This window comes from Schistocerca cancellata, chromosome 2 (genome assembly GCF_023864275.1).
Source record: "Schistocerca cancellata isolate TAMUIC-IGC-003103 chromosome 2, iqSchCanc2.1, whole genome shotgun sequence".
Taxonomy (NCBI): Eukaryota; Metazoa; Arthropoda; class Insecta; order Orthoptera; family Acrididae; genus Schistocerca; species Schistocerca cancellata.
The window spans coordinates 313,430,517-314,007,232 of record NC_064627.1 but is presented as its reverse complement, the minus strand read 5'-3'; the positions used below and the strand labels follow the sequence as shown (position 1 = coordinate 314,007,232).

The following is a 576,716-nucleotide window of genomic DNA, read 5'->3' as shown; positions in this document are numbered from 1 at the left end:
GGTATCTGATTTGTGGCCGCAGAATTAAGCCCCCTTGTTGCTTGTTCGCTCCCTGTGAATATTGTCTCCGAAAGGCCCTTTTCTTGTCTGAAAGGGCAGATCGTGTAGTGGCCTGACAAGACAGCCAGTCCACAGTGACGGGTAACCGAAAGCACGCGTACACACACGCCGACTGGCGTGAAGTCTGGAACAGGATAAGTTAAGAATGCACTAAGGAAAAGTACGTAGCTTAGGTTATACTTAACTTTTATTCCATCATTGTGGTACATCGCTCTTGGTTATACAAGTGAGACTCTCTCCAGAAATGGTTAATGGCGCCTTGCTAGGTCGTAGTCATGGACTTAGCTGAAGGCTATTCTAACTGTCTCTCGGCAAATGAGAGAAAAGCTTCGTCAGTGTAGTCGCTAGCAACGTCGTCGTACAACTGGGGCGAGTGCTAGTCCGTCTTTCTAGACCTGCCATGTGGTGGCGCTAGGTCTGCAATTACTGACTGTGGCCACATGCGGGTCCGACATGTACTAATTGGTTAATGGCGCCTTGCTAGGTCGTAGTCATGGACTTAGCTGAAGGCTATTCTAACTGTCTCTCGGCAAATGAGAGAAAAGCTTCGTCAGTGTAGTCGCTAGCAACGTCGTCGTACAACTGGGGCGAGTGCTAGTCCGTCTTTCTAGACCTGCCATGTGGTGGCGCTAGGTCTGCAATTACTGACTGTGGCCACATGCGGGTCCGACATGTACTAATTGGTTAATGGCGCCTTGCTAGGTCGTAGTCATGGACTTAGCTGAAGGCTATTCTAACTGTCTCTCGGCAAATGAGAGAAAAGCTTCGTCAGTGTAGTCGCTAGCAACGTCGTCGTACAACTGGGGCGAGTGCTAGTCCGTCTTTCTAGACCTGCCATGTGGTGGCGCTAGGTCTGCAATTACTGACTGTGGCCACATGCGGGTCCGACATGTACTAATGGACCGCGGCCGATTTAAAGCTACCACCTAGCAAGTGTGGTGTCTGGCGGTGACACCACAGATCGAACTTCTACAGGACACCATGATTGTTCTGGCCGTGTAAAAGTCCCACAGCCCCACCTGTCTAGTTCCCGGTGCCTTTGAAAATCGGAGAGTAGCCGAGTATGGTTGCAAATTTCTGGCTGGATAGGTTTCTTAGTCCATGCTCGGCAGTACTTCTGGAATCCTTCTTCTATTCTACCATCTTTTGTGATACCTACTCTGTGTGTGTATTATAACGCTGACATACCTTTCTTTAGCCTACTCGCTGAGCACTGTAACTGCGGCACTGTTTTTCGTGCAGTGGCGGCCCGCACTTATACGGCCTTTAGTCTGTTCCAACGACACGGACAGCGTGGTATGCCACCTTATGGGACTATAGGACCATAGCGCCTTCGCAGCTGTGATTCTACACGCCACGCCGTCCTGCACCATCTTCGTCGAGGAGGTCGCCACTCGCCAATTATGTCTTTGTAATCTACACTCCTGGAAATGGAAAACAGAACACATTGACACCGGTGTGTCAGACCCACCATACTTGCTCCGGACACTGCGAGAGGGCTCTACAAGCAATGATCACACGCACGGCACAGCGGACACACCAGGAACCGCGGTGTTGGCCGTCGAATGGCGCTAGCTGCGCAGCATTTGTGCACCGCCGCCGTCAGTGTCAGCCAGTTTGCCGTGGCATACGGAGCTCCATCGCAGTCTTTAACACTGGTAGCATGCCGCGACAGCGTGGACGTGAACCGTATGTGCAGTTGACGGACTTTGAGCGAGGGCGTATAGTGGGCCTGCGGGAGGCCGGGTGGACGTACCGCCGAATTGCTCAACACGTGGGGCGTGAGGTCTCCACAGTACATCGATGTTCTCGCCAGTGGTCGGCGGAAGGTGCACGTGCCCGTCAACCTGGGACCGGACCGCAGCGACGCACGGATGCACGCCAAGACCGTAGGATCCTACGCAGTGCCGTAGGGGACCGCACCGCCACTTCCCAGCAAATTAGGGACACTGTTGCTCCTGGGGTATCGGCGAGGACCATTCGCAACCGTCTCCATGAAGCTGGGCTACGGTCCCGCACACCGTTAGGCCGTCTTCCGCTCACGCCCCAACATCGTGCAGCCCGCCTCCAGTGGTGTCGCGACAGGCGTGAATGGAGGGACGAATGGAGACGTGTCGTCTTCAGCGATGAGAGTCGCTTCTGCCTTGGTGCCAATGATGGTCGTATGCGTGTTTGGCGCCGTGCAGGTGAGCGCCACAATCAGGACTGCATACGACCGAGGCACACAGGGCCAACACCCGGCATCATGGTGTGGGGAGCGATCTCCTACACTGGCCGTACACCACTGGTGATCGTCGAGGGGACACTGAATAGTGCACGGTACATCCAAACCGTCATCGAACCCATCGTTCTACCATTCCTAGACCGGCAAGGGAACTTGCTGTTCCAACAGGACAATGCACGTCCGCATGTATCCCGTGCCACCCAACGTGCTCTAGAAGGTGTAAGTCAACTACCCTGGCCAGCAAGATCTCCGGATCTGTCCCCCATTGAGCATGTTTGGGACTGGATGAAGCGTCGTCTCACGCGGTCTGCACGTCCAGCACGAACGCTGGTCCAACTGAGGCGCCAGGTGGAAATGGCATGGCAAGCCGTTCCACAGGACTACATCCAGCATCTCTACGATCGTCTCCATGGGAGAATAGCAGCCTGCATTGCTGCGAAAGGTGGATATACACTGTACTAGTGCCGACATTGTGCATGCTCTGTTGCCTGTGTCTATGTGCCTGTGGTTCTGTCAGTGTGATCATGTGATGTATCTGACCCCAGGAATGTGTCAATAAAGTTTCCCCTTCCTGGGACAATGAATTCACGGTGTTCTTATTTCAATTTCCAGGAGTGTATTAACTGTTTCATGCAAATGTCGTTTTCATTATTCTAAAGGCCTAAGCGGGCCGTGAGGGTCACCGCTCGCTAACTTACGTAATTGTAAGCTAGTAATTATTTCACGTAACTGCTGTTTTTCTCATTCTAAGAGACTAAGCTGCCAGTTAGTCAATGCCAATTTGGTACCCCTGGTTTCAATAGTGCAACATGGTTTTAGCTTTTTTTAATTTCTACAGGAAGCTACTCCTGTTGTAGCCTTCATTATTTTGGCTGAGTAGTTTATTTAATGTGGCAGCCACCCTCCACTTCTTTTAATGTCGGGGGAGGGGGGGAGGGGGCTATAACGGCATTGGCTTTGGGGACCTCGCACTTGGTTTGGCCACAGGTCACTATATTTCACAGACGTGGTTCCTATACGCAGATAGCTTTCAGTTTCCTTATTTTATCAGATCGTCGCCCTGTTGGGTTCTGTTTATTATGTTTGGTGTTACCAGTCAAATCTTCTAAGAGGAAAAGAATATAATCTGCACTGCGTGGCTCAAACCTCGTGCATGAGCGACTTATCTCTACGGTACATTCTGGCCTCTTGTTGTTAACTGTGACCAGTCTTGCGCTGGGTAGTGTTCTTAGACAGTGATAGTTTTTTTTTAATAAAAAGTAAAAGAAAAGAAACAGGGTAAAAACAAGTCCACAGTACCAAATATTACATTTGTTTCTTCACTCACTGAATTCTAAGGTTAGCTACGACGCCGGAATTTCTTTCCCGCTGGAGATATAGAGACAGCGCTGAGACTTGACATTTCATATTCGTTATTTTTTTTAATTCTAAAATTTAGGCCGTCGTGCCTCAGTTTCATGGTTGTTTAAATTCTGAGTTTACCCAGTGGGACAAGTTTGTAATGTTCTTGTCAAAAGTTATGGGAAATTGTATTTAACTTACTTGTTTCCGTTATCGTTCTCCCAAGATGTGACCTTTGTTAATATATATACACCAGTGTGGTTTAAACGATAATAACATTTGGTAGTAATTTGACATTAAGGCTTTCCAGTTTAAGGGGCCGTCTGTAAAGAGTTATAATTTGATAAAACCCCTTGATTCATTTTGTAACTGTTGTGGTACCCAAACTGTTGTTCTCTTCTTAATTACTGTTTAATGTAGCTGTTGCTGGTCTCGGAAATTGTTTCTCTTAGTATATATAGTATTTTCTTAGTGATAATAAAGATTTTCAAGTTGTGAATGGTGTGCATTTGAAACGCTGACCCAGTCTTTTCACGTGTTTGACTTTCGTAGAGCCGCATCCTTGAAAGGTGACAGTTTCAGATTGCTCAAAGTTTAAAAACAGATTTAATACTTTTCGTGTTTTAGTACGTGGTCAGCCTCCTTCAGAAGTAAATCTAAGTTTGTTAAAGTAAAGTGCCGACGCGAGGGTGTTAATAATTTCATCCGTACTACAAGAATAAATCGACACATGTAAAAGTAACTTCACTTCAACTTCAAGGGAATATTATAATTCCGTTACAGTTAAAACACACACACATACACACACACACACACACACACACACACACACAATGAGCCAAAACAGTATGACCACTGCCCACCACGATTAAACGTCGCCTAGTGCCTTCACAGGCACGTGACGCGGTAAGGAAATTATGTAAGTGCATCAGGGATGAATGGGGTATAATTCTAGCGACGGTACAGGCCGCAGACGGGAAAAGCCATTGACATCAACAACTTTGAAACGGGATAGGCGGTGCTTGGGAACGACCTTCCCGGAAATGTCGAAGTTGTTCGCGTGCTACTGACGTGAGCATCTGCGGAAAGTGGTTGAAGGACGGTGAAACCACGAGGAGGATACCAGGCGTTGGACGTCCCAGCACAGAACGTGAAATTCCTATTCTTATGCCAATAATGTAAGAGTAGCTTTGTAAACTAAAAATCGAATATGGAAATGGAGTTAGATATAACATACCACCGATCACAGAGCCTGAAGATCGTGATTACAATATTCCTCCATAGATGACGATCTTGTGCACTTGTGATCCAATTCTCATGGACACATAACTGCTGAAAGTCCTTCTACAGTTCATCCTCCCGTCGCTTCCATGGTCTTCCAGCTGGAAGAGTCCCATTGCGTTTTTCAATAAGCACAGCTTTAGCTCGACACGTTTCAAACCCCCTGGATATGTGCCCTGGCAAGCTTATTCTCCGCGTTTTCATTTTCTGCATGATGTTCGGTTGTCTCATTAGGTCGTACATTTCCAGGTTGTTTCTGCGTCTCCGTGTGTTCTCTTCACTGATTACTCCAAAAATAGAATGAAATTTTCACTCTACAGCGGAGTGTGCGCTGTTATGAAACTTCCTGGCGGATTAAAACTGTGTGCCGGACCGAGACTCGAACTCGGGACCTTTGCCTTTCACGGGCAAGTGCTCTACCGACTTTCTTTCTTTTTTTTTTTTTTTTTTAAATCTCATTTTGTTCGCTTTGGTTCGTTGCATCTGCTCGGGGCGGACGTCGTAAGATATCCGTTGAATTTCGCAGTAGATCGATTAGCTCAGTTTTTTTTATTACAGAGGGCTGCTAAACCACTGACCGAACACGCTGAGCTACCGTGCCGGCTATCGACTGAGCTACCCAAGCACGACTCACGCCCCGTCCTCACAGCTTTAATTCCGCCAGTACCTCGTGTCCTACCTTCCAAACTTCACAGAAGCTCTCCTGCGAACCTTGCAGAACTTGCACTCCTGGAAGAAAGGAGTGCTAGTTCTGCAAGGTTCGCAGGAGAGCTTCTGTGAAGTTTGGAAGGTAGGAGACGAGGTACTGGCGGAATTAAAGCTGTGAGGACGGGGCGTGAGTCGTGCTTGGGTAGCTCAGTCGGTAGAGCACTTGCCCGCGAAAGGCAAAGGTCCCGAATTTGAGTCTCAGTCCGGCACACAGTTTTAATCTGCCATGAAGTTTTACTCCAAAAATCTTTCTTATGATTTTCCGTTCAAAAATCAACAGCTTTTCTTCATTTTTTTGTAATAAAAAATGTTCAAATGTGTGTGAAATCTTATGGGACTTAGCTGCTAAGGTCATCAGTCCCTAAGCTTACACACTACTTAACCTAAATTATCCCAAGGACAAACGCATGCACCAAGCCCGAGGGAGGACTCGAACCTCCGCCGGGATCAGCCGCACAATCCATGACTGCAGCGCCTTAGACCGATCGGCTCTTTTTTGTAGTTCTTAACATTTGTGCCCTTATGACAACACTGGTACTATCACTGCATCATAGGCTGTAAATTTGTTACTAAGTGACAGATTTTTTATGACATTATCTGCTTCAGACTGAAATAAGTTTTAGACCCATTTACAATACGCTGATTTCTTGTTTTAGTTATTATGCCTGTTGAACCAAGTGCCAAAGTATTTAAAATTTTCGACTTTGTTTACATTTCATATTGCAAAAAAACGGTTCAAATGGCTCTGAGCACTATGGGACCTAACTTCTGAGGTGATCAGTCCTCTAGAACTTAGAACTACTTAAACCTAACTAACCTAAGGACATCACACACATCCATGCCCGAGGCAGGATTCGAACCTGCGACCGTGGCGGTCGCGCGGTTCCAGACTGTAGCGCCTAGAACCGCTCGGCCACTCCGGCCGGCATTTCATATTGCAAATTGCATGGGGGCTTTATTAGAACTTCTCTGGATACATCTATCATTTCAGTCTTCTCCAGTCTACCCTCCCTTCCTCTGAACCAGCTATGGCTCCAGTGTCGTCTGCTTATCCCAACAGCTGTGTTCTTCAGTTTAACTCCATTCTACTACCTTCTCTTTTCATTTTTCGAGTTACTTTCTCCAGGACAAATTAAAAAGCAATGGTGTAATGGAATCACGTTGTCGGATACCAGTTCTGATCCTGAATTCCTTGGATAGCTCCCTCTGGTATATAAAAAAAAATGGTTCAAATGGCTCTGAGCACTATGGGACTTAACATCTATGGTCATCAGTCCCCTAGAACTTAGAACTACTTAAACCTAACTAACCTAAAGACATCACACAACACCCAGTCATCGCGAGGCAGAGAAAATCCCTGACCCCGCCGGGAATCGAACCCGGGAACCCGGGCGCGGGAAGCGAGAACGCTACCGCACGACCTGTGGTATATCACCTTGGCTTTTGTGTCTGCTGTACACAGGTTCACAACGTTAATCGACTACCTTGATATACCAAGTTCCCTAAGGTTGTTGTAGGCCTACATACTTAATCTGTGTATATTATCATACGCCATTGAGAAATCTACAGATGTAAGCAGGAACCGATGGTCGAGTTCCCAGATTGGTCTCATGATGAAAATTCAATACATGGTTGATTTTCCTGCCCGAAAACCTGCCTGGTATTCTCCAACACTGTTTTCAGAAAAAGGCTTCAGCTTTTTAAGATTTATGAATGATAGAATTTTGTGTAGTGCACTTAGCAGAGAAATATCTCTCTCATTACTGCAGTCTCTTTTATTGTTCTTTCTATGCAGTGAAATAATGGTAGCTGATTTGCAGTCATTTGAGATCTTTCTTCATACTTCACTTATGAGATTGTATATTTCTCAAGTGTTCACCTTCTCCTCTCAGTGCCGGCCGGTGTGGCCGTGCGGTTCTAGGCGCTTCAGTCTGGAACCGCGTGACCGCTACGGTCGCAGGTTCGAATCCTGCCTCGGGCATGGATTTGTGTGATGTCCTTAGGTTAGTTCGGTTTAAGTAGTTCTAAGTTCTAGGGGACTGTTGACCACAGATGTTAAGTCCCATAGTGCTCAGAGCCATTTGAACCATTTTTCTCCCCTCAGTATCTCTGACATTATCCTGTCTTCTCCTGGTGTCTTATTATTCTTCAATTTTTTTAAATTGCTCTAGCTACATCCTGTTGGGTTACATCAATTTCTTCTTCCTCTTTACCTTCTGCTATTGTTCCTCCTGGGAAGAGATTTTCGGGTTCTTCAGCACTCAGTAACTGCTCAAAATATTCCCTCCATCTGTCCAGAATGCTTTGCTTATCCTTTAGCACATTTCCGTCCTTATCATTAGTACTAACACCTCATTTCTTTGACCATTCAAAAATGGTTCAAATGGCTCTGAGCACTATGGGACTTAACTTCTGAGGTCATCAGTCCCCTAGAACATAGAACTACTTAAACCTAACTTAACCTAAGGACATCACACACATCCATGCCCGAGGCAGGATTCGAACCTGCGACCGTAGCGGTCGCGCGGTTCCAGATTGTAGTGCCTAGAACCGCACGGCCAACTCGGCCGGCCTTTGTCCATTCATCGAACGTTTCAATAATTGAAACATTTTTCTGCAATCAAATACTGTATTTGCCCTCTCTATTTCATTCATCATGTTCCTCATGAATTTTATTTCCTGTGTCATCAGAATCCTACTTCTTTCTTCTTTTAGGCTTTTGACTGCTTCCTGCTATCCATCGAAATTTCTACCCAGTATGAGTGTTTCTCTAGCTCTCTTCCTGGCTTTCACAGCTTATTCACAATTACCATTGAACCATTTCTTCTTGGCTGTTTTTTTTGTCTACTACAGTTTCCTTTGATTGTTTAGTTGCAACAGTCTCTATATCTTCCCAGTGATCACTGTGACTTGATTCCAGGACTTCAGATTTGTTACGGACGCTGATATTGTACTGGTGACACAACTCAGGATCCTTAAGCTTCTCGACATCTATTTCTTGACCACGTTGTTCCTCTGCTGTAGTTGTAGTTCGTCGATTACTAGGTAATGGTCTGTACCCGCATCAATTCCTCTGTGAGATTTAATATCAGTCATGTACTTGTTGTACCTCTGTTCTACATGATCAGTCTGATTGATTGTATTACCATCTGGGAAAGTTCAGTTCCCTTTGTGTATCTGTTTGTGGATAAAGATCATCGACCTCACCTGAAGTTCCTGCCTTATTGCAAAACTGATGAGACGCAGGCATTTTCTTTCCCATGTACGCTCTTCTTCCCGATTATTGGCCTACACATGTCTTCCTGACCAACTTTGGCATTGAAATCTCCTAAACTGATCTTAACCCTTTCTGCGTCTGCGATTCCAAATGGCATAATTAAGTATTCCTGGCTTTTTTGAGCTTCCCAATGCTTCAATGATACCGTTTGGCATCGCATCACATAGTTCCAAGTTTGGCCAACAGATCACAGTGGCGTTTGCTTTCATGACTCGCCGTTTGTTTGAAATGCAGAATAGAGAAGTGTCGTGAGTTGTGCTACATTTGTGAGTGAACAATAACTGTTGTGTTTAGTTTTATTCTGTGTATACTGAAATCCTTGGTTATGGAACCAACTTTACGTAGTTCCTCAAGGGCAAGGGAAAGAAATATGGTAAGTTTATAATACAGTTATGTATGCATTTTGTTGAGTAATTATTATGTAATTTCTAATGATGCCATTTGGAATCATTATTTTATTTATTATCCAATAGCTTCAAAAGAATTTTTGCAATGGATATGGCATATGTGCAACATATACAGTAAATATTCATCACAAAAAATTTTTCCCCAATTTTTTTTCTAAATATGACGCACAAAGGGTTAATGGTTCTGGTACCAATGCTTTCTACTGTTCTTTCTAGTACTTCACAAACCTCATTTCTCTCCTCCTCTTCATGCCTCCTGTTCCATGTTCATGCCTTCCATTCTCTTCGCAGCCCCCGCAGAAGATTGCTGATTTACTCTCACTTAAAATTCCTTCTCCACACCATCTAGTTTCTTGTAATTCAGTGACCTTAACTTTATATTTGCGATTCTGACTCTACAATTTTGGCAGCTCCTGGTTTATATAGACTTCTAACATTTCATGTGCCGACTCGTAAACCAATCTGTGTTGCCTTTTTCGTCTTATAGGGGTTCCATTCTTTTCTGAAGAAAACTTATAGGGTTTTTGGTAATGATAAACGTCTCCTGGCCGCGTTATGGGCGCTGCCCTTCGTTAGTCAAGTAGTGGGGCTGCGAGTTTTTCTGCTCCTGAGCTAGCAGGATTTGTCCTTAGGGTTTTCTCCCCTGGGCTGATAGGTTTCTCTACAACTGAAGAGCTCCGCTTGTTCTATGGAGTAGACACCAATAGGATATGTAAGGACTAGAAGAATAGGCAAGATGGGTCGTTGTGAGGCATACTTTGTCTGGCTCCTCCGGTGAGACCTTACCCTGCAGGTTGATGCTGCCGGTAGATGTGTTACCGGCGATATATATCTCAGCTTCATTGGAGAATACAAAGTTTCCCGGCCTCACGGACAGTGTTAAAATAAGCCGATGCTCACTGGGGAAGAGGGAACGACGGAAAAACCTTGGTGGATACCAACAAAAATAAAAAGCAAGCCATTTCATTGATTTACACTCTTCAAAGTGCAAAAACAAGAAATAAACTTCATAAAAAGCACTTGCTTACTTCCAAAATTCTACATAGGATCATGTTAACCTGTTTATTAAATTTATTTCGTGCGTTCTATTTTTGACTGTTGACTGGCACAACCATAGTGATTAAAACTGTGTTATGAAGTGAATTTTTAGGTTGTTTGTGCAAATTAAAGCCCAAACCCAGCATTCGACTTCAGAAATACGGCAAAACTCTCAAAATTTGCCTTAAATTGTCCGAAAGAAGAGATTTGACAGTCTATGACCGAACCAGGACGTCTTCATCTCCCCAGGATATCACGTTGTTGTGTAGGCGTGGCAACTGGGTTGGGAATTGGCAGATGATGCCAACTCCCTGTCAAGTAAACATCACAGTTTCTCTTGACAGCCTGAAAGACAAGCAGACCTAAGTGCTATAGTGACTTCAAAAGCCACTGCATTTCCTGACGGGCTTGGCAATGCTAAATATGTAGAATCACTGAGAGTTATTTCTAGAATTGCGTGAGAATTCTGTACTTTAAAGACTGTACATCAGGAGAGAGCAAGTGTTCCTCTTGTTCCGATTATGACACGTATTCACAGCCTTTTGGCTCGCACGTCGCTACCACTCGCTGGAAGTATCTCGTCGCAAGCGCGCCATTCATCACCACACTTCACCGGTGGACAAACACGCACTGAATCAGGCAGCTCTCGTTTCTCAGAGATTATACGGGTTGGTTGCACGGCAACTGTGCCGTCCAGCGTGTGATGTAAATGTACTCACAATTTGCTTGATGAAATACATCTTCGAGATTCAACTGCCTTCTTCAGACCGACGGGACATGTGCCACGGTTGTGCCATACCGTGTGGATAAATGTAATGAGAACTTGTAGCATATTTTGTAATTTTGTACGAACTTTCAAAAATTATAGAACCAAAGGGACCGAGTTCATGAAACTCACTACTATCCAAGATCGCAAGGACATCACAGAGTTTACCCTCATTCTGTAAGTCGCTACACCTGGTCAAGAACAACCCAAATTCTCGTCCACTTACCAGTAAAACACTGGAATTGAAAATATTGTTTTCCCAATTTGGAACCGACTATCGACGAATCGAGCACCGGTGCGCGATAAGCACCTTCAGTGACCGTGTAATAGTAAACGTGTAGTCTTGATAATATTTTCCCTCGATGTTTCTGGGGGGATTCATAAAAGCAATTTTAATTAATTTATTTATTTCTGTTGGACTGCCTTCCAGTTGCCTATTATACTAATTTAAACCACAATTACTTTATAACAAAAAATAGTTTTCCCTCGGCGATTTACGTTTCGGCTTTCGGCGCCCGCTCTTGAACGTTGCGTGGCAGTCGCACGTTCACGTACCTGCGTCAAAAAGACTGACTTCACATATTCTCGCCTTACATACCAGAGCGTGCGTCACAAAAAAGGACTCAGTACGTGGGCTCTAATATGCTGGCCCCTAAAAGCAGCAATGTGTGAAACTTTTTTTTCGAGGAGTGACCACCATTTCAGTCTTTAACTTAAACATCGCTTAAATAGCTTTTCTTAGCATTCATTGTACATTCTATATCGAATATGCGTCGGTAAATGGGATAAGGCAACGTCTTACGTGGCTGGAAATCGTTGCAAGACAGATATGCAAACTACTACACGTGTAGTAGAGTTGTAGAACATATCTTGTATTCGCGTACCAGAATTACTTCGGTACGATTTCGCACTGTCATCTAGTAAGCAAAATATGTGGTTGCAGTGTGTATGAATAGATTTCAGATTAATCTGAAGGCTTCTTAGCAAATAAAATTTAATAAGCCGTTCGTAATGCGAGGAATCGTCTGAAGCAGAGAACGAGCTAAGAAAGCGCAGATGGCGGAAAAGCTTGGAACATCTGGTAAAGTAGAAAATCAAACAGTAATTCAAAAATCCATCAGTTCGAGAAGAAACTGATAGATAAAATTACTAGGGCAGGAAAGGAGTGATTTGGAAAGGACCGATTAAAAGCTATAGACGAAAGTTTTAACAAATATAGCGCAAGGCACTATTACAAAGCAATCAAGAAGCAGAACAATCAAGAATCTTTTTGTACATACCGCAATCGCTATTCTTCCAGAAAGAAGATGAAATAATCGAAGTTAACAATGAAGAAAACTGTCAGCTACCGGTAGCATGTTTTGAAAAGGTACTGGACTGCGAATGACTGACCAAACAACTGAAATTCCGTGATAATATTCTAAACAAAAATTCAAAACGGCCAAGCGTCGATATGATTAAAAATTACAGCAAGCAATTAAAACACAACAAGCTCCAGGTGAAGACAGCCTTACTGTAGAAATTCTAAATGCTAGTGGCGATCGATGTGACACAATTATACAAGAAAAACTATTTAAGTTCTAGGACACTGAAACAATTCCAGAAAATTGGAGGGTTGCATTAATTCATCCACTTCATAAAAAAGGAAACAGACCAAGAATATCATTGCCGCCCTTAGAATAGAAAATCTTATCGGAATTTTTTCTGGACATATTAAATCCTCAATTAGATAAACAATTTTAAGAGTATCAGGCTGTATTTAGGAGTAGCAGATCTTGCCCAGGGCAAATTCTAAATCTTAAATAATTAGGTCTAAGAAAATATCTAATAAGAAAACAGACACAACGTATTCGTTGCATAGAATGATGATGCAAGATTAATATTTGGTGGGCATCCTTAACCTTCATGTATGCGCGCATTTAAAAAATTCGGCTTACTAACACCAACCTCACAATAGATTTATTGTCTTATGAAGTTCGTTGCGAAGAAAATGAGGAAATAGTAGTATTATTTGTAAATATAACACTGTGAAAAGAAATAGCCTTCACTTTTGAGAACTTACCCTACTCTTGCGCAAAAAAGTAATGTATGTAGCCACAAAGATATTTCACTATCTTCCTGGAGACGTAAAAGCCTTAAAAACAAACCTAAGTCATTTGATAACTCCTTCTACACAAGAGATGAATTTCTGATCAGGTAATATGTATGCGGTTGGCTTAAATTTGTCAGAGGTTTTGTAAATTAAATTTTTTTAAGCCACTTATTTAAATGAACAACATGCAGACATGATTCTCACAGAGGCAATCATAGACGGCTGTAGCGTATCTGTTGCTTAGGTGCGAGGATTACCTTGGCGCCACCATCTTATGTTGAAGTTTAGGTGGCTATCCTAGTTTACTGCGATATTAATTTTGTTTTTGGATTTACGTAATACATATGTTGTAGAATCTACATGTAATTTGACACGTACAACACTAAAACATATAATCAACCATTAAATAAAACAAAACATTTAAATAGATTCTACTTTCTGAGAGTTACCGTCCACAAAATCTTTGGCAACATTACTAATTTCAACGTGAATATAGTGTTCAACACTAATCAATTATAGAATGCAATGACCAGAGGCACTAAAAAATGGTTCAAATGGCTCTGAATACTATGGGACTTAACTGCTGAGGTCATCATTCCCCTAGAACTTAGAACTACTTAAACCTAACTAACCTAAGGACATCACACACATCCATGCCCGCGGCAGGATTCGAACCTGCGACCGTAGCGGTCACGCGGTTCCAGACTGTAGCGCCTAGAACTGCTCGGCCACCCGGCCGGCCCAGAAGCACTCCCAGCATCAGACTTATCTGAAGGAGGGACCAGCTGAACGTATGTGTCAAAAGACTGCCAGTCGTATAAAACAGATCCGTTGTCTGTGCTTGCATGTAAAATAAAATAAGAAATTCTCTAGCCTTGGGTAAAATTCGAAGCTTCGAACGCCCGTTTCTGAATCCATGCTCTTCCTTGGCTTCTGCGTACCATAGCGAAGAGGCAGTTACGGTTAGTACATCTCACCGGTTGTTACTGTGGAGTACTGAACTTGTATTGTATTGCGAACAGCCTATCTATCGGTAAAGGCAATGGTCGACGGCCACCTTTGGTAATAACACGAATTACTCATGTCGCTTGAGTCTCGGACATTAAGGTATATGTAAAACACTGTCTCAGTTGTTGTTCAGAAACGCTCTAGTTTCCACTAGCGGTTACGTTCGTTAAACGTCGTCAGGCGATATGCATTGTAGCGTAACAACATGTAAATTAGTAACAGTAGCTATCATTATAAAATATACTGATGAGGCAGCTACTGTGACCAATTTCATAACAGCATGTTCGTCACCCTTAGAACTGAGTACAACAGCAACTCTATGTGGTAAGAATTCGCCGCGCGGTGTAGCCGCGTGGTCGTAGGACGCCTTGTCGCGGTCCGCGCGGCTCCCCACGTAGGAGGTTCGAGTCTTCCCTCGAGCATGGATGTGTGTGCTGTCCTTAGCGTAAGTTAGTTTAAGTTAGATTAAGTGGTGTGCGAGCTTAGGGACCGATGACCTCAGCAGTTTGGTCGCATTGGCTCTTACCACAAATTTCCAAAAATTTTCCAAGAATTCGGCAAATCCTTGGCAGCTTTTCGGCGATATGTGGCGCCAGATGTTTACGCCCAGATTACGCAATTCTACAAATTACGGGCCGACGCTTTGTGGGTGCGGAGCTGGTTCCTGGTAACGTCCAAGGTATGTTCCATCCAGTACAGCCCAGGAGAATTTGGTGGCCAAGAGATCAATGTCAGTTAGCTAACATGCTCCTCAAACCACTCTAGCACGATTCTGACCTTGTGAAATGGCCAGCTATCCTGCTGGAAGGCGCCATCGCCTCCGGGGAATGCATCGGCCACGTAGAGATGCAGGTAGTCTGCAATAATGTTCACGTAGTCCGCAGCTGTCAAGGTGCCTTCAACTACCACCATGGAAGACCAGTCGAATGTCCCTCAATAGCATAATACTGTGCCAACGGCCTTGCCGCAGTGATAACACCAGTTATCACCAGATAGACCACCGAAGTTAAGCACTGTCGGGCTGGGTTAGCATTTGGATGGGTGACCATCCGGTCTGTCCAGCCCTGTTGGCAAGCGGGGTGCAGTCAACCCTTGTGAAGCAAACTAAGGAGCTACTTGATTGAGAATTGGCGGCTTCGGTCTCGTAACTGACTTACGGCCGGAGAGCGGTGTGCTGACCACATGCCCTTCCATATCCGCATCCAGTGACGCCTGTGGGCTGAGGATGACACGGCAGCCGGTCGGTATCGCTGGGCCTTCCAAGGCCTGTTCGGGCGGAGTTTAGTTTAGCGTAATACTGTCCCCACAACCATGCGCCCATGGTGTGGTGCATGTTTAGAACAGCTTTTCGCCTGGATTATGGCATATCAGGACGTAACCATCGATCTGTTATAACGAGAAGCGTGAATTCATTCAACAGGCGATACGTTCCCTCTAATTGACCTTCCTGTCTCCATGATCCCATTTCCTCTGCGGTCGTAGCTGATAACGTCTTTGGTTCAACATGGGAACACGTACGAATCGCCTCTTGCGGAGTCCCATCTTCAACAATAAACGATTAAAAGTGTTCTCCGAGACACTTGTGCCTGTACCAGCAGCGTATGATGTCATCACCTATGGAACTAATCGGCGCCTATCCTGCTTTAAAGATGGGGCAAGTCCCCGAGCTAAATATTCTGTGATGAGAGGTGGACTTCCAATACCTGTTGCCTACGCGTGATTTCACCATCCTGCAACCACTTTCCATAGAAGCTCACGAAACTAGTACGTGAAGAGCCTCGCCGTTTCTGAGAAGCTCTCTCCCAAATACCGTCTGTCCCTTTTCAAAGTTGTTTAAGTCAGTGGTTTTCCCCATTTGCGGCCTGTATTGTCCGTAGAATGATACCCCAACTGACTACAGCTGGTAAATTGATGGTTGGAGATACAACATCGTTGTCACAGGTACTATGTGAAAGGCAATTCATAGATGTTGGCCAGTGATGAATCGTGTAACGAGTAGAGTTAACCCCATCAGCCTCAGTTAAGGTCCGAAGATGGTGCATTGAAGCACCAAAACTGGTAGCCATATAATAAATGACCTCCTAAGGATGGCTGTAGGTGTCTTATTTTATTACAGAATTTTATGTGAGGATTGGGAGCTTGCTCTAAAGGTGAAAAATGTAAGTTAGTGGCCGGCAGATGTGGCCGAGCGGTTCTAGGCGCTACAGTCTGCTACGGTAGCAGGTTCGAATCCTGCCTCGGGAATGGATGTGTGTGATGTCCTTAGGTTAGTTAGGTTTAAGTAGTTCTAAGTTCTAGGGGACTGATGACCTCAGATGTTAAGTCCCATAGTGCTCAGAGCCATTTGAATCATTTTGTAAGTTAGTGAATGTAGTGAGTTGCAAAACCAATCCTGTAATGTTCGAACACAGTATTATGGTTTACTGCTTGACAAGATTACATCTAATACGAGGGCTGTTCAGAAAGTAAGCTCCGATTGATCGCGAAATGGAAACGACTATGATAATCCGATAAAGCTTTGCACAGATGTGTTGGGCAGTGTCTCTAGTATGACCCTAGATAGCATCACGCCACTCCTCTCATTTCTGAGCTCACAGTGATCGCGTAAAGTTGTCTAGAGAATAGTGTCTCCCGCCAAGTACGAGGACCTGGTGAGAAATTTCGCCTGAAGCTATACAGCCAACATTACATAACTGTCGTGCAGTTTCTTCTACAAGGCAATATTCTCAGCCGCATTCTGAAGGGGCAGTGAAGATGCTCCTGCATCGTTTTCAATTGGAAATGTTTGACTACCCACAATACAGCCCGTAATTGACTCCCCCTGCGTTTCATTTCTGCTCACATGAACCGCTGGCTATGAATACAACATTTTGGCACAGAAAACGAGCTGTAGGCCAGCGTAGAGAATTGGCGGAAAGCACTGGCGGCTGTCTTTTATGAAGAGGGTATTGGAAAGTTGGTACAACGCTACGACAAATGTCTTAGTCAGAACGGCAACTACGTAGAGAAGTAGCTGGATGGTGTAGCTAACTGTTAAAAATAAAACATTTCTAATTTTCACTGTGGTTCCCATTTCGCGATCAATCGGAGCTTACTTTCTGAACAGCCCTCGTACATACCTACGAGCAGTTCGCAAAGCGGCATTAAATGGAATGAGCACGTAATGTCTGTTGTACAGACGGCGAGAATTTTGGAAATATTGTCTCATCTATGAAGGACACCTACAGAAGGCTTGGGCAACCCGAAGAAATTCAGAGGCGTGCTGTGATCAAAAGTATCCGGACACCTCCAAAAACATACGTTTTTCATATTAGGTGCATTGTGCTGCCAGGTACTCCACATTAGCGACCTCAGTAGTCATTAGACATCGTGAGAGAGCAGAATGGGGCACTCCACGGAACTCACAGACTTCGAACGTGGTCAGGTGACTGGGTGTCACTTGTGTCATACGTCTGTGAGCGATATTTCCACACACCTTAATATCCCTAGGTCCACTGTTTCCGATGTGACAGTGAAGTAGAAACGTGAAGGGACACGTAAAGCACAAAAGCGTAAAGGCCGACCTCGGCTGTTGACCGACAGAGACCATCGACAGTTGAAGAGGGTCGTGATGTGTAATAGGCAGACATCTACCCAGACCATCACAGAGGAATTCCAAACTGCATCAGGATCCACTGCAAGTACTATGACAGTTAGGCGGGAGGTGAGAAAACTTGGATTTAATGGTCGAGCGGCTGTTCGTAAGCCACACATCACGCCGGTAAATGCCAAATGACGCCTCGCTTTCTGTAAGGAGCGTAAACATCGGACGATTGAACAGTGGAAAAACGTTCTGTGAAGTGACGAATCACGGTACACAATATGGCGATATGATGGGAGGGTGTGGGTATGGCGAACGCTCAGTGAACGTCATCTGCCAGCATGTGTAGTGCCAACAGTAAAATTTGAAGGCGGTGGTGTTATGGTGTGGTCGTGTTTTTCATGCAGGGGGTTGCAACACTTGTTGTTTTGCATGGCACTATCACAGCACAGGCCTACATTGATGTTTTAAGCACCTTATCGCTTCCTACTGTTGGAGAGAAATTCGGGGATGGCTATTGCATCTTTCAACACCTGTTCATAATGCACGTCCTGTGGCGGAGTGGTTACACGACAATAACATCCCTGTAATGGACTGGCCTCAACAGATGCCTGATCTGAATCATATAGGACACATTTGGGATGTTTGAAACGCCGACCTCGTGCCAGGCCTCACCGACCGACATCAATGCCTCTCCTCAGTGCAGCACTTCGTGTAGAGTGTGCTGCCATTCCCCAAGAAACCTTCCAGCACCTGATTGAACGAATGCCTGCGAGAGTGGAAGCTGTCATCAAGGCTAAGGGTGGACCATTCCAGCATTACCGATGGAGGGCGGCACGAACTTGTAAGTCATTTTCAGCCACGTGTCCGGATACTTTTGATCATGTAGTGTAGATTTGTTATCGGTAGGTTCGACCAGCGAACGACCTTCGTCTGATCGAATGCGAATACCCGGAGAGAAAAAAACGTTCTTTTCGTGAAACAGTGTTGAAACAGTTTAAATGATCGGCAGCTTCAACAAACTGCTGAATATGTCTATTGTCACGTACATCACTCGTAATTGCCGTGGAGATAAGAGAATTAGGGCTTGTACGGAAGTATAGGGTTGTTATAATTAAACTTTGGCTAGCTGAGCTAGTGTAGACGGAAAACTATTTACCGTATGGGTACCGGTATCCTAGTTTATAGGAGTGACTATCTCTGTTGATTCATCGTTGATAAGGCACAGCGGCCTGTCAGGTATTTAACAAACAAAAATCACCGAACAGCCGTATGTTTTCAGAAGTCATTGTCTCATTAATGCCATCTTCAGTCGCCTATGCACTCCGTGTACAGAGTATCAGATACACGGAGGAAAAAATAACATGCCGAAACTGGTTCTATAAATAAAGTAACAACTTCTTAAAACATACGGCTTTTTAGTCACTTTTCTTTGATAAACAATTGTAGGAACGATGTTCAGATCGTGCGATGCAGGATTTACGTTGTTAGTAGCGTTAGTGTCACGACTTGCCGTTAGGCACTTGACTGGTATGGCGACGTAGGGTTGAAACACAAGCATCAATGTCCATTATACACTTCTGGAAATGGAAAAAAGAACACATTGACACCGGTGTGTCAGACCCACCATACTTGCTCCGGACACTGCGAGAGGGCTGTACAAGCAATGATCACACGCACGGCACAGCGGACACACCAGGAACCGCGGTGTTGGCCGTCGAATGGCGCTAGCTGCGCAGCATTTGTGCACCGCCGCCGTCAGTGTCAGCCAGTTTGCCGTGGCATACGGAGCTCCATCGCAGTCTTTAACACTGGTAGCATGCCGCGACAGCGTGGACGTGAACCGTATGTGCAGTTGACGGACTTTGAGCGAGGGCGTATAGTGGGCATGCGGGAGGCCGGGTGGACGTACCGCCGAATTGCTCAACACGTGGGGCGTGAGGTCTCCACAGTACATCGATGTTGTCGCCAGTGGTCGGCGGAAGGTGCACGTGCCCGTCGACCTGGGACCGGACCGCAGCGACGCACGGATGCACGCCAAGACCGTAGGATCCTACGCAGTGCCGTAGGGGACCGCACCGCCACTTCCCAGCAAATTAGGGACACTGTTGCTCCTGGGGTATCGACGAGGACCATTCGCAACCGTCTCCATGAAGCTGGGCTACGGTCCCGCACACCGTTAGGCCGTCTTCCGCTCACGCCCCAACATCGTGCAGCCCGCCTCCAGTGGTGTCGCGACAGGCGTGAATGGAGGGACGAATGGAGACGTGTCGTCTTCAGCGATGAGAGTCGCTTCTGCCTTGGTGCCAATGATGGTCGTATGCGTGTTTGGCGCCGTGCAGGTGAGCGCCACAATCAGGACTGCATACGACCGAGGCACACAGGGCTAACACGCGGCATCATGGTGTGGGGAGCAATCTCCTACACTGGCCGTACACCACTGGTGATCGTCGAGGGGACACTGAATAGTGCACGGTGCATCCAAACAGTCATCGAACCCATCGTTCTACCATTCCTAGACCGGCAAGGGAACTTGCTGTTCCAACAGGACAATGCACGTCCGCATGTATCCCGTGCCACCCAACGTGCTCTAGAAGGCGTAAGTCAACTACCCTGGCCAGCAAGATCTCCGGATCTGTCCCCCATTGAGCATGTTTGGGACTGGATGAAGCGTCGTCTCACGCGGTCTGCACGTCCAGCACGAACGCTGGTCCAACTGAGGCGCCAGGTGGAAATGGCATGGCAAGCCGTTCCACAGGACTACATCCAGCATCTCTACGATCGTCTCCATGGGAGAATAGCAGCCTGCATTGCTGCGAAAGGTGGATATACACTGTACTAGTGCCGACATTGTGCATGCTCTGTTGCCTGTGTCTATGTGCCTGTGGTTCTGTCAGTGTGATCATGTGATGTATCTGACCCCAGGAATATGTCAATAAAGTTTCCCCTTCCTGGGACAATGAATTCACGGTGTTCTTATTTCAATTTCCAGGAGTGTAGTTACAGTCAACATCGCTCTGAACAAGGGAACAGGGCTTTAAAGCTGTTTTATCAAAACAATGCCAACAATACCGACACATTAAAGGAATGCAGAAAGGTTCTCTTTCCGCACTGTGCTGAAGAACTCTATTCGGAAGTTCGAATTAACGGGCTATTTGTGAATTGCTCCTGGGAGGCACTGGCGGCTAATTCCGGCACAAACTGTTGAAGAAATTAGTGTTACCATGGCTGGGAATGTGGGACGCAATGTATTATCTTCAAACAGTGCGTTAGCTGTGCCACGACAGCTGAACATTCCATGGTCCACCTTTCGAAAAGCGCTGCGATCAGTTGCGAAATGGTATTCGTATAAACTTCCACCTTGTCGTGGATGCAGGAGGCCATCACATTGAGCAACGCTTGTAACCTGGAATGTAAACATGGTATGCAATTAACAAATGTTACCGTCATTTGAAAACTGAAACGTATTTCTTTCAATGGTTTGTTCGTTGTTTCTCGACAACATATTCTTAAAAACGTTTCCACCAAATTTCATTGTACTATGGTCCTTCGTTTTTGAATGAGGCGCTCTCAAGCAGCTGAAGTTTAATTATGATTATCCTGTGTACAGACGGTCGTTTTTCTCTCACTCAGTTTTCGAGTGAAACAGGAAAGAGAATGACTATCAGAAGAACAACGTACCCCCGACATACATAGTATATTGGTTTTGCGGAGTATGCACTAGGCGTGATCAAAGAGTAACTAATTTATTCGTCCATTATCAGCTTTGTCATTTTCAGAGCGAGCCCACCACAGATACTACATTTGTGCCAGAGCTTTTTTACAGTCTTGGAAGCACTGCTGGAAATCACTTTTCGTCATGTTGTTCAGCCCCTAGAGCTATTCTGTTTTTATCTCATCAATGGTGGCAAAAGACGTCCTTTCATGGTTCTCATCAGCCTCGGCAATAGAAATAAATCGCAGGGGGCATGTCTGGCGAATTCGGTGGCAGAGGCAACATAACGGTTCTGTTATTTGTCCAAAAATCACGAACAAGCATTGAGGCGTGTGCGGGAGCGTTATTCTGACGCAATTTCCACTAGTAGTTCTGCCACAATTCTGGTCGTTTTCTTCGGATTACTTCCCGCAAACTGAGACTAACCTCCATGTAGCGTTCCCTATTGAACGTACGACCATGGGGCAGGAAGTCATGATACACTATCTCATTGTAATCGAAGAAAACAGTGAGAAGAACCTTCATTTGTAATCGACCTTGTCGTTTTTTTTTTGTACTGTCTTGGCTCTTCAGGCTGCTTTCATTAGGGCGATTGGATGTTGGTCTCGACGTCATACCCGTATACCCATGTTTCGTCACCTGTTATAACCTTCTTTACAAATTCTGGATCGTTATCGATTTCATTCAGCAATTCTTGAGCCACGTCTACGAGACGTTGTTTTTGGTCGAAATTCAACAATGTCGGAACAAACTTTGTTGCTACACGTTTCGTGACCAAAACATGCGAATAAATTGCTTGTCGTGAGCCAAAGGATATGCCGACATCGTCAGTAACCTCTCTGATGGTGATTCTGCGATTTTCCAGAACCATTTTCTGGACTCTTCCACAATGTCGTCAGTAATTGATACGATAGGGCGTCCAGGGCGGTCGTCGCTTTCAACGTCTTCTCGACCCTCTTTGAAACGTTTATATCACTCACAAACTCTTATCTTACTAATAGTGGTTTCATCACAAACCACAGTCAATTTTTCGAATGCGGCGCTGCACTTTATTGCATTTTAAAGCAAAATTTAATGCAAATTTTTTGTTCCATCTTTTTCCAAAGTAAAAATTCAACGAGTACGCGGAAATTTGTATAACCTGTCCGACTGTTAACAATAACGTAACGTTTCAAAGCAGATGAAAACCCAAGCACACATGGTGAATGGCGGACAGTGGTGGGCTCGCGCGTGCCTGGCCGAAAGGCGAAGGTGGGATCTGGCCGCGTGGCAGTTGCCTTACCCCTTTCCAACAGGTACGGGGTGCTTCCTAGTGGTGATGACATCGTTTCCGAGCCACCACAGGATGCCTCGCCTGTTGGGCCAGTGGCCGATTCTCCGGCAAGGTCCCGACAGTCACAGAGGGCGGGCCTATTAGTTATAGGGAGCTCCAACGTTAGGCGGGTTATGGAGCCCCTCAGGAAAATAGCGGGTAGGTCGGGGAAGAATGCCAGTGTGCACTCGGTGTGCCTGCCGGGGGGTCTCGTCCGTAATGTGGAGGAGGCCCTTCCGGCAGCTATTGAACGCACTGGGTGTGACCGGCTGCAGATAGTAGCACATGTCGGAACGAATGACGCCTGCCGCTTGGGTTCTGAGGCCATCATTGGTTCCTTCCGGCGGCTGGCTGATTTGGTGAAGACAACCAGCATCGCACGCGGAGCGCAAGCTGAGCTTAATATCTGCAGCATAGTGCCCAGAGTCGATCGCGGTCCTCTGGTTTGGAGCCGTGTGGAGGGTCTAAACCAGAGGCTCAGACGACTCTGCGACTATAATGGTTGCAAATTCATCGACCTCCGTTATTGGGTGGAGAACTGTAGGGCCCCCCTAGACAGGTCAGGCGTGCACTACACACCGGAAGCAGCTACTAGGGTAGCAGAGTACGTGTGGCGTGCACACGGGGGTTTTTTAGGTTAGAGGGACCCCCCCCCCCCTTGGGCGAAACGATAAAATACCTGACGGCTTACCAGAGAGGACATTATCATCGTTGATAAAGAACGTCCGTCCTCAGAGACCAAAAACAGGAAAAGTTAACGTAATATTGGTAAACTGCAGGAGTATCCAGGGCAAGGTTCCTGAATTAGTATCTCTTATTGAAGGAAATAGTGCGCATATAGTATTAGGAACGGAAAGTTGGTTAAAACCGGAAGTGAACAGTAACGAAATCCTAGACACAGAATGGAATATATACCGCAAGGATAGGATAAACGCCAATGGTGGAGGAGTATTTATAGCAGTAAAGAATTCAATAATATCCAGTGAAGTTATTAGCGAATGCGAATGTGAAATAATCTGGGTTAAGCTAAGTATCAAAGGTGGGTCAGATATGATAGTCGGATGCTTCTATAGACCACCTGCATCAGCAACCGTAGTAGTTGAGCGCCTCAGAGAGAACCTGCAGAACGTCGTGAAGAAGTTTCGTGATCATACTATTGTAATAGGGGGAGACTTCAATCTACCAGGTATAGAATGGGACAGTCACACAATCAGAACTGGAGCCAGGGACAGAGACTCTTGTGACATTATCGTGACTGCCTTGTCCGAGAATTACTTCGAGCAGATAGTTAGAGAACCAACTCGTGAAGCTAACGTTTTAGACCTCATAGCAACAAATAGACCGGAACTTTTCGACTCCGTGAATGTAGAAGAGGGTATCAGTGATCATAAGTCAGTGGTTGCATCAATGACTACAAGTGTAATAAGAAATGCCAAGAAAGGAAGGAAAATATATTTGCTTAACAAGAGTGATAGGGCACAAATCGCAGAATATCTGAGTGACCACCATCAAACGTTTATTTCTGAGGAAGAGGATGTGGAACAAAAATGGAAAAAATTCAGAAACATCGTCCAGTACGCCTTAGATAAGTTCGTACCGACTAAGGTCCAAAGCGAGGGGAAAGATCCACCGTGGTATAACAATCATGTACGAAAGGTACTACGGAAACAAAGAAAGCTTCATCATAGGTTTAAGAGTAGTCGAATCATAGCTGATAAGGAAAAGCTGAACGAAGCGAAAAAGAGCGTAAAGAGAGCAATGAGAGAAGCATTCAACGAATTCGAACATAAAACATTGGCAAACAATCTAAACAAGAACCCTAAAAAGTTTTGGTCATATGTAAAATCGGTAAGCGGATCTAAATCCCCTATTCAGTCACTCGTTGACCACGATGGCACCGAAACAGAGGACGACCGAAGAAAGGCAGAAATACTGAATTCAGTGTTCCGAAACTGTTTCACTGCGGAAAATCGTAACACGGTCCCTGACTTCAGCCGTCGCACGGACGCCAAAATGGAAAATATTGAAATAAACGATATCGGGATTGAAAAACAACTGCTATCACTTAGTAGCGGAAAAGCATCCGGACCAGACGAGATACCCTTAAGATTCTACAGTGATTATGCTAAAGAACTTGCCCCCTTTCTATCAGCAATTTATCGTAGATCGCTGGAAGAACGTAAAGTACCTAGCGACTGGAAGAAAGCGCAGGTCGTTCCCATTTTCAAGAAGGGTCATAAATCAGATGCGAATAATTATAGGCCTATTTCGCTTACGTCAATCTGTTGTAGAATAATGGAACATGTTTTGTGTTCTCGTATTATGACGTTCTTAGATAATACAAATCTCCTTCATCATAACCAACATGGATTCCGCAAACAGAGATCATGTGAAACTCAGCTCGCCCTATTTGCCCAAGAAATTCACAGAGCCGTAGACACTGGCGAGCAGATTGATGCCGTATTCCTGGACTTCAGGAAGGCATTTGATACGGTTCCGCACTTACGTTTAGTGAAAAAAATACGAGCTTACGGAATATCGGACCAGGTTTGTGATTGGATTCAGGATTTCCTAGAAGAAAGAACACAACATGTCATTCTTAACGGTTCAAAATCTGCAGATGTAGAGGTAATTTCGGGAGTACCGCAAGGAAGCGTGATAGGACCTTTATTGTTTACAATATACATAAATGACTTAGTTGACAACATCGGTAGCTCCGTGAGGCTATTTGCAGATGACACGGTTGTCTACAAGAAAGTAGCAACATCAGAAGACTCGTACGTACTCCAGGAAGACCTGCAGAGGATTAATGCATGGTGCGACAGCTGGCAGCTTTCCCTAAACGTAGATAAATGTAATATAATGCGCATACATAGGGGCAGAAATCCATTCCAGTACGATTATGCCATAGGTGGTAAATCATTGGAAGCGGTAACGACCGTAAAATACTTAGGAGTTACTATCCGGAGCGATCTGAAGTGGAATGGTCACATAAAACAAATAGTGGGAAAAGCAGGCGCCAGGTTGAGATTCATAGGAAGAATTCTAAGAAAATGTGACTCATCGACGAAAGAAGTAGCTTACAAAACGCTTGTTCGTCCGATTCTTGAGTATTGCTCATCAGTATGGGACCCTTACCAGGTTGGATTAATAGAAGAGATAGACATGATCCAGCGAAAAGCAGCGCGATTCGTCATGGGGACATTTAGTCAGCGCGAGAGCGTTACGGAGATGCTGAACAAGCTCCAATGGCGGACACTTCAAGAAAGGCGTTACGCAATACGGAGAGGTTTATTATCGAAATTACGAGAGAGCACATTCCGGGAAGAGATGGGCAACATATTACTACCGCCCACATATATCTCGCGTAATGATCACAACGAAAAGATCCGAGAAATTAGAGCAAATACGGAGACTTACAAGCAGTCGTTCTTCCCACGCACAATTCGTGAATGGAACAGGGAAGGGGGGATCAGATAGTGGTACAATAAGTACCCTCCGCCACACACCGTAAGGTGGCTCGCGGAGTATAGATGTAGATGTAGAAGCAACATGTGTGGCACTAATATAAAAAAAATTGGAAATCGGGTACAACCAGTGGAATAAAAAGAAATCCGATTGCTTTTTGAGCAAACATCGTACGTAGATGTAGAACGAGGCATACTGTTTATTTCGAGGAGTACAACAGACGAATTAGCGCTGCGCTGTTCACTTGTCATTTCAGAATATAAGAAATGAAAGAAAGGGCAGTCATTTTTATGGCATGCCGTCACATCCTCGAACGTAAGTTATAAGTTGAAACTCAGCAGTCCATTTGGTGCTCGCCACTTTAACCGCGTGATGATAGCGACCGGCAGGGCACTTTCATCTGCTCTCAAGTTACAGGGAAACCAGCGAGCGAGGTCGCAGAGACAGCACACTTCGCGGAGGCGGGGCATTCGAGGTCAGGTAGCGTATCTTCCGTCTAGCGCAAAGCGCCAGCAAAAAGAGACAAAAACTACAGCTGGAAACGCGAGAGGTGTCCGCGCAGACGCGATGCTGCTACTTCACGCGAGAGCCCCACAAAGGCACGGTTCAGGAGCTGCTCACTTTGGACGCAGACTAGCACTTTCGTATTTAATCCCTCCATCGATGTTGACGATAGCATCTCGGAGACTCAGACTTGCTCAGGCTGCACTTTATTGATGTTGATAATACATCAGATGTATCTGTGTCGATTAAATCGAATCCCTCCATGCGTGGTTAGCCGATAACCACTAATCTCCTGTCATACCAGCATACGACGTAGCTAAACATACATAAACTCATGTGAAAACTTTTTTAATTCTTTTTACTTCATATAATAAACCTGGACTGGACTGCTTTAGAGAATGAGTAGACGTCGGTTTCTTTCATGAGTCATACGTATCCCAAGTGGCGACACCAGTTCCCGTGGTGATTTAAGTTAAAAATAAATTCTGACAGGGTGTTATATATTGTTGACGAGGACACGATAACGAAACTTTAAAAAAAATTGGGTTTGAATATTTCTACTAGGATTTCGTGTCACTAAACGAGACATGCAACACTGTAAGTGGGAGAGTGTCTACAGATTTTTCATTTTAATTTTGTGTTACGTTGTAAATTTCCTCATAGGCGACTAGGTGCTCTGGTTCTGAAATCTGGGAAAGGCGCTGGTGTATCACCTCAGACAGGCCTATACTTATTGAAGTACCTCCTCTGGTGTGCAAACAAACACTCGGATTTATGACTGATTTTCTTGGCCCTTAGTGAACAGGAATGACGAGCTTGTACTGTATGAAGCTTTTCTTCGAGGCGGATAGTATCCAGGTATGGTTCGCGGTCGGTAATACATCTGATTCAGCAAACGATCCATTGAAATATCAAGGTCTAATTTTTGCAGAGACGTCAGTTTGCGAATTGTAAATTCATCGTTGTTTTACGAAACTCATAGAAAATGCAGTCTTATTTATAACAAAGTTTTCTACCGTTTTATGAAGTATAGGATTATAATCCAGTTGTCTTATATTTTGAAAATTCTGTTAGATTTTTTTTCTTGGCAGATTCACGTTTACGTGTTTACACGATTGATTTCAACCGATCAAACAGTTAGCCCCTAGTCAATGAGCATTATAGAGGTCTCACTTGAGCCTCATTGAAGCTATTGTCTGAAAGGGGTCGCGTAAAAACATAACTTTGAGTGTGAGGAAATACATTTTTGTGTGTCTAGTATTCTAGTGTGTCTCTATATGCATTTTAGGGCAAAAAAAAAAGACCCACCGCGAAGGAATTGCCCGAATGAGACGAAAATCGGTAGATGTGGTGCACATATACAGACAAAGAAATGATTAGGATTGCAGAAAAATTGGTTGATTTATTCACAAATTGAGCAAGTCAATAACGCATTGGTGCACTTCTAGTCCTTATGCAAGCACTTATTGGGCTTGGCTTTGATTGATAGAGCTGCTGGATGTCTTCTTGAGGAATGTCATTGACTGAAGTAGAATTGCCTTCAGTGATGAGTCCCGCTCTGAACTGAGTTCCGGCAAGCAGCGAAGTCGTGTCTGGAGAAGCCCCGGACAATGTGGGGAGATACCAACCTGACTGCCGTCCGTCATACGGGCCGACAATGAGGAGTGATTGTCTGGGATGGCATTTCTTTTCATAGCAGAAGCCCTTTGGTTATCATCCGAGGCACAGTAGCAGCACTGCAGTACGTCAACGATATTCCACCCCCCGTTTTGTTGTCTTTCATGGCAAGTTATACTGGGCTTACAGTTCAGCGAGATAATATCCGCCCCCACACGACGAGAGTTTCTACTGCTTGTCTTCGTACTTACCTAACCCTACCTGACCAGCAAGGTCGCCGGATCTCTCCCATTAAGAACTTTTGGAACCTTATGGGCAGGGCCCTCCAACTAGCTCGGAAATTTGATGCTCTGACCCACGAGCTGGATAGAATTTGGAACGGTATCCCTCAGAAGGACATCCATCAACTCTAACAATCAGTGCTACGGGGAATAATTGTTTGCATAAGAGCGATTTGTGGACCAACACATAAGTGACTGGGTCAACTTGTAAAGCTCTTCCTCTTGAATGCATGATCCAGTTTTTCTGAAATTGTAATCATTTGTTGGTCTGGACATGTGCATCACATCTACCTATTTCCGTCGTATTCAGATAATTACTTCGTGGTCAACGTGATTACTCTGTTACTCACAATAAAGTGCCTGGCAGAGGGTTCAATGAACCACCTTCAAGCTGTCTCTCTACCGATCCACTCTCGAACGGCGCGCGGGAAAAACGAGTACTTAAATTTTTCTGTGCGAGCCCTGATTTCTCTTATTTTATCGTGAGGACCAAGTAGGTGGCAACAGGGTGTTTTCGCAATCGGAGGAGAAAACTGGTGATAGAAATTTCATGAGAAGTTCCCGTCGCAGCGAAAACCCCATTTGTTTTAATGATTGCCACTCCATTTCACGTATCTTGTCTGTGGCACTATCTCCCCTACTTCGCGATAATACAAAACGAGCTGCCCTTCTTTGAACTTTTTAGATGTCATCTGTCAGTCCCACCTGATACGGATCCCACACCGCACAACAATACTCCAGAATAGGGCTGACAAGCGTGGTGTAAGCAGTCTCTTTGGTAGACCTGTTGCACATTCTAAGTGTTCTGCCAATGAATCGCAGTCTTTGGTTTGCTCTGCCCACATCATTATCTATGTGATCGTTCCAATTTAGGGTATTTGTAATTTTAATTGTATTTAGTTGAATTTATAGCCTTCAGATTTGTGTGACTTATCGCGTAATCGAAATTTAGAGGATTTCTCTTAGTACTCATGTGAATAACTTCACACTTTTCTTTATTCAGGGTCAACTGCTACTTTTCGCACCATAGAGATATATTACCTAAATCATTTTGAAATTCGCTTTGGTCATCTGATGACTTTACAAGATGGTAAGTGACAGCATCATCTGCAAATAATCTAAGACGGCTACTGAGATCTTCTATGTCCTTAATACAGATCAGGAACAATAGAGGGCCTATAAGACTTCCTTGGGGAACGCCGGATATTACTTCTGTTTTACTCTATGACTTTCCATCTATTACTACAAACTGTGACCCTTCTGATAGGAAATCATGAATCCAGTCGCACAACTGAGGCGATATTCCATAGGCACACACTTTGGTCAGAAGACGCTTGTGCGGAACGGTGTCGAAAGCCTTCTGGTGCGCTCATTTTTCTTTTTTGTCGTAAAGTGTATTGTTATGTCTGTTCTTTCGGCCACGCCCAACGGAACAGATACACTACTATTTTTGATACAGCAGCCGTAAACATGAATGTTTCGAGGGACGTACTGACGTCAGTCGCAACAGGACACTCAAATAATTCATTGGCGGAAGTCGAAAATTTGCGCCGAAATGGAACTCCAATCCGAATTTCCTGCTTTACACGAGTAGTCGCCTTAACAGCTGTGGCTATCGAAGCACGATTGCCGTCTGACCCAAATTCTCAACTTGTTGAACACAACGAAGTAGTGTCCCTGTCCATTCACCTAATTTTGTTCACAGCATTTCCTGTGTTCCCGCATGAGGTACGGACCCTGTTACGAGCCGGCCGGAGTGGCCGAGCGGCTAAAGGCGCTACAGTCTGGAACCGCACGACCGCTACGGTCGCAGGTTCGAATCCTGCCTCGGGCATGGATGTTTGTGATGTCCTTAGGTTAGTTAGGTTTAAGTAGTTATAAGTTCTAGGGGACTTATGACCACAGCAGTTGAGTCCCATAGTGCTCAGAGCCACTTGAACCATTTTTTTGGACCCTGTTGCGCATCTGCACTGAGAATTTCGAAGCATTTAAGCTTATATATATACTCAGTGCAGAAGCACCTTATGGACCGTATCTCTTGAGGAAATACAGGAAACGCTACGAGCAAAATGAGGTAAGTGGACGGGGACGTTACGTCGTAATGGGTCGCGATGTGCGATAAACTGAGAATTTAGATCGACGGAAAGCGTGCTCGGATAACCGACGCGGTTTAAGCGAGTGTTTTGTAAGCCACCTCCTTTGTTGATGGACTACATTTTCTAAGGACTCTCCCAATGAATCTCAACCTGGCACCCGCTTTACCAACAATTAATTTTGTATGATCATTCCACTTCAAATCGTTCCTCACGCATACTCCCAGATATTTTACAGAAGAAACTGCTACCAGTGTTTTTTCCGCTATCATATAATCAAACAATAAAGGATCCTTCTTTCTGTGTATTCGCAATACATTACATTTGACTACGTTAAGGGTCAGTTGCCACTCCCTGCACCAAGTGCCTATCCGCTGCAGATCTTCTTGCATTTCGCTGCAATTTTCTAGTGCTGCAACTTCTCTGTATATTACAGCATCATCCACGAAAAGCCGCATGGAACTTCCGACACTATCTACTAGCTCATTTATATATATTCTGAAAAGCAATGGTTCTTTGGTTTCAACGTGTACTAGAAATGCGTTTCAGATGTCACTCGGAAGGTATTACTAACGTTATAGAAGCAAGAAAGAGAAAATACTTTCGGTGGAAACACACCTTGTTAGGTATCACCAGATTGGAACGGACCACAGTCCATAAACAACTGACTGGTAGAAAAAATGGCTCTGAGCACTATGGGACTTAACTACTGTGGTCATCAGTACCCTAGAACTTAGAACTACTTAAACCTAACTAACCTAAGGACATCACACACATCTATACCCGAGGCAGGATTCGAACCTGCGACCGCAGCGGTCACGCGGTTCCAGACTGTAGCACCTAGAACCGCACGGCCACTCCGGCCGGCTGACTGGTAGAGCAACCTACCACGTGCTGCAAAGTAGTATAACACACTGTGACTGTAAATATAGAAGCGTAACCAAATAGCCCTCTCACTGACATCCACCAGAAGTTTCGGAGGTTTCGATCATATCTAGCCCAGATCCCTATTTTCGTACGCTATTCTGCAAGTGGACAGAATGTAAAATTGGATTTGTGGCTGGTCACAGTAGTGAATATTAATTGTGACTAAAGAATTTTCACGGCTGATGTGATACGAAAGTAGGAAACTATCTCTAAATGTCAATAAATCTGAAGCCTCTCAAGAAGTATACAAATGTGGTGAATATAAGCTAAAGACCAATGAGTGAGAGGTGAGGAAATAAATATCTATGACTGATCTTGCACATGAAATACAATGTTGATACATGTTCGTCCGTGGACAAAGCAAATAGCAGTCCTTCTTTTGTTGGTAAAATGTTGGAAAGCTGAATTCTGTCAATAAAGGAGATTGCTTATTAAATGCCAATGTGACCTACTTTAGGTTAGTGTTCGAATGTTTAGATTCCTATCGCGTTGGATCAACGGGAATTGTCAAGCGTAAACTGTACGCTTTTTTGACTCACAGAAATGTTAAGAAGCTCCAGTTGCCGAAAACTAACAAAATGTCAGGAATCGTTTCAGTGTGAAAGCTAATAGTACACTATCTGCGGACTTGAATACCTTAAGAACTACAAAAAACTAAATGCTTTGGTGTACGGGCAAATAAAGAAAGTCTGTGTTATGCATCATCATTTTCCTAATAATTCTCCAAATTACACTACAGTACTACATTCATCTTAGAAATAGGGCTTAAGTTAACTGGTCGATAATATTTTTTTCAGTAAATGATTCCTTACTTGCATATTCTAGACATTTAAAATACTGGTAATTTCATTTCCACAGTAACGTTTCGTGGATGCGATGGATATGAAGGTGGTGGACAGAAATATGGAAACACCAAAAACACATTAGCATACCTAATAGGGTGTAGGAAAATCGTTGGTGTTCTAAACGGTTTCCGGTCGTCTCGGAATGGTTAAACACAGGTGCCGCATGGTTTTTACCACTATTCCTGCAAAATAGTGGCACGCAAAGATAACAATGATTAAGGTTAATAGAGATCACGCAGCCTTCTCTCCAAAGCAGACCACGAAGGCTCAGTAATACTGAGATCTGGTGACTGTGGGGCTACTGGCCAGGGGAGAAGCGACAATTAATCCTCGTGCCCTCAAAACATTCATGGACGATGCGAGTCGTGTGAACGTAAGCCTTGTCGTCTTGGAACACAGTATAACCACTGGGGAAGAAACATTGTACCAGGAAATGGACCTGATCAGCCAAAATGGTCACGTAATCGTTCGCAGTGATGCAACCTTCCAGAAGCTCATGGAATACCACGATATGGCTGCCCAAATCATTATCGAACCCCGCCATCTTTCACTCTTGGGACGTTAAATCAGCCAGAAGTTGGAGGCCGTGTGCAACAAGACTCATCCTACCAAACGACTTTCTTGCTTTGCCCTATGGTGTAGGTTTTTTTGGATTCGCACCGCATTTTCCTCTTCCTGGTTTGTCTAATCCATAACAGAATGTACTGGGTTCCAAAGGTGACCAGCTCGCTACGGAGCCGGTGGTCGTAATGGTTTTTGCTCAACTGTGTAGACTTATATTAAGTAGGACCAGGTAGCAATCTCGAACAGAAACCAGAAATTATTACAATGAGAATACTTTTGAAGTCACAGCTAACTAGTAACTGAGTCTGGTTTATGATTTTTATAGAGCAGGTGTTATTTTTGTGAAAATGACAGTAAATATATGAATAAATAATGGTCTGCCTGTCTAGAGCAACACACTGGTCATCCTCCATGTGTGAGTCCCATATGTAGCCAGTTCAATGCTTTCTGACGTTAAGCAGATTGAACAAAGCATCCTGAAACAGAATATTCAAATAGTTTCATGACAGTGCCAACGTATAACAGAACAGATTTCTATAACCACGCTCAGTCAGAAACGCGAGGGCGTAACGGAACGGTAAATACAGAAATGTCGTTGAACCGAAAGTCAAGAAACCAAAATTTTGCCGGCCGCGGTGGCCGATCGGTTCTAGACGCTACAGTCTGGAAACGCGCGACCGCTACGGTCGCAGGTTCGAATCCTGCCTCGGGCAGGTTAGTTAGGTTTAAGTAGTTCTAAGTTCTAGGGGACTGATGACCTCTGAAGTTAAGTCCCATAGTCCTCCGAGCCATTTGAACCATTTTTTTAACTAAAGTTTTATGAGAAGTACCTTCCTAATGAGTCTGCATAAAGTCAAGGTTGGTCACTTGGCTCACCTTTGACCTTAACAAGATTCAGGATCGCGGTCAGTTCTCGAAGGCCAGCCAGACGGTTCGTACTGGAGGTCTGCATAACCGGCAAGGTCGGAAAGAACACCATCTCACAAAAAGGGGTAGAACGTGGTCACGCTAGATTTCTTAAAAAGTGAACTGTCCTTGAATTGAGAATTGAACTTGAAATGTACTCAGCCCACACAACTGTCGTGCTGTTGTTTTTCAACTGCTACCGGTTTCGTAATGCTCAAGGCTTCACCATCAGGCACACGTAGCGGCTACCGACATAAAATGCAACCGCAAAATACGTTCTTTCATAGCTGCGGATCGTCATCAAGTACGACTCCACTTTAAGTGGCCATCACGTGCGCCTGATGATGAAGCCTTGAGCGCTTTTAAATCGGTAGCGGTTAATAAACAGCAGAAAATACACCTGTGCGAAGTGGGTGCCGTAATTAAGAGAATGAATAGATTATCCTCCGTAGCAACTAAAGTGCGAGCCGGCCGGAGTGTCTGAGCGGTTCTAGGCGCTACAGTCTGGAACCGCGCGACACCTACGGTCGCAGGTTCGAATCCTGCCTCGGGCATGGATGTGTGTGACGTACTTGGGTTAGTTAGTTTTAAGTAGTTCTAAGTTCTAGGGGACTGATGACCTCAGCAGTTAAGTCCCATAGTACTCAGAGCCATTTGAACCAACTAATGTGCGTACACAGTTGCGAGTAATGTGAGCATTAGCGGCGGAGTCACACGGAAAAAACTGACGCCGAGAGCCTCACTTGAGTAATCAATGAGAAGCATCGTTCGCGAGCGCTTGGACTCTTTAACGTTCCAAAACGTATGGGCCCGAAACAAGTCAACTGCAAGTAAATGTCAAAGTGAGATTATGAGCTGCCACTGACTTCAGTATGAAATATTTTCCTACTTAGTACAAATACATTTAAAATATGAACTTCTCATTAAATTCCCATAAAATTGGGTTCAAATTTTACCCCTAGACTACCTTAACAAGAAATACAATACCACTTCAGCACGTTACACGTTACTCTACAGTCACATCTACACTCCTGGAAATGGAAAAAAGAACACATTGACACCGGTGTGTCAGACCTCCACCATACTTGCTCCGGACACTGCGAGAGGGCTGTACAAGCAATGATCACACGCACGGCACAGCGGACACACCAGGAACCGCGGTGTTGGCCGTCGAATGGCGCTAGCTGCGCAGCATTTGTGCACCGCCGCCGTCAGTGTCAGCCAGTTTGCCGTGGCATACGGAGCTCCATCGCAGTCTTTAACACTGGTAGCATGCCGCGACAGCGTGGACGTGAACCGTATGTGCAGTTGACGGACTTTGAGCGAGGGCGTATAGTGGGCATGCGGGAGGCCGGGTGGACGTACCGCCGAATTGCTCAACACGTGGGGCGTGAGGTCTCCACAGTACATCGATGTTGTCGCCAGTGGTCGGCGGAAGGTGCACGTGCCCGTCGACCTGGGACCGGACCGCAGCGACGCACGGATGCACGCCAAGACCGTAGGATCCTACGCAGTGCCGTAGGGGACCGCACCGCCACTTCCCAGCAAATTAGGGACACTGTTGCTCCTGGGGTATCGGCGAGGACCATTCGCAACCGTCTCCATGAATCTGGGCTACGGTCCCGCACACCGTTAGGCCGTCTTCCGCTCACGCCCCAACATCGTGCAGCCCGCCTCCAGTGGTGCCGCGACAGGCGTGAATGGAGGGACGAATGGAGACGTGTCGTCTTCAGCGATGAGAGTCGCTTCTGCCTTGGTGCCAATGATGGTCGTATGCGTGTTTGGCGCCGTGCAGGTGAGCGCCACAATCAGGACTGCATACGACCGAGGCACACAGGGCCAACACCCGGCATCATGGTGTGGGGAGCGATCTCCTACACTGGCCGTACACCACTGGTGATCGTCGAGGGGACACTGAATAGTGCACGGTACATCCAAACCGTCATCGAACCCATCGTTCTACCATTCCTAGACCGGCAAGGGAACTTGCTGTTCCAACAGGACAATGCACGTCCGCATGTATCCCGTGCCACCCAACGTGCTCTAGAAGGTGTAAGTCAACTACCCTGGCCAGCAAGATCTCCGGATCTGTCCCCCATTGAGCATGTTTGGGACTGGATGAAGCGTCGCCTCACGCGGTCTGCACGTCCAGCACGAACGCTGGTCCAACTGAGGCGCCAGGTGGAAATTGCATGGCAAGCCGTTCACAGGACTACATCCAGCATCTCTACGATCGTCTCCATGGGAGAATAGCAGCCTGCATTGCTGCGAAAGGTGGATATACACTGTACTAGTGCCGACATTGTGCATGCTCTGTTGCCTGTGTCTATGTGCCTGTGGTTCTGTCAGTGTGATCATGTGATGTATCTGACCCCAGGAATGTGTCAATAAAGTTTCCCCTTCCTGGGACAATGAATTCACGGTGTTCTTATTTCAATTTCCAGGAGTGTATTAAAGGAGGTGTTCCACGTGACGTCCTTGCATCATTTGGATGAAGAGCTATGCTCATCTCTGCTGTGGGTTTTAAATTCTTTCTGACCCCCCATCAGAATCATTTTGTAACTTATGAGAAGACTGCACAGATCACTGCTCCAGTTCTTCAATTACACTAAAGGCAATGCTGTGTAACTCACATTTGAGATACTCCCAAAAAGAGAAATCCAGAGAATGGAGATCATATGATCTAGGAGGTCAAGATAAGGGCTCTGTTCGACCTGTCCATCTAGGACCAAGCTGGCGCGTTACATGTCGTCTTATATAAATAGCAAAAAATGTCCTTGCCCCATCATACATCTATTACATTTTCCAACCATGGCCTGTTAGTGAATTTAGCCCATTTTGATCGGGAATTAAGAAAAATTTTATACTTAAAATACTCTTATAACAAGTAGGGCAGCGTTCCATATTAAAGTCAGTGGCTGCTCGCAAACACACATTCGAATCATCTCGCAAGCTTCAGGCTTGCGGACTCATGTTTTCTGGACTGTTTTTGCTTCTGTTTATCGTATACTTTCATCTGTGTCAGTTTGCAGTTTTAATTATAGTATACCCTGTGTATTAATGATGCAATAATACTTTCATGTTAAAAACCATCACGTGGTGTTTGATCAAAATGCTGCATCCTGTATACACCAATAATGTAATAACGCCTGATTGTTGGACGCTGTATGTAATACTAAACAAAGAACGTTCTACAGAAAAGGAAGCTTAGTAGGACTGCGAATTATATCAATAAATGATTCATCAGATAGGATCTGTAGCATTTTCATGTTGTTTACAAAAAAAAAAAAAATTCTGTTGGCTCTAAGCACTATGAGACTTAACACCTTAAGTCATCAGTCCCCTAGAGTAAGAACTACGTAAACCTTACTAACCTAAGGACATCACACACATCCATACCCGAGGCAGGATTCAAACCTGCGACCGTAGCAGCCGCGCGGTTCCGGACTGAAGCGCCTAGTACCCCTCGGCCACTGCGGCTGGCTGTTGTCTACAGGGATACATTAACATTAGATGAAGATTAAGACTCAGAAAACGTGTTAGTAAATTGACTTGTTGTACCGAATGGCAGCTTTCCTTGAATGTGGATAAATGCAATATAATTTGGTTTATATATTTATCTGTTCTTTATGCTTTAACAGTTAGTTGGTGCACATAAGGCTAGAATATGAAATTTTAAAAATAAACCAGGAACACTTCTCAATAAACAAACTAAACTACAGACTAGACTTTATCTCAATAATTGTACTGTCATTCTGCTTATGGCTAAACAAAATCGAAGTAGTAATTCCGTTCTTAATTCTCACACTGACAGGTAGAATTTAAATTGTCTGCATATAAATAAAATTTACATTTTTGGATTCCCATTTTCATACACAATTTATTTTTAATGATTTTATTTTATCACATTTTTGTGGATACGCCAATAAATATACGAAAACGAATCTCCGAAGTTGTTAAACCGCCCTCTCTTTATTCTTTATTTGTATCTTTGCACGTCTCATAGCTGTCAGGAGCGAAGACGAGACCTTTGGTTCTATAATCTGACATGTTACTACCAAGGAATGTCAGTATATATTTATAATACTGTGCATAGTTGTACATGACGCATATCAAAACATTCGTGATGTCTTTTATTTTATTATCTTACATTGGACTCACAGGAAAACACACGTTTTGTTGTTGGTAAACTTTCATCAGAAGTACGCTCTACATTTTCATTAATGAAGTTAAAGATGATTAGCAAACGTGGTTTGAGTTGTATCGGAATAACCAGAAAGGTTAAATGCTATCTTCCTTTAGGGCTGCACTTCTCTTCCTGGAGGTCATACGAAGAGTCCAACTTTTCTGTTGAAATTAGGCCAGCATCTGCTAAAATCTAAAATTTCCTCCTTTTTGATTATGTGGACTGCAAGTTAGTTGTTCTTAGTACATTTCACAGTGACGAATCCCTGCTACATTGTCCTTTCTCTAGGAGAAGAAGCCATTCCTAAACGAAGGAAAACACTGTAGGCTTCCTGTGTCAACACTGGCAGACTCGGAGAGGCCTCTTTAGCACCAAGTGAGGCATCTACCCGTTACACTCCTCGTTTTTGTGCTGACAGACCATTCAGGGCCGAACGGTTGCTATGCCATACTCTGCCAGTGGCTTCATTGAGCTGCAGTGTGGACGGATATTGGTAGAGAACTACAGATGTGTGGTTCATCCGAACAGTCTGCATGTTATTCTGGTGTGCATGAGACAGTGCGAATAAATTTCGCATAGCCTTCTGAAGTTGCCCAAGACGACCGATATTGTCTCTCACCTACCGGCATAACCAAGTGATCCCTATCCATTGCAACAATTATTGTAAGTGATAGATCGTAATACTTTACCTTAGGGGTGATAATTTGATTCCAGCTTTCGTAGCTTCAAAAAAATAATAATAAAATTGTGTCTGATATATTAATTAGATCTGAAATAACGTTATGTTGACAGTGAGTGCAACAAATCTAACTAATATAACCGGCAGTGATGTTAAACAAAGTTTATCTTTCCCAATATCAAACATAATTTCGTTGTCCGGTCATAAACTCTTTGTAAAAAGTGAACTGAAGTTTAGCTGGAGCTCCTAATATAGTGTTTGGCAAACACACTATACAGGGTGAGTCACTAACTATTGCCACCTCGAATAACTCCGAAAGTATGATAGTACCTGAAAAGTTTGTGGGACAAATGGTTCATGGGACAACGGGTGTCATAATATGATGTCGGTTTTTTTATTGCTAGGTGGGGTCGCGTCAGATATATGGTCAACTTTTTTTTTAATTTTTTTTTATGAGGTGCTATAGTTTGGTAGTTATTTTCTGATAGCGGCTATCGATACGAATCCAATAATATGTAACAGTAAGGTCTTTGAAGATCAACGAAGGTCAAAAAGGTGGCATGAATGTCCATTTACAGAAGGTGTTCGAAGTGATGACCGTTGGTATCAATGCAGTGCTTCAATCTTCTTATCATGGATTGAGTGGTATTTCTTATCACATCGGCGCTTATCGAAGTACATGCTCTGACAATTCTCTCTCGCATATCTTCAGGTGTACTTGGAACGTATTTAGTAACAATGTCTTTTACGAATCCCCACAAGAAAAAACTCATTTCTAGCGTTCAGCGAAAAATGTGCCGGATACCCATCGTGTTGATACCACATTCTGTTCCTTGTTTCTAAAGATATTTCTTCCAACAACAGACCTAACGTTTCTTGCAGGAATGTGGTGTACTTTCTACCATTAATATTTATCTCGTTGAAACAGGGGCCTATAATTCTGTCCTCCAGAATCCCACACCATACATTCTCCGCACATTCACAGCACTGGTGTGGGTCATCTGCTGCTACAGCCCATTAACGCCAGATTTCGCCGCACTGTCCTAATGGATACATTCGTCGTACGTCCCACGCTGATTTCTGTGGTTATTTAATGCATTGTTGCTACTCTGTTAGCAATGACAACTCTACGCAAACGACACTGCTCTCGGTAGTTCAGAGAAAGGCCGTCGGCCACTGTGTTGTCCATGGTCACAGATAATACCTCAGATTTGATATCGGCGGCACACTCTTGACACTGGATCTCAGAATATTTAATTCTCTACTGATTTCCGAAATGGAATGTCCCATGCGTCTAGCTCCAACTACCATTCCGCGTTCGATGTCTGTTAATTCCCGTCGTGCGGCCATAATCACGTCGGAAACCTTTTCACATGAATTACCTGAGCGTAAATAACAGTTCCTCCAATGCACTGTCCTTTTATATCTTGTGTGCGCTATACTGCCGCCATATGTATATCTGGTTATCGCTATCCCATGACTTCTGCCACCTCATTGTAAATCTTTTTCATTCGTTCTGTCAAAAATATGTCTCACCGTAAGTGCGATTTTAGTTGCAGACTCAATGCAAGTATTATTTCATCGGCTATTCTTTCACACAAATTTACAATTCCACAGCGAAATCAGTGACCCTGAATAGCATTCACTATCCGATTACGTCTTAAATCTTCGTCATATACAGTCATAGTCAGTCAAGTAATACTTGGTGAATCTCAGGGCTACAGCGTACCTTTTCTCCATAGAAAACATGGAAAACCGAGAGCTAAAAAGAAATTCTAATTCTAAATGTGTACCAGCCTTCTGGTGCGCCCGTTTTTCTTTTTTGTCGTGCAATGTATTGTTATGTCTGTTCTTTCGGCCACGCCCAACGGAACAGATACACTACTATTTTTGATACAGCAGCCGTAAACATGAATGTTTCGAGGCACGTACTGACGTAAGTCGCAACAGGACACTCAAATAATTCATTGGCGGAAGTCGAAAATTTGCGCCGAAATGGAACTCCAATCCGAATTTCCTGCTTTACACGAGTAGTCGCCTTAACAGCTGTGGCTATCGCAGCACGATTTCCGTCTGACCCAAATTCTCAACTTATTGAACACTACGAAGTAGTGTCCCTGTCCATTCACCTAATTTTGTTCACAGCATTTCCTGTGTTCCCGCATGAGGTACGGACCCTGTTGCGCATCTGCACTGAGAATTTCGAAGCAGTTAAGCTTATATATATCCTCAGTGCAGAAGCACCTTATGGACCGTATCTCTTGAGGAAATACAGGAAACGCTACGAGCAAAATGAGGTAAATGGACGGGGACGTTACGTTGTAATGTGTCGCGATGTGCGATAAACTGAGAATTTAGATCGACGGAAAGCGTGCTCGGATAACCGACGCGGTTTAAGCGAGTGTTTTGTAAGCCACCTCCTTTGTTGATGGACTACATTTTCTAAGGACTCTCCCAATGAATCTCAACCTGGCACCCGCTTTACCAACAATTAATTTTATATGATCATTCCACTTCAAATCGTTCCTCACGCATACTCCCAGATATTTTACAGAAGAAACTGCTACCAGTGTTTTTTCCGCTATCATATAATCAAACAATAAAGGATCCTTCTTTCTATGTATTCGCAATACATTACATTTGACTACGTTAAGGGTCAGTTGCCACTCCCTGCACCAAGTGCCTATCCGCTGCAGATCTTCTTGCATTTCGCCGCAATTTTCTAGTGCTGCAACTTCTCTGTATATTACAGCATCATCCACGAAAAGCCGCATGGAACTTCCGACACTATCTACTAGGTCATTTATATATATTCTGAAAAGCAATGGTTCTTTGGTTTCAACGTGTACTAGAAATGCGTTTCAGATGTCACTCGGAAGGTATTACTAACGTTATAGAAGCAAGAAAGAGAAAATAGTTTCGGTGGAAACACACCTTGTTAGGTATCACCAGATTGGAACGGACCACAGTCCATAAACAACTGACTGGTAGAAAAAATGGCTCTGAGCACTATGGGACTTAACTGCTGTGGTCATCAGTACCCTAGAACTTAGAACTACTTAAACCTAACTAACCTAAGGACATCACACACATCTATGCCCGAGGCAGGATTCGAACCTGCGACCGCAGCGGTCACGCGGTTCCAGACTGTAGCACCTAGAATCGCACGGCCACGCCGGCCGGCTGACTGGTAGAGCAACCTACCACGTGCTGCAAAGTAGTATAACACACTGTGACTGTAAATATAGAAGCGTAACCAAATAGCCCTCTCACTGACATCCACCAGAAGTTTCGGAGGTTTCGATCATATCTAGCCCAAATCCCTATTTTCGTACGCTATTCTGCAAGTGGACAGAATGTAAAACTGGATTTGTGGCTGGTCACAGTAGTGAATATTAATTGTGACTAAAGAATTTTCACGGCTGATGTGATACGAAAGTAGGAAACTATCTCTAAATGTCAATAAATCTGAAGCCTCTCACGAAGTATACAAATGTGGTGAATATAAGCGAAAGACCAATGAGTGAGAGGTGAGGAAACAAATATCTATGACTGATCTTGCACATGAAATACAATGTTGATACATGTTCGTCCGTGGACAAAGCAAATAGCAGTCCTTCTTTTGTTGGTAAAATGTTGGAAAGCTGAATTCTGTCAATAAAGGAGATTGCTTATTAAATGCCAATGTGACCTACTTTAGGATAGTGTTCGAATGTTTAGATTCCTATCACGTTGGATCAACGGGAATTGTCAAGCGTAAACTGTACGCTTTTTTGACTCACAGAAATGTTAAGAAGCTCCAGTTGCCGAAAACTAACAAAATGTCAGGAATCGTCATATACAGTCATAGTCAGTCAAGTAATACTTGGTGAATCTCAGGGCTACAGCGTACCTTTTCTCCATAGAAAACATGGAAAACCGAGAGCTAAAAAGAAATTCTAATTCTAAATGTGTACCAGTGCTTGCCAGTCCCGTCAGTGCCGCTACGTTGTGATGAACCTGGCAAGTGCTCTACCGACTGAGCTTCCCAAGCAACGACTCACGACCCGTCCTCACAGCTTTACTGTCGTCCAAGATCCCAAGGTCGTGTCTCGATCCGGCACACAGTTTTAATTTGCCAGTAAGTTTCATCAATTATATCATTACCCAAACAGTAAAGCTCATATACTACTTTTAGTGTCTCATATCGTAATCTAACTCCCTCAGCATTGACAAATTTAATTCCATTCCGTTAACCTTGTTTTGCTTTTGTTAACGTTCTTGTTATTCCCTGTTTTCAAGACACTGTCCATTCCGTCCACCTGCGCTACCATCTCCTTTGCTGTCTCTGACAGAATTACATTGTCATCGACAAATCTAAAAGTTTTTATTTCTTCTTCCTGAAATTTAATTCATTCTTCTAATTTGTCTTTGGTTTCCTTTGCTGCTTTTTTTTCCTTTTTCTATATTTTATATGTCATGTTCCATGGAACCAAGTTGAGGAGCAAGTCTCCAAGGTAATGGAACGAGTCAGTTTATGAAATTATAACAGAAAAGTAATATTAGAGAAAATGAAACCTACGCTGACGACAAGCCATAAGTTTGAATAAATATAATCAACAACGAAACAAAGGAATTAGATTATTTTTTTATTTTTTCCAGGAGTTCCTCGACAGAACAGAAGGTGTGAGGCATGAGGAAACTCTTCAGTTAAATCTGATTTGATCCATTATAAATGGTTTTAAAACTTGAGGGTGAGTGAATTACTGCTAAGATTTTTGAATTCTTGTTGGTAACTTATTGAAAATGAATGCAGCAGAATACTGCACGCCTTTCTCACAAAAATCAAGGAGGTGCATTCCAAACGCAAATTGGATTTTTGCCTAGTGTTAACTGAATGAAAGGTGATAACTCTGGGGAATAAACCGATATAGGTTAACAACAAACAACATTAAAGAAAATATCCAATGAGAGGCAAGTGTCAGATTTCCCAAGCTTTTGAACAGGGGTCGACAAGAGATCCGCGAACTTACACCGCATATTGCCGAAACGCCCGTTTCCGTGTCAAAAGTTCCCTTTTTGAATCATAAGAGTTACCCCAAAAAATAATACCATACGTCATAAGCGAATGAAAATAAGCGAAGTAGACCACTTTTCGTATTGTACTATCACTTATTTCAGACACTGTTCTAATGGTAAATAAGGCAACATTTAGTTTTTGAATAAAATCCTGCCCAAGGGCTTTCCACGACAGCTTCCCATCTATCGGAACGCCTAGGAATTTGAACTGCTCAGTCTCACTAATCGTATGTCCATCCTGTGCAATCGATGTATCAGTTTTTGTTGTATTGTTTATCGGATACTGTAAAAATTAAGTCTTACTGTGATTTAGCATATATTTATTTTCTACAAGCCATGCACTTATCTCTTGAGCTGCATTATTTGATACTGTGTCGATATTGTTCAAAACATACTTCGCTACCAAGCTGATGAAATCAGCAAATATAAATATTTTAGGACAACCTGTAACGCTATAAGACATATATATATCATTTATATAAATAAGAAACAATAAAGTCCCAGCACCGACCCCTGGGGCATTCCCCACTTAATTGTGCCCCATTAGGACTGCACGTCGTAGCCATTTTCAGTACAGCGTAGAATAACCTTCTGCTGTCTGTTCTTAAAGTTAAGAGGTGAACCAATTGTGATTCACTTCCATTATTCCATAATGGTCAAACTTCTACAGTAATATAGTCAAAGAAACTGGTATAGGCATCCGTATTCAACTACAGAGATATGTAAACAGCCAGAATACGGCGCTGCGGTCGGCAACGCCTGTATAAGACAACAAGTGACTGGCACAGTAGTTAGATCGGTTACTGCTGCTACAAGGGCATGTTGTAGTCAGCACACGAATGATGGGACACAGCATCTCCGAGGTAGCGATAAAGTGTGGATTTTCCCAACGACCATTTCGCGTGTGTACCGTCGGTATCAGGAATCCTGTAAAACATCAGATGTCCGACATCGCTGCGGCCGGAAAAAGATCCTGCAAGAACGGGAAAAAAGATAACTGAAGAGAATCGTTCAACGAGCCTTCCTCATACTGCTGCAGATTTCAATGCTGGGCCATTAAAAAGTGTCAGCGCGTGAACCATTCAACAAAACATCATCGATATGGGCTTGCGGAGCCGAAGGCTTGATGACTGCACGACACAAAGTTTTACTTCTCACCCGGGCCCGTCAACACCGACATTAGACTGTTGATGAATGGAACATATTTCCTGGTCAGACGAGTCTTGTTTTAAATAGTATCGAGCGGATGGATGTGCACAGGTGTGAAAACAACCTCATAAAACCATGGAACCTGCATGTCAGCAGGGGAGTGTTCAAGCTAGCGAAGGCTATGTAATTGTGTGAGGTGTGAGCAGTTGGAGTGATATGTGATCCCTGGTACGTCTATATACGACTCTGACAGGTGACACGTACGTAGGCATCCTCTCTGTTCACTTGCATCCTTTCATGTCCATTGTGCATTCCGATAGACTTGTGCAATTCCAGCAGGACAATGCGACACACCAAATGTCCAGGATTGCTACAGAGTGACTCCAGGAACACTCTTCTGAGTTTAAACACTTCCGCTGGACCACCACACTCCCCAGACATGAACATTATTGAGCATATATGGAATGCCTTGCAACCTGCTGTTCAGAAGAGATCTTCACCCCCTCGCACTCTTCCGGATTTATGGACAGCCCTGCAGGATTCATGGTGTCAATTCCCTCCAGCACTAATTCAGACATTAGTCGAGCCGATGCCACATCGTGTTGAGGCACTTCTGCGTACTCGCGGGGACCCTACACCAGTTTCTTTGACTCTTCAGTGTATTGTGACAAACACAATCAAACACCTTAATTAAAGAGAAGAAGACACCTAGCGTTCGCCGAGTTTTATTTAATCCGTCCAGAGCCTCACAGAGAAAAGAGGATATGGCATTTTCAGTTGTCAAACCACTTCTAAAACCAAACTGTATTTCTCGCAGCAAATTTTATGAATTGAAAAAATCAATTACCCTTGTATATAAAGAATTTTCACTAACTGTAGCTATAATCTATCTGAAAGAAAAAGTTACTTTTATAGCTAAGTACTTGACTAACATATACAGAACAGTACTTCGGTATGCCGCTAGGTACCCACTCTTATCTATGCGAGTCCTTAGTCTTTAGTTGAACCAATCTCCCTCTTGTCAGTATCAAAGAGGAGTATTTCAGATGACAGTCTCGGAATGTATTTTCTAATAGTGTTATATGATTCCCTGCTGGAACTAAACTTCTCTTTGCTTCATCTTCTGTATTTAGAAAGTGATTACTGTACATATATCTGACTTATCAGTAACTGAAACGTTACTACTACTGCTACTACTACTACTCCAACCTGGTGCTGCTGACTAGATTTTCCTTCACGACTGACCGTACGTTTTAATTTTATTCTGCGAATTAGTCATTCTATTTACGTATGACATACGTTTTGCTTATGTAATCAAATTTTTAAGCACCTTACAGTACTGTTTGTAATGAGCTGCTGTAGCTCGATTGTGCTTCTAACATTTTGATACAATTCGCAGTTTGTTCTACATGATATTCATATCCACCTAGCCAGCCACCCATGCTGCCTGTTAGTGCAAGTACCATATTTTGAACTTAATAGGAACAACTTTCAAAGAGAACGAGAAATGTGTTGAAGAAAGCGTTATATTTTTCGTCTAGGTTATCAGCACTGTAAACATCCTGCCACTCTTGCCCTTGATTTGGGTTTAAAAAACTCTGTTGCAACTGGATTAGCTTTTCTAAATAGTTTACAATTGTATTTAACATGTGATTGAACTCAAGAATCTTTTATCGTTAAAATTCGTGCATCGTGATCTGAAAGGTTATTTTCCTTTTGCTAATAGAATGCTCCTCCAGTAATGAAGAATGAACAAAAGTGTTGTCTGTGGTTGTGTTGCTGTTCCCTTGCACTCTCGTTGGGAAGAATACAGTTAACATCAAATGATACAAATTAGGGAGATCCACCTCCATTCTCTTTTTTGCACTCACTTAAAGAATTAACACTGAAGCGAACCAAGAACCCTCTTTTGCTCGAGCAGAAATGTTCTGAAATCAAAGTCAGGGGACCTATACTGGGTGTTACAAAAAGGTACGGTCAAACTTTCAGGAAACATTCCTCACACACAAATAAAGAAAAGATGTTATGTGGACATGTGTCCGGAAACGCTTAATTTCCATGTTAGAGATCATTTTAGTTTCGTCAGTATGTACTGTAAAACGTGATCAAATTGTAAATTTTCACAATCAACATGTGTGGGTGGCGAGAATCCGCACGCAATTGTGTAATCACGTCATCAACACAGATTTTCTGTGAACGTTTGGGCAGGCATCGTTGGTGATGTCTTGATTTGGCCCCATGTTCTTCCACCTACGCTCAATGGAGAACGTTATCATGATTTCATACGGGTTACTCTACCTGTGCTGCTAGAGCATGTTCCTATACAAGTACGACACAACATGTGGTTCATGTACGATGGAGCTCCTGCACATTTCAGTCCAAGTGTTCGTACGCTTCACAACAACAGATTCGGTGACTGATGGACTGGTAGAGGCGGACCAATTCCATGGCCTCCACGCTCTCCTGACCTCAACCCTCTTCACTTTCATTTATGGGGGCATTTGAAAGCTCTTGTCTACGCAACCCCGGTACCAAATGTAGAGACTCTTCGTGCTCGTATTGTGGACGGCTGTGATACAATACGCCATTCTCCAGGGCTGCATCAGCGCATCAGGGATTCCATGCGACGGAGGGTGGATGCATGTATCCTCGCTAACGGAGGACATTTTGAATATTTCCTGTAACAAAGTGTTTGAAGTCACGCTGGTACGTTCTGCTGCTGTGTGTTTCCATTCCATGATTAATGTGATTTGAAGAGAAATAATAAAATGAGCTCTAACATGGAAAGTAAGCATTTCCGGACACATGACCACTTAACATATTTTCTTTCTTTGTGTGTGAGGAATGTTTCCTGAAAGTTTGGACTTACCTTTTTGTAACACCCTGTAAATAAAAACAATTAGAAATTCAGTTCGACTAAATTCAACCAAACCCGCACAACATTCAAATACCTGTTCCTTGCAGTGCATTGAAATATCAGTTGACTCGAATGAAATAACGTTCTTCACTTATATGGCTCTTCCCCACACCGCAAAGAACGCCTAGAAAAACAGTGTGCATACTGAATAACGTTTGGGATTGGCTACAACCTTGTCTCACTCCCTTCTCAGCTAGGGCTTCCTTTCTTCTTCCACTCTCATATCTGCAATCTGGTCTCTGTTCAAGTTGTAAATAACGTTTCTGTCTCTGCATTTCATCCCTGCTGGCTTTAAAATTTCAAATAGTTGAGTCCAGTCAGTGTTACCAAAAGCTTTCTCCGAGTCTATAAATGCTATAAACGTAGGTTTGTCTTTCTTTAACCTAAGATACGTCACGGGTTCAGTATTACCTCTTGTCCCCCTGCGGGTCCGGGGATTAGAATAGGCCCGAGGTATTCCTGCCTGTCGTAAGAGGCGACTAAAAGGAGTCCATCCCCCTCACGGGGGTAGTTTGCGCCTGCGTCCGGAGACGGACGATTCCACGACCTATGATTGTGGTCTTTTTGGTTTTTCACTTCTCGTTTCTTCCTTCCTTTTGTTGGTTCATTTCCTTGCTCTTCTCCACCTCACTGTCTTCCTTACTCTTTCCCTTGACTTCTCCTTGCCTTCTCATTGCCTTCTTCTCCTTGCCTTCTCATTGCCTTCTTCTCCTTGCCTTCTCATTGCCTTCTTCTCCTTGCCTTCTCATTGCCTTCTTCTCCTTGCCTTCTCATCGCCTTCTTCTCCTTGCCTTCTCTGGTCTCCGCCTCAGCGTTTGAGACAGTCTGTCCTCTTTCTCCCTCTCTCTCTTCTTTTTCCTCTTCTTCCTTCCTCCCTGTGCGTGCCTGAAGGCCGACCCACGCGTTCGCACGCGTAGCCGGTGACGGGGTAACGCGTAAGTCCCCGCCCTGGGTAGACATGTAAGGCTCGTGCGTACCCCCTGGTAAAGGCCAGGCCCGGGGAGGGGTGATTGCCTGAGCTGATACCTTCTGACCATGCCGATTGGTCCCTCCGTCTGTTTCTCGGGAGGTGTGACCTGAGGTGTAAACATTCACCTAAGGCGGGAGTGCCCTCTGAGAGGGTCCCCACAAGGAAGGAGCGCGCCATCGGAGACGCTGGCAATCATGGGGGATTCCTCCGCAATGGATTCTACTCCATCTCTTTCGACTTCTGCCCAAAAACGGAAACGTGACCAGCCACCAGTGACAAAAGTACTACCGCCTGCCCCACAGTTCCTCGTCGTTTCTCGAACTGAGGACGGAAAGGATTTTTCCTCTGTCAACCCTTTCGTTATCCACAAGGGCGTAGATGCCATAGCCGGATCTGTCAAATCTTGTACCAGGTTGCGTAACGGTACCTTATTACTAGAAACTGAGAGTGCCTTTCAGGCACAAAAACTGCTTCGGGCCACACTCCTGTACACGTTCCCTGTCCGGGTGGAGGCCCACCGAACTTTGAATTCGTCTCGTGGTGCAGTCTATACTAGCTCCCTCGACGGATTGACTGACGAGGAGATTCAATCTTTCCTCGCTGAGCAGGACGTGACGGCTGTCCATAGGGTCATGAAAAAGGTCAACAATGACCTTGTACCGACCCGGACACTTTTCTTGACCTTCGATAGTGTTAAGCTGCCATCGCGCATCAAGGCGGGCTACGAGATTATTTCTGTTCGCCCCTATGTCCCGACACCTACGCGCTGCTACCAGTGTCAGCGTTTCAATCACACTCGACAGTCTTGTTCCAATGCGGCTAAATGTGTCACTTGTGGCAGGGATGCCCATGAGGGTGACTGTCCACCTCCGTCTCCTCGTTGTGTGAACTGTCAGGGTGACCATGCCGCATCCTCCCGCGACTGTCCTGTCTATAAGGAAGAACGCTATATCCAAGAAATTCGGGTCAAAGAAAAAGTGTCCACCTCGGCTGCTCGCAAGCTATTGGCTAATAGGAAGCCCGCGCTGCTCCCAGCGGGGAAATACAGTACTGTCCTCGCCTCTCCTCGGACTACCAGGGAGGTAGCAACCCAGACATGCGATCTGACCTTCAGCACTACGGTCGTCCGTTCGGCCAGTGCTAAGATCGCGCGGTCGACGTCTCCTCTTCCTCCCATCACCCCACAGACACCAGCCCCTTCATCAGCTTCTGCTAAGACGAAGACCCCGAAGTCAGATGCACGGGCCTTCAAGAAGGAACCATCCCGTGCAGACTTCCTACGTTCCTCGACCTCCCAGCCTTCGACCGGTACTTCCACCAAACGTCCTTCCAATAAGGCTCATAGGAAGCACAGTTCTCCTTCTCCGCCACGGCGCACTTCTTCTCCTGCGCCACCCAGCGGTTGCCGCCCCAGGCCGTCATCCGTTTCGCTTGGCCGCACCGCTGGTAGCCGTACATCTGGCCGTTCACCGGCGGAGGAAACTCCCCCTCCCGGCCATCCTCCCGAGATGGCCGATGAACCTATGGACCCAATGGACGATGACTGTCCGCCTACTGATAGCGGCGCCGGTGCTCGCTCGAAGCCATGCCCTCAGCGGCCTTCGAGGTGACCCCTTTTTTCATCTTCCTTTTCTTACGATGGCACTTATTCACTGGAATATTCGCAGCATTCGCTCCAACCGAGAGGACTTGAAGTTGCTGCTCCGCGTGCACCGTCCGTTCGTCATAGCCCTCCAGGAAACGAAGCTACGCCCATGCGATCAAATTGCCTTGGCACACTACACCTCTGTGCGTTTTGACCTACCCCCTGTGGTAGGTATCCCAGCTCATGGAGGGGTTCTGTTGCTGGTCCGGGATGATATTTACTACGATCCCATCACGTTGCACACCGGCCTGCAGGCAGTTGCCATCCGCATTACCCTCCCCACTTTTACGTTTTCCTTTTGTACCGTTTACACTCCATCGTCATCTGCCGTTACCAGGGCAGACATGATGCAACTTATTGCTCAGCTACCTGCACCATTTTTGTTAACTGGAGACTTCAATGCCCACCATCCCCTTTGGGGCTCTCCAGCATCCTGCCCAAGGCGCTCCTTGTTAGCAGACCTTTTCAACCAGCTCAATCTTGTCTGCCTCAATACTGGCGCCCCTACTTTTCTTTCGGACACATCTCACACCTATTCCCATTTAGACCTCTCTATATGTACTCCCCAACTTGCACGCCGGTTTGAGTAGTATGCACTTGCTGATACATATTCGAGCGACCACTTCCCGTGTGTTATCCATCTCCTGCAGCATACTCCCTCTCCGTGCTCCTCTAGTTGGACCATCTCCAAGGCAGACTGGGGGCTCTTCTCTTCCAGGGCGACCTTTCAGGATCAAACCTTCACAAGCTGCGATCGTCAGGTCGCACACCTCACGGAAGTCATTCTCGCTGCTGCTGACTATTCCATCCCTCACCCTACTTCTTCTCCACGTCGCGTACCGGTCCCCTGGTGGACCGCAGCATGTAGAGACGCTTTACGTGCTCGTCGACGTGCTTTACGCACATTTAAACGCCACCCTACAGTGGCGCATTGTATCAATTATAAACGATTACGTGCTCAGTGTCGTCGTATTATCAAAGAAAGCAAGAAAGCCAGCTGGGCTGCTTTCACAAGCACCTTCAACGACGCGCACCAGTAATCTTCAGTCTCGTACTCACCTGAAGATGGCTGCATGTTTGTTAGCCGAAATATCGTGCCAAGATGTCAACGTGATCCGGCTGCAAGCCCGAAATATGATGGACCTTCAACAGTTTTACTCCTTCTTCTGTTGTCTGGGGTAGCCTGCGCCGGCTATCTGGCACTAAGGTCCACTCCCCAGTTTCTGGCTTGAAGGTCGCGAATGACGTCCTTGTGGCCCCTGAGGCTGTCTCCAATGCCTTCGGCCGCTTTTTCGCAGAGGTTTCGAGCTCCGCTCATTACCACCCTGCCTTCCTCCCCCGCAAACAGGCAGAGGAGGCTAGGCCACCTAACTTCCGCTCCTCGAATTGTGAAAGTTATAATGCCCCATTCACCATGCGGGAACTCGAAAACGCACTTGGCCGATCACGGTCCTCCGCTCCAGGGCCTGATTCTATTCATATTCAGATGCTGAAGAACCTTTCTCCTGCGGGTAAAGGTTTTCTTCTTCGTACATACAATCGCATCTGGATTGAGGGACATGTTCCCGCATGCTGGCGCGAATCTATTGTTGTCCCGATTCCTAAGCCGGGGAAGGACAAGCACTTGCCTTCCAGTTATCGACCTATCTCGCTTACCAGCTGTGTCTGTAAAGTGATGGAGCGAATGGTTAACTCTCGATTGGTTTGGCTACTCGAGTCTCGACGCCTACTTACCAATGTACAATGTGGATTTCGTAGGCGCCGCTCTGCTGTTGACCATCTGGTTACCTTGTCGACCTTCATTATGAATAACTTCTTGCGGAAGCGCCCGACCGCGGCTGTGTTCTTTGATTTGGAGAAGGCTTACGACACCTGTTGGAGGGCGGGCATTCTCCGCACCATGCATACATGGGGCCTTCGCGGTCGCCTCCCTCTTTTTATTCGTTCCTTTTTAATGGATCGACAGTTCAGGGTACGTGTGGGTTCTGTCCTGTCAGACACCTTTCGCCAGGAGAATGGGGTGCCACAGGGCTCAGTTTTGAGCGTCGCTCTCTTCGCCATCGCGATCAATCCAATAATGGATTGCCTCCCAGCTGATGTATCAGGCTCTCTTTTCGTGGACGATTTTACCATCTATTGCAGCGCGCAGTGTACACGTGTCCTGGAGCGCTGTCTTCAGTGTTCTCTTGACCGTCTTTACTCCTGGAGTGTCGCCAATGGCTTCCGTTTTTCTGCCGAGAAGACGGTCTGTATTAACTTCTGGCGCTACAAAGAGTTTCTCCCACCGTCCTTACGACTCGGTCCCGTTGCTCTCCCAATCGTGGAGACAACCAAATTTTTAGGCCTTACATTTGACAGGAAACTTAGCTGGTCTCCACATGTGTCATATTTGGCCGCCCGTTGTACCCGTTCCTTAAATGTCCTCCGTGTTCTCAGTGGTATGTCGTGGGGAGCGGATCGAACTGTCCTACTTCGTCTATATCGGTCGATCGTCCGCTCCAAGCTGGATTATGGTAGCTTCGTATACTCCTCTGCACGGCCATCCATCTTACGCCGCCTCAACTCCATACAACATCGGGGCTTACGACTTGCGATCGGAGCATTTTATACTAGTCCCGTAGAGAGTCTTCATGCTGACGCTGGCGAATTGCCACTCACCTACCGGCGCGATATACTGCTTTGTCGGTATGCCTGTCGGCTACTGTCAATGCCCGACCATCCGTCTTATCGTTCCTTTTTTGACGACTCTCTCGACCGTCAATACGGGTTGTATGTCTCTGCCCTGCTACCCCCTGGAGTTCGCTTTCGTCGCCTCCTTCAACACCTTAATTTTTCACTCCCTGCAACCTTTCGAGTGGGCGAGAGCCACACGCCACCTTGGCTCCAGGCTCAAGTCCGCGTTCACCTTGACCTCAGCTCGCTCCCAAAAGAGGTTACCCCCGGTTCGGTCTACCACTCCCGTTTTTTGGAACTTCGTTCGAAGTTCATCAACATGACTTTCATTTATACAGATGGCTCTAAGACCAATGACAGGGTCGGGTGTTCTTTTATTGTCGGGGCACAAAGTTTCAAATACCGGCTCCATGGCCATTGTTCGGTCTTCACAGCTGAGCTCTTTGCCCTCTACCAGGCTGTTCTTTACATCTGCCGCCACCGACATTCTGCTTCTGTCATCTGCTCAGACTCCCTGAGCGCCATCCAGAGCCTCAGTGATCCGTACCCGGTTCACCCTTTCGTACACCGGATCCAACGCTCTCTTCAGCAGCTGGTGGACGTCGGTTCTCCGGTTAGCTTTCTGTGGCCATGTCGGTATCCCTGGGAACGAAGCTGCAGATGCCGCGGCCAAGGCTGCGGTCCTCCAGCCTCGGACAGCTTCTTGTTGGGTCCCTTCGTCCGATTTTAGCAGGATCATTTGTCGGCGCATTGTGTCGCTGTGGCATGCCGATTGGGCTGCACTTACAGACAACAAGCTTCGGGCCTTAAAACCTCTTCCCGTGGCTTGGACGTCCTCCTCACGCCCTTCTCGGCGGGAGGAGGTAGTTTTGGCCCGGTTAAGAATTGGACACTGCCGGTTCAGCCATCGCCATCTGCTGACAGCTGCGCCAGCGCCGTTCTGCCCATGTGGGCACTTGCTGACGGTTCGACACATTTTAATGTCCTGTCCATATTTTAACACACTGCGTCTAGATCTTAACCTGCCAAGTACTTTCGATGCCATTTTAGCGGATGACCCACGAGCAGTTGCTCGTGTTCTTCGTTTTATCAATTTGACAAACCTCTCTCAGAACATTTGATGATGCTGTTTTTTAATCCTATGTCTGTCAGTCTGTCTTTTATCGTGTTTTCCCTTTTAGTTGTTGTTGTCCACTTGTGCCTCGCGGTGCATTCTTAGAGTAGTCAGGGCGCTAATGACCATTGAAGTTGTGCGCCCTAAAACCACAAAAAAAAAAAATATTACCTCTTGTGTTTCGGAATCCAAAGTGATCTTGCACAAGGTTGACTTCTACCAGTTTTTGCGTTCTTCTGTAAATACTACGTGTCAGTAGTTTGCAACCATGTCTTATGAAACTCATGTTTCGGCAATATTTACCCCTGTCAGTAATAATTCTCTTTGGAATTGGAATTATTAAATTCTTATTGAAGTCCGAGCGTATCTTGCCCAGCTCACATATCTTCCACATCGGGTGGGATAGTTCTGTCAAAATTGGTTCCCCCAAGATTATCAGTAGTTCTGAGGGAATGTAGTGTATTCCAGAGGCTTTATTTTGACTTAGGTCATTCAATGCTGTGTCAAATTCTTGTCGCAGTGTCGTAACTCCCATGTCATCTTCATCTACTTCCTCCTTCCTTTCTACAATACTCCCTTCAGATTCATTTCCCTTTTATATCCCCTCTATGTATTCTTTTCACTTTTCAGTTTTCCCTTCTTTGCTTAGCACTGGTTTCCCATCTGAGCTCTTGATATTCATATGGCTACCTTTCTTTCCTCTTTAACTTTCCTACAGGCAGTAGCTATCTTTCACCTAGTTACATACGCGGCTAAAGACTTGCATTTGTCACCTGTCCATTCCGGATAATCATTTTGCACTTTCTGCCAGTCTCATTTTTTAGATGTCTGTATTCCCTTTCGCCTGTATCATTTACTGCATTTTTATATTTCCTTCTTTCATCCATTAAGTTCATCATCTCCTGTGATAACCAAGAATTTCTACTAGGCCTTTCACCTATCTGATCCTTCGCTGTCTTTGCAACGGCGCGATTTAAATGTGGTTCCACCTAAAGAAAATAATCTACTCACCTCGCGGCGGTTTCTTCTCCCACAGTCCGGTCCACACAACGGACTTGTTAGAAAATTAGAAATGTTCGTCGGCTAGAGAAAGCGGAAACATTTGTATTGTATATTAACCGTGGACCTAGAAACGACGGAGAGGCTCTGTCCCCGCCGCAGCCGCAGTGGTCCACAACCCCACGACGACTACCGCAGTCCACTTCACCCCTCCGCCGCCCCACACCGAACCCAGGGTTATTGTGCGGTTCGGCCCCCGGTGGACCCCCCAGGGAACGTTTCACACCAGACGAGTGTAGCCCCTATGTCTGCGTGGTAGAGTAATGTTGGCGTACGCGTACGTGGAGAACTTTTTTGCGCAGCAATCGCCGACATAGTGTAACTGAGGCGGAATAAGGGGAACCAGCCCGCATTCGCCGAGGCAGATGAAAACCGCCTAAAAACCATCCCCAGACTGGCCGGTTCACCGGACCTCGACACAAATCCGCCGGGCGGATTCATGCCGTGGACGAAGCGCTCCTTCCCGCCCGGTAAGCCGTGCGTTAGACCGCACGGCCAACCGGGCGGGCTAAGCTGATGGTACTACACATCTCTACTAGTCGCATCAAGTGTTTTCTTAGTGTCAAGTTAACTGAGCTCTTAAAGGATAGATAGTTCGTGAGTGAAAACTTCAATGTACAGTTACTCCTTTGATAGTCCGTACTAATCTTTATTTTCATTTGGCCAGTTACAACCCAACAGTTTTTTATGAATTACTTAGTAAATAGACAAATTTATAAATTCCATAATTATCGAAATAACTCTCCCTTTAAATAACAGAATTATCGCAAAATGCTTCTTGTTTCCCTAGTCCCAAAACTGGCTAGTGGCACTTTACAAATTTCCCCTCAGAGTGCCCGCATCTCGTGGTCGTGCGGTAGCGTTCTCGCTTCCCACGCCCGGGTTCCCGGGTTCGATTCCCGGCGGGGTCAGGGATTTTCTCTGCCTCGTGATGGTTGGGTGTTATGTGCTGTCCTTAGGTTAGTTAGGTTTAAGTAGTTCTAAGTTCTAGGGAACTTATGACCACAGCAGTTGAGTCCCATAGTGCTCAGAGCCATTTGAACCATTTGAACCCCTCAGAGTATTATTCACTCTTTCTATCAAATAACAGTTCTCATGCTAAAGTATACTCAGTTATTAGACGTAACAGTATTCAGTTATCAACTACTTAACATTTACAGCATCATTTGCATTAATAATTAAACATATTAAATAAACAATAATTAATAGAAGTCATAATATTCATGAAGATACATATTTTGTTTCCAAAATATACTGTTTTACCGACATAAGATTTCATAGTGCTTTTGCCCTCAGCCGTAACAACTTGCAGGTAACTGCCGGATGAGATCCCACGTCTATCATGTTAGGACTATGACTCACATATGAAGCTGTCTGCTTGCCGCTGTCCGACTTACATAGGCGCAATACAAGGCGCTAAGCCTCAATTTCACCATGATATCTCTCAAAGCTACCCATTCTTTTTCTGCTATAGTCCCCTGTTTCAGTCAATCGTGGTTTAATGTTCCCTCTGAAATACACCAACTTCTGGTTCTTTCAACTTATTCAGATCCCATCTCCATCATTTCCTACTTTTTTCATTTTTTTCAGTTTTAATCTGCAATTCATGACCAATAAATTGTTGTCGGGGAGCACATCTGCCCCTCAAAATATCTTGCTATTTAAAATCTGGTTCCAAAATCTCTGTCGTATCACTACTCGTAAATAACTCATCTGAAACCTTCCAGATCTCCGAGCCTTTTACAAGTATATAGTCTTCTTTCATTCTTCTTAAACCAATTGTTAGCGACGATTAAATTACGCTCTGTGCAAAATCCTATCAGGCGGCTTGCTCTTTCCTTCATTTCCTCCGGGCTATGTCCTCCTACTATTTTTCCTTCTCTTTCTTTTCCTACTGTCGAATTCCAGTCACCCATCACAATTAAATTTTCCTCTGTCTTAACTGTGTGTATAATTTCCTTTACGTCTCCACACATTTTTTCAACCTCTTCGTCATCTGCAGAGAAAGTTAGTATATAAACTTTTACTACTGTTTCCTGCCAGGAAGTTTTTACTACTGTTCTTGGTTTTGCCTACCTTGGCAATATAATGAGTTCATTATGCTGTTCATAGTAGCTTACTAGCATTCCTATTAACTTACTCCTGCATTACCCGTATATGATTGATATTTATGGTGGTTGGAATTTAAATAGTGGCAACTATTTGTTCACAACCGATACAAAAGAGTTACATGTTTGCATCTGTTACTATCCTTCAAAGTAGCCACCAGCGTTGTGTAGAACCCGTTGCCAGCGATGTGGAAGGCGTAGTATACCGTTAGCAGAGTCTGTTCTGTTGATGGTGCGAATGGAGCGGTCTACTGTCTGTCGAATCTCTTGGAACAGTTTTGAAGCGAATGCCATGAAGTGGCTCCTTCATCTTCGGAATCAAATCAAAGTCACAAGGACTTAAGTCTGGGGAGTATTGTGGATGGTACAGTACTACCCAGCCCCATCGATCGAGCAGAGCAGCCACAGCTTGCACTATATGCGCCCACGCATTGTCGTGCAAAATGATGGGTGGGTTGCGCAGAAAGTGTTACCGCTTCTTTCTCAAAGCTGGTCGCAGGTGATGCTCCAAAAATGAACAGTAATACTGTGCATTGACGGTCTGTCGTGGAGAAACTTAATGCGTTAGGATAACATCATCACAGTCGTACACGAGAATCACCATAACTTTCGCCATACTGGGGCTCTTACGCACTTTCGACTTTCGCGGCGACCCATAATGACGCGATTCGTTGGATTGGCGTTTCAGTTTTCGCTTCAGAACTGTTCCACAGATTCGACAGGCAGTAGACTGCTCAATTCGCACCACCAACAGAACAGGCTCTGCTAACGGTATTCTACGTCTTCCACATCGCTGGCAACGGGTTCTACACAACGCTGGTGACTACTTTGAAGGATAGTAACAGGTACTAACATGTAACTCTTTTGTATCAGTTGTGAATAAAGCTGCCACTATTTAAGTCCCAACCCTCCCATAATCGTGTATTTGTCTGACCAGAAGTCCTGTTCATCCTGTCACCGAACTTCATTAGTCCCTGCTATATCTGACTTCAAACTATCAATTTCAATTTTTAAATTTTCTAACCTACCTGCCCGATTATGAGAGCTGACATTCCACACTCCGATCCATAGAACAGCAGTTTTGTTTCTCCTGGTAACGATGTCCTCCTGAGTACCCTCCAATCGGAGATCCGAATATGGAACTGTTTTACCCCCGGAATATTTTACCCAAGTAGATGCCATTATTTAACCAAATAGTAGAGCTGCATGATCTCGGGTTAAGTAACGGCTGTAGTTTCCCCTTGCTTTCATCCGTTCGCAGTACCAGCACAACGTGGACATGGCTGACGTTACAAAACCAGATCAGTCAATCACCCAGATGTAGCCACTGCAACTACTAAAAGGCTATTGCCCTTCTTCAAGAACTACGTGTTTGTCTGGTCTCTCCACAGATACCAACCCGTTGTGGTTTCACCTACGATACGGCTATCTCTACTGTTGTGACACGCAAACCACCACCACCTCTGCAAGTTCTGTGATTCCATGGGAAGGGAGGGAGTAAAATAGTTTATGCATACAGTGTTCCTCAAGGAAATGTTGTTGCTTTATCTCTTTATCTTTCAGGAAATACACAAAAGCAGCTTCTGCTTGCTACGTAACAAACTGTCGTATTGTTGACTTACAGTACGGCGGGTGTATCTTGGTCAAACGGATTCAGGCCATCGGAACAATAAAAATTGCAAATGGTTCAAATGGCTCTGAGCCCTATGGGACTTAACATCGGAGGTCATCCGTCCCCTAGAACTTAGAACCACTTAAACCTAACTAACCTAAGGACATCACACATATCCATGCCCGAGGCAGGATTCGAACCTGCGACCGTAGCATAAAAATTGCAACACAAAAGTAACAGAATACTTGTAGTTACACATAAATAATGCGCAAAGATATCAGAAAGTTAGTGGTGATTCCTACTTAATGGACAAGCTGGGCTCTTCGGCACTGTATTAGCACTTGTAGCCCACAATCAAACACCAACACAAAATCTCAAATAGGCGCAGATCGCCACTTATATATTACTCCTATGACTCATTCATAGTAGACGTTTTTTGTTGACACTGGACTTGAAAACCATTACGAGCAAAGTGTTATTGTGCATATCACTAATTAGATACAACACAAGAAATCCGTATTGAAGCTTTTGGACAGACGAAGGGCAGTGGAGATTTTTCTTCCTAACCCGCAGGCATACGACCATAGGCCAATACATCGCCACAGTTTGAGTGTGTTTTTGCGCGGTATTCCACGTTCGTGTTGGTAAATGCTCGAGTGGTCCCTAAATTCTGCCTGAAACAATACGATACACAAGTGTTGAAGACATAGTAACACACAGAACAACGTTTACACGATCCACAGACAGATAGTGTATGCGACTTTCCTCCTTGAGGCTACTTTGATGGCTGTGGCGTCATACAGAGTATCTGGTCACAAAACTAAAGAATAGAATAAAATTTGCCAAACTCTGAATAAACAAACCTCGCATCAGACGGTATAAACTTCAGGGGAAAGAAGGAGTACATACATGTACACGCATCTACATAGGAGAAAACGATATATCACGCATGATGTTTTCGCAGTTTCTGTCGCGAAACGCCAGAGACATCAAGAGAGAGATGCTAGTGCGATGCAAATGAGACACACAAAAATTTTTATGTGGATTGGTAAAAAAAGGGAGAAATTTATGTCATTGCTAATAAGAAGTGATTGTCGGCAGCGTTTCGCCGTGACCCAGTTAGAAAGCCTGTGACGATGCAGGCGCCAGCAGCGGCGATGACATACGCCGTAGTAATCAAGCGATGACGTCAGCATGACGTCTAGTTTGCCGGTGAGCAAGAACAAAGACTGTCCGTGTAGCGAACCACACGCTATGATTATTGCGTGGGCATAGAGATAAAGGTCTCTAGTGGCGAAGAACATGAATAATCAGTATTTACCTGGATGTAAAACGAGGAAACCCTTGAAGAGCTGAACGCTAGGCCGCCAGACGTATTTACCTCACGTTTCTCCATTATTCTGCAGTGGTGGAAGATTATCAGTTCTTAACTCTATCCTAGAATCTGCGATACGATCGTTTTGTGGTTGTGGCCCACCTTGTAGACGAGGAAAGCCACAGAACCAATTTGTTGCAAAATATTTCAGCGCTGAAGGATGATTGTGTTCACTTAGTCCATTCTAGAATACTAATTGGCATGAAATGTTTAAAACGAAAGATATCCCCTTCTCTTCTATGCAATTATTTATCAATTTGTTTTCAATCATTGCAATGAGTTCGTCTACGACAATTTGAATTCTCACAATCCATAACGGAAAAATGTAGATATTATGTTTAATTGTTAGTACTTCATCTAGATATTTTAGATAACAACCAAAATATCCCCGATTCTTTAAAGGATCAAGCTGCCACACACTTGCGGAACAGCTTCAAACTTATCATTGCTTTGCAATTGAGTTAAGTATTTACGTTAAGTTTGTAAGCAGCCGGCCGTAGTGGCCGTGTGGTTCTAGGCGCTACAGCCTGGAACCGAGCGACCGCAACGGTCGCAGGTTCGAATCCTGCCTCGGGCATGGATGTGTGTGATGTCCTTAGGTTAGTTAGGTTTAACTAGTTCTAAGTTCTGGGCGACTGATGACCTCAGAAGTTAAGTCGCATAGTGCTCAGAGCCATTTTAAGTTTGTAAGCGTCAAGAAGTTTAGAAAAAGTATGAAATGAAGTTTAAAGTTCGTTGGAAGTCGCTAAGTGCTCTCTTTATCAAATACTGGATGATGTAGACAGAGTAATCTGCGCTTCGTATTTAGGAAAAGCTGATTTTTTTTCACGCAGCTCATTGTTTATGACGTCATATACGAGTATCGTGAACTATGCGTCTTCCAAAAAGTCATGCTTGATGTTACATTTTCACTGCATGAAGAGCGTAAATGTATTAAGAGATATTTTTTTTTTCCTTTCGTCATTTGGATGGGGTGTGGGGGGAGGGGGGGGCGGAAGGTCTGTGAGAAAAAGTTGGCTGCACGTTACTGAGTACTCTCAAATAATATATAGTGTGGGTTCTTGCAGGCACAGTTGCGCTGCCTCAAGACAAATACACAAGTTTTGGCGGTAATACTTTTCTCACTGCGTTCCACCTGCAACTTAAGATTATGCCTCCTAATGAGTAGATTATGACAGCATTTTACGTGCCTCAAGATAAACACTTCGTTTCTTGCTATAAAACTTTAACATAACTTTAAGATAAGATTATGCCTCCTAATTATTAGATTATGATAGCATTTTAAATTTTTAAATTCTGTATATGAAATATTTATTACCAAATTTCTGTTGCCCCTGGAAACCGTTAGCACAGCAGTCGTCAAATTTTTTTGTTCAAGAGCCAATACCGATATTGTGGAGTAGCACCAAGGGCCGCACATGTACCGATCTAATTAATAGGTACCTTATATAAACTAGTGTGTTATGAACCCCCCAATAAGCTAACTATAGTAACGTCACTGTAAGTTGGCCGCTGGCCCCCAAGTAATGATCGTGTGAATGACTTTATTAATAATAGTATTTGTACTTATATTTAAATGCAATTTTGAGTATGATACGTCATCATTAAAGTTTCGTGATTTAAATATCAGTTTTCTTCTACTCACTGAGTTGTATTAATTTAATGTTCTTCGCTGCAAATAAGTACCGCATTTGAAGAAGATCGTCTGTGTAATGCGCATCATGCACCCATCCTTCTAAATTTATACCCTAGCAGCTGTTCGGCACGAGTCGATCACACCCATGAGCTGTCAGTATGGGAAGCCGAATTATAAAACATTTAGTCCGGAACCGCGCGACTGCTACGGTCGCAGGTTCGAATCCTGCCTCGGGCATGGATGTGTGTGATGTCCTTAGGTTAGTTAGGTTTAAGTAGTTCTAGGTTCTAGGGGAGTGATGACCACAGATGTTAAGTCCCATAGTTCTCAGAGCCATTTGACCCATTTTATAAAACATTTCTCTCCTCGCGTTCTCTAACTGCACAGCGGCCGCGCTACTTATCCCTCTGTCCCTGAGGTGAGCGTCTAAAATTACTAAGCTTCCAGCCGAATTCACCAATGTCAGTTAATATTAAACATATCTCAAAATATTACTGTCTCTTATCGTTTGTTACTGAGCAGAAAAACTACTGTATTAAGAAACTCTTAACGATAGTTGACGTTTTTGGATTCGGCTGTTAGTCGTTAGATGTATAGATACGTATTATAAAAATGTGTTTGTGTGTGTGTGTGTGTGTGTGTGTGTGTGTGTGTGTGTGTGCGTGTTTTCCACATCTCCACCTAAACCAATTGACCGATTTCAACCGAGCGGTTCTAGCCGCTTCAGCCCGGAACCGCGCTGCTGCTACGGTCGTAGGTTCGAATCCTGGCTCGGGCATGGGTGTGTGTGATGCCCTTAGGTTAGTCAGGTTTAATTAGTTCTAAGTTCTGGGCGACTGATGACCTCAGATGTTAAGTCCCATAGTGCTCAGAGCCAATTTTTTCGGCTCACATATTCACATATCCCTCAATGTCAGGCAACAACCTGTGCGGGGGGGGGGGGGGGGGTAAGAAAGTACCTATCATAGTTCAAGAGATATGACGTCATAAACAATAAGATGTGTGAAAAACTGCTGCGTCGTGTATGACCTCTAAATCTATTACTTACGTCCACAATAAATTTTGCAGTCAGTATCCACATATGCCGCTACATGCACCTACAAAGTTATATTATGGCAGCACATACAATTTAGGAAATGTGACGTCACCCACACTAAGAAGAGTGAAAAACTGCCACATTGTAATGACATTTAAATTTATTACTTCTTTGCTACTAACTCTACTGGCAACTTACTTCGTAGACAGTATTCACTTACGTGATTGTACCTACTGAATTATATCATTGTACGAAACTTAGTTCACGAGGTATGACGTTAGAAACACTGAATTACGCGACAAACAGACACATCATGCATGATATTTAATTTTATCACTTCTTTGGTTCTAACTCTTTTCGCAACATGTTTCGCTGACCGTATCCACATATGCCACTGTATGCACCTACACAAATATATCATAATACAGTTTAAGAGGTATGACGTCATAAACACCGAGATATTTGAAAAGGATGTCGCATCATGCATGAAGTTTACTATTAAGGCAAATCCCTTACGCCTGGCAGCGCTTTTGACAGCTTTCAACCGCAAAGCACAAACTCCGCATTAATATTAGTGTCCGATTCCAATCGTCGGCTTTTCGGCTTTAAGCAATGACGTCATACCTGAGGCAAAGACGCTACGTACAGGCAATCTATGAAAGCAACGGATCATAATCGTAAACAAAAGAAGGTAGCATACGATAAAATCACAGTCACATTCACGCAGTTATGTACTTAGTTTAAAAAATGGTTCAAATGGCTCTAGTCATCAGTCCACTAGACTTAGTACTAATTAAACCTAACTAACCTAAGGACATCACACACATCCATGCCCGAGGCAGGATTCGAACCTGCGACCGTAGCAGCAGCGCGATTCCGCACTGAAGCGCCTAGAACCGCTCGGCCACAGCGGCCGGCTATTTACTTAGTAATGAATCATAGCGAAACGAACTGAAGACAACAAAAATAAGAACAAGAATTTAAAAAAAAATCATATCTGGTAAGAAGTATTCTCGCAATTCATGCGGCTAGAAAAGCACAGAGAACCTTTAAATTTCATTACAGTAAAGCGCATGGTGAAGTCATATGCTATGAAAAAGCGTTAATTTTACAGTAATTATTGAATCTAACGGGAGAAGTGCAGGAAAGTGGAGGTGCAGGTCCGGGAGAAACTAAAATGTACCAGAAAAAGGGGAAAATTAAATGAATGACAACAAACACGAAACAGTAGCATAAAATGTGGAGAAACCGACACACCAAATTCTAAAAGAAAAGCCAGTGCACGACAAACAAATATTTGCAAAAAATAAAGAATATTGGAATGGATAGCTAGAATTAACTTATGTAGGTAAATTCCAGTTACAGATTAAAACCGCTCCAGGATTCATATGAAAATTCTTTTTGCAGATATATGCACTGATACATAATACCATTTCTACATTTGTAATTGCTCTCTAAAGCTACTGCGGTGAATTACAAATTTTGGAATCGCTAACTGGAACTGACCTTCTATATAGGTCAATTCTAGTTACCGATTCCAATATTAGTAACTTTTTTGCAATAGTTCAGATAGCAGTAGAAATGAAGAAATCAAATTAACCTACATTTTAGTACATACACGTCCTGAAAAAACTATCTATAATGAATCATCGAAAGCCTGGAATCCGATTCCAACTTTTGGATGATTCATAATTTTGGACGTTTTTGCAGTAAATTTGTGGACTATGTTTTTCTAGGATTTCTAAATTTCTTATTGATCTCAGAACTAATACAAAAAACTAATAACTATTGTAGGTATAGCTTCCAAATTTTTCTCTTTTTCATAGTAAAGAAGAGAGTAATACCATATATAGAAATCCTGTAACACTTTAATGCACACATTTGTTGTTAAAACTACCTAAACAACGAACTGTGGAATAGTTGGAATTAAACTATATAGGTCGGTTCCCGTTACCGATTTCAGTATTTGTCAGACCCCACTTTTTGTCAATTTTCGTTACTTTGTACTCTTTCCATTAGATTTAGCTATTAGTATTAAAAGTTTACGCTTATTCATAATATTATGACTTTACTATGAGCTATACTGTACTGGATTTAAAGGTTCTCTGTGCTTTTCTTAATCGCATAAATTAGGATAATAATCTATTTCAGACATGCACACTTCTTTTTTCTGTTCTTATTTATTTTCGTTGCCTTTAATTCTTGTCGGTATAATTTGCAGCTAAGTAATTAATCACGTGAACTATGTTTGTAGTTTTATCGTATGCTACATTCGTTTCTTTACGAGTATGATCCGTTGTTTTCATAGGTTGTCGCTATGTAGCGTTTCTGCCTTGAGTATGACGTCATTGCTCAAGGACGACGAGTGGAATCGGACACTAGAATTGACACCAAACGCCTATAGGGGAAAACAATAGCCCTCTATAGCACTACGAAGAGGCGTTACCTTAGAGACGTTTACAAAATCTCATTTTAATCACGCAAAGCAGTTGCACCCAGCGTACAGAGACTGTCCGGGACCATGTTTCTTAATTTGGATGCCGTACTTATACATGTGCATACTTCGCATATTTATTTGCACGACTATTTCATAATTGCAAAAATGTTTTCACGATACACGGAAATGAAATTTTTCGATATTACACTAAAAATAGACTTCATTTTTTGTTTCCTTTTCTAATAGAAAGACAGTGAAACGAATACCTGGGCAGTGCCAGGTTTGTCTGCTAGTATTACTATAAAATACTGCTGAGAACTGCGGGCCACACGAATACTTGATTCGGGCAGCGGTTTGATGACCACTGCGTTAGACAGACAACCTGGTACCATTAAAGGGTCTAGCCGTTTACTAAAACAAATGTTGTATGCTGTCAGAGTAGTTCCACTAGCTTCTTGCATCACGGCTGCACATTGTCCTCAGCCATGCAAAATACGAAGAGCAACAACCGGAAAAAAATAAGACAGCAACTGGGACATCTCGTCCAGAGTGTGTTGTTATTTTCCAGGAGGATCACCCAGCTCCTCGCTGGTCTAGTATGTACAATCACTGACTCGCTGAAAATCGTTTAATAACACGAATTGTGCTCATCAGAGGTGGGAGGGGGGGGGGAGGAAAGGACGGCTTAGCATCCCAAGATGCATAAAAGAGTTTGAATTAGTACCATGGAGTAGTGTATCGCATTAATATGAGTCTTTGGAGGTGTTCGTTTTCACTCGCCAATAGAGTGCATGAAATTTTCAGACGACTTAAATCAAAATGCAGATCAGTAGCTGCAGTATCGGCAATGGTGGTACAAGATAAACTATGGAAATAAGAAGAGGATGTTAAATATTTCTAGATTCAATTAGTTCTCATAAATACGATTGCTTCCAAGAAGTTTCTTAAACTCTTAGTTCCGCAAGCAACTAGATTGCTTATTCATATTTCCAGAGTTGTAACGCCCCTAAAAGCTCGGTCAACATCTCTGTGCGCTACATCGTTTGCATCTTTAAAAATTCATGCAAATGAGTTGACAAGACAGCAGACACAGCCGTAACACTGCCCCGTCACTCGCCATCCGTGTGAGGACACTACGTTGGTCTCACAGCGGCTCCTGTAGCCCGCTGCGGTTACTTCATGAAGAATGTGTGCAAAATCGCATCATGAAAAGCAGCGTACGCAGAGTCGCATTAACATGACCAACAGTATAAACAGCCGTTTGCAGTGCACACTATTGCTAGTCGAACCGAAATTCGAATGCTTCTCACAACGCAGCAGTCACACAACGAACACAGCGAGCAATCTGGTCCCACAGCTGTTGGTTTACTAGAGTGCGCTTTAAAGCTTTTTAAGTAAAACAAATTTTATTAACATTCTACATCTTTATTCTTCATGTCTACACATCCATATTTATTTCTCAACGTAGTTACTATGACGACAAACACATTTCGCCCAACGAGAGACCAGTTTATTTATGCCGTCACTGTAAAATGTTTGACTTTATTGACACAGAGACAACTTCACCTCTGCTTGCACCGGGTCATCACTGTCAAAGTGAAGTCCTCGAAGGTATTCTTTAAGTTTTGGAAACAGATGAAATCGGTTGGGTCAAGTCGATACTGAGGCAGCATGACTGACGACAGTGAAACCAAGGCCTCGGATTGTTACAGATGTCGCAGCGCTCGTGTGTGGTCTGGCATTGTTATGCTGAGGGAGAGGGTTCTTCATGTGTGAAGAATCCCTTCGAATTTTAAACGCCATTGTAGCACACCATTTCTCACGCAACAACATAGTTACGTTACATACCGTCGTACAATTCGGAGCCTTTTAGCGGCAGAGGGCTGCAAATATGTAGACATGAAGAATAAAGATACAGAATGTTAATAACGTATGTTTTGTTTAAAAAGCTTTTCACATAAAAAAATTGGAGTCATCACTTTTCAGTACTCCCTCGTAGATTAACAACTAGGGATTTTGTGTGCACTTCGAACACTCGTCTGTGCCGTTACAGCTGTTTTAGGTAACTTATAGACGTGTGCGCAAGAAAGTTATTGCAAGGTCACATATTCCCCAGAAAAAAAATGAAACGCCGTTTGTTACGATGAGGGTTCCCAGTACAAAGAGCAAAGTGAAACGGAAACGTTGTGAAATGGTTGTTTTCTACAAATAGTTTCAGCTGCAAGAGTGTGTCAAGGAAGTCACACTTAATCTGAACTAGACTGCTTTGTGATGTTCCATCTGGTATTGTTTAACGACTTATCATGTCTAGGGGAGGTCAACGCCGTAACAGGTAACCTGGACATCATCCCAGCGGGAGAAGGTGAATATCCTAGTACCGTAAAAAAAAAAAAAAAAAAAAAAAAAAAAAAAAAAAAAAAAAAAAAAAAAAAAAAAAACCAGAAGAAGGGAGAGAGAGACAGAGATCACCAAAGGTATAGACCAAGCCTGGTGCCTTGAAAACTTGCAGCGAAGGGGAATATCTAGATCAATCCTAAACGACAATCCCGAGGTAAGACTGAGCAACGTCCTGCACTGGACTCGCATACGGGAGGAAGGCGGTTCAGATTCCTTTCTCAATATTCGTGTTTGTTTTTTCGTGGTTTCTCTATATCGCTTAAGACAAATGCCGAGATGATAACTTCCATCATCAGTCCGAACTTGTACTCTGTCTCTAATGACCTCGTTATCAATAGGACATTATGCCATAATTCTTCTTCCTCTTTTTCCCACAGGAACAACGAAATATATAAGGAGGTTCCAAAGGGAAGGAAAACACTGGGACACAGTGCAACGCTGGGAAGCAAGCTGGCGTCCGAACTAACAAGTGGTATATCGTTTAACCTTTTTATTTGAATTACCTGATAGCGATTTGGTGGAAAACAATGTGCAGCAGTATGGTAATGGAAATGTCGTGTGGCTAGGGCCTCCCGTCGGGTAGACCGTTCGCCTGGTGCAGGTCTTTCGATTTGACGCCACTTCGGCGACCTCCGCGTCGATGGGGATGAAATGATGATGATTAGGACAACACAACACCCAGTCCCTGAGCGGAGAAAATCTCCGACCCAGCCGGGAATCGAACCCGGGCCCTTAGGATTGACAGTCTGTCACGCTGACCACTCAGCTACCGGGGCGGACCAGCAGTATCGTAAAGGGGTGGATGTAGAAGCAAGGATGTGAATATCAAACTTTAAGGGAAATGGCTTACTAAGCTTTAGGTAGCTTACTGGAGAGACTTGATCTACCGCTTGAATGCGAGGGGCGTTAAATAAGTAATAAGACACATTTTTTCTTCTGCCAATTCCGGCTCAAAAACGCGGAATTCGCTGTGGGATAGCGTGTAATACTCTCGTTTCAGCCCCTATAGTCTCACGAATTCCGATAGATGGTGGCGTTATACGCAGCCTTGAAAATAGCGTCTGTAACGCAGGTGCGTTCCAAGTAGAGAGCTGGCATTGAGTTTCTTTCGGCGGAAAGCCTCAGCATCGCATTCACAGGCGCTTGCATAACGTCTACGGAGAAAAAGTACGTTGAGTCGTTAGGCGAGGGGTCTGGCATTATTGCAACAAGGCTGCCCAAACTCGCCCGATCTCACAGATGCCGGCCGGCCGCCCACAGCTGTGTTTCCTGCAGTGTTGGAACGTGCGGGCACTATTATTCGAGGTGATCGACAGATCACAATCAAATACCTCGCAGCTCAATTGGACTTCTCTGTTGGTAGGGGTGATACACTATCCGCCAATTGAGGTACTAGAAGAAGTGTGCTTCCTGGGTTCCTCGCCACTTAACACAACACCATAAAGAGCAACGAAGGACCATCTGTGCTGTATTTCCTGTGCGTTACGAGGCTGATAGTGACAATTTTCTGTCGGACATCGTTAGAGGCGGTGGATTTCTGGTTCATCACTTCGAACTGGAAACAAAATGGCAGTCCACGGAACGAGGCCACGCCACCTCTGCTCCGAAGAAAAAGTTCAAAGCCGCACCCACAGCCCATAAAGTGATCGCGATGGTCTTCTGGCACTCTGAAGCAGTTATTCTGTTTGCAGTCCTCCCTCGTGGTGCAACGATCATCTCGTAAGTGTACTGTGCTAGTCTCGGGCAACAGAAGAGACGACTTTAGCGCGTTCACCGCCACAAAAATGCAAGCGAACTCCCCCTTCTACATGATAACGCATGGCCTCAACACTAGTACGCCGCGCGGGGCAGCGTGCTGTCTAGGGGGTCATGGCACGGTTCGCGCGGCTCCCCGAGTCGGAGGTTCGAGTCCTCCCTTTGGCATGGGTGTGTGTGTTGTCCTTAGCGTAAGTTAGTTTAAGTAGTGTGTAAGCCTAGGGACGGACCGGTCACCTCAACAGTTTGGTCCTATAGTCCTTACCACAAATTTCCAGTTACAAGTCTGTACACTAGAGAGGAGGTTCGAGTCCTCCCTCAAGCATGGGTGTGTGTGTTTGTCCTTAGGATAATTTAAGTTAAGTAGTGTGTAAGCTTAGGTACTGATGACCTTAGCAGTTAAGCCCATAAAATTTCACAAACATTTGAACATTTGAACTAGAGAGGAGCTCATAAAACTTCATTGGACTGTTCTTCCTCATCCACCCTACAGCCAGATCTCGCACCTACCGACATCCATCTGTTTGGCCAATAAAGGATGCACGCAGCAGGAAGCAGTACGCGAATGATTGGGAGGTTATTGATGCAGCAAGACGTTGGCTCCGACGTCGACCAGTAGAGTGGTACCATGTGGGCATACAGGCCCTGCCACTAAAGTGGCGTAAGACCGTCGCGTCGAATGGAGATTATGTTGAAACATAGGGTTTTGTATCCAAAAGAGTTGGGAATAATATGGTGTATTGGAATCCCGAATTAAACCAACTTGCTTTCAGAAAAAATTGTGTTGCATTACTTACCGAATCACCTTCGTACGTTTCCAGTGCTGTGGCAGCGTTCACAGGTGCGATGAAAACTTCATTAATAGTATTTATCTAACTGAATAAACATTGTTTTGCAGTACAACATTTATTTTTCTGTCTCCTTCTAAGTAATAAGTCAACATCTTTGTTGGCTTGAGTGTTTGTACATGTTTGGTTGCGAGCAATTTTGTCTAACTGCTGACACCCCTGTATTTCACTGAATCAATTAAAGAAGCACTTGTAATACCACCATAGGGTTCCGTTAACATCGTGATTATTTCGCGGGAAGCAGTTCAGATCGAGTTACTTGTACGACGATTTTCTCGCTTTATGAACCATAAACTGTTATAAAACTGTCTTCTTGCTACCTCCGCATCAATTGCTTGTCAGTCAGAGCTTGTTTTTTGTTGTGGTACTGCTCCAGATTTCATACCGTAACGGTTCCGTAGTCTTAACTGAGAAGTTATTGACGAGAGGAAATGCACACCCTAGTATGTGGTCAATCGGTTCCTTTTAGATCCCGTTACTACCCGAGGTACTTACTCCCCTCCCCCCTCCAACACACACACAAAGACACACACATACACAAACACAAAGCCACCACCACTCACAGACACTCCACCTCTGACAATAGAATGGCTGCAGCTAACATTTCTTTCACTCTCTCCGTAAGGTGCAGCCACTCCAGCCCTCACATTTGGCTGTGACAAATAACATTAAGTGATTGCAAAGTAAAACTGTCGATATTCATTCTGCTAGTCCAGATTAACCTGAGTAACTTTTCAACAACAACGCTGAAACGTGGAAGAAATTGAGTCCAATACACATCTGAACTAGGTATCGTCAGTATTGCCAACTGAGCATAGCAAGTAGCATATACTCCAAAACAGACTGTAATTGCGACATGGCTAATAAAATAAAAAATAACATAAGGCACTCAATAATATAATTGTTTACTCTTGTATGTGGTCACAGTACTACAGTCAATTTTTTGTCCACTTAATTGTCGTCGTTTTCTTTGCACTGAAACCAGTTAGTTGATTCTAGCAGAGAGACACTGCTTATTCTATGTTTGACACTACTAAATTTTGGTACGAAAGTTCGCAAGAGAGATTAATTTATGAAAGCAATGGCATTGGAGGATACATCAGCAATTTAAAGTTGCGTGGATTCTGAGTGAAGATATAAGGTCTATGTACTTACCTAACATTGTAACACATGGAAATGGAGCTCTGAACCACAGCTACAGTTCTTTGAACAGTCCACCCTCTGACAAAATCTTTGAATTTACTTGGTCAGTTTGTGAGGTGGTAGTGGTCTCCCTCCTCTATGCACCATAGCAAACGGCTGTCATATTTATAACCCAATTATTTTAACCATAGGTGCTATAAGCTGGAATAGCTCTTAGTCTGAGTGTCATGTGGGCTGTTAGCTACATGCATTTTTATTTACTTTGATTGAATAAGTTTCATGTTTTGTGCTTTGTGTTAAATTCATAGTTCTATATTGATATCTATTTTTAAACGAACAGTCTTAACAATCTTCTAAACATATTTTACTTTTAACAACACATTTCTTAACTCCCTTAGAATTTTTTTTCCATTTTTTCACTAACCTCATAAGCATACATTTTTGCTTTCAAACCACAAAATTCTACCATTATTTTCCCATTGCATTCATCTTTCATTTTTCCTAAAACTCCCTTTTTGTCTTGTGGAATACCATAAATATCTGTTAAGTAGTCACTAGTAGAAAATTTATCAATCCTAGCAGCATATCTTCATATAAATCTTCAGTCTGTATATTACATATATCATAGTAGCAAACTTCAATATTTTCTCCATATTTTGGTATAATTACATTGTAGTGAAAATCATAAATCAGTTCTTTAGATAAACTATATACACTCACTCCAATATAAATGGGCTTGTTCAACATAATTTTGTTTTATTCATATGGACAGCATCAAGATTTTCATTAAATATTGTTCTTCCTCTCACGTTTGGCTTCGGTACAAGATTCTCATGTTTATCTCTGTCTCACACTAATTTTATACATTCTCTGTTTTTATGTTCTCTGTTGTCTTACCAAACACAAAATTTTTCATTAACATATAAAAATATTTCTCATAATCGTTCTCCACTTTCATCACCATTTCTGTGTTAAAACCTATATATTTATTTAACCAACCAGATACTTTAAATTTTACAGCTCTATGTGTTTTTGTTATCTTCATTCTTAGAGATAGATACCGTTTAAAATTTCTTTAGTGGACGTTATAACTGTGATTAGCCTCCAGAGTAGTCAATAACTTTTTTTTTAGTTCCTGGTAGATATTATGTTCAGGAACAAGTGGTAAATTTTTATGTAAATTTTGCAATTCTTTTGGATATTCTAGTGTTCAAAATCTCACTTACTTTTGTAAAATGGAAGTTATTGGATTCATCGCATTCAGTGCCACCGTAAGGCAAATAATGATTCAAAGCATAACCACATAAATTATATACAATATGCTAAATATTCGATTCTTTTTTACATCATAATCTTTCATATATTTATTATTTGCTGTAACATGCAGAACCCCAAAAAGGGTCTAAATAATTCACTTTTGCATATGTTCTTCTAAAATATTCCACTCCCATTAGCCAATAACAAAACATCAGTTTTAAGATACAAATAATGATATTCACTAAGATTTTTGAGATTAAATAGTTCCCAAACTAGCTTTGCATGTTTATAATCACCACAATCATTCAGTTTACTTCACAATTCTTCTCTCAATCGAAGCTGTCTTTCCTGAAATTTATTCCAACTACTCATACAATGGCAGTAAAAAAACACCTTTCTTGATTGCTAGTTTTAGTGGATTTCCTGGAAAGAACGTTTTAATATTTTTCATTTCATTCTTTTCCAGCTTTGAATAAAGTTTGTCAGAGTCTGAAGAGATTAATTTAAATGCATCAAGAAACCTCACCTCCAAACTTACCGTCTTTTTGCGAAAACTAATATATCTACATCTACATCTACATCTATACTCCGCGAGCCACCTTACGGTGTGTGGCGGAGGGTACTTATTGTACCACTATCTGATCCCCCCTTCCCTGTTCCATTCACGAATTGTGCGTGGGAAGAACGACTGCTTGTAAGTCTCCGTATTTGCTCCAATATTCTCGGATCTTTTCGTTGTGATCATTACGCGAGATATATGTGGGCGGTAGTAATATGTTGCCCATCTCTTCCCGGAATGTGCTCTCTCGTAATTTCGATAATAAACCTCTCCGTATTGCGTAACGCCTTTCTTGAAGTGTCCGCCACTGGAGCTTGTTCAGCATCTCCGTAACGCTCTCGCGCTGACTAAATGTCCCCATGACGAATCGCGCTGCTTTTCGCTGGATCATGTCTATCTCTTCTATTAATCCAACCTGGTAAGGGTCCCATACTGATGAGCAATACTCAAGAATCGGACGAACAAGCGTTTTGTAAGCTACTTCTTTCGTCGATGAGTCACATTTTCTTAGAATTCTTCCTATGAATCTCAACCTGGCGCCTGCTTTTCCCACTATTTGTTTTATGTGATCATTCCACTTCAGATCGCTCCGGATAGTAACTCCTAAGTATTTTACGGTCGTTACCGCTTCCAATGATTTACCACCTATGGCATAATCGTACTGGAATGGATTTCTGCCCCTATGTATGCGCATTATATTACATTTATCTACGTTTAGGGAAAGCTGCCAGCTGTCGCACCATGCATTAATCCTCTGCAGGTCATCCTGGAGTACGTACGAGTCTTCTGATGTTGCTACTTTCTTGTAGATAACCGTGTCATCTGCAAATAGCCTCACGGAGCTACCGATGTTGTCAACTAAGTCATTTATGTATATTGTAAACAATAAAGGTCCTATCACGCTTCCTTGCGGTACTCCCGAAATTACCTCTACATCTGCAGATTTTGAACCGTTAAGAATGACATGTTGAGTTCTTTCTTCTAGGAAATCCTGAATCCAATCACAAACCTGGTCCGATATTCCGTAAGCTCGTATTTTTTTCATTAAACGTAAGTGCGGAACCGTATCAAATGCCTTCCTGAAGTCCAGGAATACGGCATCAATCTGCTCGCCAGTGTCTACGGCACTGTGAATTTCTTGGGCAAATAGGGCGAGCTGAGTTTCACATGATCTCTGTTTGCGGAATCCATGTTGGTTATGATGAAGGAGATTTGTACTATCTAAGAACGTCATAATACGAGAACACAAAACATGTTCCATTATTCTACAACAGATTGACGTAAGCGAAATAGGCCTATAATTATTCGCATCTGATTTATGACCCTTCTTGAAAATGGGAACGACCTGCGGTTTCTTCCAGTCGCTAGGTACTTTACGTTCTTCCAGCGATCTACGATAAATTGCTGATAGAAAGGGGGCAAGTTCTTTAGCATAATCACTGTAGAATCTTAAGGGTATCTCGTCTGGTCCGGATGCTTTTCCGCTACTAAGTGATAGCAGTTGTTTTTCAATTCCGATATCGTTTATTTCAATATTTTCCATTTTGGCGTCCGTGCGACGGCTGAAGTCAGGGACCGTGTTACGATTTTCCGCAGTGAAACAGTTTCGGAACACTGAATTCAGTATTTCTGCCTTTCTTCGGTCGTCCTCTGTTTCGGTGCCATCGTGGTCAACGAGTGACTGAATAGGGGATTTAGATCCGCTTACCGATTTTACATATGACCAAAACTTTTTAGGGTTCTTGTTTAGATTGTTTGCCAATGTTTTATGTTCGAATTCGTTGAATGCTTCTCTCATTGCTCTCTTTACGCTCTTTTTCGCTTCGTTCAGCTTTTCCTTATCAGCTATGATTCGACTACTCTTAAACGTATGATGAAGCTTTCTTTGTTTCCGTAGTACCTTTCGTACATGATTGTTATACCACGGTGGATCTTTCCCCTCGCTTTGGACCTTAGTCGGTACGAACTTATCTAAGGCGTACTGGACGATGTTTCTGAATTTTTTCCATTTTTGTTCCACATCCTCTTCCTCAGAAATGAACGTTTGATGGTGGTCACTCAGATATTCTGCGATTTGTGCCCTATCACTCTTGTTAAGCAAATATATTTTCCTTCCTTTCTTGGCATTTCTTATTACACTTGTAGTCATTGATGCAACCACTGACTTATGATCACTGATACCCTCTTCTACATTCACGGAGTCGAAAAGTTCCGGTCTATTTGTTGCTATGAGGTCTAAAACGTTAGCTTCACGAGTTGGTTCTCTAACTATCTGCTCGAAGTAATTCTCGGACAAGGCAGTCAGGATAATGTCACAAGAGTCTCTGTCCCTGGCTCCAGTTCTGATTGTGTGACTATCCCATTCTATACCTGGTAGATTGAAGTCTCCCCCTATTACAATAGTATGATCACGAAACTTCTTCACGACGTTCTGCAGGTTCTCTCTGAGGCGCTCAACTACTACGGTTGCTGATGCAGGTGGTCTATAGAAGCATCCGACTATCATATCTGACCCACCTTTGATACTTAGCTTAACCCAGATTATTTCGCATTCGCATTCGCTAATAACTTCACTGGATATTATTGAATTCTTTACTGCTATAAATACTCCTCCACCATTGGCGTTTATCCTATCCTTGCGGTCTGCCTTCATTATTTGGTATTAAATATGTATCCCTGCTACCATAACAAAGACCTTTTAGAAACAAATACGAGTCATATCCAGAGAGATTATGTGAATAAATTAGTAGAAAATTTAGACTTTTATATTATGATTACTGTTATTACATAATGGATGTTTATAATTTTCAGGCATGTGATCATGGTTAACTTTTTAATTATTTTTTTGTGTAATGACATCTACCCAATGAGCAGATTTTAGATCTAGTATGTCTTCATTGTTCTTCAGACCTTAATGGTCTCATTTCTTCAATTTCAGAATACATTCTTCCTGTTTCTACAAACTGGAAATTTAGATTAATTTTTTATGAGTGTTTGGTCATCTATATATAACGGCAACTTTGTTGTGACCATTAATGTACTTGATATAGTAATAGGAATCACTTGATCCATTTTTTGAAATCTCATTGTATATGAATTTTCTGGATTTGATTAGCAGTTGTCCATCTTCAAGAGATGGACAACTCAAGCACGACTCACGCCGCATCCCCACAGCTTTACTTCTGCCAGTACCTCGTCTCCTACCTTCCAAACTTTACAGAAGCTCTCCTGTGAACCTTTCTTTCAGGAGTGCTAATTCTGCTAGGTTTGCAGGAGAGCTTCTGTAAAGTTTGGAAGGTAGGAGACGAGGTACTGGCAGAAGCACAGTTGTGGGGACGGAGCGTGAGTCACCCTTGTGTAGCTCAGTTGGTAGAGCACTTGCCCACGAAAGACAAAGGTCCGGAGTTTGAGTCTCTGTCCAGCACACAGTTTTAATCTGCCCTGAAGTTTCATATCAGTGGACACTCTGCTGCAGAGTGAAAACGTCATTCTGCAATTCTATTTTTAATGGTGTGTTAACTAACCAGTTTGCTCCATAACTATCTAATTTTTCTTTGGAACTGAAATAGAGTTAACACATACCACAAATAAGTTTTACATTTTCATGTTTTTTAATTTGATTTGAAACAAATATAGATAAATTTTTTATGTAACAATAGCATGAATTACTTCTATTATTGAAACAAAGGAGAGTTACATACATTTTTCTTTTACATTCTGTTATTTTTTAATGGATACACTTGATATTTCTCATCAATGAGTGAACGTTAATAGATAAGTTAATTCTGATCTCAGTTTTTGGTGTATTATCAACCATTACAGGAAATTCAAAACTTTCAAGTTTCTGACCCATATCTAGACCAACATTTTTATATTTTGTAACTCTACAAATATTTTTATTTACGAATGTAATGCAGATTTTGTAGGCCATAGAAATAATTTTTTACAGTAATACAAGATTTCATATTTTTCATTGTTTCTGGCAAGTCAGTATAAGATGAACCTCTTAGTGTAACATATCTACTAATTCATAATTGCAAGCCAATATTCTATTAAATGACCAACCCAATTCTCACACTTGAAAATTAGACATTTTGATAAAATATTTTGTTTTTATTCTTAGGTTTTTTAATTAAATTTTCCTCTCTGGTGATTCTATACTTTTGGGTTTTTAAATATTAATTCCGTGATTTTTCCACAAAAAATTTAGAATACAATTTCAATACATGATATATTTTTAGATACTTCATAATTTTCATAACTTTTGGTTTTGATGCATTCAAGAAGAAGTTTGGCTTAAACAAATTTAGATTGTTCTCGAATTTATAATCTGTAGTCTGTTTGCTAACGATTTGTCAACTTGATAATCCTTAATTGTTCTTTTGTTTCTTATATTCTCAAATACATCAATACAAACAAAATATTTCTTTCAGTGGTTTTCTTATTTTATTTTGAAAAATTTCATCATCATTTCCAATTTTAGACAAGATCCAAATATTTCCACCTTGATACCTATTAATAAATGTAATTAGATCATTTAATTTACTATATCCTGTTAAATTATTTGTTCTACAGCAATCACGAAGTTGGGCAGTCGTGAATTGACCAATTTTAGTCTCCTATTTAATGTAAAATAGTTTTAGTAAGGAATTTTAAAAAAAGGCTCACCCACATTTCTTATTTTTGATACATTCTTGAGTACAATTTTTACTTTTACTAGTGTGTTTGTCTTCAAATGAAGGGTTTGGGTAACACTAATGTAAACCTTCAATCTCTTATCAATCAACATATATTTGTGTGTTATCAGTCTCAGCCAGTTGCTCATCATTTTTAATCGACAACAGAATTTTCGAAAATTTTTATCATGCAATTCTTCTTAGTGATTTTCGAACCAATATATAGAAAAAAATTTTCCACAAATACAAGGAATTCTTTTGCTACCTTAAAGTCTTATATGATACACATTTATACATAGCATACAAATTGTCCTATAACCATCTTTTGTGTATTTATGTGAAGCACAATTATCAATTGATTTGTTTGTTTTCCAGTATTTACATAATTTTGCATCTATTTATATAGAAAAAAGATTACTAGGAAAATTAAAAATGTATATGTTCTAGTTTTTGCAATGCATTTTAGTACAGTTATTACCTCTGGAATTAATGCTGATGATTTACTTAACTCATGATGGTTTATTTAACTCACCATTTTTTCAAGACTGTGTGTCCCAGAATATAATTAATGCTTATCTAAATACACTCTCACTCACTTGAGGTTTTTCCCCTGTTGTTGGAATATTCAGATGACCAAAATCATTTAAATATTTTATTGCTTTACTTCTATCATATCCAACTCCTTTCACAAACAACAATAGTAAAAATATGTTCATTTATACAGGTTACAAATATTATAAGCAAGTATGCAAGAAAAGGATAATGCATATATTATAGCTAAAGAATATGCTGAATTATTAGTATATAAAAATACTATGAATGATATTATATAACATGTAGATGAAGAATGTAAGTTACAAATATAATTTTCAGTAGGAGCAAAATGCAACAACCAAAAAACTTTTGAAAAAAACTGTATTCACCAATGAATCTGTTCAACGTATATTAAATTTTTATTAATGAAAATAAAAAATATAATGAGAGCTGTTTTCTGTTAAATGGAACCAATTCCAAGCACATCTGTTTTAATGAATTTATTTCAGAATAACAGCAGAATTGCTTATAACAATAAACAAGTGCATGTTAACAATTATAAGGAAAGTAATCCCTCATTTAAAACAAAAGAAACTGTTGAAATATTGGTACCTAGAAATATTATAAATGTTGAAATGAGAAGATAAATTACTATATAAAAATTTTTCTAAAACATCAAATTATATCTGATTTATTACAATACATATTACAATATTATATTGAACGATTATCCTTTCCTCAAAGACAAATTGATCAAAAGTTTTATCTGATGTATACCTGCTGTTTATATTATACATATACATTACTTGTTTCTTCTCCATTTAGATTGTATAAATAATTCACATTCTTATCGGGTAACTGAGCTATGAATGTAGATACATCATCATCTGAATAACATACAGATGGAAAATATGAATGTGATGTTTCACAAACGCCTTAATGACTATATTTCATAATTATTACAGGATTATTTATAATAATAAGGAAATACTTGTGATAAGTTGATAATGCTGTGGCTGAAATTTTAGAGTTTAAAAATACAAGAGAAGTAAATTTATATCATATAAGGGAAAAATATAGAAAAAATTACAAATATATAGGGAGTATTGATTTACTACCCCTTCAGACATGCAGCCACACACTATCTTTTCTAATGAACCAGGCTTCTATTCATTAATTAAAAAGTCAAAAGTGGGGTTAGCTGAACAATTCTGAAACTGGGTTTATGAAGAAGTTTTACCAACAATTAGAAAACACAGTCAGTATAAACCACAAGAGACAACTGAAAACTTACAAGGGCAAATTGAAGAGTTATAAACAGATAAAGAATTGGTTATGTGTATTCTGAAGAAAAGAAGAGAAGAAATTCAGTACTTAAGAAGATGAGGGTATATGCTTGTAGTTACAAATAAAAATATGAAACTACATGTTGTTGATGTTTATTTGATAATGAATCTGAGTGTGGTTAACATGTGATTAGATATCAAGCAGCAAAGCTGTGAACTCAATTATATATACTTCAAGATAGACTTCCAAATATTGAAGAAATAATAAGAACAGGATATATCTTAACATGATTAACTTGAACCATAGAAAGAAAGAAGAATTGTATCAGAATAATAATTCCTACAGACATTACTTTTCATTAACAAAAAATGGTTCAAATGGCTCTGAGCACTATGCGACTTAACTTCTGAGGTCATCAGTCGCCTAGAACTTAGAACTAATTAAACCTAACTAACCTAAGGACATCACACACATCCATGCCCGAGGCAGGATTCGAACCTGCGACCGTAGCGGTCGCTCGGTTCCAGACTGCAGCGCCTAGAACCGCACAGCCACTCAGGCCGGCTTTCATTAACAGAACAGATACAATAAGCAACAAATTTTACAAGATGTAAGAATTCTTTGATGCGATTTCACGACTGCTTTAGCTGTTGTTTTGTAAAATAATGCTGTCCTTGTTAACTTAAGCACAGTAGAGCCTCGATTATCCAAACGTCCGTCAACTGAACGACTGTTGAACTGAAATGTGTACTCGCTCATACCTTTTACTCTCCAACCCTACCGTCCATCATCCCCCTCACTCCCAAACCAAGTTTCCCACAGTAGTCGCCGCACTGGGTCACCGCTAGCGGAACATTGCTTCTAATGGGGCCTTCACAAGGCGCTGCTGACCGGCCAAGCCGCCAGTAGCTGTGTTTCAACAATCAGCACACTTTTGTCGGCTTGGCACTGGCAGTAGAAGTAGCGGCAGTATCAAAGCTGTTCACAGCAACAGCTGCGCTAGCTCAGAGTTGAGGCGTGCCGCTCCGCGCAGTTTGAAGGATTGCGCGCCCCCAAGAAGAGCTTCTCACGGTGCCAACAGTCAACTTTTGTTCTCTGCTACGACTACTTGTCTGGTGCTGCGTGAAGAAGTGAACTTAACGATACAAAATGCTTAAACGTAAACGTGTTGTCCTTTCTATGAGGGACAAGTACGAGATAAAAATATGAAGATCGCCACTAACACAGATCTAGATGATGTGTTTACAAGTGGTTTACACAAAAGAGATCGGAAGGAGAACCTATCTCAGGTCCCATTCTGTGTGAGAAGGCAATGCAGTTCAACGAAAAACTTGGAGGGCCTTTGAACTTTAAAGTGAGCACGGGCTGGTTAAAATGCTTCAAGTCAAGACACAGCATTCGTTAGCTTACAATACAGGGAGAAAAACTGTCGGCTGATTCTTCAGCAGATGATTCTTTCAAAGTAAAGTGTGTATTGTTCATGCAAAATGCGTATGTAATATGTATATATTTTTGTTTAATAAACTGTGCCACACACTATATATTTCTACTGAAGTTGCCTCTGTATGTTACTTTGTAATACTAAAAGAGATGCCTGTTTTTATGAATAAATTTACTGTACAGTACTTCTTTTTGGCAAATAAACATTTACAGTTCGATTATCCGAACAAACCAGTTTTCCGAACACCCGTATCCCCCAATTACTTCGGATAATCGACACTCTACTGTACTATGTAAATTATCAAATCCCAACCATTTAACATATACTTTATCACCTCCTTTCTCAAAACTTTTTCAGTAAGATATACATCAGGATATTTTGTTTTCTGTAGCTCATATTCATAAAAATTTCTTTTTCTATCTTTCCGTTTGTATATTACAGGATTAGAACAAACACATCTTCAATTTCAAAAATTTCTGTTGACCAATTGGCTGTGTATCCTTTTTCAAAAATGCCTTTATATTTCCTAATTGTAGCTTTATCTCATGTTTCCTATTTTGCTTTATCTTTAGACAGAGTGGCCATGCTCATAATTTTTTTCAATAACCTCTAGTGGATTTATTTTTGTTGTTGAGTTTTCTATATTAATATATTCATCATTTACGTTAGAAGGAAAATCAGTGTCAGCTGAAGTAGTTTTGATAAGTACCTTTTCTTTTGATTTTCTATTAAGTCTTTTTACAACAGATTTAATTCTGTCATAGTTGAATACTGATTAATTTTACATTTTACATAAATTCTTGAAAATATGTAGTATAAAATTTTTTAGGATTATATGTTTGCAAATTTCTTAGATATCTTTGCTTTAATTTTTTTCAAAAGTTTCTGAAATATTTCTAACGGTTATCTTTAACTTGAATAACCCAATCATATTTTGAAAAACCATAGGTAATAGCTAGTAAATATTTATATCCTTTATTTATTTTTGAAATTCCTTCTACATTGCATGGATCAATTTCTACTAAATCTGCTTGCCATAAATCGTCTATACCAAAAACAACAATTTTTCTTTTAAAATTTTTTCTCATCAATATATGCAATTCATTAATAATTTCTTCACGAATATTCAAACCACCACCTTCAAAACTTTTTTAACACATTTACTTTTACTGAAGTCTTCATCTTCCATTTTACAATTTAGACACCAAATATGATTATCTAAAAGGCGATTAAGTTTATTCATCTATATATGATTAAATTTTATCGAATAAAATTATTTTTGCATCCACTGGGACAGATTTTAACTTTATGTTTTAATTTCACATTTAGAATATTTTATTTATGCAGTATTTGTATTGTTTCGTTTGGCAGTAGATATTTCATAAACACTGTAAAACACACTTAATGAAGTTTCAAAATCATTAAAGGATAAATATTTTTTCCATGTTTTTACCAATCACAACTACTTTTTAACGGTAAACACATACTCAAAATTATGGGTTTTTTTGTTCATCACCAGTCATATGAGGGCAAATCAAATATAAATGGGATTTTATTTTTTATTTAAATTCATGTATTGAAAAACTCAAGGTAATTACAATTTATTTTCCCACATAGTCGCCTGCTTTGGAAATGCATTTGTCCCAGCATATGGGCAGCTTATTGATGCCCTCACCATAAAAAGAACTGGGTTGTGTCACCTGCCAGTTGTGCACTAAGTCTTCCACACTCTGGTCATCTTCAAATCGTCGCCCTCCAAATACTTTTTTAAGCAGTGTGAATAAATGGAAATTGCAAGGCAATTAGTCCGGGCTGTAAGGAGGATGATCAAGTGCAGTCCAGTTTGTTTCCTGTAGCTTGGAGACAGTATGGGGTCGCGCGTTGTCGTGGAGGAGGATGACCTGTCGAATCTATTGGTCACATTTTTGCGGCGGTATGCAACTCTCGCCTTGTTCAACAGTTCACAGTAGTAAGCAGAATTGATTGTGTGTCGCTCATGCAAAAAATCAATCAGCAAAATGCCTCGCTGATCGAAAAAAACAGTTCAAAAAACATTGCCATCTGACAATGGCGACTTGGCTTTCAGTGGTGGTGCCACCCCTTTCCTCAGCCACTCCTTACTGGCTTGTTTGGATTCTGGAATGTAGTGGTGAACCCATGTCTCGCCGCAGGTGAGGATCTGACTTGAAAATTCATCACCTTCATCCGCAAACCTAGCTGTAAGCCTCTGACAGACCACCAAATGTCTCAACTTCAGATTTTTGGTCAAAGGTTTAGGGACCATCTGGAACATACGTTACAGAACTGTAGGTCGTTCGTGATGATTCCGACGTTTTTAGCAATTTCTGATCCTTCGCCCTTCGATCGTCGTCAATAATGTCTTCAACCGCACAATTTTTTTTGTCTGTAATGCTGCTCCAAGGATGGTGATAGTGTTGTTGTTTTTCCACACGTTCTTGTCCTTCCTTGAAGTTTTTATGCCAGGCAGACACATACGTCATTGATAATGTTTTATCATCGAACTGTGCAGTCAATCTCTGGCAAACTTCCGCCACTGTAACTCCTTCACGAGCGAGGAATTTGATAATTATGCGTTGCTCAGTAGAGGAGTGCACCTGTTGCTCAGGCATCGTGAGTGTTACTGACGAAAAGGTGGCAAATATCTAACAGCAAGCTCTCCTCACTTCTAACTATCCCGCCTAAGCATAGCAAAAGCGCAGGGCCAGTCCTACCAACTGTTGATGTTGAGGATGTTTATATTTGATCCCGCCCCTATAAATTCATCCTTGGTTTGACAAACACTTTACTTTTCAATCTATTGAACTCATCTACACTGAAGAGCCAAATAAACTGGTACATATGCCTAATTTAGCTATTCCCGGTGGGTTAAGGGATTGTCGCTGCCTCGAGATGACTGCGTGTTTGTGTTGCCTTCATCATTTCATCATCATTCATGAAAGTGGCGAGACTGGACTGAGCAAAGGTTGGGACTTTGTATGGGCATTGATAATTGCGCAGATGAGCGTCCCGCAGACCAAACATCATCACCACCACCTAATATCGCTTAGGGCCCCATGAGCACACAGACATGCCACAGTACAACATGGCATGGACTCGACTAACGTCTGAAGTAGAGTTAGAGAATACTGACATGATGAATCCTGCAGGGCTGTGCTTAAATCCATAGGAGTACGAGGGGTGGAGGTTCTTCTAAACAGCATGTTGCAGGGAATGCCTGATATGTTCAATAATGTTCTTGTCTGGGGAGTTTGGAGCCAGTGGCAGTGTTTAAACTCAGAAGAGTGATCCTGAAGTCACTCTCCAGCAATTACAGACTGTGGGGTGTCGTATTGACCAGCTGGAATTGCCCACTTCCGTCCGAATGCACATTTAATATGAATGGATGCAGGTCATCAGACAGAATGCTTTCGTATATGTCACACTTCGGAGTGGTATCTAGACATATCAGGGGTCCCGTATCACTCCAAGTGCACACACTTCACACCATTACAGAGGCTCCACCAACTTGAAGAGTCCCCTGCTCACATGCACGGTCCATGGATTAATGGGGTTGTCTCCATAACCCATACACATCCATCCACTAATTACAATTTGAAACAAGACTTTATCCAACCCGGCAACATGTTTCATAGCCAATAACAATATAATGTCGATGCTGATGGGCCCGGGCGAGGTATCAAGCTCTGAATTGTGCAAACATCAAGCGTACACGAGTGGGTCTTTGGCTTTGAAAGCCCATATCGATGATGATTCGCTGAATGGTTTGCACACTGACACTTGTTGATGGCCCAGCATTGAAATCTGTAAGAATTTTTGGAAGGGTTGCACTTCTGTCACACTGTACGATTCTCTTCAGTCATCAGTTGTCTCGTGCTTGCAGTATTTTTTTTTTTTTTTTTTTTTTTTTTTGCCACAGCGATGCTGAAGCAATGTCGGAGATTTGATGTTTTACTGGTTTCCTGATATTCACGGTACACTTGTGAAATGGTCGTATAGGAAAATCCCCACTTCATCTCTGCCCAGGAGATGCTATGCCCCATCATTCTGTGCTGACTATAACACCACGTTCAAACTCACTTAAATTTTGATAACCTGCCACTGTAGCAACAGTAATCGATCTAATAACTGTGCCAAACAATTGTGGTCTTATATAGGCATTGCCAACTGGAGCACCTTATTCTGCTTGTTTACATATCTCTGTATTTGAATATGCATGCCTATACCAGTTTCATTGGCGCTTCAGTGTAATATGGAATTAAGAGTTGCACTGATGTTATTTATCTTTTTATAACAATCTGCTATAGCACAATTACAAACTGTACTCGTGGAATATTTTCACATTCAGCTTTCAATTCTACTACATTGACACTGATACTGAGCTGTGTTAGAATAATTGCGTATTCAGATTTTGTAACAAGATTGTTTAACTCATTCTCTAAACATTGTTTGGTAACTGCATCATAACGATTTACAGGACCTTTTATGTGTACCAGTCTCCTACTTTTAAAGTCAGTATAACTTTCAGAGGCTTTAAATATGTTGCTTAATTCATTTTGTAATTGCTTACTTGAATTCTCTATTTTTGCATCTACTAAAGATCTTTAATTCTGCATATCCATTATAAACATCACTTAAATTATAGTTGAACTGTTTAATTCAATTTTTGGTATTTTCATTCGTTTCTTTATTAATATTTGACTGAAAATCTTCAGTTCTTATTCCAGTTCTTTTCCAGTTTTTTCTACTAAGTTTAATTTTCCAGTGTTTTTCACACTGATCTTGCAGGTTCTGAAGCAGCGTTTAGAATGCACCTTACTTCCAAAAATGTCCATTTACTAAATTCAAAATTTCGGTAAACTTATAAGTATCTGACACCAGTTTTAAAACAAATATGTACAAATGGCCAAAGACTATTTTATTGAAATTTTGTATTCATTATATATTATAGTACAATTGACACGAAACAGTATATTTAACAAACTCTTCAAGATCATTTCCTACAAATGAACAAAATATAAATTTTTTATCCTATAATAACAGATCAAATGTGAGCCAGCCTGATCACACTATCTAACTTTACTGTTACAGATTTGCATTGTCTGGGATGATTAAGAATTCATCTGTCACAAAATCACCACGAAAGTGTTTAATATTAAAATTTATAGAAAGTTTTTAAATATCAAAATTACTTAATTTATTAGGACCCATATCGATTATTATTTGGAATTTTTTGTTCCAATTCCTTATTCTCTGTTGCAAAATTATATCCTTTCTTCTTCTAATTCTGTATCACATTTTTTGTACACTACTGCCTTTGCAATACCAGCTGCTCCACCAGCTAGTACACCAATAGTTGCTAGATAAGTGGCTGCTACAAAAAGTAACTGATGAGAACCACCTTCATGTTTTGTTAGTCCTGAACATCTTTCTTTTTTGTTACATGTTAAATCATTTTTTATGATAGGAATAGAAAATGTTATGAGTAAATTGCCACCAGTTTTTTTTCTCTCTCTTAATTTTTTGTGCATCAGTTAAAAATTATGAATACTGTGTAATTGATCATTATTAAGTTTAATTTTGATTTCTGTTTAGTTTTGCCAGTAGGTTGCGAAGTGCAACCAATGGGAAAGTTATTCATTTAATCAGACAAAAATTTATTTAATAAAACTAATATTTTTAAAAATTATAAAATTATCTTGTTTTAAACAATGTATAATCCACATCAGTTTTAATCAACGTCAATCCCCATACGTAATTTTCATTTTCCATACATTCAATACATTATTCCTCTAACTGTCATTCCTACTTTTCATCAAGTGACGTATCTGTAACATGCATTCTCTCTCCAGCAGCTAACAGAAATTCTTCATCGGCTTGAGGCCTAGATTCTAAATCTTTATAATACCTGTAGACTATATCATGTTGTTTACAAGCTTTGTCTAATTGATTTATGCCTTTATCGCCACATGCTAATCTTTCATCTAGTTTGCTGAAAGGTCAGCAGTATGTGTAGCATGGTAGCTGCATCTACTGCATTGGTATATTATTTAAAACCAGATTTACTAATCTTTTACCATGCTTTTCACTTTTCCAAAATGTGTGAGCAACATTATTGAGATTCTAATCAAATTTCGACTTCCTTTTGGATAGTTGGTAATGAAATCACTGAATTTATTCGTTAACATGCGTGTTGTTCAAACTTTTATATTATGATAATTTTTCTTTCCATTTAATTCTTCACAATGAATTACTCCTAATCTGACAATTACATCTCCAACATCATTCATTTAAATATTATCAGTTCATGCTCTGTACATTTCTTCTTTAAATTTCCAAACAAGTTTACATCTACTTCTATTTTTGGAAAACCACAATTTGAAGATCTGTATTTGGTAGAAATCGGTTGAACTTCGGAAAGTAGTCATTAACAATTTTTTATCATAGTCTTGTATTTAATTCTTCATCTTGAATTTATTTTATTTGGATTCATTTAAAAATATACTGGTTTCGAGTGAAGTAATATATCTGCATAATTTGATAAATCAACACCATTAAATTTTCAATCCATATTATTTAGAGTAATGTGTGTCTTAGTTAACAGATTCATTAGTCCATCTGTACCTTCATATTCCTTTTCATTTACCTTTAAGTTATCACCAATTTATCACCAATATATTTAAATGTACCTACAGGTCTAAATCCAAAAACTTTGTCTTCACTATGTTGATATACTTTAACTTTCTCTCAGTTATATTTATTTTTCTAAAACCATCCTCCTTTATTTTTTTAACAGCACCCTGAAACTGATCTACCTTTTTTCTAACTTTAAGCTTTGCTTCATATTTACTCAACACAATCTGTGTTTCTGATTCACATTGATGACTATCATATTGTTTAATTTGTGATATACCCCCATATTCTTCTTGATGAATAATATGATGACTGTAAGGAACAACTTGTTTTACAACTTCTCTATCTTCCTCAATAGCTTTCTGCTCGTTATCACCTAATCCTTCAATTCCTTCTTTAACTTTTTCGATTGTATCAAAAACAGGTTGACCTTCTTCTTTATAGTTTTCATATTCTTTTCTTGGTTGTGCCTTCCATTATCTAAATTCTTCTTTTAATTTTCAAATATTTTTTTCTATCTCATTTAGCTTTTCTAACAACCTCTGGGTCTTGTATTGCTAACATTTACTAACATTAAAAACATTAATTAATTTATTTTTAAATGTTAATGTTTCTATTATGACTGTAAAAATTAATAAGATATTTAGTTATGTCTTTACACTCACCAAAAGAAATAGCAACCACATTTATCTTTATTACTAAACTATGAACAATTACTATAATGTTGACTTATCTTTTCTAATGTTCATATCATATTATACAATCAAAAGCATCTTTAAATTCATTTCTGTGTTCAAGTAAAACATCATCATAATCGTCTAACATATGTGCAAAATCATCTTTTAAAGAGCTTATTTAATAAGGATAAAAACATTAATAACATCAGAGAGTGAGATTTTTCACTCCGCAACAGAGTGTTCGCCGATGTGAAACTTCCTGGCAGATTTAAACTGTGTGCCAGACTGAGACTTGAACTGCCTTTCGCGGGCAAGTTTGGAAGGTAGGAGATGAGGTACTGGCAGAACTGAAGCTGTGAGGACATGTGATGAGTCATGCTTGGGTAACTCAGATGGTAGAGCACTGGCTCGCAAAAGGCATAGGTCATATGTTTGAGTCTGGGTCCAGCACACAGTTTTAATTTGCCAGGAAGTTATATTAATAACATTGTTATAAGAAAGATTTTATTTGGAATCTATATTCCCCTTCATTAGGCTTCTTAGCAATGTTTATTGTAACAAATCCAAGCTGATCATTCCAACACTTACTTCATTTTTCTTTAAAATAATCAAACTTAATATCTCCACCAAGGACTCATGCTAAATATCATGTAAAATTGTAGCACTCTCTAAAATATTTAAAAAACTTAGATTATCCCTGAATTATTGCTTAGGTATTTTAGAATATGTCTAAGCTCTAGTAAAATATTCTCTAATTACATTCTGATTTTAAACAACTAAATCATGGAATACTGATCCATAAATATAGTTCCATCATTATTCTCAATAAAAGTAGTAATCTTATCATTATTTTTATCTTCAACTTTTGATGCATTTTTATAAATTGTTGATAATTCGGGTGATCTAAACTTTTTGAGTAAACATACATGTGTTTTATCTTATTCCAATTTAACCTTCCTGGAACTAGAATATAATTGTCAATCGTTAATGTTGTTTGTCCACAACTACTTGATCCTATTATAGCATATCGAATTAGAATTTGGTAGAAGCTTACCATGTTGTTTTTTTATTTCTTCTCTGGAATTCTTATTTTTGGTTCCCAGACTGTTTTCATTTAATTAAATAAAATTTTATTAATATCAAATGAGTCGCCTATTTCAGTTGAGTGGTAAGTAATCTGTTCTCAAAAAAACATTGACTGTAGCTAAATGAGAAGTCCTAATAATGTCGAACTGACTGGGATTTGTACAACTCCACATTTTACACAAAAATAATAAATTACGTTGTGATAGAGAAATGATAGAAATTCCTGTTGGCCACTATAGTTTTAAAACCTTAGAATAATTTATCCATCCTAAAAAATTAATATACACATTAAAGCAGACGAAATTTTAAATAGAATTGTTGAGAGTGATGTTAAATTATATATAAATATAAAAGATAATTCAGAGAGTTTGCTTGGTTTTGGTAATCAACCTATCAAAGCTAATAAACAAGTCGTTGCAAATGATATTTCTAAAATCACTTATTTGAGTTAATTACTATGAATTTTAATTTAACTGGTGGAATGTTTGTGAAGCTTACTGATTATTTTCATCCAGAAATTAATATTATTGCTTAATTCAAGCCTAATGCTGATTTTGGTGGGCTGCTAATTCACAAACCACATTATCCTGTCTATATTCCAATTTCTGACACCACACCAGATTTAGAATTTGCCATGAGTGATAAAAATAGTAATTTAATTGACTTCATTAATGTCACTGTAACAGTTATTTTACAAACATCTTAACACAAAATGTTATCTGTGATAAGTAATGAATTAGATCGAGAGCTATCAATTTTACTCATTCCTGTGAATGAGAAAAGTGTAAATAATTTAAATGTTTCTAATAAGGATGGTGAGATGAACCTTAATATAGGTTTTGATGGCTTCATGCAAGTCATGCTCTGTTATGTTGAGCTTTAGAATTGTTAAAGGTGATGGATCAGATTATTCAACATGTGATAGAAAATCCAGTTAAAAGTTTATTGATGATTTTGTGGCCATAAAGAAAGTAAACAAAATTATATATAGAATTGAACATCCTTTTATTTCACCACCGTTGTGTTACATTTAACCTTATCTCTTGTTAATGAAATAAGAACCAAAGAAAGTGTACTTAATAACAGAAATATGAAGTGTTCGATAAATGGGGCGCTTTATCCACTTGGAATGCTTGGTAGATTCTCAAAGATAATAAGTAAATTATGTGAGAGGGAGATCTTACTGTATTTTTTAATTGTAATTCAAGTGCTGGAGACCCTGCTCATAGATGGACTCATTACAATGATGCTGGAACTGAAATAAAAGATACATTACCAAATGGAGGCAAAATTATTGTAGAATATAGTAGAATCTATGGAAACTCACGTGCCTATTGTAAAAATGAACCGAATTATGAGATTGAACAACGAGAAAATATACTGAAAAAAAGTTATTCTATCTTTTATGATCTTCAAACAGTTTAGGTAGCAGGATTAAGTGGGAAGACGAATTTCAAGTTAGTTATCATGAATTACTATAATCCAGTAGAGTCTGATATACCATATTTAGCATTTATTACTTTTCAAATAAATAATGAAAATAATTAGTTGCTTGACTCTTATAATTATTCGATCACATCAAGCTAAAGTATATGAAACTTAAAAATGAAGAAAAGAGGAGATGTGGAATATTAATCCAGCAAATAATTTTCTGAAACCATATGATGCATTTCTCGATTTTAAAAGAGTTGCACTACTAAAAGGTGATGTAGATGTTAGTCCATACAATTTCATAACAAATTACCCACGTTATGTGACTGATATGACTCACAGAAAAAAATATTGTTACAAGTCAGAAGAAGATAACAAAACTGGTTGCAACTCTTAAAGAAAATGTTCTTGTAAATACTCTTGCATATGTAGTTACACAAGGTAAAAAGAATTTAGTATATGACACTCAGCATAGAATAATAAGAGAGAATTTTTGAATTGAAAAATTTTATACATTGTTTTTTTTATGGATGGCTCTTATGGATGTCTTCTTATGTAGATTATGTTCAAATTTTTAAATTGGTTAACATTTGCTTGAAAATCGATCTATTTGGAATACTGATAGTAACTGAGCATCTGTGAATGACTAGTAGACCTGTGACAACTAGTAGGCCTGTGACAGGAAATGAGATATAGGTAATGCCATGGCTTTCAGCATGCAGACTAGTTAGGTGTCACAAGATAATACGCTCATGCTAAATGAGATATAAAATTAAAGTGCCGTATACTGCCTAGCGTTGATAGCTCAGTGCATTAGGTGACTGGATATGAATCATGAAATGTTTGCTAGTGGAATTTCATGGTTTGGATATTGCTCAATACTGAGCATTTATGAAAATTCCTTGGTAGGGTGGCCCAGGATTTCTTCAAACAAGACAGGAGCTTTGCTGACAAAAAAATTGTATTTTGAATAGTAAATTTTCAAGTAGAATTCAATTTTACGTTTTATATTGAACATATATAGACTATATTCCTAGTTCGAAATTTATTTTGTCCTTAATAAAAGTATTCAAGAATTTCATACAGATAAGTACGGCAAAGATGGATATCATAATATAAGTACCTTTCTATGATGAAAGAACAACAGTTCTTAAGAATCAAAGAATTACAGAGGGTTAGAACACATAAAAATATAATACATTGAATCGATTTCCCTTATTTTGTTAAAGTCTATTTTTTCTACAAAAGACAATATAAGAAGAAACATCCTTCTCATTTCTTTTCTCTCAATTTTGTAAGTATTTTATAACAAAATTTATATTTTTTATAATTTTAATTACAAAATATATATTTTTTATATTTTATTCATGAGGAAATTGAGCTAGAAATTAAAATTTGGGATAGAATAATGAAACTGTAGGTTCAAGCTCAGTTTCAAAGTAAGGTCGAGCTTACTTTTAAAAACGTTAGCTTGAACCCACAATTTCCTTCTTCTGGCACTAGTATTGTAATCGGTACAAGCATATGTACAGTAACAGAAGAAGTGGTTAACTATGTTCTTAAAACTGTTGAGTAGTGTAGATGCACACAGAGAGGTGAGTGAGTGATGGTAACAGTCTGAAAGTCACAGTGTAAACACTGTTGATAGTAAAGAATGCCTTTATTTTAATTCCAATACGTTGTAGCTCAATATGTTGTAGCTCAATGAGGCAAACATACCTCACTTTGTTATCCTGTCCAGTGCCAATCTATGGGCGGAGACAGTTCTGCAACCAACATGTCTGATCATTTGTCCATTAATATAAAGGGTCTGGCAGTCAGCAAAGTAAAATTCAAAAATAAACTGAGAAGTTCCTCTGTCAGAGCTCCTTCTATTCAGTAGAAGAATTTCTGTTACTGTAATTTGTAAACGATAGTGGGTAAGAATTACTAATGCACATCCGTTTATCATAAAACTGTCAGCATGTAGCAGCATTTAGAAATTAATTTGTTATTTGAAGGTAAAATGATCATTCCACATCATTATTTATGATGCAAACGATCCATGGAAAATACAACTACGCACCTACCTACCAAACTGCTAGACGCTGGAGCTCTTATTTTCCTGATAACTGTAGGTCTATTACGGTTTCATTGGAAAAGAATATCATTTTATATAGATACTATTTACCCCTGCAATTAAAAAATGAATGACAGCTATTATTTTCTGAATAAGAAATTGCGCCCTATTCGGTATTGCACTTTGACGTTCTGACAACACAAACTTTTGCTGAACGTGGGATTTGAGAATCCCCTCTTCAAGTAATTGTTAATTTTTCGACACCGTCCTGCCTCATATTTAAAAAAGCGCCACTGTATTGGTTCCAGAGATATCACCTATGGTGCCATCTGAGGAAACCACTGACAAATCAGTTCCAGTGTTGACTACAGAGGTGTGGGTGGGTTAGTCGAGGAGAGGAAGCCGGTTCAGGTTGTAAGTGGTGTAAACGTAAATAATATGGTTTCTATAATACCGCGAGTGTTTAGGTGAGTATTGTCATAATACCGCTTAGCTAGGTTCTTGCTGTGTTTATGTTCATATAAATAAAACGTTGGAATGATTCCAATATCCAAAAATAAAGTGATGGCCCATCAGTCAAATTATAGAAGACCTACTTTTTTTTTAAAAGAAAGTTATTTTACCTTAAGGATCGAAAAAGCTGGACTTTTTCGCCTTAGTTTTGTTGTATGTTTCATAAAATTTCCTCATTATTTCCAATGCCATTCCCGATTCGTGACATTTGAAAGGAAGTAGATTTACATTTTTGTGTATCACTTGTAGGCAGTATATATCGGCACAGACCTAATCTGACGTCTGAAACTAAATAACAGTTTGAGATCAGCTGTTGTGTTGGTTCAGTGTCGGAAGCACTGCAAATGACATAAACAATTTCCCGTCTTTTATATGAAAATACTTTTGGTGTTCTTTGCAGACCTATATATTTCGTTCCTAATACCAGTCATCTTGTGATAACAACATGGGAATCATCATTAAAATATAAATATACCGATTAATGCCATGAAATTTTTCGTATTTGTTCACCATCAACCAAACAGCTTCTTGACGAATGCATCAAGATAGTCTGAACCGTAGCCTATTTAGAATTATCCTTTGCGTGTTAATATCTCGGCAGTATTCGGCTGCATTCATTGGAGTTGATTATTGACGAAGCAATGATTCATTTTTGCACTTTTTTCCTAGTTTCCACGAAGAAACTGTTGTTTTGGATACTCTTAAATTTCATTTTACCAGTGTGTGGCAAAAGCATTGCAAAAATACTGTAGGATCCTGCAGTAAAAATCTGTCAAACTGGTGATAATAATTGCACACTGTTATTGCTGGAGAAAGCTTCAGATAACGCAGTCCTAATGGTAACATATCATACCTTTATTTCTTCTTCGTGCATTAGTCGAATTCAGCTGGTGTTGCTGATAGAAGAATGCGAACAGTTTTGCCTTCAAGTGTTCTAGTACATGTATGAGACTAGTTTTCACACTGTACCATTAATGTTTTAGGTAGCCTATTTAGTTTCTTCCCTTCTTCCATCTCTCACTTCTGGATATAGCATACTCAGCTGAGACCAACTTGTAATGCAATGTTCTGTGCTTTGCATTTTCACGAGATATCACTTAATGTTGTTGCAGTTGTATGTTGTCAATGCCATTAGTACCTACGTAAAACTGGTCTTCTTATTTACACTAGCAAATATTCAAAATCCAACACCCTTGGGATTTATGGTGATCAGAAACAAGCAAAGTTAGTTTAAGTTCCTGCCTGTTTCCAGAGGCATTTGCTACTGTTTGGTTAATTTCTGTAATTAAGTGCTTTGATGTTTCACGACTTCCTTTACATTAAGCCACAATGAAGAGCTGAGCAATACTTGTTACTCCAGTCTGTTGAGTTTTTGCAGCTAGCCTAGGTGCAACATAGGTGTATTTAGTTTTTTTACTGCATGTTTGAGGCCATATGAATTTTAATTTTATAAAGGGAAGTATTATTTTTCATAGGGAGTCCCTTCCTGGACTACTACACCTGGGAAGTGGGTTCAGTAGACAGGATGTTTTACGGACAGCTGCACCTGCTCTGCAGAGAGCGTACCATGAAGTTACTGGTGATGAACTTTGTCCCAATATGGTGCGTGGTATAGATCATCTGCGAGATCCGAGGCTAAACAAGGTAACATGATTGTCATTGGTGGAACTAGTTTTTAAAAAATGCACTTTTAATCCTATTATAATGTGTGTCTTTAAGAAGAACACTAACTACTGTGCGTGTACGTGTATCTAAACAGTATATGTCAGCTGCCTGTTCTGATCATACTGAAGTATTTGATGTGATTGGTCCTTTCACATAATAGGTTAAAAGAATTGATTAGAAAAGCCTTTCCTTTGCAAAGAAAAAAGGAATTACTATTGTTGTTATTATTATTATCATCATTATTATTATTATTATCATGTCAGAAACCTACTCAAAACACAGTTTATACAGTTATAGGCAGATCAACAGTTTATAAAATGTTTGGGTCGACACAAGCGTCCGATCCGACGCGTCGGCTTTGACCCGTGACATAAGGGTGTTGTGTGTGACGTCATGATGGCGTGGAGTTTGGTTTGAGTGTGGCTGTCTCCAGTTCTGTTTTATCTTATTTTATTTACTTTTCTGATCTGTTCGTTCTATCTCGTGAGATTTTTTTAAAATTTAAAAACACTTATTACTTATTTTAATTATCTGTTTCCTCCCATTTCTGTTTTAGTTTATTATATTTATCTTTCTGATCTGTTCGTTCTATCTCGTGAGATTTTTTTTTTTTTTTTTAAAGACAAAAAACACTAATCAGCTACTGAAGCATCTTTATCTTCTATGGGTTGCAGGGGTTACAACCCCTGGGGAGGTGGGTGGGTATTCATGCATGACTGTCTTCACTTACACATTGTAGCTACGCAAGGCATCTAAATTTGTTTATATTTAGTTTGCACCCCACCCAAAACACCCCACTTCCCGCACTTGTCCCGTTAGTGTCATTAGGCTTCTTGTGGAAAGTGTGTGTGTGTGTGTGTGTGTGTGTGTGTGTGTGTGTGTGTGTGTTTTTGTTACCGCCATATTTGTGACGTCATGGGTCAAAGCAGACGGGCGGGATCGGACGCTTCCATATTTCCAAATGTTTGACCAAAATTTGGCAACTTCTGGAGCATTTTCCATTGCCTGGTGAAGGCTGTCTTCTGTGGAGGTGGCTGGACATAGTAGACACTGAAGCATATGTTGAATAATGTGTTCTTCCCTGCAGTCACATTGGGTTTTGTTTTCTTCAATGTACCCCATTTTGTCAGGTTGCCAGTGATCTGCCCACTCCTGACCTCAGACTATTCAAGAACTTCCAGACTGGCCGATTCTCATCATGATCAGGGGGCAAAGATTTGGAAAATCTTTTCTGGCTAGGAGGGTGGGATGTCTCAGTCATTCATAGTTGCAGCCTGCCTTCTTCACCTGTGTTATTAGTTTCTCCAGTATTCTGAGGATACTTTTCCTTGACCATAGTCATTGTGAGTAGGGTTGTTGTACATGCATGGACTGCACTTTTCCTGCTCCAGTTTCATTCTTTTCTCTGTTTGCTGCTATTTCACTTCGAGCAGGAGGTGGTGCAATAACTGCAAGGTGGTAGGCCAATTCGACTGCAGTTGACTTCAAGCAGCCTGTTATAATCCTATATGTGTCATTTAGGAGAATAGCCACCTGTTTGGCGTGTGTTGACTTATACCTAAGAGGACAGGCGTAATCTGCAGCTGAGTAGCATAATGCCATTACAGAAATTCAGATGATTCAGTTTGGCTGCCCCAGTGTGATCTGGCCAGTTTTCTCAGTGGGTTGTACCTGATGGAGACTTTTGATTTGAAATTCGTGAAGTGTGTTTCGAACATTAGAGATCTGTAGTGTTATTCATAGGTATTTTGGAGTGTCACAGGTTCCAATTTAACCCCTGACCATTCTATCTTTAACTTGTGGGTGGTTTCCGTACTTCTCAGATGAAAAGCATACACTTGTGTCTGGGTTGGGTTTGATTTAAGCTGGTTTATCCTGTAGTATTTTGACAGGTCTTCTGCCAGAGTGAGATCATGAGCATAGAAGAAATTCCTGCTGTTGGGGATTATGGGTTGGTCATTGGTGTATATATTGAACAGAACTGGAGCCTAGCTTGCACTTGTGTGTAATGGAGACACTTAAAATTTATAATGTCATCTCTCTTGGACACCTGTGTGTTATGTATGACAATTTTGTAAGGCCTGCGCGTTATTGGCAAATATTAATATCACCATTGTCTGTCTTGATGTTATAACCTGTATGTGTCCTAAGATCCGATGATGGCGGCTTTAGTTTCGCTGAAAGCGGTAATCATGGAATAAAAAGAATTCCTACGATCTTGGCTACCAGTTTATCATTTTAAAAACAGAACTAAGAGTGACACGGAGGTGTGAGTTGGCACTCATGGACAGAAAAATGTGTGAAGCTAAATTATCTTGGCGCACCAAAAAAATATATAATAGTTTAAAAGTTATTGTTGTCGTAAAAATTGTAAATTTATGAAAGCTCAAAACTAATATCTCGGCAATGCGTTGGCCGATTAATATGAACTAAGTGTTTACTTTTCAGCTAGTAGAGCTGCATCGAGCAATCATAGCCGATTTAGCATAGTGTGTACCATTTTTGAATGAGAGATTGGAATATGGCATTTGTCTGAGAGAAACTGTCTTTCTAAAGTTTAAAGAGGTAGATGAGTAATTAAGTATGTCTTTTTTTTTTCCTTCTTTATTTATGTTTAGTTTCAAAAATCCAGGAAAAGCAAAATCATGTCACAAGAACATTATTTGTGAAAAAAAGGTAGCAAATACAAAAAATTTGGACTTTAAATTGTTACTGCCCAGCAAATTTCCATATTTTTCAATATAGCATATATATTTTTTTTTTGTTTAGTTTTAGAATATTCATAATTTTTGTCAAACATTGTTTTGAATTAGGCAATCGATCCGAGGGTGGATAGGGTGGCCATCTTTGATGACAGGAGAGTTGGTCCTGAGTGACGCAGAGAGCTGGACGTTTCGCGCATCTGGGAGTAGTAGTGGGTTGATAGCCATGTTTGCGGACAATTATGTATGTAGCGATGTTCAAAAGCAATCAAGTGGAGCGCAGTATAGTGGTTTAGGACAACAGACAAGAGTGTATATTGTGAATTTTGAACAGACTGTCGGGTGCCGTGATCGAGATGTGTGTTCTAGTATCTGTTGTTAAAGGCCCTCAGACTGCATTTTAAGTATTTAGTGAATATAGTGAAAAATAGAAATAAACTATATGTTCAAATTATAAATCAATGTGAGGGACTCAATATTTTAAATTTCACCACAATATTTGCCTGCATTGTTTCTTTAATATTTTATTTCAGCTTAAAAACTGCGAGTGGGTAGCACACTGGACTCGCATTCAGGAGGATGACGGTTCGATCCCATGATTTCCCTAAATCGCTTCACGCAAATGCCGGGATGGTTCCTTTGAAAGGGCGCAGCTGACTTTCTTCTCCATCCTTCCCTAACCCCATGGGACCGATGACCTCACTGTTTGGTCCCCTTCCCCAAAACCAACCGACCTTAAAAACTGCATTTATGACAGGTGTGAGCTGGCACCCTATGACGAAAAACGTAGCCAAACATTGAGACATCTGGGCTGCTCAATTAAGCTGAGTGTAACAAATGTATAGATGTATGAGCCAAACTATTCAAGCTTCAATGTGTAGTACCCAGTACCGTTGTAATCTGTTGGTTAGAAACATAACCATTGACAAAACTCAAATTGCTTGGAGTGTCGTTTGTGACTGTCTTTGGCACAACTCTTCAATTATCCCATTATTGCTCCCACTTTTGACATAGGCAGTACAGTCTATTGCCAACTGCAAAAATTTCTCATCCCCCGTCTTTCCTGGGCCAAGGTTGTGTAATGCATCCCTGACAGTGCTTGTTACAATATTGTGGTTTGTCTTCTCCAATTCTTTACATTGGAGTAAGTGTGAGGTTTTCCTGTTGCCATGGAGTCTGATTTCCCCAACGACATTGTCTACAAATCTGCCACAACTGTCACTGGTCTCATTGACTGAAAGCCGGATATAGTGGTCCCAAGTGTCTGTTTTAATATCAGCAATAGCCATTTCGTACCCCTGTTACTGATAATTTTTGCGCAGTGTTGACTGCCCGTGATGTATTGCAGCCTGCTGATATTATCTAGGAAGCCCAAAAAAGGAGTTCTTTAGCATGTTTCAGGGCACATTAGCTGACGTTAAAGCCTCACACAAGCTTAAATTAAAGCTGTCCCCAGTGCGATTTGACATAGAGGAGACCATTGGTTGAGTCTGGTTTTTTTTCTTATTCTTAGTGACACTTGCAATGTGAGCTTTGGGTTCTTTGTGTTGAAGAAATTGTTACTCTAAGAAGATGGCAGTAACAAAACAATAAAACGAGATCATGTGAAATGTCAGCTTCAGTTGAATTGCATACGCTTGTTGGAAAACTAATTGTAACTTTCAATTTGAAAATTCAACGGAACAAGACTAGCACAAAGAGTGGTAGATGAAATAAATTATAAAAGTAACCTATAATGTTAACTGAATGTTCGATCAGTTCTTCTTTACAATAAATGAAAAGTGCTAGTTCGAATTTCTTCTGCAGTATTAATTCATTGGCGCCAGTCGTCAGTAAATGTCTGAGGATGGCCTCTGTTTGGTTACTTGTTGTTGACAGGCTTAGCAAAATATTACTCAGTTGCAAAATTGGAGACTTTCCCAACCCATTGCCATAAAAATATCAACTTTGGAAATTTTCTGTTAGGTATGACAGAAATGTGCTTAGTTTGCTATTCAGTGCCAATCAACATACCACACAACTCTACTTTGTAACAAAAAAATTATTGCCATAGACATGTTGTTGTTTTGGTCTTCAGTCCTGAGACTGGTTTGATGCAGCTCTCCATGCTACTCTATCCTGTGCAAGCTTCTTCATCTCCCAGTACCTACTGCAGCCTACATCCTTCTGAATCTGCTTTGTGTATTCATCTCTTGGTCTCCCTCTACGATTTTTACCCTCCACGCTGCCCTCCAATACTAAATTGGTGATCCCTTGATGCCTCAGAACATGTCCTGCCAACCGATCCCGTCTTCTAGTCAAGTTGTGCCACAAACTCCTCTTCTCCCCAATTCTGTTCAACACCTCCTCATTAGTTATGTGATCTACCCATCTAATCTTCATCATTTTTCTGTAGCACCACATTTTGAAAGCTTCTATTCTCTTCTTGTCCAAACTACTTATCGTCCATGTTTCACTTCCGTACATGGCTACGCTCCATACAAATTCTTTCAGAAACGACTTACTGACACTTAAATCTATACTCGATGTTAACAAATTTCTCTTCTTCAGAAACGCTTTCCGTGCCGTTGCCAGTCTACATTTTATATCTTCTCTGCTTCGGCCGTCATCAATTATTTTTTTCCCCAAATAGCAAAACTACTTTACTACTGTGTAAGTGTGTCATTTCCTAATCTAATTCCGTCAGCATCATCCGACTTAATTCGACTACATTCCATTATCCTCGTTTTGCTTTTGTTGATGTTCATCTTAAATCCTTCTTTCAAGACACTGTCCATTGCGTTCAACTGCTCTTCCAAGTCCTTTGCCGTCTCTGACAGAATTACAATGTCATCGGCGAACCTCAAAGTTTTTATTTCTGCTCCATGGATTTTAATACCTACTCCGAATTTTTCTTTTGTTTCCTTTACTGCTTGTTCAATATACAGATTGAATAACATTGGGGAAAAGCTACAACCCTGTCTCACTCCCTTCCCAACTACTGCTTCCCTTTCATGCGCCTCGACTCTTATAATTGCCATCTGGTTTCTGTACAAATTGTAAATTGCCTTTCGCTCCCTGCATTTTACCCCTGCCACCTTCAGAATTTGAAAGAGAGTATTCCAGTCAACATTGTCAAAAGCTTTCGCTAAGTCTACAAATGCTAGAAATGTAGGTTTGCCTTTCCTTAATCTATTTTCTAAGATAAGTCTTAGGGTCAGTATTGCCTCATGTGTTCCAATATTTCTACGGAATCCAAACTGATCTTCCCCGAGGTCGGCTTCTACCAGTTTTTCCAATCGTCTGTAAAGAATTCGTGTTAGTATTTTATTATATTTAGTATATTATTAAACTGATAGTTCGGTAATTTTCACATCTGTCAACCCCTGATTTCTTTGGGATTGGAATTATTATATTCTTCTTGAAGTCTGAAGGTATTTTGCCTGTCTTGTACATCTTGCTCACCAAGTGGTAGGGTTTTGTCAGGGCTTTTTGACTGCTTTTTTTTTACTGCATTTTTGTATTTTCTCCTTTCATCAATTAAATTCAGTATCTCTTCTGTTACCTAAGGATTTCTATTAGCCCTCGTCTTTTTACCTACTTGATCCTCTGCTGCCTTCACTATTTCATCTCTAAAAACTACCCATTCTTCTTCTTTTGTATTTCTTTCCCCCATTCCTGTCAATTGTTCCCTTTTGCTCTCCCTGAAACTCTCTACAACCTCTGGTTCAGTCAGTTTATCCAGGTCCCATCCCCTTAAATTCCCACCTTTTTGCAGTTTCTTTAGTTTTAATCTACAGTTCATAACCAATAGATTGTGGTCAGAGTCCACATCTGCCCCTGGAAATGACTTACAATTTAAAACCTGGTTCCTAAATCTGTCTTATCATTATATAATCTATCTGAAACCTGTCAGTATCTCCAGGCTTCTTCCATGTATACAACCTTCTTTTATGATTCTTGAACCAAGTGTTAGCTATGATTAAGATATGCTCTGTGCAAAATTCTACCAAGTGGCTTACTCTTTCATTCCTTACCCTCATTCCATATTCACCTACTACGTTTCCTTCTCTTCCTTTTCCTACTATCGAGATCCAGTCACCCATGACTATTAAATTTTCGTCTCCCTTCACTATCTGAATGATTTCATCAATCTCTTTGTCATCTGTGAGCTAGTCGGCATATAAACTTGTACTACTGTGGTAGGTGTGGGCTTTGTATCTATCTTGGCCACAATAATGTGTTCACTATGCTGTTTGTAGTAGCTTACCCACATTCCTATTTTTTATTCATTATTAAACCTACTCCTGCATTAACCCTATTTGATTTTGTATTTATTCCTCCTGCCACCGAACTTTGCTAATTCTCACTGTATCTAACTTTGACCTATCCATTTCCCTTTTTAAATTTTCTAACCAACACATTTATAGACATATGTGTAGGTTAGATTATTAATCTAATGCCATGGATCCTGAATACGATATTTCGTAATGATGTGGAACGAGTCACATTTTCCAATACATGACATAATTAAGTTAATTTAACAACATAATTAAGTTAATATAACAACTTTTTTATTTTTTGTTTTTTTTTATATTTTTTGTTTGTTTCTCCTTTTTTTCTTAATTTATATCTAAAAATTCCTCTATGGAGTAGGAGGAGTTGTCATTCAGAAATTCTTTTAATTTCTTCTTATATACTTGTTGATTATCTGTCAGACTTTTGACACTATTTGGTAAGTGACCAAAGACTTCAGTGGCAGTATAATTCACCCCTTTCTGTGCCAAAGTTAGATTTAATCTTGAATAATGAAGATCATCCTTTCTCCTAGTATTGTAGTTATACACACTGCCATTACTTTTGAATTGGGTTTGGTTGTTAATAACAAATTTCATAATAGAGTATATATACTGTGAAGCTACTGTTAATATCCCTAGATCCTTAAATAAATGTCTGCAGCAAAAACAGACATAATGTCTTATGGGACAACAGCAATCAGTGATTTTATAATGTTACTTAAAATCCGTCTTGATTGCAAAAAATTTTTTTATTATTCATATGACCGGTTTCGGTTCATTCAGAACCATCTTCAGATCTGATATTTCAGTTACAGGAGTAACCCGTCCAAATTCAGCACCTTTCACATGCTACGTCACATAAATGAATGAACCGAAACCGGTCATATGAATAATAAAAAAATTTTTTGCAATCAAGACGGATTTTAAGTAACATTATAAATGTCTGCAGGATGATCTTGGGTGGACTCCAGCTATTATTCTGATTACACGCTTTTGTGCAATAAATACTTTAGTCCTCAGTGATGAATTACCCCAAAAATTTGTGCCATTAATATATGTTATCTACTGTCAGATGGCATTTAATGAAAGGCTAGCTTTGTTCGTCCCAGTGCAGCAGAATGTACATATTCTCCAAGTGACACATCATCAACAGGATTGTTTTGTGTGGGGTATATTTCTTGTACCTTTCGAACTACAAAAAGTGTCACCTATGCAGCAGTATGCTGAAATATTATTAAATTCTGAAGATGAGCACCACTGCACCATACACATTTTTGATTTCAGTGCAGTGCTGGTGTATAAATTGATTTAGCATGTCATTTTGTAATATGTTCAAATTCACATTATTAATTTTCTTTAGTATTGGTTTAGAAAATTATTGAAAGGCAGTTTTTTTCTGTAAAGCCCTTTTGGGCTTTTAAGTATGATTTAACACATTTTGGGTTCTGTAAGGTTAAAAAACCTGCAACTCTAGGCCCTGCTGATAAGTCACTGCTACGTAACTTGTCAATACATCATTGTCTCACTAATATTCCTTGAATGTATGTATACCAGCTACCTGTAAATGATGTAGTATACATTATTTGCTTTGCATATTTTAATTGTCTGCAGCTTTAATGTTTGAGTGGGAAATGCCTTGTGGTGGCATACTGATAGCTAGCATAGCCTGAGGCCTAGGTTATTAAAAGGTGGTGGTTTGGTTGTAAGTTGTTGAGCCTGTTGCAATTTAGCAAAACTCACTTTATTAGCGTTAACATAACCTGTGACACAAGGTGACATTAAAGTGACAGACCGCACAAAACAACAGAGTGATATATCACGGAAAACAGAGAGTAAACACAGATCATGTGCTGAGCCAAAGACAGTCTTGCACAGAACCTTCACTTGCACTACATCATACACACATACACTGTACACTAGCTTGCTTACGCTTCACTACTCCCCCCCTCAGTGTCACTGATAATTTTTGTTGAACACTACGCTTGATTTGGATTGGGTGACAACAGGTCGCGTATTGATGGTTTTGTAGTGGTGGGCTCTAATGACCATTGTGGCTGCTCCACATTGTGTGTTGGATGGCAGTTGCACTTGTCGTGCCTGTGGTGGGTGCAGCTGGCTTATGATCTGTGGTGGTTATATGGAAGGCTGGCTTGTGTCCATTGACATTTATAGCAGTCAGTGTGCCCATTATGTCAATGGCGAATGTTTTGTCATGCCTGCTAACTACATGGTATGGTCCATCATAGGGTGGCTGGAGCACCTAGCACACCGTTCATGTTGGATAAAACCATAGTGACAGTCACTTAGCTTGTTGAACACAGAACGTGCAGCGCTTCGGTTGATCGCCTGGAGCCACTGGTCAGAGCTGTCATATCTTGTACGCAAGTTGTCTGCAAACTCTTATTGTCAACATATTCATTTTGTACACTGGGAAGATGGATAGGCTGACCATACACAAGTTCTGCTGTAGTTGCTTGGTGGTCTTGTTTCAGGAACGTATGTAGACCTAAGAGAATGATGGGTAGCGTCTCTGTCCCCTATTGCAAATCATGGCAATGCAATGAAGCTTTGAGCTGATGGTGTACATGCTCAACTAATCTGTTTGCTGATAGATGGTATGCTATAGTCCTCATTCACTTCATGCCAAGTAAGAGTGATGCTTCGAACATACAGAATTCAAACCGTCTCCGTGATCCACAGGGGTATGCTGAATGGGCAATCCACCCATGAAATAATGCGGTCGTGACAGTTTCAGTGGTTATATCGATTATCGGAAATACTTCAGGCCAGCTTGTATAATTTATATCTGTGAGGCAATAAGTGTATTCTTCCGAATGGAAGTGTTAAAGTCATAGATTTGGAAGGAGGAAGCTTCCCAGTGGTGTCCTGACATGTCTGCTAATTTTATTGCATTGACAGGCCATGCACTGTCATGCAAATTGCTTTCAATCCCTGTCCATATGTAGTTAGACGAATGCTCACTTCTCCTTGTTTGTTGTGGTTCTAACCCCTGGGTGTGACATGCTGTGCAGCAAGGTAATGGCCTGTTGGTGGAACCTGGCAGTCACTAATAGCTATGTTCTATTATTGGCAACATCAGAATATAGCTGGAGAGCTGACGGCGGTGCTCGATGTGGTGGAGTTGCATGCTTGATGGTTGCATCAACAAATTATGTAATATATTGTCAGATTGTTTTGCTGATATGACAGATTGATGGTAGTAAATTGACCATGGACTCAAGATGTCGAAGCTATTGTGGCGAATCGTTCTGTGGATGCTGTCAATAGGCATATATTAGTGGCTTTTGATCCATTACCAAAATAAACTGCTGTCCTTCAAACATGGGTAGGAACTTTTTGATGGATGCAGCTCACAGTTGTGTGTTGACCAGTTTTGCTGCGAGGGTTGCCAGAGTCCATTCATGTGTCGTTGTAGTGCAGCACAGATTGTAGAGGCAGATGCTTCAGCGATGGCTGTCTTTAAACCTGAAAATGACGTTTCAGCTTCTGGATTCCACTGAAGTTTATCCTTTGGTCTTGATATGCATTGTATGAATTTGTTCAGTGGCCAGCTAGGAGAGCGTAGTTATGGACAAAATGATGACAAAAGTTTGTGACACTGAGGAAGTGAAGTGTCATAATTCCTTGTTTGTTGTAAGTAGTGGTAAACTAATTATTGCTTCTGACTTTTCTTCTGATGGCTGAATTCCATGAGCATTAGTGGTATAGCTAAGAATTGAACTTCTGCTGCTCCAAAGATGCATTAGGGCAGATTAATAATGAGGCCATCCACATTTAAGTGGACAAAGAGTTTTAGGTGCGGCAGATGCACAGCTTGTGAGCATTATGTGCCCCAAACATTGTTTGTATGTATTTAGTGATAATGCAAGTCACGTGTAACCTTGTCCATAAATCTTTGGCCCATATGATCGGAGAATCTCCCCATCACAACCCCTTCAGGTTTAGTGGTAAGTTGGCCTGTCAGAAACTGAACACAGATGAAGCACGAAAATAGGAAGAAGTTGTACTGAACTGTGGAAAAAAGAAGTGAAATAGAAACAGTGAACAGTATAACTTTAATATGTGCAATATTGAGTGACGTTAATGTTTATCATGTTGTGGTAGTGTGGTCATCATGCTATATGACAAAGGGGGAGGTCTGGGTTCAAATCTCCCTCATGCCCCATATTTTTATTTTATTTATTTTTTCTCAAAATTATGGAATGTCCATCTGGTCATTGATGTGTTTGTTCGCTGTATCCAGATTGTGTCATGGTATAATGTCCATTTGCAACAGCGATGTGTAATGAAGGGATCTCCAGATGTACGTACCTCTTATTTGTTCTACACAGGTACCACATGTTATGCCTCTTGTATTCTATTTTGGAAATTTTGTCTCTTGAATTCATTCTGTATAACATTGTTCACACCCACTTATTTGTTGTTTTCATTTCTGTGAGAGCACTATGCGGCATCTCGTCTGCTTTCATTATTCAACACATGATTTGAGTCACATGGTAAGAATGTATTATCATCGAAAGTAAATGTGATGAACAGTGAGAGCAGGCAAGATGATGCATAGACTTCTCACAGAAATGTAAACAACAAAGAAGTGGGTGTGAACTATGTTGCAAAGAATGAATTCAAGAGTCAAAACTTCCAAAATGGAACACAAGAGGCATAACATGTGGTACTTGGGTAGAACTTGGACCATTCACTGTTTCTTTTTTGCTTCTTTTTTCTACAGTTCAGTCCTCCTCCTTTCTACTTTTACGCTTGATCTGTGTTCAATTTTTGACGGGCTGTACAATGGGCCAGCTTACCATTAAATCCAAGGGGAGTGTGATGGGGAGCTTCCCTTGTGAGCAGCGCTACATAGCCCAAAAGGCACGCAGGTGAACTCTAACAACCCCAAAGGCATGCATACAGCTGTCTTGGGAAAGTTGTCTGGTGCCACAGGTATGTGATGAAAAGCTCTAACAAAGTCAAACGTAGAGATTATGTTCTTACCACTGACGTTGGATGTGAAATTCTCAATGTGTGGTATAGGATACCGGTCTGAAATCTGTCTTGCATTTAGCAGTTGATAGTCTCCACAAGCAATGTAGTCATTTGTTTTTATTCTGTATTGCATAGAGGGGAAATGCTCAACTACTATTTGATGAACGGCAGATCCCCTGTTCTAGCATGGATGCGTGTTACTGTGTAACCGCTTTCAGTTTCTGCAACATTAAATGATTTGGTGCTGGGCGTAGTCAAAATGTAATGCACTGTGGGGTGCTGCACAGGAGCCAATATGGAAGCTTGACACATGATCTTGGGTAAACTGTTTCAAAAGTTTGATAAACTGAGAATCTCAAGTTATCACCTGCATGCCAGCATCATCCACATGAGCTACTAGTCCTGTACTAGTTAAGATAGAGCTATTGTCAAGCAGTTGTCGATGGCAGAAGTCATGCATAACTCAATAAAATGATAGCGAACCTGCTCCTAGTATGGTACTTGTGATGATGTCTGCACAACAAACTACCACCCAAGCCTGCATTGTAGGCCTAGGTTTAATTCAGTCATATGTAACTGTTGTAGAGCCATTGGCATCACATTTATGAGGTGATGGATGGATAGACCAACACATCTGCACTTGTATTTATTAGCAACTGTAATTTCTTACCTTGGTTTGTGATAAACAATTCACAGCTGCCATTTGTAGTGTTAGTGGTCGTCATCACTGAGTTTCTGTTGTGTTTCACTGCTCACAAGGTGGGTACACCTACGTGCATCATACCCAAATTGGTGATGTTACCAACATTTTGTAGCCGAAGGCGCAAGTGATTGTGATCATATTGGCAACTGTTATTCGGAGTTTGCATGGCAGCTACTTGCGTGGTAAGTTTGGTGATCTGAGCTTGTAGCACAGCGTAGTTGCTGTCTGGCTGCAGATGTGGGCTAACTGCTGCAACACACACAGATGATACATTTCAGATAGTTGGTCAGTGGTTTGTGCTAGTGCATGTAGATCACCGATTAAAATCTTTTGCGCGTCAGGTGGCTTGGCATGATAGCCAAATGCTTTGCAGAATGTCATTGCTTACTGTGTTGCTTTCCAACGAAAGTAATCAGTGCAGCAGTTGCAATGGAGTGCAGTTTCTGAACTCTTCAGTCAATGTTGTTTTTCCAGTCTCTTCACCTAAGGTGTAAAAGTTACGTGATTAGAACGTTCTTAATCACTGGATATCTGTCCATGTTCGATGGTGGTGATAGAATATTCTGCACTTCCGGTGCTATTTCTTCACTGAGTGCTGTCACAGCATAACTATATTTTGTATGGTCTGCAGTGACTTGCACCAAGACAAATTATCTTTACAACTGTGCGAACCATAGCATAGGGCTTTGCTGTCAGAGTGATGGTAATTTTACTAGGATGCTGTTTATCATCACACTAGAAGGTGTATCTACAGCTGACACAGGACTTGATCTACCATTGTAGTAATACTGCAGAATCAGTAGGCTACAGATGTGCTGTCATGGAATGCAGAAGATGCTTGATGCAATTAATGTGGCTGCACTTAGTGCGACACAGTGCATTACAGAGTGCAAATGTATGTAGAATTTAACCCCTGAGTAAACCAACTGTTGTGGGTTAACAAAACTCACTTTTATTTGCTTTAAAATAACCCGTAATGCAAGATGATGATAAAGAGACAGAGTGAACAAAACAGTAGAATGATATATCACGAAAAACCAAGAGTTAACATAGAATAGCCCGAGCCAAAGGTGATCTTGCATGGAACCTTCACTTGCACGTAGCGTTACACACACACACACACACTGTACACTAACTTGAGTACATTTCAAACCAAATTAATTTGACATTGTGAGAATAATTTTAATTCTTGGTATGGCGTGTATTTTAAGCACATTTGATTTCGATGGCTGTTTTATGCCAGTCATGTTGTTGTTGTTGTCATGGGTCAAAACAGATGCTTTTCAGAATACCTTATAAATCGTTTGGTGCCCATAGGATTAGTACTAACGACAAATGAGAAATGCAGAGCTGCATCAGAGACAGTAAAGAAATGAATAGAGGGGCAATAAGTGTATACAGTGCTTATAAACATACATTTTTAATGAGAACTTCATGATCACCCTCCTTATGTAACATTTTGAACAGAAGAGCTAACAGTGCAGTCATTCCATCTGAACTACATCAGTTTTTCAGTGGGTAAGGTGATACATTGGTTGGGACAATGTACTTGGAGGATTCAAAAACCTTACCATTCACATATGTAGGTTTTTCGTAGTTTCCCTGAAATGCTGATGTATTCTGGGATATGTCATTTGAGGCAGTTAATGACCAGTTTTCCATCCCATCCTTACTCAGTCCAAAGTAGTGTTCAGTCTTTTACTACAGGGCATTGAAATACAGTGTTACATCCCTTCTTTCTGTGTATGAGCTTGTGATGTGTAGGTGCTTCAGAAAGTCTTGCAGTTGTCAGATACATTATTATGATTAGAGGAGCAGATTTTTCGAAGTGTGTTGCACATTATAGCCTCTGAATGAACAGGTTCTGTATGTAGAGAGCAAAGTATGCTTAATGTTGCAGCGTTATTTAAGGGAACTTCTTAGCTGCCAAGTTGCTTTCGTTCAACTGCAGATGCTTTCTTAATATCAGAGTTAAAATTTATGGAGATCTGGTTGTTTATGTTTGTTCCAGTAGTTGTGGAGAACCAATAAATTGCGGCACAGTGCAAGTGCCATGGGATTATGATACTATTATATTCACAGAATTGTGTGTGATGAGATAATTTCTGGAGGTTGATTTGTATTTTATGTTGAGTATTTCATGTATAGAACCCTTTTTCTCCACTATTTAGCTAAACTACCTAACCTCAAAAATTGCTTGCAAGAAAAAAAATTTTTGTTTGATGAAGAGGTTGTCTTCCCTGTAAATAAATACTTGAAAAAAAATTGTTTTCTGGCAGTATTAAAATAATGCTATTTCACCGGGTGTGTGCCTCCCGAAATCTCTTGTTGGTTTTGATTGTAGCTCATCCCACTATTATTCTGTGTGCTACACAAAAGACTAAAACAGGTGTCTTGGTATACATTAACCACGTTGTGGGATATTACAAAAGAGGCAGGCATTATAGCAGAATTATGATCACTTGGAATCAAATAGTCAGAAAAGTAGTGAACATTTTACACATGCACACACCAGCTTCTGCCAAAGTATTTTTGTTTGTCCTTTATTTATAATTAGAAGGATTTTTAAATAAAATGAATAATCAAAATGATCATAAATGAAATCATTAGTGATTTTATTTTATATGTGATGCAACTGTTCAGGACCAAATGAAAGGAGCTAAAATTAATATTGTGTTTTAACACAGTTAAGTAATATTAAATCCATTTGTTAGAGGAGAGCTAAATATTAATACTGTACTGTTGTCATTAAAAAGTTATTGCTGTTTTTTAAATTATTATTGTACATGGACAGATGCAAGTTGTTCATTAGAACTTTTTTAACGTGTTTATTTGATGGAACAGTTTATCTGTCGATCTGTTTTAGTTAGGCAGGCGTTTCAGAACGTCCAAGAAGCTATCAGCACTATTGAAATAATAGTACTTAGAGGTTACAGTATGTTGCCATATTCTACATTTTAACTGGTTGTATTGGATAAACTAAAATGCACATGCTAGTTCTTTCTGGAATATTGCTGAGGATGGAGTGTTTATATTGTTAAGGACTGTTGAAGTGAATATGTCTGTTAGTAAGAAAACCATGAGTATATCAGAAGTTGGAGATGAAATTAAGTCTCAAAACTCATCACACAGTGAAAAGTTGAAGTTACTGTTGAAAGATGTGATTGTTCATTACATAGGCTTCTGACTAATGATAATCTGATAGCAGTGGAATCTTTAATTTCTCAGGAAGTGGTGTTGGTGGGTGAGGAAATTTATGCATGTACTGTCGACATACTGGCTGAAAAAATATTTGTTATTGACAGACAAATCATTCATGAAAAAGAAAGCTGTGTTGCAGAACCTTTCAAAGAAATTTGACATACTAGCCCATCTGATGAATATGAAGCAGAAGGGCAAAAAGAAGAGAGGCAGAATCTCTCTCTCTCTCTCTCTCTCTCTGGATTATAAAACAAAAGTTGTAAGTTTTGCAAAATCTCATCCTACGTGAAATCTATGAACACTGCAACTAAATAAATAAAAAGCTTCATCCAATTAAAAAAGGAATATATATCCAAATGGTAAGAAAAATAAAAAAAATCCGTTTGATAAGTATGCAATCATCGATTCCTGGTCTTAGGATCATTTTATAGAAGCTAAAGAAAGCGATCAACAAGTGACTACACAGAGTTTGTAGAAATAGGCCTTGGTGGCACCAGGACAATTCACAGAGTTTGAATTTAAAGCCTCTGAAAGATGGGTCAAGAAGTTCAAATGTAAGCATGGGATTCTTCAACAAAAGTGACAAAATTTATTTAAAAAAAAGAAAAAAGAAACAGCAACTATAGAATGACTACGGAGTATTTCGCGTGAAGTCCTTGCATAAAAAGCCGACAAAGGGAATGCCACAGTTATCCTCAATGCTACCAATTACCATAAGAAAGTGGTCATATTATTGGAAGATGCCATGTACTGTATTCTTAAACGGGATCCCACAGCAGCACTTCGTAGGAAGACGGGAGAGCTGCTGAAGAACTCTGGCCTCCCAGAAGAGCTAGTCAAGAATCTACGACCAAGAGCACCAAGGCATCCTAGGTTATATGGCCTACCCAAAGTCCATAAGGATGGGGTTCCGTTGAGACCTATTGTTAGTGCTATTGGGTCTCCTCCATATCGGTTGGCAAAATACTTAACCAAATTATTAGCACCTATAGTCGGCCACTGTAGCCATCATATTAATAACTCAAAAATGTTTGTCGACATTATAAAGCAGATGAGGATAGGTCTGAATGACATCATGATCAGCCTAGATGTGGTCTCTTTGTTTACAAAGGTTCCAGTGGAAGATACGTTAAAACTGATGGCTGCTCATTTCTCTCCTGAAATACTGAAATTATTTTGACACACTTTGACGACCACCTATTTTTTGTATGGTGGAAAATATTATGAAATGACTGACGGAACAGCCATGGGTTCGCCACTGTCACTAGCCATAGCTAACTTCTTCATGGAGGATTTCAAAGAATGAGCGTTGAACAGTGCTCCCTTACGTCCATCCTGCTTCTTCAGGTATGTTGACGACACATTTTTAATCTGGCCACATGGCAGTGAGGCACTGCAGCGGTTTGTTGATCATTTGAATGGTATACATCAGAACATAAGATTTACAGTGGAGGTGAAGAAGGATGGAAAGTTACCCTTCTTAGATGTGTTGGTGGAGCAAAAATCAGATGGACGTCTCGGACACTCTGTGTACAGAAAACAGACGCATACAGATTTATGTCTAAGCACGCATAGTTGTCATCACCCATCTCAGAAGAGAGCTATGCTGAATACCTTGGTACACAGAGCTAGGACTATTTCGGGCAAGAATCATCTCGACTCCGAGATTAACCATCTGACGACGGTATTCATAAAAAATGGATATTCCTATCATGATATCAGATCTACTCTGGCGAAGAAACCAAGGAAGGACGCTGTTCGAACAGATCAAGAGGACCAACACATCGTGCTGCTACCATTCTGTGGTGCAACGACCAGCAAGATTGGCAGAGTCCTGAGCGAGCCGGCAGGGAATCAGACCAGTCTTCCGGCCACCCAGGAAGATTAAGGAAATGCTGCGACCCATGAAAGATAATCTTGGCCTGAGAGTACTGGGAATTTACAGCATTCCTTGAGAGTGTGGGAAAAATTATGTGGGCCAGTCTATAAGAACTGTTGCCGATCGCTGTGTGGAACATCAGTGTCACCTGAAATAAGGTACCTAGAAAAATCAGCGGTGGCTGAGCACAGTTTGTTAAATAAACATAAAATTTTATTCGATGAAACAAGACTACTTGCTCACGCTTCAAACTATTGGGACTCTGTCATCAGGGAAGCAGTTGAAATTAGACTCTGTGAAAATAATTTCAACAGAGACTCTGGTTATGCACTCAGCAATGCATGGATGCACGCAATTGACAAAGGAAGAGCGCAGAGGGAGACTTCTTACATTCCTCGCAGTTCTCTGCCTGTTGCGATGGCTGGCGCTGCAAGCAATGCTGGATAAAGCGCACAAACAAAATCTATGGATATAGAGGCAGCCACCTCAGTACGTGCCGGTTTCACCGTGACATCATCCAGCCAATGAGAAGCCGTCCACTGCTTATAAAAGCGGAAGCCTCACCGGTCCATGACAGTCAGTTTTACCCCGATGAAGATGGCGGAGGTAGTCATCGAAAGCTTGGGATTTTATCCAAATTTGATGCGGCAAGTAAACAGAGAACTTTTTATGCAGAAACTATAGAAGAAAACTTGACATCTGCAGAGATTTTTCTCTAATTGAGAAATTACTACCCAAGGTACCTGTTCGTCTGTAAGAAGCATCTGGTAAATTTGGCCCTTGAGTTCAGCGAACAATAAACAAATATTCTCAAAAATATACAAATGTTGTAATAACATCATCAAAATCTGTAATGCCAACAAGATTATATATCAGCTTTCTTAGTAGTCGGCTGATGCTTCGTGTGGGGAGAGAAAAGTTTCTATTGACTATTGACCCTTGGAGTGGCCAGACAAAGGCTGAATTACATGATGTTTCAAGATGAGGAAAATTCACCAACTTGCACAGTTGAAGTAATTGTCAGTGGCAGTAGAATTCACCAACACCCATGTACTTTAAGATGTTATTTTATTTTATTGTGAAGGCCATCATTATTTGGATAGATGTGTGTGGGGCCTGAAAATGACATAATGAAATGCCTAAACTGGTTGCCTTCACAGTACACTAAAATAATATCTTAAAGTAAATGGCTGTTGGTGAATTCTACTGACATTGACAACTACTTGGAAATGATTCTCTTTATCATGTGAAAACATGTGCCTTGCTTCTTAGAATGTGAAACTTTAGTAAAACCAATTTCTCAAAAATCTGGACTTTTGCACCGCTTTCAACAAAGAAGGAACCAGTAATCCTAACTGTCCTTTTAAATTATTGGATTTCTTGTGACTGAGAGCCTTTCGTTTTGAATTATAATTTTGAAATTTTGACCTCATCAAAGGCTTTGTTTACTCCTAATACAGCAAACAATTTTCTCTTTTGTTTTACTTTAATAGTTGTCTCAGATGTTAAACTCAGTTGCATTAATCAAATTATTTAGACCCAAGTTTATCTGCTTTGGTTCAATCATTTTTGAATGATGAAATTTGCCCTTAGTGTTCTGTCTCTTGTTTTTATTGGTATGGACTCCTAAATACATTTACTTTTATTGAGACTTTTATTTCTTGCTGCAGCTGACTAGTGTAAGTGGAAGAAATAGCAATTTTTTGAGACCGCTAGCTTTTCTAAGTGTTGGTTGACGTGATCAGTTGCAGCATTGGTGGGTATATATTCTTTGGCACAAATGTCAAAATGAATATTAGTGTTAATCATAGTTGTTAGTGTAGTATTTATAAGTAGTTTCCAATGTTTATTTCTCTATGTTGGTGTATACTTTCACTTGTCCCACATACCTGAAGATTCTCCTACTAGTTTAACCACAACAATGCTAATAAGGTAGAGGCATGTTATATATTTGTACATAGTGAAGATAAGCCAATCATTCCTTTCACTGAATATTTCGGTCTGCTTATTTTTATAGGGTTTAGCATTTACCTTAGCTGAAAGACAGCGCTTAGGAATTCATGGGCTGATGCCTCCTAGATTCAAAACTCAGGAAGAGCAGTTAGAACTCTGTAAAGTTAGTGTAGAACGATACCAGGAAGATCTGAACAAGTACTTGTACCTCATTGAACTGCAGGTGAGAAAATGTAAAATAATTCTTTAAGATAGTATGACAATCTTTATGTACAGTTAACATTATTGTGTTATAATGTGTAAGTATCATTTGCTATGGATTTGTACGTAGAAGAAATAACTATTTACTTTTTAATATAGAAGTTCTGTGTGCATCAGAAAGAAAACAAACTTGATTTGTATTCTTTTTGTAATATAAAGTTAAATAACAGAATTAGCATTTTGTGAATTTCCGGTGCAAAAGACCATTATAAACATTGAGACAAAGAAAGAGTGACTGTTTACCTGTTACTGAGTCAGTAATGGCTAGTTGTGTATGAACAGTAATGTAGATAAAATAAGGTGTCCAATCTTGAGCATTCGCAGTTAGCTGTCCCATTGGCTGCAAAAGCCAATCCTTCTCATTAGACAGCGTTAGCGTAAATGACTCATCGTGTTTCAAAGCACTGTTTATTTACAAATGTATGACATACAAAAACAGGTGATATATGAAAAGATATACTCTTACAAATTTTGTGGTTCAGTTCACAAACATGTTGTGCATGTGCCCTTGGTCACCCAGCACACGTCCAAGTGGTAATCCATTTCCATCAGTACATTCACTAACACCATTGTGTCATTGTCTGCCACAGTAACAGTGGTGGGTTCATGCAGTTCTTGCAGTGTTGTTTGCATTAAGGATACACATACTTTGTCCTAAGCATAACTCTACAGTAAGAAATCATATGGCTTGAGATCCGACCCCATGAGGTGTGAGAGCACCTGTCCAGCAATGTAGCAATTGTCTGTTGCGAAAGGCAGAGGCGATGGTGAGATGGATTCTGTCCCGTTGAAATATGACTATTGAGGAGTCAGTAGTTGTGGCAACAACAGTAACTACAACATTTCTGGGTACATGGAACCTGTTACCATCTGCTTGATGAAGAAAAATGGGCCATACATCTGTGTCTCGGGTATGACATGGAAGACATTCACGTCTGGTGAATCCCTATCCAACTCCGCACGGACTTGTGGCTAGTCAATACCCCACACTCTCACATTGTGATGATTCACATTTCCCGATAGACGGAAAGTTTCATTGTCACTGAATATCATCATCATCATCATCATCATCATCATCATCTTCTTCTTCTTCTTCTTCTTCTTCTTCTTCTTCTATAGGTTGCTGCATTCAGGTACAAAACCCCAGTTGGTGGGCATAATCCTCTGGAGTCACGTGTTGTAACAGTTGCAAACAGTAAGGCTTGAAATGCAAACACTGCTGCAAAATGTTCCACACTGTTCTCTGTGGAATGCCCAGTTCACAGCTTGCATGAATAATTGAAGTTTGTGGGCTGTGCCAAAGCACTGTGTTGTGCACCTCTGTGTCGTGTGCTGTAGGATTTCCTCCGTAACACGTGGTCACGCGATGCCTTTCCTTTTAAACAGGCCACCAGTATCACAAATCTGGTGGAAACCAGTGCACAATGTTCTGGTTACCAGGTGCAGTATACCTGTACCTGTGTATGAATGCGCACTGAATATTCATATCCAGTGGACATTTTGCATATCCTAACACACAAAAGCTCTTCTCCAGCATTGCTGCCATCTTATAGAGTGCTGTCACAGGCTGCCTTCTCGAAGCATGTGAGCAACGAGGCAGACTTTTTGAACTTGGTGAGTGTGTGTATCTTTTCATGTGTCACTAACCTTTGTATGTAAATAAACAGTGCTATGAAACCCAATGAATCATTTAAACTAACCCTGATATTGCTCTTGAAATGGATTAAGTGATATCTTCTTTCATATACCATCTATACAGTTTGTATTTTTTTTTTTTTTTTACTTTTATCTAACTGCCCTTGTCTCAGAGTCAAGGGACCACCAGTTTCCAGTTTGTTGCAATATTTCTTGTGTCAAGAACAATCAGAATGTAATAACTCATGTTTTTGTCACCTAGTTTACTGAATTAATATATAGAATTTGGATTTAGCCCATAAACTTTATTGCGCACATCTCTGCAGTCAGTTACTATTTCTGTTTGCAGAATGTCTGAATGATATTGGTATATTGCTTCATGGAATGGCTGAAAAAGACCTGTGGTTGAAACAGCTTGGTGTGAGAGGATTTAAACAGTGTGCTGTGATAGCATTTTCCACTCTAGGAGATGTAAGCATTAATTAATGCATTGAAAGCATTTACGAGAATAAAGAGTAAAAACAGTGGTCCTCTGTCTATTGAGCTGCAGAGGTGGTGATTTGTTTTTATTTTCTTGGACAAGGGCGAACAAGATAGATGCAATCTGTGTGGCGTTTATCAGTCCATCTATTGTTCATTTGTATGACCACACAGTATCACACATTTTTGTGCATATTGTAATGACCTGATTGGTCTTTCCTACTTTGTTTCTGTAAGGAAATGGGAGGAAGGGGGGGGGGGGTTGCGTCAGTAGAGCCATTTGTGTTGTCTGATCAAAATTATTTGACAGTTGAACAGTTGACATCTGTCACTTAACGGTGCAGTGTTACTACATCAGTTGCTGGATACTGCTCGGTCAAGCACGGCAGGTCACTCCACAAATGCTGTTAATGTGTAATGCGGAGCAATGTTGGAAGTAGCCACTGCAAGGTACGACAGAAATGCAATGTACTCTGTTGACAGCTGATTTTAAGCAACCAGTGACAACTGCAGCAGACAACATGTTTCGTAGCCCTGAGTTTAAACTAGCATCCTAACATAACCACAACCTGGTGATCTGCAATGTATCTGGGAAAACAGTGATCAACATTCTGCGACAGAACTAAAATCATGATCATTTTGTTCATGGTAATTAAAGCTAACCTCTATGAAGAAACTCGAGGCAGAAAAATTTCAGTTTCTGCAACAAATGCAAGCTAATTTCTCATTATCATTGGTTACCTGAAACTACCCGCACAGTGGCTACATGAACTGCCACATTACCAACTGATGAGCAGTTCTGGTTGGCTCGATTGCAGATTATGGGCAACACAGGCAGATTGCAAACTAAAACAGAATGGTCTGATGAGATTCAAACCTACAACCTTCAACATTTTGAGTCTACACTGTATGAGATAGGTATGACTCTGGTGACACAGACGTAATGATGAATTGCAGCCTTCGAAAATTCTGCTTCATGCAATGCCGTGCAAAGCTTTCTAATGTAAGCAGATCTCTGTGATTATAATAACTGTATGTATGATGCTGAACCCTGTCTTGTGGGGAAGGATTCAGAAGCATTTGGTTAGTGCTATGTATTAAATTTGTGTATTTCGTTACTTTGTGTGTGTGTGTGTGTTCGTTCATTTTGTTTTTAATATGGTTATCATCATGTGTGAAGAAATACAAAATAAAAAGGCCAGATTCAGAATTCTGGATCCAAAGATATCAAGAAAGAAAGCTGGACAAGAAATTGGAGCTGAACTGACCAATTGGTGTTGCAGTTTGGCAATAGTGAGCAGTTTGGGCATAACGTTGAGCTCTCTGATTTGAGGAAACCAGCTCCAGTGTGTGAAGTATCAACTATAAAGTAATTTTAATCTCATTATAGTTAGCCTTACCTCCAGTAGTTCAAATAACGTGCGTTTGAAAGGTAAGGTAAATCATAAGAATAATTTTGAAATGTAGTTGCATTATTAATAGAATAATAAAAAAATGAAAGTGACACATATATAACGGAAAGCACTGACTAGGACCGTTGTACGCATTACTTTGATACACAGTACTTGAGAAGTAAAATAATGTATTTTAGTTCTGTTCGTCGATGTAAGAATTTAGCCGCAATGGGTGCCCTGAACTGTCTCTGTTCTATAAGCCACAGCACATTTAGCAAAAGTGCAAATATCCTTTTCAAGAAAACAGACCACAAAATGTCTCTACTCTTAGAGGTTACATGTTCTCCCCAAAATACAGATCACTCACTATCCAAATAACACTACCATTGTGTACCATAACAGTTAACACGTTTGACCAAATCAGCTGAAATTTCACGTGAAATATACTCACTAGTATATTATGAACATAAAATATTTATTAATAAAAAAAGAGCACAGAAAATGATATTCTGCAAGGACTCGAGACTAGTTAAGTGCTACAATAGTGCTGGTAGAGGTCTGTCCCTATTCACAAAGAAGTTTTTGCTCTGTCACTTTCAAAGAAAGTCACAAAAATAAAGAGAACTAATCAGCCATTGATGCCGAACAAGACTGCCTGTGGTAGATGGTGTGTGAACTCTTTGACAGCAGCAAAACACGAACACTGGACTGTAAAATATTGATTGCTATATCGGTACTCTAGGGAAGAGGCAGTGTCATCTAAAAATCTCACAGAAAAGTACACTTGAAGCCCAGTGTGTGTGTTTCATACTCTGGATACTTCCATGAGCATTTAACACTGTCTGACTGTCTCATAACTGGCAAGGCTTTCTCTCATATCAGTTTGCAACATATACTTAACTTATGTCTTGTTTCATTACTGGCTTTTTACTTCATTGAATAAGCTTTTATGGACTGTGTCTGATGAATGTTCTAAAATTTTCTTCAAGGATTTCTACAGACCTCCATCTGACCACAATTAATGTTTCGAGCTGGCACTGTGTAACAACCACTATAACTGTGTCACTTCGTCCCAAGAACTTGCATTATAGTTACATTTTGTGCCAATGTTGTCCACATTCCCACTTTTTCTCAATTCAAAGCATTCAATGTCCAGTCATGCCAGAATGTCTTACCAACTCTTATCCTGATTGTATTAGTTACAATTTTTAAGTTCATTTACAAATAACAAAATATGTGCAGTTACATTATCATTACAAACTTGCATAATACATTACACAATATTTTAATGAATTTACTCGGCAATAAACATATATGTACAGGATGATTCCAAATCTCCATTGAACAAGACACTTACCACCACCTAGTGGTGGCTATAGCTGATAAAGACAGCAGCTGTGCTGTTCTACACACATACATGTGTACATTTTGTTGCATACACTCCTCACATTAGTGTGCACTGCATTGCATTCTGCACCAGTATCTGCACTCAAATATGATACGATTCCTTGGTACATAACAGTAACAGATTTTTATATGTTTTCGTTTAGCGTTGCCACATGTACATGTAGGTGAGGTTTTCCAGGTTCAGGGAAATGTGGACTTGAACAAAGGAGTAGCAGCTAGTTGCCTTCCTATGCAGCATACATAAATAGAACAGGGGTGGGTGGGGTGGGGTGGGGGAGGGGGGGAGGAGGAGGAGGAAAGCTATTGGTACATTACATACTTTATTTACCTTCCATGATGCATCATACAGGGACAAACTAGAGAGTAGTTTTTCTGTTCGAAGTTTTGGGGCATTACTTTCCAACTGGTAAGCGTTTCTCTGAACAGTGGCTTGCTCCTGTTTTCATAGTCATAAACAGGCACTCTTCTTTTGTCTCTCATATTATTTATTTAAACAGTGTTAATTATTAATACAGTCACAATGGCTGCTTAGTCTTAAATTACTGTGCAACTGATTTTATGCTTTTTATAAACTTTTGCAACCACCTTTGCTGGGCTTATTATTTAATTCTTTGTAGTGACTTAGTTTGAGATGCTTCAATTTGGATATAGTATAATAAAAAACCTGTAATTTAATCTTATAATAAGCAGTTATTATGGTTAAAGACAAAATTTGTATCTTTGAAAATTATAGTATATTATATATCAAATAATAAGCTCATCAATGGTGAGTAGTAACTGTTTAAAAGAGAATTCAGAGTATTATTGTATACTTAATCTGCCATACTTAGAAAATTAAAAAGTGTTAACACACTGTTAGTGATGAATGAACAGTAGAGAAGCAACATTTTTCAAGAATTATGATTTCATACCCACATGTTTATGTTCCTGAATATTAGTTGAACCTTTTAGTGTGCTGAATGCTAGGGGAGATTTTGGATGTGTAGGTCCACTAAATTATCTTTGACAGGATCGCAATGAACGGCTCTTCTTCCGGCTTCTGTCAGAAAATGTGGAGCAGATGATGCCTATTGTTTATACTCCTACAGTCGGCCTTGCTTGCCAGAAGTTTGGTCTTATTTACCGGAGAGCACGTGGGCTATTCGTCACCATCAATGATGCTGGACATGTCTACAATGTCATCAAAAACTGGTTAGCTGAAACTAAGATGTTCTTAGTTGAATGAATTTGTAACAGGTGTGAATATTAGTGGCTTGGTAAAAACTGATTTTGTATTTGACTGATTTATTCTGCTGGGCTGCTACAAAGGTTTATTGGTATGATCCATATATGATAAAAACATATGATGTTAAATGGGATATGTACGTGATAGGATTGAGTCTGCTTAGCACCAAAAACTGTAACCAATGTGTTCTCAGGCATCTTCGGGGATAGTGTCAGTTTAAGCTGTAAGCTTTCTTCCTGTGTAAGATGACTATCCATATCTATCAGAATACTGTTAATAAAAAATAGCAATACGTCAATGCCACATTACTGAATTTCATACAAATGGAAACTAATTTACTCAAGAAGACAGATAAAGCAAAGCAATGTTTACATTGTTCAGAATGAGTTTGTCTTACCAAAATTGTCTGTTGACTTTCAGAATTTTATCTTTTCTGTTTCAATAATATTTTATATCCAGTAATAAAAAATGGAATATAGACTACTACACTATGTGATCAAAAGTATCCGAACATCCCAAGAAAAATATGTTTTTCATAATAGGTGCATTGTGCTGCCACCTACTGCCAGATATTCCATGTCAGCGATGTCAGTAGTCAATAGACATCGTGAGAGAGCAGAATGGGGCACTCTGCAGAACTCAAGGACTTCGAACTTGGTCAGGTGATTGGGTGTCTCTTGTATCATACATCTGTACATGAGGTTTCCACACTTCTAAACATCGCTATGTCCACTGTTTCCGATGTAATAGTGAAGGGGAAACATGAAGGGACACGTACAGCACAAAAGGGTACAGGCCGACATCATCTGTTGACTGACAGAGACCACTGACAGTGGAAGAGGGTCGTCAAACAGGAATTCCAAACTGCATCAGGATCCACTGCAAGTACTATGACAGTTAGGTGTGAGGTGAGAAAACTGGGATTTCATGGTCATATGGCACTGGTAAATGCCAAATGACGCTTTGCTTGGTGTAAGGAGCATAAACATTGGACGATTGAACAGTGGAAAAACGTTGTGTGGAGTGACGAATCACGGTACACAATGTGGCGATCCCATTGCAGGGTGTGGGTATGGTGAATGCCCGGTGAACGTCATCTGCCAGCGTGTGTAGTGCCAACAGTAAAATTTGGAGGTGGTGGTGTTATGATGTGGTCATGTTTTTCATGGAGGGGTCTTGCACCCCTTGTTGTTTTGCGTGGCACTTTCACAGCACAAGCCTACATTGATGTTTTAAGCACCTTCTTGCTTCCCACTGTTGAAGATCAGTTCGGGGATGGCCAATGCATCTTTCAATATGATTGAGCACCTGTTCATAACATACGGCCTGTGGCGGGGTGGTTACATGACAATAACACCCCTGTAATGGACTGGCCTGCACAGAGTCCTGACCTGAATCCTATAGAACACCTTTGGGATGTTTTTGATTGCCGACTTCGTGCCCGGCCTCACCGACCGACACTGATACCTCTCCTCAGTGCAGCACTGTGAGGAATGGGCCGTCATTCCCCAAGAAACCTTCCACCACCTGATTGAACGTGTGCCTGCGAGGGCGGAAGGTATCATCAAGGCTAAGGGTGGGCCAACACCATATTGAATTCCAGCATTACTGATGTAGGACACGACAAACTTGTAAGTCATTTTCAGCCAGGTGTCCGGATACTTTTGATCACATAGTATATATCGAAAGTGACCTTTTGCTGTGAAATCAAACTGGTACACACAGTTCCTGTAATGACTGTAAACTAAAGGTATACTACACTAAATGACTATCTCCTCTTACTTTAAGTTAGGTGCTCAAGTCCTTGAATTCACAGTGAAAAGATGACTGCTATAAGAAACCCCAGAAAAAAGTTAAAAAAGAAAAAAAACTTGTCTATCTTTTGAAATAGTAAAATCCCACAAAGAAATACAATTACTTAAAACTAATGAAGAGATATGAAAAGGCAAGGTTTCATACATTGCCAACATATTTATTTTTAAATTTTGGAGGAAAAGCAGATCACTCCAGTTTCAACAGTCAATTGTTAAATCTGCCCTAACACTATATGCATATTTCCTCCCACCCACCCACCCAATCCACCCCCCCCCCCCCCCCCCCCCCCCATTCTCATTTCCCACTCCTGACCGTAGCCCCAATATTGTTTTCTCATGACAGACATTGGCAGACACATAAGAGCTCACATTTCATCCAGTGTAAACACATCCTACACAAGAATACCTCTACCCCTATCATGAATGATGCCATTTTAGCAAGTGAGATACCTTGCCTTATGTGGATTTTGACATACTACCCTATTATTGGTATGTTCCAACATTTCTCAAAAGAAATCCTAAAACTCTTTGGCAAAGAGTAATGATAAAAAAAATCACTCTCTAATTGACTACACTACTTGCACATAATTAGGAACTGAAACTGTATTTTGAATTAAGTTGTAGACAATGAAATGAAAATTTCAATTTATATTTGGCTGTACTATCAGACACAAACAGGAGGACTAGATCAGTTGATGATGATGATGATGATGATGATGATGATGATGATACACAGGAAACATATTTGCAGTTATGAATATGAACCATCTTTGGCTGCATATTGGAACGATGACAATGAAAATTTGTTTCAGACCGGGTCTGGAACCCAGACTTCCCACTTTACACAAGCAGTCACCATAACCATTTCTGCCATATATGCATGAATCACAGGCAAACCCAGATTTCCATATGTTCTTGTCCATGATCTGCACCATACATTACATATATTCCTGCCCAGGAAGGACATATTTATTGAGAGTTGAGGGCGTGGTACTGGTAACTAAATATGAAATAGCAATGCCTGTGTTATTAAGAAATATGAAACAATGTTCTTCTGGACATACATGCAGCATGTTTCCGCAACTGATCATGTGAAACGGGAAGTCCACTTTCGATTCGCAGTGCAGCAAAAATTTTCATTGTCATACCAATATACAGCCAACAATGGTTCATATTTGCAACTGCAAATAAATTCCCTGTATTTTTTGACACCTATAGCCACTGCAGTGCCTGTTCCTCTGCTTGTGTGAGGGAACATTGCATCGTAGTTCGTAATAACATGGGCACTGCTATTTTAAGATAATGATATCCTCACACAGTGTGTTTTTATATCATTTTTTTAAGAGCAATAAACTGTACTCATTTGTCAGTTCACATGTTGTTAGCCAAATGGAACTGTATTTTACCATTCTCCATATTTGCAGATATCTTTGTCTTTTATATTGACAGTCTGTGTTCATGCGTAAAATGTCTTCCTCAAGCTTAAAATCTGTGTCAGATAATTAATGTTTTAAATGGAAATGTTGGTGTGATGTGAATGTTTCTCTAAATGCTAGAACTGGTATTTAATTGTGGTGAGTAAAAGAACTGGTACACTTTATGAATGACACTTTGAAATTGAAACTAATAATGCCGGTAATGTATGTAAGAGGATTTTCATATTTCTGGTACAGTTCACTGCCACACACAACTTGAGAGACAAGAATGTAGCTGATTAATTTAAAATGTCAGACTAACACACACTCACACTAAAAGTGAGCACAAAGTTTCTCAGCGTTAATGTGTACATGCTGACGTATAAATCGTGTTACTACCTTGAAGGCCAGATGACCAGTTGATGTTACGTATCAGATATAAGCATTTTTATGATCCACTCAAAATGAATATTTGAAGCAGACAAGGAATTTCTATCCGTCCGTTAACAAAACAATGACAATTTTCAAATTTGGCACACACCAGAGTTTAAGAAAACAAAATTTATTTCTACCTTTTGAAGACATAAAAAATTCTACCTTCAGGAGTTTGGAATCTTTTCTTTCCAGTCTACTACTTTTGTTAAGTCTGAACCTGTGACAGTGTTGTAACATCATGGACCAATACTGGCAACGCTTGCTGTTAGGTGTGTAGGAAATACGATGGAGTATGTCAGTACCTGGTTGCAAATGCCAGAGGACAGAGAAGCAGACTGACTACAGTTTTTGTAATGGTGAATTGAAGTAACTGCACAAAATCTGACATAAAATTAACTGTGAAATGCACAGTGCACTGGAAAAACAAGTGTTAACACTAAGATCTGCTAGATATTCACTACATCAATAGAAATACACAGTCAAAATCATTACTTGACAGTTAAACAACTGTTGCTGAGCTATTTCTCAATACACCCGATTTATTTGCTTCATCAAATTCACATTATATCTTGTTGCAACTTCATCTTGACCTTGGTCACTGGTACAGAGCAGTCTGTCACCACAAACATCAGTCCCAAAACCACAAAGAAAACGTGGAAGCTTTGCTGGCAACAGTTTGATAACCTTTCATGGTCCAAAGTTAGTTTTAACAATCTGTAATGAACAGCAAACAGTGTCAGTTTGGCACTCAAAATAAGATGCTTTTTTTCTTTTCACATATTGGTTGCCTGATACCATCCTTCCATAGACTATACAAAGCAAACACATTGTCAACAGGAAAAAATCATTTTATTTTGCAGACAATTCAGTGTTAATTTTTGCTAGGTTCAGTGTAATCTTTCACCTTTATATATTTATTTGCCTGTTTCGGTGTTCCGTTTTTGTAGCTTACTTCGCAATTACCATACCTTCTTTATTTTTGTCTCATAGAATTATTTTTCAAACAGTGGAAAATCCAGGATGGAATAATAACAGTATTTTGAAAAGGATAGATAGCTGCTCACTGTATGGAGATACTGAATCTCAGACAGGCACAACAAAAAGACTGCTAACATGTGAGCTTTCGGCCAAAAGGCCTTCTAAAGTAGACAGCACACAAATATCCATGCAAGCACAACTCACACATACATGACCACTGTGTCTTGCTGCTCAGGTTGGAATATTATATCAATAATATTGTATTTATTGTCATCTACACATAATATATACACTGCTGGAAAAGGAAAATTACTACAACTGGAAAGATGTCAGTTGTGATTCGATGATGCCATATGCCACCTGGGGGATATTAGATGTACTGATAATGGTTTCAGCAGACAGTTTAGTGGCATAGCTACCAGAGTACTATCTGTGTATACCCTTTCATAGGGAATTCTCTCAGCCAGAAGCTTTAGTGTGGTGCAAACATATGAAACATCCATGTGGTGAAGATGCACTTGTGCTTCTTAGAGCTGACTGAGATTTTGAAAGAGGTCAAATTGTCACCCTCTGGGTGGTGGGATGGTCCTTTCGGAAAATTGCCACACAAATTGTATGTGCCGCATCAGTTTTGCAATGATGCTGGTGTCAGTGGTCACAAGAACATTCTCACACCCATAGATGAGGTTCTTGACATCCATATAGCACAGATGCCCACCAGAATTGTCATATTTTAAGAGCAGCAGTGGCAGAGTGTACAGCTACCACAGCACAGATAAGACGTTCAACAGGAACTGTTGCAAACCAGTTATTAGCAGAGAGTCTACGGGTACAGACACTTCTAGCCTGTTTTCCACTTATCCTGCAGGATTGACATGCGCGGTTTGACTCGCGCCATCAGAGGATCATGTGGAAGGTGAAATGGCACACTTTGGTCTTCAGTGATGAAAGCAGTATCTGCCTCCACGTAAGTGATGGTTGTTCATGCGTACAACATGGACCTGATGTGCTCTGTCTTATAGAGTGCATTCACCTAAGACACACTGGCCCCACCCCAGGGGTTAAGGCCTGGGATGTAGAAAGCCACAACTCTTGTCCTTGTTTGGTGTTTCTGGAGTGGCACTAACCAGCACTTAGTGTGTGCAGAAAGTTCTTATGCCATTCTTGCAACAGGAAGGTGATGTGTTGCTCCAACAGGATAATGCTCACCCACATACTGTCCATGACACTCACTGCCCTCTGCAAGACGTGCAGCAACTTCTGTGATCAGCACAATCTGTGGACTCATCTTCAGTTGAAAACGTGTGGGATATGATGAGATGAGAAGTGACTCATGCAACTCATCAACCAAATTTTACTATGTGAACAGGTCTAACAGGTGTGGCATAATGTATCCCAGGACGGTATTCACCCTTTGTGTGATTGACTTGATGCTGAATCAGAGCCTGCATTGTCACCTGTAGAGGGCACACCACATAATGGTACAGGTGTTTCAGTGTGGGTCAATATCTAACACATTAGAACAGCTTGTGCTGTTGATCCACAAATTTTATCATTTCATGTGTTGTTGTAACAAAGAATCTTGTGTGAATTGGAAACCTCTAAAAGGGTGTACTAATCTTAGTTCCGGCAGTGTAATTACACAAACAAAAGAAAAGAAACTTTTTTGCTAAATATCTTAAATCTAATCCTTTAGACACTTCAGTGCAACTCAAGTGTTTCCCTCACCTCTGTCTGAAGCAATTTCCTTCCTCTTCATATTTTTCAAAACTTTGCTGGTTGCTTAACAGTGAAATAATTTTCAAACTTTTTAAAAAATTGGAACAGAAATAATAGTTTTATCCACTGGTAACAAATTTCCTTATACTTTAGATGACAGACAACAAAGTAGTTGTTTCAGTCTTGGACAATATTAGATGATGACCAGTGAGGATGGTACTTCTTCGCAGCTGGTTCCAAAAGGTAATGGAAGACTTAGGACCCTGTGTGGATATGGCAGAGGGAGGAGTATGGGATTTTGGGTGGCAAGGAAGATATGCTCTAGGAAGCTCATAAATAGGTTGGCTTATGAGGGCACACATGGTCACGCTACAACAGATTTGTTTGTATAGTTGCCCCTCCAAGGAGAAGTAGCTATGCTTAAGCATCCACATTGTTTGGTATATAAGGGATTAAGCTGAGGCTTTGAAGTCGTTAGGATGCTGCAACTCATCCTTAGATCCTACAATTCTCTTAACCTCAATCTCACTTAGCCTTTGCCCCACACCACCTCCATTTTTCCCTCCTGCATTCACACCCTGATCTCCATAGGCTCTCTCTTCCTCTGTTCTATTCCCTCAACATCATTGTGTGCCTACTGCTTCTCCTTCTTACTCTTTAGCTACACTTCTCCAACACTCCCTCCCACTCCCCATCCCCTTCCTTTCTTTACCCACTCTACCCATGCAACCCTTCATCCCAGGTGATCTGCAGTTCCTGGTGACAAAAACCATTGCCTTATTTCTATGTACAAAAAGTCGATGAAATGTTATCAGATTTAGGAGAACATAAATTTCGTAGTTGATTTTTGGGATGTGGTGGTGGTGGTGGTGGTGGTGGTGGTGGTGGTGGTGGTGGTGACAATGACATCAGTTATTACAACTTTTCTTCCTCTTTTTAAATTGAATTTGAAGCTTAGATCTCTGCAAAATATGTTCCATTGTACCTTTTAAAGGCTGTACATTATTTGCATGTTAAACTACTAATTATTATTATGTTAAACATAAATTGTTCCTCAGTGATTTTATCAATAGTGGTAGAATGTGTCTGGTATTCAATGCTGTTTAATATTGCAACATAACAGAGTTAGAAAATATTACTGATATTTTTGTTTATAAGAGCTGTTGTGAGGAAAGCTACTCATTTCATATTTTGCTTTTATTAATTGTAACGTATGAGCAAATTTAACCCCCAAGTTATTTTATTTGTTGTGCAGGCCTGAATCTGATGTGCGAGCCATTGTTGTCACAGATGGTGAACGTATACTTGGCCTGGGTGATCTAGGTGCCTGTGGCATGGGAATTCCTGTTGGAAAACTTGCACTGTACACTGCTCTTGCTGGAATAAAGCCTCACCAATGTCTGCCCATAACAATTGATGTAGGAACAAACAATCAGGTAAATTACTGTGTTGTATAACACTGATGAATAGATTATTTAATTTTGTTGTTTTAGTAAGGATGCTGTTTTATTGCACTGTTTGTTGCAAAAGATTTATTGATTGATAGTGAGTTCTTGGCAGTTATGTGAAGAAATTTATAACTTGAGCTAAATTTTGTGTTACTCAGCAATTGCTCGATGACCACCTCTACATTGGCCTGAGGCATAAAAGAGTGACTGGCGAACGATATGATGCCCTCATTGATGAATTCATGCATGCTGTTGTGAGGCGCTATGGCCAGAATGTACTCATCCAATTTGAAGACTTCGGAAATCACAATGCTTTCCGTTTCTTGGATAAGTACCGTAATAAGTACTGTACGTTCAATGACGACATCCAGGGCACGGCAAGTGTAGCAGTTGCAGGTTTACTGGCATCTCGCCGTCTCACCAATACAAGACTCTCGGATAATACAATTCTCTTCTTGGGGGCTGGAGAGGTATGATATAAATTGTTTTCATAATGAAATTCATTATAATATGAACAAAGTAAATCATATTCATATAATATATTCATATCCATTACATATACCGTATTTACTCGAATCTAAGCCGCACTCGAATCTAAGTCGCACCTGAAAAATAAGACTCGAAATAAAGGAAAAAAAAACTTCCCAAATCTAAGCCGCACCTGAAATTTGAGACTCGAAATTCAAAGGGAGAGAAAAGTTTTAGGCCGCACCTCCAAATCGAAACAAAGTTGGTCCATTGTAATATGAGACACAATTTAGGTCGAATGAATGACGATACAGCTACAGTAGTTTGGTTCGAGTCGAAAGCTTAGCAGTTAAGCTTTACCAGGTAGCCATTGCTATGCGTCAGGCGCTCCGTCCGTATTTATACGGATACCCTACCTTTTCCACGTGCTTCGTCTGGTTTGAATCGATTGCTTATTTTGCTTTGATCTGATAAGTGCCTTTTTCTATGTTATAGGTGTTTACGTCAGTCACTCGAAGCTGAAAATGCATTACTATACTGTCATGCATTGTTTGTCGCATTCTGATAGTGCGTGTTTACGGCCTGTAGCTGCTCGCGGCATGGCAGGCTTCTGTGCACACTACCGCCGCCTACAATTTAAAAAAGAGAGGAATCGTCTCATTAGCGAAACAATGGCAAGAGACTGCTATTTGTTGTTACTTAGACTGCTGCTTTCTTTGATAATGATCAACAAGAACCAAATAATAGACTGCGTATGATAGAACGTGTTCTGAACGAGAGTTTGGCGAAAATTTTTCTCCGTTTGAAAATCTTTGCGGCCGCTTCTTTAGTACATCAAATTCTGCACAGAGATTAGTCATCTTAGATTTAAAAATCTAGTCAGTTGCCGTGCTTCATTTCTGACTGTATCACTATTAGGCATAAGAGTAATACGAATATAAACATGACACGATACGTATATTCTTCCGCGTTTGCTGTTGTCTCACTCTAGTTTCGTAGTTTATTTGGCAGACAGGATTTAAATGAGATAGAAGCAAACATGAAAGAATACATGGCAAAATGTTTATATTCGTATTATTCTTATGGTGAAGAGAATACTGCATGTGATTCACATTTCATCAGGTTCCTATTAGCAACCATCTCTTCTCACAGATAGGAAAAAATTCACAACGTAGAGTTGGCCATATTGACAAAAATCCCAGTATTACCAGTCGGATTTTCGTAGTACATTGAAATTCAAAGATGAACAATACGGAATTTGTATTTACTTCGTTGGATTGTGTATGAAAAAGCAGTGGTCGAAACTCGGGCGGAGAAAAAAAGCTCGTCTTCCAATTTTTTTTTTTTTTTTTTTAATTTTATTTACTGACGCAGAGGTTTTGGCGCCAGTATTTATCTTTGTGGCTACAAAGGATGCCTGTGTAGCGCTACATATATTCGACGGCAGAAGTTAGTTGTGGCGGCACCTATCAACATTTTTCAGAACTTCCGCTTGCTTTGCACTCGATTCTAAGCCGCAGGCGGTTTTTTGGATTACAAAAACCGGAAAAAAAGTGCGGCTTAGATTTGAGTAAATACGGTAGATGTATTACCTTCAGCTGTAGTAAACTCTTACTCCTTTATTTCAGTTCCCCATTCTATATTCATGTGTTAAGGAAATTGATATCATATTTATGCATAGAGAGGTTCAAATCACTGTCCACCAATCTTGATTTATGTTCTCTATGGTTTGTCGTAAATTAGTTCAGGTAAGATGAGCATTTGGTAGAGCACTTGCCTGTGAAACATTAGAGTTTTGATCTGGCACACAGTTTTAATCTGCAGGGACGTTTAAAGGTTTACTGTAGACTGGCATTTAGTGCCCCACAATCTTGTACAACTGAGAAGCATCATTAATTAAACTTTGATGACCTCAGTGTGACAGTAGTGGCTCAGTGGTTATAAAACTGGCCTTGCATTTAGAAAAACAGCATTTCAGATCTGCACCTGGTTGTCATTTTTTGTTTTCCTAAGTTGCTTAAAGCAAATACTGGGATAGCTTCTCTGAAAAGTCTGATTTCTGTCTCCATTCCAAGCTAGTGCTCAATATCTACAGGCTTTGTGGTAAATGAGACCATAAGTCTTCTTCCTTTCATGGCCAAATTCTTTTCCACTATTCTTCCATATGCTCTGTAATTTTTTTTTTTTTTTCGGTACTACTGTTGCTACTTTTTTTTCTCCATAGTTCTTAAGACTAATTTGATGTAACTCTCCACTTCAGGCCTCTTAGTGTCCACATGACAACTACATTTTACATCCTCTGGAAACTGCATACTGTAGTCAAACTTTCGTCTCCTCCAATTTTTACCTTCTGCACTTCCCTTCATTTTCAAATGGTCTATCCCTTGATGCCTCAGGATATTTCCAATCAACTGGACCATTCTTTTAGCCAAGTTTTTAGTTATCCAACTTACTTTTATACTCTTTTTCCTGTAGAATTAAATTACAAAAGGAACTCTTCACTTCTTGTCTGTACTGATTGTCTGTGTTTCACTTCTGTACCAGACTAACCTCTAGACAAATACTATGTTCACATTTCGTATCTTCTATGCTTCTGCCTTTGTGAGTTATTTTGCTTCCCAAATAGCAAAACTCACCTGCTACTTTGTCCCATTTCCTAATTTTAGTGCTTCAGCAATCTTCTCATTTAATTTGAGTAAGTTCCATTACCCCTGTTTTACTTTTTGAGTTTGTATTTTATGATCTCTTTCCAAGACCTTTCCATTCTGTCTTCTAATCTTCCAAGTCCTTTGTTGATCTGACAGAATTATAATGCCATTGGCAAAGCTCATAATTTTGATTTCTTTTCAGTGCACTGTAACTCCTTTTTCAGGTTTTTCTTTGGTTTCCTTTACTGATTGAATACACGAAAGATAGGTTCCAACTCTTTCTTCCTCTCTTCTCAACTGCTGCTTCTCTTTCACGTCCTTAGGCACTTCTAACTGCAGTCAGTTTTCTGTATAAGTTGTAGGTAATGTTTTTATCCCTGTTACCCCTTGAATTTCAGAGAGTGTATTCCAGTCAACATTATCAAGGTGCTACAAACAGAGGTCTACCATTCTTAGTATATTCTATTTGATAGTTGTGGGGGCAGTATTGCAATGGATGTTCCTGCATTTCTCTGGAACTCAAATTGATCTTTCCCAAGGTTGTATTCTACCAGACTTTCTATTTTTCTGTTATAATTTGCATTAGTAACTTGCAATTGTGGCTTATTCAGCTGATGGTCTGATAATATTGATACCTATCAGTGGCTACCTTCTTTGGAATTGGGGGTTATTGCTTCTTGAAGTGTGGGTGTATTTGCTTGCCTCTGATCTTGTACTACCAGGTGGAGCAGTTTTCTTGTGGTTGGTTCTCCCTTGGCTCTCAATAATTGTAAGGGAATGTAGTTTACTACAGGTGACTTGTTGCACGTAAGGTCTTCCAGTGCTTTGTAAAATTATTGTTGCATTATAATATCTCTCATCCTGTCATCATCTACTTCCTCTTCCCTTTCCACAGTACTATCTTTAAGTCTGTTTCATTTGTATAGAACTAGTGTATATTCATTCTGCCTTTGAGACTTCTCTTCTTTACTGAATACTGGCTTGACATCAGAGCTCTCTTTTCTCAAAAGGTTCCTTCAGTTTCCTTGTAGGTAGCAAGTATCTATTTCTCCCATCATTTACAACAGTCTCTTGGGACACTGCTTCATAGTGAAAGAGCACCCCTTGCAAACTGCATGCACTTGGCCAGTGCAGTATGATCTTTTACACTAAAACCCACCTGCAAGACTGCCCAAATGTGAGGTGTTGGTCCACGTCTCCCATTCTCAGACCATCTGTCCATGGGCAGGCAAATCAGCTGGAACAGCGTGGTCCACAGCTTTGTATTTTTTCTGCAGGCATTCCTGCTTTGTCATTTTGCACTTCCTGTCAGTCTCAATTTTTAAGCGTTTGTGCTCCCTTTTGTGTGCTGTATTTGTTGCATCTTTATTCTTTTAGAAGTTTTATAAAAACGTATACACCATTATTTTTTATGAACTGTATTCCTGCAGAATTTTACTTGTATATACTGTGAGAGGTAGTGCTAGTGCTCAAAAAGATAAATCTGATTATTTGTTTTTAATTTGTGGGTAAAATTTAACATAAGATTTGAGAACATCTTAAAGAGTTATGGGTTACAGTGTATATTCTGACCAGTATGCATTATCTTTGATTGCCACTGTATAGAAATACTGTGTAAGTGACATTTCTCTTGCAGGCAGCAATTGGCATTGCAGACCTTTGTGTTCAAGCAATGCAGACAGAGGGAACCACTCTCCAAGAAGCAAGAGATAAGATCTGGATGGTTGACATTGATGGTTTGCTAGCCAAAAACAGACCTGAGGGCAAACTGGATGGTCACAAGGCATATTATGCTAAGGACCATGCAGCCACAAAGAGTCTTGCTGCTGTTGTGAAGGAGATCAAGCCTTCAATACTAATTGGTAATCCTTCCTTCTCTAAAACATACTGCCGAAGTGGATTTTTTTGGTATATTTATTCTGTCTCGAACTGCTTGTCGCGTTAGTGATTTAGGTGCCACATAACGTATCCCATTTCTTGTTAAATGAACAGATTAATGCCTGGAAAAATTTTAAATGTTGAATATGATGTGGTTGGTGTTTGTATTTCAGTCAATGCCCATTTATTTCCACTGCTATTACAAGCATTTTCCCAAAATAAGGTCAGCAAAGTGCAAAGACTTTGAGCCTAACACAAGTAAATGAGGGACAATTTATTATAACTATTCCTGTGATTTCAATACCCCTGACTGTGTGAAACAAACTGATTCAGACTCATAAGACTGCTTTGTGTGTTTTACTCATTGAGTACTCAGCAAACAGTGGGTGTGGCACTTTACATTTTACCTATTTAAAGACGTGCACAGTAAGGTAGTCACAAAATATAAAAAAAAAACACAGCAATTTTATAGTCAGTAACAATGTATAAGATAGGAATTGTGAGCAATAATTTCAAGCATTTGATGATAGATTGATCAACTATTAACAGTGTATTCTTAAAATCACTGTGATAGGTTATACAGTATGATCCCGCTTTTACGTTCCCTGAATTAACATTTTTCCGCCGTTTATGAAATTTTTTATTGGTCTTGTTGCATTTCCTATGCCCACAGTGTTAATTTTCACCCAATTTTGCATCAGCATATTTATAATTTTCCTGCAATTTACACATCACGAAAAATGTTTGTGGAGAAAAAATGGTGGTGGCATGATGTTGACCATCCGGTAGTGTTTACAAATATTATGTCTTTAAGTTTGTTGACACCAGGGCACTCTACTCAGCTGATTTTAACCGGTTAACATGTAAAAGTTGGAACAGTTCGTGCCGTATCTCCCGTCACTGCCAAGCTCTACTTGACGTGGTGGAACGAAGATATCATGACCAATTACAACCATTTCCAAACTGCCTCTACTGCGCAAACGCAATTTCGTGATTGTTGTGATCATTGTGACACCATTGTCGAACCATATTTAGCATGTTTCGGCGTACAGCCACTTGGAGTGCTAATTGACACTGTCATTCACTTTTCATTGCTCAAATATTTTTAGTTTAAGCACAGTGCCAGTTACGTATTTTATTCATGCTGAGCAAAACGTCTTTTGAGAATTTATTCTCGTTGTCAAGTGGAGTATTTATGTATGTATTTTTTGTGATGTTACACAAGCAATGTGAGTGACTCTGTGTGTGTGTGTGTGTGTGTGTGTGTGTGTGTGTGTGTGTGTGGTGGGGGGGGGGTTACTGGAGTATCCTGCACCTTTTTTTTCAATCACATAGGATTAATGCATTGTTACAGTGACCAAAATTAACCTTTTCTTGAAAGAGAGGCTCGTTCTTCATATTCAGTACCATAAGTAATGGTCATTTCATAAGGTAAGATGACCCTTCTTCTTTTGATCATCTTCTGTTTTTCAATTCCCCATAACTTTTTTTTAGATGTCTTGTTTTGCATCCATGTAGTGGTAAAAAGTATGATCAAACGTACTAACCACCAATACATCCGTTTAAACAGTTGCAATCCATTTCATACCAAGAGGTCTTTCCCACACAGCCAAGCCACCAGATGTCATTTCATCTGTAATTTACTCCGTATCTCCAATTATGCCAAGGGTCCCATGGGAACTTTCATAGACTGAAATCACCCTCCCAACCTTGTCCAGAAACAGACCTCCCTGCCTTTTCTCTCCAATCACCTACCACCTCTCACATACCTACGGTCTGGTCACAAAGGAGCACTCCTCTCATGACTCAATAACACCCAGAACTGGAGGAACTGAATCACATTCTCTGCCAAGGTTACAACTACATCTCATCAAACTGTGATATGAGGAATATCCTCCCCATTCTGCTTCCCATCCTACAGTGCTATCTGCAACACAGCAAACCTGCACAATATTCTTGTCCATCCCTACTCCACTAGTGCTCCAAAGCCCTTGCCCCTTGGCTCATATCGCTGCAGGAGACATAGATGTAAGACTTCCCCTATACATCCTTCCACTACCACCGACTCCAGTCCTGTCATGGATATCTCTTACTCCATCAAAGGCCGAGCTATCTGTGAAAGCAAGAATATGATCTACAAACTAAGCTGAACCACTGTGCCACTTTCTAGATGGCGTGGCAACTAGCAAACTTCCCAAACAGTGACCAATAGACAGCTGGATCTCACAGTTGCTAAACATGCTGCCCAGCAAGATGTGCTTCACTTCAGTGACTGCTTCACAGACTGTGGCATCTGGATTTTGCCTGCTAACAACAGCTTTTCTGGATTGTGCTACTGGGAACTCTACTTACAACATATTATTAGTCCCTGTAACCCCACCCCCCACCACCTCCTTCACTAGTCCCTGTCCTCCACCAACTTACTCCCTTCTCTGCTTCCATTCCATCACTTATGATGCCTTCTATACCATCAATGGACCCCCCCCCCTCTCTCTCTCTCTCTCTCTCTCTCTCTCTCTCTCTCTCTCCCCCCCCCCCTCTCCCCCTCTCCATTTCCTCCTTTCCACAAAAACCCATTCTTGAGAAAACCGTTCTTAGGTACTGCTTGAGTGTTTTTGATCCCCATCAGGTCAGATTAAAGGAAGGCATTGAAGCACTTCAGAGGTGGGCTGCTAGATTCATTTGCAGATTTTCAGTAGGTTCGATCAAAACACTAGTATTACGGAGATACTTCGTGAACTCAAATGGGAATCCCTGAAGGGAAGATGAAATTCTTTTTGCGGAACACTATTGAGAAATTTTAGAGAACCAGCATTTGAAGCTGCTTGTAGAACATTGTACTGCTGGCAACATACCTTTCACCTAAAGACAGAAGAGGGGAGGAGAGGGGAGGGGAGGGGAGTACATACAGTCATTCCCTTGCTATGTTTGCAAGTGGGACAGGAAAGGATAGGACTAGTACTGTCACAAGATACCTTCTGCCATTCATTATATGGTAGCTTGTGGAATATGTGTAGATGCAGAACTGATTGTTTTACTGGTGTCAGAAGGTGTGGAAGTTGAATGTGCACCAGAGGGTATGGACCTGGATACCCACTAGGGGTCTCTGTGCTCTGGCGTGTGCATGCACAGCGAGCCCCCTCATGCAAGTGTACCACTCTCTGTACCGCAGCCAATCGCGTTTCTCGCAATCGTATTTAGGTGGCCGCGTGGTGCTTCCCTGGCAGTCTGGTACTGTTGTTGTTCAGAGTGTTCCTGCATTGTTGTTGTCTTGCCATGTTTATCAGTTCTTGCTTGCATGCCTCGTGTTGTGTCCTGTTCTGTCGTAGTTTCTGTCATTCCTTACTTGTTCGTCTGTCCTGTCCATTTGTTGTTAGCGATACCCCCAGAGGCTGGCAGCTTTGTGTCTCCATTCTCTACCATGCACCGCTCACCAGTCACTCGCGACTATAACAGTTTTCCTTGTGAAAAGGGGGGGGGGGGGGGGGAGAGAGAGAGAGAGAGAGAGAGAGCACGGGGTCCCGGGTTGCGGCGGGGTCAGGGATTTTCACCTGCCTCAAGATGACTGGGTGTTTGTGCTGTCCTCAGAATTTCATCATTATTCATGAAAGTGGTGAGATTGAACTGAGCAGAGGTTGGGAATTTGTATGGGCGCTGATAACCACGCAGTTGAGCGCCCCATAAACCAATCATCATCATCCTCTAAAAGCAGAAAATGGAAACACCTCTGTAAGCACCCCCAGTTGCTCTGGCATCTGGAAGCAAGGATTTTTGCAAAGAAGAAGGAAAAAATCCAAATTTCGTAAATGCATAATTCCTGGTCAGTGACGGATACAAATTCACCCATGGTAAACACACCTTGCTGGAAGCAGCTCCTTCTTTTCCATAAAGAAAATGGTGGTCCTTCCAGAATAATGTACATGAAAATTATGGTTTGATGAAAACTGCCTTGGCTTTCTGTCATCATCCCATTTTCTTGGATATGTAACTATAGAATATGTGTTGAAATAGGTGCAGAACAACCTTTGTAATCAGCTTTTTTGTTTCAGGTGCATCAGCTGCTGGAGGAGCCTTCACACCAGAAATTTTGAAGGATATGGCATCTTTCAATGAGAGACCTGTTATATTTGCTTTGAGCAATCCAACAAGTAAAGCTGAGTGCACTGCTGAACAAGCATATACAAACACAGAGGTGAGCAATTCTGCAACTGTAAATAACTGAGAATAACATACATAAACAAGAGAAAGGATCCATTAGTATTTGTTTGTAGAATTAGTGATAAACCTCTGTTGTCTTGGTAAATATCCAAAACTCTATGAAATAGAAGAAACAGTTTGCTATGTGATGCTCCATAATGTGCATGTAGACTTATTCGTGCAGGGTTACATTTAAGAAAAATTAGTGAAAAACAGTCTTAATCGCATGGATGTTTATTAAAATATGTCCAATTTCAGCTACTAGTAGTAGGCCATCCTCGGATTATACATCATCCGGATGATGCTGACAATGATTTTGTTCGGAACAGCTGTGCTGACCCCAGTCACAGTTCTGCTGACTAGTGTCAGCACAGCTGTTCCAAGCGCCATCGTCAGCCGGATGGTGTATTAGCTGAAGATGGCCTTCTGTTAGAGGCTGAAACTGATCATATTTTAAAAATGGCTATGTGACTGAGACTGTTATTTACTAATTTTACGTACCTGGCAGATCACTGTTAAATCCCAATAATGTTATCTAAAATTACAAAATTTAAGACCTTATGCTTTTTCTACTAGTTTTGCTATAGCTGTGATCTGTTAACTGCAGAGGTTTTTCAGATGTATATAGTGCAGGAGTCTCAGTTTTCCACTAAATAAAAATGGTTGAAAGGTATTGGTTCTTCAGTTGTCTTTGCAGTCTTGCTACATTTCAGTGAGTTGTCTGACTGGGGGAGCTCTTTCTTGGGGGCATAGTATGCTCCAAGAAAAGATCTTCGACAGTCAAAAGTGAGAGGTTAGTCAGTCAAAAAACAGTAATGCCAGAAAATCTCACCAAACTACTCGAGGGAAGGGACTACATATGGACAAGTGTTAATAAGAGCAATTCATATCAGTTGACAGCTCTTAATGGCAGGTCTGTGTCCTTTGACAGTTTTAACTGACTAAATATCCACATAACAGACGATTATAGAAATCCTTAATTCTCTCTCTGATCTGTAAACAAATTGCCAAAAAAAAGCTTGTTGTTCAAGGCTACCACAATATTTCAAATAGCTAACTAATTAATTAATTAATTGACATTTAAAGTTCTTTAAATGCCCTAATGAAGGAGCACTGTCTTGGATGTGTAGAAAGTTGTACATTAAAAGACAGAAGAAACCACTTCTGGCTATTTCTGTAAAGTGTACTAAGAATAAATTATGACTAGGGCTAATGTATTCTTTCTGATAGTTATGTTGATCCCTTCTAAGTTTCTTCACATGTGTATAATAGGAGAAAGAATTCTACTTTGAAAAATTCACTGCTCTTTCTGCTATAGCTCTCAGCTACTGTTTTATCTATATTTCAAACAAAGACTTTATGCACCTGGAAACAAGACCACCATCTGCTCTCTCGGTACTAACAGAGCCAAGATTTATTTAGTACAATCATCAGCATTGCGCAGAACTTACATTACTGAATCCAAACATTCTGATAAATTTTAGAAGTGGCTAATGACCAGAGACCTGAAAATCTAGTCCGAAATATTCTTTGCGTGTTTTCTCTGTCAATAAGGCATATCAGGATGTCACAGTACACCTTGCTGTCAGCACAACCTCTTTGTTCCCCCAGAGACTACAATGTTAACAGATGACTAATACTCACATTCATGCTTGCAGATTCCCTGCCATTTGCAAATTCAGCGATCCAGTTGTAAACAGTATTTTTTATACAAGAGCTTCCAGACAATACACTTGAGTTAAACATTTATTAATATCTATCTGTTTTGACTACTTGCATATACAAAATGCATGTGGTCCATTGTTGTCTGTGATAGTCACCTTCCATCATGTCCATAGCTTTCTCAACATAACAACTCAAGTGCTGTCCCCTGTTAACTACTGCTGTCTGCCATCTGCATGCTGTACTAGAATCAGTTCATTGTCCTACAAGTGGACATGCCTACATTTTGAGTGATTTCTAAAACAATGTAATTCTGCATCGTTTATGAAAGCCCATAGAAACTTCAGAGCAGAAGCTGATGACTGGGATCCTGCTGTTGTCATGAGGCAGTCAATCAAACTATGGAAGCTTCCGGAAGGCTGTTCCACTTCCAGGTCATTGACATGTGGGCGTGGTGGTTTCAGATGGGTTGGCGTCTGCTGAATTGCATTATCAGCAGGAGCGATGGCCAGTGGGCTGACTGTACTGTGACCTGATTACAATTCTGTGCTGCAGCAGACATGCTGTTATTTTTTTTATTTTATTTTTTTTTCCATTATCATTTCTACACTTAACATTCTACTGCATGGAGGCATGGAGCAGAGAGAAGCACTTTTTGTGTGTTACCGTTTGCTTGTCCTCCTTCCGTTTTTATGTTACATTATGTACACTGCCTCATTTTGTGATGCTCACATATAGATTTCATAGGTTGTCCTTTTTCTAGTACCCCATTTTCACAACTTAACTTCACTCACAGTGGATGAGTCACATTGCAAGGATACCGATATGAGTACTGTGAGCTCACTTGTTGAAGAAAAGTAAGGAGGAGGGGGGGGGGGGGGAGATTGGGCAACTGGGCAACTCTGTGTCTGAGGCAGCAGTACATAAAACACATTATTACCAGAATTAGGCAGGCAGCTGGTGATGACCTGGTTGTGGTGTTTGGTCCAATATTTTTTCATATGACTTAACAGGTTTTCTTTGGTCACATGACCATTTTATGGTCCCATCATCTGGTCCAAGGAAGCTAGAAGGATTAGGTCTAGTGTGCCAAGTAAGTAGGTTATGGTTTCCTTGCATAGGATTTGGAAGAGTAGGTCTCGCAGGTACATTAACAAGTAATTGGTGTTTAGGGTGGTGGTTCTGGCGATAGTGGCAGGTAACCTGAAAGCACTGTGTACCTTCTATCAGCATTTGTTGCACCTCCTGTTCTATTCACTGAGCACTGCCAAAATGATCGTTCGTAGCAGGTGCAAATGATAACTATCAGTCTTGATGCTGAGAGTAGCCAGTGTGATCCTGGGTTTTGATAGAATTCGGTTTCCCCTGTAATAAACTCCCTGGGGCACTCTGTCGCAGGTTTCTTGGAATGAAACCGCGTGTACTCACATGACTCAGAGACTGTGTGTATTCTTGGATGGGGTAGACAATGACATGCATGGTTCAGCACTGCAATAATTCTGAGGTGAAGAGTAGGGTGTGTGACTTTCTATCAGGTGATACCAATAATATTTCATGTATCCATAAGTACACAAATTTCTGCAGGATCCCCATTCTACTGAGCAATGGTGGATGGCAAAACACTCAAATTGTCATTCTTTATACTTAGTGGTAACTGCACCCAGCTCTTAACCTGGTTCCTTCTTGCATACTGTCCACACTTTCCATATGGTAGTGGAATGGTAAGGACTCCTATTGCTGCTAACAATTCTAAGGGTGCTGGCAACTCACTTCAGATTTTACATAGTCCTTCCAAGAACTGTGCAGGAGGTAAGCTCATCAGTGTCAAGTTGCTACGGGGAGCATGGAGGAGAGCTTCCTGCAGCTCTGTGACTCAATGCGTGTATCAGTGACACTTCAGGTGAGAGTATGAAAAACCTTCACAATGATCAATTGTGTGTAATTGACAGGTATGTTTACCATGTTTTCGTGGATACTTGTGAGCTGTGCAGTATGCATTTCAAGATCTGCTTCCCTTCCACATCTTGTCTGGCCTTGCATCATGAATTGTAATATATCAAAGGTATCTTTGAACTGTCAATCTTTATTTTCTACCCATATATTGACAACCATGCTTAATGACAACTGATGTTTTGATATTGCTGCATTCAGCTGATGTGCAAATAGTACCCCACTAGACACAGGACTGATTTTAAAAGTCTTTGCCAATTTGTATCTGCCCAACAGCCTCAGCAACAGCACAGTGGTGATGCCTCTTTCTCTCATATTCCCCTTTGTCTTGTGTTTGACAACCGGAGCTCGAGTTGCTACCCTCTGTTCTTTGTCTTTACATTCTGGGCTGGATCCAGGCTGCTTCCAGTGGAAAGTGGAAATTGTCTGTTAGTTTGCTTGTCCTAAGAGCACAGGAATGAGTGGGAACAATTGCAGTTACAACCTGTTTCACTTTCCTGGTTCTGAATTTCTTTCTCATATTTTCTTCAGCCACTTACTATCTCCCCCTCCAGGAAGAGCAGCCAGTAATTTACAAAGTGTGTCAGGTTCACTCTGAAAGGAACAAATTTCTCCACATGCACAATTGTGCTTTGGGTCAGGAGATGTAGCTCTACATTAATTTGAGACGTAATCTCGACTACCTCACAAATTCCGTGGTAACACGAATGAACTCTTTAGTTTTTATTTCAGCTTGTAAGGATTAGATAGCATTACCGACTGCCTCTTGCTGTGGCTGCCTTCTTGTCTTTATAGAGCCTTTGTGTTCACCTTTTTGACCTGATGGCAGATAAATTTTAAACTTCTTGCAAAATTTTGAACTGAGGATTATCTTCTCCTGACGTAGGTTGGCATAGTTCAAAAGGAGAGGGCGTTTCTCAGTCAAAAATAACCTCATATGGGGACAATCCAAAGTTTTCATGGGTTGAAGAGTTGTATATGGCCATGACAAATTTTAGAAGCATGTCACAAGTATTATGGCTACTATTTACATAATAACTTAACATTTTTCTTATTGTCAGTGAATTCTTGCAGTTCTGCCATTTGCTTGTGGATGTAATGCATGGTTTGTAATTTCTTTATACATAATAACCAGAATAATTGCTTTAAACTCTCAGGCATCAAGTTAGTGCCTTAGTCAGTTATAATAGTATCTAGTGTTACAAACTTCAGTAACAAACAATTAACCATAGCCTGTGCCACTGTTTCTGATTCTTCATATGGTATGGCAATCGTGGCTCAGTAACATGAGAAATGATCAATTATAGGCAACACATATTGATTCCTTGCTGGTGTTTGTATGAAGTGGCCAGAGATGTCTAGTCTTATGATTTGGAATGGTCTATCCACCTCATCTAACCTTTTTAATGACAATCACTGCTGACTCATCCTTACACTCTGAATGCAAGGAATGCAGTTCTTTATGTAATGCTCTACATCTCATTTTCTTTTGGGCCACCAGAAATTATCCACAATATGGCACTCTGTGGGGCACCACACATTGTGTCCTGCTGCTCAGATTGCCTCCTAAATCGTTTGTATGCATGAGGAACAACAGAAGGCGTACAACACTACCTTGGGGAACACCAGAAATCACTTCTGTTTCACTCTATGACTACGAACTGTGACCTCTCTGACAGCGAATCATGAAGTCAGTCACATAACTGATACGATATTCCGTAAGTATGCAATTTCACTACAAGCCGCGTGTGTGGTGCAGTGTCAAAAAATCTAGAAATGCAGAATTAATGTGAAATCCCACGGCACTCAACATTTGTTTGAGTTAAGAGGTAGATGTGTTTCACAAGTACAATGTTTTCTAAATCTGTGTTGACTGTGTATCAATAGACCGTTCTCTTTGAGGTAATTCATAATATTCGAACATAGTATATGTTTCAAAGTCCTGCTGCATATCGACATTAATGATATGGTCCTGTAATGTAGTGGATTACTCATACTACCATTCTTGAGTATTGGTGTGACCTGGGCAACTTTCCGACCTTTGGTATGGATCTTTCGTCGAGTGAATGGTTGTGTATGATTGTTAAGTATGGAGCTATGGAAATGGAAATGCCGTGTGGCTAGGGCCTTCCGTTGGGTAGACTGTTCACTTGGTGCAAGTCTTTCGAGTTGATGCCACTTCGGCGACTTGCGTGTCAATGGCGACGAAATGATGATGATAAAGATAATGCAACACCCAGTCCCTGAGTGGAGGAAATCTCCGACCCAGCTATTGTATCAGCATACTCTGAAAGGAAACTAATTAGTATACGGCCTGGGCTGTGGAAGACTTGCTTTTCCTAAGTGATTTAAGTTGCTTCACTACTCCGAGGATATCTAATTCTACATTACTCAAGTTGGCAGCTGTTCTTGATTCATATTCTGGAATATTTACTTTGTCGTCTTTGGTGAATGAATTTCAGAAAACTGGTGTTTAGTAACTCTGCTTTGGCAGCACTGTTGTCTTCAATATTTCCATTGCTATCACGCAGAGACGGCATTGATCGTGTCTTGCCGATAGCATACTTCACATACGACCAGAATCTCTTTGGATTTTCTGCCAGGTTTTGAGACAAAGTTTCATTGTAGAAACTATTGTAAGCATCTCGCATTGAAGTTCGTGCTAAATTTCAAGCTTCTTTAGAATATCGCCATTTGCATCCATTTAAATTTGGCATGTTTCTTACGTATTTTCTGCAACAGTTTTCTGACACATTTTGTGTACCGAGGAGGATCAGCTCAATCATCTGTTAATCTTAGAAGAGTAACTGCTTATTAAAAACCTAATGTTGTGATCTCTCTTAACAGATGATTTAGGAACACTGATGTCTGGCAATGGAGTATGCATAACCTATCTAGGTTGGTGTAATGTATCTGCTTTCACTGTATCGCTTTATGTTTCTGTGTTTCAAACTGTTGTTAGGAAGAATCAACTGAATTTACTAGGCAATGAATTTTATGTTTTTTTACACTGCTACAGTCATCCAGGAGGTGAACATCATTTGACTTATTGATTTTATTCATTTCACCCTCAATAATGCTCCAAATTGCCTTTCCATTGCACTTCAGATTTTGAATTTTTTGTGCATAGTACATGGTTTTAGCCTTTTTCATGACACATTGCAGAATGTTTCAAGACTTCTTGTAGTGTATTTTTAAGTATTAATTAGAGTTAGTTCTCTGCATTAAATAAAACTCTCTTCGTAGCACGAAGTTCTTGGATCCCAGATGTTAGCCACACTTTTGCTCAGCATCTATTGCAAATGTCCCTGATATGTTGTATATGAAAACCGGATCCATAATGTTATAAGAATATTTTGAGTGAAGATTTAGTTTCTCCCTACTGTGTGCTCTTTGTAAATGTCTTCCAATATTTCATCTTGTAAATTCTCCGTGAATGTGTAATTGAGTCAGCAGTTACTGTTCATGAAATTTTACAGTTGCTGTTGCACTCCATTCTGTTTTTGTTGGAAATGGTGTTATGGTGGTTAAACTAAAACTGGACATCATTAAGTCAAGGTTCCCTTAATCCGAAATATTTGAAATGAATCTATATTGGTATCCTTACATAGTCACTTCCTAGTTACTTTTAAGTCTTATTATACCCATTCTAATTGCTTAATGAAGTTTAAAACCTCTCCTGTTGGATGCCCATAGACACTCAGAAGCACTATGTTGTATATTTCTGAGTCTTTTGCCAAACTTCAGCCCTCAAAGATCGTTCAATGACATATTCACAGAGGCCTATGGCCTGGTACTTCATTCCACTTTTTGTGTATATAGCCTCTCAGTACTGCTAAGAGACACTTCGTTTTACTTCAGTTGCTGTGCCCAGTTGTCTTATATTAGATGATTTATTCCAGGATTTGTGGTAAAAGTTCAAAGAAGGCCATTCTCGCATAGGCATACTGTTAATATTTGTCTTCGTGGCACCAGCATTGATTCACCCAATTCCTCATCATACCATCGAATCTGTTAGTGGTATTCCACTAGTTCACAGCTCCAAACATGTAACATGAAATTGTGTTCAACATGAAAATTACTGCTGTTATTTATTTTCATAATTTCGTGGTTAGAATAAAATGGTAGGAATAAAACAATACTGCACTCCATGGAGTGAAAATTGCAATTTCTGTATGTGGAAATGAATTATGGAAATGGCACATAGTTTTCAGAAAAGAAGGAAAAAATAATTAAATTGCAAATACTAGCAACATAGGTTTAGATGGAATTAAGTTTTTTTCGTACTGATTTTCTTTTACAGGGCCGCTGCATTTTTGCCAGTGGTTCTCCGTTCCCACCTGTACAGCTTGATGGTAAAACTTACTATCCAGGACAAGGAAACAATGCCTACATTTTCCCCGGCATTGCATTAGGTGTTATTGTCACAGGCATTCATCATATTGAGGAACAGCTGTTTCTTATTGCTGCACAGGTAAGAAAATCTTTACTATGTACACAGTTTAAACATGAATTGAATTGAACTTTAAAACTTCCCTGACCAGTACAGATTGTTCTATAAAATTTTGGGAAAACTGCCATATGTCTGTAACGGGCTGGTTTGATATTTTGGCCCAGAGTCTTCTGGCCATCTGTAGGTGAATACTGATGAGCAATAAATTGAGCTCTCCAATTTAAGATCCTGCCAGCACATGCATGATACCCTAGTTAGTATTGTGCATGTGCTTCTACTGTAAGTCTGTGCGCTGCGCTGAGCGCCATACGTGGTGAAAGCTTGCCTCTTAGATATCAAAATGATTGTTTCCACATGGTAAGATTGCAGGAGGATGCTGATTACGTGGGGCATGAAGTTTTTCTATAATTAGATTCCATGCAGAATTTAATTGGAGACAGCTCTATCGATTCAGACAATCGTATTTTCTAGTGGTTCATTGATGAGTGAGCTCTGAAAGTTTGAAATATGGGCCACAAGTTTTGTTTAATTATATATCATAAGATGACCTGTGGAAATACAGTGTTCAGCAATAGTTGACTTACTTCCTTGGAGAAGGCAAGTATGTCACTGATGTTCTATAATATGATCTTGCAAGTGCACATCATTTGCACTATATCAGATTTGACGGATTCACGTGGAATCCTGTAAACACCAGCTTTGCACAACTCTAAGTAATCTTTAACGTATCCCAAAAGAGCTGATATTTTGGAAGGTGGTCAAAAGATTACTTCAACTTATGTTGTCTTAATATTCTGCTTGTTTTAGCAGAAGCATTTTCAATATATGGTAGACAAATGGTCGTTTTGAATGCCTCATCCTCTTCCTTGTTCTGTTGTTTGTATGTTTGTACTTGTTGAGGTGAATATCCCTAGTTAAAGACACAGTTTGGAGGTATTCCAGTTCCGTTTGCAGGCTGTTGGTATCTAAGGAGCAAGCATTCGACTCAGCTATTTTAAAAACAACAGTATTTTTGCATTACACTGAGGACACTTTTATAATTTGGTCTTACCGTTTAAAAAGTCTCAGGGTTCTCCAACACCTGGCCCTATGCGAAACAATAAAATTTGCTATGTAGGTGGAGAAAGATGGTTGCTTATGTTTTTAGATGTGTTGGTGCGAAGTGAGAGTGATGGCACAATTGGGCATTCAGTGTATTTTGAAAGGCCACTCATACTGATCTTCATTTACAATCTACTGGTTGCCACCATCCTGCACAAACAATGAGTGTTCTGAAGATCTTGATCCACCGAGCCCATAGCATCTCGGATGCCGGTAGCCTGCAAATGGTACTGGATCACCTCCATACTGTGTTCTTGGACAACGGACATTCATCTTGACAAGTATAAAGAACGCTACAGCATGCAAATGACAGAACAAGAAACAGGATGAAGCCTTCAAAATGACTGCTTGGCTACCAGATATCGGAAATGTTTCAGGTAAAATAGGCAGAATATAAAGAAGACATAAAGTTAAAGTAATCTTTTGACCTCCTTTCTGTTAAAGATTACTTAGAGTTGTGCAAAGAAGGGTTTACAGTATTCCGTGTAAATGTTGCCACCTTACATAGGGCAAACAACGTGCACTGTGCAAGATTGTGTTATAGAACATCGACGGCACACTCGATTTCTCCAAACAAATAAGTTTCTGAACTCTGTATTTACTCATCATTTGATGAAATGTAATGAAACTACAATTTTGGCCCATACATCAAACTTTTGGAGCTCAATCATCAATGAGTTAGTAGAAATATAACTGTCTGAATCACTTATGAATCGAGGTGGCTGTTTCCAATTATATTCTGCATGGGATCCGATTATAGAAAAACTTCATGCCCTGCAGCATCATACTGCCATCTTACCATGTGGAGACAATCGTTTTTGTATCGAAGAGGTGAGCTCTCACCATGTATGACGCTCAGAGCAGCACAAAGACTTACAGGAGAAGCATGTGCTGTCAAACAACATATCCATAATGCCAACTAGGGTACCACGCATGTGCTGGTGGAGTCTTAAATAGGAGAGCTCAGTGTATTGCTCGTTAGTATTCAGCTGAAGATGGCCAGAAGACTTTATGCCAAAATATCATACCAGAAAGTTATAGACATCAGAGTTCACCCAAAATTCTTGAGAACAACTGAATTCTTTGTAATTTTTCATAATAACCTTAACCTTCTGTAAAGGACCTCAAAGGTGAATACATATTACAGGAGACTGTATTCATTGGGGAAAAAAAATGTGTTAGCAAAGTAAAATATTGTAATGCTCATCTTGAACTAGTCTTTCAAATTTGTTAAGAAATTTCTTTTCTTTACATTTGATTGCATCTCTAGTCATCATAATGTCATTGCTTCTCTAATATGTTTGTTTGCTTGGCAGTTTTCCACAGCAGCTGTTGAAATCAGTTATTATTGGTTTCTCCATCTTGAGGTTATTGCAGTTTATTTAAAGAGAGCTTTACACCAGATGTGACTCGCTTTTATTTATAAAGCATCTTCTGTGGTTATTTTGCAATTTGGATACATATGTTTGAGCATTTTTGGTTGTTTGAATCTAAAACAGAATTTTTGTTTTGAGTTGTAAATAATGCAAATGCAGAATAATAAAAAGTGCAGAAAGGCAAAAACTGTAAAGTGTACACCTGAAACAGAGTCTTTCGATGTCAACCTCTGCTAACAAAAGGAGAAGAATCAGTGGTTTGGAGAAAATGTAAACAAGGGGCAGAAACACTAAGTACAGTGCACACCAATTTCATACACAAAAATACTGTTTTTGATCTAACAAGGGGAGGCCGCCAATTGTGAAATTCAAATTCGATTCATACTGCGCATAATAAAAGCTCATGGCCAGAGGTGTAATGTGGCAAAGCACCAAGATGCACTTCTCTGCCGTTGTCGGGAAAATCGACAGTTAAAAGAAACCGTTGCGGTGAAATACTCTCTATGCTTAATAGTTTTCTACAGCGTCGTGGCGCAATGGTAAGCACTCTGATTCGTAATCCGATGGTTGCCAGATCGAATCTCGCGCCATGCCAGTTTTTTTTTTTATTATTTGTTTTTTGTAATTCATATGTACACACACACACACACACACACACACACACACACACACACACACACACAACTCCCGGCAATCAGTTGCAACAATTATGCATATAATAAGTTGTTGAAAGTCGTTTGTCGTGGAAAAATAACACTTGAAACAAAACAATATCACAAATAATATTCAAGTGGATACAATTTATTGAAAAGTCCGGTATACACTCGCACATAATTAACAATTAGTGACCAGAAGTAGCTGGAGTATCGCACGAACCAGAGTGATAGTTATCATAGAAACATGGAAAGCAGAAAACAGCAAGACATCGAGCACATCTGATAAACGATGTGTTTTTACAAGAACAATTGTTTTTTAAGTTATCTGTTGGGAAAGACACCTGATTGACATTCTGAAAAATTGTTCTATCGTTCGCCAGGTTTGATGCATACCACGCGTATCGTATCATATCGGCAAAAATCGGAAAAGACAATTGGTGGTTTACGATGGATTGGATTTTTTTTACAATCGTCTCTGGAGTTGGTCACGATTTCGCTCGATTAAAAATGCACAACTTTGAAGGCGCTTGATCAAATTTTTTACCTGCCGGTAAAAATACACGTCACACGGTTGAACGAGAGGGGTGCACTTTGGAGGAATGACTTTTATAGTGCACGTTGGTAACTTCTTATCGTCCTGGAACATCTCATCATATAACGCCGGGTTCGTTTGCCTACCCCAAGAGTCGATCAGAAGGAGAAATTCTTTCTTTTGTACGTATGGTGGCAAGGCATTACGCAAGAAGTCCAGAACAAACCTGTTGTTAGTTTACCGGATTTGGAGGATGTAATAATAACGTTGGTATACTTCTTGGCGTACTCGTCGACTGCCTTCTGTACTCTGGGTCCAAACATACCTGTGGACTCTTGGAGGCATACGAAAACAAGAGGCAAGACTCGTCCAGACATCGTGATTGAATATTGTGCCGTATACGAATGCGTCACCTTGATCATGTCGTGTCGGGTTACCAGGACAGCCTTTGACCCTTTTCAGGGGAGAGTTCTGTTGGACGTGGACTGGTACTGGCAACCTGACAAATAAATATCGTTTATATAAGAATATAAGAAATCTGTGTTGTCTACAAGAAAGAACATACATTGTCAGGTATTTATGAGGCCTTATACATTATTTTTCTAGGTTATCAGGACCTTCATAAGTCACTAAGATTTTTTTTCTTTAAGGCTTAGGTGGAACAGTGTTCCTTATTGAGGACAAGATGCTGAGGCATTCCACAAAATGTTTTTATTTAAATTAATGTTTGCATTGATGTAGAATTCAGTATGGAATATTGTATGTACTGGAAATGTAAGTAGATTGCTACTCCAAAAGTAGGAGAGGTGTGGAGAAAAGGACAGAAAATTTAGTTTATATTCAGCAGTTTAGTAAACAGCCCTGTAGATATGTTTTTCAGTAAATTAACAGTATTTTTTCCAAATTCATTCCATTTATAGGTACACGTTATCTGCTACTGCAAGTATAATAGGTTTTTTTTTTAGCTTATATCATTATCACAGAGGGGTTTAAATAGTTTCGTTCTCACTATGACACTTCATTTGCTCTAGCATGCTTTAGGTTGTCGTAAGAGTGCAGTAATGTTAATTTAATTTTTGAGACTGCAGTGATATGTTTCATGTTTATTCAGTGTATTTTCACAGCTTTGTATTACTGTCAACAAGATGAAGCATTTTTGTTTTAAGAAGTACATAATTACAACCATTTAATAACAATTCATGTAGGGGTTGTGAAAGAAATTTGGCCACTATGGATGGTTTTGTCATTTGCTATATGAGAGAGACAAAATTAATATCCCCACTCCATTGGTTGTTTTGTGATACACTCTGAATTTTTAGTGCATTTCAAAAACTGGATGTCATTGCATAAGCAGATCAATTAAGAATGTTCTAATAGTGATGTTGGTGTTAAGGAACCCTTACTTTTTTGTTGTTGATTTCAGACAGTTGCAGACCATGTGACTGATGCTGATCTGGCTAATGGAAGACTGTATCCTCCTCTGGGGTGCATAAGAGAGTGTTCAGTCAACATTGCCACACGTATAGCAGAGTATGCATACAAGAAAGGTAAAAACCTTATTGATTCACACATTTTCTCGGTATTTACATTTTGATCTATAACAGAAGTATAGATCTTACGGTATAAGTGGTTCTGACTAGAGATTGAAGTCTTATTTTGTTTGCCGATGTAATGAATCAGTTTGTTGAAATTTATCTATTGTTCCCTACACTCTCAAGACAGATATAGACCATGAAGTACATAAGAAACAGAAATAAATATACAAATTTCTTACAAGTGAGCAGTCAATGAAACCTAATGCCAAGAGATTACTTAACCTAGCAGAACAGGTCTAAGAATATTTTACTTCCCAATAACTAGACAAAAGACATCATAATTCCAGGTAAAAATTATCAGAAAGATTGAAACCAGCAATTACAAGTGACACACTATCAACATATGAGATTGAAAGTGGAAGGGCTGTAGGCAGTAGAGATAAAGTTCAAGGAGATGCAGAAAACGGTCACCCAAATCACTTAAAAACAGTCACTGAAGGAGAAAAAAGTAAACTGATGATATAAGTAATGGATGAGAAGGGGAAAATTAGTAAATATGCAGGATTGGAAAGAGGCCTGCAGGAACTGTTATTCAAAACTTCCTTTCTTGTCAACCTGTTCACTTTGTACTAGCACTGGTACCCAATGTCTTCAATTATTTGTTGGATATATTCCTGTCTCCTTCTTCCCCTACTGTTGTCATTCTCTGCAGCTCTCTATGCTACTGTGGAAGTTACATCCAGATGACTTAACAGATGTCCTGTTATCCTGCCCCTCCTGCTTATCAATGTTTTCTACATATTTCTATCTTTGCCGCCTGCAGAGATCTCCTTGTTTATTATCTTATCAGTCCATGAAATTTTCAGCAACCTTCTATATCAGCATGCTTCAAATGCTTCAGTTGTCTTCTTGTCCAGTTTCTCCACAGTCAAGGATTCACTTACATACAATGATGTGTTCCAAATGTATGTATTCAAAATTTCTTCCTCAATTCAGGTCAGTGTTAGATACTAGTAAACTTCTGTTGGTCATAAGCGCTCTCTTTGCTTGTGGTACTCTGCTTTTTATACCCTTCTTGCTTTGTTAAACATGTGTTACTTTGCTTCCAAGGTAGCAGAGTTCTTTCATTCATTTACTTCATAGCCTCCAGTTTTGATGCTAATTGTATCACTAATCTCATTCCTGCTTGTCCTCTTTAAGGTAAAGTGTTTTTTTTTATTTACTCTCAATACATATTCTGTGCTTGCTCAGTAGATCAATTATTCCATTCAGTATGTCCTATAATTCTTTCTCATTTACACTGTGCATAGCAAAGTCATTAGCAAATCTTTCGGTGATATTCTTTCACCCAGGATTTTATTCCCACTCTAAAATCCTTCTGTTATTTCTAATAATAAATGAAAAGCACCAGTTTGCTTTTGTTCTACAATATTATTTTTATTGCTAACCGGTTTTCGGCTTACAAGGCCATCTTCAGGCATTTACTGAGTATTATCACCAAATACACAACCAATTAAAAGACAGTTGTCAATGTAAATACAGAATTTTATTTTATTTCTGTTTTTTGCTTCCGTGATGTACATACTGAGTCTGGTCTTAGCAGCCAGAAACTTGGTCATGTGTATGCAAGTTAAGTTTCTCTCTCTCTCTGTCTCTCTCTCTGTCTGTGTCTGTCTGTGTCTGTATGTGTGTGTGTGTGTGTGTGTGTGTGTGTGTGTTTTTCCAATGAAGGCCTTGTTGACTGAAAACTCATTTCCTGACAGTCTTTTTGGTGTGCATATCTGTGACTCAGCATCTCCACTATATGGTAGTAGCAACTACCCTTTCCATAATATTGTTACTGAACAAAAGGTGAGATTGGCTGCACTCCTGTCTTAGATTGTTTTTAATACAAGCACTTTATCGGTCTTAGAAGATGCCTTCCAAAGCAGTGTCAGGCTCATGACTGTAATATTAAATACCCTATGTCTTCCAAACTGATTTCCATTTATTGTATGAAGTCAATACACAGTTCCTCCTCCTCTTGTAGGCCTTCAATGTACTCATTCCACCTATATGTCTGACCTTACCAGTGGAATTCATCTTGTAGTCTTAATATTGACATCTCTTAGTGCTCCATTCTTGTCCGTTTCTGAGCATTTAGGCACGTCTTTCTTTCCTTGATCATTTGAAGTTCCAGTGCACTGTGTCAAAACTGACTCATAAGTCAGGGTGGAAGAGACATTAATAAGACATTGTAGTGGATAGCATCTGTCAACATTATTAAAGCAGGACAGTAGCAGAGAGCAGTTGCCAAAAGGAAAAATACTTGGATTTAAAAATGTAAACAAAGATGGCTGAAGGGATCGAATCACTTCTAGCCAAAATGAATTTTGATAGATGATCAGGCTATTATTATTATTATTATTATTATTTCTGTCATGTCAACTATCATTGCTTCAGCAGTGTTTGATTAATGTTTCTGGTGTTGAGATTTGGTTTCTTAAATTTCTTGAGTTAATGCCTGTCAAGAAAATTTTTCTGTCAGCTAATGGCCAAAAATATATTTAATATGAAGCCAGAGAGTCTAAAAATAAGGCTACAGCAGCTTCTGTGGGAGAAATGCTACTATTCAGTAGAAGAATTCATAGAGGATGACATGATAATTTGAGCAAGGGGTAATTAATTGTTAGTCTTTTATTGTATGTGCAACAAAATTGTATTGTTATTATGATACCATTTTTTTAAAATCAGTTTTTGTAATTAATTGTTAGTTTTTTTGGTTGTACGTATATTTTTCAATTGTATTATTGTTATGGTACCATTTGTTAAAATCAGGTGTTGTATGTATATGGTAAAACTTTACCAAAATTTTGACGTGTCTCCTGTACCTGAATCAAATGATTTAAGATTATGTATGTTATGAGACTAATAAACCACAATTCACAATTCAGATCCAAGTAACATATCATTTCTGTTTTAAGTTTTGACAATTCTCATTGTCATTACCGTTTCTTTCCTTTATGTGCTGGTTGAGAATCCCATGTTTCAAGAGGTATAAATTTCTAAAGATTTGGCACTACCTGCAATACTTTCATGTCTTTCTGTTAAGTATACTTTACCTCCTCATTACTGCGTTCTCCAGTTTTGTATTTATTTTGTAAATAATTTAGAAGTAAAGGTAATAACTCACTGAATAGTAGAGGAATTGAACCATTGACAGGCACATAAACAAGACTGGAAATTTCACAGCTTTCAGACAAATTCTTCGTGGAGCTATAGTACACACACACACACACACACACACACACACACACACACACACACACACACACACACGCGCGCCTGCCTGCCTGCCTGCCTGCCTATTCCTGTATTGCTCTATGAAGCAATCTGAATATACAGGAATGTTTGAGAGAGAGGCATCAGGTGCATGGGATAGAAAAGTGATACATGGGGACCAGTGCTGACGAGTTTGTGCAGCATGTGATGACAGTGGTGCAGAGTAGGGGTTGCAGGATGGGTAAAGTTACAGTCCCGAGACAGGAGACTAGCAAAGCTTGAGGCCAGGGAGACTACAGGAATAAAGGATGTGTACAAGGACAACTTCCATCTATGTAGTTCACAAAAGCTGGTGTTTGAGAGAGAGAAAAACAGACAGCATGGGTTGTGAAGCTGCCAGTGAAATGGAGCATGTTACACTAGCCGTGTGTCGTCAATTAAGCACTTCACCAGAGTTGCACTGTGGGCATTCATTCAAGTAGACAGCTAGTTGGTGGTCATGCCCAAATACAATGTTGCACAGAAATTGTAGCAGAGCTGGTGTGTAACATAGCTGTTTTCACAGATGGCTCTGTCTCATGGGGTAGAATAAGCCTGTGATTGAATGTGAGTAGGACATACTAGGTGGGTGAGTTGGACAGGTCTTGCATCTGGGCCTTCCAAAGAGATATGAGCATATGACAAATGGTTGGGAGTGGGTGTGGCGGCATAGAGATGGACCATGCTAATTACCAACAGTGGCCAAAAGCAGAGTTGACCATCCAGTGGTGAACATGCTGCTAAGCACAATGTGCTCGATTTCATTGACTGCTTCACAACCTCTTGTCATTTGGGTCCTATGTCCCAACTCACTGTATTTTGTCTGTGACATTGACAATCAGATGTAGTACATTAACCCTGTGGTGCACTGTGAAGAATGCTGGAAAAGCATGTCGAAAAGCTAGAAAATTTTCATTTGTGTTCATGTGCCTGTTGGCAACTCAACATCTCTACTATCCAGTGAGTTGTCGCCTCTGCTCCTAAATTATTTATAAAGAATGGGAAAATGTAAGCAAGATGCAGAAATGCAGTAACAGAAATTCCTGTTGAGAAGTGGAGTAGGAGGAATGGAACTGGATACGGCAACAAATGCATAAGAGTAATTGTAGCAGGAAACGTATACAAAACTCTGGTTGATTTTCAGACATATCATTTGTATGTTGCAGGTACAGCATCAGTATACCCAGAGCCCGAGGACAAGCGAGCAGTAGTTTTGTCTGCTATGTATAATCATAATTACGAAGATGCACTACCTGATGTATATCCATGGCCTGAACTTCCTGCATCCAAGAGTGTTACTATAGATAAGCCTACAAAAGCAAGGAGCATAGAGTTGTAGGCCTAAGTAACAGAAAACCCACCAGCAAAGGTAGAAATTCCTTTGTTTTGTGCACCACACATTACTGTCTGTAGAAAGACGCAAAACCCCTACCCTCTTCCAATTAACATTTTTTCAATAATGTCACCATTAGTGAGCACTCACCATGCTTGTATGTAAATGTTAATGGGAGACTAGATATTAATTTAGTTTTATAATTTTTGATATTTTGTCAAGTCAGTTAAGTAGAAACTATTTTATTTTTAACAAATTTCATCCATAATGATCTTACTCTTATTAGTTATTTACAGTGACTAATATTTCTGCCTAAGTACAAAATATTATTGTCGTTAAATACTTACTAAAGTAGGTAGCCCCCTTATGAACATATCCAGAGGGTTGTCATTACAATTTAACTAACTGAAGCATAAGTACAGTGTGTACCAGAACTATACTCAAAGGCCACAAAGATTTCCATTGATGTCAGTAACACATTATGTGTGTACAAGTGTGGCTTCTACACCCAGTAAGATCTGCAGAAACCTCTTAAGATACTTTGATTTCTTTAAATAATTTATTAGTTTCACTTTTGTTCCAGTGACTAAAGGTAGAAACTGAGTGTATGTTGATCAACAAAGTATATGGACTTTCTTGTTACGTATATTGATTTGTGATATTGTAAAATTTAACCAGTCATACCAGTTTGCTCATTGTTCTTTCTTCTGTCTCCTAATTTTGTGGTATTGTCCTTCGTTATCCAGTTAAAACAAAGTGCTCCAATTAAAGTAAAGGTTAAAAATGGTGTATAAGATAAATTTAGAAACCATTGCAATCTTAATAACAATGTTTATGATTCTGGTTTTTATTCAAAGTTCCTATTGAAACTTGTCAGATTTGTGTGTTATTTGCTGGAAAAACCAAACTTATTGTGATGGAACGGATCTTTTTAAGCCGTACCATTTTAGTCAGTTCTTGCTTTAGAAATGTTAACACTTAGTGTGTGTGTTATGGATTATTGCAGCAACAGTATTAAGAGCATTGTTCATTTTAGTCATATTTTTCTTCTTCTTCATTGCTATCATCATCATTATTTGCAGGTACATCCAGCATTATAAAAATAGATAAAACCTGTCTGTATCGACTGGATAAAAAGCCACGACCTGGCCAACAGCAATTTGGAAAAACTTGTAATGAATGTTAAAGATTCTGAGGCTTATTAAGAATGAAAAATGTAAAAGTGAGACAAACAAGAAACAGTAGCAAAGGAAATACAACATTCTTTTGAAACACATTGATATTTTCTCGTGTTGCTTTTGGTCCAGTTGCAGTCCATACTTTGTTAAAAGTTTTATAGCCATCTTCCCTTTTCGGTAGCCTTGCACAGTTTATAGCTTTCATAGTTATTTTCGTCTGTGATTATTTATTTATTTATGTATTTATGAGTATTATTGGTGTTAATACCATTGTGACAGTTCTTCTTACAATTTTGTTTGTTTGTACCGTCAAAGTCTGTTGCGTGTTTTTTTCGGTGAATATTATGTAACTTTAAACCTTGCTATAATGTGTTAAGTGACAACTGACATTTTCCTGTTTTTCTGGTGAAGTAATGAAAGATTGGTCTTCTGTAACTGTGTGTGTTATTGGGACTATTTTGATATTAGTACATTTTTTACTCAGAATTTAATTAATCTTAGTTATTCATCAACAGTGAATTGTGTTATTTACTATCTGTCCCATTGTGGTAATATTTCATTGAACTGATGTTTAATCAAAAAATACTACCCTTAAATATTTCCACTAACAAGTATCCCATCCATTTATCACTTTGTTTATGGAGTTGTGTGTTTGTGCAGGTATATACTTGTGTTTTGGATTGAAGAAGAGAATCCGATGAAAGACAGACACATAGTGCCTTTAGTTCTTTTTCTGGGTGTTTTTCCACAATTTGTCTATATGTCCACATTCAATTTTGTTTAAAATTGACCCTCTGTATGTTTTAATTTCACTGTGCTTTAATAATATATTTTTCAATAAAAATACAAACCAATTACATCACCTAATTTATGGTAATTGGCACACCAATGGTAAAAATGTCTGGCATGCTATGTTTTCTCTTCTTACTGAAGTTAAGAGTTATGAAGCCAGTGGCTTGGCAGAGGAAAATATTTCACCATTTTGCAATGTTACACCAAAATTTGGACATTTCATATATATAAAAAAACCTTTTTCTATTTAAATAAAACATCCATATTATATCGCACTGTTTCACGAAATGTTCTAACCAAGATTGGGTAGTTAAATGAAACCATTCCCGAAATAGTGTGTTATTGTGTAGTAGTGTTCTGCCAACAAAACCTTCTGAAAACCGAACAGTTACCCCATGTAATCTGCTACAGGTGATTACATTTTACACATCAATTTTATTTCTGCAGTTACCTGTACTGGCTAATGAAGACCGTATTTCCAGGATACCTTGTAAATGAATATTTTGTTATCCTCAATAGACATACCGTTCCACCTATTTCTTTAAATGTTATCTTTCAGTTTGGTAATACATTCTTCCGGTGAGTTTCAGTGTTACACACTCCTGAAGCACTGTATTGATTCAGTGACTGTTACTCTTCTATTTCACACAAGCAATCTACATTCTTTGATAATCTTCTAGCACCCATGCAATTGTCATTTCCCAACTCTGATTCCCAGGCAAGCATGCATCTTATTATCTTATTTCCTGATTTTGTTGTTACTGAATATTATTGTTTCTATGTCTAGATGGGTACATGTGTCCATCGAATAGTGGAGAAAACACAAGATGTGTATTCTACATTATTAATATATTTGCTTTCTGGTTCATTCTGTCTCAGTTGCCTGAATTTTGATCTTTTGAAGTTCCATTGTGTATGCTTTGTTTCACAGTTTTACTATATTTCTAGCCCTTGTTCATCCCAGAAACATACTTGAATCTGTTAGTTGTTGATACCCGTTTGTTGTTTTGGAGTTGGAATTTTTATGTCAAAATGTGTTAATACTCAGTGCATTCAACTGTAGTGTGCTATTTTTGCACCCTCATTACTTCTTATGAAAACAAAGATTTGCTGTCAGATCCCGTTATAGACATTTTTAATGGTAGAACCTCTTTCTTTGTGAGACAATTCTCACACTTTTATATCATTGGAATCTACCATTTTTTTCATTACTTCCAAGACTTTTCTATGCATAAAAAGTCTATTGTGAGGTTCCTATTTTCCCAGTCCTTCTCGGTTATCAGTGTTACAGAAAAAATGTTTCTGCAGCACTTGCATATTTCTTATTACCATGTATACTTCCTGTAGATAGTACCCATCAACCTTATTGCTATAGTGTTTCTGCTCTCAAGGCATGTGATTTTTACCCCAGTTGTTAATCCCTCATTTTTATATTAGACATTACACCCCAGTTGTTTTTGTTAGAACTCTCCTAAGTTCATCACATCATTGCAATATTACCCTTACTATTATGCCAGAGTAAGTAATGTTTTCACTTTCAGTTCCGTTTCCTCAGGCATGACTGGACATTTTGTCAAAGTAAGTGTGCTTATTCCTCCTTTTTCCCATGTAAATGTAGCACTTGGTTTCCTGGGATGCAGTACTTCCGTAGCTCATTCATAGTTTACTGAAACAGAAAATTTTTGTCTTTTTTTCTTTTTATTATTTTTTTACTTTTTAGACAAATAAAATTAAAAAAGATTGTTATTGAACTTAGTACAGCACAGTGAAATGTATTCTGATGAATATGTTTAAGCATGTCTATGTGTTTGAGTGGATCTCAGATCTTGAGGGTTAAATATTCTTTTATAATTTCAGTTTGTAACCAGTGTTCAGCTGTCACTTGCATGCCACCTTCCCTTCATTTTGTTTCTCTGGTCTTCCTCATGAATGAGAGTATTTTTGAATAACTGTTGTAACTGAGTCATAAATTTACATCTCTGTGAATGAAAAAGTGAATATTATTTATTTTATGTGCTGAAAATTGTGTGTGTGTGTGTGTGTGTGTGTGTGTGTGTGTGCATGAATCTAATCATCTCTTGATACAAAAACACAGTATCATGAATCTGACCTGTCTTAAAAATATTCTTTCCACATTTTCATGCAGCTTTCTGCAATTTTACTGACAAGAATATCAAAAAGGACTTTCCATGGTATGTTTGGAGGAATTTTGGAGAACATCAGATTTTCATACAATTTATTGTACATTAGTTGTCTCATATTGATAACCAGACTAAAAGTTAATCTCTGATCTATAATTTCAAAAATTCAATTCCAAACCTGTCTTCAAATAAATGAAGCATTATCTTCATTTAATATTCATAAGTTACTGACTTTGATGTTCACATAGTGTTACCATTGCAGAATTTGAAACAAATTTGTATCTTACTCTTTGTGCATGAAGATGGTGGTCTTTATGAAATTGTGATTCATTTTTGTGATATCATCTCATCAATGTTAAGGACAGTGTTTAAAATATATTTTTATTGTCTTGTAACTATTTCTATTGTGATAGCAGTATGTTAGTAACTGTTGATAATTGTGATTAAATATGTGTTTATAATAAATCCTTAAACAGAGATAATCTTTGGTGTTTTCTAATAGAAATTAAATGTATTAGACTTCTTGAACTGAACATCACTTTCTGTATTCATTGGTTTGGTATGAACAAGAGTGTGAAGTACAAGATGGAAGACAGCAAAATTTTCATGACACTACAATTAACTTAAAGAACAAGTAGCGAAAGTAACGAGTAATAAACTCGCCGAAATGGTTGTTAAATACGTGAATAAATAAACTCGCATATAAATAGAGGTGATATTTGTTTAGATACATTCTTTTTGTCAGAGCAAGTGAAACCATTCATATTGTAACCATTTCATAAATAATGTAAACTTTTTCATTATAATTGAAATTTATTTGATTCTTAGTTGAAAAACTCAGCATTGCCTAGGTATTTGTGTATTCCAATCTTCTATTGGCGCGTCTCTCCTTTCCTCCTGTCTCCATCTATCTTTTACTCCCCCTGACTCAGTTCATTCCCTTCTCCCCCCCTCTCTCTGTCCACCTCCTCATCCACCCCCTCCGTGTACGTACTCACCCCTCACTTCTCTGCCCAATACTCCCACCCCCACCACAGTGGGAGGTTGGTGGTTTTTACCTCCTCAGTATTTCTTTTCAGTTAGTAAGTAATATCTGTACAAAGTTTGGTTGAAATTGATCGATGGACTTACGAGGAGATGTTGAACATAAAGTGTATGTGATGCATATTGCACATACATATATCTGATTCTTCATACCATACAACTCCAGAGAGAATGTTAAATTCATCTGTGGTATTCAGATGTATGGCTTGATCTTATCTCCTGAAACACATCAACACAATTATTGGCTCACTGAGTGCTCATTCTCACAACCTGCTTGACGCTGTGAACAGCAAAAATAAGAGACAAATTACACTTCATACTTTTAAAGCATCCAAGTCCAGTAAATGCAGGAAATAAATACCAATAGGACATTTTTGAAAATTTTTACTTCACCAGTCCTTACCCACACCCGTAACTCTAGTGGTACTGGAGAATCTTATTCCCATAGTATATTTATACAAATAACATTGCGTATTTAACTAATAGGGTTGAAATTGCTCCATGTGTTCCTGAGTTATGCTTCTTTTTTCCAGACAGTAAATAACAGGTAAACCTGCAGTTCCTTAAAGAATCTCACTCCCCTGTATGAAACAGCTTCAAACGTTGTTTGCTTTACAAATGAGTTAATGTGTTGAATAATTTATGCTATGCATGTAAGTAAGGAAAGTTTAGAAAGGATTTGAATTTAAGTTAAATGTGTGTTGGAATTCACCAAGTGTTCTTATTTTAAATAACACACACTAAAAAAGACCAAGTTTTTAGCTTAGTTTTTTGTATTATTTATTCCTTTAACAGGTTAAAAATTAATTGATAACAATGGCAAAATATATAATTATCTTTAAAAAATATGTGAAGTGAGTTCTTGAGCAGTTTTATCTGTAACAGGAATTTCTGTGGAAAAGTCGAAGTGCTTGATGGAACATGTCTTCAGCCAGGTAATCCACAAAATTTTCGGTGCCTTGCAGTGAAATTTATAATCGCCTATCCAGAAATATTAAGCTGTGCCCCTAGGATCCTGCCTATACACACCCTCGGAAAAAAGGCAAAGAAAGCTTAGCTTTTTTTTGTAGCTGTACCGTTAACTTTTTCTATTTGTGTGTTTGCACTATGTAACATTGATGTTGCAACTGGCTAACTACATCATGTGTCTGTGCTCTGAATATCTGCTGTCATTGGCTGGTAGATCATGCGACTTGAACTGTGATTGGCCGACAGAAATGCTTCGGAAGCTACTGTGCTGTATTCGATGCAGTTCATGTTTATACTTTTATAATATCAAAATATGCTGTGTACATCTTTCTGCATGTTAAAGACCTTCCAAAACATTGTTTTTTTCCCTAGGTTTCATTTCCTAAGTGCTCAGAAGCTCTACGCTGATGTATAAACCCTTCACCATTCAAAGGCTTGAGAAGTTTCACAGCTTTGAGAAAAACTATATTGTTATTAAACTGGAAAAAACTACTTTCACCAGAGGTACAGTGTATTTTCACCCATGGATAAGTGTATTTTCACCTGAGAAAGTGCATTTCTAACTGGGAAATGTGGGAAAAACCTGGAATTTTTTTCCCTGTTCACGTACACCCGCTGTATATGTAGATACTGTCTGTGAAATGCTTACAAATGCAGTTAGTGGTAAGGAAGTAATAAATTAAGCACATCATGTGTGAAGTGGCAGCTTTACCGCATGAACAGCGAAATTGTAGTTGGTGAGAAGCTTTGTCCTCCTGTTGCTTTGTGGGCAGGGGTATGTTGATGAGTAAAAGCTTTGTAATGGTTTGAATTTGGGCATAAAGTGTGTTGGAATTCGCTAAGTGCTTTCATTTTCAAATGCTGGATGAATAAAGTCTGAATATTTGTGCACAGTACATTATGCGCCTCTCCAACCCACCAGGTTTTTGAGAGGTATATGGCTCTTGTCCGTACACTGTTTCTTTCCAGATAGAAAGTGAACTGTGTACAAAGTTTGATTCAAATTGATCCTGTAATTTAGGAGCAGATACTGAACATCATACATACGTTTTTATAATCTATAGAGATATTCTCCAAATTTCACACTCCTTGAGAATGTTACTTGATGCAAGTGTAGCTGTGAAGCCAACCAAAGAAGCATAAATACAGAAAAGAAGATGGGAACTTGTAGTACACCCAGGAAAATATGGAAGAATATGGAAGAACTCTCCACGAAAACAATGTCTTAAGTCACCATGGAATATTTAAAATATGTCATAAAAGCCAGGCAAAATAATACAATAAAAACTAAAAAGGGGCAAAAGCAAAAAATCCACCATTAACACTTCAGAGATTTCAGAAAAATAGTTGAGTGTTCATGTTAACAGACACCACTATTGCCCCCAACATCAATATCAAAACTTTCTTCCTGACAAGCCTTGACTTTGAAATTCTGTCCTGTCCCATCTTGTTGCATGTTGTTCACAGCATACGTGAACACCATTTGAAATATATTGTGGGATGTTTCGGCAAATTTTTCAGCTTCATCAACCGTGAATCGACCTTAAGACTGTAGTTGTACAATACGTGGGATGTACCACTTTCTATGATAAATATCACCACTCTGTTATCATTTTTGCATATACATCATTTGGAAGCAGGAAAATAGTTGCAAAAAATATATCATTGTCACTGTCAACCATTTGACATCCAAACTCTATAAAGGATTCTTCTAGACTTTTCTATTTTTTCAGCTACTTGTGTCTGTGTTTTTCTGCTAGTTTCATAGTGCTATCAACTCACCTTCCATCAGGTCATATTCTCAGTCGATCTTCCTGAATGCTAAAAAGTACTTCCTTGAAATAATTTGGGTGACATTAAGCAACAAAAACTGCAGAGGAAAACAGATTGGAATACACCCAATAAATGATTGAGGACGTAGGTTGCAAGTGCTGTTCTGAGACAAAGAGGTTGGCATAGGAGAGGATTTAGTGACGGGCCGCATCAAACCAGTCAGAAGACTGATGACTTAAAAAGAAAGAAGGAAAAGGCAGTTCAAACGGGCCTTGACTGCTTTTTTAGAGTATTTACTCCAGGAGCTGTGGTGGCAGAGCACTTCAGAGAACTTTCAGAATATCGTAAGTTTCCTGATCATGCTATTGTAATGCAGGGAGTTTTCAGCTTGCCAGTTATAGAATGGAAGAGACTGCAATTAAAACTGATGCCATACGTAGGGATTCATGTGAAACTGTTCTGAAAGTCTTCTCTGAAAATTTCGTCAAGCAGATAGAGAAAACCACCTAGCAACAGACAGACCCAAACTTTTCAGATTTTTTAATATAAAGGAGAGCTAAGTGATCATAAGCCGGAGGTAGCATCAATGACTACATGCTACAAAATGTGTTAAGAAAGTAAGGAAAACATAATTGCATAGCAAGAGTGACATAATATAAATAACAGAGTACCTGTGGAGTCGAAATTAGCTCTGAGGATAAAGATGTGGAGCAAAAATGGATAAAATTCAGAAGTATTATACAAAAATCTTAAATTAGTGTATGCTGAACAAAGTTTAAAGGGATGGAAAAGACCAACTGTGGTTCAGTAGCTGTGTTAAAACCAATCTGAGTAATCTTAAGACTTTTTTTGCTTTGTGTCAGCAGTGACCCGGTTGAAATGATCTGTTCATTCAGTGACCAAAGTGGTACCAAATGGGAGATGACAGAGCAAAGGTCAAAACACTGAATTGATTCTTCAAAATAGTGTCATCACAGAAGATCATAATATAGTTTCTCCTTTTAATCACAAAATGAACACTGAAATGGGAGATTTGAGGTATGGGAACATGAAAAACAAAACCAACTGAAACTGTTCAACAGGGAAAAGGCATCTTTATCAAATAAGATACCCGTTAAATTGTACACAGAATATGCAAAAGAACTTGCTCTCCTTGTAACAGTGATTGATCATAAGTTGCAGGTACAACAAAGGGTACCTAATGATTGCAAAAAGTGTGGGAATTCCCATTTTGAAGAAGCCTATAATTATACACCTACTTCACTGATGTCAATCTGTCATATAATTATGGAATATGTTTATGCAAAAACCCATTAACACTTTTTGGGGAATGGAAATGTCCTCTAAAAATATCAACATGAATTCTGCAAACAGAGATCCTGTGAAACTCAGCTAGCTCTGTTCACTCTTAGGATCCAGAGCACTGCAGCCAACGGCACTCAGTTTGTTGCTCTGTTCCTCAAGTCCCAGAAGGCCTTCGGTGCAGTTCTGCACCGCCATCCAGTGAACAAAATAAGATCTTACTGATTAGATTCAATACTTCCTCCCTGTTAGAACCTGGCTTGTCATTCTTCCTGAAACAGAATCAACAGATGTATCTGTAAGTTTGAGAGTACCCCAAAGTAGGTTGCCCCAACACTGTCCCATATGGCATGCACATGTGGAAATCACTTGGCCACAACAGCCTGCTGGCCTGAGACAAGGGCAGTACAATCATTAAACTACAACCCTGCTATCTGAATGCCCAAGTGCCAGCTGTTTGCCTACTACTTCCTGTGGCCACCTGGATGTGTTTGAGCAGGCACTTGAGCTGGAACAGCCTAATCTAGTGGATAACACTCTAAGTCCCATGCAGTTGCTCATAGACAATTTTGTTTTCTGTATGAACATTGCAAAGCCAGAAGTCTAGTAAAATGCAGGAATACTTGCAGAATGTAACGAATTGCTCACAGATAGATGGAGACATACTTTCCATTACACTGTTTGTGATAAATCATTGGAAATATTAACTGTTGCAAAATTCCTAGGAGTAACCACATGATATGACCTAAAGTGAAATGTCCACATAAAACTAATTTTAGGAAAATCAGATCCCAAGATGAAATTCAGAGGGAGAACTTAAGGAAAAACAATTCACCACAAATTTAGGAACTCTCATAAGGATAGATTAATGCAAGATAGAATATCTAACGAAGAAAGAATGCTTCATCATGGGATTGTTGTTTGATGTGAGTGTGTTATAGAGATGATCAACACACTTCAAAGGCAGATGCTACAAGTTGAAATTCAGAGAGCATATGTTCCAGTCAAACATGAGATGATATTCAACATTCATCTCACAAAATGATGATGACAAGAAAATCAGAGAAATTTTAGACCATATGGAAGTTCACTGATATTCATCTTGTCACACATCATTTGCAAATGGAACAGGGAGGGGGAAAGATTGATAGTACCAGAAGTACCCTTTGCTGCACCCCATAAGATGACTTGCGGAGTATAAATGTTGATGTATAAGTACATCTACCACACATTTCTGGGCTACACGGCCCGATTACCTCCACTGCACTGCATTCCATTTTATCTTATAATCTTGCTGGTTTCCTGCTCAGTTTGTAAGTTCTCCTGTTTCTCCGTGTTATTCTTGATGTGCCTCTCTTGATTAATGTTGACCAAATTTATTTATTAATTTTTCCCTGAAACACTGTGTCCCACTGCCGTGAGTCAAAACTGGTGATACACACATATTTTATACTTTTTCAGACACACCAGGAGCTTAGTTTTGAAAACTATGCCTAGTTCGCCAGACCATTCCAAGTAATTTTTACATCTCTGTTTATTTCTTTTGCTGTCCATCCAGTTTCTTGTATTCAGCTGCCCTACATATAAAAACTGTTGAAGTGGTTCTATATCTTCATAGTTAAAAGCCTTTACCTGCTTAGTGTTAAAAATTTAAATAGGTAATTCATGCTGTAAGTAAATGCATACATTCCTCATTAGACAAACAGCCTTGAAATTGCAAAGAAATATATTTTTAAAATTCAATACACAATTAATATGCATAAAAGAAAATGGTTGCTGATTTATTTATTCCTGTAATTACATTGTGCTGTAAGTCATGCATAAGAAGTAGGCCTATGAGTATATGGAACCATTCAGTGTGTGAACAAAGGAAAGGTGCCTGGAGATGAAGTTTCAATGCAAATTATTAAATCTAGAGGGAAAATAATACGAAAGTAACGTGCAAAATTATACACATAATGTTTTTGAAATGGAGCTATTCCCAAAAATTGAAACTACATAATAATTTCTCTACTTTTTCAAGAAAGGGGACAGATGGTGAAAGAACTATATAGGCTTCTCATCATCTACTCCATAAAGAACAAGATATCCATTAAAAGTATCAGCATCCATATAAAAATATATTAAGTTGGAAGCAAGCAGAGGAACAAGGTGGCTTTAGAAGTGGTTACAGCCTAACAGATGACTTACAAGTTATGAACCAAATTACAGAAATATGAAATGAGTACAGATTACCACTTACAATGTAACTTGTATATTCTGAGAAAGCTTGTGATGGCATTTCAGCCACACCTGAATAACAGACCTAGCCATAATGAAGGAATACTTGTTAATGGAATATATGTGAACCACCTTCATTCTGCTGATGGCATTGTTCTGTTTGACTGTAGTGTAGACAAATGTCAGCAACAAATGTGTGATTTTAAAGAACAAGTTTGAAAGTAGAACAGATAATTAATGTTGAGGCCAAAGTAAAGTGTAAACAACATATCAAAAATAAAGTTATGCAAGTTACAGTGAGGTCATAGAACCAGCTGACAAATTTGTGTGTTTCAGACAGTGACAGAACAGACAGTAAAAGGATTAAACAGAAGAATAATAGTAGTCTGAATTGCCACTTAATCTGTTTAAAAAGAGCAAGATGACACGGTGGTAATTGTGCTGAGATCCCATTCAAGAGGAATGAGCTTCAAATGCTCACCCACCTATTGAGATTTAGCTTTTCTTTACGCAGATGTGGCAAATCTGGGACGATTTTGCTGAAAAAGCCACTGCCAGCTGCTTCCTGCATCCTTATGTAATTGTTCTAATGACCTCACTGTTGACGGTATACAGAAACTCTATACTGCACATAAGTGAAATTGCAATAACAATTAAATTTTACTTTGTTGGAATTTTGTGTGGTGGCTTTTTCTCGATGTTTTAAACAGATGATAGGTAAATGTGTTAATGGGGCCTAATGAAGACAGTTATTTCATGCACGATGAGAATATCTCGGCTACCTGTCATTCAAAGTGTTTTCTTTCACTGGACTACACAGCTGAAAATATCATTCACAGGGAACATTGGAATTTAAACAAAAATAAATTGTGGAATTTTCTTAAAGTGTTATGAAAGGTATGTGTACATACTTTCTATGAAATTTTGGTTAATGACAGTTGTAAAACAATTTGGAGTTTTATCACATTTTATAACAAGCAAACACTTTCAGTGCTATAACATTATGGATGAAACCAGGTAACACTATTTATTAAACTCTCTTTATGTTTTAAATTATTGTGTTACAAAAAAATCGGAGCCTTAATAAAAATCCACTGAGTACCCTACTTTGTGTGGCAACTAGTTGTGACAGCAAAACACTGATACAACATGCCAAAGAGCATAAAAACATCATATCTGTTATTGTTGATTGTTCAGGCATTATTCTGATTATTTTGTACGAGGAGTATTTGATCTGGGACACAATTGTTAGGGTAGTGAGACAGAAACCCTGAACATTACTGACATGATTTGCAATTAATAGTCATCAGATGTATAGCATTTAATGTAAAAATACATGGGAGTAACCAGAAAGCATTAACATGCTATCTGCAACAGAAAGAATGTCAAGGACATATAAGAAAAAGCTGAAAATTTTTGATATGTTTATTTTGTTATAGCAATTAGCATTTAGTAAATACTGCTTCTGGTGACCCTCATTGATTTGTGTAACAGTTTGTTATGTACTTGTATGTTAGAAGTTATGGCACCTTTCACTGCAGTTGTAGTGAGTAGGGCAGGCTGGCTGCCGTGCCAGTGAGAGAAAAGGTGTTGCGCAACAGGGCTCTGTGGGCCTTGCAGTCTTGCTCTGCTTGCCGCAGTGTCCAGTAACTTGTCAGCTGGAGTGCTATGACTGGTCATGGGCAACTCTGTAGCAGTGTGTCTTGACAAAGCTCGTGGCAGAAACAAGGCAGAGATAACAACAGTCAGTGCAACCCATTGGAAACCGAGGTCAGTTACCACTGTGTGCCATAATATCAATGAAATTTTCAATCACTTGTCATCCATAATTGGTTAGCAGAAATAAACAAACAGCAAATTTTGCTTGCTTTATCCAAATATTTTATGACAGTTTAGTAAGTTTGTTCACTTGTAGACCCAATATCGTAAGTACACTATCTAAATAGACAAACAATAAATGAGTATATATTTTTTTAATGAAGTGTTCAATCCATTTTGTTTATTTTGTCATTGTACTAAACAGTGCAGTACCAGTTCTGTGTACCCATCAAATGATCGATTTACTTTTTCATTAACATTTCCTTGTTTACTTTCACTTAGGCGTTATAGTTTTTCCTCACAGTTGCTCCAACATGAGAACTGTATCAGATTTATTGTAAAATCATAACATCAGAAAAGTATTCAATTTTCATATAACTGTTCATTAATTTTATTTTGATGTTTGTGGAATGTGTTCTTACATTTAAAAGTACACCATGAAGTGTACACAAAACCATCCCCCATTAATAATATTACAGTGATGGTGCTAACTGATAGCTTTTTCATGCAAAAATAAAATTTAAAAAAAATCACACTGCTTCACAGAATTAATTAATTTTGTTGGTAGTAACATTGTCTTTGGTTTAATAGGAAAACATGAATCATGAAAAACAACACAGTGTGGTGTTTGAAACAAGACTGTAATTCTGATTTTCTTTAAATATTTAGTACAAACACAAGACCAAATGTTATGTGTTACAATCATTTCAGAATGACTTGAAAACTGTAGCAAGACTTCAGCATTCCCAATTTCTCCCAAGTTCCAAGTAAATGTGTTCCATTCATATTTAAAACTTCAAAAGAAATAAACATATTTTTTTCATGAACATGAAGAGTGGCAGGACGAGGTAGGGATGGGAGGGAGGGAGGTGAGGTCTGTTTTCTTTTTCTTTTTTACTACATGATTATTAATTGTGGTTACCTGATTATTATTTAGTTACTCCAAATGACATGAAGATCTCATGCCTAGTTGTGTTGCGTGTTTAGTAACTTCCTTGCGTTAGTACTTCATAAAAAATCTGTTTATAGGAAAAATTATTTTGTGTTGCAAATATTTGACCACAATTGGCACCAAAAATATATTTTTCATTGAATTAAACTGAGAAATAGTTGTTAGTCCATCTGAATGAAAAAATTATTATGACAATAATTCCAGAGATTGGATAAGCAAGGTTCAGTCCCTTGCTCAGTTAATTTGCTGAAAGGTTTGTTATAGTTTCTCCTAATGGCTTCAGATGAAAGCAGGGTTGATCTTTTCAACAAGTAAAACTGATTAGTTCTCTTATTTTAAGGCATCTAATGTACCGTCCAGCTGTAATGGCATTGTTAAATTCATTTTTACACCTATAAGGGCTTATAAGGTTATTAATGGATTTCATTACATTTTATAGGTGAAGTGCACTGTTACGTGGCATGATAACTCATGACCACTGATATTTTTACTGAAAGGACTTGGCTGTCGCACATCCACAAAATATACTATTCAGTGATCTATTAGATCTTTTATTGAGACAAGACCTGCTATATGAGAGTGGTATTCCTATGCTGCTTTGCTTATTTTGAAAATGATACAAGTCTCTAGACTTTGGTTTCTGATAGGTCAGTAGTTACTTTCAAAACATGAAATTATGGACAGCTCCATAGGAATTGTATAAAGCATTTTTGAAATAGTATTTTTGCATTTATGTTGAATGAAGCCAGTTGTGAGAGATCTGTATGTCACCTCCTTTGAGGCAGTCTCTCTTAAGTGTATTATATTTCTATTTACGTTTTATTGAACTTCACTGTCAGCTACTAACACGTTCCTAGTGCTAGTCAATAAAAAGAAAGCTTTCAAGTCAGTTAATGTCTTAATAAATATTTATTATGCACGGGAGGGGGGGGGGGGGGGGGCTAACCAGCAAGTAGGCAGTGTGACACTTCAGAACTGGTAGTCAAGCTAAAGTATACATTATCTGACAAAAAAATGAAGCAACCAGTAGACAGGGTTGGGTGTCAATGCAATGCCGTACACTTACACACCATCAGCAGTTACATAATTGATTAGAGTTCTAATTCTCTGTGACAAAGTGGCCACCAGAGGGTGTTAGTGTTGTTCAAATTTAGAGTTGTTACCAGATGTGGAAGGACATATAGTGGGCATGAACAGCATCTGATGTTGAGTGATTAGTGTAAAGGACATGAAGACACTGCATACTCAAATGAGAAAGAGTTATTAGCTCCTGACAGGGTTTGAAAAGGGGATCCTTGAGGTTCTCCGTTTGCCCAGTTGACCGAATCGTGCACTATCTGGAACTATGGGACATTGGGATGTGACACTGGCCTGATGTTGAACTGCATGGTTATGTGAGGACAGTCAACCATGTAACATCACTGCAAGGGGTGATTATTGTATTGTGCACTAAGAACTTCATAATCCCTTCACGTTTGTGCCTGTCATGCAAGAAAAAGAAATGGACACTCAGCCATTTTTGTGTCATCCCCCACCGTAGGTCAGAGACTAACGACAGTCAGATTACGGAATTACCACCTCAAGCTTAAGCTGCTGTTAACACCGTAACACAGGTGTCTGCATTTGGAATGGTGCTGTGAGCAGAAAGCATGAACTGCTGATGAATGGTGTAACATTGTGTTCAACGATGAATTTCGATTCTACAGTACCCCAAATGACCATTGTCAACAAGTATGTTGACAACCAGAGGAGAGCGTATATGTTGTACACTTGTCAAGTGTAACAATTCTGATTCTGATGGCCACTATAGAGTACACTTGATCCATTAGTTGTTATCACTCACTCACTCTGACCTGCAGTTGACTTTGGTCATTGTTGTCTGTTTGTATTGATATTTCTGTTTCCTAACATTGGTAGCAAGAGGATGGCACAGTCTTATACAATCATTGGTGTGTATTGTTTTTTAGCAAGGAAGGGTTGAGTGCAAGACAGCTTCTTGATGTCTACAAGAGGATGATTGATGTTAAGTTCCCATTTCTTGACACAGTGTGGCAGATGAGAGAGAGAGAGAGAGAGAGAGAGAGAATGACTCTTTGAGCATTTTGACTTCAAGTTTTTGGTACCTGTGTGATTTAAGGTGTGTGCTCACTCAATTCTGAGTGGCTGGTTGTCATACATAGAACATGATGAAAGGGGAACCTTTTGTGCTGATACCTGGGGTGCAATGCAATTTTGTAATGAGACACTTGTACTGCAAAAATAGCTGCCATTGTTATTTGGCTATTTGCTGCAACTGGGAATCAAACCTGTGACATGAAGTCAGAAGATACTTGCGCAGCATCAGAATAGCAAAAGTTCCCTAAAAATGAGAAAATTGTGAAAACTGAAAAATATTATTGTCAGGACTCGAAACAAAGACATCCTGAGCGTGAATTTCAATCGATAGAACTTATGGGAACTCGTCCTTCATATCTCGTCACATAAAATAATTGCTATTTCACTAAAACTTTTATTGTAGGTTAAAACAGAAAAGAAGAGTAAACAACTGTCACTATGCCAACTGTGGCAAAGATTCATTTTATAGTCAGTGGTGGATTTGCTCACTTATTGCGGCAAAGTGAATTAACGATGTCACTTCATCAGTTACCCCCTCCCCTTCCCGCCTCCTCCATTTTTTGAAACCAGAGTCCCCCAGTAAGTGGGTGAAGTTGCATTTGGTTTGCCTGTCGGTTCTTGTGGAAACGGCTGGTGCAGCAAATGTTGCTCCTGTTACATGGTTGTTACTTTGCTGTCTTCTTCTGTGGGCAAAGGTTCAGCGAAAGTATCTGCAGAAATGCTTGCCTCTACGTTGGACTGCGATGATGTGGGAGGAGAAAGTAGTGCACCCTCGACGATGTACGCGGGTTTGAACCACTCTATTGAGACTTGTCTCCTGGTTGCTGTTCTTTTCACTCTTGATATTGTTGACTCCCTCGTGCATTTACTCTGTAGGGTCCAGAATACAGCGAAACGAGGGATAGAGACATCACATCATCCCTAGGACATTTTTTTACGTCTCAGTGAACAAACATCCTTCGGTTTCCATGTCTGACAGGACTGTTAGACTGAGTGTCCATCATTCTGATGCTGCGTTGTTGTAAAGTATTCATGCATACTCTGGAGTCAGTGACTTCAGCTTCCACAACTGTGCACATTCCACAGTCTCAGTATCGGCTGTTGTTGATTCTAGTACACGCAGAAGCCTTACATAAGCTGTTTACAATGGCGTCTTCTTTCCTTGCTAAGACTTGCAATGTCAAGTCTATTTGTGCTGCAATGACAGTGCGAATGATGGTCTGTAAGTTTGCGAAGCAATAATACACGTAAAATACTGTTTAGGCAGAAGTACACAGGGTTTTCTGGTGTCTGTAGAGTTTCGAGCAGTTGTGACGGAGTTATGTCACCCATATTTGTGCGAATTTTTTTTTGTAATCGCCGTTCTGGTGATATAGTGTACCAACGTATGAGAGTAACTTTACGCATTTTAACTTTACGAGGTTTCTGCTATTTCCTTTATCACGTCCAAATCCAGAAGTGAAACAACAGTATTGATTCGATCAGCATTACTGGATACCCGATGACGGTGAAAATATGCTTTCAATTTGCGTGAACCAGAATTATGGTCATGTCTCCCAAAATGTGAGATGCTTAGCATTTCCATGTGTTTCCATCCATCATTCCATTTTGCAGCGAATTAATAGTTGTGGATGTGATCCTAGATCGAGTGACAAGTGTTCTTTCGTCCCAACTCCAGTTTCTGGTGATTGCATCAGCGAATCCATTATTCCCGACGTTACGTTCACACTGTTGCCACTGTGCCAACTCGTTTTTCATATCTCGCCATATAAAATAATTTCTCAGTTATTTCACTAATAACTTCTGTGGTACTCGCTTAGGGTAAAACAGAAAAAGAGAGTATACAACTATCAACAACTGCCACTATGCCGACTGCGGCAAAAATATTTTTTATAGTCAGCGTTGGGTACCTCCACTTACTGCAGAGATGTGGATTACTGATGTCGCCACAAAGCAATGAGATGCCTTGGAATACAGGTACTAGTGAAGTGCCGACGCAGCAGAAAGCATCAAAATTTCGAAAAAAATTCTCTCTACTGGTTTTGAGCCTGGGTTGGGTTGTTTGGGCAAAGAGACCAAACAGCGAGGTCATCGGTCTCATCCCATTAAGGAAGGACGGGGAAGGAAGTCGGCTGTTCCCTTTCAAAGGAACCATCCCGGCATTTACCTGGAGTGATTTAGGGAAATCACGGAAAACCTAAATCAGGATGGCCGGACGCGGGATTAAACAGTCGTCCTCCCGAATGCGAGTCCAGTGTGCTAACCACTGCGCCACCTCACTCGGTTTGAACCTGGGGCTCTGAACCATAAATATCCGTGTGAGTCATGTGTTCGCTATTTTAATATAATAAATTGGGGGTAGTTATTTACAATGTAAAAAATTGTGAAAATTAAAAAAAACACCAGTGTTAGGTTTCGAACTCAGAACCTTCCAATCATAGATGTCTATGGGAGGGAGGAGGACGATGTTCGGACGATTGGATAATTTTGAATTCCCCCTTTTTGTGCAGTTTTCAAAATACTAAAAATTATCAAAAAATCCCAGTTTCACGAAAATCTAAAAATGTTGGGATTCGAAACAGGACCTCCCAGATCCAGAGAGTATCTGCTTACCATTATACTTCAAGACAAGTGAAGTAGCCTGAGCTAACCTGGCGGAAAGGGACTTTGTGAAAGGAAAGAGGTAACAGATAATGTAGACCAGGGGTGTCCAACCCGCGGGCCGCATGCAGCGCAAAGCAAATATCAATGCTGCCCATGAAGTGAGGATCTATCTCACGATTGGTTAAACAAAAACCCATAAAATTCCGTGTGTGCAAAGTCAGGATAAATTGAATATTTTCTTGAAACTCAAGGCACACGATGCTATTCTCTCATTGGTTCATTCCTTTCTTTTTTTCTGAGATTAGTATTAAGTATATTATGTCAGGCCCAAAAATACTCGTCTTTTTCCAATGTGGCCGTGGTAAGCTAAAATGGTAGAAGTCTCTGATCTAGACAGTGATATGACAGGAGCAAAAGAAGTCAAAAGTATCGTCAGGTATTTGGAACAGAACTGACCAATAATTACTACTAACATCAACTTGCTAACAAGCAACAAGATTCCAAGCAGTCTAGAACAACACGAATAATGAATGTTATGATATCCCGACCGTGTGCCGTTCCATAACCACCACAACTGCACCTGGTACTTCGTATAATGTCGGTTTTTAGGTTAATAAATTTTATCTTTGATGTAAGTTGGACTTCCGCGTCGAAGCCCAAAATCGTACTCTTAAATGTACAGACTTATATTTTTAATAAATAATTCCTTGGATTGTATGCCGTTAGCTTCCTTGCAGGTTGCGGCGGGAACCTTACTGGAAGCCATTAGCAGTGAGGAAGTACATGATGCGATCGCACAAGGTGCGTTGAATCGGTCCCCGGGCATTGATGGGCTTCCTGCTGAATTTTATCGAGAATTTCGCAACGAAATGGCACCGCGATGGACGGAAATGTACAACGAGATGTTAAATTCCGATGCGCCTATTCCACCGGCTTTTATGGAAGGCCTCTTGGTGCCAGTACATAAACCGAAGCCAGGAATTACGGTCACACATTATTGCCCCATCACCCTGCTTAATGCCGACTATAAGATCTTTGCACGGTTGCTAGCGTCCCGATGTCGTATGTTAATTCGTAGCGTTCTCTCTCCAGAACAGACGACACCGGGTGTATCGGTGAATGTGCAAACAGCTACTGGCGAATGCCGTGATGTGATAGAGCTGGCGGAGGAGTGCCGGCATAAAGCGGCGATGGTGGCGGTTGATTTTGACAGTGCTTTTGATAAGATGCGCCACAACTATCTGTACGCTGTACTGCAACAAATGGGATTTCCAGACCGTTTTACTGGTCTCATTAGAAGGAGATATGGGGGCGCACAATCCTTGGTACAGGTTAATTGGCGTATAGCAGGGCCCATTCAAATTCGACAATCCATTCGCCAGGGCTGCCCTGTTCGATGCTGCTGTTCGCGATAGCGTTGGAACCATTAATTGGGAGGCTAACCGATTCTCTTTCTGGGATGGAACTACGGGGCTACACCTTCAAATGTCGTGCCTATGCGGACGACCTCCTGCTGCTCGTTCGTTCTGAGGAAGAGGAGAAGACGGTCCTTGAACTGTTGTTGGACCACAGTGTGACGGCGGGTAGTGCAGTGAACATGAACAAATCGGCGGCAATGCCGGTTGGAAGGGGCCTTACCACCTGCACCAAGGCGACCGGACCTGCACCACAAGGGGCCTTCCGGCCAATGACGCCAAACGCTCATTGCCAATTTTCCATACCGCCCAGACTTTATTTTTATGGATGAAAATGTGCGACCACAGCTAAACTGTAGGACCTTTTCGACTGGCCTCCCCATTCACTGGACTTAAATCTCTTCGAGCAGGTGTGGAATTCATAGTGAAGATCTGTTGTAGCATGTCCACATGCACCATTGAGCAGTTTTCAATTGCACTGGCGGAGGAACGGAACGCTCTATCATAAGCTCTTCTTACCAGCCTTGGGGCCAGTATGGGAGCATAATGTAGACAATGTATTGGCATCCTTGGTGCTCACACAACCTATTAAGAACTATGTCCTCCCTTTTGTAATGTCCAGGAGACCATCATAAATCGCGGAGACTTAAGTGAAATTATCGTCTTTGATAAAAATGTCATTTTTGTTCGTCTCGTAGAGTATTTCCTTCAATTACCTTTGAATTACACTGTTGCAGTTCTTTCCATGTATGGTCAAAGTTTCATCGAACTATGATACTTCGCAGTGACACTTCAACCGAAACCTACTACCGTCCAGAAGCTTTTAACTCCGGTGTATTTAAGAACATTAAATGCAGTCACGAGGGAGGGATTCACAGTGGCCACTACAGTACGTAGGGCCAGACCTATTCCCAACATCTTTGCAGAGGTTAGTGAGATACCACGCTTTGAGGTGAGATCTCCTCGTGGTGTGAGTAGCATACAAAGTGCGTCCATATCTCTTAATATTACGCTACTCCACCGGCACGGAGACACAGTGGTGGCGACAGTATTAGTACATCTCATACATTATCTGATTAAAAAAAAGTATATGGACACCTCTACATAATGCAGAATTGACCACTAGATGTCATTGGAAGCAGAGCCTCCAGCACAGGAGGCGAGAATTATTGTACTGTCAGTAGACAAACATTAACAGCAGAATAGGTCAGTAAGCAGAGCTCACTCATTTCGAACATGTATTAGTCATTGGATGTCACCTGCATAATAAATATATCAGGGACATTTCAACTCTTGTAAATCTGCCCAAGTCGACTGTTGCTGATGTGATTGATAAATGAAACGCTGATCCCGGCGGAGGTTCGAGTCCTCCCTCGGGCATGGGTGTGTGTGTTTGTCCTTAGGATAATTTAGGTTAAGTAGTGTGTAAGCTTAGGGACTGATTACCTTAGCAGTTAAGTCCCATAAGATTTCACACACATTTGAACATTTGATAAATGAAACGGAATCAACAATCACATGTAAACCAACACCAGGCAGATCTCATGTACAGATGGACAGTGACCAAGGAACATTACGGAGTGTGGTTGTAAAAATGAACTCAGTGGAAGCAATCAGTCGTGCATTCCAAAGTGCTATCAACAGTCCAGCTAGCACAGTGAATGTGCATGTGGAATTAAAAGGAATGGGATACAATGGTAGAGCAGCATCTCCTACGAGTAAGATGTACATTTTCATAGTTACTGCTGTGTGACAATTGAGGTGGTGTAAAGAGCGACGCCACTGGACAGTGGATGGCGAGAAAGGAGTGGTTTGGAGTGACGTATCACATTATACCCTGTGGCAATCCGATGGGGATTTTGGGTTTGGCAAATACCTGTATACTGTATAGTGTGTATAGTGAAGTATGGATGAGGTGATGGTGTTATGGTATGGGGGAGTTGTTAGTGGTTAGGGTGTAGCTCTTTTATTGCGCTTAAGGAAATGCTAAATGCGGATGTGTATGAACATATTTTACAGCTCAGTGTATTGCATAGAGTAGAAGAAGTTCAGAGACAATGACTGTATCATCCTGATGCTGTACCCCGTCACAAAGTAGCATATGTGAGGCAGTGACATGCAGACAGTAACATTCCTGAATTGGACCAACCTGCCCAGAGCCCCGACCTGAACAAAACTGAGCACCCTCCAGATGGGTCAAAAGGTCGATTTCGCCCAAAATTGCATCGTCCAATTTTCTGTGGTTTCGGTTCTTGAGGAAGAGTGGGCCACAATTCCTCCACATTCAGCACCTCATTGAAAGCATCCTCAGCAGGTTCAAGCCGTCATAAAGGCGAAGCGAAGGGTGTGCGCACCTCTTAATGTCCACAAATAGAAGTCCGGATATTTTTGATTAGCTAGTGCATTTCCGATTTTGGCAAACCGGACGAAGATAACACGTCAAATGGGATAGCCGTTAGTCTCTAACGAAATAAGTAACTAGCACGGCAGATGGCTCAAACGGTTCGTATTTCATTTCTGAAGCCGTGGTCACGTCGACCCTCGAATATAACTACTATCTCGACTTCTGGGCCTGGGCTTTGTTTGGAACTCTGTTGGGTTGTTTGTTGTCGTGTGAAAGCTTCGCTCACCATTACTGATCCAGAGGCACGTTACGTCACGTTACTTGCAGACTTAACGCCCGCTTCTATTGCGTTGAGGCTATCGACTTGGCGTCGATCTTGGTTTCCGCACTATACGTGTTTCGCGGCAGTGTCCTGCCTGGTTTGTGTCAGTTTACGGCTCTTTAGTGTTCCCTTTTGTCTCATCCGCCTTTTGTACGACTCGTCAGGCAACGGGTCTGTTATGGGATACATGCAAAGATTATTCATTTGGAAAAGGGTGTGGCAGATAATACAGGGCTACCATAAACTATTCATTCGTTTTCAGAGTTGTGTATTTTCCAAAGTATTACATGTACAAATATTAATGATGCATGAATAGAACCGTAAATTGACTGAGTTTGCATTTTGCCCATCAGTTGGCATTACGAGTGCTGTGCCTAGGTGTCCAGACAAAATGGCAACAAAGCAAGAAAAGAGTTTTTGTGTGTTGGAATATGAGAGATTATCTTTGCAGCGCGCAATGAGAAGGAATTACGGACGGGAACTACCATGCAAACAGAATATTGTGCATTGGTGTCGGCAATTTAAAAACACAGGTTGTCTCTGTAAACAGAAAAGTACAGGTTGTGTCTGTGCACAAGAAAGTAGCGGTCGACCAGGTGTGGCCACAAGCAACAGACCAAAAAAATCAACAGTCCGCGCAAGCCACGAACTTGAGGTACCGCAGTAAACTGTGTGGAAGATTCTGCAACGGCAGTTACTTTTCAAACAGTCTTCTGGAGCTCGTACAACAATTAAAACCGAAGATTATGCCCTGCGCGATCAGTTTTGTACCACAATGCAGGAAGCACTTGATGATGAACATTTCGCCTACAAGGCGTTCTTCAGTGTCGAAGCAACCTTTCATATGTCGAAGAAGGTTAACCGCCACGCAATGTGAGTGCGGGACACTGAAAATCCTCATGAAATTGTGGCGCATGAAGGAGATTTACCGAGGGTTAATGTTTTCTCTGTAGCGTCACGGAAGAAGCTGTATGCGCTGTTTGTCTTCTGTGAGAAGACTGTATCAGCTACCTCGTACCTTGATGTGTTGCAGTTGTGTGTTGTTTCCGCAACTGACTGACGATTCCGCGAATTTCATCTTCCAGCAAGACGGGACAGCCTCCTCATTGGAACACTTACGTTCGTCGCTAGCTAAACGACGAATTTCCGTAGTGGTGGGCGTAGTATTTAAGATGATGTAGCTCTGTACCTTCCCCTTTCCCCCTTGTGACTTTTTCATTTGGGGTTACATTAAGGCCCGCGTTTACGTATCCCCCTGCCAAAACCACTAGAACAACGCAGAGAACGCGTCAGTGCTGCCGTGATGACAACTGAAATGATGTGATTCTTAAAAATTTTCCCGGCGTAAAGAGTATGCCATGAAGTTTCGGGATTGCAGACGGATTACGTCGACTTCTTGCCACGATATTTGGGCTGACAACCACTCAGCCATTTTCAGTTGAGTTTTTTGCATTGGAGATTGCTAGGTTTCTTCTTCTTCTTTATTGTAATTTCATGCCTCGAACGAGGCGGCCGGCAGCGGCCTACATACGCCGCTCTTCGGCCAATAGAAGATACAACAGATAGACAGAGAAGGCATAGATCATAAAAAGCTTGGTAATACATGATGATGATGAACATTACATGATAGATTAGAAGCCGTTCGACGGAAGGCACTGTGTACACAAAGGTGGTCATCAGTAGAACAGACAAAGGCATCCAGTTGGAGACACGAACATAGGAGGACACTGATGAAAACACTGTAGCACAAAACGAAGAAACACTGACGCGCAGAAGCGCTGGTGGCGATCATCAACGAAGCACTCACAAACACACTGATGAAGGGGGGGGGGAGAGGGGTGCTACCTGTGGGTGGAAGGGAGGGGGCGGAAAGGAGAGGGGAATGGAGCCAATGGGAAAAAGAAGGGAGAGTGGAGGCGAAAGGGGAGGTGTTGGAAGCCTAGGGAGGGGGCAGAGGGGGAGACGTGGGAGAGGGGGCGGGGGAGAAAGGAAGGTGAGAAGGGAGAGAAGGAGCCCTGGGGAAAGGAGACTGCTAGTACACATCACTATCTGTATACAAAAAATTGGAACAAAGACACAAGCGCAAAAAGACAGTTGCTACATAAGCGACATCTATTGAGTGACACGCCCTCTTCCAATATTGCTCGGTTTATGGCACACAGGCGCACGCGTAATGAGATACTACATGCATGCTCTCTATCGAAATGTGCACTCACAGAGTTAAAATTCAGATGTCAAAATGAATGAAATTAAATATTGCTAGACGTGTCATTGGTCCTAAAATGGTTTCTTTTTTAAAAACATAAAGATGTCACTGGGTCCCAGGTTTTATTCAATTCAAAGCGCCATCACGATTAAAATAAATGTTCAAATGTGTGTGAAATCTTAAGCTACTTAACTACTAAGGTCATCAGTTCCTAAGCTTACACACTACGTAACCTAAATTATCCTAAGGACAAACATACACAGCCATGCCCGAGGGAGGACTCGAACCTCCACCGGGTCAGCCGCACAGTCCATGACTGCAGCGCCTTAGACCGCTCGGCTAATCCCGGGAGGCATCACGATTAATAAGATCTTGCACTAAACGTATTTCCACCAGTTCCTTAATAACTGAATCCCAGAAGGGTCTCCTCGAGGCCAAGATTTCTGTGGCAAAGTAATCCATGGAATGTCCTGCAGAGATACAATTCTTGGCTATCGTTGCGAAAGGCGAGTGTGGCGCACTCTGTGCGCGTTGTCTGACCAATGTAGGCTTTGTCACACTGGTGCAGTATTCTTCAGATTCCAGCCTTGTGCGATCCCAGATTTAGGCCAAGAAAATTAGAGTTTCCCTTTCACAAATCAATGGTATTCTGGAAACTGTTTTAATCAGTGAAATAGGCCTCTTATATGAATAATCTGAGTTTGCGCCGATTTCCGAGTGAAGCACCAGCCGCGATGAAAAGAAAAACCACCAAAATTTCGTAGAATTTTTCAATTTCCTTCGAAACTAAGCGTTTAGTCGAAAAAGCCAAGTTTACGGAAATTGTAGAGCATTAAATTCTGTATCGATTGAGTACCAAAACTTAGCTATCTGATTATCTTTTACTGTAGAAAGCTACATGTGGAAACGGTAATTTTGATACTTTTCGAAAAACACTCGTTTTTTCACTATAAAACTTGTAGTATATGAGAATTTGCCAATTTGACGCCAAATTTTGTGAAAGAAAAGTTGTGTAGGATCAAAATCTGATATTTCAAAGAAGAAATCGAGTGCTACCTCTAAAGCGTATATCTAAAATCAAGTGCAGAATAAGGTCACACCTATAAGAGGTGAAACATTTTGCGGGGAATCACGTTCCACAGAAAGTCCACTGAAGTGCTTCAGCGCCAAAGGTTGTTTCAAAAAGAATGCCCCGATTTCAAAACTCCATATTTATCGATAAAAACATACTACAAAAATGGGTTGAATTGCAAAATACTCTTGAAGTTTTAGCTATGCAATGCTATGTCTACCAACAGTAGCACGAACAATATCTATACGATAGATAAATTTGCCATAAACTTTACACAATGTAGCTCTGCTTTTACAAAAGTTATAGCGGCTTTCTGTTGTTCACTTCTTCTATCTCAATCCAGGAGTCGAGCAAATGTATCAGAGAAAGTCGCATCAGTAGCACGGACGTCACAAAGGTCGGTAAAGCAATTACACATCGCTTTGGAAATGACACGTTGGGTCGTCAGTACTTGGCCATCGGTGTGAGTGAGGGATGCGATATTTGCTCTTTCCAGAATCGTCCTGATTAGGTCATGTGAGGAGAGGCAGTTCATCTTGTGGTAATGAGCAGGATTTTTATCGTATCCCGAGACCTTCCATTTGTTGTTTCTTTTACTGAAGAAGCTTCTCCTTAACAGGACGAACATCCATAACCGTAATAGTTTGTGTGGTAACTTCATGAATTTGTCGAAAGACAAAAAGGAAGATGAACAGACTTTCCTTCAGATATTGTCACAAGAAAAAATCGCATGGGGTCATGTCTGGCGATCTTGGAGGCCAACAGTGCAGGGCAGTGTCTCGGGGTCCTGTGCGCCCTAATGCACAAATTGGCGATGCCAACGACGAATGTTTTTGGGTGCAGGCAGATCAATGCAAAAATGCCGACGAAAAGCAAGCTGGGCCGAAGTCACTGACTCTGTCTTTGCAGACTGCAGCATCCAAAACGTCTTCTGTCGAGCAGATGCCATCTTACTTCTGACTCACTGCAAACTGAGAAGACGGGTTGACTGACACGTAACGGCGATTTCCTCAGAGACTACGCCACACCCATTCGAACACTTACACATTTCCTTGCCGTCACGTCCCGTGTTACGTGATTATTACCGTCCAAGATAATGTCGTTCTTTTTAAATACCCTGTATTTTGAGTACGAGCTATCCACGTGTCCTCTATCTAAGTTTGACGACGTGAATGTGCAGAAAACACAGAAAACAGGATTTTACAAGTTTGATGCTTTTAAAAGCTCAACTGATTTCGAAAAGGTGGAATTCGTTGTAAACGGAGGAATTCTGTTGCATAGAGAGGCACGAGGGGGTAAAAGAATTAGTTTATTGCATAATTATGTAGTATGTACATCAAGTGTTGGTATGTAAGAAAGATCACGACCGCATTTGATGGGTACCCTAATGTGACAAGTGACAGGAGCACGAAGCCAGCTGAGAGGCTGCACAGAGCCACGAGAACTGCACCAGCTGTCACGTTTAATGAAACGACGTCAGTAACCATGGTAAAAGATTTATTTGTGCCGAACGAAAAAAATAAGCAGTGTCTCATTTCTTTACTGACAGCACAACTTGGGGGGTGATCACTTCAATATTAGGCAAGCCGATGAGGATATAGATACTCTATTTGCAGCTACTGCTGTTAAATTTATCAGCGCTCTGTGCTGTTGTCGTTGGGGAGGTTACCGACCTTTTTGTGATTCTGACCGCTTCACCTCCATTGTCCCCCCAAATTTTATTTTACTGAAGCGAGGCAAAGACAGACATAGTCTACAGCCAGTTGTGTCAAGTATCTAAGTGCTGCTACAACACCACTTTGTCGTTTTTCGGCAAAGGAAAATTGAAACTCCTCAAGATGCTGGAGACGAAAAACAACCTACAGAAAGCACCTTAGATATTCATGTGCTACTCTCTATGAGATTGAGGAGGAGTCTGGAAGAAGTTAACGGCAACCATTTACTACAAAGGTGAAACAAAGTCATTAAATGTGCTTCGTTACTGAATCTTTATAAAATATCTATCAGAGACATCATTCAACCTTGCCTCTTTGCCTCCCTACAGAAGCAGCTGCTCGACAGCATTCCCAGAGGAGGCATTTGCAGATACAAGCACTAGTTCCACAATGGACCAAAACGCTTCAAAAGTTGGCCTCTTTCCAGTTCCCAGTACTAGAGAAGCAATACCCGAGGAACTGTTGAAAACCATTTACTGCACATGGAGATTGTTCTGCAGGGAAAGCGCCATCAAGCGTTTGCAAACTATGCAAAGACTAATCCTGCACTAATGTCCAATTGGCATAACTGTTATTTACATTGATTACTGCGACATAGGTAATGAAATTTTGGAATAAGGAAGAAGAGATCACATCGAGGATAAAAATACAGAAGAAATGTGAGAATTCATGTTAGTGGTAGGACAAACTTTGTACCAGCGCATTTTATTAGTGCTGGTTGCCTACATCAGGGGCAGGTATGCACTCAGGGGCAAACCAGTGGATCTCACTTACTGTTCTCCTTTGATTGACAGGTCCTTAACCTATTGTTCTGTTAAAAGTATCCTTCCTTTTCATTGACTGGTCCTTAACCTATTGTTCCTCCACCCCTTCCACTCCCCTCCCCCCTAAGGAAACCTCTAACCCACCCCCTCCCCCTCGCTGCTACAGGCACACTTTCAGATCTGAGTTATTGGAATAGCCTCTCTCACTCTTATCAGTTTGACTACTTAATTAAATTGATCGATTAATTAACCCCTCCCCCTTTGGTAAACCCACCTCCCAGAAACTGGTGGGAAAAAGACTTAGGAGATCGGTCATTTGGAGGGAATTCGATTGCAGTGTATGGAATATTGTTTAAACAATTTAGACAATGTATAAAATAGTGCTTAATTATTTATGGCAGTGTGTGGAATATAGTTTATTTATTTAGTTAAAGAATTTGTCAGGAAATCAGATGTAGTGTATGGGATACTGTTAACATAATTTAGACAATGTGGGGAATATTGTTTATTTAAACAATTTATGGGATTCAAGGCAGTGTATGTAATATGGCTCTGTGGTGGAGAAGAAGGATCCCATAACAGGAAATTCAAGGGTATATTGTTTATTTATAAAAAAATCAGTTCGTGGGGGTTGGAATTCTCTTGCTCATCATTCTCTGCTGTTTGGAAGTATGTAGGTCTTGTAAGAAGTGATTGCATGAATCGCCTTTCTTTTTTTAATTCCAATCGCACAAGGAATACCATCAAGAAACACCTATCACACGTAATTACGCTGGTGAAACTTTCGATCGCAAAGCATGCACCACCCACCATCTCCTGTGCACTGCACCGCATGGAAAACCACCAGACAGACTGCCAGGAGTCAGGATGCACCAGCAACCCCCGCGAATTGAAGACGTGTATGTCAGCTGCCGAATCATGCGCAGGCGTCAGTTCGGTACCCCGCAAGCATGATACGGCGGCGTCCCTTTCATAATTGACACCTGAGAAATTCCTTTCAAAACATGTGTCTACCTAGACACCATTGCTGGTGCAATGACGCATATCCTTTGTACCTGCAGTCCAGCGAGATGTTCATATGGCGGATCACCCTCAGCGAGATCTTTGCACAGCGGCTCACCCTCACAGCTGTAGCTAAAAGGGTATCAGTTTTGTATTGACATCACATGTCTATGTAAATAAGAGCGAAGTCTATCTCTCCAAAATCTTAAAGTGTTGCAGAAATAGTTTACGGTCGCTTTTGTTGTTGGTGTAGGAGCTTTTGTGATGTCTCAGCTTGTCAGCATGGAAATTATTGTCCTTACAGGAGCTGTTTACGAAAATATGTCAGAATAACACCGAATGCATTCTTTCTGATGCTCCTAACGAGACATCATGTGTTCCCTTCCTGGAAATCGTGATGTCCTGGTTTCAACATATGTCTCAGTAACGGTAAACTATCTCACCATTAAAAGCCTTCACCGTGTATGTGCACACTCGCGGAAAAACCGTTAATCACAGAAGCATTCCTGGTGTTTGGAAAGAGAGCGCTGTCTAAGCAAAGATGGGGAAAATCGCAACAATTACACAAGCGGAATTCGAACCACTGTTCTGCAGAAGAGAAAAATGGCGTGAATTTTCGGTGTCTTACAGCTACTGGTCTGGAGATGTCCTAATGCCACAGTGGCGTCTGAGTGACAGCATTCCCGTCAGAGACGGATGGTCTGCTTCAATTTGTCTTTGAACACTTGATTTATCAGAACTTTCCGTAGATACCTTGCCTCCATTTTGTTTGAACCAGTTTGTAGAGGCTCCTGTGCCCAAGCACGAAGAACATCTTGTGAATGAATGGAGTATTCTGATTGGCTCTTACTGAATTTAGCCGCCAAATTACTGATACTACCGGTGTGGGGGTAGTGTCCCCCACTTTTTCTGTAGGCGACACTTTGACTGACAAAACTATTTTGTACAGATCGCCATATTGCACTGACAGTTAAACCCCACAAAAGTGGTTTACAGCTCGTCAAATACATCCCACGTACTCACCGTGCCACTGTGCAGTGCTGACGGAGGAAACTGCCGTCGTAAATGCAGCCCATGACCACAGCTGTGAAGAATGTGTAAGCCAGAGAGAGGACAGTCAGATGTGGACGACTCCACACCCCAGGAGGACCTGATTGGTAGGAGTTTGAACGCTATCACTACTCCCAACGCAAACATTCGTCATATTCAATATTCTCAAATTTCCGCAGAGTATACACACGACACCAAGCGGTCCCTACGGGGACTCAACACAAACGTGGTATTTGGTCACTATTCACCCATCCGGGGGGAGGGGGGGGGGGGAAAGCCACGAGCCAAATCATCATAAGCCAGAAACTTTCTCAGGCTCTCTGAACTGCTGTACAAAGGATGGGCAAGCCCCAGCACAGAACATAGGCGTCCGCTGATGTGCTGTTTCGGGCCGCGACCTGCTTGCTTACTGCTGTGCTTTCTAAGGCCGTCTCCAGACTCACAAGAATATTGGGAGCCAGGCACATATTTACCAGCGTAACCACAATTAAATATTAGGATTGCTGCCACAGTCTGATAGCGAGCAATGTACTGGAAGTGTCTTTTCTTGACAGCCATGGTTCTGGAACGAATCTCAATATCTATAGTGCACTTAATTTTCAACGTAAAAAAATCTTTCATTCCCCTTATGGCTATCGATATGATGAATCTATACCTCCCTCGCGATAGGACACATAGTAGCGACTACACGACACTAGTACATATACCGCGAACACAGTTGTACAAAGGCTGGGTCAGTTCCCCTCGGCACAAAGGCGTCACTGTTTCTGACCCAAACCTGCTTGCTTGCTTTCTACACCCACTGTCTCTGAGATTACAAGAACACATGTACTTTCACACAGTTTGCCAGAATATTATACCATTTATGTGATACTTCTCGATATCAAGCACATAGAAATATCGTTTGCATAGCACTATCGCTTGCACCATATAATTCCAAAGATATAGACTGGAAATTATTTCCTTAGAAACCTTTAACTTTAGTGAGGTGTATCGTGCTGTAAACCACTGAATACCTAGAAACCGATCTCGTCTGCGAAGACCTTTACGTGAAACATAGAAAAAAAATACAGGAAACTGATATTTCCACTCGCAAATACCGATGACGGTGATATAACAGATTCCAAATCATCCTCATAATTTACAAAGTCAACTAATGTGTTTCTCTAGTCCAGAGAACCAGCAATCGTGTCTTGTACCCGTCTTTCACCTGCTAGATGCGCACGCCGCAATCGATGTTCTCTCAACTAAATAAAGACAGGAAATGTGCAGAAACAGTCAACCAGACAATGTGCATGGGAGGTAATAATGGTCCAGCAGAAATACACGTCCATATTGAATCTTATTAAATTTCCATGCGGTCATGAAAGCAGTCCAACACAAAAAAATGGTTCAAATGGCTCTGAGCACTATGGGACTCAACTGCTGTGGTCATAAGTCCCCTAGAACTTAAAACTACTTAAACCTAACTAACCTAAGGACATCACACACATCCATGCCCGAGGCAGGATTCGAACCTGCGACCGTAGCGGTCGTGCGGTTCCAGACTGTAGCGGCTTTAACCGCTCGGCCACTCCGGCCGGCGCAGTCCAACACATATTAAGTATTAGTTCGATATTCGGCTGTCTAGACACGGTTAAGTCAGCTACATTTCTGCATCCCTACAGACATCTCCATTCGGATGGCTCCTGTCGTTAGCGGGAAACATGAATCGTTCCCGCCACAGGCAACCTCTTCCACCATGCACCCCTTGACAGAATCGTCCTATTTATTTTATTTATTTAGCGTATGGCTCAAACATGACAGTAAAAATTACAGAAACAACACGATTTTAAAAAAATCACGTATGTATAAACAGAACAATAAATAACAGTTTGTATATAAGGACACAACCAATTGTAAATTTACACTCACAGAAGAGCAATCACAAGCAGACGTCCAGCTTAGATAATATATAGTCGAGTGCCTCTTGGGTCGCCATTAGGAAATCTTGTGGGTCATCCTCGTATGCCCTTAGTGGGCATTCCTGCACGATGTGTTTGACCGTCTGTCTCTCAGCGCCACAGTCGCAAGCGGCCGAAGGAAGTTTATCCCATCTGTGTAAGGAGTCGGCGCATCTCCCACAGTTGGTTCTGATGCGATTAAGAGTTGACCAAACTTTGCGGGGGCAATCAAATCCTTTTGGTTTACTAAATATGCATGGCATACTGTGGCAGTTTACTGCTGTTCTGCTCTCCCATTCCTCTTTCCATCGTCCTAGAAAACCAACCACATACATATTTGATCACTATACTTACAATTAAATATTACTATCGCGGTCTCAATTGGCCAACATTTGACAATGAGCGAAGTATCAGAAATACACACTGGTGTGGCTGTGGAAGTAGAAATATCTGTGCCATTCTTATGACTTGACATACTTTTCCCTTTGCTATCACAGTATTCCACTTCAAATCCATATCTTCCTTACGACTGGACATAGTCATTTCCTCTGCGCATGTCAAATCACACACACACACACATACTTTAGAAGCCCGATGCTTATGGGAAACCTATCATGCACTCCCTACCACTACGTATAATACTTCGCCAATAACTGATTGCTGGCGATACGAATTAATACTGACCGAAAATCAGCGATGGGTGGACATGTCTCATACGTTTTTCCTGCGAGTGGTCCCATTGTGTCTTAGAAAAAGTGGCGTAATCATCTTACAAACCGCCAGATGTTACAAAGAAAAAAAAACATTATCGCAACGACTATATTACTATCAAAATTGGTCCTGGTCCTATAGATGCACACAAGTATCCATGCTAAAAGCTATACTGGTTTTATAAATAGAGGTATGGCATTACCTCCGAATGAAGTGGTTTTTTCAGACAAATACCGTGACACTGAATGTAGACGGTGATCGCTGGAGTGTATATTATCATCGTACATCCATAATTGAAATGGAGGACAGTGGGACGTCAGCTGGTATAAATTTATATTAAAAATGAAGAAATTCCTCCAGCTGTATTTAAGGTGTCGATTTTATTTTGGCAACTAGTTTCAACGTTGTAACAACGTCATCTTCAGGCCCATACACTTGCTGATATCAACTGCATGCGGCTGATACTAGAAGTCATTAGTGGGATATGGACGTGCTCCGTGTGGAAGGTGGATAGTTCTATAAATCGAGATATGGCGTTACCTCCAAATGAAGTGGTTTTTTCAGACAAATACCGTGACACTGAATGTAGACGGTGATCGCTGGAGTGTATATTATCATCGTACATCCATAATTGAAATGGAGGACAGTGGGATGTCAGCTGGTATAAATTTATATTAAAAATGAAGAAATTCCTCCAGCTGTATTTAAGGTTAGTTACTACCCACCTTCCACATGGAGCACGTCCATATCTCACCACTGACTTCCAGTATCAGCCACACGCAATTGACATCAACAAGTGTATGGACCTGAAGATGACACTGTTACAACGATGAAACAAGTTGCCAAAATAAAATCGACGCTTTAAATACAGCTGGAGGAATTTCTTCATTTTTAATATAAACGTATATTATCAGGCCAACAGTGCAGTTACACATCGCCTACGGTCTAACCTTGTGCTAAAATCACCGAATTAAGAAAGTGATTCGGCTAAGGATCGTGGTATGAAACCGATATTTGCAAACTCCCTCATGCCTCCGCTAGATATTTCTCCAGTTTTTGTGATGTATTCTGTCTCGATGCCATGTCAGAGGTTCTGCAATATATCCACTGGGTTATAGGCAAAGGTTGATTGAGAAGGATCACAAACAGTAGATGGTGTGCTGATTGAGGTCATGAGAAATGTACACAGGCTTTTCAGATCTCTAGTGTTACGCTCTTCGGTAGAAATGCTGTCTAGGATTCGGAATCAAGTCTGCTCCATTCAACCACATACCTGTAATGGATCCTATGGAGGAGTCCTTTAATGATTACAGCAACTAGTGCATCATATTTCTGTCACTCTCATACCTCGAAAAGAGTCACCTTTTTCGAAACTATCAGCTACAGTACTATTTTAGATAGTCGTTATGCATCTTGCAACTGCCCCCTCACACTCTACGCTGCCACCTTGCAGCTTTGCGCATGTGATCGTTCCAATTTAAGTCGGAACTGAGGGGAAGTCAGAGTGAACCATATCTACCACATTCTGCAACCTGTGTGGAAATAGAGTTACCTGAGTTAGTGTGACAGGACCGTATCTGGTCATTTGGTGGAAATGGGAATATATTGTTGTAACTCCACCAGAAGTGTACGATGTGTAAGGTCAGCGCCAAACGAAGCCTGCTCCATCAAGCACATGTGACGATTTTTTTAAATATACACTTATTGATCCAGTGCACAGTCCAAAGTAAAGTTGCATCGCCTGCACTGTAGGATGATGACCATATCACACAAACTATACTATAAGTCGCAAGAGACGCCCCCTGTGTCGTTGTTTGAAACATTCTTTTTTTCTGCTGTAACACATTTTGTACACTGCCATACTTTTGTTTCTTCTATCATGACTTTGTGTCAGGTTCTAAACGGACATTAACATGTTCTGCTCCATTGCTTCTTACAGAAAACTAGATGTCACATGGTATAAATCATGTTGTTGCTGGTGCATCCATAACACACCACACACGCTGGATGATTTTAAATAAAAGACAGTTACAACATAAGGAAACAGGAAGAGTATGGTGGTGTTGTGGAACGTCTCCAAACTGCTGTCCGAAGGTGATTGACGACCTCTACATTTAAACTCATCTGTCACAGTGACGGAATAGCTGACGAATCTGCGTTCCGTTTCGACTGATTCCTCATATTGCAGTCGTGTACGTGATCACTGTTTCGGTGCTAGCCATCCCCAGAAGGTGTTTCCCCTCCACCAAAACTCTTTTTCCATCTCAAACAAGCGATGTCAGTCAATCATTATGTGGCAACCAACAGTGTACCAGTGGACGGATGGGATGGAAAAGACACTGTAGATGTATTGTAATAATAAGCATCACAGTTTACTCTGCGAACAATTTTAGCAATTTTACAGTAATTTCAACAGTGACCAATGATGCGACAGCATGTTTCCCAATTTAGTATCATCGCTAAACCACCCTTTCTCTACTTTGCGAGTATCATTAAGAATGTAGATAGATGACTGTGATCTAAGTCCATTCATTGTTAATTTTCGAGCATATACATCATCAATGTATACCAGACAGCACTCTACATATTTCTAGCACCTCGAGTGTAGTGCATAATTTATGATCTGTCTCTATGCGGATGGGAGTCAAGGGCATTCTCGCAGTCTTAGGATAAAATTATAGACTGAATGACTCCCACACACTGTTTTTGACCTACCTGCCCTGCAGCACCGTTACCAATGTAATCTGCAACTGACCGGAAGTAGACCACTACATTTCGCGTCTCGTGAATGAATGGAGCTTGCCGAGGCGTTGCCCATCCAAGTGTCACAAGATTTCTCCAAATGCGCCCCTGTCGAGGAGGTTAGCACCCCTTATCGGAGTATAGTAGTAGATTTGAAAGTGTTGTGATGTAATAGCAGACAGTGAAGAAAAACAAGAAGTGGGTGGTTTTTATGCATGATGGAGCTCCAGACGGATGGAGTTCAGAGCATTTGACATAAAATCACTACGCTATCAATTTTAAAGTATTGTTTTAGCGCCTGTGATCAGTACCAGGAGCGTATTGGTAAGAGAGGACATAAACACCCACAATCCTAAGGCTACACAGTTCTGTGATTAAAACAGGCTATAATGATAGATCGCTTCAGTTTCCGATCTATCAGTCATGTGGAATGCAGCGCTTTTAATATTTCAAGGCATGACATCCATCCTTCTTGCAGGTTACTCCACGATAAACTATGGTAAGAAACTGTAAAATAAAAAAACCACTTCCTTAACATATAGATTCTGTGCGATACATGCACAATGTAGCTTTCCAGAGAAGTTTAGTGTCCACGGTGCACATCCGATCACAGTTCAGAAATTATACTATGCTCGCATCACTCCTATAAAATGATCATTAGTAACGGAGAATACCTCTGACAATGAAACAGATTAACGCATAGCAGCGGCGTACATCATTTGAAATTACACGTCATGCCGCCACTTACTCTGTAAACAGCACAGCTGTCAAGCAGATGTATACACGGCGATTGCAGTATCTCACAAACACCTATCGCTAACTTAGAATCCTCTTAGTTATGAAACTGAAGTCTCGATTTTATACCCAAGGTGAACAAGGGAATAAATCTTCGTTCGTTTTGAGGAATGTGTCTAAACAGGATGGTCACGTTTCATCACATATGATATGGAAGTCCTCTGATGACTGAGAGATTTGCTGTTAACGATCACAAGTAGACAGTACTCTAAGTCACATACAGAACACATGGTTATATACGAGTCGAACACGGGCTGTGTCATGTGATTGATGCAGAACAGTGGAAAAAATGGTCAAATCACCTGCAGCAACATCTCCATCCCTCTATAGAATACATCATCAGTCAGACATTAAATCATACCTCATTACAGTTCCATCTCAATCGATCACTCCGTCCACTCTCAGTCATCCTTTAACATAGACGCATGTAAGTTTCGAGGCAGATGGTTCTCTGTTTCCCTGAAAAGAGTCAAATACAGTATTCAACTCGCGTGTGTCACTGTTACCTCAATAGACATATAGTAGAATGCTGCCTCAATGGAAATATGTGACTGTTTCCCTGGTTCCTTTCGCTTCCATGTTGACGTTTTCTCGGATTCCTCTTGATGTCGAATAATTGTTTCCATGTACAAATTGTTCTGCGCCAACCAGAAGACACGCAAGTACTTCCTCAATTTCCCCTCATTTTCGTGTTTATTCCCTCAATTTATACGTACTTTCTATCATTTTTCGCAATCCTATCGATTTTATGTCAGTTTTACCCATGCAATCCCGACCCAAACTCTCGTTTCGTGTTCTAAAATTGCTTGTAAATGTAGTATAGCTGCCAATACGTAGCGCATAAGCACTATTTTTATGATCGAGAGGCATTTTATAGCACAGTACTCGATTGCATCCAGTCGCCAGGCAATCAGTTATTGGCGAAGTACTATACTTCGTAGTAAGAGGTGCCATGAGCATCAGGCTTATAAAGTATGTGTGTGTGGTCCGACACGTGCAGGAGAAAAGACTATGTCCAGTCATAAGGAAGGTATGAACTTGGCATGGAATACTGTGATAGCAAAGGGAAACGTATGTCAAGTCATAAGAATAGTAAGACATATCTATTTCCAGCGCCACAGCAGGGTCTATTTTCGATACTTGGCTCATTGTCAAATGTTGGCCAATTGAGACCGCGATCGTAATATTTAATTGTAAGTAAAGCAATCAAATATGTATGTGACAGGTTTCGTAAGACGATTCTGTCTAATGGTGCGTGGCACGCGGTGGTGGTGGTTTCCTGCAGTGGGAATGATTCACGTTTCCTGCCAATGACAGGACCCGTCCAAATGGAGAGACCTGTAGGGATGCAGGAATGTAGCTGATATGACCGTGTCATCCTCTAGACGGTCGAATGGCGAACTAATACTTAGTATGTGTTGGGCTGCTTCCATGATCGCGTGGGAAATTTAAGAAGATTCAACATGGACATGTGTTTGCGCTAGACCATTATTACCTCCATGTAAATTGTCCAGTAGATTGCTTCTGCACATTTCCTGTCTTTATTTAGTTGAGAGAACATCGATTGCGGTGTGTGCCTCTGGCAGGTGAAAGACGGGTCGAAGACACGATTGCTGATTCTCTAGACATGAGAAACACCTTAGTTGATTTTGTAGTTTATAAGGATGATTTGAAATCTGATATATCACAGTCGGCAGTATTCGCGAGTGGAAAAATCGGTTTCCTCTATTTTTTTCGAGGTTTCACGTAAAGGTCGTCGCAGACGAGATCGGTTTCTAGTTACTCAGTGGTTTAAAGCACGATCCACCTCACTAAGGTTTCGGACTTCAAGAGAAATAATTTCCAGTCTATATCTTTGGAATTATATGGTGCAAGTGATACTGGTATGCAAGCGATATTTCTATATGCTTGATATCGAGAAGCTCATATAAATGGTATAATATTCTGGCAAACTGTGTGAAACTACATATGTTCTTGTAATCTCAGAGACAGTGAGTATAGAAAGCAAGAAAGCAAGATTTTGGACAGAAACAGTGACGCCTTTGTGCTGAAGGGAATCGACCCAGCCATAGTACAACTGTCTTCGCGGTATATTTAAGAGTATCTGGTGGTTGCTGCTGTTTGTCCTATCGCCGGCCGGTGTGGCCGAGCGGTTCTAGGCGCTTCAGTCTGGAAGCGCGCGACCGCTACGGTCGCAGGTTCGAATCCTGCCTCGGGCATGGATGTGTGTGTGATGTCCTTAGGTTAGTTAGGTTTAAGTAGTTCTTAGTTCTAGGGGACTGATGACCTCAGCTGTTAAGTCCCATAGTGCTCAGAACCATTTGAACCATTTTTTTGTGTGTCTTATCCTGAGGGAGGTATAGATTCAGCATATCGAAAGACATAAGGGGAATGAAAGATTTTTTATGTGGAAAATTATGTGCGCTACAGATATTGAGATTTCGTTCCAGAACCTCGGCTGTCAAGAGGAGACATTTCCAGTACATTGCTCGATGTCAGACTATGGTAGCAACCCTAATATTTAATTGTAGTTACACTGATAAGTATGTTCCTGGTTCCCAATATTCTTGTGAGTCTGGAGATGGCTGTAGAAAGCACAGCAGCAATCAAGCAGGTCAGGGCTGCAAAGAGCATCGCAGCAGATGCCTTTGTTCCGAACTGGAGCTTGCCCACACTTTGTACACCGGTTCAGAGAGTCCGAGAAAGCTTCTGGCTTATCACAATTTGGCTCGTGGATCTCCCCAGACAGGTGAATAGTGAACTAATACCAAGTTTGCGTTGAGTCCTCATTGTACAGTGGCACAGTGAGTATGTGGGATGTATTTGACGATCTATAGACCACTTGTGTGGGGTTTCACTGTCAGTGCAATACGGCGAACTGTACAAAATAGTTTTGTCACTGAAAGTCTTGCCTGCAAAACAAGTGGTGTACAATGCTCCCACACCGGTAGTATCAGTAATTTGGAAGGTAAATTCAGTAAGAGCCAATCAGAATACTCCATTCATTCACAAGATGTTCTTCGTGCTGGGGCAATTTCTGAGAAATCAAGTGTTCAAAGACAAGTTGGAGCAGACCATCCATCTCTGGCGAGGATGCTGTCACTCATCCAGCACTGTAGCATTAGGACATGTCCAGACCAGTAGCTGTAGGAAAACAAAAATTCACGCCGTTTTTTTTCTTCTGAAGGACAGTGCTTCGAATTCTGTTTGCGTAATTGTTCTGATTTCCACTGTCTGTGCTTAGACAGTGCTCTCTTTCCAAACACCAAGAATGCTTTTATCATTAGTGGTGTTTTCACAAGTGTGCACATACATGGTGAAGGCTTTTATTGGTGAGAACGTCTATCATTTCTGAGATGTATGTTGAAAGCAGGACATCACGATTTCCAGGAAGGGAACACGTGATGTCTCATTAGGTGCATCACGAATAATGCATTCGGTATACATATTTTCACAAACAGCTCCTGTTAGGACTATAATTTCCATGCAGACAAGCTGAGACATCACAAAAGTTCCTACACAAACAACACAAGCGAGCGTTAACTACTTCTGCAACACTTTAAGATTTCGAAGAGATAGACGTGGCTCTTATTTACATAGACATCTGATGTCAATATAAGACTGACAGCATTTTAGCTGTGCCTACGAGGGTGAGCCACTATGCAAACATCTCGCTGAGGGTGATCCATTATACAAACATCTTGCTGCATTGCAGGTACAAAGGATATGCGACATCACACCAGCAACGGTGTCTAGGTAGACATGTATTTCGAAAGGAATTTCTCAGGTGTCAAGTATGAAAGGGATGCCACCGTGTCGTGCTCGTGGGACCCGAACTGATACCTGTGCATGGTTTGGCAGCTAGCGCCCAAGTCTTCAATTTTCCCAGGCCACCGCTGCACCCCGACTTCTGGCAGTGTGTCTGGTGGCATTCCATGTAGTCCAGTGGACTGGTGATGGCAGGTGGTGAGTTCCTTGCGCTCGAAGGATTCACCAGTGTAATTGCGTGTGATATGTGTTTCTTGATGGTATTCTTTGCGTGATTAGAATAAAAAAAAGAAAAGTGATTGGTGTAATTACTTCTTACAAGACCTACATCTTTCCAAACAGCAGAGAATGATGAGCAAGAGCAATCCAACCTCTAAAAAGTGAATTTTTAATAAATAATCAGTATACTCTTGCATTTCCTGTTTGGGGTCCTTCTTCTCCACCACAGAGTCACCAATTTTCATATATTCCATACACTACCTTGGATCCCATACACTTTTTAAATAAACAATATTCCACACATTCTCTAAATTATTTGAACAATGTTCCATACACTACAATCGCTCTCCTGACGAATTCTTTAAATAAATAAACTTTTTCTGTACACTGCCATAAATAATTAAATACTATTTTATACATTGGCTAAATTGTTTAAACAATATTCCATACACTGCAATCTAATTCCCTCCAATTGACCGATTTTCTGTGTCTTTTCCCACAAATTTCCTTGAGGGGGGGGTTTACCAGAGGGGGAGGGGTTAATTAATTATCAGTTTAATTAATTAGTCAATCAAATTGATAAGACTGAGAGCAGCTATTCCAATAACTCAGACCTGAAAGCGTGCCTGTAGCTGCGAGGGGGAGGGGGTGAGTTGGAGGTTTCTTGATGGTGGAGCTGGTGGGTGGGGATGGAGGAACAATAGGTTAAGGACCTGTCAATGAAAAGGAAGTATCGTTTTAAGAGAACAGTAGGTTAAGGACCAGTCAGTCAATGGAGAACCATAGGTTAATGACCTTTCAATCAAAGGAGAGCAATAGGTTTGCCTCTGAGTGCATACCTGCCCCTGATGTAGGCAACCTGCACTAACAAAACGCGTTGGTACGAACTTTATCCTACTACTCATGTTATTTGGACATTCATTCTCCAAACATTGAAAGAAGTGATACCGTCAGATCGTACATAGCTAGACATTAATCGTTTACTCTAAGTGTAAAAACGTTTTTTAAATGTATTACTTCAACACAGTTTTACTTTATCATATTTAACTCAATTTGTTGTTAACTGAACTAATTTTCTTTATTCCTAATAAAACAATAATAGACCATATTTTACTAATGCCTACGTAAACCAATTGTTTATCCTTTATACGATATTATTCTGCTAATTCCATAGTTTTCAGAACTATTACCTTGACAACATGTACTGTATATTAGGGGTACCAGCAGCAAGACTAAAAATGTGATTACTGGAATAATTCATTCGATGGGAAATAGAAAGCTGATGTTGGTCGTTAATCATGTGATTTACATGTAATCGAGTAATGGCTATATTTACTTACCACATAGGTATTTTGTTACTTTCTTTGTCTATTTGAAAACACGGTATCATACTCTACAACTTTTCTCGTACAAAATTTTGCGTCAAATTGCCAATTCTCAGATACTGCACGTTTCCTAACGACTAAACGAGTTTTCCCAAGGAAAATTAATCAAACAGCAAAGTTTTGGTACTCAATCGATGCAGAATTTAATTCTCTGCATTTCTGAAACTTTGGCTTTTTCGATTAAACGTTTGGTTTCGAATGAATTAGGGGAAAAATCCTAAATTTTGTTGGTCTTTTTTCTTTTTCTTTTTTTTCCTTTTTTTTCCTTTTTTACTCAGCAATAGGAACAAACTCAGATTATATTAGAAGACTACTTGAGTGATTAAAACAGCTTCTAGAATTCTGCTAAGTTTGAAAAGTCAACTCTCTTTTTGGAGCTAATTTTGCTGTCCCAATAACGAAGCTGGCTCATCAGGCATACAGCAGCCAACGATAGTCCAGATTTGTGATTTATTCATTCTGTAACCATTGTACTACTCTGTGTAACCGGTGTATTACGGGTAACATTCGTTTCACAATAATTCTCGCAAACGTGACGTGATTTTGACGTAACGATTTATCGATGGTTCATGCCTTCATACAAGAGTGGCCTCATAGGAGTGAGTTATGACCGTCAATACTTTAATATTTAGAATGAAACACACTTGTTTTATAATTTGCAATATGCCGTTTCAATGTAAAGGAGCATTAAAAATTTATGACAAACACATCACCATTATCATTAAATGTCACTTAATAATGCATCAACGATAGAAGCCTTCAAGATAGAATATGATAAACAAGACCGGAATTGGAACTTCCTGGCAGATTAAAACTGTGTGCCGGACCGAGACTCGAACTCGGGACCTTTGCCTTTCGCGGGTAAGTGCTCTACCAACTAAACTACCCAAGCACGACTCACGCCCCGTCCCATTCTGTGGCTAAGCCATGTCTCTGCAATATCCTTTCTTTCAGGGGTGCTAGTTCTGCAAGGTTCGTAGGAGAGCTTCTGTAAAGTTTGGAAGGTAGGAGACGAGGTACTGGCAGACGTAAAGCTGCGAGGACGGGGCGTGAGTCATGCTTGGGTAGCTCAGTTGGTAGAGCACTTGCCCGCGAAAGGCAAAGGTCCCGAGTTCGAGTCTCGGTCCGGCACACAGTTTTAATCTGCCAGGAAGTTTCATATCAGCGCACACTCCGCTGCAGAGTGAAAATCTCATTCTGGAAGACCGGAATTATATATCGCATGGTTAAGTGCTAGGATTATGAATAACGTCGTGGTTTCTGGAGTCGAAAGTTGTTGGTTCGTGTCCTATTACATGCAATTTTTTCATGTTAGCGTTGTTAGCACTTTCTGTTACTTTATTACGAATATAATACAAGTATGTTCTGCAATACTGAATGTTAACAAATATGTTCTTCAATATTGGATGTTACTTACTTTCAGTCCGATCTGGAACGGAGGATGAAATAAATATTTAGCGAGTTCCGAGTATGTGGTTAGGCAGAAACCTAAGAGAACATCATAAATTGCTGCGAATGAAACACGCTAAATAATATTCATATTATCCCATTTCAACAATATTTTAATCTTTATTTCCGAATATGTGGCGGCATCCGAGTGTGCGGTTAGGCAGGAACCTAAGTGGGCAGCCTAAATTGCTGCGAGTGAATCGAGGAGCTATAATATTCAGCCGGCCGTGAGTGGCCGAACGGTTCTAGGCGCTACTGTCTGGAACAGCGCGGCCGCTACGGTCGCAGGTTCGAATCCTGCCTCGGGCATGGATGTGTATGGTTTCCTTAGGTTAGTTAGGTTTAAGAAGTTTTAAGTTCTAGGGAACTGATGACCTGAGAAGTTAAGTCCCATAGTACTCAGAGCCATTTGAACCATTTATAATATTCATATTCTTCCTTGTCACAAATTCGAGAGCCGATTACGCAGTCATCGGCATTGCGCGTGATGTCGAAATGACGTCCCGTTTGCGGGAACTGTTGTGAAGCGAGCATTACCATGTATTAAAGAGACTGGTAATTAAATTAGGTATGAATAGGAAATACTTGTTATGATTTTATCGCGATGCTTTCCCAAAAAAATAGTTTGTGGTGTGGATTTAAGTTTTTGACACTCAGATCCATGTTGGGGAAAAGTAAAAGTTATGAACGTCAACAAGTGCAATTGAATAATCGTACGTACAATATCTTCTAATTTGTATTTCATACATTACTTCCTTGGCAAACAGGCAATATCAGATATGAATTTTTAGCGTGCCACTTTCTTTATAGCGAATTTCCATCATTGTGTTACATATCTCCCGATCTACATTAGTGGTTTTGCGACAAACTAATCTGTTCCACACTTCTCACTTCTGTTGATACTCTCCCCCTCCCCCTCTCCAACCCCCCTCTCCTAAGCTCAATACCAATCTGATTCCAACCCCAAATTAGCCTTAAACTGTCGCTTTTAAGTGCCAAATTCAAATGCCCTTTGTACTTCCTTTCCGATCCGCTATATCTGTGCCCAGCACCATATCACGCAGTTCAAACAGAACTAAAAAACTTCCTGCCGGTATAAACGCTCACAAAGACTTGATAGCATAACAGCTGCTTTTTACCACAAAGATATTGTTTGAATAAAGTATCCTCTGTATGTTTCAGGTGTTCAATTTCATAATGCACCCATCTGTTCTCAGATCTCGAGAATACAAGGTTGAGTCAAATGAAAACCTTAAATTTGTAATAACAAATCGAAATTTCGCACCGTTATCCTGTAAGTTGGTAAGCGTGCTACAAACAGCGTGCAGAATGGCCTGTAGGTGGCAGAATAGTGCAGATGCACACATACCGTCGCAGTATCAGTATAAAGATGGCCGCCCCACTTGCGACTTGCATCAGGGAAGAACAGCGTTCTGTTATTCGGTTTTTTCGTAGTGAAGGTGTGAAACCTATTGAAATTCATCGACGAATGAAGGTTCAGTACGGTGATACATGTTTGTCACAACAACAAGTCTACGAATGGAGTAGGAAGTTCGCAAATGACGTGACTTCAGTAGAAGATGCTCCTCGTCCAGGTCAGGCACAACGTGTTGTGACTCTACAGAACATTGCAGCAGTTGAAGCCATAGTGAAGGAAAACCGCCGAGTGACACTGAAAGACATTACAGCATGTTTACAGATTAGTCAAGGGTCAGCACACCACATTGTGCATGATGTGCTCTAGTTTCACGAAGTGTCTGCAAGATGGGTGCCACAGCAGCTGACTCCTGAAATGAGAGAACGACGTGTTTATGCTTATGAAGAACTCCTTCGGCGCTTTGAAAGAAAAGGTGATGGCTTCCTTGCAAGAATCGTTACTGGGGACGAAACCTGGGTTCACTTCCACCAACCGGAAACGAAGAGAGCGAGCGAGGAATGGCGCCATTCCTCATCACCAAATGATTTCCATATGTTTGGACCACTCAAAGATGCAATGGGAGGAAAGAAGTTCTGTTCTGATGAAGAGGCACGCCACGCAGTGCATGAGTGGTTGCGTGGACTACCAAAAGAATTTTTATCTAAAGGAATTTATGCATTTTGTAAGCGCTGGAGGACTTGCTTTGGGCGTGGGGGAGATTATGTTGAAAAATGATTCAGCTTTGTACCACTTCTGCACAATAAATAATATTAAAAAAAATTAAGTTTTTCATTTGACTCATCCTCGAATATGTCACATAACTGGCTAGCTTAGCTGCTGCTCGACAAAGTGAGTTCTATTTATCCTATAATGTTAAGCGAAATTGAGAAAACGTGATTGTTTTAACTTTCTGTTGACCTCAGAGTCCTAAGAGGAGGAGTCGGATGATGCAGCCTGTCGGCCGCAACGTTGTTTGAATGATCTATCTGGGCCTTTGCTTGAGATGCTTTAGGGTAACTGCGGAAAACATAAATTAGCCTAACAGGACGCGAATATGAAACCTGTTCCTCCAGAATACGAGTTATGTACCTTCGTCAAGTTGTCACATCGCTCATTAGCATCTCACGTCACCTGATCATCAGGGCCTGCAATCACCGCATTTAAATCAACTACCCGAAAGACTCATTTTGGCGACGAAGGGTAGGGACACAATTTATGACTATCATCGCGCTCAGGTTGGTATATTAAACACACTAAGACACTTAGCTCTGTATGGTCATATTTTAACATTCTGATAGGAGATACAAATCTAAAAGGCAGTACGTAAATAAAAAAAATAACGGATCATGTGTTTAGTCAATTGTTTGACCCCGAGCCTTATCCGCCTTTCATGACTATTCACGGGTCATGGTGAAATACTGAGGTAATATTTGTCCTGTATTCTATAACGACTGATTAGTGCTAGGGTGCTGCAGTAGTTTATCTGTGTCGTTACAGATGGTTTTGGAATGAAATGATTACACCGTCCTTCAAACAGATCGCAAACAGGCTTTTCATATGGCCTTCACGACGCAAAATACTGTGAAGAGGGTTATCATTTGCACTGATCAGCCAGGACATTATGACCACCAAACCTAATATCCGGTATGCCCACCTTTAGCAGTGATAACAGCAGCTCAGCCACAGCCTGGGGTACAATTTCGAGAATGAATTTTCATTCTACAGCGGAGTGTACACTGATGTGAAAATTCCTGGCAGATTAAAACTGTAAGCCGGACCAGAACTCGAACCTGGGCCTATGCTAATCCCCCAGGCTGTGGGTAAGTCATGTCTCCGAAATATCCTTTCTTCCTCAGTTGTTAGTCCCACAATGTTGCAGCAGAACTTCTGTGAGGTCTAGTAAGTGGGAGATGAGGTACTGGCGGTAGTAAAGCTGCTGGGTGGGACATGAGTCGTACTTTGACAGCTCTGTCGGTAGAGTACCATTTGTGCAAAAGCAGCTAGTAACTTCAAAAAAATCATTTAATGTACATGCTAAGACAAAAAACGGCGCACCACGAAGGAATTATCCGAATGGAACGGATATCGGTAAATGTGATGTACATGTACAGACAGATAAATGATTACAATCGGATGATTTATTCATGAGAAGAAGCTTCACAAGTTAATAACGCGCTGGCTCACTTCCAGCCCTTATGCACACAGTTATTCTGTTTGGCGTTGATTTGTAGAGTTGTCGGATGTGCTCCTGAGGGATATCGTGCCAAATCCTGTCAAATTGGCGCGTTGGATCGTCAAAATCCCGAGCTCGTTGGAGGGCCCTACCAATAATGTTCCAAATGTACTCACTTGGGGATAGATCCGTCGACCTTTCTGGCCAAGGTAGTGTTTGACAAGCACGAAGACAAACAGTAGAAACTCCCGCCGTGTGCAGGCAATACCTTTCTGAAATGTAAGCTCAGGATGGCTTGCCCCGAAGGGCAACGACACGGGGCGCTGAAGACCGTCGACGTACCGCTGTGTTGTAAGGCTGCCACGGATGATAACCAAAGGGCTCCTGCCATGAAAAGAAATGGCAACCCTAATCATCACACCCGGTTGTCAGGCCGTATGGCGGGCGACAACCAAGCTGGTACCCCCCCCCCCCCCCCCCCCCGCCATCCGAGGCATCTCTAGATAACATCTTCGGTGGTCATCGGGCCTCAGTTCGAAGCATGATTCATCACTGAAGCCATGTGCAATGCACGTACTTGTAGCTTTCATTACTAATGGCGGCACTATGCGATATCACGCTTCGGAAGAGCTCTCTCTTACATGTTAACTCAAGTTACAGTATTTAAGAATAAAACGCTAGAGAATGCTGTTGCCACAAAGCAATACCTCAGTGATAAAGTTGCCCAGTTTTATGGTAGCTTCTTCTTTCATGTTTTGGAGAAACATGTTTATTGCTAATTACGCGGTATTGTGTGTTCGGTGTGCCAATTCCTTTTGCTTCGTAGACGAACACACCCGTGGGCCAATATTGAAGCCAAAACTACTTGTGGCACTCTTAATTCTCTGTCATTAATTTCCTTACCCACTCCATTCGTGGAAAGTGTCCGCCCCCGGTAGCTGAATGGTCAGCGTGACGGATTGTCAATCCTCTGGGCCCGGGTTCGATTCCCGGCTGGGTCGGAGAACTTTCTCCGACCAGGGACTTGGTGTTGTTCTGTCCTCATCATCATCCTCATCGACTGCAGGTCGCCGAAGTCGCGTGAAACTGACAGACCGGCACCCGGCGAACGGTCTGCCCGACGGGCAGCCCTAGCCATACGATTAAATTAAAAAAAAATCGTGGAAAGTATAGTGTCGTCATGTCTCCCTGGCGTTCCAGCTTCTGACGCCTCATTACGCTTAGTTGCATGCTGTCCATTATTTACCTGACCACGAAGACATTCATGTCATCCTTTACTTGCCAGTACTGGGTATTCTACTTTCTACTTCTCTAAGATGGTATCTGTGTGGTCTCTAATTTTCTGTTGTACCGGCGCCGTAACTCAGCGTGTTCGGTCAAGGGAGCGACCACCCTTTGTAGTAAAAAAAAAATTGAGTGAAGTTCTCAACGATGGAATTTGAAAGATGTCACGCGACTTCCGCACAGAACCACAAACGAAAAACGATGAAGAAACACATCGAAAAAAAAGTTGTCGGTGTGTCTTACTGCCGTAAGGAGGATCAGGCTTATTCCTAATACTGCCAGGGATTTTTCGTTGGTCGGAGGACTATAGAGGGGTCCACTCAACTTCGTGTTGCCTACTGAGGAACTACGTGAGTGAGAGGTAGGTAATCCAAGGCCTTCAAAGCTGACAACGACCGGGAGAGCGGTGCGCTGATCCCACGCCCCTCTAGAACGCATCCAAATGATACCATTGGCAGAGTATGACACGGCAGTCGGTCGACCACGATTGGCCTTTCTAAGGCCAGAACGGCGTTCTATAAGGTTATGTGCGTAAGCTATTACACATCCCACATGCATTTTAATATTTCCTTTCCTCCCTTGTAATTTTGCTCATCAGTGAGAGATTCAGTTTATGCATCTAGCGTTCTCATTGTCAGGTAGCTTAATTCGTTTATTTCTGGTCAGCAGACTTATTGCAATTCTCATGGGAAGGACTCTAATTGTCTTCTGTATGAACGTATATCGCAACAGATTGAGATGCGCGGTGTAAGCATACTGTAGAGTCACTACTGTAACATAAGTATAGCGTCAGCAGTGAGGCGCCTTAATTGACTTGGACGTTATAGTTGGGTCACGAGATTGGTCCAACACGAATTGGTAGTGCGCGGAAAAAGAATGTGTGTACGGAGTCTAACAAAATGATGACGAGAAACTCTGAAGAGTTGCAGACAGTAGCTTGGGGAAGAAACTGAAGATAGGGACCCACGTGCGGAAGCGTCAGCTAAAACTCTATAGAGCTTCTAAGTTACAGCCACCAACATCTTCTGCTGGGCCACTCTTTGACAGCAAACACGAGTCTATACTCTGTCATCACTGTGCTAAGCCGTTGTTACACCGTTGTTGTTGTTTTTTGGCGGAGCAGACCAGACAGCGAGGTCATCGGTTTCATCGGATTAGGGGAGGACGGGGAAGAAAGTCGGCCGTGCCCTTTTAAAGGAACCATCCCGGAATTTTCCTGGAGCGTTTTAGGGAATCACGGAAAACCTAAATCACGATGACCGGACGCAGGATTGAACCGTCGTTCTCCCGTATGCGAGTACAGTGTGCTAGCCACTGCGCCACTGTGCCACCTCTCTCGGTGTTATACAGTTGTTTTGATAAGCGTGGACGTGTCAGACACCATCTAACGCCCTATTGTGAAAACTTCCGTTTGCGATCAGTCAACGAACAATCTCAGGCTTGCTGCCAAAGGGGTAGCCTAGCATCAGGCGTTGGCCACTTAAGCTTTGGCGCTGTTGCGTCATTGCATGATCTTACTGGACGACGATTCCTGCCGTAACTCGCTTCCTCAAGACGTCCTCCACAAACTTTCGATGTTTAACATACCGTTCTGCTGTACCCAGTATAACCATATAAAGCGGATATGTGCTTGCAGAAGTTATGATGCATGAGCGTTGTACACTTTCTGTTCAAAAATCTGGATAACGGTGCGTAGAAATTAATACCGAGCGTGTCCGCCGTTCGCCCAACGGCCTGAACTCTTCTGAGGACACTTTCAATGAATTGTGTGAATTTCTGTGGAAGCGTGGCAGACCATTCTCCCTCAACAGCCGAAACCACATAATGTAATGATGTTGGATGCTGGGGTCTGGAGCGAAATCCACGTTCTAACAAATCCCAAAAGTGTTCCGTTGGAATCAGATCGGGACTCTCGCCGGGGTAGTCCATTTCAGGGATGTTATTGTCTAGTACTGCCTCATGGTTGTTGCTTTTTGACAGGGTGCAGTGTCATGCTGATACAAACATCATCGTCTCAGAACTGATTCTCTGCCATACGAAATGTATTCATATTTTTCCAAATTTAGTGCTTTCTTAAGCACTATAAGGGGACCACACTGAAACCACGAAAAGCCCCCTAACACCGTAAGACCACATCCACAGTACTTCACAGTTGGCACGTCGCTGTTGGCACTAACGTTCTCCAGGAATTCGCCAAAACCAAACTCTTCCATCGGATTGCCACAGGGTACAGCGTGATTCATCACTCCAAATCACTCATTTCGTCATCCACTGTCCAGTAGCGTCAAACTTTATGTCATTTCAAATATCGCTTAATAAAAACCATGTGTGGCCTATGAGGACCTGCTCAATCATTGTACCTCATTATTTTTAACTCCCTACCGACAGTAATTATGTTAACTGGACTGCTGGTAGTTCTGTGGAACTCTCGAGAGATTCCTTCCGCTGATATATGCGATTTTTTTCAGTCACCCTACGCTATGCTCGAAGCTTACCGACCGTCAGTAAATGAAGTCTACTTGGTCTTTGCCTAGCAGTTGTTGTTCATTCGTGTTTTCATTTCACAGTCACAGTACCAATAGTCAACTTGAACTGTTTTAGAAGGGATTAAATGTCCCTGATTGATTTGTTGCTCGAGTGACATCCAATGAGTAGTCGACGTTTGAAGTCACGGAGCTGTCCCTGATCCATTCTGCTGTTGCTGCTAGTCAACTGACAATAAAGTACACCCTGCTTTCTTTTATACTAGCGGGGCGGTCTCTGGTGACATCTTGTGGTCAGTTGGGCACTACATAGGAGTATCTGGATGCTTTTGATCATAAAGTGTGTACCGAAGTCTGTTTTACAAGTGAAGTACGAATTTAAAGTGCGAGAGCCGAGCTGCGAATAATGATTATAGGCCGCGTTGCTGAACGATTACTTGAGGCCCTGTAACAGGTATAACTTATGAAACTGCAACGAGTGAAATGGTATTTACAGTGGCGAAGTAATTATTCAATTATGCACAATATCATTTTACCCGCGAGTATTATAGCGAAGTTGACGAACTGCAGTCGCGGGACGACAGTGTCGAGTAGACTTGTAATATCTGTCGTTTCGAGCAAATCTTTTAAACTGTGAACAGTGTGGTCGTAATCGCGTGCCCTGCTCTCAGAAGAGGTGGCCATTGTTTACCTGAACTTAATGATGTCCATACATACGAGTCAACAACTCCCAGTATCGGGTTATCAGTTACAGAAGCTAGTAAACATGATGAACACAGGACAAGGAGAGAATCAGCAAGGTGACACAACGTGCGGGGCACACTGCTATAAAGAAAGAACCTGAACTCAGATTGTTCACAGGGATTTTTTGATATATGGGATCCATTTTCTCTGGCGGCTCGTTATAGAAAAATACCACTGAACAATTTCCGAAATGACAAATAAGAAAATGTTCCGGGCTGTGATGCAGTGGTCGAATGGATTTCACATTCAAACCCAACTTTCGTCCCAAGTAGCGCGTCCGTCAGTAGCGAGCCGGGGTGTGACTTGGACACTCAAAGAAGTTCGATCCCCTTTGAAAATTTCCTGTGCAGATTGGGACGAAACTCTGGGTTTAAATGTGAAATCTATTCAACCACGGCATAACAACCCGGAGTACTTTATTAACTGTGACATTTCCGGCCTTGAAAGTTTACATTTTACAACCTCCAAAATTTTGTCGGTGTTGTTTCGGGCTCACCCATTACATCGCACGTTTGCATTTGGGACGCTACGTGCCCAGTAAAGTCAGGGTTCTCGTATTCATAATGGTTGTGGCCAGGAGCAGTGCTCAGCATTGGCCCTCGTACTGCCGCCAGAGTATTTACAACAGACACACATTTATTGTAAATGAGTTTGCTCACAGCTGGCATTTGATACTGTACTTTCTGTCATGTGTGCAGCGTGATTGAAATACTGTGAACATAATAATTCTTCGTCATACACCTGCTATTAAAATCATCCCTTGCAGACTTGTGCCATTGACAATAGTCGTGCAGTGATGATGACGTTTGGTTTGTGGGGCGCTCAACTGTGCTGTCATCAACGCCGGTACAAAGACCCAATTTTTATACAGTCCATTTTCTTTTCACAGACAAATCTAGTCGCTCTCACAAATTACGACGATGATGAAATGATGAGGTCAACACAAACACGCACTCCCCGGGCAGAGAAAATCCCCAACCCGGCCGGGAATCGAACCCGGGACCCCGTGATCCAGAGACAGCAACGCTAGCCACTAGACCACGAGCTGTGGACAGAGTCGTGCAGTGGAAACCGTATCAAGACTGGTGGGAAGTAGATTAGTCATTGAAGACTGCAAATTATGATTAATAATACTGTCGTATTTCACATCCTCGGAATAGACCCACCAGATAATTGAGGATGTAGGCTGGAAGTGCTGCTCTGAGATGAAGAGGTTGGCACAGGAGACGAATTCTTGGCGGGCCGCATCAAGCCACTCAGAATACTGACGACTCCCCTCCCCCCCTCCCCCCCCTCCCCCCCCCCCCAAAAAAAAAGCTTCACATCTTTCACATCTTTCGTGTTGCCTTCTGAAATAACCAGGGAGGCTCTGCTGAACATCATATACAGAATGTGAGACCTGAAGGTCTCTCGGCGTATACAATGTTCAAATCACTTACGAGAAAGCAGCCAGGCGAAGTCCTCGACAACCGCCGATATTTCGACAGGAGTTCACCCCCCGTTCGTGTCCCTGCCGAAATATCGACGGTTGTCGATGACCTCATCCGGCTGCAATCCCGTAAGTGATTTGAACATGTACAGCGTAATCTCACCGTCACAACCAGAGAGTATCCTTAAATGCAAGAGTCGAGCAAACGTTCTCTTGGGGACGACGTATACTGGCAAGACAATAGTCATGGTATAACAGTAAGCTTGTTGCTTTTGACCAGGCAATTCGTTTGCATTTTTCTATTTTTCAATTGCGGCATCCACGTGCTCAGTGCTAAAGAATAAGTGATAGCGTCTCTATTGAACTCCTCTGCTGATAAAAGGTTTAAAGAGAAATGTGCTCCAAAGCAGTTGTTCCTTCTCCAGCATTGTGCTCCTATATTAACTGCGCCACAACTGTCACCAACTCTGTTTTACAAGGCGTATTGACTTCGAGGTCCACATTTTGGCATATGTCAGGTATGCCACAATTGTGCAGTTGCTTATACCAGCTGTTTTCCTCCAATCTCTGTATATTTTCCCACCCAAATACATCGTTTGTATTCAAGGAATGATAAAACATCTGTCGCAACACTTTACGCATCGGCTCACTCTCCCTTCCCTCTTCGCCACCCACTCTCTCACAGTTTGTTGTGAAGGTATCAAGTATCCACGTATGATTCACGAGATCATACCTATCACATGCAGTGCACGCTGGCTTGGTGTAGAACTCTACTGATAAATTGCACTAAATAATGCAATAATTAACTGAAACTTCCTGGCAGATTAAAACTGAATGTCGGATAGGTACTCCAACTCTGCCAGTTTCTCTCCCTTACCTTCCAAAAACTGTGAGAATGGTTCGTGAGTCGTGGGTGGGTAGCTCAGTGGGTAGAGAAATTGCAGTTCGAGTCCCTATCCGGCAAGTAGTTTTAATCTGCCAGGAAGTTTCAAAACAGTAAAAACTCCACTGCAAAGTGAAAATTTATTCTGGAAATAACTCATACGCTAGATACTTATTCGTATTAGTTTGACACATCACCATTCGAAAAATATGAGTTTTGCACGTTTATCTCCTCAGTGTAAATCAATTAAGAACGTACATGAAGCGTGTTTGAATTATTAGTGAAGACAAAAGAAAGGAGAAAATGTAATCTGGACGCCTGTACATAATATCAAGTTAGTTACTCTGCTCAAGGTCTCGCTCCACGAAATGATAGCTGCTAACAATGGCATACGTCCTCATCCCACGAGATGGTGCACAGACGTTTGTGATTAATTCAGGACTTGGCAGGTAGACAATTCGTTGATCAGGCACTGCACTGCACTATATCCTCGTATTTCCGTTACCAGTGAAATAATGACGATGAGGATTTCTTTTAGCAGTAGGATTCGAACCGCCACCGCACTAGCTTTGGTTAGGAACGTCTGTTGTGGAGTCTGGCTTCGATTTACATATTTATGTACACCTGAAGTTTGCAGTAACGAAAATTAATGATTCCGAAGCTTATTACACAATCACAGACGGATCCAGTAGCAATTACGTACTGCAGTTTGAAGTGTATTTTCGTATATTCCTAATCGGTTCCTGTTTGGCCATCTGGGCAAAGGGAATTTCATTTGCTAGACAGTTTTCATTGATGACAGCATGTGGTCTCCCTTCATTGCTAGCAATTCTCACTAGCGTTGGATCACACTGTAAATGACGAAACAAGTACTTGGTTAAGACAATGAGCTATGCTCGCAGTAAATCTTTTCTATCTCATCGAGGGTTCTCCGACGTTACAGAACGTGAGGAATACAAATGTGACACATCTTATGCAGACATTCAATTCTGTTATTATTCTGCTCTCCACCTCTGCGTTAGCGGAAATGAAGCCATACACAACTGGGAACTGTAAATCATCATTAAGCAGACAACGAAGCAGTTTGTGGCGTTATGTTGTTACTTGACATTTTCCAGACTTGTACAGCAACTGCAAGCAGATGTCTTAAATCCTGGTATCTCATCAAAAATTTTGATTAATTCCGTTGCATCTTCATTTGTTTCATCTCCATTGACTCAATTAATCTCGGTCAGTGAATTTCATTTAAATGAATTTTGATATACAGGCTGTACATAAAGTCCAGGAACACTTCCAATTATTTATTGCACAAGAACTAAACATTGTACGTATGTCATACAAATTGCATTTTGAAGAGAAACTCTGAAATTTTTTTACAAACATTCTTTCTACACCCGTCCCAGCATGGCAACGTCGACTGTGGCAGTCCGTTCCCGTGTTCTCTCCCGGAGCTCTGCTACATCACTTGGTAGAGGCGGTACATACACCAGATCTTTAATGTCTACCCACAGAAAAATGTCTTACGGAGTAAGATCTGATGATTGGGGAGGCCATTTCGAACTCCAACACACAGAAAGCTCTCTCCGCACCTGAACTCACCATGTTTGCGACTGGCGCTGGTTATCGGCAAATTTCCAAACTACGCTGTAGCGGTATACCTGAAAAAAAAACCTTTCAGAGTTTCCCTTTGAAATGACATATGTATGATATCTATACAATGTTTGGTTCTTGTGCAATAAATAATTGAAAGTGTTTCCGGACTTTATGGACAAAAAAATGGTTCAAATGGCTCTCAGCACTATGGGACTTAACAGCTGTGGTCATCAATCCCCTAGAACTTAGAACTACTTAAACCTAACTAACCTAAGGACATCACACACATCCATGCCCGAGGCAGGATTCTAACCTGTGACCGTAGCAGACACGCGGTTCCGGACCACCGCGGCCGGCTGACTTTATGTACATCCTGTATTAAGTGACAAGGAATGATTGGGCATATGAGGCACAAGTATTTGTAAAGATTCAGTACCAAGAATGATGCAAGTGACTGAAACGATATTTATGCATTAGATTAAGTCATGGCAACACAAAAATTGTTAAGGTTGCATAACTTTTTATGACCTCTGAATCTGAGAATTCAGTATGGCGTAAAGCCTCTGTTCAGCCTGTCTGCTTGTAACTCACCAAAGTGTCACAAGTGTTTCTGCGGTACTGAAGAAATTGCAGAGCATTTATATTCTAGACTCCTTGTGCCACATGAGCCGGTACTGTACTGTTGAAATAAGACGTGAGAAGTACCAGAAGGAGAAGCGATACCAAAGGCTCTAGCAAACGCTCCCAGAGCTGTCGTTTGTGGTTCAGATCGCCCCCAATACGTAGGATTATCCGTCACAAACTGTAGCTAATGGTACTGAAAAACCCTTGGCGTTTTTATGCTCTCCAGCTCTACAGGTAACGGTAGCGTCTTATAGCCGCTGGTGATTACTATACACCAGATGTACTGCTCTGTACGCCACTGGCAGCATTCATGCATCCCGCCACTGGCCATTGTGGTTTGTGGAAAACAGAGCGCGATGCAGTGGCGAATGTCCCAACAGCCGAGCCCACAGTAGGTGGCGTCAGCCATCGATGCAATCAGGTGCACACCACTTACTGTGCTCCAAAATCGAGCCGACACTGTGTACTTAGATGGACGTCCTTTGATGTTATGTGGACAAGCTGGAGGTCATCCAGTACCGCAGCCGTCCAGCGTACTGTCTACTGCTGAAACGAGGAGGATGTGGCAGTGAGTCAGATCTGCACTGTGACCTGCTCTAGACAAAAAGTACACTCCATTCTAAAACCATTTTAATGAGTGCGTTTACTACAATATGATGATGATTGAGAGACGTAAATATTCACTGGCTGAGTGAGTATGTAATATCATTTTAGTGATTGCTGTATGAAGCAAAATTTACGGAGACTTGGCAGTATGAGTCATTTTTTTTTTTTTTTTTTTTTTTTTGAGTCGTCAGTCGTCTGACTGGTTTGATGCTCCCCGCCTTCAATTGCTCTCCTGTCTCCTGTGCTAACCTTTTCATCTCAGAGTAACACTTGCAACCTACGTTCTCAATTATTAGCTGATGTATTCTAATCTCTGTCTTCCCCTACAGTTTTTACCGTCTACAGCTCCTTCTAGTATAATGGAAGTTATTCCATGATGTCTTAAAAGATGTCGTATCATCCTGTCTCTTCTTCTTGTCAGTGTCTTCCTTATATTCATTTCCTCGCCGATTCTGCGGAGAACCTCGTCATTCTTCTCCTTATCGATCCAACTAATTTTCAAGATTCTTCTGTAGCACTACATCTAAAACGCTTCGATACTCTTCTTGTCTGGTTCTTCCACAGCCGATGTTTCACTACCACACAATGTTGTGCTCCAAAGTACATTCTCTTTCTTCCTCAAATTAAGACCTAAGTTTGATACTAGGAAATCACTCTTGGGCAAGAACGTCCTTTTTTCAGTGTTAGTCTGCTTTTTATGTCCTCCTTGCTCCGTCCGTCATGGGAATTTCTTAATTCCATCTACTTCGTGATCACCAGTCCTGATGTTAAATTTCTTGCTGTCCTCATGTCTGCTATTTCTCATTGCTTTCGTTTTCTTCGATTTACTCTTAATCCATATCCTGCACTCAATAGACTGTCAGTTCGATTCAGCAGATCCTGTAATTCTTCTTCACTTTCACTGAGGACAACAAGTTCATCAGTGAATCTCATCATTGATATCGGCTGATTCTGAATTTTAATTCCGCTCTCGAACCTTCATTTTACTTCAGGCACTGCCTCTTCGATGTATACTGTACATTGAACAGTAACAGTGAAAGACTATACTCTCTTACCCCTTTTTAATCCGAGCACTTCGTTCTTGTTCCTTCTTGGCTCTTGTACACATTGTATGTTACCCACTTTTCCGATAGGCGATCCCTATTTTCCTCAGAATTTCAAACATATTGCACCATTTGACACTATCAAACACTTTTTCCAAGCCGATCAATTCTATGAACATGTCTTGATTTTTCTTTGAACTTGCCTTCTTCGTCTATCGCAACGTCAGAACGCTCACTCCTAAAGTCAAACTGATCGTCATATAACACATCTTCAATTTTCTTTTCCATTCTTCTGTGTATTATTCTTGTCACCCACATGGATGCATGAGATGTTAAGCTGATTGTATGATAATTCCCGCACTCTTTGACTCTTGCAATCTTCGGAACTGTGTTGATGATGTTTTTCCGAAGGTCTCATGGTATATTGCCAGACTTATACATTCTACACACCAACGTGAAAAGTCGTTTTGTTCCCAGTTTCTCCAATGATTTTGGAAATTCTGATGGATTGTTGTCTATCCCTTCTGCCTTATTCGACTGTGAGTCTCCCATAGCTCTTTGAAATTCTGGTTTTAATACTAGGGCCCCTACCTCTTCTACATCGACTCCTGTTTCTTCTCCTGTCACGTCATTAGACAAGTCTTCCCCCTCCTAGAGGCCTGTGTACTCTTTCCACCTATCTGCTCTCTCCTCTGTACTTAACAGTAGAATTCCCATTGCACTCTTAACGTTACCACCTTTCTTAGTAATTTCACCAAATGTTGTTTTGACCTTTCTATATGCTGAATCAGTCTTTCCGACGATCATTTCTTTTTTGATTTCTTCACGTTTCTCCTTTAGCCATTTCGCCTTAGCTTCCTTGTATTTCTTATTTATTTCATTACTAAGTGACTTGTATTTCTGTATTGCAGAATTTCCCTGAACGTTTTTGTACTTCCTTCTCTCACCGAGCAATTGAAGCATTTCTTATGTTACCCATGGTTTCTTCGCAGTTACCTTCTTTGTATCTATGTTTTTCTTTCCAACCTCTGTGATTGCCATTTTTAGAGATCCCCATTCCTCTTCAACTGAACTGCCTACTGAGCTACTTCTTATCGCAATATCTATAGCTTCAGAGAACTTCAAGTGTATCTCTTCATTCTTTAGTACTTCCGTATCCCACATCTTTGCGGACTGATTCTTCCTGACTAATCTCTTAAACTTCAGCCTACTCTTCATCACTCCACCATTTCTAGTTTCCCTATCACCTTACTTCTGACATTCCATGGCACAACTCGTAGAACATTAGCATTTCGTTTGTTATTCAATATTTTTCTCATGGTCACCTCCCATTTGGCAGTTCCCTCCCGGAGATCCGATTGGGGACTAGTCCGGAATCTTTTGTCAATGGAGAGATCATCATGACACTATATCAATTACAGGCCACATGGCTTGTGGGAACACATTATGTGTCTTTAATGCAGAGGTTTCCGTTGCCTTCTAAATCCTCATGCCGTTGATCACAGCTGTTTTTTTTTTTCGCCTTCATGGGCAGTTTCCCATCCCAAGGGCAAGAAAGTGCCCTTAACTCATGCCCGCTCCTCGACTCTCTTTGACAAAGCAGGTGGCAGAATTTTTTCAAAATTTAGGGAGTGGCAGGATTCCAGACCGAGAACATTTTGATTACTAATCAAAGACGCTACCCCTAGATCATGGGTGACATTTACTTGTATGAATTTGCAACCACCCTGGCCTGGATGCACTCGCCGAGTCGACTGGGAATAGTGTCATAAAGCTGTTGCATCCTCTGCTGAGGAAAGTTGGGACACAACTGTCGTAACTGGTCATTGATATCCTCGATACTGGTTGTAGGATGGGGTTGATATCCAAGCTGATCAACAAGTATTCCATCGTGGATGGGCCGGGTTGGGGATTTTCTCTGCCCAGGGACTGGGTGTTTGCATTGTCCTCATCATTTCATCATCATTATCATCATTCGTGACAGTGACTAGATTGGACTGTGTAAAATATTGGACTGTATAAAAATTGGGACTTTGTATGGGCGCTGATAACCTCGCAGTTGAGCGCCCCACAAACCAAACATCATCATTATCATCGGGAATGGATCCAAGGATCTTGCTGGCCGTGGGAGTACCGCAATATCACGCACATCACGATGGAGCTGATATCCGAGCTTATGCAACACGTATTCCATGGGGGATGGATCGAAGGATCTTGCTGGCCATGGGAGTATCTTAACATCACGCACACGTGTGGGCGATCATTGCCCTGTTGAAAACTAATACCGTGATACTGTCACATGAGAGGTAACACCAGAGGACGCAGGATGTCCATGACGTGAAATTGTGCTGTCAGAACTCTGTAAATCGCTACCAGCCGTGACACAAGGAGTAACGCCACTATGCGTTTCCAGTACATGGAAAGAATGGGAAAGCGTCCCTGTGGCCTCCATGCTCGCCGACAAAGGTCATACGCGGTCGTACAGAAATGCGATTTAGTGCTGGACACTGTGCGACGCCATTCATCAGCAGTCCATGCTTGCTGGTCATGGAACTGCTCCAGACGCGGCCGTTTATGTTGTCGCGTTAATGGCAGCCTACGCATGGGATGGTAATCTCCTTATTCGCCTTATGCTAGTCTCTGGCCAACAGTGTAGGATGACACAGAATACTGCAGGGAGTCCATTACTTGTTCACGGATGGCAGGCACAAATGTGAATGGGTTTTCAATGTGCTTGGTGCACAATACCCAATACAGTGATTCTCACATGTCGTGATCAGACGTGGTCAGCTGGACTCTTTTGTATGCCGGCCCTCATGTTCCCATGCTACCCAACGGCGGATCACTGTTACATCCGAATGACTCCCACATCTGGATATCGCACTATTCGACCAGCCGGTCAAATGGAGACCCACAATGAGGGCCCTTTCAAACTCTGTCATACGCTAATAATGCTGACCCCCATCACCCCCACATGATGACGCGACATCTCCGTGTCTTGTCGTTCACAGTGATCTATCACCAACTGAAGCTGTTCATGCCTCTTTATGTCCTGGCAGACCTGGTAACAACTCAAAACACGAATAATACTGATACACTCTGGTGGTCGTTCTACCTGTCACAGAGAATTGCAACTTGTCATTTACATACCCGCCGATGGTGTGTATGTGTGTGAAATTACATTGACATCCGCCTATGTCTCCTGTGTGCTTCACTTCTTTATCAGTAAGTATGTGTCTGAGACGATAAAAAAAACAGGTATATAATACGGGTACTTTGTATGCAACTGATTCGACGAGTTCTTTCATCGTGATACACGTTTAATTTTACTCAAATAAAACACCGCGAATAGAAGGGTTGCCTCGTCTGCTTTGTTACTTACAATGTGGCTGTGATGTCTACATGCACTTTTCACTACTGTTTTCTGTTTTGGCCTTGGTACTGCTCGTAAAAAGAATAAAAAGGGAGAGATCATTTTTGCAAACATTAGTGCTCTTCTGGTCATTTGTCAAAACTCTTCTGTCGATAGTCAGAGGAGTTGAATGAGAAGTGCCTCTAAGATTAATGGGCGCCTACTGTACGATCCCGACTGATGCATTGTTATTAATTCTGGAAATATGCCTAATCGACTTGGAAATCAGGAAAAGGTGCCCCTTCATTGGTTAAAGAATGGCAACCAAATGGAAGTTCGAAGGATACCTGTAGCTCAGGCCAATACGAAGAAGATGATAGAACACCTCATATTACAACTATGGCAAAATGAATTGGACACTTCGAGCATAGGCAGAAGAACATAAGAATTTCTCCCTGACATCATTTATTTTTTGGCTTTCTGGTTGTCCTCAGACAGCCATCTCAGCAGTGAAACGTCAATTATGAACTTAATGACAACACAACTCCCAGTCCTCGGGCGAAGAAAATCATCATCCCTGACGGAAATCGAACCCGTGCCTCTTCAGTGATCATTTCACCGCGCTGACCGCGTAGCTACCTGAAGAGCCTACATACGTCTTAATAAACGAACATGAACAGAACAGAATATGTATCTCCAAAAGAAGTGTTACTAGTATGGGTAATTAGTTAAGGGGCTTATAGTAGTTTTGTGGTGGTAGAAAGTAGTCGTAGCATTAGCATTTATGTAGAATTTGAATTTTTATTTTTTTGTAATATTTATAATTACCAGAAATAAATAATTAATGTATGCAATATCTCATCAAAAGTATCTGAACACCCTTCGACTGTTGGATGGCAAGAGATGCTAACCAGCCAGTATAAAAGGAGGCGGGGAGTGAAGAAGTAGTAACAGCAGCATGGGTTGGAGACGACCATAATACCCCATGTCATGAAGCACCATCTGTGAGGCAATGGTCTGTGGAGAGTAACATTCCTGAAATGGACTAGCTCCCCAGAGTATCGACTTGAAACTGGTGGAACACCTTTGGAATGAGCTAGAAACTCGAGTTCGTACCAGTCCCTCTGAAAGAAGAAAAGGCCGCCATGCCTCCACAGCCATTCACACACAGCGTTGAAAGTGCCCACAGCGGAGTTCAAGCCGACATAAAAGCCGAACGTGGCCACACCGCACATTAATGTCCACTAATATGTGTCTGGATGCTTTTGTTCAGATAGTGTAAATTTTTTACGCTCCACAAAAATGTCAGTGTACTGCCTGTGTAGCTTTCCAGATAATAGGCTGCAATTGTTGTTGTTGTTGTTGTGGTTTGATGCAGCTCTCCATGATACTCTATCCTGTGCAAGCTGCTTCATCTCCCAGTATCTACTGCAACCTACATCCTTCTGAAGCTGTTTAGTGTATTCATCTCTTGGTCTCCCTCTACGACTTTTACCCTCCAGTACTAAATTGGTGATCCCTTGATGCCTCAGAACATGTCCTACCAACCGATCTCTTCTTCTAGTCAAGTTGTGCCACAAATTTCTTTTCTCCTCAATTCTATTCAATATCTCCTCATTAGTTATGTGATCTACCCATCTAATCTTCAGCATTCTTCTGTAGTACCACATTTCGAAAGCTTCTATTCTCTTCTTGTCCAAACTATTTATCGTCCACGTTTCACTTCCATACATAGCTGCAGTTGTTGTTGTTGTTGTGGTCTTCAGTCCTGAGACTGGTTTGATGCAGCTCTCCATGCTACTCTATCCTGTGCAAGCTTCTTCATCTCCCAGTACTTACTACAACCTACATCCTTCTGAATCTGCTTAGTGTATTCATCTCTTGGTCTCCCTCTACGATTTTTATCCTCCACGCTGCCCTCCAATGCTAAATTTGTGATCCCTTGATGCCTCAGAACATGTCCTACCATCCGGTCCCTTCTTCTTGTCAAGTTGTGCCACAAACTCCTCTTCTCTCCTATTCTATTCAATACCTCCTCATTAGTTACGTGATCTACCCCTCTAATCTTCAGCATTCTTCTGTAGCACCACATTTCGAAAGCTTCTATTCTCTTCTTGTCCAAACTACAGGGTTATTACAAATGATTGAAGCGATTTCACAGCTCTACAATAACTTTATTATTTGAGATATTTTCAAAATGCTTTGCACACACATACAAAAACTCAAAAAGTTTTTTTAGGCATTCACAAATGTTCGATATGTGCTCCTTTAGTGATTTGGCAGACATCAAGCCGATAATCAAGTTCCTCCCACACTCGGCGCAGCATGTCCCCATCAATGAGTTCGAAAGCATCGTTGATGCGAGCTCGCAGTTCCGGCACGTTTCTTGGTAGAGGAGGTTTAAACACTGAATCTTTCACATAACCCCACAGAAAGAAATCGCATGGGGTTAAGTCGGGAGAGCGTGGAGGCCATGACATAAATTGCTGATCGTGATCTCCACCACGACCGATCCATCGGTTTTCCAATCTCCTGTTTAAGAAATGCCGAACATCATGATGGAAGTACAGTGGAGCACCATCCTGTTGAAAGATGAAGTCGGCGCTGTCGGTCTCCAGTTGTGGCATGAGCCAATTTTCCGCGGGCTACGCGTGAAACTTGCCGGCACGCGTTCAACCGTTTCTTCGCTCACTGTAGGCCGACCCGTTGATTTCCCCTTACAGAGGCATCCAGAAGCTTTAAACTGCGCATACCATCGCCGAATGGAGTTAGCAGTTGGTGGATCTTTGTTGAACTTCGTCCTGAAGTGTCGTTGCACTCTTTTGACTGACTGATGTGAGTGCATTTCAAGCACGACATACGCTTTCTCGGCTCCTCTCGCCATTTTGTCTCACTGCGCTCTCGAGCGCTCTGGCGGCAGAAACCTTAAGTGCGGCTTCAGCCGAACAAAACTTTATGAGTTTTTCTACGTATCTGTAGTGTGTCGTGACCATATGTCAATGAATGGAGCTACAGTGAATTTATGAAATCGCTTCATACATTTGTAATAGCCCTGTATTTATCGTCCATGTTTCACTTCCATACATGGCTACACTCCATACAAATACTTTCAGAAACGACTTCTTGACACTTAAATCTATACTCGATATTAACAAATTTCTCTTCTTCACAAACGCCTTCCTTGCCATTGCCAGTCTACATTTTATATCCTTTCTACTTCGACCATCATCAGTTATTTTGCTCCCCAAATAGCAAAACTCCTTCACTACTTTAAGTGTCTCGTTTCCTAATCTAATTCCTTCAGCATCACCTGACTTAATTCGACTACATTCCATGATCCTCGTTTTGCTTTTGTTGATGTTCATCTTATATCCTCCTTTCAAGATACTGTCCATTCCGTTCAACTGCTCTTCCAAGTCCTTTGCCGTCTCTGACAGAATTACAATGTCATCGGCGAATCTCAAAGTTTTTATTTCTTCTCCATGGACTTTAATACCTACTCCGAATTTTTCTTTCGTTTCCTTTACTGCCTGCTCAATATACAGATTGAATAACATCGGGGAGAGGCTACAACCCTGTCTCACTCCCTTCCCAACCACTGCTTCCCTTTCATGCCCCTCGACTCTTATAACTGCCATCTGGTTTCAGTGCGCTGTCAAACTCTTCACGCAGTATCGTATCTCCCATTTCACCTTCATCTACATCCTCTTCCATTTCCATAACATTGTCCTCAAGTACGTCGCCCTTGTATAGACCGTCTATATACTCCTTCCACCTTTCTGCTTTCCCTTCTTTGCTTAGAACTGGGTTTCCATCTGAGCTCTTGATATTCATACAAGTGATCCTCTTTTCTCCAAAGGTCTCTTTAATTTTCTTGTAGGCAGTATCTATCTTACCCCTAGTGAGATAAGCCTCTACACCCTTACATTTGTCCTCTAGCCATCCCTGCTTAGCAGTTTTGCACTTCCTGTCGATCTCATTTTTGAGACGTTTGTATTCCTTTTTGCCTGTTTCATTTACTGCATTTTTATATTTTCTCCTTTCATCAATTAAATTCAATATTTCTTCTGTTACCCAAGGATTTCTACCAGCCCTCGTCTTTTTACCTACTTGATCGTCTGCTGCCTTCACTATTTCATCTCTCAGAGCTACCCATTCTTCTTCTACTGTATTTCTTTCCCCCATTCCTGCCAATTGTTCCCTTATGCTCTCCCTGAAACTCTGTACAACCTCTGGTTCTTTCAGTTTATCCAGGTCCCATCTCCTTAAATTCCCACCTTTTTCAGTGTCTTCAGTTTTAATCTACAGTTCATAACCAATAGATTGTGGTCAGAGTCTATATCTGCCCCTGGAAATGGTTTACAATTTAAAACCTGGTTCCTAAATCTCTGTCTTACCATTATATAATCTATCTTAAACCTTTTAGTATCTCCAGGCTTCTTCCATGTATACAACCTTCTTTCATGATTCTTGAACCAGGTGTTAGCTATGATTAAGTTATGCTCTGTGTAAAATTCTACCAGACGGCTTCCTCTTTCATTTATTACCCCCAATCCGTATTCACCTACTATGTTTTCTTCTCTCTCTTTTCCTACCCTCGAATTCCAGTCACCCATGACTATTAAATTTTCGTAGCTGCAGTTATGAAACTTAAATAATTAAACTTTGAGATAAAGGAGCACAGTTGGATTCGGAGGCTCCTGTGTTCAATTCGTGCTGAGTTTTTATGAGCGTATCAGCCTGCGTAATATCTTTTGCTTGAAAACTAAAGGAGTAACTGCTCATCTACTTGTCTACTTTCCACTTAGCCCCAATCCACTCGTGCTCTATTGGTAACTGTGCTTTACTGTTCAGCATTCCAATGAATACCGTTTGATCATTTTTTCAGTAGTGTTTCTGAAGGTATTAAACATCACTGTAGTTGCAGCAGAACCTTCAATTATTTCCAACTTGACCTGAAAATAATTTTATCTCTGTTCTCTCTTTTTCAGAATGAGCATCACTGATAAATATTCTCTGTACCATTCAGAAGAGGCAAAATATACCTTAAGGTAAGACATTTGTCTTTTATCGTAGCAGTAAAGAATGGGACATATTGGTTGTTCCTGAGATTGTGGTTCAAACTTTCGCGGATATCGAGACGGGAAAATCTAACAGTCTGAAATGGAAAATTATCATCCGAAATCGACTGAACATTACAAGCCAAAACAGGGAAGTTTATAATTGGCTGCAAGTAGAAACATTTTGTGATAATTGTACTCGTATTTAGTTGCGCAACGAACTTCATTAACAACAGTTTTTGAAAGTGGCGGCCAGCAGACTTTTTTTGGCAGAAGATCTTCTTCAGTATCATACACGAGACTTGTCTCATGACCTTACAAATGGAAATTAACTGGCATCAGATCAGGTGGACAAGCTGTTCGCAAAACAGGACCAATTCTTCACATATATCTTTCAGAGAAAGCATGATGCAGGTGTTCGCGAACAAACTGAGGAGGGGCACCAACAGGTTGGAAGCACGTACATGTTGATCAAGTAGGATGTCTTCCAATAACATGATGAGCATGATACTCAGAAGCGCAGGGTACTATGGTACATTTAAGTGGGGAGGAAACAGACACGTGCCTATTAAGTAATAATGAACTATACCAGCCACACGTTCACTGCAAATCTTCGGTGAGACTTTTCACAGCTGTAGCTTGGGGCTTCTATGCGGCATACACCGACTTTTGCGATTATTGAGCATCTAGTTTTTGGAGAAACAATCTTCGCCTGAGAAAAGTTGATACGTAGGGAAGTGGCGATCGAGCATACAGCGCCGCTGCTCGACACTACGCGAGGGCCGAAGTCAGCGGAAGTTGGAGCTAGCTTTTTCTGTAAACTGCAGGAGTGCAACTACTATTACTTTCAACAAAAGACTGTACATCCATGTCTGTTGCTTCCGTGATTAGTTACAACGTTATTTCACTTGTCAACACTGATTGCAGTCTTACATAGCGTTAAATCGGTAGTGACAATTACAGTGTATTGATCACTTCACCTGCTGTGTGTTGGTGGAATCCTCACTTCTCATGACGTATGCCCATTTGTTCTTCGGTTTTGTCTATCCTAAAATCTTGAATAATAACCGCTTGGCTGCTCTTGTAAATAATTTATTTAACGACCGGTTTCGTAGCCAGAAGCCACATAACCAGGTTAAATATTGTTAAATTACAAAAAACGTTTGCTACAATTGTGGCGAGCTATAGTTACAGACAATAGTTACAGTCAATAGTGAGAATCAGAGCAAATTTATTAAGTGATGAATCATGACATTAAAGTAGCAAGACGGACGGGACCGATCATTCCTTCTTTCTGAATAAATGACGCAATTAGCGAATCGTCAGGTAAGCGGAAAGTATGTGTCTATGGTTCCTCAAGAGTTCCTAAACTTCTTATAAAAAAAATAAGAACCATCAAGAAATATCCTCCCACCCTAATGCGATGAAAGACCAATAATGGGCTAGAACGCCTAGTAAGAAATGAAAAATTAAAAACACCTACCACGAACCTAAATGGACGACAGTGGACCGAACATAACCGATTAACCGCTAGTGATATGGGCACAATCCATTCAGAGTGCCTAAAAATTAATGAAAATGTATGAAGTATCAAAAATAACCCACTTAGCAATAAATACAGTATAAGGACAATAACTGGTGAGAAAATTTGTGTGAAAGTGGCGCACCATAAATACTACACACCGCAATGCATGGAGACGCAGGCGGGAAATTAGCCAGCTACGGACTGAGCGATAAGCCATGCGGTAGCAGAAATCAGGTCGACGCTCGCGCAGTGAGGCAATATAACCTATGGAAATTCGCGTGGCGTGCTCACATTCGTAGACAAAAAATGCTAGGATCCTTCCCCAAACACCGTAATAGGACATGTGATAGGTGATAAAGAACAATGAGCAGAAAATAATTCGATTTATCTTATGTTAATCGAGCACTTACTGAGAATAATACTGGCAAAAATCATTGTCAGAATATAAACTCATCAATTATTATTTGAGGCGTGCTTATTTGAGCCTATTGTAAGGAATAAGTGACAATAAAGAAAAGCATATTACTGAAAATTTTGGTGAACAACGGTAACATATTGCTTAAATAGTACAGACCCGGCTAAAAAAACTTTATGTTATAAAATCAGTTTATTCGGAAATCCAAACCATAAGCGATAAACTAAGGTATCCTGAAGCAATGACATTACGTAGTCATTGGTCCAGTACCAAAAAACCATCAACAACAAGCGTAGACAATCTTAATTAACATTTTTATTTAAAAAATCGAATTTATCGGGAATGTTTCGATGTTGAGGAACCGTGGACCCACACTTTCCGCTTACGTGACGATCCGCTAATTGTGTCATCTATTGGTAGACAAGGTAACTTTAATTTCATGATTCACCATGTAAGTAATTGCTCTGTATTTTACTATTAATTGTGACTATAATTCGACCAGAACTGTAGGGAAAGCTTTTTGTAATTTAACAGATTTAAGCTGATGATGTGGCTTCTAGGCTACAAAACCGGTCGTTGAATAAGTTGTTACAAGAGCACCCAGTAAAATAAATCAATTTATTACGTTGTACAAGGAAGCACACGTCATACCCGACTACATAAACGGCAGTATAAATGATCAACAAAACTATCGTCCAGTGTGAAGTAGCATATTCAGTGCTTTAATACAATGAGGTATGTCGATCAAAATTACCTCCTCCATGCCAACCAAAGTGGATTATGCAAAAATCCCACTCCCGCTTTTCTTGACTTCCGAAAGGTATTTGATTCAGCACCACAGAAAGTTTTTTAATGGAAGTACCAACTTGTCGGCTTTCAAACAAAATTTTTGACTATATTGAGTATCCTTGGTAGGGAGCCTGCAGCATGTTATCGTGGATGGACAGTCATTGACAAATGTTAAAGTACTTTCAGGCGTGCTCCAGAGGATTGTGATGGGGCGCGTGCTATTCCTCTTGTGTATTAATGAACAGCCAGCCGATACTAACTTCAGACGTTTTGCAGAACTGCAGATATATATCGTGTGTCTCTCTTAAGAGCTGTCGGGTGCATTTTCTCTGGTGTTTCAGCAGACATTTGCAGTTTTATCTTTGCAACGTGCTGCTGGAGTCAGTTCAAACAAATACTATTCTTTAAGTCTTTCATATGAAAAGCTTCAGTTTGTTTCCCTTACAGAAAAAAAATACGCATTTCTGGAGCGGAGTTTTATGTCCCCATTCGAAAGAGCGGTCCCAGATTAGTCTAGTGCTTTATTCGTTTTATGGGTGTGTATTCACAGGGACAGCAAAACAGTAATAATAACTGGCACTCCCTGAAGTACTGGTTATTCTTTCTATTTTACTATCCCTGTTAATATATATCGATAAAACTAATATGACCGTATACAAATTTGGCACCGCTCTGTCGAAAAGGCATGTAAAATTCCGCTTTAAAATTCATTTTCTTTGTAACGGTAAACAGCCCAATGCTTTTGTCGATACTGGGCATCGCATGAAAGACGTGATCAGCATCATTTGTTTGGGCTGAGTTCGTCTACACACTTCTAAAATGAGAATGCAATATCCGAGGAAATACCAGAAAAAATGCCGCTTGTGTAATGACGTACTGTCTGAAAATAGCTGCACAAATATCCGATCAGATCTTGATAAGATTTCGAGATGGTGCAAAGTGGGTAGTTTGCATTAAATGATCAAAAACATAAAATTTCGAACGTCACAAAGCGCAAAGACGTACTAAACTATGATTTCATACCAATGAGTCGCAAAATTCATATCAGTCAATTCGTACAAAAGCCTGAGTCCAACGATTTGGAGTGATACAAATTGGAGTGAGCATGTAGGCTCACTCATAGGTACATGAGGTATTAAATTTCTCTTCAATCATAGGATACTGGGAAAACACAACCAGTCTGCAAAGTACCTATATCGCCTACAGCACACTTGTGCGACATATACTAATGTATTTGAAGAAGTATAGCACAAATAGCACATGTTTTTTTAATCAGCGGGAGAGCGTCACCGACATGGTGAAAATCTTGACGTGAGGAATCGAGGGATGTAAGTCACTACAACCCCCTACGTATCACCCCTGTAGGGCGCACAAAGGTATTTAATCGAAGCATTCTCCTATACCGCTAGCAGAGTTACCCTCATCCGTCATAACACTTTTAGTTTCATAATTGTCGACTCTGTCATTTCAGGTCGATGATTTCTAAACTCGATCTAGTCGCCAAAGGTACATTTCTCATCTTTCACCGCTAGGATTCGAGTCGACTGTCTCCTAACAGAGCACCACGGGCCTAACCAAGAGGGCTCTACTATAGAAATGGCTGGAAACCGAATATCTGTAGAAATCATTAGAGATTTTCTCGTGTTATTTGCTTTCACATGTTTTATCATAATAAAGAAAATACTATTCGTTTCGTCGTGTTAACTGTCAACTCATATTCATGTAATGGTAAGCGTCATATACAAATTCACATTATTAAGGGTGCACAACTGCCTGTATAGTCATAGAAAAAAAGATAGCAGAAAATAGGAGAGGGCCCCTAGAATATTATAATAAACTGGTGAGAATGGATGGCCAATTCCAAGAGTTGTGAGATAATTCACCCTGAACACTTTTAGTTACTTCTCGTGCAACTTTGTAAAAGTGCTTGTTTGGGAAAGACAGGACGGACAGTCATAATGTTCTTCCAGAAAAAATTAATTCATGTTTGTTTATGGAACATATCTGCAGTCCTGGTACACAATCGTCGCACCACAGTACCGTAACACATCGCTAGGGGCGCACAAACAAAATGGCACAAGCCATCAACAAAGCGGACATAGGCTGCACCAATTTATTTTGACTCCTTAAGAGGCATACTTTATTGTAGCGGGGGGGAGGGGGGATTTCAATATTTAACCAAGATCGCAGACATAAACCTGCAAATAAAAAAAGAAATTACGTAACTTTCTATTTTGGGGATGGTAATTAAAACCTTATGTCCATCATTGGTACAAAACAAAATTCTGCTGCCGTGTTCAAAATCTGTCATTATTTTTAAAACCGCCAAAGATTTGAAGAGCACGACAGAATTTAATATGGTGACTTCCCACCTCCATCGACGCTTAAACACCGTATTTGGAAGAATTCTCGTCAGATTTGAGGATATTAATGTATTTAGTATAACGCAAAAACTCTAAGCGACAGTGACTGGTTTGTGTGAGTCCTTATCCTTTAAGCTTACTTTTTCGACACGAAGTTCTCTGTTTCAGTGTTTTCAGTACAAGGTTCATCCACTTTCCTACTGATTTTTTCTCATTTATTCAGAAATACTGTACATGACGGTTGTATGTAGCATCGTCAGAGCTTTCGTCTCGATAATCCTGTAACAATTATCGCACCTTATAAGCTGCGAAACACTGTTTTCGAATAGTACCCTCACTTCTACTAGTGGACGGGAGGACGAGGTTTTGGGGACGAAGATCATCCGAGCTCGAACAGGGCTTTCATGTGGTTCGCCGAAGCATTCAGTGGACAGGCTGACCTTGGCACTAAGGCAACAGCATGTTCAGTACACTCGTCTTTCCACTCAGACATAGTGATGGTATTTTATAGCCAAGAGGAATTTCCCTCCTTTGCCCCCCTCCCCTGATCCACAGTTTCATGTAATATCTGATGAAAGGTCATACTTGGACGGAGATGAGGAAGGAATGAGTTCTACCTTTGCATGTGAAACAAGTCAGAGATTTGTCTTCGTGACTTAACAAGACCACTTCAGAGCTAAATCTGGATGGACGGACTCGGTCGTTAATGCGTCTCCTCCATAATATATAATAACTATCCATTCTATTATCGCATCACTATTGCATTCAACCCCATGGTTGTCTTCGAGCGTCGAATGACACAGTATCATTAGTGCGACAACGTCTTCCGCGTGTGCTATTGCTAAACTGAGTTATTTACGATCGTGATTTCACCGATAGCCATTAGCCTTTTTCCTGGCTTTTATCCGGTGCCTACGAGAGGTCGACATGTAAATTTTTGGATTAGATGATGTTCGTGGTAGAGGGTGGCCGGATGCTCTTCCCGTCGCCATCCCTTTCCCACCTCTATCCATATGAGAGTAAGTAATGCACCCAGGAAGATAGTCTAACATGATCGTTTTTGTGGTCCTGGGTGTATCCACACTACGAGTCTACACCGCTGTCAAAAGCCAATGCTGTGGATTGACATGTATCGAAGCTGTATGGAAGAAGGTAGCGCATACAGCTTTCCCCTTGGCATCTATATCACCAGGTTTCCTTCTTATGGCTAACCCATTCTAGAGAGTTACAGCTTGCCCACCTCTTTCTTAGTGCGACGACCACGACCACTTACAAGCTTCCCATCGTTGGGCTTCTTGCCTTTTGTACCCCGATTAGTTAACATGCCCAGCATCTTTTGGACGTGCTGGCCGGTGTGACCGAGCGGTTCTAGGCGCTACAGTCTGGAACCGCGCGCCCGCTACGGTCGCAGGTTCGAATCCTGCCTCGGGCATGGGTGTGTGTGATGTCCTTAGGTTAGTTAGGTTTAAGTAGTTCTAAGTTCTAGGGGATTAATGACCTTAGAAGTTAAGTCCCATAGTGCTCAGAGCCATTTGAACCATTTTGGACGTAACCAACCCACTGTAGGTTTTCAGTTTTTGCAGTATTTTCATAAGGCATATTTTCCACACATTTGGAAACCCTTTCGAGTCTCCATCTCCGAGGTACTTCAGATAAGGCACAACATTATTCTCTTTTGACTTTCGAAAGATTCAGAGACGTCCTTCTAATTCCATCCCACCATCGACCCAGGAATATTCAGAACACCGAAGTGATCCTGGTTGATTCCTTTGCGGCCATAGCAGTATTTTGTCAGGCATTCGATGTCCAACACCTTTCGATTTTCTAGGGATGTTGCTGTGACAATGGCAATTCAGTAACAGGTGACCACGCTTCAGCAATGTTCCATCAAAGTCTCCTGTTATGTCAGTATCACCTTCATTGCACACCACCGTCTCTTCCAAAGCTTACTTTATAAACACAGCACTCGCTTGATTAAGGCTGTCAAGAGCATTTGAGAGGACGTTTCGTTGACATCAAAGATACAGGCAGAGCACAATAGTCGACTGTCTACATTAATATCTTGACATCTGATGATTTGCTTGTGTCGATTGTATCCAGAGCTGCTTTTGTGATATACAATGTGCACTCATATTTAGTCCATTGGATGTCAAGGAATTGAACTATAATTTAAAACCACAGTTCTTTATTCAGTGGATTCTGTGTACTTCTCGTTTCTTTGATGTCAACGAACCGACAGTCCATGTTATGTCGATAACATTTGCCGGTTTGATGATAGCTTAATATTGAAATTATTAGAAAATAATTTTTTTAATACGCCGACTTCTGGTGGTATTAAGAATGAAGAAATGATTTTCATTGTTTTATCGGCTTTTAGCAGTATGATTCCAAACTGATTTAACCTAAAATATATAGAGGAGCATCATCAGAATTTCTCTCACAAATGTAATGCAGTCATATGACGAAAGTGTTGATATTCATGTCGGGTCTCCAGCCGGAACATAAAGTCATCTTGACAAAATATTTCGGCAGTCCACCTGGCCGCCATCTTCAGGTGAGTAAGCCATAGCACTAACTCACCGGAACTGAAATCAAACGCCGCGGTGGCTCCTTTATGCATCGCCCGTGGCCCAGCGCGCTTTCGCGAATGTAACTGACCTCTAGCACATTTTTTAAAAGTTTGTTTATATGCGATGGAGCCCCTCTACTCCCAAAATGGCTTTGTGGCCAACACAAAAGGTCTGCTACCACCTCTGCATATTGGTTACTTTTCAGTTAAGTGAGGTCTCGTAGGTTGTGGGTACTACGATGTCTGCGTACGTCTGGTTATGATTAACCATTAATATGCGCTCATCTGGAGATAGATTGGGTCGAAAATTGAACGAAGGGTAGCGGTTTGAAGGGCAGAGGAAAAGAAGTGCCAAGGCAAGAGCCCAGGAAAAAAAAGACCTCTGCCATAGCTGTATCGGATTGTAAGAGCGGTAGCGGCTTCCTTGTTGCCTGCGACAGATCATGCGAAAGTAGGTTTTCTTAGTAGTGGGTATCATGCAGGCGGATACCTTTGATGTTGAGCAGCGGTGTTACTCTGCGGCTGCAGCTGGGTACCCCTGTTGGCTTCGCGGTCAGCATCAGCATACCTGTAACAGTTGAGTTCATCATCGTTTAGTATCCGATATGTCATACAACGGATAGTAGGGTAGTGTTGGCGGTTTGTTTGTTCGTTAGTGTGCGAGCTTGTCGGCTTCCCTGCTGTAGTCTGTTGGTCGGCTTTGATAACAGCTGACATATCCAGTCAATGTTGTTGTTGCCGATATTGTCGCTTGTTAGTGTATGTTAGCTCGCCGTAGGTGCTAGCCCTGTGTGCGGTGATGATGATGGAAGGATGATGAGGACAACCAACACTGTCCCCGAGCGGAGAAAATCTTCAACCGGCCGGGAATCGAACCCGGGCCCGTTGCATGGTAGGAAAACACGTTACCACTCAGCTAAGCAGGCGGACTCTGACACAAGGAACTACAGCGCACCGGTGGTGAAAAGTTGCGCTAGAGGGCAGTTATATTCTAGTACGCGCGGTAGACCACAGGCGGTGTATAAAGGAGCCATCGCGGCGTGTTTGGTTTCAGTTCCAGAGTGTTAGTGCGACGGCTTACTCACCTGAAGATGGCGGCCAGGTGGACCGCCGAAACATTGTGTCACGATGACGTTATGTTCCGGCTCTGACCCGACTTGTATATCATCAGTTACTACGCTAGAAAAGTTTACGGAGCCACATGATGAAAGTGTTCTTTCAAAACGGTATTAGTTGTTGTGGTGGGGTGTGGTCTTCAGTCCGAAGACAGATCTTACAACATGCGGTATTTCCATCTCTTAGTGGAACTGAAAGAACGCCTGGATGACAGAGTTTTTCCATCGATGAGAGAGTGAAATCTCGGATGGCTCCGTGACCGAGGAGCAGACTGCTAGAACGTTCCGATCGTTCTGTACAGTGAATAGGTCACTATGTTGAAAAATAGTGTCATGTACAGGAAATGGACAAAAATATGGAAACACAAAAAGCAGGAAACACATTACGTTGCCTAATACGGTGTAATAATAATAATGATAATTATAGACCGTGGGCATTCAAAGCAGCCTCCAGCCGTCTCGGAATAGATAAATATAGGGTCCTGTACTGTTTCCAAGCGAATCTTGTAGCGTTCCTCCTGCAAAATAGTGGCAAGTTCAGATAACGATGATGATGGTGCATAGAGACCACGCACCTTTCACTCGAAAATACATCAGAAATGCTCTATAATACTGAGATCTGGTCACTATGGTCGCCAGCAGCGATGCGACAATTGATCCTCGGGTTCACAAAACCAGTCTTGGACGATGCGAGCGGTGTGAACAGGGCCCTGTCGTCTTGGAACAAGGATCACCACTGTAGAACAAACACTGTACCGTGGGATGTACCTGACCAGCCAAAACGATCACGTTATCTTTGGCAGTAATGCGAACTTGCAGAATAATCATTGGGCCCATGGAATACCACTATATGGCTCCCTATATCATCACCGAAACCCCGCCATGTATCACTCTCGGGACGTAAACTTGGTCAGAAGTTGGAAACACTCTGAAACAAGACTTATTCGACCAGATGGCTGTCTTCCATTGCTCTATAGTCTAGGTTTTTTTGCTTCGGTACGGCTATTTGTATACTGATGAGAGATTCTGGAATTGCAACTCGCCCTGAATGTCCCCGCTTTGGAGCTCCCTTCGTGTTGTTTTGGTGATGACAAAGTTCGCGAGTCCGACGTTAAGTTCTGCAGTTACTTTTGCAGCTGCTGTCTTCTTACCTTTCATCTCAGTCCTCTTCAGTGACCGTCTGTCACGATAACTCAACACACATATTCGTCTGCCTTGCGACTTAGCCGATGACGTTTTTCCGCTATCCCTGTGTATGGTAACAATCTTCGATACTGTGCCTCTTGAAACTCCCTCCACACGAGCACCAACAGTTTACCCACGTACGAACTGACTTAGCTCCAACATAATTCACTGACAACTACACAGAGCACTATTCCGACCATGACTGACATTTACTATATATTGAGGACATTGCACACGTGTCTTTTTTGGTGAAATACAATACCGCAACCTACAGGCTTGGCTAGTACCTGCATTTATGTTCAAGCATGCATTTCTCGTAGTGTTACTATATTTTTATCCAACCCCTGTATCTGTCACTCTGAAGTGTATTGTAGCATTCAATAAAAGACACTTGCAATGCCGTAATAATGTGTAACTTACTTCTTGTATTCCTCTCGTACATTCTTACTGGTCCTATAGCTTATTCAGACTGGGTACATTGACTGTACTGCTTTCTCACTCAAAGGCCGCTATAGCAGGCAGGTGCGCTGAACAGAGGCTAGCCAATCTCTAGACGGATCGCGCTGTCCGGCAACCTTGTCGGTGAGAAACGCAGGGAGGGTCCGGTGAGTGGGAGTGCGGCGGTTAGCGGCTAGCGGCCAGCTACAGTATGTGGTCCAAGGCTAGACCGGCCGCATTACCGCAGTCGCTGTACGCGAGATTTATACACGCTGGAAGTCGTTACCCAACCTGGCCAGACAATATTAACAACGCTTCAGGGCTCTTCTCGGGGTATGGCGGCAGCTGCACGTGATACCGTTGCGAAACGCAGAAGTGCTGCACGAAGCTTTGATCGGCGGTGTAATCCGCGGCTGACGTAAATAGTGGAGCTGTCATGTATACTCAGGTGATTCATGTGAAAAGGTAACCGACGTGATTATGGTCTCAAACAGACTTTGAATGCGGAATGGTAGTTGGAGCTAGACACATGAGACATTCCATATCAGAAAGCGTTAGGGAATTCAATATTCGGAGATGCACAGTGTCAAGAGTATGCTGAGAAAACCACATTTCAGACATAACCTCTCATCACTGGAAACGCAGTGGCCGACGGCCTTCACTTAACAACCGACAGCAGCGGCATTTACATAGAGTTGTCAGTGCTAACAGACGAGCAACAAAAACCAATGTGAGACCTACGACGAACGTATCCATTAAGTCAGTGGGACGAAATTTGGCGTTAATGGGCTACAGCAGCAGACGACGTAGCCGAGAGGCTTCGCTAACAGCTCGATATCGTCTGCAGTGCCTCTCCTGGGCTTTTGACCATATCGGTTGGACCCTAGACGACTGAAAAACCATGACCTGGTGAGATGAATCCTGATTTCAGCTGATAAGAGATGATGATAGGGTTTGAGTGTGGCGCAGACTCCTCGAATCAATGGATTCAAGTTGTCAACAAGGCACTGTGCAAGCTGGTGGTGGCTCCATATAGCATGGGCGGTGTTTACGTGGAATGGACTGGGTCCTCTGGTCCTACAGAACTGATCATTCACTGGAAATGGCTATGTCCGGCTACTTGGAGACCATTTGCATCTATTCATGTACTTCACGTTCCCAAACAACGATGTCACTTCACAGGGTCACAACTTTCCACGATTTGTTTGAAGAACATTCTGGAGAATTTGAGCGAATGATTTGGCGACACACGTCACCCGACATGACTGCCATCGAACATTTTTGGGACATAATAGAGAGCTCAGTTTGTGCACAAAATCTTACACGGGCAATACTTCCGCAACTATGGAGGGCTATAGAGGCAGCAAGGCTCAATATTTCTGCAGGAGGCTTCCAACGCCTTGTTGGGTCCATGCTACGTCGATTTGCTGCAATACGCCTGATAAATGAAGGTCCGACACGATGTTAGGAAGTATCCCATGATCTTTGTCACCTCAGCATAATGTACGTAGGCAAGCCTTGTTCTCGATATACACATGGTTTAAATAATGAAAATAAAAATTTCTGGGATAATGAAGAAAAGTTAACAAGGGCTCACGCTGGTTCTTTGCTAAGAGGGTGCGGTAGGTGTTTTCCATTGTAGCATCCAATGCTACATTTGCTACTAACCAATAGCCCAGTATCCATTACATGTGCTGGCTTTCTTCAAACTAACAGCGAATCTACAAGTCTGCGTTTGGTGGTGCATATTTCTACTTATGTTGACAAAATTTTTTCCTATCTAGGGAGGGGAGGGGGGGGGGAGGGGTGGGCGGGGGTGGCAGGGAGAGGCAGCTGCCCTCCTCTACCTCTCGCTGGGCATGCACCTGAGGGCTACTGTGTATCAGTTTGCATTAATGAACTATGATCCAGAAAATCGCTAATACTTCAAATTTGTACTGGTACTTTGACGATCGTAAAAATCCAAACGGATATTTGGTTCAAATTGGTTCAAATGGCTCTGAGCACTATGGGACTTAACATCTATGGTCATCAGTCCCCTAGAACTTAGAACTACCTAAACCTAACTAACCTAAGGACAGCACACAACACCCAGCCATCACGAGGCAGAAAAAATCCCTGACCCCGCCGGGAATCGAACCTGGCAACCCGGGCGTGGGAAGCGAGAACGCTGCCGCACGACCACGAGATGCGGGAGATATTTGTTTATAATAATGTTACTTATCAGTGCAGCTTACAAAAGTGCTATATTGAAAAGAATTCTTAAATGTTGCGCCTCCAAGTTTCTATGTAGGAGTCATCATCTCTCAAAGTTTCATCGTGCCCATTTGTAAAACCTCGATGTTGTCTGAACTGTCACACGAAACAGGAGTTATTAACTGAAGAACCTCTTATGTCTCATATGCAACACTTTTTACGTGAGCTAACGAGAATAAATGAAGTGAGGCCAGATCTGGAGCACGAGCTAATCACGAAAGAGGATCATCCAATACAGGTTTCCAAGAGCAATATGCGCAAAAGCGAGATGAGGTATTGACATGTTCATTAACATGGTAGAGATATGCCATTACCGGCTAGCAGTTCCCATGAGGTACATATACGAAAATCAAGTGGAGAATCTTCCTACAGTGTGGGTAATATTTGTCTGAAAAACAGAGCATGCACTGGTGCAACTGAGTGTGAATGAAGCAGACATTAGACAGCACGAATTAAAATTGAACATTATGCGAATGGTAGAGGTATAGATATTGTAGCTATATTGTTTTTCGCAAGTGCAGTGCCTACCCTACACTGTTAGCAGCTACACACGTAAATTAGTTTACCATATAGTGCGAACAATGATTCGTAGGTACCCGTATTCCACTGACAAAGTTACACAAGAAACTCTTTGATTTCTTAATTTTCCACTCAATAGTTTCTCGAGTAGGATTCAATTTCTCATTTTGATACATTGGCGCTTATCATCCGTCCGCGAAAGTTTACATCAAGACAGTAACGTCTTGTGTTACCAATAAATTTCTTTCTTTCATAATCGATCCACGAATCGTTTGTGATGATCTCCTCAACAATTGTTAACAAGCTAGTCAATAATTTATGAATAAAAAAGATGTTGTCCAATTCGCTAAGAGGTCTTATCGAAACGCGTCGTGTACGAGTAATAAAATGGAAACAAAGGGTGGTTGAAGGATATGTTTAAATCCACTGATTAAACACGTCTCATATTCACAGCGATTCGCCAACTAACTGGCTAGTGCAAACTCTGATGCAGGCATAAGTACGTGGCGGACCTCCATAAGAAAGATTTGGAGACACATGGGCTCTAAGTTTGCATAGTCTTCTGAGATTCAGCGGAAACCGGGAGAAGCGTTTGAATACTCGAGATAAAGACCCTCTCCATTTAAGTTAGTTCTAACAGAACCAAGGGCTCATCAGAGCTGTTTCCTTTTATCCCAATCCATAGTTTATTACCTTGTTCATTGGAGCGGTGACCAAGCAGTTTGGTCCCTTCCCCCCCTCCCCCCACCCCCTTTTCAACCAACCAACCAACCAACCTTGTTCACTGTAAGCAATACTGCAGTAGGAGAAAGGATTTGGAACAGATCTCCTAGTCAGAAGAAAGCCTGTTGAGGTTTCGTATACGTCATCAGGATTATATTACTTCTTCACTTCTGGATACCTGCTCCTTGAATAATTTTCTAGACATCTATTACTGTATTTATAGGGAAACATACTGATATATAAAACTGAAGAACTCTTAGTTTTCGAGAATTTTTCTTTGTAAATTGACAGATGCTTGTACTTACATTGTTCAGTGTATATTGTTATTTAAAAAATATTAAAAATAGGAAATTAGAGAGTTTCTACAACGGTCATTGACTGCTACTGGTGTAAAGTATTGTTTGACCACATACTTAACAGTTTCTGACGTAGGTCCGATATTAGACCGGCATTTTATAACTACTGGCTATTAAGAACTAGAGGCAGAATGCTAAGATACACACCTTTGCTGTCAAGCCTCTGTGTTCATTTCACTGGCCGTTGTTTTCTTCTCGCACTCCATTTCTTAAGTTATGATAATATTCTGATAATATTCTCTGAACACGTAGTCTTTCATTAAACTGATGGTTCTCAGACGATGCTCTCATCTACGGGAAAATAACTTCGTATGGAAATGCATCATGAATTTACTCTAGGCTTAATAAATGGTAACTTTATTTAAAAATGGATAAAGGCAAGAAGAATGAAACCGATAATATCCGTTCTATACTAGAGGGATCCATCACACAGTATAAATATTTAGGAGTAGTGTTGTAAAACTATCGTAGAGCGTAGACTAACGTAGTTTTCCAGCAGCCTTGGTCAGATCGTAACCACGTTAGGAGCCTTGCATACCTACTGGCCGTTACATCTTTTCGGTCGCTTTGTTTACATACGCGATCAGTGTATTACTAGAGTCCCCTAGAAACCGGAAGAGATGAGCCGTCTAGAAACTGAGTGAGGATATATAAAGGGCCACATAAGCTACGGAATATTTTTGTTGTACATAGTTATCCTCCTGTTTATTACTTAAAAATAAACAGTATTTATAGCAAATTGAAATTGTCAGTGTTTGTTTCTGGTTTTATGACAAAACCGTTGATCTGTAACGTGAAAATGAGGGATATTGCAGTACAAATAAAAAAATAATACATATTTATCATACAACGCTATAAAAAGTAATTTTCAAAAAAAAATGGGAAAATTAAAAAAATTCGAAACAAAAACACATCAAACATCGCTTCAATACTTCGTCGAGCTTATATAAAATATGTTTCTTTTATTCATAAACAACTTTCGCACTTACCAAACAACAGGAATTTCTTGCCTTTCATCGTGATGAAGAACATCCTATTGAGTACAAAATAATAAAAACAATTATATATGTTTATGTTTGCACGTGTAAACTGTACTCGCATGAAGAGTAATTGCTTTGGTTACAAAAAAAGCGCAGAAGCCACGCCATCAACCAATATTTATTACTTATAAAATGCAATTTATATTTCATAATGATATAAAATACACAATAGACTAACACTGAACGACGTGCGGTTCTAATTATGCGCAAAACAAACAAAGGAACAAAAATCAATTAGAAGTCATCGGTTCCCAGTTTCTCTCATACACATTCATTTATGTTTCTTTCCCTACCAAAACTACGGTAACCCTACCATTTACTACTTCATTTATGTACTGTGCCAAAACTATCGAATAGTAGTTTTGGTAGAGCAAACCTCTATTTAGGAGTAAAACGAAGAACTAATATGAAATGGGTGAAGCACACTATCAAAAGTAGAGAAGGCGTCGAAGACAGGTTTGTTACAAGATTTTGTGTAGCAGTGCACTACACGCCTAAAGATGACAGCATAGACTGCGGTATTACAACTACATGTAATTACTCAAGCATTTCGTGTACTTACCAAGTAGTCATGACAGCACACAGGGCGGATTCGAACACGCGCTGATGGGATCGCAAACAGGTAGGTACAGTTGATAATCTATACGAAAGTGTAAAGATGCTCAGGGAACGTAAATGGGAATCTTTGGAGGAAAAGCTATATCGTTTCAGTGAACATTTTTTGCACCTTTTTTTTCTCTATTCCAAATGTAGGGAAGCCTGTTTATCTGGCGCATTCTATTCTCGGTGTGTGTGTGTGTGTGTGTGTGTGTGTGTGCGTGTGCACGAAACTGCGTACGTGTCTTGGCGTGTGGGTGGTGAAGTCCTCTTGTGTAAATTTAGAGAGTTGGTGTTTAGGAAGAATGCGCGACTTTTGCTGCTTCTGTTCTATGTATGGCCCAGGGTTCAGGAAAACAACAGATATTATGGCGCTTAGGGAGGTATATAAACAATCATTTTTTGCTCAGTCACAACTCGAATGGAAAAAGGCAGAAAATCATTAATATAGGCACACTACTCCACGTACTATGCAGTGGCTTAAGTATTATACAGGGTGTTTCACAATTCCTATTACATACTTCTAGGAGTTGTAGAGGGTACATTTGTGGATAAAGTTTTGATAATGAATCTACGTCCGAAAATGTTCCATTTGCATATAAAATAAGCTGGAATATGGGATCACTTTAAAATCTCCCACTTGACAATACATTTGCAAAATGAGAGAGGGTTCCGTTATCAGTCTCTGTTGTAATAAGTGAGACATCACATACCATATTAGATTCGTCCCCCCATGAACCATGGACCTTGCCGTTGGTGGGGAGGCTTGCGTGCCTCAACGACACAGATAGCCGTACCGTAGGTGCAACCACAACGGAGGGGTATCTGTTGAGAGGCCAGACAAACGTGTGGTTCCTGAAGAGGGGCAGCAGCCTTTTCAGTAGTTGCAGGGGCAACAGTCTGGATGATTGACTGATCTGGCCTTGTAACACTAACCAAAACGGCCTTGCTGTGCTGGTACTGCGAATGGCTGAAATCAAGGGGAAACTACAGCCGTAATTTTTCCCGAGAGCATGCAGCTGTACTGTATGATTAAATGATGATGGCGTCCTCCTGGATAAAATATTCCGGAGGTAAAATAGTCCCCCATTCGGATCTCCGGGCGGGGACTACTCAAGAGGACGTCGTTATCAGGAGAAAGAAAACTGGCGTTTTACGGATCGGAGCGTGGAATGTCAGACCCCTTAATCCTGCAGGTAGGTTAGAAAATTAAAAAGGGAAATGGATAGTTAAAGTTAAATGTAGTGGGAATTAGTGAAGTTCGGTGGCAGGAGGAACAAGACTTTTGGTCAGGTGAATACAGGGTTATAAATACGGAATCAAATAAGGGTACTGCAGGAGTAGGTTTAATAATGAAAAAAAAATAGGAGTGCGGGTAAGCTACTACAAACAGCATAGTGAAAGCATTATTGTGGCCAAGATAGACACGAAGCCCACACCTACTACAGTAGTACAAGTTTGTATGTCAACTAGCTCTGCAGATGATGAAGAAATTGATGAAATGTATGATGAGATAAAAGAAATTTTTCAGGTAGTGAAGGGAGACGAAAATTTAATAGTCATGGGTACTGGAATTCGACAGTAGGAAAAGGAAGAGAAGGCAACTTAGTAGGTGAATATGGATTGGGGCTAAGAAATGAAAGAGGAAGCCGCCTGGTAGAATTTTGCACAGAGCATAACTTAATCATAGCTAACACTTGGTTCAAGAATCATGAAAGAAGGTTGTATACATGGAAGAACCCTGGAGATACTAAAAGGTTTCAGATAGATTATATAATGGTAATACAGAGATTTAGGAACCAGGTTTTAAATTGTAAGACATTTCCAGGGGCAGATGTGGACTCTGACCACAATCTATTGGTTATGAACTGTAGATTAAAACTGAAGAAACTGCAAAAAGGTGGGAATTTAAGGAGATGGGACCTGGATAAACTGAAAGAACGAGAGGTTGTACAGAGTTTCAGGGAGAGCATAAGGGAACAATTGACAGGAATGGGGGAAAGAAATACAGTAGAAGAAGAATGGGTAGCTTTGAGGAAATAAATAGTGAAGGCAGCAGAGGATCAAGTAGGTAAAAAGACGAGAGCTAGTAGAAATCCTTGGGTAACAGAAGAGATACTGAATTTAATTGATGAAAGGAGAAAATACAAAAATGCAGTAAGTGAAGCAGGCAAAAAGGAATACAAACGTCTCAAAAATGAGATCGACAAGAAGCGCAAAATGGCTAAGCAGGGATGGCTAGAGGACAAATGTAAGAATGTAGAGGCTTATCTCACGAGGCGTAAGATAGAGATTGCCTACAGGAAAATTAAAGAGACCTTTGGAGAAAAGAGAACCACTTGCATGAATATCAAGAGCTCAGATGGAAACCCAGTTCTAAGAAAAGAAGGGAAAGCAGAAAGGTGGAGGGAGTATATAGAGGGTCTATACAAGGGCGATGTTCTTGAGGACAATGTTATGGAAATGGAAGAGGATGTAGATGAAGATGAAATGGGAGATATGATACTGCGTGAAGAGTTTGACAGAGTACTGAAAGACCTAAGTCGAAAGAAGGCCCCGGGAGTAGACAACATTCCATTAGAACTACCGACAGCCTTGGGAGAGCCAGTCCTGACAAAACTCTACCATCTGGTGAGCAAGATGTATGAGACAGGCGAAATACCCTCAGACTTCAAGAAGAATATATTAATTCCAATCCCAAAGAAAGCAGGTGTTGACAGATGTGAAAATTACCGAACTATCAGTTTAATAAGTCACAGCTGCAAAATACTAACGCGAATTCTTTACAGATGAATGGAAAAACTGGTAGAAGCCGACTTCGGGGAAGATCAGTTTGGATTCCGTAGAAATGTTGGAACACGTGAGGCAATACTGACCCTACGATTTATCTTAGAAGAAAGATTAAGGAAAGGCAAACCTACGTTTCTAGCATTTGTAGACTTAGAGAAAGCTTTTGACAATGTTGACTGGATACTCTCTTTCAAATTCTGAAGGTGGCAGGGGTAAAATACAGTGAGCGAAAGGCTATTTACAATTTGTACAGAAAGCAGATGGCAGTTATAAAAGCCGAGGGACATGAAAGGGAAGCAGTGGTTGGGAAAAGAGTGAGACAGGGTTGTAGCCTCTCCCCGATGTTATTCAATCTCTATATTGAGCAAGCAGTGAAGGAATCAAAAGAAAAGTTCGAAGTAGGTATTAAAATCCGTGGAGAAGAAATAAAAACTTTGAGGTTCGCCGATGACATTGTAATTCTGTCAGAAAAAGCAAAGGACTTGGAAGAGCAGTTGAACGGAATGGACAGTGTCTTGCAAGGAGGGTATAAGATGAACACCAACAAAAGCAAAACAAGGATAATGGAATGTAGTCGAATTAAGTCGGGTGATGCTGAGGGAATTAGATTAGGAAAAGAGACACTTAAAGTAGTAAAGGAGTTTTGCTATTTGGGGAGCAAAATAACTGATGATGGTCGAAGTGGAGAGGATATAAAATGTAGACTGGCAATGGCAAGGAAAGAGTTTCTGAGAAGAGAAATTTGTTAACGTCGAGTATTAATTTAAGTGTTAGGAAGTCGTTCTGAAAGTATTTGTTCGGAGTGTAGCCTTGTATGGAAGTGAAGCGTGGACGATAAATAGTTTAGACAAGAAGAGAATAGACGCTTTCGAAATGTGGTGCTACAGAAGAATGCTGAAGACCACAACAACAACATTAGATTCGTCCGGCTACAATAACGGCTGCGAGAAACGGGTGGGGTCCTAACTGGGAGGATTCACTGCGGTACTTCTCGGACGCTCCGCGCTCTCGTCTTTGAAGATGTCCTTCGTCACTTAGCAGAAAACTCGACGACGGGTACTCCAAACAATGCCCTTGTCATGGGATCCCATAGCACACAGGTCAGAGTTCATTGTCTTGGTTGAATGCGTACCGTGAAGTGGCAGACCGTAAAGTTATGTGATATTCAAACTTAACGACAAACGGTACATTTCCGGACATGGGTTAGTTCTAAACCACACCTTCTACAACCCTACAATCACTAGCACCCTGTAACAAGGATTGTGAAACACCCTGTATATTTAGATGTAAATTACTCTGTTGCCTTGGCCTACAGCCAGCTCAACCATATCTGCAAGACAGATTCTGATGCTATCTCACAGTCTTTACCTTCAGCTTGGTAGAGCACTTGCGCTCAGTAGAAGAATGTGGGACACTCGGGACGGAGAAATAAACACAGTCGGAGTAATTGCGTTTGTGAGTGATTTTAACGAGGCGAGACAACTAATTTCGCGATAATCTTTTTTACTCAGAGTAGCATTCAGCCGCAATTTTTCTCCCCGTGTGTCTGGGTTGATATGACCACATGTTACACCCTACGTAACGATCCTAGGCGATAACGGTTATGGCTATTGGAGATGTAATTGGTATATTAGTCGTTTTTTTGCCATAATATAGCTCGAAATTTTGGAAAATATACGCGAAGCTTCAGTCACGCTCTTCTCTTCTTTTTTTAAGTGTCTCGTCGTTCAGGAGCAACTGCAGTCAGTAGCATGATCTGTTCTTTGTATATGACTTTCCCCAGCAGCGATTCTGTGCTCAAATCTAAACCATTGGCTGAAGTTTTTCTGTTAGGATAAACTCCTACGTGCGTCAACTCTCGGTACCTTGGAAGCCCTGACGATGGAGCTTTCGGTTTTAAATTTTTATCTTATGTGACATAAATTGTATCTGAAATACATATCTGATAAACCGAAGTTGAGACTCGACTAGTAACTTACCCATGAAACATGTAACTAAGTAATGTCGTGTCTGTTAGGCTGTTTAAAGAATTAATCAACATTAAATATTTTTTGATGAAAAATTTTCCGATCTGGGCTCTAAATTTATTTATATCTTTGTGTATAAAACGATACATATTATAAAAATGTATGTATATATGTATACTATACATGTACGCATGAACGAGTATGTTCAACATCTCCTCCTAAACTACTGGGCCGATTTCAACTACACTTGGTACAAATGGTTCAAATGGCTCTGAGCACTGTGGGACTTAACTTCTGAGGTCATCAGTCCCCTAGAACTTAGAACTACTTAAACCTAACTAACCTAAGGACATCACACACATCCATGCCCGAGGCAGGATTCGAACCTGCGACCGTAGCGGTCACGCGGTTCCAAACTGAAGCGCTTAGAACCGCACGCCACACCGGCCGGCACTTGGTACACATCTCACATACTGCTGGGAAGAATCGCTGTGGGGATAAGAAGCACCTACCTATGAAAGAGAGGTTCAGTGAAAAAGAAGTGTAGCCCACAACGTACAAATACCCACACTTTATTCGTCCAATATTTTAACCTGAGAGCACTTAGTGACTTGCAACAAACTTTCCACATACATTCAGGCTTTATGAAACTTTTTCTCACCGACAACCCCTCCAAAAAGGTGGAACGTAAAAAAAAATTATCCCTTTTTCGGTGTTCATGTAGGAATAACGTTTTAATTTATTACTTCTTGAACTTTTTCTCACCGACAACCCCCCCAAAAAGGTGGAACGTAAAAAAAAAATTATCCCTTTTTCGGTGTTCATGTAGGAATAACGTTTTAATTTATTACTTCTTGACTACTAATTGGATCTGTGACGCATTTTGCAGACAGTGTTCGCATACGCCTTGAATTTACCTGCAAAATTATGTCATTTACTCAATTGAGAATATATGACGACATAAACTCTGTGATCTGTGAGAAACTGCCGCATCAGGCATTACGTTTTATTATTTCTATACCACTAAGTTTATTCGCGATACATTTTGCAGACAGCATCCATTTATGCCGCTGAATATATCTACAAAATTATATCGTTGTACGACACCTAGCTCGGGAGATACGACGTCATGAACACTGAGATGCGAGAAAACTAAACTACAGGGCTAAATTCGCTAAAGATACATGAGAAATATGTGTACAAATTGTATTAAATATTTTAAACATACAGGGTGAGTCAGGAGGAAAGGTACACGCTTTGAGGGATAATAGTATTATTGATACTGAACAAAAAGCTTCATATGGACTGAAGCCCTACTCCGAACGGTTTCCGAGATAGAGCACATTTAATATTCATTGTTGTTTATTTTCTGTACTATCAAACATTGTCATTGTTTACAATGTACCACAGTAGTGTAGAGCAAGTTGAGACGAACAGTTTGATGCCGGACACTTGTAGTTTATCAAGTCAGGAAACTACCTCAAACTGACCTACAAAAAGTACGTAAGCTACAGCGCATGCGCGCCGAGCGAGTTTTTCATCATTCTCGCGCTTCCTACGCACAAACCATTAGTTCTAGAGAAAAATGAATAGGATCTTTTTTGTAAGAAATTTAATATAGCTTAATTTTGTACTGCGAAACGTTTTCGCTGGAGGGTGCGGTTTTGGAGTTATTCAAGAAAAACTTAAAAAAGTGATATTAAATGTGTTCTATCTCGGAAACCATTCGGAGTAGGGCATACGTCCATCAGAAGTTTTTTTTTCAGAATCAGTAATACTATCACCTCTCAAAGCATATAACTTTCCTCCTGACTGGATTATGGGTGATACCATGAGGAGAGAATAGGGTAGGAGGATGTATACAGAGAAAGGGAGGAAGAATAAATGGGTAAAAAATAGAGAGAAGGGGATATGGACAAATAGATGAGGGAGGAGATGGAAAGAGAAAGGGGTAGTGGAGGAGATGGACAGAGAAAGGAAAGACGAGGACATCGCCAGAGAGAGGTGGGAGAAGGAGATTGACGAAGAGAGAGGGAGTAAGGAGGAGATAGTGGGGAAGGAGACAGGCACAGAGGCAGGTGGAGGAAGTGGACAGAGAGGAAGGTAGTAGATGGACAGAATGAGTAGAGAAAAGAAAGCAGCTGAGATGGGCAGAGAGAGCAGGAAGAGATGGACAGAAAGAGAGGAGGACGAGATGGGTAAAGAGAGGGGGAGGAGGAGAAAGGGGGAGGAGAAGACAGAGGAGGAAGGAGGAGATAGAGGGGAGGAGGATACAGAGATGGACAGAGGAGGAAGAAGCAAATGAACAGAGAGGAGGAGCAGGTGGATAGAGGGGGAGGAGGAATGCATAGGAGGAGACGGACAGAGAGAGAGAGGGGTAAGGAGAAAAAGCAATAACAGAAGAACAGTATACATATATTCTTGGACAACGCCAGTCACTCAACTAGTAAATAAATAAATAAATAAATCTGAAGCGTGGAATAGTAAATGTCTCCACTCGAATATTTGCTTCAGGCCATGGATGTATACATAAAGAAAATATTTATCAGTTAACAGTCATGTGCTTTCTCCTGTGCCCTTAGCGCATATGCTGTCTAGTACATCAGCTTCTCCAGAATTTGGCAGATTTCATTTTATTATTAAACTCTGTGGCCGAATGCCCCTCCTGGGGCACAATCTTCATGATAATTAATTAATTAATTTATTGCAAGCTTAAAGACCTGTTACCTCATATTTTAAAGCAGGTCGTACATGTTACCGTTTTTGTTTGTCATTTTTTTTGTAATTCTTTTCCAGTGTTATGTATATGCAACATTTGACAAACTGTCCGGCCCTGGTAGCTGAGTGGTCAGCGTGACGGAATGTCAATCCTAAGGTCCCGGGTTCGATTCCCGGCTGGGTCGGAGATTTTCTACGCTCAGGGACTGGGTGTTGTGTTGTCCTAATCATCATCATTTCATCCCCATCGACGCGCAGGTCGCCGAAGTGGCGCAAATTCGAAAGACCTGCACCAGGCGAGCGGTCTACCCGACGGGAGGCCCTAGCCACGCGACATTTCATTTCATTTGACAAACTTTTTTAAAATAATAGTAATTTGAGGTTTTGAGAAGAATGTAAAAAGACGACAGGATAGAGGAGAGATTTGTTAGTGCCGTCACTGATTGTGACTGGTGGTGAATACCTCGGAAAATCGTCACTGTAACCCAAGGGGCGGAAGTCGTGTGAACTTTGTTCCGTGTGTTATCGTGTTTTAATACCATTCTCTGAGTTGGAATTCGGAGAACAATCCCGCATTTGTCAAAATTGTCCCTGGCGATGGCAAATCGCGTAATAACCACACTCAAGCTGGCCAATGTCCGAGTCCACGGCCTTTAATCCACCGCGCGGATTCAATGTGGGTGTGGCTGACGTTCCTGTCTTGCAGCCTAGCAAGCTGCGCGTTACGCTATACGAGCAGTGCATCAAATATTCACACGCTATTTATCTGGCTGCGAACGATCATGTACAAATTAACAGAGAAATCGGTAGTTCTGTTTACGTGACTACAGCCCTCGTAAGTATTATGATCTACATGCGGAAAGAATAGAATCGTGTTTTAGAGCGAATACTGTTACTTGTTCCCAGGTCTGCATATATACGTCACCGTATAAACAATTTGTAAACAATTGCTCTTTGTTTAATAAGGGCTCATCTGTTTGTGCATATAGAAATAACCTTCAGGCAGGATGGAGTGAGTTTAACCGAGAGGTTAATCTTTAAAAGAGTCCTTCAGGTGGTAGACAAGGAGAACTTTCGTGAGGAAAATAATTAACCGTCAATGGCTTTGTTCGTTGCTTGAGAACAGTTTAGAGGGATGAATACGTTATCTCAAAAATACTGATATTCTTACAGCATAACTGAGTGTGTTACAAATAGATGGTGAAAGTTGCTTTTTACCGTAGTCTAGCTAGTGCGCTACTGTTTTTAGACTTTGTATCATGACGCTGAAGTTTCATCATAATCGATTCGCTTATTGTTGCAGTTTACTGAAGAGTGTGCTGCAGAAAGAAAAGTGCTACTTGTAGAACTTGATCAGTGACATGGCGGGTTCCTTCCATTACGAATTTCTGAGCTCCCTGAATTGTGATTCGGTAGAAGTCGGAAGACTTCGGGGCACAAGTGTTTTTGTGTTCCAGCTATTACCATTCTTATGCATTGATTAGTAATATGACTGGGAGCAACGCTGCAGTTTGCGTATCACTTGTACTTTCACTCTGAAACTCAAAGCATATGTGTAATATTAGCACTGCGCGGGGAAGAAAAATGAAGAGAGGAAGAAAGTAATACGATTGTGGTTTGATTCGTCTCGTAAATTTTCGCAAAGTAATGGAACATTTTTATTGTGCCTTCATGGTTGGTAAGCTTCATTGTTCCAAGGACCGTATAAAGAATGTCAACAATGTCCAACGTTCACTTCATTGTTGACAGCCGTCTGAACTGGTGCGTGTGTCAACTGCAAGCGCATCCGCCACAACATTTCAACACAATGTCTGGCGCTGTTTAACCTCAGTGTGCAAGACTTTTTGCGCCGGTTTGTGACTGTTGATGGCACCTGCATCCATCTTTACACACCAGGGTCAAAATTACAGTCAAAACAATGCACAAAGGCTTGTGAAAGTATACCAAGGAGGAAAAGACCTCTTCGTCAGCTGGTACGTTGGTGGCCACTGTCTTTTGGGATTCCCACGGAATAATCCTTATATATTACGTAGAAAAAGGCAGTACATTACCTGGACCCTGAAATGCTTCATTGTTGGATCGTTCGAAACTTGCGTTGGCTTAAAAAGACAAAAGTTAGTAACAAAACGTTGCTCTTTCACCAAGATAATGCACCATCCCACAAATCAGCGATAACAGTGGAGAAAGTGTATGAATTGGTCTTTGAGTTGGTTTCTCGTCCACTCTGTTCGCCAGACTTAATCTCAAATGATTTCTTCCTGTTCCCAAACTTGAAACTTTGACTTGTTAGGAGGAAATTTTCACCAAATGAGGAAATGACAGTTTCAGTCAACGAGTATTTCGTCGAGTTTGGCAGAACCTATTTTTCCAATGGGATGAAAAAGCTGGAGGATCGCTGGACCAAGTGTATATCCCTCGAAGGAGACTACGTCGAGAAATAAGGTGAACTGTTTACGAAACAAACATTTTTTCTTGCCTTTTACTAGACTCATCAAACTACCCTTACGCATGCTGTGTCCCACCTTTGCACGTGGTGATTTGGTGTGGTGGCTATTACTGGATTCGTGCACAAGAGAAGTTCAAACCGGCTCTCGGTCACAGATACTTTCAAAATCCTTGGTGTTCTTATTCCGCTTTAGACAAATACCATGATGATTTCTTCCACCACCCTTGTTCAAATGAGCTGTTACAAAAAAAAAAAGTCGTATGATTTTGTTAGGTGGGAGACAATCGCCTAATCGGAAACATTTTCTCCACCCGCACACAATGACCCATTTTCACGGGGTCTATAGGAGTTGTGTCTTTAAGTGTATCTGTTGAGAGTAAGTGACTGTAATGAGTGTGCGTATAGCGTGATGTCATGTTTGTCTTATATGATGTTGAGAGAAGGGAGAGCATGAAACCTGGTACCGGCACATAACCAACCCTTCTTGAATAGCACCAGCAGGAGATACGGGCTTAACGCCCCCATCTGAGCACATTGACACATTGCTGGGCACGTACTGATGATGAAAGTTACTTCCCTCGTCAGGTTTCGGACCATCTACCTCCGAATCTCGCGCCATCGCACGGGCGTATGTTAGCGACCTCGGCTCCGCCGACGGGTGACTGAGCTAGGACTCCGTCCCTAACGTCGTCGACATCGACGAGTCGTTGAACTCTGGCACTCTTCGCTCCTCCACCTTTGGTGCCCCTGAACTGCGTCTCCCCCCCCCCCCCCCACCCCCTCAGCCACTTCAAGCAGCGCAGCTGGTCGGAGTCGGTGACGCAACAGCCCGTCACCTGATCCCCAGATCCAGTGAAAGGCGGACGGCACCTCCGCGTATGACGTAGACGGCCATCTTCCGCTGCGCCACGAGGCTGAAGCGTGATACGAGCGTCGGTGGCGTGAGAACGCCAGATAACCCGCCTCCGGCACCAGACCGGCCAAGCCACGAGTCCTCCAGCAGCCGTCGGCGTGGCGCGGAATGCGTGTGGACGCCCGGACTACGGACCACGACCTCGTCACGCCACAGTGTGTGGCCAGGGTACAAAAATTTCCGGCTAAGGAATAAGGTCGTAGACACCAGGTCAGGCAGTTAATTAGCTCAATCGATGATATTCAGATCACTGGCATTGTTGGCTTCGGATCACTGTCATATATGTCAACAGGAGTGAACAGTCGACAAGTGTGTCGCGGTGAGCCTTAATGGACAAACATTCGCGGCAAAGGTGTCACCAGGCACCAGGTCATGGGATTAATCAGCGAGAAACGAAGATAATCTGATCATTGGCATTGTTGGGTTATAATTAACGCCGCATGTCAACGTGAAAGAACGATCGATAAGGCTACCGTTGGGTACCATGATAAGCTTATAAACTTTCCAACGGACACGCTGATGTCTACAGACAGTGAAAAAACAATACCAACATATTTACATCGACAGGTATACTCAGCAAGTTGATGATTTGCGGTGCATAGTACTTATGGAGTTGTTGTTCTTGTTGTTGTTGTTGTGGTTATGATTTGCACGATAAATCGTAATGATGTACAACGAGTAAGTTATTTTATGAATATGCCGGAATGCTGATTAGTTATATTTTTTGTAAAGAAGAAAGAATACATACAGATTTGATTTAGTAATTTCTCTCCAAAAGCCTTTATACATTACAACAGAAATTCTTCTACGTAATAGAACGAGTTGTCAAGGAGAAACTAATTTTACTTTGCTGTCTGTCAGACATCTTATATCACTAGGAAAGTGATCAAAAATTTCGGTAGCAGAAATGTGCACCCTTTTTGCTCTACAGGCAACGTAATTGTGGTGTAGTGATAGCCATTTTTTTTCTTCTGGCACTGTAGTCAGGTACACCATAGGTCCTTTTGAACTGCAGTGGGTTATTTACAACAAAATTTATGAGGGAATAAATATACTGAGAACCAGCAGCGAGAATGCCTAGCTCCTTAAACAGATATCTACAAGATGATCATGGGTGAGCACCACATACTGTACTTCAAGCACGTTTTTGAGCGACAAAAGCTTTCTTTCCTAAATATGAGCTAACCCAGAACATTATTCCATATGACATTCATCATCTTCGTTTCCCCTCTACCCAACATCTGGTCGGGTTGGGGTATCAATGGTACTTCGCCTCTTTACTTGGTCTTTCCACCATTCTTCTTCCACAATTTGGTTCCATAGCAGGTTTCTCCTCCTTAAACTCATCTTTATTGTATCAATCCATCTTGTTCTCGGTCTTCCTCTTGGCCTCTTGCCGTCAATCTTGAACTCCACCATTCTACTTGGTATTCTTCCCTCTCCCATCCTCTTCACAAGCCCAAACCACTTTAATCTATTCTTTTCAATTTTCTCGGTCAACTTCTCCACTCCAATCTCCTTCCTAACATCTTCATTCAGCCTGTATCTTCTCGTCTTCCCTAGCATTCTTCTCAGAAACTTCATTTCACTGTATTGTATCCTACTCTCCTCTTTTCTAGTCATAGTCCAAGTCTCTGAGCCGTAAATTAGTATGGCTGTGAAGTAAGTCTTGTATAGCACCAGCTTGCATCTCATTGGTACTTCCCTTCCCCAACCCAAGCCCCTCACACACTGGTAAAATGTACTACTCTGTTGTATTCTTTTGCTACTTTCTGTCTCCTAAGGAGCATTCCCCATTAATACACTTCCCAAATATTTAAAAGTTGTCCACTATTTCAAAAATTATTGAATGAACATATGCAAAATACGTCAAGTTACTGATTAGTCTTTTCCGAAGATTTTTAATGATTCTAAGTGCAAATGTGGCTGAACTAAGTTGTTTTACGAATTCTAGACCATGCTTTTTCCAGTTTAAATTCTCATCAGTATGGACATGCAAGAATTTTGAAGTTTCCTCCATATTTCTTATTTCTTGGCAATGTGTTACACCTATCATTGGTGTAGTAACCCTAGATATGCAGAACAAAATATGTTGTGTCTTTTTCAAATTGAGGGTGAGACCATTCGCAGATAACTGGTCGATGATACTTTTAAGAACATTGTTTACCATTTCTTATGTTGCTGTATGAATATTTGGATTGATACTAGCGTCTTCTGCAAAAAGAACTAATTCTGCTTGTTGTACGAGTGAAAGATCGTTTACATATATGAGGAACAATAGCGGACTAAGTTGAGCCTTGGGGAACCCCACACGTGATTTCTACCCAGGCAAAACAATGTCCCCGGATTACATTGGTTGAATTACTAAGTACAACTTTCAGTATTGTTTTGGTTAGATATGACATTATCCATTGGTCGGCTATACCTTCAATCCTATAAAGCCTTATTTTATCTAGTAAAATATTGTGATTCACACATTCAAATGCCTTAGATAGACCGCAGAAAATTTCAGCCGGCGCTTTATTTATTTAATACTTTTAAAATCCGGTGAGTCAACGTGTAAATTGCATTCTCTGTAGAGAAACCCTTCTGAAATCCAGACTCTGATTTACTGAGGATATTATTGTTGCTCAGGGAAGATACTATTTGAGAAGACCTCATCTTCTCAAAAATTTTGGAAAATGAAATCAATAGTGAAACAGGTCTGCAATTATTGTCATCTCTCTCTTAAAGAGGGATTTAACAACAGATTTTTCAGTCTCTCGGGAGTAATGCCTTGAGTTAGTGATGGATCACATATTTCAGATAATACAGGCGCCATTGTATGGGAACAACTTTTCAGCACTCAGTTCGAAACACCATGAAATCCAGATGAGCTTTTATTTTGAATGAATATTTAATTGTCTTAATGTCAGAAAGAGAAGTTGGCGAGACATTCCTACTCGTATGATTGAACTTCGAGAGAGTTGCTTTTTCAACATACTGCTGTCATTTTTCTCTTGAAGTATTTGGGTCTTTATTTTCTATGATATTTAAGAACTGATTATTAACTATATTTGCTGCTTGTGACTCATCATTTATAACCCGTCCATTCAACTCAATAGTGCTGTTATCCTATTCTATGGCTGGTTATCCTCTCGTATCACTAGATCCCATGTAGCTGTTGGTTGTCGTTATTGTGGTCTTCTGTCCGAAGACTGGCTTGATGCAGTTCTCCATGCTAGTTTATCCTGTGTAAGCCTCTGTATCTCGGCATAACTATTTTAACCTACACCATTTTCATCTTGCTTGCTGTAATGATGCCTTGGTCCTCCCTTTTCCCCTCCCCCACTTCCCTCCGTTACTATTCCTTGAAGCCTGAGGGTGTGTCCTGTCAACCGATCACTTCTTTTAGTACACTGTCCAGTCGCATTAATGTGATCAGGTGTCGAAACCCTGAATGATCACCTTTTGCTGTACAAATGTCCAGGAAGAGAGTCAGTGAGGATTTAGAAGGTACCTACAGGGACGTGGAGCTACGCCTACTGTCATGCCGTGGCCACCTGCGTTAGTTTTTCAACTGAAGATCCATGGCGCGAACAGTCAGATTAAGGTGGTCCCGCAGATTCCTGATTGGGTTTTAATCCCGGGACTTTGGTAGCCATGGGAGTACGGTAAACTCAGCCTGGTGCTCTTCGAACTATACACGTACACTGCGAGCTGAATGACACGTTGCATTGTCCTGCTGAGTGGATGCCATCGTGCTGAGGGAAAAAAGCTCATGCAGAGTTACACATGGTTCCGAACGATACACGCATACTTGTGATTATCCACTGTGCCTTCCAAAATGACGAGATCACCCAGGGAATCCTACGAAAACTTTCCCCAGCCCATATCGCTCCCTCCTACAGACGTTTCATGTCGTATACGCCAAAGGTCATCTGCCCAACGGAGCAATACACGTGATTCATCTATATAAGGCCACCTGTCGCCAATCATTGGACGATCAATTGCGGTATTGGTGTGCAGATTCCGGCCTTTGTCGCCGATGGACAGCAGTCATTTTGGGTGCATGAACCAGCCGCCTGCTGCAGAGGCCCATATGCAGCGACGTTCACTCAACGGTCCTCTTGGTAGCCCCTTGATTCATTTGGGCGATAAGTTGCTCAACAGTTGCACGTCTATTCGCCCTTACACATCTCCGCAGCGTCATTCACCTCTAACATATGCGCACCGAGCGAGGTGGCGCAGTGGTTAGCACACTGGACTCGCATTCGGGAGGACGACGGTTCAACCCCGCGTCCGGCCATCCTGATTTAGGTTTTCCGTGATTTCCCTCAATCGCTCCAGGCAAATACCGGGATGGTTCCTTTAGAAGGGCACGGACGACTTCCTTCCCCGTCCTTCCCTAATCCGATGAGACCGATGACCTCGCCGTTTGGTCTCCTCCTCCAAACAATCCAATCCAATCCTCTAACATATACGACCCGTGCCGCACCACAGTTTTCTCGGCGCCAGTTTTGGATAGCGCCATTTCGCCGTGCCAGGTGTGAGTACTTCAACCACACTAGCATACGGACAGTTTACAAAATAACAATTTTGGAAATGCTTGCACCTTTGGTTCAAAAGCCAGTGATCATGCCCTTTTGGACTCAAGATTCCGTATTATGACAAATGCACTGTTTTCTGCGTCCCCCACGTCCTTTACAAATCCTCCACTGCTAGTGCTGCCAACGACCATCTATGAGAGGCTATTGCTCTTCACGCGGAACTTAGTTGGTGGTCACATTAACTCACTACACTGTCTAAAATAGTGCCAAATTAGTTCTCCTCAATTAGATTCAGTAGACCTATCTACTCCTGAGTAATGTGATCTACCCACGTAATCTTCAGCATGGGTTTGTAGCACAACATGTCAAAAGCTTCTGCTTTCTATCTTCACGCACGTGCATGGTAAAACTCCAGGCAGGTACCTCCAGAGAAGACTTCCTAACACAGATTTGGAATATTAAGGAATTCCTCTTTTCAGATACGGTTTTATTGCTACTGAAATGCTAAATCTTATATCATATTTACGACGGCCCAAAAGACCTCTTCACAATTCTAATAATTTTAGCGTCTCATTTCCTAAACTAATACTCTCAACATAGCGGGATATAATTCGACTGCTTTCCATTAGCCTTGTTTTGCTTTTGTTGATATTCTTCTTATGACATCATTTGAAAACACTATCCATTCCACTCAGTTGATCTCCCAAGTCACTTGTCGTCTTTCACAGAATTAATTCTGATACCACTACCTACTACTACAAGGGACAATCAAATAAGAACGAGACAGATGGAAAGAAAGTAAATAAACAGCTAATTATTCCAAAAGTAATCGTCATAACTGCTAATACATTTATCCCACTGTGAGACAATACGGCGAGTGACTTCATGGAAACATGTTTGCGGTTACCTACGAACCCATGATTGTACTCAGCCGTGTACCTCTTCGTCCGCAGTAAATCGACCGCCGCAAATGTTTTGCTTCAGGGGTCAAAAATGTGGAAATAGTTCGGGGGGAGGTCGGACCTTATGGAGGATGTGTAAGGGCTTCCCAGGGAAACATCTGCATCTTATTCGAAACAAAGGCAAGCCAGCTTCGGGGAAGTCATGATGACATTTTTCTTTGACTGCAAGGACCCGCTGCTCACTGAGTTTACGCAAAACGGAGCCACAATTAACGCACAACGGTATGCGGGCAGTTTGCAAAAACCAAAGCCCGCCATCGAATCCAAACGCCCAAGAATAGTGACGAACGGAATCATTCTGTTGCAGGATAATGCCCGCCCATACGTTGCCAAGGTTGTTCCGACTACGCTGTAAACTTCCTCTAGTAGCCATTACACATTCCCCATACAGTCCCGATCCCTCCCCATGCGATTTCCATAGTTTTTTAGCCCCGGAGGAAGATATTCGTGGACGTCGGTTTGCTTCGGACGAAGAGTTTTGCGCCTAGGTACAATTATTGTTCCGTATTTGCACACGTGATCCCATGAAGGGATTGACCGTCTTGTCTCAAAATGGGTTAATTGTATTAACAGTTATAACGATTTCTTTTCAATTAATAAACATTTTATTTACTTCTTTTCTGTTGTTGTTGTTGTTGTTGTGGTCTTCAGTCCTGAGACTGGTTTGATGCAGCTCTCCATGCTAATCTATCCTGTGCAAGTTCCTTCATCTCCCAGTACCTACTGCAACCTACATCCTTCTGAATCTGCTTAGTGTATTGATCTCTTGGTCTCCCTGTACGATTTTTACCCTCCGTGCTGCCCTGCAATACTAAATTGGTGATCCTTTGATGCCTCAGAATATGTCCTACCAACCGATCCCTACTTCTAGTCAAGGTGTGCCACAAATTTCTGTTCTCTCCATTTCTATTCAATACCTCCTCATTAGTTACGTGATCTACCCATCTAATCTTCAGCATCCTTCTGTAGCACCACATTTCGAAAGCTTCTATTCTCTTTTTGCCTAAACTATTTATCGTCCACGATTCACTTCCATACATGGCTACACTCCATTTAAATACTTTCAGAAACGACTTCCTGACACTTAAATCTATACTCGATGTTAACAAATTTCTCTTCTTCAGAAACGCTTTCCTTGCCATTGCCAGTCTACATTTTATATCCTCTCTATTTCGACCATCATCAGTTATTTTGTTCCCCAAATAGCAAAACTACTTTACTACTGTAAGTGTGTCATTTCCTACTCTAATTCCCTCAGCATCACGCGACTTAATTCGACTACATTCCATTGTCCTCGTTTTGCTTTTGTTGATGTTCATTTTATATTCTCCTTTCAAGACACTGTCCATTCCGTTCAACTGCTCTTCGAAATCCTTTGCTGTCTCAGACTTCTTTTCTATCTGTCTCGTTTTCATTTGATTACTAGGAATTCGGAATTAAGTACTAGTTGCAGGCTGCCTACTTAACGGCTTCCATAGCAGCAAAAATTTGATTTTCAGTATTTTGCGTAATAATTTATCGAATTGAAAAATTTAAAATGCTGTCTAATCTACTCATTAAAATGTTAAAAATTTAACGCAACGAGACACGTATTACAGCTAGAAACTGTGCGTTTGGCTTGAGGCAGTGTAATTGACGGCGCGCAAATACTCGGATTACATTCGTCCAGTATTTAAGAAAGACAGCACTTAGAGACTTCCAACGAACTTTACACATAATTTCAAAGCTTTAACAAACTTTCTTGCTTACGTCTCCTACAAAATGAAGAAAGAAAAAAGGTTTATTGCTTAAGACATTTTCGCTCTTCATGCAATAAAACTCAGCAGCAGACATGACGTTTCCTTTCATTACATCTACCGAGTCTACTCGGAAAACAGATCGCAGACAATATTCACGTAAACCACTGAATTTATGTTGAAAACTATAACATCATGTGACACATAGTTCAGGAGTTGTCTGAAAAACTAGCTCTAGCTTAAAATGAAATGCAAATTAGTCAGACCATATGAATCCAGTATTTCATAATGAGAAGAGTTACACCTTCGAACAAACTTTAAGCATAATTTCAAACCTCTCACAAACTTTTTCTCGCTTACACGCTTAACGTCGAATATTTAGAACATTAACTCATTTGCAAAGTAATTAAAAGTTGAAAGCTGTTTTACACATGGGATTTCGACTCCTTAAAAAGTGAGGGTTCACTGTTTATTATTCCGTACCGTTCGGGAGTGGGTTTTAGGAAGTACGGCTATCCATTAGACTACGTGTAAGCTACAGTTTCTCAGATTTTCCTCGTCATGGTCATTTCCAGAGATGAACGTGGTAGGAAGTTGCATGTTGGTTGATGCTTCTTAGAAAGTTCACTGTGTGAATTTCAACTGTAAACATGTCGATGATGCTCAACGACTCTCTTGTAGCGCTATCACTGGAACTAGATGAGCGCCTCCGTACCACTCCACCAATCGCTCTCGCGGTTATTAAACGAACCCGTGACGAAACGTTTGGCTGTCCTTTGGACCTTTTCTGTTAAATTACCTGGTAAGAAGCTGAGGCTGATGATCAGTACTGAAGAACCTGTCGAAAGAGTGTTTCGTAAGTAACTGCTTTTCCTTATGACCTTACCAATGAATCTCATCCTGACGTGTGCTTCCCTGCAACTACGCTGGTGTCCAAAATTTGAGCAATAAATTACTGTTTCCCGTCCTGTGTCTATTTCACGATATAATCACACAAACTGTCAGCCAGATGTCCGTACAATAGTGTTCTACACGGAAGACGGCATTCCGGTCAACGGAAAACGATGCCAACGATAACGTCAGGGCATGTAGGAATCGAGGTAGTGTTTGCCCGGTCGCAGTCGCTGTGTACACAGTTACAGAGGGTGCAGTATGGCACAGAGAAGATGCTTAGCAGACTCTCTACGGTGGAGGGCCATAGAAAAAAAAGAAAGCAGCACAGTCGCAAACTGATGTGGCCCGATGGCTTAGTGTGGATCGTTCTGTTGTTTCTCGGATGTGGCGACAGTTTGTAGAGACCGAAACTGTATCCTGAAGACAGCGCAGGAGTGTTATTTGGCTGCAAGGGAACAACAGTAACGCCTTAGTACCGCACGACAATTGGGATATGAGCTCGCAGCTTCCACTGGACGTGTTGTTTCGAGGCAAACGGTATGCAGAAGGCTTCGACAGAGTGACCTTAACTGTCGGAGACCTAGTGTATGTCTACCTCTGACGCGTCTTCACAGCAGGGAAAGTCTAGAGTGGAGTCATCAACATACCACCTGGACGGTCGAACAGTGGGGCAAAGTTGTTTTCACATATGAGTCCCGATTTAGTCTGGGGAGTGATTTTCGATGGATTCGCATCTGGAGGAAACGTGGAACACGATTCCGGAACCAAAACGTTCCGGAAAGAGACCGATATCGAGGAGGATCCCTAAAGGTGCGGGAAGATATTATGTTTACCACTCGAACCACTATTCATTAAATTGTCCGGGTGAATTGGGGAGGTTTAACTGCTGTCAGGTATCGTTAGGAGATCTTGCGATCTCATTTGCGGTTGTTGCGAGAGGCTGTGGACCCAGACTTCATATTGATGGATGCTAATGCTCGATCTCATGCAGCACGGGTGGTTGATGTTTTCTAGGAACCAGAAGATACTGCAAGCATGGCGTTGCCTGCTCGCTCTCCCGATTTGAATCCGTAGAGGATGTCTGGGATGCACTAGGGAGATGGTCTGCATCACGTCAGCATCCACAAACCACTCTCCAAGACTGCGAGCAGCTCTGAAGGAAAAACGAGCGTTATTGTCTCAACATGAGACTGAGGATTTCATTTACAGCATACCCCGCCCTCGTCAGGCCTGTATTGCTGCCAGAGGTGATCACATCCCACATTGAGCACATTAACCAGTTGTCGGAATGTGTGTGCAAATCTGTTGAGTTGGATAAAACGAAGGACATTTTTCTCTACCGCTATGTATGTTGCAATCGTTTACGTTTTGTGTTCTTTACATTGTTTCTAGTTTCCTATTACCTGTTTATAGTGTTCTGTGACAAAATAAACCATACCTTGCAAAATATCCGTTTGTTGCTTTGATTTTGGACGCGAGTGAATTCATGTGTGGTCATTCAAAAAAAAAAAAAAAAAAAGTTCATATCTGTGTGAAATCTTATGGGGCTTAACTGCTAAGGTCATCAGTCCCTAAGCTTACACACTAATTAACCTAAATTATCCTAAAGGCAAACACACACTCGAACCTCCGTCGGGACCAGCCGCACAGTCCATGACTGCAGCGCCTGAGACCGCTCGGCTAATCCCATTGCAGCCCTGGTCATTCCATTAGGTTGCTCCGGTTATTACTGTTTCCAATGATTTATCACTAATTGAGTAATTGAGCAGTAATGCCTGTTTCTGCCTATTTGTGCGAAATACGTTACATTTGTTTACGCTGACGGACAGCTGCTATTCGATATTCCAACCGTCGATGCTCTGTAGGCCTTCGTGCGTTCCATTATAGTTTTCTGGCGTTGGTACTTTCCTAAACGCAACAGCAACATCAGCAGAGAGTCTCCCGGAGCTTAGATCATACGTATAGTGAACAGCCATGTCCCTATGACATTTACTTGGGGTAATCTTGAACTTAATTTTTCATTCGATGACTGCGTTCCGGTAAGAACGACGACATGAGCTCTTTCGCTAGGAAGTACTGAAGTGAGTGCCAGGTCTGGTGCTGTTTCTCGTAAGATAGTGCTGTCGCGAAGTGACAGTGTGAAACTGTATAGAATGCTTTCCGGAAATTGAGGATTGGGTGCCGTTGTCTACGTCTAACTGTTCTCATGGATGAACAGAAAGAACTGAGTTCCACAATATTAATGTTTGCGCAATCCGTTTGGATTCGTATAGAGATTTTTGCTCTCCAAAATGTCATAATACGCGAGAATAACGTGTTCCATTTTTGAGCAACAGTCTGATGTCATCAATGTAATCGTATAATTATGTGCATCACTCCGATGTCCATTCCTGAAAACGGAAATGACCAGCGCTTTTCTCCAGTCACATGTTACCCTCCATTGTTCCACCAACGTATGAAAACTGCTGCTAGAAGAGAAGCATCTTCTCGCATAATCAGTGCAGAAACTTACAGGTATCTCATCAAGTCCAAATGGCAGTGTTGTTAATGTGAGATAGGGGAATCCTTAGGCATAAGAGCACACTACAATACAGTACAGTACAGTGCAGTAATCCTTAGGCATAACTAAGAGCACAGTACAGGGTGGGGAACATTCTGAAGAAACAAGGACTACAAATATCATTCCGCATAAATACCACAGTGTAGAAAAATTTAAGCACTAAGAAACCCACAGATGAATTTTCCAAAGCTGGACTCTATAAGGTAACTTGTGGTTCATGCCAATCTGTCTGCATAGGCCAGACATGCAGAATTTTAAGACTAGGTATTCTGAGGATCTCAGTACACACTTCACTTTTCCAGATCATCTCATACAAGAAAACCAGCGCCCAAACAACACTGAGACTGATTTTAAGATCCTCAGAGATAGCAGTGGTCTCTATTAGAAATTCACGATAGAGAAGAGCTACCACGCAGAAAGTCTTGAAAGAATATGCAACACAGTGCAAAAAAACATTTTTCGCAACTCTCAATGAATTAAACAAAGACACTTCCCCATAAAAAACATGGTATCGAGACACCCTCGAACATCGAAAAACATTTACTATTCGATCTCCTGCCCCTTTTTTCTAATTCTCTCTCTCTCTCTCTCTCTCTCTCTCTCTCTCTCTCTCATTCCACACACACATATATCGCCCGGCAGACACGCTATAATGGTTTTCACCAAACATTTGAAATTTGCGCGACACTGGACAGAACAAAACGATGAACAAATGAGCAGCGACCATAACATACTCCCTCTCTATGAGAGTGGCAACATAAGTGTTTGCTCAAATTTCGTTTTGCGTAAAATAAGGAAGAAAACAGGTGAAATTAAAATATAAAAAGATATGGAAAACAGTGTATACTATAGCAATAGGAAAAAATCCACAAGAGGCAGAAAACGTAAGTACAATAACACAGACAACCACTAATCACGAAAAAGTATTTAAAAAATAAGCAGATTTCTTTACGACTGCTTTTCAGATGACATGTTGTCAAAACGATGGAAAATATAAAAGCAACAATTTTCAGAAGTAATGTCATGCGAGCAATCAAAACAAATTTTAAAAGATGCACATGTTGTAGTTTTTAGAACTGAAATAGGAAAAGAACTACGAACTTTGTATGATATTACACAGAAATAAATAGAGACCCTCAGGAGATGAAACCTAGGTATCGAAACATGTATGTGTAAATAGAAAAAGAAATACATTGTGTTTTGCATAAGTGAAGTTAAAAGAATTGTATGGATACTTGACTTTGAAAAGTTCTGTAACCAGTGGATTCTGCATTATTCGACTAAGGATCGGAAGCTCGCTCGTGTCAAATAAAGTACGGAAACGTTCAAAAAATTCAACCGCGAAAATGTAAAATCTGTATAGAACATCGTGATAGGAGAAGAAACTTTGATTTATTGGTACGAGTCGCTAACTACAACTGCTGGGGTGTTCCAAGATAAATCGTAAACAAGAAAAGGGGTGGAGTAGTTCTAAGAGAATATTTTCTTGTTTCGTTGGTTACACGGGGCATATCGCGACCATTGCTTTAGGATGTATAAGAATAGTGACTGCTTAATGGTATTCACACATTATCCATGAAATCAGTAAAAGAACTGAGGCATCGTATCAATGTCACCTGTGGAAAACCCTTAAAACTGTGAAATATTTGATTAAGAAGAACGTCTCACTGCCATTATTAACCTGAATAATCATTTTAACGGATTCCTTTATGTCAAAAAAAAATGCGTGGACAACTATTTTTATCACCTGAAAAAGCTGAAATCCTTCCAAAAACATGCTTTGCCAAAAATCAGGGAGGAAGACATGTTTCCAGAATTGATGCGAACACATGCGAAAGATTGCAGATTTTAAAGGCGAGTATTTTGACAAACAACGAAAGGTTTCTACCAAAAATTTGATTCTCTTTCATTGTATTTGTAAAAACTTAAAAAAGTGGCAGTCGTATTCAACCAAGAACACCCAGGGTACGGGCTTGGCAGGCAGGGGAGGGGGGAGGGGGGGGCGGAGGGGAGAGGAGAAGAAGGGAACTCCTACTGCACTGTGTGCATAACTTAAGGACGAAGCAGATTTCACATGATATGTCACTGAACTCTAGCACAGCTCTATGAAACTTGAAGCAAACGTAGAAAGAACTGCTACAGTATAGTGCAGAAAGTACTTGAAAGAAGTATGTAATGGAGTGAACAGAAATGAGAAATGACACTTATGTTCAAGGACAGTAATTACACTAAAGACACCGCGGATCATAGTGGTCCCCTGGACATTAAAAACGGCAGAACGTAGTTCTTAATAGCGTGTATGATCACCAAGGACGGCAATACATATGCTCTGCAGCGTGCTCCCATCTTGGTCACAAGGTTGGTAAGAAGTTCCATTCCTCTACCAGCGAGGTTACAACTGCTAGATGTCTTACCTGCAGTTGTTAACATTTAAAGTGCCATTACCGTTTTAAAAGCGAAATATGGCATTTCAAATAATTACTGTGGTCACATATGTGCAGTTAATGTGTGGAAAATCTAAATGTGTTTGTAAAAATTGTGACAAATGTGCAATTACGAATTGAATACTCCAGCTGTCTGCAAAGACACCGGTATTTTCAACACATGTCACTTCAATACAGAAATGTATGTACAGCCACTTCGGTTGCACAAAATTTCGTCAGTTGACCACTGTTTCGATTGCACTAGGATAATCTTCATCAGAATAAATAGTTACACGAAATACATGTCTGTGCAGACATTTTAAATCATGGTGTGATTACATGTATTCCATCTAACTCTTTATCCTGATGAAGGCTGCCCTAGTGCGGTAGAAACAGTAGTCAGTTGACAAAGTTTTGTGCAACGGAAGTGGCTGTACATAGGTTTCTGTAATTAAGTAGCGTACGGTTGCTGGATCACAGCCAATAAAATGTTTAAAATTCCAAGACGTCACTTCTCTACTTCCAATTCTTTCACTTGTGTCTACATCACGTAATTTGCTTTCTGTTTAAACAGACAACTCTAACACTGAATGTCGAAACATTAGAATCTATGCACACTCACTTGAACGTGAGCAGAAGCCCAAAACTCATTGTATCTTAAACACTCGAAAATCACATTCAGTTGTCACTGGTAGCGGAAATTATTCTGTACCCTATAAAGGAACAGATACGGAGTTCAGTTCCATCCGTTATCGATATAACTCGCTTAACTTTCTGTAAGATCCTTTATTTCTTATCTTGAAACAAAAGAGGGAAATTCCAATACATCTGGTATTACTCGCTGGTAGCCGAAAAGAGTAGTCGAGGGAATTAGGAAGTAAAACATTAAAACCAGTTGATGAATTTTATTATTCGGACAGCAAAATAGAAGACGACAGTCGAAATATAGAGGATATGAAACACAGGCTGGCAATAGTTAGAAAAAGTATATCCGAAAAATAGAAATTTGTTAACAATGAGCATTATTTTCAGCCTTAGCCTTGCACAGAAGTGAAACGTCGATGATACGCGGGTCAGACAGGAAAGGAACAGGAAATTTTAAAATGTGGTTCTATAGAAGAATGATGGAGATTAGGTAGGTAAGTATGCCAATTAATGAAGGGATTAGGGATCAATTGATAGGACACATAATTTGGCAATCTTGCCATCTTGAGATCTAAAACAGATTTTTTCTCGTGTTAGCAGTATACAACAGCTTACAGAATTGCACATAATGTTCTGGCAGGGTCCAAGAGTATGTACACGAATTAATTACATAGTACATATCATAAAACATTCTTGACTAGTGCTGGTGCCATAGCAGCTTCACACATCGTTATAATCTTCCTTAAAAGACAACAAAGGTACATGACACGATTAAAAACAGATTTTCATCGTTCGTGGCCAGTGTAATTGAACGATGGACATAAAACTGAAAATATACATTAATACAGAGAACAGGCAGTGGAACTGAAGCAATATTTGAATAGGAAACTATCCAGTAAAAGACTAACTATAAAAGATATCCCCTTAACAAAGGCGTTATGCCGTTACAATTTAGTAAATGATCCTATCAGTATTTACATCATTTCCTAACAGAGATCATCATATATCTGTTGCTGTGACGTGGTACATGTGGGTAATGTGGCAACTGACGCCCATTACAACGTACAGGAAACACGTCATCGGCGTGTACATGAAAGCAGCCTTCGGACTGGAGACTAAAACAACAAGTACATATTATCTCATAATCTTTGAATCGATATGGATACTTTTCTTATTTACACGTGACATCACGTAGTCCCCTGACAGAGGACTAAGCATCGTCCGCTTCTGGCACACGCAGCTTCTGCGCTCCTTTAAAAGTTGAATCAATACAAGCGGAGAGTCGAGAAGACGAAGGCGAAGACGCATCTTCAGCGATTCACCTAAAAAAAAAAAGGTGTTTGGATATATAGTAATACAGACGTTTGCGGGTGACTGTACGGGGCTAAAATTCAGAGTCTCTTGGCTGTGTGTGGCCACAGTGAGAAGCTCATTGCAGTGGCGCAAAGGTTGAGATCTGAGCATCCTTTTGTCGTTTTTGTCGATTCCACCCCGTCCGAATCGGAACTGGTACCCCAGTTTCATTACTTCTCCACTAGAACGCATCTAGCGTTCCTTGTCTCCTGATATCGAATGTTTGTGATTAATATTTTGTAGCGTGTCTTTTCTTTTTGTCATTTAATTATTTTTTCCTTAATGTCGCATTTTACGTTGCCAACATCAGAACCTCAGATTAACCAACACATTGATGGATAGGAGTTCGTATTTAGGGAAGGGAAATGAATAAGAAATGTTACAAAAGACCTCAAATTATTGTAGCATAAAGGAGAGATAGAGAGGAACAGAAAATGCATTAATCTGAAAAAGACGTTTGTTAGTTGGAAATGAAATATAAATTTTTTCCGACACTGAATAAAACTGGAATAGAATGTTAGGATAACTGACATGTTCTAAATTTATACAAAAATCAGAATACCTATATAGATAAAACATTAAGAAAGAGATTTGAATAAGATGAAGTAGGTGACATAGCCGTCTTCTCTTTATTTATGTATATTTTTTTTCTAAGCTTGCTTTGATCTTGTTTTCGGAGGATAGCATCTAACACGCTAAGCAAAAATTAATTATTTTATAAATTTATGTTTGGGGTTGAAAACCCATGAAGTCAACATCGCACATGAAATCATCTTTACTTGGATTGATTACTATTTTCGCCTGGCAGTCGAGCCATCTTCAGACCTAAGAAATAATATAGATTTTTTCTTATGTTAATAACACACAACAGCTTACAGAACTGCAACATTATTTTAGCAGGGTTCAAGAGTATATGCGCGAATTAACTACAGAATACATCCGATAAAACGTTCTTGATTACTATTGGTGTTATAAAGGTTTCACACATCGTTGTAATTTTTCTTAAAATTACAATATCCATACACGACATAATTAAAAACAGCTTTCCATCGCTCTTGGCCAGTGCAATTGAACGATGGTCATAAAACTGAAAAAACGCAATACAGAGAGAAGGCAGTGAAAATAAAACAATATATTCATAAGGATCTATCTACTAAAATGACTAAATGTAAACATATCATCTTACAAAAAGCGTTATGCTCGCGCGGGACTAGCCGAGCGGTCTTAGGCGCTGCAGTCGTGGACCCGGTGGAGGTTCGAGTCCTCCCTCGGGCATGGGTGTGTGTGTTTGTCCTTAGGATAATTTAGGGTAAGTAGTGTGTAAGCTTAGGGACTGATGACCTTAGCAGTCAAGTCCCATAAGATTTCACACACATTTGCACTTTTTTTTTTTTTTTTTTTTTGAAAAAGCGTTATGCCGCTGCATCTTAGTACTTGACACAATTATTTTTTATATCATTTCGTAATTGGGCTTTATGTAAGGCTTTTGTCATAAGAGTGGGAATGCCAATCATGTGATAATGGTAAAAAGTTATTGACAAATACACAGATTTCAGTAAGTGGACGTCCAGAAATGGTACATCGAATGTATGGGACAACGGTAAATTCCAAGAACCGAAGTATTGCACTTTTATGCATGCACTTGGTAAGCATCTAGCCACAGAGTTAAATTCAGTTTTTATTATTTTTCTTTTATAATATCTCTTTACATTACTTACATTGTCATACGTGTACTTCATTTATTACCTAGTACCGTTGCAAAGACATGAAAATTGCCAGACATTGTTTCGACCTCCGTTACGATTCATTATGTTGCAGATGAGTGAAGCTTCTTAAACCATACTTCGTTATTAAGACATGTGCATAACACGCTTTAAAGAAGCCGTTCTTTCATCATGTGCATTGTCACAGATTTTACTTCTTTTTCAGTTTAGTAATAGTCTGATCTATTGTTACTACCATTACCGTCACAGTGACGGAAAAATTGTCTGCCAATAGTTCCCCTCAATTGTGGCCCATAGCGCAGCGTGTAGGCTACGTTGCTTATAATTTAGTTCCTCGTGTAGACCTGTTTCAAAACCAAAAATAAAATATTTTGAGACAATGGCTAAAGCCGGTAATCCATAAAGTATCAATACGATAAGGTATTATAAAAATTACATTGCTTGGTTTACATAACATCAACAGATTCCTATCATGCTAAGTATTATCCTTAAAGTCCTGTTGATTTAACTGTAAGACGAGTTGTATTGACGTCAGCTAATTAATTTTAATTACATTATCACGTTGCTCCTTAAATTGTTATTGGAGTTTGTAGATTCTGCGTAAGTTATATAGCCAGCTACTAACGTCACCTGGCGGTCTTCGCCTCAAGCTGTTTGTGAAAACCTAGTGCCGTAGGTCCCCAGTTCGCTACAGTACCAGACACACATGCGTTTACTATACATATGACGAATGACGCGTTTCTTGTACGTTGTATTGGGCATCAGTTGCCATACTATTCACGTGTACCATGTCACAGCGACAGATATATGATGATCTCTATTACGATATGATGTAAGTACAGATTGGCTCATTTATTAAGTTGTAACGACATAAAACCTTTGGTAAGACGATAACTTTTACATTTAATCATTTTACTGGATAGTTTCTTATGCAAATATTGTTTTATTCTCACTGCTCCTTCTCTGTATTAATATATATTTTCATTTTATGACCATGGTTCAATTACAATGAAAAGCTATTTCTAATTATGTCATGTATGGTTGTTGTCATTTTAAGAAAGATTATAACGATGTGTGAAGCCGTTATGGCACCAACAATAATCAAGAATGTATAGTGTGTGTATTCCGTAATTAATTCGTGTATATACTCTTGAACCTTGCCACAATGTTATGTGCAATTCTCTTAGCTGTTGCATGTTGCTAACACGAGGAAAAATATGTTTTACATCTAACGATGGCTAGATTGTTAGACAAAACTAGTAATCCATCCAACTAAAGAAGATTTCACGTGCGATCTTGACTTCATGGGTTTTCAGTCCCTAAGGTAAATAAAATAAATTGCATCAGATTGCGTATGTCCTGGCCGACAGTGTCAACAAACTTGAAAAAATAATTAATAAATCCTCACTTTTTATATTTTGTGTTACTTTATACTGATAACATGATGCTTTAAAAAAAACAGAAAGCGTTAAGTAATTCTTTTCACATAAATTCCAGTGCGTTTTCCACAGCCTCTCGTCAATACACTCAACAGCTTTATTTTTTACGATATCGAATTTAGAAGATTGTTGTCTTCCTCAAAAAAATGAAGGTAAACACCCGTGTCTGTAGCGTAAGAAAGTGTGATGTTATTGGATGGGAAACACTGGGGGACTACTTGACATTATAATTTTAAAAAATAGGTAAAACCAGCTACACCATTTCCTTCTCTCCTAAACAAAACTTTTGTTTAACTGTGACGACTGCGTGTAAAATTTAATGTCAATTTCTGTCTTCTTTTGACTGTATGTGGACGAAAAGAGGGTGAAAACCAGTGTCGATACAAAGACACATTCTTCTCGCACATGGTTGAGGACACTGTTAAGTCTCAGTATTCTCATCCAACAGACAGATCACGGTCAACACTATCAATCCACGACACTTGGTGAACAACACGGCCCGAATTAATTGTCAAGTCCCTTCACACACCGTTCCCACCTTCCCTCCTAAGCTTACACCACAAACGTAACATAGTAAAAGTTATGCTACTCCTGCATTTCCAAGCCCCATACTGGGCGCCATAATGTAACAATAATGGTGTTGGATTATACGGTGTGAACTTTAACAAAACCGACTAACTGCGGGGACTGATTTCTGATTGGAAATGGAGAAAGAAGGTCTTATGAACATGTGTCCGTAACACAGTGTTGCCACAGTAGATGGCACTGACTAATGAAAGTTTCTCTGGCCACGTGCCGGGCCTGTAGCCCACAGACGACGATTATGCAGAATGATGACGCCAGTTCTGAAGTTTGCTTCGTTGGTAAAGAAGAGTGATGACAAGAGTCCCATAATTATGATGGTCTGCTGCAGAAACCGTCGACAAAATCCTTCCCGTAGGGGGAAATCCACTTCTGATAATCCTTGCAATCACTGCAGATGGTGGGGATAGTAGTGGTTGTAATGTGGGAGACACATAACCATACTCTTGCTTACACCATTTTGGCGGGCCACTTGCCTGGAGCTTGCAGTAGTGTTCGTCTCAATATACTGCAGAACCCGGTCTTCCAAATCTGGCACGGTTTGCCGTCAATCTGAAAGGACCCATGGTCACACAAACGCCCAAAAAGGGCTTGAAATGTTGTGTGATGTGGTTGGTGTCTGTGAGAACACTTGTTTTGGTGTAGCTGAGCTGCCTCTCGACCGTTTCCATCTGCTTTGCCGTACACAAACACCATCTCGGTTTGTTACTGACATCAATACCCTATCATTCTACCGATTACACTACGCTGCGTCAAACACACGGGCTTCAACACACAAGGAACACGCGGCACGTGGTCAGAGGAACTTTCATTTGTCAGCGCCATCTATCGTGGCAACAATGTGTTTCCGGACCCATGTTCAAAGGACCTATTTTCCTCCATTTTCATGAATCCATCCCTACAGTTTGTCGGTTTTATTGTTCACGCTGTACATGGAAACGAAATATCGCCATAATTGGCGCCAAAATGTGATAAAAATGATGGTTGAGTTGAAGTAAAACTGACGGAAATGGCCCCATGCTGGGCGCCAAAGTGTAGTAAAATTTGAGCTACTGCGGCTTTGTCATGCCCAACAATGGGCTCTAAAAATGAAGTGAAAATAAAAGTAGGGATATGAAAATTAAATGGAATTGGCCCCACGTTGCACGCCAAAAATGTAGTAACAAATTCAAAACAGATGTAGATTGTAACAACTGTCTTTATTCATTTGTGTATATATATATGAACTATAAACAGAAATTGCTCCCGGGTAATTTGACTAGACATAACACGACTGAATAACTGGGCATGTAGGGACAGTGAAATATGAATCATTTTGTCTGAAGACACTATGGAATCGGTGGTGCTTGATGACACAAGTGGCTGGCAGGGTGTCAGGGCGGCGCGTTCATCTCTTGGCAGGCTGGCGTGGTGTTGCGTGACTGTTAACCGACAGCTGCCAGCTTTTAACTCTGCATCTGCATATACCCGCTATTTTATGGGCGACAATCAGAGCAGCTTGACCTTCGCTCTGTCCGCTGTTTACTGTCTTGTTGTTCTTCAGGTAAAACGCCGCCTGCAGATCTATAAAATAACGTCTGCGCGTCTCACAGTTATTTAACACTGCAGATGTATAAAATAAGTCTCTTGGACTTGAGACAAGAGATATACAAGCGTGAACGATAATAAATGGAAATGATGTGTGCCGGCCGAAGTGGCCGCGCGGTTCTGGCGCTGTAGTCTGGAACCGCGAGACCGCTACGGTCGCAGGTTCGAATCCTGCCTCGGGCATGGATATGTGTGATGTCCTTAGGTTAGTTAGGTTTAACTAGTTCTAAGTTCTAGGGGACTAATGACCTCAGCAGTTGAGTCCCATAGTGCTCAGAGCCATTTGAACCATTTGAAATGATGTGAAATTGGATAATAAAAAGTAAGGAATTTAGGTTCGTTGCTGAGATTACTGGATTGAATAGGATGAGATTTTCGAAAGCAAACCGGCCGTGGCGTGTTTTGTTTTGTTTTCTAAGTAATTGTTCCTGCAAAATGGTTCAAATGGCTCTGAGCACTATGGGACTTAACTGCTACGGTCATCAGTCCCCTAGAACTTAGAACTACTTAAACCTAACTAACCTAAGGACAGCACACAACACCCAGCCATCACGAGGCAGAGAAAATCCCTGACCCCGCCGGGAATCGAACCCGGGAACTCGGGCGTGGGAAGCGAGAACGCTACCGCACGACCACGAGATGCGGGCCAATTGTTCCTGCATTCACCTCAAGATATCTAGGGTTCAAAAATGGCTCTGAGCACTATGGGACTTAACATCTGAGGTCATCAGTCCCCTAGACTTAGAACTACTTAAACCTAACTAACCTAAGGACATCACAAACATCCATGCCAGAGGCAGGATTCGAACCTGCGACCGTAGCAGCAGCGCGGTTCCACACTGAAGCGCCTAGAACCGCTCGGCCACAACGGCCGGCAAGATATCTAAGGGAGCCACTGGAAACCTAGATCTGGATCACCGGTCAACGCCCCTTTATTGTCCAGGCCGCAGAGGCCCGCTGTACCCGACGCTCACGTGGCGTCTTTTATCTGCAGTACTTGAACTACAGAAGTGGTGTCCAAGTTATATTAGGAGATGTAGGTCAGACAGCAGAAACACAGTGGAATGATCATGGAACTGAAAATTTGTCCAATAACAAAAACATCCTGAACGGAATGGAAACTGACGATATAAATCCGAAAACCGATTAGAAAACCAACAGTCAGAAAGATCCCTTGTATTAGAATTAGAATCAGAACGAGAATAGCATGACTTCGCAATCAGAGTCCCAGACAGAATAACGAGGTAATGGCGTGGAAAGACCTCATTCCCTATGCGAAAATTTCCGAATGTGAGTTGTTGGGCTCAATTCGCAATCCCTGAATGAAAGGTCGACACTGAGTAACTGCATCCTCCCAGTCTTGGTTCAGAGCGACAACCTTTGTAATTCCACTTCAAGAAATCCATGACTGCCATGGCCTGGGTTCCCATCATCGGCGGAAGGGGCGGAACATGCCAACTCGACGGCGTTCCTACGGCAGTCTCATTTGCCTGATTTTGTTGAGAAACGTCTTTGAATACATCCAGTGTCCACTCTCTGCATCCTTGAGTCCCCAAGAAGGCTGTACCTTAACAGCAAGTCCATTTATTTATAGAGGGAAAGCCTTTAAGCCCCTCCTGCCCCCTCCCTCTCAAGTTCCTCGCATCCTGGGGGAACTTTGCGCTGTCCCGCAGGCGCCAGACAATCTTCAAACAGGACGCTTCTTTCACAGCGAAGCACAACACTTGTAAACCGCATCTGCCCGTTTTCTGTGGCTATAAGAAAAAACTGGATAAGAAGGTGCGTCTTAAAGGTAACCGCCGGTATTTCGGTGATTCGAATCAGCTACTATCTAGTTGAACTAATTTCTGTACTCGCCGTTTATCGTCATCGGTCACATAGGCATGCTATAAACTGTTTATCAGTCTTTATGACAAAAATCCAGTTATCTTTCTTGATCACAGATTGCGTACCTTCAACTACCAATTGCGTGAGGTAGCATAAGACTTCAAGAGACTGGAGTCATATTCAAATGCCCGTCGGTGATCCCGATCTAGTTTTTCAGTGGCTTCCCTGAACCACTTGACGTGATCATGGCAATGATTTCTCTTTTTTTTAAAAAATGAACTCTATATTTCCTTACGTTTCTTACTGTTCAATTTCAGATCCTTTCTAGTTTCCTACCCGTTACGCATGTGCCTCTTTCTTGAGTCTGAGAGACACTTAGTTCTTATTTTATAGATCTGCAATAACTAAAAGATACACATCTTATTTTATAGAACTGCAGTGCTAGATTAGCATTTACAGAAACTTTAAGTTATATGTTCCCGTTTTTCGTTACTATTATTATTATTATTATTATTATTATTATTATTATTATATTCTTCTTCTTCTTCTTCAAGGATTACATCTTTTTCTGATTTGGTGTGACGGCTCCCATCGCTTCCTCGGTCATCCTTGGCTTCTTCTCCCAACTGTCTGTAATCTTCTTATGTGCAGGGGTAATTTCCTCTCACTCATTCTTTCAAGATGTTCACCCCATTTTCTCCTATTTTCTCGTATTTTACTGAGGACAGTAAACCTACTCAGTTCTTCTAAATTTCCGTCTTTCTAAATCTGTCGGTTCTTGGACATCATTTTACTGCTCTTAGAAATCTCATCTCTCTTGCTTGTATGCTACTCTCTTGACGTTTACCTATAACCCACGATTCACTTCAGTAAGCAAACATCAGAACTGCAGCTGCCTTAAAACCTTTTAATTTCATTTATTTCCTCGTTTCTTGAACGTTACTGCCAGTGGACTATAGCACAGGTCTAATTATCATTGTAGTAATACAGTCGGCACAAACAACGCTCCCAGGCCATGAAAGCCCAAAACACCAACGGATGAACGGAACGTAAAATGTGTGACAAGTGATCCTGAAGAAGATCTCCGAGGGACATAAGAGGAACTCTTCCAAGCCACAGGGATTACACCAAAGTTAGAATTTCAAATCCTTACGAATGGTTTTAGCAAAAGAAAAAACTCTGGCTGATGGGACACTCACTGCGAAACAGAAGCCGCAAAACCTTGCAGTCTTGAAGTAATAGAGATTCAGCGTTGGTGGTCAAGCGTTATTGTATTGAACCATCGCTACTAATTAACTTTTAATTAGGAACATCGAGCTAAAGTTGAAGTCACAGGCCAGTGAGTGAAGAGGTCAAGTTTCCCGCGGCAAAATACAGTGACGTGAAAAAAATCATAAGATACCTTCTAATAACGTGTCGCGCCTCCTTTTGCCGGCGTAGTGCAGCATCTCGACGTGCCATAGACTCAACAAGTCCCTGGAAGTCCCCTGCAGAAACACTGAACCATGCTGCGTCTGTAGCCATCCACAACTGCGAAAGTATTGCCAGTTAGGCTGACCTCTCAATTAAGTTCCATAGATGTTTGCTGGATGTTCATGTCGGGCGATCTGGGTGGCCAAATCATTCGCTCGAACTGTCCAGAGTGTTCTTCAAACCAATCGCGACCAATTATGGCCCGGTGACATGGCGCACTGCCAGACATAAAAATTCAATCGTTGTTCGGGAACGTGATGGCCAAGAATGGCTACAGATGGTCTCCACACAGCCGAACATTACCATTTCCAATCAATGATCAATTCAGTTTGACCAGAGAATCAAGTCTGTTCCATGTAAACACAGCCCACACTATTATGGAGCCACCACCAGCTAGCACAGTGTCTTATTGACAACTTGAGTCCATGGCTTCGTGGGGTCTGGGCCACATTCGAACCCACCATCACCTCTTACCAACAGAAATCTGGACTCATCCGACCAGGTCACGGTTTTCCAATCGATATGGCCACAAGCCCAAGAGAGGCGCTGCAGGCGATATCGTGCTGTTAACAAAGGCGCTCGTGTTGGTCGTCTGCTGCCATAGCCCATTAACACTAAATTGCGCCACACTGTCCTAATGGATACATTCATCGGACGTCCAACATTGGCTCAAATGGCTCTGAGCACTATGGGACTTAACTTCTGATGTCATCAGTCCCCTTGAACTTAGAACTACCCAAACCTACCTAACCTACGGACATTACACACATCCATGCCAGAGGCAGGATTCGAACCTGCGACCCTAGTGGTCGCGCGGTTCCAGAATGTAGCGCCTAGAACCGCTCGGCCACTTCGGCCGTCCGTCCAACATTGATTTCTACGGTTATTTCATGCACTGATTATTGTGTGTCAACACTGACAAATCTAGGCAAATGCCGCTGCTCTCGGTCGTTGAGTGAAGGCCGTCGGCCAGTGTGTTGTCTGGGGTGAGAGGTAACGTTGAAATCTGGTATTCTCGGCACACTCATGGCACTGTGGATCTCAGTCTATTGAATTCCTAACGATTTCCGAAACGGAATGCTCTATGCATCTAGCTTCAACTACTATTCCACGTCCATAATCTATTAATTCCCACCATGAGGCCATTATCACGACGGAAACGTTTTCACATGAAACAATGAGTACAAATGACAGCTTCGCCTATGCACTGTCCTTTTATATTTGCGTGCGCGATAGTACCGCCATCTGCGTATGTGCATATCGCTATCAAGCGACTCTTTGTCACCTCAGTGTATATTGTTGCATGCTCGGTACATGGTGATATTTGTTTATCATGAATAAATAATGATCATAGAGAGATCTGCATGTGGAACAAGTGTGACAATTTCACACAAAAACTATGCAGATATATTCACAATATCCTACATTGGTTAAACGAGGCATTGTCATTCATTCCAAATAACGCTCGCCCGCTTGTTACATTAGTGACAGTCATTTACCATAGAGCTTCTGTTATCAGAATATACTCATCGCTTACGGATCTGCAATTTTCTACATTACTTCTAATATCTCAGTCGCTCTTTATACCAACACTGACTGTCAAATCAACGGAACTGAGTAACTCAATTTTTAATCACAACGGAAGACGCGTGTTGCGAACCGATGTCCGTACCTTATCAGGCCATGCGGTTTCCTATGACATCTGTTCTATAGAGCTGCTGTATGCGCTGTCTTCTGTCGTGGCAGAAGTAACTACTAGCGTTTTTATTTCAGAGTGGCACAGAGGAAGTCTGCGCAGTGTAGAACCCTCAACAGCACGCGAACTCTTTGACGTCCGATAAGCGCAAGGTGGAACAACAGTTTCAGTCTGTACTGTACACTGCGGGATGAACACGCGAGTTCATTGCAACACCTGGCGAAATTCAGCGAACTATGAACTACAAACAGGACGTGGCCGAGGAACACGTTGCAAAGTATAATTGCAGGACACGTATGGAGGGAAACATGAAATGTGCTCGGCATAGAGGAGAAAAACTGTTTTATGTCTAAAACACACTTATTTTTCGATGTAGACCTCTTTTAGGGCAACTGATAATGTTTTTCCACTGAATTTGTGCCATCTCTGAAGTATAGTCCTCGATGGTCTGCAGAATACCTGCATACCGCTGCCAAATTTGTTCACTGCATTCAAAACGTTTTCGAACCGTAAATTTCTTCGCATGTTGGAGAAGATGAATGTCAGAGAATAGAATAAATCGTGAACTGAGTGGATGTTTCAATAATTAGAGCTTTCATTACTCAAGTTTTACCGTTGTACCTAAGTGGGCAGGTGCGTTGTTTTGATGAAAGGTGACTTTGAACTCTAGGAAGAACAGAAAATATTTTAACCCTCTCTTTTAGTTAAAGTTGATGACGGCGACGTGACGCTATGGTGCCCCCCTTTATTCTTCCATATCATCCTTTCGTTATGTTCCCAATAATCACTAGAACTGCTCCCGAACACAGACCGCTTTTGATCATTAATTTGTGTTTGGCCATTCGTAACGTACTATGCTACGAGTTGTGGATACTCACCTTTTATGATGCGTCTTGATCAGATTCCTACCTTTAGACTTAATGCTGGTTTTGTAACTGCCTGTATACAACAATGCTCAGTAGTACTTAATATTTCTGACGGTTGGTTGTTGATTACATCTCAGTGAATTCTTACTTCTATGTAGGTGCAAGAATATGAATCCATTTGGCTCCAAAATGTTAATAAATATAGGCGAGAGGAGAAATACACTAGAAAAGGGAAGAACAGAAAACGGATTTATTTTTTCCCTGTGAATTCTTTATCAGCTGATGGCCCCACCATTTCCCATAACCAAATATTCTCATTCATTTATTTGATCCAGAACGCTTTATTAATATTTCCCAGTTAGTTTTTTGCTCTTTACGGAGCTGTAGATATGAATAATTACTTTCGCGTCTCAGAAAGCAATAGCCATAACATTTCCTACAAATGAAATCATCTTCTCCTTTCTTGGCGCAGAGAGACCGGTTTCCATCCACCCGCTGCTCGTCAGCTACCAAGTTTCTACGTTGATGTGGTGCAATGTCTTATCCGCAGTAACAGATTTGCAAACAAATTCAGTCGGATTCTTTTTAAAATAATACGAACATTTCTGAGAAATTTTATTTCGCGTGCGTTTTGCCTGTATTCAACAAACGAGGCACCCACCTTGCAAAAAGCTTTCTCAATATTTGTTCTTCACGTAATGTATTGTTATCCTTACCTGCGATAAATCTGTGGGCCAAGCTATTTCATAAATCTTTAATTGCCGAACTTCAGCACCATGTTGCGTCCTTTTCGGTGGTTTCATCTGACGTTTCAGTTATTGTTCCATCTTTCACGTGAATCACCTTCAAGAGCCGGCCGGAGTGGCCGTGCGGTTCTAGGCGCTACAGTCTGGAGCCGGGCGACCTCTACGGTCGCAAGTTCGAATCCTGCCTCGGGCATGGATGTGTGTGATGTCCTTAGGTTAGTTAGGTTTAATTAGTTCTAAGTTCTAGGCGACTGATGACTTCAGAAGTTAAGTCGCATAGTGCTCAGAGCCATTTGAACCTTTTTGAACCACCTTCAAGAAAAATACAACCAAGTTTGGATCCAGCCGCCCATTTCCAACAGTTGATAACACAGAAGTAGATTCCTCACAAAACTTCTCGTTTACATCTACATCTGCACCTATACTCCGCAAGCCATTTTACACCAAGTGGCGGAGGGGACTATCAATCTTGAGCGGCGCTTGGGAAGAACGAGTGTCGATAAACTCCGTATGAACTGCGATTTCTCTGATTTTCTTGACACGACCATTTCATGAGACGTATATTGAGGAATTAATATGTTGTACAACTTTTCTTGGAACGTGCGCTATAGCGATTTTAACAATAAATTTCTCCTTGGTGGACAACTGTGGAACCTACGGGTTTACTAAGCGATCCTGTGACGAAACGTGCCGATCTTGGACTTTCCTGTATCCTCTAGCAATCCGAATCCGTAATGATCTCTGAGCGATGAGCAGTACTCGAGAACCGGTCTTACAAATGGTTTGTTACGTGCTTCTTTCGTGGATGAATTACCTCTTCTTAAGGTTCGTCAAACGAATTGGAAGAGTACTTGAACGGAATGGGCAGCGTCTCGAAAGGAGGATGTAAGATTAACATCAACGAAAACAAAACAAGGGTAATCGAATGCAGTTGAATTAATTCAGATGATGATGAGGTAATAAAAGAAGTAGACGATTTTTCTATTTGGTCAGTAAATAACTGATGACAGCTGAAGTAGAGAGAACGTAAAATGTAGATTGGCAACAGCAAAAAGAGCTTTTCTGAAGGGGAGAAATTTGTCATCAATTTAAGTGTTAGGAAATATTTTCTGAAGGTATTCATCTGGAGAGTAACCTTCTATGGAAGTGAAACTTGGACGATAAACAGTTCAAACAAGAAAAGAATAAAAGCTTCTGAAATGTGGTATTACAGAAGAATGCTGAAGATTAGAGAAGTATATGAAGCAACTGATAAAGAGGAACTGAATAGAATACAAGAGAACAGAAAGGTGTGGTGAAACTTCATTAAAAGAGGGGATCTGTTGATAGACACACCCTGAGACGTCAGTTTACTCTTTCAGGGAAGTGTGAAGGGTAAAATTATGGAGGGAGTCGAAGAGATGAATACAGTTATCAGAGCAAATGGATGTTGGTTGCAGTAGTTATTCAGAGATGAAGAGATTTGAAAAGGATAGAGTAGCATGGAGAGCTGCTTGAAACCAGTCTTCGGACGGAAGACGATAACAAGAACAAGATTCTTCCATTGAATCTCAGCCGTGCATCCGATTTTCTGACAATTATTGTCATGTAGTTATCCCAGTTTAAGTCTCTCCTGACGGTTACTATTTGGCCCGCCCGGTTGACCGTGCGGTCTAACGTCCGGCGGATTTGTGTCGAGGTCCGGTGAACGAGCCAGTCTGTGGATGGTTTTTAGGCGGTTTTCCATCTGCCTTGCCGAATGCGGGCTGGTTCCCCTTATTCCGCCTCAGTTACACTACGTCGGCGATTGCTGCGCAAACAAACTCTCTACGTACGCCTACACCACCATTACTCTACCACACAGACGTAGGGGTTATACTCGTCTGGTGTGAGACGTTCCCTGGGAGGTCCACCGGGGGTCGAACCACACAATAACCCTAGGTTCGGTGTGGGGTGGCGGACGGATGAAGTGGACTGCGGTAGTCGTCGTGGGGTTGTGGACCACTGCGGCTGCGGCGGGGACGGAGCCTCTCCGTCGTTTCAGGGTCCCCGGTTAACATACAATACAATACAATACAATATCTACAATAGCTTATTTGAGTGCAATACATTACGGACAGTATCCCAAAGATAGCTACAGTCATAACATTATATCCGAAGTTCTCGATATACGTAGTTTCCAGACTACATAGGTTCGAAACAAATTTCCTATTACTTATCTCTCCTGGTATTGCCATTAGAAGCACCTTAGACGAACTTTTCCTCAAAGAAGGAAGAAACGAACACAACTGACACAGCACTTGTTAAGATTAGAAGCCGTCATGGGTAGGCATTACATTCGTAAAGATTAGGCTACAGATATTTGACACGCGAAGCAGGTATCAGTCATCATTTTCATCTCTTTTAACTCTCCATAGGTGGCATCGACGTGTTATTTGAAGTTCCTGGCTTATTTAAACTGCCCATTGTTTCCCGTAAGCTTCACATATTACTGACGTCTGCTATTGGTCGCGACAATACTCTTACTACCTGCCCCTCCTCACCTTGTTGTTGAGGGTACATAAATAATTGGTTTTCGGGCTCATACGCCCATTTTAATGGTGGAATGTCATACGAAGGTGAAGACAACTCAACACCCAATCCCCGAGAGTTCAATCTCCAACTCGGCCGGGGATCGAACCTGGGTCCCTTCGGTAAGCAGTCCGCCGCTCTGGCGGCGCAGTTACCGAGTAGGACCGGGTGCAAGTTTAATGGGCATCATAAGCACTTTAATAGAACTACGTTGCAACAAGTGCATAACTGCACCTGGGAAGCTTACGTCACAGTAATTTATAATACTGTGAAACTATCTGCTCATTAGCTCGTTTTAATTGATAAGTCAGATGGCAATCTTAAAACGCATGCGTCATGCGCCGATGCTAGACTTTAATTCTGTTTGAAAGCCACCAACACGCTGCACGTTAGCTTACGCGTAAGTAACCAATAACGAAATGGTATACTTATGTGACTGTCGTCCGTCATAAATTACGCTGGTAACACCGACACAAGAGCTTTCCTTAACACGCAGTATGATACACCGCTAACGCGTCCCTTCAAATACGCTCTTCTGCGCTGTCCTTTATACCATTGGGGAAACTAATGACAGTGGAAATTCATAGCACTATAATTTTTCATTATGGAGGAATGTTAACTCAGTTACAAGCTAGTATAACGAACAAAATGTTTCTTAAAATCATTGGCTATGGAACAGAAAAATGAGGGGTATTAATAAAGCTAAGGTTCAAAATGGTTCAAATGGCTCTGAGCACTATGGGACTTAACTACTGAGGTCATCAGTCCCCTAGAACTTAGAACTACTTAAACCTAACTAACCTAAGGACATCACACACATCCATGCCCGAGGCAGGATTCGAACCTGCGACCGTAGCGGTCACGCGGTTCCAAACTGACGCAAAGCTAAGGAAGAAGCTGGCTTAGAAGTGCTTATGTCACAATGGACCCCTAGTACACTGAGGTGATAAAAGTTGTGCGACAGCGATGTCCACATACACAAATTTCAATAGTATCATACAAAGTACAAAAGGACGGTGCACTGGCGGAGCTCTTAGTTGTGCTCAAGTGATTCACGTGAAAAGGTGTCCGGTGCGATTATGGCCGCACGACGGGAACTATTAGACTTTGAACGCGGAATGGTAGTTGGAGCTCAAAACATGAGAAGTTCCATTTGAGAAACCGTTAGGGATTTCACTATTCCGAGATCCGCAGTGTCATGAGTGTGCCGAGAATACTAAATTTCTGGTATTACCTCTCACCACGGACAACGCAGTGGCCGACGACCTTCACATAACGTCCGAGAGCAGCGGCATTTGCCTAGATTTGTCAGTGCTAACAGAGAAAAAACACACTGCGTGAAATAACAGCAGAATTCAATGTGGGACGTACGATGACTGTAGCCATTAGAACAGTGTGGCGAAATCTGGTGTTGATGGGCTATAGCAGTAAATGACCATCGGGCGAGTGCCCTTGTTAACAGGACGACGTCGCCTGCAGCGCCTCTCCTGGGCTTGTGGCCATATCGGTTTGACCCTAGACGACCGGAAACCCGTGGCCCGGTCAGATGAGCCCGATTTCTGATGTTAATAGGTGATGGTGTGTTTGGAGTGCGACGCAGAGCCCACGAAACCACGGATCCAAGTTGTCAGCATGGCACTGTGCAAGTTGGTGGTGGCTCCATAATGGAGTGGGAGGTGTTTGTATAGAGTGGACTGGGTCCTCTCGTCAAACTGAACCAATCTTTGACTGCAAATGGTCATGTTCGGCTTCTTGGAGACCATCTGCATCCATTCATGGACTTGACGTTCCCAATATAACGCATCATGTCACCAGGCCACAATTGTCGCGATTGGTTTGAAAGACATTCTTGGACAGTTCTAGCGAATGATTTGGTGATACAAATCGCACAACATGAATCCCGTCGAATATTAGAGGGACAAAGTAGAGATAAAAGTTCGTGCACAAAATCAATAGGCTCAGTATTTGTGCAGGTGACTTCCAACGAGTTGTTGGGTCCATGGTGCACTAGGCAGGGCAAAATGAGGTCAGATGCTATATTAGGAGGTAACACACGACTTTTGTTACCTCAGTGTAAGTCGCAGACGAAACTGCAGAACAGGGATATGAAAATGAATTGGATACGATTTACATATTAACGTTCCAAAAACGTTCTATGCAGTCGTGTCGGAGCATAAATGAGATAATCGTTAAAACATTTGTTTTTCCACGTTGATAGTTAATCATTCTAACAGGGAAATTATGAATCTGAAAGTTGGCGACAGTATTAGTTAATGTTTTGTTCACTCAATGACGAACATCACGTGTAGCTGAATTTTCTTACTTCGAATTTCATTTGTAAGAAAATCTAAGTCCTGTTATTTTAAGTATGTGGTAAGAACATTTTCAATCTAGTTTCATTAACCGCAAGCTCTCTTTTAAAGAATATTTTAATGTGACGCCCAACATTTTTTGACGTAAATACAGAACGGCTTGGCATTGTTTTCAACCCAAGAGATTATGTTGTGATTAAAGCATATGAAAAAAGTAAGCCGCCATTTACACTGCGTGCATGTATAATTTGTCACTTAGAAGGCAAAGATAATGTTGATTCTATCTGAAAAAAAAGAACAAGGCCGATTAAACAGATTTATTGTAACAGATCAGGAGTCTCTTTCAGTCAAGGAGATGTCGCTCGAGAGCTCTTTGTTACTTCTCGGAGTATGATTTGTAGATTCAAAGACTTCCGTTTTAAACATGATTCAGTGAACTAATGTATTAAAAAACAAACTAAGTTCATCGATTTAATGTTGGAATAAAGTAATTAGAGATTTGTATTTGGAATTCAGAATAAAAAACCACAGTTCATGTAAAATTTTTAGTTTTTTGAATTGAACAAAACTCTCGAAGCAGATAAATTTCGCTTCTTATTTTCCTATATGGAAAACAAATTTTGACATGTCCCTTTTCACCTCCCAAGATCTACAAAGGAAAGAATAATAAGACTGGCGCTACTGTTTCGATTCACCCCTCTCTGCGGGGTGAATAGAGACAACAGCTTTTTATTTTTAATTTTTTTCCTCTAAAGGTGAAAGCTGTTTCAATTCATCCCGTTTTACGGTATCCACATAACATTAATGCGGTGTATTTCCATCGATGCTTTCCCACTATCCGAAGCGTGTAAGATGTGCTGTCGTCGAAAATACGAAGTTTATTATCTTTCTGAAACTTTTTAAGGTGATAAATTCCAAGGCAATTGCACTGTGTATCATAAAAAAAATTTGCTTTTTTTTGCTTCTAAATATTTAGTGTGATTTACAAGTAGTGTACTTTACATCTGAGATTCTGGCAGCATAACTGATTGGGGCTACTGAAATGAAATGAAATGTCGTGTGGCTGGGGCCTCCCGGTCGCCTGATGCAAGTCTTTTGAGTTGACGCCACTTCGGTGACTTGCTAGTCGATGGGGATGATATGATGATGAAGATAACACAACACCCGCTCCGTAAGCGGAGAAAATCTCCGACCCAGCCAGGAATTGAACCTGGGCCCCTTTGCACGACATTCGGCCGCGCTGATTAGTCAGTTATCGAGGCGGACATTGGGGCTACTCATGCGATTATATTAAGTGACGTGAGGCGACGGCAGTAGAGGAGACCGTGTCGTACGTAAAAGCTTCAGTTTCCTAGCAATAGACATCCGCATCGCAATACCTTTATTGTAATTTGTTGAAGTCTTCAAGATGCTGAACATATTAGTGCTGAGCATGTTCGCGTTGGAAAGCGTGATATGAGACAAAGAATTCTGTGGATGCGGGGATAGAAGAGGTTTATTGTTATTATTATTACTATTATTAAAAACGGGCCGACGGTACCTCCAGTCTTTTAACTAGTTCGATGCGGTTCATCACGATTAAATCTTGTACAAAGCGTTCAGAATTATTCGTTCGATATATTTCAATCTCTGTCTTCCCCTTCAGTCTTTACCCTCTACAGCTCTCGCTAGTACCATAGAAGTTATTGCCTGTTGTCCAAACACAAGGCCTACCATCATGTCCATTCCGTTCTTGTAGTCAGCGTTTTCCATGCCGATCCTTCGAAAATCTCATTATTTCTTATCAGTCCACCTGATTTTCAGCAGATTTCTGTAGCACCAGATCTCAAACCTTTCGATTCTTCTCTGCTCCTGTTTTCCCACAGTCCATGAATCAGATTTCTGTAGCACCAGATCTCAAACCTTTCGATTCTTCTCTGCTCCTGTTTTCCCACAGTCCATGAATCACTACTGTATTATGCTGTGCTCCAGACGTACGTCCTCAGAAATGTATTCCTCAAAAGACGTATGTTTGGTACCAGTAGACTTGTTTTGGCAAGGAATACCCGTTTTGAATATGCTAGTACGCTTTTTATGTCTCCGTCATGTGTAATTTGCTTCCAAGATAACAGAGCTTCCTCTTTTCGTCTATCTTGTTGTCCACCATTTTGGTGTTAAGCTTATCGTTAATCTCGTTTCTGCTGTAGTTCTCACTACTTTTGTCTTTCTTTGGTTTACTCTTAGTCTATACAGCGTGCAAATTAGTTTCCTCTTACCACTCAACCATCAGTGAACGATATCTTGAGCGAATCTTATAAATGATATCCTCACACCTCGAATTTTAATCCCATTCCTGATTATTTTTTTCATTATCACTTGCTTCCCCGATGTAGGATTTGAACAACAAGGGAGGAAGACTGCATTCCTGTCTTACAGCCATTTTCCTTTTTGATCTTCCATTCTTTTGTCCCTTCTCGATTCTTGTACATGTTGTGTATAAGTTGCTTAATCTATTTTCTGGAATTCGGAAATATGGTGCACTATTTTACCTTGTCGGATGCTTCTCCAAGCCGGCCGGAGTGGCCAAGCGGTTCTAAGCGCTACAGTCTGGAACCGCGCGACCGCTGCGGTCGCAGGTTCGAATGCTGCCTCGGGCATGGATGTGTGTGATGTCCCTAGGTTAGTTAGGTTTAAGTAGTTCTAAGTTCTAGGGGACTGATGACCTCAGAAGTTAAGTCCCATAGTGCTTAGAGCCATTTGAACCACTTGCTTCTCCAAGTCGACAAATTAAATGAAAATGTTTTGATTGCAAGAGGCGTGCTGTGGCACGTGCTATGGACACGCGTTACGTAGCAGACTGAAAACTATAGATTTATTTTCCGTCTGTGGAACGTTGTTTTTGTTATTTAAAATTGACTGGCTTTTGACATCGTGAGATCATTTCTGGTAGTTACAGAGTAACCAGACTTACGGGAACTATCAGTTTCACTTGCTGACAAGTACGACCAGTTTTAACAAGTTTCAAAGCTTTTCTAAGACTAATTCGTAGACTTGTTCAAATGGTGCAAATGGCTCTGAGCACTATGGGACTTAACATCTATGGTCATCAGTCCCCTAGAACTTAGAACTACTTAAACCTAACTAACCTAAGGACATCACACAACACCCAGCCATCACGAGGCAGAGAAAATCCCTGACCCCGCCGGGAATCGAACCCGGGAACATGGGCGTGGGAAGCGAGAACGCTACCGCACGACCACGAGATGCGGGCCCCTAGACTTGTACCACCTTCATAAGGTGCATACGATACGATTACTAGATATTGCATCTTGCATGGAATTTGTACAGTGTTTTCTTCATAAAAATGCTGGAGCGTTTGACAATGTTGTAGGACCTCTACCTCTCCCAGCATGCTTAACTGGAGCACCGTGCTTATTACACTGCTCATTCCATTCAACCTCACCGATGAAAGCGATGTCATTGGTGACTCTTACTGCTGATATCCTTACAACACTCAATTTTAATCACATTCATGATTATTCCCGTTTACGGCGCTGCTAAAGACAGTACCTTTTGCTGTGTTCGGACCTCTGGCACAACTTTGACGAAGACGTTTGATTCAGCTTCCTCCTACCTTTTTTTTTTCTTTGGAAGAGTCTCGGTAGTGTTGGATCCAGTCTTCCAATTGTCACATAAAGCATATCTAATTTCCCAAGTCATGGTGCTGTTCACAACACAGAACAGAACGCTGGACGGATTGGGATGGTCATATCTGCGAAAGAATCAAATATGCAGGGAGACTAAGGAGAGTCTCTCCGAACACCTCTTACAAACACTTTCGAACATGCTCTGAACAAATTACAATTTGTGTATAAGTTTTTTACACATTCAAAGAAAATAAAAGAGATCTCATGCACAATAAAAGGGATATGTTCCTTAACAAACAAATAGGCCTCTGCCTGTTATTCGTTATTCCTCAAGGTTTTTTGATGACGCACTGTCCAAAGTGAAGCTGTCAACAACGTTGAGATTGGTCTAAACACCACTGTACTCTAAGAAGCTTGGTCTTATTGGGGGCATTATGTCCTAGCCATTCTGCTGTCGGCGAAGTCACTTAACCACACACCTGAGCGGCAACCTCATTTTAACGCAGGCTGTGGACGTTGTGCTAGCTGCCTTTTTCTCGTCCACCTAAGTCCTATGGCTAACCAGATATCAAAACAGAGCTCCCTGGAAATCCTGTTCGACGTTTATTTGCCACATAGCCCCCTATACTATACGGCGAAACACCTATTACCCGTGTTCCTCTTTTAATCACCATTCTATGGCCTGTGCAATATGTACCAGAATTATATGACTGCGTGGTGTGTGTTCTATTGTACATGTCCGAAAGAACAGACACCACGCAGAATTGCAACTGTGTAGGTGTTAAGTCAATTGAAAGTGGATGAGGCAGAAATAAAGGAAAGGAGTGTTGATGTCAGCTGGATTGGGACTTTATGCTGAATCAGTGCTGCCAAAGTGACAACGTGTGCCGCAGTGGGATTAGAACCTGGGCTCTTCTGCGTACTAGACAGTAGCGTTAACCACTGCGCCATCCAGGCACTGTGTGTACTGCAATTGCGCGGACCATCTCGGCACGCCTCCCAGCCGACTAACATTCCCACCTAGCGCCGCCCATCCGCATTCCCATCCATGTCCACCACACTCGCTACTTTGAGATTCCCACAGGAGATCAAACGTAACTGTGCGTCTGCACTGAAGGTGGTGGATTCACTGTCCATCGAGCCAAATCAATTATATGAATGCATTGTGTCTGTTCTATACCTGGTCACTATGTTTCCCCTAGCTATATGTGCCTCTGTAGATGTGCATTTGTCCTCTGGTCATTCCTGCCTAACCATCTTACACTTTCCGTCACTCTCATTCTTGAGACATTTGTTGTATTCCTTTTCGCAAGCTTCATTTGCTGCATTTCTTACATTTTCTCCTTTTATCAATTCACTATTTCCTATGACATCCAAGGATTTCTTCGAGGCCTTGTCTTTTTGCCCATTTAATCCTCTGCTGCCTTCACTATTTCATCTCTTAAATCTACCCATTCCGCTTCAGCATCCCTTTCTCCAATTGTACTCATCCATTACCTGATGCTCCCTCTAAATTCTCAATAATCTCTGCTTCTTTTAACTTACCTTGAGCCCATCTCCTTAATTGTACTGCCTTTTTGCAATTTCCTCAACTTTAATCTACATCTTGTAACCAGTAAATTGAGGACAGAGGCCACATCTACCTCTGGGAATAACTTACAGTTCAAAATCTGGATACGAAATCTCTGTGTTACCATCATACAGGGTGATTCAGCTGCCCCTACCTCTGTGCTTCATGCAACCTACAATGCCTTCAAAAAACACATGTGAGATTTTCATATTCTCCCGGTTGCAAGGTTTAAACTATTTTCCCTACAGAAAAACATGAAAAGGACATTTTGCAGGAAATGTAATGTATAAAGCTAATCATTTGTATATCACAACATATTCTTCCTGTCGGTTAAATTTCGCGTCTATAGCATGTCATCTTCGTGGTGTAGCAGTTTTAATGGCCAATAGTGTACATTAAATTTCCTCGAAAAAGGTCCTTTCATTTTTTCTGTAGGACTGGTAGTTTGTACATACCAAGCGAGGGAACGTGAAAATTTAGCGTGTAATATTTGAGGGCGTTGCAGGTTGCATAAAACCCATAAGTTTGTGCCGCTGTATCACCCTGTATAGTGTATCTGATACTTTCCAGTGTCTCCAGCTCTCTTCCACGTCTACAATCTTTTTTCGTGGTTATTAAACCAAGTGTAGTGATGATTAAATTATACTCTGTGCAATGGTCTGGCAGGCAGTTTCCTCTTTCATTCCTTTCCTCAGTCCACATTCTGCTATTAGTTTTCCTTCTCATCATTTTCTTAGTGTTGAATTCCAGTCCACCTTCACAATTAAATTTTCCTTCGCCGCACGGGGTAGCCGCCCGGTCTGAGGCGCCTTGCCACTGTTTGCGCGGCTCCCTCCGTAGGAGGTTCGAGTCCTCCCTCGGGCATGTGTGTGTGTGTGTGTGTGTGTGTGTGTGTTTTGTCCTTAGCGTAAGTTAGTTGAAGATAGATTAAGTAGTGTGTAAGCCTAGGGACCGATAAACTCAGCAGTTTGGTCCCATGAGAAATTACCACAAATTTCCAATTTTTCTTTCTCTTAACAGTCTTAATAATTTCTTTCATCTCATCATAAACCTTTCAATCTCTTCATTACCTACGAAGCTAGCTGACATATAAACTTGTACTACTATGGTGGGTGTTGGCTTCATGTCCATCTTGGCTATGATAATGCGTTCACTGCACTGTTCGTAGTAGTGTACCCTCATTCCTATTTTCTTATTCATTATTAGACCTACTCTTGCATCACCCCTATTTGATTCTGTGTTTATAACTCTGTATTCATTTAACTAGGAGTCCTGTTCATCTTGCCACAGAACTCCACTGATTTTCATCATGTCTGACTTCAACGTTCCAGTTTCTTTTTTTAAATTCTCTAACATAGTTACCTGATTAAGGTGTGTTTTTTTTTCTGACGACGAAATCCTCTCGAGTAGTCCCCTCCCGGAGACCCGGACGGGGGACTATTTTACCTCCGGAATATTTTACCGAAGAGGACGCGCTTTTCATTTAACCATACAGTAGAGCTCTATGCCCTCGGGAAATGTAACGGTTGCAGTTTCCCCTTGCTTTAAGCCGTTCGCAGTACCAGTGCAGCAAAGTCGTGTTGGCTGATGTTACAAGACCAGATCAGTCAATCATATAAGCTGTTGCCCCTGCGCCAGCCGCGGTGGCTGTGCGGTTCTGGCGCTGCAGTCCGGAACCGCGAGGCTGCTACGGTCGCAGGTTCGAATCCTGCCTCGGGCATGGGTGTGTGTGCTGTCCTTAGGTTAGTTAGGTTTAAGTAGTTCTAAGTTCTAGGGGACTTATGACCTAAGATGTTGAGTCCCATAGTGCTCCGAGCCATTTGAACCATTTTGTTGCCCCTGCAGTTATTGAAGAGACTGCTGTCCCATCTTCAGGAACTAAATGTTTGTCTGACTTCCCCACAGATTATCTTTCATTGTGTGTACACCTTTGGTACGGTTATCTGTAGCGTTGAGGCACGCTATCCACCCCATCCCGGCAAGGTCCGTGGTTCATGTGGGGTAGAATATACTAGAAAACGTTAATTATTTTAGTAATCATTAGGAGATTCATTCGGCATTTTTTCACCTCTTGAGGGCCTTTTCAGCAACTTTCACACAATTCACTGCTTCATTAAAAGATAAAGTTACTGGTGTCATTGTTTTTTCCCAGTAATTGCTAAATACGGAGAAAAATTAAAACCCGATGACACAGCATTGTGCCTTACTTTTCTTCTCACAACAAAGGCCTCAGGTGCGTAACATTCCGATAAAAAAATGTTTATTTCATAACTTTGTACGACTGTTTGCATAATATTCTTTCCTTTTGAGCCGAGGATGAAATTATTACTTCGTCCTTCATTAATGTGAAAAATGTTATCAGTATTAATGATTACGTAAGAATAAATTGCGAAGTCAACATCATGGCAAGGAAAAATGGAAGAATGTAATTAATATTTCATAAATTTCTGCGCAAGGATATGCCTTTGGCATCTACTTGCTAACAATATCACTTCTTGAATGAGATTTTCACTCTGCAGCGGAGTGTGCGCTGTTATGAAACCTTCCTGGCAGAATAAAACTGCGTGCCAGACCGAGACTCGAACTCGGGACCTTTGCCTTTGGGGGCAAGTGCTGTACCATCTGAGCTACCCAAGCACGACTCACGCCCCGTCCTCACGGCCCTTGCTCTTGCACAGCTCAGATGGTAGAGCACTTGCCCGCGAAAGGCAAAGGTCCCGAGTTCGAGTCTCGGTCCGGCACACAGTTTTAACCTGCCAGGAAAGTTTCATAACAGCGCACACTCCGCTGCAGAGCGAAAATCTCATTCTGGAAACATTCCCCAGGCTGTGGCTAAGCCATTTCTCCGCAATTTCCTTTCTTCCAGGAGTGCTAGTTCTGCAAGTTTCGTAGGAGAGCTTCTGTGAAGTTTGGAAGGCAGGAGACGAGGTACTGGCGGAAGTACAGCTGTGAGGAGGTGGCATGAGTCGTGTTTGGGTAGCTCAGATGGTAGAGCACTTGCCCGCGAAAGACAAAGGTCCCGAGTTCAGTCTCGGTCCGGCACACAGTTTAAATCTGCCAGGAGAGTTTACTATCACTTCTTACTTTCAACCTATATAATAAAATGACTTAATATCGAAATACATGTTAGCAATATTTTGGTACTTTTAAAACAATCTTATCTGTGTAACGAAGCATTACTTCGTTTAACACATTTTTCAGTTCATCCAAACGCTTCACGAGGCTGTATCGTTATAATCACATAACGCTGAATTAAAACATTAAAATAGAGAAAAATCACCGTTTCCTGCATAATGCACCAATTAACGATCTCTGCCCATTGTCTGCTTCAAATGTTGCTTTCTGGGTAACAATGATAATGCACTAATTATTTCAGCTTTGGAGTAAGATTTTATCATCAATTTTTGTGGACTTTTGCCTACATACAGAGATACCTCCTGTAAGTATTTTCTCCGACAGAAAGGAAATCCAACTTATCGTACAAAGAACCTGTGCGCTGTGTTGTGGTCCGACTCGCCAGTCGATACGCCGCACCCGCCAGGCACTTTATGGCTGTTTAGCATTCCGCGGGCCCGGAGCCGTTCTCTGGCCTCAGACAGCTTTGCCCGCGAAAGGCATGCCTGTTAAAAGCCCTGGCCGCTCGCCGCCAGAATTGCAATAGACGGCCGCAGTGGGAACTGGTTCCAGCACACAGCAAAGTGGTCGATCGCAGCCGGTCGGGCTTTCAGCCGCCTCTCGCGTATTGCAAACAATTTCTGCTGCACCGAACAGTGTTGTTACCTCTGCACAGTACATTCACGTGTCGGGTATTAACTGCCGCTGGCCCGCATCTCGTGGTCGTGCGGTAGCGTTCTCGCTTCCCACGCTCGGGTTCCCGGGTTCGATTCCCGGCGGGGTCAGGGATTTTCTCTGCCTCGTGATGGCTGGGTGTTGTGTGTTGTCCTTAGGTTAATTAGGTTTAAGTAGTTCTAAGTTCTAGGGGACTGATGACCATAGATGTTAAGTCCCATAGTGCTCAGAGCCATTTGAACCATTTGAACTGCCGCTGCCGGCGTAGACTGCCCTTGGGTCCATCTCTCTTAGTACCAGCACATTTCAGCCTCGGGAAGCGCGAAGGCTTGATAGCTATTCCGTTTTCTAAATGGAATCGTTTTCTAAATGGAATCAACAATAGCCGTCAGAATTAAAGTGCTAAATGCAATATTCACTGCTGACAAAAACAGTGAAATACCCAGAAGACAAGGTTCGCTGAAACGCAAAGGATACCTGGCGGCTGGAAAAAAGCGCAGTTCATTCCCGTTTTCAGGAAGGGTCGTAGGACAGGAGCACAAAAGTGTAGGCTTATATCGTTGACGTCAATTTGTTGTAGGATTAAAACTCAACATTGATTCCACAAACAGAGATCTTGCGAAACTCAGATCGCTGTGTCACTCCATGAGATCAACAGTACTGTAGACATCGGGGCTCAGGTTTACCGAGATTACCGAGTATAGGACAGGCTTTGCGACTCGATTCAAGGCTTCCTTGCCGACAGAATTCTTTCAGAGTACGCCAGAGGCTGGCTTAGCCTGCAGTTGACGCATTATGTGCTGCGAACAGTAGAGGAACAGTTCATAGATGATGCCTGTTTCTGTAAGCACGAAAATCCACCCTATCATAAAGCAGCAGCTGAGAGGCAATGCTTTGAGGATAATAACAGTCCTGAAATGGGATGGCCTGCGCAGAGTTCAAACCTGAACCTAACTGAACACCTCTGGGATGTGCTAGAACGTCTGCTTCGCTCCAGACCCCTGAGTCCGTCGTCAATACCGTCCGTATTTTCGATTCTTAAGACACCACATTGAGAGTGTCCCCAGCAGAGCTCAGGCCGCCATAAAGGCTGCACGCATCCCATGTTAATGTCCAGTAATAGATCTCCGGATACTCCTGATCAGATAGTGTACAGACGTTTGATGCCAAAGAATCGACACTGATGATGCACTTACGAAATACGTTTATTTACGAAGTACATTGATGAGCTAAAGTATTATGACCACTGCCCACCGCGAGACTGATGCCGCCTGCCGTTTGGTGTTGCAGGCACGTGATGCGGTAAGGGAGTGTACAGGGTATTCAAAAAACAGTGTAGAATACGACGCTTGGTTGCGAATATTAGTACAGTCGTTGCACTGGCAATATGTCAGATGTATCGGCAGGGTATTAAGATGCCTAACTCACAGTACTTTATCTACCATTAGGTGGTCTGCAGTCAGTTGTGTGGTTCGAGACGTGTTATAGGCTACGTTAGATTTGGTCATGTTTGTATGCCGTATTGTATAGTACTGGCATCTCTGGCTTTTTTTACCCTCTTCCAAACACAGATTCACTTATGGTTTAAATGGTTCAAATGCCTCTGAGCACTATGGGACTCAACATCTTAGGTCATAAGTCCCCTATAACTTAGAACTACTTAAAACTAACTAACCTAAGGACATCACACACACCCATGCCCGAGGCAGGATTCGAACCTGCGACCGTAGCAGTCCCGCGGTTCCGGACTGCAGCGCCAGAACCGCACGGCCACCGCGGCCGGCAGATTCACTTATGTGTCTGTTGATATTTCGCTGCCTGTGCGTACAAATGGTGTAGTACATTTATTTACATTTTCTATTTTCCATCACTTGTTGGCAATGGAAGCCTACTACTCGACAAGTGAAATGGCGGATATGATATTGTGCTATGGTTTAGCAAGTGGATGTAGCCTACGAGCCCTTGCCATCTACGCTGAAAAATATCCACAATGCAGAGTGCCCTCTGATAAAGCTGTTCGGCCGAGTTTTCCTGCGTATGAGGGGCACAAGTACCCTTACATCTTAGAGGACTGACAATGGAAGGCCCTGCACTACCTCCACGCCTGACATGGAGGAGCGTGTGCTACGTTTGGTGGAAGAAACCCCTGGGACCAGCATGCGACGATTAGCAGCAGCAAAAGACGTGTCTCACTCTCTTATCTGGGGGCGGGGGGGGGGGGGGGGGAGGACTTCATAAACAATTGCTGTACCCGTATCAACTACAGCGCGTTCAGGCTTTAAGGACACAGGATCTCATGGCAGATGGCAGTTATGTCAATGGCTGTTGCAGAAGTGTGTCGCAAATCCACTGTTCAGACCAAAGAATTTTATTAACCAATGAAGCAGGATTCACAAGAGATGGTATTATGAACTTCCTTAACCAGCATGTATGGATAGATGTACATCCCCAAGAAAATCAGGAAAGAGGGTATCTACACAGATTCTCGATCAACGTGTGGGCAGGCGTACTTGGCGATAGATTAATAGGTCCTATTTAATGTATTGCCTACCTCACTGGAGGCTGTGCCATTGCAGCAAAGAATGTGGCTCATGTATGGTGGTGCACCAGCACACTTTCGTCACAATGTGCGCGAACTTCTGACGCAGACATTTCAGGACCGCTACTGGTCGGTGGGGAGAGGGGATAAGTACACCTTGGTCTGCTCGACCCCAGACTTCAATCCCACCTGAGGGAATTGGTCTACGCCACGCCAATCAACGAGGTGCGGAAACTACCGGATGTCGTCTTCAATTCGTGCCAGCAGTTACATCATCCGGTTTTACTTCAAAGGATGCGTGATTCTTTACGCCGGAGGACAGAGGGTTGCATTGCAGTGGATGGACGCCACGATGAACACCTGTAAACACGTGTTCATCACAGAATGTATGCATTTTCGGACCCATGTTTATTGGAGTTATTTTTCTTGTTTCGATAAGTGCTACCACCTCTCAAACAATTCACACAATTTTTGAATACCCCTTATAAGCGGAGCAGAGTTATTGTTGGTCACCTTCAAAGATCAGTGCATTTGGAAGCACACAGTCCCTATCACTGCACAAAACGTTAATGTATAGGGACTGCGCAAGAGCTCCACTTCTTTTACTTAGTGTAGAGCGCACAAGTGCGACTCTAGAAAACTGTTCATCTAATGTCATTGAATAGAACTTGTTTAAGGGAATCTGTCACAGCCTAACGAAGAACATAATGTCTAAAAGCATTTTTGCATTAATATGCACCAATAAAATTGTTTTTCAGTTCGACGAAATGTGTATACTGTTAAGTGTGTATAACATACTGTTATTGATTTTGGGGGTTGGTTCGAAGGAAGTAAGGGAAATAATTCTGTGAAAATAGCGGTTTTCAGTGAAAATTCAGTGCAATTTACAGTGAAGAGCGAAAGAAACTGGTACACCTGCCTAATATCATGTAGGGCCCCAGCGAGCACGCAGAAATGCCACAACTCGACGTGGCATGGACGCATGGACTCGACTAATGTCGGAATTAGAGCTGGAGGGAACTGATACCATGAACCCTGCAGGGCTGTCCATAAATCCGTAAGAGTACGAGGGGCTGGTGATCTTCCCTGAACAGCATGTATCAAGGCATTCCAGATATGCTCAATAATCTTCGTGTCTGGAGAGTTTGGTGGCCAGCGGAAGTGTTTAAACCCAGAAGAGTGTTTCTGGAGTCACTCTGTAGCCATTCTGAACATGTGGGGTGTCGTGTTGTCCTGCTGGAATTGCTCAAGTCCGTCAGAATTCACAATGGACATGAATGGATGCAGGTAATCAGACAGGTTGCTTACTTACATGTCACCTGTCAGAGTTGTATCTAGACGTTTCAGGGTTCCCACATCACTCCCTAATAAACACGCCCCACACCATTACAGAGCCTCCACCACCTTGAACAGCCCCTGCTGACATGCAGGGTGCATGGTTTCAAGAGGTTGTCTCCATACCCGTACACTTCCATCCGCTCGATATAATTTGAAGCGAGACTCGTCCCACCAGACAACATGTTTCCAGTCATCAATAATCCAATGTCGATGTTGACGGGCGCAGACGAGTCGTAAAGCTTTGTGTCGTGTAGTTATCAAGGGTACGCGAGTGGCCCTACGGATCCAAAAGCCCATATCGATGGAGTTTCGTTGAATAGTTCGCACGCTGACACTTGTTGGTGGCCCAGCATTGACATCTGCAGCAATATGTGAAAGGGTTGTACTTCCGTCACTTTGAACGGTTCTCTTCAGTCGTCGTTAGTCCCTTTCTTGGAGGATCTTTTTCCGGCCGCAGCGATGTCGTAGATTTGATGTTTTACCGGATTCCTAATGTTCACGATACACTCGCGAAATGGTCGTACGGGAAAATCCCAATTTCATCGCTGCCTCGGAGATGCTGTGTCCCATCGCTCGTGAGCCGACTGTAACACCACGTTCAAACTCACTTAAATCTCGATAATATGCAATTGTAGCAGCAGTAACCGATCTAAGACTTGTCTTACGTAGGCGTTGCCGACCGCAGCGCCGTATTCTGCCTGTTAGCATATGTCTTTATCTGAATACGCACATCTATACCAGTTTTTTGGCGCTTCAGTGTATTTATGAGTGGGGGTGACGCAATGGTGAGACCGTGGAGTCGCATCCGAGGGAACGGCGATGAAAGTTCCTATCGGCCATCCCAGTTTAAGTTTTCTGTGATGTCCTCAAATCGCTTATGACAAATGCCGGGACGGTTTACTTAAAAAGAACACATACGATTCTGTTCTGCTTCTGTACTCACCCCGTCTTTATGCTCCGGGTGTAATAACCTAATGAGATAACTCCAATAGTCCTTAGTTCCTTCCAGAATTTGTTTATTTTGTCATGTGATTCACGAGTTGCCGCAAGCCTTTCTGTTTGATACCATCTTGATGGTTTGCTTGTTGGTTGTCTTAAGCTGTAAATGTTTCGCGTAAGTGACCCTGATGAGGACAGGCATGGTGGATCATCATTTTTGTGTTGTTGGTGATTATACAGTACGGCGACAAGAAACGGGAACGTTATGATATGACGTGGAAAGCTGGAAATCGTTGTACATGATCGTCTCTGGAAGCGTCTTTTATTCAGCAGTGAGTACCGTCTGCTGACTTTCATAAAACTTAGGAACAAGTATGTGTTTGTCAAGCTAATACAAGTCTTCAGTTAGTTCCAATATATGGTTTACAGAAGCGCATAAGTCAATGGTCAGCGTATCTGACAGCTAAGCGGTGGACCTGGGTTCGATTCCAGGTACTGCCAGGGATATTTCCTTGATGGGAGGACTGTAACGGTGTGCACTCAGCCTCGTGATGCCAACTGAGGAGCTTTGTGAGTGAGTAGGAAGTCGCGGACGCAAGGTCTGGTACTTGCAACGTCTGGGAGAGTGGTGTCCTGACCGCATGCCCCTCCATACCGTATCCTAATGACGCCATTGGCAGAGGGTGACACTGCGGGGCCGCCCGGTGTGGCCGAGCGGTTCTAGGCGCTTCAGTCTGCAAGGGTGCGACCCCTACGGTCGCAGGTTCGAATCCTGCCTCGGGCATGGTTGTGTGTGATGTCCTTAGGTTAGTTAGGTTTAAGTAGTTCTAAGTTCTAGGGGACTGATGACCTCAGCTGTTAAGTCCCATAGTGCTCAGAGCCATTTGAACCATTTTTTGACACTGCGGTCGGTTGGTGCAAAATGGCTCGCTTACTTGGGTGGTGACATTAATCAAAGGTAGTTTGTGATGGACATTTGCACCACCGAGATTGACGAACAAGTGCAGAAACGGTCGTGTAGCAATGTTTACGAGTATTAGGCGTTGCAGCAGTGTTCTAGACCACGCAGAAAACGTCTCCGCAGCTACTCAGGGAAGCGAGAAGTCTTATACTATTGATGGAGATCCGTCCTGTCGGACAAAGACATTAAGCTAGGCGACCGCGTTGGAGCTGCTGGAGAGGGATGCGCTGGCTGCAAGGATTATTCAGTTTCACCTTTCCATTCCTCTCATACACCTCTGTAACAAGAGTAGCGCAGCACAATAGGCCAAGCGAGGTGTTGCAGTGTTCATGATACTGTGCTCTCATTAGGATGGAACAGAGTTCCAGTCCCCGTCCAACCATCAAAATTTAGATTTCCTGTTAAGTCCCTAAATCGCTAAAGATGACAAGCCACGGCTGATTCCCTTGAACGACAGGATCATTTTTCTTCCCCATGCTAGTTTAGTCAAACTCGTTCTTCGTCAGTTATTCAGATTATGCTACCCTCTCTAGAACTTCAACTCCAACGCAAAATTGAACCGGAAGAAATACTTCCTGTGGTGATTCTATTTAGGTACCAACTACCAGGTGGTTATAATTGAGTGTAGCCACTCACAAGAGGTCCAGTGTGGGCTGTAATATTCGTCTGGTAGCGAAACTTTTTTACGATGGAAGAAAGTTAGTTCCAGTTTTCTCCACTAGGTGCAAATCTGGTGCTTTACAGCATCTCGTCGACGTTTCCGGTGCTCATATTGAACATACTGTGTAAGCAGCGGTTAATAATAAAACCAAAGTTTATACCTTTCTCACATTTTGACCTTTTCCGCCCAATCCCCGTTCGTAATCCATTACATATGGGAATATTTCTACACGTCTTTCTTGCATTCACAGCCCTCAATTTAGATCTCGTGGTCAAAATTGGAACTAATTTTGTTCCAGCGTAAATCGGTTCCGCATTAACGCATTAGAATGTCCACCAAGTTTTGCTGCCATACAATAACTACAGCCCATTCTTGACCTCTGTGATCAGCTGCACTTTAATTATAACCACCCAGTACAAAAAAGTGTCACTGGCAGAATAATAGAATTGTAAGAGTAAGTAAAAACTCCAGACGTGAGCCGATGGGACACCTTTCCTACACTCGTTATCACGGTTCGGCTATCAGGGCTCATACGTCGATTTTAAACTTGAAGTTGGAGTTGCTGGGAGGCGTCGCAAAGGGGTAACCCACTGGAGGCTGTTTTTTATTGTAAGAACGGCGCGCGAAGAAGTGAATCCAGCTCCACAGGCAACACTCCCGAGTAAGCAAACAGCGTCGTGTGGCAAAAGTTCAAGGCGATGGCCGGATCATAACGGTGCCGGTTCCGGCTGACTTGACCAGAGCACTGTGCGTACGTCGGCGAGTGTCAGTCTGGAACTTACGGGTGAGCACTTTTTTTTCTTTAAGTTACTGGTGGTTCCAGAGAACATCAGGACACAGAACAATATGCCGCGGAGCTTATATACAGAATTTGTCTCAAAATGATTACTTCGATCTCACGAGTACATCTTCTACATGCATGAAGATAGAAACATGAGGTAAATTTTAACTTACGCATATGACTAGAAAGTTTATATTTAAAAAACCAAGGTTACAGTGGTATATCTTTTACATAAATGAACACAAAATCTTGGGGTACTTTCACCGAGTGATTTGGCGCACTGGTTAGCGCATAGGAGTCGTACTCGTGAGGACGATGGTTCACATGAACGTCCGACCATCCTGATTTGGGTTTTCCGTGATTTCTCTAAACTACCCCAGATAAGTGCCGGGATTGTTCATTTGAAACGGAACGGCCGATTTACTTCCCCATTCTTGAACCTTTCCGAGCTTGTGGTCCATCTCTGGTGACCTTGATGTCGACAGGACTTAAAAAAACCTTATATTTCTTCCAGCCGTGGGGAATTTTCGGCATTTACCCTTCACAAATGTTCAATGTGCCCTCCACCAGACGCCAGTCAAACTCGTCCCATAGTTTTGCGAGCGTCCGCTGTTGCTATACGGTTGAGAGGTTAGGGGTTTAGATGGAGTCTTTCACAAAACCCACACGGGAAACTCACATTCCATGAGATCAGTTGACCAACTTGGACGTGATTGGTCCTTGGCGAGATCCATATGCCCCTTATGGTCGTCTGATCTTTGAGGCATGTATTGTAAAGAAATACTCGTACGTGTAGCTGCCAGTGCGTTGGTACTTCGTCCTCTTGAAAAAATGAAATTTTCAGCGTGTTCTACCAATTGTGGAAAAATGAAACTTCGTCTGGATCGCTTCTTTTATTATCGACTACTGGTTTCAGTCTGCGCTGCAGATCGCCTTCAGGTCTGGCGCCGTAAAGTGCAGTTTCTCGAAGTGCAGATTGTCAAACTGCAGTTTGCGGCGCCATACCTGAAAATGATCTGCTGCGCAGATTGAAACCGATAATAGGTAATAGAGGGTGTGATCCAGACGGTGTTTGTTTATTCATTATAACAAAAGAGATCACGGTTCCTATGATTTGGCGTCAATTGTGAAATTGTGGAGAAAGCCAGGTCACCTACATATCCAGGTACGTGATTTCTGTATCAGCCTTTTCTGAAAAAAAAGGGAAGAATTGCAAAAAACTTGAAGTTTCAGCTTGAATGTGGTCTTGTTGCTACTACGATTCCCATATTCTTAGGTTGTGACGGTTCACGTATCCACGTAAGGGGTACATAGCATCAGCACTGAACACTAAGCGTGGACGGAAAATATCTTGCATCAGCACGCTCAGAATGAGTTCACAAAACTCTACACGTTGTTGTTTATTATCGTCACGAAGGGCTTGAAGCAACTGAAACCTGTGTGGTTTGAAACACAAAACACGCTAGAAAGGCACTTGAGGAATGGCTAACTCTCGGCTACCGTAATGGGATCACTGTGGACTGCGTAAAAACTCTGTTCAACGCTATCTACGTCTTGAACCAACGGAAGCGGCCTTTGGATTTCCCCTTACATAAATAACCCATGTCTCGAAACTGCTGGTCTCACAGTTGGATGCTTTGAGCTGTAGAAAACGAGACGCAATACTGTCCAACCCAGTGAATTTGGAATTTGAAACATTCCGTATTACTGCAGATATTCCAGCTGCATAATGATGAATTTCTTTCGATGGCCAAAACGCTTACTTAATATTGATTCCCATTACAGAATTTGGGGAGGTGGGGGGTGAACCGAAACGATCAGTTTGAGCTATGATAAAATTCGTTGACGGGCAGGAATCAGCTCCAGCTGCTCGATGCAGTCTGCGTCACCTCTCCAGCCTCTGCACACACAAATGGCGTGACGAGAGCGCCTCGACCATGCACTACTTGGAGTAGCAGTTGGGCTACTTGACCGACTGGTAGCGCCTCCACGGTCTGGAAAGTGTGCAACACAGCCGGGAGACTGGTGTGTTGACCACATGCCCTTCCATACAGCATCCGCATGACGCCACAAGACAGAGGATGGCATGGCGACCGGTAGACATCCCGTATGCCTTCACGGTCTCCGCGAGGAGCTCGTTTAAACGGGAACTTAGAGAAGTTGGGTGGTTTTCCAGACACGGTAATAGTATCAATATTCGCTCTAGTAATGTATTAATACTGCTGATTGACTAGTAGGTGTAATTTAGAGTAAATTTAAATTAAACTGAAGAACTGGGCGATACTGTTAAACTGTAAATAATTAAATTAGTGTGCATCAGTTATATCTTTCCCACTGCGGATACAGAAATGATATAAAAATTAACAGTGTGAATATATTGCTAGCAACTGGAACTGCCCTCCATGTATGTATTACTCTAACAAGATTCAGAGATGAAACACTTATTTGAATATAGATTAATAATATGTAAATAAGAGTGAAGATCTCTTAACGGTATTGGGTATATCATCGTTTTATGACACAATAACCAAACCAAGAATGACCTGTCCACTTAGGTCTATCATTCAAACCGTCTGATAGCATAAACACACTAAAGAATTCAAAGAAAAGAAAATTGGACGCATTAGTTGACAGTAATTCATAGTTTTTGGGTTGTCGTTAGCTGACAGTCACGTAAGTTTTCTTTGGAGTAGTAAGGCATCATCATCACGTTCTGCTTCACACACTACTCTTTCGAGCTTTTGCAATTTTCAAATGTCGTTTATTTTTTATCTTTCTCTGGGGAAGCCTATAGACTTAAGGAGTGTACGCTGATTTTTCCAGATATGCATATGCATAACTCACATCATATGGTTAGAGTTAATCTTTCTAAAGTATCTTGCCTCTCCTCTTTACAATTGTAATGCATCACTGAACCAGTATCTACATTGTCAGGATTCATGTTTATGCACCACACATGTCTTCTGATATCACCACAGTCATTTAAAATTTCAGCTCCAGTTCATCACTCACCTCGTATTCTTTTTAGAAAGGATTTGAGTCTTGGGCATACGTTTCGGGGATTCTATGCTCCCCAATACTCTGATTCGTTATCAAAATGTTATCAGAGCAGGATTCACGCTGACGCTACCAACTCTGTCAAGCAGGATATTCTCGATAATATGTTGGAGGTGAGTGGCGAATATCGTGCTGTAGAGCTTATATCAACACTTTATAAGACTGATTCTTTATTTCTCTCCTCTTTCTTGAATATACAACTTCAGTTAACAGATTTGGGAACTTACTCGTAGAGGAATTGGGGCAATCCTCAATTCGCCTCGTAAGATGCCCAACGAGGAAGCTCCTTACGATGACTATCGATTTCAGGAGCTTTTATGTTGTGATTTTCCTCTGCTACTGTTCGCAGGGGCAAGGGTACAGTTTCATTAGAAAATTCTCACTCTCACTGTCAGTTTTGAAGAAAACAGTTTCAGTTTATCAGATGCGGACATTCTTGTTGCTATCTTAGAAACTCAACTAGGTATCGAGAAGATTTGTATATACGATTTTTTAAAGTTTTTTTTTTTAAATTACTCTCTACTATCAGTTTTAAATATTTTTGTGCTACGGTGGGTGTGTCTACAAAATACTGCTTCACGGGTTATATATATATTGCTTATTTACCCTGACCAGATTAGGGCGTTAAGGCCCTCTCTTACACATTAAGTGAGAGGGTGAAATCTTGCTCTCTTCGGTGCACATTATGACAGAAATTATACATTATATATAATTACAGGAATTACTCAGAATTTAGTATGACAGTTGAATAAGGGAATGTAAAAACGCTTTAATTTATAACTAACACAAGTGACGTAGTTTCGTCAATCAATATTAAGAGAATTATCTTTCATATATACATTATCACATACGTAATTTTTCCTAACGAAAGAGTGTGATTGACAAAGAGAAACTCGAATAGATAGAACGAACAATGTGTAATTGCATGTATGTTCCATACCACCGGCTTCAGTCAGTTACGGAACAGAAATCTGATTCAGTGGGTTCCGTTGCCACGCCTGCCGTCTACCAGTTCACGGCCGTTGGCATTCCAGCCGTCCTGCTATTGTGTAACCTGCATTCAATTCGATAGCGGGAACTGTCTGAACGCAATTGTGTGTGCTCGGAGTGTGCAGCGCACACCCACATTTTGCTTCTCACGTAATGTTCATCTTTCATATAAAACCATGATTAAACATGAAGAGGAAAAAATACAACCGAAGACGAAATTGAATTGTTGTACCCTAGTTTCCTGTGTGACGTACGAGAGAGATACAAAATGTCTGGAGATGCATTGAAATGTAGTAGGAATCTGCCCTGTTGCATCAGCTTCAAAACTCGGTGGTTCTAAGCTCTCTGCTCCAGTCGAGGAGGTCTATAGATGAGATCTAATTCACCTAGTTACTGCTCCAGCACGTGAGTCCGCTAATTCAACGCATATAAGATGGCAAGGCTAAACTGAAAGGCAGGAAAAATACAGTATAAAATTACTATTTTATTTGGCTCACTAGAAATGGTTGATGAAAGCTGCGACTATAAAAAAACAATGAGTTTGTTTATGGAATAGCGTATCTGCTACAAGTTACGATCTTCCTTTTAGTTATACTTCGCAGGACGCATCTACGGAAATTATTCCCATTTTCAAGTGCGTTTCCATTGTGTTACGCCATTTATTATTGTTTTTTTTATTTTTTTATTTTATTTGTACGGGTGGGGTTAGATTCGGCAAATTCAAGAATCCGCACTACTTCCATACCCATGTCACGAAACACTACCTTGTTTTTCTATCTCGATGAGTCTGCAGATGAAAACAACCGATTCTTATACCAATCCATAATAAAGATTCATTCGTTATTCGTAGATTAACGTATGTATCACGAATGTACAATGCAGACAGACGAACTATCCAAATAACTGTTACAGATCGTGTTAACGTACCCTGGCGGCAAAGAGACAGCAAGCTGACGAACTGGATCGCGTTCTCTCTGGATTCCAAAAGGATTAGCCTTGTCGCCTAACAGATCAGACAGTGAATTGGTAAATATCTTTGAAACAGTCTAATTTTGGCGACGATTTTACGGTTTTGTTCTAACTTTCATAAGCAACGCGCAGATGTCTCTTATCAGTTATCAAAAGTGACCGATGTCCACTTTTCACAGAGTTAGGTAAAGATGAGTATCGAGCAGCGATAAAACATTTTGAGATGAAACTACGACCCAGACAGGACCTCAGCTGAAAGATGTTAATGGGCAAATCTGCACTAGCGTCAGAGATTACTGCATGAATTAATTTGAGGTTGGACGGACGTGAACAACAGCCACAGTACATGCTGGAAACTCATCTTAAGCTGCTTCTGACCAATTGGCGAGAAAGTTCATTGTATCGTGAAGGGTAGCCGTCGATGTAAGATTCGTTACACTATTGAAGTGGAAGGAATCTTATATGATCCCCTCACTCCTTGTTCCCGAGATCTATATCTACATCTATACTCTGAGAACCACCGTGAGGTGCATGGCAGGGGCTACGTCCCACTGTATTAGTTATTTCCGTTTTTCCCGCTCCATTCACGTATGGGGCGTGGGAATAATGATTGTTTAAATGCCTCTGTGTGAGTTGTAATTAATCTAATCATGTCCTCACGATGCTTATGAATGCGAGACCTAGGGTGTTGTAGCATATTCCCAGAGCCATCACCTCTTTTCAGTAATCTACCAGTTCAGTGTTTTTATTATATAATTATGATACTCTTCCGCGGGTCAAACAGACCTGTGGCCATTCGTCCTGCCCTTCTCTATATACGTTCAATATCTCCTGCTAATCCCATCTGGTACGGGTCCCACACACTTGAGAAATATTCTAGGATTTGTAAGCAATCTCCTTTGTAGACTGGTTGCATTTCCCCAATATTCTACCAATAAACCGTAGTCTGCTTTACCCATGACTTAGCCTAGGTGATCATTCCATTTCATATCCTTGCAAAGTTTTACATCCAGGTATTTGTATGTTGGCCGATGCCAACAATGACTCATTGATATTATAGTCATAGGATACTACGTTTCTCCGTTTTTTGAAGTGCAAAATTTTACATTTCTGAACATTTAGAGCAAGCTGCCGATATTTGCACAGCTCCGAAATCTTACGAAGGCTTGACAGAATATTTGTACCTCGTTGAAGATAGCTGAATCATCTGCGCAAAGTCTGTAGTTACTATTAATATTATCCGCAAGGTCATTAACACATAACATGAACTGCGCAGCACCAAACACACTTTCATAGGTACATACGAAGTTACGTCTACATCTGTCGATGACTCTCCATCCAATAAATCCTCAGTCCACTCACAAATTTCGGTTCATATCCCATACGACCATAAGCCTAAGTGTGGTACTGAGTCAAATGCTTTTCGGAAGTCGAGAAACACTGCATCTGTCTGACTGCCTTGATCCATGGCTTTCAGCATGTCATGTGGGAAAAGTGCGAACTGAATTTCACATGACATATTTATCTGAAATCGATGCTGGCTGCGTGGAGGTGATTGTTCTGTTCGAGATACATTATGTTTGAGCTCAGAACATGTCCTAAGTTTGTACAATAAAAGGATGACAAGGATACTGAATGGTAGTTTTGTGGATCACTTCTGCTACACTTCTTGTAAACAGGTGTGACCTGTGCTTTCTACCAGCAATTGGGTACGGGTTTTTTGTTCGAGGAAAATACGAAAGATTAAAGTTAACAGAGGGGCTAAATGAGCCGCAAGTCTGGTTTAGAGTGTGATATGGATTCTGTTGGACCTTAGGGCTTTGTTCAGTTTTAAAGATTTCAGTTATTTCTCTACGCAACTGACGATAACATCTATTTCACTCATCTTTCCAGTGGTAAAAGAATTAAAATTGGGCAATACTCCTGGGCCTTCTATTGTAAAGGAACATTTGAAAACAGGGTTATGCATTTCTGCCTTTGCTTTGCTACTCTCAATTTCAGTTCCTGCCTTGTCCATGACTGACTGGACGCTAACTTCGGTGCTTTATCAGCCTATACAACGCGACGAGACTTTCTTTGGGTTTTGTGAAGAACGCGACGAGAATTTCTTTGGGTTTTGTGAAAGATCTTTCGACAATATTCAGCTACGGTTGTCAATGAGGAAAGGGGAGGGTGGCTGGGGTTTAATGTCCCGTCGACATCGAAGTCATTAGAGACGAAGTGTAAGCGTGATCTGTGTCAAAGATGAGGAAAGATATCAGCTGTGCCCTTTCAAAGGAAGCATCCCAGGATTTGCCCAGAGCGGTTTAGGGATATCACGGAAAACCTAAATCTCGATGGCGGGACACCGGTTTGAGCCGTCGTCCTCCCAAATGCGAGTCCAGTGTCCTGACCTATGCGCCACCTCGCTCGGTGCTAGTGACTGAATGTTTCACGCATTGCTCTCTTGACAGCCAAACGCGTTTCATTGAACATCTCTCTATCTATAGCCGTATACTTTGTTTTAGCTGGCCGCGGTGGCCGAGCGGTTCTAGGCGCTTCAGTCCAGAACTGCGTGACTGCTACGGTCGCAGGTTCGAATCCTGCCTCGGGTATGGATGTGTGTGATGTCCTTAGGTTAGTTAGGTTTAAGTAGTTCTACGTTCTAGGGGACTGATGACCTCCGATGTTAAGTCCCATAGTGCTCAGAGCCATTTGAACTTTGTTTTATTCATATTATGCAGATCTGAGTACATGCAAGTTTTTCCTTCTCCTAAGATCTAAAATTATTTATGAAGGAAGAAGTTTTCCTCGAGAGGAGAAATCTGATGTAAATGAGTTTACTGTAGAAACAATCAGCAATTTTTTACCGGGGTGATAAAAATTGACAAATTTCGCAGGATTGAATACATTTCACTCAGTGGAGATTAATTTGGAAGATAAATATATGTTTTTAAATGGGTATTTCTATATCCTCTCAGATGAAACTGCTTTATGGAGGCACCTCCAGTGCCGGACAGGAGGGAATGCGTGGTTTGTTGAAGTAGAGTGCTGTGCCGGCGGTAGCATAGCTACCAGAAAGCTAGTGTGGTCTCGGCAGTGGAGCTAGACAAAGTGTGTCCCACAACTTACAGAAGAAAGGGCTCTAAAGGCGTGGTGAAGCCAGTTTCCTTAGGGGAGACAACTCCGACAGGAAAATCAGGCAAGTCGCGATGAGTATAAGTGGCTGCCCCATCAAGTGACATAACCCGCCCAGCTCTCGTGGAGCGGTCGTCGAATTATAAAATTACTGTCAAACTCACAGTCAGTCTCGAATACGGGACTGCATCAAAGTGGTAGCAACCGGAAGACCTTAAAGCTCAAACGATTTGACACTGCTGATTATATGTTTTTGGCAACGTGAAACGTTCGAGAATTGACTAACAAAGAGATCGAGGTAAATCAGATACTTTTAGAAAGGAAAGTGGACGTTGCAATAATAACAGAAACTGAGAAAATCTAAAAGGAACAAAAGATCTGGTAGATAACTGGATGACTTATACAAGGTGCGACCCATTCTTAAGTACTGCTCGAGTGTTTGGGATCTCCACCATATCGGATTAAAGAAGACAGAGAAGCAATTCAGTGGTGGGCTACTAGATTTATTACCAGTAGGTTCGATCAACTAGCAAGTATTACGGAGATGTTTCGGGAACTTAAACAGGAATTGTTGTTGGGCACGTGAGGCTCTTTTCGAGGAACACTGCTGAGAAAATGTAGAGAACCGGCATTGGAGGCTCACTGTAGAACGATTCTACTGCCGCCAAAATATATTTGGCGTAAGGACCAGGAACATAAGATAAGAGAAATTAGAGTTCGTACGGAAGCGTATAGACAGTCGTTTCTTCCTCGCTCTATTTGCGAGTGGAACAGGAAGGGAAATGATTAGTAGACGTACGTGCTACCTTCAGTCATGCATCGTACGGTGGCTTGCGTACGGTGTATGTAGATGTAGAAAGATTTCCCTGCGATAAAATGACAGTGCACTCGAGTTTTTTCTGTTTGTTGTAAGTGAAAGTCGCACAAAAGAGGCGCCTTTTGTCGACGGACAAGTGCTCTTAAGTAAACTGTTATGAAAAGAGCTATCTGCAGTAACGAGCAAAAAGTGGGGCCAACTTTGTCGACCAGCTTTACAATAGAAATACGCTTTCACGCACGTCCTTGCACTGCAGTAAAGCAGAAGCACCAGTAGCACCCAGTGAAAGGATCATTAAGGACACTCGCTTAAAGCAGCGATTGCGGTGGCTGTTGGGTAACAAACTGCTTTTGCCTTACAATTTTGCGCTATAGATTGCGTTTTTCCGAGAAGAGTGCTTTCTGCAAAACGTCGAAAGCGGTAAAAGCTCATCGCGAGCAATCAGCTTGCTCTATACTTACAAACGTGTTTACTATCGTGGTTAAGAAGCCTCGCGTTGTACAAACCCATGAATCAAGTAAAAGGAATTACATTACCGCGTGCAACCTGTTTAGATGCTTTCTCGTTAACCCACCTCGCTGCCTGGATAAATAGCCGTTTTCCAAACATATCATGCCGGCCACAGATAGATTATCTTTCGTGTCGGGGCAGAGGCTGTTTCTGGTCGTAGCTGCTCGTCAGAGAAAAACCAGCAAGTAAGCCTGTGGGGCATTTGTGTTCGGAATATAGAAAATTAAAAACCGACTTCCATTATGACGACAGGCGATAAATATCCAGTATCCGGCTATGTGCATGAACGTTTAGGGTATCTAACTGTCTCATGAAATATCGGGTTTCACCCTATGTCAGCGTGAAGTATTTTTCCTAGCTTGGAGGACCTGAAGTGGTACGGGTACATCTAGCGTCCTGAAATAAGTAAATTAATACTTGAAGTGAAAATAGCGGCATCGTCCCGTAGACCAGTATTAGCGAACAAGAGAATGGTTTCCTCATCAAATACACTCCTGGAAATTGAAATAAGAACACCGTGAATTCATTGTCCCAGGAAGGGGAAACTTTATTGACACATTCCTGGGGTCAGATACATCACATGATCACACTGACAGAACCACAGGCACATAGACACAGGCAACAGAGCATGCACTATGTCGGCACTAGTACAGTGTATATCCACCTTTCGCAGCAATGCAGGCTGCTATTCTCCCATGGAGACGATCGTAGAGATGCTGGATGTAGTACTGTGGAACGGCTTGCCATGCCATTTCCACCTGGCGCCTCAGTTGGACCAGCGTTCGTGCTGGACGTGCAGACCGCGTGAGACGACGCTTCATCCAGTCCCAAACATGCTCAATGGGGGACAGATCCGGAGATCTTGCTGGCCAGGGTAGTTGACGTACACCTTCTAGAGCACGTTGGGTGGCACGGGATACATGCGGACGTGCATTGTCCTGTTGGAACAGCAAGTTCCCTTGCCGGTCTAGGAATGGTAGAACGATGGGTTCGATGACGGTTTGGATGTACCGTGCACTATTCAGTGTCCCCTCGACGATCACCAGTGGTGTACGGCCATTGCAGGAGATCGCTCCCCACACCATGATGCCGAGTGTTGGCCCTGTGTGCCTCGGTCGTATGCAGTCCTGATTGTGGCGCTCACCTGCACGGCGCCAAACACGCATACGACCATCATTGGCACCAAGGCAGAAGCGACTCTCATCGCTGAAGACGACACGTCTCCATTCGTCCCTCCATTCACGCCTGTCGCGACACCACTGGAGGCGGGCTGCACGATGTTGGGGCGTGAGCGGAAGACGGCCTAACGGTGTGCGGGACCGTAGCCCAGCTTCATGGAGACGGTTGCGAATGGTCCTCGCCGATACCCCAGGAGCAACAGTGTCCCTAATTTGCTGGGAAGTAGCGGTGCGGTCCCCTACGGCACTGCGTAGGATCCTACGGTCTTGGCGTGCATCCGTGCGTCGCTGCGGTCCGGTCCCAGGTCGACGGGCACGTGCACCTTCCGCCGACCACTGGCGACAACATCGATGTACTGTGGAGACCTCACGCCCCACGTGTTGAGCAATTCGGCGGTACGTCCACCCGGCCTCCCGCATGCCAACTATACGCCCTCGCTCAAAGTCCGTCAACTGCACATACGGTTCACGTCCACGCTGTCGCGGCATGCTACCAGTGTTAAAGACTGCGATGGAGCTCCGTATGCCACGGCAAACTGGCTGACACTGACGGCGGCGGTGCACAAATGCTGCGCAGCTAGCGCCATTCGACGGCCAACACCGCGGTTCCTGGTGTGTCCGCTGTGCCGTGCGTGTGATCATTGCTTGTACAGCCCTCTCGCAGTGTCCGGAGCAAGTATGGTGGCTCTGACACACCGGTGTCAATGTGTTCTTTTTTCCATTTCCAGGAGTGTATTTACCTGGTTACGTAGTTGCGACATCGCGGTGGCATTCAATGTGAAAAAAAAGCAAATCGATTTCCGGTGGCAGGATAAATGTTTGTACGGAGATGTGACTGACAAAGAGTAGAGGTGACGTAAACCGCCTAATCACCAAACTGTCTTCCGAGAAAGGTCAAAGGACAATGTAGTAACCATGGTTCGTAGATTGGTTGGGGACAACGAACTCGAAAAAAATTGTTCAAATGGCTCTGAGCACTATGGGACTTAACATCGGAGGTCATCAGTCCCCTAGAACTTAGAACTACTTAAACTTAACTAACCTAAGGACATCACACACATCCATGCCCGAGGCAGGATTCGAACCTGCGACCGTAGGAGTCGCGCAGTTCCGGACTGAAGCGCCTAGAACCGCTCGGCCACCGCGGCCGACACAACGAACTCGCTAGCCCCTTTGATGTTAAGCGGCTAAGTAGACTATGCCCTTAGCACACACAAAATTCGTGATAAGATCACCAATTCGCACGAAGCCTTTCGAGCTAAGGCTTTTATCTCCAACTAAAATGTACGAGAATCTTTAAAGATGTCAACATTTTGACAGCATAGAAAATACTAAAATCACCGAACAAACAGTTCCTGAAATGGACTCGGGCATGAATGTGTGTGATGTCCTTAGGTTAGTTAGCTTTAAGTAGTTCTAAGTCTATGTGACTGATGACCTCAGATGTTAAGTCCCATAGTGCTTAGAGCCTTTGCTTTGAACCTGAAAAGGACTGAATGCTAAGTAAGGTAGAAAGTCTTTGACCTGAAGATTTTTCTGTTTTCATCTTGTGAATATATCATATATTATATACACTGAAGCGCCAAAGAAACCGGTACAGGTATGCGTATTCAAAGACAGAGATACGTAAACATGCAGAACATGGCGCTGCGGTCGGCAACGCCTATAGAAGACAACAAGCATCTGGCGCAATTGTTATATCGGTTACTGCTACTACAATGGCGGGTTATCAAGATTTAAGTGAGTTTGTACGTGGTGTTATAGTCGGCGCACGAGCGATGGATTACAGCATCTCCGAGGTAGCGATGAAGTGGGGATTTTCCCGTAAGGTCATCTCACAAGTGTACCGCGAATATCAGGAATCCGGTAAAACATCAAATCTCCGACATCACTGCGGCCGAAAAAAGATCCCGCGAGGAATGGAGAGAATCGTTGACTGTGACAGAAATGCAATCCTTCCGAGTTTAAACACTATTGACCATGTCTGGGACGCGTTGCAACGTGCTGTTCAGAAGAGATCTCCACCCACTCGTACTCTTAACAATTTATGGACAGGCCTCCAGGATTCATGGTGTCAGTTCCCTCCAGCACTGCTTCAGACATTAATCGAGTGGCCTCGCGGGGCCCTACACGATATTAGGCAGTTGTACAAGTTTATTTGGCTCTTCAGTGTATTTTAACTGAGGACAGAACATTTACAAAATGCAACAGGTGCACTAGTATGATTGTGGTTCGATGAACCCTCTGCCAAGCACTTAAATGTGAATTGCAGAGTAGTCATGTAGATGTAGATGTAGATGTAGACGAAAGCCTGCTCTCGAAACGCCTCGTGTGACATGTGATGATATCACGAATTTTATGTGGCTCAGCCAGATTTTAATATTTTACCCATTGTTACATGTATGTTGTGGTTTTCCCTAAATAACTAAAGGAAACACAGGCATTATTGCTTCAGTGGGGTGACGGCCGATTCTACGTCTCATCCGAGTCAAACCCCAGCTAGCGCTCCGTCTCTTACGGGCTCGACATAGGCGGGACGTTAAACTGAAATACTTTTTCCCTCATTTTGTAACTGAAAGAACAGCGGTTAAAATTTCCTCTCACCCTGTTATAAGTTTTCTCTAGTTGCCGTCAACCATTTCAACCGAATGACGGGACGGTTCCTGAAATATGCCGTGAGTCCTCCTTTCTGTTTACTTCCCGAGCTGAGCATATGTTCAATCTCTGATGATCTCCAACTCGCACAGCACCTCCGTGGGCTGCTTAAAAATCTGAGTCGACTTCGTGCGAACCCATACAAGAAGAATAAGTCTTTACTGGTTGTAGGGCTCAGATCAGTGACTCACTGGTAGCTGATAGCTCTCACGTGGGCGGGTCATCACAAAAGTAATGGTATCTTTTTCATCGTAGTTAGATACGAGAAACATAACTACGTCCAAGGTTAAGACACACATACATGGTACAATGTCGTGAAATTGAAACGTCCCCTTAGAAAAATTATACATGACTGTGCTTAAACTGACACACAGTATTTTTAGCGCAACGCAATCTGACTTTCAAAAATCCCAACAAAAGAATGGCCCTGACTAACATTAACCTATACCTTTCACAAATCATTTACCTCACAAAAATCTTCGTTACTCGAACTACTGCAATACAGCGAGCGCCACTACTGGCAGCTAAATAAAAGATTCAAACTACGGAAGGCACTAACTACTGATAGGCATAGTTAGCAAATGAAAGATTTTGATAGAGAACAAACAATGTATTTACCTTAATAGTGTTCAAAAGTCATAATATATATAGCAGTTCATGACATCCAGTCTTACAAATTTCAAAACTCCGCCATTTCTCTCCCCACATCCACCACTGCTGGCGGCTCACCTCCAACTGCGCAATGCTACGCGCTGTTCACATCCAGCTGCCCAACACTACAATGGCCAACAACAATGCAAACTAGCCACAGACTGCACACAGCACAGCCAGTGATTTTCATACAGAGCGCTACGTAACGTTGCTAATAAGAAAACATAAACAGCCTACTTGCATAGTTGCCAATAAGAAAACATAAACAGCCTACTTACAAAATATAACTAAAAACATAACAAGTTTTTGGCAATGAGATGACGCTTTAACCATGGGGATGCAACTCATACAGAGTTCCCGATAACACCACCGTGCTTCACTGTAAGGCCATTTTGCGCTGCAAGTTTATCAATCCTTCATCATCACGTTTTCTTATTGAGTCATGCAAAATCTTCCATATTTGTTTTTGTTTCCTAGTAAAGAGAAACTGGTTTCATTGCATTGTGTTTCTGATTACGGCTTCTTGTGGTTGCTGCCCTCTGAATTGCATTATAAATTATGAATAGCTTAATGTGGAATGATTACACAGTTAATGTCGTGGGGAAAGGAAACGAGACGGCGACTTATTGGCAGAACATTTACAAAATGCAACAGGTGTAGTAAAGTGGCTGCTTACACTAAGCTTGTCCGCCCTCTTCTGGAGTACTGCTGTGTGGTGTCGGATCCGCATCAACTAGGATTGACAGAGCACATCAAAAAGGTTCAGCCAGCCGTTGTGGCCGAGCGGTTCTAGGCGCTTCAGTCTGGAACCGCGCGACCGCTACGGTCGCAGGTTCGAATCCTGCCTCGGGCATGGATGTGTGTGATGTCCTTAGGTTAGTTAGGTTTAAGTAGTTCTAAGTTCTAGGGGACTGATGACCTCAGATGTTAAGTCCCATAGTGCTCAGAGCCATTTGAACAATTTTGAAATAAGTTCACAGAAGGGGAGCTCGTTTTGTATTATTGCGAAATAGGGAAGACACTGGCACAGACATGATACGCGAATTGGGGTGGCAATCATTAAAACAAAGGAGTTTTTCGTTGGGGCAGGATATTCTCATGAAATTCCAATCACCAGCTTTCTCCTCAGAGTGTGAAAATGTTTTGTTGGCGCCCACCTACATAGGAAGAAATGATTATCATAATAAGATAAGAGAAATCAGAGTTCGCACGGAAAGATTTAAGTGTTCGTTTTTCCCATGTGCTGCTCGAGAGCATAAAGGCAGAGAAATAGCTTGAAGGTGGTTCATGAACCTACTGCCAAGCTCTTAACAGTGAATTGCAGAATAATTGTGAGACATAGACACAGATAAATATATTGTTTGAATTCTGGTTGATTTCTGCTTGCATCTATAATACTGGGTGGAGTAAATGATCCTATGGATCTCTGTTCCATATAAAACAAAAGCTGGTTTCGTCGCATGGTGTTCGGTGGTCTAATGCACATTGGTTACGGTTTACGAATCCGTATGTGAACTGCTCGATTTAAATGCTTGCAAGTACATTGTCTTTATTCTACTTCATTTTTGTTTGCATCTGTTTTCTGTACTTTCTCGCCTTTAATGGAGAATTCCATGTGGGCAGCTTTTGACAGAATTGGTATTCAACTTTATTACATCGTGTCACGGAATGAGTATATATTGCAACTTTGAATAATGTTGCTCCTTGCCACTGAGTATCATGCATTTCACAGTTACTTGCAGAGTATGGATATAAATGAGTATGCTTTCTAGTCTTTCAGTGACTACAACATTCTTCCTTGCAAATGCTAAAAATGGTACAGTAGTTACGCAGATAAGGGATAATGGAATGTAGTCGAATGAAATCGGGTGATGCAAAGGGTATTAGATTAGGAAATGGGACGCTTAAAGTAGTAAATGAGTTTTGCTATTTGGGGAGCAAAGTAACTGATGATGGTCAAAGTAGAGGGGATATAAAATATAGACTGGCAATGGCAAGGAGAGCGTTTCTGAAGAGGAGAAATTTGTTAACATCGAGTATAGATTTAAGTGTAAAAAGGTCGTTGCTGAAAGTATTTGTATGGAGTGTGGCCATGTCTGGAAGTGAAACGTGGACGATAAATAGTTTGGACAAGAAGAGAATATAAGCTTCCGAAATGTGGTGCTATAGAAGAATGCTGAAGATTAGAAGGGTAGATCACATAACTAATGAGGAGGTATTGAAGAGAGTTAGGGAGAAGAGAAATTTGTGGCACACCTTGACTAGAAGGAGGGATCGGTTGGTAGGACATGTTCTGAGGCATCAAGGGGTCACTAATTTAGTACTGGAAGGCAGCGTGGAGGGCAAAAATAGTAGAGGGAGACCAAGAGATGAATACACTAAGCAGATTCAGAAGGATGAAGGTTGCAGTAGGTACTGGGAGATGAAGAAGAGCCGCGCGGGATTAGCCGATCGGTCTAGGGCGCTGCAGTCATGGACCGTGCGGCTGGTCCCGGCGGATGTTCGAGTCCTCCCTCGGGCATGGGTGTGTGTGTTTGTCCTTAGGATAATAGGAACACCATGCGACGAAACCAGCTTCTGTTTCATATGAAACAAAAACAAATATGGAATCATTTCCTCCGCACGATGTTACGAAAGCATGGTACAATAAATTAGAATATGGGCAACACATTCCCAATGCAATTCAAAGAGTGCCATACACGCAAGAACGTTGCAATCAGGAACAGAATGCGATGAACCACAATCTGTGTCACATCACGCATGTCAGACGATTTTTTTAGATTTTGACAAGTGCTAAAGCACATTTATTTCCACTTGATAATGGACACCCGGTCAAAATTGCGATATTGGTGCTCACAGACAAACAGTTTTACAGTCAAAAGCCGACCACTATGTCACTTACAAAACTTTACAAGACAGTGAACCCCCAGCTACGTGATATTTGTTTTGATTGAGATTTCTCGAACGTATTACTTCGTAAGGTCACAAAAATGTTTCCAAGTATACAATTCACCATCAGAGTAAGAGGCCCACCCAAAAAATATAATTGAAAAATGTTATCTAATTCTTTTATTTTGCAAAGCGAGAATACGGATTTTCGTGCCATGTTTTCCCATTTTAGAAATTCACTGCCAGGCCACTGCGAGCGCTACTATCGTTATCTGTTTCCGTATCGTAACACGGGCCTTGTCTGGTAAAACTCTGCAACTACATGCGGCGATATTTTGTTTTTTAAATTGGAGTTCATTTCTGATTCTCTCTTCGACTCATGTGAGAGGGAATCTTCACATCTACTGATGAACGGAGCAGAACTGCCGACCGTGAACACAGTAATTCAAGGGAAAGTCAGAGACGTACTTTCACCGAAACTGTCTTCGTCAACAAACAGATACCGTGGAAAAGGGAAGACACTGAGAGGAAATGTTTGTATTATCACCGAGACATTTCCGGCCATAGAGCTTGGTAAGATTTGAGTCACTCTCTCTATCTCTCTCTCTCTCGCCGATAAAGTTACTTTGAAAGCTGGCGCGTCCAGAGATTCCTCATGCCCACTAAGCGAGACGGAATCGCTAACACGTACTGCAGTTATCTCAGGAAGGCACCACCGAGCTCGTTATTATGGCAGCCCAAGTCACATTTATTGAACGCTGCATTATACGTCAAAGTGACACAGATGCATGACATTATGTTTCAACACAGTCACCAAGTCTCTGTAAACAATGGCCGGAACTTTCTACTCTTCAATTCCTCGACGACAGGAATCCTCTTCTTCGACACGGAGCTATTGTCTCATCAAAAAAATCTTTCGTCCATGTTCTTATGTTCTTTCAGCTTGCCGAAGAGATGGAGATATCGCTAGAGTTTCACGGTGAATCAGTGTGTAATTTAGACTTTTTGCCCACAAGATTCGTGCTGCTCCGCGTACTTGAACTTGAGAATACGTTTCCAGTTGCCACGCTATTTCACTCACACAGTGTGACGCACTTGTTATCCGTACAGCATCAAAACTGAGTCTGCATAAAATACGGAACATGTACAGCCTTCTGAGACTGTTCAACACTTGTCGTACGTTGATCTAAGCGAGACGACATGTGTCACATAGTTTCTAAAGTGCTTACGTAATTATTAATGAAAACACACACAACACTGGTTACAGTATCCTACAATATTTATTATTTATTTAACAAACCGGTTTTCGGCTATTACGACATCAACAGTCACAATAAAATATTCTACAAAGAACCAACGGATCAGTCAGTCAATGATTACGTGGTTCCTTAAGTCCTCGTAAGCTCTTCTGCGTACTTTTCTCATCTGAAGCTGCTTAGATAAAAGACGTGGTAAAGGATGGCTTAGTAATAGCCCATAGATTGTTTTCTGAATGAGTGTTTCACCATACAGCAGGAAGTGGGCTGTTTTGAAACTTCATGACAAATTGAAACGATTACCTGCAGCTGCACACAGTATTGGGAATTGTCAAATAGCTGACGTTTTAAGTACATCGCCTATGATAAAGAGACTGGGTTCCTTCTCCCAGTTTTAAAACGAGGGAGACTTGCAAATCAATGTACATATGTCTGTAGAAAGGCAGAATCCTTCCACCAAGTACACTACTGGCCATAAAAAGTACTACACCAAGAAGAAATGCAGATGATAAACGGGTATTCATTGGACAAATATATTATACTAGAACTGACATGTGATTACATTTTCACGCAATTTGGGTGCATAGATCCTGAGAAATCAGTACCCAGAACAACCACCGCTGGCAGTAATAACGGCCTTGATACCCCTGGGCATTGAGTCAAACAGAGCTTGGATGGCGTGTACAGGTACAGCTGCCCATGCAGCTTCAACACAATAACACAGTTCATCAAGAGTAGTGAGTGGCGTATTGTGATGAGCCAGTTGCTCGGCCACCATTAACCAGACGTTTTCCATTGGTGAGAGATCTGGAGAATGTGCTGGCCAGTATCCAGAAAGGCCTGTACAGGACCTGCAACATGCGGTCGTGCATTATCCTGCTGAAATGTATGGTTTCGCAGGGATCGAATGAAGGGTAGAGCCACGGGTCGTAACACATCTGAAATGTAACGTCCACTGTTCAAAGTGCCGTCAATGCGAACAAGAGGAGACCGAGACGTGTAACCAATGGCACCCCTTACCATCACGCCGGGTGATATGCTAGTATCGTGATGACGAATACACGCTTCCAATGTGCGTTCACTGCGATGTCGCCAAACACGGATGCGACCATCATGATGCTGTACACAGAACCTGGATTCATCAGAAAAAATGACGTCCACCCAGGTTCGTCGTTGAGTACACCATCGCAGGCGCTCCTGTCTGTGATGCAGCCTCAAGGGTAACCGCAGCAATGGTCTCCGTGCTGATAGTCCATGCTGCTGCAAACGTCGTCAAACTGTTCGTGCAGACGGTTGTTGTCTTACAATCGACCCCATCTCTAGACAGGGATCGAGACGTGGCTGCACGATCGTTACAGCCATGCGGATAAGATGCCTGTCATCTCGACTACTAGTAATACTATGCCGTTGGGATCCATCACGGCGTTCCGTATTATCCTCCTGATCCCACCGATTCCATATTCTGCTAACAGTCATTGGATCTCGACCAACGCGAGCGTCAATGTCGCTATACGATAAACCGCAATCGCGATAGGCTGCAATCCGACCTTTATCAAAGTCGGAAACGTGATGGTACGCATTTCTCCTCCTTACACGAGGCATCACAACAACGTTTCAGCAGGCAACGCCGCTCAACTGCTGTTTGTGAATGAGAAATCGGATGGAAACTTTCCCCATGTCAGCACATTGTCGTCAACGGCGCCAACCTTGCGTGAATGCTCTGAAAAGCTAATCGTTTGCATATCATAGTATCTTCTTCCTGTCGGTTAAAATTCGTGTCTGGAGCACATCTTCGTGGTGTAGAAATTTTAATGGTCAGTAGTGTGATTATCGATGCAGCTACTTCGTTCGACTATTTTTATTTAAAGTTCTTTTTATATATATACTGTGCGGAGAAAATTCTATTCAATTTTGGAGCAACTCCCTTGCAATAAGGATTCTTAAGAAGCCATGGGATTATCAAGGAATAGTATGATATTATTAGATACACTAATGCAGGGATTGGAAAAAACTTAGTATTGCACCCTGTCAGCACCAAAACAACATGAATAGAGCTCCATAACCAGGGGATTGCATGGCGAACTGCAATTCCAAAACCACTCATCAGTGATTCCAGTGTCCATACCAGGAAAACGTGGTGCCGAAGCCAGAAAACCTGGACTATTGACAACAGAGGAAAGTCATTTGGTCGGATGAGTCTTGTTTCACACATTTTCCAACTTTCGGTCCAGTTTGCGTCCCAAGAGCGAAACACAGCGAGGATTTGGTGATGATTTGGACATCTACAGTATATCATACTATTCCATGGGTGTCATGGGTATTCTGCAAGATCGCATTACTGCCAAGGATTACGGAACCATTTTGGCTGGTCAGGTCAATGACATGGTACAATGTTTTTTCCCCAATGGCGGCAGGACCCGTGTTCACGCAGCTCGCATCGTCCAGGATAGGTTTTGTGAGCACGAGGATGAATTATCGGGTGTCCCCTTGCCACCAAAGTCACCATATATCAGTGTTATTGAACTTTTGTAGTCTTCTTTGAAGATAAGGTTGCGTGATCGCTTTCAAATTCCCTTGAAAACCAATCAGGACCTGTACTTTTCCATTCCGAGACGACTGGAAGCTGTTTTGAAAGCCAGTGGTTTACCTACACCGTAATAGTGAAAATTATTTGTTTAAATTTATTTTAGTGAAAGTGGATCTCTTATGTTGATTGTGTTTTAATGTTAAACTGTCTGTTAGATGCTAAACTTCGGGCTCCCGTTTTGAATGGTGCGAATACCAAATCTTGAAGCTGGCAGTTGGCGTAATGGAAACTGTTGGTTACAAAATTTAACTGCGAGAATGCGTAGAGCAAACTAACTGCAAGAATTCTAAGACAATCATGACCTGTCTGAAAATTACTGTTATCACAAAATCTTTGAACTTTGATGAAAAACCGATTACTTTGACACTAAAGTTGGTCCCTGTGAAATTTAATTAAAGAAAGAATCTGTTTTCTGCACTGTCTCATCTCTTTGCAATGCAGCTTCTTTGCCGAGGCTACGCGCGCTTGCACACACACCTTTCAATAGGCAAAGTAATTTGTTGTTTTTATCGTGTTTTCATATTTTCGTTCACTCCCCGGTATTGCTCTCTAGCTCGTCATTATAGTTTGTGAAGAGTCATACTTCCGTAATATATTGAGTGGCCAAAAGTCACGGGAAGGGATGTCGCGTCTAAAGATGAGCTGTGTACAACCTCCGAATGTTGCGAATGGTTGCGGCATATGGAGCCAGTATATCTGAGCAGTCAGTTATTGCCAGCTGTGTAGAGAACATGTCACCACGTCGCCAGGTAACAGACTTTGAACGCGGTACGTGGTACGAAAATCGGTGCAAAAATCATGAGTCGTAACATATCTAGGATTAAGCAAGAATTCGGGTTTGCGTGGTGAACGGTATCTACGGTGGATGTTACACTGTTGCAGAGGCAATGTTTCCACACGCGTAAACAACGGCATAGGACAACGCTAAGTGATTGATGAACAGAAACCACGTCGTCCCCTCAGAGCCACTTGGAGCGAGTGATGGTCTACTATAAGTCAGACAGCTGATGGAAATGCAATAAGTGATGTATTGGACAACAGCCGACAATTTTCTCACGTCCACATCTTGTTATTTCCAAGGCACAAATGCAGCAATGTTTTTGGATGCGGACCACCTGCCGAAAGACAACACGTACACACACACACACACACACACACACACACACACACACACAAGGTAGCATTAAATCTGTCTTTTGTTGCTTGAACACAGAGAGAGCAGGTTGTCATTCAGGATTTAAGCAAAAACTTCTGTCTCTATTTACAAGGTTACTTGCTAAATTTATGGCAGCATCCAGGGGCTTCGGAGTGAACCTGAACGGTGTTGTTCGGACATGGAGGAGATACTGAGAGACAGGAACTGCCGATGACATACCTCGTTGAGGAGTTGGACAATCTGGACCAACAGTGCCTTGATGAACTTGTGGATAGTATGCCACGACGAATACAGGCATGTATCAATTTAAGAGGACGTGCTGCTGGGTATTAGAGGTACCGATGTATACAGCAATCTGATCCCCACCTCTGAAGGTCTCACTGTATGGTAGTACAACATGCAATGTGTGGTTTTCATGAGCAATAAAAAGGAAGGAAATGATGTTTGTGTTGGTCTCTAGCCCAGTTTTCTGTACACGTCCCGGAACTCTCGGAACCGAGTTGATGCAAAACTTTTTTTGGTGTGTGTAAGTACCAAACTATAGTGTCCCATTAAAAAAAATAAAACGAAGTTGACCTTCATATCTCTGAGGCGACCCCACCTAGCAACAAAAAACACATGGTTCACATGCGTCATATGGCTCTAAGCACTATGAGACTTAACATCTGAGGTCATCAGTCCCCTAGTTAAACCTAACTAACCTAAGAACATCACACACATCCATGTCCGAGGCAGGATTTGAACCTACGACCGTAGCAGCAGCGCGTTTCTGCACTGAAGCGCCTAGAACCACTCGGCTACAGCGGCCAGCAACAAAAAACCAAAGTCGTATTACGGCCCCCGCTGTCCCATGCAACTTTTGTCTCACAAATTTTTCAGCTCGTATCATACTTTCGGAGTTATTCTTGGTGGCAATATTTAGTGACTGACCCTGTATAATCAACTGAAACCTTCCAGTGTTTCTGGGTCTCTTACACGTATACAACTTTCTTTTGTTATTCTTAAGCAAGCGTTGGCGGTGATTAAATTAGGCTCTGTGCAAAATTTTATAGGTAGTCTTCTCTTTCTTTCCTTTCTCCCAGTTCATAGTCTCTATTTTCCCTTCTTTTCTTTCTCCTGTAGTCGAATTCCAGTCCCCTATGACTATTAAATTTTCGTCTCCCTTAGCTATCTGAATAATTTCCTTTATCTCATCATACATCAATTTCTTCATCATATGCGGTGTTATATAAATCTGAACTACTGTGGTAGGTGTGGGCTTCGTGTCTATCTTGGCTACGATAATGTGTTCACTATGCTGTTCCCAGTAGCTTACCCGCCTTCCTATTTTTTTTATTCATTATTAAACCTACTCCTGCATACCCCTATTTGACTTTGTTTTTGTAATCCCTTATTCACATGACCAGAAGTCCTGTTGCTCCTGCCACCGAACTTCACTAATTCCCACTATATCTAACTTCAGCCTATCCATTTTCCCTTTTAAATTTTCTAACCAACCTGATCGACTAAGGCAGGCTGTTCCAACCGAGCTCCAGGGAGCCGGAGCGCTCCGGAGCGCTCACTGCGGCAGCTCGGAGCCCGCGTGGAGGGGGAAAGCGAACTCACTGCCCCCTGGCCGCATGCAGCCGCAACTGACGCAATAATCCGTGTTCAATGACAGCTATGACTAGCCGCGGGAGCCCTGTACCTCTATTGGAGGATACCTTTCTATTCACTGAGAGGGATGGTCGTCCGCAGTGTCTTGTATGTCATAAAGTATTTAATTCTGCAAGGAGGTAAAATATACACCGACATTATACACGTCTTCACGCAGCGCACTACGATCAGGTAGAAGGCGTTGCACGCAGAGAATTGGTAGCCAGGCTTAAGAACTACATACCAGGAGGTGTAATACGGAGGGTATCGAAACATTCAACATAGTTCGTGTTCTGTAATGCGTTTATAATTTTCAGGTGAATGAGAGCGGAGAAAACACTATTGAACCTGCAATTCGAGCAAGCTACAGGATCGCTCACGTCTTTGCGACCGGTGACAAGCCGTTTTCGGTGGGACCATTCGTAAAATCGTGCGTGGTAGCAGTTGCAGAATATTTGTTTCCAAGGGAGGTGCAGGCAATTGAAGGGGTTTGCCTGAGTTTGCCTGTCGAAGCAAACAATGTCTCGTCAAATCCTGAATATGGCAGCGGTTTTAGAGACACAGCTCAGGGAAAAAGCGGAGAGCTTTGTTGCATTTTAGCTAGCGCTTGGCGAAAGCACCGACATATCGGACTGTGCTCAGCTGGCAGTGTTTGTGTGTGGTGTCGACATGGAGCTGCAAGTAACTAAAGAACTCTTGGATGTGGTACCACTCGATTACACCGCAACAGGACGTGAAATTTTTGAAGCTGTTTGTGAATCAGTGGACAATATGGATTTCCCGTGGGATAAGCTCCATTCTGTAGCGACAGACGCTGCACCACAAATGATCGGGCGTCACCAAGGTTTTGCTTCTCGTTTGAAAAATAAACTCAGGGACGAATTTGGGAAAGACATTTTGACTCTTCATTGTTTTGTTCGCCAAGAGGCACTGTGTGCTGAAACAGTAGAGCTAGGTGGCCTAATGAAAGATGTCGTGAAATGTGTGAATTTTGTGCGGCGTCACGGTATGAATCATCGCCAATTCAAAGGATTCCTGAAAGATATGGAAGCGGAATATGGGGATATACCTTACCACAGTACAGTTCGTTGGCTGAGTCGGGGAAAAGTTCTTGATGTTTTCTTTGCCATTCGTGAGGAAATATCCCTTCTTCTCGAAATGAAAGGGGAAGAAATGCGTTGTCTGGAAGATATAAAATGGATATCATACCTGGCGTTCCTAGCTGACATAACTATGCATCTGAATAATTTAAATCTGTCATTGCAGGGCAAAAGGCAGTTAATCGTTGACATGCACGACCAGATCAAAGCGTTCATGGAAAAGTTACGTTTATTTGAGAGGCAGATGAGTAATGGACATTTAACGTTCTTCAATCGTCTTGCTTCTTTAAAACTACCTGAAGGTACTACTTTCGGCGATTACCAAGCAAAGTTAAAGCAGCTCATCACGTCGTTTGAAACACGATTCCGAGATCTCACTAGTTTGGAAATGGAACTTACGGTGCTCAGCACTCCTTTTTCAGTTTCCCCCGATGACTTGTCATCGTCACTTCAGTTGGAGATTATTGATTTGCAAAATTCAACTTTGTTGAAAGAGAGGTACTACAACACGTTGGATTTGTCACGATGGTATCGTTCATTACAGCAAAAAACATTTCCCAAGCTTCACAACGATGCCGCTCAGATCATCTGCATTATGGGATCTACGTATTGTTGTGAGCAGCTTTTCTCAGCAATGAAAAGAGTAAAAAGTAAGGAACGATCGTTTCTTCAGGATGCAACAATAAAGGCCATCCTCCGCATTAACGCTGCGAACACTTTGACGCCAGATATTTCCGATCTTGTAATGAAAAGAAAATGTCAAGCTAAAGAGGCCCAATAAATTTGTAAAACAGTTGTTCCTTATTTATTTCCTGAACATCGTATTTCCTGGTGTAGCATGTCACCACGTCTTAGCAGCTAAGAGTACGAGGTTGTCGATCTTGTAAGACGCAACTGGCACATCAAAACGCTTGCCTTGCCGCCTGCCTCAGCCTGCCGTGCCACCTGCCGGCGTGCCGGCCCACTTTGAATGGTCACAGCGAGCGACACGGCTCCCTGGAGCAGGGAGCGCTCCGCGGCTCACGACGGAGCCGACTAGCTGGAACAGCCTGGACTAAGGGATCTAACACTCCACGCTCCGATGCTTAGAATGCCAGTTTTGTTTCTACTGCTGACGACATCCTCCTGAGTAGTCCTCGTCCGGTGATCCGAATGACGATCTATTTTACCTCCGGAATATTTTACGCAAGACGACGCCATCATCAATTAAGCACACAGTAGAGGTGCATGCCCTCGGGAAAAATTACGGTTGTAGTTTCCCCTCGCTTTCGCAGTACCAGCACAGTAAGGCCATTTTGTTTTATGTTAGAAGGCCAGATCAGTCAATAAACCAGACTCTTGGCTCTCCAACTACGCAAAAGGCTGCTGTCCCTCTTCAGGAACCACACGCTTGTCTGTCCTCTCGACTGGTATCCATCCATTGTGGTTACACTTTCGAGACGGCTATATGTATCGCTGAGGCACACAAGCTACCCCACCGACGGCAAGGTCCATGGTTTATGGGGGTAATCGTTGTGTTTACGAGGCGTGTTTTTTAAGTAAGTACCGTTTTGAAATTAAAAAAAGACGTGCTAAGATATATCAATAATTTTATTTTGCATGAAAGCGTGTACCTTAATCTACTTTTCTACATAATTTCCGTCAATATCGAGGCACTTATCATAACATTGTACCAGTTTTTAAAAACCCTCCTCATAGAAGTCTGCCGCCTGACTTGTTAACCACTGCATCACCACTGTTTTGACTTCGTCATCGTCTTGAAGACGCTGACAGCCCAGGTGTTTCTTCAAGTGCAGGAACAGATGGTAGTCACTGGGCGCAAGATCTGGGCTCTGCAGAGGATGATCTAGAGTTTCCCATCAACAAGATGTGATGAGATCTTTGGTCTGATTCGCCACATGCAGACGGGCATTGTCTTGCAGCAAAACGATGCCCTTGCTCAACTTTCCACGTCTTTTGTCCTGAATTGATCGGCGCAGATTGTGCAATGTCTTACAGTAAACTACTGCATTGATTTTATCATTACGAGGCAGAAATTCCACAAGAAATACTCCTTTTCTGTCCCAAAAAACTGTGACATGATTTTCCGTGCAGAAATTGTTTGCTTAAACTTCGTTTTTCTGGGTGAATCTGAATGCCGCCATTCCATGGACTGTTGCTTTGATTCTGGTGTGACGTAGGCCACCCATGTTTCATCGCTCGTAACTATTTGGCTTAAGAAATAATCACCGTTGTTGTGGTACCACTCAAGGAAAGTCAATGCACTGTCTAAACGTTTGGTTTTGTGCACATCCGTCAACATTTTCGGTACCCAACGTGCGCACAATTTTCGGTCATTCAAGTACTCGGTCACAGTGCCATACAGAACACTGCGAAAAACATTAGGAAAGTCATCCCGCAAGGAGGAAATCGTAAAGCGTCTGCTTTCTCTCACCTTATTGTCCACTTCCTGCACCAAACTTTGATTAACGACCGAAGGACGCCCACTCCGTTGTTCATCATGCACATTTGTGCGGCTATCTTTAAATGCTCTCACCCACTTTCTTACCATTCCATCACTCATAATGTTTAATCCGAAACTGCACAGATCTCACGATGCATATCGATCATTTTTAGGCCTTTAGCACTAAGAAATCATATAACAGCCCGTACTTCACAGTCGGCGGGACTCACGATTATCGGAGGCATCTTAAACACTCGGTACACAACATAAACAAGGAAGAATCAGACTGTAATGGCGTCAGTGCGTAGACAACAGATGTAGGTACCCAGTGCGCATGCACAGAACACCGACCGTAGAACTGCGGCCGCGGTGTGGCAAAAAGGTACTATCTTAAGAAACACGCCTCGTACCTCTTTAGGGTGGTCAATGAAAGGCTCTCTAGGGCTCTGCTTTCTTTATGAATCAGAAAATATAGTAGTAGGTCTTTTAGTCCGATGAATTACACAGCAGAATAGGAAAAGGCTTGTACTTCGAAAAGTACGTACAACATATGCAGCAGTGGCCTGAGAAAAACATGTCATTCTCACTATGATAAAACGCAAAAAATAATTTACATTAATTACCTGAATGTATCATCGCAGGACAGTTATAATTACTTTATTCGAAATTTCGAAGTTGCTCCTGACATCTAAAAGTTGTTCTTAGTCTCTCACTGAGTGCGTAATACATGTAATCCTCACCACATTATCATAAAATGTAAAAAGTATTTACGTTAATTGCCTGAATATATCACCGAATTCACAGATCTGAATAAAAATTCTGCTAATTGTGTTTACTGCTAATACAATACTAAACTTCAAGCATTCGAATAACCTGCCTGTTGTCAGAAACCTCAAACAATGCTGATCCTACAATACTCAACAATGGGTCGAACAAGCGCCTTATAAGCCACTTCCTTTACGGACGAGTTACATTTCGTTGAGATTCTTCCCATGAATCTGAGTCTGGATAGTTACTCCTAGATATTTTACGGTAGACAGTGTTTCCAGCTGTTTGTCATCTATAGTGTAGGCGTAGAGTGCGGATTTCTTTTTCTATGTATGCGCAATATGTTACGTTTATTTACGTTCAGGGTGAAATGCCAGAGCCTGCAACATTCATCAATTGTCTGAAGGTCATTATGCAAATCGTTACTATCTTCTGGCGTTGCTACTTTGTTACAAACAACCGCATCATCTGTGAACAGCCTTAAATAGCATCCGATGCTTTCTACAACATCTTTTACATATATTGTAAACAGTAACGGTCCTGTCACAGTTGCTTTGGGTACTCCGGAAATTAGATTTACATCGACCGATTTTGTTCCGTTAAGAGCGACGTGTTGAGTTCCATCTGCAAGGAGGTCTTGAATTCAGTCACAAGTGCTCCAATACTCAATAAGTTCGTATTTTTTTCGGTAAACGGCAGCGCTGGACGGTGTAAAATGCGTTCCTGAAATCAAGGAACACGGCATCAACCTGAACGCCGTTGTCTACGGTACTGTTGTCCTCATGGAGGAACAGAGCGAGCTGCATTTCGCAGGATCTCTTTTTGCAGAATCGATGTTGATTTTTATAGAGGAGATTTCTGTTCCCGAAAACGTCATAATTCTCCAGCATAAAACTTGTTTCATTATTCTAAAACAGATTGACGTCAACGATGTAGGTCTATAATTGTGTGCGTATGATATATGGCTGTTCTTAAAAACGGGAATGACCTGCACTTTCTTCCGGTCGCTAGGTACCCTTCGTTGCTCAAGTGATCTACGGTAAATTACTGTTAGAAGGAGAGCAAGTTCTTTCGTATAATTTTTGTAGAAACTTATAGGTATCTGGCAACGGCCTTACCGCAGTGGATACATCGGTTCCCGTCAGATCACCGAAGTTAAGCGCTGTCGGGCGTGGCCGGCATTTGGATGGGTGACCATCCGGCCCACCATGCGCTGTTGCCATTTTTCGGGGTGCACTCAGCCTCTTGATGCCAATTCAGGAGCTACTCGACCGAACAGTAGCGGCTCCGGTCAAAGAAAACCATCATAACGACCGGGAAAACTGTGTGCTGACTACATGCCCTTCCTATCCGCATCCTCAGCTGAGGATGACACGGCGGTCGGATGGTCCCGATGGGCCACTTGTGGCTTGAAGACGGAGTGCTTTATAGGTCTATCATCTGGTTCTGACACCTTTCCACTGCTACGCGATTGTAGTTGTTTTGCTATTCCGCGATCGGTTATCTCAATATCTGCCATTTCACCGTTCGTGTGACTATTGATAGGAGGGACTGTGTTACGATCTTCCGCGGTGAAATAATTTCGGAAGACCAAATTCAGTATTTGGGCCTTGTCTCTATTTTCTTCCCTTTAGGTGCAAGTGTGGTAACTGCGTGAATAAATAGATGATTTTGATCCACTTTCGGCTTTTACACACGGCCAAAACCTCTTAGGGTTCTTACCCAGCTTCCATCGAAAAATTCTGGGAACATATCGAGACGCCACTCTTCACCCACAGGTAGCCTCCAGCGCGTGGGAGGGCCACGCACCTCTCGTCCCACCAGCGGGGAATTTTAGTGAACACAGACTTTCACCTACACCTGCGCTGTCCTTCTCCCGGAAATTCCCGATCAATAAAACACACAATGCAATTATTAAAGGTTGGATAGCGACATGTCACTAATCAGTGTTGTCATGCCTTTTAATCTAGTCCTCCTAGATATGGCTTTTCTCGATCATATGGCATATACCTAGAAAAAAGCGTTGGCGTTTTCTCTGTACTCGTGTTGTTGGCATCTCTTTCGCTAGTTTTAAGTTGTACGATTCATTTAAAGTCAAATATATATTACAATATCCTGTCTTAATGTTGCAAGGGGCTGCCATGATAGGTCAGGGGTGCACTACATAAAGGAAGCAGCTATTCGGGTAGCAGACTACTTGTACAATAGTACTCTGGTTGTTAGTTTGAGGTACTCTGGTGAACACTCGCCTGTCGATGCGCAAGTAGCGAAATCAGATCGCGTTCTGAGCAGACACTACGATTGTGAAAATTTTATCAGTGAATTGTCGAATTATTCGTAACACAGTTCTACTATTTTCTGCTCTCCCAGGAAATTTGTCGCGAACAAATATTTCTCAGGACCGAGAGCAAAAGATCCTGCCAAGAACCCGAGAAAATTCTGGTCCTACGTAAAACCGCCAAGCGGGTCGAAGACTTCTATCCAGTCTCTTTGACCAGTTTGGTGTATCAACAGAACATAGCAAAAGAAAGCTGAAGTTTTAAATTTTGCATTTAAGAAATCGTTCACGCGGGAGAATTATACAAACATACTGTCGGCTGACCATCGCACAGATTCCCATATGGAGGACATAGTAATAGGCATCCCTGGCGTAGAGAAGCAAATGAAAGAGTTGAAAACAAATAAGTCACCAAGTCGGGATGGAATCCCAAATCTGTTTTACTCTACGTCATTGGCCCATTACTTAGCTTGCATTCATCGCGAATCTCTCGCCCTGTGCAAAGTCCCAGGCGAATGGAAAAAAGCGCAGGTGACTCCTGCGTATAAGAATAGTAAAATAACTGACCATCAAAATTTCAGACCAGAGTACTTAACATCGGTTTGCTGCAGAATTCTTGAAAATATTCTCAATTCGAGTACACTAAATTTCCTTGAGATGGAAAACCTTTTATCCACAAATCAGCAAGGTTTGAGAAAGCAAAGTTCGTGCGAAACTCAGCCTGCCTTTTTTGGAATGTCAGTCGACGCCCCAGGATAAAGGAACAGCTAAAGTGCAGGCCATTTATCACAAGTCATTTGTTACTTCACACGAGTCCAACAATATTTTATTGCACAGATAGATCTTATAATTCAGCTGCCTGGCAAAATCACAATTCTTCTGATTTCTCTCATTCTCTCTTACCATCATAAATATAGAACATTTTTCAAACGTACATAAAAAAGGAAACTCTTCAGTTCAAATTTGCAGGTAAACAACACACAAATATGGTCAAGTAAATAAACAGAAAAAAAGAATAAATATTTTATACACTAGCCAATGATGAGTCACATAATTCTGAAAACGTATTTGATGAATCACAGAAGGCCGCCTGGCCAAAACACGTTTCCTATGAATTCTCTTACTCCTTCTTACGACCATAAATACAGAGCATTTTTCCAACCATACTTTAAAAATGGAAACTCTTCAATTCAGGTTTACAGGTTACAAATAGATTAAATACAAATAAATGAAAAAATAATTTTCTTATAACACTGGCCAAAGTGAATCACACAATTCTGAAAACATATTTGCTCAATCAGGGTAGTTTCTTGGACATATTCAAGATACTGACGTGGGAAAATAATAAAGTACCATTTAACAGTTGAGCATTACATCAATATTACAACCATTACGCTAAAAACCAAACTTCAGACAGGGAAACCACGGAAGGAGCAGGTCCGTCAGGCCAGGCCTGAATAAGATGGTTTAGAATAACGGGCACTACTGGGTAAATTACTTCCGATATCTACAAGATAGAAACTCAACGTATGAGGGACGATTGTATTTTAAGCACCACCAAGGGAAAATAAACTTTAGTTTGCTGCATAAATTGGAGCTTCATTCATGTACCTGTTCCTGCGAATAATGGATCTTAAATGGACAGTCAGGCAGTCGGAAAACGAATGAGAAAAAAAGTCGTGTGATACAATTAAGTGTTGACGATTTTCGGATTTTGTTCTTTACTTGTACTGTGAAACGTTCCTTTTTGACATATTTCATTACTCTAGATTAACTGGAAGTACCCTATAGATTTGTTTGCGAGTATCAAAATACACTAATGGCCATTAAAATTGCTACACCAAGAAGAAATGCAGATGATAAACGGGTATTCATTGGACAAATATACTAGAACTGACATGTGATTACATTTTCACGCAATTTGGGTGCATAGATCCTGAGAAATCAGTACCCAGAACAACTACCTCTGGCCGTAATAACGGCCTTGATACGCCTGACCATTGAGTCAGAACTTGGATGGCGTGTACAGGTACAGCCGCCCATGCAGCTTCAGCACGATACCACAGTTCATCAAGAGTAGTGACTGGCGTATTGTGATGAGCCAGTTGCTCGGCCACCATTGACCAGACGTTTTCGGTTGGTGAGAGATCTGGAGAACGTGTTGGCCAGGGCAGCAGTCGAACATTTTCTGTATCCAGAAAGGCCTGTACAGGACCTACAACATGCGATCGTGCATTATCCTGCTGAAATGTAGGGCTTCGCAGGGATCGAATGAAGGGTAGAGCCACGGGTCGTAACACATCTGAAATGTAACGTCCACTGTTCAAAGTGCCGTCAATGCGAACAAGAGGTGACCGAGACGTGTAAGCAATGGCACCCCATACCATTACGCCGGGTGATCCTTTCAAAATGGTTCAAATGGATCAGAGCACTACGCGACTTAACTTCTGAGGTCATCAGTCGCCTAGAACTTAGAACTAATTAAACCTAACTAACCTAAGGACATGACACACATCCATGCCCGAGGCAGGATTCGAACCTGCGACCGTAGCGGTCGCCCGGTTCCAGACTGTAGCGCCTAGAACCGCACGGCCACTCCGGCCAGCAGTGATCCTATAGGGGTTCCGTTTTTACCGACTGACGTATAGAATCCAAAAAATAAAGTCACCTGAAAAGCCTCGCACAGAAGTGCCACAGTAACGGTGACTGGTGAGAGTACAGTTTTTAGACGTGGAGGCCAGCACGCCCCCGCAACATTATATGTCCACACACAGTAGCATCTCTACCACCAAAACGATAATGTTCGTCAACGTTACCAGGTGTATTACGTGCTTCCCCCTCTCGCAGTATGAGGGTATATGCAGAAGTTACTTTCATCTTTAAGTTACGCGCACCAATGTATTAAACTTCCTTGCAGAGCGCTTTCTCGATGCAGTTTTGCCTTAGAAATGATAAAACGTGCGTACGTCGACAGATCGGCGATTGTCGAAGACATCTGCCGACTACGTTCCCGTAAGTTGTTTGAACACTTTATTCTCCGGAAGAAACTCAAGCTCAATGCCATAAGTGGATCGCTGCCGCTTTGAATGCAGGCTGTTTGGAGCCCATTTCAGATATTGGTGTAGATAACAGGACTGCTTAGTATTCAGCCGCTGACGATCGTCATCACATCCAGTGGCCTCCCATGATTTTTGGCCAATCAGTGTACTGCTCAGGAAAGCGACGTCAGCTTCCCTCGATCGTTTCTCGTCCGGAATAAATTATGTTCCAAAGTGGCAATCAGCAGCGCCGAGTGGGCGTAATAGTGTCCGTGGCCGCAGGGAAGCCATCAGAGCTGGAGTGATTCGGCGTTAGTCAGCCTCTGGCTTGCGCAGCTACAGCAATTTCCGAGCCATCCAGCGTGTTTCCTTCGCCGCCGCTGGCGGTGGAGCACGTGCTGTAGGCCCGAGGCTAGGGGGCGTGTCGCAACGCATGATCGCTCAAGTCGGCTGGCTGCCTTTGGACTCCGCGAGGTCGGCGAACGCTACGAACGGTGGCGCTCTCCTGCAACGCCTCGTCTAGCCTCCAGGGGACAGGCGGGCAACGTTGCTCGTTGTTGGCACTGGGCTCATGGGCTACTTGCGTTTTACCTCCATCACTCCTTTTTCGCTCTTATGCCTATACAGAGGGTAGACAATGAGACGTGGGACTTAGGGATAGCACGGAAATGTGTGGACAGGACCTAATCAGTTACCGTTGGTTGCACGGCTGAAGGCCTTATTACGAAAGAATTCAAATTATTTGTCGGCTGAAGGCCACTAGCAATACTTCAGAACAATTAGCGTCTGAAGGCCTGAATTAGAAGTGAGGAAGACAACTACACGTTGAAAATACCAAAAAAATTTCAAAACAGTCATTAAAAAATTGACTGTAACACAAAGTACACTGACGGCAGAAGGCCGTATTAAGAAAGAATTCAAATTATTTGTCGGCTGAAGGCCACGAGCAATACTTCGGAACAATTAACGGCTGAAGGCCTGAATCACAAATCAGGAAGACAATTACACGTTGAAAATACCAAAATCATTTTTTTTAAAACAATCATTTTTTAAAAAATTGACTAACACAAGCTACACTGACAGCTGAAGGTCTTTTTAAGAAGAATTCAAATTATTTGTCAGCTGAAGGCCACACGCAATACGAATTAATGAAAACAAAATATTATTTTTAAACAATTGACATAATCAGACCAAATAGAGAAGGGAGTGATACACAGACAGTGCTCTAATGATCGACCTGAGAAAAGTCCCTGCAGCTGCGTAAGCGGTGAGACAGGCAGCCAAGAGTTAAGCTCACTTAACGGGATGGAAACTCAAACGCCGCCCAGCACACTCGCAAAATCCACCCGAGATGCGATAACCAATACCACGATATAATAACAGTTAGCATCGTCAAATGACAAGCATTTAATTACACAAGTTGGCTCCACCAAATCCTAGTACGCAGACAGGGTTAAGACAAAACTGACTATTCAAAATCTGACTAGATGCACATGGAACCACAAAAGACAATTCGACAAACAACTCAAACAATGCTAAAACAGTCACTGTACAGCAACAAGACGAATTGCACGTAGACATGAACGCTAATAACACAGAAACGGTCGAAAGACCAGATACACGTCGTCCACTGAGACGACCGGTGTAGCAAACCATCCGGTCGCTGCCAATCAAGTCTGGCAAGGGAAATGTGTGAGTATAAAACCGCCAACTGACAGCTTGATGACATGAGGTCACTTCGACGAACGGACACACACACACACACACACACACACACACACACACACAGAAGCGAAAGTTGCTCTACTCGAATATAATGATCCATTCAACTTAAACTCGCTGAATCCGGTCCTCGACGTGGTCGTGCACTCTCGCGACCATATCCTTCCTCGGGCAGTGCATATATCGCCAACTCCCTTTCCCAATACTCGCGCTCTCGGACCTCACTGCTGCTCCGTCCCCACTGAACTCCGACACACGACGACCCGGAAAGACTAGATGTCGCTCCAAAGGTAGTACCACAGTACTCGCTATCGATAAACAGCGCTGCTGCCACTCACGGACAGACAAAGCGAGCAAACGTAGTGGCGCCAGTGAACGAACTAAGAAAACTAGAGTTCACGATCCGAACACACGATGCCAATCTGTCAACTGCACAAACACGAGCCGGAGCACGGCTCAGACAAAACTATGGAAATACCAATAAGACAAACATTAGCATCCCTAAACTGTAGCCGGCCTGTGTGGCCGTGCGGTTCTAGGCGCTTCAGTCTGGAACCGCGTGACCGCTACGGTCGCAGGTTCGAATCCTGCCTCGGGCATGGATGTGTGTGATGTCCTTAGGGTAGTTAGGTTTAAGTAGTTCTAAGTTCTAGGGAACTGAGGACCTGAGATGTTAAGTCCCATAGTGCTCAGAGCCATTTTTGAGCCTAAACGGTGTAGCAAACCCAATCGCACTCAAAATAGCTTCCAGTCCTCTCGGAATGGATAATAAATGGTTTCAAGAATATGTTATACCGTTCTTCCTACGAAATAGTGGCAAGTGTAAGTAACGATGGTGGAGGAAGACTGCGATCACGCATCCTTCTCTCCAAAGTAGACAGCAGAAACTTAACAATTCTGAGATGCGATGGCCATTGGAGAATCGACAGTTTATCCTCATGCTCACAAAACCATTCCTGAACGATGTGAGCTTTGTGAACACGTGCCCTGTCGTCATGGAACGCAGCATCATCACATGAGAACAAACATTGTACTAGGGGGCGGACTTGACCAGACAAAATGGTCACATAATTCTTGGCAGCAATGTGACTATGCAGAAAAACAATGTTGGCCGTGGAAAACCACTATACGGCTGCCCAAATCATCATCAAATCCCCACCTTGTGCCACTCTCGTGGTGTAAACTCGGCAAAAAGTTGGAAGAAAGTGTGAAACAAGACTTATCCGACCGACTGCTACGTAGTCCACGTTTTATTGCTTCGGCACCTCGTTTTCCTGTTACGGGCATTTGAATCAGTAATGAGATGTTTTGGAATTCCAGCTCTCCCAGCAACACGCTGCTTATGGAGCTCCCTGTGTGTTGTTTGGGTGTTGACAGGGTTCACGAGACCGACTTTCAGTTCTACAGTGACCTTTTGCAGCAGTTGTCCCCTATTTTTTGTCACAGTCCTCTACGACGACCGTCGTGATCATTCGACACACACTTGCGTCCGTGTTGTAACTTAGCGGAAGGTGTTTTTTCGCTTTCTCTGTATGGGGTATAAATCTTCGATGCGATACTTCTTGAAACACCGAACATTTCGGCAACCTAGGTTATGAAAGCACCAACCATACGAGCACCGACAAACTCTCTAAGTTCGGTTTCGCTTATCTCCGATATGATGCACTCACGACTACGAAGTGCAGTGTTCTGACCCCGCCTGACACTTGCAAAGTATTGTGGACACTGCATACGTGACGTTCGTGGGCAAATGCAAGAGCTCAACCTATAGGCTTGGTTTAGTCTGCATTTGTGTTGAAGCATGTACACTACTGGCCATTAAAATTACTACACCAAGAAGAAATGCAGATGATAAATGAGTATTCATTGGACAAATATATTATACTAGAACTGACATGCGATTACATTTTCACGCAATTTGGGTTCATAGTTCCTGAGAAATCAGTACCCAGAACAACCACCTTTGGCCATAATAACGGCCTTTATACACCTGGGCATTGAGCCAAACAGAGCTTGGATGGCGTGTACAGGTACAGCTGTCCATGCAGCTTCAACACGATACCACAGTTCATCAAGACTAGTGACTGGCGTATTGTGGCAAGCCAGTAACTCGGCCACCATTGACCAGAGGATTCCAGTTGGTGAGAGATATGGAGAATGTGCTGGCCAGGGAGCAGTCGAACATTTTCTGTATCCAGAAAGGCCCGTACAGGACCTGCAACATGCGGTCGTGCATTATCCTGCTGAAATGTAGGGTTTCGCAGGGATCGAATGAAGGGTAGAGCTACGGGTCGTAACACATCTGAAATGTGCCGTCAATGCGAACAAGAGGTGACCGAGACGTGTAACCAGTGGCACCCCTTACCATCAAGCCGGGTGATACGCCAGTATGGCGACGACGAATACACGCTTCCAATGTGCGTTCACCACTATGTCGCCAAACACGGATGCGACCATCATGATGCTGTAAACAGAACATGGATTCATCCAAAAAAATGACGTTTTGCCATTTTTTCAATCGGGTTCGTCGTTGAGTACACCATCGCAGGCGCTCCTGTCTGTGATGCAGCATCAAGGGTAACCGCAGCCATGGTCTCCGAGCTGATAGTCCATGCTGCTACAAATGTCGTCGAACTGTTCGTGCAGATGGTTGCTGTCTTGTAAACGTCCCCATCTGACTCAGGGATCGAGACATGGCTGCACGATCCGTTGCAGCCATGCGGATAAGATGCCTGTCATCTCGACTGCTAGTGATACGAGACCGTTGGGATCCAGCATGGCGTTCCGTATTACCCTCATGAACCCACCGATTCCATATTCCGCTAACAGTCATTGAATCTCGACCAACGACAGCAGCAATGTCGTGATACGATAAACCGCAATCGCGATAGGCTACAAGTCGACCTTTATCAGGGTCGGAAACGTGATGGTACGCATTTCTCCTCCTTACACGAGGCATCACAACAACGTTTCACCAGGCAACGCCGGTCAACTGCTGTTTGTGTATGAGAAATCGTTTTCAAACTTTCCTCGTGTCAGCACGTTGTAGGTGTCGCCACCGGCGCCCACCTTGTGTGAATGCTATGAATAGCTTATCATTTGCATATGGCAGCATCTTCTTCCTAGCGGTTAAATTTCGCGTCTGTAGCACGTCATATTCGCGGTGTAGCAATTTTAATGGCCAGTAGTGTACATTACTTTTTTGCGCAAGAATAGGTTAAGTTCTGAAAAGTGGAGGCTCTTTCTTTTCCCATTGTTATATTTACAAATAATACTACTATTTTCACATTTTCTTCGCAACGAACTTCATAAGACAGTAAATATACTGTGAGGTTTAGGTTAGTATGCCCAATTTTTAAATACATACATTCACGAAGATTGAACAGTGGAAAAGCCTTGTGTGGAGTGACAAATCACGGTACACAATATGGCCATTCGATGGCAGGGTGTGAGTATGGCGAATGCCAGGTGAACGTCATCTGCCAGCGTGCGCGGTGCCAGCAGCAAAATTAGGAGGCGGTGGTGTTATGGTGTGGTGATGTTTTTCATGGAGGGGGCTTGCACACCTTGTCGTTTTGCATGGCACTATCACAGCACAGGCCTACATTGATGTTTTATGCACCTTCTTGCTTCCCCCTGTTGAAGAGCAATTCGGGGATAGCGATTGCAACTTTCAACACTATCGAGCACCTCTTCATAATGCACGACCTGTGGCGGAGTGGTTACACGAAAATAACATCCCTGTAGTGGACTGGCCTGCACAGATTCTGTCTTGAATACTGTAGAATGGGATGTTTAGGAAGGCCGACTTCGTGCCAGGCCTCACCAAGTGACATCGACACCTCTCCTCAGCGGAGCACTCCGTGAAGAACAGGCTGCCATTTCCCAAGAAACCTTCCAGCACCTGATTGAACGTATGCCTGCGAGAGTAGAAGCTGTCATCAAGGCTAAGGGTGGACACCAACACCGTACTGAATTCCAGCATTACCGACGGAGGGCGCCACGGACTTGTAAGTCGTTTTCAGCCAGATGTCCGGATACTTTTGATCACATAATGTATTACAGCGTGCAAAGAGGCGTTCAAGCAATCATTTTTCCCGCTCTCCATACAGGAACAGAACTGAAAAACTGTTACTATACGAGCTGCTCCCTGCCATGCACTTCACAACGGTTTTCCGAGTATGGATGAAGGTCATTTCCCTGGGTGATAGTTATTAATGAATTTTAGGCACATGAAACATCAGCAGTCAGAGGCTAACTCTGGTAGATTAGTGTGACCCATTATCAGGCAGGACAATCAGCGTGGAAGATGTGGCAACGTCTGCAGGCAACCTGTGTCGTACATGAGTTGGTTGCATCCGGGCTGGATTAGACCAAGTGCCTAACAACAATGTTTCTGAAATATTTATCGCTATTATTCATGACCGTAGTGGAGAGAACTTTCAGAAGAATTTAAAAAGCTTCATCCCACGAATGTAATCAACTAGTGGCCTTTATAAATAAACCTATTTTCTTCCCTGGCCTTCTGCAAACTTTCGGTCAGGCTCTTTGCCTCATTTTGAAGGGCAACTCGGATTTTAAATCCTGCCAAGCAAATTGTTTTTGTCAACTTTCGTTGCTGTCGAGCTACATGGTCTTTTCCGACGTTCAAGCGCATACTTACGAAACATTGTCACATTGGAAACATTGGTGATCACGAAGTAGATGAAGTTTAGGAATTCTGCTACCTAGGGAGCTATGTAACCGGTCGCGGACGGAGCAAGGATGACATAAAAATCAGAGTAGCACTGGCAAAAGGGCATTACTGGCCAAGAGAAGTTTACTTGTATCAAACATAGGTCTTCATTTCAGAAAGAAATTTTTGATAATGTGCTTTTGGAGCACAGCATTGTATGGTGGTAAATCATGGAAAAGAATAAAAGCGCCGAGATGTGATGCTACAGAAGAGAGTAGAAAATTAGGTGGTCAGGTAAGGTGAGGAACGATGAAGTTCTCCGCAGAATCGGCGAAGAAAGAGACACACGGAAGAATCTGACAGTAGGGACAGAAAAATAGGACATTTGTTAAGACATCGGGGATTAACCTCTATGGTACTGGAGGCAGCTGTAGGGGAAGACAGAGATTGGAATACATGCAACAAATGACTAAGGGTACAAGTGCTACTCTGAGATGAAGAGGTTAGCTCAGGAGAGGAATTTGTGATGGGTCCCTGTACTGTCCTCTGCCTGTACCAACGGGGGCTCTCAGATTTTGTTATCAGAGCTCTGTCTTGTCCAGTGAACACTTTCAATTATCTATTATCCAACAATAAACATGACGCCCGTTCCGTAACTGAAACAGAGCTCTATGATGCGCAAATGTCGTCATTTTCTGCCCATACGATTTCTGTTTTTGTCTGCTGCTGGTGCACCCAGTTTACAGACATTTTGTAAGTATGCCGTGAGAACCTATCAGTTTTCAGTTGCATCCCCTGTGACCTGGACGCAAGCACTGATACTGTTGGGAATGGTGTCATAATGATGCTCCATCCTCTCCTGGGGCAAGCCGGCCCACAACCGTTGTAGCTGGTCCTTAACATCTTGGATACTGGTACTGGGACAGAGTTGACGTTCCAGCTGGTACCAAACATCTTCTATCGGAGGTGCATTTGGGGATCCTCCTGACCACAGAAGGACCTCACCATCACTCAGACAGTTCATAGAGATATGCCACGTGAATGCGAGCATTGTCCTGTTGAAAAATGCCACCACGATACTGCCGCATGAGAAGTAACAATACATGAGGACGCAGGATGGCCACGATGTACCGTTGATCCATCATAGCTCCCTCAGTCACTACCAGCAGTGGCGCGAAGTCATGTCCTGCGGCACCCCGTGCCCTTATACCAGGAGTAACATCGCAGTCTCTTTAAAACATTGGAATGAGAGGAACTCGTCCCAAGTCACCGCCATATTCGCCGACGATATTTCTCTCGGGTAAAGCAGAATTACGACTGACCGCTGAACACAGCGCGACGACATGCAACAGCAGTTCATGCTTCCCGGTCACAGCAGCGGTCGACACGGGTAGAACAATAATTGTCTAGTCCGGTTGCTGCTAACCTCTAACCAACGGTGCAGGATGACACGGAATGTCGCATGGACTCCATTAATTGTTCTCGGATGGCTGACGACGCGTTACGTTCCCATGCAGTCTAACATCGGGCCACTGTAATGACTGAATGCCTCACAAATATGGGTAGCGCACGATTCGACTAGCCAGCCCAATGGAGACCCACAATAAGACCCCTTTCAAACTCTTCAACGTACTGATAACGCTGTCTCTCACGAGTACGCGAAATCTCCTTGTCCTTCACAGTGATCGTTCCACATCTGACACAGTTGAAGCCCCTTTTTACACTCTGCTTCACCTGGTAACAACACTAAATAGGAACAGCGCGAATCCACTTTATTGGCTGTCCAATCTGTCACAGAGAACAACACTAAATAGGAACAGCGCGAATCCACTTTATTGGCTGTCCAATCTGTCACAGAGAATTGCAACTTAAATAATTTACATGCCTGTCGATGGTGCGTGCACGTAAAAAGTTATAGTGACATCCGACCATGTTTTCTAGGTGCTTCACTTTTTTTTCAGGCAGTGTACACGTGTAAATCATATTATCTTTTCATGGTAGCTAAGATCTTCTACGTTGTTAGGCCGCGTAATGTCCTCTTGAAATTTATTCTTCATTCTCGACTTTTCGGCCACTGTTCAGCTAACCGGAGACACCAGAACGTTCTAAAGACGGCCTCAGTAGCGGGTTCGAGACGTTAATTGTGAAGAAGAAATTTGAAGAGGAACTTGAGGGGGCCTATAATATTTTACCCTAGGCGACAATAGGCACGGAAGCTGGAAATTTGCATAGTATTTTAGTATATCCTGGTACAGAAGGTGAATGCAGAACAAAATGTTTCCTTTTAACTTTCATTATTCAAAAGGTTACATTTACCGGGTTCGAATCATTACGACTCATCGTCAGACGGCTTTCATGCTTTCATTACAACATGTGCTGCGTTTTTTACTGATTAGTTATCGTGAAATGTTGGTTTGGAGTACTTGTTTTCATATTTATTGTCTAGCAGACAACGTTTGTATTTTTCGCCGCATTCACATCATTGAACACACAAACTTGCAGAATTGAGCGCTTCAGATTTGTCACTGAATGCATTTCCACTATATTTCTATTGTTGCACACGTAAATTTGTATCACTGAGCACTCCAGCTTAGTCACAGAATAGACCTCTAACATGCACCGCATGTTTTGATAGATACATAGTGTTTGTAAACACTTGTTTGTTTGTTGAAGAATACACCGAAAGGAACATACTGTCAATACTGTAGCTGCTAAGACACAATGCAAGTATTTTTTTAAATGTTGAAATTTGTCAGCTTCGTCGCTCGCTAAGCGGCTGGTGAAATGTAATCGTCAAAAACTTTAAATAATAAACAATCACATGGGGAATAGGGAAAATCAACCAAGATAAAAGACTGCCACCAAAAACAGCAACAAATAATAAACCAATCATACCAAATGAACCCTGCCGTAGCTGTAGCAGACAGCGCATGCGCAACACGGTAGGCACATGTCCTTGGTATGCGGCACATTCATAAACAGGTAATACATCACAACGCGATTGTAATTTGTAAAGCGAATTTTAGTTTCCATTGATAGCTTCTCTGACACAATTGTTCATAGTTACTATTCGCTAGAATTTACAGCTCATTTAATATACATAATAACTAGCAGTTGCCTTCGCGTTATCGCTAATTTTAGCAATGGAAATAAAACCGAATTAATTTTCTCTGTGAGTTCTTGATGTATACCTCCTACCAGCATCTGTCTTTGTGCATGATCTAGAGATTCAAAGTAATTTTTAGTACAATTAATGTTTTCAGCCTTGCAAAAATTAAATACAAAGAAATGCAATCGAAATCGCCTATTTCTCATGAAAAGCTACATATGTGCTTTTTATGATTTAATTTCTTGGACATTCATTCCAACGATGTCTACATTTCGTTAAAAACTGTTTAAACATTAGAAGAAATGATAAATAACTAATACAGTTCAATGAATTGCAGTTCAGACGATGGTAGTTGAGCTAATTTAAGTTCACAACAAAATCAGAGTAAGTTCCAAGCGCAAGGGTAACATGTATAGTTACAGCTTTCAGTGACAAAGCACATGCTGTAAATATTTTGGTTAAACGAAGGAGGGAGCAAATGCTTAACCTTAAGCAGTGTGGAAAGCCAGTTTCGTTTCCTAAAATATGAGTATGAAGGTTTACATGAAATACGAAATATGTACCAAAATGAAACTCACAAAAGTGTAAAAGAAAAAGTATTCTAGAGATTTAGAACTGCTCGTGAGAGTCAAGCCCACCGTTACCAAGGGAGATCTACGAGACTGGGCGCTCTGAATTGCAAGGGAGATCGACGTTACTGATTTTCAGGTTTCTTCGACCTGGTTAAACAGATTCAGGAAATTGTACGGGAACGGAAGCCGCAAAATTGCGAAGCTTACCTCATGTAAACATATAGAGGAGACGTCATTCAAATGGCTCATATGGCTCTGAGCACTATGGGATTTAACATCTGAGGTCATCAGTCCCCTAGACGTCATTCATAGGTAATACTATAGAGGAGTGGTTCTCAACCTTTCTGCGACCATTACCCCTGAGTGTACGCAGATATTACCTACTATCCCGTCCCCCTTCCTCTCACCACCATTATCAACATTAACGTCTAACTGAATTTTACAATGAACAAGAATTTTCTTCGAATGATTATTCCTAGAAGCCTTTTTATAGGATGATAAAACAGTTAACAGTGCATTGTTATTGCTATCTGCAACTTCTTCTCTGTAAAGAAAACACATATCCCCAATGAGGGTATACACTTGTTACAAAACATGCTTTTCTGCACCTCTCTTCTCGTTGCCAATACTGGCTTCACCCACATCCTGCACCTCCATTACAATCAACCACGTTAAAGTGTACTCACTATATTTTGTACATCATTTGACTGCTGGACTGCTTACTTCTGAACTGGCAGAAACTGGAAGACTTTAGGCTGCCAATGCTTTGTGTATTATATTTAAGTGTTTGTGATGTTTATGTCTCAATTTCACTGTCATAGATACACGGTCAAAGTACGAAATATGTATACAGCGGGTGGACTACGTCAGGAAGGTGTCCACACATTGAGTCACCCGTTAAGGCTATTATTTTAAAAAGTGTAATTATTTTTATCGTACGTGATCAGTATTCCAGTCTTACAAAATAGGGAGAGAAAACTTCTCGTTATCCCATAAACGGTGCATATAAAGCCAATCAGTCAAGTTTAGTACAAACCACACTTCATCATTTCGAGAGAGAAAAGACAGAGTCACTTGAGCAGTTGATGACTGCTATGAAACATCCGTATACAACAATGCCAGTGATTTTTCTTTAGAAACATCAAGGCAAACATGGTCAGAAATTGTTTTAAAAAAGTACTGTTTACTTGCAAAAGTCTTGTAATCGATTCACCAAAATGTGGAAGATGAGAGAGAATATTTTCAACATTACATCTGAAACGTCTTCTTACCATTTGCAGGAAATAATTCATAGCTTTTGTTAGACTCTTGGCCTCGACATAACGACACCTCTTTAGGAGGATGACGAAAAAACTAATAAAATTCTGATTCCGCCCAGAACTAATAGTGTGAATCAGCCATTCGATAAAAAAATTCCAACAGTGTAAAGCATTTCTCATAAAAGTGTCGGACAGTATAATTTCCGATAGCTCTCTGTCATTTCAGGTTTATCAGAGAAACACACTTTACGAATTTGGCCAAGTATACCTTTTACGCAGCAGAATATTCAGAACAACGGCCACGAACATTTCTTACTCCATTCCAGTTGCGTCTAAATAAAACGAGTAATTTCTTTGAAATGCCCGAGTGCATTAATTCTTTTCCGTTATCAGGTGTGCGGGATCTAGGGAAAATGTTTGGTTTCGTCATCCAGTAGACACTTTGCATTTTTGTGACGACTACAAGGAATAAACAAGGAACTGTTTCGTTGTTAACAAAATATTAATTAGTCAAAAATTATCATAATAACTGTGTTATAGGAATTGTTATAAGCTATTTAAAAGTCCCGACTGATGGAAGTCGCCTATAATGGAACATTGTACGCTGGCCTGATTTTCTTTCCTTTTCTAATCACTTGTGTAACAATTGCATCTACAACAGTTTAGCCGTCGATATGAACTGCAAGTTATTAAGAAATTAATGATTTGAGACATTTTTGGTATCGTTTAAGTGCTTGAAATTCACTTTTGTGCACTTTGGACTCCGGCTACGCAGCGCTACGTTCTCCTGCCACGCCTGCGTCTGCTTGTTCACTGATTCGGGCGGCAGGGATGCAAAAAGCGGGATTATAAGCGGTTCTTCGTATGAAAAATGAGTTATTTTAACGTTTTTTGAAGAATACTTGCACTATGGCTCAGCAGCTAAAATTTTGACAGTACATTTATTTCGGTGTTTTCATCCGTGTGAAAAATTCCAGGTTAGACCATTCCCTCGTTAGTAAATCCTACTAAAACTTAAAGAAACGCAATAACAAAACTGTGGTTTAAAACGCATGAACTAAAAATTATCCTCAATAAATTTAATAGTGCATGATTTTAACTAAACACCTATTGCGAGACATTGTTACGTTACAACCTTTCATCAAGATCTTGAAACTCTCGATCTAAACGGCCATGTAATGCCGGAAATGTATATTTGTATATTATGAAGAAAAGAATAGCAAGGCCTGTGGTTTGAACTATGCGCTGGAATCCTATCAGGCAGTGTTCCAAAAAAATATAAGGTTATTTGGTTGATTAAATGTGTTGCCCCCCTGTACAATTGCTGTGTAATTCACTGTTAGCGATTTGAGAGACCACACATCTACCTGCAATTCGCACAAACATCTACAAGAAAAGTCTTAGAAAGAAACTCTGTCTCATCTAAAGGAGTTGTGAAACTTATTTTCTCGCGAAAAAGAGAAACACTCTTCTAAAACAAAATGTAGAAATCTTATCAGTGATTGTCATTCACGCAATTAACTCCGCGAGAAGTGCATATCAGCGAAAACCTGCCACTCTGTGGGGATGTCACCGTTATCACAACAAATACAAGCTTATCATTTATCGAAAACAGATACCCTCAAGTGGCGCACATCTGCTCGGTCTTTATCTCAACAAGATGACCAAGCTGTCCATAACTGAGATTGTCCTAAAAGCCACCTTCTTCTGTGGTTGACAGTTTCATTGCGTTACACTAATGTTCATTGTGGCATCTATACGAATCATTGAGTTACAATAGTCGTGGAGGATACTTGCAAAAACCACTAGTTGTAAGTCTGTCAACCCAGACGAGAAAACTGGCGGTGCTTGGAACAGGAAACGAGTACTGAAAAATGTGACATTTTCTTCTTGTCTTTTTTATGAGCTTCTCCACAGCACCCATGAAGGCTAGCTGCGCACAGAATAAGTATTTGTTTCAAACCCAAATAAAGACTGATGCAGGAAAACCTACTTCGTAGAAGAGTTCTTACTTTTTCTGCGACTTCTGAAGTCATTACGTATCAAAATACTGTTTAACGGAGTACTAGCTCCAATAATATTAAATCTGAAGTAACAGTTGGATGTTTGCATTAGCTTCTCTGTTCGCCTGTAGAGATTTACAAATATTTTTAAAAATATATTCAACACGGACTTAGGAAAAATCATTCTTTACTGACGCAAAGTGTTGAGTACTATCGACAAGGGATTTCAAATTGATTCTGTATAGACACTTTACTGTATGGTTACCCAACTGCAGAGCAGTAACTACAAGCAGTCACTTCAATAAAATGTGCAGGAGTATGCGTACAGAGCTTTTTAACGCGGAACGAACACATAAAATTAATCGCGAGTAAGACATATGCCAGCCTGAGATTCTTTGGAGAAACTCTCAGGAAATGTATTCCATCAACAAATCAAGTAGCTTACGAAACACTCGTTCGACCATTGCTTAAATATTGCTCGTTAGTATAGGATCCGTACCAGACAGGATTGATTGTAGAAACAGAGAAGTTCCAAAGAAGAGAAGCGAGCTTCGTTACAGGTTCACTCAGTAAGCACGAAAGTGTCACGGAGCTGATCAATGATACGACACGCCAAGTCATTTTCCTTGGCGGAAAGACTGCAGCAAGTCTATCCACTCTATTGGTGCCACTGAGGAGGTGCTGAAAGGATAAGGAACAGGTAACATTTTGCAAGTCGCCATTACTGCTCTGCCATTACTGTCCTGCGATATCTAAATGAAAGCTAAATGAAAGAATGAAGCGGCGGGTAGTACACAGGCCACATTTCTACTGTAATGAAAAGAAGTTCAGTTCTCTTTTTCCTTTTCTGAAACTATACCTCAATATCCTTACGCTATATCGGGAAATGAAGGAATGCTAAACGGTAGCGTCCGATCTAAGGTCTCTTAAGGACTACCAGTACGCTTGGAGAAGATTAGCGAAGAAAATGGCGGTGACCTTTCCAGTGGAACCACTCAGATATCTGCCTGATGTGATTTTGTCCAATCTACAGTATCTCTAGATGGTAGACTCGGTAGCTCCCCAATGCGAATGCTGTACTACCTTGCTATGTATGGTTCAAATGGCTCTAAGCACTATGGGACTTAACACCTGAGGTCATCAGCCCCCCAGACTTAGAACTACTTAAACCTAACTAACCTAAGGACATCACACACATCCATGCCCGAGGCAGGATTCGAACCTGCGACCATAGCAGCAGCGCGGTTCCGGACTGAAGCGCCTAGAACCGCTCGGTCACAGCGGCCGGCTTTGCTATGTATGTTATAATTAACTAAGTCGTAGTTGATATCGTTCCACAAAGAGAGAAGCTCTTTAGTGACCAGATGTTGGTAACTTTTGGATCAACGTTTCCTTTTCTTTTTTTTTTTTTTTTTTTTGCAAATCTGCATCTATATGGCTACACTCCAAAACAAATTTAAGTCCAGAGGGTTCACCGAACCACCTTTATAATAATTCTCTGTTGTTCCACTCTCGAAAAGCACGCGGAAAAAACTTATGCCTATATCTCTCCGAGCGAGCTCTGATTTCCATTGTGTTATTATAGTGATCGTTTCCCCCCAAAGTAGGTCGGCGTCAACAAAATATTTTCGCATTTGGAGGAGAAAGTTGCATTCGGAGGAGAAAGCTGGTGATTGAAATTTCGTGAGAAGATCCCGCCGCAACGAGAAACGCCTTTGTTTTAATGATACCCACCACAAATCGTGTATCATGTCCGTAACACTAAAAAAATGGCTCTGAGCACTATGGGTCTCAACTTCTGAGGTCATCAGTCCCCTAGAACTTAGAACTACTTACACCTAACTAACCTAAGGACATCACACACATCCATGCCCGAGGCAGGATTCGAACCTGCAATCGTAGCGGTCGCACGGTTCCAGACTGTAGTGCCTAGAACCACTCGGCCACTCTGGCCGGCTTTTGAAGAACTGTTCAGATGTTCAACTGAAATATATTATTAAGTCCACGGAAAAGTCTGATTTAGTATTTAGCAGGTGTGATTTGTTTCTAAATCATTCTAATAATGACACCAGTTTACGCGATAGGAAAGTATAATGATGTGCCCCGACCGTATAGTGAAATTCATTCACAATATAATAAATCGGAAGATGTAAGTAGTTCCTTCTGTTGAAGTTTTACTTGTGCATGAACAGAAAAAGAACATCACATACGTCACAGGCCTGAGAGTGCTGTGACAAATAATGGTAGCGTCAGAATATAGGAGCACCGACGTGGCGTTGCTACGGTAACCACCGCCTGTGATGGAGCTTTCGACTTCAACATGGCACTTTATCAAAGACGTCCGATGATACAGAATACATCTGAGTAGCAGCAACAACAATATTATCTATCGATTTTCCGCTCCAGTTGCCACGCAAGGTTGTCACCACCGAAACAGTTACAGTACAATTACCTACAGATGACCATATTACAATTTTCGTACCATGTGTGTTTTTATTGTTTTGGGTGCATCCTCATGATGCACCCACGTATAACCTAAGTGAAACAAATGATGGAATATTCGGAAGTGCAAATTTAGGCGCTTGTCTTCAGTTTAAAGTATGAACAGAGGGCGCCATCCCCATATCGGATTATTCATTCTAAACACTCGAACTAGACCCGTACCTATCTGTGCAATAGATTTGTCCACATATGTTCTACATAACAATTCCTATCATTTTAATTCTGTTGTCAGTGGCTATCGGCATCTTTTGACAATACGACTAAGGTTTTATGCGATACTTTACATTGACGGCGATACACATGCACTGTCGTATCTTCCATAGTTCATTTTATCTAGGTTACGCGTACATACATCATGGGTAATGCTACCTAAAATTCAAGAAACTTATGGCAAGAACATCGTATTCTGGGATTATGAAGTCACACGGAGGTAATTGTAGTGTAATGGAAATCTGTCATGATAAATGGAAAACCTTGGACTGCAGCTGGAGTGGAAAATACATACAAAAAATACACATCATTATACAGTTTTAAATATGGCTGTTTCTCAGCAGCCGTATATAATTTTCAAATATAGGAATTACACAGCCAGCCGGTTGCAAGTAACTGTTTGGTACATTGACATAGGTTTCGACACCTCTAAGTATATCTTCATCGGAATGGTATCCTGAGAAACAATTACATTGCGAGAAAGCAAAGGTCAGAATTTATATCCGCTATGCTCAAATCAAAAATAAAATAAAACACGTTCCAGTCTTTAGCGCTTATGCCTAGCTAGAAACAACATCAGACATATATCGCTATTGCTTCTACTCCCTCATTTGAATTCTCCAGGTAAGGAATTATCCAGACAGAACTTTCCTGGTTATTCAGTATTCACGAACGTAATTCAGTCTTTCTAATCGTTTCCATTCACACACTGCACGTCCTGTTCAAGCTTCACTGCCTCTTTCACGTCTTCATTATCCTGTCTAATTATTAATGGACATGTGTGTAAAATTTTTCTTATTCGGGAACCCGCAGTCCTACAGAGGAAAAAAATAGTACTAAAAAGCCCACCCGCACATATGTGCCATAGACTTGGAATAACAGCACACTCAAAAGAATTAGTTCTAAGTATCTGTGAGGTTTCTTGCAATCTTGAGAATGAGATGTTCATGGACACATCCTTCGATGTCAATTTTAGATGGTGTAACTTCATGTGCGTAGTACAGTGAAACAGTGAGAGGAAGCATCAACAACTTTACTAACCGCCCCAACAATTTACGCTTCTATCGAACGTTCTTATTTTCGACGGTTTACATGTGTTTGTTTGCCGAATTTCGAACAATTGTGGGATCAACCTCCTAGAACTCCCTAGAGCTGAGGTTTCACCTAAAATTCAGTTCCTTGTAAGTTAGAAGAAAAAAAATAATTTGAACAGTTGCAACAGAGAAGAATTTTGAGAACTGCTTGGTAGGACTAGAAAACAGTTCAGTTCCATAGCCAAAGCTGATTTAGCAGCGGAAGCGTATTTTCATGAGTGTACTTTGTGCTACACCAATGGCTCTTGCCCCAGTCACACAGCTTAGCATTTTGCAGTAAACAACTCAGCGGCGTAAATCAGATTAAGCCGAATAAAAGCAGAAATATCGCGTCATTGCCTCATTAAAGCAACGATGATCTTATTCCGAAATCAAGTGTCTTAGTTTTCATCAGCTGTACAGCTCTGTTATCAACCGACTGACAGATTATGGATTATGAGTCTTGAAGATATTGCTTTCTCATACCTACGTGACTCGCTTGAGGCATGGACCAACATAGGACAGCCTCTACAAAAATATTCGACTGCACATGAACCGATCGCTGTCTTTTTTGTGGTTTTTTTCCCATCAGTCCTCTGGTTTTATGCGGCCTGCCTCGAATTCCTCTCCTGTGAAAACCTCTTCATCTCACACTCAGAGTAGCGCTCACACCAAACATTCTCTATTATTTGTTGAATATGTTTTAATCTCCCCTGTAGTTTTTACTCTCTGCAGCACCCTCTAATATCGTGGAAGTTTTTCCCTATTCTATCCCATGTTCTTACCAGTTTTTTTCTATTGCTCTTTCTTCGTCGATTCCCTGGATAACCATCTCCTTTCTTACCTTAGCGGTCCATATAATTCTTAACATCCTTCTATAGCATCACACCTCAAGCGCTTCGATTATCCCCTATAGTCCATGATTCGCTTCAGTACATTGCTGAGCTCCAGGCGTGTATCCTTAAAGATTACGGCCAAAGGTTGATACTAGCAGCCTTGTTTTGCTCAGGAATGGTCTCTTCGCCTGTGCTGGTCTACTTACTTCCTTCGCCCTTCAGTTTTTTTCCAAGGTACCGGAATCCTTCATTTCGTTTACTTCGTGGTCACCAATTTCGATGTTAAGATTATCGCTAATCTCACTTCGGCTACTCCTCATCACTTTCGCATTTCTTCTGATAACTCTCAATCCATATTTCGCCCTCATTAGATCGTTCATTTCATTCAATATATTATGCAATTCTTTTTCAATTTCACTGAATTTTAATCTCAATCATTAACCTACCTTTTAATTACGTTATTGCTTCTTCAACGGACAGACTGAATTGTACGGGAGAAAGGCAAGGCGCGTGTCCTACACCCTCTACAATCCGAGAACTTCGTCTTTGGTCTATCACCCTTATTGTTCTTTCTTATTTATTGCACATATTGTATATTATCTGCCTTTCCCTAGAGCTTCCACCAATTTTTCTAAGCATCGAAATATATTCTCGAACGCTTTTCCTTCGTCAACAAGTCCTATGAGCGTTTCTAAATTTTCTGTTCTATTTTTCTGTACGTTATTCTTGTCAACGACTTGGATGCCTGAGCTGTTAAGTTGATGTGATAGTTCACTCCCTTACTACTCCAAAATTTTGTGGATATTTTTCCAGTCTCATTTCCTCCAACTCCGCGTGGTCTGAGGCGCCTTGCCAGGGTTCGCGTGGCTCCACCCGTGTGTAAGACTATGGACCGATGACCTCTGCAGTTTGGTCCCATAGGAACTTACCTCAAATTTCAAAATTTCCAAAGCTCTTTCAGACTTAAATATTGGATCCCCCAAGTGTTCCAGATAGGCCCCCAACTCTTGTTCTACCACGTGTTCTGCGTTTAACAGCAGAATTTCGCTCCACTCTGAACGTTGGCAACTTATTTCACCGAAAGTTGTTTTGATTTTTCTATAAGCTGAATCTGTCCTTCTGACGGCCATTTACTTTTCAAATTCTTCTCATTTTTCCTGCAACCATTTTGTCTTAACTTCCCTGCATTTCCTATATACACTCCTGGAAATGGAAAAAAGAACACATTGACACCGGTGTGTCAGACCCACCATACTTGCTCCGGACACTGCGAGACGGCTGTACAAGCAATGATCACACGCACGGCACAGCGGACACACCAGGAACCGCGGTGTTGGCCGTCGAATGGCGCTATCTGCGCAGCATTTGTGCACCGCCACCGTCAGTGTCAGCCAGTTTGCCGTGGCATACGGAGCTCCATCGCAGTCTTTAACACTGGTAGCATGCCGCGACAGCGTGGACGTGAACCGTATGTGCAGTTGACGGACTTTGAGCGAGGGCGTATAGTGGGCATGCGGGAGGCCGGGTGGACGTACCGCCGAATTGCTCAACACGTGGGGCGTGAGGTCTCCACAGTACATCGATGTTGTCGCCAGTGGTCGGCGGAAGGTGCACGTGCCCGTCGACCTGGGACCGGACCGCAGCGACGCACGGATGCACGCCAAGACCGTAGGATCCTACGCAGTGCCGTAGGGGACCGCACCGCCACTTCCCAGCAAATTAGGGACACTGTTGCTCCTGGGGTATCGGCGAGGACCATTCGCAACCGTCTCCATGAAGCTGGGCTACGGTCCCGCACACCGTTAGGCCGTCTTCCGCTCACGCCCCAACATCGTGCAGCCCGCCTCCAGTGGTGTCGCGACAGGCGTGAATGGAGGGACGAATGGAGACGTGTCGTCTTCAGCGATGAGAGTCGCTTCTGCCTTGGTTCCAATGATGGTCGTATGCGTGTTTGGCGGCGTGCAGGTGAGCGCCACAATTAGGACTGCATACGACCGAGGCACACAGGGCCAACACCCAGCATCATGGTGTGGGGAGCGATCTCCTACACTGGCCGTACACCACTGGTGATCGTCGAGAGGACACTGAATAGTGCACGGTACGTCCAAACCGTCATCGAACCCATCGTTCTACCATTCCTAGACCGGCAAGGGAACTTGCTGTTCCAACAGGACAATGCACGTCCGCATGTATCCCGTGCCACCCAACGTGCTCTAGAAGGTGTAAGTCAACTACCCTGGCCAGCAAGATCTCCTGATCTGTCCCCCATTGAGCATGTTTGGGACTGGATGAAGCGTCGTCTCACGCGGTCTGCACGTCCAGCACGAACGCTGGTCCAACTGAGGCGCCAGGTGGAAATGGCATGGCAAGCCGTTCCACAGGACTACATCCAGCATCTCTACGATCGTCTCCATGGGAGAATAGCAGCCTGCATTGCTGCGAAAGGTGGATATACACTGTACTAGTGCCGACATTGTGCATGCTCTGTTGCCTGTGTCTATGTGCCTGTGGTTCTGTCAGTGTGATCATGTGAAGTATCTGACCCCAGGAATGTGTCAATAAAGTTTCCCCTTCCTGAGACAATGAATTCACGGTGTTCTTATTTCAATTTCCAGGAGTGTATTTCAGTCCTAAGTGAGTTGTACTACTGTGTTGCTGTCTTTTCCTAAGCATTTTCATGCCTCATGTTTCCGTCGAGCAACGGAAGTAGTATTTCGATGTTTACGGAAGGCTTCTTCCCTTTCACCTTGCTTGTGCCTACGTTTGTCCGTCAAACTTCCGTAATGCCCTTTCTAGAAAAGTCCATTCCTTTTCAATTGAACTTAGTGTTGTGATATTAATTACAGCAGTACCTACAGCATCAGACAACTTCAAACGCACATCATCGTTCCTCAGTACTTCAGCCTACTCTTCTTCATTACTAGATTGTGATCTGAGTCTGTAGCCACTCCTGTGTACGCCTTACAATCCAGTATCTGATTTCTAACCCTCTCTTTCTCGCTATGATATAATCCAACTCGGATCTTTCCGTGTCCCCATATCTTTTCCAAGTTTACCACCTCTTCCTGTGATTTGTAAAGCTGTATTCGCTATTTATTGCATAACTGAATTGGTCTTTCTCCTCTCTCCTTTCTACTATCGAGACATATTCTCCACCACACCGCCTTCAGTTCCGTACCCTACCACAGCGCTCAACCACCCATATTGTTAGATTTTCAACGCCCTTTACGTACTAAGTTATCCCATTCCCTCATACACTCTCCTTCTGTATTCATCCTCTGCTAATGACGTCGGGATGTGTACCTGAAGTGTTGTTGTTGGCGTTGATTTGCTTTCCATCCTGATGGAACGATCCTATCAATGAATTGTTCAAAGTAATTCACTCTGTGACTTATCCCCTATTCATAGCAAACCGTGCACCTGTTATAACATTTTCTGCTACTAGTGATATTACTCCATATTCGTGTGTTCGAAATCTCTGTCTTCTTTCCCTTTCATTTCACTGACCCTCACAACACCTAGAGTGAGCCTTTACGTGTCCTTCTCCTGATAATCCAGTTTCCCCATTGTATTAAGACTCGTAAAAATTTACCCTTTCCTTTGTTAGTAAGCCTTTCTTCTTGTGTCACCTCCTAACCCAAATCACTGCTTCAACAGGGCCTATCACATGATGCGCCATTTTTCACTATGGAACAACAGTGGAAGGCTTATGGACAGGAAAACATTTTGTAAAGACTGTCTAATATTCTATATGTTGATTGTTATCTACACCTGTGCAATGTGTGACGCAGAGTGCATAGTGTATCAGAATCAATTGCCATTCTTTCTCTCTTATTCGCTAATGGCATGGGGAGGAAGTTTGTAAGTACCGCTCTTTATGCCTATTTGCTTCACTGTCGTGTTCACTACTCGAGATTTAAGTTGAAGAATTTCTGTAACATCTCTTCGTTGAATGTTTTGTATCTCTTCCTTTAATCCATATCGACAAAATGTACGCAAAATTGGTGGAAGATACTGTAAGCGACCACTTCCTTGCATGAATTGCCCTTTCTTTGGACTATTCCTCAGACCAGCATTTACCTTTCGAGCGGCCTTTCGTTGCGGCCGTTGCACCTAAAATCGCTCCGGGCAGATGGTCCCTCATACTTTACGGTGGCAACTAATTCCAGTGAATGATTACCAATCTTGTAGTCATACCATATCGGATCTTTTCGTCTATTTACACGGCTTACATTTCATTGAATTGTAGTGTGAGTCAATTGACACTCTTTGGATTAAGCGCTAAGGCTTTCTGCATTTTGAAACAACTTTCTAATTGTGTGACCGTCTTATATAAAATTGGGTCGTCTGTGGACTGTCTCAAAGAGCTAAAACTTTCCTTTATATGCAGTAATGGTCCTGTCAATCTTCCTTGAAGTAAAATGGACACAACTGACTCTTTTGATTCTGTCTCTCCATTAAAAACGAACTGGAAGCAATATGTTTTGGAGCACTTGGGAGAGACGGAGAGTGGAGTGTAAAATTACCGTTACGTGCCAGATTTTCGAATGGAACACGTTATCTTATGCATTAACACGATCAAAGACGACATTTTTTTCATTTCTGCAGACTTTTTTTAGTTTTCTGAGGTGAATCCTAGTTTTACGATAGTGCATGTCGACATAAAACGGTGAGTTGCACCTGGGAACTTGCATTATAAGAAAAAGACTTGTAGCAGTCATGTGAAGGGTAACAACTGCCTTGAAGTGATACTGAAGACGCAGTTATTTCAAATGTGTAGTAAGTGGCTGTTATCATCATTTCGCTATTATTCTGTGATTGTCGGGGCCATTTAGGCCGCGAAAGACGATATATTCCTTCTCGGTTGCGCTCTCTCTCACCCTTTCATAACGAGATTAATGAATGTCTTTCGTCAGTACGCTAAAATGTTGTACTTGTAATGTGAAGACTGTAGACATTAGTGGTAGGGGTGGGGGTGTTATTTCGTTTCTTAGTCAAATTCACGAGTATATTCATCGTCGTTTAGCACGTGAAGCAATAAGGCGTCATATTGTACAACGGTACTGTTATCCAGCAGCGTTACATAGCACTGAATTTCTTCTGTTTTTGCAGTTTATCCATTTCATTTTCTTAGTGCTCCGTACTGAACGACCCAGTGTACTACAAACTCGAAAACTGGTGCTTGCAACCGAAAATTGAACTTCCGTGTTTTTAGGGTTCCGTACGGCAGTAGAACAAAAAAAAGAGGTAACTCTTATAGGATCACTTTGTTGTCCCTTTGTCTATCTGCTAGTCCGTCAGTTAAGACCCTTTTTTTCTCAAAAACTGGTAGATGTCAAGATTATATTTATCTCAAATGCTATATTCTACAGTCTCTTGGCAATGTAAAAATTTAAGCTTCTCAGTCAGTTCAATCAGAAGATACCACCATTTATATGTAACATATTTTGATATTCGCAAACCCGTCAAAACCTACATATGAACAATCTATATACATAATTAAGTTTGTGGGGAAACCTCGGAGTGCGAGTCCTACTTGTACATGTCCGTTTTTCTTTTTTATTATTCTATTTTGCTGAAGGGTGTATCATGTTTCTGCTTTGGTTTTCCATCTCTCTCGCTCAGTTACCGCTGGTAAAGAAGCGATAACGAAGTTATACAAGGGCGAATGAATAATAAGCTTGTAACCAGCAGCCATACAATTCGTATGTGCAACTGACTTCATTTCTTTTCCAGGTTGCCAATGGATCTGCCCAGAGCGGAAATGCCTCAGAGAGAAGCGCCTCAAGTGGAAGTGCCGAAGGCAGAACTTCTCAATGGCTACGCTGAAACTCCTAATAAAAGGTACTTACCCACAAAAGGTTGTGGATGCTGAAACAAAGTTTAAAATTAAAAATTATTTTAATGTGTCTAATGACCAGGTTAATAATGGTACAGACTAAGAAGTAATAAAGTTAATACTATCGGTACTACTACTGCTACTACCACTACAGATGCTGATGTTACTGCTGGTAATAATAATAATAATAATAGTAATAATAATAATAATAATAATAATAATGACAATGACACACGGTCCAGTCTCATTTATGTGACCCCTACCTGTGTTCGACGTCAACACGCAGTAACCACTCACAGACAGCAGGTGTCAGTACTAGCGTTGGAGGGTATATAAAGCGTGACCGAGTGATGCGGAAAACAGTGCAGTCGTTGTCATAATGCGGAAACGGAGTCATGTATCTGACATCCAAAAGGACGTGATCATTGGCTTTCGGGCCAAAGGTGGAAGCATTTCCGAAACGGCTAAGTCTGAAAACTGCTCACGTGTCGCCGTGGTTAAGTTATACCACACATGGCAAAATGATGCTATCTAAAACCGGTGCTGAAGCAACTGTGATGCACCACAGGCCATAGATGACATGGGTGAACAAGGGTTGCGGAGATGGGTACGGGCGAATAGCCGCCCGACCGTTAAACAACAGACCGGCCAGATGAACCGAGGGCCAACCAACAGTGTCTCTTCAACTACTGCTCAGAGAACGTAGCTGCGTATAGGTCTCCGCAGAAGGCACCTGCTTCCTGCAGCCATGTTGCTTGTTGTTCATCGGCGATGTAGGCTGGAATTTGCACGCCATTACTGCAACTGGACGTCCAAGAGTGGCGACAGGTTACTTTTTCAGATGAATAACGTTTTATCGTCAATCGGCGTGAAACATCTGAAAGCAAACACCTTGCATCACACGTCGAAAGGGCCCAGGATGGAGGAGGAGCCGGCCGAAGTGGCCGTGCGGTTAAAGGCGCTGCAGTCTGGAACCGCAAGGCCGCTACGGTCGCAGGTTCGAATCCTGCCTCGGGCATGGATGTTTGTGATGTCCTTAGGTTAGTTAGGTTTAACTAGTTCTAAGTTCTAGGGGACTAATGACCTCAGCAGTTGAGTCCCATAGTGCTCAGAGCCATTTTTTGATGGAGGAGGGAGCGTTATGGTCTGGCGAATGTTTTTGTGGGATTACTTGGGTGATCATTCTGGGAGGCAATTACGCATCTATCCTTGGGGACCATATCCACCCCTACATGTAATTCTTTTATCCTCGCCACAGTGGCATTTACGAGCAGGACAGTGCAACATTTCAAGAGCTCGCAGTGTCCGTCGTGGTTCGAAGAGCACCAGGATGAATTTACCGTATTCCCCCCGCCAGCAGACTCGCCAGATTCAACAAAGTCGAGAATCTGTGGGACCACATTGATCGACTTGTTCACGCCATGGATCCTCAACTGTGAAACCTAGAGCAGCTGGCCACAACACTGTAGTCTGCATGGTTTCACAACCATGTTGGTAGCTTCCAGAACCTCACTGACTCTCTTCCTGCACATTTGTGCTGCAAAAGGTGATTATTCAGGGTTTGAAGATGGTCACATTAATTTGGCTGGATCGTGAAATAACAGAGAGAAAATGTATTTATAGATGTACGAAAGTGATATTTTGTGAGGTAGCGAGTTCTAAGGAAGACAAATTTAGGTAGAGGGCACTAGCTAGGAACGTTGGAAAATGAGAAAGCTCTAGTTGGAAAGAAGAGTACTTAGTTGTAACGTGGTAACGAGCGCGAACAGCCACAAAAAACGGATATATATTGCTGCTTTATTAAATATCTCATTAACCTCTGCTATAATGATTGAGGTCATTCTAGTGTCGGGTTTCCGCTACTGAAAATCACTTTGAGAAAGCGGTTGAATAGTGGAACAGGGCAAAGAGGAATTTTCTGAGATTGAAACGAATGTTTCCGCTGTGCTCTTCAGACAACGACGTTAAGTTCGAGAGAGATATGAGGGACAATGTACGTTGATAACGCTGTAGAGCGAACAGAATACACGGAAATATCTGTGCTTGTCCACACGTCGCCAGGATGACAGTGCATAAAATGATCAAATACACCAGACGTCACAGAGATATTTAAAGCAGGTGTTCGTGACCAGTTCTAGGCCCAGTGAGCTATCCTGGGAAAGACCTAGGACGAGAAAATAGTTATAACCAACAGTTGGAAGTATAAGCGTTTATACAACTTTCTTTTATAGGTAAAATGGGAAGGGCTTTTTATATTTTGTAGAGTATGGAGAGATGCTGATGCTTTCTTTGATGCTGCAGCTATTTGCTCTGCCCAGGTTAGCATTTCATCTGTTACTTCCAGGTTCTTAGGTGATGGAGAGAAATGTATATTTGTCCCATTTAGAATTAAACATGGCAGAGATTTCCGAAATTTCGGGCTAATGAGTCTAGAATGACAAGTCAGGGCTGTTTGAATGTTTAATGGATTTTGCTTTAACGCTGTATTATGAGCCTATTTTGATTCTGCTCACAGCTGTCTTCAAGTTTGTTGGTTTTGTACCAAGTTATAACTAGAGGTCGTCAGCATACATGTAGTACACTCCTGGAAATGGAAAAAAGAACACATTGACACCGGTGTGTCAGACCCACCATACTTGCTCCGGACACTGCGAGAGGTCTGTACAAGCAATGATCACACGCACGGCAAAGCGGACACACCAGGAACCGCGGTGTTGGCCGTCGAATGGCACTAGCTGCGCAGCATTTGTGCACCGCTGCCGTCAGTGTCAGCCAGTTTGCCGTGGCATACGGAGCTCCATCGCAGTCTTTAACACTGGTAGCATGCCGCGACAGCGTGGACGTGAACCGTATGTGCAGTTGACGGACTTTGAGCGAGGGCGTATAGTGGGCATGCAGGACGCCGGGTGGACGTACCGCCGAATTGCTCAACACGTGGGGCGTGAGGTCTCCACAGTACATCGATGTTGTCGCCAGTGGTCGGCGGAAGGTGCACGTGCCCGTCGACCTGGGACCGGACCGCAGCGACGCACGGATGCACGCCAAGACCGTAGGATCCTACGCAGTGCCGTAGGGGACCGCACCGCCACTTCCCAGCAAATTAGGGACACTGTTGCTCCTGGGGTATCGGCGAGAACCATTCGCAACCGTCTCCATGAAGCTGGGCTACGGTCCCGCACACCGTTAGGCCGTCTTCCGCTCACGCCCCAACATCGTGCAGCCCGCCTCCAGTGGTGTCGCGACAGGCGTGAATGGAGGGACGAATGGAGACGTGTCGTCTTCAGCGATGAGAGTCGCTTCTGCCTTGGTGCCAATGATGGTCGTATACGTGTTTGGCGCCGTGCAGGTGAGCGCCACAATCAGGACTGCATACGACCGAGGCACACAGGGCCAACACCCGGCATCATGGTGTGGGGAGCGATCTCCTACATTGGCCGTACACCACTGGTGATCGTCGAGGGGACACTGAATAGTGCACGGTACATCCAAACCGTCATCGAACCCATCGTTCTACCATTCCTAGACCGGCAAGGGAACTTGCTGTTCCAACAGGACAATGCACGTCCGCATGTATCCCGTGCCACCCAACGTGCTCTAGAAGGTGTAAGTCAACTACCCTGGCCAGCAAGATCTCCGGATCTGTCCCCCATTGAGCATGTTTGGGACTGGATGAAGCGTCGTCTCACGCGGTCTGCACGTCCAGCACGAACGCTGGTCCAACTGAGACGCCAGGTGGAAATGGCATGGCAAGCCGTTCCACAGGACTACATCCAGCATCTCTACGATCGTCTCCATGGGAGAATAGCAGCCTGCATTGCTGTGAAAGGTGGATATACACTTTACTAGTGCCGACATTGTGCATGCTCTGTTGCCTGTGTCTATGTGCCTGTGGTTCTGTAAGTGTGATCATGTGATGTATCTGACCCCAGGAATGTGTCAATAAAGTTTCCCCTTCCTGGGACAATGAATTCACGGTGTTCTTATTTCAATTTCCAGGAGTGTATTTACAGCAGGACAGATCTGAAAACACTTCATTGACGTACAATAAAAAGAGTATAGGATCTTTTACCAAACTGTTGGGGACGCTTGATACAGCCTGCATGGGTTGCAACAGTATTGTGGCGGGCATGACGCGTTGTTAGCGAGTAGTCAGATGTGAGAGCGAAACCATTGCACTGCACTTGGAGATAAATTTAGGCTGCTAAGTTTAACAAAGATAGTGTCAAAGACTTAGCTAAAGCCAAAGAAGTAAATGATAGTCGCATTTTCGCTATCCATAGCAAGCTTCATGTCGTCTGTTACTTTTATTAAAGCAGATGTGCTGATATGTTTGCGGAAACCTGATTGATATTCGTCTAGTACGTTGTTTGTAGTTAAATAGTTGGCTTGCGTATGTGGACTATATTATATCCTAAGGCCTTGGACAGCGCCGGAATAATCCGAATCAGATGGAGCTGTGAAAACGTACTTTTTCGGTAGTGGCTTGTAAGGCCCTGTTTCCGGGCCTCAGGAAAACATTTGTGGTCAAAGAGTGGTTGAAGATGTCTTTTATTGTGGGTAATAGTGGTCAATCATTTGCACTGTAATTACATCGTGTCCATTACATGCTGATCTGATACGCATGATGGATTTTTTGACAGTATTACCAATAACATGCTTAGAATTTTTCGCGGCTACCGTCATTAAGCCCATGAAGTAAACAATAAGTCTCTGTTTCGTTTGCCGTTCAACTTTGGCTGAAGGTAAAGTGAAGTACCGTGTTAGTTCCTCCAATGGAACAACGGCATCGGGTGCAGCTTCTAATTTACTTCCATTTGGACCACGCAGGGTTTTCCATAGACCAGATGGTCTGTGCCTGCTGTCGATTAACGCATAGGTATGCCGCAATTTAGCATGTATTGCGGCGTGACTAACTTTGTTCCGTTTCTGCTTGTAAGCGATATAGCCCTGAGGGTTCATATGCCCGTTATTATTGATTGAAAATCAAAGTATCACGTGTTGAAAATTGCCTTCTGTTGCCGGAACAAATACGAGAGACCAAAACTGTGAATAAATCAAGGAAAATGCATAAGCAGAACTGGTGGAATTAAATAACCGTGTGGCAATTTTAGGTGTAGCAAGACTTTTCGTGAAGGATCGTGTAAAGAAAGGATGGCTGCGAAGTTCACATAAGCTGGCATCTTCCATTAACATACCTGCCAATAATAAACCTTGACATTAAAATGATGGCACCGGTTCGTGGCCGTACTTCAGGATAATACAGGACGGAACTATGTAGCTTTCTACAACTACGTACATCTGTACTCTGCAAACTACAGTAAGTTAGGAGGAAAATGTTGCGTTTTTCCATTTTGTATTCCAGTAGTTTCTCATTCCATAGTGGATAATGTGCACGAGGAACTACTGTCTACATAATGCTATAAGAATAATTACTTCTCTAAAAAAAAAGAAAACCATTTGACTCAGGGACTGCAGCTAGATACAAAAGCAAACCATGTTGTTAGGCTACCTTCATTTTCAGGTTTCTTATGTTAACTGTCTACGGGGTGCTGCAGAACATCCATACATATCGTCCGCAAATAAGTTCTTACATTTTTCAAGTATTTTTCAAGTACTTTTTAAAGTACCTCGGGCCATCACCATACATGTGTCTGCCTTAGTCATCTATTACCGTCAGCACATACAGCATTTCATAACTACATTTGATGGAAACAGGAAAAGTCTACGTCTGGTCTGCCGGAAGGGGTTATGAATCTCAGTCGCTCTGAAGGCGAATCTGCTGCCTTTACTACTGCAGTGTCTGATTCGTTCTGTGTAGGACTTCATGAGATGTTGTACGGTCTACGTCAAGAGTCTACCAAGTAAAATTTTCGCAGTATTTCATTCACCCAAAAATCAAACACACTGGTGAACACTCATGTTGTACATAATGGTTTCGCATGTGTTGTAGAAACAATTGCCTGTCGCAGAGAAACTGAAAATAAGCAGCATTCCATCTGTTAACAGAAACTTTCCATTTGCTTAATCTGTATGATAGTTCTACTGCACGCCCATTTTAACTTTCGGGTATTTTTATGAGATCACTGACAACAACTGTCATTCATGAGTGAGCTGTGTCTGCACATAGTACCTGAGTGGTCGGCGCGACGGAATGTCTTACCTAACGGCCCGCGTTGGATTCCCGTTTGGGTCGGAAATTTTTTCCGCTCAAGGACTGGGTATTGTGTTGTCCTTATCATCATCATTTCATCCCCATCAACACGCAAGTCGCCGAAGTGGCGTCAACTCGAAAGACTTGCACAAGGCGAACGGTCTACCCGACGAGAGGCTCTAGCCACACGGCATTTACATTTACATTTTAGTGAGCTGTAAAAGGCTACTGAATTGATAAATTTAGTAGAATGCATTACTTTACACTTTTCTACATCTGCCGTTAGTTTCCAGTCTGTGCAACAAATTGAGGTGTAGTCCAGATTGTGTATGATGTTGTTTCCTTCCCGTCGTTGTGCTGTTACTGTAGGAATCGCGCATGATGAGTCTTTAGCCTCCTGGATATGGCTTTATTTTTTGTGACCAGATGTCCTTCCTGACTCGCACAGCCTTAATTTGAGGAGAGTAATGTTGTGCACGCTCTCAGTCTACAAATTATGTTTCGTTCTTCAGTATCATTTAACAGTTTGTGTGCAGTTTGTGTGTTGTGTTTCTAATGCACAGATGAGGGACCTCTCTACTTACCACCTAAAAGGTAGTAGGAAATTGTCAAATAACTACATCGTGTTGGCTATTGTCCCATACCACGGAAAAAATTAACTTTTGATACTTTTCATCTGCTCTACCGAGTCGCTCTTGTCATACCACACTTGGCGGTATGGTCTCACCTATACAAGAGAAAGCAGTACACATTTTGGCAGCTGGAATCTGTTTTATTTTATCGTAGCTCGACTCTGTTTTGTTTTGACTCCGTGGTTTTCTCGCGAGGTATACGCAGGAGGAAGAAATACATTGAGTGAATCTTCTACGAACGCGTGCTCTCGGAATTTTAACAGTAAACCACACCGTGATGTATTACGTTTCTCTCACCTAGTAACCCCTCCATTCACTGGTACAATACTGCGATCTCAGAGTGACTTGCAAGGGCATGAAAATAATATTTCATGCGCAATTAATTATAAGATCTATAAGATCACCAATGTTACAAGGACGTCCCATTACGTCCAATGCTGGGGTGTTTGCAAATATCGGAGGGTCCTGGCAGTAGTGACAATATGTAAGGGAAAAATGAATTGAAGTTTGTGTTGGGTAGGGCACTCAGCTTAGGTATTTCGTGCAGCATAGTTGCCCATCGTACTGCGGTGGTGTGAAGGTTAGCATTTTTGTGTAGCAAGCCAGAATTCCCCAGTTCATTTCGTTTGCTTCGATCATTATCGTAGATAATGAAAAGAGACTTAAATGACTCAGGGAAACATTTAATTATAAGAATAAGGGGTTGTTGAAGAATATGGACTGAAATACTGACGCTAATTCAAAATGATTAAATATATATTTAATGCAAACGAACATTCCAAGAAAAGACGTTCTCGTACTTTTACTACAAAATCAATATTTCACGCACAGATACAAGTTGAGAAACGATTCAATAATGTTCATTCGTTAAAAGTCAATATTACATATTTAAAACGAAGCTATACCTTTCCACCTTGTACTAGAATTAATGAAGTAAGCAATACCGTAATAAAATACGTGCAATTTGCTTATTTTGTTTTCCAGGTTACCAATGGACTTGCCTAAAGCAGAAATTCCTCAGGCAGAAGTGCCGAAGGCAGAAGTCCTCAATGGTTTCGCCGAAACTCCTAATGCAAGGTACGTACTTGTAAGAAGCTGGTGACGCTGAAAGAGTCACATTATTACGAAAACGAGTTAGCATATTCCATTAACTTACCTGCCGATTTTTAATCTTGCATGTATAAAACGTAACTGACTTTCTAATCAATTCATCAAATCTTACTCGTCTGAAGTCTCACTAACAAACAAATTATTCCACGCATGAAATTTTCTTTCTGAGTAGGGTAAAAACACGTATCAGAAATAGTAGGAATAGAACACAATATGTTCTTCATTCACGAGTGTATAACAGAAAAATGAGTGGAGAATGGCTTTTACTTGATAATAAAAATTTTAGGCTACTTGCAAGAAAATCACCTCGGAAATCCCAATTGAAAAATGTTATTTATTTTTCCAGCACTGACATCAAGATGTATTATTTCCAATCACAGTGCCACATATAGGGTAACATGTAAAACTGACTCATTAATTACGGAAGTTTCTAATTATTTGTAAAGTTTTATCGTCACCCATTGAGGATACGTATCTAGAAGATTAATTTCTTTCACGTACATTCCGTGAAACAACCGTGATGGGAAAACGAGAGAAACTCGAACCCGCATGGAAGTTTATTGATAGTCGTTCTTACCATTCGTCTTGCTCAAACGGAAGGGAAAAGATGGGAAATTACAATGGTATCCGCTATATTCTCCACCTTCGAGTGCATAGACGTATATGGAAATGTAGGAGAGTGCCGATTTTGAACATGATCATTGAAAGACATCTGTTGATCTGTAGACTGGTTAAAATAAATTTTGAATATAGGTCCGTTACAAAATAATCTAGTCTGCCGTGAAGCTGAGAAGGCTGACATTTTATATGAAGTCTTTAAAGAAGGAGCACTGCTTCAATGGGAGAAGGACGGACCTGTGGCACTAGTCATATGAAGTGAACCTTATATCTCCCAGAGTCCAGTGTACGGAACAGTTCGCCACCTTATTCCCTGTCCCGTGATGAGCACGGAGCCTCTTTGTTCCACATGACAAAACATCGTCAGAGCAAAGACATATACATATGGATTGCGTGCAGATTACTATTTGAGAAACTGCCGAAATGTGCACTTTGGATTTTGGCGTAGAAGAGCATCAGATCATACACTGCTATTCCATGGGAGGTGCAGAGTCCCGACAAGAACGTGCTGGGAATTCGCCGCACTCTTAAAGCGTTTACCTGAGATTGAAAATATTCGGACGTTTTGGCACGCCATCTATACATCGGACATGTAGAGACAGATTGACGTCTGCTTTAACTGAAATTCACCAGGGAGCGTCGGGGTGTTATTTCACAGCTAAGCTCTTGTCAGTTGATCACATGTAAGAGTCCATGCTGCAGTATAAGGAAAAAGTCAGCCGGCCCTTGATTGAACATCATTGTTAAGACAACCATCAGGTGCTATCCATATGTTTCTTGTTCGACCTCCTCCTAATTCGAATAGCTACACACAAAGCGATCAAGAGCAGCCATATACGAGGGTTGGATCTTAAATAGTGGCAACTACGCGGGTTGGAACTTTAATAAAGGCAACTATTTATTAACAGCTTGTACAAAATAGATACGTGTTTTAAAGTTTTACCGACCTTCAAAGTAGTCACCAGCATCATGTATAACCCGTTGCCAGCGATGTGGAACTCGTAGGATACTCTTAGCAGTGGCAGTTGTGTTTACAGTTCGAGCGGCGCGGTCTATTGCCCGCTTCTAGTTCACAGAGGTGATAGTTTTTGGTTATAAACTAAATGACAACAGTTTTACTGTCATCCTACCCACTGAATACTACACAACGGATCTGGCCCTCTGTGACTTTTTTCTGTTCTGCAAAATCCAAGGGGAAGCGTTTTTGGGGCTAGAAAAACTGAAACAAAAATCACAGCAGACGCTATACAGCCTAACTTCAGGCTACTTTAAAATCTGTTCGCATGAATGAGTGAAACTCTGGGACAAATGCGGTACGGCTGATTGACACTATTCTGAAGGTGATGCAATTATTTATATGGTCTGTTTAGATTACGTCAGATGTACGTTTCGTTTCAATTGATCTATAGCGAGGAGAGCCTCCAGGATGTAGAACCTATCAGAAGAACAAGAATTCACAATAAATATTTACAATAGAAAACAAATACGAGTATACTAATGTACCTTCCACAGATCCCAAGTTGAATGAATGATCGTCATGGATGTGGAACGATTCAGAAAAATTTTGAACAAATTTTCAGTTATGAGGTAATAAACACTGAATAGAGGAATCATTTTACAACACTTACTTACAATGACTGCATTACTGCACTGAATTTATACAGAAGTCAGATTGTACTAATATTCGAATTAGTTTACGTATTTTACTGGTAACACACAAACACATATCAGTTGTTTATACTAAGAAATTCATCAGTGAATTAGAAGGCAGTGGCCACAATAAATCCTTTAAGTTCCCTGTGAAATACAAATTCTGTAATTGACCAACCCTATTTGCTTTTGGTTGTCCCCTTCTACAAACTAGTACTACCAACTTTCAAGATGTTATGTTTGAGCTGACACTTGATAGTTGGAGAGACAACATCACAGTTACAGATAGTCTGCGTACACCAGTCGTTGGCCACTGATGCATAGTATATATTGATGGTGATATCCCCTTCCGCGTCAACTATGATCTGGAGATGATGCACTGAAGCGCCGAAACTGGTAGCTACACAATAAATTACAACGTAAGGACGGTTATAGGCGTTTCATTTTCTTACAATAGTGACGGCCGTTGTCCTCCAGACCTCGTGGCACTAGGATGGACATCCAAAACCTTATGTTTCAGTCGTGTGAATAGAGTGCTGTGTGAATCAGTGCGAGTAAGGTGGGAGTGGCCAGCCCGGCTAGCTGCGCGGTCTAACGCCCTGCTTCCCGAGCGAGAAGGCGTGCAGGTCCCCAGCACGAATCCGCCCAACGGATTAATGTCGAGGTCGGGTGTGCCAGCTGGCCCGTGGATGGTTTTAGGCGGTTTTCCATCTGCGTCGGCGAATGCGGGCTGGTTCCTCATATTCCGCCTCAGTTACACTATATCGGCGATTGCTGCGCAAACACTGCACGTCACCATAATTACTCTACCACGCAGACATTTGATTTGGGGCTACACTCGTTTGGTATGAGACGTTCTGGGGAGGAGGGGGTGGGGATCCACTGGGGGCCGAACCGCATAATAACCCTGGGTTCGGTGTGGGGCGGCAGTGGGGTAGATGGACTGCTGTGGTCTGTTGTTGGATTGTAAAATACTGAGAGCTATGGCGGGATGAAGTCTCTCCGTTTTTGCTAGGTCCGCGGTAGAATACACAACACACAAGATGCGAGTGAGTGCATAAGTGTCGTGTTTTAGGTTTCATCCTTACTGTGTATAGTAATTTTAGCTATTTTATCCACATTCGTTCCTTCTAAAATGCATCATGCATCATGGCGCTGATAAACTCGCCGTTGAGCGCCCATAAAGTCAAATCACACACGCACACAAGCGCACACACACACACACACACACACACACACACACACACACACACACACACACACACACACACAAGACGTTTACACTTTTCACTTAATCGGGGCGGATAAATACGAGAACTAAGTTTCGATAACCTTTAAATATCTCGTTCATGTATACTGTTAACTTACAAATACAGAAAGAATTTTTAAAAGTTTCTCCTTACGAATCTATCATGCTAACGAATAGCGATTTTGGCCCATTATGTAACATGAGATATATCTGTTATATTCGTGTACCTCGAACACCTCTGGCAACTTAATGCGATGCACGGCATGTGAAGTGTGGATGAAAGTATGAACGAAGTGCTAGTGTTTTCATTGCAGTAAATTTTACGTTACTGCATATCATACTGGAATAGAACGATATTGTAGCGATATAACTTGTATCTCTTAGATATCAACATTCACCCACTGTAAATGGAAACAAATCAGGACTGTAGAATAAAAAAACTATCGTCTTTACCTCCTTCCCCACCCTCCAGCAGCTTACCTCCACTTCATCTTATCGATGATCATGCAGTGCATTAGAATCGACAGTGTCACAACCAATGATCTACAACTCGATGTGGAACATAGTGTCTTTTGTATTATGACGCAACTATGCCCTAATTTCCGAAGAGGGTAATAGCGTGCCGAGGCAGTCACGGCCATCGAGAGTCCCAGCCCGCGGCATCTGTTTGATTTCCCAGGGGCTGAGCCTTCATTATAACCACTCACCTCAGTGGCTCTTCTCTAGATGATTACACATGGTTCCTCGGAATACATAGCAGCTACATGTCGGCGCATCTTACAGAGAAGCTACACAAAATTTTTAGGTTCAGTAGCCTCAAACTTATCCATAGATAACACTAACAGTAACATCAGAAGCTAAGTGTCCTTTTATTGATTCCATTTCTTTGCTCTCAGATATCGTCTGTTATTGACCCGTCTGAAGTACTACGTAGTTACACAGACTACTAGTGGCCGCAGAAAATTGTAACCGCTTGACGAATCTTCATAATATAATATGAATTAATTGTGACATAGACAAACATTTAAGTTTTCATTTAATACCACTGTGTAACTGCCAAACACAGCTATTTTCTGCAGACCTGCCAACATGCTGAGTTGCTAGGCGTTTTTTGTATGCCAAATAGTCGAAACACATAAGCGTTCGATGTGTGTCTGACTAAAGCGTACCAAACTGTTTGGATGCAAGCCGCTAGTTTATTTGTGTCGACTGAAGAAAAAAAATGACATGGTGGTCCAAATGTTGAGAGACACATCTACGCATTTATGCTTTCTGACCTCAAGGCTTCTTCATTACATAGCAACATATGATGAGGGTGATCGTATTCAAAACTGTGATTGAGGGCGGGTATGACATTAATTGCTAAACTTTACGGACTTAGCAATTTCTAATGGGAGCATTCGCTGTTTGTAACAGAATGGATTGTTAATGATATATTGTAAAGGAAGGAAGCTTGTAGGAAATACAGCAAATGCCTAGTTGGATATGTTTCGGCGAGAAGTGTGTTGGAGCTTCTTCGGATTTCTTTCCTTCTCATTTATTTGAAGTTATTTGGCGGTCTTATAGTAAATTCAATCTGGATGGTCGTACGGAGACTTTAACCCCTTCTCTCAAAGATATGTTTTGTGTCTTAACCATTACACCACCTCTCTCGGTAATAAACTAACAACAACGTGCTATATGTCTACCATTCGCTTAGTATGATATTACAGTCACATAATCAATTTTCTCACAAAGTGCGTTAAAGCCCTTTCCTAGTGATCTAGATGACGATGAGGCATCATCATTGTTTTTTCCTTCCTTCCTTTCCTCACACTGACACTGCTGGTTACCTCATTGCAGTCTGAGAAGACAATGCTCCAGTATCATGTGTACCATGTACTTTGTAGGTTCAAAGAAAACTTCGAGCCTAATTTCAGATACGTACCCCACTCATACAATTATGGTTGCTGGTGATTTCAATTTATCCTCGATATGTTGGCGAAAATACATGTTCAAATCTGGAGGTACGCATAAAACATCATCTGAAATTGTACTAAATGCATTCCATGAAAATTATTTCGAGCAGTTAGTTCATGAGCCCACTCGAATAGTAAATGGTTGTGAAACCAAACGTTACCTCTTAGCAGCAAATAATCCTGAGCTAATAACGAGCATCAAAACAGACACAGGTATTAGTAAACACAGGGTTGTCGTAGCGAGACTGAATATCGTAATTGCCAAATCCACCAAAAATAAATGAAAAATATATCTTTTCAAAAAAAGCAAATAAAAATTCGCTTGACGCTTTCCTGAGAGTTAATTTCCACTCCTTCAAAATTAAGAATGTAAGTGTAGACCAGGTGTGGCTTGAATTCAAAGTGGTAGTATTGACAGCAATTGAGAGATTAATACCAAATAAATTAACGAACGACAGAGCTGATCTTCCTTGTCACACAAAACACGTCACAACACTAATGCAGAAACAATTAAAAAAGCATGCCAAATTCAGATGAACGCAAAACACTCATGATTATCAATGTTTTATAGAAGCTAGAAACTTAATGCGATCTTCAGTGCCAGATGCTTATAATAGTTTCCACAATGAAACTTTGCCTCGAAACCTGGCAGAAAATCCAAAGAGATTCTGGTCGCATGTAAACTATGCTAGCGGCAAGACACAATCAATGCCTTCTGTACACGACATCAATAGAAATACGGTCGATGACAATGCTGCTAAAGCAGAGTTGCAAAACACAGCCTTCACGAAGCTCCTTCACAACAGAAGACGAAGTAGATATTCCTGAATTAGAATCAAGAACAGCTGCAACATGAGTAACGTAGAAGTACGTATCCTCCGAGTAGTGAAGCAAGTTAAATCACTTAATAAAAGCAAGTCTGCCTCTCTAGATTGTACACCAGTTAGGTTCCTTTAGCAGCATTCTGATGCAATAGCTCCATACTTAACAGTTATACAGGGTGTTACAAAAAGGTACAGCCAAACTTTTAGGAAACATTCCTCACACACAAATAAAGAAAAGATGTTACGTGGGCATGTGTCCGGAAACGCTTAATTTCCATGTTAGAGCTCAATTTAGTTTCTTCCACCTACGCTCAATGGAGCACGCTATCATGATTTCATACGGTATACTCTACCTGTGCTGCTAGAACATGTGCCTTTACAAGTACGACACAACATGTGGTTCATGCACGATGGAGCTCCTGCAGCACATTTCAGTCTAAGTGTTCGTACGCTTCTCAACAACAGATTGGTGACCGATGGATTGGTAGAGGCGGACCAATTCCATGGCCTCCACGCTCTCCTGACCTCAACCCTCTTGACTTTCATTTATGGGGGCATTTGAAAGCTCTTGTCTACGCAACCCCGGTACCAAATGTAGAGACTCTTCGTGGTCGTATTGTGGACGGCTGTGATACAATACGCCATTCTCCAGGGCTGCATCAGCGCATCAGGGATTCCATGCGACGGAGGGTGGATGCATGTATCCTCGCTAACGGAGGACATTTTGAACATTTCCTGTAACAAAGTGTTTGCAGTCACGCTGGTACGTTCTGTTGCTGTGTGTTTCCGTTCCATGATTAATGTGATTTGAAGAGAAGTAATAAAATGAGCTCTAACATGGAAAGTAAGCGTTTCCGGACACATGTCCACATAACATATTTTCTTTCTTTGTGTGTTTCCTGAAAGTTTGGCCGTACCCTTTTGTAATACCCTGTATATAACCTCTCGCTCGGCAAAAGACAGTAAAATTGCACAGCTCACACCAGTATCCAAAAAAGGCAATAGAAGTAATCCACTAAATTACAGGCCCATATCATTAACGTCTATATGCAGCAGGATTTTGGATATATATTGTGTTCGAACATTATGAATTACCTCCAAGACAAAGGCCTATGGTCACATACTCAACACGGATTTAGAAAACATGGTTCTTGTAAAACACAACTAGCTCTTTATTCACACGAAGTGTTGAGTGCTCTCGGCAAGGGATTTCAAATTGATTCCGTATTTCTACATTTCCAGAAGACTTTTGACACTGTTCCTCACAAGCGGCTAGTAGTGAAATTGCGTGCTTATGGAATATCGTCTCAGCCATGCGACTTTACTCGTGATTTCCTGTCAGAGCGGTCACAGTTCGTAGTAACTGACGGAAAGTCATCGAGTAAAACAGAAGTGATTTCTAGCGTTCCTCAAGCTAGTCTTACAGCACCTTTGCTGTTCCTTATCTATATAAACGATTATTAGACAATTTGAGCAGCTGTCTTAGGTTGTTTGCAGATGACTCTTTCGTTTATTGTCTAGTAAAGTCATCAGAAGATCAAAACAGATCGCAAAATAATTTAGGAAAGATATCTGTATGACGCAAAAATAGGAAATTGACCCTAAATAACGAAAAATGTGAGGTCACCGACAGGAGTGCTAAAAGAAATCTGCTAAACTTCGGTTACATGGTAAATCAATCAAAGGTAAAGACCACAAATTCAACTAAATGCCTAGATATTACAATTACGAATAACATAAATTGGAAAGAACGCACAGAAAAGGTTGTCTGGAAAGCGAACCAAAGAATGCGTTTTATTCAAAATGGTTCAAATGGCTCTGAGCACTATGGTACTTAAAACGTCTGAGGTCATCAGTCCCCTAGAACTTAGAACTACTTAAACCTAACTAACCTAAGGACATCACACACAGCCATGCCCGAGGCAGGATTCGAACCTGCGACCGTAGCGGTCGCGCGGTTCCAGACTGTAGCGCCTAGAACCGCTCGGCCACACCGGCCAGCTTCGTTTTATTGACAGAACACTTAGAAGATGCAACTGATCTACTAAAGAGACAGCCTACGCTACCTTGTCCTTCCTGTTTTGGATTACTGCTGCGCGGTGTGGGGTTCTTAACAGATATAATTAACGGAGTACGCCGAGGAAGTTCAAAGAAAGGCAGCACGTTTTGTATTATCGAGAAATAGGAGAGAAAGTGTCACGTACATGATACAGGATTTGGGGTGGACACCATTAAAACAAAGGCGTTTCTCGTTGCGGCCGGATCTTCTCACGAAATTTAAATCACCAGCTTTCTCCTCCGAATGCAACTTAGTCCTCCGAATGAGAAAATATTTTGTTGACGCCGACCTACTTTGGGGGGAACGATCACTATAATAAAACAATGGAAACCAGGCCTCGCACGGAAAGATACAGGTGTTCGATTTTTCCGTGCGATTTTCGAGAGTGGAATAAGAGAGAATTATTTTGAAGGTGATTCGATGAAATCTCTGCCAGGCACTTACATGTGGTTTGCAGATTGGTCATGTAGATGTAAATGGAGGGAAGAAATACTGCTTCCCTGTCTTACCACCATTTTAATCCGAGTATTCTTTCCTCGTTGTCCATTCTTGTTGTTCCCTCTTTGTTCTTATACGTACTGTATATTATCCATTTCCCCTAAAATGTATAGCTACGTTCTGAGTATTTCACTTATTCCTGGTGTTAAACCATGTGCAAGGATATTTTATGTATTCTATCTTGCAAGCATTTCATTCTCCAAGAGAAGGAACGATGTCACCTTTTTGTACGTTAACATGTGTGATCTTCTGTTGATCCCATATCCCAATTCACTTCTCTTACGACTTTCTCTAGTATGTTGTAGTGATGAGAGAGCATCGCCTTGCCTCCGAGCTGAGTGTACGTAGAAACCCCTGATCTTTATATTTTGAAATGGCTTCTGTACCTGCTGCATAAGCTGCGAGTAGTCTTCTTTTATATTTCGTATTCGCACTACTTCCTCCAAGTAACTGTTACGTTCACTCGGAGAGAATTTCGACACCACTGTTACAGACATCTCCGTTTGCTCTCGGTTCCAATATGGAAGCTTCAGCATACGTCCTTTATAAAGATGCTGGGATAATGCAGATCCTTTGATTATTGTGTCTCAGGAAAGAAACCGTAGCTCACTTCTATGCAAACACCTGACGCTTCCAACGTTATTCGTTTATTTAGCCGTGTAAGGTAATACACACGCACAGTAACATCAGACGTAGAGACTCGGTGAGATTTTCCTTGGTACTGTTTATCTTACACGTTCGTTTCGTAATCACCTACGTCGGACCAGCACAGATGGATGTGATAAACACCGTTTCCTACACGTTACACCTACCATAGTGAATCTTTCTTCCTTCTTTACTCTTTACAGTTGAGTAACGAACTTTCATCCCATCAATATGTTTTAGTTTCTTGCAGCCTCAAACTCAGCTCGATAAAAAAAGACAATGATCTGGTCATTGTGGTGCTGGGGCAAGCTCACTGCCTTGTAAAGTAGTAGTTGAGGGTGCTAGTCCGCACTAGGGCGTCTGTACTGCATGTGATCCACAAAGACACAGAATGAAAAAAATCAATAATTCATCAGTAATAAAACAAAGACAATGTGTAATAAATGACTTTTAGATGACTACGTTACTAAACTGATATGTTGGCTGAATGGTCTAAGGAATTCAAAAAGTATAGTTTTATCGATAGTAAATGACAGTTTCACCAGTTTCCTGATGTTTTCATTTCTATGCGCAACTAACCGATTTCACGTTACTGCCTGCAATAAAATCCGCCGTTCGAGATGGTTGATGCTCTGTCTAAAATGCACAAAAAGCGAGATCGAAAGATCAGACTTACTTTCCAGATTTAGTTATGCTATAGTTCACTGAAATTATTTAAGTTGTTCCTCTGAAAAGGTTACACTTTACTCCCTGTATCATGTTTGCCCAATCTGACTCTGTGGCCTGCGCCACTATACAAGTCAGGCTAACTTTCGTAGTATTGGTACAGACGCTGAAACAAGCCTTTATACACAGGGATAAAACCATCAAGTAATAGACAATCTGGAGTCTGAGAGACAGATAAGTGCCCCTGCTATTCAGCAAGTGATTATTTGGATGGTATGTACATGAACCTTTTAATGCTTTCCATATAACTGGAATTTGCAACTCATGGGTGACATATAATAGCATACAATGCTTCTAACTCATATTCAGTAAATGGTAATAAATACATTATAACCTGAGGATTAAGATCTCCAATACACTATAGGCCTATACGTAATTAGCAGATGAAAAAGTTTTAGTAATTCCAGCCATTGGCTATATTGCATTTATTGTCAGGTCTAAATATGCACGGAGGCAGGATGTAGCTTCCCCACAGAGTCTCACGCTGGATTTGGAAGCATAGTTCGTACTTCCTTTGTTAGTGAAAACTGCCTGAATAGTCACACCTTCAGTTAAAGGTCGTCTTCCTATATCCACAGTTATCACTTATGAAGTAATTTATTTTTTCCAGTATGAACTGATCGTTTCAATGGAATATCGAATGGCACTCCCTCCCCTCCAGGAGTAGAATATTAACTCATGCTTGTACTCGCCTGTACTATTTCATTATTTTATTGAATCTGGAAAGCCCTAAATGGCACATGTATGTCTTTTCTACCAAAATGAAAACTGTAGGTACTGTTAGTGATGGCAGACTTGGTTTCACAGTTCTAAACGTTATGCCCTCTGGAATACTTAGACTTTAAATAATGGAAACAGTGCCGCAATTTCTGCCAAAATGCTGTAATGCCATAATGCCGGTTGCCTGCAATGCCCTGAAGTCCTCTGTGGGCAACCATTGCTTTGCGCATTACGGCAGCAACTGTGGCACCGTTGCTATCCTTTAAAATCTACGTATTTCAGGAGAGATAAGGCTTATAACAGTGTAAACAATTATGCCAACACTAATTTTACCTCTAGTTTTCATTCCCGTAGAGAAAACATACACGTACCATTTTAAAAAAGACGGAAATTTGTTTTTAGAGTGACATTTGTCTACATTTATGGTTTTTGGATTTCTGCCCATTGTGTGAGCCTCTAACTTAGGTGCATATCTTGGCCAAATGCGTTTTTCACATTTTGTTTCGTTTCGTAAATATATACGGTGGCGGAGTTAGGTAGAAAACTTTATGTACGAAGGTTCGTAGTGGCTCTCACACGAAGAAGAGCTCTACCGAACGCAACTTCTCTCCGTCTCGTTCTCTGTCGGAATTACAAAGTGCTTGGAGATTCTGTATGTTAGAGCTCTGTCAATTCGTGAGCAACTTCGTACTGGATTTTTATTAATCTTAGATAAGATGTCGATGTTACCAATCTACTAGCGACCACAGGTTAAATAAATGTTTTACTATTATATTTAGTGGTACTCGTTAGTTGTTTAAATCGGATTGTACTAGTACCAAGGAATTTTCATTCATGACATAGCATACTTTTTGGCAGGAATAGTCGCTGAGCGTCCGATGATACATTTGTAAAATAACAGACGAAAAATGTATTTTGAAATACTGGCCCGTGTAAGTGGAAAGCGGTCGATGATATTTTAAGCGCTAGATTTGTTTTCTAAGACGCCTTTTCCTGAGCAGTACAAACATGGGTCGTTGGCAACTGGTTCAAAAATGTTCAAATGTGTGTGAAATCTTATGGGACTTAACTGCTTAGGTCATCAGTCCCTAAGCTTACACACTACTTAACCTAAATTATCCTAAGGACGAACACACACACACCCATGCCCGAGGGAGGACTCGAACCTCCGCTGGGACCAGCCGCACAGTCGGCAACTTGTTCGCGTGGACAACATGTAACACAAATTTTCAAATGTCACCAACAGGTAGTACATCTTTGTATATCTAACACAGCTGAGTCCAAGAAACTCGCGTTCAGTGAATTTATTTTGAACAAGTTTAAGTGTTCAGAATTCTTTTCTGAAAGACTTTAGAGTTTTACAGAGGTGAAAACTGGATGATAAAGTGATTGGTTCAAAATGGCTCTGAGCAATATGGGACTTAACACCTAAGGTCATCAGTCCCCTATAACGTAGAATTACGTAAACCAAACTAACCTAAGGACATGACACACATCCGTGCTCCAGGCAGGATACGATCCGGCGACCGTAGCGGTCGCGCGGTTCCGGATTGAAGCGCCTAGAACCGCTCGGCCACAACGGCCGGCAAACGGTTGGTGAAGAAGATGAAACAAGCTTTTGAAATTTGGTGCTACTGAGAAATGTTGGAGATTATGTATGTAGAATGGATAACTAGTAAGGAGGTACTGAGTCGAATTGGAGAGGAAAATATTTTGTGGCAGAATGTGACTAAAAACGAGATCGGTTAACAGGACACATCTTGAGGCACTAAGGCATCGTTAATTTGGTTAGGAACAAAGTGGGGTATCTGGGGAGGAAGGTAGAAATTGTAGAGGCAGACCAAGGCTTGTCTACAATAAAAGGTTCCACTGAGTGTAGGTTGCAGCAGTTATGCAGAGATAAGGGGACTTACAGAGGGTAGACTAGCGCAAAGAGTTGCATGAAACGTGTCTTCGGACTGAAGACAACTACAAATAAGAAGCTCATCATTCAACGCTGGGAATATAAATAACCCCTCCGCTTTAACAGAACACGAACTTGACTCTCGAAATGATAACGCATTTTACACACATCAAAAAAAGTTTTGCATCAGCCCGGTTCCCAGAACTCCTGAAGATAGACGTTGACTGTGGTTATTATATCACAGACACAGTCCCTTTGACTGTTCAGAGACGTCACTAAACCTGCCCAAAGGTGTAAGCAACCATGCATGAGCAGCGACTATTAGATGGAGGGGGTCCGACAGCCGATCAGTTCCAGTCAATCCACCAGGAAGGAGGCACACGGCTCGTATTGTCTGTAGTTCAACCATGCCTAGACGGTCAATATCGCGGTTCGATCGCGTCTACATTGTTACTTTGTGCCAGGAAGAGCTATCAACAAAGGAAGTGCCCAGGGGTCTCGAAGTGAACCAAAGCGATGTTGTTTGGATATAAAGGAGATACAGAGAGACAGGAATTGTCGATGACATGCCTCGTTCAGGCCGCCCGAGGGCTACTACGGCAGTGGATGACCGCTACCTACGGATTATGGCTCGGAGGAACCCCGACAGCAACGCCACCATGTTGAATAATGCTTTTCGTACAGCCACAGGACGTCGTGTTACGACTCAAAATGTACGCAGTAGGCTGTATAATGCGGAACTTCACTCCTGACGTCCATGGCGAGGTCCATCTTTGCAACCACGACACCAGGCAGCGTGGTGCAGGTGAGCCCAACAACATACCGAATGGACCGCTCAGGATTGGCATCACGTTCTCTTCACCGATGAGTGTTGCATATGTCATCAACCAGATAATCGTCAGAGACGTGTTTGGAGGCAACCCCGGTCATTCTGAACGCCACAGGCACACTGTCCAGCGAGTGCAGCTGTTTTAGGGTGGCATTATGTGGGGCCGATGTACGCCGCTGGTGGTCATGGAAGGCACCGTAACGGCTGTACGATACGTGAATGCCATCCTCCGACCGATAATGCAACCATATCGGCAGCATATTGACGAGGCATTCGTCTTCATGGGCGACGATTAGCGCCCCCAGCATGCAAATCTTGTGAATGATTTCCTTAATGATAACGACATCGCTCGACTAGAGTGGCCAGCATGTTCTCCAGACATGAAGCCTCTCGAACAGACTTGGGATATATTGAAAAGGACTGTTTATGGACGACGTGACCCACCAACCACTCTGAGGGATCCACGCCGAATCGCCGTTGAGAAGTGGAACAATCTGGTCCAACAGTGCTTGATGAACTTGTGGATAGTATTCTACGACGAATACAGGCATGCATCAATACAAGAGGACGTGCTGCTGGGTATTAGAGGTACCAGTGTTTACAGCAATCTGGACCACCACCTCTGAAGGTCCCTGTATGGTGGTACAACATGCAATGTGTGGTTTTCTTGAGCAATAAAAAGAGAGGAAATGATGTTTATGTTGATCTCTGTTCCAATTTTCTGTACAGGATCCGGAACCATCGGAAACCAGGTGATGCAAATTTTTTTTATGTGTGAATTTGCTATTTATAGTGACGAATTAGAGAGGTTATTCTTCTTCAGCGAAGTATCTGTCACGTAGAATTCATTCCTGGGCAAGTAGTAAGACTAAAGTCGCAAAATGCCCCAAGAAGGTTAGTATAACGTGCAACAGATTTTGACATATCCGACAACTTAATATCTGTACACTTTTAAAGAAGTCGGATTCTTACAGTTTTAAAATTTTGTTTGAGGGCTTCCACTGTTCGGTGTGGATTAAGTTAGAAATTCCAGATTTGCAAAATAAGGCCAGGTTTAACCATTAGATGACTCTACAAAGTATTCTGGAGCAGCTGCCTCGAGAGCAATACACGAAGGGAAACCTCACCGACGTTAAGTGCTTTTCTCGAGAGGAAAGTGTGACGAGGCGCTTTTGCTCTGATTCACGCTCTGATGGCGTGCCTGTCACCTCCGCACAAACTATTGTGAAATTATTATCTCGTCAGAGGCATCGCTGTTCCTCCAGTGCAGTGTGTGATGCCACTGTTACGCAAAAGGCTTCCCTTAATCATCTTATGTAAGTGACAAGCAGAAAAGGCAGAATCAGCAGTTTTCACAACGTCATGGTCAACTACACAGCATATTCCTCACGGAGGCAGTGTCTTTTGCCGCTACTCCAAGAGAAAACAGGCTTCCATCTATTGCATCAACTATTCTTAACCAAAAGCTGCTGGGGACGCAATGCGAAGAATGAAACAAGTTCACTTAGGAAATGAAATTTTTGGTGTCTAAATGAACTATATGAATAAAAAGTTTAATTAAAGTTGGTGGCAATTAGACGGTGTAGCCGGCCGAAGTGGCCGTGCGGTTAAAGGCGCTACAGTCTGGAACCGCAAGACCGCTACGGTCGCAGGTTCGAATCCTGCCTCGGGCATGGATGTTTGTGATGTCCTTAGGTTAGTTAGGTTTAAGTAGTTCTAAGTTCTAGGGGACTAATGACCTCAGCAGTTGAGTCCCATAGTGCTCAGAGCCATTAGCCAATTAGACGGTGTACGATCAAAAAACAGTGAAACGTTGATGAATCACGATTTCTGATTTTTCACGTCATCCACAATTCACTGAGGAATCTCACACTCGTGGACCGGAATCAGTTCCTGGAGTGCAGATGGTATTAACCGAGATCTGCTCTCGACACACTTAAAGAAGACCTCCAGCGAAGTTGTCGATTCGATATTTAATTTGGTTGGTGGAGGGGTGAGGGGTGGAAACTATGTCATTAGCAATATTTTTAAAAAGTGATACGAGAATTGTGGTAGAATTCTGCAGTTATCTATGCAATTTTTCAATAAAATGTTTAATACACATCCAACAAAACTTCTTTATGTATTGGCAGTGTAAATAGACATACAGGGTTATTCAGCTGCCCCTACCGATGTCGTTTTTCTGCTACCCGCGAAGTTATATCAACCCTTCAAAAACTACGCACGAGATTCACATACTCTCTCGCTCGCTACGCTCGAACTGTCACTCGTACAGAAAAGTTGAACAGGACACTTTTGTAGGAAATTTGACGCTAGTGAGAAATACTGGAGATTGTATGTATAGAATGGATAACCAGCGAGGAAGTACCGAGTCGAATTTGTAGGAAATTTAATATTGTTAAATTTTATACTGGGGTATGTTTTGCTGGAGGCCCGGTTTTCGAGCTATTCAAGAGAAACGTACAAAAGTGACCTCCAAAGGCACCTCCACGCTACACTCAGCCCTCACCCGTCATGATTTCCAGTATGTTTCTCGTGGCACTCCCTCCTACCGCAGTACAAAAATTTCCGGCCACACGAACTATTCTCGATTTTCCATCTTTTTCGGTCTCTATTAACTGAACATTGTCAGCTGTTTCTTAATATTACTAATTTAAACGTGCCCGTGAGATTAGTGAAAGACTTTTGTAAACGTTACGCTAAAACTAGTTACGTTGACAATTCAGTCCAAACTAATCTCTTTCAAGCACAGCAGTTTCTTAGTCAGAAGGCCTGACGAATACAACGATGTAATGGTTTATTTTATGCTGTTAAAATTCACAAAATTGTTAGGTAAAATTTACGTAAACATCAATTTTACGATATGCAACTGCTCGTCTAAGCCGGTGGCGTAATATGGCCAGTCAACGAAGACAAAAAAAAGGTCGAATGTGGGAAATAACTCGCGCAGTTGCAAAATTTTGTACATTGGTAGGAGGAACTGCCATGAACTACATACTAGAAATTCTGACCGGCGGGGGCTCCGAGTGGGAGTGGGGGTGCGTTTGTACGTTTCTCTTGATTAACCCGAAAACTACAGCCCCTGGTGAAAACGTATCCCAGTACACAATTTAACTAGATTACATTTTCTGCAAAAAGGTCCTGCTCGTTTTTTCTGTAGGACTAACAGTTTGTGCGTAGCGAGCGATACAATATGAAAATCTCGCGCACAGTTTTTGAAGGCTAGATATAACATTGCGCTGCCTAAAACAGCATCAGTAGGAGCAACTGAATCAACCTGTATATTTAAAGTTTTGATAAAACTGTTCAGAAAGTATTAGTGGCTGACTGATTAACAGGGCGAAACAGCCATCTTGATACACTTTTAGATCTCCGTCCAGTCAAGTCTGGACGAACAGCTCAGACACCAGGCCAGTTTTTAAAAGTTAAGATACAGACGTCTCACTGCCACATAAAATCCGACGGCTTTGCCTCACTGGTTTCATCTGTTCTCGGCAGATCATCGAAGTTACGCAATGTGGGGCGTGAGCAGTACTTGAATGGATAATCACATGGGTACGTCACGTGCTGTTGGCTGCTTTCCCATTGACGTTACGGCAAAGGGGAAGTGACTTGGTGGGTAAAGTTCCTAATCACCAGTCTTTGCGCCAATGTCCTGTATTAAATTCCAAACCCCTCCGCAGTGCCTCATGACGTGAGCGCTTGTGACACTGTCGGTGGTGATCTGTCCGCCGGATGGGGACGTTAAGCTCGGCGCTCCCTTTGGTGTTTTTACGGAGGAGTAGGCTCTGTGCTCTGCGCTCATCCTCTCCTTTTTCTCATTACCATCCTGAACCAACATGACACCACACACACACACACACACACACACACACACACACACACACACACACTTAACAAATACACTTAAACACACAACTCTCACACTTTGTGAAAGAAAACTGCCGTTGTGTGCGAAGGAAGGAGAAACCTTTCCCATTAGGCGGCTGACTCTGGCCTTTGGTTGATCCTGTACAAAGGCAGCCTGTAATTTTACTTAATAGGTTCCTTTATAAAAGTTCATTTTTAAAATTCTTAATAAAGCGGGGCGGGTGTCACCGCGGTTTTAGCCGAACTTTGGGGGGGGGGGGGGAGCTTAGATGGACTATTTGCCGTTTTATTCATGTCTGTGCCAATGTCACATCCACCCCCCCCCCCCCCCCCCGTCCTCACGCTCGTGAACACGCCACACGAGGGCTCAAAATACCTAATGGGTACTGGGTGATCCCTTGATGCCTCAGAACATGTCCGACCAACCGATCCCTTCTTCTAATCAAGTTGTGCCATAAATTTTTCTCCTCCCCAATTCTCTTCAATACCTCCTCATTAGTTATGTGATCTACTCATCTAATCTTCAGCATTCTTCTGTGGCACCACATTTCGAAAGCTTCTATTCTCTTCTTGTATAAATTATCTATCGTCCACGTTTCACTTCCATACATGGCTACACTCCATACAAATACTTTCAGAAACGACTTCCTGAAACTTAAATCCATACTCGATGTTAACAAATTTCTCTTCTTCAGAAACGCTTTCCTTGCCATTGCCAGTCTATATTTTATATCCTCTCTACTTTGACCATCATCAGTTATTTTACTCGCCAAATAGCTAAACTCCTTTACTACTTTAAGTGCCTCATTTCCTAATGTAATTACCTCAGCATCACCCGACTTAATTCGACTACATCCCATTACCCTCGTTTTGCTTTTGTTGATGTTCATCTTTATCCTTCTTTCAAGACACTGTCCATTCCGCTCAGCTGCTCTTCCAAGTTCTTTGCTGTCTCTGACAGAATTACAATGTCATCGGCGAACCTCAAACTTTTTATTTCTTCTCCATGGACTTTAATACCTACTCCGAATTTTTCTTTTGTTTCCTTTACTGCTTGCTCAATAGACGGATTGAATAACATTGGGGAGAGGCTACAACCCAGTCTCACTCCCTTCCCAACCACTGCTTCCCTTTCATACCCCTCGACTCTTATAACTGTCATCTGGTTTCTGTACAAATTATAAATAGCCTTTCGCTCCCTGTATTTTACCCCTGCCACCTTTAGAATTTGAAAGAGAGTATTCCAGTCAGCATTGTCAAAAGCTTTCTCTAAGTCTACAAGTGCTAGAAACGTAGGTTTGCCTTTTCTTAATCTAGCTTCTAAGATAAGTCGTAGGGTCAGTATTGCCTCACGTGCTTCAATATTTCTGTGGAATCCAAACTGATCTTCCCCGAGGTCGGCTTCTACCAGTTTTTCCATTCGTCTGTAAAGAATTCGCGTTAGTATTTTGCAGCTGTGACTTATTAAACTGATAGTTCAGTAATTTTCACATCTGTCAAGACCTGCTTCTTTGGACTGGAATTATTATATTCTTGTTGAACGGGCCCTAGCACAAGAGAGCAAAAATTGTATTCGCGCTGCACTTGAAAGGGGTGCGATCCCGTTCAATGGGGATGCAGCCCTACAATGTGCGTCCAGGGGCGTCAGTAGTGTCAAAGGATGTTAAGAACGTCTTGCTGTTGCCCATCGCACTGCAAACTATCGTTTTTGACCGCGAAATGAGTAGGAACCGATCCCCTAAGGAAAGGGGTAATTTCGTTGACGCCCCTTATGCCGTCCCATAAGACCTTTTCGAGTCAATTCTGCGCGGCGGTGAGTCTGTAATGTTTTCCTCGGCCACTCATAAGACAATCGCGTGATTTCAACGCTGTGATCCGGGGTTCTGGTCTCTATCGCAGAGGCGTCAAAAAAAGGGGGACATTGTTAAGAATGGCTGTGACAACGTTATCATCGTGTGACACATCCACTTTGGCGTCGAAATAATTTGTGGTGAAACTTAATGCCATTGTGACGTAATTAACCCACCTTTCATGTCAATAAACTCCTGAGCTCTGTTTTTCTTTTCCATGTGTCGACATTTTGTCGTTCAAAGCGTTGTCGAGATCGAGGTTGACGTCTCAGGGAGCCACGTTTTTGCACCGTCACAGAGGAAGGTTATAGGTACCTTCGAGCCAAATTTCAAACTTTTACGTCGCAATGTGAGCCAAAAACAAAAACGACGTTTTAATTCTGTTGCGCAGTATGTTTGCAACAGTGGATGGAAGTAGCAACCAACGACCCCTCAAATTTGGTAGCTTTATGTGATCTAATGATCCATGAATGGTCTGCATATCGATATGATGTACCTTAAGAAACTTGCGAAACTTGTGGATTCTCTGCCTCATCGAACTGACACCATTTATAAAGATTAATTTTAATTTTAATAACCAACAACCTCAGTTTCACCGTTTACCTAGAATTTACCTACATTTCAATCGGGATAGCCCAACCTTCTTCAGAATAACAGTAACTACCGTTCGTCCACAGTGGATATCGTCAAGCTAAAGCTACAAATACAGAAATTATCGACAGACTGTAAAAACGTATCTGGCACTGCCTCGGCCCTACTTCGCGACCGCGATGCGGCAGCCACAAGTGCTGTACTGGAACTCCATTTATAAAGGCTGGAGGCGGTGTTACATGATTATAACGTGCTGTCTCCAGGGATGACTAATTTTTGTCCGGCGTGGTTAATTTTTGCAGATGCCAGAGTTACGTGTGATTCCCTGTATGGAAATACCAAATTGCGGGCAGTCACGTAAGACCTGCAATTGAAGTGTAAATTGCCCAGATGTGGATGAGCTTCATTGAAACGCAGGCTATACGCGCCGAACATTATAAAAACAACTAACTTGTCGGGGCTTAGAGTGAAAATATTCCATAGTAGAGTAAGGAAGAAGATCAGTTAATAACGTAAAGTTGGTAATCTATTTTTGAAGATTCTTTTTTCTTTTTTACTGTACTAATTGTCTCCTTTTAAAGCCATCGTGGATCTGTGAAGTCGTACCTAAATACCAGAGAGCGCCTATTGCATGACGAAGAACATTATAGCGTGACGTCCTCGCCTGTAATCACGTACCGCGGGCGACAGGGAAAGCGAGAACCGCGTAACGAGGTAGTGAGCCGGTGCGAGCACACCTGGCGAAAGTCCCAGGCATGCACGAGTGGAGGCTAGGAGGCCGCCGGCCTCTGGTCAAACTCCTGCTGCAGCTGGCACCTGTCTGGCGCCCTAACACCAAGTGCGAACCTGCTCTCAACCAGGACACTGTTTCGTTCACTACCAGACACGTACCGTTTCGCTCCATTTGCTCTCAAGCGAAGTGATCTCTCGTGGCACTCCTTCGACGTGGCAGGATGCCTGAAACGTAAGTACAGCGGACAAAAACATTTGTCTCCTAGGAGACATCACGCTAATATTGCGTAACGCCGACTTCAGCCTTGCTAATGGCCTCAGTTCTGCGAGGAACAGAGTCCACAAGTTTCTTCAGGTATGTCGTATCCAGCTGAAGCCACTCACTGATGTTACCATGTTTCTAGATTTACAGAAGCCTCTTGACACCATATCACAATAGCGGCTTCTGATGAAACTATGTGCCACTAAATTCCTGATTTTCTGTCAGAATGGTCACAGTTTACAGTAGCTAACACGAAGTAAACCAGTGAAATCGAAGTTATATCTGGGGCTCCCCAGGGAATATGATATACACTCCTGGAAATTGAAATAAGAACACCGTGAATTCATTGTCCCAGGAAGGGGAAACTTTATTGACACATTCCTGGGGTCAGATACATCACATGATCACACTGACAAAACCACAGGCACATAGACACAGGCAACAGAGCATGCACAATGTCGGCACTAGTACAGTGTATATCCACCTTTCGCAGCAATGCAGGCTGCTATTCTCCCATGGAGACGATCGTAGAGATGCTGGATGTAGTCCTGTGGAACGGCTTGCCATGCCATTTCCACCTGGCGCCTCAGTTGGACCAGCGTTCGTGCTGGACGTGCAGACCGCGTGAGACGACGCTTCATCCAGTCCCAAACATGCTCAATGGGGGACAGATCCGGAGATCTTGCTGGCCAGGGTAGTTGACTTACACCTTCTAGAGCACGTTGGGTGGCACGGGATACATGCGGACGTGCATTGTCCTGTTGGAACAGCAAGTTCCCTTGCCGGTCTAGGAATGGTAGAACGATGGGTTCGATGACGGTTTGGATGTACCGTGCACTATTCAGTGTCCCCTCGACGATCACCAGTGGTGTACGGCCAGTGTAGAAGATCGCCCCCACACCATGATGCCGGGTGTTGGCCCTGTGTGCCTCGGTTGTATGCAGTCCTGATTGTGGCGCTCACCTGCACGGCGCCAAACACGCATACGACCATCATTGGCACCAAGACAGAAGCGACTCTCATCGCTGAAGACGACACGTCTCCATTCGTCCCTCCATTCACGCCTGTCGCGACACCACTGGAGGCGGGCTGCACGATGTTGGGGCGTGAGCGGAAGACGGCCTAACGGTGTGCGGGACCGTAGCCCAGCTTCATGGAGACGGTTGCGAATGGTCCTCGCCGATACCCCAGGAGCAACAGTGTCCCTAATTTGCTGGGAAGTGGCGGTGCGGTCCCCTACGGCACTGCGTAGGATCCTACGGTCTTGGCGTGCATCCGTGCGTCGCTGCGGTCCGGTCCCAGGTCGACGGGCACGTGCACCTTCCGCCGACCACTGGCGACAACATCGATGTACTGTGGAGACCTCACGCCCCACGTGTTGAGCAATTCGGCGGTACGTCCACCCGGCCTCCCGCATGCCCACTATACGCCCTCGCTCAAAGTCCGTCAACTGCACATACGGTTCACGTCCACGCTGTCGCGGCATGCTGCCAGTGTTAGAGACTGCGATGGAGCTCCGTATGCCACGGCAAACTGGCTGACACTGACGGCGGCGGTGCACAAATGCTGCGCAGCTAGCGCCATTCGACGGCCAACACCGCGGTTCCTGGTGTGTCCGCTGTGCCGTGCGTGTGATCATTGCTTGTACAGCCCTCTCGCAGTGTCCGGAGCAAGTATGGTGGGTCTGACACACCGGTGTCAATGTGTTCTTTTTTCCATTTCCAGGAGTGTAAACTCTCTTCTTTTCTTAATATATATAATGTTTTAGGAGACAGTCTAACCAACTCTCTTAGACTGTTTGCAAATCTTACCACCGATTACTGTCTAGTAAAGTCATCAGATGGTCAAAACAGAGATTTAGACATGCAAGGTGCGAAAAGTAACAATTGACCCTGAATAATAATAAAGTATGATGTCCTTCCATGAGAAGTTAATAATTTTCTTAAATTTCTGTTACAAATCTTAATGTTGTCGATTCAACTAATTATTCTTGATGATGAGATCCGTCTATGCATCTAGATTTTCCAGGAAAGTACTCTGTCCAGTCACATTAATGTGACCACCCGTCAAAAGCGTGAACAGCCACCTTTTGCAGCGTTAATGGTTGCGAGATGTGTTTGGGAAGAGAGTTAGTGAGCTTCAAAAATGGTTCAAATGGCTCTGAGCACTATGAGACTTAACATCTGAGGTCATCAGTCCCCTAGACTTAGAACTACTTAAACCTAACTAACCTAAGGACATCACACACATCCAAGCCCGAGGCAGGATTCGAACCTGGGACCGTAGCAGCAGCGCGGTTCCGGACTGAAGCGCTTAGAACCTCTCGGCCACAGCGGCCAGCAGTGAGGTTCTGGAAGGTATCGACAGGGATGTGGAGCTATGCCGACTGCAGTGTCGTGGTGAACTGCGTTAGGTTTCTCGGTTGAGGATCTATGGCTCGAACAGCCCGATCTAGGTGGTACCACAGATTCTCGACTGCATTTAAATCTGTGCACTTTGGTGGCCAGGGGAGTACAGTAAATTCATAGTGGTGCTCTTCGGACCACGCACTACACTGTGAGCTGGGTGACACGTTGCATTGTCCTGCTGGTAGATGCCATCGCGCTGAGGAAAAATAAACTGCATGTAGGGTGGAAATGGCCTCCAGAGATGGATGCATACTTGTGTTGATGCATTGTACCTTCCACAATGACGAAATCAGCGAGGGTTTGCCCTTCGGCCTGGACTCTTCCGACGATTGTCGCAAGGTGTTTGCTTCCAGGTGTTTCACACCGTGCACACCAACGTCCCTGTGTTCGATGAAACAAACATAAGATTCTTATCAAAAGGCCAGCTGTGGCCACTCAGAGAACGCCCAGTCGCAGTATTGGCATGCAAACTGCAGCCTTCGTCGCCGATAAACAGCAGTCAGTATGGTTGCATGAAGCAGGCGCTTGCTCCAGAGGCTCACACGGAGCAACGTTCGCTGAGCTGTCGTTGAGGATTTCCTTGGTTCGTAGCTCCTTGTTTCATCTGGGTGGGCAGTTGCTCAACAGTTGCAAGTCTGTTTGCCCGTAGACATCTCCGCAGCCGCCTTTCACCTCTGTCAGATATGGCCCGCGGTGAAACAAAATTGTCTCGGCGCCGATTTAGCCATGCACGATATACTGTAACCAGGGCTACACAGGTGTAGGTTATAAACTTTGCGTTTGAGATATGCTTCCGCTCTTGGTCAAAATGCTGATGATCACGCTCTTTTTGATGACAGATAAATCACTCCGTTTCTGCATTACAACACCTGGACTGCTTTCCGCGTTCCCCAACACACTTTATACAGGGTGTTCCAAAAATGACCGGTATATTTGAAACGACAATAAAAACTAAACGAGCAGCGATAGAAATACACCGTTTGTTGCAATATGCTTGGGACAACAGTACATTTTCAGGCGGACAAACTTTCGAAATTACAGTAGTTACAATTTTCAACAACAGATGGCGCTGCAAGTGATGTGAAAGATATAGAAGACAACGCAGTCTGTGGGTGCGCCATTCTGTACGTCGTCTTTCTGCTGTAAGCGTGTGCTGTTCACAACGTGCAAGTGTGCTGTAGACAACATGGTTTATTCCTTAGAACAGAGGATTTTTCTGGTGTTGGAATTCCACCGCCTAGAACACAGTGTTGTTGCAACAAGACGAAGTTTTCAACGGAGGTTTAATGTAACCAAAGGACCGAAAAGCGATGCAATAAAGGATCTGTTTGAAAAATTTCAACGGACTGGGAACGTGACGGATGAACGTGCTGGAAGGGTAGGGCGACCGCGTACGGCAACCACAGAGGGCAACGCGCAGCTAGTGCAGCAGGTGATCCAACAGCGGCCTCGGGTTTCCGTTCGCCGTGTTGCAGCTGCGGTCCAAATGACGCCAACGTCCACGTATCGTCTCATGCGCCAGAGTTTACACCTCTATCCATACAAAATTCAAATGCGGCAACCCCTCAGCGCGGCTACCATTGCTGCACGAGAGACATTCGCTAACGATATAGTGCACAGGATTGATGACGGCGATATGCATGTGGGCAGCATTTGGTTTACTGACGAAGCTTATTTTTACCTGGACGGCTTCGTCAATAAGCATAACTGGCGCATATGGGGAACCGAAAAGCCCCATGTTGCAGTCCCATCGTCCCTGCATCCTCAAAAAGTACTGGTCTGGGCCGCCATTTCTTCCAAAGGAATCATTGGCCCATTTTTCAGATCCGAAACGATTACTGCATCACGCTATCTGGACATTCTTCGTGAATTTGTGGCGGTACAAACTGCCTTAGACGACACTGCGAACACCTCGTGGTTTATGCAAGATGGTGCCCGGCCACATCGCACGGCCGACGTCTTTAATTTCCTGAATGAATATTTCAATGATCGTGTGATTGCTTTGGGCTATCCGAAACATACAGGAGGCGGCGTGGATTGGCCTCCCTATTCGCCAGACATGAACCCCTGTGACTTCTTTCTGTGGGGACACTTGAAAGACCAGGTGTACCGCCAGAATCCAGAAACAATTGAACAGCTGAAGCAGTACATCTCATCTGCATGTGAAGCCATTCCGCCAGACACGTTGTCAAAGGTTTCGGGTAATTTGATTCAGAGACTACGCCATATTATTGCTACGCATGGTGGATATGTGGAAAATATCGTACCATAGAGTTTCCCAGACCGCAGCGCCATCTGTTGTTGAAAATTGTAACTACTGTAATTTTGAAAGTTTGTCTGCCTGAAAATGTACTGTTGTCCCAAGCATATTGCAACAAACGGTGTATTTCTATCGCTGCTCATTTAGTTTTTATTGCCGTTTCAAATATACCGGTCATTTTTGAAACACCCTGTATACCCTCTGTAGCTAGTGCTGCGACCTGCCGTTTGTGAGAGGTTATTGCCCGTTGACGTCGAACTTAAGGGAGTGGTCACGTTAATGTGACTCGATCCTGTAGGACGTGTAATAAATCTGCAACAGTGGCTGGATCCTGAGCAGACAGAACTGACGGAGGATACTGAAAAATTCAAAGAAGGGCAGTTCACTTTGTATTTTAATGAAACAGTGGATAGCATGTCACGAATACGATACGCCGAAACAAAAACGATTTGCGTTACAACGAGATCTTTCCACGGAATCTCAACTCTCTCAACGTCTGCAAATGACCACAGAACCCGCACTACGCATTCCACAAACCGCTTGTCAAACGCCTCATTGGTCCCCCGGTGCACTCCACGCCTTGTATCATTCGAGAAAGGGGCAAAACTCGAGTGTGACACTTGAGCATCGGCCCCATAGTCCTGATCTCTCCCCATGCCATTATCATGCCTTCGGTCGCTTACAAAAATCCTTGAAGTGTCGACGATTCCCGTCGGACGAGGATGTGCAGCAGACAGTTACGAACTTCTTCACGCAGCTTGACCCTGCGTTTTATCAAAGGGTATCTTCAACACAGTGTGTCGGTGGGATGATTGCCTCAATGCTCAAGGCGATTTTGCCTGATTGGTTCACCGATTCTGGACTGTACGACTTTCGAACGGAAACTTGATCGCCCCTTATTTTTTTTCTATCACTGTTCTTATTCCGTGTTATACGGCTGCGAATGGTACACCATTCCTTGTAAACAGGTTGGTCAGTCCGCGTTGATACAGAAACAAATCAAACTTAACTAACGGAGACAAAAAAACAAACGAAAGAAAAAGACCCATCACGAGGGAATTATTCGAATGAGACGGAAATCTGTAGATGTGATGCAGATATAAAGGCAAATTATTACAATTCCAGAAAAATTGGATTATTTATTCAAGAGAAAGAGCTTCACAAACTGAGAAACTCAATAACGCGCTGGTCCATCTCTGGCCCTTAGGGAAGCGTTATTCGACATTCGCTGTGATTTATAGAGTTTTTGGGTGTTCTCCTGAGGGATATCGTACCAAATTCTGTCAAATTGGCGCCCTAGATCGTCAAAACCACGAGCTGTTTGGAGGGCCCTGCCCATAATGCTCCAAACATTCCCTGATGGAGAGAGATCCAGCTACCTTTCTGGCCAAGGTAGGGTTTGGCAGGCTCGAAGAAAAACACTAGAAGCTTTCGATATCTTGCTGTCCAGGATGGCTTGTCATGAAGGGCAACAGAACAGGGTATAGAGTGTAGTACACGTACCTCTGTGCTGTAAGGGTGCCGCTCCGATATGAAATAGCAAACCAGACCATCACTCCTGGTTGCCAGGTCATATGGAGGGCGACATTCAGGTTAGTGTCCCACCGCTGCCTGGAGCGTTTCCATACACGTCTATGGCCAAGAATCTCATTGACTGAAGTAGGACTGGTTGGTTGCCATTAGCGGCACCCTTAGAGCACAGCGGTAAGTCTGATAATCTACATCCCGCTTTGTTTCTCTTTATGGGAAGCCATCCTGGGCTTACACTTCATAAAGATAATTCCCGCCCGCACATGGGGAGGGTTTCTACTGTTTGTCTTCGTGTTTGCCGAATCCTATCTTGGCCAGCAAAGTCGCCGAATCTCTCATCAAATGAGAACGTTTGGAGCATTATGGGCAGGCCCTTCAAGCATCTCGAGATTCTGACGAACCAATTGGACAGAATTTGGCACGATAACCCACAGGAAGACGTCCAGCACCTCTACCAATCAGTGCCAAACCGAATGACTGCTTGCATAAAGGCCAGAGGTGGACCAACGCGTTATTGAGTTCCTCAATTGATGATGCTCTTACTCTTAAATAAATGATCCAGCATTTCTGAAACTGTAACAATTTTTGGTCTGTACATGTATCTCACACCTACCGATTTCCGTCCCATTCGGATAATTCGTTCGTGATGCGTCTTTCTTTTTGTGTCAGAGTACACAATAGTTCCTTTCTGTCATTCTTTACCTTCTCCACGTCGAATCATCTTACTGCGCTGATTTCATACAAACGACAGGCACATTCCCACCTCTTCACTGCCGTGACTTACGTCAGCAGTCGCTTTGTACCAATTCTACACCATCTACAGAGCTCCAAGGCGCTCTGTATGCTCTTTTAAAGGGGTGACTACTGTTTTGCCCAACGATCTTACGTCCATAATGGAAATTTTACATTTCCAATACGTAGTCTCTTGAGATGCGCTTTCGTGCATATATTAGTAACGCGCGGTGAAAATTTACCTTTAATAAAGGCAGGCTGATACCTGTGAAAAGCTCGCACGTCTGCAATATCGTTGACGAGGAAGAAAACTTAGGGGCGTACACACATAATTCCTTATTACCAAGTTTTATGTCATCGCAATGTCGTACATTGTAAAGGTCTCAGTAGCGAGAACTGAGTTTCTACCCCTGCTTTCTTTTATTTCAGTCTCACCTAAACAATAACACAGAAGCAGTACTACTCTTCATCAGTACACATTACAGGTATGCATACAATAACTGACACATCAGCAGCGGCTAGAAGAAAGGCCTTGGCAGACCACGTATTGTGAGGCTGAGCCAAGAATAGCAGTGCGAAATAATTGCATTTTCCCAACGTTCATTAGCGAGTATCAACCTTACATCGACTTCGCTGGTCTGAGATGGTTATCGCTGTTATCTAGAGCAGCCGTCTTCAAGATACTGGTGCGGCCCCATGAGGATGGGAGCAGAGAGTAATAGAGAGGGGCACTGGCTTTCATTGAAAGATTTTTATTTAGTGTTATGTAAGAAGAAGACTTCCTTGAAGAAATATTGCGAGCGTGAGATTCTTATTTCCACGAAGGATGTTAGGATGCTCCCCCATCCTTAATTTGTTGTCTTATTTCACAAGAACTGAGCAGTAGATCTTACCAGTAGGAAGGCTGAGAAAAGTCTCTAGTAATATTTCATCACGTAACTGTTTACCAAACATCTAACAACTATTAATGACAATAAGTGAACTTTTCTCGCAATGGGGTTAATCAAGACGAAACATCGGTCTTAGCTACAGCTGGAAAGGGCTCTGCGAGTTGTTGTTTCAAAGTTAAAATGAAGAATGGACCTGCTTTCTTCACAAATTCAAACCCACACATCACACTAAATGCTCAAATGCCAGAAAATATCCGAATTTTGAACCGTGTGCATTTTTACTCTTGTTTATTTCTTTTTTTGGATGATCAGTTTGAATACAATAGTTTTTAAATTGACATTATTTGTTGACTATTATTCCGTCACCATTTTACATCATGATCTTTCAAATATTAGAGCATTCTAAATGAATTCAAAGTAACGTAGATGGAAACAGTTAAACGTTAGCTAATTTATTTGTAAATTAATATGAAATGAAATACACGTATATGCCCAGTTACAATAACTACACAGGCAGCTGTGGTTGTTTTTAAACTAGTTGTAATTGTTCACTTTCACCACCTTTGAATAACATAAATGGATGATAAAAAAATATTTAGCTCTGATGTGCTGGAAGGACAATCTCTAATTGTTGATGTTGTTGTAACTAATAGTTGCAATAATTAGACGGAATTAAATAGATATCGTGAGCCCTTTTTATACCAGTACGAGAAGAGCTGTGTAAGGAATGAATAGCGAGGTGAGGGGGAGACAAAAGAATTTATGTTTCAGGAGAGAGGTGCAACGGAAAAAATTTGAGAACCCCTGGACTACAGGGCAACCACAGATAGAAAACATTCCACAGTTCAAATAATACATCGTCAGTAGCCGTTTTAATGTTTTCTTGGTATCAGACAGGAATTCCTAACCTCCTAAGAACCTTTCATCATATTGTCCCATTTCCACACACTCCCTCCCCCAAGAACCAGAGACCTCGATGCGCTAGGGTTGTTTGCATCCATCAGTCACATAGGTAACCAGGCAAGATCCGTTTAGGCTCTGAAGACATGTAGGAACAGTAGGAACACGCGAGGCGATACTAACCCTACGATTTATCTTGGAAAACTTGCGGAGGAAAGGCAAACCTATGTTTATAGAATTTGTAGATTTAGATAATGCTTTTGTAAACCTTGACTGGAAAACACTATTTGAAATTCTGATGGTAGCGGCGAAAGGTAGTCTGCAACTTACACAGAAATCTGATTGCCCTTATAAAGCCGAAAGACATGAACGGGAAGCAGTAGTTGAGAAGCCAATGAGACAAGATTGTAGCCTAGCCACGATGTTGACCAATCTGTATATTCAGCGACCAGTAAAAAAACTAAAGAAAAATTTAGAAAGGGAATTACAGTTGAGCGAAAATAAATAAAAACTTTGAGGGTTACCAATGACACTGTAATTCTGATAGAGACTGCAAAGGACTTGAAAGTTTTTGAACGGAGTGGATGGCGTCCTGGGAACAGCGTATAAAATGAACTTCATGAAAAGTAAAAGAAGGGTAATGGAATGAAGCTGATTAAAAATCAGGTGATGTTGGGGAGTTTAGATTACGAAATTAAACGCTGTAGTAGCCGTGTTTTGATATTTGAGCAGAAAAATATTGTAATTGACTAAGGGTGAAATAGGGAAGATATTAAATACAGACTGGAAATAGCAAGAAAAAGCTTTTTTAAAAAGAGAAATTTGTTAACGTTGTATATAAATTTAAGTAATAGGCTGTCTTTCGTGAAAGTATTTGTCGGGAGTATAACAGTGTACGGAAGTGAAACGTGGACTGTAATCTGTTCAGACAAGAACAGTAGACAAACTTTTAAATTGTGATGTTATAGAAGAATGTTGAAGATTTAATAAATGCATCTTATATTTAAAATTTATTACGTTCCATTCTGTCCGGCTGGTACACCAACCGTTTTGAATTATATCAAATTGTAAAAAGGTCTGGGTTGCAACGTTATTTAATTTCAGTAACGTGTTTCGCTCTTTTGGGGCACGATCAGATTGTGCAAAAGTAACTAGATATAAAACCCATCCGTCGTAGTCATACAGAGTGGGAGGCGAACCTTAAGCACGTCAGCAGACACGGCCATAGTAGCACAGCATAGGACGACGCGTACAAAAGTATAAACGTGGTATCAGCTATGCATGGGACAACACTACCGTTACCGCTCACACAAACGTGATAGTAACCGGAATGAAATATGCTCCTATCATTGCACAAAAAAGGCGAATATGTCACGTGCAGAGTTAGTGACGCCCAACGAAGGGAATTAGCTCTTCGACTACCCGGCAGCTATGGGTGTGTGTGTGTGTGTTTGTCCTTAGGATAATTTAGGTTAAGTAGTGTGTAAGCTTAGGGACTGATGACCTTAGCAGTTAAGTCCCATAGGATTTAACACACATTTGAACATTTTGAACCTGGCAGCTTCAAAGACATTTAAATCAAAACATCTAGACATATTCGCGCTTTTTTCCTTGTTACTGTTAGTATCCATGTCATTTAATATAATGCATCGTGTCAAGTAAAGTAACCTGAAAGATGATGTCATCTCACCCCTCCCCCCGGAAGAAAGCTTCCACCAGAAATTTTACCCCAAGAAAAACTTTTTTAGCTTTTACATGTATCCTCTTCAGTCATATGACCTTATATATCGTTTAATACGGCTGGCGAATCTTCTGGATTTTGGACACAAGATCTGGGACTTTTGCCTATAAATTGCAAGGTGCAGGTGTGCCAACACCTTGCAGCTAAGAAATTTTACTGCGCTGGGGCGGCAGAGTTAACTCACAAAACAGCGCGATTATATCAAGATGTTTTGATTTAAATGTATTTGAAGCTGCTAGATAAGTCGAATAGCTAGTTCCCTTCATTTATATCCCTATTTCTGCCTACGACATGTTCACCTTTTTTGTTCTGTGATTTTTCATTCTGGTTCTCAGCTTCTACTCTACCACAATTTTGACGTTAGACTGACAAAGCTTGGCAATCGATGTAGATGTTTTTTGACTGTGGCGACGACAGATAGGATTTTTTACTGTCTTTCGAACCATATTGCTTACGTGCCAACGGATGAAGCTTTCACAAAAAAACACGACGACCATTTATCACATGTGTTTGTCTACCTTCTTACAGAACTTGATCCAATTTACAGAAGTCTGAAGCATAAAAAATATCCTCACAAAAACGTTTTTTTCCCACGTAAAATTCGAATGAAACTAGACATTTGATAGGAAGTTTTTAATTTTATAGTAGGAATGCATTTTTATTTATCTGAATCACTTTAAGCAGTTTCCGCGCAGTCAGTTCATGTAAGTATGATTTTTACGTCCTACATTTACCTCGACTTTAAATCTTCGTATCTCGACACCGGATAACGATTATTGGAATAAAAAGATTTGTTTTCACTTCATCCATTTACGTACCTTAGTGCAAAGTTTGAATTGAGTTGTACAAGTTTAAAGTGTAGAAGTGGCGCCCTTCAAAAATCTCCCATGAAACGTAACTTTTGCACGTAAAATTCGAACAGCGCACAAACAAATGGTACCATTAGCCAAGCATTAATCTCAGCCCAATTAACATCTTTTGCAAAAGGAATTAATCGGTTCTCACAACCTGCCTGGCCGCAAGCTACGGTTCATCGTTCAAACCTTGCTTAATATGCTGTAACATAGCGTCAGTAAGATAGATGTTCGAATGCCTATTCAACTGGCCGCTAGGCTGGGCTAGATCAAAATCTTTGTTCCCTATGTTCCTAGCTCAAATGGGAACCGAGCACCATGACAACCCACTCCTAAAACCATGAGTCCGTGAGCGGCCTTCTGAAACATTTTGAAACGAAATTATTCCGCTATAGGATGTTAAAACATTATTACCGCACCTGCTACGCGAAATTTAAACTTAAGTGTTTATATCATTATTTGACCAACTTTCTAATGTGTATGCTATATGGAACAGCAGATAATTGACAACACCACATGCAACTGCTCTTATACAGTACGTCACACTATTATTGAATGGGTTACAACACCCCACAATGCTTGGAAATGGCCGCGTGCCGGAATTGCAGTCGCAATAAATAATGTCTTAATAACCTAAAGCAGAATGATTGTACTTAAAAATTTCAGGAATGCCTTGGATCAAGCCACCATGAAACTTCTCATATATATATATATATATATATATATATATATATATATATATATATGTGTGTGTGTGTGTGTGTGTGTGTGTGTGTGTGTGTGTGTGTTTGAGCGTCCAAAACGGTGAAAAGCCTTATTGAAATTAAATAAATTTGCAAAATGGTTCAAATGGCTCTGAGCACTATGGGACTTAACATCGGAGGTCATCAGTCCCCTAGAACTTAGAACTACTTAAACCTAACTAACCTAAGGACATCACACACATCCATGCCCGAGACAGGATTCGAACCTGCGACCGTAGCGGTCGCGCGGTTCCGGACTGAAGCGCCTAGAACCGCTCGGCCACACCGGCCGGCAATAAATTTGCAACCCAGACTGTTTTTCAGTATTGAAATATCTTAGTTGTAGTGATGAAGAACTTAATCGAACTGGGATGAAAAGAAATTTTTGTCACATCATGACTAAACGAAGGGATCAGCTAATAAAAAACATGCTGAGCCATGAAGGAATCGTCAGTGTGGTGCTGGAACGAATGAATAGTGGCTAAACATTACAGGGCGAGATCAAGGTTTGACTACAGTAAACAGAATCAAATGGATGTCGGTTACAGTAATTAGACGGAGATGAACAGGCTTGCACAGACAGACCGGCGTGTAGTGCTGTACCGAACTTGTCTTCGGACTGGGGATCATAACAACATCATATTGTCCCCTATCAGAATCAATTACATTCATCTTTTCCATTGGTGGGCAGAGTTCTCTAGTCATTTCGACGTCCATAAACATAAGCAAGCAAATTCACTGACCCATTTATAGGTTTACATATTGGCTCCCTTTGCTCGTTATGTAGTACTGAAAACGGGGAACGCGCATGTGAAACTGAGCTTTTACGACGAAAACAGGTGCTGCTCTTAGGACTAGAAAGTCCGTGTACTGAGCCAACGAGGCATTACAAGTCAGCAGCTTTCGCAGTGAAAGGCGCACCGATTTATGAAGCTCTCTTCGGTTGCTGAATTCTTAATACAAGCGAATGTCCGCAGTTGTTACGCATGCTTGAAGATAGGTGCTACATCCTCAACTTTCAGGTCTTATTTTCTCCGAGGAATGTTTTTAGACGTTACACGAAGCGGAGGGATTTAAAATGTCTCGAGCTCAAGGGCACGTTGCTACCGGAGAAAGTTTTTCGCTGCGTTATCTGTGGTCAGTCTGAGAACAGGAACCGCCAGGGACAGCCCAGGGCTGGAAGACCGATCATTGTTCTCCTATCTGGCACTGCCAAGCAGACCAAATGCGGGTGTAGCACGTATAAGCAGAGCACGTAAAATATTTTAACACGTACTCAGTAACCAATTTCAGATATGCTATTAAACTGTACTGAACACAGCGTTAGGAAACACGAGAAACGATATAAACAAGGCCGGTATCAGTAGCGGAAACGAACATGAACGGAGACATGTGCAGTTTTGGCTTCCTTCGCAGTAACTATCAACAAGAAAAATGGTTCAAATGGCTCTGAGCACTATGGGACTTAACTGCTGTGGTCGTCAGTCCCCTAGAGCTTAGAACTACTTAAACCTAATTAACCTAAGGACATCACACACATCCATGCCCGAGGCAGGATTCGAACCTGCGACCGTTGCGGTCGCGCGGTTCCAGACTGTAGCGCCTAGAACCGCTCGGCCACTCCGGCCAGCTATCAACAAGAAGAGATGTATATAACGTTATATATCGTAACTAAGATTCCAGTTGGAAAGTACAATTTTTATTTTGTACAATTCGGAAGTTAAATACAGCCAGATCGTACCGTTTACAAATCTTATTTCCTGGCCTTATGCGCCCGCTGCTGTACGAATGAACGATATTGACAAAAAATAAGGCATGGGGGCAAAGTGACGTCCCTACACGCTTATGGAAAATCAATTAAACAATCTCACTGTGTACGTTTAATCATTGTTAGGTGGATTAGATAGATTGCTTGCTTGAGAAACTAGGGCGCCGTTAAACGTTGAGTCCCCCATAAATGATGCCACTTGGATGAGATGGTGGTGAAAGCCATAAGGGAATAAAGCTGTGTATGTAATATTGTTCTAAGATCTCACCCATCAACAGGAGAAACTTCTGAACATTTCGAAAGGAAACATGCTATTGATGCTTACTTTTTCCCCGTATTGAAGAGGAGGACGTACACCTCCCAATTTCCTAAGTGAAAACTTTTAAAGTTTTTTGAATAAAACAATTGTTAATAACTCTAATATTAAGTTTTATTAAAAGAACATTTTTCTTGAGAATTTTACAAAAGGATAAAATAAAAAATAAAAATATGTAAAGTACAAGTGTATATATACAGTTTTGTTTAAACTTGTCGGTAGCTCAGATGATGGTAATAAATAAGATACATAATAGGTTATGGATGTATTTCAAATTAAAATTAATACTGTGTTTAATGATAGAAACAAGAGATGACAATTTTATTTAGATATGGTGTGACAGTTCTTCCCTTTATACTTTCTATGTGTATGGTTACATCTGTTACATATGTTGTTCTGACTGTGGTAATAATTAATTAATAATATATTGATCAGTTAGGTTAAAGTTTATTTACGAACTTAAGGTAACATTCGAGATTGGGAGTTCATTTGAAATATAATAGTCAGCTGTACCAGGTGCGAGAGCTCGCTAAAACTTCGTGCCAAGTGACACACCTGATGCAGCGAAAGAAGAAGAAATGTCACATTTTCAGATAGTGTTACATGCTATGAAATGGTATAGCAACCGACTACATAGAGAATTACATTTTCAGATTGATTCGATTTAGTGTTGTTTTCAGAGTTCCAGTCATCTTGTCTGCGTATTAATTGCCCTATATACTGGTTCCCTAAACACGGTCTTGTATGACGTAGCGCATCGCAAATGAGCACTTAGCGCTCAGGTGTGCCTTTCTCGCCGTAGGCACGAGTGTGAGTGTGAGTGTGGCCAAACCTGTGGAGATGCACAGGATACGAGCCGTGTCCCATGAGATAGTGCACCATGCCGCTTGTTGGATTTATGTACTTCAAATTCATCAGCTCTCGGATACTGGGGAAGAAAGAATAGACTCGTCTTCCCATATCAGTTATGTCCCGTTCTGTCTGCCATGTATCAACTCTCCACTTGTTTAATTTCCGTTTGTTGGTTATGTCTTGTCCAATTATTTCTCCCCTTTTCAGCCAGTAGGCTGGTCTTTGGCGAACTGTAAGATCTGTAGGGAAAACTCTCAGTATCATACTTGGTGCCTCAATTAAGGTCGTCTCGAAAGCATCCAAGATTCTGAGAAGAACACTCCTCTGGCCACACCTCACAACGGTTTTTATGTGTACCTAAGCATAATCGATGTGCTCAAGCACTAGTCGCAAAACAGGTTATTGACTCAAAGAGTCATGTGTTCTCATTGTCTGTATGGGTAGTCTGTACCTTATAATGTTCTTGCAAGTTTATGCATGAGTTTCGTCGCTTTGTTAATTATCAGTCTAGAAAGTTTGTTAAAGTATAAATGTTCGTCAATATAAATGTCGAGATATCTTGTCACAGATTTCTTTTTTTGTAAATATATTGTTCAACTTTATAATTGGATTTCTTTTCAGTGTGCCTCTTAGAATTAGGTAAACAGTTTTGTTAGTCTGCTATTGTGAATTTGTTGTTCGTGCACCGTTCACCAATGAGGGCGAGGAGCCGCGTGTCTTTACTCTCTAATTGAGACTTGGAGTTTGCAGATACCATTACCATAAGGTCATCTGCGTACGCAGTCACCCCATTTGCGATGTCGTTGTCTTCTAGTGCATTCAGTAGTGGTTCTATGGCTATGTTCCAGAAAATCGATCTGCATATGGATCCATGCGGACAACCCCTTGTTACCCTCTTTATAACCTTTTGGCGACCAGTCTTCCATTCCACTTTTCTATTTTCACAATAATCTCTAAGGCTGTTGTATAGAGCCAGCGGAATAATCGTCTCTTTGTGTCTTGCAAACAGCGCCGGCCATTACAAGTTGTCGAAAGCACCATCATTCAATAAGTCCGTCAGGTATGGTACGATACTTGGAGCAGTTGTTTGATGGTTTCGGTGTGGATTCCATCAGGGTCCAGAGTCTTTATTTTGTGTATTGCCAAAGCAGCTTCCTAGTCAGCAAATGGGATGGTGATACCTTCGTTTTCGTATTTGTCTTAAAGGAATCTGCAAAGGGCGGTGTGCAGTTGGTTGTTCTAACTGTGGTCATCGTCAGGAAGTAGTTTGTTGAGGAGATACTGTGCTGTCCATCTCCAGCCTCTTGTGATCGTACCACCTCGTTTCTTCAGAGTTGATAATACTACAAGGATCTTGATACGTTCAGTCTACAGTTAAAACTCTCGCCGGAGGTTCGAGTCCTCCCTCGGTCATGGGTGTGTGTGTGCTGTCTTAAGCGGCGTAAGTTAGTTTAAGTAGTGTGTAAGTCTAGTGACCGATGACCTTAGCAGTTTGGTCCCTTAGAAATTCACACATATTTATTTGAACATTTGAATTTGAACAGTTAAAACGGCTCCCCCCCCCCCCCCCCCCCGCAGATGTTCTTCTAGTAGCAGTAGTAGTAGTAGTAGAAGTAGTAGCTTTATTCATCCGTAGATCTCTTTATACAAGGACATAGGACATGTCAAAGTATTTAAAAGGTTAGACTAATTTAAAATAAGCTAATTCATGTAGCCATACATTGACAGACTTCTAGTTAGAGGCAGTCATTAGATTTACTCCTGGTATTCAATACTTGTTTTACTAATAACTTATTAAATAATGTAATGCCACACTGTTCACTAATATCTCACTATCAGTCACTCCACACACTACACACACATTGTTTCGTAACGTCTGTAAGTTTGTCCTAACATATTTGTCCCAGTGGTCTTTCCTGGTGTTACGTAGTTCATCTCTGTATCGTGTTTCAGTGTTGTGATAATGTTGAAGTCTAATTTCTCTTTCCTGTGCTGTCTTTGATTTTCGGTTATACCGTCGTTTATCACAAGTCTTGTTAGTAGTGCTGACCATGGTGTCCGTTGTCTGGCTGCGTCGCGTGCTGCAGATATTGCTGTAGCATGTGCTCTCTGTAAGACGTCTGTAAGAACTTGAGTTCTTTAATCTATCCTTCCTTGGGTGACGCATAGAAGAAACTCTTCAATCACGTGTCTTAGTTTTTGCCATTTCGCTTTGCGTAGCAGCATCCTTGGGTGTTGTGATGTGTCTGTGTCTGTTTTAGTGTACATAATTATTGCGTTGTCCCTGTGTACTCTCTTATCGAGCACCTGCCAGTTCGCTACCTATATTGAAGATGCGCTGTTTGCCAGAGAAATGTCTGTGCGTACTCCACTGTTTCCATGGTAAGTGGCCTGGTTTGTTTAAAACGAAAAGATTACATTCGTTTATAACGTCGACTATTATTTGTCCTCTGGCGTCCGTTCTGTCAGAGTGCCAGTGGGTTAAGATAAGTAGTCGTCTACCATTTGCAAATAGCGCAATTTCTTTTATTACTTCAGCGAAAGGCTCTATATCAAACGAGTACTGGACGTAGCTCGACGAGATGATCCATGTTTCCCTGTTTGAAGTGATTTCGCCAGTAACCGTGTGCTGTGTGCAAAGTTGCGTTATTTATGTTACTGTAATGTCTGTGTTTACTACAACGATTGCAACCTTGACCTTGTTTGTGCCTGTGATTTGCATGTACTACTTCGGGAGGCCTGGAATTCTTCCAACTCGTGTGTACGGCTCTCGTAGACACATGTCCTCGCATACCTCGTTCACCAGCCTGCCAAGCTCTGCGTTCGCCGTCATGCTACCCATACAGTTTAGCTGTAAGACTTTCACTACGAAAATTTGATAAAATAAAGAACTTTGGCCCGCTCTGGGTGTAATCAAGGTACACGCGTCCATGCGCCCTTACCAGGTCCTTGTCGGCACTGTCAGGGTCTTCATTTCTTCATTCACATGATTTGCGTGAAAGATTACAAAGTTCGAGTTTCGGTCCGTCGAATCATTTTGTCTGTTTGGTCAGTCGTGGAGTAGCATATAGTGTCGCCCAATGGATGAGTTAGTCTTGTTACCAGTCTTAACGCAGTCTGAAAAGTCGAGTCGAACTGAGCTCGGATGACAGATACGGGAACGCCATTCCATAACGCCTGAGCTCAATGACAAAGTTGATCAGCTGTAGTGGCTGGGAGGGTGGCATGCTAGTGTCTCAACAACCCGTGGCCAGACGTTTTCAGTGAGCGAGATATCTACAGAATGTGCTGACCAGGGCAACGACGAACACCCTCTATTTCGAGTTAGGTTGGGACATCAAGGGAATCATGCAGTCTTGCGTTATCTTGTTGAAAGATAACGTTGTAGGGACCTCGAAGAAGAGGTTCAGACAACAGTCTTACACTGATAGAAATGTAACGACTGCTGAATGTATCGGGTATGCGGATCACAGATGATGAGTACTCGAGGACAACTCGTACCATCACGCGAGGTGCTGAATCCATGAACCGATGATGAAAGCAGTCTGACAAGACTCTTAATCCTCAAAGGCTCCATACACGCATACGACCATCGCGGTGCTGTACCAGAATTCGGACTCGTCAGAAAAGACGTCCTGGTGCCATTCTTGTATCCAGTGTTGTTGGCGCGCTTCTCTTTGCTGCCATGCCAAGGGAATCTCAATAATTGTTGTGATGCTGAACGTAAGCGATGTCCATACGTAGTCACACTGCCCGTGTAGACACTTTCGTTCCCCGTAACAAGCCCATTTCTAGACTCAAAATACGTGACGTGGCTGTTCGATACTGCACGTCCGAGAAAAAGAACTGTCTGCCCTCTCGGGCGCTAATGCGTGGAGCCGATGAGATTCTGCACGATTTTCTATAGCCTTACTGAACCCTTCGATTCCACATTCGCATGACAATCTCGCTAGGAGCAATATTGCAGAACGATAATGATGATTCCAGAATGGCAAAGGTCCCGAGTTCGAGTCTCGGTCCGGCACACAGTTTTAATCTGCCAGGAAGTTTGATAATGATGATATTTTCTTGTGGTTCAAGAGGCGGGTGCAAGTATTTCAGAAGCCATTTCATAATCTACTACTGAAAATTAACGTGGTTCCGCTGGGCTTTTATTTTTCTTCCTTCTTTCTCATTGGCATGAGCAGACGTCACATGACATCAAATTCGCTGTGGAATACCTCTCTCAGTTTTTTTGTTACAGAGGACGCCCAGCCCTCTGACAGAAAACGCTGAGTTACCGTGGCGGCAGGCTTCGATCCCGCTACGTTTCGGTTTCTAGGGATGCGCTTTACCACTATACCAACAGACACGATCGCGGAATGGTAATCCGCAGACTCGATAAGCAACGATCCTGACAATGTACCATTCCACCATGTACTCGTACTGTTTCTTCTTCTTATTCGAGGCACAATCCGATCTTATCACAAAATATGTAAAATAGTAAAACAGTAACATTGATATTAGTGCGTAGACTTTGTAAGCTTTATATTAAGGTTTATCTGTAAATAAAAATACTGAATATTCTTTTTTCTTTCAAAAACTTTCTCCTCGAGAAATGTGAGCTGATATTGTGTTCAGATGCGGACCAATACTGACAGTTGGTTGGCTCTATGTTACACATGTGAACTGTTTCGCGAAACAAAACTTTAAACTTAGTGAAACACTTAATTTGAAATAATGAAAAGTAATTAAATGTCAAAACTAACTACTGTGCGCTCACTGAAAACTATTTAACTGGAACTCAATACTAAAGTGAATTACAGAAGTTGCGTGACACGAAGTGCAATTTCTGACTTGAAATGTCCACCAAAAACTAAAATACTGCTCTACTCAGAAGGAAAGTAACTGTTTGAGTTTTCCTACACTGTTCACTGTAAATTAATCTGCTTGCTTAGCACGACATCTGCTAATTATGACTACGAACTGTTTCTTCATAAGAACGCACAGTGAGATATGCTCTGAACTGAAAGTAACTTGACTCATGCTCAGCATGTTTTTTGTGTACTGACGTTCTTGATAGCAAATAGAAATCAGTAGGCGCAGCAGCTAAAGAAAAAGGAAGCTATTCGCTACAAAATTTGTTTTTTGCTTGTCAAAAACAATCTGTGGCTTCGTGTAGCGTAAGATGCAATGCAAACACGGCAACACATTCAAAACTTTACTAAGAATGATGGAAAAAAGCTTTATTTTAAAGAAAGACGTTACTGAAAAATTAAACTCTGATTATTGCCAGAAAAGACGGTACAGCATAAGAGGACCCTGACAGTTACGAAATTCTCTCACTACAAAAATTATAGACATTCCTGCCAATTGCGTTATTTGTGTCATAATGAAAACAAAGAGATCAAATTAAAACTAATCTTATATGTTATTAGTTATCTGAGGGACAAAGATTTCCTTCAATAAATAGTTCTGAGAAATAAACATTTCATTCTTGCGCATGCATTGGTTACCTTGAGAAAGTCCTCCAAAATGTCTTCTCCATCAGTAGGATCAATAACAGATATTTACAAATAAGTCTTCATCTCCATAATAAAATATTCCAGATAGTTTCTCTCAGAATCACAAATATCAAATCCCATCTAACAACTCAACTGTTTGATACTATGTGTCTAATAAGGATGACCCGGAGCTGCACAACTGACAGGCGAGCAAGCGAACCATAGATAAATTAAACACTTTGGCTGCCGTGTAAATCAAATGGACACACAAGATGCCTTGCCTAGCGGACCGTGTGCATCAAAATGATACACACATTCCAAGCCGTGTGTATAAATCGTGAAAACAGCGACAATGATTGCAAATGGGTATATAGTTGCCCTGGCCTCCTGGAGAGACCGTGTACGTTTGGTTTCGAATTTCGTTGACGGATAGTGTGACAGTCGACTCTGTTTCTTTGCGTTTACGACCTCTGGTTACACTCGCGATAACTCGCGCGGCAACGTTGCTAGAGGTTATTTGTGTTTCAAATAGCGTATCCTTGAAGGTTTGAGCTTGTTTTCTTGTGAGGTTGTGACAACGTCCTAGACAGGGTCAGTTGCAGGTTGGGTGGACAAGGAAAGCGAATTCAATGAGAGTGAGGCCGATTTGTCCGGCGACATATCTGACGGCGATGATCCTGAATACTCTCCTGAGAGTTTCGATCGTGATCCCGTCGATTCCGATGCAGGTGAACCGAGAGAAAGAACAACCGTTGGGGAATCAGCAACCCTGCCTCAAAGAGGCGTCTCCGAAGTTACTTGGTGCGATGTAACTGGAAATATTAATGATTTTACCACGAACTGTAATGAGGGAATATCCGATCATTTGAAGACGAAAGATACAATGAACTGGATTTTTACCGATTGGTTTTTTGGTGACCAAGTTTTAGAAATGATAGTCACCGGCACGAGTCGTTATGCCGAGCAACGAGTTATTGACAGTATTGTTAACGAAAAATGCATAGAATACATCAGACTACAACGATGGGTAAACACCGATAACAAAGCAATCCTGCGTGTCCTTTTTCTTTTTCCTTGGATTGTTCTGTGGATTGGTTGGATCGAAAACTTACACTGCAGAAATGTTGGTCAAGGAATGTACTGTACACAACTGAAGTAACTAAAGCTTTACCCCGGAAAACGTTTGAGGCCCTTTTGAGTACGCTACATTTTTCAGTCAATTCTGGTACAAACAACGGCAAATTGCACAAAATCTCACCATTAGTTGATCTACTAAACGATAAATTTCACGAAGTATATTGTCCTGGCGAGAAAGTGTCCATTGACGAAACTATGGTGCCGTTCAGATGAGGGCTGGGCTTTCGCCAGTACATTCCGGTGTAAAGTAATAAATGTGGTCTCAAGCTGTTTATTCGGTACGTTCAAGGAGGCTGTACCTGGCATGTAAGCGTTAATGCTGAAAAGGAGATTGCACCCGCAGATCATGATATGTCCTCCAGTGTAATGATGGAGTTGATGGGTCCACTGCTCAATGCCGGATGCACTCTGTACGTCGGCAGTTACTATACAAGCAGCCGGCTGGTGTGGCCGAGCGGTTCTAGGCGCTTCGGTCGCAGGTTCGAATCCTGCCCCGGGTATGGATGTGTGTGATGTCCTTAGGTTAGTTAGGTTTAAGTAGTTCTAAGTTTTAGGGGACTGATGACCTCAGAAGTTAAATCCCGTAGTGCTCAGAGCCATTTGAACCATTTTTAAACTATAGAAGCGTCACATTAGCCCATAAGCTGAACTAACGTTCAACCCACCTCGTTGATACATTGGCGAGTAAAAGAAAGTACAATCCAACGACCGTAGCGGATGGAAAGGTTAAGAAAGCTGAAATGTTATTCATGCAGAGTAACACAAATGTTATTATAGGAAAATGGAAGGACAAGAGAGATGTCTTGTTTCTGACCACTAAAAACGTTCCAAAAATGGTAGCAACCACCTCAGGAAAACGAGCAACCACGAAAGTATACACAATTTTGGAGTATAATTACCCAAAATCCTTCATAGATGTGTCAGATCAGTTAGTAGCTTATGCCTGCACTTTACGAAGAGTAGTGGTACCACAAGACTGAAGCTGAGCTCCACACAAATAAGGCAGTTGTCAATGCTCATACTGTCTACAAATTAGTAATTGGCAAAAATGTGCACATAACTGAATTTAGAAAGAAAGCTGCATTTGCACTGATACACACAGCAAACCCGAAAGATGTACCAGGATCACCACACCAGGAACATCAATTTCACGGAACCATGTCTTGCAAGAAAACCAGCAGCAAGAGAAACAGGTGCACAACATGCTATCGACGATACTCTCACAAATTTGGACGCTCTGAAGCAATGAAGAAATCGAAACACGTCATCAAAAACTTTAAAGGTTGCCCCGAATGAAAAGTTCATATGCTTAGACTGTTTATTCATTACTCACATATGCAGAGTAAAGCTTACTATATTGCGGAAATAGCAAAATTCACTACTACTTTAATTGTCTCATTTCTTAATCTAGCTTCCTCAGCATCACTTGATTTAATTCGGCTACGTATCATTATTCTTGTTTCGCTGTTGTTGATGATCATCTTATATCCTCCTTTCAAGACACTGCCCATTCCGTTGAACTGCTTTTCCAAGCCCTGTGTAGTCTCTTGCAGAACTACAACGTGATCGACAAACTTCAAAGTTTTTATTTCTGTTTTTATTTCTTCTCCCTGAGCTTTAATTCTTTCTCCAAAATTTTCTTTGATTTCCTTTGCTGCTTGCTCAGTGTACAGATTGAATAACTCTGGGGGGTCTACAAACCTGTCTCATCCCCTTCCCAACCACTGCTTTCTTGTCATGCCCCCCGACCCTTATAACTGCCGTCTGGTTCCTGAACAAGCTGTAAATAGCCTCTCCCTCCCTGTATTTTACCGCTCCTGTCTTCCGTATTTCAAAGAAAGTATTCCAGTCGACGTTGTAGAAAGCGTTCTCTAAGCCGACAAATGCTATAAACATAGGTTTGCCTTTCGTTATCCTGTGTTATAAGGTAAGTCGTAGGGTCAGTATTTCCTCGCGTGTTCCTACATTTCTCCGGAATCCAAACTAATCTTCCCTGATGTCGGCTTCTGCCAGTTTTTCCGTTCTTCAGTACAGAATTCGCGTTAGTATTTTGCAACCTTGACTTATTAAACTGATAGTTCGGTAGTATTCACATCTGTCAGAAACCTGCTTTTTTTAGTATTGGAATTATCATATACTTCTTGAAATCTGAGGATTTTTCGCCTGCCTCACATACGTTGCAGGCCAGATGGCAGAGTTTTGTCATGGGTGGCTCTCCCAAAGCTATCAATAGTTCTGAAGAAATGTCGTCTACACACGGGGCCTTGTTTCGATTTAGGTCTTTCTTCATCTTCATTTACGTCCTCTACCAATTCTATAATATTGCCTTCAAGTTCATCTTCCTTGTATAGAACCTCTGTATACTCCTTCCACCTTTCACGTTTCCCTTCTTTGCTTAGCACTGGGTTTACATCTGAGCTCTTGAGTTCATATAGCTTCTTCTCATTGCCTCGAAGTCCTCTTTAATTTTCCCATAGGCACTGTCTATCTTTTCCCTAGTGAGACATGCTTTTAAATCCTTATATTTATCCTCTAGCCACGTCTTCTTAGCCGTTTTGCTCTTCCTGTCAATCTCATTTTGTAGACTTTTGTATTCCCTTTCTCCTGTTTCATTTGCTGCATTTTTATATTTTATCGTTCCTTCATTTAAATTCAATATGTCCCGTCTTATTCAATGTTTTCTACTAGACTTTCTGCCTTTTTACCTATTCGATCCTCGGAATAAATATATTTACTGTCGTTATCGAGATTTCTTAATAACATTTGTTTTATTCATTAATTTTGGGTGGGTTCGCTGTCATCTGCAGCAATTTTTTCTCCAAAACTGATCGGTAATTCGAAAAGCGCTTCAGCGGTATGTTGCGCAAAAACTTTTTCGTGGATATCAACGTCTTATGTCACTGTTATTCTCTTCACACACGTGTGTCTCACGGGAAAACGAAGTTGCAAAAATATTTATCCTTTAGCATAGGACCGGTCACATATGATTTAGTCATTTGAATGAGAGTCCTGTAATTTAAAATGGGAAATGAGTGTGTGACCTGTGAACTAAATGTGCTTTATTTTATAATTCCTCTTTGAATTTTGGTGTCGTAATTGTATGAAGCTTTATGCTGATATTGGACGTCGAGAAATGGGAGAATACCGAACTTTTTCGGTAATTTCTCCTTTGTCAGTGATTAATGGTGATTACATGTTTGTGACTCTATGTTATTCAGGCAAGAAGCACATCAGAGACGTCACTGCGTTCCACTGTGATTGCTTAGTAAGTCTTTAGAAAGCGGAACTCATTGTCAGTATAAATTATCAGTCGGTCAGATAAGGATAGGATACGTCAGAAAATAGTAGTAAATTAAAATTCCGTCTCTCTTCAAGAATATAGAATCGTCGAGGAGTATCTGTACCATTATCTTTACTGTTCCTCAAGGAGACTCATTTCAGCTGGCTGAGATTGACTTGTTCATACTTGCCGATTATTGTCCTACTAGTATGCCCAATTGGAAAATTTTTGGTACTCGGGCTAAAATCGCAACATAAGTGAGAGTGTTTTTAACGCGGTACAGTGCACGGGGAAGTCGCAGGGCACTTGAGGCAACGTGACAGTATGCAGCTTTTCTGGATTTAGATATCAATTATCTTGCGACTCGGCAGTAAACATTCTCAAACTTCTCGTGACTGACGTAACTGTTTACGGCCATGCGGAGGCTACCGTACATTGGTTGCAATACTGGCTACTGATCACCGTCAGAGTGGGATGTACGGAGTGGTCCGTACTGTAACCATTCGCACAATCAGCCCACTCACCGCTCCCACTATAACGCGTGGGGAAACCAAAATTTTATCTGATTTGTAAATTACTCTCGTGTATTACGATGCTCTAGAACACCGAAAATCTTTCCTGCAGGAATTAACGCACAGTCCGCTAACACCGATGCTGTTTACTAACTTTGCTCTCTTCGTCCATTAACTACGTAAGACAATAGAAAGCGCCACCAAGATCTATATCATGTCTCTTGACTTCGGATTTCTGTACAGTTTTGACTGTCCCTAAATAAACGAAATAAGACCTAACGGAATACTTGATGAGCTTTGATGATGCTGTTGTGTACGAGATAGCCGTAACACCGAAAAGTTACAGCGATAAGCGGAAAGGTGTGCAGAAGGTCAACGCTTGGTGCAGGAATTGGGAGTTGCGCCCCAACATGAACGAATGTAATGTACTACATATAAACAGAGCTGTTATTGTTTGATTACACTTTTGGTGATCGACCTGTGAGTACAGACAGAACCCAGAATTACCTAGGTGTATGCGTCCGGAGCCACTTAAAGCGAAACTGCCACATAAAATTTACTGAAGAATGAGGAGGGTTTGCAGCAGTGAGTCGCTATTTTTTTCGCTCTCGACTAAGGAAGGTGCTCGTTTAGATTTTATCGTCAAGGCCACTTTTGTCAGATGAATTTCGATTTTCCTATACGGACAGGATTTCCGTCGTAGTGGGTTAAGGATACCCTGTTATACAGTATGTTACTGAGACAGAATTCACTGTGTTACAGAGGGTTTACTGTTGACAGTTCGAGAACTTGTTGAAGGAATGCGACAAACATCTTATGAAGCCCAAAACGAAATTTTCAGAGTGGAGCGGAATGTGCGCTGATATGAAACTTCCTGGGACGTTAAAACTGTGCGCCAAACCGAGACCCGAACTCAAGACCTTTACCTTCATCCGACGAGTGCTCTATCGATCGAGCTACCGAAGCACCACACAGTACCCACTCTCTCAGCTCTAATTCCTCGGGAAACCCATCTCCTTCACAGATATTCTTTTACGAAACTTTCTTCCAGGAGTGCTTGTTTCGCAAGTTTCGCGGGAGAACTTCGGTGTACTCGTTGTTTGGAAAGTAGGAGATGGGATCCTGGAGGAAGCAGAGCCGTGAGGAGGAGTCGTGAGTCGTGCTTGGGTAGCTCAGTCGGCAGGGCACTTATCCGCGAAAGGCCAAGGTGCCGTGCCGAGTCTGAGTCTCGGTGCGGCAGGCAGTTTAAATCTGCTAGGAAGTTTTAATTTCTTCTATGTTTCAATTACCTGTAGAAGCAGCAAACTATCCACATGTGTAACTACAGAAGAATAGATAGAATTTTTTAAGTGCACTATGCGGAACAGGAGGGAATGATTCATCACGTTGCTTCCTGAAAGTGATAAAAAAAGGGGTTGTGCAAAAATGGAAATACCTTTTCTTGGATTCTTAAGACGGCACAATTTGCGAACTAATTGTAAGCATTAAGGACAAAATATTCCAGGTTTTCACTACGTTCCATTAATCTGTGGTACTTTAGGGAAATATAAGCACCGAGAGAGGGCGTAACAATATTTAGCCAAAGTAACACGAAATTTGGTAGTTTGAAAGGAAGAAAATAGACATTCATATTGTCCAACGAAAATTCCCATAGTTTTCGGAAAAAGTTTCATTCATCGTACTCATGGTGTGAAGCGACATTACTTGGCACACAGGTAAACTGAAGCAAACAGGTGGACTAGACTGGAAGACCTTGAGATATGATAGTGGAAGTGGATCGAAGAGATTTCACATAAACATTAATTCACTTCTCTGGAGCCCCGTAGGTTAGCTAAAGTTTTAAGGTTGTTGGTTATGTAGACGTCGTCTTAGTGAAGCATTATTATTATTTTGACACTATCGTTTTGTTTGTCTTCTCTGCGACTTGAGCATCGCCTCTCAGCGCCGATCAATCATAACGGTGCACCTCTTTTGGTGTTTGTGTATGTGCAGGAGTTGAGTCCGATGAACAAGATAAAAACCAAGGTGAGAGTATGATTTTCCGTTTTTTTTATTATTGTTGGAGTGTAACTACTGAGACAATGGCCATCTTATAAAGTTTATTTTGCATCCATCTTGGCTCACTTCAGTTTCTTATCTTCATGTGCAGCCATTGCACGCGCCTGAACACACACACACACACACACACACACACACACAAACGTCCTTTCACGGGATAATTTTAACCGTTTTCCTCTTCCAGATATTAAAATAATCCTTGATATCTACCTGACATCAACTGTAAACTAACTCACATGCACCAATCCAAATGAAGGTTCCAAACAGGTAATTCCTCCCTAGCCGAAATCCTACTCACGTTTCGCTAAATCACTAAAGGTAATTGCCGGGATAGTTCCTCTAAAAGGGGATTTGGACCCTATTTCTCTAGACTGTGAGACCAGTGCACTGACTATTGTGTCAATTTTCTCGCTCACAGGGTCCCGGGTTCGATTCCGGGCCGGGTTGAAGATTTTCTCCGCCCGGGGACTGGGTGTATGTGTTGTCCTCATCATATCATCATCATCAACATCATTTGTGAGAGTGGCTAGATTGGATTGTGAAAACAAAATGGACTGTGTAAAAACTAAAAATTGGGACTTTGTACGGACGCTGATGATCGCGCAGTTGAGCGCTCCCCCCCCCCCCCCCCGCCCCCTCCCTCCCCTCCACAAAAAAGAACTTTGCTCGGTAACGCAGAGGGTGGAGGGCGGGTGGAGGTTGGGAGGTGGGGGTGATGGGACGAAATTTTTTATTCTGTGTACTTATGTAACCCGCCCTGCAGCTTGAAGATAGTGGCCAGGTATTAAATTACAAATGAAGAATTTCACCGCAACATACACTACCTGTTGATACAATTCATCGTTGATATTTGGCTTGCATATGGCTGATACTCATTTGCTAAAATGAATGAGAAGCTACTGTGTACGTTTTGGAAGGACAAAAATCATTACCAAATGAAATATAACATGAAGCGCCCATCTCTTACTGTAAGCAGAACCGGAGACACTGACCAAAACAAGTTGCACTGAACACATGTAAAAACCAAACGAGCCAAGCGGGAACTTTATCTCTGATAGCGGACATTCACTCCTATCAAGCAATGAGATCGAATAAAGGTCACAAGTTCTATTATTGTTTGGACAACGGTCAAATTTTTCATAATAGGTTCAATGTACTACCACACACACACACACACACACACACACACACACACACACACTTTTAGGGAGTTCACAAGTTTTTCTATAGCTATAGAGACAGGTTAGAAGATAAATTACCGCCGATGTCATTTAGTTACAAATGGAAGCTGCCATGGACGTATTACGTTGCTTAATACTGAAAAAATTATCTTTAGTGTCTGATTTATACGGTATCAGTACACTTCACGGCTGATGTACTCGAATCCAAAATTCAAAGGAGCGTTGTATTTTCCCCTGGTTGACGGAACATCTACATCTACAGCTACATTTAAATGATTACTCTGCAATTCACGTTTAAGTGTTGGCAGGGGTTTCATCGAACCACCTTTAAGTTATTTCTTTACTGTTCCACTCTTGAACGGCGCGCAGGAAAAACGAACACTTAAATCTTTCTGTGCGAGCTCTTATTTCTCTTATTTTATTATGATGATGTAGGTGAGCGCCAATAGAATATTCTCACATTCTGAGGAGAAAGTTGGTGATTGAAATTTCATGAGAGTATCCTGCCACAACGAAAAATGCCTTTGTTTCTGTGATTGCCACCCCCAATTCACGTATCATATCCGTGGAGTCCTGCGGAACCAAAATAAAATAAAATAAAATCATAGTGAAGGAAAGAACATGTAACGAGATATAAACATGTTTATTTATTATTTTACAAGGAAGATATCGAAACAAGGCAGGCCGGCCGAAGTGGCCGTGCGATTAAAGGCGCTGCAGTCTGGAACCGCAAGACCGCTACGGTCGCAGGTTCGAATCCTGCCTCGGGCATGGATGTTTGTGATGTCCTTAGGTTAGTTAGGTTTAACTAGTCCTAAGTTCTAGGGGACTAATGACCTCAGCAGTTGAGTCCCATAGTGCTCAGAGCCATTTGAAACAAGGAAATCCCAACAAGAGGGTTAGCTAGACAGCTGGAAGATGATTCTAGTTGTGACTGAAACTGTAAATGTTAGACTTTGAAGTTACCTAACTTTCCCTATCTCACATGAGATTGTTACAGAAATAACTAGTCGTCTGAGATTCTATACACCGAAAATCCGGGCTTGGAACAGATAGTATTTTTCCCGAAGGAATGAAATGGAGAAGTAACTTAACTAATTTTACGATATTTCAGGTCACAACATACAGTCAGGAAAGCGCAAAATATTTGATCAATTGAACTTCCGCTACTAATGGAACATTTTTATGGAATGAAAATCCGTTTCAGTTTCCAGTAGTTTCTTGATTTATTCCACGATCGGTTTCGAAGCATAAAGCTTTATCTTCAGGTGATATCAAATAATTATGGGAACATGCATGTGTGGCCGGCGAGCTAGTCAGTCATGGGGGGGGGGGGGAGGGGGGCATAGTGATCATGTCTACACAATCACGTCAAACAAACGGAATGAAGCGTAGGGCCAGCAACCATAGCTCCCGCCTAGACAGCACGACTTGGAAGTAACTAGTGAATCAATGCCAAGCCGAATAACTTCTTGCATAAGGGTCATAGGTGGAGCAACGCGTTATTTACTTGCTCAAAATGCGAAGGACTTTCTCTAACGATTTTCGCCTCATTCGGATAATTCCTTCGTGGTGCGTAATTGTTTTTCCTTGGACTGTATATTGAAGTACTTATGCTTTTACTGTTTTAGACTTCACTTTCTGATGGAACAGTATACTTTCTGGTTTAGTTGGACTGTATTCTAGTGACATAAAGGAGATGAATGTCGGATTAAAATGGCTAGTAAGGAGTGGGTTCAAATGCACGATACACATGTTAATTTATTACACCATTCTAATTAGTACAACACAAGATGAAGGCCTTTAATAGCAAGATGGATGAAATAGAGTTGAAAATAACATATTGATTAAAATCAATCTCATTATTTAGGGAAGGGAAAGTCTTCCAGAAGGGCTTGTAAAAATTACAGAAGCAGTTATACACTACAAGAAGTGAATTCAGTCTTAAACCCTGGCTGTGTTTCATTAACATCACGCCGGCCGCTGTGGCTGAGCGGTTCTAGGCGCTTCAGTCTGGTACCGCGCGTGGCTGCTACGGTCGCAGGTTCGAATCCTGCCTCGGGCATGGATGTGTGTGATGTCCTTAGGTTAGTTAGGTTCAAATGGCCCTGAGCACTATGGGACTTAACATCTGAGGTCATCAGTCCCCTAGAACTTAGAACTACTTAAAACTAACTAATCTAATGACATCACACACATCCATGCCCGAGGGAAGATTCGAACCTGCGACCGTAGCAGTCGCGCGGTTCCGGACCGCGGCCGGCCGGCCGGTTAGTTAGGTTTAAGTAGTTCTAGGTCTAGGGGACTGATGAACTCAGATATTAAGTCCCATAGTGCTTAGCGCCATTGGAACCATTTGAACCATCAACACCACAAATAAAGTACGATGGCCACAGTATTGCAACAAAAGAACATAAAAACTTGAATTTCACTTTACAAGGCCCAGTCACATTAATTTATCCATCTGCGAATTGCGTGAATAATTACCTTTTGCAGCAAGGACGTGCAGAAAGAGCCAATGAGATTCTGGAAGGTGCCGACATGGGCGTGGAGCTATGCCGCCTGCAGTGTAGTGGTCAGCTGCGCTAGGTTCATCGGTTGAGGATCCATGGCAGGAAAAACGCGATCGAGGTGATCCCACACATTCTCGGATGCATTTAAATGTGGGGTTTGGTGGCCAGGGGAGTAAGGTATGCTCACTGTGCTGCGCTTCGAAACACATACTTATACTGCGAGCAGTGCATCTGTCCTGCTGCTAGATATCATTGTGCCCAGCAGAAAGAAACTCCATGTAGGGATCGACCTCGTCCCCAAGAACTGATGCATATTTGTGTTGTGCCTTCCAGAATGACGAGATCGCCCATGGGATGCCATGAAAATATTCTCCAGACCATAACGCTCCCTCCTCTGCCTCGGCCCTTCCGACACTTATTGCAGGGCCGTATGTGCCAACGGCCATCCATCTCTCCGATGGTGCACGGAAAGAGATTTACCTGAAAAGACCGCCTGTCGTCACTCAGTAGACTTCCATTTGCGTTACTGACGTGCAAATTCTAGTCTTCGTCGCCGGTGGCCACAAGTCAGTATGGATGTACACTCCTGGAAATTGAAATAAGAACACCGTGAATTCATTGTCCCAGGAAGGGGAAACTTTATTGACACATTCCTGGGGTCAGATACATCACATGATCACACTGACAGAACCACAGGCACATAGACACAGGCAACAGAGCATGCACAATGTCGGCACTAGTACAGTGTATATCCACCTTTCGCAGCAATGCAGGCTGCTATTCTCCCATGGAGACGATCGTAGAGATGCTGGATGTAGTCCTGTGGAACGGCTTGCCATGCCATTTCCACCTGGCGCCTCAGTTGGACCAGCGTTCGTGCTGGACGTGCAGACCGCGTGAGACGACGCTTCATCCAGTCCCAAACATGCTCAATGGGCGACAGATCCGGAGATCTTGCTGGCCAGGGTAGTTGACTTACACCTTCTAGAGCACGTTGGGTGGCACGGGATACATGCGGACGTGCATTGTCCTGTTGGAACAGCAAGTTCCCTTGCCGGTCTAGGAATGGTAGAACGATGGGTTCGATGACGGTTTGGATGTACCGTGCACTATTCAGTGTCCCCTCGACGATCACCAGTGGTGTACGGCCAGTGTAGGAGATCGCTCCCCACACCATGTTGCCGGGTGTTGGCCCTGTGTGCCTCGGTCGTATGCAGTCCTGATTGTGGCGCTCACCTGCACGGCGCCAAACACGCATACGACCATCATTGGCACCAAGGCAGAAGCGACTCTCATCGCTGAAGACGACACGTCTCCATTCGTCCCTCCATTCACGCCTGTCGCGACACCACTGGAGGCGGGCTGCACGATGTTGGGGCGTGAGCGGAAGACGGCCTAACGGTGTGCGGGACCGTAGCCCAGCTTCATGGAGACGGTTGCGAATGGTCCTCGCCGATACCCCAGGAGCAACAGTGTCCCTAATTTGCTGGGAAGTGGCGGTGCGGTCCCCTACGGCACTGCGTAGGATCCTACGGTCTTGGCGTGCATCCGTGCGTCGCTGCGGTCCGGTCCCAGGTCGACGGGCACATGCACCTTCCGCCGACCACTGGCGACAACATCGATGTACTGTGGAGACCTCACGCCCCACGTGTTGAGCAATTCGGCGGTACGTCCACCCGGCCTCCCGCATGCCCACTATACGCCCTCGCTCAAAGTCCGTCAACTGCACATACGGTTCACGTCCACGCTGTCGCGGCATGCTACCAGTGTTAAAGACTGCGATGGAGCTCCGTATGCCACGGCAAACTGGCTGACACTGACGGCGGCGGTGCACAAATGCTGCACAGCTAGCGCTATTCGACGGCCAACACCGCGGTTCCTGGTGTGTCCGCTGTGCCGTGCGTGTGATTATTGCTTGTACAGCCCTCTCGCAGTGTCCGGAGCAAGTATGGTGGGTCTGACACACCGGTGTCAATGTGTTCTTTTTTCCATTTCCAGGAGTGTATTTGCCAGGTGCCTGTTGCGGAGGTCCAGATGCAGCAACGTTCGCTGAAATGTCGTCGAGCAGACACCGTTGGCAGCCGCTTGGTTAATCTGGGCGGTCGGTTGCTCAACAGTTGCACGTCTGTTCGCCCGGACACATCTCCACACCCGTCATTCATCCCTGTTCTTTATGGCCTGAGGTGCACCACAGATGCCGGTTTTGGATAGCGCCATTTTGCCATTCACGGCATACCTATAGTCAGCAAATCAGCTTGTTTTCAGCAAGACAAATATCGTTCATGTATTCGTCATGGTCATATGGGCACCACAATATGCAATGCCACAAGGCACACAACACCATCACCTCCTGAAAACATAGCTGGTAATTTGGATATCAGGAGTCATATTTCTGATTTGTTAATGCCGATGGCTGTTACATGACGTCAGGATCTATGTGAAATTATCTTTCAACGATATAATGCAAGACCGCAGTTACCTGTGCTGTCCTGATATGCCTAAAAGAAGACGATTTCGACGGTTGCTCTAGCCAGCTCGTTCTCCAGATCTCATATCCACTGAAAGTGTGATGGAGTTTCAAAGCGGGTTACTGGCATGTTATTGGTGGGAAATTTGCTGCAAGGATCGTGATATTATTTGGTTTAACAAGGCACGACGTGAATTATGGTATGAACGACTACAGAAATGAAGCTACGTAAACAATAACATTATGTGATGAAAAGTATCCAGACACTTGGCTGAAAACGACTTAAAAGTCCATGGCGCCCTCCATCGGTAATGCTGGAATTCAATGTGGAGTTGGCCCACACTTAGCCTTGATGATAGCTTCCACTCTCGCAGGCATACGTTCAATCAGATGCTGGAAGGTTTCTTGGGGAATGGCAGCCCATTCTTCACAGAGTGCTACACTGGTTAGAGGTATCGATGTCGGTCGGTCAGGCCTGGAGCGAAGTCGGCGTTCCAAAACATCCCAAATGTGTTCTATAGGATTCAGGTCAGGACTCTATCTAGGTCGGTCCATTACATGGATGTTATTCTCGTGTAACCACTTCGCCACAGGCCGTGCATTATGAACAGGTACTCGATCGTGCTGAAAGATGCAATCGCCATCCCCGAATTGCTCTTCAACAGTGGGAAGCAAGAAGGTGCTTAAAATACCAATGTAGGCCTGTGCTGTGATAGCCCCACGCAAAACAACAAGAGGTGCAAGCCCCCTCCATGAAAAACACCACCGCACCTTAACACCACCGCCTCCGTATTTTAATGTTGGCACTACGCACCCTGGCAGATGACGTTCACCGGGCATTCGCCATACCCACACCCTGCCATCGGATCGCCACATTGTGTATCGTGATTCGTCACTCCACACAACGTTTTCCCACTGTGCAATCGCCCATTGTTTACACTCCTTACACCAAGCGAGGCGTCGTTTGGCGTTTACCGGCGTGATGTGTGTCTTATGAGCAGCCGCTCGACCATGAAATCCAAGTTTTCTCACCTCCTGCCTAACTGCCACAGTACTTTTAGTGGATCCTGATGTAGTTTGAAATTCTTGTGTGATGGTCTGGATAGATGTCTGCCTATTACACGTTACGACCCTCTTCAACTGTCGGCAGTATCTGTCAGTCAACAGACGAGGTCGGCCTGTACGCTTTTGTGCTGTACGTGACCCTTCACGTTTCCATTTCACTATCACATCGGAAACAGTGGACCTAGGGATGTTTAGAAGTGTGTAAATCTCGCGTACAGAAGTACGACACAAATGACAGCCAACCACCTGACCGCGTTCGAAGTCCGTGAGTTCCGCGGAACGCCCCATTGTGTTCTCTCACGATATCTAATGATTACTGAGATCGCTGATATGGAGTACCTGGCAGCAGCACAATGCACCTAATTTGAAAAACGTATTTTTTGTGGGGTGTCCGGATACTTTTGATCACATAGTGTAAATATCTGGAGAAACGACGCTAAACGTCAGAAGGGAGTCTCTCGAGGCCTCGAACTACTACACAGGGTGTTAGGTGTATACGTACAGATATTTTCATTGGTGAGTGTGGAAAGTATACTGAACAACATTACATCAGTACTTACCTCATTTACAGGACTAATAAGTATAGCTATTATGAATAGTATATTTTTAGGTTGGTTAGTACCTCTCCAAGTACATGTGGCAAGAACACCGCATTAATTCTTACTTTTCCGTGGACGGCAGGTCGGGTTTTCAACTATGGACACATGGACGCAAAATGGTTAGTCTGAACTGAAAGGCTTAGTGCACTTGGTATTTCAGTTAAGACCGTGCAGAAACCATCAGGTAGTAAATTACGTGATGTGTTTGCGGGAAGACTATTAGACGCTAAGGAAAAGCAACTAAAAAGCTGAAGTGGGTACATATTAAGGTACCAACGATCATAATACCTGCACTTATACCCCTAACACACTGTATGTTTACCGAGCGAGGTGGTGCAGTGGTTAGCACACTGGACTCGCATTCGGGAGAACGACGGTTCAATCCCGTCTCCAGCCATCCTGATTTAGGTTTTCCGTGATTTCCCTAAATCGTTTCAGGTAAATGCCGGGATGGTTCCTTTGAAAGGGCACGGCCGATTTCCTTCCCAATCCTTCCCTAACTCGAGCTTGCGCACCGTGTCTAATGACCTCGTTGTCGACGGGACGTTAAACACTAACCACCACCACACTGTATGTTAACCATTTTCTTCAGCGTTGGGCTCTCCAGTTCTGGAAAGGAAGAAGTCGGAAGACTTTGAGCCGTTTATATTTTTTGTTCGTTCACGTCCAACTAGCTATAAAACAACAATGTGTACATTAGCACTAGTAGCCATTCTTGAACGTAGAATTTTATTATTTCGCTGTGTTAAGTTCGAGGTATTTGTGCTGCAGTAAGGGATGAAATAGTTTCTGTTTCATCACAGGTACTACAACCTCTCGGAAAAGAAAGCTTGTTACCCACGCAGATGACAGATTTTGGTAAGCAGAAGAAATGACAGTTACTGTGGCTGCACTGTCTAAGTCATGAATAAAAGTCTACTTATAGAACAAAGTAGCTCCAGTGTACTACTCCCACAAAGTAAGTTGGAATTTTTGCGTACAAGCGAGACATACACAATGTCTTTCACACAACCCACGGGAAGAAATGCAGAGGGATTATGCCCATATATCGCAGTGGCCACTTGGTTGGTTCGTCACGTCCTATTCATCGCTGTGGAAATATTCTGTCCAGTAAGCCACGAACTCCAGCGCAGTTGTGCACCATCCTACTGGAAGAGAAATTTGGCTGAAGGGGAAGAAGCTGAGGAACAATAAATTGTTCAAGTAGCTCCATACACACGGTTGCTGTTACTGTTTGCTCGTGAAGAAAAATGGTCCAACGACGATGTTATTCATCATTGCACACCACGCATTCACCTTTCCGCTATCTCTGACAGGTTCCGGAAACTGTGGAAGTTTCCCGAATCCCATTTGCGAACGTTGTGTCAGTTAACCATCCCACATGTGTGAAAGCTTGTTTCGCCAGAGAAGGCGACATGTTTGGGGTTTTGCGCAAGCCTGTCCAACATCTCTATGGCATATTTGTGGAGAAGCTGTAAGTCGCTCCTCTTCTATGTTTGCACAGTCTTAACTTTGTAAGTGTGCAAGCGAAGTTGTTTGTGCCTTGTGAACTGTTCAGCAAGGGATGTTTAGCTCTCGTGATGCTCGGCTAACTGATTTTGATGGGCTTCTGTGGAAGGTCTCTCTTGTCTCCTATACCATTTCATTACGTGTGCATTTTGTGCCAGAACCTGACTGAATGTTTACACTCTCAGTGATTAGTAAATTTTCATGCAAGGGTTGGACAAAAGTATGGAAACAACGCGAAAAATACATGCTTGAACATAAATGCAGATGGTAGTCAAGTTTGCAGTTAGGACTGTTGTATTTGACACGAACGTCATCTGTGCGATGTCAGTCCTCAATACCCTGTAAGTGTCAGTCGTGGCCGGAAAAGTGTTCTGTGTAGTTCTGAGTTCATTGTGTGGGATCTAAGTGAATTCGAAGGTGGCAGAGTTTTTATGTTCGTATGGTGGGTAATTGCGTAACTAAGGTATCCGAAGCGTTTGGTGTTTCAAGAGGCACTATATAGAAGATATTTACGGCATATAGGGAAGGCGGAAAACATAATCTGCTAAGTCACAACGCGGACGAAAGTGTATGTTGAGTGATCGCGACAGACCGTTTTTGAAGAAGATTGTGACGAAACGTAGGAGGACGACAACTGCAAAATTCACGGAAGACCTTAATGTCGCATCTGCGAACCCTTTCAGCACCAAAACAACACGAACGGAACTTCAGGGGAATTTCAGGGTGAACTGGAATTCCAAAACCGCTCATCAGCGACACAAGTTCCAGTGAAAGGAAAACGGTTCGCCGAAGCCATAAAACCTGCATTGTGGGGCAATGGAAGAGATTATTTGGTCAGATGAGTCTTATTGCACACTGTTTACAACTTTTGACTGAGTTTACGTCGCGAGATTGAAACGTGACGGGGCTTCAGTCACGATTCGGACAGTCATATCATGGTATTCCATGGACTCTATGGTTATTCTGCAAGGTTGCGTTGCTGTCAAGGAGTGTGTGATCATTTTGGCTGATCAGGCCCATCCCACGGTACAATGTTTGCTCCCCATTGGTGATGCTGTGCTCCAAGATTACATGACCCCTGTCCACAGAGCTTGCCTCATCCAGGACTGGTTTTTTCAGCATGAGAATGAATTGTTTCATCTCCCCTGACTACCGGAGTCATCGGAGCCTTTGTGGTGTTAGATTCCCTTGAATACCATATAGATCGCATACATATCCATCCCAAGACCAGGGGAAGCTGTTTTGAATGCCAACGGTACTACTATAAGTAGGCTGTTTATGTTTTCTTATTGGCAACGTTACGTAGCGCTCTGTATGAAAATCACTGGCTGTGCTGTGTTTGTCTCTGATTTTGTTCCATTGTGTCTAGCTTTTGAAGCTTTTGCTGTGTTTGTCTCTGATTTTGTTCCATTGTGTCTAACTTTTGAAGCTTTTGCTGTGTTTGTCTCTGATTTTGTTCCATTTGTTGCATTAATTGCAATAATAATGTATTAGTGTCTAGAATCTGTTTCTCTATGCTTTTTGGCAGTGCATTTTCACCGGCAACATTCACATTTTGACAAGCAGAAAATGCGTCTTGACTCATTTGAGAAAACGGTGAGGACCCAAAACCTAAGTCTACGGTATGTGCAATATTGTGTTCTGTCATTTCGGATTCCTGAGGCGAGCTGTTGCCGACCGATCGATCGATAATGCTTCCCTGTTCACTACCTGTTTCACTGTCTACACCATTATTTGCCGCCCGCTCCATTTCCCTACGCACAATTCCCAAATTACTACTTCGAATGTCTGTTAATTCACTACACAGTGGTGCTGATAAGCTACGCTCGTCGTCACTATTATTTTTCAGTTTACTTTGGAGCCTAGTGTTACGTTTTTCACACGCCATTATTGTCACAATATTTCACACGATAACACAGAAAAGCACAATCTGAAGAGCAAAAATAAGAGAACACATTAACATAGCACTGAAAATAATATCTAGTTAATTGCAAGCGCAGTTGTGAAATACTTGGTGCAAATCTACATGCATGCCACAACTGTTTTACTGTACAACAATGAAAGACTGCAACTACAAAGGAGATTCTCTCTACAATTACGTGCTAGCAATAAACAATAGCTACACTAATTACACAAACTACAAGAAAAAAATCAGAAGATTCCAGTGAGGTATCCTCGGCTAAGGGTCGACATATGAAACGTCCCCTTAGAAAAATTGTACAAGACTGTGCTTAAACTGACACACAATATTTTTAGCGCAACGCAATCTGACTTTCAAAAATCCCTACAAAAGAATGGCCCTGACTAACATTAACCTATACGTTTCACAAATCACTTACCTCACAAAAATCTTGGTTACTCGAACTACTGCAATACAGCGAGCGCCACTACTGCCAGCTAAATAAAAGATTCAAACTACGGAAGGCACCAACTACTAATAGGCATAGTTAGCAAATGAAAGATTTTGATAGAGAATAAACAATGTATTTACCTCACTAGTGTTCAAAAGTCATAATATATATAGCAGTTCATGATATCCAGTCTTACAAATTTCAAAACTCCGCCATCTCTCTCCCCACATCCACCACTGCTGGCGGCTCACCTCCAACTGCACAATGCTACGCGCTGTTCACATCCAGCTGCCCAACACTACAATGGCAGACAACAATGCAAATTAGCCACAGACTGCACACAGCCCAGCCAGTGATTTTCATACAGAGCGCTACGTAACGTTGCCAATAAGAAAACATAAACAGCCTACTTATACCACGCATAGTAACGTGTTGTGATTTTTGTGTTTTCATATTTTTGTTCATCCCCATATACCAAGCCTTAATCGTCTTTACATCTGGTAACCCCCTTTTAAATTTACCTGGGAAATTTCTTTGGACAGCAATGGATGATTTCGTTTCGGCATACTACACCACGCAATAGCCTCTATCTTGAGATATAGTCACTTCTGATAATTATTTTGCGCCTTAAAAAAAATTAATTTACTTTACATACCCCAAACCACAATTATATATCTTTCACAGCTTCTCTCTCTCTCTCTCTCTCTCTCTCTCTCTCTCTCTCTTTTTTCTACCGGCATCTGGAAATCTGGGAGGTCTCATTTGAACACACTGTACTGCGTGTACAATAGCTGGAGTGGTGGTGTCGACATTGAGATAGCTTACTGAGTGTATAACGGATACAGACTGAGATACACAAGTACAGGACATGACGAAATTTTAAACCTCCGTGCCACGACCACTGATAAGAAATGAGCTGAGTAGCAAAAATGCAGAAGTAGTGGTCCGAGAATATTGCAGCGACCGTAAAGTGCGCAGCGCGACGCGACGACCTGGGGCTCGCGAGACCTGGTGGACCCTGCGTGGACTTCACGCTCGCGTCCCGGCCGAGAGAGCTGCAGCACGCGTTCCCTTGACCCGGGACACGGCGCCTGATAACCCCCGGTCAGCCTGCTGCGGTCGCACTATATACAGCCGTGTCACGATCCGCCAGCGCCAGTCCGTCTGCCCCAGGCTTGCACCACGCGCAGACATGTTGGAGAAGCTCGGAGCAGTCTTTCAGTAAGTTGTCTTCGATATATGTTTATAAACTTCCGCGCCCTGATAAAATTCTTCTGTGTATCTGACTGCATCATTGTGTAGGACATTCCAATCATTACACATCTTCATCGTGATGAACACCTTGCAATAGTGATCGAAAAGTTTTCATTCTTTTGTTCCACATTGCAGTATCCCACAAAGAAGAATTTGATCCAGAACTGTCTATTGTAATATGCGTAACGACACACTCTAGAACGTTATAAATGTATGTGTGCACCTCACTAGAAACTCATCGTCTTTCACCTTGATAACCAAGTTTGTCCGCATAAAAGTACTGAGCGGGGTAGCGCAGTGCTTTGCGTAAAGGACTCGCATTCGCGAGGACGACAGTTTAAACCCCCGTCTGACCATCCTGATTTAGGATTTCCGTGATTTCCCTAAATCGCTTAAGGGAAATGCCAGGATGGTTCCTTCGAATGGGCACGGCCGTTTCCCTTCTCCATCGTTCCCTAACCCGAGCTCGTGCTCCGTCTCTAATGATCTCTTTGTCGACGAGACGTTGAACTTCTCCTTCGCATAAAATTGGAACAAATCAGGATGAGCGATAAATAGAGAAGTCTTGACTATGGTTAATCTTAAGATTTATTTATTTATTTATTCATTTTGCCTCCAGCAACTGTTCGACATTTAAGCAGCTAATAAGTGCATGTATCAGTTGACATAATACCTCTCTATCAAGCACGTGAGTCGACAGAGATAGTATAAAATTAATGAAAATTTCCGTTTAACAAAGGGCCTTCTGACCTGATAAAAGTGCATACATGATGTCAGGTGGAAAGGTACATCCTTTGAGGGGTGATAGTATTAGTGATTCTGACCAAAGGCTTCATTTGTACAATGCCCTATTCCGAATGCTTCCGAGATATTATTCAATTATTGTCATTGGTTACAACGTACCACAGTGGTCTAGAGGAAGCGGAGGCCAACAGTTTCACACAGAAAACTTGTGGCCTATCACGTCGGGAAGCTACCTCAAATTGGCCTACAAGAACTACCTACGCTACAGAGCGAGTGCGTCGCGCGAGGTTTTCAGTATTCTCGCGCTCTCTTCGGGCAGACTATTAGTCCTAGAGAAAAAATGAATAGGACATTTTTGTAGGAAATTTAATGTAGTTTAATTTTGTACTGGGATACGTTTCCGCTGTACAGTGCGATTTTCGAGACATTAAAGGAAAACGTATAAAAATGATATTTAATGTGTTCAGTCTCGGAAATCATTCGAAATAGGACATACGCCCATATGAAGTTTTTTGTTCACTATCACTGATACTGTCACCCCTCAAAGTATGTACTTTTCCTCCTGACTCACCCTGCATATGATTTCATTTATAATTGTTATTCTCTGAGCAACTGTACTATGGTAGATATATCAGAATAAAATTCAGTCGTCAGTTGCAGAGTTATTTTTATTTTGTTTTACCGGTTTAGGTACATTTATCTGTCATCTTCAGAAGTCTACAAAATTTGAGATAATATAAACCATAAGAACTTGGCCATAGATTTATGTGAAGTATAAAAAGTGTGTAACAAAAACTTACTTATTATTGGTTTAGCAGATGTCAATATCTTCTTCACGGAAGTACAATGGCATAACATGTCCAAAATCGTACGTATTACATGTGATAATTATAGCCTCAGATTGCTAATTTACAGTAAAGGTAATACACTTCTTATACATTACATAAATGTGTGGGCAGGCTATTATGATCTATATTATTCCAAATTTTGTGGGCCTCTGAAGATGACAGATTAATCTGTCGAAACTGTAAAGCAAAATAAAAATAACTGTGCAGCTGAAGACTGTATTTCATTCTGAAATGTAAAAGTTAATTTGATTACATAATACGAAAACTGAAGATGAATGATAAGCACAGTTTGGAAATTGTGAAATTGTGGTATACATAGCTCAAGAATCAACGACATTAATTTTTCCGTTTAGTTTAGCAGGAGATACTGTTATTCTATAATGATCTCCTTCGCGTAGGATACTATCTTAGAGAAGTCGTATTTACTGGTGTTGCTTTCTGATTTTGTTTGGTGGAGATGGTATTGCCGTATTTCAGTTTGCGAACACTATACGAGAAAGAAGCATTACACGTAAGTCGAGGCGCTACCATTACGCATTCTTCTGAGCTGTAACTTTACGTTTGAATAAATAGGTGGGCTTTCAATATAAATACCTCCTTCCGCGTACTTTATCTGCATTAATCAAATCCTACATATTCTACAGTTGTAGAGAAATTTGCTGATGAATCTCCTGCATTTGCCTGAAGACGTCGCAGTTCTCCAGAAGCAAGGAAAATATAATTTGATGGAACTATCCCAAACATTGCCGCGCGGAGCGGAGAGTACGCCCCCCCCCCCCCTCTCCGACCCCCTCCCTGACGGAGGTTCGAATGCTCCCTCGGGCGTGGGTGGGTGTGTTGTTTTTAGCGTAAGTTAGTTCATGTAGTGTGTAAGTCTAGGGACCGATGACCTCAGCAGTTTGGTCCCTTAGAAGTTCACACACATTTGAAGATTTTTTTGTGTCCCAAACATTAATCAGTAATAGTAATGGAATTACTTGGTTCTATGGTTAACCAAGATTTGTAGTCAAGCTACACACATTGTTGCAGTGCCTAGTAATATAATTTTTAGTGGTGCATTTTAACTACAAGGAAATCTTAGTGGTTGGAAAAATTATCAGAAATTTATGAGTACTGGGATGCATCACACGTAAGAAAAAATACCTAAGAAAAAGGTGACTTTCACACGATGTGTCACTGCCAAGTAACGTAGCTCTATGAAACCTGGACCCTACATAGAAAGAACTTGCCCCCCTTCTAACAGCCGTGTACCGCAAGTCTCTAGAGGAACGGAAGGTTCCAAATGATTGGAAAAGAGCACAGGTAGTCCCAGTCTTCAAGAAGGGTCGTCGAGCAGATGCGCAAAACTATAGACCTATCTCTCTGACGTCGATCTGTTGTAGAATTTTAGAACATGTCTTTTGCTCGAGTATCATGTCGTTTTTGGAAACTCAGAATCTACTATGTAGGAATCAACATGGATTCCGGAAACAGCGATCGTGTGAAACCCAACTCGCTTTATTTGTTCATGAGACCCAGAAAATATTAGATACAGGCTCCCAGGTAGATGCCATTTTCCTTGACTTCCGGAAGGCGTTCGATACAGTTCCGCACTGTCGCCTGATAAACAAAGTAAGAGCCTACGGAATATCAGACCAGCTGTGTGGCTGGATTGAAGAGTTTTTAGCAAACAGAACACAGCATGTTGTTCTCAATGGAGAGACATCTACAGACGTTAAAGTAACCTCTGGCGTGCCACAGGGGAGTGTTATGGGACCATTGCTTTTCACAATATATATAAATGACGTAGTAGATAGTGTCGGAAGTTCCATGCGGCTTTTCGCGGATGATGCTGTAGTATACAGAGAAGTTGCAGCATTAGAAAATTGTAGCGAAATGCAGGAAGATCTGCAGCGGATAGGCACTTGGTGCAGGGAGTGGCAACTGACCCTTAACATAGACAAATGTAATGTATTGCGAATACATAGAAAGAAGGATCCTTTATTGTATGATTATATGATAGCGGAACAAACACTGGTAGCAGTTACTTCTGTAAAATATCTGGGAGTATGCGTGCGGAACGATTTGAAGTGGAATGATCATATAAAATTAATTGTTGGTAAGGCGGGTACCAGGTTGAGATTCATTGGGAGAGTCCTTAGAAAATGTAGTCCATCAACAAAGGAGGTGGCTTACAAAACACTCGTTCGACCTATACTTGAGTATTGCTCATCAGTGTGGGATCCGTACCAGATCGGGTTGACGGAGGAGATAGAGAAGATCCAAAGAAGAGCGGCGCGTTTCGTCACAGGGTTATTTGGTAACCGTGATAGCGTTACGGAGATGTTTAACAAACTCAAGTGGCAGACTCTGCAAGAGAGGCGCTCTGCATCGCGGTGTAGCTTGCTCGCCAGGTTTCGAGAGGGTGCGTTTCTGGATGAGGTATCGAATATATTGCTTCCCCCTACTTATACCTCCCGAGGAGATCACGAATGTAAAATTAGGGAGATTAGAGCGCGCACAGAGGCTTTCAGACAGTCGTTCTTCCCGCGAACCATACGCGACTGGAACAGGAAAGGGAGATAATGACAGTGGCACGTAAAGTGCCCTCCGCCACACACCGTTGGGTGGCTTGCGGAGTATAAATGTAGATGTAGATGTAGATATTACAGAACGGAACTGAAAGAAAGACGCAATGAGACGAACAAAATATCTGACACTTTTATTCAAAGAAAGTAATTAAACTGAAGGCACCCCAATTTATGATGTTTCCCTGGACATTTCAAAACACGGAATATGGTTCTTAACAGGGCGTGTGTTCACCACGGACAGCAATCCATGTTGCGCAGCGTGCTCCAGTTCTGGCCAAAAGGCTTGTAAGGAGTTCTTGAGGTAGGCCGTTCCATACCTCCACCAGCGCGACTGACAACTGGTCTATAGTCGTTTATGCATTGGACGTGCTGCAGTACATCTCTGCAACGCATCCACAAGTGCTCGATGCGATTTAAGCCGGAGGAACGGACAGACTAGTCTATTCGACTAATATCCTCTCGTTCCAAGAGCACTATCATCTGTGCTTTTCGGTGCAATCGCGCGTTGTCAACCATAAAAATTAAGTCAGGGCCGAATGCATCCCTGAAGAAACGCACATGGGGAAGGAGAAAAGCATCACAACAACTGACTGGCGAATGAACCGTGTTCAAAGATTTGGAGGCCAGTACTCCCATGTAACATTGTGTCTCCCAAAACATAACACATGTACCATCAAAACGATCATTTTAGGCAATGTCCCTTGGGGCATTACATGTTGCCACCTCCCTCTATATGAGGGCACGTCCAGAATTCACATTGGTCCACCTCCAGCTCTTGGCACCATCGCAAATAGTGCCTCCGGCGTGTCAACGGAACGTACTGGTTGCTGGGCTAAAAGACCATCCCAACGCAGTCGCCGTGCCACTATGGAGCGTATGATTGTGTGCCTTGCAGTCCTGTTAGATGCGGTTGCAATTGCACCTGCTGTTTGAGGCGGTTCCCTTTTTTCCTGTTGCACAATTTAGCGGTCAGCTGTTGCTGTCCCTGACCGTGGTCTACATCTGCTCTCCTTCGGACAGCACTGTCTGTGATTCATAACGCTCCCTATTAATGTAAAACAAAGCTGTGAGCAGTACTGAACTCCTGGGCTACATTCGTCACACTAAGTCCCCCTTCCAGTTTTCCAATGATTTTCACCCATATGAAGCCATCCAACTGTTGTCTGTGGGCCATGTTGCAATGAAGAACACCACCATAGCACATCATAACTACTCCCTGATTGACACACACTGTTTTTGTCGTTGCTTCAACTGCCTCGTGGTTACTGGCGCTACAGTCTCGCTGACCTCAGGCCATCTGGACGTTCAGCTTTCTTTGCACGGCTGGGTGACCTATGGTATCATGTTCCTGCATTATTATTATGTTACTTTATCTAGCTCTACCTTAAGTTTTGCAGAGCAGTGTATAACAAAACTAACCACAAAGATTTTCTTGTTTGTCACTGAGTCCTGATAAAAAGATGGTTAATGGTGCTCTTTCAGGCGTTCAACCAAATTGTTGGTTCCGTTTTTATGCATAGTATTTCGACGACCGACCCACTCGTCTCCTTCAGGTGTTCTGACCTCTGTGATTGTGGTTAAGTCCAGAGTACGCATAACAAGCTGCTCGCAGGGCCCAAAAAAGTCCAGTTGGTCCTTCGTTGAATACTGCACATAATCCATAGCTCGGTCGAAGATCCGAGAGCATACCACTGTTCAGTCACGTAGAGAAAACCTGAGAGATCACGACATGTGGTTTCAAACCTCTACAAGGAACTTTTTGTCTTAAGTCGTTAAAAATGACTCATATTGTCAAAACAAGTTCTCTATAATGATATAGCTGTTTAAAACGACGTCCTTATCAGTAGTACATCCTTAGGGACCATGTTAATTAGGTCACAGCGACGACGAGCAACAGTCACGGCAGACGCCAGATGATCAGCTGGTCGTTTTGCAGATGTCAACAAGGTTCACGCACTGGCCGCCCGGAGCGCTGTGAAACCCCTTCTCCTTGCTGCGGCGCGGAATTCCGTGAATTTAATATTGTCGGTGTGTTTTGCTTTCCTTATTTATTCGTTCACTTGGTTATCCAGCAAAAGGACTTGACTGGATATTCTTTTGTGTAAGCGAGTACGTCGACTTTTCTGGTTATCACGTTCAATGTGAACGCGTGCTATTTAACGAAATAGGGTGTTACTCCAAGACACACATTCATTCGCATCAAATTCTCGCTGTGACTAGAACACAATATCGAGTTCGCAAGTCCAGTAGCTTTGCTACAAGTTAATACTATTGTTCCGTGTAGCTACTGGCGAGACACTAAACTGAAATAAAAAAGCGTATAGTTCTGACCATACAAACACTAAAACCAGACATTAACGAATCTGGAAGCAGCTTATTGTGTTATGGTACAGCACAGGCATATCTTTTTGGCGGTCTTAACGACGTGCAAGGAAGGGAGATTAGGGCTTAAATTCCTTTCGACGGTGACGACAATGACATCCACAAACAGAGAACATCAAAGAATTCTATTTATTCACTTAACCCTGAAAAAGGCGTTTAATATCTGTGACTGAAATTACTCGTACGCTATAAACACATTTTCATAATTTGTGACACAAGCGCCCGTTCTTTGCGCACGTTATGCTGTTTTCTTTAATACCCACGGACCACTGGAGAACTAAGACATGAACAGCATTTCTGTGTAGCTGTTACACGGAATAGCAGTGACGACAGACACACTGGCATTATCAAAGAATGCGTATCACTTTCAGATCCATTCCAAAGATAATTACGGTACATAGTTACCACTGACAGTTATCATTCGGAGTTTTTCGTGGATCAGCACAAGTCCATTCAGAGTTTTTTTGCGTAACAGCAGCAGTCAAATATTTTAAAAGTTTCTTATAAGCTTCGTATACTGCTTTTACATGGAGGGAGACAAAGACAAGATGATGTACGTATTACCGAACCTCATTTTTTTGCGGTAGATTACGATTTTTGTTATTATTTTCGGTAATTGTGAAAGATACGTCGGTAATTTTGGCAACTAATGTTAAATTCGACATACTTCAGGTGAAATGTAGATGTTCTTCTCCTTTTTCTGAAAATAATTCGTAGGTTTGTCCTATTTTGCGAAGGTAGAAAGTAAGTAATTCCATAAGCCATGAATAATTTGCATAGTTTCTTTCTAAATAATGTGGAAGAATCACTCTACAGGTTACGTATCCAGGATTTCTGTGTATATGTGGCTACAAGCTGCCCATTCACAGAGTATTAAATACAACAATGGTTTACATTAATAGCAAAATTAACACTTTACTCTTTTGACACTGCTTATGGTCTGACATACACGTTATAATTAACCAACAAAAATAACCTTTTAGTTATTTTATGCCACAATGGGTACTAGTGAAATTAATAAACTTTTTTAAATAATGATATTTATTACCCCTTTTACCATTTTGTACAGTATAGCTCTGTCTGAATTTTGTATATAAACAATGAAACTTTTATGTTGTAAGTTATATCTCACACACACACACACACACACACACACACACACACACACACACACACACACACACACAAAAACCACACACACATATTTACAATTATTGTTGATTTTCGCCAAGATTATCTCAATAGTTTTCTGAGTGCCCAACTGCGGTTTGATTGTCCTTATCTTTTTGTTGTTCTTAACCTGCAGCATCTTCACTCCCATTATCTTTATTATTTCAGTCCCCTACTAAGTTTGTGTCATCAGTTTTTCCTTAGCAGTTTCTGCCTATTGTCTGCGGTATAGGCTGTAATGTTGAGGAAAATTGTCCCTTGCTCTCTTCTAAATTTCAGCAACCACCCAAATACAAACTTCATGCCTCATTCTTATGTCTCTCTCTTCTTTTTTCACTTCATTTTTTCATTAGATCTAGTGCTGAGACATAATTTGCATCGTTGAACCGGTATTTAGCCTGTTTCGGTAGAAGTTATTCCTGGTTTGCGATATATACTCTGTAGCACAGATACTATCGCTCTTCATGACCACTGGTTAAGTCATGCAGGGGATGTTGTACTAACCGTGTCCAGGTATTTTTCTTGGTTATGAGATAGTAGTTTTCATCTAATTATAGCACTGAATTGGTTTATAATAATCACGTGCCCTGGCACATTCGAATAATATTGATAACTATTGCTATACGGCATTGTAGATAAAACCAAACGCTTTTTAATAATCTTTGAAAACTTGTCATTAATCATTTGGTAACTAACTAAATCCAAGACTTTTTTGTAGGTATGTTCGTTCATATTAGGTAAATTTATTTTGGGCTTCCAACAGAAAACTACTAGCATCAGTTATTTACGTACTAAAAAGCAGAACTCCCTCGTTTGTTACACAATATGGCACACCCGAAATTACTCTATAGCGGCCGATGACTTTCCACCCAATATTACGTTTTGCGTCCTCCTTACCAATATGGCACACCCGAAATTACTCTATAGCGGCCGATGACTTTCCACCCAATATTACGTTTTGCGTCCTCCTTACCAAGAAGTCCTCTATCTAGTCACAAATTTTAGTTAATTCCAAATATAATCGCACTTGCGTTAACAAGGATTCGGGTGACAGTAGGTCAAAGCTTTCATGAAAACTAGAAATACTGCACCTACGTGACTTCCTTGATCTATCGCTTTCAGGATGTCGTGTGAGAAGAGCCTGTGTTGGGTTTCTCGTAGCTGATGTATCCGTAATCCATGCTGTATGGAATGAAATAGATTCAAACTACTTCCTTATGTTTGAGCTCAGAACATTTTAAGATTCTGCAACAGATGGACGTTAAAGGTATAGGATGGTAGCTTTGTGGATCCATTTTGCCACCCCCTCCCCCCTTCCTCTTACAGACGATACATTATAGATAAAAGAGGGGTTAACTCAGGGGCAAATTCTTTACAGAGCTCGACAGGGATATCGTAGGGCCCCGGATTTTTGTTTTATTGTATCAATCTCAGCTGTTTATCAACGCCCTTAGTGCTCATCTTTGCGAGAATTAGACTCGGTCAGTACATCTAGACATTGAGAAGGAATAATTATATCAGGTTCCCATTTTCATCAAGACGATAACATTTCTTTCTCTGTTGGGGTATTTCAAGAAAAATAACAGTTTCACTCTGATTATTTCAGATTTCATTCAAATTTTTGTACATCCAATGAGCCAGATAAGATCAGGAAAACTGCCAGGTTTTAGAGGCATGTGACAGTTGTGAAGAAATTTACAGACTAACTAAGTTTGGAAATTGTGTGGAATTTACATAATCGAGAAGCTGCTCAGTCGAGCTTTACACTGATATTCAACGCGACAGGTTTCTAAGAATTTTCACATGCAACTTAATTGACCTTACCTTTGACATTGAATATCTGAAAACAGTCATCAATCAGTTTTTTTTAATACAGCTTATTGTTCGAGTATGTCAAGATGGCATACCAAAGGCAAGGTGTCCAAAAAATTGTTTTGTCAGCGTCAGTGCACTATCAAAATGCGGAAGGTCGCACAAAAATGTGGAACACAATTTATTGAAAAGTGCAATTCATAAGTAGTCTTGTACAAAAATATGATTTATATCATTCTAGCCGTACTATGAACCATTTACAGTGTAGCTTCAATGAAAAGGCAACAAAAAGTGTTTACAACTTATCTCATAAGTCTCCAATTAAATTGCTAACGTTGACCATGTCTGATGTAGGGAGACTGTATGTCTTTGCTGTTGGTGTCACTTGATCTAGTCTTGTGAGACATTTTCTTATAACGCAAGGGTCTGGTTTGACAGCAAGCGTAAGTGATGGAGATGGCCCATGTGGATGCAAGAATCTGGCCTGTACTTCATGAATTTCTTCATAAGTTTGTAAGACATGCAATTCACCAATGACTGCCGTACATAGAGGCAAGATGTCCGTATATGCCTGTTAACAGCATTTTATTCACCATAGCAGTCATTGTCTCTTCTGCTCACTAAAGAAGCGGAATATGTCTATGTGTTTACTACACCTTTGTTGATTCGTATTATCAATGAATCTTATGGGTACCTTGAGTCGTCCTTGTATTCTTTAAAACGCAGCTTTACTTTGGAAATGTCTTCTCAATTATGGGAGCCGACGTCTAGTGGAAGATACATGAGGGAATATGTTATTTGTACCACTGAAACAACTGTCGAACTGTCAAAATACGATTTTCAAACAGTCGCTTGAGGCTGGCATGTCGCCGCAACCCTATCACAAGGTCCTTACCCGACAGTAGGACCGATTCATGATATTTTTTTCTGTTCTTATATAGGGCAGCACATACATCCGAAAGTAATGAGTGTGCTTTGGAGTTCGAAAGTGGCTTTTTAAGAAACTCACGAAATTGTTCTGGAAAAAATACATACACACTGCATCATAATGAGAACAGACATTTCCACAAAGAACGCATGGTGTATTTCATTATTTTTCTAGTCTCTGTAGTCAGCTACAAATGGCTGAATTGTAGCATGTGAATTATTCCAGTGGAATCCCTGTACTTTATCTTAAATGGCGGAGGAGTAATTCTCTGCAGAATCACAAACAGTAAGATGTTCATTTACTTTGAGATCTTTTTTAGTGATTTTAAAGCACTGTGGCATCTTCTAGGTGATAAATAAGTATGGTAGGAGCTACTGAAAACTCGATGCAAACACGTCATCGAAAACAGCTGTTTATTCTGTTATAGTCTCTAGAACTAGCCTGCCTGTAGTTAAGCAACACATATAGTCTATGTAATGTCATCAGTACTATTCGTACCAAACACTTAAATAGATAATCAGCCAGTCCTGTCACACCTAACATTAGAGGCATGCAACGAAGAAATATACTGAAAGTGCGAGACTGCATGTAACAAATGTTACACAGTGTTTCTATAACGGTAGTGTGTGTTCTTCACACTTTGTTAGTTCCTTCAATTTACATCGTTCAACCATTAACTTAAATTCTGATGTGCGACACACACTCAGACAACATCACTCACACTGGTATTGATAAGAACACTTTGCTTTTGCTGCAACTCACAAACTTTTGAGACTCCAATATTTACATCTGGATATATATCTTTGAAATATGCATCCAGTTCCTTAAAACTGTGCAGGACTAGCTGTTTCTGCTTATGTATTTTTCTTTCACAGTCTCATAGCGTTTTCTTCCTGGCGTGACACGGCTCTCATTACGATCACGTACATGTTGGACTGTTTTCTGATACAGTGTCTTTGCTGGCTTTGGATTTGGCTCTCTGCTACTACGAGCTATTTTGCTACCTGTAACACGCACTCTAAATTTTCCTCGCACTCCAGCTCTTTGGAATTACTCTCAAAATACATACTTCGTCATAGATACTGTCTGAATTGTGAAACTTCTCTTTTGGTGTGGGCTATTACGCTTTCTCCATTTTTTTCACATTCTTCTTTTTCTGTTTTGCCACGTAAGTACACTCTAACACTGAGACAACCTTCTTCTAATTTTGCTTTGCAAACTTTTTCTCACGCTAAAGCATCTTTTTCATCACAGTACACTGACCTAAATTGTGAAGGCTAGTATTTGAAGACTCCAGTGCCAGATCAGATGCTATTTCATCTTCACTTACATCTTCTGTGGAAGCATAGCTGAGCAACACCTGTAGAGGTAAACAGGATTTGTCATATTGGACTTTAACATTTTCTGAAAGTTTTTGCACCACTACTGAACATTTCTTACATTCATCTGCCCTCCTGCATGACCTTCTTATTACAGGGATTGTAGCAATACAGTTTTAATATGAAATCAATTTTTACAAACTACTACCACAGGGCAGTACACAGCACACGCACACTGCAATTTGACTCAGCGAGGCATACCCATGAAACAAGCTAATAACAACTAGCAGAAATAGAAGTGTCTCATACTGGCTGTCCACAGCAACAAATTTTCACTAGTTGGTCAGAATGATAGTGTGACTACTACTGGCTGCTGTTCGAAAACAGAATACATAGCTGCTCACCGCATTTTGTAGGTGTAGTGATGTAGACGAAATAAATGTTTGGGAATGATGCCTTTGGTGCACCATCTTGATATTTACCATCTTTATAGTAACATAATCGGTCAAAAAATATATTTTTTTTCAAAAAATATTGAAGGTGGGTGTTTTGAGATACCCAAGGTCAAAGATCAAGGTCAATGACATAGATTTGAAAATACTTAGAAACACGCCATGTCCCGTATCAGTTTAAAGCTCTACTAATCAGATTTTCAAATATATAAGTTTTATTCACATATCTGGATGATAACCAAAATTATAGTAATTTGTGTCAAGACAAATGTTTTTAAATTTCACGCAATTTCCAAAACTTACGGATCTGTAAATTTCTTTACCCTTGTGATACAACTGTGCAAAGTGGTAGTTTCCCACATGGCACTGGATTATTAGATGCATCAAATTTGAAAGACATCTGGGTGAGTCGGGTTTAATGGTGCACTGAACTGATATTGAATTACCTGTCGCCATATTTGTAATATTTTTTAAAGAAGTGCCAAAAATGATAGCAACTCATAGAAATAAATTTAACGTGTAACGAACGTCAAGAACAGCTGCCAACATCCACAACGATATTAATCATCTTTTCTGAAACGTCTTTGCCTCGATAGCTCATTCGTTCATGATTTAGCGAGGTGGTGCAGTAGTAGGAGAACTGCGCTCGCATTTGTGAGGACAGTGGTTCAGTCGCCCCTCTCCTCCTTATCCCCTCCACCACATATGTAGATTTAAATTTTCTGTGGACGAAGTCTCTGATGTCAAATACCGTGATGGTACGTTTGAAAATGACTGGGCATATTTCCTTCTTCGTCCAATTCCTGCTCGAGCTTCTGCAGTATATATATAATGACCTTATTTTCGAGAGGACTTATCTTTCTTCCTTTCCATAGACCCGTGGCTTTCTTTATGTGTTTACCCAAAAAGTTCGGCTAGCGATTGCTCATTTCTGATGTTCGATTTTTCCATATTATGCCTTCCGTGCTCAAACACTATCAATAGCAGCTGCGTCTACGATTCACCAAGACAGCGGATTATTCAGTACACTAAGAATCATAATAATGTATCACATTTAGAAAAATACTCGCAAACCTCGATTCTTTAAAGAATCGAAGTCGCATGTTTAAAACAGAGCCTTCAAACGTCTGGTTACTTTACAAATGAGTTAGTGTGTTAAATATTTAACACTGAGTACGTTAGGGGGAAAACGCTTAGAAAAGCTTTTAAATTATGTTTAAATTTCTTCTAATAATTTTCGGGTATGCAGCCGGATCCTCTCGAAATTCTGCCACGATATTTTGGCCCAGAGACGTCCGCCCATCTTCAAGTGAGTAGGCAACTACTGAAGAGCCCAGATGCATTCACGGTATTCATGGCTAACCTCGCACATGTGAAATTTGTTGGCGTCTTTCGGCGCATGCGTCTGGTGATGAGATGCGCGGGACAGCCGAGTTGTGTGTGCTGCCGCCGGTTTACAAAATTCCCTGTGCGGTGGAACTGCAACATAGGTCAGACGACACGAACTGTCCAGGAGCGATGTACAGAACATGAAAGACACACCAGTCTTCGGTTTCTGTTAAAATCAGCAGTAGCAGAACACTGTATTTCCATGGAACACTCAATGTAGTACAATAGAATAAAAATTTCAGGTCCAATTTCCAGTTTTTGAAAATCAATAATCAAAGGATCGATGGAAATACGTCTTTTGATAATCATAAATCGTGACATTGGCTTTCAACGGGATACAAATTGGAATCCTACAGTTAAAATTATCCAGTCACAGCGGAATCGACGGGCTCATTCGATACTCAACGATTAGATCAACTCTAACTTCCACTACCGAAGGCAGCACACACAACTCGGTTGTCCCGCGCATGTCGTCACCTGACGCATGTGCCGAAGGACGCCAGCACATTTCACATTTGCAAGATTCGGCATAAATAGCGTGAATGCACCTGGGCTCTTCAGTAGTTGTCTACTCATGTGAAGATGCCCGGACGTCTCTGGGCCGAATTATCGCGGCAAAATATCGACGAGATCCGGCTGCACACCCGAAAATTATTAGACGAAATACGCCGAGAAAATTTCAGAAGTTACATGTTTAAAGTTGTTGGCAGTCGCTAAGCGATCTCATTATCATAAATCTACAACTACATCTACATCTACATACATATTCCGCAAGCCACCTGACGGTGTGTGGCGGAGGGTACCTTGAGTACCTCTATCGGTTCTCCCTTCTATTCCAGTCTCGTATTGTTCGTGGAAAGAAGGATTGTCGGTATGCCTCTGTGTGGGCTCTATTCTCTCTGATTTTTTCCTCGTAGTCTCTTCGCGAGATGTACGTAGGAGGGAGCAATATACTGCTTGACTCCTCGGTGAAGGTATGTTCTCGAAACTTCAACAAAACCCCGTACCGAGCTACTGAGCGTCTCTCCTGCAGAGTCTTCCACTGGAGTTTGTCTATCATCTCCGTAACGCTTTCGCGATTACTAAATGATCCTGTAACGAAGCGCGCTGCTCTCCGTTGGATCTTCTCTATCTCTTCTATCAACCCTATCTGGTACGGATCCCACACTGCTGAGCAGTATTCAAGCAGTGGGCAAACAAGCGTACTGTAACCTACTTCGCCCGCATCTCGTGGTCGTGCGGTAGCGTTCTCGCTTCCCACGCCCGGGTTCCCGGGTTTGATTCCCGGCGGGATCAGGGATTTTCTCTGCCTCGTGATGGCTGGGTGATGTGTGCTGTCCTTAGGATAGTTAGGTTTAAGTAGTTCTAAGTTCTAGGGGACTGATGACCATAGATGTTAAGTCCCATAGTGCTCAGAGCCATTTGAACAATTTGTAACCTACTTCCTTTGTTTTCGGATTACATTTCCTTAGGATTCTTCCAATGAATCTCAGTCTGGCATCTGCTTTACCGACGATCAACTTTATATGATCATTCCTTTTTAAATCACTCCTAATGCGTACTCGCAGATAATTTATGGAATTAACTGCTTCCAGTTCATGGTTCAAATGGCTCTGAGCACTATGGGACTTAACTTCTGAGGTCATCAGTCCCCTAGAACTTAGAACTACTTAAAGCTAACTAACCTAAGGACATCACACACATCCATGCCCGAGGCAGGATTCGAACCTGCGACCGTAGCGGTCACGCGGTTCCAGACTGAAGCGCCTAGAAACGCACGACCACTTCGGCCGGCTCATTATCACACGCAGTGTGAGTATAGTCTGAGTAATTTACGTTCCGTTTCAAACACGAGCTAGTTTTTTTTTTACACGCACCTCAATATTTATGACCGAGCGAGGTGGCGCAGTGGTTAGCACAAGGACTCTCAATCCCTCGTCCGGCCATCCTGATTTAGGTTTTCCGTGATTTCCCTAAATCGCTCCAGGCAAATGCCGGGATGGTTCCTTTCAAAGGGCACGTCCGACATCCTTCCCTAATCCGATGAGACCTCCCCCAAAACAAGGCGCTACAGTCTGAACCGCGGTCGCAGGTTCGAATCCTGCCTCGGGCATGTATGTATGTGATGTCCTTAGGTTAGTTAGGTTTAAGTAGGTCTACGTTCTAGGGGACTGATGACCTCAGTTCATACGTCCCATAGTGCTCAGAGCCATTTTGAACCAAAACAACCTCCACCCCCCACTCAATGTTTATGACTTCGTATTTCCTTAACTGTGTGTCGTACGGTTATATAATTTTGCAGGCACGGTAGGTGGTATATGTGGATACTGACTGCAAATGTGTTGCAAATAGACTTATTAGTCTGAAGTTTGACTGCATAAATAGCGAAAATGCAGTGAGGGAATAACTTTTTCCTTTCCACATTTTGTGCGGGTTGCCAGCGACAAAAAAAAAAAAAAAAAAAAGTTAAGATTTGAAATTATGCGTAACGTTTGTTAAAAATCGCTAAGTGCTCTTATTTTCTAATAATAGATGAATGAAGTCTGGTAATATGTGGGTCTGGAGTCCCACTGCCGCTGCCTCAAGATATGCACAGCTTCTAACTGTAATACTTGAGTTACTGCGTTAAACATTTGACGTAAGATTGTATCTCTTAATGATTAGATTATGACAACTTTTTAAATTTTTAAATTCGATTAGTTGTAGGACTGGCTGTGTGAAAATGAATATTGCTATCTAGAGCAGTGGTCGTCAAACTTTCTTGCTCAAAGGCCAGTACTGACATTGTGGAGCGGCACCTGGGGCCGTACACTTACCGATATTATTACTGATTGGTAACCTATGTAAATTACTATGTTATAAGCCTCGCAAGAGACAAGCTATAGTGTGGACGCTGGCTACCAAGTACTGATCGTTTAAAATCGACACCATTTGTGACACTTCGTGTCGACTGTTCTCTGTTTCAGATTGCTGCCACCTTCAACGACCCCAATGTTGGGGCACTGTAATTACCTGATAAAGTTGTGTTGTATAGTCTGCGTGAGCCACTATTAATTGATTCACAACAGTAATTGTACTTTCGTTTACGTGCATAATGCAATATGGAACACGATCACAAATGTTCGCTAAATTTTAATGCCGTTTTTATTCCATTCATTGCGCTGTATTACAACAGCGTTAATTTAATTTCATATTCCTTGCTAGAAACATGTACTGCATTTGAAAATGACCATCTTTTCCCGAGGACATGCAGCTCTACTGTATGATTAAATGATGACGGCGTCCTCTTGGGTAAAATATTCCGGAGGTAAAATAGTCCCCCATTCGGATCTCCGGGCGGGGACTACTCAGGAGGACATCGTTATCAGGAGAAAGAAAACTGGCGTCCTACGGATCGGAGCGTGGAATGTCAGATCCCTTAATCGGGCAGGTAGGTTAGAAAATTTAAAAAGGGAAATTGATAGGTTAAAGTTAGATATAGTGGGAATTAGTGAAGTTCGGTGGCAGGAGGAACAAGACTTTTGGTCAGGTGATTACAGGGTTATAAATACAAAATCAAATAGGGGTAATGCAGGAGTAGGTTTAATAATGAATAAAAAAATAGGAGTGCGGGTTAGCTACTACAAACAGCATAGTGAACGCATTATTGTGGCCAAGATAGACACAAAGCCCATGCCTACTACAGTAGTACAAGTTTATATGCCAACTACCTCTGCAGATGATGAAGAAATAGATGAAATATATGACGAGATAAAAGAAATTATTCAGGTAGTGAAAGGAGACGAAAATTTAATAGTCATGGGTGACTGGAATTCGTCAGTAGGAAAAGGGAGAGAAGGAAACATAGTAGGTGAATATGGATTGGGGGGAAGGAATGAAAGAGGAAGCCGCCTTGTAGAATTTTGCACAGAGCATAACTTAATCATAGCCAACACTTGGTTCAAGAATCATAAAAGAAGGTTGTATACCTGGAAGAATCCTGGAGATACTAGTAGGTATCAGATAGATTATATAATGGTAAGACAGAGATTTAGGAACCAGGTTTTAAATTGTAAGACATTTCCTGGGGCAGATGTGGATTCTGACCACAATCTATTGGTTATGAACTGCAGATTGAAACTGAAGAAACTGCAAAAAGGTGGGAATTTAAGGAGATGGAACCTGGATAAACTGAAAGAACCAGAGGTTGTACAGAGTTTCAGGGAGAGCATAAGGGAACAATTGACAGGAATGGGGGAAAGAAATACAGTAGAAGAAGAATGGGTAGCTCTGAGGGATGAAGTAGTGAAGGTAGCAGAGGATCAAGTAGGCAAAAAGACGAGGGCTAATAGAAATCCTTGGGTAACAGAAGAAATATTGAATTTAATTGATGAAAGGAGAAAATACAAAAATGCAGTAAATGAAGAAGGCAAAAAGGAATACAGACGTCTCAAAAATGATATCGACAGGAAGTGCAAAATGGCTAAGCAGGGATGGCTAGAGGACAAATGTAAGGATGTAGAGGCTTGTCTCACTAGGGGTAAGATAGATACTGCCTACAGGAAAATTAAAGAGACCTTTGGAGAGAAGAGAACCACTTGTATGAATATCAAGAGCTCAGATGGCAACCCAGTTCTAAGCAAAGAAGGGAAGGCAGAAAGGTGGAAGAAGTATATAGAGGGTTTATACAAGGGCGATGTACTTGAGGACAATATTATGGAAATGGAAGAGGATGTAGATGAAGACGAAATGGGAGATAAGATACTGCGTGAAGAGTTTGACAGAGCACTGAAAGACCTGAGTCGAAACAAGGCCCCGGGAGTAGACAACATTCCATTTGAACTACTGATGGCCTCGGGAGAGCCAGTCATGACAAAACTCTACCATCTGGTGAGCACGATGTATGAGACAGGCGAAATACCCTCAGACTTCAAGAAGAATATAATAATTCCAATCCCAAAGAAAGCAGGTGTTGACAGATGTGAAAATTACCGAACTATCAGTTTAATAAGTCACAGCTGCAAAATACTAACGCGAATTCTCTACAGACGAATGGAAAAACTGGTAGAAGCCGACCTCGGGGAAGATCAGTTTGGATTCCGTAGAAATGTTGGAACACGTGAGGCAATACTGACCTTACGACTTATCTTAGAAGAAAGATTAAGAAAAGGCAAACCTACGTTTCTAGCATTTGTAGACTTAGAGAAAGCTTTTGACAATGTTAACTGGAATACTCTCTTTCAAATTCTGAAGGTGGCAGGGGTAAAATACAGGGAGCGAAAGGCTATTTACAGTTTGTACAGAAACCAGATGGCAGTTATAAGAGTCGAGGGGCATGAAAGGGAAGCAGTGGTAGGGAAAGGAGTAAGACAGGGTTGTAGCCTCTCCCCGATGTTATTCAATCTGTATATTGAGCAAGCAGTAAAGGAAACAAAAGAAAAATTCGGAGTAGGTATTAAAATTCATGGAGAAGAAGTAAAAACTTTGAGGTTCGCCGATGACATTGTAATTCTGTCAGAGACAGCAAAGGACTTGGAAGAGCAGTTGAACGGAATGGACAGTGTCTTGAAAGGAGGATATAAGATGAACATCAACAAAAGCAAAACGAGGATAATGGAATGTAGTCGAATTAAGTCGGGTGATGCTGAGGGAATTAGATTAGGAAATGAGACACTTAAAGTAGTAAAGGAGTTTTGCTATTTAGGGAGTAAAATAACCGATGATGGTCGAAGTAGAGAGGATATAAAATGTAGACTGGCAATGGCAAGGAAAGCGTTTCTCAAGAAGAGGAATTTGTTAACATCGAGTATAGATTCAAGTGTCAGGAAGTCGTTTCTGAAAGTATTTGTATGGAGTGTAGCCATGTATGGAAGTGAAACATGGACGATAACTAGTTTGGACAAGAAGAGAATAGAAGCTTTCGAAATGTGGTGCTACAGAAGAATGCTGAAGATAAGGTGGGTAGATCACGTAACTAATGAGGAGGTATTGAATAGGATTGGGGAGAAGAGATGTTTGTGGCACAACTTGACTAGAAGAAGGGATCGGTTCGTAGGACATGTTTTGAGGCATCAAGGGATCACAAATTTAGCATTGGAGGGCAGTGTGGAGGGTAAAAATCGTAGAGGGAGACCAAGAGATGAATACACTAAGCAGATTCAGAAGGATGTAGGTTGCAGTAGATACTGGGAGATGAAGAAGCTTGCACAAGATAGAGTAGCATGGAGAGCTGCATCAAACCAGTCTCAGGACTGAAGACCACAACAACAACAACATCTCTGTAATGGGTAATAACTAATCCATGTCACTTCCGTTTGAAATTCGTACCATAGCAGCCGATCGGCATGAGGAACACATACCCGTTTGTTGTCAGTACAGGGAGACAAACAACAAAACGTTCCCCTCCTTTAATCCTCTAACCCCGCAGTGGCAACGTTACTTACCGTCTGTCCCTGACGTGTGCGGCAAACCTTACTTACCTCATGGCCGCATTCACCATCGTCAATTAAACTCAAACGCGTCGTAAAATATTACTGTCTCTGCAAAAACTTTTGTTTGTTACTGAGTAGGAAATACGACTAAGAACTGAGGTCCATACGCATGCTTGATTCGGAACGCATGTTTGACGACCATTGGTCTATAGAAGCAGCCCCTGTGCAGCACTATGTCAGATGTAGGGTGGTGCAAAGTAGGTTAGAGAAAGTTTTAGTATACTACGACGTAATAAGGGGAGACAGATTCTTATTATCATATTAATGCTATAGCAGGCAACCTGAAATGTAATACTGAAGGTTTTCATTGCTTTCCTTCTGCAGCAATGAGCGTGTAGAGCCTTGAACTGAATTCCGTGATGACTTTCTGAAGAACGACATTTCCGCCTGCACGAATCTCTATGGAAACTGCGTTACGAAGATCCTGGAGTGTTGCAGGTGCATCTTTGAAGACTCTTTCCATTAGGTAACCCCATAAGAAATAATCACATGGGTTGAGATCGAGACTAAAAGGGAGCCATTCCACACCACGCATAGTGAATGCTAAGGTGCCCAGGGCAACGATCCGATCTGTGAACTTCGCCTAAAGGAAATCTCAGACGTCCGCAGTACGGTATGGACGCGCCCCATCTTGTATAAACAAGTCGTTTCGGAGCATTCGTTGACGTCCTGCACGCGCTCAATGGGCCAACTCGCTTCAAAACCTTGACAGAATAGGGAAAAAGCCCGCGTTACAAGTTTAGCCCAGCGAAATCTTCTGGAGATTGCACTAGTGCATACTCACCCAATGCTACGGTATTATTCCAGTCTCAAGTCGACGTGATACGTGCCGTGACGGTAAACTGTGAATCGAACAACAAGACATGATGAGCTATTCGGAATTGTGATCACAATTCTTTTCCCGCAAATTAGCAAACAAGTTTTTTACAAGCTTAAAATTTCCGTGAAATGCTGGAGAATTATTCAAATTTTGTCAGAGAACTCTAGAACTAAACCATATCTCTCAAGATCTCTGAAAAAAGTGTATATTTCTTGAAACTCGGGTGCCAACTGGTAGCATAATATTCTAATGCCAACATGAGTCCACATAGTTTTGAAGCACGGATATGCCGTAATCGAAGCTAATCCGTTGCCTATTGGTCGGCTATCCGAAGATGCGCAGGAAGCTCGGAATAAGGATACCCGGCCTTACCGAGTAGATTTTACACCCAAATATTCCCGTGAGAAAACGATGCATGTCGTATTCCATCGGCTTCTGGCATCTTCGAATCCATTCAAGATAAACAGATGCCACCTGAGGTAAAAGACGTGCTTCTCGAACCGTCTCTCAGTGCACTACCCGACAGTGTCCCTTTTGAAAGCAATAATGAGAGAAGCGACGAATTGACAATGATTTCAACTGAAAAAGTAAAATATCGAATAAAACGCTTCAATACGGCAATTTCAACTTCTTGTTCGTTATCAGCGACCTCACTATACTTTACACCCGACGTTTTACTCGAATCCTATAAATTAATAATATTTGATCCTCCAAACTGGATACGCCACTTTGAGTTTTGTAATTCTGACGTGGGATTCCTAATCAGTGACATAAAGAATCTATATGAAAAATCACAGTTTTGTGGAATTTTATATCTGTTTTCCTGTTATATCCAGGTTTTGAAGCGATCTGGCCGGTACAAATTCGTGTTCCAATACCTGTCTGTATTTGTCTGCTGTGACAAGTCCCTCAATAAAAATGGGTTCAGTAACGCAACAAACAGTGACTTTTAGTGGATGAAGTGGAGCAAGAGCTTGAACGTGTCAATTTGCAGTACCACAGTGACACCAGTTCTGTCTGTTGACGTACCCATGGAGACACAAGTGTGCCTCACCACTAAACTTATCTGATCCTTACCGACTGTTCCGTTTTCAAAACCTTCAGTCATCTCATTTGCAAAATAACATCGCCACTTCCCATCGTGAACTTCAAAGGTTGGCACTGTTGAACTTTCTAAGGGAAAAGGTTAAGTATCTCTTTCATTATTCTCTAGGGAGATCGTCTTGACTCTTTGACTCTTAAGCTGCTAAGCTGCATGTCTTGTTGATGCAATGGACTCCACAATGAATAGAGCTCTCACTCATTCCACATTCTCCAGTATTACGACTGAGGTTGGTCGTAATGAGTGATCCTTCCTGCAGTAAGGTGTTTTCAAAACGTTTTATTAAGCTACAAAAAACGGGGAAAACATTTTGCAGAATGAGTATCAGGGGATTTTCAAATTTTGTCATCAGAATTAGACTTCCGTTCTGTACTGTAATCTCACTGAGAAAATGTTATTCAGGATGGTGCTGTTTTTGGAACAAATGTACTGTTGAATGTATGTCTCACGACAAGTTATGCCCAGAATTTGCATAAAATGTCTTTACGATAAACAGTCTTCCGGTGAACTGAGAAATCGTTGATAATCGCAAGGAGAATCATATACAGTATACGATTAAACCACAGTAGGCAAGAGCTTTATAACACCTATTTTGCACCACCCTTTAGTATTAGTAGAGTAGTAGTAGTAGTAGCTGTTGTTGCTGCTGTATTGATGTAGTAGTTATATTTCTATTTGTAGTTGTCGTCGATGATGATTCTTGTTGAACCGGACGAAAATACACTCGCCGGTCCAGCGGTGGAGTATTTGATTTGCTTCGGGAGGAGATCGAGTGGATACTACAGCACATAAAATATTAGTTCACTTTATTACAATGTAGATAAGAAGAATTACATTACTTTGTACAATCCTTTTCGACAGGGACGCCACGAGCAATTACAACTGTTTCTGAAAAAACGTATCACTTGATACAGACAAATTATGGTCTCTCAGAGTTCACTTGATAATAACTTTCACGTCATTGTCTGCCTCATAAACTGATCACACAGCTGGCCTACTAGAAGACGATGCTGTCGTCTTAGTCACGGAATGGGCTAAACGGTAGTGTGCTCAGCCGTAAGCAGAAGATTCATTGCGGTGGCGTAGTGAAACGTTTTGGGCGTGGCTACGCCGTTGTCGCATATTCGTCGATAAGGCTTGCAGCGACTGTCCTTTCTTGTGGTTGCGTTGCGAGGTGCCAAACCTTGCTTTGGCAGCTCACTCTTCGGACGACACAAAACAGTGGTGGTGATGATGATAACGATAGCGAACGAAAACTTCGTAGTTTCTTATGACAGATAAACGATTGTGTACCGGGAGACTAGGTGGAAGAGCTTCGTTTTTGTGCGTTGCTACAGTCTGTTGGTAAGGATTGTCCTCTTTTCCAATTCTAGTGATGATTTCACGTGCAGCCGCTATAACTGGGTTGAGGTGATGGTCGCTGTAGTTCAGGAGATGGGAGAGCATCTGGACGTTCTTGATCTACCCAAAAAGATAAAACGAGATAGAATGTGAGAATTGGATAGCACTAGGAAAAAAAGAAAACAAGCTGCTACACGCTATTTGTTTCTCTTAGAACGTTTATGAAACAACTTGATTAAAAAAAGGGTATTAGTTACTAGAAAACGTCAAATTGGTAATGGATAGAAGTGTGAAGGGTAAAAATTGTCGTGAGAGACCAGGATCTGACTATATTAAGCAGATTCAAATGAATGTAGGTTGCAGGAGTAATGCGGAGATGCATAGGATAGACTAACGTGGAGAATTGCGACCACAGCAACAACAAGAAAGCCGCGCGGGATAACCGAGCGGTTTTGGCGTCTTGTCACGGTCCACTCGGCTCCCTCCGTAAGAGGTTCGAGTCCTCCCTCGGGAATGGGTGTGTTTGTTGTCCTTAGCGTAAGTTAAAGTTAGATTAAGTGTGTAAGCTTAGGTACCGAAGACCTCAGCAGTTTGGCCCCATTAGACCTTACCACAAATTTCCAACAACAATAAGAAAATTTTTAGATTTTTATTTTGGTTGAAGCCACAGTCATGGCAAACTTTTTGAATGGTGCCACCGCCGTTTGACTGCCATAACTTTTATTTTATTGTTATATGATCCAAAAGCTTTGGCTCCACAGTTGCATCCATATTACTTCACCCTCCCAACCATAAGTGGCTTTCTTGGTTGATTGTGCTGGTGTGAGGGACTTTTGGGAGCATTTACGTTCTGGTGTTGCAATTTGTAACGAAACATACTACTTCTCGCCTAAATAGTGCACCATGTTTTACATAATTAACTTTATTACAATGTAGAAACTCCATGTTTGTTTCAAATATATTACGATAAGACGCTTCACGATGTTTACACTTGAACTTTAATAGTGAATCTCATGTCATAAACTGAAAACACTGTTATGTACCACTGTATGCAAACATAACGTATTTATCACGCAAAATAAACAGTTCAACTACCTTATTCCCTAAGACATCACAGACTGCGTTGTGCAGGCTGTGAAGTCTCTCAGGTGATATTTGGAAGATCGTTGCATCTATCTCCATGTCAGTTGTTGTTCAGACACAATTGCATGGGTGGCAGTTTCAGATAACAGCTGTGCAGTAGCATCCAAAAAAGAAAGTCTGCAATATGTTTAGGCGTTTTGGAGATAATCTCACTTTTACTAATGACAGATCTGGACTATATGACCGGATATGCTTTTCCAAAAACGACTTGAATTTCATACCAGTATGATGTCGTTTGATATGTAAATAAGGTAAAGACTCATGGTATTTACACACACACTAAAAAAAAAAAGAAGTTTTGCATCACCCCAGTTCCCAGAACTCCTGGAGATAGACGTTAACTGTGGATTGTATCACAGTTACAGTCCCTGTGACTGTTCAGAGATATCACTAAACCCACCCAAAGATGTAAACAACCAAACACGAGCAGCGCCTGTTAGACGGAGGGGGTAACACAGCCGATCAGTTCCAGTTATTCCACCAGGAAGGACGTACACGGCTCGTGTTGTCTCTAGTTCAACCATGCCTAGACGGCCAATACCGCGGTTCGATTGCGTCCACATTGTTACTTTGTGCCAGGAAGGGCTCTCAACAAAGGAAGTGCGCAGGCGTCTCGGATTCAACCAAAGCGATGTTTTTCGGACATGGAGGAGATACATAGAGACAGGAACTGTCGATGACATGCCTCGCTCAGGCCGCCCAAGGGCTACTACTGCAGTGGATGACCGCTACCTACGGATTATGGCTCGGAGGAACCCTGACGGCGACGCCACCACGTGGAATAATGCTTTCCGTGCAGCAACAAGGACGTCGTGTTACGACTCAAACTGTGCGCAATGGGCTCCATGATGCGCAACTTCAATCCCGACGTCCATGACGAGGTCCATCTTTGCAACCACGACTCCATGCAGCGCGGTACAGATGGGTCCAACAACATGCCGAATGGACCGCTCAGGATTGGCATCACGTTCTCTTCACCGATAAGTGTCGCATATGCCTTCAACCAGACAATCGTCGGAGACGTGTTTGGAGGCAACTCAGTCATTCTGAACGCTTAGACACACTGTCCAGCGAGTGCAGCAAGGTGGAGGTTCCCTGATGTTTTGGGTTGGCATTATATGGGGTCGATGTGCGCCGCTGGTGGTCATGGAAGGCACCGTAACGGCCGTACGATACATGAATGCCATCCTCAGAATGCCATGCACCGGTAGTGCAACCATATCGGCAGCATATTGGGGAGACATTCGCCTTCATGGACGACAATTCGCGCCCTCATCGTGTACATCTTGTGAATGACTTTCTTTAGGATAGCAACATCGCTCCACTAGAGTGGCCAGCATGTTCTCCAGGCATGAACCCTATCGAACATGCCTGGGATAGATTGAAAAGGGCTGTTTAAGAACGACGTTGACCCACCAACCACTCTGAATCGCCGTTGAGGAGTGGGACAACGTGGACCGACAATGCCTTGATGATCTTGTGCATAGTGTGCCACAACGAATACAGGCATGCATCAATGCAAGAGGTCTTGCTACTGGGTATTAGAGGTACCGGTGTACAGCAATCTGGATCACCATCTCTGAAGGTCGCGCTGTATGGTGGTAAACATGCAATGAGTGGTTTTCATGAGCAATAAAAAGGGCGAAAATGATGTTTATGTTGATCTCTATTCCAGTTTTCTGTACAGTTTCTGGAACTCTCGGAACCGAGGTGATGCAAAACTTTTTTTGATGTGTGTACATTATTTTTCATGATTTCCGTGATTATTGCTTTTATGATTTATGCTCTTTCGTTTATTCCTGTTTTTGTACTTGTAAATGGCCTAAAGCCGAAACCTAGATCGTATAACAATAAAAGAAAAAATCGACATGAAAGTTTTCTGGGTACGGTACCGCGTCATAATGTAAAAAACTACTGCTGCTGGAGAAAAACCAACGTTTCGGCCACGGTTGCAGCGGCCTTCTTTTGGGTCTAGAAGGCCGCTGAAACCGTGGCCGAAACGTTGGTTTTTTTCCAGCAGCATTAGTTTTTTACATTATGACGCGGTGCCATACCCAGAAAACTTTTACGTCGACTGACTCTGGCCGCGGAAGCCTTCGCAATTATAAAAGAAAAATTATTACAGTCAGATGGCGGCATATCATTCAAAAAATTTAGGACAGTCTTTTTTTCTTGTAGTAACGCTAGTTCGGTGTATTGATGTCCGGTTGACAACTAAGTATTTTCATTCTGAACACTGACGCCCGGTTGATGATGATACTTTCAGAAATGAAAAAAGTCAATTCGCATGGCCTTGTCGACTGAAGACTTCCAATGGCATTTTCAACTGCTATTTCGCATTGGGACCTTCCGTCTGGATGTATGTTCGTTGTTGCATTTGGAGTGTTGCTGTTTTGACAGATGGACGTTCTGAAAATGTCTAGTATGTATTGGTTCTATTTACCACGTTATTAACAAGCGTTTCGTTACAGTGTCTTTGTTTTTCGTAATGTGGAAAGCGAAGGGCCAGGGCGACACCTGGTATCGTAAAAACTCTTCTTCTCTTATGAATAAATGAAGAAACTAAGATCAAAATGTCCCATACTATTCAGAATTTTCTGGAAGATATATTAACGGAAAATTTAAAAAAAACTGTAATCCTTTCAGTGATTTTTGTCGGTATCTGTTTTGTAGTAACTATAGTGATTTTCAGCACCTGCCAACACCGGGTTGATGATGTGTTAGGCGAAAAATTTTGGATGATGTACTCACTACTTGCGCATCGTAACTTTGACTTGGTTTTGTTAAGGGTGAGCAGGAAACAAAGCAAGTTAGAAGGTGAAAAATATACCGGTACATAGCTCCTTTCCTTCCGAGATTCTGTCTATCTTAACACGTTAATCCGGTGAAGAAATAACCATCATTAGCGTCTTATGGCTTCAAACCTAAGACGATCCCCACACGGAGCGAAACCCTCATGACGGAACGGAGGCACTGTATTATCGCTTGGAGACTAGAGTCAAAACCAAGCGACGCTTCATACAGCCGATTCTGAACATTTGAAGGCTGATGTAGGTTTTACTTTGTTATTCTTTTCTTCTGCTCTTTGCGGTCTCATAGAGTGAAGGTATATAACACTGTTAATGGGATGTTAAAATTGAAGACTCTGTTGTTGTTAATCGAGAGGAAAAGGCCTCGCGTGACACCGAGATTTACCCTCTCCCTTCTCTCGTCATCATCATCGTCATCATCGTCGTCGTCGTCATTATCACCATCATTAAGAACAAAAACAAAAACACGACACTACACCACACTGCACACTATACTCAAGACAGTTGCAGTTAAAACAATCCGGAATTGCATCAACTCGGTTAACACCTCTGACGCGCAAGCTGCGACAATTGGGACTGTTAATAACACGCGTAAATGAAGCGCGATCGCGAATGCAGTTTGCAGCACAGTTATTTGTTTTGTCGTACGGCATCTATAGAGAGCTACAAATGGTTTAGGGTAGTGAAAATCCACGGCACTTAAGCAATATATGTGGTATGTTTATTTATTTATGCATTTATTTCACCTGGCTAGATCAGCAGACATATTTAGTTAGTCAACGTTACAATATGCATAGTACATGAACAGTACATAATGACAATAATAATAGCAGAATATTAGGAAAGGCATGTTGAGGTCGCCAAAAAAGCTGGAACAGAGACAGCTGTTAAAGAAAAGCTTTCCTTCATACTACAGATACCGTCCTCCTCATGTTGTACAAAACGCAAATTTCAAAATGTTATGGCTCCATAGGATAATAACGGATTAAACAATCCGTTGTAGTCGGACTGATGCGTCCATCGCTCTGACAGCAACTACAAAAGAGAGTTTTACTGAAGATCTGCAGAATAGCTCATCGTTCTCTTGGAGAACTTTGTGAATTTAGAGATAATTTATTAGTGAAACCATTATCATTATGTAAGTATCATCTACAAATGAGTGGGCCAATATTAACAATAATACGTAGTAAAAGAAGAAGAAAAAGGAGAGTAGTAATAGATATAGTAACAAATACATGTAATTTCAGAAATTTCAGTCTTATTAACATTCATTATGGTAAGGTTAGCAGATGCGAATAAAGGAAGAAAACAGAAATATATAAGGATGAGAGAAGCATGGTAGATGTATATAAATCGATAATGAAATCGTGTATATGGGACAGAAGCTATTAATCTAGCGAATGTCTATGGCTCATGGATGTTGGGAAACCTAGATACTGAATTCCAAATCGATATGCACATCACTCTACCCGAAGCGCTCCGAAGAGCCTCCAGTAGCGTCGCATGGAAGTTACGACAGCATAATAAATCTGTTTTAGAGCGAAGGGCGCCTGCGTGCCAGGAATTTTCCGTCCTGCAACAGAGAATGTAAATTCAGCAAGAAGTCGGATTCTCTAAGTGCGCCTAAATCCCTACTTTATTGCAGTGGCTTCTTTGTATAAAGCTCGCGAGTGTGACTGCACAAAACAAGATAAGTTTTTGTTGATTATACTTATCTCTCGAGGCGAAAGAAACCGTCGAAGCAGTTCATTTGTCTCGAAATTTTGCCGCGTGGAGTGGCCGGGCGGTTAGAGGCGTCGTGTCACGGACTGCGCAGCCCCTCCCGCCGGAGGTTCGAGTCCTCCCTCGGGCATGGGTGTGTGTGTTGTTTTTAGCGTAAGTTAGTTTAAGTAGTGTGTAAGTCTAGGGACTGATGACCTCAGCAGTTTGGTTCCTTAGGAATTCACACACATTTGATAATTTTCTCGAAATTTTGTTATTTCGAACAGCGAGAGGAGTAACAAAATTGACTGCTAGAATTCCCTTCAAAGACAAACACTTTCAAGCAATGTCCGTGCAGCTGCCAGGTGTAGAAGCATGAAACCAGATACTTGTTGCAATAACTACAGGTCTGTTGTTTGAAACTGATAAACAATATTTTATTCAAAATAATCTCCACTGCTATTTATACATTTCTGTCACCTCTCCGGCAGGCTACGAATGCCACGCCAAATAAAATAAAAAAATAAAAAAATTCTTCTTTTGAAGCGAACCAGTCAGCGAGCCATTATCGCGCATTTTCATACGAACTGAAGCGTTTTCCAGTGAGATTGTGTTCCAGTGATGCAAATAGATGGTAGTCGAACGGAGCCAAGTCTGGAGAATCAGCCGCATGCCCTACTATTTCCCAACTGAACGCTTCGATGGTTTACCTGACCCGTTTTGCTGTGTGTGATGTGGCGTTATCATGCAGCAATACGACTTTGTGTTGCCTTTTTCCACGTGATGCTCGATTTAAATCGATCATTTGCTGTTGGTAGCGGTCAGTGTTAACGGTTTCACTAGGTTTTAGCAGCTCATAATAGATGACACCTCCTGATCCCATTAAACACAGAGCATTGTCTTCTTTCCAATGCGATGTCGATGGTTTTCCTGGATTCACCCATGATTTACGACGCTTATGATTCTCAAAATATATCCATTTTTCATCACCTGTCACTATTCGATGGAAAAACGACTTTCTTTTGTATCTGGCGAGCAGCATTTCAGAAGTGGTCTTTAGATTTGCTTTCTGTCTTTCTTTCAGTTCATGCGTAACCCGTTTTTCCCACTTTCTGCACCTTTCCCATAGCTTTCGACCGAAGAGAAACGGCTTTGTGCGTCTCATTCAATTGTTCCGCGAGTTCCTGCTGAGTCTGAGTATCATCTTCATCCAAGAATGCCTGAAATTCGTTGTCTTCGAACTTTTCCGGTGGTTTCCCGCGCTCTTCTTTTCTCACGTCAAAATCACCACTTTTGAATTTTTTCAACCACTCCAAACACTGTTTTCCCGAGAGCATGTTCGCCGAAAGCTTCGTCAAGCATTCGATGCGATTCTGCAGCAGTTTTCTTCAAATGATAACAGGAAACCATTGGTGTCCGCAAATTCAAATGATAACAGAAAATCAGTGGTGTCCGCAGATCGCAGTTCGTAGGCACAAAACTCGACATGTTTACGGATTTGAAACAGATACCGATGTGTGGAACTTGGTTTACTGTGTGTTAACATTCGTCGTCAGCCCCTACAGGAAGCAGATGGCGCTGCAGACGTGGTCTCTCGTCCCCGTACTGACGGCTAGCACCATCTATAGGGGAAGTCCGGTTTCATTCTTCTACACCTGGTACCGCACCACTATGTTAAGTGGGTGACACTCCAACCTGTAGAGTGTTAAGGACACGTATTACCCACGCGAATTCTGGTGGCGAGGGAAGCAGAAATGGTGTTTCTAATTTACAACGTTCTGTATTAAATTCTAAATGCTCCACTGGTCCTCATTTCAGTGTCTACGGCGATGCTCGTTTGGAAAGAAAGCGAAATGGTGCAGTGGTTAAGACACGAAATGTCATTTCAGTACTCTTTAAATGGCTCTGAGCACTATTGGACTTAACATCTGAGGTCATCAGTCCCCTGGACTTAGAACTACTTAAACCTAACTAACCTAAGGACAGCACACACATCCATGCCCGAGGCAGGATTCGAACCTGCGACCGTAGCGGTCGCGTGGTTCCGGATTGAAGCGCCTAGAACCGCTCGGTCGCAGCGGCCGGCCTCAGTACTCTTCCTCAGTGACACAGGCATAGTATGCTTCACAGTTGACCAACCAATACAGTCACACATACGACACACTTCACAAGTTTAGACGGAGGCAACGAATATCCCTGGAAATAAAGCCATAACGTTGCAAAGGCAAAGACGGACGGGAGATTACATATTAACTACCCGTCAATCACGGAACAGAGACCTCATGTAAGATTTTAAAAAATGGTTCAAATGGCTCTGAGCACTATGGGACTTAACATCTGAGGTCATCAGTCCCCTGGACTTAGAACTACTTAAACCTAACTAACCTAAGGACATCACACACATCCATGCCCGAGGCAGGATTCGAACCTGCGACCGTAGCAGCAGCGCGGTTCCGGACTGAAACGCCTAGAACCGCTCGGCCACTCCGGCCGGCCATGTAAGATAGGATGAGCAGTGAAATAATCTGTTTCTCTTTACAAAGCATCTATCACGGCGTTTATGTTACGCGATTCCGAGAACGCATACAAAACGTAAATCTGGAAGGAAGGGCCGGCCGGGGTGGCCGAGCGGTTCTAGGCGCTACAGTCTGGACCCGCGAGACCGCTACGGTCGCAGGTTCGAATCCTGCCTCGGGCATGGATGTGTGTGATGTCCTTAGGTTAGTTAGGTTTAAGTAGTTCTAAGTTCTAGGGGACTGATGACCTCAGTAATCTAGTCCCATAGTGCTCAGAGCCATTTGAACCATTTGGAAGGAAGGACATGGATTTAATTTGCTTCCCTCTGAAATGTAAGTCGAATTCCAAGATTTGTGCCACCTCGTTCGGTAATAATACGGGGAGTATACATCGAAATGCCCTATTTTCAATTTACTCCAACACCAAATTAAGATTTCAAAGGAATTATAACGCGAAATCAGAACACTTCAACGTGAGCTCGTGCGATGACGCGAAGAATGTTTAGTTTGCTCTCAGTTCCCATCCGGGTCAGCTTCAACATATCAGGAAGGATGAAACCGATGACTTCCATAATTCGAATACGGAGGTCTTGAAGGTGTTGCATTGCAGCGGCGAGCACCCTCTCCTTCACCTTGTCCCAGAGATAAAAAATCCAGTGGTGTAAAGTCAGGAGAACCGGAGGCCAGTTTACGGTCCCATGTCTTCCAATCCAGCGTCCTAGAAATGTTCGATTCAGAGTTGTTCGACCATCCGACAACCAGTAATGTGGAGCACCATCTTGCTGAAACCAAAGATTTGGTTTCAGGTCTTCGACTTGGGGAAAGCAAACATTTCCGACATGTATAGGTACGTCGTATCTGTGAAAATCACCCCAGCAAAGAAGAGCAATACAGTTATCTTGCCGCACTTGAGGCTGCACCAAACGTTCACATTCGGGCGACCTCGTACCATTTCCGTGAAACTGTACGGATTCTGTGACCTCCAGATGTGAACGTTATACTTATTCACAGTTGAGTCATGCAACGTGGTTTCGCCAGAAAGCATTACACTTGTCGAGGAAGCGGGATTCCGGTCGATCCGGTTAAGCGTTTCACATTCAAATCCATATCGCTGTTGGTTGTCTTCGGACTTTATGTCCTGCAGAATCTGCACCTTGTGTGAACACAGGCGCAACCGCTTTTTGGAGACCTCAAGAGTAGTTGCACGTGGTATCTGAAGTTCCTGCGAAGCTCAACAAACTGATTTGCGTGGACATCGTTGGAACGGATGGCGAACATTCTCAGCTTGTTCTTCAGAGACACCCTGAACCCTTGCATGCCGCTTCAGACCGCTCTCAGTGTCCAGAAACTGCCTTCGTCATGCTTTTATCCTCTTGGCATCTGGTGCTACTTTCTTCCAAACAGCACCAAAAAGGCTTTGCACCAAACCATGGATTTAAGCCCTGCGTGCCAAACCACAATGTGTGCCTGCTCTTGATCTAACACCAGACATTTGACGGGCAACAATGAAATAATGAACATGCTCCAAACTTTGACAAAAATTGGGCAGCAACTCCGGGTCCTTCTGCAACCAACCGGCAAGTTAGATCTGAACCAAAAAAAAAGATTTGCTATTTTTAAACTACTTCAAAAAATTTGGCGTTTCTGTGCAGAAGCCCCGTACAATGGTTACTCTCTTTATTCCAGACTTATCGCTTAATCTGTAGTATTTCCTAGAGCTGGAAGGACGGAACTTAGTGCTCAACACCCCATTCACATCGAGGTTTCCTTATTATCACGCTGGGTATTGAGAAATGGTAAATGATACCAATAATTTAACCTTACACGTAGAATAAATTAAGAAAAAGAAAGTTCTAGAGGAAAGATAATTCATTGTGACGTCTAGTGCTTCTGAAGCACTCAGAATTAAGGAAAAATTGAATATATAGTTGTAACTTTCCAAAGTTTGTGCAATTCTCCTTTCGACTGAAGAAATACAAAAGAATAAAGGAAAGATGGATACCAAATTTCATATAGTTCAAAAATGCAGAATTATGTTTCTAAGAATACATTACCTGCTTAGTCTTTACCTGAGAGATGTACGACATTGCCTGTGTTCGACCCTTTCGTCATTTTGTATACGCTCGTGCAGTTTTCAAGAAATATCTTTTTCAGTATATGTGCTTCGTTTTCCTACAAACAAAAGATAACCTTTTCGCAATTTTGTTATTAATTCTTTTTGTTATCATTCGCGTGTTTTTCTCAAAAGTTGTGCTTTCGTCGAAGAAACTGAGAAACAGACACTTTGAAAGTAGCAACCGCAATGGGGAACTTATCGTAGAGTCGCTTTTATTACAAGTTGTACTACATGCTCGTTTAGACAAAATTATGACTTGTAATCGTGTTCCTAATGTCGAAAATATAAAAGAGGAGGCTTTCAAGCTATCACAGGTGGCTTCCAGTGGACAGCGTACTATTTTTACCTCAGAAGCTAAGTCCCATAGTGATCAGTGGCATTTGAACCATTTTTAATCCAGTGTGTGTGTGTGTGTGTGTGTGTGTGTGTGTGTGAATGTGTGTGTTGTGTGTCTGATATTACGTTGAACCTGTTATCACGAAGACTTTGACCATTGACCCAACAATATTATAACTTGTGACATTTAGTCGATTTCAATGTTTGATATCAATAAACATCCACTATCAGAGAAAACGTTTGCTTTGGCTTGTTTGTTTTTTACATATTTTTAATGTAACTTATTTTGGTCATTTTCTTTGCCAAACAGAAGATTGATTTTACTTTCTCGAAAACAGTTTTAGTTTTTTCTCTGTGTAGTGAGAGATGTTCGCTTTATCATATATTTAATTTACTACCATTTCCTATCCCTCCAAATAGTACACAACAGCTTCTAGTTCATTTTAACAAATGTGTGTCAGCTATATACAAGTAAAATCTCAACGGAGAGTTATGTCAACAGATGGTGAAATTCTTCAGTTGTAATTTAATACCTGGGCTCTGTCTTTGTGCAGGACGACGGGCTACGTAAGTATATAGAACAAAATATTTTGTCCCCACCCCCCCACCCTCCACACCTGTCCTCCACCCTCTGCCTTAGCGAGCGAAGTGGCACTGGACTTGCAATCTGGAGAAGCAGTATTCAGATCCCCTTTCGGCAATGATGATTTCGGTTTAGAGACTGAACACAAATGGGGAAGGAAATCAGCTGTACCATTATCAGGGGAAATATCATGCCATTTACTTTAACTGAGTCACCGAAACCATGGAAACCTGGAAGGCCAGATTCGAATTTGAACGGTCCCCGTCTTCCTCCCAACCGAATGTCCAGTATCTTAACACTGCGCCACTTTAGTGGAACCGTAATGGAGAGAATATTTGAAAAAGTAAGTGTATAATACATCTGAGGGAAGTAGCTGACTGTTGAAAGGTAGAGAGTAAGAGATGAGAAGAGTTTCACGTAGGCAGTAAATAGCTGGTTTGGAACCTTCATTTGGATTGGGGCGGGTGCGTTAGCTTACAGTTGATGACAGAAATATGTTGTTGTTGTGGTCTTCAGTCCTGAAACTGGTTTGATGCAGCTCTCCATGCTACTCTATCCTGTGCAAGCTGCTTCATCTCCCAGTACGTACTGCAGCCTACATCCTTCTGAATCTGCCTAGTGTATTCATCTCTTGGTCTCCATCTACGTTTTTACCCTCCACGCTGCCCTCCAATACTAAATTGGTGATCCCTTGATGCCTCAGAACATGTCCTACCAACCGATTCCCTCTTCTAGTCAAGTTGTGCCACAAACTCCTTTTCTCCCCAATTCTATTCAATACCTCCTCATTAGTTACGTGATCTACCCATCTAATCTTCAGCATTCTTCTGTAGCACCACATTTCGAAATCTTCTATTCTCTTCTTGTTCAAACTACTTACTGTCCATGTTTCACTTCCATACATGGCTACACTCCATACAAATACCTTGAGAAACGACTTCCTGACACTTAAATCTATATTCGATGTTAACAAATTTCTCTTCTTCAGAAACGCTTTCCTTGCCATTGCCAGTCTACATTTTATATCCTCTCTACTTCGACCATCATGTTATTTTGCTCCCCAAATAGCACAACTCCTTTACTACTTTAAGCGTCTCATTTCCTAATCTAATTCCCTCAGCATCACCCGACTTAATTCGACTACGTTCCATTAGTTCCATTATCCTCGTTTTGCTTTTGTTGATGTTTATCTTATATCCTCCTTTCAAGACACTATCCATTCCGTTCAACTGCTCTTCCAAGTCTTTGCTGTCTCTGACAGAATTACAATGTCATCGGCGAACCCCAAAGTTTTTATTTCTTCTCCATGGATTTTAATACCTACTCCAAATTTTTCTTTTGTTTCCTTTACTGCTTGCTCAATATACAGATTGAACAACATTGGGGATAGGCTACAACCCTCTCTCACTCGCTTCCCAACCACTGCTTCTCCTTCATGTCCCTCGACTCTTATAACTGCCATCTGGTTTCTGTACAAGTTGTAAATAGACTTTCGCTCCCTGTATATTACCCCTGCCACCTTCGGAACTTGAAAGAGAGTATTTCAGTCAACACTGTCAAAAGCTTTCTCTAAGTCTACAAATGCCAGAAACATAGGTTTGCCTTTTCTTAATCTAGCTTCTAAGATAAGTCGTAAGGTCAGTATTGCCTCACGTGCTCCAATATTTCTACGGAATCCAAACTGATCTTCCCCGAGGTCGGCTTCTACCAGTTTTTCCATTCATCTGTAAAGAATTCGCGTTACTATTTTGCTGCCGTGACTTATTAAACTGATAGTTCGGTAATTTTCACATCCGTCAATACCTGCTTTCTTTGGGATTGGAATTATCATATTCTTCTTGAAGTCTGACGGTATTTCGCCTGTGTCAGGTATATATCAACAATTATTTCAGTATCTGGAAGAGCAAAATGGTTAAATTTATCCTGAGGAAGGGTGTGAAGCATTTAATGATTGAAGGAAGGGCGTTCCAGGGGAATATTCGTCTTATTATTGAATACGGTTCGTCACAGTGCGTGCAGTGCAGTTGCAGATGCACACAATTAAGAAGCGCGCAGCCATGAGAGCAGCTGACATCTGAGCTACAAGGACAGGGATCCCCCAACTCGTTGATGTAGGTCGAGATCCACGGCAGCTGACCCAGAGCCAGCTTCGGTAGCGTCTGCCGCTCAGCTGATCGCCTGGCAGTAGCGCCGGCCGCCGCCGCGCGGCGCCACCGCCTCTGCCTCCAAAGCGCACGCTTTGTGTGACGTCACTGACGGCCGCTTTTCCCCCCTCCAACAGGATGAGTTATAATGGCGGTACTGCCGTCGAGAGCGGCCAGCCAGAAGGAAAGGCGTGTTCGTGCAAACGCGGCGACGGCAGCAGCAAGGAGACGTCTACAGCTACGGAGCCGGCAGCAGAAGCAGCAGCATCCACCATGTCCGACCTGCACAGGGACAAAATGGGCCAGTGGGCGGCCAACGAGAGCGGTAGCGCCGCTTGCCCCTCGCTCACCAGAGGGCTCGACCATCTGCGAAACCCTCAGCTGAATAAGGTACGTCGCGCAAAAAGTTTTCCCTGCTCAGATGCCAGCCTGCAAGACGAGGGGACATTTAATCTTACAATTGTCGCACTGTAAACAATAATGAGAACGTGAGACGCATGAATTTGTCGACAGGTTTTGACTGATCATTGACAGAAGTCAAAAATAGTTGACTGACAAACAGTACAGCTGCAAAGTAAATAAAGTGACTAAAGAAGTACTTTGCGATGTCCTATGTAAGGTAGCCCACTCTCTGACAGGCTTTCCATCGCGTTGAAATCGCGGTGAATGCCAACTAACGCCCGGATGGAGTGCTGAAAATGAAACTGTGCTTCGAAATCTACGTTGACTAAGATGATACGCCTGTCGCAGGACAACGGACTGAATTTCTCATTCAATTTATGACTCATTCCGATATTTCGATTTGCTATTAAAAACCTATGTGCCTACCTTGGAAATGGCACAAATCTTTTAACAGCTGGTCGAATAATCGGAGCTTTTGCAGGAAAGCTCTTGCAACCTAACTCGGGAATTTTCTTGGCTGGTTTTGTTCAGCCAGGAGCTTCCTGTACCTTTCACAAGGGTCATCAATACGTGCTGTGTCCAAGAAAGTAATAAAGATTTTGTTTCATTCTTGGGTCGTTTCGAAGTTATGCTTAGTCACATACTTTACTCGAAATAAATTTCCGAAAAATATTGATGCTGCATTAAGCTGCTATTCGAGAGACAACGGAAGAGCTAAATGCAGCATGCATGTTCGCTTTACAGCTAAGTTGTTGCTATTTTGTCGTTGAATTAAACGAGTATTTCCAGTAAATAGGTTCCCGCGTGAGTGTATAGTGTTTCAAATGTAATGTAGCATTGTCAGTAATTTACAGTTAGGTAAATATAACTCAGCTGTTATTGTATATGGTACCTTAACTGTACCCGACCGACATCACGGGAGATTTGTTTCTCAAGGTTTGAAAAGCGGTAGTGATAACTTATTGATTAAAAATAAAAATTGCCAGTTTTCGACTTTTTGCGTTCATTACATCGTAATACTGACATCGGATTTCTCACGGCATCAATTCGCTGCATTTTCCTGTTCTTCCTGCGGCTAGGAATGCTTTTAAAGGCGTCTGGTCGGCTGTTTTCTCGCACGCACTTGTGAAAAGTAGGCGGGGCAGCAGCAGCCGGCGAGCTGCTGTCAAAAGAACCGGCCGGCCTCGTTCGACTTCGAACCCGCGGCCTTGGGCGCTGCAAGCCGAAATGTCGACATTTAGCTACTGGAAAGTCCGCACCCACATACGCGTAAGGATTTCGGCCATATAAAAATACTGACTTTAATATTTCGTGTTCTCTTTCGCTTCGCCAAGGTGATTTCCTGGATTATAGTTTCTATTTCTTTGCACCTACTTTGCCTTATCGCATGATAACCATTGTGCTGCAGGGTAATCATAGCTCCTACCAACTTGGATGAACTTAATCTGTTTATCAGTGGAAAAAAACCGCTACATCGTTGCTAAAAAGCGACTTCACGGTGTATTCTTAGGCCATTACTGAAAGCTCAATCTGAGCGCACTTTCTTCGTTAATAAGTAATAAAAACTGAAGCAATACTCACATCCTGCAAAAAGTGAAGCCTTCGACTGATTTCCTCACTCACTTCAGTTTTTTTTATGTTCCTGACAATCGTACGCCGTCCTCATTCAGTACTGTTCGGTCAGACGAAGTGACCACCGGTAAAAAGTGCTAATCCACAAGAGTAATTTTGTGTTACTGCATTTTATATGTTGATTATGTTCAGACGCAAGGATATAAATATGTAAGACAATACAATTTACATCGTAGATAGTTATTTCTAGCGGCACTAATGGAGCAGCTTGTTAAAGGCTTGTGTTGCATTGGAAAATGCAGAAATACCGTGATCAAGTAATTTCACGCTAAACTGAGGGTTAGTACTTTCTTTCCATCGATTACTTCAAATGTAGGTCGGCAAAATATGGCACTACAGATTACGTCACTTGGTAGCTACCTTTTTTAAAAAAGTAGAATGTGTTCTTGCTATATGGTTATGTTTATTGCATTATCATGTTTTCGTATTTCTAAGGTAAACAAAGTCTTTAATCACCTCTACCAAATTCAGTGATCACTCAGCTGCACGTAAGACAGGTTTCAGTCTCTTTCACAATAAGACAGGCTGCTACAGCCTGACGCTGTTGCGTTTCCTATTAAGTAATCCAAAATACCCATCGCAGTTGAACCATTAAAAAAATTTAACCGCCTCCTTGGCCGAATGGCAGCCGGCACGGTAGCTCAGCGTTTTCGGTCAGGGGCTAGTCACCCTCTATAATAAAAAAGTAAAAAAAAACTGAGTAAAGTTTTCCTCTCTAGATGTTGAGAGACGCCTTGCAGCGTCCGCATAGAACCGATCTCCTCGAAGAAGAAAGACAACGAAGAAACAAATTGGGAGAAAAGAGCTAGCGTCGACGCTTTTCGTTAGGAAGGGACCCGAGTTCGATTCCCGGTACTTCCTCATTTTTTTTTTTTTCAGTGGTTGGGTAGTCCGGTACGCCAAATGATGGGCTGTTTGAATAAAGAGACAGCGGCATTATCATATTTAATCTGCTGACCGTGACGGCTGCAGGTATTGGCGACATAGTGATCACACGACCCACGATCAAAGGTCGGTCCTCGTACTGCCTTGTAGGCAGCAGTCGGCTAGTCGGAACAGGCCTAGGTCTAGTCTGTGAGTGGTGGTTACGTTTATTATATACTTCATGACCGATAGTTTGGTAACGGTACTGTTGCAGCTTTGTTAACAACAGTGAATGGTTTTGGTGTGCTTAGATGCTAAGCTTTAGGTCAGGTAGGACATTGTAGTGCGAGAGGAAACTAAACTTTGAAATTAGTACATTATATTCCAGTGTTGCTGCAGTGGTAACACCGGTTTCCATCAGATAACTGGAGTTAAGCGCTTTCGGACTAGGCCACCACTTGCATGGGTGACCGTTCGGGCCTACCGAGAGCTGTTGGCTAGTGGTGTGCATACTGCCCTTGTGAGGCCCATTGAGGAGCTACTTTACTGAGAAGAAGCGGCTCCGGTCACGAAAAGTGACTACGGCCGCGAGAGTGGTGTGCTGACTACCTGCCCCTCCATTTCCGCATCCACTGACACCTATTGGCTGAGGATTACTTGGCGATCGACCGGTACCGTTGGGCCTCCCGAAGTCTTTTCAGACCACCGTCTCCTCGTATAAAGTTGCGACAAAATATAAACACTCTTTGTACTTTTGCGGCGTTGTTAACATAACAGATAAACATCTTGTTAATCAAGCATACAGAGCACAATCATGACAACACAAAAAAATCAGAGAACACAAATCTAAAGATTCAAGCAAGTTTAAATTGTAGATAATGATGCAGGCGATTTCAGTTACTTTCGTTACATTCTAAGTATGTCCATTAAAACGTTGTTCTCTTACATAGTTTTGACAAAGGATAGTTGAAGATAACTACAGTTACCCTACGCCGACGAGTAGTGGTTGAGACAACTAGAAACAAACTTGGAAGGAACGTAGCTCGAATTCCCGCCAGGAAAACATAATTTAGGTTGCTGTGATTTCTCTTAATCACAGCGCAAGGTGAACTGAAGTCTTACATGTCAGGGTGGAAAGCAATGCCATTCTATTGTGTACATTGTGAATGGTTTTCGCATCTTGTCGTAAAATTAATTGCCGCTCATTGACGATGTCTTAACTTTGAAGAAAGATTCTTGTGAAGGTAAGAAGTTATTCATCGTCTGTCTCACCGCAGGTGTTTTTTTACTACCGAAAAGCGTCGCCCACCTCGAACCGATAAGACAGTTCGCAGTAATACAACTTCACGTCACGATTTTTCTGAGTCGTCACGCCGACGAGCAGACGGTCGATAAGGCCTTAGGTGGTCTGCACTTTGTCCGCAAAAAATGAATTAGCTTGTTGAACTGTGATAAGCTATAGAGACCTCCTCTGCGCATCTGGAGTGAGGAACACGATTCGGTGATGTACGTTTCATCGCGTTCGTTACTTGCGCATTTCTGTGAGGAAAATCTGGATATTATTTTACGTCACACCAGCCTTGTCCAAACGCATAAGTGTTTTGTAAGGTATACAAATGGCTCTGAGCACTGTGCGACTTAACTTCTGAGGTCATCAGTCGCCTAGAACTTAGAACTAATTAAACCTAACTAACCTAAGGACACCACACACATCCATGCCCGAGGCAGGATTCGAACCTGCGACCGTAGCGGTCACGTGGTTCCAGACTGAAGCGCCTTTAACCGCACGGCCACACCGGCCGGCAGAAGGTATACAACAAGACGCAAATATAGAGCTTAACAGCAATTAGTCAAAGGATTAGTAGAGGGGCTGCTTGAAACTTACAAAATTAATGGACGTGTTGTTGCAATTTTCTCATTTCCTTAATGTTTTATTGTGGAGTCAGTCTACGTTTGTGAGACATGTTTGCCGGTGTTCTAACGTCTCAGCTATTGCGTAATAGCTGTGATGGACTGCTGGTGAGATTGCTGAACATTTAGAGAATATACGAGAGCTCGGTTACAAGTTGATCCTTGTGAAAACAAGCTTTAGGACTCCCTCCTCCAGCTATACGTGTAGCGAATGTCCATGTCGTCCTTCAGCAAGACCTGGACTGATTTCCACTTCGTGTTCAAGCGTCTTACATGATAAACTAATGGGTCTTGCGGCAGGAGTTAATGAGTGGACTCGTGACCGTGAGAACAACACTGTCTCGAGCGGAAATCTCCGCTGTTTTCTTCCTTTGTGACAGACTGGTTGGAGCGCTTCCTGAAGGAAGGTCACGGCCATTCTCACAGGTGTATCTAATCGGAGCAAATATCTTTAGTTAGCACTAGCCAGATGCCGGACGGTAATGTGGCTACGCACTCCTCCTGCTCCAAAAGAGTTCTGGACAGCTGTTTTGTTGGAGCCAGCACCTCGGTACTTTCGGTGTAGTTTTATACGTTATTTTGAGATACATCTTGACTACGAGTGCGCGACATGCAATGAGTTGACTATTGGTTTATAATATGAAAAACTCGATTTGGATATTCATTAATTCAACCTGATAAAGGGCGTAATTATTAATATCCTTGATGGTTATTGTTGTATGAGCATTATGCCGCTGAGCGAGGTGGCGCAGAGGTTAGCACCCTGGACTCGCATTCTGGAGGACAGTTCAAACCCGCGACCGGCCATGCTGATTTAGATTTTTCGTGATTTGCCTAAATAGCTTCGGTCAAATGCCGGGATGGTTCCTTTTGAAAGGGCGCAGCCGACTTCCTTCCCTAATCTGATGGGTCCGATGACCTCACTGTTTGATCCCTCCCCCGGATCAACAACCACCACCACCACCACCACCACCACCACCACCACCATTATGCCGTCGGTCTAAGGTAAGCTTCACCGCCTAACATTTTTCGTCTCGTAATGTTGGAAACATCATTAGAGGCTATAGAGATGCAGTTAGTATTTTCAAACAAGTTTAGGTAGCAGAAGCATAGTTCGACCATAAAGCCCATACAACAAAAATCACCAACCATATAAATACCGACCATGAAATGAAATGCAGCAGTATTAATGTCTTAACAACGTACAGTCGACGTAAATGTTGAGTGTAGCCAACATATATCTCTTTGACGGTTTGTATCTCTGTGAAATGGCTGCACAGCCGAAATTGTGCAGTTGTGAAAAAGGCGAAATGAAAGAACATTTTTAATCCAAATAACGACTCCTAGTGGGGCAGATCCTCGTTTAGGAGAGTCCTGAATAAGGTTTTTCGTGGTTTTTCCTCAAGTATTTCAGAAAAGATAAAAAAACAAAGAAAATTACTACCTGTTCCTCCAGTTGTTATCAGAAAGATGCACATTCCGAAATTCTAAACCTAACGTAAGAATACGCTAGACGTTCGTTTTAGGTGGGGACGGAAAGTAATATCTTTTCACATTAAATTCAAACATAAATTAACAAGTATTTATTTTTTAATGAATGATGTAATCATTTTCGTTATCAACAATAATTTACCAACTACTTTGCAAACTTTTAAGGCCGGATCGATAAAAGTCAATTAGTTTTCGAGCAAAAATCTGGAGATGTCATTTTCGGCATCGTCCACATTTTGAAATTTTGTGCCGCTTATAAAATGCTGTGGTGATCGGAAAAAACGGAAATCCGATGGCGCGATATCGGTCAAGTATGGTGGGTGAGGCAGTACCTCCCGCCCCAGTTCATTAATTTTTTCCAGGATTCAGCTTGCTTAGAGCGTTCTTGCATTGTCGTGTTGCAGAATAGGGCTTTTCTGTTGACGATCGCTTGGCGCTTTTCAATTAAAGATTAATTTACTCGATCCATTTGATCACAGTAAATGTCTGTTTTCACAGTTTGTCCTAGTTTCAGCACATCAAAATGAACGACCGCCGGAACACTCCACCAAACACACAAAAGCGTCTTTTTGGGGCCTAAATCTGGCTTAATTGTTCTCCGTAGCGATTCATTCGGTGAGAACCACTGCGTTTTGGATTATCACAGAGAACCCATTTTTTATCTCCAGTGATCAAGCGGACAAAAATCTCTTCTGTATTGTGCCGCTGAAGCAATAAATTGATGGGCTGGATCACTTAGCCTTGTTTGTCTTTACGAGTCTCTTGGATGGTTGACTAATGTTATTTGCCTCCACTTCCACCTTTAACATGTCATTGCGTATAGTTATTGGTTATCCTGGTCGATGCGAGTCGGAAAAATCAAAATTAACCGATTGGAACTTCGCGAGCGTCTAATGCAATTCGATAAACATCGTGTATGTTTCCGACAGCGACTACGCTCGCGAAACTCCGAAAGCGTAAGAGACCGGATATGTACCTCTCCCGGTATCTGACTGGGAATTTTTACCGTAAACTGAAAAAAAAAGATTTATTTACGGATAAATAAGTTATTCTAACCTTAGCATGTCTTTGGCACGGCTCTGAAGTACACATTGAGACCGTAAATGACAAACGAATGTTGAATGTCGCAGAAACGACTTTGCTTTCCGGTTCCCCTAACATAATATTTCAATATGCCCTTATTGTATTTGGTATCGACTGAATAATAATTCTAGCCGTCGGCGTATTGGCATGTCACGTAGGATGTAGCAAATTACGTGAGAAAGCCTCAGTAGCTTGTGGTAGCCGGGAACATCCTTCTTTCATCAGCTTCCCAGAACACCTTGTCATATGAAAACTCACCGTTCACTTTCCTCCACCATGACAGTGCAGAGCTTTTCCGGATGATACTGTTCACTTGGTGTCGACGTTTCTGACACACGAGCGGGAATACTTCAAATGCAGCGCCTCGGAAGCTGGTATTTAATCCAGCCTCAGATGCCGCGCTCTTTTTTTTTTTTAAATCCACTTCATGTCGAATCGAGATTTATGCAGACTGCTGGTTTCAGCAAAGCTTAAAACAAAGGAACTTCATGGAAATCCCTGGTTCCCGTCGGGGATTGCGGCGGAAGGAGCAGCATGACTGAGCGACGTTACGCCAGGTTCTGTAAGTCAGCCTTCGCGGAACGGCAGCGTCATGTTGTGAGAGCACGTACCCAAACAGAATTCCGAGAAGAGACCGCTCGGAATCCTGGAAGTCGCAGTCGGAATGCTGCCGCCGATTGGTTTTGTGACTTTGTCGGCTTTTGCGTGTTCAGCCGAGACTTTTTTCGGGCGTCGCCTTCTTCAGCTGCTGCGAACTGTGCTCATTCGTACTCGCTGAGTGGACTCCAGTCCCACCGCTATTTATAACAGAGTTCGACTCCCGGTGCCCGCTGCGCCCTTTGATGGTAACTCGTTCTTGCTTAAATTGAAACCTCTGTCCAGATTTGTTTGTTTTTCTGACGTCTTTAGTTCGGGAAACGCTTCAATTAAACTACCCCAGAAACTTGGCATTGGCACCACAATACCGGCCTAAACGTACTTCATTTCGGCGAGAGCTTATTTGATTGGTTGTTTGAGTCGAGAATTCCTCTTATACGACTCCTGCACAACTCCTCGATTGTTCCAACAGTTTACCACATTCGCACAGAATGCGGTACACATCAGGACTTTGGAGATCTGTTTCGTCTTGAAAATTACAAAGAAGACTTTCTTTCATTAGATGCTATGTTTTCATATGAGACTACCCATTTTTCCAGAAATTGGGCCAATATTAGAAGATAAGTGATTCTTCGCTTCTCTTCTTTTCTTTCTCGGACTCAGCCTCTGTATTACATGTAAGTAACGCTTTTCCTTCTTGTTAAAGTAGCCTGTCATTACTAACTACGTTTTACGAACATTGACTGTCAAAAGTTCTCAGTTCACAATATTCTATGAACACCGACGAACAATGAACTGTTTGTAAATCTCTCCTCGCATATCTAACCAATTACAGTAAAGAAAATTCTTTACCTGTGTAGACAGAAATTAAGGCGAAAAAGTGCTGAACCGAACGATACGTCAGTTGCTTTTCATTCATCTTACAGTTTATATGGAAGGTTAGTTGAGCAGGAAAGCTAATCGAATTTAACTGATTTCAGGATCTTCTTTTCCACTTCTTCCAGTCTTTTACACAACCGGAATTCTCTCATCTCTCTCAAATCATCCAGCATCTGTGGTCTCTTTTTATACGATAGTGGTTACTTTGTTTCCCTCCAAAGACGCCAAAAATTTCTCAACAAGTGTCAAATTAAATAATTTTTTCCTCTGATGAATGTGTAAGGTTTTTGTCAAAGTAGATACACAGGAGTCGTTTATGCAACAATAATTAACTCTATTCTTTTGTAAAGAGCAGCTGTTAAGAGATGTAAAACCGAATTAGTGGCGGTGAAAGCTGTAAGATGTATAGACGTATAAAGAACAAGAGTAGTCTACTATCACACGCGAACAGTTTATCACTAACCTTAGCCATAGACGTCGACTTGAGAAAATGCAGTCGAAGACCCAAAGCAATGCGATAAATATCTACCCCTATTTGCTTCCACGGATACCAAACCGGATCCTAATAATTTACGGAAACAGAAAATAAGCGATTTGCAAATGTAGATAAATCAGTTTTTCAGAACGTGTACGTCATGATGTATTTAATAACTGAACATCTAGTGCTATGCTTAATACATGTAAGTGATCTCCGTTACGTAAATTAAGACTAAAAGATTTTCTTTTTGTCGTTAGAGGGGTAACACTCACTCGAAAAATCCGAAGTTAGTGAAGAGAGTGTCTACTGTAGCCTTGTTGGATGAAGCACCACAGAATTCATCTGAAGTAGTGAAAAACAGCTACAGAAAAGGCCAACTGCTCAATGCGGGCAGAGTGCGGAATTTTATGGGCGGGGTGGGCGTTCACATTGACGGCGCGATCTGGCAGCGGTGGCGGTGTCGGTGGCGGTGGGGGTCGCTATTTCAGAGCTACGCTACGCCCGGCCGTGACGTGGGCTCGCATTTTGGCGAGGTCGTGTGCGGCGGCGGTGTGCCCTGCGAAGAGGGCGCGGCGGGCTGCTTCCTTCGCTGGAGATGTGCGATTACGCACGTGCTGCCAGCCTATCAGCTGTTTGCACCGCGCCTTCAGTGTAGCTGCTCTGCAGATAATTTACTTTGAAAAATGACGAGTCATACCAAGATAATTTACTGCCTCAAGAAGACAGAGCGATGGAGTTAATATCGTCGCTCGGCCTAGCGAAGTATAAGGCTGGAAGAACAGCAGTGAATACTGGGTACGCTACTCCTGCAGTTTATCAGGGCGACTCTGATCAACGTTCTGTCCTCTGGAGAGAGGAATAATACTAAATGTAAAGATGCCCGCCCGGTTAGCCGAGCGGTCTAACGCACGGCTTTCCGGAGTGGGAAGGAGCGCCTGGTCCCCGGCACGAATCCGCCCGGCGGACTTGTGTCGAGGTCCGGTGAGCCGGCCAGTCTGTGGATGGTTTTTAGGCGGTTTTCCATCTGCCTCGGCGAATGCGGGCTGGTTCCCCTTATTCCGCCTCAGCTACACTATGTCGGCGAGTGCTGCGCAAACAATTTCTCCACGTACGCGTACACCACCATTACTCTACCACACAAACACAGGGGTTACACTCGTCTGGGGTGAGACGTTCCCTGGGGGGGGGGGGGGGGGTCCACTGGGGGCCGAACGGCACAATAACTCTGGGTTCGGTGTGGGGCGGCGGAGTGGTGAAGTGGACTGCGGTAGTCATCGTGGGGTTGTGGACCACTGCGGCTGCGGTGGGGACGGAGCCTCTCCGTCGTTTCTAGGTCCCCCGTTAACATACAATACAAATGTAAAGATTCTGCTTCATATTCCGTTTTATACGCTCAGTAGACAAATTGTTAGTCGCGCCATTATAGGGCCCTAAAAGCGCACTGATTTGTCGGCTCAGCGAGCGACCGTCCAATTTCGTGGCAGCCTAGTCACGTCTCGACATTTTGCACTCAGCGATTACAACGTCGCCCTGTTTTGCAGGTAGCGAATCGTTTATAGAAAGTTCATGGGGTTACGTTCGACGAGATGCCGCTTGGTTTTATACTGAAACAATGGGGATTTGCCTTGGCTCTCTGAGAGGTAACACGGCCAAAAATGCCGAAAGGAAATTACGGCAAGTGGCTGATGCAAAGAAATTGATTCACCGTCGCTCTCCTAGTTGCAGCGGTGGGAGCCGATGAATATCGTATTTACCTAAGAATGAATGAAAGATGCTTTTCGGAGCTACTGAACATCATCAAACAATTCTTAACGAAAAAGAATACGGTACGGTCATGAAAGAGGCTGTAAGTTGCGAGGAGAAGATCTCAGCTACATTACGGTTTGTAGCCACTGGCAAAAGTTACGAAGAAAACAACTTCAGTGCAATTGTATCCCCACAGCTGTTGCCTAAGATGATAGCAGAAACCTGCAACGCAATTTATAGTTGCTAAGAAAATATACCAAAGTACAACAAAATTTATAAAATAAAAGGTCTTCACTTAAACGTTATTAATTTTTTTGTGTATCTAGAACAAAACTTACAGTTCAACTATTTCATTTCCAATTAGAAGAAGAAAGACTACAAATGAACGTGGCGCTCGTAATCTCATAAATGCAACAAATAATGCATAAAATAAAGTATTTAGCAACTGTAAGAACTGTGGAGAAAGTCTTACCTTTGCTCTTCAAAGCAGGAGGTTTGGGTGTAGGCTGGAATTTTTTGAACACTGTTAACAATGAAGCGAGCATTTTTCATTAAAAAAGATCTATTGACTGTCTACGTTTTAGTTTTCTGGTTTTATTTTTTGATACGTATCGAAAATGAAATTTATATCTAATCTAATTGTACTTCAGGTTTTGGGTTTCATTTCTATTAAATATCGGAAATGAAACCTAAAACCCGAAATACAGAAGGTCGACGGTCTTTTTTTCGTAAAATATATACCTTTTACTTTTACTTTCTCTCTCTCTCTCTCTCTCTCTCTCTCTCTCTCTCTCTCTCTCTCTCTCTCTCTGTCTGTGTGTGTGTGTGTGTGTGTGTGTGTGTGTGTGTGTGTGTGTGTGTGTGTGTGTTTCTTGCAGCTGTATTGGTACACTCCTCAAACGACGTGTTACACAAGCAACTGCAGCCTATAAATTTCTCCTGAAACTGTCATTAAAGTTTTGTCCGACTCGTACTCTGTCATGTATGTTAGAACAGCGTTCAATCCCGCACGCAGTGGGAAAAGACGAACTTTTGTCGGACAGTTGTCACTAACGTGCTACAAACCGCGAAATTTATTGGGTAAAGTGGTGGGAGATCGGCTGTCGAGTGGTCGTACCCAACCGACAGCCCGACAAGAAACGTCGGTCAGTCAGCTATCCAAAACCCCTACACACATTTCATTTGTCGGTCGGTCAGTTGGAACGCGTGTAGAGCCCTTTAATGATCACACTGTTCGTTTTGGAGGACTGTTGACGGTGTACAACTTGAACCAGACGCTCATGTGACACTCCGTAGCTCGTAAGTCATGGCAGTAAGGGTGTGTGTGTGTGTGTGTGTGTGTGTGTGTGTGTGTGTGTGTGTGTGTGTGTGTGTCAGTCGGTTGTATGGAATCAGGACAGTAAGCTGGGTGGACGCAGACGTGGCAGAAGAGCAAGCATCGTGTTTGGACGCGCCCCTAACCACACCGTGAATGTAGCAGATTTGTTGGTGTGTCTACGCAGAGTATCAAACATGTACCACTCGCAATGGCAGTAAAAATATCCTAACCAACAGGGGCCGCAGAAGAGCGTCAAATATTTTCATTGACAACCGGTCTCAAACCCAGCATGAAATGCGCTGCAAATGAATGCAGGTCCATCTTAATGAGTTACCGAGCGAGCACTGCAGAGGCAACTGTACGCTATCATCATCGGACCGGGGTAGTTCGCAAAGGGCCATTGCTTATAGCTGTACGTACGGCTTCACTGAGTCAGACAGCACGGAAACTGGACAACAGCTGACTGTAAGTGTGTCGTGTGGATCAACGAGTCGTAATTTTCGCTCCTCAGATGCAAGGCGTCATATCCACCAACTGCCCAATAAAGCACTTAACGTGCCGTGTGTGGAGGGTGTAGTTTAAGTTAGAGATGACTCTGTGATACACTCTAAGACAAAAAAGACGACGGGGCACGAAGGAATTATCCGAATGGAACGGCCACTGGTAGACGTGATGTATAAGCACAGGCAAATCAAATGATTATATTTAAAAAAAATGGATGATTTGTTCAAGAGAAGGAACTTCACAAACTGAGCAAGTCAATAAAGTGTTGGTCTACTTCCGGCCCTTATCCAAGCATTTACTCGGGTTGGCATTGATTGACAGAAATGTTGGATGTTCTCCTAAGGGCTATCATGAGAAGCTCTGTTCAACTGACACGTTAGATCGTCAAAATCCCGATCAGGTTGGAGGGTCCTGCCCATAATACTCCAAACGTTCGCAGCTGGGGAGGGATCAGGCGGCTTGCTGGCCATGGTAGGGTTTGGAAGTAAGATGACAGCAATCAGGGATCACTCCTGGTTGTCGGGCCGTATTGCGAGCGAAAGTCAGGCTGGTATCCTACCGCTGCCTGGGGTGTCTCCAGACAAGTTCTCGGCTTGGAATCTCATCGAATGAAGAATAACTGTCTTCAGTGATAAGTTCCGCTTCGAACTGAGCCTTCTTGACCAGGGAATACGTGTCTGGAAACGTCCTGGAGAGCTGTGGGGTACCAACCTGATTCTTTCCCGCCATACGGCTTGACAGCCAGGACTCCTTTGGTTATCATCCGCGACCGCTTACAGGACAGCGGTACGTCGACGATATTCTACGTTCCGTTTTGCTGCCCTTCACGGCAAGCCATCCTGGTCTTACATTTCAGCAAGATAATGCCAGCCTCCACATGGCGAGACTTTATGCTGTTTGTTTTCGTCCTTGCTAAACTCTATCTTGGCCAGCAAGGTCACCAGATCTCTGCCCAATTGCAACGTTTGGAGCATTATGGGGAGGGTCCCATAACAATCTACGGATTTTGACGACGTAACGCGTCTGTTGCACAGAATTCGGCACGATGTACCTCAGGACGACATCCAACAGCTTTATCAATCAGTGCCAAGCTGAATAACTGCTTACATAAGGCCTAGAGGTGAACCAACGCTCAATTTGACTCGCTCAATTTGACTCGCTCAATTTGACTCGCTCAATTTGACTCGCTCAATTTGACTCGCTCAATTTGACTCGCTCAATTTGACTCGCTCAATTTGTGAAGGTCTTTCACTTAAATAAGTCAATCAATTTTTTTTTAAATTATAATTATTTGCTTGTCTGTGCATGTATATCACCTCTACCGATTTCCGTCCCATTCGGATAATTCCTTCGCGGTGAGTCTTCTTCCCCTTTTTCTTGTTTTAGCGTGCATTTTCGTTATGTTTTTCGTACCATGATTCGGCCCCCTCGTTCAGGTCAATGAATATGAACTAGGATCGTTATTTCAAGAGCCTTGGTGATGAAGTGTTACCCTCTCTTCTATATCTTCATATGGAGTGTGCGTTGGGTACATCCGGCTTCCAAGATGACAAAAGCCCTGGTACAGGGCTGCATGAATGGGTTTGACGAGCACTCAGGCGTCCCATCGCATATCCCTGCCTTGTTAAATCACGCCATCTTAATCTTTACTTGGAACAACAATCAACATAGTTGTAATTTGGTAGCTCTTCGTAATCTATTTGTCAATGAGTGCTTCAGCAGGGTATCGCATACCTGAAAAAAATTTGTGGGCTATGTACCTTGCCAATTTGAATTCATTGTCAAGGCAATAGGCGATGTTAGACGGTGTCAGCATTACGTCTCCTGGGAAGTGAGTAATTTTTCGTCTCTTGTGCTCATTTATTCTGAGTAGTTAAGAGCCGTGCAGGTATTATTTTTTGTTGTACAAGATTCCAACGTACCCGTCATCTAGAACATTCCCAGGATAGACCTTAATACGTTATTTGTGGTGTACTAGGATAATTTTTCGATCGCGATGTACCAACAGTAGGTAGTGACTACATTCTTAGTGGGAGAAATGGAGCATTGTTAGTCTTATCATTGTCTGTTTTTCTGTTCACCAGACAAGAGACTTACAAAACTCTTTCAGTTATTTTTGTGTGTAGATATCTACGTTCTATTGCCTGTTAATGTGTTGCATAATGCGTTCACTGAGAAATATGGTTTTAACACTGACAACATTCTTTGAGAAATATTCGGATCTGGTAATATACCAGTGTCAAACGTTTGTCGAGGAAACGCATCTGCTGTGTTCAGCAGAATTTTGTTGCTGACGACTTCACATCTAAGTGTGGTCCAGTTTCTTATCAACATGAAGTTATAGCGTAGTATTTTATCTGAAAGACATGGTTATTACACGTAGAGGGAATAATCTGATTTTGGGACATTTAAAAGTTCGTGAATGTTTAGAATTCTTCAGCTCACATTGTTACAGAGGACAGTTCAACTCGAAAATAAACATCGAAAGCAAAATAATTTCCTCTTAACAACTGTATAGTTCACAGACGAATATAATACACATTATTTCTTCATGAAAATGTTTTATGCGACTATAATGAAACTTTCCTTACACAACTTTCTTAACTAAAATGAAACTTGTCTGTAAGTGTATATGAAAGAAACTTGCTACATTCTAGTCTCTGCTCTGCCAGCGCTTATCAAAGTTCTCCTTCAAGGTCACACATTTCCCTCCAAGACGATTCTTGTAATTCCTGCCCCATTATGTTTCAGCCGTTTTACCCTTGTTTTAGGCGTTTCATGTGCGAACATTGTCAGTATTTATGTCTTTATTTCATCAATGCTTGGGTATTGGACAAATGAAAAATGTTGTACAGAGAGAGAACAATATTTTTTGTCATGAGATGCATTAAATAACTCTTTGTAACGCTGTATATGTCGGTGGCCATAAACTCTTGCGGAGGAAGCAAAACCACGTGGGAAACGATATACTTGGGGAAAACAGAAGTAAAGGAAAATAATACGGGTTCGGAATCTATATTTAACAGTCTCTCTGAATATTTGTTACTCAGTAGCTCTGTCCGTTCGTCTGTTCTCCGTGACTTCTTTATTTTCTGCTTCATTAGATGTGAATGCTTTCGCCAAAGATACGGCCAGTTCCTTTTCCATATCCTTGTCCTACTTATTAGTGCTACAACTTTGACACTTGGGATGACGACGCAAAGACTTAACACTCTTTTCCTTGTTCCTATACAAATAGTTGAGTGAGTGAGTGATTCGTGCACGTTGGGTGTGGGCGGTTTCAGAATTGTTCAGTTCTCGCAAGGTAATTATTATTTCTTTTTGGAAGAAATATGACAAACTTGCTGCAGTAAGCTACACCCCTCTCCACTGTTACATATGAAGTAAAAAATGAGATGTAGAAGGTGTGAATAGTTTGGTTACCAGTTAATGTGATGAAACGTCACCAGTATTCAGAACGCTTCCTTTCTGTAGCTCCAGGTTCCGTTCCCGACCGCCTGTCTGCATAGGACGTGACGTGGAGTTTCTTCACCGCCCGGAATTCTCTCGCGTCAAAGGTTTGCCGTCACAGTACACGCCACTGCTGTCGTGCTTGTTTTTCTCTGTCTAGAGGCAAACGGTGCGAGGCTCCCACTTCCTTCAGAGCCTTTGATGTTGAGTAACATGAGGATGTTCAGTCATCCGGTTGCGTGATGCTCGGTGCCAAACGGCTGTGGATGACCTGCGTGCGCCGGTAGCTGCTCACGCGAACATAAGGGTTCCCTGCACTTCCACTGAGTGGGGCGATAGTCTTCTGCGTGCCCCAACATTCACTAAGACTCGTAACGAAAAAATTAACCTTAAGAATCCAAACAGTGATCACTTTAGTCCGGCAATTAATGACAGCTTACGCTTAAGCCGAAAGTGCGGATGTTCTGAATCACACAACATACTGGGCAGCCTTACCAAACAAATTAAGACGCACTTACGGCCTTTTCTGAAATGTCATCACAGTTCTGTAAATTGAACTATCAATGTGACAAGTACCAAGTCGATTAACTGTCGCTGTTATTGATACTAAGTGGACGGTTGCTGTCAAGACGCACACTTACTGCTACCCGCCAGTAATTTTTTTTTTCCAAGATATGTTTTTTCGTTCGTGTTTCTTTTCTTTTCTCCTTACACTACAACAATGATGCCGTACCCAAATTTCTTTCCTCTCTTCCATCCACATTTTTGTCTTTATCATTTACAGCAAATGGTTCGGTTAACGTTTCCTGAATCTTGTGAATTAACAGTTGTAAGCCAAAGGCGGTCATGATGTCTTTTAAAATATACTGGAGTCGTTTCTCCAAAATATCACGCCAAAATTCTTACCTTATACCTACTGAGCTGGTTCTCAAACCGGGAAAGTCTCTCTCTCTCTCTCTCTCTCTCTCTCTCTCTCTCTGTGTGTGTGTGTGTGTGTGTGTGTGTGTGTGTGTGTGTGTGTGTGTGTTTATCGAAAAAAATAGTTCGTAATTCCATTGAACGTAAAACTTTGTTGTAAGTGCCCTCCAATTCATTTTTCAGAAACCTTAATCTGAATGTGGGTGATAAATGCTGATGTACGCCGATTTTAATTTTTTATTTATTTAGTTGTTCTTTATTTTTATCCTGGTCAAATTAGGGCCCTATTATCTTGGATCCAGACAGTTACTCCCCTGAATTCAAGTTATTTTATGAACTTTTGATGTTTATATCCATGGATCATCGATTTTAGTTCTCTGCTGATAAATCCTGTGGCTCTGTAGTTATCTTAGACAAAAATATTGAAATACGCGCTTTGATCCTCCGCTGTTCCAAATATTCCTCTGCTTTTTAATACTTGTTTCATCTATAGAATAACCCTGTGTTAAGTAAAATTTTACGCTACACCACAGCTTACACTCCATTTTAATCTGTTAAATTCATTGTACTGCCTGCTAAACTGTCTCTTTTTGTCAATGAATGGCAAAGGCATATATCGCACGAAATAGGACTAAGCGGGAAAAAATACATAGTTTTTAAAACTACTTTAGGATTATGACTGTTTCATTTACTAAAAAAATCTCGTGAGTTGCAGGAAATCTTAATATTTTTATTATTCCATTTTATGAGGGCGTTTCGAAAATTAACGCTTCCGAATTTTTGATGTGAAAACTCTTAATGCTGTCTTAAATTGAAAAGTTGTTAAGATTCTACATCCTTATTCCTCATGTGTACATATTTGCAGCCCTCTGACGCTATAGGGCTCCGAACTGTTGCGTATAACGTGGCTTTGTGTAACTTAACTACATCGGTGAGTGAGAAACAGCGTGCAGTAATCAAGTTTCGAATTTGAAGAGTTCGTCCACACAAGGACATCCTCTTCTTCAGCATAACTATGCCAGACCACGCACGAACTCTGCGACATCTGCAGCAATCTGACGCTTGGGTTCACTGTCGTCGATAATCCTCCATACAGTCTCGAATGGCACCGTCCGAGTTCCTTCGAGGACGTCACTTTGATAGTGATGAAGCCGTGCAAACAGAGGTGAGGTTGTGGCTCGGTCAACAAAAGTCAAACCTTCTACAGTGGCGGTATCAATAAACTGGTCTCTCGTTGGGAGAAATGTGTTCCTCGCCAGGGTGACTACGTTGAGAAACAAATATGTAGACAGGTAGAATAAAGATGAGGAACGTTAATAAAGTTTGTTTTATTTAAAAAGGTTTGAGTTTTCATATACATTCGGATGTGTTAATTTTCAGCACGCCCTCATACTTACTTGCTCGTCAAGCTCAATTTCTTTATGCTTTAGACCTAAAGGTCGTAAGTCATAAACAGTTTCGAAAGCTGGTATTGCATCAGTTTCCACATAAGCTTTAGATAAGTGAACGAGCCTTGAGCGCATAGCTGTTACCTCTTACTACTCAAACGGTAATTTATATTACTGTTTCCATATTTCTAGTCCCATTAGAACATTCGGTTGTAGCAGGCGCTTCTCTTACTTTAAAGCTTCTGCGTCTAGCGCTTTGCGTTGACGCGAGCACTCCTAAATAAAATTACGTCTGCAGCTTAAATTCTTGCGCATATTCCGCTTTCGTTTCTTCTTAGTTCTCCAATTTAGCTTTCATCAATTCAAACGAAAAGTATTCCCAGAGGCGTTGAAGAGTTGTACGTAAATATAAAGCGTTTGGTCTTCAGTAGCGCATTTCTAATAAAATTAAGTTTGTCCAACAGACTGACATGTATGCCCTGTTGACATATCAAATGTCCTCTTTCTTCCTCTTGCAGCACGCACGAAGATTGCTGGGCTGTGGAGCGCTGATTGTCTATTTGATGGTGGGTAGCGTTTCTCGGGAAGAACGACGACGCGAAAAGCACTGAGTGTGGAATGGGCACTGATTCCCCGATTCGGAGAACGGATTGCCGCTATAAGACAGTCAGCGTCATAATGGGTTTCTGTTGTGAAGTTTCCTTTAACTTCCTCGCACACTACTTTAACTGCTTTAAAAGTATGTAGGAGAAGTTGTTCTCTGTTGCACGTGTTGACGTCCACTGTTGCTACATATTTTTGGCGGGAGGAGTCAAAGTTTCGCAGTTACTCTATTGCTGTTTTGGCAGAGAAGCCAAATTATTGGTTCAGTTCGACATCTGCGTAACTTTGTTGTTTATAGTTGCACTCTTTAGCGGGATCATCAACTCTAAAGGTGTAGCCACTACGTAGAGATATATGTAGACTTGATCGTCCCACCGTCTTATAAGATTCTAAGTGATATAGTATACAATGTAAAGACTTGAGAGGAGCAGAAAAAGGGCATAAGAACTATTCCTTTAAGAGAACGTGAGAAATGTTCAACATGGGTGTACACACGGTAGATTAATGACCCTAATGACTTCGCATAAACTGAAAGCCATAGCTTTGAGAAAACTCTCTCTAGCTTGTTAAACTTGTGGACTGAATTAGCGTACTTTCAGATTCGTCCACACCCTTGCCAAGTAACTTAAGGATCGACCGAAGCACCCGTACCCTTTGTCAGCATGTCGTAAACAACGGAAACCTCGCAGTATTTGAACAAACATAGAGAGGATGCTCGTATGGGAGATTTAATGTTGGTAAACAGAGTGCTAGCTGTTTCTTTTGCAGAGCAAGGAAAGGCTTCTGTCGTTTCAGCGTCATCTGCCATAACTGGTGCAATGAAGATGATGTTAATGCCGTTCATCGTGGCCTCTTGTCCTCGTCCTGAACGAGACGTCCACTATTCACTATTAGTAATTTCACCATTCATTCCTTGGACTCGATTGCTACGAACGTTTTTTTCATTTTTTTTTTTTTTGGCGATGTTACTCAAATAGAGCAATGCACTGAAGAGTACAGTACCCTTCACTGAATTGTCTGGGCTCTAGAGCCAAAAACAAACGCGGAAGAGTTCTCCACATGAGTTGAAGAAACGCGAGAAAAAAGAAAAATACCGTCGCTCGATGTCGGAGTGAATGATCGTCACAGAGGGAAGTGTCGAAGTCCAGAACGGTCTTCTATTGTTTCCCGGGCATGTGACGACCACAGTTGGCTAGTGTCGGCAATCACCGCTTTCTCTCCGCTCGGGGCCGCTATTGTCTCCGTTGTCCGCCCCAACAGTCTACCTTATTCAGATCAGATAGCGTGTACAATGCAGGTAAACACTTTCAATTTTCATTGTAAGATTACGACTAGGCTCTGATACCAATAAAAGTAGCTTTGCCTCTCCAGTGTGTCAGCATTACATTTTAAAAACTGTTCTTGCATTTGTGGAACGCGGCTATAGCGCTCAGTCGTGTAAAAGAGCTATTTGCTTTCGTGTCCAACTTGCTGCAGTTTTGGGTTGCGTGCAAATATATATATCCAACAAGCGTTAAGTTCACTAATTCCTTTGCATATTTACTACAACGCGAATCAGAGAAATTGTCTACAAGAATTTAATAACAAACCTTAGACTGTCACGCAGTTGTTGCATATTTACTACGTACTAGGATAACATACATGTCATTAATTTTCACTTACCTGTGCAATAAATTAAATTCTGCCCCAACCTGCGTAAAAAATTAAAACCTGTCAGGGCTTGTACTTCTGATGAACGAAGTGCCCATCATAGTTAGTCTAAATGTAGAGTTTTCTACTGTTAACTGCAAAGTTTTTCGTGGAAGTAAGTCATTAGACGCAGCAAGTATCCAAATGAAACTAGGCCATGGAAAACATCGAACGTTAAGTTAGTAAAGGGATGATTTATCCTTCCGTGGTAGAGAGATTCTGGGACACAACTGGAAACACATTCGTATGGCAGGAAATTGATTCTGAACGCCATTACACCCGAGTGACAGCGCACTGTACAGCGCCTGTGCATTAGCCTTAGGCAATCATATAAAACAACCGCGAGGTCGATCTGCAGGTACGTTCCAGTTTCACAGACCCCAATATTACGGATTCCAAGGTTCGTATGCGCACGGGTTTTCGGTCGCGTACCCCATTACTGTAATGCAGCTGATTCAGAAAGAAGGTATTTAGTTAACTATATTAATGCAATTTCCTGTTGACTTCGTTAATGATTTTACTGTTGATGGTAGTTACAGTGAGGTAACAGCATGTTTCATTTTACATTTTGACGTGACAGTAAGAACGATACCGTACCTGTTGAAGTAAGCAATTTTATGACACCTAATGATAACCGGAATATCGAAAGTGGTTCTAAATAAAAGTTTATTTCATTAGCAGTTCTTGGTGATATTTAAATGTGGTTTTATTAAAAATAAGGGTTTTTGGAACGTTAGAGAAGCGTAACGCTAAGTTCTGGTATCTAGTATTCACCAATGACCTGCCGCAGCTAAACACCTCACAATCGATGAAACGTAGGTCTGTCGACGGCTATCAATAAAAGATCTTTTCCTGAAGTTTAACATGTACATGCTCATTTAAAAAATACGTAAGATAACACCAGAAGAGGAAAAATCTCAATACACAAAGTGATTTCATAGTTTATACATTTCCCGACCAGGATATGATTCTCGATGTAAAAAAAAAAAAAAAAAAAAAGAAAAAAAAAAGAAAAAGACTTAATGTCATATTGTGTGAGGTTTCCTTTGCTGAGTCTTTTAGAGTAATAGCTTTTGGTAATCTGGAGTATCATACAGAGCTCAGAAACAGTCTCAGACGCTGTACCGCAAAAGTGGTTGGAGAAATGCTCTATTAGATATCAGAGATGCAGCAGCACACACAAATGTTGACGGCTATTTACGTTGTAATTTCGGCCTTCGGACTCCAACACATGGGATAATAGAGGGCCAGGAACAAAAATAAAAGAAGAGAGCAAAATAAATGCCACATCAGCCAGCAATTAATGACAACATAGTACTGTGAGCCCTGACTACTGATCTATGTATAGGCCTTGGATCAGCAATACTGGCGCTCTCTCTGAACTTAAGTGTGCTTTCCTATAAAGATAGTTCCATAGTGGAGGTGTTGTCGACAATATTTATTCGTCAGAAGTGTAGTTCCCAACAATAGTTGACGATGCGCGAGGAAATTTCTGCTTGCTGATCCGTGCGAAATTAAAAAAAAAAAAGAAAGAAAGATCTTGGGGAAGAATAGAAAAAAATTATTTCAAACGCATTTTGCCTTACTCATGTGGACAAACAGATGCCACAACAAGCGCGTGAATATCAATTAAAGTGTTAATTTCCGTGAGAATAGGAAATGAAATACTCAAAGGCTCAGAGCGTCTAAAATAATTTAATGGATTCAACAGATCTCGCTTCAGTCTTTTGTCTGCGTTCACTGGAACGAGTAGAAAATTGCGTCTGTCTTTCGCAATGTAGAAGGCTGTACGAAACGTAACATATCAATTTAATATGAGACGAGTACGTCGAACGAAAGTCAAGTAGGATACATCGAATTCGGCTCTACTGGCAGGAGACGTTTCGGTTCAGAAATAGCTTGTTAAACGATGGGTGTAGATGAAAGCAATTTAAGACAGATGGGGAGCTGTTAACATCGGAGAGTATTACCTATAGTACTGCAAAATAAGCGTTTGATGTCTCGCAAAGTGCCTGGTTTCTACTCCACGACTTAAATCATATGACGCGCAAAATTTTGCTTTTCCACCACTTCTGTGCTGTGACGTTCGTGATCTCTACTGCCTGAAGTTGAGACCGTGGTTGGAATCCTACCTCGCATCTTTTATTTCTTTCTTAGAGTATTTACGTTTTCCCAACGCTTCCCAGACCTGTTGTATGGGTGAAAAGTCAGGGAACTGGGTAGGGTAGTCGAGGATCTACACACTCTTGAAGGCGTTTGCGTTGTGAACTACGTTGTGGGTTCCTGCATTATCTTCTATAATATGTGATCTGACGCCCTAGTCATGAAGGGTATAACAACAGGGTTTACGATTCAGGGATTCACCCTCTCGTCTACGTTAACAAATCGTTCTTGTCGTGTTAACCAGTAGCTCCCCACACCATGATTACGGAGTTGGAGAGAGATTGATCTCAATAGCTGCTGCTACCTGTATCCTCACACCAGGTCGTCTACAGACACTTTGGCATCCCATTTGACCGCCTCTACATCTCAACACAGTTTCCAGTTATATCTTCAGGACGGTTGTTACTGACACTCTGCCTGTGACCCGTGCCCGGGGCTCAGCCACTACCATCCGTCAGAGCAAGTCGAATAGTCCAATCTTTCCGTAGTGTAGTGCTCCCGGAAGGACCCGCGTCTACTATTCTTGCCACTCTGTCGTCCTGAGTCCATCTCTCCACCACTCGCCTCGATGTCATTGCACTACAGCCAACTGTCACTGTAATCTGTCGGTACAACCCTCCCGTGTCCCTCATACCAATGATTCCATCTTTTTCAAACAACGAAAGATGGTGCTTTGGGGACCTGAAGAGAGCTAAACGTTAGGCACACCCAATTATCGCCATGTACCTAAGCCATTCTTCACCTGACGTTTTTGGACTGAAAAAAACTGGAAATATTCTCGAATAAAGATCAAATTGTAACCACCATATCCCATAGGCATGGAACTGCCTGAGTTTTGGTAGGATTCGATCAAGGTGATCATGATGTAAAACTGTTAATTTCCATAGATGTATATTATTCTTATTACTGGCTTCCAGTAATATTTAACAATGTCTAGCTGCGTGTTACTTGTTTTTGTACAAGTGACACATTAATAACAACTATCCCGCAGTCGGCACCTATTTCCTAGAGGGGTGTCGTAGTTTTCTGTGCGGGGCTAATGCCGGAACGCGCGACCCGCGGTACAGTGGTAGCCACTGTACGTGGGCGGAAGGACTATCGACTAAACGTCGCGTGCGGTGGGGTCGTCACGCCTCTATAGGCAGTACAACTACAAGGAAGCCATTGCCTTCCTCCACGATCCACCACACAGCAGAGAGCGCTTCTTTGTCGCTAGCTTCTCATTTCCTCTGCTACTCACGTATGAATGCCCCGATGTACAAGGAGAACATGATGTCTCTAAGCTGTTAGTAGTACTGGATGGTGCTTTTTTCTATTTTTCTGTTTATCTGTGGCTTTGGGCAGCAAAGACCATACAGCCAACAGTAGTCACAGAAGTGCCATGTTGTCAATTTCCACTGTATTGCAATGTCCACTGTAGAACAATAAACAGAATTCGAAGTATAGACATAAGAAGGTGAAGCACAAAAGTAAACTTGTTATACAAGTTAAAAACACCAAATTACGATCCAGGATTCGAACCGTACCGTTTTCAGAGGAAAGTGACATCGATAGCAACTTACAACTAAAAGCTGGACAACAGTGTCGTTTACAAAGATATGTTCTTAATGCAAATTAAAAACACAAACAGAAGTCTCCGTTTCCGAACGGAAGGACAACATTCACACGACTTATACGCCATAGCTGGATTCCGGCGTCTTTTAAATAGTTGGCGAGCAAAAATACCTATACATATCCAATGGGGGAAGCAAAGCAGTTACGCTCGCAGGCGGAGGGCAGCCTCTGGCAACTAATTTTTTGTACAAGACAGAGTGTGCGGCCGAATATTTCCTACACGCCCATATAATGTAGTTCAGATCCGCTACTGCCGTTTTGCTGATAATAAGGGATTGGTGTTAGGCGGAACTGTCCTTCCATAATGCTTCTCTTAGCGCGGTGGGCAGCGGTTTCATTATGGAGAATGTCTTAATGCCGTTTTGTCCAAAAAAAGCGGACGTCAATGCCCAATGTTCGAGCATCTATTATGGCATCCAAGATATACTGCTAGTATGTTTATCAAACATCGGATGCTTCAGTTTCTGTAGGGACTTGTTCTTTATCTGACTGGAAACTAGTCACGAGTTTAGCTTTCACAGTTAACGGTTTCAGGTGTGATCGACAGCTGCCTTCAGATCGGTGTTCCAGCATAAGAAGTCTCATAACACCGAGGAGCATGCGCCTATTAACATTTTAACAGAAACGGTGTTCTTCAAAACGACAGTGGTATTTCTCTAATTTAGAAAGACTGGAAACTGCACAATTATTACAAAATACTGACCTTTCATTTCACTTTTTCGTGGGAGGACTTGTTTTATCTGACTTAGAGTTGGCGTCCATTTGGAAAAAGATGTCCTAAAAAGTCTAGTGTTTTCGATAGGTATTTAGGCCTGCGCAATTATAATATTTTCCCTTTAGACAGTTGCAAAGTAGGTAAAAAAGAAAAATATCTTAAACTACTTTTGTTATCCAGATTTCCATGTAAAGGTCGATGTACTGCAACGTTTTTATGATTACTTTTGTAAGCACCTTGCATAACACGTTTAGCGTACTGAAAGGACGCTATCACGCGTTTGGCTGAGGTGCTTCTTAAGGGTTGCGATAAAACAGAAATCTTGTCCTGTGTCACGAGACACATTATCAGGTTTTCGGAACAGACCGTGGATAGACATTAGAGATGACCAATGTAGGGGCCCCAAAATTTTACTTCAGCGCATGCGAACTTTGGCGTGGGAAGTTCGCGTACTAAGACACTGGGACAAGCCGGCATGGTGATTTTGATACCAGGTACCATTTTAGCCTGGGTATCAGAGACGAAAATTCCAAGGTATATGTACCCAGAAAGTGAGAGATAGAGCTCAGCATCTTCCGGTTATTCGCTGTCTAGGTGTATTTTAAGTAGAATATACGTAATTCATCTACCGATAGGATCACTTATGCGACATGTTTCTTAGGAACTACTGTGATACAATTTACTACTTAGAAATCGTCACCGACGCTGATTTAGTTTGAATTTGTACAACGATAAGATCTGTTGTCTTCCTGAATTAGTGCTAGCTGTCGAAACGCTGTGGATAAAGGCGAGTGATTAGTTTCTTTGAATAAAGGAGATTCTCTAGCATCATTTCCATAATTGAGTTCTTAGGGTCCTTAAAATTTTTTAAAACTTGACGAAAATTCGGAAAAAATAATGATAAATAACTACCTACAGATAAGTGATTCACACATTTTTTACCAGTAAATTACCTTTCAGTCTGTTTGTATCGATATGGCAGATACAGTTCAGCGGTGTATCGTGAATATCATATGCCAGGATTTTCAAAAAATAACACAATGCATGAACAGAAGGTCTGTGATTTATTAGTTTCGTTGAGAAAGTTTACATGACTACTTCTCTCCTCGCTTGTGAGTCATGGAGATGTAAATTAGCTCTCAAAAAGGGCGCTGCTGTCACTTACAATGGCATTATCTAAGGAGCTGTCAAATGAAAACGAGACAGATGGCAAAAAGCAAGTAGAAGCTTGGTACAGTCATGGTTCCGCAGACAACCGCAAACATTTTTCTATGGAGGCCTTTACTGTTTCGTCTCGCAGTAGGATAAATGTATTAATAGTTACGGCGATTACTTTTGAAATAATAAATGGCTGAACTTAGTTTCCCGTCTGTCTTGTTTTCATTTGACTGCCCCTACTGTCACTACTTTCAGGTCTCTCTAAGCTATATTTAATGCAACTAATCATGATTACGTGTGGCTTTATTGAGTTGTTGCGGTGGCAAGAAATTACTTCACTGAAATAAATAACCAGTTATTCATCATGTCCAATTATTGTAATCACCGGTTGTCTGTATCAGATAGTTATTTTCATAACCGCCAGTACCTCACGCCTTTAATTTCCGTAAGCGCGTACTTAGGTGTCACGGTATCTGAAAAATCGGTATGTAGTATGAACGTACTGTCAGTGTGTATTCATAGTTGCATGCAAATAAATAGGCTTTTTGTCATCTGTGGGAACAACTTTTCTTATTGTGGAGCTAATAACACTAGAACATACGACTCAAGGAATTAACCTCCAATATTACAGAGAGATAAAATACTAAGTGAATCGATTGACGGTTATTTTGAAGTTACACAGCTTTAAGACTTAAAACAACTTATTTGGGTTGTCCAAACGTTTGCAGAAAGCAAGAGGATATTGGAGGCTACTCCTGTTGACCTGTTAACTCAACTTACGTTCGTAGTAAGATCATAAAAATGTTATTTCATTGGGAAAAAGATGCTTAATATTTAATTGTGGGTGTTGTCAATATCTTGTTTGATGGTTACTGGTAGCTTAATAATGGTTCCTGGGATAGAGGGCAGGGCACTGTTCTTAGTCCATTAAATTAAAAAAAGCGGCAAAAGCACTTTTTAAAACATAAAACTTTTAATACATCAGCGACGGCTTTCTTCAAATCACCAGTGTTGAACAGATAGTCATTTCAGCTCATGACATTGTTCAGCAGACATTCCTGCTATTTTTTACTAAACGCAGTAATAATTATGGTGACATAGCGAATTCTTCTTCTCCTCTGTACAGTCTTGAATAGTTTGTCTCCACACTGAGTCAGTCATATCGTTGTTATTCTTTAATCAACATCCGTTGGAAACGCTGCAGCCAGTTATTGTTTTGTTAGGGGAGAAATACAACGGAATGCTTGACCAGCATTGAAACAGTATCTTTCGAGCTTTCGTACTAATGCAACCGTTCCGCCCGAGTCTAAACAGAAACAACTTTAGCGAGATTGCGAGAGAGCTTGGCTGTTGTTTATCTGGTAACTGCAGAGCAGAAGAGAAACAGGGTTTTAATGCAGGCGCGACCGTAAATCCAGATTGTTTACTCGATGCCAGCAGGGTGCAGCTCGGTGCGGTCCATGTACATCTCCAGTGCAGGAGTTCCCAAACTTTTCCTCTGGCGGAACACTTTAAGACTGCTGCTACTTCGATGAAACACCCTGTTTATTTGGAAGGTTAATAAAATTAAATCATTTTAAAGAATAATAAAAACTTGTTTTATTCAGTGATTGCTCCAATTTTTATATCATAACTAATAACACAGAGATCATAATAAAATTTAAAAAACCGCCATGTTACAGTGTTTCGCGGAGCACTTATTCACTTCCGTGGAACACGGTTTAAAACCATGCACCAGAGTGCTCAGCGGTAACTAAGACTTGTACAGTACAACTTAGCCGGCCGGTGTGGCCGTGCGGTTGTAGGCGCTTCAGTCTGGAACTGCGTGACCGCTACGGTCGCAGGTTCGAATCCTGCCTCGGGCATGGATGTGTGTGATGTCCTTAGGTTAGTTAGGTTTAAGTAGTTCCAAGTTCTAGGGGACTGATGATCACAGCTGTTAAGTCCCATAGTGCTCAGAGCCATTTGAGCCAGTACAACTTACACAATAGGTTTTGTTTCTAAGTTGCTGGACTTTTGATCAGGGACATCGAGCCGCTATTGGTCCTAGGTTTATCAAAAATAAATTTTCCACTTTTAATAGTGATAGGACGTTGCAGTTACGTCTTTTGTGGTTCTTATTTAATACGCATATATATAATATTCCAGACCTGTTTTCTGTGTACCCTCCCCAGATGGCCCCATCGAAATTATTTGCAAAGCATGTTGCTGGCCTTACTGGTGACGTAAGCCACTAACGAAATGTAATGGACCTGGACGTGGCAAGAATGATAGTTCGTATTAATCGATGGGACCACTGGGGGAGGGTACACACGAAAAAAGTTTGGAACCCAACAGATGCAATGCTGCGGAACGATTCGCGTTCAGGAAGTGCAGAAGGCTTCTTTGAAAGCTGACCGCTGAAAAAGATTATATTTCCATGTATTCGTATTACGTAACTGCAAACGTTTTGTTGAAGACCCACTGTAATAACTGTATGACGCTTGAGTAGGTTTTTTTTTGTTTATGACAATGGAAAAAGGAGCGAAGGAAAAAGCAGCCAATAATTTATATATAAATAGACGTTAAAGATTGGCAATCTACAACACTGTAATCACCTGTAAGGTAACTGCCTCTGTCAGCAAATAGCAATACTGCTGTGCAATTGGTGCAGTGCATAGCGCCAGACACATCACCACGCAGACTAGCTTTGTAGTAAATAAAAACAAATAAGCCTCGACCCAGAATCTAACCTTCGACCTCCTGCATGCTAACCCAAAACGCATCCACTGCACCAACTGCACTGCAGTATTGCTATTTGCCGACTGAGATAGTTACATTACAAGTGATTACAGTGTTGTAGATTGCTAATCTTTAACATCCATTTATATATAAATTATTGGCTGCTTTTTCATACACAAAAAACCCTACTCAAGCGTTATCAAACAATGTCTAGAGCTGTCATCATTTTATTCAATTCGTACTCGTATGTCAGTTGTTGTAACGGCTGCTACCATACTTCACAATTTATGCTTTTGGTAATTAGTGTTTGTGGAGCACTGTTTCAAGGCTGAAGCATTGGACAGAATTGTAGCCTACTAGAATTTCTGAATAGCTGTGTTTATTCAGCTATCTCCATTCAGATAAAGTGTTCTAACACTCCACCCATCACTTGGCTGGTTTTCGCGTGTGTTCACCCCAACTAATTGACTAACAGATCAACAGAGAGTGCAAAACTGCCGCAATCGGATAATGCAAAAAAGTAATATGGCCCTGTGACTCCTGACTGAACTGCAGTGGCAGTGTTGACATTAATTTATTCAGAATTGATTGCTTTTAATTAAAAAGGGGTGCACATTGATGTTATATTCAGCTATTGAACACCAGATGCAAATGTTGAACATAAAATTAATTAAGAAAGTGACTTGGGATTTCAACTACTTGATTGAAAACAGATGCAGTCGATTAGCACAAATTTATTTTAACTCCCGACCTTCAATCATCACATTACAAGACTCTCCTATCAGGCAGTGGTAATAAATTGCGTTTGCGTGGAGTAAAGCGCGATAACTCAAAAATAATTCCTATCGACTGACCCAGGCGTAATGCGAAGTGCGAGAAGAATTCTACAATACACGGCCCATGAAACCCTCGTGGAAACTTTGCCGACGTGATCCAACAAATTAATCAGTGGCTGGAGAGGGCGCAATATCACCGAATACAGTGTGGCGGAGCGTCGTCGTTGTGCAGACGTCGGCCGACCTCGTGGTGCTGCAAGGCTGCGCTCGTCTATTCACTGCTAGCTATCTTGCTCAGTATATAGCTGAACCAAAAATTCCTGTCTCCAAGCTCAATCGTTCCATTTGCTAGGTCCTAAACTGCAGAGATGCTCACTCTTTCCCAGGCAAGCTGAGTAAAGAATGCCACGTCCGCACTCTAGGCAAGCTGGGAACGGAAGACCTCTATGGAGACTTCTCACAGTCCGCTCTTCGCCTTGGTTTCCCCTCCAGCAAAATCACTTAACGCCAATTGCAGCGCAAGTCGCGTTAATTATGCGTCGCTTCCCAGTGCCGACCAATGCCTGCTCTGGGAAGTGAACAAATTCCCCCAAAATTTCCCTGCCTCTCAACTTCTGTTATTTAGCTCCTCCCAGGCCACCCATCAAGGTTAGTGTCTGCACAAACACCAATTTTACCGGAATTCTGACTCCCAGGAGAGTACTTCAGATTCCTCGGTCCTACGTTCTCATCGGAGGCCGGCATATTTCATTCTGTCGCTCTACACTTGATTTACTTCAGACTCTGTGGGCCGTGAATTCAGTGTGAAGTTGCTATAGTCACAAACACACATATTTTGACCTCTGTTGACTGCTCCACCGTAGCTTTGCGCGGCTTTGTCGTATGTTTCCCTGAAAACAGGACGACGGACGTTTATCAACAGGCGTACAAGTTCTCCGTCTGCTTCCCGGTACACCAGCATGAGGTCGGGGTCAACCACCCATGCTGTCACTCATCTTAAGGCGACTGGAGGCCGCGCCGTGTTACTGCTTTCTCAGAGCTTGAGCCGCCCTAAGCTGCCTATTGTCGCTTCCCTTCGCCGTTCCCCAGCCGGCCACGGTCAACTCTAAATACTTCCCTGGGGTAAACTAGCGTCCAGTACATCGACTCGTTTTCACAAAGTTTTCATGTCGTGTGAATTACTTCAAAACCATCACCCGACATTAATTATTCCAATACGCCCATACTATACCCTCTACAAGATGCATTGTGCCTTGTCAGTCATTTTGTTCAGCCCTACTGTTCGCTCAACATGAGTTAGGTGATATTTAATGACTTCATGTAAGGGGCATAGTTCTTGCCCTCTTACAGTGTAAATAGTGAAAAGCAAATAAAATATTCGAAGATATGTGGCAGCTGCAATTGGAAGTAGAGCGCCACAGTACGATGTTGTGAGATATCTCAGTATGATTACACAATTGGCGACAAATCACTGGAAACAATTACTGCCGTAAAATACGTAGTGGTAACCATCCGGACTGACCTAAAACGGAAGGACTCCATAAAACAAATGATGAAGAAAGCAATGTCAGATTTAGATTTAGTGGAAGAATCTTAAGTAAAATGTAATTTGCCCACTAAATTGGATTAATAAGAGGTAGCGAAAATTCAACGAAGAATGGTGTGTTTCGTTTTGGGATCGCTTAGTCAAAACGAGAGCGCTACAAGAGAGGCGTTTTGTGTCACGGAGAGGTGCACTACTGACATTCCGGGAGATTACGTCCAAGAAAAGTGTAGAGTATGTTACTTTCTCTCCAATACGTCTCGCGAAAGGACTGCATCGATGGAAAGAGAAATTGGAGCAGCTTTACACTCATTCTTCCCACCAATCGTGAAATCGAACAGGAAAGGGAAGAGAAGATAGCGGAACACGAAGTACCCTCCGCCACACACCACAGGGCAGCTTCCGTGAGTAGATGTAGATATTGTGAAATGCACTTTCGGATTACAAATATTTTGGTTCTGCTGCTCATGAAGTAGGAGAGGGAGAAACGTGAATTTCGTAATGCACAGGCATTTGAATAACGTATTTCGTGTTGTATTTTTCAGAGTCCTCCTTTGTGTTCAAACTACTCTTACCACCTTTGCTTTTAGTTTATCATTCGCCTGAAAAGCGTCATACAAAGGATGGACAAACATAACATAAAAAGAAATTGGAAGTACGTGCCACAGGAAGTATAAAGTTGAAATATGTTCCATTGCAAGCAAAGAGCAACATAAAGACTTAAGGGCATACACAGGGTTGTCAGAAAGAGTCTGAAAAGCTAGTAAGGATGATGCAGGGTACTGAGAAACTGTTTTTAAGAAAAAAATGATACGTCTTTCCGTTTCCTATTTAATTAGCACTGAAGTTCGCCAATCGGATAGTAAGACGCGCACATTCACACCGCCTGCCAGAGACTGTGTCTCCAAAAGTGTTCTTCGTTTCCTAACTTAAATTTAACCGTTCCGACGAAAGCACATTTTAACTGTTAATGAGCATCTGAACAAGTGGTAACTCGCAGACCAACAGATGTCTGCGCATTACCGCAGTTTAGTGCCTGCTTATGCTTGAATTTTTGCGCGCAGTGACCTGATTGGCTAACGTCGGAAACGGCGCAACGTATCGAATTTTTTTTTCTTAACACTTGTTTCTCAGTATAACCTATCCTGCATCACCCTTACAAGCTTTTCAGACTGTTTCTGACCACCTTGTATAATTTTCGACCAGCATCTGGCGGTCAGTCGTATGTAACGTTGCTAACAACAGATCGTCAAATGATCATGTTGTCGGAGATAATTGACAGTTCATAAGATAAATCATTGTTTGTTGCTTTTTTGCTTGCTCTTTCATTTTTTATGTCTAACCACTCGTCTGTGGAATCTTTTCAGCGATATCCATTTCGAAATTCTCTCTTCCTGCGAGGGAGGTAGTTCTTCAGAATGCGCCAACCAGTATATAGTTCTGATCTGGTCTACTGGGCTGCCTGAGCAGGATCTTGCATAAAGGAGTTACTTGACCAGATGGGTTGGCGGGCGGGCTGATGACTGTATAGTAAATGTGTTCGAAGGTGGAAACTTTTTGTTTTCGAATCGCTGGTTTTCACCTTATCTCATACAGGTGCATCCCTTTTCTAAAGCCGCCGGTCTCGGACAGCCGGAGATGACACGGCAAGTCTTACTGAGGGCTTACAACCACTTGTTTCGTTTTGCACGACCTGTACCACACTGGACGTGGATACTTTCAGCATCCGTAGTTCGACACACCAAGTGACAACTATTAGCTTTCACTGTCTGTTTAAGCGATGAACAATAGATTATATTCTTCTTCGAGGAATTATGCGACTTACTTGCTTAAAAGATCTCATTTTCATTCTTAATTTCGGTTTAAAGTCGTATTGACATAAGACTCAAGTTAATCTTCCTCTAGTGATTCTGTGGCATATGTTCAGGACATATTTTTTTAATAAGAAGCAAAAAGTTCTCTGACAGTATCCCAACAGGTGGTATGCATGAGCTACAGCTAGTGATTTATTGAGTCGTTACTGCTCGGCTATAAGTAGCTGCTCGTCATTGTTCTGGCTGCCATAAGTCAGGGTTATTGGCACCTGAGTAACGAGATGCCCAGCCGCCTGATGGCGATAAGCTGATTAACACGCGATTGTGCAGATCCTGTTTGACATTTCTGGTATAGCGCGCGTGTCCTGATTTGTGATTATCACAGGTTATCACTCTTCGGCTTTAGTCACTAAGATAAATAAAGCTGACACGCCCCTTTATTCTTTGATCTCCTACATTACACGGGAAGCTATGAATTTTTTGAATGATTTCTTGAAGCCTTCATCTGCCATTAGTGTTAGAGTATGAAAGATATAGAATTACTATATTGGCCGTCAATATAAAGAAGTGCAATGTATTGTGTATGCATAGACAGAAAGACTCATTATTGTAAGATTATAAGATTACAGAACAATTACTAGAAACACTCAAGTCTATAGAATATGTAGGAGTATTAATCGCAGGTGAGGCAGATTGTAGACTGAGATTTCATTGGAAGAATCCTCAAAAAATTGGAATACTGCTCGTCAGTATGAGATACGTACCAGATAGGACCGAAAGAGGAAAGATGATCCAAAGACGAGTAGCCCGTTTCGTTTAAGGTTCATGTAGCGAGTGCGAAAACGTCACATAGATGCTCAGCCAACTGCAGTGGCAGGTGCTGCAAGACAGCTTTCACAGTACGGTCTACTATTAAAGTTCATAATGTGTACGTTCCTAGAAGTCAACCAATAATTCCACCTAGGTATATCTCGAGAAAAGATTATCAAGATAAAATCAGAGAGATTCGAGCCCACACAAGCCTTACCAGAAATCTTTCTTCCCGCGAATCATAAATGACAAGAACAGAAAAAGGGCAAAGCGACACGAGTACACAAAGTACCCTCCGCACATACCGTAAGGTGACTGGGGGGGATAGATGTAGATTTCAAAAGCTTTTATTCTCTACCTGTCTGAACTCTGTCGCCTATGTTTCATTTCCGTACAAGGATACACTCCAAAAAAGTACTTTTAGAAAAGTGTTCCTAACACCTAAGTTTTTACAAGTGTATGGGGTCTGTTCTTTCGGACAAGTCTCTTGACAGCCGTGAAGAATGAAATGTCAATTAATTTCAAACGTCAGCTGTATACGGTACGGTGATAGAAATCAACGGTGGTAGTTGAAAATGTGTGCCCGACTGGGATTCGAACTCGGGATCTTCTGTTTACTAGGCAGGCGCTCTAATCCCCACCGAAGACCCAGGAATTAGGGCGGCTGCGCGGACTTACCCCAGGCACGTCCCCCCAACAGACCCACATTCTCAATTTCCTCCAGACACTACGAAAGTAGTGCTCCCTGGCAATTAAGCTCAAGGAGCACTACTTTCGTAGTGTGTCGAGTAAGTTGAGAATGTGGGTATTCTGCGGGGCCTTGCTTGGGATAAGTCCGCGCTGCCGCCCTAATTCCTGTGTCCTCGGTGACTTAGGGCTTAGAGCCTAGTAAGCAGGAGATCCCGAGTTCGAATCCCGGTCGGGCACACATTTTAAGCTTTCCCCGTTGATTTATATCAACGTCCCTTACGCAGATGATGTTTGTAATGCATTGAAATTTCACCTAAATTTTTAGCCGGCATTAATAAACTTAAGTTTTTCAGAAACGTTTTTCCTGCAGTTGCCAGCCTGCATTTAATGTCCTCTGATCTTCATTTATTTCGCTGCAAAAATAACAAACCTACTTTTAATGTCTGATTTTTCTAATTGTATTTCTATAAGTATCACTTGCTTTAATTCTACTACATTACATTAACCTTGTTTTACTTTTGTTGATGTTCGTCTTATAAGATCTATTCAGGATACCATCCAGTCCATCTAACTGATGTTCCTGACCGTTTGCCGTCAGTGAGTCTCTCTCCTTGAGCTTTAATTTAGTTTCCAAATTTCTCCTTGGTTTCCCTCATTGTTTGCTCTGTGTACAGAGTGAATAAAATCGGTGAGAGGCTACAGTCCCATCTTACTCTCTTCTCAACTACTGTTTCCCTTTAATATACTTCGTGTATTAGAACTGCAATCTGGTTTCCCTGTATTTTATCGGTACTACTTCCTGTAAAATTTCTCAGAAGCCTTCTCTAAACCTACAAGAGCTACAAACTTAAGTATATTTGGCCGAAAAAGAGTCCTTCAGAATATGTGGCCAGTATCTTAATTAATGCGACGTACTACCCGGTGTCTTAAGTTGGCGTGAACAGTGCCTCATATCTGTGTCGGAAACAACGGGACGTGATTTGCAAACATCTGGAATAATTAATACAGTGCGTTGCATTCTTATCGTATCATTACACTAAAACTTTGAATTTCATTAAGTGTTGCAAATTTTGTTAGAACACAATTTTTTCTCTTCTTATGCCTCTACATTTTTCATTTTCTCGTGCCAATACTGGGGATTTTAAACTAGAGGTTTCAGGCATACAAGTCATGCCCTGCTTTGTTGTTTGTGTGGGCCTGTAACCAATAGTATCAATGTTGCCATTTTTATCGGTGAATCGGTTCTGAAGAAACCATTGCTGCCTTACTGTAGCAGCGGAGGAAATAGTTCTGGTATGGGATTCGATACGTGTATTTATTTCTACGGTGTGGCAGCGAAATCGGTAAACAAGATGTATGTTCTGAAGCTGGTGCCCACTGATATTCTCTGCCCTTCATTGTGGCATAGCCAGCAGATCATAAAAAGACAAGACAATGGATTCACTACGGCAACGACGTCCAGCCTTTTCCGGTCTCGCTGCGTCCCGAAGAAAATTGACTGACGCCAGTTGTTATTCAGAGTTCAATTTCGTTTATTTGATTCTTACTGAAGTCAGATTTCAGCGTGCAAGAAACCGTTGATTTCTAGACGTTTATACGAACTGCAATAGTGATGAAAAATTATGCATAATCAAGAACTGAGAGCGTATTTCTTGCACAGGATGTGGAAGGGCTTACAGAATAAGATGGAGCGTGTTACTAACACATGTGACATGAAGCAGTGTCCAATACATGCCTATAGAAAAGTTCTGAAATCGCAGATACGTGATTCAAAACAAGTAACAAAACATTCAAGGCGAGAAATTGTTATTTCTCTCAGACACACTGTGATCTGTTATGCTTTACGGCGTGGTTTTAGCTTTCTGTTGCCAGTCAAACCTGTTTCTGAGAAATAGCAATGTTGTGGTCTGGAATGTTACTAACGGAAGTTGACGGCTTGCATTTACATGTCCCAGTGGTGGTTCATGCGGTGGTTATGTTCATCTGCAAGGATTTAATGTACCACACCTGTTTGATGCCGTTGGCAGAGGAACAGCGGACTAATTGCATTCTAAGAAAACCAGAGTTGTGGTTGTGGTACCTCAGCCTTGCTTATTAGGCATTAAGTTATCCCTCCGACCGCCAAAGAATATGTGTAAGCTCCATACATATAAGGATGTGAGGCCTCCACACGGCGACGAGGCTATGGGTGTTATGGTTGTGTACGAAGTACGAGTAGGCTGTGCCCGTCTGACTTCGGAATGCGCTAGGGGTTTACGTGAAGTTGAGGGGTTGGGGTTGTGTGCATGTTTTCTGTGTGTAAGCTTCTACCTCCACGCAGAAAGACCTCCTACCACCGAACTATTTTCTTTCCATGAAGTTTGTTAGTACCAGCTTTTATTTTCCTCCAAACAAATGTAAGTCGAGAATCTTTTTGAAAACTAAAGAGATTTCTATGTGAAGAGCCCATTTCTCTACCACTCATTGTCTAATCTCGATGTTTCTGCCTGTCAGAGACGACGCTGGGTGTACAGTTGTTAGCGGGACGTATATTGCCGGAATGTCTAACATCTAGCATGCGGGCAAACTGCTTTGAGCCTCAGATCAAATGCAAAACTAAAATAGCAGTATTCGTGTGCTAAAATTGGCATAGACCGTATTATTCTTGGTGTATGCTTTTCTCCTATTGAATCCACGGAAGACGCGCCACAAAAATGTTATGTACTGAATACTAAAACGTTATTCTGAGAGTAGATATATACTTGGCAAAATTAACATGGAAAGATAATCTCCATTCTAATTTTAATATAGTTATTGCATGGTTATGGCAGTAAGTGAACGGTATTTAGTAGGGCATGACACATACTTCTTTATAGCTGCAGAATGTATGCCTTGGGGACAGGCTCTTTAATGACGAAGGCTGTGGGAGTTGTTCCTTTCACTTGCAGCTGACATCAGAAGACGACAAGCACTTTTACTCCGGGACCCATGGCCAAAGAAACGGCTAGCAAAGGCTTTGACCGGAAGACGTGAGATAAAACCGTATACCGCTTTCTTGTCCTAGAATAGAGCAGGTTGGTTTTGATCAGTATATTTCTTACAGGACACCCTTGACTGCAGAAAGCTGAAAATCCTATTATACTGAAATGTTTGGAAGCCTGAAAAAGTAGTCTGGTGTTGATATACGTATGCAGTTCACTCACTGTGACGTTGAGATGTGCGGAAGGATTTCTATAGATAGCATTTCTACCCTGACATTTGCCACCGTAATCGCTCAGTTATATGAAAGAGAGTCCCTGCTAAATTAAGAATTAAGTCAGGGTTAGAGTATTCAATAAGAGTACAAACACTTGTACCTGAAGCAACCATGAATACAAAATGTACGGATGAAATAAAGTCCATCGAACAAAAGCAAATGCATAACGTTTTTTACTCGGCTACTTTCGGTTGGAAAAAAATGCGGAATTTGTTGAGGGACATTCTGGAACATTCGCTCTTCGGCCCTTACAGTTCCAAAACGTTCCGCTAGGTGGCGGCGCTAGACGCTGCCTTCAAAATGGCGTCTGTAACGGAGGTGTGTCCAAGCATAGGTGTCTTTGAGTTTCTTTTGGCGGGAAACCAGAGCATCGCAGTTTTTCATGGGCGCTTGTAGAATGTCTACGGAGACCTATAGTGAACAAAAGCACGGTGAGTGATTCGACAAGGTGTCAGTCATCATCGCAACAAGATCTTGCAAACCCGGCCGATTTCCCGCTTGAGGGTCGGCCGCACACAGCTGTGACTCCTGCAATGTTGGAACGTGCGGACGTTCTCATTAGAGTTGATGCAAACTAACTACTTCTTCTCCAACACAATGCAAGACCTCTCAGAAGTCTGCGCTCCCGAGATGAAATCACAGAACTTCATTCGATTGTTCTTCCTCATTCGCGCCACAGCCCATATCTCCACCTGTTTGGCCCAACGAAGGATGCACTCCGCGGGAGGCAGTAAGTTGAAGATGGGTGGGTGATTGTGCGACAAGACGTAGATTCCACGTCGACCACTAGAGTGATACCATCAGGGCCTCCCAGTACAGTGGCATAAGGCCATTGCATTGAACTGAGCTTATGTTGAAAAATAAGGTTTTGTAGAAAAAAGAATGGGGGATAACATGGAATATTGGAATCCTGAATAAAACTAACCTGCTTTCAGAAAAAAAAGTGTTGCAGCACTTATTGAACGCCGCTCGTACATTGCCTGCAAGTCTGTTGAGACATTTTGATGTGCGTTCCTGTGATACACTGAAGTGTTTTATCCAGTGTAGTGTGCCATATATATCCATGTCGTGTGGGTGACCGTGATGACCAACGTATGGTATTGTTGTGATCGTATTGCTCTAGGTAAGTATGGAAATACTGGAAGCGACGGGGCGGAGTCAGGTTCCAGCACATAGTCTGCTTCCCTCGTATAACGTCGAGGGGAATCTAAAAGCTTCAGGCCCCATAGGAGACACACAGATCTCTACGAACAGTATGGCGTACACGCACTCGATGAGATGATGTGCAGAGTTTTGTAAAAAGAATTCAGGGCAGTGGTTCGATATTTGGGGTCAAGTCAATATGCCACCTCCACGTCTTTCCTAAGAGGTCGCATAATAGCGATGGAAAATTTCTTTCGCCAACAGGATTCGAAGAGGTTATCTACGGTTCGATTCCCACCGCTACAGCTTCGATTAGTAGCCTTCGTTGCAGAGGCAGATTTAGGGTTTCAATCGTTCCAGAATTCTGTTCCTGTTCTGTAGATATCTGCTATTGCATTTTCGTGGGGAAGGGAGCAGGGGAGTTCTGTAGTTCGTTGGCTACTCTCTCTTTTAGTTCCGTCTGTTTTACCTTGAATCACACTCTCCTGTTACATAAGATGAGAAATTATATCATCTTAGACTTTTATCTTTGCTATTCCTTCGGCAACTAATTAACCGGCGCTAATTCCGAATCCCCCCACCCCACTACTCTCTCTCTCTCTCTCTCTCTCTCTCTCTCTCTCTCTCTCTCTCTCTCTCTCTCTCTCTGTCCCCCACATTTATTCTCTAAATACTGTTTCAGATGAGTAGTGCATACAGTGATTAGTTGATATTCCGTGAACACGGGTCTCTAAATATTTCCTATGAAAAATAATGTCGGTATTGGATGCTACATTCTCAACCATCCGACGGAACTGGTCACAGAACCCGCCCCACTGAAGCGTAAGCCGAGGAAGAGAGTAAATTAAGACATTTGCGCCATTAGCAGAATGACCTAACAGCAGTATCCGCTGAGTCATCTCTACAATACATTAATGTGCTCTGCGGTGTCGAGCCTTACGCACAGTTTTTGCGCTAATCCACTCGGCCGCCGCAGTGCTTGTCAGGGTGTTTATTCGACGTCACGCTGTGGGTGTCGCGCCTGTTGACAAGTGTACACTTTAGCGGCCGACGCAACGTGAATCGCTAACGCAAACATAACGCGTCAGCACGCCCAGCACGAGGCCACGAGTCGTCGGCTGACACAGGCCAGGCCAATTTGGCTCTGTATCAAACAAGCAGCACTAAAGCTCTTGTTTTCAGTGATTCATGGCCATTGGTCTCCTGCTCGCTACTGCAAGCTACGTACACTTACGACCAAATAATTACGAGCATTTCCTTTAGTCCCGATGTCCCGATGGTAGCAACTCGTTGTGGAGATTTCAACAGTGGAAGCGTTGCTGAACATGACCACAATTAGCTGCTCCCAACTAACGGACTTAGATGCAGTGTCCAATGCAGGAACATTCGTCTCTAACAGCATGAGGAGTGTGCGTAACATGGGTGAGGTCATTTGATGTTATCGGCCAGAAAAGAATCCTCACTATCGTATAATGCTCACTGAACCGTTACGGTATAAATCGTGAGTGTTGAGGCTGTACTTCGTTTTGCCGAAAATATAAGAGACTATACAGATGTTGTGTGGCGAAAAATGTATGTGGGGTTTTATCATTGATACTTCCTCATTTATCTGTGGGCGGGAGGGAGGGAGGGAGGGAGGGAGGGAGGGGGGGGGGCGTGGTCGACGAAACGCCTAGAGACTTTCTTCGTCCTCTGTAAGCACCCCTTGTATCAAGACAACACCACCAATTCGAACTGCAACCCACTGGCAAGCGGTGTTCAGTGCCTGAGTGATTATTATTATTTTTTTACAGAATTATCTGTATGTTCACGTGGCCGTGCGGTTAAAGGCGCTGCAGTCTGGAAGCGCAAGACCGCTACGGTCGCAGGTTCGAATCCTGCCTCGGGCATGGATGTTTGTGATGTCCTTAGGTTAGTTAGGTTTAACTAGTTCTACGTTCTAGGGGACTAATGACCTCAGCATTTGAGTCCCATAGTGCTCAGAGCCATTTTGTATGTTCACGAAGTACCAAGATGTACCGCGATTAAACAAAATCGTTGGTTAAACAAAAGTTACGACCTACTGCTAATAGGGAATGTTTCGTGAACTTCCTTGGCAGCAGGATACTAATACCAAATGTTGCAGATTTGTCTGGAACTCATTAAGAATCAGACTGTTACCACCGTTAAGCTACCTGATTTTATAATAGTTGTAGTGGTTTTTCTTGGCTAACCGAGAGTTAATAATAAAACCCTTCTCCTGTCTTTATTGCAGCTTTTATGCTAAAACATTTCGAAGCATATCTTCGTCTACAGGTCGTTCACAGATACGTAACCAGTCGCATTGGTATTGGAGTTGGGAATTTGAGCAGTCAACTGCAGTCCAGAAGGTGAAGCTATGAACAGAACTGTGCCTTGTACAACAAAATCAGGTGGTTAAGCCGTTTGCCGGAGTTCATCATTACTATCATTTATATATTGTCATATTCAGAGTTTTGATATTCTAGAATTTCTCGAACTGTCCATTGTCTGGTGAGTAGATCAGACCACCACTACGTGACCAGCGTAGCGCCACAGACAGTTAATCTAGCCTACTGAAAGTTATGTCTGACTGAAAAGTAGATGACATGAGAGAAGCACACTAATGGATGTTGGAACTTTGCAGTTTGTGTGACGAAGCCCAGGTCTACGAAAAACGAGGACGCTCTCAGGGAGTGAATTCCCTTATCACTCGAGACGCTTTATTTTGTATTAAAATGAGAAAAAAAGCTACGTTACACGCAATATACGACAGAGCAAAGAAAAAGTGCTTCCAAAGTCGTGTACGCTTAGAAATGGTTTGTAACAGCATTGAGTTAAGTATCACAAAATCTTTCATTTTCCTCTATAAACTGCCGGTCGCGGTGGTCTAGCGGTTCTGGCGCTGCAGTCCGGAACCGCAGGATTGCTACGGTCGCAGGTTCGAATCCTGCCTCGGGCATGGGTGTGTGTGATGTCCTTAGGTTAGTTAGGTTTAAGTAGTTCTAATTTCTAGGGGACTTATGACCTAAGATGTTGAGTCCCATAGTGCTCAGAGCCATTTGAACCTCTATCAACTCTGCTCGTGGTAGTTTCGTTCAAAGCACTTCTTTTTAGATTTTTGCTGGCAATTTGAATTTGGCCTGTTTGGAGACCAATGAGTCACAAGTAAAGGAGAAAAACGAAATATTTAGTTTAGTCATTCTTATCTCCAGTTTTGCTCCCCACCTTCTCTCTCTCTCTCTCTCCAATTTGCGATCCCCGCTGTTCTATAATTTACTTATACGGACAGGAAACGTATTCTTATTATCCCAGGATAAGACGTGTAGCTTTTCAGAGTTCACAACAGGCTAATATCTCTGCTTTCAGCTGATTCTGTTACTGAATCTACTCAATAGCAAAATTAAAAAAAAAGGAACTTGTGTAACTTGACAGATGGAGACTGAGCCTTTTACAATAAACAAAAGTGTATTAAATGAAGACATTAACGAGCACTCGACGTAGTTACTGCGTGAGCTGCCCCAGTAACGGACCCCCGATGGCTTTGCTTTTGTGAAGAGAGCTATTTATCGCTCTTCTACCGGAGGTTCAAGAGTCTTCTCATGAATAGCCCTTCCGCTTCTTTAAGTGGGTCTCGGCGCTCGCCACTAGCACCTGCCTACAGTGTATTAGACTAGCGCTGTGATATGGAAAGAACTGTAAGCTCCAGAGTTGACTGATATAGCCCACTGTGCTTCTGTTGTTGCTGTTTTCGGCAATGTTATTCAAGAATCTTATATAACATCCCAAATGCAAAATTAGCTTGATTACTGAAAAATAGAAAGTGAAAAAGCAATTTGTCGTAAGCAATTTTTCTTTGCTGTTGCAAAATGGAGTAAAGCAAAAGGATTTCCACTATGCCTAACGCATCGAGGGATGCTGATGTGTAGTTTCATGGGTGGTTTGGCGAATTAGCGTACAACGGAATAAATTATTACCGAAAGCAAGCCTTTGTAAACCGAAACAAGTCGAAGTTTTGTGATGCTGCTGCAAACTCCTGCCTTTCCAAAATACCACCTGTCTCTCGTTTATAGCAGTCCCTTTCTAACTAATTTTACACCTTTGACTAGCAAATTACGTAAACTATCTCCTCCTCCTTCTTAGGTTGACATGTACGCGAACCACATTAATCTTCATCAAAATATGTCGCTGCTGCTGATCAAATATATGAACTACATGATATTGAAACTGCTCATTTTATGCGATGAAGGCCAGCTCTGTAAGAAACAAGAACACTCTCAGAAAGTGGCCTTTCGTAACGAGATGAAAGACTTGTTTTCGGTTAAAATTTGGCGCAAAATTGCTGTGTTACATCCAGTATGCTACAGAGGAATGGGTAAATGCTCTGAAAGTGTTAAGTACGGGGACATCTCGCCCTGAAGAACAAAAAGTTCTGCTGTTAGTTTCAAAGTTTAGGTTATGACTCAGCTCACTGAATCAAATTTACGTAGACACATCGAAGGAATTTTGTTTCTTACGAGGACCAGTTGAAGAAAATAGCACAAAGTTCTCAGACTTCTTGCAGCGTCAAGAAGTCAGAGAATGCTTTATATAGAAATCTATCTGGTTTGAGCCATATTTCTATCCTTACGCTCGTGACTACATTAAATAAAATGAATGATTAGTCAAAAATTTCTTCTTAATATTTTAATTTTAAGGGAGAAGGAAAGACGAATAATGCAACAAACAACTTCCTAATAGTAATAATAATGATATTCACAGAAGAAGAAAAAGAAGAAGAGATAGATAGGTAGATAGATAGATAGATAGATAGATAGATAGATAGATAGATAGATAGATAGATAGATAGATAGATAGATATAATTATGATATGTGATGATTAATTAGCGTATACTAGTACACATCAGACTAACGACTGCAGATGACATGGAGAAGCTCTTGGACATTCTTACTGCTGCGAGAGAAGGCATCGAGCTTCTATAAAAAAAAGAATCTTGGAAAATCACAGACCTCTTACGTGAATCTGTTCACAGTTGTGACTGAGTCTAAGTTCGTATTTTGAAGGAATTTGTCACGTTACCAGAAGATTCTGTTGGCATCAAATACACTCCCTTACACATCTAATATTTATTTAACGTATCAGCTGTCGCTTATATTCGCCATTGGCAACTGCTTGTTATTAAAATTGTGTTCACAAGCCAATTCCACTTCAACATACTTCACAATGTATTTACAGGATACGAAATTCTTACCTGCAAACCTTACACAGTAGGGAGGAATGCTGAAGTAAGTAAACACATCAAAAAAAAGTTTTGCATCACCCCGGTTCCCAGAGCTCCTGAAGATAGACGTTGACTGTGGATATTGAATCACAGACACGTGGAACAGACTCTTTGACTGTTCAGATATGTCACTCATCCCGCACAAAGATGTAAACAACCATGCAAGAACAGCGCCCATCAGACGGAGGGGACCCGACAGCCGATCAGTTCCAATCATTCCATCAGGAAGGCGGTACACGGCTCGTGTTACCTGTAGTTCTGCCATGCCTAGATGGTCAATACCGCGGTTTGATTGCTTTTTCATTGTTACTTTGTGCCAGGAAGGGCTCTCAACAACGGAAGTGTCCAGGCGTCTCGGAGTGAACCAAAGCGGCGATGTTCGGACATGGAGGAGATATAGATAGACAGGAACTGTCGATGACATGCCTCGCTCAGACCACCCAAGGGCTAGTACTGCAGTGGATGACCGCTAACTATGGATTATGGCTCGGAGGAACTCTGACAGAAACGCCACCATGTTGAATAATGCTTTTCGTGCAGCCACAGGACGTCGTGTTACGACTCAAACTGTGCACACTAGGCTGCATGATGCACAACTTCACTCCATGGCGAACCCATCTTTGCAACCACGACACCATGCAGCGCGGTGCAGATGGGACCAGCAACATGCCGAATGGACCGCTCAGGACTGTCATTACATTCTCTTCACCGATGAGTGTCGCATATGCCTTCAACCAGACAATCGTCGGAGACGTGTTTGGCAGTAACCCAGTCAGGTTGAACGCCTAAGACACACTGTCCAGGGAATGCAGCAACGTGGAGGTTTCCTGCTGTTTTGGGGTGGCATTATGTGGAGCCGACGTACAGCGCTGGTGGTCATGGAAGACGGCTGTACGATACGTGAATGCCATCCTCCGACCGATAGTGCAACTAATCGGCAGCATACTGGTGAGGCATTCGTCTTCATGGACGACAATTCGCGCCCCCATCGTACACATCTTGTGAATGACTTCCTTCAGGACAACGACATCGCTCGACTCGAGAGGCCAGCATGTTCTCCAGACATGAACCCTATCGAACATGCCTGGGATAGATTAAAAAAGACTGTTTATGGACGACGTGACCCACCAACCACTCTGAGGGATCTACGCCGAATCACCGTTGAGCAGTGGGACAATCTGGACCAATAGTGCCTCGATGAACTTGTGGACAGTTTGCCACGACGAATACAGGCATGCGTTAATTCAAGAGGACGTGCTATTGGGTATTAGCGGTACCGGTGTGTACACCAATCTGGACAACCACATCTGAAGGTCTCGCTGTAGCGTGGTACAACATGCAATGTGTGGTTCTCATGAGCAATAAAAAGGATGGAAATGATTTTTGTGTTGAACTGTATTCCAATTTTCTGTACAGAACCGAGGTAATGCACAACTTTTTTGATGTGTGTACTTCTCAAGGACTTCCTTTCACGGTCGCTTCTGTATTTCATGCAACTTTGTTTTCGCTAAAACCTAGAAACGAATTCATAACAAAATTAAAGGAGCGTTCAAGGCACATGCGGATTTTTACCTGGATAACAAATGCTTCAGATTATTCGTTTGAAATTTAGATAATACAACTTACTTCTTTCGTCAGCTGCAGTTGGAGAATTCCTGTTGAAAAAAATTTTAGAATGTAAAGATTTCAGTGCCACCAATATTGATATGAATCAGAAGCGAGATAAGGAAAGGATCAGTTCACAAAGGCGTTTATAAAGTGTTCCACTGAACCGTAGGCATTACCGAAGATGGAATGTTGCTTGATAACGAGGTGGTGCTATCCAGCAGGCCAGCTTAACTGCAGTATTAGCGTCTTCGTAGCGTAATGTTTACTGTCGGTGGCTACTGAGGCGAAGGTCCTGGTTTCGATTCAAACTGACATTCTCAACCTTTTCAGAGAGTCAAGTTCTGCCTCTCGAGTCAGTAAGACGTGAAATCAAAAACTAAGCTGCCGAAATGGAGTCAGATCAAATGCCTTGCACTTTGGTTTACAATAAAGTGAAATATTTTCATTCATTTCCCCAATCTGAAAGATTTACGTTTCACATACAAGTAAGGTTAAATGAATTTAGGTAGTCTGTAAACATTTTAATCTCCGAAACTTCTCTTACCTTTAAGTAAAATACCAGAAAGCTTTATTCCTGACTTCTGTGGTCTTGCTTTCATTGAAGAGCTGATGCCCGTTAGCATTCAGCGTCCATACTGGAACTGGTACTAACTGTGTTGCGGGATATTTGTTGTGATAAGATATCGTTTTGGTTGATGGAGAGCAATGTCGTATGCATCATCTTACTGTGGATGCATGGACGTTGTTTCTTTTGCATTCCTATTTAACTGGGGAAATGCTGCATTTCTAAGGCTGTGAAGGGAGAACTGTCCAGTTTCGGCCTAATGACTGTAGGTAAACTGCCTAAGAACCACAGCCATGCTGGCCGGTGTACAGAAAAAGTAGTCGCCGTCCGACGTGGCGATCTTATCTCGCGGTCCGTCTCACCCTTCTCGCTAACTGTCGTTTCACTCACTACGTAACTCGAACAATCGATTTATGATCTAAAAATTAATCTAGTTCACGTCCACCGAAGCGACAGCAACCATAAATCACCGGAGGGAGCAGTAGTTCCTGCTAGCAAGATACAGAAAATCCTTCTATTACTGCATTCGGTGCAGTTTCGATTTACGTTCTCATTAAGTGGCACTGACAATACCGCGCTGTTCAACGGCTACGTATTTTTAGATGTTTAGCACGAAACGGTCGCCAGAAATAGTGCGAAGAGAGCGCTCTTTGAGACACGACGCTCTTAGCCGAATTGCTCCGCCGAGAGCAAGTTGACAGAGGCAGGGCAGGGACGTGACGTCACGTCACGGCCGGAGGGGATTCCCCCTGCGCCCCGCGGCCCACGCAATCGATAATACGCCTGAGCCTGGGCTGGCGACACCACAGTCGCACACAGCGACATTAATCTCTCCCACACGTATTTCCTGTGCCGAAATAACAGGAATATGGCCTCTTGAGCCATTCACAGTAGACCTTTATAGCTGTCTTTATGAATTCAATGTTTGAGAATTCACCAGTATTGGCTGTACCGTTGACGAAGGGAGTGTACTGCACAGCAGTAACTGTGAGCTGACGTCCCTTGTCAAAAATTACTATTATGCACTCAAGCCACTGCTCCACACTTCCTTTAGAAGCTTTTCAGTATTTTGTTGTCTGCCGCTACCTACGTCGGTCAAATTGTCAGTCTTCACTTTGAGGCTAGCATACTCTTGGAAACTGCAGGACTCGGTGTGCAGTGCAGTTTTCGATTCGGATTATTCGCGCACAGTTCCATGCAAGTTTGACTTCTAGGAATTTACTTCTATTCTCTTCATCGTCATTACGTCGTCTTCCCGGTATTTTCTCATGTCTTCGAATCCCTCAAAGAACTTTCATTGGTTCATTTGCCACACAGTTGCCTATTACATGAGTCGCCCACGTCCATTTCATTTTAACTGATACACGTACTCGACTAAAGTCTGCCATTAATTGTGTTAAAGCTTTTTTTTTTTTTACGCTAGACTCGATTAAAAGAAAGATCGGTTGATAGAACACATCGTGATGCATCAGAGATTATTCATTTAATTATGTAGGGAAGTATGGGGTAGGGTAAAAATTGAATAGTGGGAATAATATTTGAATGCAGTAAACAGGATCAGACAAATGTGAGTAGCAGTAGTTAGACAGAGGTAAAGAGAGTTGCACATAACTAGATCGTCGTGGAGAGCTGCTTCAAACTAGTCTTCTGTGTGAAACTGCAGCAGCAGCAACAGTATCATCATCATCATTTGTTTCAGAAGGAAACAGTTCAATGTCATCAGCATAATGTAGTTAGTTCAAGTACACTGCTGTGCTAAACTTCAGAACAAGTTAGTTAAAGCAATACAAATTTTAATTACTCGATGGAAATGAATGAAAGTGCGGGAGCATGTTGCCAGATGTCTTCCAGTAGTGCACAGACGCTGAACTTCACATGGCGTGAAGTCAGTGAAACTACTTTGCTGGCTTGGCAACACGAGCTTTTGAAGGACTGCTATTAAGCCAGTGTGTGTCAATCAGCGAGCAGTTACCGTGCGCTGTGGTGATGTGGAGACAACACGAAGAAGACTTCACACAGGGAAGAATCGCAGGGAAACTGGAATGAGGACGGACTGTGACGGGTGTAGCACAAGAGTTTGGTATTGGTAACAGCTTTGTTTCATGTACATGGGGAGCGTTTCGAATCACAGGCAGCGCTGCTCGAAGGAGAGGAGCGGTCGAGCACGATGAGCTACAGCAGCAGATGACCACTACATTGTGCAACCGGCAAGAAGAAACCGATTTTAGAAAGCGGGTGCTGTTGCAACCACATTCAACAGGTCAACAAGGCACGCAATCTCACGCTCCACAGCGGCATGGGAGTGGTCTTCTTACCAGACGATCGGTACTCTTTGTTCCGTTGACACCCGCGCTTTGGCGGCACCGTTTGCAATGGTGCCAATGGCTTACCGACTGGGACCGTGTGCTCTTCTCGGATGAGAGCAGAGTGTCTGAGTAATGATTTTGGACGTTCCCTCAAATGGCGAGAGGTGGGAACATCTAACGCACCCAAGAAAACTGTCGAACATAATCGTTTTGCTGATCCCTGTGTTATGTAGTGTGAGAAGGCATAACTTTTTACGGTTGTACTGACCTCCAAATTTTTGAACTCAGTACAGTCACCGGTCAATGTATTGTAACAACATGGGGGTGTTCTCAGGAGTGCATTCAGCCTTGACTTCACTTTTATGGATGACAGTGTGTGGCGGCATCTAACATTGCAGGTGAAGGAGCTCTTGGAACGAGAGGATGTTCGGCGAATGGACTGGTCTGCACGTGTCCCCTACTCAAACGGCAGCAAGCGCTTTGGGATACATTGGGGAAACGTATTTCAGAACTTCCACACGCACCAACGGCTATCCAGCAGGTATCAACAGCGCTAGTGGAGAAATGCAATGGCCTGCCAGAACAACTCGATCCCAACTGTGTCGCCAGATGGAAGTACGTTGCAGAGCATGCACTGTCGTCCGCAGTGCTCACAAACCCTATTTAAGAACTAGCCCCCCCCCCCTTTTGTAACGTCGAGGAGACCATCATTCAGTGTAATTACTGTCTTTGAATAAAAGTGTCATGTTTGTTCGTCACACCGCGTATTTCTTTCAGTTAACTTCTGTACTATACTGTAGCATTTCCCTTTGTTTATGGTCCAACTTTCATCGAGCTGTGTTCCTTGGCGGCGGCACGTCTTGTCGAAGGTACTTTCATGCTTAAGTTTTGCACAATAGTTCACATTATACTTGAAAGTCGGCCCCTGGTTTCAAAGGTAATAAGAAAGACAGGAGTAAGGATACCCTAAACCTGTTATTTCCAAAAAGAATATGGTTCAAATGGCTCTAACCACTAGGGGACTTAACATCTCAGGTCATCAGTCCCCTAGACCTATAACTACTTAAACCTGTCTAACCTAAGGACATCACACACACACATGCCCGAGGCAGGATTCGAACCTGCGACCGTAGCAGCAGCGCGGTTCCGTACTGAAACGCCAAGAACCGCCCGGCCACACCAGCCGGCTAAAAAGAATATACGCGGCAAGTTTTATGATCATTTTTAAAGGCAACTGGCCCTCAGTAATACCTCAATATTCATAACTCACTATTGGAAACTATTATGGAAATATTTCGTGATTTTGCGGGTCATCTCAAGCGGAATGGAAAAAAATTTCTCTTATTGCTTCCCTTAGTTCATTTGTTCCAGAGTGACGTTTAATCCCCAGAGAGGGGAAAAAAGCCACGTGAGGAAAAAAAAATCACATGGGCTGAAATCAGGTGACTGAATGGTTCAACTGGTGTCGCCAGGTAGATCAGACGAAAAGAGACCCGTAAAATCCTTCACTTAAACAGTGTTAGTAACTAAAAAAATTACTTCATCCAGCTCCTCTCATACAAAATTTTTGCAGACCTCGTTTCGTTAGATGTTTAGCGTCTTTCAAGAAGTGGGACTAGTATGTGCCCAATAGGAGACTTCCTTTCCCGCATGCCTGCTTAAAAGTCATTAACAAACTGAAATAGTTTGATAGGCCTATAGAAAGTAAAGTGATACCTGCTTCCTAATAATAAAAATACCGCTAATAATTTAATGATAATAAAAAATTTGATAGACATAATTTGCTATGCTACCCAGGAGATGTGGTCATGGACTCAGTCTTTCACTGGCACAAAAAATAAGCAATTACACATCAGTCTTACAACCAAAGCCCTGTATGCCAGAAAATGTCTTTCCATGAGCCGGAGAGGTCCGATGGAGAAATTGGAAGTCAGAGAGAGGAGAGTCCTCCGGGAGGTCCTAGGCCCTGTAGAAGAAGATGGGGAATTCAGAAGGCGACCTAACCCGGAGCTCTACGAACATATCGTGAGGCTGTCTAACTGTGCAAGAAAAAGAAAGGTAGCTTTCTATAGCCGTGTTGCAAGATTGCCTAGGAACAGATTGACCAACCGTCCGTTCACCTTATGGCAAAACAAGAAGGTTCGCACCACTTGGCTGACAGAAACTGAAAAGGACATAAACTGGGAATAACTGTCTCCAGAACAGACAGTCTGTGAGACGTACTCTGAAGTCAGAGGATTTCAGGAAAGGTACCCCCCCCCCCCCCCCCCAGGACAGAAGAAAGGCAGAGGATGCAACAGTACTGAACAAAGATCAAAGCCCAACAGTAGAACAAGCGTGGTCCAAAGTAGGCCCATTCGGAAGAAGAAGAAGAAGAAGAAGAAGAAGAAGAAGAAGAAGAAGAAGAAATTACAGATACAACAAAACGTTCTGTACCTTGAAGGAAAAAAATAAAAGCTATTTCTCTAAGAGTATCGAAATTCTTTGGGTTCATTTTACGTCTTGTGGTTGAAGGAGGACACTGTGAGTTAAGGGGATTATGTGGACAGGAATCCACAAGAGTGGGCAAAACGTTTTAACGAGGTTGGTAGAGAGCGAAAGTACCAACCTGCTGCCTCTTGCAGTAGTCTAAATGGAGAAGGAATAGTCCGAAGAAACTGGAACGTAATTGGATTTTTGGAAGGCTGTAGTAAATTATAGTGCTTCCATTTCGTGTTCTGGTTAGAAATTAGAGTTAAGTTTCAAGAATACGGACAGTTTTGCTCTTTCGGTCAGTACGGACTACTAGATGTACTGAAATGTGTAGTGCTATGTTACCGTGCTGTTCTGTGAGTGCTTATTCTCAGAGTGCCGGAAAGTAACATGTTTTAGTACATAGTCCTTAGGGTACTTGTTGAGTTCTTATTGTGTTTACCTTAACAAACTTGTCCCTTACAGGTTAGGGAGTCTTTCTTTTTTTCTTTGTCTTCCATTTTTTTTTTTTTCTCGATCAGCTCTAACACTTAAAAGTTTGATTTTGGGAATTGGGCGAAATGTAACCTCTAATTCAACTCCGTGCGTGGTCCAGCACAGATTTCATCTTTAAACCTCCCCCTCCCTTTCCCCCCTCTCCTTCACCGCGTACATGCTGCTTGTAGTTCTAAGGCGTAAATTGCAGTTAATTACATTGTCACAGCACAGAAGCTTTTCTAATTACATTTTGTAACTGCATTTCTGAAAGTTTTGTTCCCTTAAAAGCTTTATTTCCCCCCTCAACCAGCCTCCTCTCTCACCGCCCTTATCACGGATAGGGTTTATTAAGCAAGGAATCGCTTTTAACCATATGGTGCTCAGAAATCGCTCACAGCGGCCGTGTTGATAATGGGTTCCAGTTGTCAATACCTACCAGCAAGGGTAATTCGTGAAATTTTGTGATGTTTGTTTGCTGCGCTATCCGAGGCTCCTCTGAGTCGCCCTATTCTCGGTACAGGGCCTCACCGCTACATTCACATGGCTGGAGACATCATATCTTAACTCGAACTGCAAGGTACCCACGCAGTTAAAACGATGCATTATACAGACGTGGTTTCACAGGATACTATGTGGCTCTTTCATGAATTCAACTGTAATTTAGTGTCGTTTGCCTACCAAAAGAAAAGTTTATGTTGTTGCCACATGTTGCTATTCGTCGCATTCGAAGACAGATTTACATGTTTGTATTCGTACCTTAAATTTCCTTCAATTTAAGTTTTCATCGTACCCAGTTAACTTCATTTCCATAATTTTCTTTTCATGTGACACCCACACATTACACGTTCAGCTATTTTTACTTCTAAAATTTCACGAAGATAGCTTGATAACTACAAAAAGTGGACAGAAAACATGGAGCTTCCATCTCAAAATGTCATTTATGTCTATACGCTCTTCTTTGAACGTCTAAATGCATCAATCATCATAGCTCTTTTTAATCACCTAAATGTCATAACATCATAGACACCAACACGCACTGCTGTCCGAATAATACTGCTTTATGTGAGTAGTATATAAGAATTCATAATATTCCCTTATATTGCTGTCACAGTCTAAATCTGTAAGAGAAACATGGTGGTCGTAGCAATACTTACATTTCAGAGATCTGATTTATTTATTTATTTCAGAACGATATCATACTAGCGTAAAAATGTGTTCACAGCAACAAAGAAAGTATCCAAGCTATTTAATAGTACATGGTGAAGGAGTTCTCGTGAGGTTTTCCGTTACACTCACAGACCAAGAGAGGGAGAATTGGCTGTTAGAACAATTCCTTTCAATTCTGGTTAGTAGGCGCAGTATACGATAAAAACAATACATGTTTACAGAATGGTCTCAAAATTTTCCTGATCACTTTTCCGTGACGTAGCTCTATTTCTTATCACAGTTTTATCAGGAATATTCCTTGGGGATTGGCATTAAGTTAAAATTCATTAACAGCAAGTTCATGAACATCTCAAAATTCTAGTTTACGACGATCTGTAACGCTCCAAGATCGCTCAAGACTGGCTCACACGAAAGTCTTTTAAGCATTTTTCTTTACAAATACTTTGCGTTATCCCAGAATTTTTTTTATCACTGGAAGTGTTCAATTTGCCTCTCTAAAAGTGGTTTTACGCGTTCGCCCTACTCCGCATTGATAAACAAGATAATCAAACCTGTCTGGTGGAAGTCAAAGGGCCCAGGTGCATTATTTATGTCAACAAGGAGTGTTACGTGTGTCATTCAGGAGTTCCCTAATATTCTTCACCTACGGTAAACAGTCATGACAAGCGAACAGTTTAAACGTACTGCACAAACTGATACATCAGCCATATGGGTGGTCTTTTTACGATTACTTGACATGCTCCTAACATTTCTGGTGAACATATGCCACTCATGGTTGTGTACTCGGGAATAGCATTGGAGCATTGTCAATCACACATCCATAATACTTCGTATCGTCATAATAAGCCTAGGTATCGTACTTTATCGAAGACCTGTATAAAATTCCTGAAAATAATCTACCTTTCCACTAACGTCTGCTTTTTCTTTTTCAGCGTTTCGAATCTCAGAAAAGAGTTTTTATCCAAAAGCGCAGTTTTTCTGAACCACTTTGTGGATAGTGTGAGTGGATTATTTTTTTCTTTTTTCACGCGGCGGATATTTACAGAATACTGCTGATCATAACATCCGTAATCTCATCTTTTGCAGCTCATATTCGCGAATGTCATAAAGACATTCGTTGTTTACTCCTCTTTGTCAACAACGCAGAATGGTGCTGCAGAGAATAGCCTTTCTAATTGGCAATACTGATCATGACAATAGGCGCTAATTCGTTAAGCCTTTCAAGGCGTCCGCCTGCTTTGAATAGTGTTTTTAATACACACCTACGTGCCGCATAAATTAGCACCTTCTGTTTAATTTCATTGCGTAATTGTTCACAGACACATCAGTTCATCGGCCTGACTTCCCATTTGTATCAGCTTTGATCATAGTTTTCTTGTATTTGTTTGTAGCTTTGCCCTGGAACCATAATCTCAACATATACGCTTTTCTTGGTACTACACTTGAATTATCTGGTGCCAGAGTTGTTTACTTCTTCTTTCTCCTGACAACAGAATGAATCTGAGTACCTTCTATCCAACAACAGTAATCTGAATCCTATAGCCGGTCGCTGTGGCCGAGCGGTTCTAGGCGCTTCAGTCCGGAACCGCGCTGCTGCTACGGCCTCAGGTTCGAATCCTGCCTCGGGCATGGATGTATGTGATGTCCTTAGGTAAGTTAGGTTTAAGTAGTTCTAAGTTCTAGGGGACTGATGACCTCAGATGTTTAGTCACATAGTGCTCAGAGCCATTTTGAATCCTATATCAGGATTTCTGTTATTTACTTGAATTTAAGTCCTAAAACAATGCAACGGGTAATTTGTTCTGGCCAACAGCTTCAGCAAGAATCGCTTACTGATGTCTTCGCTCTTAATGTGACATGAAAATATCTACAAAACCAGTCTGAGTTACTGTAACTTTTCCCACAGAATACCTACGTGTGTAGCTGCCTTTTGACTAGTCTTTGTTTTTACATTACGCTCCTTTTCCATGGATATTCCTGAAAAGCAAGAAACACCGAGGTCTTGCGCATCTTCTTGGAGAGTGTCGAGTGAATTATTTGTTGACCAAAGATGTGCTCTGATGTTCACTATGATTAGACTTCAAGGTTCTCATCCGTCGAGCCGGCCGCGGTGGCCGTGCGGTTCTGGCGCTGCAGTCTGGAACCGCGGGACTGCTACGGTCGCAGGTTCGAATCCTGCCTCGGGCATGGGTGTGTGTGATGTCCTTATGTTAGTTAGGTTTAAGTAGTTCTAAGTTCTAGGGGACTTATGACCTAAGATGTTGAGTCCCATAGTGCTCAGAGCCATTGAATCATCCGTCGAATTTATGCGGGAAGGCAGACTGACATTGACGCATAGTCCGATGATCACTAAAAACACTCCAGCTTTCGTCCTCTTGCCACCAAAATACTGGTCCTGCTAATTACTTCCATTAAGAGAATGGAACTAGTTGTCTCCTGGGAGTACAGCCTAATATTAGCGTGTATGAATGATCTTGGTTGCGGAGCGCTGACAGTGACTCACGTACGTTGTCAGATGTTGTAGTCGTACATTATGAAACAGGATCCTCTTGTCCAAGTTAAGAACCCGGAATCTGATACGACGTTCAAGGCTAGACACAAGTTATTACGTTCGTCCGCGATGAGGTCGATTCATGCTTCTGCATGAAATATGAGATAACTATTTTTGTTTTGTGAAAGATACGCCATTTTTCCTATGTCAAAATGTGACTCAATGGAGCAGGAGATACTTATTAAGCTTCTAATTTGGTACTTTGTCCATAATTTGTACCATGCAGAATGGTCTGTATTTCAAATGGTACTTGATTTTTAATTGCCTTATTCAGCAAATGCAATACAAGATACAGTTAAGTATTTGAAGAGGTTGAAAAATCAGCCAACCAGTTGCAAAACGAAGGTTTATTAGCCCTTGGCCTAGGTTTCGATATTTCAAAAATATATTCTTCAGAAGGAGTGGGCCCTGTTTTTAAAATTTTAAAAGCACATGGACAATGTTTTTAAAAACAGGGCCCACTCCTTTTGAAGATATTTCTAGAAATATTGAAACCATTTCAAGGGTTAATAAACCTTTGTATTGCAGCTTGTTGGCTGGTTTTTCACCTTTCCCGATTTACACAGTTGCTGTTTCGCTGCCATGTTCAAGATTTTGAGTTAAATATTTTGTTGTTTTTTGAAAAATAAGGATTTTTTTTTTGCTATAGTAAGTACAATAATCCGAAACTCACGAAAAATCATTGCTTGTAAATCCCCAAGCGTGACTTTCGGATTATCCATCTTTGGATAAAAAGTCTAGTGTTCTATAACGTCATCTACGTGAGGTAAATGTACATTAGTATAAGAAAACAAACCATAACAGGTTATCCATCCATTTAATGAAAATTATAGAAATTAAATAGTTCTTGAATAAATTGGGAAAATAAATAAGAAACTTCTGATGATGGCACAGATTTGCTGAGATGTGTCGAAAAGGAAATAAGATGATCTTTTGTAAGAAGAAGAATCCTGTCACCTAGAATAAAAAATGTTATCTAAAATTAAAATACTTTCTAAAAACGTTTCACTGTCATGTAAGCATCACATACTAGATGATCGTTGCATCACCGAAAATAATCTATTTTCATTCTTACTTTAACTGAACATTCAATGGAATAGTATATGTGCTTTAGTTTTGCATCTGAAACTAGAACGCTGCTGCCAATAGTTGGTATAGAAGTCGTCCTAACAGCATTTCTTTTCTCGAAACATCGACTAGTGATGTAATTTTGCGTAATATTGCGTAGATTTGCGAAGTAGTAGTGGAGCCAAAATTGCGATAAGTTATTTAAATGTTTCCCATAACCAGACACCGATAGAACGAGGTTATCTTAAGCAAGCTGCAGCCAAACAGGATAGTACTGGTTTTGGCGATCCCGACTGGGTTCTGACCCTGCTGATAAGTAGCTTCAATATTATCAGAATCCGCTGATGACCGCCGAGTATTAAAATAACGATCTAGACGGCGTTCAGATTTTCGTGGCTCACGAATTGAAATATAGGACAGTATTTGTTTTTTAGCTAGAAGCTGAGTTATGGTACTGTAGTTGGATTGGAGAAGGTGCTCAGCGAAAATAATCATCTATGGGAGAACAGGAAATATAATTTTATAAAGTTGATTCATCTTCCAATCATGTTGTTATGAGAGTGTGTGACAATATGCATTTTATACTGCCTTAAACAGTGAAGCACACAGAAGAGGAAAAGAAAACGAAATGAAACGCATTGGGAGCGCATGTAATGTTATTGCGGTGATTACAAAATCGGGTAAAATTTAAAAAGAACTTGGAGTATGAACCCACGCATCAGTACGATGGTGAATCCTATCTGGCCTGGATGCATAGACTGTTTCGGTTGGGAAGAGTCACATGAAATCATTATACACTGAAGAGCCAAAGAAACTGGTAAACTCGCGTGTAGGGCCCCCACGAGCACGCAGAAGTGCCGCAACGCGACGTGGCATGAACTCGACTAATGCTGAAGCAGTGCTAGAGGTAATGGACACCACGAATCCTGTAGGGCTGTCCATAAATCTCAAATGTTCAAATGTGTGTGAAATCTTATGGGACTTAACTGCTAAGGTCATCAGTCCCTAAGCTTACACACTACTTGACCTAAATTATCCTAAGGACAAACACACACACCCATGCCTGAGGGAGGACTCGAACCTCCACCGGGACCAGCCGCTCAGTCCACTGCTGCAGCGCCCTAGACCGTTCGGCTAATCCCGTGCGGCGAGTGTCCATAAATCTGTGAGAGTACGAGGGGGGTGGAGATCTCTTCTGAACAGCTCGTTGCAAGGGGTCTTAGATATGCTCCATAACGTTCATGTCTCGTGAGTTTGGTGGTCAGCGAAAGTGTTTAAACTCAGTGCTCCTGGTGCCACTTTGTAGCAGTTCTGGACGGAGGTGTCGCACTGCCCTGCTGGAATTGCCCTAGTTCGTCGGAATCCACAATGCACAATGAACGTGGATGGATACCAGTGATTAGACAAGATGCTTAGGTGCGTGTCGTTTGTCAGAGTCGTATCTAGACTTATCAGGGCTGGTTCAAATGGCTCTGAGCACTGTGGGACTTAACTTCTGAGGTCATCAGTCCCCTAGAACTTAGAACTACTTAAACCTAACTAACCTAAGGACATCACACACATCCATGCCGAGGCAGGATTCGAGCTTGAGACCGTAGCGGTCGCGCGATTCCAGACTGTAGCGCCTAGAACCGCTCGGCCACCCCGGCCAGCGCAGACTTATCAGGGGTTCCATATCACTCCAACTGCACACGTCCCACACCATTACAGAGCCTCCACTAGCTGAACAGGCTCCTGCTGACATGCAGAGTCCATGGATTCATGAGGCTGTCTCCATACCCGTACACTTGCATCCACTCGATATAATTTGAAACGAAACTCGTCATATCAGGAAACATGTTTCCAGCCATCAACAGTCCAATGTCGGTGCTGACGGGCACAGGCGAGGCCTAAAGCTTTGTGTCGTGCAGTCATCAAGGATGCACGAGGGAGCCTTCGGATCCGAAAGCCCGTGTCGATGATGATTCGTTGAATGGTTCGCACGCTGACAATTGTTGATGATGGCACAGCACTGACATGTGCAGCAATTTGTGGAAGGGTTGCACTTCTGTCATGTTGAACGATTCAGTTCAGTCGTCGTTGGTCTCATTCTTGCAGGATCTTTTTCCGGCTGCAGCGATGCCTAAGATTTGAGGTTTTACCGAATTCTATGTAGTCACGGTACACGCGTGAAATGGTCGTACGGGAAAATCCCCACTTCATCGCTACCTCGGAGATGCTGTATCTCATCTCTTGTGCCCTGGCTATAACAAATAATAAAGTCGCTTAAATCTTGATAACTTGCCATTGTAGTAGCAGTAACTGATCTGACAAATGCGCCGGACACTTGCTGTCTTACGTAGGCATTGCTGACCGCAGAACCGTATTCTGTCTGTTTACATATCTCTGTATTTGAATACGCATGCCTGTGTATATTGTCCTGAGGTAAGCTCACCCAAAATTGTTATAAATGAGCCTTGATCTCCAGGACTCTGGCACTGGGACTGAGTTGGCATCCGAGCGAGTCTCTCACATATTATGTCGAGGACAGATCTGGGGATCTTGGTGGCCAGTCAGCGAGCCAGTACCTTAGCATGACGCAGGCAGTTCATACACACACATACCATATGTGGACGACAATTCTCCTGTTCAAAATGGCGCTACGACACTGTCGAATGAAAAGTAAGACGTAAGGACACTGAGGGTCAATTATGTACCATTGTGACCACAGAGTTGCCTCGGTCACTACCTGCCGTGGCTTGAAGTCACAAACGATAGCTACACGCACCATGAGTAACATATTAGAATAATGTAACCTTTCCGCAGGTCTCCGCCATACTCGCCGACACTGATCATACAGAGAACTGCAGAACCAAAATTTCACCATTGAAGTAAATAAGACGCCATTAATCAGCAGTCCATGGTTCCTAGTAACGGCAGCACTCCACACGCAGCCGTTTGTACTGTCGTGTTAATATTAGCTGACGCGTGGGACAGTAATTCCCTAGTCCAGCTGCTCAAAGTCTCTGTCAAATGGTGAGGGATGACAGAGCTGGAACCGATGACCTCCTGTTTGGTCCCCTCCCCCCAGACCAACCAATAATTAAGTCTGTTGTTTGAACCTGATAAGCAATATTTTATTCAAAATAATCCCCATTGCTATCTATACATTTCTCCTACCTCTCCGACAGGCTGTGAATGCTACGCCCAAAAAACAGTTCTTGTTTTGAAGCGAACCAGTCAGCGAGCCACTTTCGTACATTTTCAAACGAACTGAAGCGTTGTTCAGCGAGATCGTGTCCCAGTGATGCAAATAGATGATAATCGGGGGGAGCCAAGTCTGGAGAATAAGCCGCATACCATAGTATTTCCCAACTGAACGCTTCGATCGTTTCCCTGACATGTTTCGCAGTGTTTGATGCGCGTTATCATTGAGCAATATGACTTTGTGTTTCTTTTTTCAATATTCTGGTCTCTTTCACGTAATGCTCGATTTAAATCGATTATTTGTGTTGGTAGCGATCGGTGTTAACAGTTTTATCGACGTTTTAGCTGCTCTTCATACATGACACACTTCTGATCCCACCAAACACAGAGCATTGTCTTTTCTCCAAAGCGATTTGGTCTTTCAGTGGATGTCGATGGTTTGCCTCGATTCACGCATCGTTTACGAAGCTAGGATTCTCATGATATATCCATTTTTCGCCGCCTGTCACTATTCGATGGAGAAACGACTTTCTTTCGTATCTGGCGAGCAGCATTTCACAAGTGGTCTTTCGATTTGCTTGCTGTCTTTCATTCAGCACATGCGGAATTCATTTTCCCACTTTCTGCACCTTTCTCATAGCTTTCAACCGAAGAGAAACGGTTTTCTGCGTCTCATTCAATTGTTCCGCGAGTTTCTGCTGAGGCTGAGTATGATCTTCATCCAATAAGGTCTACAATTCGTTGTCTTCGAACTTTTTCGGTAGTTTCCCGCGTTCGTCGTTTCTCACGTCAAAATCGCCACTTCTGAATTTTTTGAACGACTGGAAACAGTGTTTTCCCAACACCATGTTCGTCGAAAGCTTTGACAAGCATTCGATGCGATTCTGCAGCAGTTTTCTTCAAATGATAACAGAAAACCAATTCTGTCCGCAAATCTTAGGTCGTAGGCACAAAACTCGACATTTTTACGGGTATGACAGATAGCGATGTATGGAACTTACTGTGTGCTGACATTTGTCGTCAGCCGTTACAGGAAGCAGATGACGCTGCAGGCGCTGTCACACGGGCCGTACACTGAAGGCTAGCACCATCTATAGGGAACTTCCAGTTTCATGCTTCTACACCTGGTATTTACGAATTTTCTGTTGAATGGACTGTTTGATATGGCGTTGGCTGGTGCGCTGCTGCTCGGTTGCCAGCGCGTGGCGTGCCATTCACGAAGGCTCGCCCCGTTTCCAACACGCCGCAGCGTCTTCCGGGTGTAGTAGGGCCTAGCGTGCGGCGGTCGGTTACGGCTGAATTGTGGATTAGTCGTGTCCCGCCGTGAAAGTGGGTCGATATTTGGGTTTGTGGCGGCTAGTGGCCACTGGCGAGTGTCGGGCAGTACGCTGCAGACCATGTGCGGCGACTGGTGGGAGCTGCAGCCGCGGCCCGCGCCATGGCTGCGGAGGACCCGACACCTGCCGGAGTGCCTCGCCGCCTGGGACAGCGTGGTGAGCAATATCTGTACTACTGGACTAGACACAGCAGACAGCACAGCCTGCTGCAGCGGTCACGTGACTAGGCACCGCCGACTGCCAGTTCAGAGTAGCGCGTTTTGATATGCCGCAGCGAAAGCGCGGAAAGTGGTCGCGGAAGTTGCCTTCCCGATCATCGGCTTTCAATTACCGACGTTCAATTTATTGACGATAAAAAGGAAATAGTGACAGTGCTGACAGGAAAGATGGGACATGCACGTAAAATTCTTAAGTACAGTAACTCAGTCGCGTGCAAATTACGGCAGGAGGGACGCAACGGTGAGCGGCACGGGTCTCAATTATCAACCACAAAGAAGGAGCAAATTATACACAATAAATAATACATTGACAATGTGGTTAATTGTGTTCATTAGGCATAAATTCAAGGGCTGTATAAAGAAAAACACCTTTGCGAAGCCGGCTGGACTGGCCGAGCGGTTCTAGGCGCAACAGTCTGGAACCGTGAGACCGCTACGGCCGCAGGTTCGAATCCTGCCTCGGGCATGGATGTGTGTGATGTCCTTAGGTTAGTTAGGTTTAAGTAGTTCTAAGTTCTAGGGGACTTATGACCTCAGTAGTTAAGTCCCATAGTGCTCAGAGCCATTTGAACCATTTTTTGAACCCTTGCGAAAATTTCGCAGCTTCTGTCGGACAAATCTGGACATCAAAGGAAGCAACTGATAAAAATTGGACAAGTGCGAGTAGAACTTGGGCTCTGAGGGTTACGTAAAAACTTAATTATGTATACAGATAGTTCATCTGTAGGTTTCGACGAGTGAGTTTGCGAGTATCAAGACTTGCGACATGAATAGCCGTATGTTTTGAATGCATTGACTTATTTGGATCACGACAAGGGATCGTAGACCTTATAAAAAGGTTTTTAACAGATGCACAGACGGACGGACAACAAAGTGGTGTTATAAGGGTTCCGTGTTTTACCGAGAGAGGTACAGAATCCTAAAACTTGTTTTGTTTGCGGTGTATGGTTTTAAAAAGTGCCAGAATAAAGGAGTCACATGCGAACGAAACAATGTTTCAGCAAATGCAGACTACATCAGATTACGAAACAATGATGCATGAGTGTTAAAGCGGCTAGTAGTTTATGTAGACGAAACAGGGCTTTACACACTTAATACTGTGAATAAATGTTGATACAGTGAGCGAGGAATGCCGTTAAGCTAATGCACCGGTCGATGTTATTGTTGTGTTACGCAGAGCGTTTGGCGTATGGATGTGCAGCTTATGAGTGCTGGAGTGTACTCTCTTCTTCCACTGTTTCTCTGGCGTAAACACAGTTGTGCTGCCTTCCTAACTTGGTCTTCAGTTCGCTGTGTTGGGTAATATTACCGAACGTCTGTTAACATTATGGATCTACCCATCTGGCGGGATTAAGTTCAATTATTGCCTGGACTGTAGCATCTCTGTTATATATGTGTTACTTGTGACATGTTACATAACTTAATGCATGGCGTCAGTATTCATCTCCTGTCGACGAATTTTCAAGTTATATTTGGTGCTTACTGCTTCCAGTAAAAGACTTTGGAAGACCTATGATAATCTTCTACTATCTTATGATGTACCGTAAGTTTTAAACATAGGCCTACTACGTGGCATGTTTTTAAGGTATGACACCTAGCGATTCAGCTCCTTGAATAGCAGAAGCTTTCTTTGTTTGCACAGTCTTGGAAACTTTCTTTTACGAGGAGGAGGAGGATATTAGTGTTTAACGTCCCGTCGACAACCAGGTCATTAGAGACGGGGTACAAGCTCGGATTAGGGATGGATGGATGAGGAAGGAAATCCGCCGTGCCCTTTCAAAGGAACCATTCCGGCATTTGCCTGAAGTGATCTAGGGAAATCACGGAAAACCTAAATCAGGATGGCCGCACGCGGGATTGAACCGTCGTCCTCCCGAAGCCGCGTGGGATTAGCCGAGCGGTCTCAGGCGCTGCAGTCATGGACTGTGCGGCTGGACCCTGCGGAGGTTCGAGTCCTCCCTCGGGCATGGGTCTGTGTGTTTGTCCTTAGGATAATTTAGGTTAGGTATTGTGTAAGGTTAGGGACTGATGACCTCAGCAGTTAAGGCCCATTAGATTTCACACATATTTGAACATTTGTCCTCCCGAATGCGAGTCCAGTCCGCTAACCACTGCGCCACCTCGCTCGGTTTTTTTTCGAGGCAGGAGTGTTGTATCTCTTGTACGGGTCTGGGACTGAGCTTGTAGAGAGCAGGTCACGATTTTATTGTTGATGACAATGAAAGAGTGACAGAGAAACGACGTGTCTGGGTATAGCCTTTTCTTCTTGAATAGCTCAAACGGTTTTAAGTTCTAGATCCAAGTCCACCACCTACAAACGGATCATTAACATCACTGTTTGTTACGTACCGCTTTTTATTTATCTTGGTCGCAAAGTGTTTTAACAGAAGTACCGGTTTCGGCTCTACGATAGCCATCTTCAAAAGCTCCCATTCTACTACACTGCAACAAGTCATCATCGTGCGAAGATAATACGTTTCAAAACTACTTCTGTTCAAAGAACTTCGCGATCAAGACAACCATGTAAATAATGATGTACATCATATGATCGCTCTCCAGATCGTCATTCTCTGTCAAACCGTATTAACCAGCATTATGTCCCTTCATTCCACGAGACACGGTGTAGGGATTTGAGATTTATTCTGCGACACTGACAGACAACTGACGGTCAGTAATTTTATTCCTCCAGCTAGCGACTTATTGACGATGAAAATTTCTTCTGTCACCTGGACACTTATCACATACCTGATGGATGGAAGGAAGGAAGGAAGGAAGGAAGGAAGGAAGGAAGGAATATTGATTGATGTTTATTGTTGCTGTTGATGGGCGCTTCTTTGTCGTTCTCAGTCAGTGCTGAGGCTGCAAATGCACGCACCTCACTCCAGTGCACACTCATCCATGGATATGCAGCCTCAGAACTGACTGAAAATGCCAAAGAATCGACCATTAACAGCTTTCTACTGCAGTGCACATGTGCACCCAAAGGGTTAAGGTTTCATCGACGGCGAGGTCATTTGAGACGGGTAATAAGCTCGAAATTCGGGAAGGATGGAGAAATAAAACGGCGGTGTCCTTTAGAAAGGAACATCTCGGGATTTGCCTTACTCTGTTTATAGAAATCTTAGAAAACTTACAGATGCATGCCTGGGCGGGGAACTGAACCCCAGCCCACCTGAAAGAGTGTCAGGCACCTTAGGCAAAGCGTCCCCTCACTCAGGCCCTCCGGTTCAAGAACCACCGCCCTGTCTTGTGTTTGCAACCTCGGCTGAAAAGGCATGTTGAGCGTAGAAATAAAGTTTATAACGTGTTCAGATCCGCAAATTGAGTCCAGACAGCCGCCTACAAATCAGATATGCGTAGACAGATTTGCTCAGAGGTCATATTGCTCTGACTTCCGTATCAGAACCGTCTCGTCTTTCAGTTTTTGCAGCGGAGTAATTGAAAGCCCTAGTCAAGTCTAAACGATTATTCCATACAGTTACTGGACTTAACTTTCAGAGAAGGAATGTGTCGCCTGTGCTGTGAAGACATTTGGTAGCTCAGCTTGACGATAACTAGTTGTGAGAAGAGAGGGTGAGATGGAGCTTTGGGAGTGGCCGAGCGGTTCTAGGCGCTGTAGTCTGGAACTGCGCGACCGCTACGGTCGCAGGTTCGAATCCTGCTTCGGGCATGGATGTGTGTGACGTCCTTGGGTTAGTTAGATTTAAGTAATTCTAAGTTCTAGGGGACTGATGACCCCAGAAGTTAAGTCCCATAGTGCTCAGAGCCATTTTTTGGACCTTTAGACCATTGAAGTAGAGTTCAACATCAGGTGTTGGATCTTTGAGGGGGGCCTCGCACTATTTATATGGCTCACTGGTTCGAATCGTACGGAGGTGAATTCTAGAGAGATTCGAACACAGATCTACTCAACTCGGATGTCTGAGTGGCTACATAACCATTGATATTTGTAGGGAAAGGCGCCGCTTGAAACTACTGATAACTGGCGTATCAAGATTTTTCAGCAGATTAAGTTTGCCTCACAGCAACGGAGTTCCACATTTCGTGTGAAGACGAAAAGGAAGATTACAACTGTATAGTTCCGATATGCTAGCCTAGCTAGTCGTGATCACTAAAATGACAGAAATAACAAATGGGTCCTCACTTGACAGCGCCTCAATATGGGGCACCATTTGTGACGCGCCAAAAATCAGTACAGTAGTCAAACTCTTGCCATAAAAGTCTCAACACTTCGATATCATCGACCAAATTAATTTTCTTTCTTGCAACTATCGCAAATTAAGTGACAGTGGAGGCGGAGCACACGATTTTTCAACATAACCCGGTAAAAAGAAACTACATGGAGTTCAGGAAGTGAACGTTGGCACCACATTGCGTCCAACGCAATGCTGGAACAGTTCGTCGTTGATGTAATCACGATCGTCCGAAAGAAAGCATGGTGGAGCACCGTCTTGTTGCTAAGTGGAGTCTCCACTGTCGCACTTGTGACATAACCCACTGCTACATCATGTCCAAGTACATGGAACCAGTCACGGTTCATTACGAAAAGAAAAATTCGCTATAAACTTGCGAAGAGGACGAGGCACAAAAGACGTTAACTTAAAGCGAATTCAGAATGTGTTCCACACGTTCGCATTGGTTCCACATTCTGGATGACACATCAAATGAGAATCGCTGATATTGTGATTGAGAGAACAATGGGAGCGCGTCAACCACTATGAATTTAACCAATAGCTAGACTCGTAGAATATATGGGTATCAGTGATCATCTAATAGAAACATAATAACAATTATTTCTAAACACAATTAAGTAAATATCGTACTTCAGAACGCGGTTTTGGTGCGCTTTGTATAATTACTTATCGTTTAAGTACCGTAAATTTCACAATTTAACTATGTACACCTTGGGAAACGGGAGGCTGTATAAAATATCGCACGGAATGATAACATTTACGGTGAAATTTCCGAGAAACTAAAACAAGCCGATATCTCCGCATGGTTTCTGTAAACCGTTCAGGCAATTGTCATAATGGATCCGAACTTTTTCCTGACCCTAATGATCCAGTCGTCGATGGGACGCTAAAATCAAATCCTTCTTGATTCTTTACTGCCTTCTTTCATTCTTTAAGACCTCGGCAACTCGCAGACATTTCTTGTAACGGTTAACTCAACCACGCACACGTCACAATTGCCCCGAAGCCTTACTTCCTTCTTCATCTCGCTCCTCTCATTCTGGTAACTGGCTTCTGTTTTGGGATAGTTACAAAAAAATAGATACAGTGTTCGAAAACAGGTAGTCTTGTGTTTTTAACCGTACACTGCTGCTGTCAATGAGAGTCGAAAGATGTCCCAGATGACAATCATTTTATCACGTGAAATGTTGAGATGATACAGGGGCAATGCGAAAAGGGCTAGGTCACAAACAGGGATGTCTGAAATTGCAGTGTTATATTTATCGTTTCCCTCAACCTACAAAAAAAGAGACAGAGTGCACAGAGAGAATGATAATCTCTTATTACGAGTTTACACGCGACGGAGACAAGGAAAACCTTCTAGCTAAATGTAACGTAAGGTAATAGCAACAGCAATGTAATGTCGATTCCGAAGTCTTCTAAAAGCAATAGCAAAACGTACTAAAGAATTATTCCGATCTAATTTATCCCTCCATACCTCATTACATGGGACCCCTTTAAAATTTTGGCTATCTACAAATATTTAATCTGGTGTATATTTTTTACGAAGTCTTCAAAAAGATGAGTTAATTTACGATGTGGTCGGTTTGAAGCTGTATGTTCCACTGGATTGTTTCTATACGCCATAAAATTTTAATCAATGATGTTTGGATGCGCTAACGCTAGTAGAAGCTGTGAAGTCGAGCACAATAATTGGTTTGATAAAGAAAGTCATAGTGTTACTGGCTGTTTGCGCCGTAGCATTGGCCTATTGAAACCAAGTGTACCATATCTGGTCTTCATGTATTGTTGTTGCTGTTGTTGTGGTCTTCAGTCCTGAGACTGGTTTGATGCAGCTCTTCATGCTACTCTATCCTGTGCAAGCTTCTTCATCTCCCAATACCTACTGCAGCCTACATCCTTCTGAATCTGCTTAGTGTATTCATCTCTTGGTCTCCCTCTTTGATTTTTACCCTCCACGCTGCCCTCCAATACTAAATTGGTGATCCCTCGATGTCTCAGAACATGTCCTACCAACCGATCCCTTCTTCTAGTCAAGTTGTGCCACAAACTCCTTTTCTCCCCAATTCTATTCAATACCTCCTCATTAGTTATGTGATCTACCCATCTAATCTTCAGCATTCTTCTGTAGCACCACATTTCGAAAGCTTCTATTCTCTTCTTGTCCACGTTTCACTTCCATACATGGCTACACTCCATACAAATACTTTCAGAAACTACTTCCTGACATTTAAATCTATACTCGATGTTAACAAATTTCTCTTTTTCAGAAACGCTTTCCTTGCCATTGCCAGTCTATATTTTATATCCTCTCTACTTCGACTATCGTCAGTTATTTTGCTCCCCAAATAGCAAAACTCCTTTACTGCTTTAAGTGTCTCATTTCCTAATCTAATTGCCTCAGCATCACCCGACTTAATTCGACTACATTCCATTATCCTCGTTTTGCTTTTGTTGACGTTCATCTTATACCCTCCTTTCAAGACACTGTCCATTCCGTTCAACTGCTCTTCAAAGTCATTTGCTGTCTCTGACAGAATTACAATGTCATCGGGGAACTTCAATGTTTTTATTTCTTCTCCATGGATTTTAATACCTACTCCGAACTTTTCTTTTGTTTCCTTTACTGCTTCCTCAATATACAGATTGAATAACATCGGGGAGAGGCTATAACCCTGTCTCACTCCCTTCCCAACCACTGCTTCCCTTTCATGTCCCTCGACTCTTATAACTGCCATCTGCTTTCTGTACAAATTGTAAATAGCCTTTCGCTCACTGTATTTTACCCCTGTCACCTTCAGAATTTGAAAGAGAGTATTCCAATCAACATTGTCAAAAGCTTTCTCTAAGTCTACAAATGCTAGAAACGTAGGTTTGCCTTTCCTTAATCTTTCTTCTAAGATAAGTCGTAAGGTCAGTACAGGGCTATTACAAATGATTGAAGCGATTTCATAAATTCACTGTAGCTCCATTCATTGACATATGGTCACGACACACTACAGATACGTAGAAAAACTCACAAAGTTTTGTTCGGCTGAAGCCGCACTTCAGGTTTCTGCCGTCAGAACGCTCGAGAGCGCAGTGAGACAAAATGGCGACAGGAGCCGAGAAAGCGTATGTCGTGCTTGAAATGCACTCACATCAGTCAGTCATAACAGTGAAACGACACTTCAGGACGAAGTCCAACAAAGATCCACCAACTGCTAACTCCATTCAGCGATGGTATGCGCAGTTTAAAGCTTCTGGATGCCTCTGTAAGGGGAAATCAACGGGTCGGCCTGCAGTGAGCGAAGAAACGGTTGAACGCGTGCGGGCAAGTTTCACACGTAGCCCGCGGAAAATTGGCTCATGCCACAACTGGAGACCGACAGCGCCGACTTCATCTTTCAACAGGATGGTGCTCCACCGCACTTCCATCATGATGTTCGGCATTTCTTAAACAGGAGATTGGAAAACCGATGGATCGGTCGTGGTGGAGATCACGATCAGAAATTCATGTCATGGCCTCCACGCTCTCCCGACTTAACCCCATGCGATTTCTTTCTGTGGGGTTATGTGAAAGATTCAGTGTTTAAACCTCCTCTACCAAGAAACGTGCCAGAACTGCGAGCTCGCATCAACGATGCTTTCGAACTCATTGATGGGGACATGCTGCGCCGAGTGTGAGAGGAACTTGATTATCGGCTTGATGTCTGCCGAATCACTAAAGGGGCACATATCGAACATTTGTGAATGCCTAAAAAAACTTTTTGAGTTTTTGTATGTGTGTGCAAAGCATTTTGAAAATATCTGAAATAATAAAGTTATTGTAGAGCTGTGAAATCGCTTCAATCATTTGTAATAACCCTGTATTGCCTCACGTATTCCAACATTTCTACGGAATCCAAACTGATCTTCCCCGAGGTCGGCTTCTATCAGTTTTTCCATTCGTCTGTAAAGAATTCGCGTTAGTATTTCGCAGCTGTGACTTATTAAACTGATAGTTCGGTAATTTTCGCTTCTGTCAACACCAGCTTTCTTTGGGATTGGAATTATTATACTTTTCTTGAAGTCTGAGGGTATTGCACCTCTCTCATACATCTTGCTCACCAGATGATAGAGTTTTGTCAGGACTGGCTCTCCCAAGGCTGTCAGTAGTTCTAATGGAATGTTGTCTACTCCGGTGGCCTTGTTTCGACTCAGGTCTTTCAGTGCTCTGTCAAACTCTTCACGCAGTATCATATCTCCCATTTCATCTTCACCTACATCCTCTTCCATTCCCATAATATTGTCTTCAAGTACATCGCTCTTGTATAGACCCTCTATATACCCCTTCCACCTTTCTGCTTTCCCTTCTTTGCTTAGAACTGGGTTTCCATCTGAGCTCTTGATATTCATACAAGTGGCTCTCTTTTCTCCAAAGGTCTCTTTAATTTTCCTGTAGGCTGTATCTATCTTACCCCTAGTGAGATAAGCCTCTACATCCTTACATTTGTCCTCTAGCCATCCCTGATGAGCCATTTTGCACTTCCTGTCGATCTCATTTTTGAGACGTTTATATTCCTTTTTACCTGCTTCATTTACTGCATTTTTATATTTTCTCCTTTCATCAATTAACTTCAATATTTCTTCTGTTATCCAAGGGTTTCAACTAGCCCTCATCTTTTTATCTATTTCATCCTCTGCTGCCTTCACTATTTCATCCCTCAAAGCTACCCATTGTTCGGAGCTAGCTGGCATATAAACTTGTACTACAGTAGGTGGTGTGGGGTTCGTGTCTATCTTGGCCACAATAATGCGTTCACTATGCTGTTTGTAGTAGCTTACCCACACTATTTTTTATTCATTATTAAACCTACTCCTGCATTACCCCTATTTGATTTTGTATTGATAACCCTGTATTCACCTGAGCAAAAGTCCTGTTCCTCCTGCCACCGAACTTCACTAATTCCCACTATATCCACCTTTAACCTATCCTTTTTAAATTTTCTAACGTACCTGCCCGATTAAGGGATCTGTGTAGCGACTTGGCATGTGTAGTGTTTACAATTATTTGTGTAGCTCTCTCTGCTCATTAGGCCATGAAAGACTGTGATAGAGATTCACTTACCTGTCATTATAAACACTACCTCTTTGCATGCGGAGGGGACTCGTGTAGCAGATGTGAACAATCTGCGATCCAACTGCGTGAATTATGTTCATTAACATATACTGGAATTGGAAAGAAATATGCAAGCATCACAGGCGCAATACATTAGGAGGCCTAGTACGGTGTAGGAAATCCGTTGACATTGCAAACAGCTTCCAGTCGTATCGGAATGGGTAAATCAGGTCCTGTATGGTTAACAGAGGTATCTTATACCATTCTTGCTGCAAAGTAGTGGCAAAGACAGGTAACGATGACGGAGGTGGAGAGCGATCAAGTGTTCTTCTCTCCACAGTATACCAGATAGGCTGAGTAATACTGAGACCTGGTGATTGTGGTAGCCAGGGGAGATGCGACAATTCATCCCCGTGTTTACCAAAGCAATCCTGGACGATGCGAGCGGTGTGGACAGGCACCCTGTCCTATTGGGACACAGAATCACAGTTGGGGAACGAACATTGTCCCATGGGATGGACCTGATCAACTAAAATGGTCACATAATCCTCGGCAGTAACGCGCTCCTGCAGAGCAATCGTGGAATACAACGATATGGTTGCTTAAATCGTCACGAAACCCTCGCAATTTTTCACTCTTAGGACGTAAACTTGGCCACATGCTGTAAACAGTGCGCAACAACACTCATCCGAAAAAAAGGACTTTCTTACATTGCTTCATAGTCCGGGTTTTATGGCTTCGGCATCACGTTTTTCTGTTACAGGGAATTGCATCACTGAAGCGTGTTTCGGAATTCTACACTACTGGCCATTAAAATTGCTACACCAAGAAGAAATGCAGATGATAAACGGGTATTCATTGGACAAATATTATACTAGAACTGACATGTGATTTCATTTTCACGCAATTTGGGTGCATAGATCCTGAGAAATTAGCACCCAAAACAACCACCTCTGGCCGTAATAACGGCCATGATACGCCTGCGAATTGAGTCAAACAGAGCTTGGATGGCGTGTACATGTACAGCTGTCCATGCAGCTTGAACACGACACCACAGTTCATCAAGAGTAGTGACTGGCGTATTGTGACGAGCCAGTTGCTCGGCCGCCGTTGACAGACGTTTTCAGTTGGTGTAAGATCTGGAGAATGTGCTGGCTAGGGCAGCAGTCGAACATTTTCTGTATCCAGAAAGGCCCGTACAGGACCTGCAACATGCGGTCGTGCATTATCCTGCTGAAATGTAGGGTTTCGCAGGGATCGAATGAAGGGTAGAGCCACGGTTCGTAACACGTCTGAAATGTAACGTCCACTGTTCAAAGTGCCGTCAATGCGAGCAAGAGGTGACAGAGACGTGTAACCAATGGCACCCCATACCATCACGCCGGGTGATACGCCAGTATGGCGATGACGAATACAAGGTTCCAATGTGCGTTCACCGCGATGTCGGCAAACACGGATGCGACCATCATGATGCTGTAAACAGAACCTGGATTCATCCGAAAAAAATGACGTTTTGCCATACGTTCACCCAGGTTCGTCATTCAGTACGCCATCGTAGGCGCTCCGGTCTGTGATGCAACGTCAAGAGTAACCGCAGCCATGGTCACCGAGCTGATAGTCCATGCTGCTGCAAACGTCGTCGAATTGTTCGTGCAGATGGTTGTTGTCTTGCAAACGTCTCCATCTGTTGACTCAGGGATTGAGACGTGGCTGCACGATCCGTTACAGCCATGCGGATTAGGATGCCTGTCATCTCGACTGCTACTGATGCGAGGCCGTTGGGATCCAGCACGGTGTTCCGTATTTCCCTCCTGAACCCACCAATTCCATATTCTGTTACAGTCATTGGATCTCGACCAACTGGGGGAGCAATGTCGCGATACGATAAATCGAAATACCGAAAGTCTACAATCCGACCTTTATCAAAGTCGGAAACGTGATGCTACGCATTTCTCCTCCTTACACGAGGCATTACAACAACGTTTGACCAAGCAACGCCGGTCAACTGCTGTTTGTGTATGAGAAATCGGTTGGAAACTTTCCTCATGTCAGTACGTTGTAGGTGTCGCCACCAGCGCCAACCTTGTGTGAATGCTCTGAAAAGCTAATCATTTGCATATCACAACATCTTCTTCCTGTTGGTAAAATTTCGCGTCTGTAGCACGTCATCTTCGTGGTGTAGCAGTTTTAATGGCCAGTAGTGTAGTTCAAGCTGCAATTTTCAGCTTACGAAGCCCCCTTCCGTTTGTTTTGGTGCTGACAGAGCTCGCGAGTGTGACACAGCTCTGCAGCGACTTTCACAGCTGTTGTCCTATTACTTCTCGTCGCAGTCCACTTTAACAACCTTCTGTCACGATCACTCAACACACACTTTAGTCCACGTTGTGACTTAGGGGATGCTGATTTACAGCTTTCGATGTATGTTGTGTAAATCTCGGATCTTGAAGTACCACGCATTTCCGCCACCTTTGTTACGGAAGTACCTACCATAGGAGCATCAACAATTTGCCCACGTTCGAATTCACTATCTCAGACATGATGCACTGATAAGTACAGAGAACACTGTTCTGACCACGACTGACACTCGCAGCATATTATGGACATTCCATTGGTGCCGTTCGCGGCCAGAGACAACAGCACAACCTGCAGCTTGACTGGCATCTGCATTTATGTTCAAGCATTTATTTCTCGCTGTGTTTCCAGAATTTTGTCCAGTCCCTCAACATCGAGATAGATTACGTACCTTGTCAAGCCGAAATAAATCTTAGTTCTGCCACATCTGGTGTTACTGAAGATATGAACCAACGACAGAAGGCTACACGTTTTCTGTTTCCATCTTCATGGTGACAACGAATGCACAACACATATTCTGCGGGGATGCGTCGTCAAACACCTGTGAAATGAAATGCTGTGTGGTCACCACTATTATAGTGGGAGACCCTACGGACTACTTAAGTGTCGTGCAGACTTGGTAGCTTGTCAAAGCATAAACAGTTTGTTTGCATGTCAATCAATTTTTCCAGTGTTAGCACTTTCCTTATCTTCTGGAGCTTGTCCTACAACCGCTTGCTGTTGGACCAGTTTGGTATTCTGAATATACTTCTCTGTAAATTAATGCGTTTTCGATCTCTGAGTAGCTGACACTTCAAAGATACTAGGTGAGGATGAATACTCGGCTGTAATGTGTTACGGCATCCATCTTTTTCTCAATCAAAGGAAGATCATACCTTCAAAAAGGAAAGAAAACTTAAAACATTCCTGTGTGTTTTGCGCTGAATGGAGAAGCAGACCTCAGATTTTACGAAAATGGCTCTGAGCGTATTTATTACAGTCAATGGCCATTAAATGATACCGAATTGAAACAGCTGTTTATTCGGCGGAGCAGAATGTGAGTTGAAGATGTATAGGTAAGCTTTTTTTCTGGGGGGAGGGGGCAGAATGCAGTTGACACACCCAATGCCCCCCTCTCCTCTCGTCCACTTCCCCCTCCACCCCCCACCCCCCCAATCCAATTCACTGGATACATCCAAAATTCGAACGTGTTCAGTCGGAAAGGGAACAATCAATATTGGGGTGGCTGAACTCTCGCTGCTTGATAACTTATGCAAATACTGTTCGATAGCGAGGTGGGCAAACAACGTTATTTCATCCTTTCACTGAGCGGGTTGATCAAGTTATTAAGTCAGCGGACTTCTATTACAAATATTTTCGCTGAATCACTTCGCGCGAGTGGTTTTCTCTATAACGATGTGTGCCAGCTAGTGCTCTCAGTTGTAATGCACTCAATGCCAGTGAGACTCTCCTGCTATTCTTCCCATTCTTTTTTGCGTTAAATGCCGCCGTTGAAATTTTTAATGTATAAGACTTAAAGGAAATCCTAGTGACATCCTCAGCTTTAAACGCAGTGCTTCTTTGGCTGAATTCAAAGTGACCATGCCAACTTGAACAGATTCAGGGTCAAATTGACATCCATATTGGCTAGAATCATGTCCGGAACAGAAGTGTAGTGTTCACACTTCACTCATCTACCGTTGAAGGAGAAGAATGATAACCAACTTTTCGTAATCAAATATCATCAAGAACACATCTGCTGTATCTAATCCCGCGATGAAGCTTATCGTATAATCTTCTAGTAAATCAGTAGGCTACTATAGACACGCACAATTCTTCTCCAACACAAAGAGTAACAATGATTTCGATCATTCTGTTGTAGAAAAACACAGGTACACGTGATTTTTCTATACGTTAAAATTCGAAATGGAAAGAATTTAAATAGTTTCTCAAATATAGACCACCAGACCGCTAGGATGCGAGTCGATCATTTATTGGCATTTTGTGTAAGGAGAGACTATTGGGCAAGTTCCGCATAGACGATAAGTCTTGAATGTGTGGTAAACGAAGAAACATACCATGCTATAGCAACGTAAGTTACGCTTTGGCACACATGTGGAATGTCGAAATAGATTCATGCCTCGAATTATGATGCACTAGTATTTTTTAAATCAGTGCCTACGTTTTAAAAATTGTTTCAAGTATTGTAAAGCCTGTCTTTCAGCACACACCCGGGTCCATATTTCAACACAAAGATGCCTCATCACTTACTTTTCGTTGCATCGAAGCCTCCATTGGTTCTTGCACATTGAACTACCATATAATAGACTGCATGCATGTGGGTTGGGTTAACGTAGAAACTGATCTGAACGTATGCTGCTGAATATTTTTCAGTTGACAGTAGCTCTATATGAAATGAGCTTGGAACACTGTTCATGTGAAGCACATAGACAACTATGATTCGATGCCTTGACTTATGGGAGGTCTTACAGCAAATTAAAAAATAATAATACAAATGTCATGGACGATCTTAAAAGGCAAACATTTATACATAAAAGGAAATAATGCATTATTAATTGAAATGTTATTTTTACGTAATACTATGAGACTATAGTGAGTCATCTATCTTGAGAAGCGCGATTTATTAGTTCGTTGACGCACTCACACAGTCCATTGTCTGTAAGTATGTACAAAGTTAGAGTTTTTGCCTTTTAGTTTTTTATGATTCTTGTAAGGCCCGTTACGTCGCCTCTCCTTTCAACAGTTGTTCACCTCACACCTGTTAGCCGTAATGGAGGCGAATCTGACGTCTATGTTGCTAAGTTTTCTTAGTCTGGAACTGGCTTGGATGGAAATATTTGACGATTAACTAACTCACAAACACTTGTATATTTTGCATGTAAATTATGCAGTATACTCTTCCACTTTCTCATACAATTCAAGAGGTTTGTAGAGCTCACCCGTTTCGTCAGAATAAGGAGAAATACCGTCTGGGAAAAGTAACAAAAAAGGTCGTAATGATTCACTTTTCCTTTTCCAGTAATGGCTCTCTGGCATTTACAATGCTTGTACTATGTTTCCTGTATAAAATCGCTGTTATGGTTCCCTAATAAATACGTGCTTCTCCTTACAAATTTTTAGAATGACCTTTTTTCACAAAATTTTTATCACATACGAAGTAGTTTCACAGCCTTAACAGAGCTTTTTTTGGAGTAAGGAAAAGTATCTTCATTTATAGTATAGTAATTGCATGAACCGGAACTTTTATTTTTGTAATCAGCTGCCACGTCTAGAATACATATAAATCGTGCGTTTTTAATAAACGTTTAGAACTATAGGAGATACAGCCTGTTCTACTTTCTTTGTAGATGTAGAGTTTGCAAATAGCGGGAAGTTATTTCTGCAGGAATGTGCTGAATATCCATTTGTCACTGGCGTTGCAGTCCCACCATTATAGGGCTTAGTATTGATCGCAGATGAATTATTTATAAACGCCAGTAAGCAGCGTGAGAATGCTGATGATATCTTTTCCACCAGGCGTTGCATTGTCTCGATGTCCTTGGCTATGAACTTTCCTAGTCTAAATATCGTGGTTAATAGCACAGGCGTAACAATCAGATTGCTATACTGCTCAGCTTCCTGATAAACCTCGACTGGATAACACTGATACATTTACTTACCAGAGGCGTCTTTCAGGCAACCAATTTTCGTAACGTTTGTTCCGGGTATTTTCAGTATTTGCGTCTTCTGCTACTGACGACATCGTACAATCGTGAAAATTGTCAAGCAATGATTTTCCGTAGCAGAAAATAGTAGACTTTCAATCGTCATTATGAAAGCTACCTCGTCAACATACGCATTATCAGTTTTAGATGCTTTCTGCGGCATTCAACATCGCATTCCCCAAAAAATTCTTTTGCCATAGATTTAGTGATACTGCACTTAAACTACCATCACTGTATTGACCAAAATTCTACTATATTTAACTGGTTTTACTTATCACAAATGGAGCTGCTAAAATCTGGCCTAATTTTGTTGTTGTTGCTAAAATCTGGCATAAAAATCTTTTTCTTGATATACTTTTACATCAAACTAGGTGGACCGCAAAGCGAAACAATTGTATAATGATAATCCGTTTGAATTAAGGTTAGCGACAAGCTAGCACACACAGCGCCATTCCTGTGACCCTTTTTTGTATTCCTTTGAGTGATTTAAAGTTACGACAGTGTGCCGCATTTATGTCAAGTTCACATAAGCAATTTTTAATGTTAAGTACATTCTGATACGCCAGTGTCTCTTCGTTCCATCCCGACGAATGTTGCAGTGTAAAGTTTCCAGTTACCATAGCTCAGTACAACCTAAAACATGTTCTCCCAATCGGTGATTCGCGACGCTTTCCTATGTAGCATAGTCCTATTGAGTGTCGAGATATTTTGTTCTGTCCAAAGTTATAAGCTTATTTTATGCGAAAGTACAATAATAGTATTCCTGAATAGGGGCCCTACGGTTAATTAGTGCTACGGGCCCTGCGCAACTTTGCCCTAGTGTTGACTGTTTGTTCACCTTCCAGATATGTTCTTTTAATTGTGTTGCCTTCGAAGGAGGACTCATTGAAGTCAATTCGTTCTTTCCATTGCTCCAAACATTCCTCATTATCTCCTCCTGTGAGACTGCAATGTCCACCCTCAGGGGGGGGGGGGGGAGAGGCAGGAGGCAGGTGGCAGGTGGCAGGAGGCAGGGCAGGAAGGGGTGGTGCTCCTGTCGCAAACTAGGCCCACTCGTCCACTGGGTTGATGACTTTCATTAAACTTGTCACAGTGTAAGTAAAGTAGCTCAGGATCAGCTGTGGTGTAATACACAAAGACAAGTAGAGGTTTAGTGTACGATGATTAATTGTCTGTGTTTATTAATCTACGTTAGTATTATTTTTGTGACATATATTTTATTTCAAATCCTATTTTTGTTAAGATTGTGCTTTCCAGTTTAGGAATTGGCGACCCTAGTTCTGAGGCTGCTTCGAGATCTTCTTTACGTGTATGAAATAGCATCCTTCCTTATAACGCTAAAGTACTGAATTGCATTATTGAACAATGGAAAATCCAGGATGGAGTGTAGAAATGTTATGAAAAGGTAGTTGCTACTCATCATATAGCCGAGATTCTGAGTCTCAGAAAGGCACAACAAAAATAATGACTTACACTTACTCAAACGCAATTCACACACACATGACCACAGTGTCTAGCTGCTTGAGTATAAGGAAAAATGTGGTCACATAGAAACACTACTAGACAGCTTAAAAATGCAAACTGAAGAGCAGAAGAAACATCCAATAAGTTTTCCAATGGTCGGCAGACTCATGGTACAGTCAATGACACCAACATGAAGATTGGACCAACTTATTCGTGCCGAGAAACTTTGCCCCGTCAACGCCACCAGTTAAGTACTGTTGAAACCCAAGTGAACTGAAATTAGTGGATAAAGATTTCTAAAATGATTCACATGAAGTGAATTTTCAACATATTTTTTTCATTAATTCACTGACGTACAGTTGTTTTGGTAGCACTTCTTGTGACAATTTCTTGGGAGACTTAGTGTTTAAGGGAACCTATATTTCGCGAATCAACGTGCAGTGGACTTGCCAATTTCCTTTTGGAAGGGAATTTACCTGTGATAACTACCGGTGACTGTTTTGAAGGTTTCCACCATCGTTTCACACATAACATACAGAATTTCACAAGTTTGGTGTTGGTTGGATTGAGATCTTGTCAATCGCGTGCCGGTACTGTTCAAATGGAGAAAGGTTTCTCACAGTCAAGTGGAGATGTCTTTGAGTATGAAGAAACGATACAGCACGCGAGTTGTCCCAAATGCTATAACAGCGGGCTTGAGTACGCTGACAGCAGCACGTAGCCTACGCCGCTCAGCGGTTCACGCTTTCTCAGTTCCGCGTAACGTCATTGCACTGTTTAGCGCGAATGCTTGCCGTGTCTCCACGCACGTCTCGCACATACCGTGTTTAACGTTATTCTACCACCTTCCAGGCGCTGGTGGTCAAGGTCACCTTCAATCGTTGATAATAAAGAAAATATGAAACAATTTTTTTTTGTTATGGAGCAATTGTTAATTGTTATGTACTTCTACCAACAAATGGAAGCCAGAAAAGAATAATTTTCACTTGTCAGTTAATGATCTTCCGCTTTCATTTGTATAAATGGTCTAGACTGTGTTCTAGCAAAGTGAGCACCCAACAGTCTCTTAGCAGTCCCCCGAGATACTGTAACGAACTTTTCCATATATTCGTGTGTGAAGAAACCTAACAAATTAGTGTTTCTGAACATTGTTGACGCTAGTTTAAAAATGTTGACGTCCGTAGAGCATGCTAGTAAATTGCTAGCACAGTCTTTCTTTTTCTTTTTTATCCGCAACTCGACGGCATACAGGTCATATTTTGTCCTTTCTTTTCATCATAATCACTACACTCCAAACTGCTTATCAGTCACCCAAGTGACAATTACACTTAAAAGACAATCCTTCCATTTCACAAAGGGAAGATGCCCAGTAGATGTGAATAAAGGAAACCTCTTCAATATGGTCACCTGATGCCCAAGAGGATATCTCAGCCAACAATACAACTGAACGCTTACATTTGCAGCTGAATTACTTAGAGTAGTTCTTCTAATTGAACACCATACACATGGTTAAATTCTGTAGGGTATAAATAATAAGTCTGTTGAAATTCTAGTGTGTCTTGTAGTACGTAAAGACAATTTACAATACTGAGCACTTTACTTCCCCTGCCTGCATCGTTTTATCTCCTTCACAGGTCACGTGTTTTCTTTGCTTGCTTGCTCGGTTGGTAATAACTCATCACCACCAACCTAGATGATCAGTAGAAAATTCTTTTACCAACTGTATCTGAAATTTGTTGCCGATAACAGCAATATGGAAATCACAATCGTGACCATAAACAATTTGGAATTGAAATTTCGTGGTCTGGCCTGATCAGAAACCCTGAAATCCAAGCCTACTTCTCAGTGATGGATATGAGCGGCAGTATGGGACATATGACAGTAACCTAACTGATCTGATGATGCAACACATTGTAAAAGAGAACGAATGTAGAATAAATAAACATAATCGCTGAATAAACACATAGTGTTAGCTGCATGGACATTATCAGACATATTTTGGAATAATTTGGGACCATAAGTTATTTGCTTTATTTGTGTAATAATTAAGTGAAAAGATGAAAATGTGGAAAATAGCAAACTAAACTATAAATGCATTGGAACCCACAGTAAGGTTGACATACTAGATAAGGGAGAAACCCGAAGCAACTTTCATTAATCTTTTTCTCTTTTTCTTTCCAGGGCATGGCCTTTACCCTACAAGAAAGACAACAGTTAGGGATTCATGGACTTTTACCCCCGAGAATTAAAACTCAGGAGGAGCAAATGGAGCTGTGCATGCTTAATGTACAACGTTACCCAGATGATCTTAATAAGTATATTTACCTCATGGGACTCCAGGTGAGTGAAGATTCACAAAAATTGAGTTATATGCCAATCACATGTAGACAAAACACATGTATACAATGTAAGATATAATTCTGTACATTAGCTGTCCAGCAAAGTGATCTCATGTGAGATATTTCTTGAATTTAGACCATAGTTACTTTCCTTTTTGTGGCACATGTCATTATACCACTTGAATAAGACTTTACTGTACCCAATAACAATGGATACAGTGCATTACTGCTTGCGATGGGTCCTGTTTTCAAAGTTGTTTGAGCATGATGCTTGTATTCAGTGTAGTGTTTCCCGTATAACAGAAACAAACAGAAATATTTATGAGAACTCATATTTTTGAGTAGCCTTTCAAATTTTTAAATTATTTTTATTTTTTATTTATGCAAAACTCAAGAAGAAGAGATTGAAATCAGAAGAGGCCAGATACTATTCCTATAAGTAAAATAATGTCACATAGTTTGAAAAAATTGCTTATATTGTGCATTGTCCAGTGTCCTGTATCATAATTATCAGTTTATCATCATTTGTATTAACTGCATGATAACAAGTGTCATAGTTATATGGTACGGAATTTTTGAATTTGTTAAAGTGGACCAAGTATGTAATAAATAATTGTTTTTGATACCTCAACAGGACCGAAATGAGAAACTGTTTTACCGGTTCTTATCAGAAAATGTGCAAACAATGATGCCAATAGTATACACACCAACTGTAGGCCTAGCCTGCCAGAATTATGGTCTAATATACAGGAGACCACGTGGTTTATTTATTACTATTCATGATAAAGGACATGTCTATGAAATTCTGAAGAACTGGTAAGAGCACACACATTACTTATTATGTGAAATGGTTTATGTATACTAGTAAACTTATATCTTTCTTCAATTGAAGTTTTTCTTTGATTTATGTTAAGCTATATAGATTGTTTTATTCATTCCTCAGGCCTGAGTCTGATGTCAGAGCCATTGTAGTTACTGATGGGGAGAGAATTTTGGGTCTCGGTGACTTAGGGGCTTATGGAATGGGTATTCCAGTAGGTAAGCTGGCACTTTATACTGCACTAGCTGGTATTAAACCCCACCAATGCTTGCCAATTACACTGGATGTTGGGACCAATACACAGGTATGTCTAATAATATGCAAGTGACTGACTCAAGATTCTTGATCTTAAGTTTTGTGTGCAACTTTTGTGTGTTTACTATGATGACTATTCCAGAAACTTCTTGATGATCCTCTCTACATTGGTCTGAGGCACAAGAGAATCACAGGGAAAGAATATGATGACTTTGTAGATGAATTCATGCAAGCTGTTGTGAAGCGATATGGTCAAAACACACTTATACAGGTAATTTGGTAGTCTTTTAAGTATGTTACTTTGGGTAACATATTTTATGATAAAATTTAAAATAGATCATACTAAATTACTTTTGCACACTAACATGATAAATTGCAATTTCCTGCTACCAAAATTGTTTTTATTAGTATAATTTTTCATTGTAGTAAAGTACAGGTTTTAGTACAGTCATTTACAAACTAAAAATTTTGCCCCTGCCCTTGCCTCAATAGATAAGCCTACTGCTGAAGAATAGTTTAAAACACAGAATTTTCAAAACTACTGTTACATCATAATTTTGTAGATTATATAATACTATTTGGATGGACTCATTATAATTATGTCAAACATTTTCCTCTCTCAACATGTCTTGGTATGTTTTTCCTTATGTTGTTGCAGTTCGAAGACTTTGCAAACAGCAATGCCTTCCGCTTCCTTGAAAAGTACAGGGACAGATATTGCACATTCAATGACGACATCCAAGGGACAGCATCTGTTGCAGTGGCAGGTTTGCTGGCTTCACTTCGGGTCACAAAGACACGTCTTTCTGATCACACCATATTATTCCAGGGTGCTGGTGAGGTAAATTAACATATGTTCATAATTTTTACACTTTAAGAAACATAATTAAAAATGTACATATAGCAGTCTTTATTTTCAAAACTTGATCAATTCAAGAAATTCTTAAGTTTGAACTCTATACAAACTTCTAAGAACTGTATTGTTTTGTTGAATTATTACATAAAGCTTCATGTAAACATAGTAGGAAAGTTCTAATAGAACATAAATTATTTAGGAATAAAGGAGACCACTTACCAAATAGCAAAATGCTGAGTCATTGATGGCAGAATGAGTTAACGAGGTTTCTATATGAATGAGGTTTGTATGTGTTGGTTTGTTTGTACTGTGGCTCAAGAGAGGATTAATACTGAAAGCTAGCAAGTTTTCCTCTGTTTTGTGTGTTCCTGTTGATGACTCATTGCTAGCACTTTTCAGTGAGTGGTCTCCTTTACTCCTAAATTATTTAAAGCTTTATGTTCAGAAATTTTTTAGAAGAACTGTAATATTCTTTCTAGATCATTGACATGTAGTAAAAACAAAAGTAAACAAAGAACAGAACTTACAGGGATACCATTTTTGATGGTCTGTAACATGGGATATGTAATATGGAGAAATACTACTAATACTCCAGAACTAAGCTACATCTAAATTGTAATCAAATTATTTTTTAATGAGCATGAAAATCTTAACCATTCTATTTTTACATCAGCACAAGCGCAAAAATAGTTTTAAAAATTGTCACCACTGAAACATTACACAGTTAAAGAATTATTTCCGTAGGCCTCTCTTGGTATAGCTGGGCTCTGTGTGATGGCAATGCAGAAGGAAGGAACATCACTTCAAGATGCAAGAGACAGAATCTGGATGGTGGACTCCAAAGGTCTGATTGTGAAAGATAGACCTGAAGGTGGAGTTACAGGACACAAAGTGGAGTATGCAAAGACTCATCAGCCCATCAAAAATCTGGAAGACATAGTCAAAACAATACGTCCTACTGTTCTCATAGGTAACTATTGTCTTTAAACATTCTGGGACTTGAAAGGTACTTCAATATTTTGTATGACTTGATATTTAGTTAGTACAAATGACATTTATCAATTCAGCTGTCTCCTTACTCTTCAGGTAATTTTTTACATTCATTGTTGACAAGGAACTGCATACTGTTATTTAATATCTATGTGACTTAAAATTTGTTGAAGGTTAACAATTTCAATTTTAGTGGAAACAGATTCTGCATGCAAGTGGCCACAAATGGCGAAGTAAACAGCTATGGTTGACAGTATCAGTGCTCTTTTGTTTGTGGCTCTGATTACGATCTTCATGCATATTCTTCAATATCTGGTAGTTCATCAGCCATGCTGTTTAATACTTTAGTAATCACTGTACAGTAGGTGCACAAGGCAGAAATAGTTAACAAAACATTTCATGGTGCTTACTTCTTGACACATAAGAAGACAATGCTGAGAAACTAAATACAATGGAGTCTTAGTCACACATATACATAGCATATGTATTCCAGCTCTTTTGCTCACTAATATCTGTTCCTTGCTAGGTTAAAGAATGCCAAGTAATTTTAAACAAAGTGAACAATTTTCTCATACAAATGCCTCCACTCACTAGTAGGTTGAAATGGTTACTTTTAGATGTATAATTACAGTTGATGAAATTCCAGATAAGTGAAGCTCCATGCTCTGAAATACATTTCTGTGTTCTCAATTTGAAAACAGTTTAGAGAACAGTTACGGAAGATGTGCACAGTAGGTGGAAGAAAGTATAGGTCACACTGTCTTGCAAGAAGTGTGGTAGAGGTGATCCACAAAACTACCATCAAGCATCTTTGACACCAGTTTGTTGTATTTTAGAATATATTCTGAGCTTAAACGTAATGAGGTATTTGAAACATAATGAACACCTCCATGACAACCAGCATGGGTTCTGAAAACATCAGTCATATGAAACCCAGTTCACACTTTTCTCGCATGACATACTGAAAGCTTTGGCGTAAGGCAGTCAGACAGATGCAGTATTTCTTTATTTCCTAAAATCATTTGAATCAGTGCCACACCTATGCTTACTATCAAAAGTATGATTGAGTTGGGTACTTAATGACATTTGTGATTGGACTGATGACTTTCCGGTAGGGAGGATGGGAGTCATCAACAGATATAGAAGTAACTTCGCATGTGACTCATGGAAATTTGTTGGGACTCTTGATGTTATGTTGTATATTAATGACCTAGCAGACTGTGTTATCAGTAACCTCAGACTTTTTGCAGATGATGCAGTTATCTATAATGAAATATTGTCTGAAAGAAGCAACATAAATGTGCAATCAGATATTGATAAGATTTCAAAGTGGTGCAGAGATTGGCAATGTTCTATAAATGTTCAGAAATTTGAAATTATGCACTTCACAAAATGGAAAAAAAAAAACTAGGATCCCATGACTGTAGTGTCAATGAGTTACAGTTGGAACCTGTCAACTTGTACAAATTCCTCGGTTTAACTCTTTGTAGGGATATGAAGCGGGCTGATCACATAGCCTGTTATGGGAAAAGCAGGTGGTAGGCTTCGGTTTATTGGTAGAACAGTGGGGAAACACAATTAGTCATCACAGAACATTGCTTACAAATCACTCATGTTACACATCCTACAATATTACTCAAGTCTGTGGAACCCATATCAAATAGGACTAACAGGGATATTGAATGTATATGGAGAAGGGCAGTGTGAATGGTCACAGGTGTATTCAATCCATTGGAGAGCATCATGGAGACACGGAAGTGGCTGGCTATTGAAGATAAATATGAGCAATCCCGAGGAAGCCTACATATAAAGTTTCAAGAACTGGCTTTAAATGGTGTTTCAAGGATTATACTATAACCCCTCTGTATCACCTCCATAGAGATCATGAAGGGAAGATTAGATTAACTGCAACACACATGGAGGCTTTTAAACAATCATTCTTCTCATGTTCCATATGTGAATGACATCAGAAAAACCTTAATGACTTGTACAGTGGGATGTAAACCTCTGCTGTGCACTTCAGTGGTTTGCAGATTGTAGATGTAGATGGATATTTATAGGCTTTTGTGGCCATTGTCAGTTGCCATGACAGATTTTTGATTTTTGCACTGCATTATCTTGTCTGTAAATGTTCCGTTGTCATCTGTAATATTTCAACCTCAATACTGCAGCAGAATGTTCTAGCATTAATGTTACAACATTTAGAAAAGATCAAGGAAGATGGAAATAATGTGGTTTTAGTATTAAAAGTATATGGTAGGCACAAAGTTAATGTTAATGTTTTCAAGTGCTTTCTTTCTTTAAATTTACTTTTCTAATTCTCATAATTATGTAACATCTTATCTCATGACGTCTCAGTTTCTGTTTGATCCTACATAGGAATGTGAAAGGTCATACTTCAAAAATAGAAAAATGCATCTACAACTGTGTGTGATTGTTTAACATAAGTAGCAGATTGGTTTCTCAGAATGGACAATTTACAGTCATTACATTTCACATTTTCCATCCATTTCTCATAACTTATTCCACTAAAATTAAGTACCAGTATTTGTTTTTAATTTGTGAGGAAATTAATAACTTTGTAATTGATTTGATTTCAAAGGTGCAGCTGCTGTTGGAGGAGTATTCACCCCAGAGCTGCTGAAAAGTTTGACAGAATTTTCAGAGCATCCAATTATATTTGCTTTGAGCAATCCAACTACAAAGGCTGAATGTACTGCTGAGGCAGCATATATAAATACAGATGTAAGTGTTCCTTGTTATCAATGTGATAAAGAGGGAAAGAATGTCTACTTTATTAAAACAATGATGGCAAAAAGGCAATATCAAAATTTACCTTAAGGTGCATCATGGGAGAGAAGTAGGGGAGGGGGCAATAGGGTGACAAACTAATGTGAGCTGCGTTTTCGTGGACTACTAACACATGAGAGCAAAATATTATGGCATAGCCTATTATGCCATAGGCAAACATGAGTGACGTGTCAAACTTGTTTAATTTTCAACTATGAACTTGGTTGTGCCATTTTGAAAATGGGCATGCACAACGCTAGGCTGCTGACCAAGCAGGGATTGCACTGTTGGTGAATGAGCAGGAAACTCCCCATGCAAGCCAATGAGGATGCGCCTATCATGGCTGAAGCACTGGGGCCCTGGGCAGAGGTTTCTGGACAAGTAACTGTTGCCCCATTTAGAGTTGGTGATACTAAGCAAATTAAACTTTCTTCCACTGATGGCAATAAGGCCCTGGCAGTCTTTTCAGATAGGAAAGATCATGACAGTGCAAAGAGATATGACCACACAATGTTCCCTTCCCTGGTTACATGTGAGAAGACGGACAAGCCACATGTCTGGGAGTGAAGCATTTCAACCTGTACTTGGTATGTACTGCTGCCCAGTCTACAGCTCTTCAGGCATGTGATGATCTAGGTGACAAATCTGTGGCTATTGCCCTACACAAAACTTTGAACATGTTCCAAGTAATCATCTTCCACAGAGACCTTACACTCCAAACAGATGAGGACCTGTGGACTAATCTCTAGCATTGAAGTGCTTATTTCATCAGATAGGTAAGGAAAGGACATAAGGATAATTGCACTGATACTGGTGCCTCAAGCTTAGCTTTTGAAGGGAATGTCCTTCCAGGGAAAGTGTACAGGTGTAATGCAAAACTGTATGTCCCATTATCTATGAGGTACTTCAGAGGTTTGGGCATATTTCATCTTGCTTCATAGTGGACCCAAAACAGGGCAGCTGTGGATGATCACTCAACGAAGATAGTTGTTTTGAACATCAACCTTTGTGTGTCAACTGTGTGGAACATCGCCATTCACATTCATCAGTTTGCCCAGTTTTCAAGGCATAACAGAAGATCCAGGAATATAAATCTATTGACCACCTGTCATATACCAAGAAATGGAAGAAAAAGGAATGCACACATCTCATGGATATGACTATAAATTATACTAATGTCATAAACATGGCCTCCTACCTCAAACTTCCCCAAACCATATCTCCCACCACCCTCCTCTTCCATGTTTCCTGTGGTACCTTCTTCAGGAACTACTTCCCACACCCAGCTTGAGAGGCATTCTCCATCTTCAGTGTCCACTGGTGATGAGGCTCCCTCTTGGGTCCCTTTCCAAGCAACCCTTGCACTGGAGGCTCAACACCAAATTATGGCTGAAGAAGCCATGACTTGTGGGTCCCAGGGCTGTCCACTCTTCATCTGTCCCAGTGCTCAATGTTGATAGCTTCTTAAATGAACTTTGCCCACTAAACGTTATGAAGGAAAAGAAGAAGAAGAAGAAGAATTGGAACAAGACTCTTCCAGTATCCCTAGAGGCACCAGCATTAGATCCCCTAGTGAAGTCCTAATGACAGACAGTGGTTCTGCACCATTCCCAGTCCTCCCGACCCATTCAGATCTACTCTGACCACCAATCATGTGATAATTCAGTTGAATTGTAATGGTGCTACTTCCACCCACCAGAACTTCAATACCTTACTTAATTTTCTTTTGTAGTTTGCATTGATCACCAAGAACCACATTTCACTGATGGCCATTCTTCAATGCTGCATGGTTATCATGCATTCCATAAGAACTGTGCTGGTCCTGAGAAGGCAACTGCAGAGGTCTGTAGTTTGGTTCAGACAGATGGTGTCAGTGAGTGAATTCCCTTTCATACCTCATTGGAGACAACAGTGTGCGGGTGCAAAGGACCTCAGTGATTATGATTTGCAACATTTACCTGCCTCCAGGCAGGCCACTTACATACTTCGAATTGACTACATTAATCCAAACAAATCAGCATAGTCGACAGGACCGATTGTGGACCTCTTGTACAGAGCCAAGTGGAGGGTCTGAATCAGAGGCTCAGACAGTTCTGTGACAACGTAGGCTGCATATTCCTTGACTGGGTGTCACACTTCATTGAACAGTTGGCACTCTTGATTCTAATGGATCATGGGTGGGACAGCTGTGGATGTGACGTTTCCTGTTGCATGCAGCGCCCTGAGGATGCCCAATCGCAGATTTATTATTTCCCTCATTTTGCTCCTATTATTGACAGTACACAGGGTATACATTATGTTTTTAGCCTTGTACCTTTTACTGTTATGAATCTCCTTATTAGATCAGAAAATGTTCTTGGTGGACATCTCTGCCGCTGGACACAACATGCTTGAATTGAGGGACTGATGACTTTGTTGCTTGGTCCCTTTCCTTCCCCATCAAACAATCAAAAGTTTTTGTAGAGCATTGTAAACAGAGAAAAAAAATCTGACTGTAAGATTGGAAAAAGTTAAGAAATAATGTCCTGGTGGTAATGGGGTGGATACAGATGAACACCAAATTATTTGGACAGTAATAAGGAGAAGTCACCAGTAACTTTATTGATGGAATCATTCTGACACTCACATGGTGTGATGTAGGAAAACTAAATAAGGAAATCTAGAAATGACTTCTTCCCATTCCTCTCTTAGACGTGTGTAGTACCATTGCACCTCCTAAAGTTCACTTCATTGTAAATGCTTAATTTTGTAATGTGAGTAGTTATTAAGGGTTGTGCTGAGCTTATTTTTGATTGCAAATAAGTTATTGACTACTGTTCTTGTATTGAAGATAACCCATTGAGAAAATAAATTCCAAATTGTGGAATTTTATTCTTCTGTTCTCGAGTGTGTCCAAATTTGTTTACAAAGAAATGTGCTTGTAGCTTGTAATATGGCTGTGTAAATTCCAGCATGACAGAAAATAAATTTCCATTGATTGGCTGGGAGAACATTGAGTATAATATGAACTTGGAAGCATAAACATTGTGTAACATTTCTACTGCCAAATAATATGTAAAAATTTAATTTCCGAGTTGTAGATTGCAATTTTCTTGATGAGTATTGGTAATTGTAGAATTTTTCGAGCAGGAAATGATACTTCTCATAATTTGATGATGATTAACATTGTTATTAAAGTATGTTCACCACAAATTCCCTGATTTATGCTATCTGGATCCTGCTGAAATTCTTTAATAATTCTAATAGGTTAACATCTTGAACTAAAAAGGTCCTTTATGAAAGAGTCTTGAATTTTCCATGCTGACTTTTTGGAACTTTGTAAATTATGGTTGAAAAGAACTGATTTGTTGATCTTTTACACTTGATAGTTTCATTTTAAATTAATATAAATTCTTAAATATGTTACTTCAAATTATTTATATTCAAATTTTTGTTAATGACAAAGCATGCTTAACATCAATACATGCATAATATTCAGTTGTTCCAAATAACATTAAATAATGCCTAATAACATGATTAATAACATGATACCCAGTACATACCCCCCCCCCCCCCCCCCCCCCCCCCCCCCCCATAGGCCCTGGGGTTAGAATAGGTCCGAGGTATTTCTGCCTGTCGTAAGAGGTTACCAAAAGGAGTCTCTCACGTTTCAGCCTTTATGTGATGGTCCCCCATCGGGTTTGACCTCCATCTTTCTAAATTTTCCTGAAGAGCAAGCCAATTGGGGAAGGGCACCTTACATGGTGCATCGTGTCCATCGTGCATTGAGATCTTTAGCCCATTTTCTCATCATTTCATTGTAGTTCCACTCATTCTCCATCTCTTGGGCAAGGACACCTTCCAGGGTGCGTTTTCCACCATGCACTATGCAGTGTCACTTTCTGCACAGACAATGATCATGGACTTCTTACCACCACATATCCAGCATGATAGCCAGTCCGTTGTGGTAGGACCACCATGTACCCTGTTGGTTGTAGCCCCCTGACAACACAGTGATAGTTCTGCTGATGCCTGTGCTGTTAACTCCCCACGTATACCATGGAGTAGATGCCCATCTCCCCGGGGCATCGGGACTCCCAGAAATGGCCATCCTGCCAGATGGCCTTTGCTGAGGCTGGGTGGTGCCCGTGGGGAGGGCCCCTGGGCGGAGTGGGTGGCATCGGGGTGGATGACATGCCATGAAGTGTAGTACAACATCTCTTGCTGGTGGTCTGCTGCTAGTAGTCTCTAAGCAAGCAAAGTCTAACTTCAGTGCTAAGAAATATGACCCCAAATCATTCCCCTCCATGGCCACACCATGGGAGGAATGCCAGGTTAAGGATGGCAGTGAAGCTTATTCGCCCCAGTACTTTGTATGTATGAGAGTTGATGGGGGAAGCTTTTATGTTCATGAAGCCTCAGTTTTTTGTGTTGCATTTGGAGGACAAGTTTGGGCAGGTGGAGGGCTTGTCCAAAATGCGCTCTGGGTCAGTCTTCATAAAAACAGCATCCTCTTCCCAGTCACGGGTATTACTCACTTGTGACAAGTTGGGGGATGTTCTGTTACCATCATACCCCATAAGAGCTTAAATATAGTCCAGAGTATCATATTTCACAGGGACCTTCTTTTGCAGTCTGATGACAAGCTTCGCACCTATTTAGAGTGGCGAGGTGTGAATTTCATCTGGCGTGTCCATCAGGGTCCGAGGGTTAATCAGTTACCACTAGTGCCTTCATCTTGGCTTTAGAGGGTGACATATTACCCGAGAAGGTCAAGGTGATGGTCTACCCCTGTGATGTCAAGCCATATATCCCTCCCCCAATGTGGTGCTTTAAGCACTGGAAGTTCAGCCATATGTTTTCCAGCAATACTTCCAGCATCACATGTCGAGATTGTGAATGTCCATCACATCCCAATACTCCATGTGCCCCACATCCCATCTGTGTCAACTGCAGAGAGCACCATTCACCTTGCTCACCAGACTGCAGGATTTTACAGAAAGAGAGGAAAATCATGGAATATAAGACCCTGGACCGACTGACCTACACTGAGGCTAAGAGTAAATTTGAGCACCTACGTCCTGTGGCTATGATCTCCTCTTATGCTGTCGCTATGAGAACATTTGTCACCCCATCAGTTACTCGCATTCCTGTTGGCTCTCAGAACTGAAAGACTACACCTGCCCTCTTGATGGTGGGGGCCACTTCCCTCTCTGTTGTTCCCGCACCACCTACTTCTGGTAGCCAGAAGTTGCTGAAGCAATTAAGGAGTGGCGGTGAGCTCTATAGTGGCACCCTTCTATGGAGCACCTCATAGCCTGTAAATGGCTCTGTGCCTGCGTTCACCAACTTACTAAATGGTGGAAGCAGGAGTGTTGGGAGAGATAAGATTCAACCATTATGTGCCATACATCACTTTCTCAAGTCTGGGCAAAGATCAAAAATGTTTTCGGGTACCAGACCCCAACAGGTGCCCCCGTTGTTAACATAAATGGCCTGTTATCTACAGACGCAAATGCGATTGCCGAGTACTTTGCTGAGCACTATGCTCGAGCCTCTGTGTCGGAGAATTATCCCCAGCCTTTTGCACCCCCAAGCGATGGTTGGAAGGGAAAGTCTTCTCATTCACTGCACACCACAGAGAATTCTATAACACCCCATTTACAGAGTCGGAGCTCCTCAGTGCCCTTGCATATTGCCACGGCACATCTCCTGGGCCAGATCGGATCCACAGTTGGATGATTAAACATCTCTCATCTGACTACAAGTGACACCTCCTTGTCCTCTTCATCTGGTGCGATGGGATCTTTTCTTTGCAATGGGGGGAGAGCACCATCATTCCAGTGCTCAAACCTGGTAACAACCTGCTTGATGTGGATACCTATCGGCCCATCAGCCTCAATAACGTTCTTTGTAAGCTGCAGGAATGTATCGTGTGTCAGCGGTTGGGTTGGGTGCTAGAGTCACGTGGTCTTCTGGCCCCATGTCAGGGTGGCTTCTGCCAGGGTCGCTCTACCACTGATAATCTTGTGTCCCTAGAGTCTGCCATCCAAACAGCTTTTTCAAGATGCTGACACCTGGTTGCCGTCTCTTTTTTTATTTGCAAAAAGTGTATAAAACCACCTGCTGACATCATATCCTTGCCACATTATACAAGTAGGATCTTAGAGGCCATATCCCAATTTTTATCCAAAATTTCCTGTCGCTTCATACTTTCCATGTCCAAGTTGGTGCTTCCCATAGTTCCCCTCATATCCAGGAGAATGGGGTCTTGTAGGGCTCTGTATTGTGTGTGTGTCTCTATTTTTAGTGGCCATTAATGGTCTAGCAGCAACTGTAGGGCTGTCCGTCTCACCTTCTCTGTATGCAGACGACTTCTGCATCTCATACTGCTACACTAGTACTGGTGTTGCTGAGCACCACCTACAGGGAGCCATCTACAAGGTGCAGTCTTGGGCTCTAGCCCAAGGTTTCCAGTTTTTGGCCACAAAGTTGTGTATTATGCACTTCTGTCAGCATCGTTCTGTTTGTCCAAAACCAGAACTTTACTTTAATGATAATCCACTCACTGTAGTGGAGACATATCGATTCTTAGGACTGGTTTTCTACACCTGATTGACTTGGCTTTCTCACCTTTGTCATCTTAAGTGGAAGTGCTGGCAGCACCTCAATGCTCTTCACTGCCTGAGCAACACCAATTGGGGTGCAGATCACTCTACACTGCTGCAGCTCTTCAGAGCCCTTGTTCAATCCTGCCTTGACTATGGGAGTCTGGTTTATGGTTCAGTGGTGCCATTAGTGTTGCGTTTACTCATCCAGTGCACCACTGTGGTGTTCTCCTAGTGACAGAAGCTTTTAGGAAGCGACTTGAGGAGGCCAGAATCCCTCCATTGCAGGTCAGGCATGCACAACTTCTGGCCAGTTATATTGCACACATTTGTAGTTCTCTTGTGCATCCAAATCACCATCTCCTTTTCCCACCCACACCCACAACGGTTCATCTCCCACATTGGCAGCCCAGGTCAGGGCATCCAATTGCAGTTCGTGTCTGTTCCCTTCTTTCCAAACTGAAGTCCTTGCTTTACCAGCTATACTTGAGGTCCATTCACCTACACCTCCATATTGTACACCTAGGATACGGCTTTGCCTGGACCTTTCACATGGCCCTAAGGACTCAGTTAACCCTGTGGCACTCTGCTGCCACTTGCTCTTGATTCTTGACACGTACTGAGGCCACAAAGTGGTTTACATGGACAGCTCATTGGCTGATGGTCACATCAGCTTCATGTATGTCCATAGAGGACATATTGAACAGCGTTCCTTGCCCGATGGCTGCAGTGTTCACACTGCGGAGCTGGTGGCTATATCTCGTGTTCTTGAGCACATCCATCCATTCATGCCCTCGGGAGTTGTTTCTTGTGTGTACTGACTCCTGGAGTCTACAAGCTATCGACCAGTGCTATCCTTTGGTAGCGACCATCCAGGAGTCCATCTATGCCCTGGAATGGTTCGGTCGTTTGTCTGGATCCAGGTCATGGAATCCAAGGCAACGAGCTTGCTGACAGGCTAGCCAAACAGACTACGCAGAAACCACTTATGGAGATCGGCTTCCCAGCAACTGACCTGCGTTCAGTACTAGGCCACAAGGTTTTGTGGCTTTGGGAGACGAAATGGCATAACCTCAGCATGCAGAAGAAACTTCGTGCCATTAAGGAAACTATGAATGTGTGGCAGTCCTCCATACAGGCCTCTTGCAGGAACTCTGTGGTTCTCTGCTGACTATGCATTGGCCATGCATGGGTGACACATGGCTGCCTCCTGCGCAGTGATGACCAGTGTCGGTGCGGCGCCCAGGTGATAGTGGCCCAGATCGTGTTGAGCTGTCCTTTGGCTGCCCTGTGACAGACTCTTCAGTTACCAGGCTCATTGCCATTAATTTTAGCTGAAAACGCCTCATCAGCTAATTTAATTTTTCTTCTTGTATGTGATGGTGGGTTTTACCATTCTGTGTAAGTTTCAGCACATGTCCTTCTCTCTTTGTGTTCTCCACTCTAATGCTTTTAGGGTGGATGTTTTAATGTGCAACAGAGTGAATGGCTTTTCCTTTTTATTCTTGTGGTTGGCCAGCCATGGTCATCTGCTCTCTTGTTTTTACCCCTTCTACCTGTTTCTTGCTTCTCTTTGTGGTCTTCTTTTCCTGTTTTGTCCATAGTTGTGTTGGTTGTCCTTCTGTCATTCTTCTGGTTCTTCCTTTATCCTGTTATTATGCTCCTTTTTCGTCTTTCCCTTCTGTAATTATTTTACTGATGACCTCACAGTTTGGTCCTCCCCTCTTTTAAACAAACCAACCTCAATACATTGCATTGAGTAATGCACTAAAAATTGTTTTGCTTACTTCTGTATGAAACCAAATGCTCTTACATTTAAAAAAAGCGTTTTTCTTAAGTATTTGAATACTAGCAATGGACTGCAGCCTTACAGTTTGCTTTTATATGGCAGAAACTGTTACCCAAAGACAAAACAAGACTGTGGGAAGCAAAACCATTGAGATTTAACTACAAATGCTTCTGGGTGCACTTGCTGTTAGTCAGTATCCATTACATGTTCACGCTTTCTTTAAACTGACATTGAATGTGTACATACATTGTGTTAACTGTAAGATGGCAGAGTTGTGAGGGGAGTGCGGGGAGAGGAGGAAGCAAGCATTGGCTGGCGAGGGGAGAGGTGCCATTGGGAGGGGGGACAAGGCACGCCTACCAGTTGCTAGGCGTTTCTGGTGAGGATGATCCTTGGAAAACTATATGAATCTTCCAATGCTATGCATGCTTTCTCCTGTGTATGTAGCAGCTCTCAATGAAGATTTGTAAATGGGGTGAAGCAATTTTTTCTGCTACCTTTCTCTTTCGCAGCATTCAATCACACACAATATAATTTTGCGAGCATCGCTACGTAATACTGGTTTCCTTCTAACTGTAAGCCTACCGGTAGGGGTTGTTGGTGACTCCCGAGATGGGCCAGCAACTGCCTCTTCACTCATTTTGATAATGTTTAGCACAACTGCACAATAAAAACACGCAGAACAGTACAGCACAAAACAATAATGAAGCAGACGACAATGGCTACTTTGTACAACTCAGTCAGCTATGTAATGTTGGCAGCAGTTGAAAGTGCGTGCCTACCAAAGCCTCCCAACATTTACCGACTTCTATCGATTCAGGACTAGGGAGAAGTCTGCCATCTAAAACTTTACACATTGTATATGCCTGTCTGGCGGAAGAGGTTGTGAGTGCAATGCACTCATGTTCTAGCTGTAACATATCAAAAGAATTGTGTTCCTGTCATCTCACCTAAAATATCCTCACTTGTAAAGCACATTTCTCTTTCTTGAAAGTATGAAATAATTTGTAATAAATACAAAATTGGGGAATATAGAATAGCAGGGCAGAAACTAAAATGTTTAATACAAAAAAATCTAGCTAACAGTGCCTTAAAACAAAAATGTACAATTTCATTCTTTCTGCTTTATCCCTTCACTTGCATCTAGTGAAGAATTTGAAATTTTATGTATATGTTTTAAGTGTTAATGAAACTGATGAACTGTGTGCAAAAGAGAATTTTTTTGTAAAAGAGAATTTTTTTGTAATTCCGATTTGCCTTAATTGTACATATCATAGCAGATTAGTTATCTACCCAAAACTTTTGACAGTAGAGCTTGCTAGGGTGGACAAGATAACCTGAGCCTTGAGCTTTCAAAATGGGATTTCGGCACCAAGGTTAAGTCACCTAGTCTTCTGAGTTAAGAAACAATGTAATGCAGAAGAAATGAAATAGACAAAATTAAAGGAACAAGTCAGTTTTTTTTCTTGGGATTCCATGTGAAATTGCTATAAGATAATCAGTTAAACTTGAAAAGGAAGAAGCTAGAAACTGTAGTGACAGTAGAATAAACACAAAGTATTAGCTATGAACATTTGAGAAGAAAATATTGTGAAGTACATTAATTTCAGTGATTGTGCTGTAAAAGAGAACCAATTTACCCACTCAAAGAGTATGTACTGAACAAAGAACAGACTTGTGAGGAGAAATAAATTGAAATTAGAAATTACTGGAAAAGAAGAGATATGCCCAAAGTGGAGAAATCCATTGAAGAATATAATATGAAGAAAAGGGAAGGAAAAAAGGGAAAGTATATAATCACACAATAACTTGCTTTTTCCTAATGAAAGGTACTAAAATCAAACTCAATGAGAATGGAAATAAAATATCTTCCTGGTCACCTGGATGTAGGTTTTTTTTGTGATTTCTTTAAACTGTTAAAGATGATGCCCTGAAGGGTACCATTAAAGGGATGAATGCCTGTTTCCTGTCCTCATCATTGCCAAAGTTAAATCTAGCCTTAATTCCCCAGTTTCTTCATAGTGCACTTCATGAGTCCATCATAAGTGATGTGTCAACTGTTAGTGATAAGAATAATTTCTTTTTTGAAATACTAAGCCACATCTTATGCTGAAAGTTAGATAATTAATGTTCTTTACTGCCAAAATATTGTTTTTGTTGTGTGTTAGAGAACAGAATATTGAAATACTTTTACAACATTTTTGAACAATTTAGTATACATTACACAGAGTGTCATCACAGCTGTTATGTAAATGTATTTTTAAGTGTTGTGCTGTAGGAATGTTTTAAGTTTCCATGATATTTTTAAATTAATAATGGCAGATTATAATTATAGATTATGTAAGTAAAAAAAGGAGAATGAACAAGGCACTCGCAACAGTACAATAAAAAAAGTTATTAAAAGGATAGCTTGCTAATCACCATGTAGCTGAGGTGCTGAGCCGCAGATAGGTGCAACAAAAAGACTGCTAAATACTAAGCTTTCAGCCAAAAGACCTCGCAAATTAAATAACTTAAACACTGACATTCACAGAAATGCAGTTCATACACATGAACACTTTCTCTGGCTGCCGAGATCAGAGTCTGTCCTTGGAAGTCAGAGACAAGTCATAAGCTTGTGAATTGCATTTGTGTGAATGTGTGTCTATGTTATCTAACTCAGAAGAAGACACTGTGCCTGTCTGGGACTCAGTACCTCCACTATATGGTGAGTAGCAGTCTATTTTTTTCATAAAATTGTCATTATTCCATACTGGATTTTCTATTATGTGAGTTAGTACATAAAAAATCAGATATGGGACTCATTTTTAGGTGAAATTAATATAAGAGCAAATAATGCATGAGACTACATACTTTGATCAGAATAAAAATTGTGGAATGTGTATTTGGTAGACATAAATGTGCATTTAAAATGATAGTATTCCCAAGTTTATATATGTTCTGCAAGCCACTTATTAATTTATTTAATTTAGGGTAAAGCAGTATTTGCCAGTGGGTCACCATTTGATCCAGTGACTTACAAAGGAAAAACATTTTATCCTGGCCAGGGTAACAATTCATACATTTTCCCTGGAGTTGCACTAGGTGTTATCTGTGCTGGCATTCGTACCATAAGTGAAGAAGTTTTCCTCATTTCAGCAAAGGTATAGTATATTTTGCATGTAATGTCCTGATCAGAATCAGAATAGTCTCTGTCTCTAGAGAACAACTTCTTCAGTGTGTATATTAATGGTTAATATAAGTCATAGGAATAATGCTTAACATAAATGGATTGCATCAAATAAGTTACATTATTGAGTGTTTCCACCCAAGACTGTTTTGTTCCTGACATGCTAGAAATGTAACTAATACAGGTTAGGGCAGCCTTTTACTATCATCGATTTTGGGAAAAATCTTTGGACTGAGTCCTGATATAGTGACTATGTAATTTATTTTCATTTTCACTGAAGACATCTGAATAGTGATTATTTGAGTTTTTAGTGAATTTATCTGTCACACCGCCAGTTCTCAAACAATTAAGATTTTTTGTTGGCATTGAGGATGCAGATTGGGCAAACGGCCATTTGATTATTGAAATGGCCTGTCCACTGTTGGTGGAAACATCATCACAATGAAACTCGCATGTCTGATTACAAGCTATTGTACATTTTCAGAACAATGTGACTGCCTATAATGTTTTTACAAACAGCTGTTTTGCTTTTCTATTGATAAAAACAAATTGTCCTTACCCATATCAGCAAGGACTGCCTAATTGGTTCATACTTCACTATTGCTGTAATACAATGGCAGTTTTCCATGATTTCTGTAAATTGCTTGAGGCAAATGCCGGGATGGTTCCTTTGAAAGGGCACTACAGATTTCCTTCCCTAATCCAGTCTTGTGCTCCATCTCTAATGACCTTGGTGTCAACAGGATGTTGAACATTAATCTCCTCGTCCTCCTCCTCCTCCTCCTCCTCCACCTCCTCCTGATACCCTGACATATAGTTTGTGTTACATCTCCAAGGTCCTCACTTTACCACACAAAAGCTGCATCATGCTCTGTGTTTCATCATTCCATAAATTCTACTTTTGCTGCTTTACAGAAAAACAGTGGAATTAATTTCACCACTGAAAGCTATATCACATTCCTTATTGTGTTCATAGGCTTCTGGGCAGCACTATCATCATGAAAACTAATTCATATTACCATCTTTATCTGAACTGAAATGAAGTCCTCTGCAGTACTTGGCAAATATCTAATGATCATGTTATTCAGTACACTTTCGAGTTCTGTAGTCCCTTCCTATTACAATTAAAATAACATCTAGTGTTCCCGTAGTGTTTCCCCTTCACAGTAATTCAGTGACCATCTAGGTCCATATAACTTGTTCTTAAAGTTCGTGTCTCTCCATTCAATTTTTATGACAGGAGGCATATCTGTGTTGTTGATGCAGTGTTATAAACCTCACATACATACATACCCTGATGTTCCACTTTTGGCCATTTAGTGTATTTGGTTTTGAACAAATGGTAAAGTAGAGAATATTACATTGACATTTGCTTAATGTACAGAGTTTTTGATTTGGTATTAATTTGCAAGCTACAGAGGCATTCCTATCTCATTGGTGCCCCTAATTTGAGGCAACAGTGAAGTGGTAAGCTTTTTGAAAGTCTAAACATTGATTATGATTATTTAATTTTTAAGCAGTCTCTAGAACTCTTCATTGATTCATAACATGCTACACTGTTAGTTTTTATGTTTCAATGAAAACTTCAAGCTTAAAACACTTAATAAACTGACATTTCAACATTTGAGTGGAAGCTGTGGCAAAGATATCTTGGCACATCTTGTAATCAGATTCAAAGCTTCAATCTACTAACAACTTTTTCTTAGTGCCCAAAATCCACAGAGACTCCTCTGCATACTGATTTTAAGTTTGAAAATCAAGATGAAGGTACTGGTTAGAACTGGATTCAAGCTTAATCGTATAAAATTTTAATTATTTTATGCTCTTCAGCATCCATACATTTGCATATTAGTGACAAGTTTGGTATTGACTTTTAAATGAAAATATATTTAAGATTATTGACATATTCCAAATTTGAGAACCATTTCATTTAGAATTCAAGAAATGCACATTAATATGTTGTTGTTTTGTAATATATCATTTATTCTTCTGTCCCATTTGTTCATTTATTTGCATGCAACTAGTTTTATTCTCAAAGAATCACCTTGAGAGCTATATACACTCCTGGAAATGGAAAAAAGAACACATTGACACCGGTGTGTCAGACCCACCATACTTGCTCCGGACACTGTGAGAGGGCTGTACAAGCAATGATCACACGCACGGCACAGCGGACACACCAGGAACCGCGGTGTTGGCCGTCGAATGGCGCTAGCTGCGCAGCATTTGTGCACCGCCGCCGTCAGTGTCAGCCAGTTTGCCGTGGCATACGGAGCTCCATCGCAGTCTTTAACACTGGTAGCATGCCGCGACAGCGTGGACATGAACCGTATGTGCAGTTGACGGACTTTGAGCGAGGGCGTATAGTGGGCATGCGGGAGGCCGGGTGGACGTACCGCCGAATTGCTCAACACGTGGGGCGTGAGGTCTCCACAGTACATCGATGTTGTCGCCAGTGGTCGGCGGAAGGTGCACGTGCCCGTTGACCTGGGACCGGACCGCAGTGACGCACGGATGCGTGCCGTAGGGGACCGCACCGCCACTTCCCAGCAAATTAGGGACACTGTTGCTCCTGGGGTATCGGCGAGGACCATTCGCAACCATCTTCATGAAGCTGGGCTACAGTCCCGCACACCGTTAGGCCGTCTTCCGCTCACGCCCCAACATCGTGCAGCCCGCCTCCAGTGGTGTCGCGACAGGTGTGAATGGAGGGACGAATGGAGACGTGTCGTCTTCAGCGATGAGAGTCGCTTCTGCCTTGGTGCCAATGATGGTCGTATGTGTGTTTGGCGCCGTGCAGGTGAGCGCCACAATCAGGACTGCATACGACCGAGGCACACAGAGCCAACACCCGGCATCATGGTGTGGGGAGTGATCTCCTACACTGGCCGTACACCACTGGTGATCGTCGAGGGGACACTGAATAGTGCACGGTACATCCAAACCGTCATCGAACCCATCATTCTACCATTCCTAGACCGGCAAGGGAACTTGCTGTTCCAACAGGACAATGCACGTCCGCATGTATCCCGTGCCACCCAACGTGCTCTAGAAGGTGTAAGTCAACTACCCTGGCCAGCAAGATCTCCGGATCTGTTCCCCATTGAGCATGTTTGGGACTGGATGAAGCGTCGTCTCACGCGGTCTGCACGTCCGGCACGAACGCTGGTCCAACTGAGGCGCCAGGTGGAAATGGCATGGCAAGCCGTTCCACGGGACTACATCCAGCATCTCTACGATCGTCTCCATGGGAGAATAGCAGCCTGCATTGCTGCGAAAGGTGGATATACACTGTACTAGTGCCGACATTGTGCATGCTCTGTTGCCTGTGTCTATGTGCCTGTGGTTCTGTCAGTGTGATCATGTGATGTATCTGACCCCAGGAATGTGTCAATAAAGTTTCCCCTTCCTGGGACAATGAATTCACGGTGTTCTTATTTCAATTTCCAGGAGTGTAGTTGTCATCAGCCCATCAAATCAGTATCAGAATCAATTTTTGTTGTTGTTACTTTGGATATGTCCTATGCATTCTTGTTTTATGAGTATGTTTTACATCAATGAGGATCTCTTCACTGTGGCTGTATGGGACAAAATTTACAGGGGTTGGACAAAAATATGAAAACACTGCAAGAAATGCATGCCAGGCCTTCAGACTGTGCTGTTGTATTAGACCACAAACACCATCTGTGAAATGTCCTCAAGACATTGCAAGTGTGTGTCATGGTCAGAACAGTGTTCTGTATAGTTGTGAGTGTATTATGTCAGAGCCAAGAGAATTCAAATGTGAGCAAGTTGTTGATGCTCATATGGTGGGTTCTTCCATAATGAAGGTAGCTGCTGTGCTTTGTATTTAAAGAGGCAGCATATTGAAGATTTACACCACATACAGGGAAAGGAGAAAAACTTCTGCTAAATCACAACACAGATGAAAACAGGGCAAACTGGAATTCGAAAACTACTCATCGGTGATGCAAATGCCTGTAACAGGAAAACTCGCTACCATAAAAGGTACCGGTGTGGGGTGGCAGTGGGGTGAGTGGACTGCTCTAGCCAGTTGTGGGGTTGTGTACCACTGAGGGCTGCGGTGAGGATGGAGCTTCTCCATTGTTTCTAGGTCCCCAGTTCAATAAATAAATAAATACATACACACATACATACATATTCACATCACCTCCTTATCAATTTTTTTTTCTTTCATTAAAGTTTTGGTACTTTTTAAATCTTTGCTTGATCAGTATTGATACCTTTTGTGCTGATATACACTAATGGCTGGACTTATTTCAGGCACTTTCTGATTTGGTCAGTGAAGATGATTTGGAGAAAGGAAGCCTTTACCCACCTTTATCAAGTATACAGAAGTGTTCAGTTGAAATTGCTGTCAAAGTAGCAGAGTATGCTTATGAAACAGGTAAACATAATGCTCTTAATTTTTTCTTACAGTAAAATTTGTGTAGTTTTACATTTGAAAATTTTGATTGCACTTCCCCTGCTTTTAGGAGTGGCATCAACTCTACCACGACCTGAAAACTTGGAAAAATTCATAAGAGCTCAGCTGTATGACTACTACTATAAATCTTCCGTTCCTGCAGTGTATGATTGGCCTAAATTATGAAATGGTAAGTCTAACATATTATTATTTATTTTATTCTTTCTGAGAGATGGATATAGAAATTAGACAAAATAATGGGAACACACTGGACAAGTATTTCATTTTTAAGATTATGTGTAATGTATTTCATTATCTTCTTTCCCTAATGTACTCTAGCATATCTGGAAGTGTTTAGCATTTCCACAGTGTGTCAGGCAAACTCAGTTATACACTATTCGCTTCAGCAACACTAGTTTATGCACAGAAAGAACCAGAAAAAATAATAAAAAAAATCAGACTGGAGATACCATAAATGTGTGGATTGTCATACTAAGATTTTCAGGGGTGCCTACAATTACACTGGCAGGATAAGATGCTGTACGAAGCTATGAACCTTTTGAAGGTGATGATGTCCATTCATTGGTGTTAGCCTTATATCCAGCATATGATCATGGGGACAAAAAATAAGTAATCAGCCTCATTTTGTCTGGTGTTTCAATGGATATTTGCAATTTCATTATTGCAGTGATAGCTGGAATCAACCGAACAAGTACTGCTCATCTCATTGTTCTTGAGAAACTCAGTGTCAGTTTGTTTCCCATTGCAAACAAAATAATTTTTTAAGTGCAATTTTACATGCCCTTTTATAAGAGTCATCCCAAATTTGTCTTGTGTGATATTAGTTTTATCAGTGCATATTAACAGTAAAACACGAAGAATCAGCAACAGCACTGTACTGGTCCATGCAAGTTGCTACTGCTATGCAGTAGTGTTAGTCAGATGCTGCTGGAGTACTGGTTATTCTGTGTGTTTTACTGTCCCTGATAATACAGATCCGTAAAATGAATATCACACTAGAGTAATTTGGGAATGCTCTATCACAAGGGCATGTAAAATTCCTTTTTAAAAATAATTTTGTTTGTAGTGGGGAAACAAACATTTTCCATTGTCACTAAGCTTAACATGAAAGACATGATGAGCATCATTTGTTTGGTCTGACTCCAGCTATACATGGCAAAACTGAAATTGCAAATATCTGCCAAAACAAAAAAATTCACCTGAATACTCTTCAGAGGAACACACATGTACGTGTGTATGTGTGTGAGCGCATGTAAAAATTGGGAAAGTTTCATGTAACTGATAACTATTGATCTTTCCAGCTGCCTAATGAGAAATAAATTTATTTGTAAACATCAGAAAGTACCCTTCCCCTGAAGTGATAGCCTGAACATTATTATAGTTGTACCACACTGTGTATTTCTCAACTTAGTTTTGCTCTAGACATGAATACAGTGATTCTTCCAATGTTTCTGTTGATTCATGTTTCCTTAATTGAGGTAATTCATTATAAAAAAGAGGTACAGATAACTTCTTTAAATTTTTGACATGACCAGAATGTTGTGCACATTGGCTAGATAATTAGCACCTTGTTCTTTACTTTTTGTCTTATTAATCATATTTTCCATCTCCCTCCTTTCCTTTCCTTTCCTTAAACTCTAGTGGAAACCCTAATGTCTTTTTTTAATAGTTGTGTTTAGGGAAAAGATTATTGTGTTGCCACTACAGAGTAGATCTGACATTATAATTAGATGTTAAGCTTCATTTGTGGATGCATCCATAAAACATTTTGTATTTAATGAGGAAACTATGAATTTGCATATTTCTCAAGTCTGTGACTTTTAGTAGCTATTTTTATACCTTGTTTTCTAATTTCAGGCTTATATGAAAGCAGTTTCCTACTTCACTGACTCATTCCCTCAATGAAATGGAGATAAGGAGCAAAGGGGATACATGAACATTTCTTGTGAAATTGTCTTTTGTGTTTATTTATTTTTAATGTGTAAAATACTGTCTTTTTTGATTAAATTGTCTGTTTATCTGTGTACAGGTGTTACAGAATATATATTATTGTGAATATTTGTGTTCATATACAATAAATGTAAATACTTTTGTTAAAAATATTGTTTTCAAAGCAACCTAAACAGTTCCCCTCACTCCTTATTAGTATTGACTTAAAACTGTAAGTGAAAATTACATTTTTTGGCAACAAATAGGTGATAAGGTTAAAGACATTCACAGTCATAAAATTAATAGGTAAGTCTGCAGTCTTTGATGACCACTGTCATTTTAGGAAAAATCTACACTGTAAGGTCACATTATGATTCTCTTCACTTTTTTCTTGCACAGTCAATGTTTTGACCCCTCTGCTGGGATATTTTTCAAGATCTTTTGGTGTTTCTGGTTATCTGACCACTCAGCTCATCTCTACTGGTATCCTGAGTGTTTAAGAAGACACTGAAGAAGATCATATTGCAGCCTAACAACCTAAAGGATTTTACCGTCACTACACTCTTGGAGAACAATGGATTGTATTTTAATCTTAATTTAGTTTTAGTTTTTTAGTGGCTTACTTAGATCCCATTGTACAAATGCTGAGACAATTCCTTGTGTAGAGTCAGTAACATTTTCATACCCTTTTCAAATCTGAGCAAGTACAATATAGAATACCGAAAGAGTTCTAGGCTAGTGTCAAAATTGTTGTATGCATTAATGGGTATTTACTGTAAGCCCTTTATATACTTTGTCCAGTAAAACTGACTTGTAGTGCAAGTTTATTAGCTGATTTTCCATCACAGTCATCTTTAATTATGATCATCACCACAATTTTGATGTGATCACATAGCCTTTTATGATGGTAAACACTTTTAAGTGTTATTTGCATTCCTTCTAATAATAATGTAAATTAATAATACAACATAAATGAAACACAAAATGATTCACAGCAAACAATTTGTCTTAATCTCACAAAAGCCCACATTGTGCAATTTAAAACAAACAAAAAATGAGCTGCTAGGACACGAAGTACACATTAATGCTCATATGCAAAATGAAACACATTATTTGAAGTTCTTTGGGATCCAACCATAACTGCTTTCCTGCTAATTTTCTACAGCAGATTTTGCTGGCATGAGTACAAAGAGTATTAAGTGATGCACTGACAATTTTCTGCTGATGCCGGATGCAGATTGAATTTCTAAGAGTTGATTATCTTTCATTAACAAATCCCATGACTCATTTCACATTCATGAAAATTAAAATTTTTATAGGATCTACAGAACATGCTAAATGGCTAAAATGAATTCTACTTTAAAAAGTGTAGTATAGCAACAAAAGACTGAGTCCTCGTGACCTTAATATCTTCTCCTATTTATGTGTTAATCAAAATATCCTCCTAGGCTCTGGTTCAGAAGTAGTGGTCTTACAATTACATGGGGATTGGTCTTAAGACTGACTTAACACCATTGATGGTTATCAAAGGCAAGAAACCCAAGAAAACTAGGAGACTATATGCAGTCATGACCATTTACTTAAGATATTGATTTAAACCATTTTCATAAAGTTTGAAAAATTGTGAAACATAAAATGTGTTGTTTATTTCAGTTTCAATTGCTATGTGGTTTAGATTATGATCACTAGTTTCAGCTGTTGGAGGTCATCATCAAATGTATAAAAATAATACAGAAAAGAAGGACAAAGTTCAGAAATATACACAGTAATAAATTTACACAGTTATTTGAAATATAAATGTTAATTACTCCTGTGCAGGCTCTTTATTCAGCAACAAGTCACATTTGTTACCATTAGGGCCACCTATAGATTTCATGGGCTCCTAGAAAAACTTTCATGAGGGGCCTCCAAAGCTTTCACAGCCCACAGTAGTTAGTTATCACAAATACTGGTTTTTCAGTACAGTAGATGTAAACAGTAAATAAATGCTGTCTGCACAATACACTGTCAGTTTATTTATTAGGTAGCTGTAGCCATCCTTCCTTTGTTGTGGCTCAGTCTGCTTGAATGGAAAAGAAAGTTTGAGGTAGTGCACATTTCTAACATGTACAGGAATTGGATATACATCCAATCTCACTTCCCTGTCTCTGTCCAACTCCCCCACCCACTTTCTTTGTTAATCTCCTCATCCTTCCTCTCTCTGTCAATCACCTCTATGTCCCCTCTCTGTCCATCACCACCTCCCCTTATCTGTCCATCACTCCCTCCTCCCTCCTCTCTGTCCATCATATTCTCCCCCTCTCTCTGTCTCTCTTCTCCTCCCCCCATTTCTCTCTCTCCATCTCTTGCTAATCCCTCACTCTGTCCATTTCATTCTCCTGATTTTCTGTATCATTTCCACCCAAACTCTGTCCATCTTCTTCCCCCTGCCCCCTTCTGATTTGACCCTCATTTATTGATTTATTGCTACCACAAATTCAAATTCTGTAGTGGTAGTGGAATTATGAAACAATCGGCCATAAATACAATTTTCTTGTTTGCTAACAACATTTCACTATATTTGTGTGTGTGTGTGTGTGTGTGTGTGTGTGTGTGTGTGTGTGTGTGTGTGTGTGTGTATCACTTTTATATTTATATCTGATTGCATATTCAGATCTCTACTTTTTTCTTTCTTTATTGATTTGCAACCTTGATTGTAGCTACTGGATTTTTATCCACAATATAGCTATTATTCTCTTGTGTCCTTATTAACATATTCCTAATGAAATGCAACTTTTGAATACATTTTACATATTTTTTAAGTTGCTGTTCATTCATCAGCACATTTAACTGTGAATTCCACTATTCTAAAATTTTGATGCCTGAATGTTCGTGCTTGTCAGAACACTTTTGATGCTTAAACTTCAATAAAAATTTAGTGTCAGCTACATTATTTCAAACTGTTTTGTGTACTCAGAAAACTAATTTTTATATACTCAAGTTGTGTAGAGTTGGCATCACAAAAGTATGCTGAAAGATTGAGTTTTTCAAATTTTTCATGGCTTCTACCCGATTCTTTATATAATTTCACAGAGGACAGGGTTCTGGCTTGTTGCAAAGTTCTGATCTTGCTAGTAATTTTACTAAAGCATTCATTATGTTATGCAGAATTACATAAAATTGACAGAATTAGAAATGTTATTTATTAATAATCAAAATACTACAAAATTACAGTGAGTCAAAAGATGCTAAAATCTTTTAAGTGTTCTTGTATCAAATGCTTTTCATATAACTAATAACTTACACAGAGCAAAATTGTGATGTCTTGAGCCTAGGAGTACATGCATTTTGACCATTACTAGACTGTTTTTGTAGTCAATTAAATTCATAATTAAACTGTCTGTGTGGTACAGCATTATCTAAAGTGAGATATCAAGCAAATCAGTAGAAACAGTCTCAATTACATTTTTAACGAAAGTCAATGAGTGTTCACAGTGAGTTTGTACAATACAAGACTTGAGTATTGAGTATTCCTGTGTTAACTGCTCCATTTTTTTTTTAGATATAGAATGTGTCAGCCCATTCTGCTACTATACATAGCCATCCAGAATATTGCTCATCAAATGTAGGTGCAAGATTATGCCGCAACATGCACTGAGTAAAACAGAAAGTGTGTTACTCACTAGAAAACAGTTACTTGGCACTTGTTATGTAAAATGCAAAAATACATAATTATATATTAAAAAAGTACAAGAAATTGTTAATTGTTGAATCACTACAAAAGAAACTGGTCATGATTTTCCTTAGGCTGCAATTAACAAATGAAGGAAAAGAATATGTATAACAGATTTACAACACAACCTTTTTCTTTTACAATACTTTCGGTTCCCTCTAGTATGCTCTTCCTCTTCTCATTCTTCTCCTGTTTTCTTACCTTCTCTCTGCTCTTCTTCACTCTCCTTTCCTCAGCGTCATGTCCAAAGTGCATGTAGAGAAATTATCACTGCAAAATGTCCCATTTTACGTTGTCCCTGACGAGTAATTTATCTATCATGTTGTGACAGAGTAGGTTGACCCCCACCATCCTACTTTGTATACACCCCTGTTTCATGTATTAAGATCTACATAAAATTGTCACTAGTTTTCTTTTCAAAATTCCGATGTCAAATTTCCTACATGAAGTACATATTGTGTAAATTATCAAAATGGTACAAACAAAACTTTATTATTCAGTTCATTCAGATTGTTGTTCTAATTGCAATGAGCTAATTAGTTTTATCAGAAATGATGGTAATAGAAAGTTAATGCAATTAAAAAACTTTGTACATCTACCCATAGGAAAAATTTTTAGAGCTAAGAGATAATTTCAGGAGGAAAGACCACTTTCAAATGAAAGAATTATTTTTCCTCTTTTCAGTAAAGTGTTTGCTAACACAAACTTAATTACTTTGTAAGGTATTATTAATTAAAGATTTCACCTGGTCTGAACTTTCAGAGCCAGTTATAGCTGAACTATTGTGAATTTCCAGGATCTGTTGATATACTTTTGACTGTTGACATACTTTTGGTTGCCTGATTTTTGTGAATCTCTTGGCACCTATATTAATAAGCAAGAGTTCTTAATTAATAATTACTAAATTTTTAATAACATTGTAACATAAAAGATGGATCCCTTGGTCATAAACATGGGATTCCCATTCCATAGGAATAAACTAGTACTGCATGCTTTAATAGATATTGCTTATGACAAGTAATATACAAGGGAGGGTCAGAAAGTTGCTAGCCTAACAAAGAATGACAGAAATTTCATAATACCAATTTAGTTTCAATATACAAGGTGTACAACTTTGCTTCTGCCATTTTTTCCCCAACATTTAAGGCTTTAGTGAAACAAATTGGTTACACATGTATCATTCAAAGTATTTTCCATCACTGGCCACTACTTTCTCCCATCTTTCGGGCGGTGTACAAATCCTGCATTGAAAAAATTGTTCATCGTTTGAAGTGATCCACGAATCAATCCAATTTTTGACTTCTTCATGAGATCGGAAGTGTTGGTCAGCCAGGCTGTGCACCATTGATCTAAACAGGTGATAGTCAGAGGGAGCTATGTTCGGAGAATACAGTGGGTGGGGTAGGACTCCCATTTTAATGTTTCCAAGTACGTTTTGACCTCTTCTGCAATGTGGGTTGAGTGTTGTCATGCTGCAAAATCACTTTATCGTGTCTCTCACTGAATTGCAGCTGTTTGTGTTTTAATGCTCTGCTCAAACACATTGTGTTTGATAAAGAGCTCCTGTGATTGTTTCACTTGGTTTTAATACCTCATACTACATGACATCGAGCTGGTCCCACCAAATGCAGAGCATGATCTTGGAGCCGTGAATATTCCGTTTGGTCGTCGATGTGGAAGCATGACTGGGATATTCCTGTGATTTTTTTGTGTTTAGGGTTATTGTAATGCACCCATTTTTCATCCCCGGTCACAATGCAATGCAGAAATCCCTTCCGTTTTTGCGTCTTAAGCAACTGTTCACAAACACACAAATGCCTTCAATGTCTCTTGGTTTCAGCTCACACGGGACCCACATGCCTTCTTTCTGATCATGCCCATAGCCTTGAGACATTTTGAAATGGCTTGCTGTGTCACTCCCATTAATTTTGCATATTCTTCTTGAGTTTGAAGTGAGTCTTCACTCAGCAATGTCTCCGATTCTGCATCTTTGAAAACATTCTCTCTTCCACCACTGTGCCGGTCTACGACATTAAAATCACCATTCTGGGAGTGTTGAAACCACTCACAACATGTTCTTTCACTAATAGCATCCTTATCATATGTACTTGAGAGCACTCAATAAGACTCAGCCGCTGTTTTCTTCATACTGAAATGAAACAATAACACCTCCAGTAAAAGACGAGAATTAGGCTCGTAAAATGACATTTTCAATCAAGAACAACCTTATGTTGCAGAGACAAATTGACTAATGTTTGAATAAGGTTATATTGACCGAGGTCCATGCTAACTGCCTGATCTGTTTCTTTTGACTGCTACTTACCGTTGTCGCCATCCATCAGCAAACAGCGGAAGCAGAGTTGTACTCCTTGTAATACCCATGTGCACTAATACACTTGCAGGCACATTCAGATAACTTCTGCAAACCATTCAAATAAAAGGTCTTCAATTTCGAGTCCAACCAAGTGTTCACACCATCAATCACTGCATCATCATTGTCAAATTGTTGTCCTTTGAGGTCTTTTTTTAGGTTTGAGTAAAGAGAAACAACTGATGGAGCCAAATCTGGAGAATATGGCAGATGACGTAAGAATTCAAACTTACAGTCATGCAGAGTTTCCAGCGTTGAGAGGGCATTGTGCACCAGTGCATTGATTGCTGATTTTTGCACTGATTGTGGGTGTCAAGTCAATTAAAAGGAAGAAAACTGGTATTTACACGTGAATTACGGAACACATACGAGCCTGAGACAACACAGCGTAGCACAGTAAACCATACATAAGTGAAATTAACAGTTACTTAACAATGTAATTAAGCAGTAATTACTTGGGTACATGATAAATAAGTAGGAATCCAGATAATCAGTGAGAAGAAAAGCTGTTAGTCAAATTGCTACCTGTGAAGCTAATTAGTGACAAGAAATGTAATAATCAAAATACAGCGATATATGTGATAAATGATACATGTAATCAGGGTGTATACAACCTGGAAGATACGGGAAAAACCTGGGAATCTTTTCATCTGAGAGAAAACAGGGAAAATCTTGGGAATTTTTTAGAACTCTGGGGATTTTTCATTGTATTAGTTTTCTGTTAAACTTTTGCAACTTTGACTGGTAAGAACCAGTACTCTAACAAAGGGTATTACTGTATCCTGCTACTGCAGAGTAATACTTCAACAATAAAACATAAATGAGGGAAAAAAAATGAAAATAACTTAAATTGCAAAGGAAATGCGCCACATACAGCAATGACACACAGTGCTCATGCAAGCATCAGCCAACAGCAAAATGTGTCAAAGGCTTTAGAAAGACTGTGCAATGCTTCATAAACACAAATTGCCTCCGATGAGCGTGAAGTCACAACTGTTTACATTAAGCCTAGTTTACACGATGACACTAGGTTGCAGGCAACTGGACTACCGGCCACTGTGCATACGCATCGCATGTTTCTGCAACTCATCGGTGAAACTAATCAGTTTTGGCATGTTCCAACTTTGGCAACACTAGTTGCTTGAGTTTTGAGGTTATGTGTGTTTGCAGAGTGTAAACAAATTGAAATATGCAGTGAGGAATGGAGAAAAATGTTCGCTTTTTGGATATCTATGCTTTGTGTAGGTGTTTGTGGGATTTCAGTGATGCTGATTCCAAAAATAAGTAATATATTGCTGCTCATGAGACCTCCATGTGCAATCAGAACACACAAAGTTTGAACATATCGGAGCTGCAGGGCAAAATTTATTCCATTAGAAGCACTTATACAACTGAATTAAGAAAAATACAAACAAATGTAATTCTAGCTGTGGAAATGCTCTCGTCTACAAGACTAAAATCCCATCGGTCGAGTTGGCCGACTCTGACAAGAGGGAAGGCTACACAAATCAAGAAGCTGCATTCTGTATTCAATATTCATCTATTTAAAACATTGCAACAGTGCTCCCCATTCACATATGTCTGAATTTTGAAATATTGCCACTCTACAGATCTATTTTCAAGACTGCAGACTGCAAACCATTCTCTTCTTAATGTGGCCTGTTTGAATAATTACTGCTATTAATGTTAATAATTATTACTATTAATGTTAATAATTATTGGTGTTAATGAAAAAGTGTCATCACCAACTAAATTCGCATCTTATAGCATGTCGAGTGTTCTCAATTGTAATGCGTGCAATGTGATAAGTAATTCCAGTTCTGGCGAAGTGCTTCATGCATTAGAGTATCTTTATTCCTTCTTGCAAAATGAACTCTACCTGGAAAAAACATGAACAGTTATGGTGACATTGTAAGATAATTAAAATAACTTCTTGGGTCTTCCATTACAAATTATTTCAGGAAGAATACCAAGAAATTAAACTGATGTCTTTTCTTCATCCAGTCACTAATGGAAACATGTTTCTTATTTTTTTCTTATGCAGCAGTTCCACGCAACAAGTTTCAACTTCATCACAACTCATGTGCAACACATTACATGCAACGAGTGGTGCAACCCAATGTTGTCATGTAAACTAGGCTTTAGATTCGGCTTAGCAGTTATGAGTGGGCTCCTGCTTCTGGCTACAGGAATGTGGCTGTTGGCTGTGCAAGCAGTCGCTGCAAGCAGCTAGATGCTACCAGGAAAAGGGTGTGCCAAATTCATATTCTTGAGGAAAAAAAATTTCTTTCACAAAGCATCCAGCGCATGTTGGTCTATTGATCATTCATATGATTTTGAAATGCATCCCTGTTAATTTTTGAACATTTTTGAACACATTTTAAGTTGATTTCTGAATGCAGCGTAAGTTGATTTTTGAATGGATGCATAGTGTACGTGATATCTGTCAGGAGAATCCTCATCGCATCTAGAAATAAACTTTCCACAGACAAAAGGGGATGGGGCTGTACGAGCTGAGCGGAGTAAAGCAGTATGGCTGAATGCCAGTCCTGTCTGATTATGTGGTTGATTGGGTTTGCGAATGATCAGTGTTGTTATAATTACTAGCGAAATCCATAGATTCAGACTGGATGACAAACTGCCCAGGAAGGGGAATGGAACCATCTCCATAGGTGACCAAAAGCCGAGAGGGAGGTGACAACTCAGGAGAGTCCAGGTGGGTATGATCAGTGTTGTTATAATTACAAGTGAAATCCATAGATTCAGACTGGATGACAAACTGCCCAGGAAGGGGAATGGAACCATCTCCATAGGCGACCAAAAGCCGAGAGGGAGGCGACAACTGAGGAGAGCCCAGGTGGGTATACGTCACCATATTAATCAGAGAGACGGTGGCCCCAGTGTCGACATGAAAACTGACATCGTCAGTGAAAAGACGGAGCGTGGGGAAATGCTTCTGCACTGATGGGTCATCCTGTGGGTCTACCAATTTCAGAGTGTGGACGGTATTTTCAGGCCCAGGAGGGGCAGGACTGGAGTGAGTTGAGTGACTACAAGTAACTGATCAGATGTGGCCCTCCTCGTTACACAGCATGCACGTTTTGCAGCGGTGGGGACAATCAGCTCCAGAATGTGCGGTAAAGCACTGTGGGCAAGATGGAAGTGGGCTATGCGACCTGTGACAAGGGGCGACCGGAGGCGCCAATGCCATAGAGACGTCAGACAAAGAGGAGTCCAGATGGCGCTGGCCTCTGTCGGCAGGGCCACATCGACGTTGTGAGGGCGGAACCCGCTGAGATGCATCCTTCGCTGCCACTTGCGGCCGCACCATAAGAAGCTCATTAGCCACCTGAGCAATTCATGGAAGTGTTCAATGCAGAGAATCACTTCCAAGGAAGGGTTATCAAGTTTCAACACTGCAGTGTGGACCTCAGGATCAGGAGACAGCTGAACCACCACATCCTGGATCAGGGAGTCCACATACAAAGCCTTACACTGCTGATTGGTTTGTGTAAAATCGCATCGACGACTGAGACCCTGCAAGTCCGTGACCCAGGAACTATATGATTGACCAGGCTGTTTACGGTACTGGTGGAACTCCAGCCGAGAGGCAACCACATGGTAGCGCTGGGAATAATAGTTGGTCAGCAAAAGGCATATCTCCTGGAAAGAGAGAGCCACAGGATCGGACAATGGTGCCAACTTGTGGAGAAGAAAGAACATGTCGGAGGAGGCCCAAGATGAAAACAACGACTGCTGCAAGGAGTCATCTGTGACTTGAAAAACTGTGAAATGTTGTTTCAGCTGATGTAAGTATGTTTCCCAGTCTTCTTTAGCGTCATTCAATTGTGGGAACGATGGCAGACGTGGGAAAGCATCAGGCACCTGAGGACTCGGAAGCCGTTGTGGTAATGTGTCCCGGGCATCGACTTTGTCCGTTAGCAACCACAGCGACTGTTGTAAGATGTCTAACTGGAGCTGCTGCTGCTGCTGCATGAGCTGCTGCTGTTACTTCAGAAGACAGCCCAACTTCAGCTTCATGCTAACAACTACCACCATTTACCTTGTCGCCAAAATGTTGTAAATGCGACTGTTCTGGTCAAGGGGTTGCCTAGAATGAAAGCACAGCACGACCAAATGGGAGTGGCCTGTGAACAAACAAAATGAATGGAGAAGGCCGGACATGAACAACGGATGGCTGAGCAAGACCTAATGAACCACAACACGCAAATAGCAATGGGGTCACAAGTGAAACCTCACAAATCCACAATGTCCACTCGTACACGGAAACAAAGTAATGTAAAAATGCTGTCTGTAGGCGAGATGTTGACAGACTAATGCGAATATCAGGCTGCCTGCTGAGCAAGAGGCAGACACTTAAATACATGATGGAGTATGTCACTATTGGCCGCTGGGACCACGTGCTCCACCATGGTGCCCTCCATTATACATGGGCCAGGAGCGCGTGCACAGCCACAGCTTAAGGCGCGTTGGCTGGAGAGATCTCCAGTGGTAATTGAGGTCTATGCCACCTGGCATGGATTCAAAACTCGCAGCACTCGGTACCAGACTACAGACACACGCATGACTGTGGAGTGTATGGCCTAATAATGTTTCCCTTAGAGCTAGTGTATTTTGTAGTACTATTGGTGAGAAATCTCATCTGTGGTGTGTTAATTTTTCATGTTGCACTAGTGGCAAGAGGGTGTGTAGCAGTTCTGGACCACTCAGCTGATTGGCCCTGGGTGACACTCATTTTTCCGCTGCCTCTGCTGACGTCTAGCACTGGTCATTGAATCTGCTTTCCGCTTGGCTTGTTCCTGCTTCTGCTGCTGCCCTGCGCTGAATACTCACCGACAGACACTGTTGTCAACTGCCGTTGTGATGATCGATGAATTTTCTTCAACTAATGTTGGTGTATAATGTTTGTAAAAAAAAGTTTGCAACACCTATGTGAATGCTAACATGTATTTTCTCAGTATCAAACTACATGAACACTTTATGGAACTAATTCAAAAATATGGAACATTTTGCTCATGAATGTAAAGTTAAATGAACTTGATTTGCTAAAACACCATAAACATCAAAACTTTCACCAGAATTGCTAAACTGACAAAGACTTTTGCCTTATATGTGAAACTAGTATAACTTGTTATGGACTTGAACCTCAAGTGACAAACATGTCATGGACATTCTTAACCAGCAAATATAAAAAACTTTCTGTAATAATTTGCACAATAAGCATCTGATACATGAACTATTTTCGCTTTGTGTTGATGTAAATACTGTTTTATCATAATTGTTGTATATATGTATGTTTAAATGTCTATCATTCCCAAAAATCATTAAATATCACCTGAAAGTAAACAGTTCGAAGACTCCTTGTGGGGTTATTTTCAACCCTTTTTTTCCCATATGCCCATAGCCCGAATGG

The 576,716-nt window shown here is 41.8% G+C and overlaps 2 protein-coding genes and 1 pseudogene across 5 annotated transcripts; all 3 read left to right on the top strand.

The window, feature by feature from the left end:
- Positions 1-93,827: 93,827 nt before the first annotated feature.
- On the top strand, positions 93,828-168,967 carry LOC126161696 (NADP-dependent malic enzyme). 3 transcript variants are annotated; one of them, XM_049917715.1, is made up of 12 exons: positions 93,828-93,936; positions 95,458-95,626; positions 115,428-115,586; positions 121,550-121,731; positions 129,382-129,562; positions 129,733-130,044; positions 134,327-134,552; positions 138,618-138,760; positions 146,681-146,851; positions 151,919-152,042; positions 156,497-156,699; positions 167,886-168,967. In XM_049917715.1, exons 1-11 carry the CDS (start codon positions 93,908-93,910, stop codon positions 156,667-156,669), a joined length of 1,869 nt encoding a protein of 622 aa, XP_049773672.1. In that variant the 5' UTR covers positions 93,828-93,907; the 3' UTR covers positions 156,670-156,699; positions 167,886-168,967. The 3 variants fall into 3 exon arrangements, with proteins under 3 accessions (XP_049773672.1, XP_049773670.1, XP_049773671.1); XM_049917713.1 differs by lacking the exon at positions 167,886-168,967 and adding an exon at positions 160,780-161,431; XM_049917714.1 differs by lacking the exon at positions 167,886-168,967 and adding an exon at positions 157,746-157,967.
- A 778-nt stretch (positions 168,968-169,745) lies between these two features.
- On the top strand, positions 169,746-565,294 carry LOC126161695 (NADP-dependent malic enzyme-like). 2 transcript variants are annotated; one of them, XM_049917710.1, is made up of 16 exons: positions 169,746-169,852; positions 223,096-223,155; positions 354,788-354,895; positions 362,658-362,750; positions 461,004-461,256; positions 541,410-541,568; positions 542,202-542,383; positions 542,511-542,691; positions 542,785-542,913; positions 543,301-543,483; positions 544,243-544,468; positions 547,091-547,233; positions 558,627-558,797; positions 563,108-563,231; positions 563,320-563,439; positions 565,128-565,294. In XM_049917710.1, exons 1-15 carry the CDS (start codon positions 169,761-169,763, stop codon positions 563,433-563,435), a joined length of 2,220 nt encoding a protein of 739 aa, XP_049773667.1. In that variant the 5' UTR covers positions 169,746-169,760; the 3' UTR covers positions 563,436-563,439; positions 565,128-565,294. The 2 variants fall into 2 exon arrangements, with proteins under 2 accessions (XP_049773667.1, XP_049773668.1); XM_049917711.1 differs by lacking the exons at positions 169,746-169,852; positions 223,096-223,155; positions 354,788-354,895; positions 362,658-362,750 and adding an exon at positions 424,054-424,137.
- On the top strand, positions 326,879-326,996 carry LOC126164271 (5S ribosomal RNA; annotated as a pseudogene).
- Positions 565,295-576,716: the final 11,422 nt, after the last annotated feature.

Bases quoted from the DNA above. Each gene is read 5' to 3' on its own strand.
- LOC126161696 (XM_049917715.1), top strand. From the start codon at position 93,908: ATGGTTTCTATAATACCGCGAGTGTTTAG. The intron at 129,563-129,732 runs GTAAATTACTGT...TGTGTTACTCAG, and splicing joins ATGTAGGAACAAACAATCAG to CAATTGCTCGATGACCACCT. The intron at 134,553-138,617 runs GTAATCCTTCCT...TTTTTGTTTCAG, and splicing joins CAAGCCTTCAATACTAATTG to GTGCATCAGCTGCTGGAGGA.
- LOC126161695 (XM_049917710.1), top strand. From the start codon at position 169,761: ATGGGCAACTCTGTAGCAGTGTGTCTTGACAAAGCTCGTGGCAGAAAC. The intron at 544,469-547,090 runs GTAACTATTGTC...TTGATTTCAAAG, and splicing joins ACGTCCTACTGTTCTCATAG to GTGCAGCTGCTGTTGGAGGA. The intron at 563,232-563,319 runs GTAAACATAATG...CCCTGCTTTTAG, and splicing joins AGAGTATGCTTATGAAACAG to GAGTGGCATCAACTCTACCA.